Source organism: Pinus tabuliformis, chromosome 3_2 (assembly GCF_031772625.1).
Source record: "Pinus tabuliformis cultivar Carrire ecotype Pingquan chromosome 3_2, CPIR1, whole genome shotgun sequence".
NCBI lineage: Eukaryota > Viridiplantae > Streptophyta > Pinopsida > Pinales > Pinaceae > Pinus > Pinus tabuliformis.
Window position 1 is genome coordinate 656,895,172 of NC_142302.1, and position 576,716 is coordinate 657,471,887.

General features: G+C 39.9%; 2 protein-coding genes and 2 pseudogenes across 2 annotated transcripts; 2 read left to right on the forward strand and 2 right to left on the reverse strand.

Moving 5' to 3' along the window:
- The first annotated feature begins 2,730 nt into the window (after positions 1 to 2,730).
- On the forward strand, positions 2,731 to 3,849 carry LOC149182376 (uncharacterized). The gene has a single exon (XM_089414538.1). The coding sequence runs from the start codon at positions 2,731 to 2,733 to the stop codon at positions 3,847 to 3,849; it is 1,119 nt and encodes a 372-aa protein (XP_089270664.1).
- Positions 3,850 to 70,979: 67,130 nt separating this feature from the next.
- On the reverse strand, positions 70,980 to 454,892 carry LOC149182377 (DUF1995 domain protein, putative (DUF1995)). The gene is made up of 9 exons (XM_089418500.1): positions 454,565 to 454,892; positions 402,216 to 402,303; positions 356,520 to 356,633; positions 276,824 to 276,906; positions 223,350 to 223,464; positions 196,113 to 196,204; positions 162,202 to 162,267; positions 161,965 to 162,058; positions 70,980 to 71,370 (listed from the first exon to the last, which is right to left on the reverse strand). Exons 1-9 carry the CDS (start codon positions 454,834 to 454,836, stop codon positions 71,257 to 71,259), a joined length of 1,038 nt encoding a protein of 345 aa, XP_089274626.1. The 5' UTR covers positions 454,837 to 454,892; the 3' UTR covers positions 70,980 to 71,256.
- Positions 125,617 to 126,567, reverse strand: LOC149182378 (uncharacterized; annotated as a pseudogene).
- Positions 454,893 to 538,056: 83,164 nt separating the features above from the next.
- On the forward strand, positions 538,057 to 545,542 carry LOC149182379 (plant UBX domain-containing protein 8-like; annotated as a pseudogene).
- The last annotated feature ends 31,174 nt before the right edge of the window (positions 545,543 to 576,716 follow it).

A 576,716-nucleotide genomic window follows, 5' to 3' on the forward strand; every position in this document is an offset into this window, starting at 1 on the left:
TATAGATTTGGTTGTACTTTATATTTAAATTGTGCAGGTACACAATATTCAAAGTCCTTGTCTAAGATTCTAGGATGATGATATCTGGAAATCTAGGGTGTTATAGGTAAATCCTAGTGAAGTTAAAATATCTAGTATGTGTGATGTAACAATTTGAAATCTATTAAATGATTGTTCAAAATGAAAATATAGGGTTTTGTAGTTAAATCCTAGTATTGACATTGTCTAGTGGGAAATGTAACAATCTGTGATCTATGTACTTAATGATTCTTGATATTGTGGAATTCTAGGGTTTTGGAGTTAAGCCTTAGTCTAAGTAAAATCTCTGAAATATGACGATTTAAAATCTGTGTAAGATTGTTGAATTTGTGAAAATGGAATTCTAGGGCTTTGGAGTTGAACTTTAGTTGAAGTAGAAATATCTGATGAATGTTGACTATATGATAGCTTGAGATTGATGAAAGATTGCTGAAATTTGAATTTTTGGATGTGATTGATGATTGATCAGAAATCTAGGGTTTAAAACTAACCCTAGTAGTAGTTGGTCATGTTAGTGACTGATTGATGGTTGAAAATCTAAGGGATTGGAACTAACCCTAGTGGAAGTTGATAAGGTTAATAACTAAGCTGTGATTGACTTTAATTGATTTATTTGTATGAAATCTAGGATTTATATGAATCCCTAGTGAGAATTCTAACATATGTATTTTGAAAGGTTGTTAGATACTTTATAGATCTATATTTGTCTAAATTGTTTCTAGGGTTTGCTATATGTTGTAGTAAGATATGTCATACCTTTGGAAGACACATTGAAACCCTAGATTGAATGAATGTTGCTATGAAGTAGTCTAGGGGGTATAACAAATTCCCTAGCAAGATGTTGAAGATTTTATGTCTCTTGTCTGTAATTAAGTTTGGGTATCCGATGTGTATAAAATGCTTCCATGATTTTGATATGGCTAATATCATGCTTCTATAGATTTGGTTGTACTTTATATTTAAGTTGTGCAGGTACACAATATTCAAAGTCCTTGTCTAAGATTCTAGGATGATGATATCTGGAAATCTAGGGTGTTATAGGTAAATCCTAGTGAAGTTAAAATATCTAGTATGTGTGAAGGTCGTGGAGGCAACGTAGTGGTAAGTTCGACCTCGTTATGACGGACCGGTCTTGTGTTCGATCCCGAGCAAGGTTGGTGCTCGTCGTGCAAAAGGTAACAGAACTGGGCCAAGCCCACTACCTTTTTTTTTCGAGACCTAGCCGCCCCTGCAGCTGGTTGTGGCCGCCGGCCAGTCTCGGCTCACAGGCCCTCTCCTGCGCGCTTGGCATTTAGAGTCAGTTTCCTTAAGGAATCTGCCTGCCAGACCTGCGGCTGACCTCACAGCAAAGCCTTGCAGTGACCTTCATGGAGCCCAGCGGGGGCTCTGCCCCCCCCCCCCCCCACACCCTTCCTCCGGAGATCGCGGCGTTCAAAGCCATGGTAGCTGCTAGCTCGAAACGCCCTCTCTCAGCTAGCCAGCAGAAATTTGTCAAGAAGCTTGATTCCATTCCAACGGTTGCCCTACCGGAAGAAGAAATTTGCAAAGCTGCCTTGAATCTAGCTCAGAAAGGGTTGATAGGCCAGTTTACGGGTCTCTGGCCTTCCCCCAAGACAGTGGAGAACTGGACCCAAAGAAATTGGGCTCCCTTGATCAAGGAGGGAGTCAAAAGCTATTCCGTAGGCAAAGGATTCCATGTGTTCGTCTTCGAGAGCTCGGAGAAGCATAATCTTTAGAAATGGCCCCTATTTCATGGGACAGCAGGGGTTGTATCTAAATAAATGGACTCCAGATTTCGACCCCTCTCAGGACGTTCCCTCAGTTGTTCCAGTATGGGTGCGACTTCCCCATCTGCCTCTACACTGCTGGAACCAAAAAACTCTGCAGATCATAGGCAATGCGTTAGGAAAGTATATAGATCAAGCAGTAAGGAAAGATCAATACTCATGCACCCGAATCTGCGTAGAAGTGGACCTTGAGGAGGGTTTGCCCGAAGCAATAAAACTCTCGGTGGTCGGGTGGACTCACGTGCAGAAACTGGATTACGAACAGCTTCCATTCAAGTGCAGATATTGTCATGAACATGGGCACTTTGCAAAGAACTGCAAGAAAAAAATCGAGGAACAGGCAATAAAAACAAGTGAGGACCAATGGACTGTAGTTCAAAAAACCACTCGGCAAAAAAAAGGAAATGGCAAAGGAAGCCTGCCAGAAGCTCCAAGTGGCTCCAAGCCTAACCAAGATAAGGAAGCAACACAGAAAGGAGTAGGAAAAACTCAGGCTATCCCATCTACCTCGAATCAGGAAAATCTAGAGCATGTAGCAGATCAATCCCCCATCAAAGAGGGGGAAGAAGCACCACATGTCGAGACTGCGCAAAGAAGCCCCTCCAGCCCCTCATATGCTGATGTAACAAGAAAAAAACTAGAAGAAAGCTCAGGTTCTTCAAAGGACGAAACCTTTGAGCAACCTACTAAAAAAGCAGGAAGGAAATCTCGCAAAGAGCTAAGGGAAGAGGAGGCCGAGCGACTCAAAGTCCAAGGAAGCCAGGCCACCATAGAAATGACCATGGGAAGAAACACTAGACCAAGGCCTTCCAAGGGAGGCCACACTCCTTTCCTTAAGTAAATGATGAAACTCATCTCTTGGAATTGCAGAGGGCTGGGGAACGCATCCAAAGCCGAAGCAGTCATGGACCTCCTGAAAATAGAACCCACAGATATCCTCATGCTCCAAGAGATGAAGATAGAAGGGGGTGCTCTTCTTGATATCAAAAAAACAAAATGGCAGAAAAGAGCAGGCAAAGCAATTAGTTCAAGGGGATCCTCTGGAGGGCTGGAAACTCTCTGGACCGAAGACCTATTCCAGCTAAAAAAGTCCCATGAAACCCAGTACTGGATCTTTACGGAGCTGTCACACTGTACAAGTAAGTTGACCATCTCTTTGTTTAATCTTTATGTTCCAGTTACATATTCGGAAAAACGAGATTGCTGGAAATCCCTCTCAGCTTATCTTGAACAACATAATCTAGATAACATTATCATAGCAGGTGACCTCAATATTGTTCTGAAAATAAAGGAGAAAAGGGGAGGATCAAGCAACAGAGATCCAATGCTGGCTTTTGTCGAAGAACTCACACAACAATGGGACTTGCTAGATTTTGCCCCGGTGCGAGGCCTATATACCTGGTCCAACAATAGATCTGGGCCAGAACATATAGCTACCCACCTGGATCGATTCTTGGTTCAAAGTCCGATTATGATGAACAAAAGGATAATAAAAACCAAAATCTTGCCCAAGCTCTCCTCAGATCACAAACCGATTCAACTCCTCCTAGAAGATGAAGAAAATTTGGGGCCCCTTCCTTTTCGATTTAATCCTCTATGGATCGAGAGAGAAGGTTTCATCGACATTGTGAAAGAAGCTTGGGCCAAACCTATCTCTGGATCCTCAAGCTTTGTTTGGGAGCAAAAGCTCAAGGCTACAAAGTATGCGTTGAAGGACTGGATAAGGAAACCAGTCCCCAACCCAACCAATACAAGAAAGGAGGCAGTCCACACGTTGGAGAACCTGCAAGATAATATGGAACGCAAAGAGATTACAACAGAGCTGCTGGAGCAAGAAACAAAGGCTCAATGCTCTACCTATCGAGCCTTAAGAAAAGAAGAAGAATACTGGAGAATCAAATCCAGAAGTCTGTGGCTAAAAGCAGGGGATCGGAACACCTCCTTCTTCCACAGACAGTATAGAGCAAGGCTGTCCAAGAATCATATCTCAGAAATAAAAACGGCAGAAGGCCAAGTCAGATAGGGATTCAACCAAGTTAAAGATGCTGCAGTCAGCCATTTCAGGAAATTATATAGTGAGGAACCTCAGGAGAGCGAGGAGGAAGTAACAGGTTTCCTAAATAATATTCCCCAACTGATCAATCCTGAAGATAACGCTGTTCTCATCAACGACTTTACTGAGGAAGAATTAATCAAAGTCATCTGGTCCATGGAACCTGATAAAGCCCCTGGCCCAGACGGTTTTACAATACACTTCTATAAAGTATGTTGGAACATCATCAAAACTGATCTCCAAAAAATGATTAAAGGCTTCATGAGAAAAGCAAAGATTGGCGGAGGCACCAACTCCACTTATTTAGCCTTAATTCCCAAAGAATCTAATCCGGAATCTTTCACAAGATTCAGACCTATATCGTTATGCAATGCATCATATAAGATTTTGGCTAAACTTCTTGCAAATAGGATCAAGCCCCTATTAAAAAGATTGATCTCCAGCCCCCAGGGAGGATTTGTGGAAGGTAGGCACATTCTTGATAATGTTATTCAGGTACAGGAGACAATCCACTCCAGCAAACAGAGAAATGAGAAAGGTATGGTGATAAAGTTAGATATGGCAAATGCGTTTGACAGAGTAAATCGCCCCTTCCTCCTTAAAGTTCTCCGTGCCTTTGGCTTCTCACCTCATTTTGTCCATCTTATAAAAGCCTGTATTGAAAATCCCTGGATTGCCCCTCTAGTCAATGGACAGCCTACCATTTTCTTTCAAGCTCAAAGAGGCATCAGGCTGGGATGCCCTCTTTCTCCCTTCCTGTACATTTTAATGGCTGATTATTTTAGTAGGAAACTTTCATCTGAAAGATCTGCTGGCACTCTCCCCGGCCTCAAACCCTCCCCTGGTGTAGTTCCCTTGAACCATGCTCTTTTCGCAGATGATTCTCTTCTTCTTGGAGGCGCATCTTCCATAATCGCCAAAGGTTTTGATTCAGTTCTCAAAAGTTATTGCAGGGTCTCTGGAGCGCAGGTCAACAAAAACAAGAGCGAAATTTACACTTGGAATATCGATAATCAAGAGCTAACAGGAATTTCAAATGCCTTGGGGTTCAGAGGCCACATCCAATGGGATCGATTCAAATATCTAGGTCTGCCGATCACAAATGGTCCGAACAGAAGGTCACTCTGGTCAGACATTATTTGCAAAATAAAATCAAAAATAGCATCATGGGGCGGCTTCTGGCTATCTAAAGGAGGCAAAGTCATTTTAATAAAATCTCTATTATCAGCGCTACCAGTCTATCAGGGTGCATTCTTACTAGCCCCCAGAAATGTCATGGAGCAGATCTCCAAGCTCTTAAGAGACTTCTTGTGGCAAGGTGGGAAAGGAAACGAAAGGAAGATGCATCTAGTCAATTGGGATTTGATTAAAAGGCCAACAACAGAAGGAGGCCTTCAGATCCGTGACCCATCTCTAGTTAACCTTGCGCTCGGAGGCAAACTCTTGTGGAAACTGGTTAACGATCCCAAGCATCCGACCAGCGTCATCCTGTTGTCTAAATACGCCCAGAACTCGTCTCTCAGCAACCTACAATCCGAGCCTCTAGTCAACCGTACGAATGTTTGGTCTCTCTGTTGTAAAAGCAGCTCCTTTTTCAAAAAATCGCTCTACAAAATACCAGGCAATGGCAATAGAACTAATCTATGGAAGGATCGGAATATGGGAGGTGAGCCACTGGAACAGAGTGATGAAATAAAATATATCAGAGAATGGATGATTGATGCTGGCATTAATAGGATATGCGACATCTCAGTATGGGACCACCGAGGAGAGTGGGCCGGGTGGAACCTCCACGACACACCTGGCTGGTTATCCGCACAGAGAAACCATCTAATTGAGCTACTGGAAGAGTTGAAGCCAGAGAATCGACACATAAAATATCGCTGGGCATGGGGTCAGGCAGGCGTATACACCACAGCAGCCGGATACAAGGCCCTGCAGGAATCAAGGAATAACAAACATAATTCAGCCTTTTGGAAGCGAGTTTGGGACAGTCTCGCCCTCCCAAAAGTTAATTTTTTCTTTTGGACATTGATGCATAAAAAAATCTTAACAGGGGACAATTTGGAGAAGAGGAACATAGTTGGGCCTCACAGGTGTGCGCTATTTAGAAACAACAAAGAAACAACCCAACATTTATTTCTGGAATGCCATTTTGCTAAGGAAACATGGAGCCTCATCTTACAGGGATTACAGATTCCGTCATTTCCCCAGTGTTCTGTTGATGACCTTTTTGCTGAATGGAATAATCAATATCCGCAAAGAATTCCCACAAAATCCTTCTGGAACAAAGTTTGGATAGCCATTCCAAAATTTGTTTGCTGGCAGATTTGGTTGGCCCGCAACGATCAGATTTTCAATGGGCATCAACTCTCCCCTTTCCAGGTTGCAGCTAAAGCCAAAGCCTTCCTTTTGGAAGCAGCACAACAGCAGTTTCATAAAGAGGATCCGCTTTTACTATCTGAAGAAAGGAGATGGCTATGCTCCCTGGAGCCTGCTCTTCGAAAATCTCCTCCCACACCCCTACCAGCAAATCTGGAATGGCGCAAAAGAGACCAAGAGGATGTCTTCTCAAACTGGTGGAGATCCAAAAATTTAACCACTATATTCTTCGACGAGGCCTCCAAAGGAAATCCCGGAACTGCTGGTGCAGGAGGTATCATTTATTCCACAGATGGGATACTAAAAGACTGTTTTAGCTGGAGTTTAGGACAGAAATCCAATAACCAAGCTGAGATTTATGGTCTCCTCAAAGCCTTCCAAATTGCAAGAGAGCAGGGTATTAAAGAGCTGCAAGTTTTTGGAGATTCAGAGATACTAATTAAGAAATTGCATACTGAAGATTCTTTTATTAATTCTGCTTTAAATAAAATCCTGGGCAGATTAAAAAGAGTGCTGCAAGATTTCAACAACTATAAGTTCTACCACATCCTCAGAAACGTGAATGGGGAAGCTGATCAAATGGCGAATAAAGGATGTTCTCTCCCGAAAGGACAATTGATAGTAAATGGTAACATCTTCCTTCAGATACCATAAAATCGATGTATTGCAAAATCTGAAGCAGAAGGCTGCTCACTTTGTAATTGGGGCTGCCATGGCAAAGTCCCCTCTTATTTTCTCTACATAAATAAAATTTATAACCGCTTCAGTTAAAAAAATAAAAAAAAATATCTAGTATGTGTGATGTAACAATTTGAAATCTATTAGATGATTGTTCAAAATGAAAATTTAGGGTTTTGTAGTTAAATCCTAGTATTGACATTGTCTAGTGGGAAATGTAACAATATGAGATCTATGTACTTAATGATTCTTGATATTGTGGAATTCTAGGGTTTTGGAGTTAAGCCTTAGTCTAAGTAAAATCTCTGAAATATGACGATTTCAAATCTGTGTAAGATTGTTGAATTTGTGAAAATGGAATTCTAGGGCTTTGGAGTTGAACTTTAGTTAAAGTAGAAATATCTAATGAATGTTGACTATATGATAGCTTGAGATTGATGAAAGATTGCTGAAATTTGAATTTTTGGATGTGATTGATGATTGATCAGAAATCTAGGGTTTAAAACTAACCCTAGTAGTAGTTGGTCATGTTAGTGACTGATTGATGGTTGAAAATCTAAGGGATTGGAACTAACCCTAGTGGAAGTTGATAAGGTTAATAACTAAGCTGTGATTGACTTTAATTGATTTATTTGTATGAAATCTAGGATTTATATTAATCCCTAGTGAGAATTCTAACATATGTATTTTGAAAGGTTGTTAGATACTTTATAGATCTATATTTGTCTAAATTGTTTCTAGGGTTTGCTATATGTTGTAGTAAGATATGTCATACCTTTGGAAGACACATTGAAACCCTAGATTGAATGAATGTTGCTATGAAGTAGTCTAGGGTGTATAACAAATTCCCTAGCAAGATGTTGAAGATTTTATGTCTCTTGTCTGTAATTAAGTTTAGGTATCCGATGTGTATAAAATGCTTCCATGATTTTGATATGGCTAATATCATGCTTCTATAGATTTGGTTTTACTTTATATTTAAGTTGTGCAGGTACACAATATTCAACTGGGTGAGGATGCTCATTGATGTGATAAGAATGATGCTGATAATGATAACTCTGATTAAATGGTTGGAAGCCACGAAATATTCTCTGATGTCGAAAAGGAAGAAGCTGATCTCCCAGAGAAAGCATGAATAGAAGAGGTCTCCCTAAGATTAAGAGGGAGTCCAGATAAAAAGGTTCTTCTTGATTGAGAGGGAGGGCATATCTTGGTATTAATTGAAGATCATAGAATATGTTGCTACGTGAGAAGTAGGAATGATTAGAATCTGGATTAGGGACAATTTTTTTCTCAAAAGTCAAAGTGCTCGAAATCACTCAAAACAAAAATTCCCACACCCGTCTCAGTGATACGATCCCTATGCAACTCGTTTCACTCAAAATGAAGTTCGTATGAGAAAGTTAGAGCCTATTGTCTGTTTTGTCAAACAGACAAAATTTTATGACTGGGATGCTAATTAGGCATCCATACAACCCAGTCAACAAAAAATAATATTCCAAGCAATATTCTCAAAATATTCTGACATATGGCTCAATCGGGTTGTCGCAAGTGTCTGTATGTTATTGGTCATGTGCATTTCGGTGGACCAATGAGAGGTTGACATGTGGCAAGCCCAGAGGCCGTCATGTGCCCTCTCAAAGGTCAGTTAAAATTATTTAGACAGGTCAAGGAATCAAACTCGTGACCTTGCCCACACAAGCACCAAATCTTACTGCAATACCACACTAATGGTTCTTAACATATCATGGGTGAAAAATGTATTTCATGACATAAACCATGGCAGATTGGAGGTAGCCGCTAACATTAATCGCTAGCATGTGACCAACACTGCAAAAACTGCTAACTAGTGCTTAACGCTAACCTCGCCATTAAGTGCTAAGTGGAGTTTAACATTAATTAATCTTGTTTAACCATTAATTAATTGCGGGATTAACTTGGCAGTATTTTTGGCAAGTCTGCTAATTCTAGGACTACTCAAAAATAAAAGTTCTCATAATCGATCAAAACTCGAATGACCGCATTTATCTCAGTGATATGATCCCAATGCAACTCGTTTCACTCAAAATGGAGTTTGTATGAGAAAGTTAGAGCCTATTGTCCGTTTTGTCAAACAGGGAAAATTTTGTGACTGGGATGCTCACTAGGCATTTGTACAACCCAGTCAGCAAAAGTAATATTCCAAGGAATATTCTTAAAATATTCTCACAAGTGGCTCAATTGGGTCGTGACAAGTGTCAGCATCGGATTGGTCAAAGGATTTTTGGTAGAATAATGAGACGCTGACACGTGGCAAGCCCGGAGGTGCCACGTGCCATGTCAAAGGTTGAGTAAAATTTATTGGCAGGCCAGGGAATCGAACCCACGACCTTGCCTGCACAAGCCCCATGCTCCACCTCTATACAACACATTATGTCTTAAAAATCTATGGGTGCATTTTCTATTTGAATTTTAATGCATGGCAGATTGGGAGGTAACCACTAGTGTTAACCTCCACATGTGACCAAAACCATAACCCCTTAACTGCTAACATTTAGTTCTAACAGTGCCATTAACGTGCTAAGCAGGATTAGTGCTAATTAACACTTGTTTAACCATTAATTAAATGCGTACTTAGTTGGCAGAAGTTTTGGTAGGTCCACTAAATCCGACGTTCCTCCATTTTTGGCAGGGTTAATTGGAGTTTCTCCAGTTTTGGTGGAGTTTTCCTAGGGAAAACTGAAGAGGCCATAACTTTGGCAGTTTTCAACCAATTTTGGCTTAGAAAGAGTCATTCCAAGATGATTTGGATGCTCTAAACAAAATGGAATAGTTTTCAAAGGAAAAAAGGAACATATGTATGTGATTTTGCTACGCTGAAGTTTAAGGAAGCCCAGGGCCACCAGGAGAGGAGGTCAAGCCTAGATCGGCTGAAGTCCAATTGCAGAGCTTGGAAAGTCATTTTTGGGGTTTTTGGGTCTTCTGAATCCAATGAAGTAGGTTGCAAAGCCATTGGATCACTTCATGTGCATTTAATGAGAGAATTGACCATTAATCCAAATAGGGCCTAGCCATTGAAGCAGGTCCAAGGAGATGTAGCCTAGGAGGGATGAAATCCTTTATCAGCTTTGTGTTATGAGTTTGTTGTGTTTTATTTCTCTGCATTTTACTTGTTGTATATGTGGCTTAAACAACTAATTAACATCATAAATTTCTCATAAAAGACACTCAACACATGACACATAATCCTTCACATTTTGTTTAATTTTAGACGATCCTAAACACACATTTTTAATACTGATGAGGGAGTTTGCATAACATTAACAAGTTTTCCCAACATTCAAATTAAGTTGGTATCAAAGCACTTGTTAGCTCATTTTAACCATGAGATGGTTTGCCAAGGTTAGCTAGAAAAATATCTATTGGTTTCATATTTGTGCAAGGAAAATTTAACTGTGTGCAAGTTTATGTGTGTAAGATGAAGAAGGGAGATGCTTCCTTATTGAGAAACTTTTTGAATCTTTGTGAAGCTTTTTGATGCATTACAAGTGTGATGGAAGCTTCAACAAGTGATGTTTCTAATCCATCTTTCTTAGCAAGACTCTTTGATTTAGAGATGTTGCAAGAGCTTATCATCATGAGAGATATAGTGCAAGAGATGAATGAAGATAGGAAGGAGAAGACAATACTTCAAGAGGAGTTTATGGCCATGAAGGAGGAGAAGCAAGAGCTTCTTGAAAATATGCATGGGATGGAGATTCAACTCCGTGATGCCAAGGAAACCCTAGTCAAGTATGTGCATGAAAATGAGGTATGCAATTCAGTTTTATCTTCAATTTCCTCTCAAAATGAATGTTTTGGTGCTTTTGAAAGACACATTAGAGGAATAGGGGCCAAATTATTGATGAAGATGGGATATGAAGGTAAAGGGTTAGGAAAACATGCACAAGGCATAGTTGAGCCAATTGTTGTTGAGGAAAGACCTAGGTATTTGGGTCTTGGTTATGGACAACATGATGGAGGCACATGAAGGTGTTCCAAGAAGGACTTTCATTACATATTCATTACTTCAAGCTTGTGAAGTTTGTGTTCATGAGGAATGAAATTTTTTTATACCCACTTTGCAAGAAGATGCTCATAAGGATGCAACTAGTGGAAATGGAAAACAAGAGGATGTTGAAAGCTCTAAGGTCATTGAAACCACTATTGGTATCCCAAAGAGAGCCACTACCACATCAAATTCCCCTACTCAAGAAGGTGACAAAGGTGCATGTGCAAGGTATAAATCTGCCTTTAATCAAGTTTCTTTTGATTATGATAAACATGGTAAATATTCACATAAGATTTGGAGAAAATTTATGTGTTCCTTTTGTGGTTTGAATAACCATACTGTTTCAAGGTGTTAGAAGAGGATAGCCATACACAGGAAACTTTCAAAACAAAAGAGACAGAAATCCAAAGGTTCATTGGATAATGGAAACCATGTTGAAAAGAAGATGCAATTATTTTTCACTCATTGCCATAAGTAGGGTCATCTTGTAGACAAGTGTTCGACTTTGCATCCAACAAGTCATCTACGAAATTTGAAGAAGGTGGAGAGAGATTTTGGCAAGAATGGAGAAGAGGATTCCATAATTGATGTGGGCCAGGATGAACACATGATGAAGTGCAACTGAAAGTAGCACCATTGAAATGGTTTGGAAAGAGATGGTTAGATTTCTTAACCAATTAAAGCCTTACATTTCTTTTGATAATTGATGCATTTCCTTGTTATTTGGATTCATTTATTTTCCCTTAAAAATATGTTGCATATTTCATGAAGTAAGATGTTGGAAAAGTAGAGTTATGTTAACTCACTTAGATGCATCAAAGATGGAAATTTTCAACTACAAATTTGCATGCATGTTTCATTCTTGAACTTACATGTTTATGCCAGGAAGGTGTTCGAAAGTGGAGTATGTTGACTCACTTTATTGCAGAAAATTTGGTCATTTCAGCGCTTTAAATACTCGTACATACCAATGGGATTCTTGTACTTGTGAATGTACTTGTGAGAGAGTTGAGAATTGTTATACATGCATGAGAGTTTGTGTGCGTGAACAGTGGAAATTTTAATAGTTTCATTGTGCTTGAACATGCATGAGTGATTGAATTATGTTGGTTGATTGCTTTGTTAACATGTATGTTGTCAACTTGAGAACGTTGATCATTTTCACATGCATGAGTGTCGGCTTTTGTGGTCGATTGATTGTTACATGTATTTTATACCGACTTGGCAGAGTTGATTTTTTCTCCAAAGTTGAAATGGAGATGTGACAAATTGTTTCATGAGAATGTGGAATTCTTGTTGTAAATCATCAAGTTGTTATACATTCTTTTGCCTGACTTGAAAGTCATTTGTTTGAAGAAGCATGTTTTGTCGACTTGTCTTTAGTCAATGATTTATACACCAAGATGTAAGAGTACATGGAAATGTTCAGATGATGTGACATTTTTTTCTTTGAAGAAGAAAAAGGAAGAGGTCATCAAGTTATATTATTGCATGAGTGTTTTTCAAGGTTAGTGGTGTTTCTTGTGACAAGATGTCGCAGGATTTTGGAAGGTACATGCTTGAGAAAGAGGCTCATGATTGGCCTTCATTCTCAAATCACGACATGAGCATCGTGTTAATACTGGAGGACTATGGAATCAAGAAGAAAAAGTGGACAAAAATGCCAAAAAAAAATTGCAGCCCTTGTAAAACATCAAATGGTCTACAATGTGATTTGATGTGTTTACGCCAAGAAGCGAAAGAGATGGAAAATGCATTCATCCAGATGTGGAATTTGGAACCATGGAGGTAAAAGAATGGTCATTTATTTTCTTGTTATTACTATAATTGTAACTCATTGTTGTAGTTCACTCAGATGGGCTTAACTTGGGAAAGTGGTTTCCAAGGAGAAGCTTGCATCGAATGCATGTGTTGCAATGGAGGAACATGATTCTTAGTGGGAAGGCCATCAGATAGTTTTCCAAGCATTGAGGGATCACTTTAGTACAGTAGGGTGTTTAATCAACAAATAGCCAACAAGTGTTGGATTAGGTCAGCAACAAAAGGAGAACATTGGTTGAAGTTCCAAGCCATTTGCAAGGCAAGACATGTCAATGAACCCAAATGGTTGTCATGGAGATTTTTCCAAGTAGAATCAATTGAAAGAACTTGGGAAGGAGAAGAGTATTCATTTCTCATCATATAACCAACTTTTTTGGGTCAAAAAGCCTGTCAGTGGGAAGGAGTGATCAGAATCTGGATGAGGGTAAAAAAATTGCTCAAAAATAAAAGTGCTTGGAATCACACAAAACTTGAACGACCACATCCATCTTGGTGATATGATCCAAACGCAACTTGTTTCAATCAAAACAAAGTTCATATGAGAAAGTTATAGCTTGTTTTCTGTTTTGTCAAACAGGCAAAATTTTGTGGCTGGGAAGCTGACTAGGCATCTGTGCAGCCCAGCCAGCAAAAAGAATATTCCAAGGAATATTCTTGAAATATTCCCATAGGTGGCTCAATTGAGTCATGACAAGTGTCGGCATCAGATTAGTCAAAGGATTTTTGGTGGACCAATGAGAGGCTAACACGTGGCAAGCCTAGAGGCTGCCACGTGCCCTCTCAAAGGTCAGATAAAAGTTATTGGCAGGCTAGGGAATCAAACCCGTGACCTCACCTGCACAAGCCCCACACTCCACCACTATGCCACACGTTATGTATTAACAATCTATGGGCACATTTTCTATTTGAAGTTTAATGCATGACGGATTGGGAGGTAACCACTAGCGTTAACCTCCACATGTGACCAAAACCATAACCCCTTAACCACTAACATTTAGTGCTAACCGCTCCATTAATACGCCAAATGGTATTATTGCTAATTAACACCAGTTTGACCATTAATTAAATGCGGATTTAGTTGGTGGAAGTTTTGGCAGGTCTACTAAATCCGGCATTCCTCCATTTTTGGCGGGGTTAACTAGAGTTTCTCCAGTTTTGGTGGAGTTTTCCTAGGGAAAACTGAAGAGGCCATAACTTTGGCAGTTTTCAACCAATTTTGTATCAGAAAGAGTCATTCCTAGATGATTTGGATGTTTTAAACACAGTGGAATAGTTTGTAGAGGCAAAAAGGAACTTCTATATGTGATTTTTCTACATTGAATTTTAAGGAAGCTTATGGCCACCAAGAGAGGAGGTGAATCCTATATCAACTGAAGTCCAATTGTGGAGCTTGGAAAGTAATTTTTGTGGTTTTTGGGTCCTTTTAATCCAATGGAGTAGGTTGCAAAGCCACTGGAACACCGCAGGTGCATGTAATCAAAGAATTGACCATTGTTCCAAAGAGGGCCTAGCCATTGAAGCAAGTCCAAGGAGATGTAGCCTAGGAGGGGTGAACTCCTTTATCAACTTTGTATTATGATTTTGTTGTGTTTTACTTCTCTGATTTTTACTTTTTGTATATGTGTTTTAAAGATCTAATTAACCTCATAAACTGCTCATAAAAGACACTCAACACTTGACACATAATCCTTCACATTTTGGTTAGTTTTAGATGATCCTAAACACACATTTTTAATAATAATGAGGGAGCTTGCATAGCATTAACAAGTTTTCCCAACATTCAGATCAAGGAAGGAAAAAATATGATTGAGGAATATTTTGTCAAAGATTTGGTTGATAGTCCTACTATGGAAATTTGAGAAGCAACATTAATTTTCCTAGAAGACTCCGGAGGTTTGTATTTGATCATGTACATGTGAAAGTATATTATTGATTAGAGTTGTTTTTGTACAGGTAAATACCTTGAAGGATTTGATAGCATGTTGGTTACCAATTAGTCTGATTGGGAGAGATTGGTCATTCTTTATCTGCTGGATCAAGGGGTGTTGAGCTTTTGTGAGTGAAGCATTTTCTGGGAAGACATTCGATTGACACCTTATCTTGATGTATGAAGTTGGAAAGGTGGTGTTATTGAGATCTATTTTGGATACACACTTGGATTTTTGGGTTGATGGTTAGCAAGTAAGCCTGAGGGTACCTAAAGGGGTTGAAAGCTTGAGTACATCTTAGTCCCACCTGGATATATTACCTTGGTTAAGAATCTAGTCCATGGCATTGTGGTGCCTAAACTGTTGAGTGATTGTTTGGATAGATTTCCCTGGTCAAGAATCTAGTCCATGACATTGTGGTGCCTAAAATTCTTCATGGTTCACATAGTTTGATATTTTCCATTGTATATTTACATTATGAATACCTCCATAGTTAAGAGGGAGAGTTGGAAAATGTAACTATGTTTAGTCTTCAATAATGTACTTGAGTCATCATGTAATGTACTTGCCAAAAGAATAAAGAAAATTATTATTATTACTTATTAAAAAATGGGTTTCATGCTTGGGTCACCATGTTTTAGGTCAAAGTCCCCATTGGGGACTTCTAAGATTTATTCTGAGTCTATAGAGTTATTGTACATTTAAAGAGATCCTTTTTGGGCTCTTGAATCATGTAAAAGGTTAAATATTGAGTCAAATATGAATTATGTAACCTCCACACCATGTCGACCTAAGAGAAGATCAAGTCAGTCTAAGGACCCTATTCGACCCCACAAGAAGCCTATAAAAGGAAGGTCATCAAATTCATTTGGATCATAATTCTCTCATCAAGTTCGAATTCTCTTGTAGCTAGGAAGAAGTGTGAAAATTTCTTGTTGTTGGGCATAAGTGCGAAGTTCTCATGTAGTTGGGAAAAGGTACGAAGTTTGTGCTGGGAGGCCGAAGTGAATGTGAGTTTGGGGAAGTCTAAGGAGACAAGGAAAATCAAAATTTTGGCATCTCTCTCTCTGTTTCATGTCCTGGATTAGGAGATCGAATTATTCCAGGTTTCCCTATTATGTCTTAAGTTGCTGCATAGTCGAAGTTGTTGGGAAGAGGTTGAAATTCTGGGAGGCTGACTTGGTGTGGAGGGAAGGCCTAGTCTTGGTATAGTGTGAAGAGTCTGAAAGAATGCTATTGAAAGGAAGAATTATCTTGACTAGGGTTTCCCCTTGAGGGGGTTTTTTCCCTAGCATGTGCCTACATCCGGTGTCTATTGTTTTATGGGTTGCTTCTTTTGGTAATTTCTTGATGAACATCACAATAATTATCACAAGTAATTATCAAGATAAAGAAAATATTTGCTGCCTTTCTGATTTTATAACAGTTAGGGGGTGCAACGAAGAGAGTGAAGTCTCCTTTAGGTTGTAGCTTGAAAATACTTCATGGTGGTAGGGTGGTGCTAGGGCAAGTTGAAGCTTTCTAGGTGTTGGAGCATCCTATCAGTTGAGCTGATAAAACTAGGGTGTTGGAGAATCCTTTCAAGAGTTGGAACTTCCTAATAAATTGAATTATTTTCTAGAGTACTAGGAAGTTGAGCTTATTTTTTAGTTGGAGCTGTGAAATTTGTACTCATAAATTATATTAAAAAAACATTCGGTGCTTTTTATCTCAGGAGGGTTTCCACCTAAAAAAATTCTTTTGTACTGCTTTTGTGATGTGTTGATTTTTTTGTTTGATTTTCTGCTAGTGATTTGAAAATTAAAAATTACCTAATTGTAAGTGAAATATTGATTCACCTCGCTCTCAGTGTTTCAAATAATATATCAAGATATTGAAATTCAAGAACAAAAATATATTTTTGAGATGCATATTTGTAATCATCCTACTCAACCTTGAGTTGTTTTATGAACACTCTTTTCAATATTCACGTAGAACTAGAGGTATTGTCTTCTTAATTTATCTTTTGGTCAATATTAGGAGGTGGAAAATAATTTTAGAAGATTTTCATAAGATAATATTGTCTCCAATTTTCTTCGAATAGACAATGCCTTCACAGAAGAAGAAGCCAATTTTATACAAAATTTGAAGAGAGGAACCAACAAATTCAAAGGTAATATTCCTCTCAAATGCTTTGAATGTGGAAGGATAGGTAATTATGAATCTAAATTATCTTATGCTAAGATGAATGATAGTGATGATGAGCCAAGATTTAAATCCAAGCATCAAAAGAAAAAACAATCCAATAAGAAAAATATTTTTTACTCAAATGGACAAAGTGACAGTGAAAGCAATGATAGTGTGATCGATGAAGAAATGGGTGAAATATTGTTCATTATTGAGACCGAAGAACCTCAAGCATAAGTTAATTATACGAGAAAAAATAAAAGTGCAATAAAATAAATAAGATCCTCAGAAAGAAGGAAATTCAACTAATGCATCAACTTCAAGAAAAAAAGTTGAATGAAGACATCATTCTTTCTCTCAAAGTTGAACTAGAAGAAGCAAAAAGGGTAAAGGATTTGTTGTTTGAACAACTAAATGAGGAGAACATTTGTGAAAGACTAGAGGAAGAGGTGGTTCTCTTAAGAGAAGAATTGGAGAAGCTCAATTCAAAGTTCCATAAATGGATTGAATCCCTAGATCACATACTTAGCATGTAGAGGTCCCCACTTATTAAGACAGGACTTGGTTATCAAGGAAATTGTGAGGCACCCAATAATATTGGCCCTCGAAGCTTATCTAATTAATATAATGTCAATGGGCTCAATTAGATTTTCATAGCATCTAACAAAAGCATTCTTGAAGATCCAAAGCAAATGATAAACCAGGATAATCATGTTCATTTCGGTGTATCGCAAGAAATTTAATTCTAGGAAGGAGAAAAATACAAGAAATAAGAATGGAGGAAAAGGATCCACAAGAAGTAATAATACATTTATTGGAAATAAACTAATGAATATGGCTCATTACAAAGAATCCACAAGCAATAATGAAGCAAGTATTGGAAATCAACCAATGAATATGGCTCCTCACAAAACATCCACAAGCAGCAATGAAGTAGATTTTGAAAAACAACAAAGAATTATGGATCCTTAGGAATAACTTCGAAAGGTCAAGATCCCCATTTATGATTAGGTATCAAAATATAATTTTTGTTATTGTTTCCCATGCACAAAGTTTTGCCACAAAGCACATGATTGCATGACCTATAATATTATGAGATATAGAGGATATGATCAAATACCTAGATGGATACATGTGGACCAAATTAGAAGAATTCCTTAGCCATTTCCACAAGTATTGAAACTTGATATTGAATTTCAAATATGTTGCAACAAAGGTCATATAGCACGATATTGCAGACTCAACTCAAGGTGGTACAATAGAGAGGGACTTCCTATTAATGCAAGAATATGGAGAAGAGGTGAAGGGAGACCTAAATTATATATGACTCGTCTAATGTAATCCCTTGGTGAAAGCTTCTTCAAGATCATCATTTGTTAAATCAAACTTGAGGAAGAAACTACATTTATGATGGTAGTATGTGGACTATGATATTTATATTAATTAGGATCACTTGATGATGATATATCAGATGTAAAGAAAGGAAAAGTAAAGTTGGTAGCATTTATAGATACAGTAAAGAGAGGGAGACATCATCACATCTACATGACCAAAAGACAATAAGAGAATGCAGAGAGGATGGGTACTTATCAATAGAGGAGCTTGGCCTCAATGGGATAGTTATGAGAAGTAGCGGAAGAATAGTCTTAGGGGGGGACTTTATCATAATGATAACATAGTAGCATAAAGGTAGCATGGTTTAGTCAAGTCCATAGAATCATTCATAAAAAAAAATTTGGAATTTTTGTAGGAATATGTTCACCCATCTATATGAAAATTTTCATAGACATTCATGACCATTTACCATTGATGTCAAAGGGGGAGATATTGCAGAAATTGATAAAAAAAATTGACAATGACCAAGGAAGAAAGTGATGTAGGGATTGCAAATATTGACACTAAAAAATGAAGTCATTTGTGCAGGGGGAGTTTTTTATTTGTTGAGCTCAATGACCATCAATGTATGATGGTGTTGCCATTAATGAAAATGGGGTAGATTGTTGCACATTGAGTTGTCATTGACGACAATAATATTTCATTGATGTCAAAGAAGATGTTTGAGACAACAACAATATGATTCATGATTCCAAAGGACGCAGTAGTACACTCTATTAAGTAGTATGACAACTAGATATCTTATAGGATCTTATCACATGAAGATAAAGGAGATTGAATTTATTTGAGTCTTTTGATATAATTATGATGTCCTAATGATTATATAAACTACATGGTTTCATAAATCTCATTGATACTCTTTCCAACAGTATATCCTTCTTTGAAAAAATTCTCTTGGATGATAAGTTATGGCTATTTGAAAATTGGCTCTAGTTGGAGGCCCAAACTATATTGAGAAAACCCAAAATATCAATATGTTAAAGAGTGTGCACCTTCTAAGCACATCCATGGTCCATTGACCCAATCAATGGCTAATCTCAGCAAAACATGCATCACATATAAAAACATTAAATATTGTGTATATTTCTAAGATCTGATGCATCTAACTAACATATGAAGAAACTAGAAGGCATATGACATGACAACTTGAATGATAGTTAACCTGCACCATGGCCACCCTCAAAATGGCACTGGCAAGCTCCGATTGGAGACACATGTACAAATATCATAAGCTATATGTACACATAGATGACATGTCACCCACTAATGTCAACATGTTGACATGGCATCACAAGAAGCTTCCACGTGGCAAGGATGAATGATAAGTTTTATTTGGTAGAAATGTTGGAAATGGGTGACATGTGGCACCCCTCATGGGATGCCATGTGGAATGATGACATCATGTTGAGGTCATCATGCAAGTGGCTAGGTTCCCTTAGGTACCTAGTCATAAGACCTACACACATGGGACCAAGGTGCTGAGTCTAAAAGGCCAAATTAAACACTAGTAGAAAATGAGAAATTAGTGACACAACATTTCCAAGTGAAATACTACCAAAAATGAGAAATTTTAAGTGACCCAACTAAAAACAACTAACATAAATGACTAATTTTGTTGCGGGTTAAAATATATGACTAACTAATAAGTAATACAACTAAAATTGACTAATCTGAATTACTAATGTAAACTAAACTATGGCTAGCTTCTAATAAGGTAGTTTTCAGCTACCTACAACTACTTTAAGTTTATTAATAACATTATTCCCTAAAAATAATGGGCTACATAGGACTATTTGAGTTTATTAATAACATTATTCATAGAATTAGGTATATTTTCCACCTCCTTAAGAGTTAGTAATATTCCCTATGTGTAAACCTCATGTTCTCTTTCCCTCTTTATATGAACATACTTACTTAGGGATTTATTTTATACTCTCATGTGATGGATCTTAAAGACATTTTTCAAAATAAGATTTTTTATAGTTTTCATTGATACCCTCAAGCCAAAATTATCACTCTCTATACCTTCAACAATATTAAATATATAGCCTCTATGTGAAGAAACCTCCTACTCAAAAGTGACAACATAAACAATTGAAAAATTGTTAAAATTTAATCTTTGACTACTCTAAAATCTAAAATCGACCCATTAAAATTTAATTTCCCACTACTCAATTGAAAAATTATTAAAATCTAATAATTTAATTTCCCTCCTTCCCTTCTACTCTTCTTTCTTACCAGGTTGGGAGAGGGCTCAAAGCCAATAACACTGAGTATCTAGGGGATTTTACTATAAATAAAATCTATTTCATACTAGGCTTCCTAACAGACTTAGTATTGCAGTCACTTCCCAGTTTGTAGTGCCAAATCCCTAAGTTACGTCCTCCACAATAGTTATATAATTCTAGAGATGTATAATGTTTCCCAGGTCAAGAGCATATCATGAGAAAACAATAAATAACCTCCCAACTAGATCCTCTGCCTATAAGTAGCAATACAACCCTCCTATTTTTCAATTTATTCTAGTTTGGATGATTTGACATAGAGTAGGTGCCACTGTTTTGTTGAAGAATCTAGGGAAATAAGGTGTAGAGTGACTCTTCGAGACTAGATAATAATTTGTGAAGTATTTTTACAATTGGTCTTTTGTTACCTTAATATTGTTCTTCTCTTATTAACGCATGTGTGCATGCTTCATCAAATTTCTATCAAAACATAAAACAAGAACATAAGATATTCACTCTCTACCAGGGCCAAAACCTCTCTTCTCTTGAGAGGAAAACCCTTTGGTAAGTTTTCTCTTATTGAAGCTTCTTTCTTGATCAATGCCAAACCCTAGACTCTTTACTAGAAGATCCTCCAAGCACAAGTCGTCCTTCCCTTTCTTTGCACTATGTTTCCCCGACACTTTGTTTACCTCCTTCCGACACTTCGTCCTTCTTCCGGCACTTTGTTCTTACTTCCTTGTAAGTAAATATTCTAGAAGAGATACTTTTACTCACTGATATTCTTCATCTAAGGATACTCATTCCTTCTCTTTGATCATCGGAGTTCCTTCTTGATGTATGGTGGTAGGCTTAGTGTGACATCACTGTAACCCTAATTCTCACACGTGTGAGAGGTACCCTAGAGAATTAGGGTCCTTTTCCTTCGCTAGAGAGATAGGCTTCTTCACTTGACTTGGGAGGCCTTGTAGGCCTAGTTTCAAACCCAACCAACACTAATTCATGAACTGTTTGATCTTGTTGTCATACCTGCAGACTTACCCTCCTCTTATTCGCACGTGTGACTGTTTCTATCCCTAGAAATGGTCCTCTTCACTTTGGCGTTCTTCCTCCTTCCTTCACATGTCTTGGAGACCCTTTAGACTAGGTTTTCCATTCTATTTTTTGGAAACTTCCCTTCGCTGATTTCATAGATATTTCAGTGCGTTATAATGGTGTGGACAACCTCTATATATAGAGGATTGTTCCTCCCTTTAGGCCGACTAGAAAACTATTTGGAGGCCAACTTGTTATCTTCCTTTGGATGGCTTCTTTGGTGGTGTCACATGTTTTAAGGAGACTCTTTGATGGTTCCTTTGCATAGGAGGGAACTTGAATTTGCATGGAGGTGACTTCCTTGACACTTATACAATGTAACATACCCTTAAGGTCTTTAACATAATTCTTTTGACCTTTTGATTTTCCTATAGAACTTTAACATGTGCTAGACCTGCTTCAATGAGCAAGAAACTCATTGACATATATTATAAAAATAATATTTATTTTTCTTGAATAATTACAAATATCAAAATACATTTATGAAGACCGAACCTAGTTATATTTCCTTCAAAATTCCCTCTTAACTAGGGAGGTATTCATACAACATTACAAGGTGTTTGGCTATGTTTCAATATTAAAGAATTCACATAAGAGAAACCGGATTTGCAATCAATCTGTTATAGCATCATACCAATCAGCATTGTCACAGTGAAAGGCCTTAATTAACAACTCCATCTCTTAATGCGATCGTGAGCTACAATGTTGGTGAGACCAATGATTTATAGACACCTTCATCATTGTTTCTCAAGGTACATACTCACCTGGGTGTTCTCTAAGTATGTTCTCTGGGTTCCCATCCCTCAAAGAATATCGATCCTCTTGCCTACTCTTGTCTTGGATGCCCTACACATCCTAAAAGAGTATCGGATGCCATATGATTACCTAATTCTCCCATTATTTCTTTCCAAGTGAAGACAAGAATCTTGTGTCTATCGTGTGTCTACATTTCCATTCATGGCATTCATTTAGACTTACGGTTGCTAGTCCTGGTCTAATGCATGATGCATGAAATGGAATAACACAATTGTCACTCCTTTCTAATTAGGGGTGATCCAAAACTCCCACTTCATTGGGGATTTGTCAGAGCTCCATCTTAACTAGGGACTATTTCATTCATTAACAACATCTTCTTCATGGGTCCTTTAGCTTCTTGATTTCCTTCCTTTCTTTGATGTCATGAAGTCTTTGTTCGAACTTCTTCTTGGTAGGGCACCATCCATCAATCACTTTCCTTCCTAGTTTGTCATGTCATTGCTTCCTTTGTGGAAAGTGTCTTTCTTACCATACATCAGGTTTTCTTGTCATCTGGCTACTCCTTTGTCATTTGTCCATGCTTTGGAATACTCTTCTCATGGATGCTTCATTGTATTTTTTTATTTACATGCTTCGACCTAGTATCCCATCATGACTTCATCTTGATATTGCTTCAACATTGCTTTTTCTTTTGTTGGATGGCTTCTTCATCATGACATCTTTGTAGAGTAGAATTAGTTATCTGCATATTTCATATCTCCAAGGCCTTCATAGGTGTCAAGGGTCCTTCCTTCCTTTGTCAGAGTTTTCCTACCTTCTTTTAGGAGATATCTTCAAAGTATCTTGTCAAATAGTGATTCTTGGTGATCATGGTGTTCTTCACATGCTTGATCTCTTCCTTCATTTATTTCATCTTAGATAGATAGGTCAACCATCTTATGCTTCTTGTGAGATCATTTCTTTATTGCTTGCCTCCTAGACTAGTCAACATTTCTTCGTGCTTAGTATTCAACAATCTCATACTCCTTATGTGAGCATATTATTTTGTTGACCTTCCTTGCATTATAGTACATGCCTTCGAGCATGTCCTTGGTGAAAGAGATTCTTTCATACTTTATCATGTTATAGAACTATTCCCATGACTCAATAATATACAAATGATAACATGACTAAAATTTGATGCATACATACCTCATCTTGATTCTCCTTTGATCATCTTAGCTTCATTTGGTTGTCCTTGGTGTGGCCCTTCTTGCTTCATCTTAGCTTGCCTGCATATCATCCTTTTCTTGAATCCCATGAATGGGATTCCTGATGAGACATCTGCTTTGGTTCATGAACCTTCTTTTGAAGATTCCATTATAGGATCTTAAAGACCCTTGCTTTGAAAATGTTTCTTTTCTTTTGATGGTGGAGGTCTTTGAAGATTCTTAATCATGATAAATCTTCTTTTATCATGGATGAAGTCCTATACTGGGTATTCTCCTTCTATATGAATATCTTGAGCTATATCTACCATGCTCCTATATTCTAGAAGATATTTATACTCATGCATTTTTATTCTCATTATAAATAATACATCTTCATGAGTATCTAGAACTCTATGTACTTCATGCTTCTAGATTCTAGAAGATGTTTCTAGTCATGCAATTTTATTTTATTCCTACATGCTCCTATCCTACTCAAACCCTTGAAAGAAGACTTGAAGTAAATAGTTTGTCTTAGTCATAGTAGAGATCCAATAGATCTTCCTTCTTTTTCTTCTTTTCTTCTTCTTTCACCTCTTGAGTCATGTGAGTTGGTTCCCTCTTTATTTTGTTGTTTCCCTCTTTATTTTGTTGTTGTTGTCATTCTTAAGCTTAGGACAATTCCTCTTGTAGTGTCCATATTCTTGGAATCCAAAATATTGGATTTTGGACATGTCTTTGTTGTTTGTTCTTCGTGGACCAAATTTGCCAAATTTTCCATTTCTCTTGGCCATGGTAGCAAATGCTTGCTCCTTTGATGCCACATATTCCTTTCCTTTAAGTCCGGTTTGGTTACTTCTTTCTTGGCATATATGCTTGATGTGAAGTTTTCCCAATCCTCAGGTAGAGCATTGAGTACTACAGTTGTCATCTCTCTGTTAGACATGACTTCCCCAAGCTCTTGAAGTTGATTTCTCATTTCGAATATTTTCATGAAGTGGGGAGCTATTCCTTCCTTTGTTATCTTCATCTTGTACAGTTCATTCCTTAGGGATATTACTTCTCCGGTTGTGGATACCGAGAATAGCTCTACTAGCTTATCATAAATTTCTTTTGAAGTTTCAAATTTGGAGATATAAGGAATGAGAGAGTCTTTGATTGATTCTATCAGAATCCTTTGAGCTCTTGTCTCATCCTTACTGTACTTAGCTAAGGCTTGAGTTTGTTCCTTAGTAGGGATAGCGATATTCCCTTTGACGTGTTCTAGAAGTTCATTCTCCTTGAGAAGTAAATCAATCCTCTTCTTCCATGCAAGAAAGTTATTGGTACCAACCAATTTATTGCTTTCCTTGCAAAAAGACATTAATGTATATTCAGAAGGGGAAATGTTGCCTTACTTTGGATGGCTTCTTTGGTGGTGTTACGTGCTTGAAGGAGACTCTTTGATGGTGCCTTCGCATAGGAGGGGACTTGACTTCGCTTGGAGGTGACTTCCTTGACACTTATACAATGTAACATACCCTTAAGGTATTTAACATAATTCTTTTGACCTTTTGATTTTCCTATAGCAATTTAACATGTGCTAGACCTACTTCAATGAGCAAGTAACTCATTGACATATATTATAAAAATAATATTTTATTTTCTTGAATAAATACAAATATCAAAAGTACATTTATGAATACCAAACCTAGTTACATTTCCTTCAACATGTTTGTGGGAGAACGTCTCTCTACTTCTGCTTTTGCCTTAGTAAGCTAGTTCGCCCATCTGGGGTATGAGAATCAACATGAGGAATAACATTGAGTTAATGTGGACCACTTAGAAATAGAGGTTGGGCCTTTCTTTGCTAAGTATCACTTATGAATGAACCCATAGATCATTAAAAACCCAATACTTGCAAAAATTGATTTTCTCTTGCATCCCTGTATCCCTGAGATGAGTAACTCAATGATCCTTAGAGGGTAAGACTAGTTGGTAAGGGAGATGTGCCCTCTAACTTTATGCAAAAATATTTTCTCCCATTTACACCCTCCACCCAATATCACTTAGGATCTTTTTTCTCTTTCCCACTCAATTTATTGCTAGCCCCAAGGATTTTATATGAAATTAGACTAGTTACATGTCTATATGCAATATCAAACATTGTCGTACTGATTTCAGGTCTCCTCTTGGATGCTCTTCCTCTGAGCATAATCTCTTACCCACTACTCTTCTTCCTTACTAGGTTGGGAGAGGGTTCGATGCTCTTCCTCTGCGCATAATCTCTTACCCGCTACTCTTCTTCCTTACCAGGTTGGGAGAGGGTTTGATGCTCTTCCTCTACGCATAATCTCTTAGATTCTATTGTAGAATTCAGGAGGAACCTGTCGATCTTGAATTGGGTTCTAGATTGGGTTGTAGAATCCATTTTTTCATGATGTACAAGGGTTCAAGACCTTAGGAGGAAAAGAATTCGAGAAGGGCAGTGCTAATAGCAGGGAGAGTGAGATTTTTTAGAACAAGTCATATCTATTTGGTGAATTTAGACAGACATCTCAACAAGGTATGCAAGGTATGGATGACACCACAAACCTAGAAGCCAAAGGAGGGGTAGGAAATTAAAAAAAAAAACTAGATATCACAAGTATTATCGCCCAGGGAACATAGAGTGCCCTAGCATCAAGATAGTAGATATTCACATCCACGTTCCCAATAAAAAATTGTCATCCTCATCAAAATTAGTTTCTTATTGCTCTATCCTAAATACTTGGGGAAGAAATTATTGTGTTCATGAAAGATATCATCAGAGGAAAAATCACTCCCTCAAAACACCAATCTCTAGGGCCAAAGCCTCAAAGTTAGTCTCAAATTCAAAGCAACTTTAGTTGTCATAGGAATTTTAAGTTTATTTCATGTTAGTCTCTGCATTTGGAGATTTGGAAGATAGGCCTTAGAACTAAATGGGCTATCCATGAGGTAATATACACACTAGTCCAAGAACTTTCATGGATTTTATTTGGGGCAGTAAATTGGACATGAAAAGAAATACAAAGCTACAACAAATCCAAAGTCTCTATATCTCTGGTGGCTTATGAATTTCATTTTGAATACAATATTCTTGATCTCTGAAATCATTAGGTTCAAGTCCACAACTCCTAATCCATATAGTATTCTCCCTCTTGATGACCTTTTTTACATTCATTTTCCAACCTTAGGGTTTACATCATGAAGTAATGGGTCATGACATAGTAGGTTTCAGTTAATGACAATGGATCTATGACAAAAGCCATGATTTCTATGGCTATAAGCTTGTCGTTGATGTATGTTTCAAGTAACAATAGTGGTATTGTGACAAAATCTCTGCCCCTTTCACCATGGAAACCTTGACCTTATTAAAAATATTCATATGTCATGTCTTCAAGGTGTGGTCAGGAATTAGAAAGACCAATAACAAAAATTAAACATGCCATCTCAAGAATCCATTGAGCATGCAATTTTCTTTTGGCTTTCATATGGAGTTATTCAAGTCCTTACTTGGATATAGATAATACAACACAACCAAAGGTAAAAAAGAATCTATTCCAAGAAAGAAAACAAAGCTAAACTGATTTTGACTTGTTCCTTGGGAAACATTTATCTAAATGCTTGTAAGTTGTAAGATGTTTGGTAACAAAGCCAAATAAAGCATAATTGCCTAACAAATTGATTCTGAAGAACATTAGACAAACATAAAATATTAGCATCATGACTACTGACTATTCTAAACTAAGGGAAAAACAAACTACAAATCAATAAGGTTGAAGAAGGAGTGATTCACGGTGCATCAAATTTGTCTTCCGGACTTGAAGTGTTTTTGGTATGATATAAATGTGGTCATTCAAAAATATTTATTGTGAGCCTCCTTTATCCTACTTCTTGAGCTATATCTCCTTGCCCAACTCCTTGAACTATCTCAAAACTTAGTTGCTAATGTGTTTTCATTATTTTCCTGAAGTAAACTCAGATCATAAACTAAATAAAGATCTTTGTACTTTTCATGTGAAATCAGATTTGAGCAGCATTTTTCTCAATTTGATGTTGGGAACTAATTTTTTTGATAAGGCTAAACATAACCTTGCTACTTGGACTTCCGAGAAACAAACAATATTAAACATTATTTCATAAATTTATTAGCACAACACAGAGTAAGCTAATCTTTATGAAAATTACCTCTTTTTTAGCCACAAATATAGTAAGAATCTGTAAGAAATTTCAAGCACAACCATTGTTCCACTATGATCCATGTTCAAGTTCCACGCATAGTGGAATAATGTTGTGAGGGGTTTCCCAATTCTGAATTGACTTAGATAATCCAAAATTTGATCAGATATTTTGATTGAAAGGAACTCTACTTCCTGTATCACTAGATTCCATCAACCAGAGTGAAGTTTTCTTTAAGAATAGACAACATTGCGCAGCACCAGCCATTTACCTTAAAACAAGATCAATGGAGGAGGATTAATTTGTTTCTCCATTCATTTAACATGACCAGTGCTCCCCATAAGAGTTGTGACCATGCATAAAATGATGGAATTGGTCAGCATCCCCCACAAAAATTTCTCACTGCACTATTTTGGATATGAATTTGGAAGTTGTGTGACAGTCCCTGAACATGTTCAGGTTATTGAGAATTCAAATAGGTAGCAAAGTGGTGTGCAGATAAGACCAAAGTAATTATTAAATTTCCACTATGATGCCAACAATAATGTTCTACTCATGTTGCACATTATATAGAGTTTGTGTCAAGCACATACCCTGCCATCTTCATCTGCCAAATCAGGATCTCCAACATAGCATGAATCTCCTCCATTTGCGGGTGTGATCCATCTTGTGCAACAAATTTCTATACCTTTCTCTTCATTTCAATCCAGCTGCATCTTGGTTCTTTCTTTACAACCTTGTCTTTCATCATGCTTCTCACCTTTGCTATGTCATTTCACCTGCCAGCAGAAGCATAAATGTTAGACAACATATATGTTGCAAAATCATTTGGTTCTAACTTAGAACAATAGTCTTCTCCACATTTTCCTATTTCCTTATTCCTATGGACTATGCAAGCACCAAGCAATGTCTGTCATACCACAACGTTGGGCTCAAGTGGCATTTTGTTGATGAAGCTCTTAGCTTCATTAAGAAATCTTGCCTGACCAAGAAGATCAACCACACATGTATAATGTTCCACTCTCGGTGTAATGCCATAGTCTTGACTCATGCTATCAAAATAGTGACAACCCTCATCTACTAAGCCTACATCACTGCATGAAGAGAGGACACCAATAAAAGTGATGTGGGTTGGCTTCATACCTACTAGTTCCATTTGTTCAAACAGTTGGAGTGCTTGTTTGCCAAGTCCATGATGAGCATATCGTGTAATCATTGTATTCCAGGGGACAACACTCCTTACAGGAATTTTGTCAAAGATCCTCCACACATCCTCAATTCTCCCACATTTTGATTACATGTCAACAAGGGGACTTCCAAAAAATGTATCTGACTCGAACCCAGTTTTGATGATGTGGGAATGGATGCTATAGCCCTGTTCCAGAGTTGTTATGCTAGCACATACCTTAAGAAAACTAGAAAATGTAAACTAGTCTAGCTTCTTTCCTGTTGTTTGGATTTGGAAGAAGAGTTTTAGTGCTTGGACCTTCCTTTTATTCTCTCCATAACCTCCTCGCAATTTGTACCTTTGGATCAAGACCTCTACTCACCCTTGAACCTATTGCTTTCGAGTAAGTCTTGTGGCATTTTCTAGTCACCTTTTGCGTTATTCTTCATACTCGGTGTTTTTAATTGGCATCTACAGTGGATTCTGGTTAGGGATTAATTCCTTTACTTGTTCTCTTTTGCATGATAACTTATAAGACTTTTTCCATTTTATTATGTCTCTACTTGAGTCTAAGTGCCCTCTTTTCTTGTGCAGATATATGGGAGGGCACAGTGTCGTGCTCAAGGTATTGGCACACATATGTGTACCAATAGTTCATTACAGTAGTGAGAGAAGCTCGCTCAACATTGTACATTTCAATTTCTTTCTCCCATCCTAAGAGATCTTCTTCTTCCTTTACATCCACTGCTTCTACTGCTAGTCTACATAGACGGCGGCCCTTGATTGTGTGAAATGGTTTGAATTCTAAGTCATATTCCTGTAGTCTAGACATCCAATTCAATCTTCTATCACCCAGCTCTTGTTGAACAAAGAGTGATCTGACTGTTGGGTGGGGAAAAAAGATAATACAATGATTTTTCAAGAGATAGGGTTGAAAGTGCTTCACCGCCTTGTATATTGCATAATCTTGCTTGTTAATGGTGGGATAATTGAGTTTGGATCCTTGAAGGCTAACACTCATGAAAGGTATAGGTCTCTCATTGTTTTGATCATCCTTTTGTGTGAACACAGTGGCGAGAGAAGTGTCAGAAGCAAAGGTGTAGAGCAAACAATCTCTACTGAAATTTGGGTTCTATAATGTAGGTTCTTCTGTGATAATTTGCTTGATACGGGAAAACATGTCCTTACCTTTTGTCCCATTTGTATACTGCATCCTTCTTTATCATCTCCTATATTGTCTTGAAAATCTGAGCATAATCAGAGATGAACTTGCAGAGGAAATTGATTTTTCCCAGAAAGGACTGCATATATTTCTTGTTTAACAGGAAGGGAATCTGCGTAATTGCTTTGACCTTGTTGGGGTCCACTTTAATACCAATTTCGGAAATGATGTGGCACAAGAGGTTACCCTCAGAAACTGCAAAGATACTCTTTTTGGGATTGAGAGATATCCCGTATTTGTGACATCACTCAAAATTTTTCCTCAGATGGCATATGTGATCAAATCTCTATTTGGAGAAGACTGTGACATCATCAAGATAGACCACTACACTCTGTCTGATCAGTCCTCAAAATGTGATGTCCATGGTGCACTGAAATGTCATACCAGCTGTTGGAAATAATACTGAGGGGGGGGGGGGGGGGGGGGGGGGGGGGTGAATCAGTATTAGAAAATCAACCACTTTTCAATTTTCATATTCTGATTCATATACACTACTTCAGTTAAATATATCCGCGTATATACGCGACTGTGTTAAAAGCAACTAGTGTACATCCAGTAAACTTTATGATTTAGTTAGTTCATCTTCAGTGAATGCATCAGAACATTATCAACCATATGAACAGTAAACAGAACAGATCATCACACATAAAGAGCACACATGAACACCATGATATAAGGTGGAAACCCAATGTGGGTGAAAACCACCTGCTGCAATTTGTTTCTATCTTCCTTTAATAAGAAACTTCTTTTACAATGCACTAGTGCAGTCCTTTACCAGCACGTAGGCTGCAACCTGTAGAGGGCTACAACCCTCTCCCGTTTTCCAGCTTCTTATGGAAGGGAGCTACAATCCCCTTAGCTCTTGTACTAGTTGATATACTAGTACGTAGGTGCTGACCTATAGAAGGCTACAACCTTCTTTTCTTCCAGGGACCATGTTTCATACATTTTCAAACTGGATCCATAAGTACAAAACAATCACTGTTGCAATACAATCATCAACTTATACTTGCATCATAAATCTCTAAATCACCCAATACTGAATCATTGAAACCCTGTCATCAAAAACATAGAACGCAGACCAGAGCCTAGAACTCTGCAAAAACCACTAGAATCAACAGCAACTTGAAACACCAAATCTCATAATGCATACGCTACTTGACTATATCAAAACCGTGTGTATACACACTTTCACCAGAGACAACCCACGTACAAATCTAAAGATAATTATTTATCCCTTCACTGTCATATCCAACCTGAGCCAAGCATCACAAACCCATAACTAGATCTTTCCACTTCGTCAGACATCCATTCCTTGCATACCCCTTTGCCTAATGATCTTCTCCTTATATAGGTTAGGCTTCTATCAATACCATGACCCAAAACCATGTAGAAACAATACCATGGACCCAATACTTGGGATCAACACTTTTGACAAGATACCATGGTCCACAACCATAGGTTCAAATACCAGAGACTAAATACCACGGACCAAAACATAAGTTCTCCCACATGTACGCACTTTTCCTTGCGGGAAAGTGCATGTATACGCATACGCGTCTTCGGAACGTCTAACCCGCGTGTATACGTAGCTTTGTCACGATGAACCTGTTAGGTACCTATATCAATAGGTTTCATTTTTCATGATTGGAAAATTCAAGGGCCAAATATGCTCTGCTTTGATGGTACAAAGATCCCATATTTTCAAAACAGCAAGGTATGTGAATAGGTTCATGTTTACTCAAATTTTGATGGATGGTCCAACAGCCTAACCTGGATCATGCCATGTTTAAATTTTCTGTTGTAGAATAGAGAAAGAAGTCTGTCCAAACAGTCTAATCTTGGCAGACAAGTAGCTAGAGAGAGAATTAAGGTTCCCAACTGCTTAATCTGGGGCCTTGGAAGGAATAAGGGCAGTCTTAGATAGATGATCAAAAGAAAAGCCAATGAAAAGAAAAGGCACATAAGGGTCTGCAAGTTCAAGTGCACCCTCCAAGAAGAAACAAAAAATGCTAGGCAAAGTAGCTGGGTAAGTAGATGAGGTTGTAGAAGTGGCATTCAGGTCAGGTTGAAGCTTGCTGGTCAAGATAAAAAAGGAAAAGCAAGGAAGCATGTCTAACTCCCCGTTCTCCCATTTCCACATCCATTTACTAACATCCCTAAGCAGCTAAGATTCATGAAAGAGTTTGAGGTTTTATACTGTTTCTTATGCATTTAAAAGCCACATTTCCTATGTAAAAATATTTTCATTTTGATCTACTCCTATAGCTAAATGGTTTTCAAATAAGCCTGGTCATTTCATCCATCATTCACCTCTTCTATCCATATTAACCCCTAACCCTATTATCTAAGTCCCCTATAGTCCCCTTTCCCTACTATAATAACACTATGGTGTATAAATCCCAGCATTATCTAAATATCCTCCCTTGGCACTATAGCTAAAATAAGTTGTTTAGGGAGACTTTGGTCCAACAGGGACTAGGATCAACCCTGTATGGGATTGTTTCAACCTCTGGTTGGAGTGATAACCTCATCCTAAGCCCTCACCTTCCCTCTGTTCAGAAAAGCCCATACAAAACCCCTTCTCCCCTTGCTAAACCCACTCCTAACCTCTTTTCCCTTACAAATTAACCCAAAAACCCAAAAACTCACCAAAACCCAAAATCCTAAGGTTCTCCGCCAAAAAATATTTAATTGAATATTTAAATAGGCCGGCGGGACCCCCCCAACCTGCATGATCCGTCGGAGGACCCGCCAGCCGTCCGATCTCCGCCACCCAGATCTAACGGTGGGCGATCATTTTCGCTCCCCGACCTGCCAACCTTTAGCGTCCGGGGAAAGCGGTTTTTCGCCCCGTACAGGGGACGCGTGGCAGGCGGTGAGGTTGTTCGGAGCCCCCCTCCCCGATACCGCCTTTGCCCAAAGGTGGTGCGGGGAACCCGCTTACCGCTTCCCCATTACCACCCAGCTGGCCACGTCGCCCTCACGTCATCCTGACGTCATGTCGCCTCTGTCCGCCCCCGCGTCACGTGGCCTTCCACGCAGCCCTGCCACCGCATCTACTCGCCACCGTGTCCTGCCACCCTGGCTGACACCTCAGCAGCCACGTCACCTCCGTACCCGGGCCCTGCCATGATGTCATCGGTGGAAAGGCGCCAATTACCCCTTTTGCCCGAATTTTATCGTTAAAGTCAGGTTTTGGGTCATTTTCAATCTTATTTTCGCATGAACGAGGAGATAGCCGTTGCAGCTGCTAAAGTGACTCCAGGCCTCCAAATTCAAATTTCAACCGTCCAAATTCATCAAGTCGACCTCCACAGTTCGGCCCGCAAGCCGTCTAAGCATTATGTCCAGGTATTCACCTTCATTCCTCTGTTTGGCCCATGTTTACCAATTCTCTGTGAATTGCCATTAAAATACCTGTTGTAATTCATGTAAGCTCTACACCTGTTACCTAAAGTAAGCCAAGACAGCCTGCATTGCCCCAGCTCTCCAATTCAACATAGAAGCAATCAATTCGCGGGTAAAAACTGTCAAAATTACCTTTGAAACGCCCGACATTGTTCCCTTTTGTCGGGTGTACACACCAGCTACAGCCTTTCACCTAAATAATTCCTCATACCTTCTGCAAATTGCCCTAAACAGTTCACAATCTCTGTGAATTTACAAAAACTACAGAAGCAAGACTGTTTGTTTTTCATTACAAAACACAGTTCAGACATTGACTGTAATTGCCCTGGCATTTTGAGCTCTTAAAACTGTGCAGATCATTTCACTACCTATTCAAATTCAGATTATATCATGGAAGCCTCTGCATCCTCATCCCTCAGTACAGCTCCATTGAATCCACCCAATAAAGAGCCGGAGGCCTTGGCATTTGTTGACAAGGACTGTCTTATTGAAGACTTTGAGGGTAAGAGGGACTTCTTGCAGACCTTCACTCAACTAAGAGAGGACTATAAGGATGGTCATGGTACACATGGGATATGGGAGTCAAACCTGCCTTATTACTGTCTCCCAGCTGTAAATGTCTTCCCTGAAATCATTCACCTATGTGCTGAAAACTATGATGTACAGCACAGAGCTGTCAGCACTCCATCTGGGAGGATCCTTTTCTACATCAATGCTGAGTCCATCAACAAGATGTTACATTTTGATCAGACAGAGTTGCTGATCCCATTCTCCATGAGCTATTTGCTGGAAGCTGGTGACAAGATGACCAGTGAGGAGCTTCAAAAGGTCACCAGGACCTTCATGAGACCTGAGTGCCAGCCTACAGGGCCACCTCCTTACCTGGATGTCCATTTCAATGATGTAGGCAGGCTGTTACTAGACATGATTGCCTATGTGTTGGGATACAAAAACAGTGAGCATGTGGATAAAACAATGCTAGTATTGCTATCTGTTTACAGCCCACGCCAGCCCCCTGCCCGAAAATATAACTTTGCTAAGTTCATAACCAACAAGATTCATGATCAGTTGAGCAAAGTGGACAGACAGGGGGTCTTCAAGTACTCAGCCTACATTTACCACCTGTTCATGTTCTATCATTCTGAAGCCTTCCCATGCTACATCAAAAGGCTGGATCATAGAGGGGAGAGAAGATCTGTCATCTTCTGGACCTCTGTTTATCACAAAGTCACAAATTCACCCTATACCTACTGTGAATTTGTTGACCAATTTGTATACCCAATCTCTTGCATGTTGATGAAGTCCCCTCCTCCCAGAATATCAAATTAGATAAAGAAAGCTCTGCAGCTCTCTAAAAAATATAAAATAGGTGACTGGTACCTATATGAACACCATACTGTATTTAGGATCTATGGCTGTGAGCTTTGCCCATACAGGCTCCCAAAATATGTACCCATGAGGTTATTTGCCTTGGAGTATTACAGGCAATTGATTCAGTCAGACCTCACCCATTTCCACAGCTCCAAGAAAAAGGCCCACCTCAAGTTCAAACATCAGTTGGGCCCCTTCATCATGAACAAGAAAGAAGGGTGGGAAGCTGCAGACCTGATCCTTAAGGACAAATACAAGCTGTCCTATAGTTTTCGGTGGGTCCATTATGACCCTCAAGGTTTCATCACTGCTAGGAGAAATAAGTATAGGCTTATAGGTGTTAAGCATTGCCAGTACCCACACATCGAAAAATATGCCAACTTGCAAGAATGGCAGCCGGATACTCTAGTTGAAAATATAACTGAGGAAGAAAGAATGCTAAAGAATAGGAGGGAGCTTGAAAAAACTATTGACCTAGACTATGTGCAGCAGGTACCTTTCAGACCGCCTTATTCAGTAGGAGAAGGGACCTCGGCTACAAGGACTGCACCACAGGCACCCTCTACATCAGCACCGGTGACAGACAAAGGCAAAGGCATAATGGGTGCAGAGGAGGAAGCAGAAAAGGAAAAGTCAGAGCAGCAAACAGAGCAGCAGCCAGAGCAGCAACAAGGGCAAACTGTCCTACCACAAACTGGGCTGCCAGCAGCTCCAATAACGCAAGCACCACCACCTCAAACTGAGCCATTGACTGCCCCAATTTTGCAGACCCCAGCACATGAGGAAAGGGGTACAAAAAGAGAAAGAGAAGAGTCCACTCCTTTCAATGGATCCTCCCACCAGCCATAAGCCAAAAGGCAAAGAGCAGACTCCCCAGAGGTAGAAGACATTACTGAAGATGTCTTGAACAGTGCAGGAAAAGACAGGGAGGGCAGCCAGCATACAGGAACAAGCTCCTTTCAGCAGGAGCAAACTTTACAGCTTGGTTTGGAGGTGTCCTCTTCTTCCCAACAAAGCAAGAAGCCCAAGAGCACCAAGGCTTCTTTCAAAGAAATAAAGGCTCAGAATGAGCTACTAAGGGCTGAGGTCTACAAGCAGTTCATAGATGCTACACCAGCCCAGCAAGAGAGATTAATGTCTGTTTATGACATTAAGGAAGAAAAGATGATATTCAGTCATTTCAAGCCCAAAGGGCCGCAGCCTAAGACAGCTGCAGATTTTATAAAGACAAGGGTGGAGGTCCTAGCCAGAGATATACATCCCATGGACCAAATTGAACTCCATAAGCAAGCTGGGGAGATGGTCTATGCCACCTTGGTAGAAAAGGCCACCATGGCCCATGAGCTGAAAGAGTCCCTAAAGAACACCAACACTCAGCTGGATTTTGAGAGAATGTCCTCTCAGGCCAAGGACAATAGAATAAAGTCTCTTGAGGAGATCATCATTGATCTAGGGCATGATCCTAGTGATCCAACAGGTATAAAGGCCCTCATGAAGAAGAAGGATGATGATCTGAATGCAATGAGGAAGAGGTTGAAGCTGCAGCCCACCGAGCACCCTCAAACAGCCGAGCTTCTAAAGCAAAAACAGGCTGAGGACCAACTAGACCTGCTACTGCAGCAAGACCAGAGGATCCAGGAATTGGAGAAAGAGCTGGAAGGAGCACTACAAGATAAACAGGGAGAATCTACTTCCCAAGCTCCTCCAACTACTTCCACGACAGCAGCAACTTCAGGGGCAGTAGTGGCCCCCACAACAGAAGCAGCAGGAACAGCAGCAGCTCCAGATGCCAGCCCAACTGTAGAAGAATTGACCAAGGCCATCAAGGCAATGGAGCTCCAGGCAGATGAAATAAAGAAGGCCAAGGAGAAGTTGGCAGAACTGGATGCCAAGTATGACAAGTCTAAAATGACTGTAGCAGAACAGGGCAGAGAAATAAAGGCCCAAAAGGAAAGGATAAAGGCCCTAGAGAAAGAGCTGAATCTAGAGGCTGCTATGGCCGACATCAAGAGAATTCTATGGGCCAAAATTGGCCAATCTATCAAACAACAATGGAGGTCAATTAAAATAATGCATGAGCAAATGGATTTAATGGGCCAAGCTCAAGCAGACATTTAGAGGGCCAAGACAGTGCTAGGGAACAAAGCAGAACAGGCAAACAGAATGATTGACTTCCTGAACAGGCAAGAAAGGGAGGAATTGGCAGCCATAGGCATTCCCAACAGAACAGAGGTTGTCCTCTCTGCTAAGAAAGTGCTTACCCTCAGGAACTATATACAAACAGTAGAGAGGAAGTACTATGAGATACAAGCAGATGTGGAGGAATACAAAGTAAAAATGGGAGTGCTGCAAGCAAAAGGCCTGCCCATCTTATTAAGTGGTGCAGGAAAACTGATCTCTCTAGATCAAATGGCCAATAGAATGGCAACCACTATTGAAAATCAAATTATTTCATCTGGCAGTTCGTCTGAACAAACAGGGCCTCCCACAGGACAGAGCTTATATGAAAAACTTGAAGGCCTGTTCTTCATTGAGACTGAAGTAAATCACCTGTTTGAAACCCCTCCCAATCTTTATAGACATACAGAGGCCGAGGAAACGTTGATAAAGATGCGCAGACATCAAATGCCTAAGGAGGATTGGTGGCAATTCATGCTTCAGATTCTGCCACGATAGCTTCAGTCATTCGGTCACTGCCAGCTCCAGGTCACTACAAGACAAATGACAGGACAAATGTCAGCAGTTAAAGCAGCTAAAAAAGGTGACTCATCCCACAGACATGACAGCTAGCCAAGTTCAAACAGCGCATTTTCGGCCGACTCCAACAGCCATAAAGACCAAATATCTTCTGACTTTTTGACAGCTGAAGCATTAAGGAATTACTGCTGCATTCACTCCTTCAGCTACTGAATTTTTGAGATTAGCATATCATAAATGAGATATTAACTCATTCGCTGATATTTTTTGTAATTTTTGTATATATACTCCCCTGAGTAACTCATAAGGGGTTGGTAATTTTCTCTATGAGACACTTGTATTGTACACTTTCAGAATTATCTAATACAAAGGGCTGGATGAGCTCAGTGATTTCCTGAAATTATTTGATGTCTGGAGGATGCTCCATGTGTTGATGCAGAATTCCTGTGTTGTCTGATGAAATAACAAGTTTTCTTCAAAACTCTGTTCTTGTTTTCTTATGTTTGTCAAATCATACTCGTCTTATACTAAGCTAGCAGTAAAAAGAAAGAATAGTGCAGGACTTGTTTCACTACACCTTGTACTCAATTTTTACTACTGTAAATGTTTGTCTTCAGGATTACTATGCACATGAATTCTTAATTGCTCATGTAGCTGTTAATTCTATATGTATGAATATTACCTAGAAATTCTTAATTGCTTCTAGGACAATATTCCCATTGTGTTTCTTCAACAGTTTACTGTAAGATTCTTAATTGCCTTGCATTAACTGGATCCACTCCACTCAATCACTATTATAAAAGTTGTTTCTCAGACACTAATCTGGCTCTGCAGCATCACTACAGTATCAAAGCAGCACATCAAACATCTAAAGGACCACTGACTCCATAGCCCAATGGACTAGAACACTTTAAAGAATGCATAATAAACTTGACTGAAATTATCACCCAGCATAAAACCTTAAATAAACCTGAACTCATAGCTAGCCTAAAATCATTTCAAAACATAGACAAATCATAAAGAGAGAGCCCTCTCTGATTACAGTTTGGCTAGAAGCTGTAGTCCAAAGATTGGTTAGTGGTTACCCCGGCCGTATTCCCTTAGAGTCAAAGGGAACAACCTGGGTGTTAACAGAACCTGCGTATATCTCTCTCTTGACCTACTGTACTAAGATCTATCCTCTGATTAAGTTGCCATCACCTGTATCAAACCTCTGAGTGAGTTGCCATCAAGGACAAAACTTGTATCATAATGCCAACACCAGCATTAATAAACCCAAATGGCATTCGCTTGAATGCGAACGTGCCCTAGTTTGTGGTGAAATTCGTTTTAAGTCTGTCAGGCTTTGAGACTAGAACCTGGTTGTATCCTGAATATCCATCTAAGAGAGAAAACATTTATAAACTCGATATTGTTTGTAGTATATGTTCCATAGACAACATGGGGTAGCTATCTTTGTCCGAGGCGTGGTTTAGATTTCTGAAATAAACACATAAGAGGATTTCCCCAGACTTCTTTTTTACCGGAACTAAATTTGATACCTAGGTGGAGTGTCACACTTTGTATATGATCTGAGCATCCAACAAATTCCTTAACTCCTTTTGAATGAGAGGCTCAAGCGTTAGATGTACCTTCCATAGCTTTTGTTGAAATGGCTTGGCCCCTTCTTTTATCAGAATCACATGTTGGATAATTCATGTGTCATACATTTTAAGTTCATCATACATCCACGAGAATACATCTTGGTACTTCTTGAACAAGCAGATAAAGGCTTGTCACTCCTATGGTGTACAAAAAGTACCAAGATTGACAAACTTCAGATCTTTTTCCATTCCCAAATTGATTTGCTTGTGTGACATTGTGGAACAATGGGTTTTAGCATTAACAAGTCCTCGAAAGCGGTTCTGTAGCCAATGACACCACACCTTTTGGCATGAGGTTTCCATTGCTTGAGCTAGTTGCATCCTACAATTCCTTTACGTGCTCGTCGCCATCGATCACTACATCTTTGAAAACATCAGCGTTCATTGTGAAGTGTAGTATGTGATATTCATCATTGAAAACACATAAATTAGTAATATTATTAGGGACAGATGCTTTATAAGAATTTCTACAGAAAAACCATCCCTTAACGGTGACAACCTAGTAGCAACATTTGCCAATGCATCCGTAGCTACAGTACACATTCTAGGAACAAAAATAATGTTAAAATCCTGGAATTGTGAAATCAAATTCCATACCTCTTGTTGATAACTCTTGAGATGACGTGACACACAGTGTATAGTATCATGTACATGTCATAAAACAACTTATGAGTCACCTACTGCTTTTAGAATTGCAACATTGAATTCAATAGCTCTTTGCAAGTCCAAGATGAGTGCCTCGTATTATGCAGTGTTGTCCATGCAATTGAATTTCATGTGGCTAGAGATCAGATGTTTTCTCTATAGTAGGTCTATTAAAACACACCAACTCCAGAGCCCTCTTGTGTTTTGGAACCATCAAAATACAAAGTCCGCTTATCATGTGTACAAGGACTATGAACCACACTAGTACTATTATTATTGTTACTACTAATTGTATAAATGTCATTTTCACTAGTTGGACTAGGAAGGAGCTCCAACTATGTATTTGGTGGGATTGGGGATGGTTGCGCAAGATAACACCCCAATTGAGTTTCCAGGAAGCAATTGCCAAAGATAAGTTCTGTGAAATCCACTGGTTCATTATGTCCATTCAAGGGAGTAACAATATGTTTCATGTATCTCTCTGAGTTCACTCAGATATGATTATTTCTACCCTTATACAGAAGCCATAAATGTTACCAGTATGTAGAAAAGTACCCTTGTAGCTTGTTGGACCAATATCTGCTCAACAATACTCCATATGCTTCCGGAATGTCCATAATCACTATGTTGATACATTGGTGGACTCACTCATCGGATGATAAACAGATAATCACATCTCTGAGTTCACCAACTACATGGACAAGAGTCTTGTCTAGCTGAATGATTTGTGCATCTGTTTTGTCCCATTTTGCATTGATTTTCTTGGTGACAGATAATGGCATTACATTTACCGATGCACCGGAATCAACCAAGAAATTGTGTACATTGAAATTGAAGATTTCAAAAGTTAACAGAAATGGAGGGTAGAGTGTGTTTGCATCCATTGTTAAAGCGTTAATTACAGATTCGAGGGAAATAGAGGACATATCAAATCCCTTGTGTGAAGAAGCATCATTACCTGTGATGGACTGCCCAAGTGCGCGTAAGAAGATGTATCGCTGGCTCGTGATCTTTGTTAGTTCGAACATCGAGATGTTTGCACGAACCTTCTTCATGTCTTCAACTATGTTGTAATCTACAGTGGGAAGGATTTCCGAAGTTTCTGGGGGCGTGACTTGGTTTGTGACTTATGGAATGATGGTCTTACTCTTGCTGCTTACTGAAGTGCTTTTCATTGTAGTTGCATTCCTAGACTTTCTCTGAGTGTTATGTGTTGAGATGATGGGTGGATTGATATTTCTTAACAAATTTTCTTTTAGTTTTTTCGTAGCCAACTCTGGTCCAGGGGTCAGCCCACGACTTCTCAAATTGTACCAGTTGGTCTGCGTCTAGGTTGGACCATCACTCAGGTTTTTTTTCTTCCATTCTCTTTTGGGCTGTGAGTATGCAATTAAACATGTTTACTATGTGCCCCACACTTGGAGTCTCTTTGGTTGTAGTGGTTTCTTGCTTTTCTTCTGCAAGCTCGGTCTACTCATCAACAAGTACCACATTAACAAGATGCGTAGCAAGAACGTTCATGGCATGATTCCACTATGGACATGTTTTCTCAGAATGATATTCTTGATGATATTAATAGTATTGGTGTATGCCCATACTTTCAATATTCCATACAACGTTCTATCTTTGCACAAACTTAGTCCGTTGGTTGTTGCCACTGCTAGAATTTTTAGTCCTTCTGAATAGGTTGAACTTGGGAGGCTTGCTTCTCACTGTGGTCTCTCTCAACCTTTTTTTCATCACTACCAGCTCATTTGATAGAGTCTTGACAATACGGGTCAAGCTCTCAAGATCAACAATTTATTTTTCTTTGGCCTTACTTACAGAGGCCTGAGACCTTTTACCCATGTCTTTGGAGTCTTTGGCTAGTTCATCATCTACAATGACTCCAATCATGTGCAAGTCCTTTTCAACCATGATTTCCTCTTCATAATTTTTTGTTAAATTTTGTTTTGCAGTTCTCTTTACAAACTGCGCAATGCTGGTTGGCAAGGCATAAGTGTAATAATTGATGGTGATGGAGTCATGAGGTTTAGTGTTTGCTAGGAACTTATTCAAAATATGATTAAACCTCTAATTGAAATATTTCACTTTTTCCTTGTGCTCCATCTTGAGATTTCCCAACTCTTTCAACAACATGGCGGGGGTCTTGTCATCAATGAATTTCTCAAGGAAATTTTTCTTAAACCCCCTCCAGTTCTGGATGGAATTCGAAGGAAGACTATGATACCATACATCTTCTCTGCCATCTAAGGTACATGGAAAAAGTATACATGCAACATCATCATAGCGTACCTCAAGTGTTTGTAGATGTAGGTAGAAGTTGTCTAAATGATCCTCCACCTTTACTATTTTGTCAGGGTCATACTTCGTTAGGAGATTTTCCGGATGCCTTGGAATCTTGTGTAACGCACTCGATAGTGAAAGTGGGCCTTGAGACATCCAATACAGATCTTGGTATGTCATGTCTTCATCGTTGTATTCCCTTTCTTCTTCAAAATATGGCTGGTCTTCTTCTTCTTCTTCTTCTCCACCCAATCCATGAAAAGTATCGTCTGAGAGCACTACATTATCACTGTCACCACCATTGAAGGTTGGAGGTTATTATGGTTTTTCTTCATTTTCTTCAGAGTCTGCTAACTCTTCAAGGGTGGCAAGAACCAACTCTTCAACTGTTGAGACCACTATCCCCATGGGAGTGGTTTGGTTCTTCTTTGGAAAATATGGAATATTTTCCATTCCTGGTATCAATCCAATATCTCTCGCAAAATTTTGGATGATGGGGCGGATGGTCCAGATCTGATCGTAAGATACTTCTTAAGGTTACGAAGTTCCAGGCTGATAAGAATTACCGACTTCAGGAATGTGTGCAGGGGAGTTGCTGGGAATGTTACTGCCTTTACCAAAGGAAGTAAGATTGGGTTTAGTGGGGTTATCAATCATAAAAGTCCAGCTATCCTCCATCTAGCGGCCAGAAATGTTGACGGTGCTCGACCACCAACATTTAGGGGATCTCCTAGATATGAAGTCCCAAATAGACCTCACACTGTTTGGTGTAGGAGTCCCATCCAGTATAAAGGCATGATTGTCTAATCCTTAAAGATTTTCCTTGGATCTAACTGTCAGCAAGAGAGAGGGATGAAATGGTGTCTTTGAAAAGAAAGAATGTATGTATGGTGAGTGTTCAGTTGTAAATGTGTTAAAGTTCTTCTACTATGGAGAGAGGAGAAAAGTGAGCCTTTAAGAGAGAGGTAGTAGTACCACCCAAGAAGAGGCACACATGAACCAGAAGGGTCTATCTAACATCCAATAGAATAGTCCACAAAGGATGTGATGGTCATTACAACCAACAAATGAAAAGGTTTGTATAATATGCTACGGAATGGTCCACAAGGATGGGATAACAATAACAACCATTACAACACATTCTCAACAAGATAAGTACTAAAACAACTGAAACAGTGCAACTATCTTAGCACATGTGAAAGAAAACATGAAGTACAAACATCCACACAATAGTCATACAAACATTCATAATCCATGCATGAAGAATGTACTAGCCTTGAAGGCTTCTGTTATTAAGAAGTTCCAAGACACATGTATAGAATGAACATCACTAGCTCTAGTAGTGGAGTGTTGGAGCCACTCCTTGCTCCCCAAAAGAACTGGCTTATCCCTCTAATGATTTGTGGGAGGAGCCATGGTGAAAAGTCCTTTGTTCATACAATGAGGGAGTATATCTAACCAAGGGGTGATGCTTCCCCTTCCTTGTGACTCTTTGACTACCCTCATGGTTGTTTGACTTCATATGACTTTTCAACTTACATGACTTTATATTCCATGTGTGTCCTTTGGACTTCCACTTTACAATACATTTTGAATACCATTTACATGATCCACTATGATGATGTGGCATATGAAAACTCATGACATGACACTGATGAGATGGATTGCTTGATGATGTGGCAGTATCAAGCCATTGTTGTTTTTGTGCGCTGAGTGTCTACTTGAGAATGCCCTTCTTTTCACCTTCATATGACTTGGTGATAGGGAATCTTAAATGATCTTAAGTCTTGAGTTGTGATCACAAACTAATGTCCCTTTTCTTTCTTGTGATTGATCAACTTGCATGTTCAACTACAAGAGTGTTTTTCAGCATGTTTCCCTCTTTCATGTCTTTCTTCATCATCTCACCATAGCATGGTAAGATAACTATATCTTCATTTCACTCGTGACGAGATGATATTGTAGAATTTTGTAGAATTTTTCTACAAATCAGCTAGCTTTGATACCATGTAGAACTTTTTCTACAACAGCTAGCTCTGATACAATGTAGAAATTTCCCACCTGTAGATCACCTGGTAATGCAATGTACTAAAGCAAAACACTTGATCTACTTCTATAAACAATTTAGTGGAAGCTTAATCAACCATGAGCAACATCAATAAGAACACATATAACTAATAAGAAGGAATCAATCACACATAACACAGAAGAATTTACCTAGGGAAAGCACCTGCCTAAAACCCCGTCTCTGTATTATCATACAAGTGGAAATATTGTCTGCATTACACAAGGCCTTAGCTCGGAAGCTATCCAGCTCTCAGTACAATCCCTCTGCTACTCATAGACAGTCAAAGGCTTCTCACAAACATTCTCCTTTGCCCTCCAAGCCTCCTATTTCTGTGCATAGTTTTCCTGCGTCCTCCAGCTGCAACCTGTGTGATTCTCACCTCACATACAACACTAACCTTTGAAATAACTACACAAACATGAAGGAGATAAATCCTCATCATGGATGAGCTTCCTTTATAGGAAAAATATTCATCCAACTGATAGTACATTGTCCCTTCTCTAATCTCAACTGGGTCTCTGTCTGAACTGACATGCATGAGTTATTTAAGCTATAATATTCAGTTATCTAAAAATACCAGTCGTTACATGCATGAAAGCATTAACAAACTGAATCTCATTAATTTAACAACTTGTTAAATTAATCTAACTAGACTTGACTCAATTAACTAAGCCAACTAATTACAACTCATCATCATCCTTTAACTGATGGATAAATCCCTCAATCAAAGGAGAAACTGTTACATGTCCTCACATAGAATTCAAGTTCATAATTCCTTAACTAATTAACTCAAACTAAATTAATTAATTAATTTACAAATTGTTTTTAATATCAAATTCAAATTTTACTTCCTATTTTAGACTAGGGACTGTCTAAAAATAGGTATCCAACTTGAACTGCTAAAAGTGGAACTTCTATTTTTAGCACTTCCATTTTTCATTCCCTGTTGCCCAATCCAACACTAATGCCCAAACTGCTACTTTTAGCAGTGCTATTTTTAGCAATTTCTTATTCAATTTTCAACACTCCCTCTCAACAAGAAATGCTTCCTCTCGAACCCGATCCTGTACCTCTAGAATGTTCTACATGCAACACATCTACCAAGTGTGGTTGCTCCAGCAACTCTCAGAATAAAAAAAAAACTCCCAACTGACCTCTCTGTTGGGCTAGAAACATACTCTGATGTTGAAGCTCTACCTGCTGCTGGCAAGTGCTCCCTCTCTGACCTCTGCGCTACTGCAACATCTCCATGCATCTCGTACCGTTGCACACCTCTCTGTGCTACCCTTCACTATGCAACACACTTGTGCATCTCGCATTGTTGTAGCTTGCATGCTCTGCGCTGTCCTGGGATTCCCTGCACTGTAGCTCTCTCTGCCACTCCATCCACATCTGTCTCTACCCAGTCAGTCAGTTCTGCTACTCCTCACCTGGGCTCCTATAGCAAATTCGAATCAAAGAGGTTGGGTACCTCAAGGATCATGCCCCTCCTCATTGGGACAATCACTCCACATCGCCCCACCTCCTACCTGGAGGTATGGATGCATGTGATCCCTCTGCCCACCTGGCTCGAAGTTTCCCCCTACTAGAGGTCTCTGCATGAGTGGATGCCTCCACTCTGTCTCCTCTCAGCTTCTCTAGTTGTGGCTGCTTCACAACCTCCTGAAGTTGCTTCACCAATTGTGGCTCCTCCATAATTGTCTAAGACTTCTTCTGGAGCTGCATGTTGAGAGGTAATTTACACTCCCTCTCAACCACCAAGTATATAAACTTTGCCTTGCTCCTCAAGGCTTTGCATGCATCTTGTACCTCAAGTGCATATAGGTTCTTGGCTAGCACACCAATCTGTTTCCACTTTCCTGCCATCACGAAATTTTCTAGAAAAAGAGCTGATTTTAAATCAGCGATATCTCCCTCATCCGAACTCCGATTCAGCCGATTTTTTTTTTGAATTTGGGTATTTTTCCGCAAGGAATCCAAATATGCTATTTGTTTCTAAAAATTTTGTACAGAAATTTTCAGATCTGCTCTGCAAACTCTCGGCCCAAAACTCAAAACTTTGAAATCTCCTCTCAGTATATTGTTCTCTCCTTTGATCACCTTTGCTCCGATACCATGTAGAATTTTGTAGAATTTTTTTTACAAATCAGCTAGCTCTGATACCATGTAGAAATTTTTCTACAAATTAGCTAGCTCTGATACCATGTAAAAATTTCCCACTTGTAGATCACCTGGTAATGCAATGTACTAAAGCAAAACACTTGATCTACTTCTACAAACAATTTAGCGGAAGCTTAATCAACCATGAGCAACATCAATAAGAACACATATAACTAATAAGAAGGAATCAATCACACATAACACAGAAGAATTTACCCGGGGAAAGCACCTGCCTAAAACCCCATCTCTGTATTATCATACAAGTGGAAATATAGTCTGGATTACACAAAGCCTTAGCCCGGAAGCTATCCAGCTCTCAGTACAATCTTTCTGCTGCTCATAGACAGTCAAAGGCTTCTCACAAACATTCTCCTCTGCCCTCCAAGCCTCCTATTTCTATGCACAGTTTTCCTGCGTCCTCCAGCTGCAACCTGTGTGATTCTCACCTCACACACAACACTGACCTCTGAAATAATTGCACAAACCTGAAGGAGATAAATCCTCATCATGGATGAGATTCCTTTATAGGAAAAATATTCATCCAACTGATAGTACACTGTCCCTTCTCTGATCTCAACTGGGTCTTTGTCTGAACTGACATGCATGAGTTATTTAAGCTATAATATTCAGTTATCTAAAAATACCAGTTGTTACATGCATGCAAGCATTAACAAACTGAATCTCATTAATTTAACAACTTGTTAAATTAATCTAACTAGACTTGACTCAGTTAACTGAGCCAACTAATTACAACTCATAATTACAACTCATCCTCATCCTTTAACTGATGGATAAATCCCTAAATCAAAGGAGAAACTGTTGCATGTCCTCACATAGACTTCAAGTTCATATTTCCTTAACTAATTAGCTCAAACTGAATTAATTAATTAATTTACAAACTGTTGTTAATGTCAAATTCGAATTTTACTTCCTATTTTAGACCAATGACTGTCTAAAAATAGGAATCCAACTTGAACTGCTAAAAGTAGAACTTCTATTTTTAGCACTTCCACTTTTCATTCCCTGTTGCCCAATCCAGCACTAATGCCCAAACTGCTATTTTTAGCAGTGCTCTTTTTAGCAATTTCTTGTTGCCAATTTTCAACAGACATCAGTCTGAAAACCCCCTAGTCTAAGATGGTGCATTCTAATCCATTGACTGAGCTAGAACTAGGTGACAGGTCGGGAGAGGGGGCTCAGTGACTGTGCAGTTGCACAGTTCAAGCAGCCAGGGGCGAGACTTGAGACCTTAGACTGTGTAGTTCAGGCTAGATTTGACGGAGAAAACAATGCAGTTTTGGGAGCCAGTAAGATAGGTTGAGGGGGTGGACACTAAGAGGACATATTGCGTAGTTCCGAGAGACAAGAGAGGTTGGAAATTATGCAACTACGCAGTTCAAAGGCTCAGGGAATGAGCTTGAGTATTTTGATTGCATAGTGTGCAGTTAGGGCCAAGTTGAGAGAAAGAATTGCACAATTCTGGAGGCCAAGGCTGGAGCTTGAGCCAAAAAAATTTGCAGTGCAACAGTCTTGGGAGAAAAGAACTATGCATTGCGTAGTGCCAAGGATCAAGGTCACAACTAGAGGACTGAAACTATGCAATGTGCAATTCAGGGAGGCCAGGTGAAGCCAAGTTGCTTGGTTGGGAAGACTTTAAAAAATGGTTAAGTGTAAGACCGGTTAAACTGATGTGAACAAAGATAAGACTTTGATTGTGATATCACACTTATAATACTTGACGACACAACAACATAGATCACCTAGGACACATGAACAATGCATTTCCCTCTGTGCGAAAACTTTATGACCAATTACAACAAGTGTGACACTTAAGATACACTTTGCGATGACCATGACGACACTTGTGCAACAATGCTTAAAACTTTGCAAATGAGTGCGACATATGTTTACATGGTTAGAACAAATCATATACACAAAGATAGACCCTTGAAACCACCAGAATAGGCTTCTACACATTGTGCGACAAACAATCATGTGAAAAGACAACAGTTTACCCAACTTGCAAATGGGAGCAATATACTTCAAGAAAGTACATGAAATGAGTTTCAATGTTTGTGACAACAATGTGCAAGACCAAGGAAGGCTCTCAAATTGAGTGTAAGCAAAAAAATTTGAGGGTTTTTTAGCAGCTACAATAGGGGGACCCGTCCTTTTGTGCACATGTGGTTTTCATATTAAAAATATATTTTTCTTCAACCAAATTAAATTCTTCCAAGGGCTAGGAGGGGTCTTTCTTGACGACAAAGATTGTCCAAATGAGTAAATTTTCCCCTAAGCTACAAAATTAACAGTTTTCTTGAGAAAGTTCTTTGGTGAGCTATTTGAGCAGGCCCTGGATACTATAGTGATATATTGCAACAACAAGAGTGGGATCCGATTGGTAAAGAATCTCGTATTTCAAGACAAGTCGAAGCATATTGAGATCAAGTACCATTACATTCGAGACATGTTACAGAGAGGAGTTGTAAGAATCCATCACATTTTGACAGATGAGCAGATAACAAACATACTCACCAAGCCTTTGTCGAAAGGGAAGTTCTTGGTATTCAGAGAGCAGCTTGGACTTATGGATGTGACCCTCCCAATTAAGAGTATTGGCTGATCAAGGACACTGAGTTATGCTCATCCCCCTATTTTTCTCACATGGACAAAAATTAGGCTTGAGAGCTCCGGTGGTTGAGGGATCTCTGGACAATAGGATGGTTGTGTTCCTTATGTTGAAATTGTTATCTTGGGAGGCACTCCAAACCTTAGGTTAGAGGGTTGTGGAGGAGTTGGCACACAAGTATGGCTTGTGGACTTAGAACCCAAGTGTGGGGGGTTTTCATCCAAAAATGTTGGGTCAAAACTAAGTGGAATTTTGATGATTTGACTGATGGAGATGATAGAAACCAGGGGCAATGAAAAATTGCCGAAACTAGAGGTCTCTATCATGAGATAAGAATTTATTTGTTAGCTAGAGGGTTAATTTGTCTAGTTGGCTAGGTCGACTTAAGGGTAAAGAAGTGCCCAAAGGCAAACTCATTGGAGCCACTTGATGTTTATATATAAATTTCAAGTTTAGAGCCATTTAGACTCATCCTAACTGCAATAAATCATAGAATACATCATCTGAAGTTGCCTATAGGATTAATAGACCAAGTGAAGGAGGAGAGGAGTTGTTTGATATCTTTTCCATGGCTATTTTGGTAGGCCAAGTGCTGGAGAAGAAAGGACACAACCTCAAGAAGGATTTTGGACTATTTTTTGTATTTTTAGTGGGTGGACAGACCTCATTAGAGGTAGCCACATACCTGTACAAGACTTGGGAGGAAGGTCAAGCCCCATACCTTAGTGAGAAGGGAGGCCATAGGTCCGAATAAAGGGTTAGAAACAACCCTAGGTACCAGTGTATGGAAACAACTCATCAATGAAGGGAAGTCACAGTTGTTGAGGGATATTTGGGTGTTTTGTGAGGGCTTAATGAGGGCTATTATAATCCCTAACAAGGCAATAATAACTAAAACAATGCACCAATCCATGGGCACAAGGAAAAGGTATGTGTTGATGTGTTAAGTTGCTTTCATTGCTAGATGGATTTAGTGTCCAGGTTGTTGGAGGGCAGCGTGAGAGTGGACCAAGTTGGCCCTAAGTGCAGTGACCTAAGAAGGAATTTAGGCTTGCTAGAAGTGGTAGAGTTGGAGGAACCTAAATAAAAACTTGTGGAGGGTTATAGAGGCTTGATTCAAGCCTTAAGGAATAAGCCTCTTGAAGGACTAATGGATTGTTAGAAGTGGCAGAAGAAGAGCTCAAAGGTTTGATCAACCAGGAGTAGTTTATAGCCCTAAACTTGCCTTGTGGAGAAGGACATCTACAATAGAAGTTGGGCAGTCCTACATGCTATAATTTCATTGTTGGAGAAGGACATTCAACATTGTTAGTGGAAAGCCCTCGGTACCCTAAGTGTGTCTACATCGAGTAGCACAGAAAGACACTAGTGAGAAGAAAGTCCTAAAAGGGATAAGAAACAAAAGTGGGTAGTTAGTTGTTCACAGAAAAAGTTGTGAACAACTCGACAAGAGTCTCATTGTGTTGATGTGTTAAAGGAATAATGATCAACAAGAGACCAGGTGGAGCCGATTTCAGTGACCTAATGGAGTTTGTTTATTAATAGAGCCAAAGTTGTGTTGTTTTAGATCGGGAGCCGAAGGATCAGGTATGTGTGTTCAAGGTACGATTGGGAGGAGCTGAGAGAGCACGCTACATCAACCAGATGGTCATTGTACTTTGTTCAGGGTAGATTAATTGTCAAAGGACTAACACCAAGCCCCAATTTTTGTTGTCTTGTATCAATGAATATATGAGGGCCATTATCCCTGATACGAGATCCTTAGATTGTTTTATTATTAGTTTGTTAATATAACGAAGTTGGGTTATTGAAAATTGTAAAAAGTTGTATATATCGTGCACTTGTAGATTTACTATTATATATTATTCCATTGCACAAAATAGTATTGTTGTGATAGCTACATTGGTAGTGTCAGTGATTCAAGATTCTATCCTAGACTCCAATATCATGGTAAAACAACACCTTACCATTTATGGTAAGTAGTATCTCACTTCTTATCACCATAGGGTGTGTGTGATCCTTTTCATTTATGACAAGTTGGGCATCTCCCCCTATCATGATTGACAAAGTATATCCCAGTATGCATGCTACCCACAAGCTAGGCTTGTTGGGATTACCTCCCCATCTGGTCAATGTGTTGATATGACTTGAGATGGTGTGATCCTTGCATGGAAAATGGTATCTCACTCAAGTGTTTAGGATGCAAGTGTTCTACCACTTGAATCTTGCAAGTCAATGTGGGAAGCATTGTACATGATTCCCGTAGGCAGTTCTTGGCTGCAAAAACTACACTAAGAAAAAACTCAACCAGCCTTTAGGTTCAAGTTGGCCGTTGAACCAGAGGGGGCTCCCTTAAGTGTTATGAGGCTTTGTTTAACATTGTTCGCCTATCACTGAACAACAGCCTTTGAAGCACAATGGCCATATTTATGGTTTTAATTGGGGGTGGTTGGTGATCAATGACAATCTCTATCCATGATTAAAGGCCTCTCTCACAGGGTCCCTTCACATGCCAGCTTCCAGCCTAACAGAATGACTTAGCTTTTCAAGGATTATGATAGAAGAATGTAAGGAGATTCCTAGCAATTAAGCAATTAGACAAACTTCTTAAAAACTAGGGAAATTTGGATGCATGTAGAATATTTCTACAGCCCAACAAAATATATTCAAAGGAAACTGAAGGGAAAACTGAAAAGAATTCTAAGAGGAGCTATTTCGAACAAATATTCCAATAAACTAATATCTTTTAATGGCTATCGGAAGGCATAAAGAAAAAACCAGTCAAAGAGAAGTTATCTTGGACAAACAGTCCAATAAGCTAATCTTTTTCTAAAGGTTATGATTTTACAGGGGATTTTAGAGAGATTAAGACTTAATCTACACTTACCCACACCTTCATATAAATGCTTTGAACATGTGTAGAAATAAGATATGAAACACTAGAAAGACATACTAGAAAACACAAAATTTTGTCAAACTGGAGCCAGAAGGCTTTCATTAGAAATACTATAATATAAGCTATTACAAAGTGAAGAGCCTTGGCATCAAAAGCCCACACATATTACTTCAATTGATGAAGTATTTATACAATTTCCTCACAAAATATCTTGATAAAAATATCAAGAGCTATTACAAATATTTGAAAATTGTATTACAAAAATAGAACACAAATAAAGGTAACTAAAACTATTTGAAGAGTTCTGGTACTATCCTTGAGGATTTTTGTTGATAAATAAGAGCAATTCAAATTTGATTGAAACTCATATTTGATGAGGTGGCCTCCAAGTCACTAACTATCTTTGAGCTTTTTCCTCCCAAAATTCTAAAAAATAGGGTCCTATAATACCTTTGTTTCTCCCAAACCATAACATTTGTTAGAAAAATGAGAGAGGTTTTTGTAAATTATGATGTTGGAAACAAAAATCTCTTTCATATTTTGAAAATTCATTTCCACCTACTCGGAAACCGCATTTGAAAACACTGGCTAAAAATAGGAAAATTCGGGAAAACATGCCTGCAAAGATTCATCCGAATATCCCAAACCATAACCTATGTTACAAAACTGAGAGAGGTTTTTGTATATTAGAATATGAGGAACAAAAACCTCCTCCATTTTACCACAATTCATTTCTTATTATCCAAAATATGCTTTTAAAAACGTGACTGAAACAAGTAATTTATGGAAAATATGCCTATAAAAAATCATTAGCATCTTCCAAATCATAATAGTTGTTAGAAAACTGAGAGAGATTTTTGTACATGAGGATGTTATCAACAAAAATCTCTTTCCATTTTTGAAAATTCATGCTCGTATGTTTGTAAAACATGTTTGAATTTACTTTATTACATCATTTAATCATGTTTAAATGCACGATTAACTAAGTCAACGAGCTAATGAAACTTAAATTTACATTTTGAGGTTGCATTTACTCTTACATACCCATTTATTATTTCTAAACTACTAAAACCTATTATATCAACAAATTTAAATTATCAAAACTAATCATGTTACAACATTAGCTCGAATGGGGACTGCTTCCCTCTGTGGGATGCAAAGAACTAGTAGACCAATTGCCTTTAGTGTTGGGCATGGAGTCATACCATAAACCATCAACCACTAATTTTCCATCTTATGTAGAAATATAAACAATCCCCATGGATCAGTGTTTTTATTTGAATACTCTGCTTCTACACACTGCAACTTGCAACTATGAAATGAAACTATATGCCTGCCCTAATTCAAATACTCTTTCATACTGAAATCGAAAAATTGAAAATTTCTAGAGACTGGAAATATAAGGTTTTTTTTTTTTTTTTTAATACACTTTAAATCACACTACTCACAAAAAGTGAACACGCTGATCTACTACATACTGAAACTCAGAATATCTATTCAATCCCCACACCTCTATCTAACTAAATTGAAAAACTTTACACTATTAGGTGTAATCTGCTTTCCAATGTAACCAAGTGTGTTGCGGATTTATTGTCAAACAAGGTTGCCAGCAACTAAAAATCTGAATTATATATACAATATGAACATGAAATCCCACAGAAAACTTATACTCATAGGTGTACTTTAAAAGCTGCATCCTTTGTAGACATTTTAGATTTCTAACCATGGCTGAGAGGGAGAGACATATACTGCTGATTGCAAGTATCAATGAACCTTGCATAGTAGTAAAGACAGATGAAATTTTGAAAGAGTAGGATTGGTTACCCAGTGGAATCTTCATATGACAAAGTGGAGTCGCCGGGCGAAAGCAATGCAACCAATACTAAATGCGTACTCCTTGTTCACCAGCAATGAATAGATCTAATCTTTATTGTTCCCCAGAGAAAGATATCTTTGTTACTTCGCTCCCCTACAATGGTGCCAAATGTTGTACTTGTTTTTCGTAGGCAATTCTTGGCTGCGAAAACTACGCCAGGAAACCAACTCAACCAACCTTTAGGTTCAAGCTTGCCTTTGAACCAGAGAGGGCTCCCTCAAGTGTTACAAGGCTTTGTTTAATGTTGTTCTCTTGTCACTGAACAATAACCTTTGAAGCATAATGGCCAGATTTATGGTTTTAATTGGGGGTGGTTGGCAATCAATGACAATCCCTATCCATGATTAAAGGCCTCTCTCACAGGGTCCCTTCAGAACGTGTCAACTTCTAGACTGACAGAATGACTTAGTTTTTCAAGGATTATGATAAAAGAATGTAAGGAAATTCCTAATAATTAAGCAATCAAACAGACTTCTTAACAACTAGGGAAATTTGGATGTGTGTAGAAGATTTCTACAGCCCAACAAAATATATTCAAAGGAAACTAAAGGGCAAATTGAAAACAATTCTAAGAGGAGCTATTTTGGACAAATAGTCCAATAAACTAATATCTTTTAATGGCTATCAGAAGGCATAAATCAAAAACTAGTCAAAGAGGAGTTTTCTTGGACAAACAGTCCAATAAGCTAATATTTTTCTAAAGGTTATGATTTTACAAGGGATTTCAGAGAGATTAAGACTTAATCTATGCTTACCCACACCTTCATGTAAATGCTTTGAACATGTGTAGAAATAAGATATGAAACAATAGAAAGACATACTGGAAAACACAAAAATCTGTCAAATTGGAGCTGGAAGGATTTCATTAGAAATACTATAATACAAACTATTACAAAGCGAAGAGCCTTGGCACCAAAATCCGACACATATTACTTCAATTGATGAAGTATTTATACAATTTCCTCACAAAATATCTTGATAAAAATATCAAGAGCTATTACAAATATCTGAAAACTGTATTACAAAAATAGAACACAAATAAAAGTAACTAAAACTATTTGAAGAGTTATGATACTATCTTTGAGGATTTCTGCTGATAAATAAGAGCAATTCTAATTTGATTGAAACTCATATTTGATGAGGTGGCCTCCAAGTCACTAACTGTCTTTGAACTTTTTCCTCCCGAAATTCTAAAACATAGGGTCCTGTAATACCTTTGTTTCTCCCAAACCATAATAGATGTTAGAAAAATGAGAGAGGTTTTTGTAAATGATGATGTTAGAAACAAAACCCTCTTTCTGATTTTGAAAATTCATTTCCACCTTCTCGAAAACTGCATTTGAAAACACTCACAAAAAGCAAGAAAATTCGGGAAAACATGCCTGCAAAGATTCATCTAAATATCCCAAACCATAACCTCTGTTACAAACCTGAGAGACAGTTTTGTAGATTAAAATCTGAGGAACAAAAACCTCCTCCAGTTTACCACAATTCATTTCTTATTATCCACAATATGCTCTACAAAAAGGTGACTGAAACAGGAAATTTTTGGAAAATATGCCTTTAAAAAATCATTAGCATCTCCCAAATAATAATAGCTGTTAGAAAAATGAGAGAGGTTTTTGTACATGAGGATTTTATCAACAAAAAAATCTTTCCATTTTTGAAAATTCATTCTCGTATGTTTGTAAACCATGTTTGAATTTACTTTATTACATCATTTAATCATGTTTAAATGCACGATTAACTAGATCAATAAGCTAATGAAACTTAAATTTACATTTTGAGGTTGCATTTACTCTTGCAGACCCATTTATTATTTCTAAACTAATAAAACGTATTATATCAACAAATTTAAATTATCAAAACTAATCATGTTACAACATCAACTCCAATGGGGACTGCTTCCCCCTGTGGGATGCAGAGAACTAGTAGATTAGTTGCCTTTAGTGTTGGGCATGGAGTCATACCATAAAACCATCAACCATTGATTTTCCATCTTATGTACAAATATAACCAATCCCCATGGATCAATGTTTTTATTTGAATACTCCGCTTCTGCACACTGCAACCTGCAACTATGAAATGCAACCATATGCATGCACTAATTCGAATACTCTTTCATACTGAAATCGGAAAACTGAAAATTTCTAGAGAGTGGAAATATACACTGATCTATCATACACTCTTCAAATCACACTACTCACAAACAATGAACACATTGATCTATTGCATATTGAAACTCAGAATATCTATTCAATCCCCATGCCTCTATCTAGCTGAACTGAAAAAATTTACACTATTAGGTGTAATCTAATTTCCAATGTAACCAAGTGAATTGTGGATTTATTGACAAACCACATTGCCAGCAGCTAAAAATATGAATAATATATAAAATATGAACATGAAATCCCATGGAAAACTTATACTCACAGGTGTATTTTAAAAGTTGCATCCTTTGTAGACATTTTAGATTTCTAACCATGGCTGAGAGGGAGAGACATATACTGCTAATTTCAAGTATCATTGAACCTTACATAGCAATAAAGGCAGCTGAAATTTTGAAATAGTAGGATCAGTTACCTAGTGGAATCATCATATGACAAAGTGGAGTCGCCAGGTGAAAGAAATGCAACCAATACTAAATGCCTACTCCTTGTTCACCAGCAAGGAATAGATCTAATCTTTATCGTTCCCCGGAGAAAGAAATCTTCATTACTTCGCTCCCCGGAAACGACGCCAAATGTTGTACCTGTTTCCGTAGGCAGTTCTTAGCTGCAAAAACTATGCCAAGAAACCAACTCAACCAACCTTTAGGTTCAAGCTGGCCTTTGAACCAAAGGGGGCTCCTTCAAGTGTTACGAGGCTTTGTTTAATGTTGTTCGACTGTCACTGAACAACAGCCTTTGAAGCACAATGGCCAGATTTATGGTTTTAATTGGGGTGGTTGGCGATCAATGACAATCCCTATCCATGATTAAAGGCCTCCCTCACAGGGTCCCTTCATAACGTGTCAACTTCCAGCCTGACATAATGACTTAGCTTTTCAAGGATTATGATAGAAGAATGTAAGGAGATTCCTAATAATTAAGAAATCAGACATACTTCTTAACAATTAGGGAAATTTGGATGCGTGTAGAAGATTTCTACAGCCCAACAAAATATATTCAAATGAAACTGAAGGCCAAACTGAAAACAATTCTAAGAGGAGCTATTTCGGACAAATAGTCCAATAAACTAATATCTTTTAATGGCTATCAGAAGGCATAAAGAAAAAACCAGTCAAAGAGGAGTTATGTTGGACAAATAGTCCAATAAGCTAATATTTTTCTAAAGTTATGATTTTACAAGGTATTTCAGAGAGATTAAGACTTTATCTACATTTACTCACACCTTCATGTAAATGCTTTGAACATGTGTAAAAATAAGATATGAAACACTAGAAAGACATAATAGAAAACACAAGATTCTGTCAAACTCGAGCTGGAATGTTTTCATTAGAAATAATATAATAGAAGCTATTACAAAGTGAAGAGCCTTGGCATCAAAAACCCACACATATTACTTCAATTGATGAAGTATTTATACAATTTCCTCACAAAATATCTTGATAAAAATATCAAGATCTATTACAAATATCTAAAAACTGTACTACAAAAATGTAACACAAATAAAAGTAACTAAAACTATTTGAAGAGTTCTCATACTATCCTTGAGGATTTCTATTGATAAAGAAGACCAATTCGAATTTGATTGAAACTCATATTTGATGAGGTAGCCTCCAAGTCACTAACTGTCTTTGAACTTTTTCCTCCCGAAATTCTAAAAAATAGGGTCCTGTAATACCTTTGTTTCTCCCAAACCATAATAGATGTTAGAAAAATGAGAGAGGTTTTTGTAAATGATGATGTTAGAAACAAAAACCTCTTTCCGATTTTGAAAATTCATTTCCACCTTCTCGAAAACTGCATTTGAAAACACTGACTAAAAACAGGAAAATTCGGGAAAACATGCCTGCAAAGATTCATCTAAATATCCCAAACCATAACCTCTGTTACAAAACTGAGAGACATTTTTGTAGATTAGAATCTGAGGAACAAAAACCTCCTCCAGTTTACCACAATTCATTTCTTATTATCCACAATATGCTCTGCAAAAAGGTGATTGAAATAGGAAATTTCTGGAAAATATGCCTTTAAAAAATCATTAGCATCTCCCAAACAATAACAACTATTAGAAAAATGAAAGATATTTTTGTATATGAGGATGTTATCAACAAAAAACTCTTTCCATTTTTGAAATTTTGTTCTCGGCTATTTGTAAATAATGTTTGAATTTACTTTATTACATCCGTTAATCATGTTTAAATGCACGATTAACTAAATCAACGAGCTAATAAAGTTTAAATTTACATTTTGAGGGTGAATTTACTCTTGCATGCCCATTTATTATTTCTAAACTACTAAAACCTATTATATCAACAAATTTAAATTATCAAAATTAATCATGTTACAACAGGAAAATCAATAAACATTCATTAGGGGAATTTTGAGGTCTAAAATGAGCCTCTTAAAGAAATAATAAAGTAATATTTATGAATTTGTAATTCACTTTTTGCACCACAATCCATGTAACCATGGTTAAATTCAATTGAAAAGTTGTACGAGAATAAAATCAATAAAAAAATTGTATTGATGTGACTATAAACAAGACCACACAGCTAGTGTTTCTTGCTGCTTAGCTTAAATAAAATATTTTGATGTCACGATGCGCTGTAAGAAGTGCTCCCAATAATGATAAAATTGTAAAATGAATTATGTGAATATTTGTTTAACCATTTATCTTTATTAATTTTTTTAATGTAATTAAGCACGCACACACACACACACACATATTGAGGAAATAGCCAATAATTTATTTTTATTTTGCTAAGTTTTGTGAGTCATGAGATGACTGTTCGTATAACTATTGGTTTGAGAAACAACAACCCATGGGCATCTAAATTGTAAAAATCACTTGAGAATTTCATTGACCTGGGCCACACCAACACTTAACATGACTATTTGTTTCCCACAAAATTTCGAACCCGTGACGTTCACATCACACCCCATCACTTTCTATTCTACTCACCAATAAAATGATTTAACTATAGCATTTTTTGTTTTGTTTTTAATTGCTTTGAATATTATATGAATAGTTAACATTCAAATATTTTATTTGACATAAATATCAAAATATTTTGTTTATGCTTATGTTTTGCACACCAAAATATTTATATCTATCTTTGAAATATTTTATCTATGATTAAAGTTAAAACGACATTTCTTTTTAATTTCTCCACTTTCTCTCTGTACATAAATAAATAGAGATTAAGTTAATATTGAAATATTAGTGAATAAGAATATTTCAATATTTTATTTCAAACCTGAATAAAGAAAGTTAAATGACTCTCGAGTATTGGAAAATAGAAGTATAGGAAAAAATTTATTGTCAATTACTCTTGTCACTTTTTAAATACAAATTTGATATAATTGAAATATTTCATTTATGATGAGCATAGAACTATATTTGGTTTATTACTATATCTTTTTAAATATTATATATCAATATTTGTCAAGAAGAAAAAGAAATAGACTTATTTAATACATTATGATATAATATCATTATTATTTTAAAAGACATCTCCTCTATGATAAAGAAATAGTAAACTTAATTTAAAATCTTGAATATCAATGATAATCTAGTGAATACGTAAGGGTGTGAAACACATCAACAAGCTTAATTGTATGAATTTATCATTAAGTTTTCAAGAGATTAATTTTTGAAGCGACATTGATTTGTGAAATAAAAGATGTAGATGCTTTACTTGTGGAAACTTATACATGTATATTGCTAGCATATAAAAAATGATATTGTGGTGAACTCTTCCATCCAAAAAGGAAAAGAAAAAAAGTCAACTAAATCATATACAAATTTTTGGTAAAACAATTTGTATATTCCATAACTAGGAAATGGATAAAGAAACAAAGAAAAACTCTAACATCTTTTTTAACAATCCGTAGATACTATAACTAAGAAAATGGTTTAAAGACAAAGTAATAGAAGAAAACTCTTACTCTCTTTGATGTGTTCCAGTGACCCTTTTACACCAGGAAATCTTTATCGCATTGGCATGCAAGTGATCATAAAAATCAAATCCAATTGATTTTACCAAATCCCACTAATCCTTTGTGTATGAAGTCTGTAGCATTTAAAAACATTGAAATAAAGATGTAAATTAAACGCTAGGAAATCTTTATCGCATTGCCATGCAAGTGATCATTCTCTACATATTTTAACGCTGTGAAATGTCTATGGTAATGGTAATTATGTAAGGTTGCAGGAATGTGGAGAACCATAAATGCCAATAAAGCCTAGGTCATTCGTTGGGAGATGTAATTTCAAGGGCACAACATATTAAATGTATTTTAATATACTAAAACTTAAAACTTGCGTAGATACATTTCCTATCACCCTGCATTGAATTGGATGATAGTGAAAGTACAAAGCATAATGATGGCATAAGACTATAACCAATAAAATGATAGAAAAATAAAACAAAATATTTAAAAAAATAAATATTTTTAATTTTATAATGTTAACTTTAAACATCAGTTTTAATTTTTTGGTCAATAGATAACTAATTGGGAAGTCAATGACTTTCCGAATATGTCATACTACGGGCAAGATAATAAGAATGAGATTTTAAAGAAAAAGTCATTATCATTGAACAACTAATGTATATGTCCTTTGTACTTAAATAACTTAAAATAAATTATAAATATATATTTAGAAATTCTTGATTGTATAATATACTGTTAATTAAAATTTGTATTATTTAAATTATACAATTAAATTATATAATAACATGTAAATAATTTACTATACAAAATTCATATAATATAATATAATAAATGTAATATGTTCTTTCTCTGGTTTAAATTAAAAATAGAAAATAGAAAATTAAATGCAAAATATATATGTAAAAAATCAATATTATTGATTTTTTAAGATAAATATCACAACACAATTTGCATATTATTTTATAATTTCAAGTTAAATAGAAACCAATTTATAGGACCAATAACTATATTTACTTTTTAATCATTAAATATTTCAATAAAATTATTATTGTAATTAACATAATAAAAAATTATTATTTTTCACTTTGGAAAAACATTATAATTTTTTTTATAATCCTTATCACATTGATTTGTTTAAAAATGTTATAATAACATAATTTTACATATTATCCAATAACTTGAAATTAAGCAAATTTGTAAAATCAATTTATTTCAAAAAACCATAAATCATACAAAACTAGTATACAATTTTTCTTCAATATTAGCATGTTTGTATTGCTACTAATATTATAATAATATTATTCATAGATTTAATTTATCCTAAAATTACAAGGTTACATTTTTATTTCATATGTATAATATATATGTATAGATATTAACTTAAAATTATTTTGAAATTGTAATATTAAATCAAATAAGATGAATATATAATTAAAAATAAATATATGAAAATATAAAAATATAATATTTATTGAAAAATGTGTAAATACATGAAGATTGTATTGGGATATGCATTGTTTCTTTCAAAAAATATGAAATGACAATACTAATATTTTATTCAAAAAGTATCAAATGACCTTTATTATGAGTATTTTACTTTATAACTTTAACAGTATTTAAAGCACTACCATGGTTAACCATGAGTTTTTATCCACCATTAAGAATGTGAAAAGTAAGTACCTTTAACTCAAGCAATGCCACTTCAACAATTGGGGATGATGGCATCCCCTAAAATGTGATTGGTTCTCATCAAGTGAATTTTGATTGCACATTTTCCTTCGGAGGCCCATTTTAGATTTCAAAATTCCCCTAATGGGAATGGATGTAATCACTACCCTATATGGCAAGCTATATCCCGCCTATTAATCAGACAACATGAAGGATGTGATCCTTGCTTGGTAGATGGATCTTTCCCATTGTCACTGGACAATAGGATGGGTTTGGTCATTACCTTCTATGGCAAATTGTATCTCACATGTTGATCAAACAATATGATGCATGTGATCCTTGCCTAGTATATGGATCTTGCTTATTGTCATTGGATAGAGGGTAGTAGATTGAGCTCCCTCATGATGTCAAATTCTTCTTCTTTTAGATTCAAGAGTGTTCAACAAAGATGAGTAGAAATGAGCAGAGATGAAAATTGACTTGACGACGACGAGATATTTGAGATAAGAGACATGTTGCAGTTAGAAATTTCTCCCTAGCTAAGATGGAATGTTAATTTTCCAACTCAAGGACAAATTCCCTCCCTTAGACAATCTTCCTCATCTCGATAAGCCTCAAATTTCCCTTAGAAGAATTTAATTTGGTTAAGGAAAAATTAATTTTGGAAGTGAAAACCCATAATGGCACAAAAGTCAAAGTCGACCTAAAAGACTAATTACCCCTCCTCCAACACTTATAAATACAATTCAAGGCACCTCATTTGGAGACATCACATCAAGCATGTCTCTTATACAATTCAAGGCACCTCATTTGGAGACATCACATCAAGCATGTCTCTCTTCTCTCTATTGGTTTGTACATCTGAAATATTGCAAGGATCATTTCACACATGCGAAGGAGGAAGACTCTCATTTTTGTTGACTGAATTCTACTTTTGTCTCAGAAACTTTGACCAGCATTGACCAGGTTTGTTTGGGCTCTTTTTGACTTGGTTTGACCTTTTTTAGAAGGACACATTTATTAGCACAAATACCGAGGTTCTTTGTGTATGTTGACTGCAAATTTTACTACATACTTTGACCACATACCTTCTCTCTCCATTGACTAGGTTTGACCATGATTTTTGGGACTATTTTGACTAAGGTTTGACTAGCATTAGAGGTCGAATCTTTTGACTATTGACCAAGCTCTTGGAGGTAAGTTTGACCATTAACTGGTGGACTGGTTAGGGCACATTTGATTGCAATTGAAATTGACAAATTCGCAGACTTCTACTTTGACTAGCTTTGACTTGGGACAAATTTGACTATTGGCTCATCATTTGATATTGGTTGGTTTACTTTGTTGGATAGTCAAAGGATTGACTTTAACTCATTGATAAATTGGATTATTGTACTCTCTTTGTTGAACATTTTAGGACAATTTAATAAGAAAAAGAATTTGAAAGGGTTTTCCTCCTTGTGGGGTTTTTCTCTAGTATTTGACCAATTCTTGTGTGTCTTGTCATTTCTTCTTATTGTTTCTTATTATACATTGTATTTAATGTTCTATCTACATTTTCTATTTACTACTGGACAATTGAATTGATTTCTAATAGAAGTTAAGAATTGGGCCAAAGTGATTGTAACAACATTGAACAATGGAAAATTAACAAATATAATATCACAAAATCATAACTCTATTAGAAAATCGGAAAGACAGAAAGATTTGTTTATGCTGATAATTACTTGTGACATCTTTGAGTTCTTATTAACTTTCTTATGTTCTTCTTTTATCGTTGTTTCATCAAGCAAAACACAAAGATCAAAGACATCAGATGTAGTCACTCAGGCAGGGTTAAAACCCCTTTATAGGGTAAAACTCAGTCATAACTCTTCCTTCAGTAGATTCAAATCAAGATGAGATAGACCAAGACATTAGACCAACAAAAATTCCTCCACCAAGTCAGCCTTCCAATATGATAGTCCTTCTTGTTTACCAACTACGATCCAGCAACAATTTAGAATTTCAATCCCCATCTACTTCAGAACTTCAACCTAGAAACGATCCAAAAATTTGACTTCCCAGCTTTAGAACTTCTACCCCCAGCAACAAAATTTTGACCCATCAATAAAACAATAGTTTTAGCCCTTCCAACAACTTAGCAGCTTCACACATGAGAGAGAGAGAATTTCAACTTCTTGTGTTTGATGGAGATCTCCTTCTCCTTCGATGGCCCTTCCCTCTTCTTCCCTTGAATTTCACACTTTTTTTGGCCTTAGAAAATTTAGATTGAGCTTGATGAATGAGTCCTCCAAATGAGATCGAGTTGTTTCCTTTATATAGGAGTTTCTGCCCCTCAATTAGACCGACTTTTCTAGTTTGAGGCTGACTTGGTGGAGGAGGCCTAATTGACCTATTTTACATTAAAATAATTTTCTTTCTCGACAAATGAAGCCCAAGAAAGGTCTATTACAATATGGCATGGGAAAGGACACTTGACATAAACCCTAGAAGCCTACAATGGAGATTTTGTCCTATAAACAATTGACCCAAGCATGAAACCCATGCTTTAATAAGTCACTTTTATTAATAATAAAAATTCATTTTCTTTCTTTTGACAAATATATTACATCATGACTCAATAACAATTATGAAGACTAACATTAGTTACATTCTTCAACGCTCCCTCTTAACTAGGGATGTATTCATAATTGCATAGATATATACGTACATGGAAGATCTCAAAATGATATGAAATACTAAGAGTTCTAGCACACTCAGTGCTACAGACTAGATACTTAAACATGGTATTTTATTCGGGTGGGACTAAGGGGACTCAAGGTTTAGCCAACACTAGGTACTATCAAGATTTTAAGCTCTAACACCAACCCAAGGATCTAGGCGCATATCCAAGTTTAGAGCTCCATGACCAACACCAACCTCCCTCTTCAGGATCTGGACATCAACACATAGGTCGACCAGATGTCCTCCCAAGCATATTGCCATAAGATGCTTCATCTCTCCCTATAAATTAAACTAGATATATCTATTTGTCCAGGCATGTTTCCAAAGTGTTCAACCTTCTTGTCGAGAGATTTACCTGTACAAACACAACCCCAATCAATAATAAATTTTCAAATATATATACAAGTAAACACAAACCTTTAGGGTATTCAATCATCCTGATGTTATTTATAGGTTTTCCAAGTACAACTTATCACAAATTTTTCTTCTTCTTTTACTTCTTCAGCAAAACCAAATACTCCCTTTGCAAATCCATATGTAGTACTTCCATTCAATATCCGATTTCATTCTTTCTTCAAGGTATTCACTATGACTATCATAATATGTCCTCCCTCTCAACTAGGGAGATGTAACCTTTCTTCAATCAGGCTCCGTCTTAATTTGGGGAGATTAATAGTTTCCTTCTTTTATAACATGAGAGAAACTTTAGCCTTTCAATGTTTCATTATTTCTCATGATAATTTTATCATCATTTATAGCTTCCTTCATCATGATCATCATTACTATTGGATATCTCCAATTACAAACATCTTCAACATCTTGAAGATCGTGTACTTGCAAAACTTTAATAGCAAGTACAACCAAATATAAATATATAGAAGCATGTAGTCAATCAAAATCATGTCATTGCAGTGGAAGCATCAAAGCATTGAAACTTTAGATATCAGATACCTAAATCTTGTTAGGTTCATAATCAACAAATTTTATATCCTTTTTACATACTAGACTTTTAACTTATTGCTAGGGTTTTGTTATAAACCCTAAACTCCATCTTCAAGGCATAAAGCCTTAGATACAGTAATTCAATCAAGTAACAATCCACTCATATACATCTAAGATTTCAACAATATACTTTTACATGTCAAACTCTACTAGGGTTTGTTGCAAACCTTAGATTTTATTGTCAAAACTACATTATATCGAAGACAGTATCCTAGAATATCAATCTCTACTTGGGTTTTATTCCAAACCCTAGATTTTTACAAACTAAAACATTGAAGAATTTCAACCCCCACTCTGGTTACCAGTTTTCCTTATCACTCCATGCATTTAGTTTTAAATCCAAGCATGATAAAAAAATTCTAAAATCTAGAAATGGCAATATTTTCTGAAAACACAAATTTAGAGATTTCACAACTACTGATATTACATAAACAAAACACAACAAAATTATGACAGCCACACAAAAAAATAACACAGTGATTTTTGGTCAATGTGACCCTAGAAAAACCCCCTACAACTCTTGGGGAAAACCAGTTTGAGAGCTCTTCTTTATTTCTAAAAATACTTTTACAGAGAAACTGAAAGACACAGTAAAAATTCCAGCAACCACAAATTACAACTTATCTCGATTTCCGTGCTTGAACTCCACCTTGAAAATCATTGCCAATTAGCAAACAACCAAAACATAAATTTTTCTAGCAATAAAACAACATTAAATGCTCTACAACTGCCTCGAAAAACATGCCCGGAACTTGTATTGACTGTACAGACTGTACATATTTCAATAGTACGACCACCTTGAAATTCGTGCCCAAATCTGCGTCGAAATGCATGCCCTTGCTATTGTCCCTCTTCCTCGATTTTTGTGCCTTTTTTTCATGTTGTACGGTTTTACCTTGGGATGCGTGCCAATAAATGTTGCTGCCCAAATTTGTTGAAATATCTTCTTGTTGTTCTCCTTTATTTCCTCACTGCTCAGAAATTTTCTCCTTGCTCTCCCTTCTCTTTCTCTCAAATGTTCATGAAAGAATGAATTGATCTTTTCCTCTTCCCTTCTCCTTTTATTCTCTAAATGACCTTTGGGTTACATGAAGATCTAATGGCTGAAATTCATTTAGATCTAGGGATGAGAATAAATGTGCATTTAATTCTCACTTTCTATTTTTTAACTCATCCACTTCAATAAAGACCCACTTAGCCTTTTATTTCCACAGTCATTTTTTCACTTTCTAATTATTCATTGGATTTAATAAAGTCACCTTTAAATTAGAATGTAAGTTTACCACTTAAAAAGTCACTTTTAAATTAGAATGTAACTTTACCACTTATAAAGTCACTTTAGGAGAAAAGTAAAAAATAAATTTGGACAATTTTCCCTAGGCCAAAGATCAAAGCCTTAGGGAACCACTTGTCCTCTGATACCCAAATTTTAACAAACATGAGCATCAACAATTAGGTTAGCATACATACATATCTAGGATGCAATTCACATTAAAATCTACTAGGTAAACCCAAGACGCAAACATTAATATCTCAAAGTCAAATATAAAACAAGTTTGACCAGGCTAGTGTTTCGATCAAATAGACAAATATACACCTAGGGTTTCATCCCTGGATCTTGCTATAGTTATTTCAAAGGATTTTCTTATAAACACTGTATTACCAAACCCTAAAGATCAAAAGAATAGGATTTATAAACTTTATCAACAACCTTAAGAGGACTAGGGTTTTAACAATATATACACCCTTAAAATTAAGAGGCTAGATTTTTTATAGTGAACCCTAAAGCTTAAGGCTTCACAAGAATGATCAAAATGATAGCATGAAGAGGGCATATTTAATTTAATGATTAATCACCCTAACATGAATCTTTAGGATTCAAAGACCCTAGACATAACGATGTCAGTAAAGTAAAGCAAAATTCAAAAGATGAATGATCACACCTTTTACATGAAGAGAATTTATAACAAAGTTTATATTCTAAGACACACCTTGAGTTGTTCCTTAAAAAACCTTATAGGACATCAATCCTTGAAGGGCTTCCTTTGCAACATAAATTCTTTCAAGCTTCAAGTCTATTCTTTGAAGTCTCCTCCATAACCTTTGTGTATTCAATCTTTCCTACCAAGGAAAATATAAAGAAAAGATTATTAACATATAATACAAATAAATATTGATATGAGAGGGAAACCAAACATAAAAGAGGAGACAAGGAACAAAATACTTATCTTTGGTAAAATGGTGAGGGCTCCCTCTTAATCCAATCTCGAGGGATACCTATAACTTATCAAAATAATTCAAAAATGTTCTAACAAGACATGTTAGACCTACAATTTCTAGAAATCAAAACATAAAGGAAAACAATACAAAACTAAGAAGGATATGTGAGGGAGATGACTTAATAGTATAAGTCCTTGACTTATGATTCTTCAATCTTGTTTTTCTTAGTTGGAGCTTCATCAATAATATTTGCGTGTTCCTTATCTCTCTTATTCCTTGGATTCTCATGACGTTGATTTTTGTAATGGCCCATCTTATGACAGTTGTAGCATTCAATCCCTTCTTCTTGTGATGAGAAAAATAGGCATTAGAGGTTTTTTCTTCTTCATCCTTCTTATTGTTTACTAACGATATTCGAGCTGCTTCTTTACTGCGTGCATTCCAAATTTGTTCAAATGTTGGAGTATCCTTCCAACTATTAATTCTTGATGCAAAAGCACTCCAAGATTTTGGAAAACCTAAAAGAGCAGAAATTACGAGCTATTTTTTCTAGTATAACTTCATCTATTACTTGGATTTCACCTTTGATTCTAGATATCCTTATAAAGTAGGATGATACAGTGTCGTCTTTCATCATCTTAATAGTTGTTAAATCATTCTTGAGGCTTGTTATTTGACCAATGTTCTTGATGGTGAATAATTTGGAGAAAGCCTCATAATTTTCTTGAGCATAATCTATGTTAGATATGTATGGAATTAGGTTGTCCTTTACTCCATCTACTATTAGGTTTATGGCCAAAATCTTGATTTCTCTAAACATTACTTTCTCTGCTTCATCTATAGGCTTCTTGAGCTTTCCTTGAATAAGATCCAAAACTTTGTTCTTTTTTAGGATGGGATCTATCCTCTTTTTCCATGCCCTGTAGTTGGAGTCTCCTTCTAACTTGTTTTCTCCCTTCATTGAAGTTGACATAGTTCCTGTAGGCAACAAGCTTCTCTTCTTATATAATCCTTTTCCTTAATGACCTTTGTTTGATCCCCTTTTCCTCAATAGATCTTCAGTATGCTTTTTTCTTTCTTCTCTACCTTAGCTCTAAAACCATGTTAGAATATTGGAAGGGCAGAAATATTTTCTTATGTTGATAATTACTTGTGATATCTTTGAGTTCTTACTAACTTTCTTATGTTATTATTTTATCTTTGTTTCAACAAGCAATTACCATAAGAAAAATATGAAAATCAAAGACACCAAATGTGGGCATTCAAACAGTGCTAAAACCCATTTATAAGGGAAAACCCAGTGAAAACTCTTCCTTCAATAGATTGAAATCAATATGAGATAGACCACGACCTTATACCAACAAACCTTCCTCCTCCACCAAGTCAACCTTCCAATATGAAGGTCCTTGTTTAGTAGCTACAATCCAACAACAATCTAGAATTTTGATCCCCAACTACTTTAGAACTCTGACCCAACAACAATCCAAAAATTTGACTTCCCAACTTCAAAAATTCGACCCCTAGTGACAAAATTTTGGCCCAACAATAGAACAATAGTTTTGTCCCTTCCAACAGCTTGATAGCTTCACACACACACGTGTGTGTGTGTGTGTGTGTGTGTGTGTGTGAGAGAGAGAGAGAGAGTTTCAACTTCTTGTGCTTGGTGGAGAATTCCTCCTTCACTGGCCCATTCCTATTCTTCCCTTGAATTTGACACTTTTTCTAGCCCCAGAAGATTTAGATCAAACTTGATGAGTGAATGCTCCAAATGAGGTCGAGTTGTTGCCTTTATACAAGAGTTTATGCTCCACAATTAGACCTACTTGTCCAGTTTGAGGTTGACTTGGTGGACGAGGCCTAATAGACCTATTTTACATTAAAATAATTTTCTTTCTTGACAAATGAAGCCCAAGAAGGGTTTGTTACAATAGGACATGGACAAGGACACTTGACATAAACCTTAGAAGCCCGCAATGGAGGTTTTAACCTATAAACAATTGATCCAAACATGAAACCCATGCTTTAATAAGTCAATTTATTTATAATAAAATTTCTTTTTCTTTCTTTTAACAAATATATTACATCATGACAAATACAAATATGAAGACCAACACTAGTTACATTCTTCAACAAACTCAATAAATTGTATAGTTTGTAGTTAACAATTTTGGCTTTTCTATCTCTTAGAAGCATCTATTTTGTTAAAAACCATAATGCATAAAAACATAGTCTAACTAAAAAATGTTTTGGCTTATTTTGTCGAAATTTGATGAGACAATTTTAGGAGAGATTGTATTTCTTGTTTAAAATACATTTTTGAATGCATAAATGAATCCAGTGTTGTGAAAATCCCCGAGGTATTCAAATTCCGCAAACTACACAACCCAAATTTATAATTCTTAAAAATCTCTATTACATTTAGAGTAAAATTGACTAGAAAAATTCCGCAATGTCAATTAGTTAAACTACTCTATTCATAAATTATTAGTTAGCATGTTAAATTTTATTGTGTTCCTACTCATGTGGAAATTTCTTTATATAAAAGTATCTAATTGGGTAAGCTTCCCTCATTAAGTCAAATACTCTTTCTTAAAAAAAAAAAGTGATTTTATTCTAACTTGAAAATATTTAAGACCATCCCTCTTTGACCACCTAAATCAATAAATAGAATGGGTTCACCAAACCATTCTAAGTGTATCAGATTCCAATGAAATAATACCAGAGATATTTAATCAAGAAATATAATATTAAAATAAATTCAAATAACAATTTTTTATTACATTAATCTATTGTGAAAATATTTGGATAGTTAAGTTCATGTTTGTTCTAATGTGTTGTATACTTTTGAATGTGTAATTCAACAGTAGAATTAAATCTAATGTTTTTAAGACTTGAGAATTATGATTTTAAAATTACTTAAGGTGTTCAGATGTAAGATTTAGAATTTTTAGATTGATGTTTCAGTAAGTGAGAGATTCTCTAAATAATTGAAAGAGAAAAAAATTATGAAATTCACATTCTAAGCTTATTGTCTAATCAAAATATAAACTCCAATATTGTCCTTGTTTTTGATAACTTATACAAATGAGAAAAAAATTATGAAATTCACATTCTAAGCTTATTGTCTAATCAAAATATAAACTCCAATATTGTCCTTGTTTTTGATAACTTATACAAATGATCTTCCAAATGGGTGTTTATCGCTATCAATTAATTTTATAGTATAACAATTGCATCACTAACTAGTGGTGTTTGATTCTTTTCCACTTATTTTTTAGTCCATGTGTAATTTTGTTACTAATTTTATATTAATTTTTCTATTCCAAAAGTTAACCTTTTAATTTGTTTATTTGATGAGAAAGAAAAACATGCAATCTAAATTACAAGATATATTAATATATTTTCTATCCATCATTATGCTTTATTCTGTAATAAATTATAATCAAATAACACAAAATAAAAATGTTACCATTATGATTATGTGGGAAAACAAAATAGTGATTATAATTCAGATATACTTTCTATGTTTTCTATCCATCATTATCCTTTAATGTATGCTATAACAAATTATAATTAATAATACAAAATGAAATTTTTAACATTACAATTGTATGAAAAAGAGAAAGCTAACGTGTAGATTATAAACATATATGTTTTCCTGGTATCCCAGGCATATACTTAGAACTTATAAGTCCCATTTTGCCTGTAATAAATAACTGAATTATTTGGTAAGCGACCTCATGAAGCGACCAAAAGAAGCAATAGTACTCATTGTTTCGACAAGGAAAGAAGGCTTTTCCTCCTCATCAACCTTTTTACCTCCGATTAATACCAGCTGCATCAATAAAAAAGTTATATTATAAACAATGTAAATTTGTTGCGCATACAGTGATAATCACCCAAGATATCCCATAAGCATTATTATATATAATGCACAAGAACAATTTGCATCACTCTTTTCCTATCCTCGTCAAAATTTGTTATGAGATATTCCTATTAGGTTAAATTAATAATAATCTATTTAATCACATTTGCAACTCATAAGGAACTTTACTACGTCTCACAAATGTAGTCTGGTAATAAGGTAGTAATAAATTGGAATTCAATACTACAAACAATTTCATGACAGGTTGAACTTTGGTAAACAAAACAGATTCTTTAAATGCCGCAATCATTCTTTGAGATTTCTATGTCTCTATGCCCGTATAAATGGATACTAATCACTTTGTCAAACAAAACAAAGCACACAATTATGAATTCTTTCCGTATCATAACAATAGAGAATCATAAATAAACAAGTAATATTTTAAAAAATTACCCTCTAAGATATGAACTTGACAAAACGCATAGCCTTGGCTGAAGTGTGTTATGATATCTATATGAAAGAACTTGACAAAACACATATCCTTGACTGAAGTTTGTTTTGATCTCTATACAAATGAACTTGACAAAATACATAGAGCCTCGGCCAAATTGTGTTTTCATCTCTACATAAACGAACTTGATAAAACACACAGCCTCGGCAGAAGCGTGTTTTGATCTCTATATTCATTGAAAGTATTAAGTCTTAATTTTGACTTTATCATGAATTTTGAAGCAAAGCTATTTTCATTGTCAAGCCAGTTCAATCCATGAAACAATGAAGTTTCCTTGAAGACTTTTAAGCAAGTCCAACACAAGGAGCTAATTATCTATAAGAAACACTTTCTTTGATCTCCATAATGCATGCCATCCTTTTCCATTTGAGCATGTCAAACCTTTGATGTGCATGAAGGCCATGTATCCTTAAAACACGGTCCATACAAGGGATACTAAACGTATTATCTATGATTGCAATTACTAGTTGAACTTTGCATGACCACTAGGAATTTCATATATCCAAGTATGATCACATGTTTTATTTTATTAATAATGAGCTATGTTTTGCTTCTTTGTTATGTGACATAAAGTACATGATTTGGCTTGACATGGTAAGGCAATTCCAATGCATAAGAATTTTCCATCACTTTTAAAGGGATTCTATATAATAAATAAATTAAAGGGACTCTAAATAAAATTTAGTACCTAAATTTCTCTAGTTGACTAATTTTCCACCTTTTTTCCAAAAGAGATTCATTAATTTCCATTTTATTTAGAAATGATTCACCCAAATTCTTTGGGATAAAATAATTTTACATTGAAAAATCCATAGAAATTTGAAAATTTTAACCAAACATTACTAAAAAATTTTAGTTAGATTCACCAAAAATTCTACATTCTACAATATATATGAATCCTTATAATTTTTGGTGTTCTATGTATCTACAATATTTTATGGCAACTTTGAGCAATTCCTTATGGATAATAAGATATTATTTCAACACTCCAATGTAATATCCACTTACCTATGAAGACCTTTGGAAAGAAAGATACTACTTTCTAGTCAATGTTAATTTTCCACTGTTCTATGTCGTTACAATCACTTTAGCCCAATTATTTTCTTCAATTAGCAATCTCTTTCAAAACAACTTGAACTTCCAATGATCAATGCAATTGTAGACAAAACAATAAATGCAATGTACAGTAGAAAAAAATCAAGAACAATAAGAGACACAAGGATTTGGTCAAAGACCAAGGGAAAAACCCACAATAGGAAAAACCCTTTCAAATTCTTCTTCTTATTAGATTGGCATAAAAATTTTAGCAGAGAGTACAATGATCCAATTCACCAATCAAAAGTCAATGGTCAATAGTTTTGACATTCCAACAACCAATATCCAAAATCCAAGAGATGAATGTGAAAGTCAAATTTGGTCAAATTGTCCAATCTGTAATTTTGGCCAGAGTCAACAACAGTCAAAGATGCCCTAATTAGTCCAAAAATTAGTGGTCAAAATTCTCCAAAAGAGCTCAGTCAACTGCCAAAAAATGCAGCCTAGAAAGATGGTCAAAACAACCCCAAACAACTTGGTCAAACCTAGGCAATGGAGAAAGAAATTCCACAGTCAAAGTCTGTGATCCACTGCAGTCAAAGTGCCCAAAAAACCTTGATCTTCGTGTCAAAGAATTAAGCCTCCAAAAACAGTGCAAAATGCCAAGTCAAATAAAGTCAAACTATGCCCAATCTCTAAAAAGTCAATGTTGGTCAAAGGATGGTCAAGAACAAATTTCGTCCCTCTTGAAATTCTCTCTCTCCTACTCGCACGTGTGAAAAGAAGACCTACAATTTTAGATTGTACAAACCTCCAAGAGAAGAAGATGTGTGAGTGATGTATGTCCAAATAAGAATGACTTGACTTGTATTTATATGTGATCTTGGAGACCCAATTTGACCTTTAGGTTGACCTCTACTTTTGTGCACATGTGGGTTTTCACATTAAAATAATATTTTTCCTTGACCAAATTAAATTCTTCCAAGGGCTAGGAGGGGTCTTTCTTGATGAGGAAGATTGTCTAAAGGAGGGAATTTGTCCTTGAGTTGCCAAATTAACATTCCCTCTCAGCTAGGGAGAAATTTCCAATTGCATCAAATGTCCCATCTTAAATATCTCATCATCATTAAGTCAAATTCCATCTCTACTCATCTTTGTTGAACACTCCCAGGTCTAAAAGAAGAAGAATTTGACATCATAGGGGAGCTCAAGCTACCACCCTCTATCCAAGGACAATAGGCAAGATATAACTTACCATGGAAGGTAAGGATCACCATTATCTTATCATCAAGACAATTGGCAGGATATGACATACCGTGAGGTAAGGATCACAACTATCATTTTGTTCGTCGATCTTCCCAACTTGACCTTCAAGAGTCAGTGGTAGAACGTCTGCATCTTCTCACTTGGGCAGGATACTACTTACCATAAATGGTAAGGATCGCAGGTATCCAAAGTCACCTTTCAACCCATTGGCAAGATGGGGAGGAACAATCCAAACAAGCGCAACTTGTTGGTAGGATGCCAACTAGGGTATACTCTGTCAAGTCTCAAAGATGCCAATAGGCAGGATGCTATTTACCATGTGGTAAAGATCTTAGCTATCCTATTGCCATGCAATAGGAAGGGTACTACTTACGATGAGGTAAGGATCATAGCTATCCTATTGTCCAAAGTTCCCTCAACCACAAGAGCTCTTTGGCTCAATTCCTCACCTTGGGAGCTCAGACAAGGGGGACAACATAGCGTAGTGTCCTCAATCAGTTGGGACCCTTACTCGGGAGGGTCACATCCATTAGTCCAAACTGCTCTCTGAAGACCAAGAACTTCCCTTTCGAAAAAGCTTTGGTGAGTATGTTTGTTATCTACTCATTAGTCTAAATATGATGGAGTCTCACGACTCCTCTCTGCACCATGTCACGAATCTAGTGATACCTAATCTCAATATGCTTGGACTTATCACTAAATATGAGATTCTTTGCCAATCAGATCCCACTCTTGTTATCGCAATATATTACAGTGGTATGAAGGACCTGCTCAAACAACTCTCCAAAGAGCTTCCTCAACCAAACTGCCTCGCAACTATCCATGCTAGCAACAATGTACTCTACCTCGACCGTGCTTAAAGCTACGGACTTATGCTTCTTACTCATCTAAGATATCATCATAGACCCCAAGCTAAAGCATCATCCTGATGTGCTCTTCCTATCAATGAAATTTCTGGCCCAGTCAACCTTATACCAATAGATTAGATGATGGACTCAGTACTTACTTGAATCTTTGAAGTGGACGCTTAAGGCAAACTTCCTCACATCAACCAGAGATATGCGCGGACTAACGCGACCCTTTCGCTTCTCTAACGCGCCTTACAATCTCACTCCTTAAGATGATCTTGGAACAAAACAGTCCTCAGACTGGCGGCCCAGCAGGCTTCAATATTAATTCAAGTGAAATAGTACATACCAAATTAAGCCTCAAGATTAGAGCTGGCTAGTCTCTGGTCTTTGAGAGCTCAGAATACAAACACACACTCACACTCAAACACACGATGCCTAAACTATCTACAACACATATATTTATAAGACTTATGAGAATAATTGAGGGTCCTTGTCTGACATTACTTAGTCATGACGGTGTCTGCTCAATATTCTCTTAGTACAATAATTCAAGATGCATGATAAAAAAGAAGACGCACTAACAAAATCTGCTTGCACTTTAGTCACTATCAAAATCTGCTTCAAAATCCGAATCTGGTGGAGTCCTTTGTCGTTCCCATGAGGATGTTAACTTTGACAGCATTTCTTATGGCTTTTCCCATGAAGACGTAAGCCACGATAGATATTCCTTCTCCCAAGTGGGGTCATTCTGTACTTGAGCATCTTGATACACATCAACAAATACTGTTTCCTTTTCGTCCCATACTTTTGCTTTTCCTTTAGAGTCAGATATCACTATTGAAGATTCTTCTTTCTGAGGTGCATGTGAACTTTGTCCGGTGTCGAATATTGCTTTTGAGGATTGTCCCGTATGAAACTTTATAGAGTCAGATGATTTTCTTAGAATTTTTTGAGGGAAGAGATAATCGTCCTTATTCCACCTGTTCACATAAGCAAATGGATCAATTTCGATGCCAAGAAAAGAATCTTTCTTGCTTTTTCTAAAGTCGGGCAAGGACTGGACTGCCAACTCAACACCATCCAATAATTCCCACTTGAATATTTGAAACATGCTGACACCTTGCTCTATAGCAGCTTCTACCCATAATTTACATTGATGACTGATGTTTCCTTTTTCTTGCCATCCTACTTCGAATATCATAGATGAGCATACTCTGTTTGATAACAGCAGATTAATAAGACATACTACATCTTCAGCCCAACATCCTACAGATACACTAATGGTGATTAGTGCCTTTTGATTAATTATCAGACGCATTACCCCACATCTTCCTTGCATTGGCTCTAAAGTTTTTATTAACGGAACTTTTTCAGGTAATTTCAAGGCATGAAATTCTTGGAGCCAACTAGAAACTTTTTTTATCTCTTCTAGATTTTCTGCCAATGTCGATTCCATTATACTATTTGTTCCATACATTTGTGAAAAAGGATTGGGATTAATAGGGTTCCTGAATTCCATGCTCTGATAATCCCATGGTTCGAAGAAAGTTCTGAGATACTGAAGTGTTCGTTCAATACACTGAGAAGCTCTAACTTGAACTTTCTTCTGACACCTGCCATTTTTTATTTCCCAATCAGCAAAAGGTTGGAACAGTTCATATTGTGGAAAAGAGTCAGTAGCTACAAAATTTTCATCAACTTGTTGCAGGAAAGCTGCATCTAATTCTTCAAACAAATCAGGAATCCGAAGTGACTTCAAAAATCTTTCAACCAATCCATTCATATTGATTTCTTCAAGATCTAGCATTTTTGCAGAAACATAAACTGCAACAGAGAAATCAATCCCACCAATTATTTGATAATAATTCAAAGTCTTTAAAACTTTGATCATTTCTTCTGTATAGTGACTACTCCATGTGTCATCAAGCAGTTTGAAATAAACTTTCACTTTCAAGTTTGGCAGAGGATAAACCTTTACCAATTCTTCATCAAGATTTAGAAAAACACCAACATTCTTATGTTGCCAAGCTTGGCATCTTTGAATCCATTGATTTCTTCTCAATCGTAAGCCAACCAATTTTTTAATTTCTTGAGCAACATCTTCTAACAGAAATTCTAAAATTCTGAACCTTTGGACAAATGTTTCAAAATTGTCATCAGCAGGGTTTTTGCCCGAAAGCTTGAATATTTCATTCCTGTGTACATGAACCTTGTTCATTTCCCTGGTCAAAGCATCTGCCAAAAAATTAGAATTTCCCGGAATCCATTCAACGTCAAACTCATACATTTGGAACCACATTTGCCATGCCAACAATCTTCCACGAGCTAACTGTTTCGAGATCTTTGCATTTAAAAAATATTTAAAGTTCATGGAATCTATTCTAATTAAAAACTTTGCTGGAGCAAGATAAATTTCAAACTTCTGGATTCCATTGAAGATGGCAAGAGTTTCCTTTTCAGCAGGAAAATAATTCTTTTGATGTTTTAAAAATTCTCCCGAAGCATAAGCACAAAGAACTTCCTCTGTTTTTTCTTCTTCTCCCCTTCGTTCAAAAAGTGCGGCTGCCCAAAAATTATCTGAAGCATCTGTCTGCAAAATCAAAAAACCATTACCTGGCGGTTTCAGGGCTGGGAGATGCTGGCATTCTGCCTTTAATAGCTGGACTGCTTTAGTTGCTTCAAGTGACCATCCAGAATGTAGATGCTAACGAATAGGAGCAATTTTTTCAGAAAGATTAGGAATATATTTATGTACATAATTTAAAATTCCTAAAAATCTTTGAATCATCTTTACAGCTGTCAACTGATCAGGAAATTCAGAAAGTTTTGTCAAAACATGTGGCTGCATCTGAATTTGACCATGACCAACATGAATTCCAAGAAAATCAATGCTGTCTTGAAAAAGAAGCATTTTCTTCTCGGATAACACAAGACCATGTGTTTTTGCTTCTTCAAGAAACACTTGTAGATGCTTCAAATGTGTTTCTAAATCTGGACTATGTACAAGAATGTCATCTATATACACAACAATAAAATCATGTTCACTGAAGATATGGTCCATTCTTCTCTGGAAGAAAGCAGGAGCGTTCTTCAAACCGAATGGAACAACTCTCCATTGAAAGAAACCAACAGGACATGTGAAAGCAGTTTTATGACGATCTTCTTCAGCAATCTGAATCTGATAATATCCCAATTTCATACAAACTTGCTTAAAATCTTACTACCCTGGATTTTCTGCATTATTATCTCTTGGCAGGGCATAGGATAATTAAAACTTTTAGTGATGGCGTTCAATGGTTTATAATTAATTACCATCCTATCCTTCCCTCGGACTACTTCAGAATGATTTCTAACAAGGAATGCAGAACAGGAGTAATGAGATCCACTTCTTTCAATAAGCTGAAGATCTAACAGTTCTTCAATCTGCTTTCTCATTTCCTTTTCTTCAGCTGGGGTGCAGGGAATCAACTTACCAGTTACCCCATTATCATGCAGAGTGATAATCTCTTGTTTGGGACTGTCAACTGTCCAGAAAGCTTGAGGATTATTGGAACAACATTTTAGCAATTATTCATATATGCATACTTGTTCCGGAGACCAATCAGGATTTCTGTTGGCCTTCTGAGTAGGTTGAGATTTAGTCTCATAAATTTGCAAAACCTCTTTCCAATCATGAGACTCATTCTTTGCTTTCTTTATACCTACCTTCTTTTGACTCTGCTCTCTTCTTGCTTCAGAATTTGCTAAAGTTAGCCTTGGGACTGCAACTGCTTTCTTTTTTATATTGCAAATGATTTTATCTTCACTGATTGTTACAGGCAAGACTGAATTGATAAATGGCATCCCTAAAAACAAACTTGCAGAGGCATCATAATGTTGAATTGCAGAGATTTTTACAATACTTCCCCCAACTTTTAAAGAGATATTATCAACATAGTGAGTGAGGTTTACCGAACCTCCAATGGTTTCGGACACCAAAATATGCTGTAAAGGTTTCCATAATCCTTTAAAAAGAGATGGACGAGCAAGATTATTGGAACCACCCGTGTCAATAAAAGCATCAACCAAAACCCACTCACCCTTTACTTGAACTTCGACAGGAATATAAAGAAGATTATTGGACTTGACAATCTTTTTCAGAAATGCATTTTCATCAGCAAGAGTAGAGTTATTTACAGGCAGTGATGAGGAAGATGACGCAACTGTTTTGGGATATGGACAGAAAGAATTCACCATGGGTTGTGGAGACAATGAATTTAAAATGGGGGTGAAATTCTTAGAGTCTATTGAGCTAACAGTTTCAACTGAAGAGTCATCTGAGTATTCTTCTGTATAATCATCTGATTCATATTCATCACTATAGTGAAGCTCTTGTTCACTTGGCTCACTTTCCCATTCACCATAACATATGTTCATTTTTTGACTTACTTCAACAACTGACTCATTATCTGACACAGAAGCATCTGTTAAAATATATACATCAGATACCTCATCTTGTGAGTCTACGACTGACCAATTATCTACAAAATCATCAAACTCAAAACATGCTTTCAGCTTGGAAGAGGAACTCTTAGGACATTTACGAGCGAAATGAACTTCTTGCTTACAGATAAAGCAAGCATTGTCTCTTTTGGGTTGTTTCCTCTTTTTGATATATTTGAATTTTCTGAATGGTCGCTTTGGGTTTGCAACTCGCTTTGGTCTGTATTTTCCATATCTTTTGGATCTTCTTTTCTTGAAGGGAGTCCATGGTAATACAGAACAACATACATTCAGATTTGGAGAAACATTCTGAACCTGTTTTTGCCAACATAGATATTTTACTTTTTCCTAACACCTGAATAAAAGATCTATCCAATATGTTTGATCTATCTTTTTGCTCTGGACTTCAAGATCTTTCATTATCATATCTCCTAAATTTCCTGGCAACTTAGACAAGAATGAAATCTTCTGAGTAGAATCATTGGTTAGATTGGCTTTGTAGACTTTAGACATGTAATCATAACCAAACTGATCTAAGTTTTTCAAATCTTTGAGTTCCATTCTGGTCAAATTTGTGATAAGTTGCTTTTTCTCATCTACAGGCTCAGGGACAAATTGCGTAAGCAAAAGAACTTCTAAAGTGGCTAGACCTGAAGCTGCAACATTTCTCCTTTCATCATCTGTTCCACCCATCCACCAATCATATACAATACCCGCCATGCGTTTCTCTGCTAACAAGAAGATTGAATAGTTATCCAACTTTGAGACTACTTGCATCTGGTATATACAAATACAACAATCTATGTTCAAAATGGGGTTCCTCATCAAGCTTTGGATAACAAGACTCTTGAAGAATTATTCACAAGTGTGAAGCCCAATATTGGACATCTAAGGATATTTGGTTGTCTTGTATACTTTCATGTGTCGAAGGATAAGAGGAACAATCTTGAAGCCATTAGAAAGAAAAATATGTTTGATGGATACTATGAAAGTTCTAAAGCATTTAGAAGATATATATATATATATGGTCAAAGGACGATCGAGTTTAGAAGGGATGTAACTTTCGATGAAGATGCTTCCCTTGGAAAAGAAAGGGACCTTCCTCCTCCTCCTGGGAAGAAAGATGATTATATGGACTTACTAGAAGGTCCTTTTGTGCTCGAACCGGGGAAGGATGTTGATGATGATCCCATGGAGCCTGTGGACCCCTTGGATCCTCCTCCATGTAGCCCCCCTACTAGGAAAAGACCATTGTGGCTTCGCGATACATTACAGGATGCTGAGAGACATGTTCCTACCAAAGGAACCATTAGAGAAAGAAAGAATACATGCCAATACTAGGGATGCGTTGTAGCTATGAGCTCTATCATCTAAGTTGAGCCGCCCACCATTGAAGAAGCTGTGAAAGAACAAGTTTGGAAGGATGCCATGGCTGAAGAATATGAATCAATTATGAAGAATGATGTATGGGATGTCGTTTTGAGACCTAAAAGAAAATCTGTTGTTACTTCAAAATGGCTATACAAGATCAAGCCTGGAGCTGATGGAAGCATTTAGAACTATAAGACAAGGTTCATGGCTCGAGGTTTCTGCCATAAAGAGGGAGAAGACTATGATGATATATTTTCTCTCATTGCCCGCTACACTACCATTAGATCAAGTGTTTCCCTTGTTGCTAGTCGAGGATGGACTCTTCACCAGATGGATGTAAAGATGACATTTCTTCATGGCATGCTACAGGAAGAAGTATATGTTGAGCAGCCTCAAGGATTTGAAGTGAAGGATAGGAAAAATCATGTTTTCAGGTTGTAAAAAGCATTATATGATTTGAAGCAAGCCCCCAAAGCCTGGTATGTCGGCATTGACAGTTACCTAGTGAAGCTTGGATTCATAAGAAGTAGTGTTGACCCGAACCTCTACTTCAAAGTGGTCCGAGGTATGCCTTTGATTTTGGTTTTATATGTTGATGATCTATTCTTGAAAGGTAGTGAGCTTGTGATGCTTGAGTGCAATAGGAAGTTGGCCTCCGAGTTCGAGATGAAAGATCTTTGTTTGATGCATTACTTCCTGGGATTAGAGGTGTGGCAAAGACGTAGTGAGATTTTCCTTTCTTAAGGAAAATATGTTGTGAAGCTACTGGAAAGATTTGGAATGGTAGAATGCAAGTCCCTAGCCACACTGTTGGAGATGAACTTCGAGAAGTTGTGTGGAGATGTTATTGGACCTGACTTAGCAAACCCCTCTGAGTACCAACAGTTGAATGGGGCATTGATGTTCCTTGTGAACACCTGTCCAGACATATGCCTTCCAATGAACACTTTGAGTCAATTCATGACTGAGCCCCTTCATGCACATTGGGTTGTTGCCAAACATGTATTGAGATATTTGCACGTAGGTCTAGCACCATTGTTTCGTCATGGTATAAATACCCCTTGCATTGCTGAACTGTTCGACACTCGTCATCAATCCTATGATAATGCTAGGATTGGAACCATAATGGGAAATCTGTCCACAGGATGTCAATATGGGACGATATATCCTGATTATTCTATTAGTTTAAATGATGCTCATTTAAAAGATTGTTGGAAACTGTTGACTGGGGTTCAAGGTCTAAAATGCTACTACTTTGTTTCCATCCTATTACAGAAAGATATTCGCTTTCTTCTGCCATAGTTAGACCTTGAACCCCAGTCAACAGTTTCCAACAATCTTTTAAATGAGCATCATTTAAACTAATAGAATAATCGGGATATATCGTCCCATATTGACATCCTGTGGACAGATTTCCCATTATGGTTCCAATCCTAGCATTATCATAGGATTGATGACGAGTGTCGAACAGTTCAGCAATGCAAGGGGTATTTATACCATGACGAAACAATGGTGCTAGACCTACGTGCAAATATCTCAATACATGTTTGGCAACAACCCAATGTGCATGAAGGGGCTCAGTCATGAATTGACTCAAAGTGTTCATTGGAAGGCATATGTCTGGACAGGTGTTCACAAGGAACATCAATGCCCCAATCAACTGTTGGTACTCAGAGGGGTTTGCTAAGTCAGGTCCAACAACATCTCCACACAACTTCTCGAAGTTCATCTCCAATAGTGTGGCTAGGGACTTGCATTCTACCATTCCAAATCTTTCCAGTAGCTTCACAACATATTTTCCTTAAGAAAGGAAAATCTCACTACGTCTTTGCCACACCTCTAATCCCAGGAAGTAATGCATCAAACAAAGATCTTTCATCTCGAACTCGGAGGCCAACTTCCTATTGCACTCAAGCATCACAAGCTCACTACCTTTCAAGAATAGATCATCAACATATAAAACCAAAATCAAAGGCATACCTCGGACCACTTTGAAGTAGAGGTTCGGGTCAACACTACTTCTTATGAATCCAAGCTTCACTAGGTAACTGTCAATGCCGACATACCAGGCTTTGGGGGCTTGCTTCAAATCATATAATGCTTTTTACAACCTGAAAACATGATTTTTCCTATCCTTCACTTCAAATCCTTGAGGCTGCTCAACATATACTTCTTCTTGTAGCATGGCATGAAGAAATGTCATCTTTACATCCATCTGGTGAAGAGTCCATCCTCGACTAGCAACAAGGGAAACACTTGATAATGGTAGGGTAGCGGGCAATGAGAGAATATATATCATCATAGTCTTCTCCCTCTTTATGGCAGAAACCTCGAGCCATGAACCTTGTCTTATAGTTCTAAATGCTTCCATCAGCTCCATGCTTGATCTTGTATAGCCATTTTGAAGTTACAACAGATTTTCTTTTAGGTCTCAAAACGACATCCCATACATCATTCTTCATAATTGATTCATATTCTTCAGCCATGGCATCCTTCCAAACTTGTTCTTTCACAGCTTCTTCAATGGTGGGCGGCTCAACTTAGATGATAGAGCTCATAGCTACAACGCATCCCTAGTATTGGCATGTATTCTTTCTTTCTCTAATGGTTCCTTTGGTAGGAACATGTCTCTCAGCATCCTGTAATGTATCACGAAGCCACAATGGTCTTTTCCTAGTAGGGGGACTACATGGAGGAGGATCCAAGGGGTCCACAGGCTCCATGGGATCATCATCAACATCCTTCCCCGGTTCGAGCACAAAAGGACCTTCTAGTAAGTCCATATAATCATCTTTCTTCTCAGGAGGAGGAGGAAGGTCCCTTTCTTTTCCAAGGGAAGCATCTTCATCGAAAGTTACATCCCTTCTAAACTCGATCTTCCTTTGACCATATATATATATATATATATATATATATATATATCTTCTAAATGCTTTAGAACTTTCATAGTATCCATCAAACATATTTTTGTTTCTAATGGCTTCAAGATTGTTCCTCTTATCCTTCGACACATGAAAGTATACAAGACAACCAAATATCCTGAGATGTCCAATATTGGGCTTCACACCTGTGAATAATTCTTCAAGAGTCTTGTTATCCAAAGCTTGATGAGGAACCCCATTTTGAACATAGATTGCTGTATTTGTACTTCCATGATGGAACTGTTCTTTCTTTCAACCACACCATTGTGCTTGGGATTATAAGATACAATAGTTTCCTTTTTTATTCCAACCTCCTTGCAAAAGTCAACGAACTCGTTTAAAATATATTCTCCGCAATTGTCAAACCTAAAGATTTTCATCTTCTTCCTTGTTTGATTTTCTATCAATGCCTTGAAGTCCTTAAACATATCAAAAGCCACATCCTTATGCTTCAAGTAGTATATCCATCTCTTCCCAGAGAAGTCATCAATACAGATTATATAGTAGAGATGGCCACCAATAGAATGTAATGGCATGGGTCCACATAGGTTAGAGTGGATAAGTTGAAGAATATCACTTGTCTTGTTCTTGTTGGAGGGGAATGGGCGCCTTCTCTTCTTTCCACTGGCACATCCCAGATATGCTCCATCATGACTAGCTTGAACATCAAGCATCCCAAAGACTAACTTTTTCAATTTTGATAGGGCTTCATAATGTAGATGTGTCAACCCTCGGTGCCATAGCTCTCTATATAGTCCTTCAATTCTAGATCCCAAGGTAAAAAGGCATCTCTCATGTGAGATTCCATAGGCCAAATGAGGACTTTTCCTCTTATGAAGGCTACTCTCATTCCTTTGTCTTCCAAGGCAAATATAGATGCCAAGTTCTTCTTTAGTCTCGAAACATACATCACATCATGAAGAAGAACGGATTCACCAGAGTCCTAATGAAATTTGACGGAACCAAAACCCTTTATAGGATGAGTAGTGTTGTCTCCAAGAATGATTTTCAAATGTCTCCCTCTCAACCAAGTTTGAGAGGACTTCCCAGTATCCAGAGAAATGTCTAGAAGCTCCACTATCTACCAACTAACTATCATACGAATCTGGAGGGAAGAACTAGAAAGAACAGAAATAAGAATGTATTCAAATTGACTAGAAACAACATTATTTCCATACCTAGAGGTTCTTGATTTTGAGGGTGATTGTCTTCTTCACGATCATCAAGAGCATCTCTTCTTCTTTTATCATCCCTTATTCTTCTATCATCTCCTCTTCTTTGATCATCGCCTCTTCTTCTATCATTGAACCTGTGGAGCATTTCTCTTTTCCGGGCATTCTCGGGCATAGTGGCCATGCTTGTGGTAGTTGTAGTACTCAACTTTTGATAATTCCCTTTTGAATCTTCTATTGGAGTCCCTGGAATATGGGGGGCGTCTTTTTAGATGGTCTCCTTCTTCTTTTCTTCCTTTTGTCTTGGGCAACAAATGCAGAGGGTTCTCCTTCGTGCTTTTTAATTCTTCCTCTCGCAATCATCCTAGTCTCCTCTTGAGTTCATTTACCAACAAGCTCATCAAATGATGGGAGTACATTATTATTGCTTATAGTAGTAATGAAGGTTTCCCAAATAGGAGGAAGACCTTGAAGAGTCACCATCACTAGCTCTCTGTCAGATATAGGCTCTCCTGTAGTCTGCAATTGATCCCTTAGGCAAGATATCCTCATGACATAAGATTGGACAAATTCACCTTTGTTCATGTTCATATCCTTGAGTTGATTTTTCAAGGAAAGGATATGATTCAAGTTGTTGACCTCATACATCACAACCAACTTGTCATAGATGACCTTAGACTTCTTCAAGCTTCCAACATAAACAAGTAAATGATCTTGCAAACCATCAATGAGATTTTTCTTGGCTTTGAGCTCACCTTTCTTATACTTGGATTTGGTAGCAATAGGAGCATTTTTCGGAGGTACAAGAACTTTTCCTTCCACATATTCCAAGACATCATTTTCATCTAATATCACTTCTAACCTGCTCTTCCAAGCAACGAAGTTTGATGGGTCACCCATCTTCTCAAAGTCCTTGAAGTAAGAGGTAGGCATCTTGACCAAGTCAAATATGTTCCTTCAACTTCTTCCAAAGATGTTTGCTCTTTTCTCTTGTCTCATTGGGCTTGTCTTTACATTGGCTTTGATACCATGTTAATTTTCCACTGTTCTATGCTATTACAATCACTTTAGCTGAATTCTTTTCTTCAATTAACAATCTCTTTCAAAACAGTTTAAACTTCCAATAATCAATAACAATTGTAGATAGAATAGTAATTACAATGTACAGTAGAAGACAATCAAGAGCAATAAGAAACACAAGGATTTGGTCAAAGAACAGGGAAAAACCCATAACAGGGAAAGCCCTTTCAAATTATTTTTATTAGATTGTCATAAAATGTTCAACAAAGAGAGTACAATGATCCAATTCAACAATCAAGAGTCAAAGGTCAACAACTTTGACTTTTCAACAACCAATATCCAAAATCCAAGAGATGAGCCTAAAAGTCAAATCTGGCCAAACTATCCAGTCTGAATTCTAGTCAAATTCAACAATAGTTAAAGATTCCTTAACCAATCCAAAATTCAGCAGCCAAACTTCTACAAAAGAGCTCAATCAACTATCAAAATTTCGGACTAGAAGGTTGGTCAAAATGAGGTCAAATGATCTGGATCTTGGGGGATAAGATCCAAGAGACAAGAATGCTGAGAGAGGAGGAGAGAATACATATATCTGACATGAAACTAATCACAAGAACATCTATGAAAATACAAGAACTGAAATACATCACAAAAGTATGAAGAGAGAGAGAGAGAGATAGAATTGGAGAAGAACAAGAATTCCATTAAGAAGAACCATTACATGCAATGAGGCCAATTTTGGGACCTCTCCTTCTCAACCTTCACTCTCTTCCTATTGTCTTCTTATAAGATGTCATGTTAACAAATTCAACTTTGGTTAGGGTTGAACCCATCAATTACATGTCGATTAAGTTCCCTTTTACATAAAAATATGGCATTATGACTAATACATCTAAACTTAGGTTATAATCCCCATTAAGATTCCCCAAGATCCGAATCATCAAAACAGTCCCAAACAACTTGGTCAAACCTAGTCAACAGAGAAAGTCAACTATCAAATTTGTAGTGAACCACAGTCAAAGTGCCAAAAAAACTTCGATCTTTGTGCCAAAGAATTAGTCCACCAAAAATAGTCCAAAATGCCAAGTCAAACCAAGTCAAACTATGCCCAATCTCCAAACATTCTAATGCTGGTCAAGAACAGATTTCAGCCCTCTTGAAATTCTCTCTCCTACTCACATGTGTGAAAATAAGACCTGGAATTTCATATTGTACGAACCTCCAAGAGAAGAAGATGTGAGTAATGTATGTCCAAATAAGAATGACTTGACATGTATTTATATGTGATCTTGGAGACCTAATTTGACCTTTAGGCCAACCTGTACTTTTGTGCACATTGTGAAAATTCCAATATGGAATCCTATTGCAGCAACTGGTATTATTTCTCCTAACTGATAAATTAATTATTCAGTGTTGCTACGGCAACATCGAAATAAACACACTGCAACCTTCACAAATAAAACTACAAAAAATAAATAGGGTTGGAAACTGAGAAATGCTAGTAGACACAAAATATGAGAATTATTTTTGGACAAATGTCCCTGGAAAAACCCAACTTGGGAAAACTAGTGCAACAATGAGGGTTTTTATTATTATGCAGCAGTGAAAATATGAGTACAATCTAGATGCCTGAAACTGGCAATCCACAACAAGAAAATCTGGGCAAAATTATTGAAGGGAATTACCCTTCCTCCACAAGCAATCCCAACACAACTTGCCTACAGAGAACTCGGCCTCCTAAAGCCTCTGTGTCAGCCTTTGCGCTGCATTGCGCAGTCTCTATGACGTCAAGCCTCTGACTGGTCTCTAATGAAGTCATTCTGCCTTTTTCTGCTGAGGAAATTGTCTCTCCGACCCTCTGGAACCTGTTCCCGGCCACTGGAACTGAGAACAAATTTTCTCCCCAACAAATCAAACTGCCCTCTCTAAAGCAACTATGCAGTCCTCTACACTGCCTCATTGGGAAAACTTGGTCCTCTTGCTACCGCCTCTCCACATCTAGAAAAACTTCCTTCCGATCACTGTCCCTACCCCTCACTCACTACTTCGATCTCTAGCTCTCTTCGACAACTGACTGTTGCTACTTAGAAAATCAATCTGCCAAGGAAATTGAACTACGCAAGTGTCTTCTCCATCACCACATCGATCTCTTCTTATAATCCACTGTTGGAGCACCAACGACCAAGATTAAAACTTAATCAATGGCTAGGATCATTTCTAGATCAATCCGTGTGAGTTTTTAGATGATTCTCACCTTATCTCAATTAATACTGATTAATTAACCATATTATTCCCTAAGTTTAGACTTAGGAAATATTTAGAAAATGGTTAATAATATAATTGAGACACTTCTAGGCCGAATTTCCAGAAACGATTTATGGGTTTTGGAGATCACATGTATTCTAGCCTCTCCACCAAATTTCATGGCTAGAACACATCTAACGCTGCAAAAAACTAACACTTCGTCTTAGCAAGGAATGTGTCGTAGTGCTCCACACCCCGCCACAACACTCTGTCTCTGTATCATCTCCTGTCACACTGTTGCTGCCCACCAACCACTATGCAACTCTAATATACGGTGCATCTGTGTTGCTGCTAACACTGCCATACTACTATCAACATTGCATCTGCACTGCAACTCCCTCTCATCTATTGTTGTTGCAACTGCAACATCTGCAACTAAAAAAACATCCAAAAAACTGAATCAACTATGTTCAGTATGATGCATATGTCTCCCAAGTCTCTAACTGCTACTAGTCTCTGCACTGTCTCTAAAGAATCTGCGTTGCTGCTGACTCTACACTTGTGCAATCTACATCGTTGCCAACAATGCACTATGCTCCTCAACATTTGATTGCTACTAGTCTCTGCAACTGCCACTCGGTCTCTGACTGCATCAACTGCCACTAATCCATCCTTCTACTGAATACTGTGGGCCCCTGTAGCAAGGTACTGATCCATGAGATGGACACCTCAAGGACCCTACCCAATTTTTGTAGTTCTTTGGGACCACATTACCAAATCTCCCCACCTCACTCCTGGAGGTATATCTGCGAACATCGCGAAGTCTTCCTCCAACCTGGAGGACAACTTGTCGATCTCTGTTGAAGCTGCTCGCTGGTCCTGCTTCTCCTTCTTGTCCTAAGAGGACACTAGGTACTGTAGTGACCGAGCACACCACACCTAAAACACTTGACCTTTGACATGTCCTTCCTCTTCTTCCTCTGCTCCCCCTGCCTCTGACTGGGGCCCTTTGATGCAAGGGCCACATTCTCCTCCTTCTTCACCACCTTCTATCCGCTACTACTACTGCCACTGATGGAACTCTTTAACAGAGCTCGTCTCAACTCCTCTAGCTACAAATCAACCCACATCCTGGCCCACTCTGGTAGCCTATCTCTGCCCAATATGCTTTGGACAAAGACTTGCCAACCCTTTGAGACACTGTTGCAATCGCACTAGCTCCGTGGGTTGAGGTGCTACCCCAACAATTGACAGCTGGTCTTAGACCTCCTAAATCTTGGTAAGGAAGGGATCTATGCCTTACCTCTTCTACATTTGGATGCATCTCAGCTTCTCCTCAAGAAACATCTTCTGTTGCTTGGAGGTTCCTTGGTATAACATGGAGAGAGCATCCCACATCTGTTTTGCAGTATCTTTTCCAGCTATATGTGAGACTATACAATGCATGACTCCATCCAGGATCAACTGCTTCACCTGCACCATCTCCTTCTTGTATTCTTTCTACTGATATGTATCCTGGGGAACTGCCACTACATTATCAATGTAGGTTTTCATGCCATATTCATCTAGAAAGAAGGACATCCTAGCTTTCTAGATGACATAGTTGGAAGCTCCATCCAAGCTATCATGATCTCTAAGCCCTTGAGTGGCCATCTCTAAAGTTGTCGAAAACTCCCTCTATGCATGTGCTTGACTCCTACTCTGCTACTCACACTCCCTTCTGGAATGCATGATACTGCACACTGCTATTGCCAATCTGCGACTAGAAATTCGAACTTCGAGACTCGAAGTTCCCTGAGGAAAATTTTCCCTCTTTTGTGTGTGTTTTTCTCTCTTCCACCCGATGTTGGTTCTGCTCTAGCAAATTGCTACAAAACCCTCTACGTCAGCCAGAAATCTACCCAACGAAAAATTTGAGCTCCTCCCTCTGCCTCTGGAATCACTAGATCTGGAAAATCGAACTTTTCTACCTCTCTGCTCAGAAAAAATTGAACTTCCTCAAGTAACTTGACCTTCCTAGCAAAGGACTGCGCTGCTCCTGGGAATTTCAACCTGCTGCTCTTACTGAACAACGAAATTCCTTCTTTTGCCTCTGAGCTCCCGGCTGATCAACTGCGTTTTGATACCATGTGAAAATTCCAATATGGAATCCTATTGCACGATTAGTATTATTTCTCCTAATTGATAAATTAATTATTCAATTTATTGCTACAGAAACATCAAAATAAACACACTTCAACCTTCACAAATAAAACTATGGAAAATAAATAGCGTTGGACACTAAGAAATGGTAGCACTCACACATAAAATATGAGACAATTATTTTTGGACAAATGTCCCCGAAAAAACCCAACTTGGGCAAACCAGTGCAGTAGCAAGGGTTTTTATTATTATGCAGTAGTGAAAATCTATGTACAATCTGGATCCCTGAAACTGGCAATCCACAACAAGAAAATCTAGGAAAAATTATTGAAGGGAATTACCCTTCCTCCACAAGCAATCCTAGCACAACCTGTTTACAGAGAACTCGGCCTCCTAAAGCCTCTACGTCAGCCTCTGCGCAGTATCTATGATGTCAATCCTTTGACTGGTCTCTGATGAAGTCCTTATGCCTTCTACTACTGAGGAAATCGTATCTCTGGTCCTCTGGAACCCCTGCCCAGCCATTGGAACTGAGAACAAATTTTCTCCCTACCAAATTGAACTGCCCTCTTTGATGCAACTACGCAGTCCTCTGCATTGCATCACTGGGAAAACTTGGCCCTCTTGTTGCTGCCTCTTCGGATCTGGAAAAACTTCCTCCAGATCACTATCCCTACTCACTCACTGCTTCGATATCTGGCTCTCTTCGGCAATTAAATGTTGTTACTCAGGATATCGATATGCCAAGGAAATCGAACTGCTTAACTGTCTTCTCCATCACCACATCGATCTCTTCTTATAATCCATGGTTGGAGCACCAACGACCAAGATTAAAACTTAATCAATGGCTAGGATCATTTCTTGATCGATCCGTCTGAGTTTCTAGATGATTCTCACCTTATCTCAATTAATATTGATTAATTAGCCATATTCCCTAAGTTTAGACTTAGGAAATATTTAAAAAAGGTTAATAATCTAATTGAGACACTTCTAGGTGGAATTTCCCGAAATGATTTTTGGTTTTGGAGATCTCATGTATTTTAGCCTGTCCACCAAATTTCGTCGCTAGAACAAATCCAATGCTACAAAAAACTAACACATGTGGGTTTTCACATTAAAAATATATTTTTCCTTGACCAAATTAAATTCTTCCAAGTGCTATGAGGGGTCTTTCTTGATGAGGAATACTGTCCAAGGGATGAAATTTGTCCCTAAGTTGCCAAATTAACAATGAACACATAGTAAAGACCTTTATGCATTTCTCAAATTGGACCTATCCTATTACAATCCATTCACAATATCTTCATAAGTTTACTCCTTTTTTGTGAAGTTGCTTCATCGTTGTAAGGGCCCTAAATCCAGAATTTAACAAGGTCTAGCAAATTCAAGTTCAGAAAAACTGTGAAGCCTTAAATTCGAAATTTAATAGAGTTCAACAATATTTCTACTCACAAATATGAAATTTTAATACAAAATTTACCCATTCTTCTATTGAGTACCAACCTGTCTACTTTGCCGCGACTCCTGCTCTCGCTGCATTACCAAAACGACTAAAACCTCCCTGCCAAACTGAGCACAGCTTCAATGCCCAGCTCCAAAGTACTTCAATTTTGAGGTACTCTAGCCCCTGTGCCCAAAACTTCAAGAGTAATTGAACTTAGAATGCCTTCTATCAGCTCTCCAAATGGCAAAGCCAAGGAAGAAAGTCTCCAATCCTCCTAAAGTTGTGTCTCCCTCAACCACCGAAATTGAAGTCAATCAACTTGTGAAGGCTCATTACTCTGATTCCAACTGACTGCCCATCGTGCGCATGTCGTATCCTCCTCTCCTAGAACCCGATGGTGAAATATGGATAAAGGCCAAATACATCATGCTTAAGCATCTCCATAATACCAAAGTCTACCCATCCAAAGCTAACCCTGAACCTGTGTAGCAAAAGGGAAAGCCTGCCTCGCCATATGATGAAAGCCTTTGCAAACCCCCATGTGTCGACCCAAGAGTGAACTAGATCACTCTCTGCCATGACTCCGCTCATCATGTGTTAAAATTGGCAACTAGGGTCAAACTCCATGTGGGTCAGCTTATTTATGGCAGCTGATATTTTTATTGGATCCCTCTCATCGAGAGGTGTAGGATTGATCTAAAGATCATTTGATTCCGATAAGTATTCATGGAGTTTTGAATTTATTTTGATTATGGAATTATTATCAAACCGACCAGCAACTTGAGTAGGCTCAAAAGCCCAGTAGACACGCCTATTCATCATCTATGTTTTAGTATAAATATAGAGGACTTCAAGTCATTTCAACACACACTTGGGATCTCTTCCTCTCTCTACTTGTCTTTGGGTTTTAGTAGGAGGAGAGATCCTAAGGGATAACGCTGCCTTGATCTAGAAAGTCGGAAAAGCCGGAAAAGTCAGAACTGTGGAAAAAGCTAGAAAAGCCGGAACTACCGAAAAAGCCGGAAAAGTTGGAAAAGCCAGAATTGTTGGAAAAGTCGAAAAAGCTAGAACTGCCGGAAAAGCCGGAAATGCCAGAACTGCCGGAAAAGCTGGAACTGCCAGAAAAGCCGGAACTGCCAGAAAAGCCAAAAAAACCGGAACTGCCGGAAAAGCCGGAAAAGCCAGAACTGCTGAAAATGCCGAAACTGCCAGAAAAGCCGGAACTGCAGAAAAAACCAGAATTGCCGGAAAAGTCGGAACTGTCGGAAAAGCTGGAAAAGCCAGAACTGTCGGAAAAGTCGGAAAAGCTGGAACTACCAAAAAAGCCAGAAAAGCCGAAAAAGGCAGAACTGTCGGAAAAGCCGAAACTTCCAAAAAAGCCACAATTGCCAGAAAAGCTAGAAAAGTCGGAAAAGCCAACACTGTTGGAGAAGTCGGAAAAGCCAGAACTACCAGAAAAGCTGAAACTGCCGGAAAAGCTAGAACTGCTGGAAAAGCCAAAAAATTCGAAACTGTCGAAAAAGCCGGAAAAGCCAGAAAAGCCAGAACTGTTGGAACTGTCGAAACTGCAGGAACTACCGAGAACAATCGGAATTGTCAGAATTGCAGGGAACAACCAGAACTGTCGGGAAGGCAACATGGTGCAGCAATGGCACATAATGTAGTACAGTGATGATGGGTGTAGCATGGTGCAGCGCGGTGAGGTGCAGCATGATGACGAAATACAGCACAACAATAGGTGAAGTAATCACCTTGGAGAATCAGTTGAAGCAACATGTCTTCAACTGATCTCATGTATCATCTTCTTAGAGATGATCTATGCTCTTACCTAGATAAGTCAAAGTGTTGACTTCTATTGTAAATGTACTATCTCTCTCTCTCTCTCTCTTTCTCTGCTGAACTTTGAAGAACATAAAAGAAGAATTGATCAAGGGTTTCCCCACATTGTGGGGTTTGTCCCTAGATAGCACCACATCTTGTGTCCTCTTGTCTTGGCTTGTCTTCTGCAATTTATATTTATGTTCTATCTGTAGTTTACTTTAATGTTGATGTGATTGCTAATCTGGAAAAGATAGTGAGCTCACCATGAAAATTGAAATAAATTGCTCTAGCATAGAACATACCTAAAATTAACATGGTATTAGAGCTGAGGTGAAGACAATGCCCAAGCAAGAGTGAAAGAGCAATCACCAAGGACAGTCGGGAAAGGACAAAAGGATCAGTGGATTCCTCATCCCTCTTCAAATTCACCGAGGGTGAAGTCGAAGTAGAGAATATTATTAGAATGGTGCAACGGAAGTATCTGATGGCCTACCTAAAGATCACTTCATTGGGAAGTTTAGATCTAAGGGTGGAAGGAAAGGCGGATGCCTTGGTTGCAATAAGTTCGGCCATTATGCGAAGGAGTGTCTAGATGGTAGATACACATTTCTTGATAAAGATAACAATAATTCCAGGGACATCTTCAATGATCAAAGGAATGACAAGTAATGCAGGTCATCAAGGAAATGGTCGACTCTTCAAAGAAAGCAAGGAACCCCAGGTATGAAAAATCAAATATTGTTTCTGATAAGATAAGGAAGTGTTATCTTGTATTGGCTCTCTCCTTCAGATTCTTTGGGAATCTGGCTTATTGATTGTAGTGCTTCAAGGCACTTCATCGGATAGATGGGTGCACTCTCTAATTTGGTAGAGATAGAAACAATCGGTGGGATTATACTTGGAGCCGATGCCACCTATCCCGGAAAGGTGTAGGGAATGTTATCCCTCAATTGAATGAGCGTAACTCAATTCATTTACAGAATCTCATTTATGTACCTGATCGCAAGAAGAACCTGGTGTCCATTTCAACAATAGAAGTCAAAGGTTTCAGGGTGGCACTCATCGATGGAAAGGTATGTGTTTGAAAATAGAATTTTCAAAGATGTTTTTGAGTTCAGTGTTGTATCAAGTTGCAGGAAGTCCACTAGGGACCATGTCCATTGACACATAGCACCGAAGGTTTGTGAGTCAGATGGTGACAGGGATGCTTGAATTCAAAATGAGCATGAAAGTACATGTCTAAGACGTACCGAAGGAAAATCTTACAAGGAGACCATTCCCCTCATGTAGCAAGTCCACTGGTTTGGAAAAACCCGAGGGGTTTGAGATTGATAATCAAGAATCTCACGTACGCAGGTGGAAGAAAGCCCTCTATGGCTTGAAGCAAAATTCCCCAGGCGTAGTATGAGAGGATTGATAGCTGTCAGATGAAGCTGAGATTCACTAGGAGTGAAACCGATCCAAACCATTACCCGAAGGTTGTGGATGATAGACCTCTCATACCAGCACATTATGAGGATGACCTATTTCTGACAGGTGCAAACCCTCTCATTTGCAGAAGTAAGAGGGAGTTGGATTCTGAATGTGGAATGATAAACTGCAAGCCTGTGACTACCTTGAGGATCTTAACTTTCAAAAGTTATATGGTAGTGATGTCGGAGCAGATTTTGGAAATGCCTCTGAGTTTCATAAACTCATTCGCGTTGATGTTCTTGGTGAACTTCCATCCGAACATATGTTTTGCAGTTAGCATGGTGAGCTCACATTTGGTTGAGCCTCACTAGATTGGTGCCAAGAATCTTTTGAGATATCTTCAGGGCACAATCTCTCATGGATTGAGATACACTGCCGGAAATATGAAACTACATGATTATTCAAATGCTGAGTGGGCAGGCAGTGTGGACGATCACTAGAGCACTTCTTAGTGTTGGTTCTCTTTAGATTTTGCTTTGACATCATGGATGAGCAAGAAGCAGAAATCGGTTGCTATAAGCACCGCTGAGACCGAATACATAGCTACGAGTATGATCTCGTGTGAAGTTGCATGGTTGCAAAAGCTCTTAATTGAGTTGTTTGTACACATGATGAATACCACTGTGATTCTCTGTGACAACCAGAGGTGGGATTCGATTATTGAGGAATCCCGTATTCGATGATTGCTCTAGCAGATAGACATCAGATATTGCCTTATCTGGGATATGGTAAGTCGATGAGCGAGGAGGCTCCATTGCATTGAGACTGATGTACAGGTCGCAGACATTTTGTCAAAGCCCCGGGGAAAGGTCAAATCTGTGACTTTCCCGAATGACTTGGAGTCGTTGAGAGACCTTCTTATAAGGGTCCTGCATGTTGCATGCATTAAGCTCTGGGAGCTCTGGGGGGCTTGGGGTACTTACTGGAGCAACATACGACCACAGGGCGACTCACCCTCCCCTGGTGGTGCGCTATGAACAAGATGATTAGTTCTCCTGTGGGCCGGGATGATTAGTTCTCTCGTGGCAACTATGTAGCAGGATGATTAGTTCTCCTATGAGGTCTGGATGATGTGTTCTCCATGACGATTATGTAGCAGGATGATTAGTTCTCCTGTGAGGTCTGGATGATGTGTTCTCCATGATATTATGTAGCAGGATGATTAGCTCTCCTGTGAGGCCTAGATGATGTGTTCTCCATGGCGATTGTGTAGTAGGATGATAAGTTTTCCTGTTAGGACGGGATTGATTAGTTCTACTATCGAGGCATCCTACCCATACCTCTCATCTGATCAATGAGCAAGGAAATGAAGATATTCCTTTTAGCATTGTGAGGAATAATTCATTTTTCCAACTTGTTATTGATGCTATTGCAACTGTTGGCCCAGGGTACAAAATCTCTTCTTATCATGATTTCAGAGGCCGGATTCTTAAAAATGAAAAGCTTGACTGCACCCAAAGATTGGAGGATTTTAGGGCATCATAGGCACAAACAAGATGCACTGTTATGTCAGATGGTTGGACTGACCAAAAGGGGAGAACCCTTATAAACTTCTTGGTTAGTTGTCCCAAGGGGACTATGTTTATCAAATCTATTGATGCATCTGCACAAATCAAAGACGTAAGAAATTTATGTGATTTGCTAGATGTGTTTATTTTGGAGGTGGGTGCAGAAAATGTTGTCCAAGTCATAACGGACAATGCTACAAATTATGTTGCTACTGGCAGGATGCTTATGGACAGACATCCTAATTTATTTTGGACACCTTGTGTTGCACACTGTATTGATTTGATGTTGGAGGATATAGGGAAAATTCCCTTTGTCAAAAATATTGTTGATTCATCCAAAAGCATTACAAAATTTATATATAACCATACATTTGTGCTTAGCTTGATCAGAAGATTCACCAACAACAAAGAGTTAGTGCGCCCTGCCATTACACGGTTTGCCACCAGTTTCATATCTCTTCAATCTCTCTTGAATTCTATGGGATGTGTAGAAAATGTTTCTTTCAGAGGAGTGGCATGCTTTGCCAAAGAACCGCAAACCAGAGGGAGAGGCCATATCCAGACTAGTTTCATACCAGGAAGACTTCTGGGCAGGAGTGCAGGAGGTGTGCGCCGTTACTGAACCTTTGGTAAAGGTTCTTCAGTTAGTTGATGGTGAGAAGCCCACAATGGGCTATTTGTATGAGGCCATGGACAGGGCCAAAGAAGCCATTCGGGCCTACTATGATGATAAGGGAAATGATGAGTTTCAGAGACAATTCCTCCTATGGGGAGTGATTGATGAGCAATGGAACAACACACTCCATTGTCTCATTCATGCTGATGGGCTTTTCCTGAACCCTGCATTTTCTTATGCATGTGGGTTTGTATTTGATGCTGAAATCATGGATGGATTCTTATCCTATGTCCAGAAGATGGTGCGATCTCCAGCAGAACGTATAGAGATCTCTAAAGAAATTGAGACATATAGGATGGCAGGTGGCACATTTGGCTTTGAGATGGCTGTCACTGATAGGATGATTAAAATGCCAGGTATTTTTTAGTTTGTAACTTTGTTTCAAATTTCATTATCTCTTCAAATTCCATTTTTGTCTTATGTTTATTTAAAATTTTATTTGTAATTTTGTTGTAGATGCATGGTGGAGAATGTATGGTGGTAGGGTACCCGTTCTGCAAAAGCTTGCCATTCGCATCCTCAGCCAAACATGTAGCTCCTCAAGATGTGAGCGCAACTAGAGTGTATTTGAAAAAATACACAACAAGAAGCGCAACAAGTTAACACTTAAACATTTAAAATATTGCAAATTTCCGAATAAATTTTTGAATTCATTAAACAATATTTTTTTATAATTATTAATTATTATTTCATGATCTTTGTACAGGTTGGAGTCCCAGCGCTTTAATGGACATGGTCTACATCTACTACAATCTTCCATTGTGGGTGAGGCAACTTGAGAGGACACCTGATGTGGAGGCCATCTCATTGGATAGGATTGACACCACCGCTGCATGGAGGGTTGAGGCTGAGAGGCCTCTCATGGAGTCTGCTGATAATTGGTTAGTGCAGGATGTAGTGGAGGGGGAGGAGGAGGAGGAGGAGGAGGAGCAAGAGGAGGAGGAGGAGGAATAGGAGGAGGAGGTGACACCACCTGCTCGGGCTACCCCTACCACCAGTAGAGGACGAGGTCTACCTCCTATAGCTCCTACTTCTAGTTCTTCAGCTTCTAGAGCACAGCAGACTCCACTGCCAACTCCACCAGCGCCAACATCTACATCTAGAGGGAAAGGGAAAGTTGTGGCATTTTCTCGCAAGAGACGCAGAGGAAATCAATAGTATTAGACTTTAGTTATTTTCTTCATTTTATTGTATATGACATTATGACTCATGAGATACATTATTATATTTTTTGATGATATTTTGAGATTGAGTTGGGACTTAGGAGTTAGGACTTACTATTCAGGACATGATTCAATGTTATGTGTGATTTTAGCACTAGAAATGATATTAAACATCTTATATATTAGTTCTTTTATCATATTTATGTGTCAATGTATTTATTTTATGTTGTAGATGGTTTAGATATTAAAAAAATTGAAAAAAAAATGAAAAAAAATGAATATTTTTGTACCGAACGATTTTTTCCCAATGATTTCTGATTTTTTCTCGATAATTACAATATTTTCCGATTTTTTCCTCGCGCTGATATTATCCCGATAATGCTTAATGCAACATTGGTACATACTATGACGCTGACTTCGGGTTGGTTGAGACTGGTCTGGGATCAGTGGTACACACTCTGAGATTGATGATACTGGTCTGGGACCAGTTGTAGGAGTGGTACCCACTATGACGCTGACTTTGGGTCAGTTGAGACTGGCCTGAGACCAGTGGTACGCACTCTGAGACTGACTTCGGGTCAGTGGAGAATGGTATGAGACATTCTTGATCAATTCTTTTTCTTCATGGTTTAGCAGAGCAGAGCAGAGCCAGCAGAGCTAAGCAAAGCCAGCAGAGTTGAGCAGAGCTAAGCAGAGTTGAATAGAGCAGAGCCAGTAGAGCTGAGCAGAGCAGAGATGAACTAAGCAGAGACAACAGAGTTGAGCAGGGACAGCAGAGAAGTGCAGGGCACTGATGGCAGAGACAGTACAGTTGGACATATGGATCAGCGGATGGAGTTCTCCCTAGTTGAGAGAGAGTGTTAAAATTGGCAACTAGGGCCAAACTCCATGTGGGTCAGCTTATTTATGACAGCTGATATTTTTATTAGATCCCTCTCATCGAGAGGTGTAGGATTGATCTAAAGATCATCCAATTCTGATAAGTATTCACGGAGTTATGAATTTATTTTGATTATGGAATTATTATCAAGCCGACCAGCAACTTGAGTATGCTCAAAAGCCCAATAGACATGCCTATTCATCATCTACGTTTTAGTATAAATATAGAGGACTTTAAGTCATTTCAACACAAACTTGGGATCTCTTCTTCTCTCTACTTGTCTTTGGATTTTAGTAGGAGGAGAGATCCTAAGGGATAACATTGCCTTGATCCAGAAAGCCGAAAAAGTTGTAACTGCTGAAAAAGTCGGAAAAGTCGGAACTACCGAAAAAGCCAGAAAGTTGGAAAAGCCAAAATTGCTGGAAAATTCGGAAAAGCCGGAACTTCCAGAAAAAGCCGAAAAAGCCGGAACTGCTGAAAAAGCCGGAAAAGTCGGAACTGTCGGAAAAGCCGGAAAAGCCGGAACTGCCGGAAAAGCTAGAAAAGTCGGAACTACCGAAAAAGCCGGAACTGCCGGAAAACTGAAAAAGCTGGAACTGCCGAAAAAGCCGAAACTGCCAGAAAAGCCAGAAAAGTTGGAACTGTCGCAAAAAAACGAAAAAGCCAGAACTACAGGAAAAGCCAAAACTGCCAGAAAAGCTAGAACTGTTGGAAAAGCCACAACTGCTGGAAAAGCTAGAAAAGCCGAACTGCCGAAAAACCCAGAACTATCGGAAAAACTGGAACTGCCAGAAAAGCAGGAAAAGCCAGAACTGCTGGAACTGTCGGAACTGCAGGAACTGTCGAGAACAACCGGAATTGTCGAAACTGCAGGGAATAACCGGAACTGCCGAGAAGGCAACATGGTGCAACAATGGTACATAATGTAGTACAATGATGATGGGTGTAGCATGGTGCAGCGCGGTGAGGTGCAGCATGATGACGAAATGCAGCACAACGATAGGTGAAGGAGTCACCTTGGAGAATCAGTTGAAGCAGCATGTCTTCAACTGATCTCATGTATCATCTTCTTAGAGATGATCTATGCTCTTATCTAGATAAGTCAAAGTGTTGACTTCTATTGTAAATGTACTATCTCTCTCTCTCTCTCTTTCTCTGCTGAACTTTGAAGAACATAAAAGAAGAATTGATCAAGGGTTTCCCCACATTGTGGGGTTTGTCCCTGGCTAGCGCCACATCTTGTGTCCTCTTGTCTTGGCTTGTCTTCTGCGATTTATATTTATGTTCTATCTGCAGTTTACTTTAATGCTGATGTGATTGCTAATCTGGAAAAGATAATGAGCTAACTGTGAAAATTGAAATAAATTGCTCTAGCATAGAACATACCTAAAATTAACATCACGAGACAGAGTGATCTATCAACCAACTGAACCCCTGGATCCCATAGCCAGACCTACTGCAGCATAGCTCTGACAACTGCTGGAAATTGGAATCCATTTGTGCCTCGTCTCTAGTCCTTACATGCAATCAATATATAGGCTCCATATATCATGAACTAATCTGATGCATGCTAAATTTCCTTGTGCCTGCCACTGTGTAGTATTGATGACCATTGAAACCACATGTGCCAAATAGCTACCCCCTGAATGCAGCCAATAGATGGGTATCTGATACTTGCAATTGATTCAGTGTATGTGGATCCACTCTGCTCATGCCAACCATCACCACTGAGTCTGCCATCTACACCCTTGGTAATGTGCCAATACAGTGTCTGAAGCTCGGATACCCACTGGAAAACTACTTCAGTTGTACATGGTATCCCTTGCTCATGCAAGATCCAAACAAGCCCTACTGAAGTAGAGGCACATGTCTCCCCCATGATCAGCTCCTCAAGTGTGAGCTCAAATATGAATGGTATACCACCCTTGTAGAAGATCACCTCATCTCCTAGCCTATGGTTGCCAACTCGCATATCGACCCTGCTCCTCCATCGGGGAATCTGTATCGTGCCCCTTATGCATTGAATCCCATAGAGTCATCTCAAGCAAGTCTCCCAGGTCCTGCTATCCACAATGTAGGCCTCCATCAGACACAACAAGGCTCTCCTCAACCGTCTGCAATGCCAATGAGAGATGTGTTGATTTATGTAGCATCAGATGTGTTCTAACCACGAAATTTTGTGGAGAGGCTAGAATACATGTATTCTACAAAACCCAAAATCATTTTTGGAAATTCAACCTAGAGACAACTTAATTAAAATAATTAAGTTTTTTAAATGACTCCCTAAGTCTAAACTTAGGAAATCTAGTCAATTAAAGGGTATTAATTAAGTCATGGTGAGAATCTTCTAGAAGAAGACATGGATTGACTTCTAGTTAATCTTAGCCATCGATTATGTTTTAATCCTGGTCGTTAGTGCTCCAACAAAAGATTATAAGAAGATGTCAATGGGTAGATGGAGAAAACACCAGAGAAGATACTCAGTTGCTCAAGCAGATCGATTTTCTCAGTTGCTGAAGTTCAGCAAGAGAAAATCGAATAAGAGAGTGAGTTGCGAGTGGGAGAAAGAGGGCATCAACATAGTTGGAGAGTGTAGGACGAATCTGGAGGAGGCGGCACAAAGGAGGGATGCAAGTCAGTGCAACAAAAGGGTTGACGCTGGGCCCACACAATCATTGCGTAGAGAGGGACGTAGAAGGGCCATCGAAAGAGGGAGGAGGTCCTCTTCAGGGTTAGAAAATTGTTGTGAAGTGTGAGAAAGTCACAAATAAATTTCTCTTAGTGACTCTTCCTCTATTTTATCTTGTACAAAAATTATTGTTGAAGATTAATAAAAGAAACCCTCATATGCTGCACCAGTTTTCCCACATTGGGTTTTTCTAGGGAAAATTGCCCAAAAATAAATATCATTGTGGTTATATATGCTAGTATTTTCGTTGTATTTATTTTCTGCAAAATTTTGTTTGTGAAGGGTGCAATGTATGTATTTTGATATTTGCCATAGAAAACTATGAATAATTTGTTTAATTAATTTAACAAATAGAAGAAATATTATCAGTCATTGTAGTAGGATTTGGGATCACAAAATTTTCACATGGTATCAGAGCACAGATTGTGAGCAAAAGGGCTCAAGGGCAGAGAAGAAGAGGGAGTTCAAAATTACTGCAGAGGAAGCAATTCCAAACCCCCGAGGCAATGCAGTCCTTGGGCCAAGAGGTCAAAGTTTTGAGGGGAAGTCGATTTCTTTGAGTGAGTCGACAGAGAAATTCGATCTCCAGATCGAAGCCTTCCAAAGGCAAAAGGGAGCAACATTGTTTTCTTGCAGAGTAGATCTTCAACTAGGATGCAGATATTTTGCAGCAGTTGCTAGCAAAATAGCGTCAGAAGGAGGAAATAGCACAAAAAATTATGGATAATCAAGAAGCCTCAGAATTATCTTCCAGATTGGAAGAAGAGTTTGTGTCTTTTAGGATCGGCTTTGAAGGGTGTCTGGTATATTGATAGCAGAGCTTCATCTCACATGACTAGAGTAAGGGAATATTTCTCGAGCTATCAAGAGGAACAAATGGACTTCCAGATCACTATGGGCAATAGAACAAAGTGTACTCTAGTAGGGAAAGGTACCATAGATTTGCAGGCGGAAGTAGGAACCAGTACTAGAGCCACGAATGTACTCCAATTGCCAGGATTGGGCATTAACCTAATTTCAAAGTCCCAGTTGTAGGACAAGGGATACGATGTATACTTTGTGGGAAAGAAAGTATCTGTCAAGCATCCCACCTGGAAGAAGGTGAGACAGATTGAAGTTCGAAGAAACAAACTATATAGATTGGATATCGATTCTCTAATGGCACTGATAGGCAATGATAACAACAGTGGAAAGGAGTTGAATGAACTATGGCACAGGAGGATGGGACATGAAAAATCGGTTACCCGATTCGTACTACAGTGACTAATGTTAATTCTTCTAATTGTTAATTCGATTAACCAATTTACTTGTTGTCTGCTACAGCAAATATCGAATTAAATACACTGCAACCTACACAAATAAAAACTACGGAAAATAAATACAACACAGGAGAGAAATAAACATCACACACATCTACACAGTTATTTTTAGACAAATGCCCCCGAAAAAACCTAATGTAGGAAAATCGGTGCAACAGCTGAGGGTTGTATTATTAAGCAATAGTTTTCTGAATACAATCTTTGGATGCCTTGCTGGCTATCCAGTACAAAGAATATGACTAACAAAAGATTAGTGAGAAATACCTCACACTATCACTGGCAATCCCAACTGATTCAGCGATAAAATGGCTGTCCCTTGTTGCCACTACATTGCCTCTGTGTAGGCCCAACGTCACAGCTTCAAGGGACAGCGTCACCCCTTTTGTTGATTGATTTGCCTCTGAGACTTCGATTTTGTCCTCCAGGTCTCACACCCCAGCTTATGGCTTCAAAAATCGACCTCTCCAACAAAAATATGAATCTCCTCAAGGCTCTGCATTGCCTCTGCATCAGCCTACGCTGCCCAGCGTAGCCTCTGCGCTGCCTCTGCTTCAACCTACGCTGCCTAGCATAGCCTCTGCGTTGCCTCTCTCAGATCTCTCTCTGCCTCATCTGCTGATTATTCCCGAATCAAGAGAAATCTCAAATCGAAACTATCCCTGCCCCTTACAACAAGAAATCACTTCGAACTTCTCTCCAACAACTGTTGCGCTACTCTCTTCAGAAATTCGATCTCTGATCTCTGGCTTGATGTGTTTTCCAAATGACCATCAAGCCTCTTCTTATAATCCTTTTGTTGAGAACCAATGGCCCATATTAGATTCTAATGAATGGCTCAAATCATTTTGGCTTGATCCTCATCTTTTTCTAGAAGTTTCACCCACAGTTAGAATAATACCCTTTAATTATTTTAATTTCCTAAGTTTAGACTTAGGCATCCATTAAAAATAATTAATTATTTTAATAACACTGCATCTGGGTGGAATTTCCCAAAACGATTTCTGGGTATTGCGGAATACATGTGTTCAAGCCTCCATGCAAATTTTGAGGCTTAGAGCACATCCGATGCTACCAAAAATCAACACTCCCTCTTAGCAAGAAATGTGCTCTAGTAATGCAACCTTTTGAAGCATCACCCTTCTCTGTAGCATCTCCTTCTATGTTGTTGATATCTGACATCATTGCCCACCAACTACTGCGCAAATGTTGCATCTATATTGTCGCTGACCTTGCCATTGCCACTCTGCCCCACATGACACCAGATGAACAAGTTCAATCCTTAAAGCAAGAAGTGTTTGAATTAGAGGTTCTAAACAGGGATATTAAGCAAGAAAATGAAGCACTTAAAGAGCAGAGCAAGGTGGATAAAATTATTCATGATAATACTATGCTTCATTTGGAACTATGGCAAAAGAAAAACAAGAAACTAAAGAAAAAGTGCAGAAAGTTGAGCAGAGAATTGATCAATCTCAAATTCAGGTGTCTGATAAGGAAACCCAAAATGGTGGTGACACCAAGGAAGAAGAAAAGAGGACTAGATGTCCTAGCAGAGGCTTCAGAACACATGGATTAAAAGGGGAATGACTAAAATTTTGGTTGCATGAGGACATGCAACACCTTCACAGTGGGGGTATGTTGAGTCCTAAACTTACATCTTCCCCATACACCTTTTTAGCCTTCTTTTCCATTTACTTGACCCACCAAGCTGACAAATCATTGCATATTAGTTTAAAAAGAGCTTATAAATGGTTTCCTAACTATGTTTGTGACTGCTGTTTGATTTAGATCTTTTTGTTCAATCAGCTGCGGAAACTTGTCACTTTCCGCAGCCAGCTCAAGTTTCCGCAGCCATTTTGTTAAAGACTATGTTACAGGTGTCCAATGAAGAATCCGGCCACATGGGCAAGCTGCAAATGACATGTACATGGAGTGTGTCCCCTCGGTTCAGCCGAAACACTCACAAACAGCCATGGTCAAAGACGGTCAAAGGAGTGGTCAAACCAAGAGTTTTGCGGTGGCACGGCTCTGTTTTTCCCACGTGAAGTTTTGCGTGGCAAGTTCCTCAATCTCCGGACGTATACTAACACCTGTGGATCAATCCATGAACCAGATCGAACAACCACCACTCCATAGATTTATTTGTCACGGCTACCATACTGCTAGATCTCAGGACGTGGAGATTTATGTGTCTGTTTGGCAACGTAGAATTTAGGAATCAGTTATAGCACCTTCAGTTATAAATAACGCGTTATCATACGCTTGATAGCTAGCTTTTTACATGTAATCTTGACTGTGTTTACGAGCCCCCTGTGCCGTGCTCCATCCTTATGTTTTTATTGCACTTTAATATATGAGAAGACAACGTTCTTGAGTTCAATTTGTGACTGAGAATTGATTGGCTGAGGTTGCAGAGGGCCCCTGTACACCAAGGCTCTGTATCTACCGTATAGTTTCTCGCTTTCTTTCATTATGTCACTGCTTTTATAATCATTGGCTTGTATATATTACATTGTTTTGATATTCATGTTAACTGCTATCCATATTTCCTTCTATGCTTTCTTATGATTGTTAGCTGATCAGTGTGTTTTTCTCTCAGGTTCTTGTAGGCAGCCCGGGCAAATTACATATTTTTTTATGACTACTGACATGAGATCATCTTGTCCTTTCTGCTGATTTATCTTTTGAGTTTTAATTCCAGCATTGTCATTTCTTTCAATTCTGATTTGCTTATTTACTTTGATGCAATCTAGATATCATATTACTCATTTGTTTATGATCTCCTTTCTATAGCCAAGCGACTCAAATAGTGAGGAATCAGAATATTACTTAATGTAGTAGGATTTAGTTTCCTTTCTTGCAAGTTAGTGATTAAATTACTTATGTCATTTTCAGGGATTGAAATATGAATGGGTAGTTTAAATCTTAGTTTCATTTTATGCAATTTCATTTCCTGCAGTTTAGATATCATATTACTCAATTAGCTTGTGATTACTTCCTATAGCCAAAGCGAGTCGAAAGGTGAAGGGTCAGAAGATGAGTTGAAGTAGTGTGATTTAGTTGCTTTGCTTACAGTCTTTGAATTGCTTTGAGTTCAGTTTTATTTTCTTTTCATACAGCAGTAAGGATACTGGGCCATTGTCACTAGTTCACTGTTTTGGTACATTTTTATTTTCTTTTGAGAAGTGATTTCATCACAGCAAGTTTGAAACTTTTTCATTGAGAACCTTAAAGCTTGGAAAATCATTGTAGGAATCAGCATTGCCATCCATACTTGACTTTCAATTCTTCCATCTTACATTAGGAAATCAACAGAAGATAAACCTAAAAACAAACCAAAAAACTCAAAAACGACAAAGAACTAAGAAATTGGATATCTTGCATATACATTGCACTTCACTTCATCAGTTTACGATCCTCGGATTGACATTTTAAATAGCAATTTAGGACACACTAAATTGACCAAACATTTTGGCGCCGTTGCCGAGGAAGTGAAACTAGGTAGCCAATTTCTTTAAAAAAAAAGGAAAATTTCAAGGAAGGTAAAATTGATAACTTCCCAAAGTATGCTCTCCTCTTGCACCTAGTGTGATCTGGAGGATCAGAAAAGAGAGTTATTGGTTTAATAATTTCTTGAGTATGCTCTCTTCTTGCACCTAGAGTGACCTGGAAGATCAGAAAAAAGAATTATTAGCCCGACTTGAAGAAAAATAAAAATGACATGCATAGAGCAAGAGATTCTAGGGGAAGGTTTTTAGCTAGGGCCAAGAGTTCGATTTTTACAACTCCAACTACTTCAAGGAATAGACAAGAAACACCTCCATCATCGCCAACTCACACTCCTAGCCTTAGGATTCCTGGAATTCAAGAGGCAGTAGTTGAATTAGGAGACTCTCCCACACCATCCACCAAATCTGAATTAGGAGAAGACCCTTTCTCTCCTTCTACAGGAACACACATTGTAATCGAAGAAGTAGAATCACCTGAAGAAGAAGAGGGAGAAATTCCTCCTCGTTCGCCATTAGTAGAGGAACCAGAAGACTCTGAAGTCTCTGAGGAAATTATCATGACAGAGGAAGTAGTAAACGGATTTGGTAGAGGTAGAGGTAGAGGAGGAGGAGGAAACAATGGAGGAGGTAGAGGTAACAATGGGGGAAATAGGGATGGAGATAACTCATTCGGATTTCCTATAGTTGATGAGGATTCTCAAGCAACAATGAAAAACATTTCACCATCTGTCCTCCCAAACTTTCATGGATTAAGAAATGAGGATCCTGAAACATTTCTATTTGAGTTTGAAGTCGTGTGTCGAACTTATGATTATCTGGAAGACTCTCAGAAAATCAAATTGTTTCCTTCAACATTAAAAGGAGCTGCTTTGAAATGGTTCATGGGATTAGTCACTCAATCCATTAGGACTTGGAATGATATGAAACAAACCTTTTTGGATAGATACCTGGACTATTGTATGCCCACCAATCATAAGGATGAGGTATTCAAAATGGTGCAAAGAGAAGATGAAAACTTGGAGGATTTACTTGAAAGATTTCAATACAACCTGAAAAGAGCAAAAATGAATAACTTGGATGAGGAAACTTTGAAAGCCCTTCTATTAAAAGCCATTAGAGATGAATGGATAGATATCTTGAACATGATGGGAAAAGGAGATATATCTCAACTTCCACTTCATGATATAGCAGAGCTATGTGTCCATCTCTCAAGGGGAAAATCTAAAACTGGAAAAGGGCCTAGAGATCCTTCTTTCATTAGAGCAAACAAATCTGCAACTGGATCAGTAAGTAGGGCTGAGATTGGCAACCTGCTTGATGAATTCAAAACTGATATCTTAGGAAGTCTTAGTGAGCAATTAGACACCCTTAAGATACAAAACAAGCAGAAAGCAGAAGCTGAAGCTTTGGCCATCTTTTGCCCAAGATGTAGAAAGAAACATGCTCTAAGGGAATGTCCCTTGGATGCAAAAGTTATAGAAACATGTGTGATTTGTTCAGAAAGCCATAAGACCAAGGATTGTCCTTCAATTCCTGGGCTCAAAGTTGTCTTTCAAGAAGATCCAGATTCAATTGAGTCTCTCTGTTTTGTTGCAAGAAGACCTTGGCAGGGATAACAAAATCAAGGGTTTAACAACTCTATGAACTTTCAAACCCCACCAAATTGGAATCCTTGGCAACAACCTTGGTCCCAACCTCAAAATCCTTTTCAATCATGGGTACAAGGTATGCAAAATCCTTATGAGAGATTTGCTCAATTTTATCAATATCCTCCATCTTTTCAAAATCAACAAGCTCCACAACTTCCAAATCAAAATCCACAACTATCATTGTCATTTCCACAACAACAACAACCTTCTCAACATAATCCAAATTCTCAACTCTTGCTTCCATTCCAACAGAAGACAAATCAACTACCTTCCCAGCCATTGTCGAACCCCAACAATAAAAACCCTCAAAATGCTTACATGGTAGAAGGACAACAATTTCCTACCTATATGATCGTTCCTCTCAATGATGTACAACTCAGATCTGGTAGAGTTCTAGATAAGCCTTCTATAGATACTCAAAACCAAAGCATTTCTGAGGAAGATTCTCTTGAAGCCAATAAAGGTTCTGAAGCATCTCTTCAAAACCCAAGCACTCAAAAAGAAGAAGAAAAAGAGTCACCCCCCACAACTCCTATAGTTGAGCAACCTGCATCTTCATCCACACCTCCTTTTCCTGAAAGATCACAAATTGACAAAAGGGTGGAAAAACAAATCTTGTTGCCTGACTATGATTTTCTAGATGAATTAAAGAATGTTTGTATCAAGATTCCCTTGTTACAAGCCATTAGAGAGATTCCTATTCTAGCAAAAACAATAAAGGAGTTGAGTCTTAAACGACCAAGAAGGAAACCAAGAGATACAAGAAGAATCCACTTAGTACGAAAAATTGCAGATATCATGATGGGAAAAATTACTATGCAGAAATATGTAGATCCCGGTAGTCCAATTGTCAAAACACATATCAATGGGGTAGAAATCCCAAATAATTTGATTGATTTAGGGGTTGCTATCAATATTATGAGTAGACAGACTATGGAACAGCTAAAACTTCCTAATCTTCTTTTTACATCGACTTTACTGCAACTTGCAGATCGATTAATTATCAAACCAGATGGTGTATTAGAAGACATTTCGGTCTCCTTAGATTCTTGGGAATATCCAGTATATTTCATGATTCTAACTCCCAAGAGTAATCTAGAAGGACACCCTCTTATCTTAGGAAGACTTTGACTAGCCACAGTTGATGCTTTTATCAGTTGTAGATCCGGGGATATGTATATTTCTGATGGTAATTCGACAAATAAATTCAATCTGTATCCTCCAGCAAAAGCAATTACAGAAGTAGGAGATAATGAATGGGTCGATTATGAGGATACTATACAACCTATCTTTACCATTTCTGAAATCAGTGAAGATGGTCAAATTCTGAACACATTAGAAAACTTTGAAACATCTTCAGAATATGACCACACACAATTTCAGTTAGATTCTGACATTGAGTATCTATCATCTAGACAAATGTCTCTTTTCTCTATGGAAGAGTTTGGTAGTTCCGTCATTGAGATCTTTCCAGGTAAAACATTGAATATCAACAAAAACTTGAAAAAATCACAACAGGAAGAACTAACCAAAATCTTGCAAAAACATTCTACTGCATTTGCATGGGAATACACCGACATGAAAGGTATTGACCCTAAGACTTGCATTCATTACATCTACATCGAGGAAAACAGTAGACCAATCAGACAACCTCAGAGAAGGATGAATCCAAACCTTAGGGAAATAGTGAAAGAAGAGCTCCAAAAACACTCAATGTAAACTTTATTTATCCAATTTCAGATAGCCGATGGGTTTCTCCTTTGGTTATAGTACCTAAAAAAAATGGTAAATGGAGAGTATGCATTGATTACAGGGAATTGAACAAAGCAACTCTGAAGGATCACTTTCCTTTACCCTTTATCGATCAGGTATTAGATACTTTAGCAGGCAAAAAGTACTTTTCATTCTTGGATGGTTTTAGTGGCTATAATCAAATTCAGGTAGCACCTGAAGATCAAAACAAGACCACATTTACCTGTCCATGGGGAACTTTTGCTTACCGAGTGCTTCATTTTGGATTATGTAATGCACCCACAACATTTCAAAGGGCAGTACTAGGAATCTTTTCTGATCTAATCCATGATTGTGTAGAGGTTTATATGGATGATTTTACAGTTTATGGTGATTCATTTGAAGAAGCATTAGAGAATTTGGAAAAAGTCGTTGTAAGATGTAAAGAAACAAACCTTTCATTAAGTCATGAAAAATGCTTTATGATGTTTACTGAAGGGATTGTTTTGGGACATCATATTTCAGGGGATGGGATTAAAGTTGATAGATCAAAAGTTGAAATCATCTCCAAGTTGCCTATTCCAAATTGTCAAAAAGATGTTAGAAGTTTTCTGGGATTTACTGGATACTATAGAAGATTTATAGAAAACTTCACCAAAATAGCATCTCCACTCTTCAAATTACTTACAAAAGACTGTGAATTCAAATGGGATCCTAATTGTCAATCTGCATTTGAAGCTTTGAAAACAAGAGTGTCTAAAGCACCCATTTTGAGAGGGCCAAATTGAAAACTTCCTTTCCATATTTCTACAGATGCTTCAGATACAGCTCTAGGAGCTGTGTTAGGTCAAAAGGACTTAGTTCCTTATGCCATTTACTACACCAGTAAAAATTTGACTCCCACTGAGTTGAATTATACTGTGACTGAAAAAGAGTTCTTAGCTGTTGTTCATGCAATCAATAAGTTTAGACATTATATAACAGGCTATGAAACTTTCATCCATACTGATCATTCTGCAATTAGATATCTAATGAACAAACCTGTTACTAATGGCAGAGTTACAAGATGGCTCTTACTTTTACAAGAATTCAATATTACTGTGTTAGATAGACCAGGGAAACAAAATACAGTAGTTGATTTCTTGTCAAGGATCCAAAATACTAATGAAGATTCTCCTGTAGAGGATAAGTTTCCAGATGAATATTTATTCGCAGTAACTACTAAGACTTCTTGGTATGCAGATATTGCTAATTATTTGGTTACAGGGAAGCTACCTAAACATTTATTTCCTAGTGAAAAAAGAAAAATTATTCAGGAGAGTTCAAATTATTCATGGATTTCTAACGAATTGTTCAAAACAGGGCTAGATTGTGTGATCAGAAGATGTGTTCGGGAAGATAAAATGCCTGACATCCTCAAGGCATGTCATGATGAACCATGCGGTGGACACTTTGCCGACAAAAGGACGGCCTATAAAATCCTCTCTTTAGGATATTATTGGCCTTCCCTCTTCAAAGATACAAAACAATATGTCAGAAGGTGTGACAGCTGCCAAAGAGTTGGAAGACCAACTCTTTCAAGTGAAATGCCATTACAACCACAGGTACTCATCGAACCCTTTGAAAAATGGGCTTTAGATTTCATTGGACCCATTAATCCACTGTCTAAACAGAAGAAGTATATATTGGTATGCACTAATTATGTCACTAAATGGGTAGAAGCCAAAGCATTGCCTTCCGCCACTGAAAATTCAGTTGTTAATTTTCTTTTTGAGGATATTTTTACTCGTTTTGGTGTCCCAAGAGAAATTGTGACAAATCAGGGAAGTCAATTTACATCTAACTCGATGGATAAGCTGATGGAAGAATACAAAATCAAGCACAGAAAATCTACTCCTTACCATCCGCAAGAAAATGGCCAAGTGGAGTCTACAAACAAAGTTCTTGAAAGCATCATCACCAAAACTATCCATCTACATAGAAGAGATTGGGCAGAAAGGCTTCCTAAAGCCTTATGGGCCTACAGAACTACATGGAGGAATACAACAGGACATTCTCCCTATGAACTTGTTTATGGGAAAGAAGTCCTGCTCCCCGTCGAGTTTCAAGTCAAGACTTTCAAGATGGCAGTTCAACTGGGGATGAATCCATCAGAAGCCCAAAAGCACAAAATGGAGCAGCTGAATGAGCTAGATGAGATCAGACAAGAAGCAATCTTAAGAACTGATCTAGTTCAACATCAAAGAGCTAAGTGGCATGACAGATACATCAAAGAGAAGAAGTTTCAAGAGGGAGACTGGGCACTACTGTTTGATTCCAAGTTTAAAGACTTTAAAGGTAAATTTCAGACCCATTGGCTTGGGCCATATGAGATTAAAAAAGTCTTTAACAATGGAGCAGTAAGAATCAAGACCATTGATGAATTTCAAACTCCTCTTATTGTGAATGGCCACAGATTGAAAATTTATCATAAGCCACTCTCAAAAGAGGAATTTGTCAAAATGTTCCAAGAGAATTCTGCAATAAAGCTGGTGAAGAAGAACTCTTCTTCCCCACCAGCCTAACCTTTGTTTCTTTCAGTTCTTCAAAAGAAAAACAAAACAAATAATATATAATTGTATAAGCCTGAAAACCAATCACAGATTGGCGGTCTTATACAGAAAATGTAGAGTGAAAATCAGGGACACCTGACACTATATTTTCCAAAAAAAAATTTCTCTCCTTCTTTTTCATTTTCACTCCACTTCATTTGCCATTCCACTCCATCTCCATTTTTCATCTCACTTCACTCCGCTTCATTTCACTCCATTTCATTCCATTACATCAATAAATGTCTCTTTCAGGACCATTTTCACTCAGTTAGTATTTTCTAACTATCTTTGATCAAGCCAAGTGGGTGCTGTGTCAGTTTCCGCAGCTAGAAAGAGTTTCCGCAGCCAGAAGCAGTTTCCGCAGCTACCACCACTCTGTTTTTGAAGTTCACAATCAAAATGTTAGTGCAATAATTATGAAAATGCAAGTGTAACTGAACAGGTGCTATGAAAACATGGAGCAGCTCCAGACATCAATAAAGAGCAATTGGTTAAAGGCTAGTAAGCAACAAATGACAAGGTTTCCAAAGGTACGAGCAAAAATCTCTTTCAAATAGCAATTCAAGTCACGATTTTGCATAGTTGTCAAACCATAAAAACTCTACTATGTGCAATGATCGTCATGATAGCTCCATTACCCATTACCATCCCACGATATTATTCCGCACACCATGCATTTATTCCTTAACGGTCTCATGATTAATTTTCGGGTTTAAACTCATAGTCGACTGCACTTTCAAACACCACCTGTAATCATGAGATGTGACCTATCTCATTACGGCTCCTCTCCACCACATTTTCCGCAGCCATTCATTAAACGTGTAAACATTTCGTACGCAGTCGTTTAATTCAAAATCCTGACTTCACTCCATTTCCTTACCATTCTGTTAAGACCATCCTCTTCGCATACGTCTACACTTCATCTTGTGAACTCACCACGGCTGCTCATCCTCTGTTCCGCTTGTAATTCCGAAACACTCCCGATTGCAGCCACTGTATTTTTACCATAAACCCTGCAACCGAGCCACCTTCCCTCTGCTAAACCCTCACACGCAATTGAATTTTCAGCTGAACTTCAAAACAGAGGAAGGAATGGGACGATTACTAAGGGCAGAACCAGAAGGACCGAAATATTTAGAAGGTTACCCTCAAGCAAAAGATTTGCTGAAGAAAGCAAAATGGTTACGCTTCATCCAGAAATTCAAGGGCTATAATAAAGAGGTAACCAAAGCCTTTGCATGGTCTTTCGATGGCCAAATGGTGGAAATTGGAGACTTAAAGCTCACTGTCACCGAAGCAACAGTAGCAGCTGCCACAGGCTTACCCCAGGAAGGTGAGCGATGGTTTAAAAACAAAAGCGTGGACGAACAGGCATGGAGAATTATGCTACGAAACCCAGGTATGGACACCACTGTGTTTACAAGAGGAATTCCTGTTCATGCATTGAAAGAAGAATGGGCCAGCCTACTGTTAGTCATCCAAAAGTTTATTACTTGCGAAGGACGCTTTGGTTCAATGTACATGTACCATGCTAGATTGTTAATGAACTTCCTAGAGAGTCAAACTCTTAATTTGCCTTATTTCTTACTGCTGAGTTTGAAAAAAATGAGTACCACAGTCCAAAAGCACATAGGAAATATAGACCCTCATCTATATCATCATGGACTTATAAAGATTCTCATTGAAGACCAACTGAAGAAAAACAAAGATACCTAGGAACAATTCTTAATGAGAAATTACTTTCAAGAGCCATCTGAGGCACCTGAAAGTAGTACACCGAAGACACCGAGAAGGAGTAGGAGAGAAGAAAAGAGTGTCGTAGTCCAAGACTCTCCCATTACCAAAACTCAAAAAGTTGGTCAAAAAGAAAAGGAGAAAAGAACTAAGGACAAGAAACAGAGAAAAGTGAAAGGCAAAAGAAACATAGAAGAAGTCTATCAATCACCTGAGCCATCTATAGAGGAAGATTATCAACCATTGTCTGAGAGACTAAAGCATCTTCAAAAACAGGCTGCTACAACAAAGGAAAAGGAAAAAGGAAAACAAAGCATAGGAGAAGGGAGTACTAGTCCACCATATTTAAGAAGAAGCACCAGGCTTAGAGGGAGGGGGAGTAAAACACAAGTAAAACGGCCCCACTTCATTGACTTGGGTGAGGAAACACCCGAGAAGCCTCCAGCTGGCCATAGTCCACCTCGTCCTCAGCCAAGTATTGAAATTAGTCCTCCACATATTGATGAAAGCCCTTCTCGGCCAGAGCTAGAAAGCAGTCCTCCTCCTCCACAAGACTTCGAGGTCAGTCCAAGAAGAACTCCAGAAGTAGATCCAAGTCAACAGGAGGTATATGATTACCTTGAATCTTTAGAAAAGACATCTGCAGGTCCGAGTACCACTCTGCCCCACATGACACCAGATGAACAAGTTCAATCCTTAAAGCAAGAAGTGTTTGAATTAGAGGTTCTAAACAGGCATATTAAGCAGGAAAATGAAGCACTTAAAGAGCAGAGCAAGGTGGATAAAATTATTCATGATAATACTATGCTTCATTTGGGACTATGGCAAAAGAAAAACAAGAAACTAAAGAAAAAGTGCAGAAAGTTGAGCAGAGAATTGATCAATCTCAAATTCAGGTGTCTGATAAGGAAACCCAGAATGGTGGTGGCACCAAGGAAGAAGAAAAGAGGACTAGATGTCCTAGCAGAGGCTTCAGAACACATGGATTAAAAGGGGAATGACTAAAATTTTGGTTGCATGAGGACATGCAACACCTTCACAGTGGGAGTATGTTGAGTCCTAAACTTACATCTTCCCCATACACCTTTCTAACCTTCTTTTCCATTTACTTGACCCACCAAGCTGACAAATCATTGCATATTAGTTTAAAAAGAGCTTATAAATAGTTTCCTAACTATGTTGTGACTGCTGTTTGATTTAGATCTTTTTGTTCAATCAGCTGCGGAAACTTGTCACTTTCCGCAGCCAGCTCAAGTTTCCGCAGCCATTTTGTTAAAGACTATGTTACAGGTGTCCAATGGAGAATCCGGCCACATGGGCAAGCTGCAAATGACATGTACATGGAGTGTGTCCCCTTGGTTCAGCCGAATCACTCACAAACAGTCATAGTCAAAGACAGTCAAAGGAGTGGTCAAACCAAGAGTTTTGCAGTGGCACGGCTCTGTTTTTCCCACGTGAAGTTTTGCGTGGCAAGTTCCTCATTCTCTGGAGGTATACTAACACCTGTGGATCAATCCATGAACCAGATCGAACAGCCACCACTCCATAGATTTATTTGTCACGGCTACCATACTACTAGATCTCAGGACGTGGAGATTTACGTGTCTGTTTGGCAGCGTAGAATTTAGGAATCAGCTATAGCACCTTCAGTTATAAATAACGCGTTATCATACGCTTGATAGCTAGCTTTTACATGTAATCTTGACTGTGTTTACGAGCCCTCTGTGCTGTGCTCTATCCTTATGTTTTTATTGCACTTTAATATATGAGAAGACAGCGTTCTTGAGTTCAATTTGTGACTGAAAATTGATTGGCTGAGGTTGCAGAGGGCCCCTGTACACCAAGGCTCTATATCTATTGTATAGTTTCTCGCTTTCTTTCATTATGTCACTGCTTTTATAATCATTGGCTTGTAGATATTACATTGTTTTCATATTCATGTTAACTGCTGTCCATATTTCCTTCTATGCTTTCTTATGATTGTTAACTGATCAGTGTGTTTTTCTCTCAGGCTCTTGTAGGCAGCCCAAGCAAATTACATATTTTTTATGACTACTGACATGAGATCATCTTGTCCTTTCTGCTGATTTATCTTTTGAGTTTTAATTCCAGCATTGTCATTTCTTTCAATTCTGCTTTGCTTATTTACTTTTATGCAATCTAGATATCATATTACTCATTTGTTTATGATCTCCTTTCTATAGCCAAGCGACTCAAATAGTGAGGAATCAGAATATTACTTAATGTAGTATGATTTAGTTTCCTTTCCTGCAAGTTAGTGATTAAATTACTTATGTCATTTTCAGGGATTGAAATATGAATGGGTAGTTTAAATCTTAGTTTCATTTTATGCAATTTCATTTCCTGCAGTTTAGATATCATATTACTCAATTAGCTTGTGATTACTTCCTATAGCCAGAGCGAGTCGAAAGGTGAAGGGTCAGAAGATGAGTTGAAGTAGTGTGATTTAGTTGCTTTGCTTTCAGTCTTTGAATTGCTTTGAGTTCAGTTTTATTTTCTTTTTATACAGCAGTAAGGATACTGGGCCATTGTCACTAGTTCACTGTTTTGGTACATTTTTATTTTCTTTTGAGAATTGATTTCATCACAGCAAGTTTGAAACTTTTTCATTGAGAACCTTAAAGCTTGGAAAATCATTGTAGAAATCACCATTGCCATCCATACTTGACTTTCAATTCTGCCATCTTACATTAGGAAATCAACAGAAGATAAACCTAAAAACAAACCAAAAAACTCAAAAACGACAAAGAACTAAGAAATTGGATATCTTGCATATACAGTGCACTTCACTTCATCAGTTTACGATCCTCGGATTGACATTTTAAATAGCAATTTAGGACACACTAAATTGACCAAACACAGCCTACACAAATAAAATTGCGGAAAATAAATCTAGCACATGAGAGAAATAAACATCACACACATCTACACAGTTATTTTTGGACAAATGTCCCCGGAAAAACTAGTGTGTGAAAACCGGTGCAGAAGTTGAGGGTTTGTATTATTAACCAGTAGTTTTCTGAATACAATCTCTGGATGCCTTGCTAGCTATCTAGTACAGAGAATATGAATGACAGAATATTAGTGAGAACTACCTCACACTATCGCTAGTGATCCCAACTGATCCAACCACAAAATAGCTTGTCCCTTGCTGCCTCTACGCAGTCACTACTTAGGCCCAGCGTCACAGCTTCTAGGGACAACGTCACCCATTCTACTGATCGATTTGCCTCTAAGATTTCGATCTCATCCTCCCGATCTCACACCCCAATTTCCTGCTTCAGAAGTCAACCTCTCCAACAAAAATACGGATCTCCTCAAGGCTTTGCGTCAGCCTACGCTGCCCAACATAGCCTTTGCGCTGACTCTCTCGGATCTCTCTCTACCTCCTCTGCTGAGTATTCTCGGATCAGGAGAAATCTCCAACCGGAACTATCCACACCCCTCACTACAAGAAATCACTTCGAACTTCTCTCCGACAGCTGTTGTGCTGCTCTCTTTAGAAATTCGATATATGATCTCCCACTTGATGTGTTTTCCAAATGCCTATCAAGCCTCTTCTTATAATCCTTCTGTTGAGAACCAACGGCCCAGATTAGATTCTAATCAATTGCTCAGATCATTTTGGCTTGATCCTCATCTTCCTCTAGAAGTTTCACCGACAGTTAGATTAACACCCTTCAATTATTTTAATTTCCTAAGTTTAGAGTTAGGCATCCATTAAAAATAATTAATTATTTTAATAAAACTAATTCCGAGTGGAATTTCCAAAAACGATTTATGTGTATTGTGGAATACATGTGTTCAAGCCTCCTTGCAAAATTTGAGGCTTAAAGCACATCCGATGCTACTAGAAATCAACAAGACGCTTGCACCATGGAGCACTCAAGATGCGCAGAGAAACTGTAACAAGAGTTCTAGCTCTCATGTTAAAATTGGCAACTAGGGCCAAACTCCATGATGATCACCTTATTCATGGCTGATAATATTTTATCTAGATTCCTCTCGTTGCGAGGTGTAGGATTGATCTAAAGATCATCCAATTCCGATAAGTATTTATCGAGATATGAATTTATTTTGATTATGGGCAAATTGACAGACACATCTATTCATCATCAACGTTTGCATATAAATACAGGATGTCTCCTCATTTGAACACATACTTCTCATCCATCTCTCTCTCTTTTCTGCGCAAAAAAGAGTGTCTCTCTCTCTCTCCTGCGCAGATAGGTCTCTCTCTCACACGTGGGAAGGAAGGACGCAGTTTTCTAAGGGTTTACAAACTGCAGATTGGAACTTTGACCAGCGTTGACCAACATTCTCTCTCTCTTGATTGCACAGTAGGTGAAGCTGACTCTCCTTGAAAATCCGTAATTTTTGGCACAGGAATCAAGGTGATCAAACGTCTGGTTTGGAAGATATTGACTGCCCTAGTTTTGACGTTGATGCAGCTGATGCTAATGTTGCTGATCTAGGGTTTGCCGCTGTTGATATAAATCAGATTTTTGTACTATTTCTCTCTACTGAATTATTGAAGATAAAAGAAGATTTGATCAAAGGGTTTCCCCATATTGGGGTTTGTCCCTGGCTAGCCGCCACATCTTGTGTCTCTTGTCTTGGCTTGTTTTCTGTTGATCGTTTAAATGTTCTATCTGCATTTTACTTAATGTACACGTGATTGCTAATTTGTGAATAATAAAAGAAAGATAAGTAAACTACTCTAAGCATAGAACATACCATAATTCAACATGGGATCAGAGCTGAGGTGAAGACAAAGCCCAAGCAAGAGCAAGAGCAATCACCGAAGAGAAGGTTGGCAAGGCTATCTAAAAAGAACTATGGGGTCCTCAACACTCTTCCCCGCCGAAGACAAGCTCCGTGAGAAGTCTGACTATCACGGATGGAAGATGTCTCTCAATCTGACTTTAGAAAATTAGGGAGTGTTGGACCATGTGAGAGGCAATATTGTTGAGCCTCCATCAAATGCATCCACTGCTGCCAGGAACAAATGGAAATCCAGAGAAGTCAAAGCAAAGAAGATCATCCGGGACTCTATCAACAAGCGCTTGGTGGCCTATGTTTTTGAACTTAACACCTCCAAGGAAATCTACGATAGACTGGTGAGTTTATTTAAAGTTAATGATGCAAATCAAGTTTTGTTTCTTATAAATAAGCTGAAGGAAATTAAGAAGGGCAAAGATGAGAGTATGCAAGCATATTTCCTAAGGATCACCAAGATCAAGAACGATCTCCTATCTATTGGGGAAATAATTCCTGATAGGGAAATGGCACTCACAACTCTTGGAGGATTACCATTTGAATGGTACGTGTTTAGGACTACTGTTCTCAACAATGACGTAATTCCTGGATTCGAGGAATTAATGGAAAGAGGCATTCAAGAAGAAACAAGGATGGAAGAGCAAGAAATGCCCATACCTAAAGGTCCTCCCGCTGCTTTTTCTTCTCATGCTAAGAAAAGAAATAATTCTGGGACTAAATTCAAAGGAAAGGCCGGACCTAAGGGTGGAAAGAAAAGACGATGTTATATTTGTAATAAAGCAGGTCACTACGCAAGGCAGTGCCCTGATAGAAGGGACTCACACAGGGACGATGATCAAAATCCCTCTCATGGAAATCAAAGGAATGGCAGGTCTAATAGCAAAGGCAAGAGAAGTGCCAGAAATCAAGGAAGAAGACAACCATTCAAAAGGCCAAGAAATTCCAGGTATGAATCTAACACCGTTAACAATAAGCAAGATGAATATTATCTACCAGCTACTCTATCTACCTCTACTCCTCCGGACTCGCTGGGAAATTGGCTTATTGATAGTGGTGCCTCAAGGCACTTCACTAGTTACAAAGAAGTTCTCCATAATCTGATAGAGAAATAAATCAACCTGGAAATTGTCCTTGGAGACAATATGAAATATCCCGTGAAAGGTGTAGGAAATGTCTCTCTTAAATTGAATCAAGGTAATACAATCCACCTACAGGATGTATTATATGTACCTGATCTTAAAAAGAACCTGATGTCCATTTCGGCTAAGGAAGACAAATGCTACAAGGTGACCTTCAGCAATGGCAATGTACGTGTATGGAAAAACAATATTAAAGATGCCTTCACTCTTGGGTTTCGAGTTGATTCATTATATCAGGTCGGAGGAAGTCTGCTAGGTGTCATGTCTTGTGACACATCTCTTCAGTCCGAACTATGGCATCGGAGGTTTGCTCATCTTCATTATAAAACTCTTCCCGATGTAAGACAAATGGTGATAGGGATGCCCGAATTCCAAGTAGAGCAAGAAGGTGTATGTCTGGGATGTGCCGAAGGAAAGCTCAAAAGGGGACCATTCCCCTCTAGCCAAAGCAAGACCTCCGATATATTACAGTTGGTTCACTCAGACATATCTGGTATGATGCCTGTGAACTCCTTGGGAGGATATTCATATTACCTCACTTTTACAGATGACTATTCTCGCAAGACTTGGATATACTTCTTGAAAAAGAAGGATGAAGTGTTCTGGTTTCGACAATTCAGAGCCTTGATCGAGAATCAAACCAAAAAGAAGATCAAGATCTTAAGGACTGATAATGGGACTGAATATGAATCTAATGAGTTTCATGATTTTTGTAAAGAGGCTGGCATTAAGAGGGAGACTACTACACCATATACTTCTGAGCAGAATGGTGTGGCAGAAAAGAAGAATTGTACGATTATGGAAGTTGTTCGTACTATGCTTCATGATCAAAGACTTCCGAAGTTTCTATAGGCCGAAGCTACAAACACCGTCGTATATGTACAAAACCAATGCCCTCATCAAGCATTGGGTTCCAAGACTCCTGAAGAAATGTTCACCAGTAAGAAACCTGACATATATCATTTTAGAATTTTTGGAAGCCATGTATATTTTCATGTGCCAAAAGAGAAAAGGAATAAATTAGGTGCATCTGGAAAGATAGGAATCTTCGTGGGTTATAGTGAAAATACTAAGGGCTATAGAATCTATGTAGCTGGTCAAAGGGAAGTCGTAATTAGTCATGATGTCACCTTTGACGAAGATATGGCCCTTAGCAAGGTGGACAATCTTCCTACTTTAAGGAGCTCTCAAGAAGCTGACAATAGGGAACCGAAAGAAAAAGAAGATGAGACAATGCCCGATGTGGAAGAACCCATGGATCCTATTGATCCTTCTCTGCTTAAACCTTCCTCTTCTAGGAAGAGGCTTCATGGTTTAAGGGGACACTTGATGATGCTGAAGGACACACCGCACCCCGTGGAACCTTTTGTGAAAGTAAGAATTCGAACAGGTATCAGGGATACCTGACTATCATGAGCACGATCATCCAAAATGAGCCTTCATCATTCACAGATGCCGTCAAGCATCAAGTATGGAAGGATGCTATGACAGAAGAATATGAGTCTATTATGAAGAACGATGTTTGGTATTTGGTCCCCAGACCCAAGGACAAGACAGTTGTCACTTCTAAATGGCTTTACAAGATAAAGCATGCAGCTAATGGAAGTACAGAAAAGTATAAGGCTCGTTTTGTCGCTCGAGGCTTCTCCTAGAAGGAAGGTATAGACTATGACAAGATATTTGCACCTGTTGCCCGATATACCACTATCTACGTAATCATAGCCCTTGTTGCTTCGCAAGGATGGAACCTACATCAGATGGATGTCAAGACTGCATTCTTACATGGTTCAATCAAAGAGGAGGCCTATGTGGAGCAACCTGAAGGAGTTGAGATTTATGATCAAAAATCTCATGTGTGTAGGTTGAGGAAGGCCCTCTATGGGCTAAACCAAGCACCCCGAGCATGGTATGAGAGGATTGATAGCTACTTGATGAAGTTGGGATTCACTAGGAGTGAAGCTGATCCTGACCTTTACTTTAAGGTTGAAGATCACAGAACTCTCATACTGGTGTTGTATGTTGACGACCTCTTTCTAACAGGTGCAGACCCTCTCATTCACAAATATAAGGGGAAGCTGGCTTCTGAATTCGAGATGAAAGATCTAGGACTCATGCACTATTTCCTAGGACTCGAAGTCTGGCAAAAACCAGGGGAGATTTTCCTATCTCAAGGAAAGTATGTGGTGAAGATACTAGAGAGATTCGGCATGGTGGAATGCAAGCCCGTAACTACCCCGATGGAGCTTAACTTTAAGAAGTTAAGCGGTAGTGTTGCCGGACCCGTTTTACGAAATGCTACTGAGTATCAACAGCTCGTCGGAGCATTGATGTTCTTGTTGAACTCCCATCCAGATATATGCTTTGTAGTCAACACTTTGAGCCAACATATGGTTGAGCATCGTCACTCATATTGGATTGGTGCCAAGAATCTGCTGAGATATCTTCGTGGCACAATCACTCATGGATTAAGATACACTGCCGGAAATGTAAGACTACTTGGGCATACTGACGTTGATTGGGCAAGCAATGTGGAGGATTGGAAGAGCACATCTGGATGTTGTTTCTCTTTGGGATCTGCCTTGATATCCTGGATGAGCAGGAAGCAAAAGTCAGTGGCTCTAAGCACCGCCGAGGCAGAATACATTGCTGCTAGCATGGCCTCCTGTGAGGCAGTCTGGTTGCGAAAGCTCTTCAGTGAGCTGTTTGGATTTACATTGGATACCACTGTGATTCTATGTGACAACCAGAGCGAGATCCGTTTATCAAAAAATCTCGTATTTCATGATCGCTCCAAGCATATCGATATCAAGTACCACTATATTCGAGATATGGTGCAGCGAGGAGCAATAAGGCTCCAACATATCGGTACAGATGAACAAGTCGCCGACATTTTGACAAAGCCCCTAGGAAAGGTCAAATTTCTGACTTTCCGAGAACGACTTGGTGTCGTTCGAAGACCCTCTGATGAGGGTCAAGTATGATGTACTGAGCTCTGGGAGCTCCAGGGGGGCGCGGGGTACTTCTTGGAGCGACATATGACCACAAGGTGACTCACCATCCCCTGTTGGTGCACTTTGTACAGGGTAAAAGGTTCAACCTTCCCCTATGACACCCCGTGGCGACTATGGAATAGGATGATTAGTTCTCCTATGGGCCTAGATGATGTGTTCTCCATGGCAATTGTGGAATAGGATGATTCATTCTCCTATGGGCCAGGATGATTAGTTCTCTGTGGCATCCACTGGACAGGATGATTCGCTCTCCTGTGGACAGGATGATTAGTTCTCCTGTCGAGGCATCCTACCCATGCAGTCTGGGACTCATGGGAAGTACCTCTCATCTGATCAATGAGTAGGGAAATGAGGATAGGGACCATAGTAGTACCGATGAACGCATCGTTGTATCTACCGTACTCCCTATGCTAGGATGACCTTCATTGATCTGGGATCAATGATACTGGTCTGGGACCAGTGAGAGTGGTACCCACTATGACACTGACTTCGGGTCAGTAGAGCACTGGTCTGGGACCAGTGGTACACACTCTGAGACTAACTTCGAGTCAGTGGAGAATGGTATGAAACATCCTCGATCACTTCTTCTTCTTCTTCTTCATAGTTCGAGTAGAGCATAGCAAGGCAGAGCAGAGCAGAGCAAAGCAGGGGTCAAGTTGTACAGGACAGTGCATTTGATGGATGAATAGTAGCAACGGTCAGACGAATTGCAAATGGAGTTCTCCCTAGTTGAGAGGGAGTGTTAAAATTGGCAACTAGGGCCAAACTCCATGAGGATCACCTTATTCATGGCTGATAATATTTTATCTAGATTCCTCTCGTCGAGAGGTGTAGGATTGATCTAAAGATCATCCGATTCCGATAAGTATTTATGGAGATATGAATTTATTTTGATTATGAACAAATTGTCAAAGTCGGCCAACAACTTATGTAGGCTCAGAAGCCAAATAGACACATCTATTCATCATCAACGTTTGCATATAAATACAGGATGCCTCCTCCTCATTTGAACACATACTTCTCATCCATCTCTCTTTCTCTTTTGTGCAGAAAAGAGTCTCTCTTTCTCTCTTGCGCAGATAGGTCTCTCTCTCACATGTGGGAAGGAAGGACGCAGTTTTCTAAGGGTTTACAAACTGCAAATTGGAACTTTGACCAGCGTTGACCAGCATTCTCTCTCTCTTGATTGCACAGTAGGTGAAGCTGACTCTCCTTGAAAATCCGCAATTTTTGTGTAACGACCTATTTATAAAAATAATATCAAATAAATTATATTAATCAAATTAATAAAATAATAAAAATATAACTAATGATAAAGTATTTTAATGTAAGTCTAACCTTTATATTAAAATAAAATCAGAAAAAGGAAAGTTAATTAAAAATCAATATATTTTTAAAAGAAATATACATGACACGACATGGGAAGGGTGTCGTGAGGAAATGAAGCGGTGGGTGCTGGAGGAAGGACGGCCACCGCCAAGAATCAGTTTATAAACTAGAAGGAAGAATTTAACGGGGGAGAAAAAAAAAACGAAAGAACTGAAGGAGGAAGAGGATCATAAACTAAAATTATCCACATGAAGGAAGAGCACGGATTGTCCCAAGGTTCTGGGCACAGGGGAACACTATGCCTCAACTGAGAAGCGTATTGGACTGAGCAGCGAGGTTCTGCTCAGTTGGCTGGGTGGTTTTGGTCTTTTGGTAACGCAGCAGGAGCAGTTGCAGGAGTTGCGACAGAGCAGACATGTTGGTACTCAATAGAAGAATAGATAATTTGTATTAGAATTTTATATTTGTGAGTAGAAATATTGTTAAACTCTGTTAAATATCGAATTGAATTGAAAGGCTTCACAGTTCGCTGAACATGAATTTATAGTTTACTAAACAAGAATTTGTTAGACCTTGTTAAATTCTGAATTTACAGTTCTTACATCTGGTATCAGAGCCAAGTCCAAACTTTTGGACCTGTTAAGCTGTTAAGGATTTAAATTTATTGAGCTGTTAAAGATTTAAATTTATTGAAATAAGCTAGTAATAAATCTTACAGTGTTCATTCTCTGTTTAGGACTTCTGTAATAAATACTGCTTGGCCCTCGTTTCCTTTCCTCTGCAACTCCTTCAATCAGCACTCCCACTAATGAAATATCCAGCATCCTCTTGATCACTTGTGAGATCATATACTTCGCGTATTGTCACTGCATGGAGAGCAGAAATAGAACCCTTATGACCCCTAAGTATACGCACACCTGAAGAGCCCCTTTTTGGTCCAATGAGGGGGTATCTCTACTTTCCGCGATGATACAACATTCGGATATTATCTTAACAACATCAAGATCCATGATATCAAAATGTGCCTTCTTCTAGATCACCTTTCGCATATATTGAACTGCAACTTTAATAGTGAAATTTGGGAGGCGGATCTTGTACACATCAACCAGCTCCATCATCAGACCAACTAAGTTTGCAACGGGACTATCAAGAACCAGCCCTGCAATTGATGGATCTTCAGCCCCTTACATCAAGCTTGTTACAGCCCCATTGATCGACCCCACAAGCCAATGCATGAAACTTGTTCATTTGTTCGCAAAAGTCGACGACAATATTCTCCATCTGATAGTCCAGAGCCAAAAAAAAAAAATCAAGGGTGAACACTGTAATATACGAAGGAAGCAAAATCATGACAGTTTCACTAGCATCTGCTCGGCATCCACTGCTTCCATGACAATAAATTACACATGGTAATGTTCTGCCTTGAAGTATTGGGTGTGGCATGTAATGGCTGCACTTCAAGATATGCCCATGTTCACTAACAACCTCCAAATCTTTGCGCCGAAATGTGCATCCTCTAAGAACAAACTCCGACTCTAGTAAGTCATGTGTGGGATTATAAACAGCTCCGGGCGGATGGATAATGAAATTCACGAGTTGTTCCATCAATTCCCTGCAGCAAGATGGGCACATAAACTGAAGTATGGACCACAAAAAATCTGCCCCTATAACACTTGGAACACACTGCATTTTTTTTACCGGGACATCCACGAGTACGGGAGAAGAATATCCCAGTTCGTTTTAACGCCTTTCGTGGCCGCCTCAACGTTTCATCAAGATAACACGGGTCATGACTGTAGTGACCCGTGGAAGGAAAGCCGAGACATACGTCGACTTTCTTCTTTGTCTGGCCCATGGATAAATATCCGTTGACGTATAGCAGTGACCAGATGCGCAAAAATATATATATATAACTCATATATTATGCGGCTATGTTAATCTATGGTATATAAAGTGGACCCTATAAATATCCGTTGACGTATAGCAGTGACGAGATGCGAAAAAAAAAAAAAAAAAATATATATATATATATATATATATATATATATATATATATATATATATATATATATATATATATATATAACTCATATATTATGCGGCTACGTTAATCTATGGTAGATAAGGTGGACCCTATACTCCAATATTCGAATGGGGTTTAATCTTGGTCTAAAACTTAATTTCTAAACACCACGACGCTGGTATTCTAACTATCCATATATTACTTATGTAAATAACATATGTTAAAAATATTTTATATTTTAAGTATATGTTGATAGATAATGTGGCAAGTATATGGTTAAAATATAAAATAATATAAATAATAATGTACAATAGTAGGTTGTATAATAATATTAAACAAGAGTGAGTAAGAAATGGGATAAAAATACAGAGTTATAAGAGTACCAAAAAAAAATACAATAAATAAAGACATATAAGATAATGTAATAAATAAAATAAAAGGTAGATTGATTTTTTAAAAAAAAATTATATAAAAAGAAATCCAAGTGAAGAAATAAATAGTAATATAATGTAGTGTAAGAGGGTAGTAAATGGAGACACGAGATATATACACAAGATTGAGTAGTAGATAATAAGTAATATAGGAATGAAAAAAAAGATGTAATATAGTAATATAGTAATGTCTTAATTACTTGCTGGGCAAGCTATTTCGATGTATATTTGTAGTTTTCCAAGACAATGATGGTCAAGTGGCGACAGAGTTTTATTATTACTTGCTCTCCAAGACAGCGTTTTTGCAGGAACAAAGTAAAAGAGAAACAACTTTAAATCCATAATAAACATTTCGTAGCATGTAAAAAGAAAATATTTACATAACTTTTAATAAACATGGTCTTTACATTTTATATGTACAAAGAGTTTATTTACATAATAATTTAAAGTTTTATTGATAATCTAAATTTATATAATTTATTTAATTATCATTATAGTTATATATAATTATGTACGAGTTCAAAAAAAAAAAAAATTAGACCCATGCATTAAAATAAATATTGTTACGCATTAGGATAGAATACCTTGCATTAGGACAAGGAGGTCGCGAGACCACCCTCCTTGACCTCGGTACCAGTAAGATCTGCCTAGCAGATAAAAATAGCAAAAACTATACCCGTTTATATATGTGAAATTGCAAAACTATATGTTAAATCCGAATGCATACCTCATATTTTTATAAAATTTTATTGTGTATACAGTGTTAGCGCTTGGAATTCACCTAGGCTGAGATAGACAAACTCTCAAGGCTACATCAAACCATTTCACCTCGTAGCTAGCCCTACGAGGTATGAGAAGGCTCTCTCGGGTCAGATTTGATAGATCTTTCAATAGGAAAAGCTGACCAATTATGAATAAAGATTTTAGGCTAGTAAACTGATGAGGGGGTTTGATTTGATGATTTTTAGGGGTTTTGGTGGCAATTGGTGGAAGTGCAATTCAGGGTGCGGGGATTGAGCACAGTTTTCACAGGGGGGATCTAAGGGGCAAGGTAGGAGTGAGTGCTGATGCCTTAATCTGATGATGGATGATAAGAGATGATAGAGGAGGAGCTAAAGAGGGCAAACACACAATTCGAATCCTCTCTAGACAATAGAAAACATTAAAATTGAACAAACTAAAAAGCTGAGCATGCTAAAACATGAGTTCAAACTTTACCACTTCATCTGTCCAATTTAGAAGCATAAGAAAGATGTGAAACACATAAACAAACTTACAAGAACATATAGAGAACACACCATCAGCACATCAATCCACAAGAATCCTCAAAGATGTCTGTAAAACCCTGGCTTTCCTGGCTTTAAATTGCAGAAATAGATGCACAATATACAATGAAGCTTCCTTCCACAAGAGTCCAACCATGAAAATGAGAAGAAGAGAGCATAATATAGACCATCTAACTCCCTTCCCAACCTCTAGGAGTCGAGCTCAGCTTCCTAGGGGCAGTTTGAACTAATTCTAAATCAAGCACTAGATAATAGGCAGTCCAACAACTTGCCTCTATTACTTAGCTAACTGATTCATGCATTAATTATTCACTTTTTACATCAAGGAAGCTTCTAGAAGGGTAAAGAGAGATAAAATCTATCAATGTGCCATGAAAATTATACATTCATCCATCATCTACAAGTAGAAATCATTAACCAAGGTAAAAACAGTGTTTTCTGGGCCGAAAAGTCAAAATTGCCAAAATTCAGCTCAAATGGTCGCGCCCCCTGTTCAAATGGTCGCGCCCGTTTGCAGCTACTTTTGAGTGGGTTCCACTGATCCAAATCAGGTGCAAGATGGCTCATTGGAAAGCTTGGTCTGTCTACTTTCCATCCCAAGTGAAATTTCTGAATTTGGAGTTGTTTTGCCCCCTCAAAAACCATTTCTCCCAAGGTCACTTTCTGCAACTCAAAAAGTGGGCAGAAAGTCATTTTTTTTGATGTATTTTGAGCTTTTGGAGGCTCAAATCTCAAAATCAAGCTTCTCCCAAGTATTGGTAATTTTCCTCTTTGCATGCCCTTTCCAAAAATGCCAAGTTTTCAAAATTCCGAGCAATCCTCCAGAATGGTCGCGTGCGGGGCGCAACCATTTCATGGGCAAAAACCTGTAATTTTACCAAAAATTTGCAAAATGCTCCAAAATTCTCAAAATTTTCAAATTTTGATGCTAAATCAAGGCTGATCAGTACCATGATGAGTGAGGGATGCCTCAGCCAAAATGCGGAGTGGATTTGTCCTTTTCTTCTTCTTCTGGGCCTCTGACAGCTTCCTTTGGAGAATTTTCATTTTTGCCTTGCAAACGTGCAACCTTGCCCAATAGTGTGTTTTCATGTTGCGCAACAGCTCTTTGTCACGATTTGCCTTCTCCAACAATCTCTCCAAGTGTGCATTCACACTGATAAGTATGGACTCCCGGTCAGCAGGCAATGGGTCACCGGGCCTCCTACGGTTCAAAGTTCAATCATTGCGGATCCTCCATAGCTCATCAAGTTCTTTTTCTTCTTCTAATTGTTTGGTGTGCTGTTCTAGATAAGTGATGGTCCATTGAGCCACTTCGAGTTTCCGCTGCAACACGAGGTTCTCCTCCTCTCTCTGTCTGATAATCTCATAAAAATCTGAAGGAGGAGAGCGGGCATCACGACCAATGAAATCATCATGTGCCTCGCCAACTGCCTCATCCTCAACCATGGGCTGCTTTCCCTCTCGTACTGCCTGTGCCGATGAAGAAAGCGAGGCCCCTTCCACCTGGTGTGGAGATAACACTCGCTGCTCTGAAGATGATGACGAGACCCCTTCCACTGGCTGTGGAGAAAGTACTCGTCGAGCTGCTGCAAATAAGGTCCTATGACCTCTCTGATATGTGACCCTAGGAGAAGAAACCATGTGTCTCGGAATGTTGGTCTCGGGCTGATGTGATGGCCCTCCCTCCTCGTGAACTGCCTCTGGCTCTGGATGTGGCTGTGTAAAAAACTCTCGGGAGATAAAATCTGCCCAAGGAATGCCCTGCTGGCTCAGCTGATGGGAAACTACTAGCTGGATAAGACCATGATGGCATAGGCTCCGAAGTTGCTGTACTAGGGTCTGTCTCTGAAAGATAGAGACCATCCTCTGAGTGTCATGAAATAAGTATGCTGAGATGTTCATCATCCTCACTCTGGTGAAGTGCATTAGCATGCGGATATGACCAGGACCTACCCGTGAGAATCTCCCCTCGCATGTGAAGTAGTGCATAATGAGTCTCATGATATCTACATACTCCGCTCGGAGGAACTTGATAGGAATGTTTCCTGATAAATTATGCAGATATGTAGGCCTGATATATGGCTCATAGTATACTAGGTCCAGCCACTTGCGCTTCGGCCACGGCTCACCCACATTGGGTATCCCGGTAGCCTCTGTAATAGCCTCTGGAGAAAACACAAAATTCACCCCTGCAAGGGTGACCTGCCTATCATGGAGATGTAGAACAAACAACCGGGCCAACTCTCTGTGATGCTGAATGTGTGACAACCTCTCACAAAACTGATAACAACCCATGTACTGAAAACAAGTCACTGCCAATGGGCAAGCCTGCAACTTTGCCAATGATGTGGGCTCTTCTCTCCTGTGGTGACCACTTTTGCCTCCCCTACGAGGCCTCTGCTGTGTCTCAATCTCAGAAGATGATGATCGGTCATCACCTTGCTCATTAGTCTCAATAGTTGACATGGTGTTATTGAGCAAGGTGGAATAAACAAGTCAAAATGACCGCTGCCCTGCCTGCAAAATGCTGTGAAGTATGCCGTTTTCAAGGGGAAACATCATGAGGGATTATGTTAGGGGAGGGAATTTATATATAGGAAAGGGAAAAATATATATATAAACAGGGAATTCTGAAGGAAAACATCACATAATGCTAAACATGTCATTCCATCTTTCAACATTTGCAAATCAATACTTTATTTAGGGAAACTGTGTTTTTAAGCACCAAGGGAAAGGACAATGAAAATCTTCATCATGGAGGGGAGGATGTCATGGGCATAGGGGAATAGGGCAGCATCACTTATGTACAAGTAACAGGCAGCTCATTTCATTTTGCTTTGAATGTCATTTAAGAGAATACTCTGTTTTTTCATGACTTTAGAATGGCCATTTGATGCTTTGGGAAACAGGGATTTAGGGTATTTGATTGCAAAAGGAAGGGAAGGTTTGCTGTGATTATGTTACAATGGAAGGGAGAGGGAATTGGTAACTTGGGAATTAGGGAAAAGAGAGGATATTAGGAATTAGGTTTAGGGGGACAATGAAACCCATCAACAAAGTCTGCCAACTAATTTTCATAGCAGCAGTTCATTTAAAACAGAGGCAGCTTCATCATGTTTTTGCCATGAGTGAATTAGGGTTTCACTGTATGCTTTGACCATAGGGAGGGACATTCAATTGCATAAGGAGTTTTACATGAAGGGAAATGCAATTTGACATAGATTTTCATACAGGGAATAGATAGGGAAAAACAGAGTTTTGAGGATGGGAAGAATACCATGTTAATGTAAAACCCTAATCACAGCAAAACTGATTCCTTTAACAACTATGCAGCTGTATTTTTAATGAATTTTGTCATGACTTTTATTGAGCTTTCAAGTCTTTGACATATACACAAGATGACCTTTTTCTTTATTTTTTCTAAGGCTATGCAAATGGCATTTTCACTGTTTTTTACAATTTCTTGTGTGCATGCCTTGTCATCACTTTTTTTTTATTTTTTACAATGTTTCTTTTTCATTTCCTTGCTGTGTGTCATAATGGTGCTTAGGGTTTTAGCATGATGCATGGAGGAACTAAGGTTTGAATAGGTTTAGAAGGGATTAGGGTTTCATAGGATTTGGGGGTAGGGTTTGTATGGTTAATTTGCAAATATGATTAATGAATATGACATTTTAACACATGTGAATTTATTATGGGAAAATAAATGGAGGGACTAAGGAAAAAGTTACCTTGAAAAACAAACACACTACCTAACATATGCATGCAAAACAACTATCATTTCAACCTATCTTCTATTAATTTTCACATGATAAAATGAGCACAAAACAACCCTTGAATCCATGGCAGCATCATAAAAGTCGTTTGGGAGGCATACCTTGCAGAAACCGCAAGCAAATTTGGGAGAAATTTGAAGTTTAACAAGTTTTCTGAGTTTGTTGGACAAATGGTCGCGCAGCTCCTTCAAATGGTCGCGCAGCTCCCAGGTGGTCGCACCTGACCAAAATTACAAAGGAAAATGGCGCTGGAATGGTCGCGCACCTCCCAGGTGGTTGCGCACCCTGTGAAATGGTCGCGCAGCCTGAAAAAAGCCCGAAAATTGCCTGAACTTACCAAATTCGTATTGCTGCCTCTCTCACTTTCTTTGCTTGCTATCAAATGCACAATGAGGCTCTTTAGAGAGGGAATTAGTTTTTATAGGGTCATTTTAAAAAAAAATTGACTTTAGAACCCACTTTATAATGTTTCCAACTTGCTTTTCTTTTTAACACTGTTTAGAGTCTTTTTGTCCTGAAATGAACTCTCTTGATGCGTTTGACTCCATTCTTTTTGCAGGTTGACCGCCTGATGGACTGTAGTGAAGGAACCAGGTTTGTTGCCGGCACTTTTACAAATATTTGAAAATTTCTTTATTTTTACAAATTTCTCATGACCTTGAATTTAAAAAACAGGGTTTTTTTTTTTTTTAAATCCAAGGCATAAAATGAACTGTAGATGATAAAAATAATAATGAAACATCTGTACATACTTCCATCTGGCTTGCTGGGGCACTTACTGACCATGACTCATGAGTTTGTAGTGATTTTGACTCAAAACCCTAGACCTAAGACTTAGGACCTCAAGGCAAAAATAAAAACAAGTATGACTCAATTAAATTGAAGTATGTCCTGATCCAGCAAAACCAAGAAGGGAACAAAGACCAGCTACTCCATTCAGTGTTATGGCATGCCTAATGAGATGCAAAATTGACTCTGAATGAGACACCTAACTATGCATATGCAAAGAGCTATTGATCACTGATGGAGGGCTCAAGACCGACACTAACATACAGGAAACATTACAATGGTAAGGACATATGAGCGATGACGATGTGATCGGGCAGCATCACCGTCATTAATGCCACCACCGTCGTCATCACCATCTCAATCACCATCATCATTGTCTCCATCGATACCATCATCAACACCAATCGCTCCAGCACCGAAGTTGACTGTGATAATGAACTCATTGGAAGCCTTATTGGAAACATTAAGAGGGTCGACCATGGCTAAGACCAAAGAAGAACTTCAACCCTTAGCAACCAATTCAGCTGAACCAAAGAAATTTAAGTATAAAAGATCAAAGGATGATATTTCTAGGGAGCTTCAGAAAATTAAACTCCCAGAATTTTCAGGAGGTCGAGCTGGAGAACGTGCTGAGGCATGGTTGGAAGGAATGAACAGATGTTTTAAATTAAGAGAATACTCTTCTTCTGCAAAAACAAAAATTGTTGTATTTCAATTAAAAGAAAGTGCTTTGATTTGGTGGGGAAATCTGGAAAAACAACTACACCTCACAATGGATAATGTTCCTTGGGAATTATTTGAGGAAAGATTCCGCGCGAAGTATTTACTTCCATATTTTCAACAACAAGAAGCCGCAGCCTTTCATACATTAGTTCAAGGTAATAAAACAGTGGAGGAATACGAGATAAGGTTTATGGAGCTTGTAAAATACATTCACTACTTAGATTCTGATGAACGTCAGGCTGAACGCTTCATATTTGGGTTAAATCCTCGCATCAGGGCCTTGGTGAGCATGTGGAAACCCTCATCAATAGCTGAGGCGGTAGAATGTGGCCGTTATGCAGAAGAACATCTAGGAAGAAAAAAGGATGTAGGACTAGCAGAACCTGTACAATCAGGATTTCCAGGAAAGACTCCCCGAAATTTCTTCAGGGGAGGTAACTCAAGGCCACCTTATGGTAATAGATTTACCTCAAGAAATGTAGGAACAAGAGCTCCCATGGCAGTTAATACTATAGCCACTGAATCATCAAACACCAGTCCATGGAGATCTCGTGGCACTGCTAATAGAGGAAGAAATTCGAGAGGAAGCAACATGAGAGGACGAAGCTCTTTATCTAGAAATTCACGTCCTGATTCAAGAGGACCAACACAGGTTATATGTTGGGGATGTGGAGGACCACATTTTCAATGTGATTGTCCAGAAGCTTCATCAAGTATAGTGCATAGGACTGGAAAGGAACCAATATCAAATAACCAAGGCAATCATAGAATTCATGCGCTAGTCAACAACGATCAAGCAGCACATCAATCCACTGTAGTGGAATCTTCAGGTATTATTAATGGTATAAAACTCAAAATATTATTTGATACTGGTGCCATAGATAGTTTCATTTCATCATATGCATTAAACAAATGTGGGTTGGCAGCTCGCAAACAAAATGATTTCAGACAGGTAGAAATGGCCTCAGGAGAACTCCAATCCGTAGACTTAAGTGTGGATCAATGCAAAATTGACCTAGGGGTCTGTTCGACTAAACTGAAAGTTTATGTCACAGCCTTAGGAACTTATGACCTTGTCATAGGTATGGATTGGCTAGAAGCTCATCTAGCTTGGGTAGACTGTTATAGGAAGAGAATTCTAGGTATAAATGATGAGGGAGAAGCGATCCAAATCCAAGGAATAAAGAGAAAAGTATCTTTATGCTACATATCAGCAATGAAAATAAAGCGTTGCTTAAGAAAAGGTTGTCAGGCATATGTAATTCAAGAAGTAAGTAAAGAAAAAGGAGCATCCTTAGAACAATATCCGGTGTTGGCCGAATTTCCGAATGTATTTCCAAAGGAACTACCAAGATTACCCCCTGTAAGAGAGCTAGATCTCACTATTGAATTGAAACTTGGTACTCCACCAACCTCTAAAACACCTTATAGAATGACAGCTCCAAAACTTCAAGAATTGCAAATTCAATTTAAGGAACTATTGGATATAGGACATATTCGACCCAGTATATTATCTTGGGGTGCTCCGGTAATTTTTGTCAAGAAGAAAGATGGATCCTTAAGATTATGCTTAGATTATCGAGACTTGAATTGAGCTATAGTAAAAAATCGATATCATATGCTTCAAATCAATGATCTTTTCGATCAAATGAAAGGAGCTGTTGTCTTTTCAAAAACTGATCTTCGATCAGGCTATCGTCAGCTAAGGATTTCTGAAAGCGATATTTCTAAAACTGCATTCCGGACACGTTTTGGACATTATGAATTTACTGTGGTACCATTTGGATTAACAAATGCTCCAGTAGTATTCATGAATCTTATGAACAGTGTTTTCCGCGAATATCTTGATCAATTTGTACAAGTATTTTAGATGATATTCTCATCTATTCCAAGAATAAGAAAGAGCATGAAGATCATTTATGAACAATATTGTCCTGCCTTAGAAAACATCAGTTGTATGGAAAATTATCCAAGTGTTCATTCTTTCAGAAAAATATTCATTACTTAGGTCATATCATATCAGGTGAAGGGATTTCAGTAGACCCTGAGAAGGTAAAGGCAATCATGGAATGGCCAATACTGAAAAACGCACATGAAGTACAAAGCTCTATGGATTTAGCACATTACTACCGAAGATTTGTGGAGGGATTCTCCAAAATTGCAAAGCCGATTACAACCCTTCAGCGTAAAGGTGTTAAGTATGAATGGACTGAGGAATGTAATAAAGCATTCTCTGAACTCAAAAGACTACTGACCAGTGCACCAATCTTAAGAATCCCTGATATGGACAAAGATTTTACGATATGCATCCAAACAAGGGCTAGGTGCAGTATTGATGCAGGATAGAGGAGTAATAGCATATGCCTCCAGAAAGTTAAAACCTCATGAAGAACTCTATGCTGCTCATGATTTAGAGTTAGTCGCTGTAGTACTAGCTCTAAAGATCTGGAGACATTATCTAGTGGGACAAAGTTTTACACTTAAAAGTGACCATCAAAGTCTACAATATTTGTTCACCCAAAGAGACTTAAATGCTAGACAAAGACGATGGAGTGAATTCCTAAGTGAATATGACTTTGGAATATCATATATTAAGGGAAAAGAAAATGTAGTAGCAGATGCTTTAAGCAGAAGACCTCGGATATTCTCTCTCATACCTATCAAAGTAGACTTAAGGCAACAAGTACTAGAATATCTCATAAAAGATAGCTGGTATTTAAAGGTAAGATCTAGTCTTGAGAGTAAAAAGCCAAAAGAATCTAAATTTGAAGGATATGAACTAGAAGATGATGGAATCTTACAATTCCATGGAAGGATGTATATTCCTGATAATAGGGATCTTCAAGATACTATCCTTAAAGAAGCCCACAGAGCAGTGTATTGTGCACATCCTGGAGTAAAGAAAATGTATGTGGATACCAAGAAACTCTTCTTCTAGTCAGGCATGAAACGTGATATCGTTCAATTCGTTGCAAGATGTTTGGAATGTCAGCAAGTAAAAGCAGATCATTGTCATCCAGCAGGTCTTTTACAACCTCACGACATTCCTATGACCAAATGGGAGATTATTTCTATGGATTTTATCACTGGGCTACCTCTTACTTCTCAAAGACACAATGCCATTTTGGTAGTAGTGGATAAATTAACGAAAAGTGCCCATTTCATTCCCGTAAGAGATACTTATGACGTTACTGACGTAGCTCGAGTATTCATAAATGAAATTATCAGATTTCATGGAGTACCTAAGAAGATTATATCAGACAGAGATTCTCGATTCACTTCAAGATTCTGGACTTGCATGCAATCAGCCTTAGGAACTCAACTAAATTTAAGCACAGCTTATCATCCTGAAACTGATGGGCAAACAGAAAGGGTAAATCAAGTACTTGAAGATATGTTGAGGATGTATGTTATGGATCAGCAATCACACTGGGAAAAGTACTTATCCTTAGTCGAATTTGCATACAATAACAGTTACCACAGCTCAATCGGAATGCCTTTATTCGAAGCATTATATGGCAGACCTTGTAGAACACCATTAAATTGGCACAGATTAGAAGATCGAGTGATAGTAGGACCAAAATTAATCCAAGAAATGGAGGAGTAGGTAAAACAAATTAGAGAATGATTAAAAGAAGCACAGGATAGACAAAAGAGTTATGCTGATGCTCACAGAACTGATAGAAAGTATGAAGTAGGGGATCAGGTTTTTATCCGCATCAAACCGAATAAAAGCACTATTCGATTCGAAAAAGGGGCAAAGTTGTCACCCCGATTTATTGGACCATTTAAAGTCATGGAAAGAGTTGGACCTGTCACCTATCATCTTGCATTGCCACCTCACTTGCATAAAGTTCATAATGTATTTCATGTATCTGTATTAAGACATTATATCGCTGATCAATCTCATAACCTTCGATGGAAGGAACTGCAGGTATTGGACGAAGGAATCATATCAGTTGAACCATTACGTACACTGGAACGTAGGGTTTGACAGCTCGGGAATCGTCTGGTAGACCAAGTTAAAGTCCAATGGGACAAGTATAGTCCTGGATCGGCTACTTGGGAAGATACAGAGAACATGTCAAAAATATCCCAATCTGTGTCAATTTTGAAAAACTTTAAAGTATGTTTTGTATATATTTACTTTACTATAAATCAGAGACTCGTAACCATTTTTGGATGACCATATATAAACATGAACTTTTATGACATAATATCTGTTAAATTCTGCTAGTACATGGATACCAAAATGGAATATGTTATTGATCTTACTAAATTATAGTTGTCATAGTAAAGTTTAAAATATTTAAGTGATTTTGCTTCTGATGGGAATTAAGATATTATAATTCTATTTTATTCATGCGTATCAATATGATTGATGAGATAGAAATCAAAGAATAATTACATTTTAATATGAAAGTCAATGACATGAATAGAATATGGCAAAGTATGTTATATTGTAGTTGACATGTGTGAATTATACATAAGCTATTTGTTTTTGAATATGTTAATGCACATTTTATAAATGCATGGACAAGTGTTTATGATTGCAGATAATATCTGTTACCAAAATGACCACGTGATGACATAACTTCAAAACAATTAAGGCTCAAAGAGATTTCATGATAGGGTATTAACCCTAATTCTACTAGGAGGGGTGGAGGTGTTGCCCACCGTTTATCCTCTGAACCCTAGAGTCATGGGAGGACTGTGCGAGTCACGCTCCCCTAGACGTGTGATGATGACTGTCGGATGCCTACTGGGAATCAGGTCGGTATAGCCGACGTTGTCATCCTTAGAGTTTATGAATGGTTAGGTCAGTATAACTGACACCATGGCAAACACCAGTAGAGGGCGGATAAGATGGGAGCGGAAGAGATTAAGAAAGATAGGATGATTTTGTAATAGCTTGGGAACCTAATGAAATAAAACATGATCATTAAAGTCATAAACCTAAAGTATTCAAAACACCAAAATTTGTAGTGCTCTTACATTAAGTAAGAATTTAACCTCAATACATAATCCTAAGAATTAAAAAAAAAAAATGTACTAATCGCTATCATGAATATTCATATAAGATAAAACTCTAACTTCGGGACGAAGTTTTCTGAAGAGGGGGTGTATGTAACGACCTATTTATAAAAATTATATTAAATAAATTATATTAATCAAATTAATAAAATAATAAAAATATAACTAATGATAAAGTATTTTAATGTAAGTCTAACCTTTATATTAAAATAAAATCAGAAAAAGGAAAGTTAATTAAAAATCAATATATTTTTAAAAGAAATATACATGACACGACATGGGAAGGGTGTCGTGAGGAAATGAAGCGGTGGGTGCTGGAGGAAGGACGGCCACCGCCAAGAATCAGTTTATAAACCAGAAGGAAGAATTTAACGGGGGAGAAAAAAGAACGGAAGAACTGAAGGAGGAAGAGGATCATAAACTGAAATTATCCACAGGAAGGAAGAGCACGGATTGTTCTGAGGTTCTGGGCATGGGGGAACAGTCTGCCTCAACTGAGAAGCTTACTGGACTGAGCAACGAGGTTCTGCTCAGTTTGGCTGGGTGGTTTTGGTCTTTTGGTAACACAGCAGGAGCAGGAGCAAGAGTCACGACAGAGCAGACAGGTTGGTACTCAATAGAAGAATAGATAATTTGTATTAAAATATTATATTTGTGAGTAGAAATATTGTTAAACTGTGTTAAATATCGAATTGAATTGAAAGGCTTCACAATTTGCTGAACATGAATTTATAGTTTACTAAACAAGAATTTGTTAGACCTTGTTAAATTCTGAATTTACAGTTCTTACATTTTGGCACAGGAATCAAGGTAATCTGACCTCCGGTTTGGAAGATATTGACTGCCCTAGTTTTGATACTGATGCCGCTGATGCTGATGTTGCTGATCTAGGGTTTTCTGTTGTTGATATAAATCAGATTTTGTACTATTTCTCTCTGTTGAATTATTGAAGATAAAAGAAGATTTGATCAAAGGGTTTCCCCATATTGGGGTTTGTCCCTGGCTAGATGCCACATCTTGTGTCTCTTGTCTTGGCTTGTTTTCTGTTGATCACTTAAATGTTCTATCTGCACTTTACTTAATGTACATGTGATTGCTAATCTATGAATAATAAAAGAAGGATAAGTAAACTGCTCTAAGCATAGAACATACCATAATTTAACATCTCAGCACCAAGGATGATGATCTATGCTGAGGATGTGTACTTGGAAAGTACACAAAAGCAGTGTTTCCCAGAAGTAATAGCAAAGCCAAAGGCGTGTTGGGTTTGATACACTCAGATATTTGTGGCCCTATGTCCACCAGAGCTCTTAGCAATGGAAAATATTTCGTCACCTACATTGATGAGCATTCTATAAAAACCTGCATCTACTTCTTAAATACCAAGGATGAGGTCTTTGATCGGTTTCGAGAGTTCAAGGCTCTTGTAGAAAACATGACAAGGAAAAAGATCAAGGTACTATGTTCAAATAATGGTGGAGAATACACGGATAAAACTTCACAGATTTATGTGCCAAGGAAGGTATCAAAAGAGAGTGGACTGCTCCCTACAATCTGCAGCAGAATGGAATAGCAGAGCGGAAGAATAGGACCATAATCGGGGCAGAAAAGGCCATGTTGTATGATCAGGATTTGCCTAGATTCCTATGGTCAGAAGCATGCAACGCAGTAGTGTACATTCAGAATGACACCTCACAGGGCTTTGGGGAAGAAAACACCGGAGGGAGTCTTCTCCAAGAAGAAATCCGAGGAAGTCATCTAAGGATATTTGGGAGTGTGGCCTATTGTCACAATCCAGATGAGAAGCGTAGTAAGTTGGATCAGACTGCAAAAAAGGGGTATCTCGTAGGATTTAGCGAGACCACAAAGGCATATAGAATCTACGTTCCTGGTAGTAGGAAGATTGTAGTGAGGCGAGATGAAAAGTTCATGGAAGACAGAGCTTTTAGAAGATCTAGAGAGATTCCTGTAGGAAATCAGTCATCAGATGTTCCTTTAGTCCAACAGCTGCAGAGACCACAAGTAGAACAAACAAGGGGACAGTCATAGGATTCGAGTACAGTGATTAACACTAGCATCTCCTCAGGAGCAGGAGATCAAGGAAGTTCTTAGCAAATAGAGTTGCAGGTATAGGTAGAGGATCAGATTGAACCTCATTTATTGATGATATCAAAGTGATAATATCAACGAATAAGGTATCCCTTATGCAAATATTTCATCATAAAAAGATTTATTCTTCATAATATTCAAAATAAAGATTCCATTTTATTGGGCATATCCACCACCAGTGGTAGGACCAGTAGGGAAGTGCACCAGACCCCTAAGGACACAGAAGAGTTTCTCGGAGCTCCTAGAACCGACAAGAGGTAGCGCAACCAACCTGACAGATACCAAGCCTTGGTTGCTCGGTTGTAAAACCCTCCAGTTTTCAGGAAGCCGCACAACATCAGGTATGGGTGGATGCCATGGTAGAAGAGTACAGTTCTATCATGACAAATGATGTGCGGGAGGCAATGCCTAGACCAAAGGATAAATCGATTGTGGGTTCCAGGTGGTGGATCTACAAGATCAAATTTGCTACAAATGGCAGTGCAGAGAAATATAAGGCTAGATTCGTGGCAAAGGGGTATGCCCAAAAAGAAGGAATACACTATGAGGAGACCTTCGACCTAGTTGCAAGATATACCTCTATCAGATCTATCATATCCCTAGCAGCGCAGATGGGATGGGAAATTCACCAAATCAATGTCAAGACAACATTCTTGAACGGGGTGAAAGAAGAAGAGGTGTACATCGAGCATCCTGAAGGCTTCGAGACTCATGAGAAGAGCACTCATGTATGCAGATTGAGGAAAGCCCTGTATGGGCTCAAGCAGGCACCCAGGGTGTGGTACGGTTGGATTGACAGTTACATGCAACAGTTGGGATTCATCAAGAGTGACGCAGATCCCAACCTCTACTATCTAATGGTGGAGAATGAGCCTCTCAGTCTAGTTTTATATGTAGATGACATGTTTTTTACGGGATCATCTAGGCTCATAGAGGACTGCAAAGGGAACCTTGCAGCAGAATTCAACATGAAGGATATGGGGCAGATGCACTATTTTTTGGGGTTGGAAGTATGGCAGAAGAATGGGAAAATCTTCCATGGGCAAGGAAGAAATGCTACAGAAATTCTAAATAGATTCAAAATGCAAGATTGTATACACATGGCAACACCCACGATTACCAACTGGAAGAAGATAGATGCCTCAAGGGACAAGGAAGTTGACCCCACCTTGTACAGACAGCTAATTGGGTCACTCATGTATCTGGTCAACACTAGGCCAAACATTTGTTTCGCTATCAATACCGTTAATCAGTTCATGGTGGAACCAAAAAAGGGTACATTGGGCAACAGCTAGGCACATTCACAAATATGTGCGTGGAACAGTCGGACTAAGGTTGAAATATACTTGAGGAATGACGTTAGCTTGAGCGGATTCACAGATGCAGATTAGGCAGGTAGTTCAGTGGACAAGAAAAGTACCTCCAGGTACTACTTTAGCATTAGATCAGGGATGATCTCTTGGTGCAGCATGAAGCAGAAGTCAATAGCACTGAGCTCAGCAAAAGCAAAATATATGGCAACTAGCACAGCTACGTGCGAATCCATATGGCTTAGGAAATTGCTGGTGAGTTTGTTCAAGAAGAAAATGGGAGTGACAATGTTTACTATGATAATCAGAGTTGCTTAAAACTCTATGAGAATGCAGTATTTCATGATAAGTCGAAGCACATTGATATAAGATGTCATTTCATCAAGGATTATGTTCAATGTGGGGCAGTGCAGTTGCAATATGTCCCCACAGGAGATCAAGTGGCAGACGCACTCACGAACGCTCTAGGGAGCGCTAAGTTCATCCAGTTAAGGGAACAGATGGGTATGTGGAGAACCCGTTTTAGTAGCAGATGGATTCTCAGTTGCAGCAACAACAGATGAGAGGGAGTTGCAGTGCAGATGCAGTATTGGCAACAGTTCTACAGGGCTGCAAGTAGCACAGATGCAGCTCATATCAGAGTTGCGCAATAGTTGATGGGCAGCAGCAGCTAGACATTAGCAGTGCAGCAAGAGGTGTTGTAGAGTCAGAGCGATGCTTCACTGGGTTGCGGCAATAGAGCACATTCCTCGCTAAGGGGGAGTGTTGATTTTTGTAGCATCGGATGTGTTCTAGCCACGAAATTTTGTGGAGGGGGTAGAATACATGTATTCTCCAAAACCCAGAAATCGTTTCTGAAAATTCTACCTATAAAAGACTTAATTAAAATAATTAACTTTTTTAAAGGACTCCCTAAGTCTAAACTTAGGAAATCTAGTTAATTAAAGGGTATTAATTAAGTCATGGTGAGAATCTTCTAAAAGAAGACATGGATTGACTTCTAGTTAATCTTAGCCATCGATTATGTTTTGTAACAAAGAAGGTTCGTATTCTCAGAGGAATGCTTTGATACCAATGTAACGACCAAAAGTCATATACACAATGAAAATATTTAAATACTTTGTAGATAAAAACATCCATCGTAAGATAGTAATTGTAAATTGTATATTGTATTAAAAATTGATGTAGGATGAGTGCAAATGAGAATGAAGGTCCTGTATATATAGCCAGGTAAGTATCCTTTCACGAACAGGATGTCTATAGAGACATGCCTCTTTGTTTAACTAATTATTATGTAATTATACATTATTATGATTATTATTTATTATCTATTTTTATTTATTTTTACATCATTTATATTCATAACATTGCCTTCCCCTTCAAAAAGCTTTGTCCTCAAAGCTTGTTGATGAATGGACTTGTTCCCTTTTTCTGCTACGAATGGTTTTTCGTCTCAGGACAATCATCTTTGTGGATACAAGTTGATATGATCTTTGGAGTGACATATAAAATTGTCGCACAGAGGAGGGATCTGACCATCCTAAATTAACCTTTTGTGGAATCTTCTGATCACTGGAATTTTCTGATGAATAGTTATCATAGAGTTGGATTTTACAAACTTCAGTATTCTTTGGAACATATGTTTGTTGCTTGTGTTTTGAATGATATTAGTATGTAGATTGATTCGAAAGTCTACTCTTGTGATTCGGATGTCGATAAATAGTTCGTCTGGTTCGACTTTCCATTATCATTTTGGCAGCTTCCTGATTTTCTTCAGGTCCTGCCATTGTTGAGTTGTCATCATTATTTGAAATTTCCATTGCTTGAACTGCAACATCTACATAAGTTTTAACTTTCTTTGGTTTCTCATCTTCTTGAGTTATGATATTGATGGAATCGTTATTTGTTCTTTTATTTTCAACTTGAACTATTACATATGGCAACTTTGATACTTACTTTGTGAGAAATTCTTCTAATTTGTTGTTTAATGATTACTTATCATTTTTAAGTTTCTTAATTTGAGTGATTAAGTTTCTTAATTTGAGTGAGAAACTCTGATTATGATTATTTTTTTTTTGCTTGTTAAGACTAACCTACGTACCCACGGGGGATTTGAACCGGTGACCTATCGCAAGGAGCTCTGATTATGATTTTTGAGATGTAAAAGTTCCTCATTTTCTGAGTCAACTTTATTTTGGCATTTAAACTTCTCATCTTTTAAACACTTGATTTGTTCTAATAATTTTTTATTAAGGTTCTTTAAGTGTAAATTTTCCTCTTCCTTTTCTAATAAACTTTCATTGAGCTTCTCATCAAAACTTTCTTTTTCTTGTTCTAACTTTTGCTTCTTAGTTTTACACTTTTTTATTTGTGCAAGTAGTTTTTGGATATGATCTTTCAAACAAGAATTTTTGTCGTTTTTATTGGATATGGCCTCTTCAAGCTCTTTTTGCTTCTCCGATATTGAGTTTTGATTCTTTTGAAGTATTAATTTCGTAACATTTTTAAAGTCTTCTGATGAGGACATTATCGATTTTGACTTCATTGTCATGTCCCGAAATGTGATCATCTTCCCCTTATAAGGAAACATCAAAAAAAAATCCTCTATGTTTAACATGAACGCACCCAAATCCTTAAACCAAGGTTGACCAAAAATGATGTCAAACTTTCTATTATCCATAGTTACAACATGAAATTGAGATAAGTACTTATAATGATCCACTGTCACTTGTAAATCACTAATTTTATACTCTTTTTGGCCAAAAATATTTTTCCTTTCACCAATGTTTGGCTCTAGAATTAATAGCTGATTTTCCAAGATAATGTTGATGTAATTTTTATCGTTGCTTGTGCTAATAGCAATACTAATTTCTTTTCCTTGGATACTTCCTTTTAATGTAATTAATCTGTGATCCGTAACTAAAACACCATTATAGGTAAATCGTTCGTCCTTCAATTATGCTTTGGATCCCATGCTTTTTTTTGTCAATAATTTTTTCGTCAGAACCTCATATGTTCTCTCTCTCTTTTTTTAATAAGGATTTGTACTTATATATATATATATTTGTTTCCTTTTTCTAATTTTTATTTCTTCCCTTTTTTTATACAATAATCTTTCCTTTTTTTTTAAATATATTCTCTCTTTTTTTCAATTAATTATATAAATTAATTAATTATATAAATGAATTAATTATATTAATCGATTTGTATAATTTAATTAATTAATTTATACTATGTTTTTAATTTAATATGTACGATCACACCTCCCTACAAAAAGTTACGTAACTTTGACTGGCACAGAAAGAGCCCGTGTCGATGGTAGGGTGGTCGATGGACACAGTCAACGGGAGGTGTAGTGTGGGCGCAGGAACAGATGAGCAGTGGGGGCAATGGAGGGACGGGGCTTGAGGGGACTATCAGGCATAGACGACGGTAGCAAACGGGAGGCTGAGTCTGTGCAGCGACAGGGATTGGCTGTGGTCTATGTAGCGACAAAGATGGCGAAGAAGAGAGGGAATGGGAATATGTGAAAGTTGCAGTGGGAATATAGAGGAAGAGGCCAAGGGTGGGGCGGAGGAGGCATGACACAGAGCGAGTGTGGATCAGGCTATGTGGACGGGGATGTGGCACGACCAGCGTGTGAACAAGTTGACCACTGGTGCGGGTGTTTGTGCATGGGTGTGGTCAAACATCGATGGTTGTAGTCAAGCAACAATAACAAGTGAGTCGAGCTGGTTGGTTATGATGCTATGCTGGTACATCCGAGGTGGAGGGATACGCAGCACATTGTGGCGAATATGTGGCTAATAGTGGCAAAGTGTTAACATGGTTGCTATAGTGCGATGGCTAGGGGGCTGGATGGTACCCGAGATGCTTGATGTGGCACAGGGGTGAGTGTCAACAAGGTAAGGTTTTTTTTTTCTTAATGGCCAAAGCCCTGACGACGAATCCAGTAGAATGGAGAATCTCCAAGACTGGCGAAATGCCTAAATCACAATGACAACAAGGTTGACGTTAGGTTAATGGCCAAAGGCCAAATCAAATGTGGCTCTGATACCAATGTAACGAATAAGGTTCGTATATTCAAAGGAATGCTTTGATACCAATGTAATGACCAAAAGTCGTATACGCAGCAGAAATATTTAAAATACTTCGTAGACAAAGGCATCCATCATAGGATAGTAATTGTAAATTGTATATTGTATAAAAAATTGATGTAGGATGAGTACAAATGAGAATGAGGATCCTATATATATAGCCAGGTAAGTACCCTTTCACGAACAAGCATGTCTGTAGAGACATTCCTCTTTGTTTAACTAATTATTATGTAATTACAAATTATTATGATTATTATTTATTATCTATTTTTATTTATTTTTACATAATTTATGTTCATAATAGTTTTAATCTTGGCTATTGGTGCTCCAATAGAAGATTATAAGAAGAAGTCAATGGGTAGAGGGAGGACACACCAAGGCAGATACTCAATTTCTCAAGCAGATCGATTTTCTTAGTGGCTAAAGTTCGGCAAGAGAAAATCGAATCAAGGAGTGAGTTGCAAGTGGGAGAGAGAGGGCATCAACATAGTTGGAGAGTGTGGGACGAATCTAGAGGAGGCGGCACAAAGGAGGGACGCAAGTCAGCGCAGCAAAAGGGTTGACGATGCACCCACGCAATCACTGCGCATAGAGTGATGCAGAAGGGCCAACGAAAGAGGCAGGAGGTCCTCTTTGGGGTCAGAAAATTGTTGTGAAGTGTGAGAAAGTCACTAGTAAATTTCTCTCAGTGACTCTTCCTCTATTTTATCTTGTACAGAAATTATTGCTGAAGATTAATTAAAAAAACCCTCATCTACTGCACTGGTTTTCCCACATTGGGGTTTTCTGGGGACAATTGTCCAAAAATAACTGTGTCACTGTGGTTATATATGCTAGTATTTTCCTTATATTTATTTTCCGCAAAATTTTATTTGTGAAGGCTGCAGTGTGTATTTTGATATTTTTCGTAGAAAATTGCAAATAATTTGTTTAAGTAATTTAAAAAATAGAAGAAATGTTATTAGTTACTGCAGTAGGATTCGGGATCACCAAATTTTCACAAGATTCGTAGGTTCCGATGGGTATGATCAGGAACTTGTGTGGCTGCTCCCAGCCCATCTTGTGACCGATCTGCTCTCCCAATCTGGGTATGTCCATCCCAATGGCATGCCTGACATCCTCGTCAAGGAATCTCCCTATTAGTAGCACTCCCTTAGTTTGCAGTGCAACCCCACACACTACTGCATATAACTAGGTATCTTGGTGTCCCCTCACATATAGCTGCACCCAGTCGCACATCTTTGTACATCACCGAACCCTGCTACATGCTACTACATCATCCTGGTTCAACTGGTATCCCTCTTGTATCGATGTGTTCGTGACTCTATGAGGTAATGTACTGTGATACGAACCGCTCCTCTGACAACCTGGTGTGACACTACGCACCACTATGCACCACCGCACATCTCCGTGCTCCACTGCATATCGTTGTGCACCATTGCATGCCCCTATACACCCCTGGCTGCAATGGTCTAAAACTATGTCTGTAAGTATCAACCATCATCCTATCAGTACCATCGTATCCACCCTCTCATCTCCATACTCTCGGATGAGTGGACCTCCCCTCCTAATCCTACCTGAGAGATCTGACAAGAAAATCTCCTTATGTGCCTATGGTGTTGTCACTAGGGTGTTGCTCCTTGGTGACCACAGTGCCCCATATATCCATGGGGAATCCTACTCTCCATATGAGGAACTATCCGAAGGCCTGCTGATGCCACCTCCTCTAACAACCTCTTGCCAGGGTACATTGATCATCCAATGACCCCATGCATGGCCAACATGCCAAGACGACTCACAGAGTCTGTCGGCTATCCTATCAGCCCAACCTATCACTAGTGTTGTATAGAACTCCGATGGGAATATGAAAATGGGGGTGAGTCTAATCATCGGATCCACCATCATGCTAGTACCATGACTAACCCAATCCATGAAGTGATGGGGAGTCCCACCTGGATCCCAACGATGATCTAGCCCTCGAGCCCCTCTGGCAAACCATAGCCCCTGCTAAACTATGCTACTGACCATGGATGTATGCAAGAACCTAGCCAACTCCACCAAACCAACTTAATACTTCTAGCCACCCAACCCCATGAGGGATCAAATGCAAGAACCCACGAGTACGTAACAAATCTATCATGTGAGTGTTGCGCCCTCATAACTCATGTCGCCTCGTCTCACTAGCCCAATCAAATATACAATCTCTCTACGTAACTCAGCCACTCTCCCTCCAACGTGCACAGGCAAACTGATATTGCTACAGGCCCCATCTACGTAAGTCTGAAGAGAGCTACAGACTAGAAGTACTACAGCTCTTGTGAAAATTTGGATGCCCAAATTCCTCCTGCAACAACTAATTACGTTTCTCCTATTTGTTAATTATTGAACAAAATTATTTATTGTTTCCTACAATGAACACTGAAATGAATACACTGCAGTCTTCACCATTTAAATAAAATGCGGAAACAAGAAATTGAACAAGAAAGAAATACAACACATCTACAAAGTTATTTTTGGACAAATGTCCCCAGAAAAACCTAATGCGAGAAAATCGGTGCAGCAGCTCTGAGGGTTTTATTATTATGCAGTAGTAATTTCTGAATACAATCTCTAGATGCCTTCCCGACAATCCAGTTACAGAGAATATCACTGACAGAGAGATAAGTGAGGTTACCTCACACCATCACTGGAAATCCTGGCTGATCCAGCCATTGAATGAACTCACCTTGGTTGCCTCTGTGCAGTCACTGTGTCAGCCTAGCATCACGCCCTCTGGGGACAGCGTCACCCCTTTCGCTGATCGATTTGCTACCCAGGAACTTCGAATTGCACCCCCAATCTCACACCCCGGCTTCCGACTTCTGCAATCAATTCCTTCAGCAAATTTTCAAATTCCCTCTTGGCTTCTGCGCTGCCTCTATGTGGCCCTGCGTGGTTTTGAGTCAACCTCTCTGGATCTACGCTACCTCTGCTGGCTCTTTCTCTCTCTCTTCTCTACTGAGTATTCTCTGACCAGGAAAGATTTTCCTTCGAATACTATCCCTACCCCTCACTGCAAAAGATCACTATCAAAAATCTCTTTAGCAGCTACTCTGCTTCAGAAAATCAAACTTCTAAAATCCCCTCTGTGTATTCTCCAAGTGCCCCTCAAGCCTCTTCTTATATCTTTCTATTGGACAAGCAACGACCCAGATTAACTTCTAATCAACGGCTTATATCATTTTGGCTTGATCCTCATCTTCTAGAAGTTACACCCACAGTTAGATTAATACCCTTTAATTATTTTAATTTCCTAAGTTTAGACTTAGGGTCCCATTAAAAATAATTAATTGTTTTAATAAAACTATCTCTAGGTGGAATTTCCCAAAACGATTTCTGGGTATTGGAGGATGCATGTGTTTAAGCCTCCCTGCAAATTTTGAGACTTAGAGTACATCCGATGCTACCAAAAATCAACACTCCCTCTTAGCGAGGAATGTGCTCTAGCAATGCGCCCTGCTGAAGCATCACTCTGTTCTGTAACATCTCCTTCTGTGTTGCTGATGTCTGACATCATGTCCACCAACTACTGCGCAAATGTTGCATTTGTACTACTGCTGACCCTGCCACTGTCATCACTACATCCGTACTCCAACTCCCCCTTAAAATTACATCCATGCTACTATTGACCCTGCCACTGCCAACTCTAAATTTGAACTGCGGCCTTCTCCAACGGTTGTTGTCACTGCATCAGCAATGGAAAAGCATCCCAAATTACTGAACTAGTGCTCAGTATGATGCATCTCATTGCTGGAGTTCTGACTGCTGCTAGTCTCTGTGTTGACCCTCTGAAGCCTCTGCGTTGTTGTTGACCTCTGCTCTGTGCCATCTGCACTGCTACCAACTCAGCTCTGCGTTGCTCAGTCTCTGGCTACTAGCCACTGCAATTGTCACTCTGGCACTCCTCTGTACCAACTGACACTGGTCCATCCTACTACTACTGATCTGGGCTCCCTTAGCAAGGAATTGATCCAAGAGGTGGGCTCCTCAAGAATCCTGCCCATCTACAGTCCTTTCAAACTATAGTTCTAAATCACCCCACCTCCCTCCTAGAGATGTCTGGGTTGTCATGGCGAACTCCTCCACCTCGATCCTCGCGGCTGCCACCTTTGGATCATGCTTCTCATCTTTGTCCTTCTTCCTGAGAGGACATTGTATTGCTTAGTAACCGAATTCACCACACCTGAAGCATTTGATCTTCAAAGTATCTTTCTTCTTCTTTCGCTGCTACTGCTGCCCCTTGGATGCAAGGGCTACATTCTCTTCCTCTTCCTTGGGCTTTGACCCACTGCTGCTACTTCTGTCAAGTTTACACTTGACCAAGTCTCTCCTCAACTCCTCTTGCTTAAGAGCTACCCACATTTCATCCCATTTTGGCAAAGTCGCCTTGCCCAAGATGCTCTGGACAAAGACTTGCCACTCCTCATATACTGAATTTAGGCCTAGTCTTACCATCTCGGAACCTTGAGGTGTTGACCCCACAGCTGCCAGTTCGTCTCGATTCTCCTGAAGCTTAGTGAGGAATGGATCAATGTGTTCCCCCTTCTGCATCTGCAGATATCTCATCTTCTGCTCTAAGTACATCTTTCACTGCTCGGAAGATCCTTGATACAGCGTCGATAATGCCTCCCACCTCCTTGGCAATGTCTCTGCCAGCGATGTGATAGACTATATGATCCTTCACTCCGTCGAGGATCGTTCTTTTGGTCTTCGCCAGTTCCCCCTTGTACTTCTTGAGCAAATCTAGATCCGCGTGCTCATCCACCATGTTGTCGACGTAGACTTTGAGAAAATGCTCATCCAGAAGGCATGACATCCTTGCCTTCCAGATCACATAGTTGGATGCACCATCCAACCTATCCTGATCTCTCAATCCACTGGTTGTCATCTCTGCCAATCGAAAAAGTCGAATGACCTCCTCTCTCCCGCTGTTGCTTAGCAAATGAGAATTCGAATTCCCTAGCTAGGAATTTTCTGAGGAAGAAATTCCCTCAAGTGTCTCCTCTTCATTCTGACATCTTTTTGCCTAGCAACTATTACGATATTCCGACACATAGGATATAGTTAAGTTCAACTTGGTCTAGCATAGAGTTAGGTTAGAGTTAGGTAAAGTGTGTTTCTTTACCGTTGTACATTTTGTAACTTACAATCCGACGGTCACGATATGTAGTGATCCGACGGTTCACTCTCACCTCGGTATTACCGACACTTGATCCGTGGCTTGACACCCGATTGGTCCATGAGTTCTATTTAAAGCGCATGGAGGGTCATTGTTCGGGTAATCCGTGCATGAGAGAAGCTTATGTAAATTTTCATTCTTTGATTAATAAATTGCCTGTAGTACCCACGTTGGGACAGGCCGTGGACTGTTTCCCTCCTTGCACTCTGAGGGTTTTAACCACGTCAAAAATACTGGTGTATTGATTTGAGATCTGGTTGTGAGCGGTGTCCTTTTGGTATTCTTTCTGTGGAACTTACCCTGTAAATTCCTACATGGTATCAGAGCTATTTGAGGGCCGCGTCCATTGGTGATCCAAATCTGAAGCCGATAGAACTGCATGCGGCTGTCGTTTCCTAGATCTGTTGTTTCTGACTGCTTTCGGGCCGAGAGGACTGCTCTGTTGCGTTCGGAGCATCTGTTCCAGTGAGGAACCCCTTTCGTTTCATGCGAAAAGGTTTCCGGTAGCCCTAGCTGCGTCATTTTTCAGATCGGGAGGTATACAGTGTTTTTTTTTTGCAGTTTACTGTTAATTTCTCTCTGCTTATTTCGGTCTCAGTTTATTTAGCCTTTTTTTAAACCGGATCTATACCTTTCATTTCTACGTATGCTCTTTGCCCTGCGACTCTGTGCGATCTGGGCAAATCAGAAACAGAAAGGAAGGATTTTTCTCATGCGTATGCTCTTTTCCCTGCACCTTAGTGTGATCTCGGAAAATCAGAAACATTGAGAAAAATATTTAGTTTTTCGGCTAAAGCTAACCTTGAGATTTTTTTAAAAAATTTCTAGTTTTTTGGCTAAAGCTAACTTCGAGCCGCAAGGTTCGTTTTTCTTTGCATATTCGTGTTGGGTTTTGTGTTTTGTAGGGAAAAAGAGCTTTCTCAAGGCAAGCACGCAAACCGAGGCCCCCCCCCCTCTCTCTCTCTCTCTCTCTCTCTCTCAAATTTTTTGTATAGATCAATTGGTTCAAAGCTATTTTTAGAGAGTAGAGGTCTTGGGTTCAAGTCTCCATTTTGTGGGGGCGGATTTTTTCATTCCCGCACATTCGCGCACTTTGCCGGCAACGTCAACAATTTTTTTTCAAAAAGCCATAACTTCTTCATCCGGAAGCCTTTTTCAGAGCCGTTTTTTTTAAAACCGCCTATTTTTTCGAGATCTATCCGTTGGTACACTTACTTTCAGCATCTTCAGCTTCAGTTTTTTTTTAAAATGGAAAGTCCATGCCAAGTCATTCTTGACAGCACTAACTACTTCCAATGGGTAGAATACATGGAAGATTTACTTAGAAGTAAAGGTCTCTTCAGAATAGCCACAAACCAAGAGAAAAAACCAACAGATGAAGACAAGGCGGCAAAATGGGAAAATAGACAAGATCAAGCACGTGGTTTGATAGGGATGTCTATTTCTCCTGATCTTAGATTCCACATTGCAGGACTTGAGACTCCTCATGAAGCATTAGAAAAACTTGCTAAAGTTTTTGGGATTAAAAATGAAATTAGATCCCATCAACTTGAAAATGAGCTGCTTACTTTGGATCCTAATAATTTTTCTTGCATTGAAGATTTCTTGTCCAAATTCAAGACCCTTAGATATCTCTTGGAAGGTGTTAAAGTTAAGAAAGATGATGGTAACCTTATTTATTCCATCCTTACTAAGTTAGGACCAGCCTACTCTGTATTTGTTTCCACTTTCCATTCTACAAGGGAAGCTTTCATTTGTCAAGGACAAGACTACAAGGCCCCTTCCTTTGACTCCTTTTGTGATTCCTTAATAAGAGAACAAGAAAAACTCTTACACCTTGGTCTTCTTAATCTTGGAAACTCTTCCACGAAAGCGTTAGCCGCCCAGCAACACCCAAATTCAAAGAATCCTAAGAAGTCATATCCTCAAAAGAATGGTCCTAAACCATCTCAGCCTCAAAATGAAAGATCATTTCAGCAAAATGATAAGACCAATAAAAACAAATGGAAGAAGACTGATAGACATTGTAACTTTTGTAATCGAGATGGCCACTTAGAATCTAAATGCTTTAAGAAGATGGAAGCCTTGGAAGCCGCAATGAAGAAACATAACATCCATCTGGAGCCTACTTCAACTTCAACTTCCGGAACGGCACTTTCTGCATGTCATCGTCAATCATCTCAGTCTGGTTATGCATTAAATGTATCTTCTTCTTCTTCTCATTCTCATGAGTGGCTCATTGATTCTGGAGCCTCTTGTCACATGGCCAAAAACCAAGCCATGTTTTCTTCTTTAAATGATTGTAACACCAAAAATATATATATTGGTGATGATAGATCTCTTAATGTTGTAGGGACTGGAACTGTTCATCTAGACAATGGTCAGTTCAATGATGTATTATGTGTTCCAAACTTATCCTGCAACCTTCTATCTGTCTATCAGATAACTCATTCAGGTGAAGGTAAAATTGTTGAATTTTCACCTCATGATGTTGTAATCAAGGATCTAAAAGATCCTAAACAGATTCTAGCTACTGGTCTTGCTGATGATTCCAAAAGGTTGTATAAGTTTCACAACTTTGGGTCATCCCATCTTCCCTCAGTATTTGTTGCTCATAATGATGAAGTGAGCAAACTTTGGCATGAGCGGTTTGGTCACTTAAACTATCGCTCCCTTCAGCATCTATGTAAAGAAAATATGGTGACAGGTCTTCCTATGGTATCTTGCAAAGATGGTGTTTGTTCCGGATGTGTACTCGGAAAACATCATCGGGACAGTTTTGACAAACGTGCCTCTTGGCACGCCTCAGCCCCTTTACAGCTTGTGCACAGTGATTTATGTGGTCCTCTTCCTGTTGCTTCATTCTCTGGCTGCAAGTACTTCTTAACTTTCATTGATGATTTCTCCAGACGCACTTGGGTATACTTCTTAAAACTCAAGAGCGAAGTATTTACCACTTTTTTGGCCTTCAAAGCATTTGTTGAAAAACAATCTGGACATCAAATTCTTAAGCTAAGAACTGATAATGGTGGAGAATATGTTAAAAACGCATTCATCAACTTTTGCACCGAAAATGGAATTCAAATGCAACATACTGTTCCATACACTCCACAACAAAATGGTGTAGCTGAAAGGAAAAATCGCACCTTAAAGGAAATGGCTAATTGTATGCTGCAATCTAAAGGACTCAGTCTTAGTTTTTGGGCCGAAGCAATTAATTGTGCAAATTATATAATCAATCGCACTCCTACTAAGGTTCTAGAGAATATCACTCCAGAAGAAGCTTGGAGTTCCATTAAACCAGATGTAAGTCACTTTCGTGTGTTTGGAAGTGAAGCATGGGCCCATATTCCAGATGAAAAGCATAAAGCTTTAGAACCTAAGAGTGAGAAATGTACTTTTGTTGGATATTCTGAAGATGTAAAAGGTTATAGACTTATTCCATTTAAGTCCAAAAATGTTATCATTAGAAGAGATGTAAAATTTGATGAAAATAAATCGGCCTGCGAGCCTAGTCCGGCGGATGTGCCACCTCTTCCTATCTCTTCTATCTTTGAAAACATTTCTTCTTCTGATGATGAAAGCGAGGATGATAATCCTCCCCCACCTTCTCAGGATCCTCAACTTCCAAGATGGGTCCGTGCTACTCGGGATGCAGCAGGTGATCTTGCCGGTGATCCTACAGATCAGCGACGTACACGTTCTCAGTTTGAAAGAGCCTCTTCTTTACTGGCTCAAGCTCCAGTAAATCATGATCCTGACACTTTTGCAGAAGCTTCAGGCCATCCACATTGGGAAGCAGCTATGAATGAAGAATATCATTCATTGATGACAAATGATACATGGGATCTTGTTCCTCTACCAAAGGGACGCAAACTTGTTAGATGCAAATGGGTTTACAGAACCAAGTATGGACCAGATGGGAAAGTTGATAAACATAAAGCTCGTCTAGTTGCTAAGGGCTTTTCACAGGTTGAAGGCATTGACTACACTGAAACCTTCTCTCCAGTTGCCAAAATGAACTCTATCCGCCTTGTTCTTTCCCTTGCTGCCTCTTTAAAATGGGAAGTCCATCAAATGGATGTTAAATCTGCCTTCTTGCATGGGGACTTGCAGGAAGAAATCTATATGGAACAACCCATTGGCTTCATACAAACAGACTCCAGCCTCGTTTGTCGACTTAAGAAATCCCTTTATGGCCTCAAGCAAGCTCCTCGGGCTTGGTATGCCAAAATGGATAGCTTTCTTTTAGAATCTGGCTTTTCTAGGTGTCATTCTGACAATACTGTCTACACCAAGAAAGTGGGCAACTCTCTTATCATCCTTGTTCTTTATGTTGATGATCTTATTCTTACTGGTAGTGATCCCAACCTTATAAACCATGTGAAGTCCAGCCTTAAAAAGAAATTTGAAATGACAGACTTAGGACACTTACACTATTTTCTCGGTCTTCAAGTCTTGCAATCCCAAGAGGGTATTTTCCTTTCCCAGTCCAAGTATGCTTGTGATATTCTTCGTCATTTTCACATGGAAGACTGTAAGCCAGCCCCTTCTCCCTTTCAGTCTGGAGTCAAACTTTCAGTCTCTTGTACTTCTCCTGAAGTTGATGCTACCTTATACCGTCAACTTGTCGGAAAACTCTTGTATTTAACCCATACTCGTCCTGATCTTTCCTTTGCTGTTGGCCTTGTTGCTCGTTTTATGCAAAACCCCCGTGAAAGTCATTGGAAAGCAGCTAAAAGAATACTTCGTTATGTTCGAGGTACAGTACAGTTTGGGATTCATTACAGTGCCAAAGCAGCTCCTCTGTTAGTTGGTTTCACTGATTCTGATTGGGCTGGTGACCTTGATGATCGGAAGTCTACTGCCGGTTATGTCTTCACTCTTGGTTCAGGACCTATTACATGGGCTTGTAAGAAACAGGCTGCCATTTCTCTTTCGTCAGCAGAAGCAGAGTATCGTGGTGTCGTGGAAGCTAGTAAGAAAGCCTTGTGGCTTCGTCAGATCCTATCAGAGTTTGGCTTTGAGCAGCAGCATCCAACCACACTTTGGTGTGATAATCAAAGTGCCATTCAGCTATGCAAAGATCCAGTCCAGCATCAGCGCAGCAAACACATTGAACTACACATGCACTTCATCAGAAAGCTCATTCATGACCATGTTCTTGAAGTGCAATATTGTCCAACAGATGATCAGGTTGCAGACATCTTCACAAAGGCTCTCACAGAGGCGAAGTTCACTAAAATTCGATATATGCTTGGAGTTCAGGAAGTTGTCACTAAAGGGGGATAGGCTCTAGTGCCTCCTTCCTTCTCCTATTGTGTCATATTTGTAAATCCTTCAATCCTATCCCAAGTTGTTCTTAAGGGGGGATGTTAGGATATTCCGACACATAGGATATAGTTAAGTTCAACTTGGTCTAGCATAGAGTTAGGTTAGAGTTAGGTAAAGTGTGTTTCTTTACCGTTGTACATTTTGTAACTTACAATCCGACGGTCACGATATGTAGTGATCCGACGGTTCACTCTCACCTCGGTATTACCGACACTTGATCCGTGGCTTGACACCCGATTGGTCCATGAGTTCTATTTAAAGCGCATGGAGGGTCATTGTTCGGGTAATCCGTGCATGAGAGAAGCTTATGTAAATTTTCATTCTTTGATTAATAAATTGCCTGTAGTACCCACGTTGGGACAGGCCATGGACTGTTTCCCTCCTTGCACTCTGAGGGTTTTAACCACGTCAAAAATACTGGTGTATTGATTTGAGATCTGGTTGTGAGCGGTGTCCTTTTGGTATTCTTTCTGTGGAACTTACCCTGTAAATTCCTACAGCAACTGCCTACAAAAGACTATGTCACACCAGAAAACCCCTCTTCGTTGAAGCTTTTGCAACGCCACTCCCTCAGCCTCTAACAAATCTCGATCTTGAAATCCTACCTCTTTGTCTACTCACTCAGAGAGAGATTTACCACGAAAATCTTGGCCTCCTGGCCTAAACTGCACAAACCCTCAAGGGATTCGAATTGTTGCCTCTGCTGGAATTTCGAACTCCCTTCCTCCTTCAGTGCTAGGCTCTTCCAGCACTGTTCTCTTGTTTCACCTATTGCTCTGATACCATGTGAAAATTTGGATGCCCAAATTCCTACTACAGCAACTGATTACGTTTCTCCTATTTGTTAATTACTGAACAAAATTATTTACTATTTCCTACAGTAAACACTGAAACGAATACACTACAGCCTTCACCATTTAAATAAAATGTGAAAACAAGAAACTAAACAAGAAAGAAATACAACACATCTACACAGTTATTTTTGGACAAATGTCCCCAAAAAAACCCAATGCGAGAATACCGGTGCAGCCTCTCTAAGGGTTTTATTATTATGCAGTGATAATTTCTGAATACAATCTTTGGATGCCTTCCTGGCAATCCAGTTACAAAGAATATCACTGACAGAGAGATAAGTGAGGTTACCTCACGCTATCACTGGAAATCTTGGTTGATCCAGCCACTGAATGAACTAACCTTAGCTACCTCTACGCAGTCACCACGTCACATCCTCTGGGGATAGCATCACCCCTTCAACTAATTGAATTTCTACCCAAGAACTTCGATTTTCACCTCCCGATCACACCCTGGCTTCCAGCTTCTGCAATCGATTCCTTCAACAAATTTTTGGATTCCCTCTCAGCTTTTGTGTTGCCTCCGCATGGCCCTGCGTGGCTTTGCGTCAGCCTCTCTAGCTTTGGACTGCCTCTGCTAGATCTCTCTCTCTCTCTCTCCTCCGTTGAGCATTCTCTGTCCGGGAAAGATTTCCCTTCGAATACTATCTCTACCCCTCACTGCATAAGATCACTATCAAAAATCTCTCTCGAAGTTGCTCTACTTTAGAACATCAAACTTTTAATCTCCCCTCTGTGTATTCTTATATCTTTCTATTGGACAACCAACGACCCAGATTAAATTCTAATCAATGGCTTAGATAATTTTGGCTTGATCCTCATCTTCTTCTAGAAGTTACACCCACATTTACATTAATACCCTTTAATTATTTTAATTTCTTAAGTTTAGACTTAGGGTCCCATTAAAAAAAATTAATTATTTTAATAAAATGGTCTCTAGGTGGAATTTCCCAAAACGATTTCTTTGTATTGGAGGATGCATGTGTCTAAGCCTCCCTGCAAATTTTGAAACTTAGAGCACATCCGATGCTACTAGAAAATTGAAATCAACAGCTTTGTTGGCCGCCTGCCCATCTATCTACTCCCCATCGATGGCAGGTGCAAAAGATGAATGCCCATCCTCCTCTACCATGGGCTGGAGCCTGGACCGGAGTCCTGAGTTGTCCCTCCACAAGTAGCTCATCGAGCATAACATCCTCATCTAGCTCACATTCCTCAAGGTTCTCTCCATGTTGATGTGGGTAGCTATCGTCTGAGAACTCCGTCGCAACTTTGGGTACCTCTGTGCCCATTAGCACCTCACTAATGGATATGTCTCCCGACACCTCCCTTATTTGTTGTGGGTTACCATCACTGGAAAACCCCGACACGGTCCTGGACACCTCATCAATGGAAACCTCTATAATGGATGGCACCTCATCAACAGTGATCACGAAATCATCAGATAGCCCTCAGAGTGTATGATCTACTCCCTCCGCTAAGGTGTCAGTCAGAGCTAGCAAAGGGATCTCCAACAATGATGACTCTCGCATCACGTTGGGTATATCAACATGCTCCTCCTGCGTGCCATCAACCTCATGCTCAATATTCCCCTCAAGGTCCTGATATCTAAAGCCAGGTCTCCACCAGCAGAAGTGCCTCCTGGTCTCACCCTTACACTGACCTCCTCTATGCTTCTTAAACGAGAAAGCCCTCCTGGTCCTAGGGTCCAACGCCTTATATTCATCAATCGTATCCATGAAGGACATCCTCAAATCTACAAGGGTGTTGAGTTTTGTCCCCTTCTCTGGTTCATCCAGAAAATGTGGCATGGTAGGTCGGCTAGGTTGGCCATGGGTATTGTTCTGCTGGACTGTGTGTGCATGTGGATGGCTTCTCTGTTGGGTATGTCTCAACGTCCCCATCATTTGTTGCATCCTCTTTAGGACCTGTTGGTTTTGCCTCCTCAACTATTGGCTCTGCCTCATCAACTCCTCCATGATCTTGCTAGCCTCCCCCACAGCTGGTCAAGATCATGCTCTGATACCACTCTAATGTTCCACATTGGAATTTTAAAAGTGATATTTAAGCAATAACACCATGTAACACAGAAAATTCAAACAAGAATTAATACTCATAAAATTTACACCAGAACTGCACCAAACTGAGCCATATTATTATCAAGAGGAGAGTACAAGTATATGGAATATGTACACCTAGGCTTGCTAAAGCAAGCTAAACAACCCCAAGTGCGAAAATATGTTGCTCGGATGTAAGAAAATGTTTTATCTTCAAGTTCTGCGCCGGCCCTGGAATTTTGCAACTGTTGGCTAAAAAGAGCCCCTATTTGAGCCCCCTAGAATGCTCAAAAAATTCTGCCAAATTACTCTTAGGCTCTCCTCCACAAACCCAGAAAAACCCAGAAAGGGTTTGGGAAAAATTTTACCACCCGCCTGGGACCCCAAATTTAAGCTCACTCCTCCCAACTGACTTTCAAATAACTCTGTTGTTTTGGTGCACCAAAACTCCTCCAAAAATTCTGCAAAATTAGGAGCATACTCCTTGATGCTAGTCCAACAAAACCCAGAAATGTTTTCAGCTAATTCTGATCTCCAGGAATTACCCAAATTTGGTGCTACATCCTCCTCTACTGGTTTTGTGTCCCCCTCAAGCTACTAGTGCAAATTGGTCCCTATTTCCACCCTTGAATCGCTGTAGAATTTTCTGCAAATTACTCGTAGAAGGTAAGAGGGAAATCCCTTTCTCAACCTTGCACAACTCAGCTAGCAACAACTCCACGAAATTATACCCAACAAAACAGCGCAACCCTAGGAATGTTGAATTTGGATCTCACTGGAGCAGCAATCTCCAGCCCTTAAACTCTCCACAAAATCTAGTCCAATATCAAGGCACTGTCTCCTAAATTCTCTCGCTGAATTTTCCCTTGAAGACCCCTCAATCAAGCAAATTGATTTCTGCCCTCTTGGAAGTTCGAACTGGCGAAAGTATAGTTGGAAATAGCCCACAATCTCCAGCAATCTCCTCTCTAATAAGCTCTAAAATTCTCTCCTAGGGTGGCGCTCTATGTCCACCGAAGAAAGAGCTGAGATTTCCACTCAGAAATCTCACACCTTGTGGGCTCCACCAATTCAACCTTTCTCTCCCTTCTTCTCCCTAGCTCAATTTTCCTAAGGGGTTTGAATTCCCCCTTTTGGGTGGCCCCCACATCCCCACTACCAATCTAATTTTCTTTTTCTTTAATGTTGGTGGCCTCCATTTCCCCGAAAATTAAGTGGGGATTCCCTCAACCCACTTTTCCTAAGTTTACATGCCAAAACATTCCCAACGCCCAAATTGCAAAAATGGGAATTCTTCTTAACAAAATTAATTTAATTGGGGACATTACAGATTTGACACCATTGTAGTGGTAGATTTGGTGCTAATAATGGCAATGACAATTCTCCGACTTCTCTACATGGTCTTTGAAAAGAATAATTTTTTTAATAAACAACCTATAACAATTTAATGCCTGGAACCAGCACAAGGGTAAAATTTCCTAAAGTAGTGATATAACCAATGTTTATTCACATCACACTTGATGAGGAATCATTCTTGATTTCGAGTATCAAATGTCTTCTCTACTTGGTCATCAGAAAGAAGAAATTTCCTAACCATCCTTTAACAATTTAATGACTGGAACAGGCACAAAGATCAAATTTCCTAAACTGATGACAGAACCATTGTCCATTCATGTCCCTTTTTCTGTCTACTAAAAAATTGAAGAAACACCAATATCCAGTTTAAATTAGAAAATACAAAGAGTCATGTCCGTCTATCTATGAAAGTAGTAATATCCATGGTGTGAAATGATTTAGAAATATGCCTGAAGTAAATGTTTTGCTGCTTTTTAGGAAGATTAAAAGAACTTGACTTCAAACAAAAAGGAATGTCTTTTAAATAACATCCAAGAAATAGCAAGGTAATCCCAAACAACTTTGATTGACCATATGATCCACAACAAGACACCCAATATTTCCCTTTTCACATAAGCACTAATAGAGAATTAGAACACTTTTCCAGAGCAATGTCTGTAGACAATATGAGGGTAAAGCAAAACACATACATCAATATCATCAGCATCAGGGCGCCTTGGTTGTTCTTTCGCCAATATATAGCGACCTGGTCTTTCCTTGTCATCCAAGAATATCTGCCACATTCTGAGTAGGATCACAGAAAAAAGTATTTATTATTTCAAAAAAAAAATATAATCCACGCATATTTGGCCAATTTCACCATGCTCACCATGCCCAACAGTGCACAGCATACCAGCAAAAAAGTTTGAGGCATGATTTTACCATACCTGGGGTAGCATCTGAAAACAGCGCCAGAAGTTAATGGTTTCATCGAGTAAACCACAGTGAAAGTCCTGTAGACAATGTAACTAATAAGAAAAGTGCAATATGCAGTGAAAGGTATCAACCACTCATTCTACCATTCTTCTCATTTACATTTGGGAGCAAATTCTACATCAGAAATACAAAATGAAGGAAAAAAAAATTGTAGCATTCCATATATCCCCATTTCACTACACCAGAAACTACATGTAAACTTCCATTACTTCTCATAATTTATGGACATGAATATAATTGGCCTCTCTCTCTCTCTCTCTCTCAATAAAGGAAATGTGGAAAGAGAAGGTAGTGTTCTAAGGCCAGCAGAAAATAAGGAAACTCTCTACAGAGAAAAACACAACTACCAAATTGAATATCAACTACAATTGAGATTCAAAGAAGGCTACCAGGTTTAGATTTTATTGTTAATGTCCACTAGTAGCCCAATAGGTCAATGACACTGCAACAAGCACAATGATATAAGTGAACGCTAACAGTGCTAAAAGCATCTTATGAAAAAAATGCAAAGTAGAAAAATAAAATAAAAGAAGCATCTCAAACAAGAACAGTAGGAGATCCAAGACACATATCCAAGAAAAAAAGCAAGAAAAGAGTATGAGACGAAATACATACAATGAGGCAGAGGAAAGCCAATAGAACTAATGACGTGCAACAACCTAGAGAATGACACTAAAGTAGAAGCCATAAACCCTAAATTTTGTTACCCAACAACTCTCCTAGCATCCAAGGTCGAAAAGATGTTGGCAATGAGATTCATACTAGCCACTAGTTGAGGACTCTAGCCACCAACATTGTAGTGGAGGCTTCACCAAGAAGCCGATTGCAACATTAAACATCTAGAACTTTAATGTAAATCATGAGTCCACAGTGAGCAATACAAGATCTGTCTCTAAGAGTATTATGACAAAAAATTTAAGCATATAGCAAAGGCAAGACATCACTAATAGTCATGCTGAGGTAACCCCAAGGAGCCATGTGATTCTCTAAACAAGAAATGATATTGTCCATGGATCTCATTGTAGATTCACATCTAAAATCAAATGATCAATAGATTCAAGGTCCTGCATATAAATTTTACAAGTGTGATACTCCCTCTTAAGGTGAGAGACATAGCTAATGGAAGGAAACTAGAGGCTGAGCTAGACAAAAGTTTTAAGTGTTAAGTTTAGGTATGTTCTATGCTTAGAGCAATTTATTTCAATTTTCATAGTTAGCTATCACATCATCATTAAAGTAAACTACAGATAGAACATAAACATAAATCGCAAAAGACAAGCCACGGAAGAGGACACAAGATGTGGCGCTAGCCAGGGACAAACCCCAACGTGGGGAAACCCTTGATCAATTCTTCTTATATGTTCTTCAATAGTTCAGCAGAGAGAGAGAGAGAGATAGTACATTTACAACTGAAGTCAACACTTTGACTTATCTAGATGAGAGCATAGATCATCTTTAAAAAGATGATACATGAGATCAGTTGAAAACATGTTGCTTCAACTAATTCTCTAAAGTGACTTCTTCACCTATTATTGTGTTGCATCTTGTCATCATACTACACCTCACCGTGCTGCACCCATCATCACAATGCTAGACCTCATGCTACTGTTGTCCCAGTGTTTAGCACTATTGTACATAGTGCCACTGCTGCACCGTGCTTATTGCTGTCCCAATGTACTTGCTGCTATCCATGCTTTAATGTGTTGTCGTTGTTCATGATTCTTCATGCTTGCAACTATTGTTGATTTGGGGTAGCATCGGATGTGCTCTAGCCACAAAATTTGGTGGAGAGGTTGGGGCACATGAGATATCCAATACCCAGAAGGGGTTTGGGTAGATTCTAAACAGATCAGAAGATATTAAAATAATTAATATTTTTAATGGATTCCCTAAGCCTAAACTTAGGGAAAATAAAATATTAATGTGTATTAATATGAATCTATGTTAGAGTGGTTCCAAAAGACATGGATCAAGCCAGATCTAATCTTAGCCGTTGATTAGGGACTTAATCTCGGTCGTTGAAATGTCAACAGGACGAGTATAAGAGGAGGCTTGAGGGTCACTTGGAGAGTACACCAGAGTGATCAATCATTCTATTCTCTAGAGCGGGGTTTGCTAAGAGAGATAGAATTAGTGATCAGGAGAGTAGTTGAGGGGCATTGAGTGCAGAGAAACAGAGAAGGCAGAGATTGTGCCGGGAGAGCAGCGCAGCAGCCAATGAGAGTGACGCAAAGCCAGCAAAGGCTCAAGCAGAGCCACGTAGAGGCAGCCAAGTGTTGCGCAGAGCACCAGTGAGGCCAGCGTGTCTAACGCAGAGGCCCAGAAAGCTGACAGAGGGCCTCTTGGAGCTGATGTAGGCCAAGAAAGGCTGACGCAGGGCCAGCGTGAGACAAAGAGGAGCTAACGCAATCCAGATTGGGCAGACACTGGGGTTGCAGAGCAGTTTTGTACTGAGGAGCTGCCGGAAGGATTTTCCGGGGTTTCAGCCAAGAGATTTCTCTCAAATTGTGAGGTATAACTGCTAAGGAAATTCTCTGTTGGTTAGGCCAGTTTCAGCACCCAGATTGTACTCTAATATTGCTTAATAAAAAAACCCTCAAATAGTTGCACCAGTTTTCCCGCATTGGGTTTTTTTGGGGACATTAGTCCAAAAATAATGGTGTCATGTGGTATGTTTTTTCTTGTTTCTTTTAGTTGTTGATCTGTAATATGTTGAGCATGCACTAGTGTTTATTTTCAGTATTTACATTGTAAATAACTTGTTAAGAAAGATAACAAGTAGGTAACAATAAATCAGATAAAGTGCATGGAGGGTTTCTAACTAAGGAAAATTAGAAACTTCAACATGGTATCAGAGCGTGATTGCAGATCACAGAAGGACTAAAAGACATCAGCCGAGCGGAGCCATAGCAGCAGAAAACAGTTGTCTCGAGGTGACAGAAGCTGTTTCTAGCAACGCAGAAGCCAAGGAAGTGTGACGCAGAGCCAGCCAAAGCACGCAGAAGAAGTCGGGAACTACGCAGAGCCTCAGAGAGGCCAGCATTGCTGACGCAGAGGCCCAGAGGGCTGACGCAGGGCATCCCAGGGCTGACGTAGACCCATCCGAGGTGACACAGAGCTAGTATGGGGCGGAGAGGGGCTAACGCAGTTCACAAAGAGGGAGTTGCTGGAGTCTAGAACGCTATAGAGATATTGCAGAGTGGAGCTAGTGAGGTATTGTAGTCAGAACAGTACCTGACAGAGCAGGGCCAGAGGAGTTGTTACCGAGGGTTTCTAGCCAAGGAACTTGGATCAATAGTGCAGTTGCACAAGACTATCAGAGTAGGGGGCATCTCGACAAGCAGCAGAAGGATTTTCAGGAGGGAAATCAGGACTCAGAGGGTGTCCAAAAGAGAACTTCCAGACGGGAAGTAGAGACTCAAAGGAGTTAAACAGAGAACTTCCAGGAGGGAAGTAGAGGAGCGTCATGGCACTACAATGGGTAAGAGACCAAGATAGACTAGACAGAGCATTGAACTTCACAGTCTGGAAGAAATCTTATCAGTGCTTGACAGGAATCGTGTCAAGAACTTCGCCTTTAAGGTTATAGCTATCCCAGTCGACCCCAATGATAACGATAAGTACGAAGAGGTGATGGCGAGGGCCAAGTGCATTATCCTTGACGGGGTCAAGGATCATGTGGTATCACATATAGTCGAGAAAGAAATGACAGTTGAGATGTGGGAGGCTCTCAAGGACCTATACCAACATACTTCTGTGCAGAGAAGAATGTTGCTTGAGAACCAGATGAGGTCGTATCAGATGAAGAAGTGTCAATTGATTGACACCTTCCTCGGAGGACTGAATGAGATCCGAGATTAGTTGACTGCTATAGGAGCAACACCGGATCAGGAGCTTATGGTGAGGACAACCCTGAATGTTGTCTCAGAAGATTGGGAAGTGTTTGTCTAGAGTATCCTGGGTAGAGGGACTCTCCTACCTTGGGACAAGATGTGGGCAGCTCTTCGCCAGGAAGAGATCAGACGACAGTCAAAGACAGGTAGCAGCAGCAAAGGGATCAAAGTTTAGCAGGAGGAGGAGGATGTGGCCCTAGCATCTGAGGGAAAGCAGGAGAAGCGGAAGAAGAAAGATCTCTCCAAGATCAAGTGCTTCCACTGTGGGGAGATGGGTCATTATGCGACCCAGTGCCCAACGAAGAAGAATAAGGGAGAGTCTTTTGAGACTAAGGCAGCGCCAACACGGGCATAGAAGGAAGTTTTAACAAACGATGATTGTGCCATGAGTGCATGCGCACCACTTGAGCGGAAGTGGGGAGACATTGAGCTGTAATCAGGCAGACTACAGGTGATGAGGGGCAGGATCCTTGAGGTAACTAGCCTCTTGGATTAGATCTTGCTACAGGAGCCCCAACACAGGACTGGCTGAGTAGGTAGAGACAGATGTGGATGGAGTGGCAGAGAGAGCTACAGTGTAGGAGTCCCAAGACAGTGCAGAGCTAGCAAGCTGCAGCAGTGCGAGAGGCACAGTAGTGTTGCACTAGTGCAGGAAGGCACAACGAGGTGTGCAACGATGCGAGATGCAAGGAGCTGTTGCAGCAGCACAGAGGTCAGAGAGAGAGCACTTGTCAGCGGCAGAGGGAGCTTCAGCATCAATTGGTGTTTCTAGCCCAACAGGGAGATCAGTTGGGAGATCAGTTACTTACTTCTCAGTAACTGAGTTGCAGTGCAGTAGTGGGCAACACGATGCAACATGATGAGAGGAGGTGCAGTGCAAATGCAGTGCTGGGAGGAAGGACCAGCAGCAGCACGGATGCAGAGGGAGTTGTTGTACAGATGTAGCAGTGGCAGTGGCAGAACCATGGGCAGCAGTACAGGAGGTAGCAGTGCAGAGGATGTTGGGCAGGAAGGCCTAGCATCAATACAGGTACTAATGTTGGATGCTCAGAGTAATACCCAGTGAGGAGTATTGCTAGAGCACAGTCCTCACTAAGAGGGAGTGTTGATTTGGGGTAGCATCAAATGTGCTCTAGCCACAAAATTTGGTGGAGAGGTAGGGGCACATGAGATCTCCAATACCTAGAAAGGGTTTGGGCAGATTCTAAACAGATCGGGAGATATTAAAATAATTAATATTTTTAATGGAGTCCCTAAGTCTAAACTTAGGGAAAATAAAATATTAATGTGTATTAATATGAATCTTTGTTAGAGTGGTCCAAAAGACATGGATCAAGCCAGATCTAATCTTAGCCATTGATTAGGGACTTAATCTCGGTCGTTGAGATGTCAACAGGAAAAGTATAAGAGGAGGCTTGAGGGTCACTTGGAGAGTACACCAGAGTGATCAGTCATTCTATTCTCTAGAGAGGGGTTTGCTAAGAGAGATAGAATCAGAGATCGGCAAAGCAGCTGAGGGGCATTGAGTGCAGAGAAACAGAGAAGGCAGAGATTGTGCCAGAAGAGCAGTGCAGCAGCCAAGAACAGTGACGCAGAGCCAGCATGGGCTCACGCAGGGCCACGCAGAGGCAGCGAAGTGTTGCGTAGAGCACCAAAGAGGCCAACGTGTCTTACGTAGAGGCCCGGAAAGCTGACGCAGGGCCTCCTGGGGCAGACCCAGGCCAAGAAAGGTTGACACAGGGCCAACGTGAGACAGAGAGGAGCTGACGCAGTCCAGATTAGGCAGACGCTGGGGTTGCAGAGCAGTATTGTGCTGAGGAGTTGCCGGAAGGATTTTCCGGGGTTTCAGCCAGGAGATTTCTCTCAAACTGTGAGGTATAACTGCTAAGGAAATTATCTGTTGGGTAGGCCAGTTTCGACACCCAGATTGTACTCTGATATTGCTTAATAAGAAAACCTTCAGATAGTTGCTTCCTGCATTGGGATTTTCCAGGGACATTAGTCCAAAAATAATGGCGTCAGTTTGTTCTTGTTTCTTTTAGTTGTTGATCTGTAATATGTTGAGCATGCACTAGTGTTTATTTTCAGTATTTACATTGTAAATAACTTGTTATGAAAGATAACAAGTAGGTAGGAATAAATCAGATAAAGTGCATGGAGGGTTTCTAACTAAGGAAAATTAGAAACTTCAACAGTTGTCCCATGTTACAGCTGTCCTATGTATAAGCTTGCCGTATTTTAACTGCTGCATGTAGCATCCAACCATGTAGCTGCATCATACATAGTGTTGTACTATGCATCATATCATTCTGCACCCCTTTTACATTATGTTGATAGCACTGAGCTATACTATGCCGTTGTCCCATAATATGTCCAGCAACACTGAGTTATCAACCTGCCCAAATAGTCTACAATTAGGCCATGATGTCACCTACAGCAATGTGGTATTATGACAGCAGTTAAAGTGACTGCAACTAGGTCTCTTTGAGCTATGAATAAGAGTCTTCACAAGACTGCTAATGGACCTCTCTTAACAGCGGATTGGGGCTACCACTCAAACTGTATATAGAGCTTATATTCCATTGCTGATCAGTGCTCCTTTTGCTACAGATATGGCTTCTCCATAACTGTGAATAAGGGCATTCATGACAGCAGATAGAGTTCCCTTTTGTCTGCAAATTTAGGCCTTCCTTAATTGTGGAATATGAGCCTCTATATAACTGTGGCCAGAACTCTTCTTTAGCCTCCTTATGATAGCGTATAGGTCTCCTCTAATCTGTGGCTAGGACTAGCTTTAGAGCTGTGGCTAGGGCTTGATATGATAGTGGCTAGGTCTTCTTGAGATCTTGGATAGGCCTCCTCTATACAACGTATAGGAGCCTTTCTTCAACTGCAAATATATGGCTGCATTAGACCTTCTTTTGTTGTGGCTAGGGCATGACTAGATCCCCTTCAATTGCGGCTAGGTGTTCCTCCCTTCAACTATGTCTAGGGCACCTTGATTTGTTGCGTATAGAACCCTTTCTTGACTACGGCCAAATTGTCTTCTTGCATGACTGTGATTAGGGTTGTGTATAAGACTCTTCCATGATGCTCCATGACTGCATCTAGATCTCATTAGGGCAGCGAATTAGTCTCCTCTATGGCAACGTATAGATCTCTTACCTGCAAGATGATCTCCTCATAAGACTGCGGCTAGGGCATCTTAGGTTCAGCGTCTAGGGCTTCTCCCTCTAGATCTCTCTAGCCACCAAACCCAAAACAAGTGGAGAGAGATCATGAGTGAAGTGAGTGTAAGAAATGACTCTCAAGTCATCTCCTTTTATACTAAAACGTTGAGCACTTGTGGGGTTTATTTGGTTGCTGGCCGACCTTGACGATTTGTCCAATAACACAAATAAATTCATATCTCCATGAATACTTATCGGAATCGGATGATCTTTAGATCAATCCTACACCTCTCGATGAGAGGGATCCAAGAAAAATATCAGTTTCCATAAATAAGATGACCCACATGGAGGTTGGCCCTAGTTGCCAAATTTAACATTAAGTTATAAGACAGTGGTAGTGGTGAAGTTTTGGAGTCAAGGGCTCTTTTGACTCGATCCAAGTGGATTTTTTCTAATACCTCTATTTATGTCTCTCTTAGTATGATAATGGCAAGCAAAGGGGAATTCCAGAGAGGGGCTTCCTGACATAAAGATCTACCTACTGGAAAAGAGAATTGTAGGCATACCAACCAGAGTTTTTAAAACTAGAATCAGACCTTGAACAGGCTAGCTACCTAACTGGGTTTCAAACCAGAATCGGGTTCAGTGAACTGGACTTACAGGTCCTTATGGTTGTCCTTAAGGAAAACTCAGACCACTTGTATGCATTCAAAAAGTAGTTATTTTAGGTTTGAATTGGTTCTAAATTTCCTAGACAACATGAATGTTGTATGCAACCTATTGACCACAATTTGTTGACAGTACAAGAAGCAGAGTACAAAGCAGCAGATCAATTCTTTTTCAAATCAATGTCATCATTCAGCTTCTAGTTATATCATTGTAAACCCAATTTCTACAAAATTTATTGTAAATGATGTTAGTATGACCATTGACTCATGTAATTGCACCTAGGTAAGCCTATGATTTTTGTCAAAGGATTTTATCCTAGGAAGTTATTTAACCTCCCCGAATTATGTGTGTTTGTAAACACAGATAATCGATAGAGTTTTTCTTCCAGCTATAACTCCAAAGCTAGAGTGAAATTTGTTGGCAATGCTTAGGTGAGTCCTAGTGTTTATAGAGTCTATGTGAAAGTGTGTTTAGGAATAATTTTTAGTGTGTATGGTTACTCATGGTTAGACACCATGGCTAAATTATTTTATTATAAGCACACTTGGTTTCATACTAGATCATATTGTGTCGCAAAATTGGGTATTGTCTTGAGGGTCTGTCTAAAGGTGTTTTCCCCTTTTCAGGGTTGAATTAAATTGCATTATCTTGATGTAAAAATATTTTAGTGCATGGTTACTTATAATTAGACACCATGGCTAAAATATTTGAGGGTGGGAAAAATAATTAATCCGCTCTAGTCAATTAATTAATATTTCTGGCAAAATTAAATAAAAATCTTAAGCCAAAAAATTAATTAATTTTGAGTGAAAAATAATTTGAGAATAATTAAATTATCTCCAAGTGGAAAATAATAAAAAATTCAGGGGTCAGAAAGAAATTAATTTTTGGAAGTCTTCCACCAAGAGAAAACTGGATATTTTAAGAAAAATTGACCCCTTGGACCTTAGTGGATAAGTCAAAGTCAATTTTTTGAGGAAATTAGTCCAAAATATTAATTTTTGGATTAATAAAAATGGTTTTAAGAGAAATTCAAATTTTTACTCAAAAATAGGAAATCGATTGTGGTGATTAAAACAAAATCAAGATATTTTTGATGGATGAGATTATTTTGATGAGGATCAAGCTAACTAGCCATTATGTCCACTTAGAGGGGTTTACTCCTCTCTCATTTTCTATATAAGGAAGCTATTCTACTCCTATTTCTTATTTAATGATGATATTTGGATGATGTAATTTTGTAACGCACCTGTTGAGCTTGCTCTGCTAGAATTATTTTTCGCATAATAGAAAGACTTTGGGGTTTTAGTTCATGGTGTTATTTTACCTGTTGATTTGTGGTATGTGTTGGTATTTATTCTTTCATGCTCTATATTGTGCTAAAATTGATAATTGTTATTTCAGTTGCCGGTGATAAGAACATTCTATTGGTATGGTTATCTTTACCTTAGGTGATCTAATTCACCCCATGATCTAACAGTTATTTTCAAGATTAAATAGAGATCTATAGGTACACTAGCCCTTGGACTCCAAGTTCACAGACTGTGGGGAAGGATCAACCTTGTTTGAGCTTTAGGCTTTCATTTTGATGAATGATTTTGCAGGAGGGTTTTGGCCAGTGATTTTTTCGAAATTATTCATCCATATTATCTACTCTAAAATCTCAAAAATTTATTTTTCTAATTTTGTGCTATAAAGATTTAATCGGCTAATAAGAGCAAATATTTAAATTTTGTAAATATTGTGAATATTTGTAAATAAATCTAAACCTTGTTTTATTTTTGTAGCATTTGGGATTTTGGGATTTTATTTTTGATTTTTTTATATATTGCTAAGTTGCACTGAAATTGATATGGGAACAAATATGGTTATGGGGTTTGAAATGGATAAGACAATTTTTCAAAAATCTAGATACAATACGGCAAGGAAACAACACACACACACACATACACACACACACACACACACACATATATAACAAAATAAGATTTTCATATCACCATTCATCTTTTAGAATCTAGATTCTATATCTAAAAATACATAATCAATTATCATCTATCATCATCATCAATTCAACATAAACATTGTCATCATCATTAATGATAATTATAACATTAATGATTCAACATATCATCAAGTTTTTGTTTCAAATTTCAATCATCAACATGACAAGTTACAACACCATCACCAAAATTAATAATGCACACTACATAGTACAAAGTACAAAATGAACTATCACTGGCAGTCTACTATTATTATTCATAATTCATATGGCATATTATGGCATTCAATATTCATTGTTCAAAAGTTTAAAACACCATCATAAATTACATTTACATATCATCAAATATGTCTTTATTCCTATCACTTATAACCACATCCTCTCCAGAAGTGGGAGCATTGATGCTATGTCCACTTGAAGATCCAACTATTGATGCCTCCCCATCAAAGAAAGTCATATGAGACCTGGCATTCAATGTCATATCTAAGTCAGGCAACTCTGGTTCCACATCCCATAGTTTGGGGCCCCAAATTTGTATTTGTCTCTCTTGTGTGACAGAAGGTGAAAGTTTGAATGAACATACACTAGTTCTTCAACCTTCTTAGAGCCCAATCTGTTTCCCTTCACTGAATGGATGAAGCCATATGTACTTCAGTTCCTTTCTGCTGAAAGGAACTAGAAACCTGTGACAAGATCCTAATGACCAATTTTTGGATATGTGGAAGTTCCCCACTATGGTAGTTCCACCAATCAATTGGACTTGATCTAGTATTGTCCTGCATACAATCAATATCAGAACCCCAACCCTCTAATCCCACAAAATGATCAAACTCTAAACAAATCCCAATCCCAATTTCAGGATCTACAAAAAACTTTCTAAAAGCTTTTTTAAATCCTTATGAGACTTTGGGTCTTTGTTTGGTGTGGTTCTTTTTAGATCACTTAGCAACTCTGTAGCATAATATTTTGGATTCACTGCATAGGCCAAAAGGTGCAATGGGGTGGTCACCTTGTTCCACCTTTTGGTCAATATATATTTTACTTCTCTGTAAAAAATTCATCTGGGTCCTCCTTGGCATTTATAACCACCCTTATCTTCTCTATCATGGAATCAATGCCCTCATACACCTTTCCGAAATTAGGCATATCTGAGTCAAACAAGTAGAGCAAATCCACAATTGGCTTAGTAAATTCCAAGAGGTACTCAACCCTATCCCACCATTCATCATCAACAACTAATTTTTTCACTGCTACTGCTCTATCAGATTGGGATTGCCTCCATTGATTCCAAAGAGAACTGCATATCATTGATTGTAATGCTTCTTTCACATGCATAAGCCTTGTTAAGACTATGATGTGAAAAGCAAAACAAATCTTGGCAACCTGCAAGTGCCAAATTGTCAATGTTTCAATAAATTAAAAATCATAATTTGATTGAATAACTATTATGATTCACGAATCATGACATTTGAAAATCCAATTTACATATTTGAATTTAGAGTCATAGAAATTAGAATTTATGAAATAAACTTTAAAGTTTAGGTACCTTAAGAAGCTCCAACTTCGCAAATTCCTTGTAGATGCCTTGGGACATGTGGTGGTTTGTTCTTGCTTGGAAAAAAAGGGACCATCCCCTTGTCCACTATGTTTGGAGTCCATTTTCACATCATGGCACCCTCTGGACTTCATTAGGCCTTCTCAAATGGCCAACGACTCACTGTATGGATCATTTTGCCCTCTTGAGAGGCTTATCTTTATGTTATTGAGCTATTTGGTGGGCTTGTCACCAAAAGTATTGTCATTATGCGCATTATTTTATTCTAGGGGCTAAATTAGGCCAAATGAGCTAAATCGAACTCATTAGTGATTGTATAAATACAAGTGAGGTGATTAATTTTCATCATCATCACTTGGATTTGGAACTAGTAGCTACTTGGAGAATCTTGCATTCCCTTTTTGAGGAGAATTTTGGTTGCATGGATGAATTTTGATGTTTGGATTCTATCTTCCTGATCTTGAAGCTTCATTATTACCATAATTTGATGATTGGATACACCCATTTGTACATGTAAGTGATCTCTTTCATGCTTATTCTTGCTACTTTGTCACATGAAATGTTGTTGGGATTTTCGCTATGCAAGTCTAAAATTTACTGCTTCTCTATGTGAAATTGTGGAAATTTTGATCTTTTATAGCGTTGCATCATTGCATGGGACATGTATGAATGAATGAATGTTCCAAGAGGTTATCATTATGGAAAATACCTTGGTAAGTCATCAATTCTTGCAAATCGAAGTATAAAGTCCTTGGGTAGCTTCTCTCATGCCCTAATTTCCATGTGAAGTTGCCTAAGGGCCTCCTTGATTGGGCATAGATTCTCCAAATCAAAAATTCTCCTTGACTCCATCTCTCCCAAAGGGCAAGACACTGGACCTTCCATAGGTGATCATGTTTTAAAGAATAATTTTCACACCTCTCCTTTGTCTAGAGCTAGACTCCATAGGTCACCTAGGGCATCAAATAAATCTCATTGCAGGCATCAAAACACTTCAATTTTTGGTCCACTTTTGTGCTGAGCGTTGCTCTAGAGGCCCTCCAATTTTGAGGGCAATCCAATGGTGGGATCCCGAGATATAGCAAGCTCTAGCTCAAGGACAAATCCTTTCCCTAGGTTTCCCCTGGCTAGTGTCCTCATTTGGATCATTGCATTAAATTCTGAAAAAAGATTTGTCTTGTGGTCCTCTTCTCTTCCACAATTAGGTCAAGTCCCTCCTTGGTTGATCAACTCCACACTCTTGATCTAATTCTGGGTCCACTTGAGTTCTTTGTGGTCTCATAACTTAGCAACTCCAATTTCACAGAGATTGCATAGAGAACAATTCTCTATAAGGATTTTTAGGCTTAGGAATCATCTTTACAAGATACACCCCCAAACCCTAGCCTCAAGAATCATCCTAGCCCTTCCTAGAGAGCCTATCACCTTGCTTTCCAAGCAAGGAAGCCATATAATTGAGTCTTTCTTGTGAATAGGCTTCGGGTATCACCCTTCGTCCTTTCATTGACATAGCCATTATTGTGGTTCCTCTTATATCGGGTCTCCTCCCATCGATGAAAGTATATAAAGAGTAGGGAGCCATCAAAACAATTCGATTTTTGGTCCACTTCTGCGTTGAGGATTGCTCTAGAGGCCCTCCAATTTTGAGGTCAATCCGATGGTGGGATCCCGAGATATAGCAAGCCCTAGCTCAAGGACCAATCCTTGCCCTAGGTTTCCCTTGGCTAGTGTCCTCATGGATCATTGCATTAAATTCTCAAAAGTAGATTTGTCTTGTGGTCCTCTCCTCTTCCACAATTAGGTCAAGCCCCTCCTTCGTTGATCAACTCCACACTCTTGACCTAATTTTGGGTCCACTTGGGTTCTTTGTGGTCCCACAGCTTAGTAACTTCAATTTTATAAAGATTGCATAAAGACCAATTCTCTATAAGGATTTCTAGGCTTAGGAATCATCCTTACAAGATACACCCCCAAACCCTACCCTCAAGAATCAGCCTATCACCTTTCTTTCCAAGCAAGGAAGCCATACAATTGTGTCTCTCTTGTGAATATTCTTTCCAAGCAAGGAAGCCATATAATTGTGTCTCTCTTGTGAATAGGTTTTGGGTATCACCCTTCGTCCTTTCATTGACATATCCATTATTGTGATTCCTCTTATATCGGGTCTCCTCCCATCGATGAAAGTTTGTAAAGAGCACGGAGCCTTAGTTGAGGTGACAATGGGCTATCACTCCATTGTTGCCTTCGACCTAGTAGTCTCTTTATAGGATCCCTTCCTAGGATCCCTGCTAGTTTGAGCAGTGACAGGCACCCCAGGTCATTTGCTTGAATATCAAGGAGCCATCCCTTTACCACTATGTTTGGAGCTCATTCATCCACCTTGGCACACATTGGACTCCATTAGGCCTCTTCAATGGCCTTTCAACCTATTGAAGCTATTATTTTTCCCTCTTGGGTGTTCAAGAATGTAACTAGGTTCAGCTTTCATAATTGTATTTAAGCCATAATGTAATTTATTTATCAAAAGAAAGACAAAGGAATTTCATTATTAAAAGAAATTGACTTATTAAAGCATGGCTTTCATCCTTATGTCAATTGTTTTTAGGTCAAAGCCTCCATTGAAGGCTTCTAGGGTTTATGTCAAGTGTCCTTGTCCATGTCCTAATGTAAAAAACTTTTCTTGGGATTTATTTGTCAAAGAAAAAAATCATTTTATTGTAAAATAGGTCAATTCGTCCTCCACCAAGTCAACCTCAAAACTGGACAAGTCGGCCTAAACTGGGCAGCAGAATCACTATATAAAGGCAGCACCTCGACCTCATTTGTCACTCACTCACAACAAGTTTGATCTGCAACTTCTAGGGCCAGGAAAAGTGCGAATTTCAAGGAAGAAGAAGAAGGATAGCGAAGGAGGAGGTTCTTCTCAAGCATGAAAAGTCGAAATTCTCTCTCTTTTTCCCTCATGTGGGAAGATGTGCAATTGTTGGAGGGGCTGAAATTTTACAGTAGTTGGGAGGCTGAAATTCTGCCACTGGAGGTCGAAATTTTGTAGTTGGGAAGACAAATTTCTGGAATGTTGTTGGGTTGAAGCTACTAGATAAGAAAAGACTACTATATCACCTTGGAAGGTTGACTTGGTGGAGGAGGAAGGTATGTTGGTCTAGGCTCTTGGTCCATCTCATTTTGAATTATTAAAGGAGTTCTTGACTGGGTTTTCCCCTATATAAGGGTTTTTAGCCCTGATCGAGTGCCTATATATAGTGTCCCTAATATTTGTGCTTTGGTTTTGGTAATTGCTTGATGATCTAAGATAAAAAGGACCATAAGAAAGATGATAAGAATTAAAATACATCACAAGTAATAATCAATTAAAGAAAATCTTTCTACCTTTCTGATTTTCTAACATTGGGAGGCTTACTTTTGTATTATAGAGCTATCTTGGTGGGCTTATCACCAAGGGATGTCATTTTCGCACATTATTTTATTAGTTGGGGCATTATTGGGCCTTATTAGGCAAATCGAACCCTTTAGGGAGGATATATATTGATGTGATGATCACTTCATTTGATCATCACTTGGATTAGGGATTGGTATCTCTTCTTGAGAATTTTGCACTAACTCTTGGAGGACGTTGGAGACTCTTGGATGCATTTTGATGTTTCGATTGATGTTATTCTATTTTGGAGCTTCTCTCTTGCAAATATAATGGATGGATATACTTTTTGTGCCATGTAAGTTTCTCTTTCATGCGAAATTTTCAATTTATGTCTAATATATGGAATAATGCATCATGATGTTGCTTGTGCTCTAAATCTATGTGAAAATCTTGAATCACCTAGTAGTCTTGATCTATTGCATGCATTATTCATTGGGTATGGAAAGTGAATGTTCATAGGCGTAATCATTGAAGGTTTAAACCTTGAAACTCCATTATTTTGTCAAATCGAAGTATAAATCCTTGTTGTAGTTGGGTAGTTGCCTCACTAAGGCATGCGAAGCTACAAATAGGCTCCTTGATAGAGCAAAAACACCAAAATCAATCTCATCCTTGACTCCATTCTCCCAATAGACTAGGCACTTGTCTAGCCATCAGTGATCATCTTAACGAATAATCTTTTTCACCTCCCTTTCTCTCTTTTCTAAGCCCTAAACCTAGTGTATCCTAGGGCATCACACGAAATCAATTGTAGCCATCCAAAATTGATGAAACTTCGTCAAGAGCTGTGTTGGTGTGTCTCTGAGAGATCCTCCAATTTTCAAGCCATTTTGACCATATATCAAGTTATCCCAAGCCCTAGTTCAAGAACTGTTTCTCCCTAGGGTTCTTTTGGTTGGTGGCTTCAATAAGGATCATTCCACTGAAAATCCAAGCCAAATCCTATCTCTTTGATCCTTTTCTCCTCCCTCAATTGGTCAAGTCCATTTGGTTGAAGTTTCACCCCAAACCCTTAACCTTGTTTGGGTCCACTAGGGCCTCTTTGTGGTCCCACAAACTTGTCACTCAAATTTCACAAGGATTGCTTAGAAACCCTATTATTCTAGGATTTTTTAGTCTAGGGCACTTCTTACCAAGAGATATTCCTTAACCCTAGGTCTAGGTCTCCTTCTAGCCCTTCTTAGAGAGCCATTCATATTACTTCTAACGCAAGCAATCCCTATCATTAGAGTCTCTCCTTTGAATAGGCCCTTGGAATCACTACCTTTACATCGTTATTATATTTCTCCTAGTGATTTCCCTAATATCGGGACTCCTCCCATCAGTGAAAGTCAGTAAAGAGCATGGAGCTTTAGCTGAGGTGACAATGGGCTATTGCTCCATTGTTGTCACTTGACCTAGTAGTTTCTCTATAGGACCCCCACTAGTTTGAGCAGTAAAATTTTTGGCATCGTTGTCGGGGACGCAAGACGTGTCTTATTCCCTATACGACAATATTGATATATCATTCTTCACGACTCCATTGGAAGAACAAAGCCCTAGTTCTTCATTGAATTTTAAGGTCAATGCTTGTAGGGTGGACAAAGAAATTCTCTAGGCATCTTTAAATTCACCCTACCAACTCCTACATATTTGACATGTATATCTCAATAGGATGTCTTTCTTTGATGATTTTCTCGCTTTGGACATCACTAACATACTTGGGCACCCAAATCATGTCACAGGGAAGATGATACTTGGGGTACCCGGCTTTGATGGTAATCCACTCTCCACAATTGATCATGTAGAAAAGTTTATTGCACATATTTCAAAGAAGAAAGTGGTCCACTAGGATGTCCTTATATTGTTGTTCATGAGATCTCTCCATGGTCATAATTCATGGTTGCATAATCACGAACCTAGGAGCATCTCATCTATTGAGGAGTTCTTTGATGGCTTTCTTAGACATTTTCAAGTTTTCCCTACATTAAAAAATCAAGAGGAAGCCCTCATTGAGCATCATCGTGACCTTCTAAATCTAGATGTAAGCAGAGAAGGAGGGTTCTCCCTAGGTCCACATGACGAAAAGCGTGATTTTAAGAACATGTGTGATATGGAGGATGAGTCTATGGAAAGTGAAGTTGAGGTTAACATTCCCAATAATCCACTCTTTGAAGACCTTGGAGAAGGTGACCCCATAACCCCTTCAAACTTTGATATCAGTGATTACTTACATATTGAAGAACGAAAATGGGAGGTTCATGGGAATAGTTTTGACGAGGACCCTATCTATGACACTGATGATGATGATATCAATAGGACCCTTGTCCCTCCTCACAATCCTGGGGTTGTAGTTGAGTTGCACGTGGACCCTTTCCTCAACCCTTCTTATAATAAGGAATCTTTTCTCACACCTGAGTATGATCATCATGAGCAACCTGCTTGTTGTGTCTCCCCATGTCATCAATCTCCCTTTCCTTCTAATCATGACCCTATGGTGGCCATAAAGCACGATACAAATGATAAAGACCATGATGGGGATGATATGCCTGAGGTTGCCATCCACTGGAGGTTTATGAACTTGATTGTTGACATCTCTATCCTTTGGTTGGAAGAAAGGATCCTATGGAATAGATTGTGTGCCTCTGTTCCCTCTCCCTTCGTGATTCTCCATGTGTGGTCATTTCATTTTCCCACCTCCTGCCCATGTGACCTTCCATGTTGTCATTCCTGCCCTTGCCTTTGGATCTATCTCATGAGTAAGAAAAAGGGAAGTTGTTTTCATATTAATTGGATGATATGTTTGTTGCATTGGGTCTATGATTACACTTAGTACTTTGGTGATGTAATATGCACATTAGAGTAGGATGCATTGCATGTCAACTTTTGCATAGCTAACATCATCATATGATATTATCAAGTTAGGTTAAATTCATTTAGATTAAATTGCATTTAGAGTAAATTTTATTTCTTGTTAATTTTATGGCCTAATATCAAGCAGGGGTAATCATAAGACACCACAAAAACATGTTGCCCAATGCGCTTGGACTTTGATATGTGCAAGTAACACGTTTGTGGTTCCAAGAGATTGATGGTGTTCTCATGACCTCCCCGTTCGAGTACGTTTGTGCACTCTTCTGCAAGATCATGTCCCAATTGGAGACAAATGTTACTAGTATCCATAGTTGAAATTTTCTCTCCTATATGGTCCTCGACCGACAACCAGCAGCCCCTTGTAGCCACTAGATAGCATGTGCCACTATCTCTTCCACCTGAGCTAGCCATATGCTCCCTCGCCCATCTGATCCAGGGCAATGCGACAAAATGTAGCAGGGTCCAATGGTGCATAGAGATGTGCAATGGGGTGCAGTTGTATGCCAAGGGGCATGAGGATACATGGTTATGTGTAGCAGCGTGCGGGGCTGCACTGTGGACCGAGAGAGTGCTACTAGTAGGGAGACTACTTAACGAGAGCGTTAGGCATGCCATTTAGGGGGACATACCCAAGTTTGGAGAGCGGTTCGGTCACAGGGCCAGTCAGGAGTGTCCACACGAGTTCTCGACCATACCCGCCGGAGCCCAGGCATCTCTCACTCATTGGCCTTGCAAGCAGTTGAGGGGAGCCTTGTTGTGTCCGATCAAGGCCTACATTGTGGGTAGCCAGACTTGGGAGACTTGCTTGAGACAACTCTAGGAGATTCAATGCACCGGGGGCATGATAGGGATTCCCAGGTGGAGGAGCAAGGTTGATACGCAAGTTGGAAGTCACAAGCGAGGAGATGAGATGATCTTCTGCAGGGGTGGTATACCGTTCATCTTTGAGCCCACACCTGGGGAGTTAATCATGGGGGAGACATTTGCCTCTACTTCAATAAGGCCTGTTGGGATCTTGCATGAGCAGGGGATACCGTGTATATTTGAGGCAGTTTTCTAGTGGGTATCAGAGCTTCAAACATTGTATTCACACATTACCGAGGGTGCGGATGGCAGACTTAGTGGTGATGATTAGCTGGAGCAAGATAAATGCGCATACACTGAGTCGGTCGCAGGCATCAAACATATGTTTATTAGCAACATTCAGGGATTAACTGTATGGCACGTGGGGTTCCTACTGGACATTGATACTACACAGTGGGAAACAGCAAGAATTGGAAGTGATGGGCTTTCAATTTGGCTTTGAGTTCTAGGGATCCAATGGGGCAGTAGACCACCTTTCTCCAGAGGGATCACAGAGATGACAGTGACAGGACGACATCTCCCTTGGAAGGTTAGGTTGGGGGTCGTCAGGATTATCACTCTGGGACGAGGAGAGCTTTCCCTACTATTGTTTCGGCCAGAGACTGGATGAGGATTGGTAGATGATGGCTTTGATGGGATGCCCTGGAAGGATCATCTTCAGCACTATAGAGTTGTCCTTTATTAGGGTTGTGACAGAGGATTATGGGAGTGGATGGATCTACAGGAGCACGAGGGGATTGTAGTCATGCTCAGACTGGCGCAACGCCTACACGTTGACCACACTTCGAGATTAGTATGGGGCCATGGAGCTACAAGGAAAAGCAGTTGGCTCATAGACTTAGGAGAGAGGGTTCCCACCAAGGAAGGACGTCCAAGTATTATGTTGGGTCTCAGTTTGGCAGCAAGCATGATACCTCTCAAGGACTTCCCGAGATGGGAGAACACTTCACATGGGTGGTCCTACGACTAGCGGGATGTGCTTGGCCCCCACAGATACAAGCCATCAAATTCCAAGAGGGGAGGATACAATATGACTGCTATGGCCAATTGACCATAGTCAGAGTGGCGCAGTGTCGATATGGTGGTATCCTTTTGAGATTAGCATGGGACCCCGGTACTACAGGGTCTTGGAGTTCAACCACCTTTAGGGATGAGTTGGTCTCTATAGTGGGAGGTCAAGCACATCTTTCGTGCGGGTTCAATTTTATGGAGAGTATTTGGTCCCCTAGAGATTCGTCAATGACTCAATGGCACAATTGGGACCTTGGTATTGTTTGCAATGATAGTTGGGTCAGCGGGGAGATAAGGACAAGCAATTTTTCCCGACAAGGATTGTAATGTCCCTAATTTTGATTTTTCCATCTGAGGAGGTCAACGAAGATTTTGTGGGTGGTGCTAAGCATAGCACAATTTTGAAATTCAGGGATTGGATACAATTTTGATATGGGAGGCATGAGGACTTAGGAGAATAGGAGAAATTTCAGCCTTGGTGGAATGTGGGGACCACAAAAAGGAGGCAATTTGGCCCTTGGAGAATTCACACTTGTGGTGGAAGAAAGAGAAAGAAAAGGGGGGGTGCAAGTTAGTGGAAAATTGGGTCTACCAAGAGAAAGAGGGCCATATTCTATAAATAAGGAAAGGAGACCTCCATTTTGTATCTTTTCACAATCTAACTTGAACACAAGCTTTCTTGAGTTGTTTAGCCAAGTAAGCCAATGTTGTTTAGCACAAGGAATTCCCAAGCGGGAATTCCAGCCTCTCTTTCGATGGACTTCGAGTGCCACCCTAAGAGGGAATTGCTGAGCTTAGTGGGAAGGAATTTCATTGGAGTTTGTGGGACAGCTCAACTCATTCTTCAACCAGTTCAAACTTCCAAGAGGACGTAGGAGCAAAATCATACCACTAAACTGAGGGAGTTTCAAGGTGTACTTTGTGTTCTGTTTTGTAGCATCGGATGTGTTCTAGCCTTGAAATTTTGTGGAGAGGCTAGAATGCATGAGATCTCCAAAACCCAAAAATCATTTCTGGAAATTATGCTAGAAATGACTTAATTAGATTATTAGTTAGTTTTTAAATATTTCCTAAGTTAGGGAATATGAATAATTAATCAAAATTAATTAAGTTATGATGTGAATGTTCTAGAAACTCACACGGATCGACTTCAAGTTAATCTTACCCATCGATTAAGATTTAATCTTGGTCGTTGGAGTCCCAACAGAGGATTATAAGAAGAAGTCGATGGGGCCTGGAGAAATCACTTGTGCAGTTCGATTTCATGAGCAGATCATTTTCTTGAGTAGCAGCAGTCAGTTGCTGGAGAGAGAGCTAGACAAATCAAAGCAGTGAGAGAGGGGCAAAGACAGTGAAGCCGTAGGAAGGATTCTATATCCAGTGAGGGCATTTGCAAAGAGTCAGAAAAGCCACAGTGAGGCTAAGGCAAAGCAGTGCAATAGCCTCTAGAGGCAAAGTCGAATTGCTGGGGAGAAGCAGAATTTTAGTGCCAGAAGCTAGGCAGAGGTTCCAGAGGCCAAGAGAGACGTTTTCCCAGACAACAGCTGATCAGATGGCTTGAGGATAATTTGTTCCAAGATGAGAGCAGCATCAACTGCGCTAGGGTGATGCAGTGACTGCATAGAGGCAGTTTGGACAGCTCAATTTGAGCTGAAGTCAATGCCGAGATTTGCCTGTGGAGTGGGAATTTCTCCTCACTAGATTTTCTTGTCAATATTTCTTTGTAGTATTGCCACTTTCGGCATCCAATTGTACGAGGATTATTTCACTACTGCATAATAACAAAACCCTCACCTGTTGCACCAGTCTTCCCGAGTTTGGTTTCTCCGGGGACATTTGTCCAAAAAAAATTGTCATTTTATGTGTGTGTGCTAGTATTTCTTCCAATGTTTATTTCTTCCGCAATTTACTTGTGTAGGTTGCAGTGTGATTGATTCAGTAATTGTTGTAGCACACAATAAATAAATTGTTAAAAATTAATTTAACAATTAGGAGAATTATTTCCAATTGCTGCAATAGGAATCGGGTGTCTGATTTTTCACATTTTGGCCAGAGCATTTAGGAGAAATTTCACTAAGGGTGGACCAACAATTGTGGAGAATTTTAGGGCTAGAAGTTGTTGTTCCAAGGAGAGCCAATTCATCATTTTGGGCCTGCGCAGAAGTGTCACTGAGCAGAATTCGTGGGTTGGATTCTTCTCTCTTGTGGTAGATTTGAGAAGAGATTTATCTCAGTTTTTCCAAAGGGAAATTACAAGGCCATTCTACCGCTGATTGAGGAGGGATAAGTGACATATTCAACAAGTGTAGTTTGTAGGGGACGCAATTTCTACCAGGGAGGACGTAGCACCAAATTTGGGTAGTTTTAGGAGGTCAGAATTAGCCCAAATCCTTTTTGGGTTTTGTTGGACTAGCCTCAAGGACTATACTCATAATTTTGCAGAATGTTTGGAGGACTGTTGGTGCCCCAAATAATAGAATTATTTGACAGCCAGTTGGGAGGAGTGAGCTTAAATTTTGGGTCCCGGGTGGTCAGTAAAATTTGCCCAAACCCTTCATGGGTTTTTTATGGGTTTGTGGTGGAGAGCGCAAGATTAATTTGGCAGAATTTTATGAACACGTTTGGAGGCTCAAACCGGGGTTTCTTCCAACCAGTAGTTGCAAAAATCCCAGGGCCAACACAGTACATTGAGGAGAAGTATTTCCTTTGCATCCGGGCAGCATTTTTCTCACCTGGAATTGTCTAGCTTGCTTTGGCAAGCCCAAGTGCACACATTCCATGCATTGTACACACTTCTATATAATATAATGGCTCATTTTTGGCATAGTTGTGGTGCAATTTATGGGTGTTAATTGTTGTTTAAATATTTTTGTGTGGTATGTGTATTTTTCTTTGTTTATTGTTGTTATTTCCTTTTTGGAACATTACAATAAAAAGTACTCACAAGATATCCAAGAACAAGACTTCATTATCCCAAAATGATGTCTTCACAACAAGAACTAGTTTCCAATAGCCAAATATCCACAAAATATCACATCTCCACAAAGTAGCAAAGTACAGAAGGCTAGGCCCGAAATATCTGAGAGGCTGATTTCTCCACAAGTGATGATGAACAAACTATTGAGATGACTCTCTATTTATATGGGGTCTACCTTTCTTAATTTCTAGCTAAGATCCCCCACACAATTTTTTTTACTAAACACAAAGTAAATTAAGCTTACAAGCCAATCAACTTGCTTTACAACATAAGATGCTAATATAAGCCCACACATGTGAGTCATAGGCCTAAAAATATGATGATGTCATGCCATTTTTGGGATTGAAATGCTCCATCAATGGAAAGACAAGGATGAAAATGCTTCCAAGCATCATGATCATCCTCCATATGAGGCAATGTTACTTGGGAGCGGGAGCGGAAGCGGGAGCGGGAGCGACCATTTTCAGAAGCTCCCGGTTTGGGAGCGAATCGGGGAGCGATTTTTTAAAAATATATATATTTTTTATATTTTTTAATTTTTGATACATATATGTCAACAAAAACATGTAGAATGATGAAATAGACATAAAAAACATAAAAAAACATAAATTGATCATTGAACCATATCACATCAATCATCTAGAAATTATAATCGTCATCAACCATGTCCACAAGTTAGTAAAATACATATTACAACTGCAACATATTGACTCTTATAAATCATGATTCATCAAATTCAATATTAAAGTTTCAACTTCAAGCTTTCAGAATTGAAAATTCAATAACATTTATCATCATTGATCACCAAAGTAACAAGTTGTACTTGTAAGCCAAGTTTAACCATTACAAGAAGTAATATCGAAGATATTTCTAAGTCCTAACTTCTAACTGTTAACATGATATGAAATGTTAAAAATTTATAAAATGAAACATGAATAATGAGATGAAATGAAACAACTTTAGTCTTTCACAAAGCATCATATTCATAATTCACAATCATTACCAATGAGTTATAATTGCCAAGGCCCAACTTCAAACTTCAAATTTTCATTGTCACAGTGATATAATGTTTACAAAAAATATCATAATGTCATAATGATATGAAAGAGTCAAGACTCAAGACTCAAGAGTCAAGGACTCAAAACTCAACAGTTATGAAAACTAAAGTCTAAGAGAAACTAAAAAAGACAAGTAAACTGTAAATCTACAAGTGGCCCTTGCCACGAGAGTCTCCAGGAGTATAAGCAGGTCGTGGTGGTCTTCTAGGAGTCTCCCGCACAGACCGACGACCAGAACTAGAGCCTCCACGCGAGGGTGTCGATGGAGGTGGCGACAGCAATGGAACAAGACTCGGGCCCCGAGCACTGCTACTGGATGGTGGAGGTGGAGGTGGCATGGCTGCTGCAGCTGCTTCATTTTCATCCCGTACAAGCTCCTCTTCTAGTTCTTCCATATGTACAATGCCATCCTCCAAATTGTCGTCCTCAGGGTGATTGTCCCAAATTTTATATGTGGGATCTTCATTAGCCCGATCACAGTAATGGCTCAACAACCTCAAATTGTAGTGCACATAAACCAAGCTTTCTGCTCGGTTTTCGTTGAGCCTGTTTCTTTTCACATTATGTATATAACTGTAGGTGCTCCAACACCTCTCTGCAGAAGAAGAATTTACAACCTGTGCAAGAACTTTTTTTGCCAATTTTGGCAAATGTCCGTCGCCGCCATATGTTTCCCACCATGTGAGAGAATCAAATTTATCTTTGTCGTCCATTGCATGGAAGTTACCATACAAACCACTGCCAGTGAAGTATCTGCCTATTTCAAGGCGCACAGCTGCACATTCCTCCCTGTCAGGCACCAACATTTCTAATGCTTCCAGATATCCTCTAGTTACCTCTCGATCTAAATGGGGTTTGGTCCTAACACCACCCCCTGCTGCAAGTTTGCCCAACCAAGATTCTGAGTAGTATTTTGGCGTAAGGATATACGCCAAGCAATGTAGTGGAAGGTTAAGCCTATTCCACCGTTCACACACACAATCGTGAATCAGTTTGTACAAGTCGGGATCTCTGTTATGAACAATGTCTTTTATTTCCCCCAACATGGTATCCATTTGCTCATACACCTCGCCAATCACTGGTTTGTCTGTATCTGCAAACCGAATCATGTTATAAATTGGCTTGGTGAAATCCAATACCTGTCTCACAGTTGTCCAAAACTGCCCATCAAGAGCGGCCTCCTCCACCGTTTCAAAACCTGCAATGTCAGCTACATTTGTAGCCCTTTCCTTTAACACCTGCCAATGTGGACTTGATACCATGCTAGCTAATGCCTCTCTTACCTTCAAAAGGTGCCTGAAGGTGAGGTAATAGCTACCAAATCTAGTCCTCGCAATCTTCAGCAACTCCAACCTCGAGTGACTGCGGAAAAGGCCATGGGTATTGCTATGATTTGTAATAAATTTTATCATTTTTTTTCCTTTCTTGTACAAATCACCAATCCATTGGTATTGTTCATTTTTGTTTTTGACAATATCATGCAACAGAAGGTTCAATGTGTGAACCAAACATCCAGACCAAAATATGTTCGGGTATTTATCCTCAATAATTGCTCCCGCTGCCTTACAATTAGGAGCATTATCAGTGATGACTTGGATGACATTGTATGGGCCAATACGCTCAATTGTTTCAAGCAATGCTTCTGCAATGTTGATAGCGGTCTTGAACTTGTCTGAGTAATCATGTGCAGCTAGAAAGATGGGACCACTTCGGGACACAGCAAGAACACTTATCAATGGCTTGCCTTTTACATTTGTCCATCCATCAGATACAATGGACACCCCATTGTCAGTCCAAGAACTTGTCATTTTATTCAAAGAATGTGATATTTTTGCTTTTTCATGATCAAGGCCAACAGTTCTTGCCTTGTCATACCCAGGGCTCTTGTATCCTTTAGGGGCATCATTTATGGCAGAAACCATTTCGTGCCAATAAGGTGAGCGTAGAACATTGAATGGTATCCCACATGCATAGAGGAACCTGTAAACTTTTGAATCCACATCATTCCTACACCCCTCATCAAGGAAATCTGATATGGTTCTACGGCGTAAAGATGATGACCCACTTGCTCCATGTCCATATCCACTGCCTTGGGAGGATGCTGAAGGAGTTCTTTGTGAGCTTGGTTCAAAGAAACCCCTTGATCTTTTTGCTCTGTATTGGGCGTCCTCCTCTTCCTTTATGTATTTGGCTCTATCTGTTGTTGACACCGCTGCACAAGTTTTGATTCCTATTTGTTTCTCTCCATCCCATGGCCTTTTCCCGCAGAGGTGTCTTCTAGCACGTGTGTATGAGCCTGTGTAATCAGTGTTGCAATGGGGGCAATGAAATTTAGTGGTTCCACCCCCTCTCCCTGTTTCAGCCCTGTGAACATATTTCCACAATGGAGTTTGGTCTTGTTTAGATTTTTTACCCTCATGTTCACCCTCCTCCACCTCCTCCTCACTGGGGTTTTCACCCATTTGACTTCCTCCGGCTTCTTCATCCACCTCTTCAGTTTCAGGCCCCCTCCGTTTCCTACTCTCCACCACCATAATAACCATAAAAGGGACCAAGAAGAGGAAAATGCCAATAAATATCCCCAGGTCCATTGTTCCAGATGTTTGTAGGGTTTGAGTCTTGAATCTGCAAATTAATTTAGTTTATTGGGATTAATTCATTTAATTTATTAATTTAATTTAAATTAATGATCTTTAAACACAAACAGGTAAATTAAACTAACCAAATTAACTACCTAACCAGCTAAACTAACTAAATGATTAAGTTACTTACCTCTGCAGGCTTGCTCCTCGCTCCTTGGCACTTGCTCCTCGCTCCTCAGCTCTGGCTCCTTGCTCCTCAGCTCTTGCTCCTTGCTCCTTTGCTCTTGCTCAGCTCTCAATCTCAAGCTCAATGAAGTTGAAATGATTTTTTTTTGGCCCATTGGGCTTATAAACAAAAAAAAAAATTCTAAATTTTTTATAAATTTCGGGTCCGACGGAATTTTTTTCCGCCGAACCGCTCCCGGCGCGTTTAAAATCGCTCCCGGAGCGTTTTTTAATGCCCGGGAGCGATCAGGGAGCGATCGCTCCCCGATCGCTCCCGGAGCGTTTTTTAATGCCCGGGAGCGATCAGGGAGCGATCGCTCCCCGATCGCTCCCGGGCATTAAAAAACGCTCCGGGAGCGCGGGAGCGATCGCTCCCTGAAGCGCTCCCTCACAGACCAGGGAGCGCAAATTTTTTTACGGGAGCGCGCTCCCGACCCGCTCCCGAGCCGCTCCCGCCCAGAGCGCGCTTCGAGAGCGGGTTCGAAGGGGGGGGGGGGCGCTCCCCCGCAACACTGATATGAGGAAAATCCCCAAATCATGCATCAAAGCGACTCCAAGGGTCCAAAATCCAAATATGGATGCCACAAGTCATCGCCATGGGTGTCAAGTGAGCAATGTAGTGCCTCTTCTCTCCATGACCATCATCACATGCCATGACCATCCAAGCTAAGAAGACTAGCCATGATTGTCTACCATCAAGCATATAGGATACACTTGTACACTTCATCTCACATGGCCTTACATCGCTATAAATTGCACACATTTGGGCTTACAAATGGCATGGTCAAAAGTTTTGGGGTACCCCTAATGAAAGAGGGCTAACAAGATCAGTGTGATGGAATTTTGTTGGATACTAACCCTCCAATTGCACAAGCGCTATTGAGGATTAACATTAGTTTTTGGTAGCATCAAATGTGCTCTAGCCATGAAAATTGGTGGAGAGACTAAGGCACATGAGTTCTAAAGAACCCACAAACTGTTTGGTGAAATTCCACCCGGATTGTATTTTATTAAAATAATTAATATTTTTAATGGGGTTCCTATGTCTAAACTTAGGAAAATTAAAGTATTAATGGGTATTAATCAAAATTTGGGTGAGAATGTTCTAGAAAGTAGATCAAGTCAAGTTTTTAATCTTAGTCATTGATTAGAGACTTAATCTCTGCCGTTGAAATCTCAAAGAGAAAAGTATAATAAGGAGGTGGGGTTCATTCAGAAATACATGGAGAGAATGAATTGATCTAGATTTCGATTTCTGGGGCTACGAAGCTAAGAAATTCAAACTAAGTGATCATTCTGCAGCAGAGGAGCAGGGATAGTTCGAGAACACTGGGCAGAGAAGCGGAGAGCCACTAGTGGAAGCAGTGCAACACCTAGAGGGATTGACGGTGGGCCAGTCTAGGCACACGCAGTCTTGATGCAGAGCCAGAATGGCCAACGCAGAAGTGAGCTTCCCTCGCGCAGAAATTTGGAACTATCAGGGAGCTTCCAAAACAGCTGGGAGAGATTGACGCAGAAGTTCCAAGAGGCAGAAGAGATTGCGCAGAGCTAACGTAGAGCCTATAAGGTTGACGCAGGGCCTACGCAGGGCCAATCCAGAGATAGCCGGGGGTTTGCCAGTTCTGCTGCCCAATTGACTAGAATCTGTCGAGTGAAGTGAGGTAATCTCACTCAGTTTCCGCCATTATATTTTTCTTTGTAACTGGATTGCCGGGAGGGCATCCAACATTGTATTCAGAACTACTACTTAATAATATAAAACCCTCAAAGCTGCTGCACCGGTTTTCCCCAGTGTTCCACGGGGACGCATCCCCCAGGGTGGGGTGCGCGCACCCGTCGCACCCCACGCACCGGGACGGGGAGACTCTCGGGGGTGCGTTTCCCCACGTCCCACTTTTGGGGAGACTCGGGGAGACGCAAGGGGGTGCGTTTCCCCAGGGTGGGAGACTCGACTCCCTGAAAGGGGTACTTCTAGGCGTCCCCCCTTCATTTTTGTCTAATTACCCTTTATATAAAAAAAATAAAAATGAAAATTAATTTATTAAAAAAATAAATAAATAAAAATAAACTAAACTAACAGTTACAAATAAAAAATTACATGAAAAGTTAGGTTTAACTCTACTTTTCATTCTGCCGCCATTCATTATGCTCTTACCTCTGTTAAAAGTTAAAACAGCTGAGCACATTTTTTTCTTCCATCGTTTCAGTGTGAATCTGCTCCCACTGCACCCACGAGAGCCTCAGAGCTTCAGCTCATGCCTTATCCTCCCTCTTCTCCACGCAGCGGCTTGTTGTTAGTAGTTACGTTGCAGTGGTTACTGGTTACCTTGCTGCTCCACGCAGCCGGCAGCATTGCTGCTCCACGGTTCCACCAGCCCTCCACGCAGCCGGCAGCTGAAACAGCGATTTGTTATGTTCTATTTGCTGTGCTGGTAATTTTTGTTTTGCAATCTACTATGCTAGTCTCTTAACATTTTATCTACCTTCTAAATTTTAATCCGATTCAGGCCATGCAATATTATTATTAAACTGTTTTTCGAATTTCCATATACTGTTTGTCTCTTTAAAACATGGGTTCAACCTCTCCTTGCTAGATGGGTGTTTATTTCACGGTTCCACCAAACCCTCCACACGGTCGGCAGCATTGCTGCTATAATATGTTATTATTTGATTCAATTATGAATTTAAATTTTATGTATGGATCAAATTTGAAATTTCAATGTATTGGTATTACTATTACTAATTAGTCTATTTAATATGCTTTCATTATTGAACAATGAATATGAACATGAAAATTTCAAAATTATATACATATATATAATATATATAATTAAAAATTATATTATATATACCTCGACGTCCCCCCGTCTCCCATAAATTTCCCTAAATTTTGAGGGTACTCCCACACGTCCCCTTTGTGCGTCTCCCCGCACCCGCGTCTCCCCGCCCCGGAGACTTGGTGGAACATTGGTTTTCCCGCATTGGGTTTTTCTCCAAGGACTACTTTGTCCAAATGTAACAGTGTCCTATGTATCTTGTTCTTTGCTCAGTTTCTTGTTTCATGTAATCAAATTAAATTGGTGTAGGCTGTAGAAGTAATTTACTTCAGTATTTTTCAGAAAATAACTTGATAATGTATATTAAAATCAAGTAGGAGAAGTAAATTCAGTTTTGCTGCAGTAGGGGTTCCTTGAGTATAGGAATTTTCACATGGTATTAGAGCATTGATTTTGAAACAGGAAGAGCAAATCCAACGCTGAGCAGAGAGGCCAATAGCTGCATTTGGCAGCAATTCGAATCCCCTTGAAGGGATTGTGCAGTCCTTGCTAGGAAAGCAAAGATTTCGAACAAATCTCTCTCTGAGAGAGTCAACAAAGAGGTACGATTTCCGGTTCGTAAGCTTGCATAGGCAGAGGGAATGATGCAAAGCCTCAGTGCAATGCTTGAAGGGCACAGTTTCTATTGGGGAAAAAATCTGTCAGAAAAAAGCGAAGACATATAGAAGGGGAATTTTCTCCTCAAAGGACTTTTCTCGCCAAAATTTTGAAGTTTTCACTTGCCGAGCAGCAAACCAGTAATGCTCAATGACTAGAGGAGTCAATTCGACAATTTGGCTAAGATGGCATCACATATGCTCAGAGATCAGGATAGGTTGTAAGGAGATTCCAACTATGTCATATGGAAGGCCAGAATCTTAGTTGTTTTGGAGGAGTACGATCTTAAAGCTTACATCAAGAGTGTTGTGGATGTTCCTGCGGACAATGATCAAAAGAAGAAGTACAAGGCCGAGCAGGAAAAGGCGAAGAGGTTCATACTCGATGGAGTTCGAGATCATGTGGTCTCACACTTGCAAGGCAAAGATACAACCCGAAAAATGTGGGAAGCTTTGTCTTCGCTGTATGAAGGTTATTTCGAACAATGGAAGATGTACTTAGAACAAAAGTTGCAGCGGACATTGATGTAGAAGGGAGAAGGGGTTAACTCCTATCTTCAACGTCTTTAGGACACCAGAGACCAGCTTGCTGCAGTGGGGTCTACTCCTCAGTCTACCGCGATGGTAAGGACGGCCCTGAATGGAGTCTCGGATTAATGGCAAGTCTTCGTCCAAAGTATATTGGGCAGGGAAAGACTACCTTCATCGGAGGAGATGTGGACAACCCTTCAACAGGAAGAATTAAGGAGGGATCTGATTAAGGTAAACCTCAATGGCTACAGTGGGAGTAGCACGAAGACCAAGGAGGATGAGGAGAACGACAGAACGCAGCTCTAGCATCAAAGGGACAATAGAAGCAGAAGCAGAAGAAGGACATCTCGAAGGTAAAATGTTTTAAAGGTGGCAAGATGGGCCACTTTGCATCCCAGTCTCCCTTGAAGCAAAAGGATAAGGATGAGAAACATGATCCTAAGGCTAATCTAGCAAAAATTGACAAAGATGAGTTTGCCATGAGTGCCCACGCATCTCCAGGAGGGAAATGGGGCAATATTGAACTGTAGTCAAGAGGAATACATGTGGAAAGGATCCTTGAGGAGTCCACCTCTTGGATCAATTCCTTGCTATGGGAGCCCGAGATTCAGCAGTAGCGAGATGGACTTAGTGTCAGATGATGCAATGGGTTGGTTGGAGAGACAGATGTAGTAGCCAGAGAACAGAGACTAATCAACACAGAGCAAGGTTGGCAGCAGTACATATGGCACAGTGCAGAAGTCAGCAGTAGCGCAGAAAATTCAAAGGGTCAGAGATTAGTAGCAATCAGATTCCAACATTCATGTTGTATTATGCTTAACACAGTTAGTTCAGTAATTTTGGGTGTTTTTCAGTTGCTTCTCTCAGCAACTGAGTTGCAATACGAATGCAGTGTTAGCAGTGGCAGTGTTAGCAGCATAGCAGATGCAGCATTTGACAGGGAGTTGTAGTATAGATGCAGCAATGGCAGTGGCAGTGTCATGGGCAGCAATACAATAACAACAGCATCACAATGTTGGTGGTAGCAACAGTGCGGAAAGGGATGTTTTAGAGACACAGCAGCACGCAGTTGGACATTGTTGCTAGAGCACATTTCTCGCTAAGAGGGAGTGTTAGTTTTTGGTAGCATCAAATGTGCTCTAGCCATGAAAATTGGTGGAGAGGCTAAGGCACATGTGTTCTAAAGAATCCAGAATCCATTTGGTGAAATTCCACCCGGATTGTATTTTATTAAAATAATTTTTATTTTTAATGGGATTCCTAAGTCTAAACTTACGAAAATTAAAGTATTAATGGGTATTAATCAAAATATGGGTGAGAATGTTCTAGAAAGCGGATCAAGTCAAGTTTTTAATCTTAGTCGTTGATTAGAGACTTAATCTCGGTCGTTGAAGTCTCAACGAGAAAAGTATAAGGAGGCTTGGGGTTCATTCAGAAACACAAAGAGAACGAATTGATCTAGAGTTCGATTTCTGGGGCTAGGAAGCTGAGAAATTCGAACTAAGTGATCATTCTGCAGCAGAGGGGCAAGGATAGTTTGGGAATACTGCGCAGAGAGGCTGAGAGCCACTTGTTGACGCAGCGCAACACCTAAAGGGACATACGTTGGGCCAGTCTGGGCCAATGCAGTCTTGACGTAGAGCCAGAAGGGGTAGCGCAGAAGTGAGGTTTCCCTCACGCAGAAATCTGGAACCGTCAGGGAGCTGCCGAAACAGCCGGGAGAGGTTGACGCAGAAGTTCCAAGAGGCAGAATAGACTATGTAGAGCTTGTAAGGCTTGACGCAGGGCCAATGCAGAGATAGCCAAGGGTTTGCCAGTTCTATTGTCAGATCAGCGAGAATCTACCTGGTGAAGTGAGGTAATCTCACTCAGTTTTCTGCCATTATAATTTTCTCCGTAACTAGATTGTCAGGAGGGCATCTAGCATTGTACTCAGAACTACTCCTTAATAATATTAAACCCTCAGAGCTGCTGCACCAGTTTTCCCGCATTGGGTTTTTTTCCGGGGACTATTTCATCCAAAAATAACGGTGTCCTATGTATCTTGTTCTTTGCTCAGTTTCTTGTTTCATGTAATCAAATTAAATTGGTGTAGGTTGCAAAAGTAATTTACTTCAATATTTTTCAGAAAATAACTTGATAATGTATATTAAAATCAAGTATGAGAAGTAAATTCAGTTTTGCTGGAATAGGGGTTCCTTGAGTATAGGAATTTTCACAGTTAAGAGGTTATGGGGTATGTCTAGGATAAGGCCAGACCTTATTAGAAACATTATGGTACACATGGAGGTACATCCCTATTCCTAATTCTTACATCTTGAATGTGCCAACATATCCTATAGGACGAGTGACATCCACAAAAGACCGTAGCAAAAAGAATTACAAGTAACAAAACCCTAAAGCTCTTGTGACACAAACTTATGCACATACCAAGGAGAAATAGATGCCTATTTTGTTTTCTCTTTTTCCCGTCATTTGTGACCAGCTAATGAAAACAATCATTATAATTAGTTAGACCACTTTATGTATCATTCATTAATGTCTAGAAATCAAAGTATTTTGAAGGTTCGAATGAACCATGGAATTATTGTCCATTATTCATAACACTAACAAATATCCTGAGTTTTGACTTTTAATCAAACCTGCAGTTCATAGTTATTAGTAATTACAACCATTACAAATCACAACCAAGGACACATTGCTAGTGTCTAAGAGTTAATATACAACTTAATGCTGAATATAGACAAAAGACTATACAGAATCGAATCTAGCAAGATGTGCTTAAAACATTGCACACTAAAAAATAGGTGAAATAAATTCATTTTTTACAAGTCAGTTGGGTCTACTTTTCATCTTTCACCGTCTACACAAGGTTATGATTTCCAGGCAGTCAAATAATGGCATACCAGCAAAATTTCCTATATTAGCCATGTATACTGCTGTGAACAACGACATAGGCCATATTACCAGAAATGAGAAAGATAAAAATGATGTCAACAGAACAAGAAACTAGGGCTGAAAGGTTTCAATATAGAAACAATCCCACACTGCAATATGAATACTATGCACATTAGTGAATCCAAATCTATTCAAAATTCAAAAGAGATCTATAAGTAATTTATCAATGGTATAAATCAAAATTAAGTTCACATCATAATATCTAGGTGTTTAATTTTTGTTCTCTTTTGCTTTATTTTGATCATTTTGGGGTTGTTTCTTTCAAATATTGCCATGGGCAAAGAAACACCAAAAATGTAATGTTTCCTTACCATTTATGTTTCTTGATCGTTTGTTTGTGAAATGTTAACCTATTGTACCACTTCTAGTAATATAAGCCATGAGGTTCGAAAAGAAAACTGAACGATCCAAACAATAGCCCAGAGAAATAAATATGTGAACTAGATATATTTTTAACAAATAATTTAGGATTACTTTCCATCATTCACAATATACACATGCTCATGTTCTAGTAAATTACATAAAATTAACATCATCAGTGAAGTGACCTATAATGGCCAAGAATCCTACTGCAAACAAGACCAGAAAGTTCAAAACATAATCTAAATGATACCAAATAATGAAAATTTTGGAGCCATCCCCTACCTCAGAAAAGATGATCGCAGTCGCCTCACATTAAGACCAACTCCAACATCTCCACTAAACAGGCGGGGGTTCCACATGATAAGTGGCCTTGGCTGTATATATATAAGAGAGAAATTAAACAACCAGAGACAACCATCTAAACTTTAAAGAACCTTGGATGAAAAAGCAGAAACCTAAGATTGTTTACACCAAGGAGAAATAGCTGTGAAAGAAAATAGGAATACCATCTTTCAAACTAGAAAATGAAATCAAAAGTTAACCATCAAAGCTTAGATAGCAGCAGGATTGAACTTAATAATTTATGCCGTATGGCTGCATCCAGAGAGAGAGAGAGAGAGATTCAACAAAGCAACTACATGAAGTGGATAATGGCATCTTCAATAAATGAAAATATAAATAAAAAAATAAAAATGCGATGAACAACATTCATTTATGATTGGAGACCATAAAGATGCACATAGATGTAGATGATACAAATGAAAGTCCCACCTTAACATCATCCAATGAAATCATTTCCTTTAATAAAATCATGAAAGATGTTCAAGGAATGACAAGTAGTGTAATTATTAATAATTATTAGACTGTAGCAATTTCTTTACGTAAATAAATAGTATATTAGGAATTTACAGTTAGTAATGAATAAACAAGAGGCCACCCAACTCCTCCTCCACATATGTACAAATGTAAGAAGACAGATGGTCAATAGATGAATGATAATTTTATGGTTTTTCTTCTCAATAGTTCTACCTCTTTTCTTTTCAACCTAATATGGTATCATATCAGCACTACTTTGAGAAGAAACCATGATTGAAAGCAGGTGAAGGGTTAGGGACTGCCTTATCTAGTGACAGTGCAAGGAACTATAATAAAAGTGGAATAGAGAGAAGAAAGTTTACCCTAGTGTGTCTGCCATCAACCCAAACAGAGCCACAAAATCATTGCTTTGACTGGGAATCAAGATCTTACCATCTTTGGTAGACAAGTGCCAACTCATTGCTGGTTGATAAGAATTGTGGGGACTGGGTGCTGGTCAAGTTGTAATGGTTCTGTCATCACTCCTCTTGAGGAGGTCTGGTGCCCTGATTCTGCTGACTTTTCCCCCATGGTGTAAGTGGCTTCATTCTCGTGGCATGCCCAGCTTTAGTGCCTCTGTTATAAGGATGAGGATAGCTCAGTTTTATTCCATTATAGATACACAATTGGGCTAACATCTATATCATCTCCTCATTGTTTATGAGGATCTCCTCCATGATTCCCTATGTACTCCTCCCTTTTTGCACCATTGCAATGTCCATAAATTTCAACAATCATTGTGCATGCATCCCTACACCTTCATGAACTTGCTAGCTTCCAGATTTAGCCAAGATCATGCTCTTATACCACTATAATGTCCCAAACTAGGAAAAACAGTGAATATCAAATACATGCATGAAGCTACAGCAAAAATTTTATACATGCAAACACGGAATTCACACATGCAAATATAGATAAGTGAATCATAGAATAGAAGCCATAAATCTGAACCATTTTATTAAATTTTCAATTGGAACTGAGTACAATGGAGTGGAATGATAGAACCTAGGCTTGCTAATGCAATACGTAGGTGAAGATCTAAGCAAAACTCCAACTGAAATGGTTCAATCTGTCCCAACGCACTACCCAGAAAATTTTGTTGCTACTACTAGAGGTGAACTATGATTTATGCCATCAAATTTGCTCCAAAAATTCTGCAAAATTAACTGGAGACTTCTCTCACCCAAATCTACCAAACCCAGAAAAAATTTGGGCTAATTCCAGCTGACCCGAAAAGCCCCAAAATGTGCAAATTACCCAGAAAATAATGTTGTTGCTACTACGGCTGCTAGAGAAGAAACTAAAATTCTGACCTCAATAATGCCCAGATCGATCTGAAATTGTGGCCACAGACTCCTCTCCTATAACCCAGTGATACCCAAAAATATTTGGCCTAACTACAAGCCAAAATCAAACCCACAATGTGATGCAAACTACCCAGCTAACCAGCAATATGCCCTACTATAAGAATGTATGATTCTAGCCCGAATACTGCACTAAAAATTCTATAAAATTAGCTATAGGCTCCTCACACCCCAACCAACAAAACATAGAAATTGTTTTGGTTGATTCCAGCTAACCCGGAATGCCCAAAATAGAGTGAATCTCTCAACTAAACAATTTTGCGCCCAACCAAAGAGAAACTGCTAAGAAATGATAAAACTCTCCTACAAATGGCTGAGAAATTGTACACAAATATCCTCTGGAAAATAGCTATCACTCCTAACTAAAAACTCCCGGCAAATATCCGCACCAAACACCCACAAAAACTCTGTTCTCCAACCCCTTCACAGGCTCTATAAGAGAAAATTCGTCCCAGCTAAAAGATACAGTAACATCTCTAAAAAGTGGTGCCAAGCACCCTAACTAGTGGAAAATCTTCTGCAAAAACCCGGAAACTGTAATAGAAATATGATGCTCCAAATAACCTTTGGATTTATCTTCTGCACCTAGAAATAACGAATTTTTGAGTGAATACTCTGCAATAAACTCAAATGGAAGTCCTGAAATAGACTCCCCCAAACCCTGACTAGAGAGACACTCGAAGTTCTCCAAAATGAGGGAGAGTTTCGCTTGAAACTCTCCAGCTAAACAACTCTGCTTCTTTTGTGTTGAACAACCTCCAAGAGAGAATTCAATTTTCATAAAAGTATCTCCCAACAACTCCCAAAGATAAGTATTTCATTTTCTTTCAGTTTTGGTTTCATGTATTCATTTAGTTTTGATTATATTAAATACTAATCACCTTTCTCCCTCTATTGTCTAGCTTAGGAAAAACATTTGCAAGGAGCATGAAGGAGGACCTCTCAAGACAAAGTCGGTCAAGGAACAAAGAAACAAAGGTATGCTTTAAATACATTGATTTCTTTATATTGAAAGGATTATTCATTTAATAATTTATTACTAACTTTGTTATGTCTAGCTATATTGAATCATAGTGATTCTTGTTTTGGGTGATTCATCTCTTGATAAATCTACCCACCCCACTCATATTCTTAACTAATTTTGTAGAACCTTAGACAGGTTATGGGAAACCCTAACCGAAGGGTATGTTAATGAGAATATCTAAAACCCTAAGCTGATTAGGGATATTGTGAAATGGTGTTTGAAGTTTTTATTGAGGATGTCATGTTTGGGATTTTGGTATGATCAAGAAAACCTAACTTGTTAGGATTGAATGATAAGGTCTAAAATCCCAAACCTTTGAAGTTTTGGTAATGTTGGATTTCTACATTGAAACCCTAGCTCATTAGGGTTTGGTGGAATGTGTGAGCAATACCCATATCTTGTCTTAGAAATGTTTTCCTTGGTATGGGTGTGTTTGTCTAACCAAACCTCTAGTATAATCAAGCTTGTTCTGTATCTAAATCTTATTGACTAACACATGATATGAAATGTATTTGCATGATGATGAAATTTAGGCATGTATAGATATGTCCTTTTGGTTGAAACCCTAGCTTGGTCTAGGTCAGATATATTAATGTTGTCGGACATATGATATGCTTATGAATGATTATGAATTCCTAGATATGTGTGTTGACTTGGTTATTGTTGGTCATAAGTCTTAGGATTTAATGGAAGTCCTTGTCTGAGATTCTAGGATGATGATATTTGAAAATCTACAGTTTGCAACGAAATCCTAGTAGTAGTTACATTGTCTAGTATGTGTGATATAACAATCTGAGATCTATTTATTTAATGATTGTTGAGATTGTGAAAATGGAATTCTAGGGTTTTGGAGTTGAACCTTAGTAGAAGTAAAAATCTCTTATGTATGAAATGATAATTTGAGTTTTGTGTAAAATTGTTGAAATCTAAGTTTTTGGTTGGATTTGATGGTTGATCGGAAATCTAGGGTTTGCAACTAACCCTAGAGGAAGCTGGGCATGTTAATGACTTAGCTGTGATTGACTTTGATTGATTCTTTTGTATGAATGCTAAGATTTGTATGAATCCCTAGTGAGAAGTCTAACATATGAATTTTGAAAGATTGTTGGATGCTTTATAATTATTTGAATTGTTTCTAGGGTTTGCTATATGTTGAAGTAAGGCATGTCATACCTTTGGAATAAACATTGAAACCCTAAATGGAATGAAAGTTGTTATGAAGTAGTCTAGGGTTTGTGACTAAGTCCCTAGCAAGATGTTCAAGAGTACATGTCTCTTGTTTGTAATTAAGTTTGGGTATCTGATATGTATAAATTTGAAATGCTTCCGTGATTTTGATATGGCTAACTTCATGCTTCTATAGATTTGGTTGTAATTGTTATCTAAGTTGTGTAGGTACACAATTTTCAATATGGTGAAGATGTTCGTTGATGTGATAAGCATGATGAGGATAACTCTGATGAAATGGTAGGAAGCCACGAAAGATTCTCCGATGACGAAAAGAAGAAGTCGATCTCCAAGAGGAAGCATCAATAGAAGACATCTCCCTAAGATTAAGAAGGAGTCCAGATGAAGAGATGCTTCCTGGTTAAGAGGGAGGGCATAGCTTGGTTTTGATTAATGAATTTTGGAGGATATGTTGCTACATGAGAAGTAGGAAAAGTATTGAGGAATATTCTATCAAAGATTCAGTTGATAGTCCTACTAAGTTGAGGAACAACATTGAGTACGACCCCAAAGGTTTGTTTTGATCATGTACATGTGAGAGTATATCGTTGATTGGGGTTGTGTTTGTAGAGGTGAATCTCTCGTAGGTTTTGATAGCATGCTGGTTACCAATCAGTTTGTTCGGGAGAGATTTGTGGTCCTTGATCTACTGGATGAAGGGGTGTGAGGCTTTGTGAGTGAAGCATTACCTGGGAAGACATCTGGCCAGCACTTTGTGTTGATGTCTGGGTCCCGAAGTTGGAAAGGTGGTGTTGGTTATTGAGATTTGTTTTGGATACACACCTAGATTTTTGGGTTGGTGGTTAGCAAGTAAGCATGATGGTACCTAGAGGGGCTGAAAGCTTGAGTCCATCTTATCCCCACTTGGATAGATTGCCCTAATTAGGAATCTAGTCCATGGCATTGCGGTGCCTAAATTGTTGAGAGACCACTTGGATAGATTGCCCTAGTCAGGAATCTAGTCCATGGCATTGCGGTGCCTAAAGTTCTTCATGGTTCGTATAGTTTGAGATCTTCCATTGTATTTGTACACTATGAATACCTCTCTAGTTAAGAGGGAGTGTTGGAAATTGTAACTATGTTCGGTCTTCAGTAATGTACTAGAGTCATCATGTAATATACTTGTCAAAAGAATAAAGAAAAGAATTTTTATTATTATTATTGTGACTTATTAAAGGATGGGTTTCATGCTTGGCAGACCAAGTTTTAGGTCTAAGTCCCCATTGAGGACTTCTAGGATTTTTCTAAGTCAATAGAGTCATTGTACTTTTAAAGAGACCCTTCTTGGGCTTTTGAATCGTGTAAAAAGGTTAAGTATTGACTCGAATATGAATTATGTAACCTCCACACCATGTCGTCCTAGAAGAAGATCAAGTCAACCTAAGGACCCTATTCGACCTCACATGTAGCCTATAAATACAAGCTCATTGAATTCATTTGAAGCATCATTCTCACACGCAACTTTTATTTCTACTGTAGTTAGGAAGAAGTGTGAAATTCTATTGTAGCTGGGAAGAAGTGTGAAGTTATCTTGTAGCTAGGAAAAGGTGTGAAGTTTGTTGTCGGGAAGCCGAAATGAATGCGAGTTTGGGGAAGTCTAAGGATGTTGATTTTTGGTAGCATCAAATGTGCTTTAGCAATGAAAATTGGTGGAGAGGCTAAGGCACATGAGATCTCCAAGACCCAGAAATCGTTTGGAGAAATTCCACCCGAATGAAGAGATATTAAAATAATTAATATTTATAAAGGGGTACCTAAGTCTAAACTTAGGAACATTAAAATATTAATGTATATTAATATAAAATGGGTGAGAAAGTTCTAAATAACGAGGATCAAGCCAGATCTAATCTTAGCCATTGATTAGGGACTTAATCTCAGTTGTTGAATCGTCGACAGGAAAATATAAGAGGAGGCTTGAGGGTCAGTTCGAGACACACCAAGACACCAAGAGAGATCAATCAGTTCGATTTTATGGGGCAAGGTTTGCTGAGGAAATCGAACAAGTGATCAGTTGTAGTGAGGGGCAATGTAATGTTCCTAAGTAGGAATCTAAGTGATATTCTAAACAAATAAACAGTGCAGCAGCATAAAATTAAAAACATGCATTATACACCCATAAAACACTTTAAATCTGGAATTGCTGAGCCATATATTATAAAATCTGAGAGCATAGGTACAATATAAATGAGATGGTGCACCTGGGCTTGTCTCAAGGACAAGCTGGACCAAACCCAGGTGAACGAATAGCTGAGCTGAAGGCTGCCCAGTGGTTGCACCACACTGCACTGCGCTGTCCCAGTAAAACTATTGTCTTGTTGAACTTTGACCTGCTGGAATGTGCCCAAAAACCTCCCAGAAAATTATATCCTTTTAGCCTTAGACTCCTTGGACAAAACCCAGAAAAACCCAGAAGGGAATTTCTATGATTTTGAATTTGGATTTTTGGCCTCCTTTGACCCTCTCCCCAGCTGCAACAATGTTGGGTTCACCGTTGATGACTATCTCCTTGCTCCCCAAATGATCCTTGGCCCGGATGACTGCTCTCCTAAGCACCACGAGTTTGCTACCAAAGGCCTCTACACAATCCCTCTGCCCAGAAATTCGTACTGTTGTAACCCCTGACTGGCTGGCTGCAAAACTCACTGAAATTGTCCTCAACCAACAGCCTTTCCAGCTCCCAAAACTCCCAGCAAGCTATGGACCTCCCAGCTGGCTCAATCCCCTTCTCCGTGTTTCTAGTTGCCCAGAAAATACGCAGTCTCCTCCTCTGCGTGGCTGGATGAAGTGTATGTTAATGCTGGAACCCTTGAAATCTCTGTGGAACAGTCTCCCTAGGGCGGGCACAGATAGTCCCCCGAAGTAAAAGTTGAATCTCCCCTGTCGAATATCCATGGTTAAACAGTTGGTAGATTCACTAAGCAGCAGAGCATACAAAGATAAGTGTCTTTGTAAAATGATCAAGATGCTGCAAAATGAGAGCTCTTTCCTCTTTTATCACCTTGGGTCCCCTTAGCCTCTTATGAGACCCTCCTTCCACTAATTCAATTCCCTCCAACTCATGCAATGGCCAAGTTCGAATTATTCATGTGGGTAGCCCCCACATTCCACTAGCTGCCAAAAATAAAGTCGAATTGCCTACAGTTCCTAGGTTTTGCGTGTGGGGTCCTCCTCCTAAGACAACAATGATCCAAAATTGTGTAGCTGCACCCCGGGACTAATACATTTGAGAACGGACATGACAATTCTCTCCTCCCAAATGTTGCTTGCCCTCAAACAACCTCAAAGCTGGGTGCTCTAGTATGTACTCACCCTCCTAGGTGGCATCCTCATCCGGCAAGTTCTTCCAGCATACCAAGAACTCCCTGATGGTCCTGCTCCTCAGTCTCCTCTCCCTGCTCTCTAGAATGGCCTCTGGTTCCAACACCAGATGGCCCTCATCATCCAATGGTCGTAGATTAGTGGCTACGATCACTTGTTGTCCCAGCACCTTCTTCAGGCATGAGACATGAAATACATTATGGATTCTACTCCCCGGAGGCAGCTCTAGCTCATAAGCCACCTCCCCAACCCACCTCGTCACCTGGTAGGGCCCATAGAAGTGTGGTTGTAGCTTCTCATCCCCCTTCTATTCCAGCATAGACTGTCTATAAGGCTACAATCGGAGGTATACTAAATCCCCTTCCTCGAAGTGCCCCTCTATCCTGTGACGATCCGCATACAGTTTTTGTTGATTTTGGGCTATCACTAAATTATCCTTGAGAGCCTTGAGGATATCTTGGCTCTCGTGAACCCAGTCTTTGGCCTTTGGGGCTTGGTTGTCTCCGAAAATAACATCAGCGAAAGTTAGTGCATCATATCCATAGAGGGCACGAAAAGGAGTCATACTGATAGACATGTGGTGTGTGGTGTTGTAGTAGAACTCGCCCAAGTGTAACCACTGAATCCACGTCCTTTGCTGACCTGTCACATAACTCCTTAGGTACCCCTCCAACCACTAGTTGACCCTCTCTGTCTGGCCATCTATCTGAGGGTGATAACTAGTGCTAGGAGTGAGCTCCATCCCAACCAACTTGAAGAGCTCCTGCCAAAAGCCACCCATAAATTTGTTGTCTCTGTCACTCACAATGTTCCTAGAGAGCCCATGTAGCCTAAAAACCTCCCGGAAGAACAACTCAACAACGTATGCAGCCGTGTATCTAGTGGGGATGGCGAAGAAGTGGGCAAATTTGGTCAACCTGTCGACCACTATATATATGCAATCCTTCCCCTGTACTGTGTGGAGCCCACTGATGAAATCCATCAAAATACTTTCCCATTTCCCCTCCGGAATGGGAAGTGGTTGTAGTAGCCCTGCAGGGTGAGTCAGCTCCCCCTTGTTTCGCTGACAGGCCTCACACTCCCTTATGTGTTACAGCATGTCCTCCTTGAGGCCTTTCCACATGAAACTTTCCTGAACAGACATGTAAGTCTTTCGAAACCCCTAGTGTCTGGACAGTGGTGAATTGTGAGTTGCCTAGAGTACGCTCTCCCTCAACTATGAGTTGGGCACCAAGTAAATGTGCCCCTTGTAATAGATGACCTCATCCATCAAATGGTAACGCTCATCTACATGTGTCCCCTCCAGCACCTCGCAGGCCCTCCTGTCCTTGGAGTACTCTACCAATAGCTGAGCCTTCCAATCCTGGCAAGATGCTCATGAGAGATAACCCAGCTAGTCTCCTGGATAGAGCATCAGCCACCACATTATGCTTGCCTCGCACATACTCAATGTCAAAATCATAAGCCTGCACCTTGCTGACCCATCTCTGTTGCCTGCCATGGAGGCCCTACTGCCCCATGACATGTTGAACACTGTTGTGATCAGTCTTCACCCAGAATCGATTGCCCACCAAGTACTAGCGAAACTTGGCCAATGCATGTATAATGGCCAGCATCCCCTTGTCATATATGGAATATGGCAGCTCATGCAGTAGGAGCTTCCGACTCTCGAAAGCTATGGGATGCCCCTCCTGTGACAATATGGCTCCAACTCCTACCCCTGATGCATCACACTCCACCGTGAATGGTTGGGAAAAATCTGGGAATGCCAGAACAGGGCAACTGCTCATCACCTCCTTGAGGCGATCGAAGGCGGCCTGTGCTCCATCATTCCATGCAAAGACCCCTTTCCTGGTCAAGTTGGTCAAGGGTGTTGCCAGCTGTGAGAACCCTTTGACAAAATTCCTCTCGTAAGTGCAAATACCCAAGAAGCCTCTCAAGGTAGTCACATCTCGGGGTATTTCCCAATCTCGGATGGCCCAAATCTTCTCCTCATGAACCTTCACCCCGTTTGCTCCAATGATATGCCTGAGATAAAGCATCTTCGTCAATCCAAACTCACACTTGGAGAGCTTGGCATAAAACCGCTACTCCTCCACAATGCGCAGTACCTCCTCCAAGTGTTGGAGGTGCTCCTCCCACGTTCGGCTATAGATCAAGATGTCATCGAAGAATACCAGCACGAACCTCCTGAGTTATCCCCGAAAGATATGGTTCATGCAAGACTAAAATGTGACAAGAGTGTTGATCAATCCAAATGGCATGACCAGAAACTCAAAGTGCCCATAGTGGCACCGGAATGTTGTCTTCGGGATGTCCTAATCCCAAACTCTGATCTGGTGGTACCCTGAACACAGATCAATCTTAGAGAAGTACTTGGCTCCTCTAAGCTCATCCATCAGCTCATCAATGCGGGGAATGGGGTACCGTTCTTAAGGGTCTTCTAGTTAAGGGCTCGGTAGTCGATACACATCCTGAGGGTCCCATCCTTCTTCTTCACCAGCACTACGGAAGAAGCAAAACGACTGGAACTAGGCCTGATATGGCCCAACGCAAGCAGCTCTTGAATGGCCTTCTCTATCTCGTCCTTATAGGCTTTGGGGTGCCTGTAAGGAGTAGTGATGACTGCCTGCATACCCGGCTCCAGCTCAATGGTGTGCTCAAACCCTCTATCTGGTGGTTTCCCTGGTGGACTGTCCCCGAACACTATTGCGTACCTATCCAGTAGAACATGTATGTCTGCTAGTGGTGGTTGTGCCTGTCCCCCAAGCTCTAAGATCCTCAACTCGACTGCCCATGCAATGTCCCCATGCCGAAGATCAGCCTCCATCCTACAGGCTGAAAATGTCTGAGGCGGATAAGACTACATGTCTCTCAAAACCACCAGTTTGCCATCTAGCCCCATGAACTCCATCTCTGGTTTCCTCCAATTTGTCGTGACTTGCCCAAGGAAATACAGCCACTAGACACCCATCACCACGTTGGTGTTTGGCACATCGACCACAAAGAAGCAGGTCGTCATCGAGTAGTTTCCCATAACTACTATCAAGGAGGGCACGTATCTGGTACATTGGATGGTACAATCACCTGGTACTAGGATGGAGAAACCCTCAAATTCTGTTGTGGTGAGGCCCCTCCTCTAAACCAGTTGTGCATCTATGAAGTTGTGGGTAGCCCCACTGTCCACCAGTACTGACACCCTCTATCCCTGTAACATACCTCCGATCCTGAGTGTCAAAAACTTAGGAATCTTGCATAAAGAAGCAACGACTCCTCCTGATGAGGCAAGAGATGCCCCTCTCTATGGACGTGGTGGTGGTGGCCCTCTATCCGTCGGATTCTCTCCATCTATCCCACCACAATCTGTTCCACCTTGTCTTCCTAGTCACTATCAAAAAATACCTCAATGTAATGTGCTCTACCTGCAGTGCACTTACGGCCAAGTGCCTAAGGCTCTCTGCATGTGAAGCACAACTTCCTCCTCCGGAGGTCCTTCCGTGTCTCCTCATCTAGCTGCCCCCTCCCTTGTGTGGTCCTCAGTGGTGGGGGTCTAGTCTCATGCCCCTTCTATGGAAAATGGGTTCGTGCAAGAAATAATGCTCTGGTCTTGGGGATGGCCCCCTGTAAATCTTTGGCGCACACCACTGCTTCCTGCAACATAGAGGGTCAGCGTGACTTCACCAATCCATGCAGAGGCTCAAGCAAGCCCTCAATGAAGGTGTATACCCTTCTTGCCTCGGATAGATCCAGGACCATCACTGGCACACGCAGAAAATCTGAGAAGTACTACTTTGGGTTGCCTATTTGGCACAATTGTGTCAGCTCCCTGAAAGATGCCTACGGATCCCTCTGATCAAATCGCCCACCACCCTCCTAGTGAAGTCCTCATAAGAAACTATCTGGGCATGCCCCAAAGTGGTCAGGCCATGAAACCACCACTCATGGGCTTCCCCCTCCAAGTGCAGCGCTGCCATCTTAATGGCTTCCTGCTCTGTCATCCGGTTGAGTTGAAAGTATGTGTCCATCTTTTCAACCCAAGCCCTGGCTGTGCACTTGGCAGTGCCATCAAATGTAGGGAAATACATCCTCCCTATCATTCTCTGCAGCTCATAGTTTTGGGTCCCTTGTCCTCCGTACCCCTTGTTCCTCTCACTCTGCTTGAGCTTGCAATAATCTCTGAAGGAGATGGCTTCTTTGAAATCTTCGTCCATCCCCTGCTACTCTCTGAAGTAATCCCCCATTTGGGGATTGTCTTCCTCCCTTGCTGGTTCGATTTGTCCCATTAGCACGAAAGAGGGTAGTGTAGCCCTAGCTGGCACATTAACTGAAGGGCGCAGCACTGCTGGTGAGGGGTGATCGAAAGGCTGAGAAGCCCCAGAAGTTTCTCTACACAAAAACCCTCTAGGTGTGGCCCTGTCTCTGTTCTGTGATTTGATCTCCTCCAGCATGTCTTTCTAGCCCTCAACCTTGGTCACTTAAAGCCCTCAAGAGGCTATTGAAAACCATCTCCTCCTTGCTCTTGGGCTCTGCCATTTCCTCCTCTCCGGCCACTGCTTTTCTTCTTTCCTCTGTATCTGACGTAATTTCTAGCTCCCTCTCTCTGCTCCTGTACCTCTGCCTCCGGTAAGTGATATTCTCCGGGTCTTCTCTCATTGGAAACCAACCCCACAGCTGAGCCAAGAACTAGGCTCTGATACCATTGTAATGTTCCTAAGTAGGAATATAAGTGAAATCCTAAACAAATAAACATTGCAGCAGCATAAAATTAAAAACATGGATTATACACCCATAAAACACTATAAATCTGGAACTACTAAGCCATATATTATAAAATCTGAGAGCATAGGTACACTATAAATGAGATGGTGCACCTAGGCTTGTCTCAACGACAAGCTGGACCAAACCCAAGTGATGGAATAGCTGAGCTGAAGGCTGCCCAGTTGCTGCACCACTCTGCACTGCGTTGTCCCAGTGAAACTATTGTCATGCTGGACTTCGACCTACTAGAATGTGCCGAAAAACTACCCAGAAAATTATATCCTTTCAGCCTTAGACTCCTTGGACAAAACCTAGAAAAACCCAGAAGGGAATTTCTTTGATTTTGAATTTGGATTTTCGACCTCCTTGGAGCCTCTCCCCACTGCTACTGCCAAATTCGACTTGCAGGAAACAACCTGCAAATCCCTCTAAAAACACCCCAAGAATTTTGGGTTCACCTATGATGACTGTCTCCTTGCTCCCCGGATGACTGCTCTACTAATCACCAAGAGTTTGCTGCCAAAGGCCTCTGCACAATCCCTCTACCCAGAAATTCGTACTGTTGTAACCCCTGACTGGCTGGCTGCAAAACTCAATGAAATTGTCCTCAACCAACACCCTTTCCAGCTCCCGAAACTCCCAGCAAGCTATGGACCTCCTGGCTGGCTCAATCCCCTTCTCCATGTTTCTCGCTGCCCAGAAAATACACAGTCTCTTCCTCTGCGTGGCTGGATGAAGTGTATGTTAATGCTAGAACCCCTAAAATCTCTGTGGAACAACCTCCCTAGGGCGGGCACGAATAGTCCCCCGAAGTAGAGGTTGAATCTCCCCTGCGGAAGATCCGTGGCTAAACAGTCGGTAGACTCGCTAAGCAGCAGAGCATACAAAGATAAGTTTGTTTGTAAAATGATCAAGATGCTGCAAAATGAGAGCTTCTTCCTCTTTTATCACCTTGGGCCCCCTTAGCCTCTTGTGGGCCCCTCCTTCCACTAATTCGATTCCCTCCAACTCATGCAATGGCCAAGTTCGAATTATTCATGTGGGTGGCCCCCACATTCCACTAGCTGCCAGAAATAAAGTCAAATTGCCTATAGTTCCTAAGTTCTGCGTGTGAGGTCCTCCTCCTAAGCCAAAAATGATGCCAAAATTGTGTAGTTGCACCTCGTGACTAATACATTTGAGAAGGGACATGACAGGAAATTTGGCATGAGGCCAAAGAATACATAACAGAGAGGCAATGAAGTGCTAGAAGAGGCAGCGTAGGCCCAAGGAGGGCTGACACAGAGGCAGCAGGGGTTGATGCAAAGGCCGAAGCAGCCACCACAAAGGACGCAAAGGGCCATACAGGTTGACGCAGAAGCCGTAGAGGCTAACGCAGAGGACGCAGAGGTCCTCAAAGGCTGTGCTGAGAGATTTTGTGGGGCAAACTAAGAACCGATCCGCAGATCCTGAGCTGGGAGAGGGTGACACAATTCTAGAGAGGGTGACGCAGTTCCAGAGCAGTGGGGTTGATCATCGGGTTGCTGATTTGCCGAAATATTTGTCTCCAGAGAGAGGCACTACTGCCAAGGATATTCTCTGCAGGGTGAGCCATCTATAGCACCCTAGTTGTATTCAGAAATTTGCTTAATAATAAAACCCTCTATATGCTGCACCAGATTTCCCGAATTGGGTATTTCCAGGGACGATTGTCCAAAAGTAACGGTGTCCCTTGTGTTGTCTTAATTTATTTCAGTTGTTGATTTGTATATCTGTGAAGGCTGCATTTGTGTTTACTTCGATATTTATGCATTTAAATAGCTTGTTAATGTAAAGAACAAGTAGGAGATAGTAAACCAAATATTGCAATAGGGGTTTTTGATGTGTTAAATTCAAAAAATTTCACATGGTATCAGAGCAATTGCAGATCATAGGAGGACTGAAGACACCAACACAAGAAATCTGAAAATTTGCAGTAGAAGCAATTGTCCCGACAGACAGCGTTGTTCCAGAATTAAAGTGGCAAGAGAAGAAGTGATGCAATGCTTAGAGGGTGACACAAAGGCTCACGCAGAGCCTGCGTCAACATTTCAAGCCAAGGGAAGGGCCAACACAGAGGCAGAGAGAGGCAGAATAGGCTCACGCAGAGCCACGTCATCCTTCTCAGCCAGGAAGGAGTGACGCAGTTGGTCGGGAGGAGCAGTTTCAGCCTACGTTGGGATTGCGTAGAGCCTGAAGGGCTCAGATTCTTCAATTGTCAGGGTTAAGGGAGTTGTGCAGATTGTGATTTGAGGAGCTCGTGGGATGTTGTTTCTGTCGGTGCAGAACAGTGTCCACGAAAACGGAACCAAGGTAGAAGGAATCCAGATTTCTAGCCAAGGAATCCAGATCCGAGTTGAAGTTGCAAAAGGAGGATTGGAGAGGAGCGGTTCAACAGTCGGCCAGAGGATTTCCAGGAGGGAAATCAGGACACAGAGGGAGTCCCGAAGAGGAGCAGAGATGGCAGTGAACGAACTAAGGGATCAAGACAGATTGGACGAGGCTTTCAATTTTTTCATTTGGAAGTCTAGGATCCTGGTAGTCCTGGATCGACATCACATCAAGGACTATGCCTTGAAAGTAGTGGCTATCCCAGTTGACCCAACTAAGAATGAGAAGTATGAGGATGCCTAGCCGAGGGCAAAGTGCAAGATCCTAGACGGGGTCAAAGATCATGTCATACCACATATTGCTGAGAGGAACACATCAAAGGAGATGTGGGACACCCTAACCACCTTATACCAAGGCTCTTCCTTGCAGCGGAAAATGCTATTGGAGAATCAACTTAAGTCATATCAGATGAAGAAGGGAGAGGAGATAGATCCCTTCCTCCTCAGGTTGCAAGAAATTCGAGACCAACTTACTTCCGTGGCGTCTACATCGGATCCAGAGTTTATGGTCAGAACTGCTCTGAATGCAGTCTCCGAGGACTGGGAGACATTTGTCCAAAGCATCTTGAGCAGAACGACTCTCCCCAGTTGGGAGGAGATGTCAGCAGCTCTTCGACAGGAAAAGATCAAGAGCATGACCAAGGCGGCGAGTAGTGGTAAAGGAGTTCGAGTCAAGAAAGAGGAGGAGGAGGATGCGGCTCTAGCATCTGCAGGACAGCAAGGGAAGAGGAAGACGAAGGACATCTCCAAGGTCAAGTGCTTCAACTATCGGGAGCTGCGACATTATGCATCTCAGTGCCCCAAGAAGAAAGGCAAGGGAGAAGCTTTCGATTCAAAGGCAGCTCCAGCTAAGGTGGAGAAGGATGTCGAGACTGATGACGATTGTGCCATGAGTGTTCATGCGCCTCTACATAAGAGGTGGGGAGACATCGAGTTGTAGTCAGGAGGACTACATGCAAGGGCAGGATCCTTGAGGTGCCCAAACTCTTGGATCACATCCGGCTACGGGAGCCCTTAATGACAGTAGCATGATGACAAGTGTCGGGTGGAGCAAAGTGTGGTGGAGCAGCAAAGCAGGGCTAGAGTGCAAAAGTCTATAGCAGCGCAGTGGCAGTAGAGGGAGCACAGGATAGCAACAGAGGTAGCTGCAGCATCACGAGGCTTCCAGACTGACCGGGATGTTAAAATTTGGGTGAAGTCAGTTACCTACTTCTCGATAACTCAGTTGTAGTGCAGCAGTTAGTAGTGGCAGTACTATGGGCAACATGATGCAGCATGTTGAGAGGGAGTTGCAGTATAAATGCAGTGGCAGTGGCAGTGTCATGGGCAGCAGTATAGGGAGCAGCAATGTAGTGGATGTGAGGCAGCAGGCCAAGCATCAGCACAGCTACCGATGCAGAGGATCAGTGTGATGTTTCTATGGTGAAGCATTACTAGAGCACATGAGATCTCCAAGACCTAGAAATCGTTTGGAGAAATTCCACCCGAATGAAAAGATATTAAAATAATTAATATTTTTAATGGTGTTCCTAAGTCTAAACATAGAAAAATTAAAATATTAATGTATATTTATATAAAATGGGTGAGAAAGTTCTAAATAACGAGGATCAAGCCAGATCTAATCTTAGTCGTTGATTGGGGACTTAATCTCGGCCGTTTATGTTGATTTTGGTAGCATTGGATGTGCTCTAGCCATGAAAATTGGTGTAGATACTAGAGGCTAAAGCGCATGAGATCTCCAAGACCCAGAAATCATTTTGAGAAAATCCACCTGGATGAGGAGTTATTAAGATAATTAATATTTTTAATGAATTCCTAAGTCTAAACTTAGGAAAATAAAAATATTAATGGGTATTAATAAAGATAAGGGTGAGAAACTTTTAAGAAACGAGGATCAAGTCTGTTTAATCTTAGCCGTTGATTAGAGACTTAATCTCGATCATTGATTCATCAACAAGAAAAGTAAGAGAAGACTTGAGAATCATTTGGAGACACACCGGCAGATACTCAGTATCTCAACGAAAATCAATGCTCAAGAGAGGAGATCGATTTCAGAGGGAGAGTTGCAGGGTGGAGGAAGAGGAGGGCAACAACAGCAAGTTGTGTCTGAGCAGGAGGTGACGCAGAGACAGTGAGAGACAACGCAGAGAGAGACATAGTCCAGAGGAGAGACGTAGCCCTCACGCAAGCTGACGCAGAGGGACGCAGAGCTACTCAGAGCCATACTGAGCCACGCAGAGTGACGCAGAGGTGACGCAGGAGTAGGAGAAGGGTCTCCAAAGTGTCAGAAAGTTGCAAAGGGAAAGTCTCAGGTGTTTTCTTTCAATTTCCCTGTAAAATCATTCCTTGTAAAAGCAACTGTTGCTGAAGATTAATAAAACCCTCATCTGCTGCACCGGTTTACCCGCATTGGGTTTTTCCAGGGACAATTGTCCAAAAACAATTGTGTTGATGTGAATGGTTCTTGTGCATGTATTTTTCTCTATGTAATTATGTGATATTGCAGTAGAATTTATTTTAATACTTGCTGAAGGGATTTTGTAAATAACTTATTGTGAAGAATAAGTAGGTGAAATAAATCAGTTGCTATAGTAGAATTTCAGTTTAAAAATTTTCACAATTGAATCGTCAACAGGAAAAATATAAGAGGAGGCTTGAGGGTCAATGTTGATTTCGGGTAGCATCGGATGTGCTCTAGCCATGAAAATTGGTGGAGAGGCTAAAGCACATGAAATCTCCAAGACCCATAAATGGTTTGGGGAAATTCCATTCGGTTAGAGAGATTAAAATAATTAATATTTTTAATGGAGTTTCTAAATCTAAACTTAGGAAAATTAAAATATTAATGGGCATTAATATAAAATTGGGTGAGAATGTTGTAAATGACATGGATCAAGCCAAATCTAATCTTAGCCGTTGATTAGAGACTTAATCTCAGTCGTTGAAGACTAAACAGTGAAAGTATAAGAGGAGGCTTGAGGGTCAGTTGGAGATACACCAAGATTGATCAGTTAGTTCAATTTTCTAAAGCGGGTTTTGCTGAGAAAATTCGAACAAGTGATCTAAGTTGCAGTGAGAGGCAGTGAGTACATAGCAAAGAGGCAGAGATAGTACCAAAGGGCCAGCGCAATGATTGAGTAGGCTCCGCAAAGCCAGCAGGAGCCACTCAGAAGGCCAGAGAGACTGCGCAGAGGCTAGCAGGGCCTGCGTGGGTGACGCAAAGGGCCAGAGAGCTAACGCAAAGAGGTAGAGGCCTGATGCGGGGAGTTCCAGAGCTACGCAGAGGCTAGCAGGGTTGACGCAGAGCCTTGGAGAAGTGCTGGAAGGATTTTCGTGGGGCAGACTTGCTGAATATCTGCTTCCGAAGAGAGGTATTACTGCTAGATAGAAATCTCTGTTGGGTGAACCAGTTTGGCACCCTAGTTGTACTCAAGAAAGTTGCTTAATGATAAAACCCTCAAAACTACTGCACCGGTTTTCCCCAAGTTGGGTTTTTCCAAGAATGATTGTCCAAAAAATAACGGTGTCCCTTGTGTGTTTGTCTATTATTTCAGTTGATGATCTGCATATGAGTTGAGACTGCATTTGTGTTTATTTTCAGTGTTTATATGGTTAAATAACTTGTTAAGGAACAAACAAGTAGGTGAAATAAAGTAGATAATGCAGGAAAAATTTATTACGTGTTAGACTTAGAAATTTCAACATGGTATTAGAGCATTGCAAATCACAGGAGAACTGAAGGCACCAGCTTAATCAGAGGCATTTGCAGCAATAGCCACTGTCCCAAGAGGCAGAGCTGCTCCTAAGCAGAAAGCAGTAGAAGAGTGACATAGAGGTCCTGCGTCATCATTTCGAGCCAGAGAGAGGGCCAGTGCGGAGGCAGAGAGAGGCAGAAGAGGCTCATGAAGAGCCACGTCATCCTACTCAGCCAAGTAGGCTTGACACAGTTAGCCAGAGGAGCGATTCAGTCTTGCCGAGATTGTGCAGAGCTAAGAGGCTCAGTTTCTTCAACTGTTGGGGCCTAGGGAGTTGTGGGCAGCTTGTGGATTGGGAAGTTGGTGGGGCATTGTTGCAATCGAAGCAGAACAGTACCTAATGGGACAAAACCAAGGTAGAGGGAGTTGCTGCCTTGAGGGATTTCTAGCCAAGAAATCCAGATCCGAGTTGCAGTTGCAAAGAGGATCAGAGAGGAGCGGATCAACAGTTGGCGAGAAGATTTCCAGCAGGAAAATCGAGACTCAAAGGGAGTCTAGGAGAGAACTTCCAGGAGGGAAGTCGAGACTCAAAGGGAGTCCAATAGAAGAGCGGAGATGGCAATGAACGGACTGAGGGATCAAGAAAGGTTGGACGGGGCCTCCAACTTTGTCATCTGGAAGGCCAGGATCTTGTCTGTTCTGGATAGACATTGCATCAAGGGCTTTGCCTTGAGAACCATGGCTATCCCAATCGACCCAACTAATAATGAAAGGTATGAGGATGCAATGGCGAAGGCAAAGTGCATACTCCTTGATGGGGTCAAGGATCATGTGATACTGCATATTGTCAAGAAGAACACGGTAAAGGAGATGTGGGATGCCTTGACGACATTGTATCAAGGCACCTCTGTGCAGAGGAATATGTTGTTAGAGAATCAGTTGTGGTCGTATAAGATGCAGAAGTGGGAGTAGATAGATCTATACCTCAGTATGTTGCAAGAGATTCGGGACCAACTTACTTCCATAGGGGCCACGCTGGATCAAGAGTTCATGGTGAGGACCGCCCTGAATGTAGTCTCTGAGGATTGGGAGACATTTGTCCAAAGCATTTTAGGCAGAGTTGATCTTCCAACATGGGAAGAGATGTGGACAGCTCTTTGCCAAGAAGAGATCAGACGAGTGACCAAGGCGGGAAGTAGCAGCGAAGGAAGTCGAATCAAGAAAGAGGAAGAGGATGTGGCTCTGGCATCTACGGGATAGCAAAGGAAGAGGAAGAAGAAGGACATCTCCAAAGTGAAGTGCTTCCATTGTGGGGAGTTGGGTCATTATGCAACCCAGCGTCCCAGGAAGAAGAATAATGGAGAGGCTTCTGACTCCAAGGCAGCTCCAGCTAAGGCGTAGAAAAAAGTCGAGACAGATGACAACTATGCCATGAGTGCTCATGCACCTCTACAGAAGAGGTGGGGAGACATAGAGTTATAGTTAGGAGGACTACAAAAGATGTGGGGCAAGATCCTTGAGGTACCCAAACTCTTGGATCATATCCGGTTACGGGAGCCCCAAGAGAGACAGTAGCAGGATGACAGATGTCGATAGAAGCAAGATGGGATGGAGCGACAAGGCAGTGCTAGAGTGCAGAGGTCTCTAACAGTGCAGTGAAGGTTGCAGTAGTGCGAGAGGCACATAGGTAGTTGCAGCAACGGAGAAAGGCATAGAGGGGGTTGCAACAGTGCGAGAGGCACAGAGGTGTTGCAGTAGCACGGAGGCAGCATAGGGAGCACAGGATAGCAACAGAGGTAGCTTCAGCATCAGGGAGCTTCTAGCCTGACAAGGATGTCAGTGGTTGGGTAGATCAGTTACTTACTTCTCAGTAACTGAGTTGCAGTGCAACAATTAGCAGTGGTAGTGCTATGGGCAGCATGATGCATCATTTGAGAGAGAGTTGCAATGCAGATGTAGTGTTGGGAGGAAGGACCAATAGCAGCATAGATGTAGAGGGAGTTGCAGTACAGATGTAGCACTGGCAGTGGTAGAGCCATGGGCAGCAGTACAGGAGGCAGCAGTGCAAAGAATGTTGGGCAGCAGGTCAAGCATCAACACAGGTACCAGTGTCGGATGATCAGGGTGATGTTAAATAGTGGAGCATTACTAGAGCACATTCCTCGCTAATGGGAGTGTTGATTTGGGGGTAGCGTAAGATGTGCTCTAGCCATGAAAATTAGTGGAAAGGCTAAAGCACATGAATTCTCCAAGACTCAGAAATGGTTTGGGGAAATTCCACTTAGTTAGAGAGATATTAAAATAATTAATATTTTTAATGAAGTTCCTAAGTCTAAACTTAGGAAAATTAAAATATTAATGGGTATTAATATAAAACTGGGTGAGAATGTTCAAAATGACATGGATCAAGCCAAATCTAATCTTAGTCGTTGATTAGAGACTTAATCTCGGCCATTAAAGACTCAACAGGAAAAGTATAAGAGGAGGCTTGAGGGTCAGTTGGAGATACACCAAGATTGATCAGTCAGTTCGATTTTCTGGAGCGGGGTTTGCTGAGAAAATTTGAACAAGTGATCTGAGTTGCAGCAAGGGGCAGTGAGTACATAGCAGAGAGGCAAAGATAGTGCCAGAGGGCCAGCGCAGTGATTGAGGAGGCTACGCAGAGCTAGCAGGAGCCACGTAGAAGACCAGAGAGACTACGCAGGGGCTAGCAGGGCCTACGTGGGTGACACAGAGGGCCAAAGAGTTGATGCGGAGAGGCAGAGGGCTAGCAGAGGGGGTTCCTGAGCTACGCAGAGGCTAGCAGGGCTGACGCAGAGCCTTGGAGAAGTGTTGGAAGGATTTTCATGGGGAAAACTTGTTGAATATCTGCTTCCGAAGAGAGTATTACTGTCAGATAGAAATCTCTGTTGGGTGAACCAATTTGTGTTAATTTTAGGTATGTTCTATGCTTAGAGCAATTTATTTCAATTTTCACAGTTAGCTCAATATCTTTTCCAAATTAGCAATCACATCAGTAATAGAGTAAACTACAAATAGAACATAAACATAAATTGCAGAAGAAAAGCCAAGACAAGAGGACACAAGATGTGGCACTAGCCAAGCACAGACACCAATGTGGGGAAACCCGTGATCAATTTTTCTTATATGTTCTTCAATAGTTCAGCAGAGAGAGAGAGAGAGATAGTACATTTACAGCAGAAGTCAACACTTTGACTTATCTAGATAAGAGCATAGATCATCTCTAAGAAGATGATACATGAGATCAGTTAAAGACATGATGCTTCAACTAATTCTCCAAGGTGACTCCTTCACCTATCATCGTGTTGAACCTCACCACGATGCACCATGCTGCACCCATCATCACAATGCTGAACCTCATGACTATTGCACCTAATGCTACACTATTGTCCCATGTGCCATTGTTGAACCATGTTGTCATACAGCATGTCTCATGTGCTTGCAGTACCATGCTTGTTGCTGCTATCCATGTTGTCCATGATAACCATGTTGTCCATGCTAGCTATTGTACCATGTTTGCTGTTGTACCATGTGCCTTCTACCATGTCACAGCTTTTGTCCCACTTAGCCTTGCCATACCTAGCAGCTGTCCCATATGTCTAAGCATACTTTGTTGTTGCCCATGTCTCTTAGCAGCATTATGCTTGTTGTTCCATGCATCTTAACATACCTTGCTACTATCCCATACATCTTAGCAGCACTATGTTGGTTGTCCCATGCATCTTAACATACCTTGCTGCTGTCCCATACATGTTAGCAGCACTATGCTTGTTGTCCCATGCATCTTAACATACCTTGTTGCTGTCCCATACATGTTAGCAGCACTATGCTTGCTGTCCCATGCATCTTAACATACCTTGTTGCTGTCCCATACATCTTAGCAGCACTATGCTTGTTGTCCCATGCATCTTAACATACCTTGCTGTTGTCCCATACATGTTAGCAGTACTATGCTTGTTGTGCTTACCATCTGTTGTTTCACCATGCTGCACTATTGTACTGCATCACACGTTAGGGAATCACCCTACAACCCTTATTCTCCATACAATTCAGCAAGACAACCTTCTAAAGACTATGGTTCTCCAAGGGAATAACCCTCCACACCTATGTTATTCCTTTTGCTTGTTTAACTGCGGTTAGGGACACGCTGTCCCTATAGCTCCTTCACATGGTCTAGGGCAGCCTCTTCATTGTTCCTTTGACCCTTTATATGACGGCTAAGACTCTGCTATCCACACAGCCCTTCACGCTGTCTAGGGCAGCCTACACGCTGTCCATTTTGAGCCTTCATGCTGCGGCTAAGACTCTCTTGTTTGACTGTGGTTGGGGCTAAATTAGACCAGCGTTTAGGTCTGGATTAGAGAATCATTTAGGGCTGCCTTTAGGTCTGCGTTAGGGCAGCCTTTCGTCTGCATCTAGGGCTGCCTTCCATCTGCATCTAGGGTAGCCCCTTTTCATCCAAGGTCTAGGGCTTCCACTCCTAGATTTCTCTTCCACTAAAACCCAAGACAAGTAGAGAGAAATCAAGATAGAAGTTTGTGTGTAAAATGGCTCTCAAGTCATCTCCTTTTATACTAAAACGTTGATACCATGTTAATTTTAGGTATGTTCTATACTTAGAGCAATTTATTTCAATTTTCACAATTAGTTCAATATCTTTTCTAGATTAGCAATCACATCAGCATTAAAGTAAACTGCAGATAGAACATAAACATATATCGCAAAAGACAAGCCAAGACAAGAGGACACAAGATGTCGCGCTAGCCCCAATGTGGGGAACCCTTGATCAATTCTTCTTATATGTTCTTCAATAGTTCAACAGAGAGAGAGAGAGATAATACATTTACAAACCCCAAACCCCAATGTGGGGAACCCTTGATCAATTCTTCTTATATGTTCTTCAAACCCCAATGTGGGGAACCCTTGATCAATTCTTCTTATATGTTCTTCAATAGTTCAACAGAGAGAGAGAGAGATAGTACATTTACAACAGAAGTCAACACTTTGACATATCTAGTTAAGAGCATAGATCATCTCTAAGAAGATGATACATGAGATCAGTTGAAGACATGCTACTTCAACTGATTCTCCAAGGTGACTCCACCTATCATCGTGCTACATCTCGTCATCATGCTACACCTCACCATGCTGCACCATGTTGCACCCATCATCACAATGTTGGACCTCATGACTGTTGCGCCTAATGTTGCACTATTGTCCCATGTGCCATTGTTGAACCATGTTGTCATACAGCATGTCTCATGTGCTTGCAGTACCATGCTTGTTGTTGCTATCCATGTTGTCCATGCTAGTGTTGTACCATGCTTGCTGCTATACCATGTGCCTTTTGCCATGTCACAACTATTGTCCCACTTAGCCTTGCCATACCTAGCAGTTGTCCCATATGTCTAAGCATAGCTTGTTGCTGTCCATGTGTCTTAGCAGCATTATGATTGTTGTTCCATGCATCTTAACTTACCTTGCTGTTGTCTCATACATCTTAGCAGCACTATGCTTGTTGTCCCATGCGTCTTAACATACCTTGCTGTTGTCCCATACATGTTAGCAGCACTATGCTTGTTATGCCATGCATCTTAGCATCACTATGCTTGTTGTCCCATACATCTTAGCAGCACTATGCTTGCTGTCCCATGCATCTTAACATACCTTGTTGCTATTCCATGCATCTCAACATACCTTGCTGTTGTCCCATACATCTTAGCAGCACTATGCTTGTTGTCCCATGCATCTTAACATACCTTGCTATTGTCCCATACATATTAGCAGCACTCTTCTTGTTGTGCTTACCATCTGTTGTTTCACCATGCTGCACTACTGTACTGCATCACAGGTTAGGGCATCACCCTACAGCCCTTATTCTCCATACAATTCAGCAAGACAACCTTCTAAAGACTATGGTTCTCCAAGGGAATAACGCTCCACACCTATGCTATTCCTTTTGGCTTGTTTAACTGCGGTTAGGGCCACGTTGTCCCTACAACTCCTTCACGTTGTCTAGGGCAGCCTCTTCGTTGTTCCTTTGACCCTTTATACGACAGCTAAGACTCTGCTATCCACACAGCCCTTCACGTTGTCTAGCGCAGCCTACACGCTGTCCCTTTTGACCCTTCATGTTGCGGCTAAGACTCTCTTGTTTGACTGTGGTTGGGGCTGAATTAGACCAGTGTTTAGGGCTGGATTAGACCATCATTTAGGGTTGGATTAGAGCATCGTTTAGGGCTGCCTTTTGGTCTGCGTTAGGGCAGCCTTTAGTCTGCGTCTAGGGCTGCCTTCCATCTGCGTCTAGGGCAGCCTCTTTTCCTCCAACGTCTAGGGCTTCCACTCCTAGATTTCTCTTCCACTAAAACGCAAGACAAGTGGAGAGAAATCAAAATAGAAGTGTGTGTGTAAAATGACTCTCAAGTCATCTCCTTTTATACTAAAACGTTGAGCACATGTGGGGTTTATTTGGTTGTTGGCCAACCTTGACGAATTGTCTTATAACACAAATAAATTCATAACTGCATGAATACTTATCGGAATCGGATGATCTTTAGATCAATCCTACACCTCTCGATGAGAGGAATCCAACAAAAATATCAGCTACCATAAATAAGATGACCCACATGGAGTTTGGTCCTAGTTGCCAATTTTAATAGTTTGGCACCCTACTTGTATTCAAGAAAGCTGCTTAACAATAAAACCGTCAGAACTGTTGCACCGACTTTCCCAAGTTGGGTTTTTCTGAGGACGATTGTCCAAAAATAATGGTGTCCCTTGTGTGTTTGTCTATTATTTCAGTTGATGATCTGTATATGAGTTGAGACTGCATTTGTGCTTATTTTCAGTATTTATATGGTTAAATATCTTGTTAAGGAATAATTAAGTAGGTGAAATAAACCAGATAATGCAAGAAAAATTTATGACGTGTTAGAAATTTCAACAGTCAATTGGAGACACACCAAGACAGATCATTTAGTTCAATTTTTTGGGGTGAGGTTTGCTGAGGAAATCGAACAAGTGATCAGTTGCAGTGAGGGGCAGTTCGGTAGGAGGCCAAAGAATACATAGCAAAGAGGCAGTGAAGTGCCAGAAGAGGCAGTGCAAGCCCTAGGAGGGTCGACGCAGAGGCAGCAGGGGCTAACGCAGAGGCCGAAGTAGCCAACGCAAAGGATGCAGAGGGCCATAGAGGCTGACGCAAAAGTCGTAGAGGCTAACACAGAGGATGCAAAGGGCTTCAGAGGTTGCGCTGAGAGATTCTGTGGGGCAAACTTGGAGCTGATCAGCAAATCCTAAGCCAAAAGAGGGTGACACAGTTCCATAGCAGTGCTTGGAGCAACTTTCGCTATCCAACACAAGGAACAGTCAGAGTCACGGTGGGGTTGATCATTCGGTTGCTGATTTGCTGGAATATTTGTCTCTGGAGAGAGGCATTACTGCCAAGGATATTCTCTGCAGAGTGAGCCATTTCTGGCACCCTAGTTGTATTCAGAAATCTACCTAATAATAAAACCCTCTATATGCTGCACCTGTTTTCCCGAATTGGGTTTTTTCGGGGACAATTGTCCAAAATTAATGGTGTCCCTTGTGTTGTCTCAGTTTATTTCAGTGGTTGATCTGTATATCTGTGAAGGCTACATTTGTGTTTACTTAGATATTTATGCATTAAAAATTTAAATAACCTGTTAATATAAAGAACAAGTAAGAGATAGTACACCAAATATTGCAGTAGGGATTTCTGATGTGTTAGATTCAGACATCTTCACAAAGGAGAATGAAAATCAAAATTTTGGTGTCTCTTTCTCTGTTTCGTGGTCTAGATTGGGAGATCGAAGTCTCCTAAGTTTCGTTGTTGCTGGAACCCGTCTGTGGCCGAAAGTTGTTGCCTAGTCGAAGTTGCTGGAAGGGGTCGAAGATCTGGAAGGCTGACTTGGTGTGGAGGGAGGGTCTGGTCTGGGTCTAGGTTGAAGAGTCTCAAAGAATACTATTGAAAGGAAGAATTATCTTGACTGAGGGGGGTTTTCCATGGCATAGTGCCTACATCTGGTGTCTATTGTTTTATGTGCTGCTGCATTGGTAATTGCTTGATGAAATAAAAGTAAAGAAGATATAAAGAATCGTAATAACAAGAAACAAGCCCCAAGGGTTAGCTCAGTTGGTCAAAAACCGTGCCTCACCATCGGGAGGTCACAGGGTCGAATCCACCTGAAGCCCTTGGGGTCAGGTCTTGCAGTAGGCCGAGGGGCGATTTAGCCTAGCTATCGCCCAGATTTTTTCGTGGACGTAGCGATCACTCACTGACCAGGGTGCTCGTGAACCACATGCCAAAAAAAAAAAAATAACAAGAAACATCACAAGTAATTATCAAGAATAAGAAAATATTTGTGTCTTTCTAATTTTCTAGCAAGAAGCACATTGTTGATGCAAGTGAAGAAGATATATGGCATATCATCAGCTAATGGTAGATGGCACAAGCTGTTGGTTGTTTGGCTGACCAGCTGGCTGTCAATTGTAGGAGAAAAGCTTCTCTTATGGGGTTTTACCCATTTTTGTGGCTAACAGAGCCACATAAGTGCACTGCTAAGGAAGTGTGTGTGCAACCATAATAAGCACCATAAGTATGATTAAACATGAATCAAAAATCCTTTACAATTATCTACTGCATCTGATGGGATGCATAAAACAACAAGAATGGGTAACCAAAAAAAAAAATGCAATGGTAAAAAATAAAAATGGAAAAGAATGAGTACTGAACAGAAATGAGCAAGTACCAAATTGTCAGATAAAAGAGATGCAATTTGCTCAACACTCATAAGCATTCCATAATAATGGGAGTGAGAAGTAAGTACCAAATTGTCAGATAAAAGAGATGTAATTCGCTCAACACTCTGAAGCATCTGGTAATCTGGGGCAATCATGACGACAATTTCATCCTCATCTTCAACTGGTTTTCTATCACTCAAGCTGAACAAAAGTGAAAACAAAGTCAGTTTCAAACCAAGGAGAGGCAACACAAATGGGAATTTTTAATATGTCATTTTAGCTACACTATATAGAACAAACCTGAGCAAGCTAAACAATTGTACTAGTGACAGCTATATTTCTGTTACTAGCAACAGAATTGTTCAAATAATAAAAATGTTTAAAAAATAAAATAGAACTATACATGGACGTATGTCATAAATGAAACATAGAAAACATCCATAACATAAAAATTCATACCAGCAAAATTGATATGAAAATACAATTCTAGCCAAAACCTCTCGGGAACAATATATCAAAAGCAATCCATCAAGCTATGGTCTAGCAGTGAGTCAGAGTGCATGTGGTGACAGTGACCAAGGTTCAAATTCTGGCAGGCAGCCTTTGGTAAAAATTAGCCATATCTGAGATTGGGTGCAAGTCCTAACAACTTTGAGAGCCCACAGATGTTGTAAACTAAAGTCAAAGAAGCTCCAATTCCAGGTGTCAATCCCGGCAATCTTGACATCCCATGTATGTAACAAAGAATTAGATTCTAAGCACATGGAAATGCAAAATGACATTGCTGCAGGCAACACCTCACTTACTTCTGTAAAAAAATGAATAAGTATCCAAATTCGTCTCCATCCCATGAAATATAATACAAATGTGCTATATGCCAGCCAAAGTTTCAGGAAGGGAAGCAGCGATGAGGTTCAAGTATGTGGGACAATGGCCCCCAAATTTTCTTACATGGAACACTAGGATGACAACATCAGAGACTAAAGAATATCTAAATTAATTTCAAGTTCTAAAATAGTGTCTCTGGAGCAACTACATAGAGCAGTATTACATATATGATCAATGAAGCAAAAAATGCACACACAAGCATCGAATTATGCATATACCATAATGAGTGAATCATTGATTTCTCTTTGGGAGTGAAATGAAAATACAGCAAATACAATATTGATGAGCTAAATCATTGTTTACACATAAAGGTCAGATTGTCAAACAAAAGAGAGTCAACAATATCAAATGAGAGGCAATTACTTATAGGCAATGTTATCAGATTTGAACCAATGACCTGTTAACCCCTAAATTTCTTACTTTTTCTTAGGGCTATATTGTTCTTTGTTATAGATAATTGCATTTTAACTTATTTTTCATCATTTACATGACACATTCACTCCATAACATCTTAACATCAATAGCAATTATGTAGAGAGAACAATAACATCAATATTGCAGCAGAACATAAAGAAACAACAGAAGAAAAGCATGAACAAAGGGGGCACCTGGATTTAGGTCAGAGACCAAGGCAAAACCCCACAAGGGGGAAAACCCAACCAGATTCTTCTTCTATTAGATATTCATCAAATTGTTCAGCCGAGATACAAAGTACATTCATACATCAATTGCATTAGGCCACCTAGGGCCAACCCAAGTCAGTTCACAACTTCGTTTGTGAACTGATCTGATCTCAAGAGAGTGGTTGCCATTATATTAATGTCATCACTGTCAAGTGTCATTATCATCTTGTATCATAGTCCCCATCATCTGTACCATATCATATAAGAGCAAAGGTCACTGCCATCAGTAAGGTCTCTGTTAACAAAGTTAAAGTTATCCAAGGTTATGGCCATGCCAAATGTAACTATCATGTCACTGTCATAGATTACTATATGAACCACAAACATCACTACCGAATGCCATTGTCATAAGAAGCAAGAAACTTGCCATCACTGCTATAGGAGCACTGTCATTAATCATTATTACATCATCATCATCATGTCATAAGCAAGGTCACTGTTAATAGTAAATACAACCAAGTCACTTCCATTCAAGATCGCTGCCATGTCATCTATCACTGAAGTGTTAGGGTTACTGCTACATTCAAGATCCTGAAGCAAACTGTTGTAGTGTATATGCTATATAGAGGTCTCTACCATAACTGTTGTATTGGGGGCTCTGCCATATAATAAAGTCACTAAGAACATGTCATTACATCTTGTCAAGGTCACTAAAATATTACGATCACTGTCATATTGTGTTACAGCCATATCAAATGGTACTGTTATCAAGAGCATCATTGCCAATGTTGGACAATAAGGTCGTTTGTCATTAAGGTCACGGTTCATGAAATGTAATTATTTCTGCCATATAAACAAGGGCACCGACATCATGAGCTAGGGTTACTGTCCAATAACCACTGAAGAACTCTAACTGGCTAGGTCAATTCCTTTATTGAATATATCATTATATAGTATCACGTCACAGAGATATGTCATATCATAAAGATCTTACATAGCAAGTTACAGAAGCAAGTCACAATGAATACTTTTGCCATAGCTGAAGATCAGACCATGATAAGCAAGTTATGATAGAGAGCCATTGAACCGAATTATGTTGATCAATGCCACTATAGCGGAGCCATTGCAACCATGCCTCTGTTTATACAAGAATTTGTGCAGAGAATTAGAGCCAATGAGCCACTATAACATATCATTCTTCAGACCACAAATAAAAATGATACCATTGTGCCATGACATTAAGCCACTATGCCATGACGTTGAGCCACAGAACAATTCAACAAATCCATGTGATGCCATTGTACCATGACAATGAGCCACATAACAATTCAATAAATGTTAGGATATTGACACATAGGAAATAGTTAAGTATAACTTGGTCTAGTGTAGAGTTAGGTAAAATGTGTAACTTACAATCTGACGGTCACGATATGTAGTGATCCGACAGTTCATTCTCTCCTCGGTATTACCAACACTTGATCCGTGGCTTAACACCCGATTGGTCCATGATCTCTATTTAAAGAGCATGGAGGGTCATTTGTACGATAACCATTCATGAGAGAAGCTTATGTAAATTTTCATTCTTTTATTAATAAATTCCCTAAAGTGGCCGCGTTGGCTCAGGCCGTGGATTGTTTCCTTCTTTGATGGTTTTAACCACGTCAAGAATATTGGTGTATTGATCTCTGATTTGTTTGTGAGCAGTGTCCTTTGGTGTTTTAACTTTTGTCTGAGGAACTTACCTTGTAAATTCCTACATGGTATCAGAGCCAAGTTGAGGGCCACATCCGTTGGTGATCCAAATCTGAAGCTAGTAGAACTGCATCCGACTACCGTTTCCTAGATCTATTGTTTCTGACTGCTTTCGAGCCAAGAGGACTGCTCTATTGTGTTAGGAGCATCTGTTCCAGTGAGGAACCCCTTTCGTTTCACGTGAAAAGGTGTAATATCTCGTTTCAGGGATATTCCTCAAACCCAATCAATCTCTAACCAGATAACACACGTGATATAGTAGCCGGAGAGATAAAAATAACAGTGATGCATCATACAATAATGTATACACGGAATATAAGCAGATACTCAAGAAATGCAGAGAGAAATGCTAAGCCATTTTATTATACTGAGTAATGGAAAGAGTACAGGAGGTGATCAGGAAGATAGCACCTCGACTTGCACAAGGCAAGTGAAGAAATACACTCAAAATAGCAAGGAAATGGCCCTTCTCTGAACTGCGTCCAAGCTGTCGGAGAACTGTTGTGCTGTTGCTACTGCTGGAATCAAGTGAGGATTTGGGGTTGTTCCCCTCCTCAGAAAACGCTGAAACTCTGGAATCAGCCTCTGCTCAATAAACCCAGAAAAGCCTAGAAAACTTTTCTAAAATAGCTGACCCCCGAAAAACACCCCCTTGAGGATCCACGCAATCCCTCAAGGCTCTATGCTGCCACTGAATAGAACCCTCCAAAACTCTGCCTGAAACTCTACCAAAATCCTCCAATATGCAAGGGTTGATCCCTTGCTCAGTCTCCCAGCTCAAATCCTCAACAACTCCAAAGATCGATCCTCCTGCAAAATACTACTGGAAACTACCTTGCCCGAGCAGGCACTCGAAGTCCCCCAGGACTAAGGGTGAGATCTCCGAACGGAAACACTCGTTGCACTAAACAATGCTGCAGACAGGCTAAACAGTCAGCGTGCTCTAAGTCGAAGTGACTAGCTCAAATGCACATAATCGAATGCCAAAATGAGGAGGCTCCTCTCTCCTTTATAGCGTTGGCCTCTCTCAAACCCTAAGGCCCACCTCCTCCAACGTAGCCTCTCTCTCTTGCCACGTGCTTCCCTCCATCTGCGCAGTCCCTCCAAGTGTCTACGTGGGCCCCCTTCTACGTGGTCCTTTGGCCCCCTTGGCTCCCCTTTAAGTTACAACGTTGTGCTACTAGGGAGTGACTTTATTCTAAAAGTGAGTTATGTCCCCCTTTCCTCACCTTTTTATTTATAAATAACTATAGAAGGCAAAATTGAGCAAAATCGAATATTCCAATTAGCCATGGCTAATTAGGAATATTACAGTCTCCCCCGGCAAAATGTTGCTTGTCCTCAAGCCACTGAAGTGATGGATGCTACAAAAATTTCTCACTCTCCCGAGTGGCATCCTCATCCGGTAAATTCTTCCACCTCACCAAGATTTCCCGGACCGTCCTGCTCCACAGCTGCCTCTCCCTAGTATCAATAATAGCCTCTGGCTACAACACCAAAAGCCCCTCATCATCCGTGGGTGGTAGCTCATCTGTCACTATCACCTGTTGCCCCAATGCCTTCTCCAGGCATGATACATGAAAAACGTTATGAATCTTGCTGCCTTGCAGCAGCTCCAACTCATACACAACCTGTTTGATCCTACGTATCACCCTGTATGGCCCATAAAAGCGGGGCTTGAGCTTATCAGCCCCTTTCTGCTTCAGTGACAACTGTCGGTATGGCTGTAATCGTAGGTAGACCAAGTCCCCTACCTCAAACTATCACTCCACCCGACCCTTGTCAGCATACAGCTTCTGCTGGTTCTGTGCTGTAGCCATATTATCCTTGAGAGCTCGGAGAATATCCTGACTCTCTTGGATCCAAATCTTGGCTCTCAGACCCTTGCTAGCACTAAACACCATGTCAGCAAAAGATGAAGGATGATATCCATACAAAGCATAGAATGGAAACAGACCAATGGACATGTGATGTGTAGTGTTGTAGCAGTACTCCCCCAGATGCAGCCACTTCAGCCATGCTCGTTGTTGCCCACTGACATAGTTACGCAAGTAGCCCTCCAGCCACTTGTTAACTATCTCTGTCTGCCCGTCCGTCTGTGGGTGATAACTGGTACTCAGTGTCAACTCCGTCCCCACTAACCGGAAAAGCTCCTGCCAAAACCCGCCCATGAAACGGTTGCCCTGTCACTGGTGATGGTCTTAAGAAGACCATGTAGCCTGAAGACCTCTCTGAAGAACAGTTAGGCCACCTGCGCTACTGTGTAGTGTGTGGATATGGCGAAAAAATGTGCATACTTTGTCAGTCGATCAACGACGACAAAGATGCAATCCTTGCCCTGTACCATGGGCAACCCTGTGATGAAGTCCATCGAAATACACTCCCATTTCCCCTCCAGAATGGGAAGAGGCTGCAATAATCCTGCGGGATGGCTCATCTCCCCCTTGTTCCTCTGGCAAACATCGCACTCCCGGACATGCTGGAGTACGTCCTCCTTGAGGCCCTTCCATGAGAACCTCTCTCTAATGGCCATGTAGGTCTTGGTAAACCCCTGATGGCCGGCCAATGGTGAGTCAAGTGATGCCTGAAGTATCTTCTTCTTGAGCTGAGATCCCTCAGTCAAGAAGATCTGATCCCTATAGTAGATGATCTCATCGACCACCCTGTACCTGTCCTCCGCCACCTACCCATCCAGAACCTCACATGCAAATCTGTCCCTGGAGTACTCTACTAAGAATCGAGCCCTCCAATCTGTATCCAAGCTCATAAGAGACAACATCGCTGGTTTACGTGAAAGAGCATCTGCTACGACGTTGTTCTTACCCTTGACATACTCAATGTCAAAGTCATATGCTTGGATCCTAATGATCCACTTCTACTGCCTCTCCTGTAGATGTTTTTTCTCCAAAAAGAACCTGAGGCTATTGTGATCAGTCCTCACCCAGAACTTGTTACCCACTAAATACTGCCGAAACTTGGCCAATGCATGCATGATGGCCAGCATCTCCTTGTTGTATATAGGATACAACCTCTCGTGCGGAAGGAGCTTCCGGCTCTCAAAGGCTATAGGGTGACCTCCCTGCATCAATATTGCGTCGATCCCCTCTCCTGATGCATCACACTCCAAAACAAATGGCTGCGTAAAATCCGGCAATGCAAGCACTGGGCAGCTGCTCATAACCTCCTTGAGCCTCTCAAAGGCTCGCTGTGCTATATCCGACCACCTGAATGCCCCCTTCCTCATCAAATCTGTCAAGGGTGCAGCAAGCTGTGAGAAACTCTTGACGAACTTCCGGTAGTAAGTAGAAACGCCAATGAATCCTCGAAGTTCTGTCACGTTCCTCAGCTCCGGCCAATCTCTGATGGCCCTAATCTTCTCCTCGTGGACCCTCACTCCGTCCACCCCTATGATGTGTCCCAAGTACAACATCTCTGTCAACCCAAACTCACACTTGGAGAGCTTGGCATAGAACTGCTGCTCCTCCAAGATGCGCAACACTGTCTCAATGTGCTGGAGATGCTCCTCCCAAGTCCTGCTGTAAATGAGGATATCATTAAAGAACACCAACACAAACTTCCTTAAGTGACTGCGGAAAATGTGATTCATGCAGGACTGAAATGTCCTGTGATCAGTCCTCACCCTGAACCTGTTACCCACTAAATACTGCCGGAACTTGGCCAATGCATGCATGATGGCCAGCATCTCCTTATCGTATATAGGATACAACCTCTCGTGCGGAAGGAGCTTTCTGCTCTCAAAGGCTATAGGGTGACCTCCCTGCATCAATACTGCGCCGATCCCCTCTCCTGACGCATCACACTCCAAAAAAAATGGCTACGTAAAATCCGGCAATGCAAGCACTGGGAAGCTGCTCATAACCTCCTTGAGCCTCTCAAAGGCTCGCTGCGCTGTATCCGACCAACTGAATTCCCCCTTCCTCATCAGATCTGTCAGGGGTGCAGCAAGCTGTGAGAAACTCTTGACGAACTTCAGGTAGTAAGTACAAACGCTAATGAATCCTCGAAGTTCTATCACGTTCCTCCGCTCCGGCCAATCTCTGATGGCCCTAATCTTCTCCTTGTGGACCCTCACTCTATCCACCCCTATGATGTGTCCCAAGTACAACATCTCCGTCAACCCAAACTCACACTTGGAGAGTTTGGCATAGAACTGCTGCTCCTCCAAGATGCGCAACACTGTCTCAATGTGCTGGAGATGCTCCTCCCAAGTCCTGCTGTAAATGAGGATAACATCAAAGAACACCAACACAAACTTCCTTAAGTGACTGCGGAAGATGTGATTCATGTAGGACTGGAATGTAGCTGGGGCGTTGGTTAGCCCGAGGGCATCACCAAAAACTCAAAGTGCCCATAGTGACACCTTAAGGCGGTCTTGGGAATGTCATGTTCCCTCACATGAATCTGATGGTACCCAAATCTCAAATCAATCTTTAAGAAGAACCGTGCTCCTCTCAACTCATCCATCAACTCATCAATCCTGGGTATGGGGTACCTGTTCTTTAGTGTCTTCTTGTTCAGGGCCCTATAGTCAATGCACATCCCCAATGTGTCGTCCTTCTTCTTCACCAACACCACGGAAGAAGCAAAAGGACTCGTGCTCAGCCGAATGTGCCCAAGAGCCAGCAACTCCTGAATGGTCCACTCAATCTCATCCCGATAGGCCTTGGGATGCCTATAGGGGGTAGTAATCACTGCTTGTATGCCCTGCTCAAGCTCAATGGTGTGCTCAAACCCCCGGTCCGGTGGCTGTCCCGGCGGAATCTCCCCAAACACTGTGGCATACTGGTCAAGGATGGACTGTATCTCTGGATGCACTGTCTGTCCTGTAGTCCTTGCCTCTGATGCACGCAGCTCCACTGCCCACTCTATGTCTCCCTTCCGGAAGACTGCCTCCATCCGATGAGCCAAAATAGTCTGAGGCGGATATGTGTGTTGTCCCCGTATCTTCTCATGCCTCCCTGTCTTCTCATCATCCCACTCCATCTCTAGGGCCTTCCAATCTGTCGTGACCTTCCCTAGAGTGACAAGCCACTGCACACCGAGTACCATGTTGGTGTCCGGAATATTGACCACGAAAAAGTGGTCAGTCAGTGTGTAGGTGCCCATCGTCACTGATAACTCTGGGACATAACGAGCACACACCATGGTCTGATCTCCTGGGACCAAAACTGAAAATCCATCGAAGCTCTCTGTCTGTATACCTCTCCGCTCAACCATTTGTGCATCGATGAAGTTCTGGGTTGCCCCACTGTCAACCAAAACTGATACTCACTGGCCACGTACTGTCCCTCGTACACGTAGCGTCAAATACTTGGGAACTCCTTGCAATGCTGCAAGGGCCCCTCCAGTAGGTGCAAAAGCTGCACCACTTGCTGCTGCTGGTGGAGGTGGCAAAGGATCCCGCGCAGCATGACTATCTCCTACCTCCACATCATCCTCCTCATCCTCTTCCCCGCTGTTCTCGGAGAAGACCTCAATAAAATGTGCTTTGCCAACAGCACATCTATGTCCCGGTGCCCACAACTCCTGACAGGTAAAACACAACCGCTTCTTCTTCAGCTCCCTCCTGGCATCATCATCAATCTGTGCTCGTCCTGGATTCCCCTTTGGAGGCGAAATCCTCACATCCTTCCCCTTAGGTTGGAAAGCCTGTCTCTGGGGGTAAGGTGTCCGGTCCTGGGTAAGACATTCTGTAAGTCCCGGGTCCCGCTAATAGCATCCTGAAGTGTGGCTGGTCTAGTAGATCTGACTAGACCCTGAAGTGGCTCTGCTAACCACTCATAAACATGTAGACCCTCCGTGCCGCGGATAGATCTGGCACCATCACTAAAACCCGCAAGAAGTCTGCAATGTAGGTCTCTGAGCTCCCAATCTGTTTGAGCCTTGTCAGCTCAACAAAGTGCTATTCCGGATCCTTCCGGTCAAACCTCTCCATCAATCTCCTAGTGAACTCGGCATATGTCGTCAATGTGGAGTGTCTGAGTGTAACCAACCCATGGAACCACCAGTCCTAGGCCTCACCATCCAAATGTAATGTCGCCACCTTGATGGCCTCTGTCTCCAACATCTGGTTAAGCTGGAAATAGATGTCCAGCTTCTCCACCCAAGACCTTGCCGAACTGTTTGATGAGCCATCAAACATTGGCAAGTGGAATCTACTAGCTGTGTGGTGGGTGTCTCCATCATGATAATGTCGGTATCCTCTGTGATGGTCGCGGGGTCTGCTATCCCGATGGAGCTTAACAAAGTCTCTGAATGAGAGGGCATCCCTGAACTCCTGCCCATAGGCCTGGTACTCTGCAAAATAATCGCCCATATGACCGGGCTCTGCCTTCTGCTGGGCTCCGGACCCCGTGTCTGCTCCTAGGAAAGTGGGCATGGTAGAACGTCTAGGGGCATGTGAGGCCATCTGTTGGGTAGTATCACGCTGAGTGGCACCCTGTTCTAGAAAATGGTGGGATGTACCTGATCCCTCACCAACTTGGAAAACCCGTGGGTTCTCACGCTGTCTAACCTCTACCGCCGTGAATCTCTGCCCCATCACCTCGATCTGCCTCGACAAATGTTGCACTAATTTGAGAAGCATGTCCGCAAATCTCTTCCCGTCCTCATCTGCCATCAGATCCTTCTGCTCTACATCCACCACAAGCTCCTCCTGTTCTGCGTCTACCACAGGCTCCTCCTGTTTTGTGTCCACCACCCGAACACAGTCTCCCTCTCCGTAGGTGTTCTCCAACCTACGCTTAATATCTCTGTATTTCCTACCTCTGTATCAGATGTAGGGCTTCTCCCTCGGTGTCATAGACTGCTAGCTCCACAGGCTGAGCCAGATCTATGCTCTGATACCACTGTAATATCTCGTTTCAGGGATATTCCTCAAACCCATTCAATCTCTAACCAGATAATCAGACTCTAACCAGAGAAAACACATGTGATACAGTAGCTGGAGAGATAAAAATAACAGTGATGCATCATACAATAATGTATACACGAAATATAAACAGATACTCAAGAAATACAGAGAGAAATGCTAAGCCATTTTATTATACTGAGTAATGGAAAGAGTACAGGAGGTGATCAGGAAGATAGCACCTCGACTTGCACAAGGCAAGTGAAGAAATACACTCAGAATAGCAAGGAAATGGCCCCTCTCTAAACTGCGTCCAAGCTGCTGGAGAACTGTTGTGTTGCTGCTACTGCTGGAATCAAGTGAGGATTTGGGGTTGTTCCCCTCCTCAGAAAATGCTAAAACTCTGGAATCAACCTCTGCTCAATAAACCCAGAAAAGCCCAGAAAGCTTTTCTAAAATAGTTGACCCCCGAAAATCACCGCCTTGAGGATCCACGCAATCCCTCAATGCTCTACGCTGCCACTGAATAGAACCCTCCAAAACTTTGCCTGAAACTCTGCCAAAATCCTCCAATATGCAAGGGTTGATCCCTTGCTCAATCTCCCAGCTCAAATCCTCCACAACTCCAAAGATCGATCCTCCTACAAAAGACTGCTGGAAACTACCCTGCCCGAGCAGGCACTCGAAGTCCCCCGGGGCTAAGGGTGAGATCTCCGAACAGAGACACTCGTTGCACTAAACAGTGCTGCAGACAGGCTAAACAACCAGCGTGCTCTAAGTCGAAGTGACTAGCTCAAATGCACATAATCAAATGCCCAAAATGAGGAGGCTCCTCTCTCCTTTATAGCGTTGGCCTCTCTCAAACCCTAAGGCCCACCTCCTCCAACGTAGCCTCTCTCTCTTGCCACGTGCTTCCCTCCATCTGTGCAGTCCGTCCAAGTGTCTACGTGGGCCCCTTTCTATGTGGTCCTTTGGCCCCCTTGGCTCCCCTTTAAGTTACAACGTTGTGCTACTAAGGAGTGACTTTATTTTAAAAGTGAGTTATGTCCCCCTTTCCTCACCTTTTTATTTATAAATAACTATAGAAAGCAAAATTGAGCAAAATCGAATATTCCAATTAGCCATGGCTAATTAAGAATATTACAAAATTTCCAGTAACCCTAGCTACGTCATTTTTAAGTTCGGTTTATTTATCTCTTTGTTTTTTATTACTGGATCTACACCTTTCATTTCTGCGTATGCTCTTTGCCCCGTGACTCTGTGCGCTCTGGGCAAATCAGAAACAGAAAGGAAGTTTTTTTCTCATGCGTATGCTCTTTTCGACCGCGCCTTAGTGTGATCTCGGAAAATCAGAAACATTGAGGAAAATTGTTAGTTTTCAGGTAAAGCTAACTTCAAACCACAAGGTTTGTTTTTTTTGTATGTCCGTTTTGGGTTTTGTGGTTTTTGTTTTGTAGGCAACAAAGAGTTTTCTCAAATATGCATGCACCCCAAAGCTTCAGTGACTAAGAATAAATAAATAAATATATAAAAAAAAAACCCTTCCTCTTTTCCAAAAATTACTATCCTTTTAAACTAGCTCACTTGGTCCAAAGTTCCTTTATGAGAACAGAGGTCTTGAGTTCAAGTCTTTCTTTTTGTTGAGTTACTTTTTCAAAAAGCACATGTAACTTATGTTTTAAAGTTACTTTATGTAAAAGTGTTCTCACCCATTATAAAAAGTGAGTCACTTATAATTCTAAAGTCTTTTTATCTTTTATTTAAGTTACAATTTAGTGGGTAGCTCATAAAGTACCATTGTAAAAGTGACTTTCACTTATTTATAAAAGTGAGTCATATAAAATTTTTTTTTAAAGTGAGCTAATTAGATTAAGTTTGGAAAGGGGGTGGATTTTTTTTAAATATAACATTATCATTCATTTTTGCACATTCCCGCACTTTGTCGGCATATTCAACAACTTTTCTTCAAAAAGCCATAACTCCTTCATTTGGAAGCCGTTTTCAGAGCTGTTTTTTTTAATGAGCCTAATTTTTTGAGATCTTTCCATTGGAACACTTAGTTTCAGCATCTATAGTTTTAGTTTCTATTAAAATGGAAAGTCCATGCCAAGTTATTCTCGACAGCACCAACTACTTCCAATGGTGGTCCTACATTGTGGATTTACTTAGAAGTAAAGGTCTTTACAGAATAGCCTCAAGCCAAGAAACCAAACTAAAAGATGAAAAAAAGGCAGCCAAATGGGAAAATAGGCAAGATCAAGCACGTGGGTTGATAGGGATGTCTATTTCTCCAGACCTTAGATTCCATATCGCAGAACTTGATACTCCTACTGAAGCAATGAAACAAATCACTAAAGTTTTTGGAATTAAAAATGAACTTAGAGCCCATCAACTCGAAAATGAATTGCTTACATTGGACCCCAATAATTTTTCTTCCATTGAAGATTTTTTGTCCAAGTTCAATATCCTTAGACTTCTCTTGGAAGGTGTTAAGGTTAAGAAAGAAGATGGTAACCTTATCTATTCCATTCTTACTAAGTTGGGACCAGCCTACTCTGTGTTTGTTTCCACCTTCCATTCTACAAGAAAAGCCTTCATTTCTCAAGGACAAGACTACAAGTCCCTTTCCTTTCATGCCTTTTGTGATTCTTTAATAAGAGAACAAGAAAAAATCTTACACCTCAGTCTTCTTAATCTTGGAAATTCTTCTATGAAAGCCTTAGCTGCCCAGCAACAACCAAATTCAAAGAATCCTAAGACGTTGTATCCTAAAAAAAATGGTCCTAAACCAAACAAGGGTCCTAAGAAATTCCAGTCTCAAAATGAAAAATCATTTCAACAAAATGATAAGGCAAATAAAAATAAAGGGAAGAAGACTGATAGACATAGCCACTTTTGTAATCGAGATGGCCACTTAGAATCCAGATGCTTTAAGAAGATGGAAGCCTTGGAAGCAGCAATGAAAAAGCATAACATCCATTTGGAGCACTCTTCAACTTCAACTTCATCTTCAGGAATAGCACTTTTTGCATGTGGTTGTCAAACATCTTGGTCTGGATATGCACTAAATGTATCTTCTTCTAATTTTCATGAGTGGCTCATTGATTCTAGAGCTTCTTATCATATGGCCAAAAACAAAGCCATGTTTTCTTATTTAAATGATTGTAACACCAAAAATATATATGTTGGTGATGATAGATCTCTTAGTGTTGTAGGGATTGGAACTGTTCATAGAGACAATGGTCAATTTAATGATGTATTATGTGTTCCAACCTTATCCTGCAACCTTCTATCTGTATATCAGATAACTCATTCAGGTGAAGGTAAAATCGTTGAATTTTCACCTCGCAATGTTGTAATTAAGGACCTAAGAGATCCTAGACAGATTTTAGCTACTAGCATTGCTGATGATTCTACAAGGTTGTATAAGTTTAACAACTTTGGGTCATCAAATTTTCCCTCGGTATTTGTTGCTCATAATAATGAAGTGAACAAACTTTGGCATGAGTGATTTGGTTACTTAAACTATCGCTCCCTTCAAAATCTATGTAAAGAAAATATGGTGACAAGTCTTCCAATGGTATCTTGCAGAGATAGTGTTTGTTTCGGATGTGTACTCGGAAAACATCATCAGGATAGTTTTGAAAAACGTGCCTCTTGGCACGCCTAAGCCCCTTTACAGCTTGTGCATAGTGATTTATGTGGTCCACTTCTAGTTGTTTCATTCTCTGGCTACAAGTATCTCTTAACTTTCATTGATGATTTCTCCAGACGCACTTTGGTATACTTCTTAAAACTCAAGTGTGAAGTATTTAACATGTTCTTGGCCTTTAAGGCCTTTGTTGAAAAACAATCTGGACATCAAATTCTTAAGCTAAGATCTGATAATGGCGGAGAACATGTTAACAACAAATTCATCAACTTTTGCACTGAGAATGGAATTCAAATGCAACATATTGTTCCTTATACTCCACAACAAAATGGTGTAGCTGAAAGGAAGAATCGCACCTTAAAGGAAATGGCTAATTGTATGTTTCAATCTAAAGGACTTAGTCTTAATTTTTGGGTAGAAGCAATTAACTACGCAAATTACATAATAAATTGCACTCCTACTAAGGTTTTAAAGAATATCACTCCAGAAGAAGCATGGACCTCATTTAAACCAGATGTAAGTCACTTTCGTGTTTTTGGAAGTGAACCATGGGCCCATATTCCAGATGAGAAACATAAAGCCCTAGAACCTGTTGTCCCACAGATTGCCACGACAACGCTCAGACCGGGGGTTGTCACCTTGATCCCCGATCCCTCCGTTTAAGTCGTCTCCCAAGGCTAAGGGGGGTAGACCCTATGGGATGAGTGAAAACCAACTGTGGACCAGTTGGGTTGGGAGACACAGCAAGACAATACCAATACTTGATTGATTTTAGGAATTAATATACTAGTGCCTTATGGAGTTAATAGTTAAATGATTATTTAGTAAATGTTGCAGTAATACGAACTTTGTAAAACAATCATTTATCATCAAATAACCCGAGCAATGCAAGATAATCGATAAACGCACAATGCTTTAATAATGATCCAAAGATTAAATTTCAAGAAAAATCAAATGCTTTGAGTGATCATAAAATTTAAATGCTGACTAGTTACCACTTTCATATAGCTAACTTTAGACGAACATTTAAGCGCATTTAACTATAAAGAAGTGGAACATAAATACCACAAAAATGAATTTTCCATTTTTTGTTAAGCTTTTTCAAAAAAAAAAAAAAATTATATATATATATATATATATATAAAATTCTAAGCAAAAAATCACAATAGAACAATTAAAATCCTAAATTAAAAACCAAAGTCTAATCTAGAATCCTAAATGAACCTTTTTATGATTTTATTAATTTTTTTTTATGATTTTAAAATTCTAAATTTAAAACTAAACTAAAACCTAAAATATATGAAAAGTGAAATTTATGAAGTCTAAAATCTAAATAAATAGAACTTTTAAATGTAAATCAATAAAACCAAATAAAGATCTAACTAATAAAATGACTCGAATATATTAAACCCCAGACTAAATTAAAATGGATATATAAAAAAAAAAAATGGAAAACTAAAACACAACCCAAATACTCATACACTAAAAGAAAGAAAGAACGAGTTTGTTGTTTGCTTGTCGTATGCAGGTGCGCATGAGGAACAGAGGACGGAGGAAAAGAGGGCTCGATGGACTGCGTGAAGGTGAGATGAACGCAAGACATTTGCAGGTTTTTGGAGAAGCATAAGGAAATTCCACGGGTTGCTATGGAGCTGCGATGATGGTTTGGAGGGACGGAGATGGACATTGTGGATGTGGCAGCAAAGGATTGCTACGGAATGGTGGATGGAATAGCAAAAGCATGGACAAGTTTGCAGAGTGAAGGGAGCTAGAGGAATAGCGCGAGGGCAACACGCAGGTCTGAGGAGCGTGGTTTATGGACTAAGCTGTGCGCAGAATGAGAGGGACGTGAGGCTGCGTGGAGAGAACAGTGAAATTCTCACGCGGCAGAGGGGACGGATGCGACTGCGTGAAGTTTATATCACAGCAGCAAGGGGACCACGTGAGAGGGAAGACGCAGGTGGAGTAGGCTGCGTGGATGTGGTTCTCAGGACAGAAGAATGACTGCAGGTCAGCGTGAGGGAGAAATGGTGATGAAAACGAAGGAGAGAGCTGAGAGATGGCAGAGGGTATGGCAGCGGCAAAAAACTGTGATCCCTTAAAAAAAAAAAAAAAAAAATCAAAATTTTTCTCCAGCAGTAAAACCCCAGGCAACAATGAAAAATGAAAACGCAGTTTGCAGACCCGTAGTCCAGAAACCTAATCAAAATTTTAAATCTTTCCTGCTCCAAATTGCATAATGGGAACTCTGATTGCCTAATGGAAAACCTTGAAGAACTTTCTAAATCTATACCTGCAACCTGCAATGGAAAAACAGAAAACCCAGAAGTAAAATGTGCCACAAACAAAACTGAAAACCCTATAACCAGCTAAAAATTTACAATATATATAGATTTTCGACTCTTAAGCAGCCAGATTTGTCAATAATCCACAGTAATATTTTCAAAATTTTAAACTTAATGTGAGATACTTCATAAAACCCTTCTTGCATTCATAAGAAAATTTCAAATGATAAGCCCGAAATTAAAATTGGCTGGGCTCTTTCAAAAAACGCAATCCAAGAGTTGGCTGGTTCGGCAGAGAACTTCCCCTAATGCCCACTAAACTCAAAACTAAGATTTCCTGCACAACTTAAAATCAACCATTAACATAGAGGGAAAAAACAATAGTGAAATCCATATCAAATGGAAATACCTGCCATTATATTTAAGAATCTAAACTATCATTCAAACCCCAGAGATCAGACAAGATACCTATGCCTAAATCAATCTTCATCAAACTATTATCAATCGCTGATAATAACATTATGTAGAAAAATAAAACATCTTACAGCGTTTCCAGAAGAGTAACACCAGCAAGATTTTCAACCCCAAACTCTTTCTTTATTGCACAAAAAAATGACTACAAGAGAGCTTTCTTTAGCACAAGACTCACAGATCGAATCTGATCTCAAATGACCCCTAACACCCTATTTAAAGGAAAAATTCCCGACGGCTAGTTCGAGTGATCCATGTCAAAATAATCTCGACCGTCGATGAGGATCAAAATCCCTTTTAATCTCATCTGTCGAAATTTTAAATGCATTTTAATATATTAAAAAATTAAAACTTTGCATTTATTATTATTTTATTATTTTATTTTATTTTTCAAATTTTTATTTTTATTTTTTTAATTTATTTTTTAAAAGTTTATTTTATTTTATTTTTTATTTTATTTTTAATTTTATTATTTTTTTATTTTTTTTTTTTATTATTTATATCTTTTATTTTTTTTAATTGTTTTTTATTTTTTATTTTTGGATCCTCGAACTTAGCATTTGGAAAAATCACCTAGGACCTAGGACTTAGGACTCATGAGGGGATTAAAACATTTTCTAACCCTCAAAACACTTTACATCATGACTTTTACAATTCTACATCTCAAGGGGGAAAACCCATTTGACATAGACCCTCATAGACCACCCAGTTCTACGACACAACTATAATCTAACAGATCAAGCAATTTGTAATAACCTAACTAAATAGTTAGAATTATTTCCAAATTACTTTTACATAGACTCGAAGCACACTAGGATTCCCCTAAGATTCTAATGACAAAATTCATTCCGGCTTTGGAGTTAGGCTGAAGGAAAACTCTGCCGATCATGGATCAGTGAGACAAAAAACCTTCCGGAACGTAGATTATCACTAGAAAATTAGGTCCACCTAGGCAATTTACATACATGACTCAGATCTGCTAAGATTATTTACAATTTACACATGCAAACTGGGTTTACAACATAACATGATCAGGTCAATGATGACTATCAAATAGCACGGACATGTCGACCAAACGCTATCCCTTTTGCGAAAAAGGGGGTGTACTGCTATGGGTAGTTGACACGTAGTGATCAACATCTGGCTCTACTTGGGGACACGTTGCTGCATTGTAGGAATGTGAGAATCCAGAATCTGCATCCATGCAACACACAACAAAACATAAGTAGCGTCCATCCAAAAATCATCATATAACATTAAGCACAGAAAAGATATAAGCTCTTCATTTATTAACTATTTAGTAACAAGAAAAGTAAATCTAATCCTAAAACAGAAATGAAAATGGTGAAAGAACAAGGAGTAGGGTTAGAAATATAGAGGATGCCCCATGGCATCAGATGTGTTCAATATAGTGTATACTGAGCATTTTCCTGCTTTCAGGAAAATCTGTTGGCTTCTCGTTGGATGTGCCATGTCCAATTCTGCATATGGTAGGACTTTTCCCTATCTGAAAATCACGCTGCTCGCGGCCGTCTAATGCATCAAATCTTTTTCTCGTTTTCTTTTTCTTGCGCTTTTTCTTCATGGCAAGCAGTATCACTGATGACATGGAATTTTCTGCTTCAAAGCTCTCAGATGAAGTATGTAAGATATGCGTGACATGACTTTCTACATTCTGCATCTGTCCTGTCAAGAATGACGGACCAATCTCACAGGTGCCTTGAGTTATAACTTGATCTTCAATGACTGGTGGATTAACCGTGTGAGCACCAACCTGATTATTAATTTCCCTTTTATCCAGGTCACCTTCAATTATCCACTTTTCAATGGAATAAAGGACCTCATAATATGATGGAGCTTCCTGTAACAAATAAGGAGACTCCTGATCTATTGACGTTCCCTGGTTTCCTTCACCCTTTGACCATTGTTGAAATTTTTGAACCTATATTTTAATGGCATCTATCTGACTAGAGTGTTCAACCTTCATAGCACTGATTTCCCTGGCATGGTCTTCTTCCATGGTCAATAATTTATTTTCCATAGAATTAATTTCCCTATCATGATTAGCTTTAATGGTCGTCATACTTTCCTCTAAGCCTGATAACTTGCTTTGCATAAAACTAATTTCTGTGTCATGATTAGTCTTCATGGCCTCAATTTCCTTAGCATGCTGATTTTTCATGATCTCCATCTCCCTATTACGTTTTTCCAGGTGGGTGCATAAAGTTCTCACATCATTGGTGTAATTAGTTCGATTAATCTCCATATTTTTTACCAGCCACATCAGTTCTTGTATAATTTGCTTCTGATCTTCCTTTTCATTGTCAACATTGTTTTTTACAATTTGTCCCTGTTTTTCCACTATCATGAATTTGATTTGCAATGGTACAAGTGGATGGCACATTCTGATATGAAGAGTTGTCTTGAAATCTTTCATCGATAGATGGACCTTTTATAAGATTACTTTCATTCTGTTGCACAATTTTAGGGGCACAAGGCGAGCTATCTGGATCGCCATATCTATCTTTAAAAGCATTGACAATGTCTTGTAAAGAAGTAAAAGAATCTTCAGGACAATTATTGAACCAATTCAAAGCATCACCCTCTAAAGAACGGACAAATAGATGCATTTCGACATCTTCATGATTATATTGAGGAAGTCTACAATATATGATCATTACACAAGTAAACTTGTTTAAATGCTTTCTAACAGCGACTGAATCACCATCTAAGAACAAATGTAATTTAGAAATGGCCTCTTCCGGAAAATCATGGAGATCATCAGTAAAATGACATGATTTAAACGAATAATCCATGATGAATAACAAGGGACCAAATGGATGATAGAACGAGATCTCTGCTCAAGAAAATCAATAGATGAAAGAAGTGGAGTCGCCACTTGAACAATGAATCTAATTTTAGGATCCAAAAAGCAACAAACAAGCAAATGTGAGGGAGGTTTCTTGCCTGGGAAAAATAAAAGAAATGGAGTCGCCACCCAAACAAGAAACGAACCGAGGAGTAGTTGCTGATATGACGAAAAATAAAGCAATGAAAAGATCCAAATGATGCCAAAAAATTGTTGACTCTGCCAGCTCAAATGAGAGATGAGAAAGATGAAAGAATGATGAGAAATGAGAAGATGAATGTCGTTGAAATGCCAGGGAAAGAGAAGCTCTTTCCCTAGCAACGGCGCCAAAAAATGTTGTCGTACAGATTGCCACGACAACTCTCAGACCAGAGGTTGTCACCTTGATCCCTGATCCCTCCGTTTAAGCCGTCTCCCGAGGCTAAGGGGGGTAGACCCTATGGGATGAATGAAGACCAACTGTGGACCAGTTGGGTTGGGAGACACAACGAGGCAATACCAGTACTTGATTGATTTTAGGAATTAATGTACCAGTGCCTTATGGAGTTAATGATTAAATGATTATTTATTAAATGTTGCAGTAATACGAACTTTGTAAAACAATCATTTATCATCAAATAACCCGAGCAATGCAAGATAATCGATAAACGCACAATGCTTTAATAATGATCCAGCAATTAAATTTCAAGAAAAATCAAATGCTTTGAGTGATCATAAAATTTAAATGCTGACTAGTTACCACTTTCATATAGCTAACTTTAGACGAACATTTAAGCGCATTTAACTATAAAGAAGTGGAACATAGATACCACAAAAATGAATTTTCAATTTTTTGTTAAGCTTTTTCAAAATATATATATATATATAAAATTCTAAGCAAAAAATCAAAATAGAACAATTAAAATCCTAAATTAAAAAACCAAAGTCTAATCTAGAATCCTAAAAGAACCTTTTTATGATTTTATTAATTTTTTTTATGATTTTAAAATTCTAAATTTAAAACTAAACTAAAATCTAAAATATATGAAAAGTGAAATTTATGAAGTCTAAAATCTAAATAAATAGAACTTTTAAATCTAAATCAAAAAAACCAAATAAAGATCTAACTAATAAAATGACTTGAATATATTAAACCCCAGACTAAATTAAAATGGATATATAAAAAAAAATGGAAAACTAAAACACAACCCAAATACTCATACGCTAAAAAAAAAAAGAACGAGTTTGTTGTTTGCTTGTCGTATGCAGGTGCGCGTGAGGAGCAGAGGACGGAGGAAAAGAGGGCTCGATGGACTACGTGAAGGTGAGATGAACGCAAGACATTTGCAGGTTTTTGGAGAAGCATAAGGAAATTCCACGGGTTGCTATGGAGCTGCAGTGATGGTTTGGAGGGACGGAGATGGACATTGTGGATGTGGCAGCAAAGGATTGCTGCGGAACGGTGGATGGAACAGCAAAAGCGTGGACAAGTTTGCGGAGTGAAGGGAGCTAGAGGAATAGTGCGAGCGCAACACGCAGGTCTGAGGAGCGTGGTTTATGGACTGAGCTGTGCGCAGAATGAGAGGGACATGAGGCTGCGTGGAGAGAACAGTGAAATTCTCACGCGGCAGAGGGGAAGGATGTGACTGCGTGAAATTTATATCACAAGACCAAGGGGACCACGTGAGAGGGAAGACGCAAGTGGAGTAGGTTGTGTGGATGTTGTTCTCAGGACAGAAGAATGACTGCAGGTCAGCGTGAGGGAGAAATGGTGATGAAAATGGAGGAGAGAGCTGAGAGATGGCAGAGGGTATGGCAGCGGCAATAAACTGTGATCCCTTAAAAAAAAAAATTCAAAATTTTTCTGCAGCAGTGAAAAATGAAAACATAGTTTGCAGGCCCGTAGTCCAGAAACCTGATCAAAATTTTAAATCTTTCCTGCTCCAAATTGCATAAAGGGAACTCTGATTGCCTGATGGAAAACCTTGAAGAACTTTTTAAATCTATACTTGCAACCTGCAATGGCAAAATAGAAAACCCAGAAGTAAAATGTGCCAGAAACAAAACTGAAAAACCTAAAAGCAGCTAAAAATTTACAATATTTACAGATTTTTGACTCTTAAGCAGCCAAATTTGTCAATAATCCACAGTAATATTTTCAGAATTTTAAACTTAATGTGAAATACTTCAGAAAACCATTCTTGCATTCATAAGAAAATTTCAAATGATAAGCCTGGAATTAAAACTGGTTGGGCTCTTTCAGAAAACGAAATCCAGGAGTTGGTTGGTTCAGCCGAGAACTTCCCGTAATGCCCGGTAAACTCAAAACTAAGATTTCCTGCACAGCTTAAAATCAACCATTAACATAGAGGGAAAAAACAATAGTGAAATCCAGATCAAATGGAGATACCTGCCATTATATTTCAGAATCTAAACTATCATTCAAACCCCAGAAATCAGACAAGATACCTGTGCCTAAATCAATCTTCATCAAACTATTATCAATGGCTGAAAATAAAATTATGCAGAAAAATAAAACATCTTACAGCGTTTCCAGAAGAGTAACACCAGCAAGATTTTCAACCCCAAAGTCTTTCTTTATTGCACAAAAAAATGACTACAAGAAAGCTTTCTTTAGCACAAAATTCACAGATGGAATCTGATCTCAAATGACCCCTAACACCCTATTTAAAGGAAAAATTCCCAACGGCTACTTCGAGTGATCCATATCAAAATAATCTCGACTGTCGATGAGGATCAAAATCCCTTTTAATCTCATTAGTCGAAATTTTAAATGCATTTTAATATATTAAAAAATTAAAACTTTGCATTTATTATTATTTTATTTTATTATTTTATTTTTCAAATTTTTATTTATTTATTTTTATTTTATTTTATTATTTTTTTAATTTTATTATTTTTTTATTTTTTTAAATTTTATTTTTTATTATTTATATCTTTTATTTTTTTGATTTTTTTTTATTTTTTATTTTTGGATCCTTGAACTTAACATTTGGAAAAATCAGCTAGGACCTAGGACTTAGGACTCATAAGGGGATTAAAACATTTTCTAGCCCTCAAGACACTTTACATCATGAATTTTATAATTTTACATCTCAAGGGGAAAAACCCATTTGACATAGACCACCCAATTCTGCGACACAACTATAATTTAGCAGATCAAGCAATTTGTAATAACCTAACTAAATAGTTAGAATTATTTCCAAATTACTTTTACATAGACTCGAAGCACACTAGGATTCCCCTAAGATTCTCATGACAAAATTCATTCTGGCTTTGGAGTTAGGCTGAAGGAAAACTCTGCCGATCATGGATCAGTGAGACAAAAAACCTTCCGAAACGTAGATTATCACTAGAAAATTAAGTCCACCTAGGCAATTTACATACATGACTCAGATCTGTTAAGATTATTTACAATTTACACATGCCGACTGGGTTTACAACATAACATGATCAGGGCGGCGATGACTGTTGAATGGCACGGACATGTCGATCAAGTGTTATCCCTTTTGCGAAAAAGGGGATGTACTGCTATGGGTAGTTGACACGTAGTGGTCAACAGAACCTAAGAGTGAAAAATGTATTTTTGTTGGATATTTTGAAGATGTCAAAGGATACAGACTTATTCCACTTAAGTCCAAAAATGTTATCATTAGAAGAGATATAAAGTTTGTTGAAAATATATTGGCCTACGAGCCTAGTTCGGCGGATGTGCCACCTTTGTCTATCCCTTCTACTTCTGAAAATATTTCTTCTTCAGATGATGACAGTGAGGATGACAATCCTCCCCCACCTTCTCAGGATCCTCCTTCAGCTCCTCAGCTTCCAAAATGAGTCCGTGCTACTCGGGATGCAGTAGGTTCTCTTGCCGATGATCCTACAAATCAGCGATGTACACTTTCTCAGTTCGACAAAGCCTCTTCTTTACTAGCTCAAGCTTCAGCTAATTATGACCTTGACACCTTTCCAAAAGCTTCAGGCCATCCAAATTGGGACGCAGCTATGAATGAAGAATATCGTTCATTATTGGCAAATTCCCCTTCCAAAGGGACGAAAACTTGTTAGATGCAAATGGGTTTACAGAGCCATGTATGGACCCGATGGAAAATTTGATAAACATAAAGCTCGTCTTGTTGCTAAGGGTTTTTCACAAGTTGAAGGCATTGACTATACTGAAACCTTCTTCCCTGTTGCCAAAATGAGCTCTATCCACCTTGTTCTTTCCCTTGCTGCCTCTTTCAAATGGGAAGTCCATCAGATGGATGTTAAATCTACCTCCTTGCATGGGGACTTGCATGAAGAAATCTATATGGAACAACCTAATAGCTTTATACAAATAGACTCCAACCTTGTATGTCGGCTTAAGAAATCCCTTTATGGTCTCAAGCAAGCCCCTCGAGCTTGGTGTGCCAAAATGGATAGCTTTCTTTTAGAAACTGGATTTTCTAGGTGTCATTCTGACAATACTGTCTACACCAAGAAAGTGGGCAAGTCTCTTATCATTCTTGTTCTTTATGTTGATGATCTTATCCTTACTAGTAATGATCCCAACATTATAAACCATGTGAAGTCCAGCCTTAAAAAGAAGTTTGAAATGACAGACTTAAGACACTTGCATTATTTTCTTGGTCTTCAAGTCTTGCAATCCAAGGAAGGTATTTCCCTTTCCTAGTCCAAGTATGCATGTGATCTTCTATGCCATTTTCACATGGAAGACTGTAAGCCAGCCCCTTCTCCCTTTCAGTCTAGAGCCAAACCTTCAGTCACTTGTACTTCCCCTGAAGTTGATGCTACCTTATACCATCAACTTGTAGGAAAACTTTTGTATCTGACCCATACTCGTTCTGACCTTTCCTTTGTTGTTGGTCTTATTGCTCGTTTTATGCAAAACCCACATGAAAGTCATTGGAAAGCAGCTAAAAGAATACTTCGTTATGTTCGAGGTACAGTTCAGTTTGGGATTCATTACAATACAGAAGCATCTCCTCTATTGGTTGGTTTCACTGATTTTGATTGGGCTAGTGACCCTGATGATCGGAAGTCTACTGCAGGTTATGTGTTCACTCTTGGTTCAGGACCTATTACATGGGCTTGCAAGAAACAAAGTGCCATTTCTCTTTCTTCAGCAGAAGCAGAGTATCGTGGTGCCATAGAAGCTAGTAAGGAAGCCCTGTGGCTTCGTCAGATCCTGTCAGAGTTTGGCTTTCAGCAACAGCATTCGACTACACTTTGGTGTGATAATCAAAGTGCCATTCAACCATGCAAAGATCCAGCCCAACATCAGCGCAACAAACACATTGAATTGCACATGCACTTCATCAGAAAGCTCATTCACGACCATGTTCTTGAAGTGCAATATTGTTCAACAGATGGTCAAGTTGCAGACATCTTTACAAAGGCTCTCACAGAGGCAAAGTTTACTAAACCTCAATTTATGGTTGGAGTTCAGGAAGTTGTCACTAAAAGGGGATAGGCTCTAATGCCGCATTCCTTCTCCTATTGTATCATATTTTTACATCCTTCAATCCTATCCCAAGTTGTTCTTAAGGGGGGATGTTAGCATATTCCTACACATAGGAAATAGTTAAGTATAATTTGGTCTAGTGTACAGTTAGGTAAAGTGTGTTTCTTTACTAAGTACTTTTATAACTTACAATCTGACGATCACAATATGTAGTGATCCGATAGTCACGATATGTAGTGATCTGATGGTTCATTCTCTCCTCGATATTACCGACACTTGATCCGTGGCTTAACACCCGATTGTCCATGATCTCTATTTAAAGAGCATGGAGGGTCATTTGTAGGGTAACCGTTCATGAGAGAATCTTATGTAAACTTTCATTCTTTTATTAATAAATTGCCTGAAGTGGCCGCGTTGGCTCAAGCCGTGGACTGTTTCCCTCTTTTGAGGGTTTTAACCACGTCAAGAATACTAGTGTATTGATCTGTGATCTGTTTGTAAGTGGTGTCCTTTGGTGTTCTGTCTGAGGAACTTACCCTGTAAATTCCTACAATAAATCCATGTGATGCCACTGTGCCATGACGTTTAGCCACAAAACGATTGAACAAATCCATGTAATTCCACTGTGCCATGACGTTTAGCCACAAAACTATTGAACAAATCCATGTAATGCCACGGTATATATAATCGTGCAGTGCCATGACAGAAGAATGCCATAAATCAATATGAGCCTCTGGATAGTAGTCGAGCCACAAGTAAAGATGAATGTGGGCATCTCAGAAGAAGTGGGAGCCTGTGATTCACAGCCACAAGAAAAATACAAGCCACGACCCCTTCCTCTCATAAGTGCCTTGTTGAGATATCAATACTTAGGGTTTGATTCTTCTTTCTTGATAATTAATTGCGATTTATGTTGGCTTCTTTTACTTCTTTATTAGTTTATCTTTCATTAAGCAATTACCAAATAAAATGTATATGAAGACCACAAGAACAAGAGACACAAGATGTAGGCACTCAGCTAGGGCAAAATTCCTCCAAGGGAAAACGCAGTCCAACTCTTCCACTACCAAATTCAAATCAAGTTGAGACAATCCAAGACCCTTTAGACCTAGACAAAGACCTCCTCCAATCACTAAGTCAACCCTTCCTCCTTGTAGATGACCCCTGTCAAAGTCTCCAAGTGTCAGCTTCTCAGTTGCAACTTCAATCTAGAATTTCGGCCCCCAACTATAGATTTTCGACCCCCAGTTTCAGAATTTTGGACCTGTAGTAGATTCAAAAATTTCGGCCCTAGCAACAATCCAGTAACTTCACACGTGTTAGATAGCGATGCCCAAAAACTCGACCTTTGACTTCTCCAGCTTCTTCCTTCTCTCTCCTCAACTTCGCTCTTCTTTTTATGCTTCTTTCTCTTGTAGATCAAACTTGTTGAGTGTGTGCTTCTATAATATTACTACTAGGAATTTAGCAATGATAAACAAGCAAAAACACCATATGCAACACAAAAATTAAACATGCAATTAGACACCCAGAAATTTAGCCAAAAATTGTGCCAAGCTTAGCCATTTTATTAATATATCAAGGAGAGTACAAAGATGTATGGAGTAGGTGCACCTAGGCTTGCAAAAGCAAGCTAGACAAGTCCCAGGTGATAACAAGTGTTGCCCAGATGATAGGAATTACTGCTCCTTCAATCCCTGTGCTGGCCCAAAAATTCTATTGTTGTTGGGTGCAAAGCAACTGGAGTTTGCCCCCTCTAGAGTGCTCAGAAAATTCTGCAAAATTAACCTCGTGCTCTCCTCGCCAAACCCACAAAGACCCAGAAAGGGTTTGGCCTCATTCCGACCTCCCGGAAATACCCCCAAATAGTGTGAGTTTCTCCTCCAACTTGGGTATTCGCACCCTTGTGAATCTGTTGCCCAAATCACCACCAAAATGTTGAGGAAACCCTCCAATAATTCTCCTTATGACCCCTAGCAAAACTCAACCTCAAACTCCCGGTCAAGCCTCCCACAACAAGTGCACTCCTTAGGTGACCGCACAGGCCCAGTCAAGCCACCTCTGCGCATGCCCAAAAAGAAGAAATTCGGCCAAAAGAATATCCACGCAATCTGCCCACAAAACTACTACAAAAATGTTGCTAAATGCCAAGGAAATGTGCCCCTAAAACCCCGGAACCAGCTTTGCCCTAAAGCTCTCTCTCCACAAGAATGTGTGGTCCCTTTCTACGCCCAGCCTACTCCAAGATAGCTCGAATCTCCCTGTAGAATTCCCCAAAAAAACTCTTCAAATGTAGCAAAGTCTCCCCTAGGGTGGCACTCGAAGTCCACCGAAGGAGTTGAGATCTCCCCTCGGAAATCTCATGTGCTAAACAACACTTCGTAGACTTGGCTCAACAGCTCAAGCATACAAGAGAGTTTGTTTATCAAATGATCAAAAGCCCCAAAATGATGCATGCTCCTCCTATTTATCATTGAGCTCCCTTTTCTCCATGTGGGCCCCATGCATCGACCCCCTCTTGTCTTTCTCCCTCCAAAAGTGTGAATTGCTCTAAGGGGTGCGTATTCCCCTTGGGGTGGCCCCCACCATCCACTAGGAATTCGATTTTCCTCCATTCTCCTATGTTGGAGCCTCCCTTAGCCAAATTTGCAAGTGGGGTCCTCCTAACCCACTTTTCCTAAGTCCTCCTTAGCAAAATTCAAAATTGTGCAAAATTGTGACTACTTAGTAAAACTGCTAAGTAGGAACATCACAGTCCTCCCTGCCTAGATGTTGCTTGTCCTCAAGCAACTGTAGTGATGGGTGTTGGAGTACCTGTTCCCCTTCCCAAGTGGCATCCTCCTCGGGCAAATCTTTCCACTTCACCAAAAACTCCCGAACAGTCCTATTTCTGAGCTTTCTCTCTCTCACCTCCAAAATGGCCTCCAAAACTAACACCAAATGCCCCTCATCATCCAAAGCGGGTAGATCAGTAGCTGATGTCACCTACTATCCCAAAGCCTTTTTCAAGCATGAGACATGAAATACATTGTGCACCTTGCTCCCAGGTGGGAGCTCCAGCTCATAGGCCACCTCTCCAACCCACCTGGTCACCCTATAAGGCCCATAGAAGTGTGGTTTGAGCTTCTCAACTCCCTTCTACTTCAGAGTGGACTGCCTGTATGGTTGAAGCCTAAAAAAAAAAACTAAGTCCCCAACCTCAAAATGCCTCTCAATCCTATGCTTGTCTGCATAGATCTTCTACTTGTTTGGGTTGTCTATAAATTATCCTTGAGAGCTCTAAGGATGTCTTGGCTCTCCTATACCCAATCTTTGGCCCCTGGGGCCCTACTATCTCTAAACATCGAATCAGCAAATGTCATTGCATCATAACCATATAGAGCACGAAATGGAGACATACCTATCAACATGTGGAATTGGTGTTGTAGCAGTACTCTCCTAGGTGAAGCCACTTCACCCATGCGGGTTGTTGCCCGGTCACGTAGTTGCGCAAGTACCCCTCCAACCACTTGTTCACGATATCAGTCTGACCATCGATTTGTGGGTGGTAGCTGGTGTTAGATGTGAGCTTCTTCCCTACTAACCAAAACATCTCCTGCCAGAATCCCCCCATAAATTTGTTGTCCCTGTCACTCACTATGATCTATGGGAGACCATGTAACCTGAAAATCTCCTTGAAAAACAACATAGCCACATGTGAAGCTGATGACAGGAAAGGTATGGCAAAGAAGTGGGCGTACATAGCCAGTCAGTCGACCACCACATATATGCAATCCTGCCCCTGCATTGTTGGCGGCCCTGTAATAAATTCCATAGGCATACTCTCCCATTTCGCCCCAGAAATAGGGAGGGCTGCAATAAAACTGCGGGGTGTGTTTGCTCCCCTTGTTCCTCTAGCAAGCATCAAACTCTTGCACGTGCCTCAGAACATCTCCCTTGAGTCCCCTCCATGTGAAGCACTCCCAGATAGATCGATATGTCTTGAGGAACAGTTGATGCCCTGCTAGTAGAGAATCGTGCGCAGCCTGCATGATCCTCTCCATCAACTGTGAACTAAGTACCAAATAGATCCTCCCCTTGTAATAAATCACCTAATTCATCACCTAGTAGCTGTCATCCCCATGGGTGGCATCTAAGATCTCACAAGCCTCTGTAATGACCCATCAAATTACAAGGAACATATGAATATTAGAATGCATACAAGGCATGCACATGATAACTACATATGCATGCATCGCATGTATCGCACTAGTATACATAGTAGCTAATATTGAAAAATGTCCAAGTATAGGGTAATAAATTAATTATTTAAGTACTAAGTAAATACCTAACTCACTAGAATATAACGAAAATGTATAGTGGGGTACTTGTTATACCACCCCTCTAATATGAAACTAATTAAAGTACTATTCAAAAAATATATATATTAATAAATACAGAGGATTGTATAAGATAAAAGTGAAATTAAAATATATAACATTTTTATATTAACTAAAAGAATTATACATTTTATTTTACTAAAAGAAATATAATACATAAAACTATATCAACAAAAGGAACTAAATAATATAATCAAAAGGCATATGACATAAATGTTGAATAAGTTCTTAAATAAAATGTATGGACTAAACTAGTCAACAAAACCTATCTCTTAAAGCTGAAATAAACAATTCAATTTAATTTAACCGAATAGTGTTATTTAAACGAAAGGTGTGACCGCCTCCAAAGATCATTCTGGTTCCACGTAACAGGACAGGTGCAGGGAAAACAGATGGATGGTGGACGCTGAGACGATGGAAGGAGGGGAAAGACGGTAATTTTGGGGATATAAGGAGAGGAAATACGACATAGAAGGGGGAGAATTTTGATTTTCTATTCTCACAGACGAAGGAGGAATTATGGATAGAGTCTCAGTCAGAGAGGAAGATTGAGCCTTGAGCCTTGATTGTTCTTGGAGTTTTGAGAATGGAAGCTAGAAGATCTCCATTTGAAGTCTTTTGGATCTGGGGACCATATAGGTAGACCCCAGATAGGCTGGGAGGAAAAGGGTGGTTTGGTAACGGGAGCGGGAGCCACAATGGGCCAGAAACACCTTCAAACAAGAGTTCCAGGTAAGTACTCACTAATGAATTGATAAATTCTATTTTAAAATTTCACTGTCTAAATTCCGAGGATAAAGTTTGTTAAAATTTGTTAATTTCTGAAATTAGGGCTTCACAAATTGGTATCAGAGAAGGTTTTCAAACCCTTTCGGACCATACAGGCCTTACACTTGCAATGCATCAAAGATAATTTCTATAGCTTTTTTTTTTTTAACTATGAAGTATCACTTTGTTAGCATCAATCTTTACAAAATTGAGAATACAATGTTGAACAGGGTGGGGGTTCTGAGCAACAATTCCCCTCCAAGAAATCCCAATTTCATTTTCGTATTTCTCATAACCAGACATAGGAATTGGAATCAGCTCATTGCTTCGTGAGCGTCATTGTCTAGATGCAACCTATTGGTCTTGTAAGTCTCATTGTCAAAGGCTACTGAGTCATTTTTGTCTGCTTGAATTTGGTCGTGGCATTGTGAATCGAACCTTACTGTTGATGCTTCACCATTATGAAATGTCTTAAACCTCTATCAACCATATATTTTATATAATCGTTGACCCAAGACAGGGGTTTCAGCAGAAACATTACATTTTCTTTTAATCAATTTAGAACCGAAGTTTCAATGGTGTAGTTACGTCAACCTAAGGACAATCTCGCTTTGATCACATTATTCCACATTCATTATATATAAAAATTTGCTACTCAAGCCCTAGCATCTTTTACCATTAGCCAAACACTGACATCACCCAACCATCTATGCCAGGTAACCAAGGGACCTACTCACTTGCGGATTTTGAAAGAGTTTGGCTGTCTTTATCTTATTTTAAATAAATTTGTTTTAGATTTTCAATTATATAAAACTTTTAAATTCTCTGGAAACATCTCCATAAAAGTAACAGGATATATTAAACTTTTAGAGTTGTAACTCTTTTGTATTGAATTAATTGCAGCTATAACTAAGAATATGTCTTGTTGATTTTGGGTAGCATCGGATGTGCTCTAGCTCCGAAATTTTGTGGACGGGCTAGAACACGTGAGATCTCCAAGACCCAGAATCGTTTGGTGAAATTCCACCCGGATTGTATTTTATTAAAATAATTAATATTTTTAATGGGGTTCCTAAATCTAAACTTAGGAAAATAAAAATATTAATGGGTATTAATGAAAATATGGGTGAGAAGCTTCTAAGAGACGAGGATCAAGTCTAATTTAATCTTAGTCGTTGATTAGAGATTAGATCACGGCCGTTGATATCTCAACAGGGAAAGTATAAAGGAAGACTTGAGAGTCATTTGGAGATACACCGGGCAAATACTCAGTAACCTGAGGGAAATCAATTCTCAAGAAGTAAGAGTTCGATTTCAGAGGGAGAGTTGCAGGGTGAAGGAAGAGGAGGGCATCAGCATCAGCCAGACACTGAGGAGGAGGTGACACAGAGAAGGAAGAGATTGTGCCGAGAGAGCAACGTAGCATCCAAGGAGAGTGACACAGAGTCAGCAAGGGCTCACGCAGGGCCACGCAGAGACAGCCAAGTGCTGCACAAAGCACCAGAGAGGCCAGCGTGTCTGACGCAAAGGCCTAGAAAGATGACGTTGGACCTCCTAGGGCTGACGCAAGCCAAGAAAGGTTGACGCAGGGCTAGCGTGAGACAAAGAGGGGCTAACACAGTGCAGATTGGGCAGACGCTAGGATTGCAAAGTAGTTTTGTGCTGAGGAGCCCCCTGAAGGATTTACAAGGGTTTCAACCAGGAAATTTCTCTCAAACTGTGAGCTCTAGCTGCTAAGGAAATTCTCTGTTGGGTAGGCCAGTTTCGGCACCCAGATTGTACTCTGATATTGCTTAATAAAAAAACCCTTAGATAGCTTCACCGGTTTTCCCGCATTGGGTTTTTCCAGGGACATTGGTCCAAAAATAATGGTGTCATGTGGTGTGTTTGTTCTTGTTTCTTTTAGTTGCAGATCTGTAATATGTTGAACATGCACTGGTGTTTATTTTCAGTATTTACTTTGTATATAACTTGTTAAAGAAAAAATAACGAGTAGGTAGGAATAAATCAGAAAAAGTGCATGAAGGGTTTCTAAACTAAGCAAACTTAAAAACCTCAACATGGTATCAGAGCGTGATTGCAGATCACAGGAGGACTAAAAGACATCAGTTGAGCGGAGCAATAGCAACAGAAAACAGTTGTCCTGAGGCAACAGAAGTTGTTTCTAGCAGCACAGAAGCCAAGAAGTGTGACGCAAACCCATCCAGAGCCACGCAGAAGAAGCCAAGCGTTGCGCAGAGCCTCAGAGAAGCCAATGTTGCTGACGCAAAAGGCCAGAGGGTTGACGCAAGGCATCCCAGGGCTGACGCAGACCCATCTGGGGTGACGCGGAGCCAACGTGAGGCACAGAGGGGCTGACGTAGTTCACAGAGAGGCAATTGTTGGATTCTAGAAGGCTGCAGAAATAGAACAGTACCTGACAGAGCAAAGCCAGAGGAGTTGTTACTGAGGGTTTCTAGTTGAGGAACCTAGATCAGCAGTGCAGTAGCACAAGACGATCAGAGTAGGGGGCATCTCGACAAGTGGTAGAAGGATTTCGAAGAGGGAAATTAGGACTTAGAGGGAGTCCAAAAGAGAACTTCCAGACGGGAAGTAGAGACTCAAAAGAGTCGAACAGAGAACTTCCAGGAGGGAAGTAGAGGAGCGTCATGGCACTACACTGAGTAAGAGACCAGGATAGGCTGGACGGAGCATCGAACTTTGCAGCCTAGAAGGCCAGAATCTTATCAGTGCTTGACAAGAATTGTGTCAAGAACTTCGCCTTGAAGGTTATAGCTATCCCAATCGACCCCAATGATAACGACAAGTACGAAGAGGCGATGGCGAGGGCCAAGTGCATTATCCTTGACGAGATCAAGGATCATGTGGTACCACATATAGCCGAGAAGGAAACGGCAGTTGAGACGTGGGAGGCTCTCAAGAACCTATACCAGCATACTTCTGTGCAGAGAAGAATGTTGCTCGAGAACCAGATGAGGTCGTATCAGACGAAGAAGGTTCAATTGATTGACACCTTCCTCGGAGGACTGAATGAGATCCGAGACCAATTGATTGCTATAGGAGCGACACTGGATCAAAAGCTTATGGTGAGGACAGCCCTGAATGTTGTCTGAGAAGATTGGGAAGTGTTTGTCCAGAGTATACTAGGCAGAGGGACTCTCCCACCTTGGGATGAGATGTGGGTAGCTCTTCGCCAGGAAGAGATCAGACAGCAATCGAAGACAGGTAGCAGCAGCAAAGGGATCAAGGTCAAACAGGAGGAGGAGGATGTGGCCCTAGCATCTGAGGGAAAGCAGGAGAAGCGGAAGAAGAAAGATCTCTCCAAGATCAAGTGCTTCCACTGTGGGGATATGGGTCATTATGCGATCCAGTGCCCAAGGAAGAAGAGTAAGGGAGAGTCTTCCGAGACTAAGGCAGCACCAGCACGAGCAGAGAAGGAAGTTTTGATAGACGATGACTGTGCCATGAGTGCACATGCACCACTTGAGCAGAAGTGGGGAGACATCGAGTTGTAGTCAGGAGGACTACAGGCGATGAGGGGCAGGATCCTTGAGGTACCCAGCCTCTTGGATTAGACCTTGCTACGGGAGCCCCAAAGAGGAGTAGTAGGACTGGCTGATGTGGGTAGAGACGGAGTGGAGTGGCAGAGAGAGCTACAGTGCAGGAGTCCCGAGACAGCGCAGAGCTAGCAGGCTGCAGCAGTGCGAGAGGCACAGGAGTGTTGCACCAGTGCAGGAAAGCATAGAGAGGTGTGCAACGATGCGAGATGCAGGTAGTTGTTGTAGCAGCGCAGAGGTCAGAGAGGGAGCACTTGCCAGCGGCAAAGGGAGTTTCAACATCAGTGGGTGTCTCTAGCCCAATAGGGAGGTCAGATGGAGGATCAGTTACCTACTTCTCAGTAACTGAGTTGCAGTGCAGCAGTGAGCAGCACGATGCAACATGATGACAAGAGGTGCAGTGCGGATGCAGTGTTGGGAGAAAGGACCAGCTGCAGCATGGATGCAAAGGGAGTTGTTGTAAAGATGCAGCAGTGGCAGTGGAAGAACCATGGGCAGCAGTACAGGATACAGCAGTGTAGAGGATGTTGGGCAGGGAGGCCTAGCATCAACACAGGTATCGATGCCGAATAATCAGAGTAATACTCAGTGAGGAGTATTGTTAGAGCACACTCCTCGCTAAGAGGGAGTGTTTATTTGGGGTAGCATCGAATGTGCTCTAGCCACGAAATTTGGTGGAGAGGTTGGGGCACATGAGATCTCCAATACCCAGAAAGGGTTTAGGCAGATTCTAAACAGATTAGGAGATAATAAAATAATTAATATTTTTAATGGAGTCCCTAAGTCTAAACTTGGGGAAAATAAAATATTAATGTGTATTAATATGAATCTGTGTTAGAATGGTCCAAAAGACATGGATCAAGCCAGATCTAATCTTAGCCGTTGATTAGGAACTTAATATCGGCCGTTGATATGTCAATAGGAAAAGTATAAGAGGAGGCTTGAGGGTCACTTGGAGAATACACCAGAGCGATCAGTCATTCTATTCTCTAGAGCAGGGTTTGCTAAGAGAGATAGAATCACTGATCGAGAGAGCAGCTAAGGGGCATTGAGTACAGAGAAACAGAGAAGGCAGAGCTTGTGCCAGGAAAGCAGCGCAGCGGCCAAGGAGAGTGACGCAGAGCCAGCAAGGGCTCATGCAGGGCCACGCAGAGGCAGCCAAGTGTTGCGCAGAGCACTAGAGAGGCCAGCATGTCTAACGCAGAGGCTCAGAAAGCTGATGCTAGACCTCCTGGGGCTGACGCATGCCAAGAAAGGCTGACACAGGGATAGCGTGAGATAGAGAGGGGTTGACGCAGTACAGATTGGGCATACGCTGGGATTGCAGAGCAATTTTGTGCTGAGGAGCTCCCGGAAGGATTTTCCGAGGTTTCAGCAAGGAGATTTCTCTCAAACTGTGAGTTATAGCTGGTAAGGAAATTCTCTATTGGGTAGGCCAGTTTCGGCACCCAAATTGTACTTTGATATTGCTTAATAAGAAAACCCTCAGATAGTTGCACCGGTTTTCCCGCATTGGGTTTTTCCTGGGACATTGGTCCAAAAATAATGGTGTCATGTGGTGTTTGTTGTTTCTTTTAGTTGTTGATCTGTAATATGTTGAGCATGCACTAGTCTTTATTTTCAGTATTTACTTTGTAAATAACTTGTTAAAGAAAAAATAACAAGTAGGTAGGAATAAATCAGAAAAAGCGCATGAAGGGTTTCTAAACTAAGTAAACTTAGAAACTTCAACAGGTAGGATCCTTGAGGAACCCACTTGTTGGATCAATTCCTTGCTATGGGAGCTCGAGTTTCAACAGTAGCGAGATGGACTTAGTGTCAGATGATGCACTAGGTTGTTTGGAGAGACAGATGCAGTAGCCTGAGACCAGAGACTGATCAACACAGAGCAAGGATGGAAACAATGCAGATGGCACAGTGCAGAAGTCAGTAGCAGCAGAAAAGATTCAGAGGGTCAGAGACTAGTAGCAGTCAGATTCCAACATTCACATGGTATTATGCTGAACACAATTAGTTCAGTGATTTTGGGTGTTTTTCAGTTGCTTCTCTTAGCAATTGAGTTGTAGTACGAATGCAATGTTAGCAGTGGCAGTGCTAACAACATAGCAGATGTAGCATTTGAGAGGCAGTTGTAGTACAGATGCAGCAGTGGCAGTGGTAGTGTCATGGGCAGCAGTACAATAGCAGTAGTAGCACAGTGTTGATGGCAGCAACAATGCGGAAAGGAGATGCTTCAGAGACAAAGCAGCATGCAGTTGGACATTGTTGCTAGAGCACATTCCTAGCTAAGAGGAAGTGTTAGTTTTTGGTAGCATCAAATGTGCTATAGCCATGAAAATTGGTGGAAAGGCTAAAGCACATGATTTCTAAAGAACCCAGAAACTATTTGGTGAAATTCCACCCGGATTTTATTATATTAAAATAATTAATATTTTTAATGGGGTTCCAAGTCTAAACTTACGAAAATTAAAGAATTAATGGGTATTAATCAAAATATGGGTGAGAATGTTCTAGAAAGCGGATCAAGTCAAGTTTTTAATCTTAGTCGTTGATTAGAGACTTAATCTCAGTCGTTGAAGTCTCAACGAGAAAAGTATAAGAAGGAGGCTTGGGGTTCATTCAGGAACACACCGAGAGAATGAATTGATCTAGAATTTGAAATTTTTGGGGCTAGGAAGCTGAGAAATTCGAACTAAGTGATCATTCTGCAGCAGAGGGGCAAGGATAGTTCAGGAATACTGGGCAGAGAGGCGGAGAGCCACTAGTGGAGGCAGTGCAGCGTCCAGAGGGATTGTCGTTGGGCCAGTCTAGGCCCACACAGGCTTGACGCAAAGCCAGAAGGGCCAGCGCAGAAGGGAAGCTGCCTTCACGTAGAAATCTGGAGCTATCGGGGAGCTGCCAGAACAGTCGGGAGAGGTTGACGCAGAAGCTCCAAGAGGCAAAAGAGACAGCGCAGGGCTGACGCATAGACTCTAAGGCTGACACAGGTCCAACGCAGAGATAGCTTGGGGTTTGCCAGTTTTGTTGCTGGATCAACCGAAAACTGTGAGGTGAAGTGAGGTAATCTCACTCAGTTTTCCACCAGTATATTTTTCTCTGTAACTAGATTTTCGGGAGGGCATCCAACATTGTATTCAGAACTACTGCTTAATAATATAAAACCCTTAGAGTTGTTGCACCTGTTTTCGCACATTGGGTCTTTCTCGGGACTATTTTGTCCAAAAACGATGGTGTCCTATGTATCTTGTTCTTTGCTCAGTTTCTTGTTTCATGTAATCAAATTAAAATGGTGTAGGCTGCAGAAGTAATTTACTTCAGTATTTTTCATAAAATAACTTGATAATGTATATTAAAATCAAGTGGGAGAAGTAAATTCAGTTTTGCTGCAGTAGGGGTTCCTTAAGTATAGGAATTTTGACATGTTTCTAACTTCTACACCCATGCCATGGCTAAACTCTTAGCCGACCTATCAAAGTTGGGCAGTGTAACTTTCCCCGCTATCTTTTGTACCTCCTGGATAGATTGTCCCCCTCTATAATGTGTTCCAACCCCAGTGGTAGGTCTCTCCTTTAGGTGTATGTACTCCCCAACGGACATCACCCTCTTAATCCTGGCATCCAACCCTCATATTCTTCAATACCGGATGCAATTGAATGGACTAAATCTGCAACTGGATCTAGTTCCCTCTCGAGTTTTGGCTCGTCCACGAAGTGAGGCATGGTGGGACAACCTCCCTGTCCACGCAGAGGGGTGGCTGGGGGCTAATAGGTACAGCTACCTCCTCCAACTCTAGAACCCCCATCACCCTGGTGCTCTCCCTCTGGTCTCCCATTCACCTGCAACCCTATCACCTGCTACATCATGTCCATCATGAGTTGCCCCCGCCTCAACATCTACTAGTTGGTTCTCAACAACTCCTTTAGAACCTGATTTTGGCCCACTTGCCTAGGTTGTTCATTGTCCTCCTGATTATCCATACAGCCCCTGATATTTTCCACCTCTGTATCAGAAATGTTGATTTGGGGTAGCATCGGATGTGCTCTAGCCATGAAAATTAGTGGAGAGGCTAAAGCACATGAGATCTCCAAGACCCAAAAATGGTTTGGGCAGATTCTAACCGGTTTGGGAGATATTAAAATAATTAATATTTTAATGGAGTTCCTAAGTCTAAACTTAGGAAAAATAAAATTTTAATGGGTATTAATATAAAACTGGGTTAGAAGGGTCCAAAAGTCATGGATCAAGCCAAATCTAATCTTAGCCGTTGATTAGAGATTTAATCTCGATCATTGATGGATCAACGAGAAAAGTATAAGATGAGGCTTGAGGGTCAGTTGGAGAACACACCAAGTGAGATCAAGAACTCGATTTTCTGGGGCAAGGTTTGCTGAGGAAATCGAGCGAGTGATCTGAGTTGCAGCTGAGGGGCAGTGAATACATAGCAAAGAGGCAAAGTTAGTACCAGGAGGATCAGCACAGAGCCGAGAGAGGTTGATGCAGAGCCAGCTAGAGGCTACGCAGAGGCATCCAGTAGCCACACAAAGGTAGCCAGGAGTTGTGCAGAGCTAGATAGGGCCAGCGTGTGAGACGCAGAGGGTCTAGGGGCTGATGTAGAGGCTCCAGAAGCTAACGCATAGCCCAGAGAGGCTGACGTAGGGCCTAGAGGCAGTGCAGGGAGCATTTCATGGCACCGACTGAGAGCTGGAGAGCCGAATAGGGTGACGCAGTCCCTATCAGAGTGACGCAGAGCAGTAGAAGCTGCATTATTGCTGTGGTATCATTCATTCGGTGATTTAGCCGGAATATCTGACTCCGACTAAGAGGTACTACTATCGAGGGCATTCTCTGTTGAGTGAGCCATTTCTGGCACCTAGGTTGTATTCTGAAACTGCATAATAATAAAAACCTCTGAATAGCTGCACCAGTTTTCCCGCATTGGGTTTTTCCGAGGACATTAGTCCAAAAACAATGGTGTCACTTGTTTACTTGTTTACTTTCAGTTGATGATCTGTATGTGTTGATACTGTACTTGTATTTGTTTTCAGTATTTTACATGGTAAATAACTTGTTAAGTAATTGAACAAGTAGGAAGAAATAAATTAGATAGTACAGGAAGAATTTCTAACGGGTTAAATTTAGAAATTCCAACAAGAAAATGGGTTAGTTCCCCTTCTCTACCTCGACCCCTGCCTCTACCTCTGCCTCTGCCCTTTATGTCGATACACTACTCCAACAAACGACCCTGTCATCACCTGCTCTTAAGCCCACAACTAGCCAAGCACATGCTCTGATACCACAGTAATATTCCTAATGGAAAATTAACAATGATAATCAAGCAAATACAGCACATGCAACACAATAAAAATGTACACAAATTAGACAACCATAAATGAGCCAGAAACATGCCAAAATGCACCAATTTTATTATATATTTGAAGGAGTACAATGTAGATTGGAATGAGTGCACCTAGGTTTGCTTAGAGCAAGCTACAAGCCCCAGGTGGATGAATATCAATTGCCTAAATGCTACAATAAACTCCGCAACAAATGTTTGCACTGAACCTTGGAGAAGTGCATTATTAGTTGTCTTGGAAACCCTGTTTGACCCCTCAAATCTGCCCAAAAAATTCTGCCAAATTATTTCTGAGATCCTTGCCCCAAACTCAGAAAAACCTAGAAAGGGTTTGCCCTAGTTTTGACGCTCCAAATTTTTCCCCAAAATGCTTGGCCCTCTTCCACTGCAAGAAAATGTCACCTGTAATAGATGGAGCATTTTCTGCTCCTCAAAAGTCTAGGAACTCTCCTCAGATCCTCTTCAATCAAATCCCAAACAACCCCAGCGTCTTAATCCTACTCACCAATCCTCAACACAATTAGCTCCACAACTACATGCGTCATCCTAGGGCAAAATGATGCAAGCCCAACCACACAATTAAGTCCTGCTGAGAAAGGCGCCTCTTGCTCCTGAAAATTCCCTCCTTCTGCCAAGAATTTGTCTGAGAAAATAGCCCAGCAATTGTATAAATCTCCCCTCCGGCACCACACCTCTCCAAGCAATGTGTGGTTCCTTTTTCTGCGTCCCACTGATGCCAGAAATTCGTGCTATTGTGTGGTATCCTCCCAGCCTCCAAAGATGAGTGAAATTGCCTCCCTAGGGTGGCACTCAAAGTCCACCGAAGAAAGGTTTAACTTCCTCCTTGGGACTCTCTTGTGCTCAACAACACTATGTAACTCAGCTAAATAGCGAGAGTAAAACTTAGAAGTTAATTGAACAAAAAGCCCCAAATGATGTTGCCTTCTTCTTATTTATACTTGTTGATCCATTTCCTCATGTGGGCCCCTCCATCAATAATTCGAGCTCCCTCCTTAGTTATTTGAATTCCTCCATCAAGGGGTGCATATTTTGTGGGAAAGTGGGCCCCACATCCCACTAAGGAAAGGATTTCGACCCCCCTTTTCCTAAGTATTTCCCCAAAATTTACTTTAGGCCCCAAAAATGACAAAATTGGCAAAATGGTGATTTTCTTTAGCAAAATATTTAGGAAGGGACATTACACACTCTTCCACACTTGTTAGCAATCAAAGAAATGAGCACCAATAGTTAGAAATACGTTGATCCTCACAAGAAATGCACACAACGAGGAAAAAGATATGCATTGAATAGTCAAGGAGTCAAGGCTGCCACATATAGCAGTCATCTCAATTGATATAACACTTGTGAATCTAGTTTTTGCATTGGGATTCACACCCTTTGCCACTTGTCTAATTAGTTTGCATTGGGATTTACTCCCATTTTTTGTATAAATACGCCCATTGGCCTCATAGTTGATCATCCTGGAATGTGCTATTGTGCTTGGGGAGCCTCTACTACATTTTTTATTCACTTTCCTTATGCTATAATAAAAGACGTTGGCATACTATCTTGTGTTAGTGTTCTTCTTCTATGATTGCAAGGTGATATCATTTCAACTTCTATGCTTTATATTCTACATTTGATTTTATAGTGTACTAACTCTCATTTTGCCATTTATTTGAATTAATGTACGTAAGCTACATTGCATAGTTTTTGGATTAAAAAAATACTCTAGGAAGAGGAGCACTAGAAGATTTTCGGTTGAATCTCTAGCTTTCTCCTCCATTGTACAATCTAATCCCTTTATGAGTGCTAACATCTCTTTCAAAGTGTGTAGAAATTTAACGATTTGTTGAAGGATTGTTTGGGCGTGTGGTAACTCTTCATATAGACAAACTCACTCTCAAGGGCAAGAGTAGAAGGACCCAATCAAGTTGCTCTCAAGGATCTCATCAAAAGAAATCGAAAGAGGGAGTTTTCCATACCTTAGCTTGCTAAGATCACAAAGTCTAAATTCAAAATCTTTCTTGATCAATGTTATGTACTTTAGTTGATTCATCTAGCTTTTGAGAGCTTAAAGAAAGGCTTAGCCTTTCCTTGCTTGCACAAGAGAGACCCTCTCTTGTTGCATGCATTTGTTCTATATTGTACATTATTGCTAATGAAAATAATCATGGAACTAACTTGTTTTTCTCCCCCTCTCTTGTTGCATGCATTTGTTCTATATTGTACATTATTGCTAATGAAAATAATCATGGAACTAACTTGTTTTTCTCCCTTGCCTTGTGTAGATCTCTAGGAGGATTTGAGGGTTTTATTTTGAGGAGTATTGTTTGAAGATCAAGAACATATCATTGGAGCCTTTCTCGTCTAAATTCCTCTCTCACAAACTACTTCAGTTTCTCTCATCTTCCATTGCAAGGAGTTTCCTTTTCAGAACCCATTGGTTTAGAAATCATATATCTTGAGGAAAGCAAAGTGACCCATAAAGGGGACGTCCTATTTGTTCTTTACTACAAGCATTCGTAATCTTTCTTCATTTGCATTTAGTTTATTTGAGGAGTAATTGCTCTTTGAGCCCCTTTGTAAACTCCCCTCAAAAATCCAAGTCCTCTCTTTCATTAGAGGGCTTCTTCATTTTAATAAAATAACAAAATTTCTTTGAGGGAGCTTGAGGATCATCCTCTTGGCATCCCACTTGGAGAGGATCCTTTGCATGTGTGTGGTCTGATTTTTTGCTCAATTAGATTTAAATTTCTGCAATTTCATTTTCATTTTTCACATGCCATAGATCTAACAATTTCACTCACTTAATTGGAATACTATGGTAACTCATCTCTTCATTTTATATTGTCCTTATGGGAATATTTGCAATCTGATTTTGCAGCTTATATAACTCATTCTTGCAGTTGATATAACTTGTTCTTCTTGCTGATATATACTTTCTTTCATGCTCTTATTTCATAGTTTTATTCACATGCTAATGTTATTCAATATCTCATGTTGATTTGATGATTTTAACACTTAATTTGCAGCCATATTCTAACACCAATTAGTTTCCATTTCATTGGTTTATGTAAGTATTTCATTTCCTAAATGGTGAATGAGTATATTTCCTTGAAACATTTGCAACACTTCACATTTTGGAATACTATCTTTACTTGCAAAACATCATTGCATCACTACTTGCACTACTAAAATTAACCTCCAACAAGGGTATCAAAATTCCTTCTAGGTCTCCTTGAAGAGCGAGTTGTCATTTCTTGGTTTATCTTCACTCCATTTCTCCCAATAGGCAGGCACTAGGTCTTAGATCCTTGGTGATCACATCATACTTGAAAAATCATTCTTCTTTCATCTTTCTTTCATCTCTTCTCTCATCCCCTTAAGGATAAGGAAGCCTGGCTAGAGCTTGGCGTGATTTTCATTGGAGAGGAGCTTTTGCAAAACCGCTTGGATAGCCTTTTGAGTTGGTGTTTCCTCTAACTCTCTTCCAAATTTGAGGTAATTCTAAAGGAGAATTGTTAATTTTAGTTAACAATGGTATTTTCTATGCTTTTCACAATTACTTCAACGTCCTTGTAGCAGCCCAATGACAATTTCCAATTTAGTTTCCAATAACAATCACATTAACTATTACTCACATTGACAATAACTGAAGATAGAACATAAACAATAAAATGCAGAAAACAAGAGAACACCAGATTTGGAGGATACCAAGGAAAAACCCCAAGATGGGGAAAACCCGTTGATCAATTCTTCTTATTATTATATCAAATGTCCAACAGAGAGAGAGTACCAAAGTCAAAATTGACTTGCCAAATCAAAATCAAAACAACCTTGTCAAATCTGCAGCCAATAGCAGTGAAATTTTGCCCTAACCAAAAAGTCAACGATGGTCAACCCAGTAGCAAATAGTCCTCTTTGGAGCTCGATCAAAGGCAGTCAAACTCGGCCTTCTGAAGTGGTCAAAGTCAGCCCAAAACAATCACTAAATCAATGGTCAAACCTGGTCAACTTATGCACTTGAAGTTTGGGGTCAACTCTACAGTTAGCCTTGCTCAATGTGCCCAAAATGCCTCGTTTCCTATGCCAATCAATGCGGCCTTCCAAAATTGACATTCTGGCGTGAAAACCGCAATCAAAGGAGGTCAATATGACCCTGGTCAATGCTGGTCAAACCTAGAACAGTTCTTCAAATTTTTGGCCCTGTAATCTGTCCTAAAATTCGTCCTTCTTGCCACAAGTGTGAGAGAAAATATATGCCCAATAAGTTGTACGAACCAATCAAAGAAGGAGAGAGAAGAACATGTGTGATGAGATGATGCCAAATGAGGTTTGAGGTCTCTCCTATTTATACAAGTCATTGGGGGTCAAGAGACACATCCATTATGCTTCATAAGCCTACATGATGATGTGGTCGACCTTGACAATTTGCACATGTGCGGGCTTGACCTCAAAAACATATTTCCCCTTGTCCAAATTTGATGATCTTTAGGTCGATTTTGATCCTCTTGAAAAGAGGAATTCAATGCAATCATCATCTCCATCAAACGAGTTGTCCAAAGTGGAATTTGTCCCTAGTTTCCAATTTTAACATTCCGTCTCAACTAGGGAGAATTCCAGCTGCCAATCCATCATGCCAACCTGTTATCATGATCCATCTATGCATCTTGTCTCTACTTTGTTGAACACTAATATAGATAATGAAGAAGAATTGATCGAAAATGAGTCACAAGACCTTACCACTCTCCACTGACAAAAGTCAATCCAGGGGTAGAACCCCAATCAAACTTGATCCCAGATCAAGTTGTTGAACACCATGCATCCTAGGCATAGGGAATACAACAGTGCACGATGCGTCCATCTGTAATGCTATGGTCCCTATCCACTTTTCCCAACTCATTGGCCAGATGAGAGGTACTTCTCATGAGTCCCGGACTACATGGGTAGGATGTATGTTGGGGCATCTGCAAGAGAAGGTGAACCACTCATCCTGCTCATATGCCATAGGAGAAGGCGAACCACTCATCCTATGCATATATTATCAATCGTAGGGGAAGGTGAACCACTCACCCTACACATACGTGTCACCAATCGTAGGGGAAGATGAACCACTCAACCTACACACATGTCAACCATCATGGGGTATCATAAGGGAAGGTGAACCACTCACCCTATACACAGTGCACTTATAGGGGAAGGTGAACCACTCACCCTATGGTTTCTCATAGCTCCAAGAAGTACCCCAAGCTCCCAGAACTCAATGCCCAACTCAAGTGGGACCCTCATGGGAGGGTCCTTCCACAACTCCAAGTCTCTCTCGAAAGGCTGAGAATTTGACCTTCCCCAAGGGCTTCATGAGGATGTTAGCAGGTTGCTTATCAGTCCTGATGTGTTGGAACCTTATTGCTCCCCATTGTACCATATCCCGGATAAAGTGGTCCATGATATCAATGTGCTTGGAGCGATCATGGAACACAGGATTCTCTGAAAGGCGAATCCCACTCTAGTTGTCACAATAGATAACGGTGGTATCCAGCACATGCTCAAACATCTCACTGAATAGCTTCGTCAACCATATAGCTTCACAACAGGCCATACTAGCTGCAATATATTAGGCCTCGGCAGTGCTTAGAGCAACCGGTTTTTGCTTCCTCCTCATCCAAGAAATCGAAGCAGACCCCAATGAGAAGCAACATCTAGACATTCTCTTTCGATCCACCACACTGCCAGCCTAGTCAACATCAGTATATCCATGTAGCCTCAAATTCCCAGCAATGTATCTCAACCCATAGTTGATTATGCCACAGAGATATCTCAAGAGATTCTTAGCAGCAATCCAACGTATGTGATGAGGCTCAACCATAAATTGACTCTAAGTATTCATAGCAAGGCGTATGTATAGACGGGAGTTTACCAAGAACATCAGGGGCTCCACAAGTTGTCGATACTCAGAAGGGTTTGCTAATTCGGTCCCAACAACACTTCCATCAGAGTAGACACAAACTTGCAATCCACCATCCCACATCTTTCTAGCAGCTTCACAATGTATTTTCCTTGAGAAAGGAAAATCTCGCCTGGCTTTTGCCAGACCTCCAGGCCTAGGAAGTAGTGCATCAGTCCTAGGTCCTTCATCTCGAACTCGGAAGTCAACTCCCTCTTGCATTGATAAATGAGAGGGTCTGCACCAGTCAGAAAGAGATCATCAACATAAAGGACCAAAATAAGAGGCATGTCCTTTTCAACCTTGAAGTATAGGTTTGGATCAGCATAGCTCCTCGTAAATCCCAACTTCATAAGATAACTGTCAATCCTCTCGTACCAAGCCCTAGGGGCTTGCTTCAACCCATAGAGGGCTTTCTTCAACTTGCATACATGTGTCCTTTGATCTTGTACTTCGAACCCCTGAGGTTGTTCCAAGTAGACTTCCTCCTTAAGCAAGCCATGCAAGAAAGCAGTCTTAACGTCCATTTGATGTAGGCTCCATCCTTGAGTGGCAACGAGAGCAATAATAGATTAGATAGTGGCAACTGGTGCAAATATTTCGTCATAGTCCACTCCTTCCTTTTAAGAGAAGCCACGAGCAACGAACCTACCGTTGTATTTTCAGCACTCCCATCAGCTACATGTTTAATTTTGTAAAGCCATTTTAAGGTGACTACGGACTTGTCCTTAGGTCTAGGCACCACGTCCCAAACATCGTTCTTCATAATCGATTCATATTCCTTGTCATCCCATCCTTCCAGACTTGGTGTTTTACGGCGTCTTCAAATGTGCATGGTTCATCTTGAACAATAGTACTCATAGCAACCAAATATCCTTGGTACCTGTTCGGCTTCTTACTTTCACGAAATGTCCCTTTTGGAGCAGTATGTCTTTCAACATCTTCGAGAGTATCTTTGAGCCATAGAAGTCATTTCCTTGAGGTATAGAGATCACTTGGAGGTGGATCAATAGGATCCATCGGACCATCAACATCAAGCATAGGCTCATCTGTCAGAGGTTCATTCTCCTTTTCTGCAGCGTCATCATTGTCCTTCCTTGGAATAGGGAGATGTTTGGCTTTCCCAAAGGAAGTATCTTTATCAAAGGTGATATTATGGCTTATGTCCACATCTCTTTGACCAAGTACATAGATCCTATATGCTTTCGGACTTTCACTGTAGCCAATGAATATACCTTTCTTCCCAAATTCTTCCCACTTGTTTCTTTTCTCTTTAGGCACATGAAAATACACAAAACAACCAAATATTTTAAAATGAGAAACATCAAATTTCTTACTAGAGAAGACTTCCTCGAGTGTCTTGAAATCCAATGCTTAATGTGGGCTCCTATTTTGAGCATATACGGCAGTGTTGGCATCTTCTCCTCATAAGAACTTCGGTAGGCTTTGATCGTGGAGCATGGCATGGGTGGCTTCCATGATTGTTCGACTCTTCCTTTCAGCAACTCCATTTTGCTTAGGAGTGTATGGAACAATTGTCTCCCTCTTGATGCCAGCCTCTGTACAAAATTCATTTAACAGATTTGATTCATATGCGGTTCCATTGTCGGTCGTCAATATCTTGATCTTCTTCCCTGTTTGATTTTCCACCAATGCCTTGAAAGAACAAAACCATTTGAACACTTCATCCTTCCTCTTCAAGAAATAGATCCATTTTTTGTGCAAGAAGTCATCCACAAAGATTGCATAATATAGGTATCCTCCCAACGATGTTACAAGCAACATACCAAATAGGTCAGAGTGGACCAATTGAAGAATATCGGTTGTCTTTCTTTGATTAGATGGAAATGGTCCCTTTGTTTCCCAACTGCACAACTTTGACAAACACCTTCATGGTTCATGTAAAACTCGAGCAAACCTGTGACCATCTTCCTTACCACAGGTAAGGCTTTGTAATGTAAGTGGACGAACCTTCGATGTCATAGCTCAGATTGAAGAGAAGTATCGCTTGCCAAAGCTCCCAAAGGACTTTCTCCAACTTGATAGAGACCATCAACCCTAAGTCCAAGTGTGAATACATCTTTAGGGTTTCTTTTCCAAATACGTACCTTTCCATTGACGAATGTTACATTGAAGCCGTTATCTTCCATTGCAGAAATAGACATCAAGTTCTTCTTCAAATCAGGCACATACAATACTTCTTGTAGATTTTTTGTTTGACCTTGATTCAAGTGAAGAGTGATAGTACCTATCCCTTTCACGAGGTAGGTGGCATTATCTCCAAGTATGATCTTCAAATTAGTCTTCTTTTCAACCAAATTTGAGAGGGCCTCCTTGTACCCAATGAAGTGCCTTGAGGCTCCACTATCAATCAACTAATGATCCAAAGTATCCGAAGGAGAGGAAGTAGATAGAGTGGAGATAAAATAAAACTCATCTTGTCTTTATACAACATTACTTTCATCGTACCTAGCATTTCTCGTCCTTTTGGGAGGTCCATTTCGAGTAGCGGGGACACTCCTCTTTCCTTTGTTGTTGAACCTTTTGTTCCTTTCATTTCCATTGCCATTGAAATTGTGGTGGTTGTTGATGTCCTCATCGCTTGGAGAATTCTTCTTGTGAGGACACTCTAGCATAGTGGCCAAACCTGTTGCAATTGTAGCACCTTATTTTTCTTCTTTCTTTGAATCATTTCTTGGATCCTTGACCTTGTCTCCTTGGACAAGCATTATTCTCCCTCTTTGCATGAGTGGAGAAGGTGGTAGGCTCATTTCCATTTGAGGGCTTGTCTCTCTTCGTCATCCTAGTCTCCTCTTGAGTGCATCTAGCTAATAACTCATTGAAACCAGGTATCCTCTCATTGTTGAGAATAGTGGTAACAAATACATCCCAAGATCTTGAAAGAACGCCAAGTGCAATGAGAGTGAGCTCCATGTCAGCAATAATTTCTCCAATAGATAGTAGATCATTCTTGATTTGGGTTATTCTCATGAAGTAGGATTGGATAGACTCCCCTTTGTCCATCTTGATATCCTTCAACTTGTTTTTGAGAAAGTGGATTTGATTTGCATTGTTCACTTTGGACATCCCAACCATCTTATCATATATCTCCTTAGAAGTTCCCAAATCAGAAATATAGGCAACCAAATGCTTTTGAATGGAATCAATCAAAATTTTCTTTGCTTTGACCTCACATTTTCTATACTTCGTCTAAGCAATAGTTGGTGCATTTGAAGGAGGCTCCACCACTTTTCCCTACACAGAGTCCAATACTTCATGCTCCTCCAAAGTCAGGTCCAAAGTCATCTTCCATGCATCATAGTCAAATTTCTTATTAAGCTTATCCTCATTCTTGAAGTAAGATGTAGAAGCCATTAAGACTTGTCTAGTAGTCTTGTCCAATAGATCTCTTCCTAGTGATTTCTTTTCTCTCTCTTGCTTGGGGTTTGTCTTCACCTGGGCTCTGAAACCACGTTAATTTTAGTTAACAATGCTATGTTCTATGCTTTTCACAATTACTTCAATGTCCTTTTAGCAGCACAATGAAATTTCCAATTTAGTTTCCAATAGGAATCACATTAACTATTAATCACATTGACAATAACTGAAGATAGAACATAAACAATAAAATGCAGAAGACAAGCCAAGACAAGAGAATACTAGATTTCGTTGATACCGGGGAAAACTCCAAGATGGGGAAAACCCTAAGATGGGGAAAACCCTTTGATCAATTCTTCTTATTACTATATCAAATGTTCAACAGAGACAGAGAGTACAAAAGTCAAAATTAACTTGTCAAATCAAATTCAAAACAACCATGTCAAATCTGCAGTCAACAACGATCAAATTCTACCCTAACCAAAAATTCAACAATGGTCAACGCAGCAGCAAATAGTCCTCTTTGGAGCTCAGTCAAAGGCAGTCAAGGCAGTCAAACTCAACCTTCTGAAGTGGTCAAATTCAGACCAAAACAATCACTAAATCAGCGGTCAAACTTGGTCAAATTTTGCACTTGAAGTTTGTGGTCAACTCTGCGGTAAACCTTGGTCAATGTGCCCAAAATACCTCGGTTCCTATGCCAATCAACGCGGCCTTCCAAAATTTAAATTCTAGCATGAAAACCACAGTCAAAGGAGGTCAATATGGCCATCGTCAACTTGCACATGTGTGAGCTTGACCTCAAAAACATATTTCCCCTTGTCCAAATTTGATGATCTTTAGGTCAATTTTGCACGTGTGGGCTTGACCTCAAAAACATATTTCCCCTTGTCCAAATTTGATGATCTTTTGGTCGATTTTGGTCCTCTCAAAAAGAGGAATTCAATGCAATCATCATCTCCATCAAATGAGCTTTCCAAAGTGGAATTTGGCCCTAGTTTCCAATTTTAATACTCCACAAAATTTGATGCCCTAGCTATCGCATTAAGAGGGAACCCTAGGTGCTAATCCTTCAACTTAGGGATTTTTGAAGGCTTGAGCTTTCAACTTTTTGAAATATATCAATCATAGCATTTTCTCTTGACTACCTTGACCTTGGATGAACTTTTATCTCGTCAAACATCTCAACACTAAGTCTCAAGAAGTCTTCTTCTCAAGGGTTTTTCTTGGAAAGCTCTCCTAGCTTCTCCTAAGGCTTGTACTTTCATTGAACCTTTCCATTGAATGGACCACCTTGTCTCACTTAAGACCTATCCTAGGTACATCTATCATAAGTGAGGGATATTGGGATTGTTACCGCTCAAACTAGCAGGGATCCTAAATGGACAATTTCTAGGTCAAGGGCAACAATGGAGCAATAGCCCAATGTCACCTCTGCTAAAGCTCCCTACTCTTTACAGACTTTCACTAATGGGAGGAGACCCGGTATGATAAGGATCACAGAGATGAATAGATCAAAGATAGGATGAAGAGTGATCCTAGAAGCCTATTCACAAGAGAGGCTCAAGATTGCGGCTTGCTTGCCTTGGAAGACAAGATGAAAGGCTCTCTAGGAAGGGCTTAAGGAGAATTTCAAGGGTTAGGTTTTGAGTATGTGTCTTATAAAGGAAATCCCTAAGTCCTAGAATTCTTGTGGAAATTTGGATTCCAAGTGATCTTTGAAGAATTAACCTTGATAGTGAATGGGACCACATGGGACCAAGTGGACCCGAGGTTAGGTCAAGGGGATAGGATTTAGTAACTTGTGATATACTTGACCTACTTAGGGAGGGGAAATGGATCAAGGAATGAATTTTAAATGAAAGGCGATGCAAGGATCCCAGTGAGGTTACTAGTCTAAGGAGACCAAGGGCAAGATTCAATAGGGCTTGAGATATCGCAAAATTGCACCGTCCGAATTTCTTCAAAATTGGAGAGCACTTAGGAGACACACCAGCGCAGTAGGAGCCAAGAGTTTTTATGGGTGGTTTGCAAGATATTTGATGCCCTAGGAGACCCAATGGGGCTAGACCTAGAAAAGGAGAAAGGTAAATGGAAAAATGAACTTTAAAGTGATCACCAGAGGAGGACCAGTGCTTTGTCCTTTGGAAGAGATGGAGTCATGGAATATTTAGGGTTTGGATTTATTTCTACTTGTCAAGGAGGCCTAAAAGACAACTTCGTTGGGCGTTACGGCTTAATGGAAGTGGCTTCAAGGTCATTTATACTTCGTTCAACAATATTTGGTGACTTATCAAGACAAAGATGTCTCTAGGAACATTCATTCATTCAAACATGGGCCAATCATGATACAACACTATTTAGAGATTCAATGGGATGGAATGGGGTAGAGCTCATGTAATGGCTTTTGCCCATGTGCTAAATGTGTTTATCCCGGCCATCTTTTGCATTTTGTGGAACAATTTCCTGTTGAATGTGGCTAATTATGCTTTTTCTTTTCTTTTTAGCTGCATCAACCTCTCAAGCATCGTTCTAGGCCCAACCCAAAATGTGGACAAGGGGGAAGGGGTGGTCGACCCTACGTGCACCCAATGGATAAATGTGGGCCCAGGTGGGAGAAGTGATAAGAGGGGTTGTAATGAGCGGAAGGGGAGTGATATATGTGAGTCAGGGAGCGGGACCACGCATCCAAAATTGGAGCTTCCCATGTAATACCATCCTAGAAGCCCAAAGGCCAGTAAAAGAGATCCCATGGGAGTAGGGTTCAAGGTTAACGTCCTAAAAGAGACCTAGCGGACAAGAGCACAAACCTAGTCTACTCTTTCCATCGAATCCCCCCATTAGTCCATGCCCAAGGGTTTCCATGATAAGTAAACTAAAATACTCAATTACCCAATGACGCGGCATGCCTTTAGGTTTGGGAGGCCCACCTTCAAACATACGATCATGACAGATGGATGAGGGACCACATGGCTAGCTCAAGTAGCGGAGAAATGGTACAAGCAGCTAGTTGGTGGGCTGTAAGCGGTTGCTGGCTGTCGGTTGACGACAATCATGGAGAAAAAATTTCTGCTAGAGATATTACCCAAAAATGGTGGGTAACAGGGACTCCTCCCGTCAGTGAAAATTCGAGAAGAGAAGGGGACATAGGTTGTGGTGACAATGGGCCTTTGTCCCAAGGTGTTGTTGTGCCCTCTAGTTTTAGCCTATCGACTAGGTCTGCTAGTTTGTGCAGCAACAGACCCCTTGGATCCTCCTCCATGTGATTCTCCTACTAGAAAGAGGCCATTATGGATTTGTGACACTCTACAAGACGTTGATAGACATGTTGCCCCCAAAGGAACTTTCATAGATAGCAAGAAGCCATGTCAGTTCCAGGGATATGTTGCAGCCATGAGCAACATTATTCAAGTTAAACCATGCACTTTTGAAGAAGAAGTGAAAGATCAAATATGGAAAGATGCAATGGCCGAAAAATATGAGTCCATCATACATAATGATGTATGGGAAGTAGTTCCAAGACCCAAAGGTAAGTTTGTTGCGACTTCTAAATGGTTGTATAAAATTAAACATGGTACGGATGGCAGTATTGAAATATATAAAGCTATATTTGTGGCTAGAGGTTTTTCTCAGAAAGAGGGAATAGACTATGATAGAGGTTTCCCTCAGAAAGAGAGAATAGACTATGATGACTAAAATTTGTGTTTGAAACATATTTGTAAAAAAAAATTGCAAAAAAACCAGGTTGTGAATTTTTTTTTGCGTGAGCGCACTCACAATTCGCTCACACTCAGAGCGCTCTTCGAGAGCAGATTCGAGAGAGGGGGGGCCACTCCCCCACAACCCTGAAATAAATCCTCATCTAGTGCACCGGTTTCCCCTTTGGGGTTTTTCCAGGGACTATTAGTCCAAAAATATTGGTGTCGATTTTATTGTGTGTGCACATTATTTTCTCATATTCCAGTTTATTTTCAGTAGCGTATTTTTTTGGTGAAGATTGTGATTGTGAGTTTATCGATATTTGCCATAATAACTAATAAACTGCAGAACAGTTAGGAGATAAATTTCCAGTAATTGCAATCAAGGAATTTTCAAAACAACAGCTAGCATGAACAGGCTTTTTTGGATATAGCTAAAGCATGTAACTGCCCTATCTTGGTAAAACCGAATTGGAGGCTTTTATTGTGCATGCAAGCAGTTATTCCACCAAAAATAGGCCAGCACCTGGAAAAGGTGTGCTCTGCAAGGAGAATTATCTTGGCAGCTAACAAATATTTGCATTTGCAGGTTGCTATCTTGGATAGAGGGCAAACATGTGGAGAGGACAAGATCACATGCAAAGGGAATAAGCACACTATGCAGAGGATTTCACTTGGAATTCAATCTACTCTTATCTCTCACATCAAGGGCACACACTCTCTCTTTGGTCTCTCCTGTATTCTATTAAGATAAGCGGACACTCTTTGGAAGCAAAATCGGATTTTCTTTTACAGGTTTTAGGAGCTCTTTCTGACCAAGGTGCTTGTGGGCAAATTGAGGGCAGTATAGTGTGCTGATTTATTTCAACTTTATATGAAGATTTACACACACAAAAAAAACAGCATTCACACATCTTAGGGAGTCAGGACACTCTCATGTAGCTGGAAGAGCACCAGCCTAAATGAAGAGGCAATTAGTATGTGACCAGGCTAACTTGCCTACAATTATAACTCAGATCTGGTCACTATTTTAGGGTAGATTTGTGTGATAACACGGTGACTTTCCAATAGATCCTGGATACGTGATGGCAATTACATATCTTGAACCGCTGAACAATGTTAAATACATTAAGGGATAATATCTTGATACATCTAGAGAGATATGTTTTCCAGTCAATGACAAGAGGATGTGGAATGCTACGCTATGAACAAGACTTACAAGCTTATTAAATTGTAAAGCGAACTTAACTTACAAACTTGCAATCAGGTTCCTTTGTCATATTGAAATCTATAATAACAACATTATTTGTCCAAGGAAAAATATGATTCTTAGTGAATCAAAAAAAGGCTATGACATTCTATGAAATGATTTCAGTACTAGATTTTACAAGTTGTGGACAGTAAGAATAATATTGATTATAAAGTTTGAGAAAACAACATTGTATTTCCTTTGACAAATAGATTGACCTCACTATGCTAAACTTCGCTTCTTTCAACCAGTGTTTCAGAAGAACAAGAATTTTCTAGGTTATGAACAACGAATAGAATGTCGATCACAACAACTAAGAAAAAATTGTATTGCACTCGAGTAATTAATGGTTTGACCTGGCAAAGCTGAAATTTGCATCTTTCCACCAATGCTTCAAAAGAGCAGCAGCTCCAGCATCTGGGAAAATGGCTTTCAGTTTCTGTACATCCAATTGCAAGAAGTCAACTTTAGCAAAAGAATTGTACATATACCAAAGACTGGAGAACTTCACAAAATATATATATATACTGCATTGAAAATACATGATTTCTTGTTTACCTAAATCATGTAAACTTGGCAGAGTTTAGTGTTGGCTATTGGGATAAAGATGAATATAAAACAAAATAAAATAGTTTATTAATTGTCACAGATGAACAAATAAGTGAGTTCTCTTCACATAGCAGTAATCTATAATGATGCAACTATGGTGATATGCTGCAAAATGTTGTTAACTAAATTACCTACTTATGACAATAAGTTAACAAAAGACAATCCATTTCTATTTTTGCTTGGAAGATTACATTTAAATTTTGATATTTTTGCTAATAGGACTTGCTACCCATGTATACTCAGGGGTAACCATAGGAGAAAATTTATTTCCCATGATGCAGATTTCCAGCCAGGAGCCTCAAATGATTCTTAGATAGCAGTTTCCCAAATGCCCCTCACCCACCCATTGATCATTGTTGCCACCTGTTACCTGTTAAGTTCCACCTCGCAGGCTGTGAAGACGCCATGGCCTAATGCACAAGGAACTTGACACATTTTCAAATGATCAAAAGTCCAGCAGGACATTTCTGCCCCTTCTCTCTCCTCTTCTACTCTCTTCTCTCAAATTCCATACCCCCATGGCGAAATTGTAATAAATGAATACTAGAATGATGAACTTATGTAACAGAATTAGACAACTTGGAACCTGGTTACTAAGTGAGTCCACCCTAGAGTGTTTTTTTACTTGACTAATTATTTTCACTTTTTAGGGATAAATAACTAATCAAGTTTTTTCACTCATAGACCTCCAAAGTTGTAGTGCATCTTAATAATTGGATCTTGGGTATGTCCTAATGTATAGGGTCAATGTATATTACCATGCTAGGTCATATCCAGAGTCTTACATAATTTGACTAAGTCTTTCTACGAATTTTTAAATAATTAAAAATCTCCGCAGCACGAAATTTTTAATTAATTTTCTATGCAATAATGTAAATAAGTGGTGATAGGAAATGTTGGTGGCATGTGGGTGCTCAAAATTCATGCTCCGAGCCCCAACATTATCCTAGCACCCACTTTGGGGGTCCAAAAATAATTATTTCCCTATGAAAATCCACTTTCTCCCATAAAGCTGGAAAAAAGACAAGAAAAATGGGCAATAAATGAGTTGGGGACATAATAAAGTCATATTCCAAGTCAAAGGAATTAAGTGAAGTGACTTGACAAAGGAAGTTTGAGTTCTATGATGACTTGGAAGCCACCTAAGAGAGGTACGAATTGCCTCCTACCACTGCCAGTAAGAGGGACCGAATCCCACCAAACGAGGGTCAAAAAAGTCAGAAACAGAGGGTCGAGTTGGACTATTAATGGCAGATTGAAAACCACAGTTATGTGGCATGATTACTATGAGTAAGAGGGATTAACTCCCCCTACTCCCTTCCTCTCACACCTGTCCACACAGTTGTTACAAGCAGACCCACGTAGGGAAGCTAGAAAGACCAATGTGGAGAACATTGAAGTCAGGATTAAATCGTCAAGGGTCCAGAAATTGAAAAAGTCGTTAAAGTCCAGATTTTTGAAAAAGTCAGCAAAATTTAAAAAAAAAATACAAAAATAATTTATTTATTTATTTGTAGTATCTAAAGTATCCACAACATCAAATAAATGCATTTCCGCATAAACATGTAAAGAGAGCTCATATATAATATGTATATGAAGTCTAGTGCTACATCACATATCACAATAGTGAATCAAGTCCTGAATCTTGAGTCCTATCTCAGTCTCAACTCTCAAGAGTCAAAATATCAACAAAAAATATAATAAACGTATATAATGAGTCATCTACATGTCATAAAATAATCAGTCACTGAGATCCTCTGCCCCTTTTACGGGAATACGGAGTGGCTTTGCCTTTTCCTCTAGAGGAAGAAGGCCCTACCCCTGGGGATACAAATGGACTCAATCGTCCTCTAGAATCCAATAAAAAAGGTGGCCTCTGTCCTCTACTACTGCCCATACTAGATGGTGTCACTTCCTCCTCCTCATCCTCCTCTTGCTCTGCCTCCTGACCCTACTCCTCCAACTCTACCTCTGGCTCTCCCTCCCTTGCAACTACTACCTTCTCTGTCATTAATGCCTCTGGATCCACATCTAACCAATCAGGGATCAAGTCCATCGTCGACCTCTCAGTCTCCACCCTCCATGCAGCAGTGGTATCAATATTGTCCAATGAGATGGCTTCCACATCAAGAGTTTTATGAAGTTGTCTCACCCACAATCGAAGATTGTAGTAGACGTAGACCATGTCATTGAGGCGTTGGGACTCCAATCTATATTAACGTCATAGATTGTAAATTAGTACTTAGAAAATTTAAATATTAAAAATAAACAAATGAATTCAAAACTTTAATTAAAAAAAAATTGTTGCGCTTTTTGATGTGTATTTTGTCAAATACACTCCAGTTATGCTCACACCCAGAGGAACTGCATGTTTGGCTGAGCACTCAAATGGCAAGCTTTTGGAGATAGGGTACTCTGCCAAAATAGCTTGTCCACCAAGCATCTACAAGTTAAAAGAAAAATGAGAAACATAAAAAAAAAAAACTTAAAACATTGAAATTCTAAACTTAAAGCAAATTATGAAGAGACAATGAAATATGAAATTTGAAACTTGCAACTTGAAACAAACTGAAGCTTACCTAGCATTTTGGTCGTCCTATTCTTAATAGCCATGGTAAAACCAAATGTGCCACCTGCAATCCTATATATCTCCATTTCTTTAGAGATATCTTCATGTTCTTGCTTAGATGACACCATCTGTTGATTTCTGGTAGCATTGGATGTGCTCTAAGCCTCAAAATTTGCAGGGAGGCAAGGACACATGTATTCCAGAATACCTAGAAATCGTTTTGGGAAATTCCACCCAGAGACAATTTTATTAAAATAATTAAATATTTTTAATGGATGCCTAAGTATAAAATTAAGAAATTAAAATAATTAAAGGGTCTTAATCAAACTGAGGGTGAAACTTCAAGAAGAAGACGGAGATCGAGCCCAAATGATCTGAGCCATTGATTAGAATCTAATCTGGGTCGTTGATTACTCAACTGGATGATTACAAGAAGGACTTCGATGGGCATTTGGAAAATACATCGAAGAGAGATCAAGAGATCAAATTTCTCATAGAGGGCAGTGCAGCGGTTGCTAGAGAAGCGATCAAGGAGATTTCTTGCAGTGAGGAGCAGGGATAGTTTCCGAAGGGAAATTTTACTAATCCGGAGAGTACAAGGCAGAGAGGGCAGAAAGACATCCAGAGAGGTTGATGCAGAGCCACGCAGAGCTACGTTGTGGCAACGCAGAGCTTCAAAGGGAGATTAAAATACTGCGGAGGAACAGTCAGGATTTAATGCCGGAGTCGGGGTGTGAGACCAGGAGGCCAAAGAGCTGAAGTTTCCAGCCAGCAAAGGATCCGAATGAGGTGCAGCATAGTCCCAACTGCAGTGACACAGTGACTGCGTGGGAGTGACACAAAATTGGATAGAGGCTCATCTCCAGCGCAGAACAGTGTAGGTTCTTCCAGTGACAGGGTGAGATCATCTCACTATTTTTTTGCCCAGTTTCTCTCTATATCGGATAGCCATTTGGGCATCCAACGAATTGTATTCAGAAAACTAATGCTTAATAATACAAACCCTCAGCTGCTACACCAATTTTCCCAAATTGGGTTTTTCTAGGTACATTGGTCCAAAAATAACGGTGTCACTTGTGTGTTATTTCTTTCTTGCTCAAATTCTTGTTTCCACATATTAATTTAATTAGTGGAGGTTGTAGTGTATTGGTTTTGATATTTACCGAAGAACACAGTAAATAATTTGTTCAATTATTTAACAAATCGAAGAAACTCAATCAATCGCTGCAGTAGAAATTTGGGTCTCCAAATTTTCACATGGTATCCGAGCACAGGTGAAGCAAGAGAGCAAAGTCAAAAGAGCCTAGCAATGAAGAGGAGGGAAGTCGAAGCGCTGAGGAGGGAAGTCAAAGTTCTGCGTAGACAACAAATTAGATCCCTAGGGGGATTGCACAGTCCATGCCAAAAGGGAAAAATTTTCATGGGAAAATCTCTCTCTGAGTGAGTCGATAGAGAGAAATATTTCCAAATCGAAGTTTGCCACTATCAGAGGGAACAGCCATAGCATTTTTCTGGTGAGACGCAGTTTTCTACAGCAGTTGTTGGGGCAGAAAAGAATCAAAAGGAAGAAGGAGACACTATTGAGGGAATTTCTTCCTCAGAGAATTCCTAGCCAGGGAATTTGATTTCTCTATTGCTGAGCAACAGCAGAGAGGAGCAGATCTACTAACTCCAGCAGGGAGTGCGTAGGCTAGCCTAGTGTTGCACAGAGGAGAGAGGAGGTAGTTCGACATTTTGTTGGCAGAGATGGCAGCTAATGGGTTGCGAGATCAGGATCGGTTGGATGGTGCATCCAACTATGTGATCTGGAAGGCAAGGATCTCATGTCTTCTGGATGAGCACAATCTCAAAACCTATGTCGACAATGTGGTAGTTGTACCCATGGATCCAGATCCGCTCAAGAAGTACAAGGGTGAGATGGCAAAGGCCAAGCGATTGATCCTTGACGGAGTGAGAGATCACGTAGTATGTCACATTGCCGACAAGGATATTGCCCGACAGATGTGGGAAGCATTGGCTATGCTATATGAAGGATCTTCCGAGCAACGGAAGATGTACTTGGAGCAGAAGATGAGATCCACGTAGATGCAGAAGGGGGAACGCATTGATCCGTTCCTAACAAGGCTTCAAGAAATCCGAGACTCGTTGACAGTTGTGGGGTCAACACCTCAGCCTACAAAGATGGTGAGGTTGGCCATAAATTCTATTTCAGAAGAATGGCAAGTATTTGTCCAAAGCATCCTGAGCAGAAGAGATGCCTAGATTGGGAAGGGATGTGGGCCGCTCTTTAGTAGGAAGAGATGAGGAGAGACTTAGTCAAGTGCAAACTTGATAGCAACAGCAGCAGTGGAATGAAGCCCAAGGAGTAGGAAGAGATGAGGAGAGACTTAGTCAAGTGCAAACTTGATAGCAACAGCAGCAGTGGAACGAAGCCCAAGGAGTAGGAAGAGAATGCAACCCTTGCATCTAACGGGTAGTAGGAGCAGTGGAGGCGGAAGAAAGACGTCTCGAAGATTAAGGGTTTCCGGTGTGGTGAATTTGGTCACTACGATACTCATTGTCCTCTCAAGAAGAAGGACAAAGACGCGAAGCATGATCTGAAGGTTGTATCCGCAATGACCGAGGAGGAGTTTGCCATGATTTCTCAAATACCTCCAAGGGAGAGGCGGGATGATCTAGTATTGTAGTTCGAAAGAACTACAGATGGGCAGGATACTTGAGGAGTCCACCTCTTTGATCAATACCTTGCTACGAGAGCCCATATCAGAAGTAGCAAGATGGACCAGGATCAGTTGATGGAGAGGAGTGTCGGAGTGATAGTTTCAGTGGCTAGGAGCGCTAAAGACTAAGCAGCACAGAGCAGAGTTGGCAACAGTACAGTTGGCACAGTGCAGAGTCAGTAGCAACACAGAGGCTTCAAAGGGTCATCGCAGAGACTAGTAGCTGTTAGAACTCCAACAACAGCTTCATCATGTTGAACCCTTGTTCAACAATTTTGGATGCTTTTCCGTTGTTGATGCAGTAGCAGCAGCAATTGGAGAAGATTGCAGTGCAGATGCAATGTTGGCAGTGGCAGTGGCAGTGCCAGCAGCAACACAAATGCAGAACTTATGAGCATTGTAGTACAGATGCAGTGTTGGCAGTGGCAGGGTCAGCAACAGTACAGATGCAGCATTTGCACAGTAGTTGGTGAGCAGCGATGTCAGACATCAGCAGGATGATGCTTCAGCAGGTTGCATTAGTAGAGCACATTCCTCGCTAAGAGGGAGTCTTGATTTCTCGTAGCATCAGATGTGCTCTAAGCCTCAAAATTTGCAGGGAGGATAGGACACAAGTATTCCAGAATACCCAGAAATTGTTTTGGAAAATTCCACCCGAAGACAGCTTTAGTAAAATAATTATTTATTTTTAATGGATGCCTAAGTATAAACTTAGGAAATTAAAATAATTAAAGGGTATTAATCAAACTGAGGGTGAAACTTCTAGAAGAAGACAGAGATCGAGTCCAAATGATCTGAGCCATTGATTAGAATCTAATCTGGGTTGTTGATTACTCAACTGGAGGATTATAAGGACTTCGATGGGCATTTGGAAAATACATCGGAGAGAGATCAAGAGATCGAATTTCTCAGAGAGGGCAGCACAACAGTTGCTAGAGAATCGATCGAGGAGATTTCTTGCAGTGAGGGGCAGGGATAGTTTCCGAAGGGAAGTTTTCTTGGTCCAGAGAGTACAAGGCAGAGAGGGCAAAAAGACGTCTAAAGAGGTTGACGCAGGGCCACGCAGAGCTACGTTGTGGCAGCGCAGAGCTTCAGAGGGAGATCGAAATTCTGCTAAGGAACAGTCAAGATTTAGTGTCGGAGCCGGGGTGTGAGACTAAGAGGCCAGAGAGCTGAAGTTTCCAACCAGCAGAGGATCAGAAGGAGGTGCAGTGCAGTCCCAGTTGCAGTGATGCAGTGATTGCGTGGGAGTGACATAGAACTGCGCAGAGGCAGTGCAGAGGCTCATCTCCAACGCAGATCAGTGTCGGTTCTTCCAATGATAGGGTGAGATCATCTCACTATTTTTTTGCCCAGTTTCTCTCTGTATCGGATAGCCAGTTGGGCATCCAACAAATTGTATTCAGAAAACTACTGCTTAATAATACAAACCCTCAGCTGCTGCATCGATTTTCCCACATTGGGTTTTTCCAAGGACATTGGTCCAAAAATAACGGTGTCACTTGTGTGTTATTTCTTTCTTGCTCAGATTCTTGTTTCCGCATATTAATTTAATTAGTGGTGGCTACAGTGTATTAGTTTCGATATTTACTGTAGAACACAGGAAATTATTTGTTCAATTATTTAACAAATAGAAGAAACTCAACTAGTTGTTGCAGTAGAAATTTAGGTCTCCAAATCTTTACACCATCCTCTCAATACAAGTGAAGAATCCATCCATCACCTCAGTATCAAATCTGAAACCACAGGAGTAAAAAAATGTGGGGTTGAGGTAAATACCTGCAGCATGAATGGGGCGATGGAGGGTATTGTTCCATCGCTCATCAATCACTCTCCATATGAACTATTGTTTCTCTAACCTCTCGTCTCCCTTATCTTCATAATAAGCATGAATGGCTTCTTTGGCCCTATCCATGGCCTCATACAAGTAGCGCATTATGGGTTTGTCTCCATCAACCAACCGAAGAACCCTTACCAAAGGTTCTGAAATGGTACACACCTCCTCTACTCCTGCCCAAAAGCTTTGATCATATGAAACTAGTCTGCATATGCCCTCTCCCTCTGGTTTGCGGCTAATAGATAAAGCACATCAATCCTCTGAAAGAAACATGTTCTTCACATCCCACATAGAATTCAACAAAGACTGAAGAGATATGAAAGCAGTGTCAAATTGTGTAATGGCAGGACACACCAACTCTTTGTTGTTGGTGAATCTTCTCGTCAAGCTAAGCACAGATGCATGATTATATATAAATTTTGTTATGCTCCTGGATGATTCAACAATATCCCTCACAAGAGGAATCTTACCTATATCCTCCAACATCAAGTCAATACAATGAGTAGCACAAGGTATCCAAAACAAGTTAGGATACCTCTCCACAAACAACCTGCCAGCTGCAACATAATTTGCAGCGTTGTCTATTATGACTTGGACAACATTTTGTGGGCCTACTTCTTGAATGAAGATGTCTAACAACTCATATAATAAACGTGCATCTTTAATGTGTGCAGATGCATCAACAAACTTCATAAACATTGTCCCCTTGGGACAACTAACCAAAAAGTTAAGAAGGGTCCTACCCTTCTCGTCAGTCCAACCATCTGACATGACTATGCATCCAGTGTGTTCCCATGATGCCCTAAACTCCTCCAATCTAGCAGTGCAATCAGTCTTTTCATCTTGAAGAAGAGGACCTCTCAACTCTGCAAAGGTAGGGGCTTTGTACCCCGGGCCAACGACAGCAACAACATCAAACATAGGTTGGTAGAATGGGTTTGTCTTGCCAATGTTGTAAGAAACATCACTCCATAGAAGACACTTATTGACCAACCTATCAGCGTTTTTTTTTCAAGTGCCAATTTTATGCCAACTTGTGCATCAGGTGTGGTTTTAGGAACAAAAAAAGATGAGAAAGTTGAGGGGTTGGGACATGTGGGTGTGGAAGGTGATGTTGAAGAACCACTCTCACGTTCCCCCACTCTTGAGGCCCCTAAAAGTTGGCTTTTTAGTGCTTCCCTAGTGTCTTTTCCCTCCTCTATCCATCAATGATTTAATGGCTTGCCAGATGATTTTTGAATATGGATTTGGGCAAAGTTCTACATTTTCCCTTGGAATTTGCCCCAAATGGAATTTTAATCTATTGACTTATGCTTGCCACACAACATGCAACTCAAATACAATTCTATTGACCCCCCAGATTCAAGTATAGTATCAAGTTCACCATATTCCCACATAAGGTCCAAAAGCCTTTGGCATTTTTTTTTGAAACTTTGAAGTTTGCACTTGAATTGAACCTCGGCACAAGAAAGAATTGAAAAAAAATAAAAATTGCCCATCACATAAGAAGCAAAAACAAATGTAACTGTTGATTTTAAATTTTAAAAGCTCTTCCCACTCACTTGAATACACTCAGATTCACTAAACAAGGGTTTAAATTTTTGTCATTTCATTCTTGAAAGTTGAAAGTTGAAGTTTTGATTCAAAATTCTAAGCAAAAATAAGATAAAAACATACTAATAGAATTATAGAAAGATTTAAAAAGTCATTTGTGTAACAAAGACTAAGAGAGAAATTAAAATACATATCTGGCAACAGCGAATCGACACCTTGAATCTCTCACATTGAGTAGTGGACAAATCTCCAAATCCACACCACAAACCTAGCAAATCTCCTCCTCTTGGGCAATGGCAAACACCTCCTCTCTCCACAAGGACAAATGGTAGCAAGAAGAGTGAAAAATGAGGGGTTTTTTGTGTTTCCCCCCACTTATCTGTGGCCTGGGCGGGCTTCGCAACTTTTTGGGTCATCTCCTGATTAAATCGCGACTTCTACGATTTAATCCCAACTTTTTCACTGTTCAAAAAGTCGCCAAAAAATTGTCCGATTAAATCGGCCAACCCAAAAAATTGGAATTGCCAATTTAATCGAGACTTTTTGCCGACTTTTTCCACACTGAGAAAAACTCCCATGCAAGCCTACCTTGACAATAGTACACAGCACTTGAGACAGTTGGAGTTATGAGCTAAGTTCAACAAGGAATTAGCACGAGTTAAGAGGAGGAGTTGTCCCTAGTCTCTCTCTTCACCTTCAGACTTGGAAACCACAAAGGAATGCACACAACAGTAAAAGACCAATGTTGGCAACTTGAGGAGAAACTCGCTGCCACCTACAGGCAGTCACACAACAGTTTCTCACACTTGGAGGAATTTGACCTCATTGGGATGATCACCACTCAGCAACATGTAATCATTATTCTTTTAGGGATTTGCTCCGGTATTCCTATAAAGGTAACCCACTTGATCTCATTCTCCCATGCTTGGAAGCTTGGAGCTTGGGTAGTGTTGTCACCTAAAGTACACACTTAAGGTGCAACACTCAGAGTAGGGGTTGTCACTCTGATCCCTACTCATTGTTGACTTGTGTAGCTTGGGAGGTACTCCATGCCCTAGGGTTCAGGGTTTGGAGAGAAAAGCACCACAAGGGCAGCTTGTTGGCTTGGAACCCAAGTGTGGGGTTTTGCACCCATCGTGATTTGGGCCAAAACCCTTATGGAGGCACGAAATGTGATGGATGACAATAATAGTACTCGACAATACGATTCCAACGCATCAAGAATCATTCGAATCGAGCTGTCGTTAGAGAGAAATGAATTTTTGAATTTGACTAGGTAGTTATCGATTCCAACGCATCGAGAATTGTCCGAATCTGAGTTGTCGTTAGAGAGAAATGAATTTTTGAAGTTGACTAGGTAATTATTGGTTACCAAGTCATGTAGGCTTGGTGCAAAAGTGAGCCAATAGATGTGTCACTTCAAGCAAATTCGTGGAGACTTAATGTCTATAAATTAAGGTTGAATTGGTATCATTTAAGCATCCATTCATGGGCAATACATCTCAATGATAGCTCAGAAATTTGTGTGGAGAAGAAGAGTCAAAGGGACAATGTGAGGAGGTCTAGAAGGCAGCATGATATCTCTATTTGTTGTAGGTGACAGTGTGGTGAAAAACGGTTGTTTGAGGGCAAGAATTGGGCTATTCCAAGTGCGTATTGAGGGCAGAGAAGGCCGCATATTTGGAGGGCAAAGAGGCGTTGTTTGAAGGCTGGTTGGTGGAGTTTTGGAGGGGACAAAGCCTAGAGAAACTATTGTGCTAGGCCACAAGCCATAGCCAGCAGTTGGGCTACTTCTTGGTGTTGTGTTCGGGGTTATACAAGGCCAAAAAAGCAGCGTAGGTGTGGAGTACTTCTTCCTTGGAGAACCACAGTCTTTAGAGGGTTGTTTTCTTGACTGCGTGGTGGAGAAGGGCTGAAGGTTGATGCCCTAACTAGTGATGCAGTGAAAGCAGTGCAGCAAGGTGAACAACGGAGTTTTGTGAGGTGTATTGGGTCAAGGTGTGACCGGTTTGGATCGTGTTTTGAGTAGCCTGTTGAAGCCAAGTGTATGACTTTCCGAGGTGGCGAAGTATCATACTAGGAGAAGATTTAGCAATGACAAGATTGGGTGTCATGGAACTGGTTGGAGGGCAGCGAGTTGGCTACCCAAAGTAACCCTAGAGTAGCAGACAAGAAGGACGGTGTTGGTGCGTGATTGGGTGAAGTATTGCAGCCTTATGTCTAGCACTTTGATGGACGAAAGTGACTGCTAGATTGGCAGATTAGAGCTCGGGAATTAGGCCTACCCAGAGAACATTTTGATGAGCCCGTGTTCATTATAGCAGATGTGACTTGTAGCAGTTATAGAAGGCAGCCCTCTTGGAGTCTCGATGTGTAGATGCCTTGATGGACTAAGGCACTACTAGTGAGTAGTACGGAAGCAAAGTACCGGCAGGATGAGACACGACATAGAAGTTGCGGCGAAGTTTGTCATTGTATCTTGTATACCATAGACTATTGTATTATTCAGATTTGGTTTAATATAACAAAGATTGAGATTATACAATATTGTACAATTTTGTTTAAAACTGTGTATATTGTGCATATGTGATCTATTGCTTTATATTTCCAATGTGTAAAGTAGTTTATGCTTGAGATTCTTGGTTTGGTAGCGTCAGTGATTTTAAGACTTTAACCTAGACCCAAGGTCGTGGAAATTCAACATGGTATCAGAGGGTATCTGAGCTACTTTGGAAGTAAGTAAATTAGAGTTGTGCGCAATGAAGCAAAGCGTAAGAGGGAGTTGGTTACATTGTGAGTGAAGGGTTCACTACAATGTTGAAGTTGCAGGCAGGTATGCGATATGAGGACAGGTTGGAGGGGTTGTCCAACTATAGTCCATGGAAGGAAAGGATCAAGTTGATCTTGCAGGTCAACAGGATCTGAGATTTTGCCAAGAAAGAGATCAAGAAGCTAACCAACCTTAAAGAGTTGGAAATGAGAAGATTTGGATGTGAGGGCGAGACTAATCATTCTAGATGGTGTGAGGGATGCCCTAATACCTCATTTGTCCGGGAAGAACACCACATGAGGTGTCTCTTTAGAGTTTGTTCCAGAATAAGAACGAGAACTGGGTATTGGTATTGGAGGATAAGTTGAAGTCCACCATGATGATAAAGGGTGAAAGTGTGACCTCGTATATGACGAGATTGTCTCAGGTCAAAGATGAGCTTGCTGCCATCGGTGTGACCGTCTCAGATGGAGATATGGTAATGATTGCCTTGAAAGGGTTCACCGAGATATGGAAGACCTTCATCAAAGGGATCGTTGCCAGGGAGAAGCTGCCAAACTAGGATAGGTTGTCGAATGACTTCATTCAGGAAGAGTTGTGAGACGAGGATCTTCAGCCAAAGCAGAAAGCTTTCGATGATGACATGGCACTTGCATTACAAATGAAGGGTAAGCAAAAGAAGGACTTGAGTAAAGTCAAGTGTTTCAACTGTAGCGAGATGGGTCATTTTTTGTCAAGATGTCCGATGAAGAAGAAGGGAAATGATGAGAAGAAGAAAGGAAAGCAAGTCCCCAGTGTTGCCACTTCAACAGAGATGGACGACCTCTCCTGGAGATTGGAAAAGGACAACTTTGCTATAATTTCTCATTTCTCGCAAAGTACTATCACGGAGGATGGATGGTACATGGACAGTGGTGCGACGAAGCATATGAGAGGTTTTTGAGACTCTAGCTAGATGGGACTCGAAGTTGCACATGGTGTTGGACAACAAGAGTCAGTTGGAGATCCAAGGATCAAGTGTTGTGCCATTCAGGATGGAGATAGGACGTATGATGTGGGTCCAAGATGTATTGTTTGTACCAGGACTCAGATATAGCGTGATTTCCGTCTCGATGATCGAGAGGAAAGGGTTTGAGGTCTTGTTCCAAGATGGGAAGGCAAGACTCAGGCTCAGAGGCTCTAAGTCTGATGGGATTGTACTCGAAGTTAGAGAGCATGGTCTCTACAGGTTGACGACCAAGCTTGTGGATCATGGAAAGAAGCAGGTGGAGCAGGCACAAGTTACAGAGAAGCAAGAGCAGGGGCAGGTGGAGATGCAGGCTTAAGAGAAGGTACAGGTTCCAGAGAAGAAGGTACACTTTCCCGAGAAGGTCCAGGTTCCAGAGACTCAAAGGGATTCTAGTTCGAGAGGGAGCTTGTAGATTTAGAGGGAGACTTTGCAACCCAAGAAGAGCGCGTGGTCAATGGTGAGCAAGGGTGCTCCTACAACTGCCAAGAAGGAATCTTGGAAAGAGTGGAAGACGTTACAGGATAAGAAGAAGAAGTAGGTAGCTTCCAGCTGTGACAGTGACACTTCCAAGAAGGGTGTAGTTCACCGTAAAAGGATTGTTGTGATTGTGAGCGCCAAGAGTTGGGAAAGTGTTGCGAGCAGTGATGATCATGACGAGAGACTTCCTAGTATTGGAAGTACCTCCCTCGCTAATAGGAAGTGTTGATTTGTGTAGCTTAAGAGGTACTCCAAGCCCTAGGGTTCAGGGTTTGAAGAGCAAAGCACCACAAGGGCAGCTTGTGGGCTTGGAACCCAAGTGTGGGGTTTTGCACCCATCATGATTTGGGCCAAAACCATGATGGAGGCACGACATGTGATGGATGAGAATAATAGTACTCAACGATACGTTTCCAATGCATCGAGAATCTTCCGAATTTGAGTTGTCGTTATAGAGAAATGAATTTTGGAAGTTGACTAGGTAATTATTGGTTACCAAGTCATGTAGGCTTGGTGTAAAAGTGAGCCAATAGATGTGTCACTTCAAGCAAATTCGTGGAGCCTTAATGTGTATAAATTAAGGCTGAATTGAGGTCATTTAGGCATCCATTCGTGGGCAATAAATCTCAAGGATAGCTCTGAAATTTGCGTGGAGAAGAAGAGTCAAGGGGACAACGTGAGGAGGTCTAGAAGGCAGTGTGATATCTCTGTTTGTTGTAGGTGACAACATGGTGAGAAAGGGTTGTTTGAGGGAAAGAATTGGGTTGTTCCAAGTGTGTATTGCAGGGCAGAGAAGGCCGCATATTTGGAGGGCAAAGAGGAGTTGTTTGAAGGTTGCTTGGTGGAGGTTTGGAGGGGGTCGAAGCCTACAGCAGCTGTTGTGCTAGGCCACCATAGCCAACAATTGGGCTACTTCTTGGTGTTGCATTTGGGGTTAAACAAGGCAAAAAGAGCAGCGTAGGTGTGCAGGAATTCTTCCTTGGAGAACCGCAGTCTTTAGAGGGTTGTTTTGTTGACTGTGGGGGAGAAGGGCTGAAGGTGATGCCCTAACCAGTGATGCAATGACAGCGGTGAAACAAGGTGAACAACAGAGTTTTGTGAGGTTATTAGGTCAAGGTGTGACCGTTTGGATCGTGTTTTGAGCAGCCTACTGAGGCCAAGTGTATGACCTTCCGAGGTGGCGAAGTATCATACTAGGAGCAGATTTAGTAGTCACAAGATTGGGTGTCATAGCGCTGGTTGGAGGGCAGCGAGTTGGCTACACAAAGTAGCCCTAGAGTAGCAGACAAGAAGGACGTTGTTGGTACGTGATTGGGTGAAGTATTGCAGCCTTATGTGCAGCACTTTGATGGACGAAAGTGACTACTAGATTGGCAGATTGGAGCTCGGGAATTAGGCTACCCAGAGAGCAGTTTGATCAGCCCTTGTTCATTGCAGCAAACGTGACTTGCAGCAGTGATAGAAGGCAACCCTCTTGGAGTCTCGATGTGTAGATGCCTTGATGGACTAAGGCACTACTAGTGAGCAGTACGGAAGCGAAGGACCAGCAGGACGACATACGACATAGAAGTTGTAGCGAAGTTTGTCATTGTATCGTGTATACCATAGATTATTGTATTATTCAGATTTGATTTGATATAATGAAGATTGGGATTGTACAATATTGTATTTTTTGTTTAAAACTGCGTATATTGTGCATATGTGATTTACTGTTTTATATTTCCATTGTGCAAAGTAGTTTATGGTTGAGATTCTTCGTTTGGTAGTGTCAGTGATTTTAAGACTCTAACCTAGACCCAAGGTCATGGAAATTCAACACTCACTCCATTTAGACACTCTCCTAGCTAAGTCAAGGGGGGTAGACCCTAAAGGTGATAATGAGGGGAAAACTTGTTGGAATAACAAGCCCAAGGAGACTAAAGGCAAGATCACTACTCTAAGTAGCTTGAATTAAGATTAAAAGGCAAGTTATTAAATTGAGCAATGTGAGATAAATAACTTTGTTTAGATCAATATGACACTCAAGATGAAACAATAAGAGACCATGCCTAGATACAATGCTTAAAGAAATTAAAAGTACTTGCACAACAATATATGATATCTCAGGCTACCAAGTAAGCAATGTTGCAAGGATGATGTTATTGCAATGAATCAAGATAATCAGATATATGAGCAATAAGCTTTGAGGGAACAATTGCAAGATAAAAGAACTGTTAGTCCAAGTAAGATAAACAATAAGCTTGAAATGACTTGCAATTTATGAAGTAAGCTCACAAATCCAATCATAATTATGGATAAGATGCAAGATCTAATCTAATATGAGATGCAATATCTAATTTAATGTGAGATGCAAGATCTTGGTCAATTTTAATTAAATGTCTATTCTAGGTTGTGAAAATTTAGAAAACCCTAAATCTTACTACAGTAATTGATTAAGTTTCTTCTATTTGTTAAATGAACTAAACAAATTATTTACTGTATTCTATGTTAAATATCAAAACTAATACACTGCATCCTTCACAAATAAAATATTGTGGAAGAAAAATAATACTGGAAGAATAGATGCACACACACACACAAATACACAGTTATTTTTGGCCTAAGTCCTCGAAAAACCCAACTCGGGAAAACCGGTGCAGCAGCTAAGGGTTTTAATATTATGCAGTAGTAAATCTTAGTACAAAACTGTGGATGCTTCAAATCTAGCAATCCATACAAAGAAATGACTGACAATAAGTCTAGTGAGAAAAATCTCACTCCCACTGGTGATCTAACACTGATCTGGCTCAAGTTGAACTGCTCTCTGCTGCCTTTGTGCAGTCCCTGCGTCAGCCTACGCAGTACTGCGTCCCACAACTCAGAACTGTTGCTCTCTCGCTATCTGGTCAACTGTTGTCTGGAATATGGACCCTTCTGGCCTCCAGACTCTCTCTGGCTTCTGGCACTGAATCACTGCTTCTCCCCAACAAAATACGAAATCCCCTCTGAAACACTGTGCTGCCTCTGCATTGCCTCTCTGTGGCACTTACTGCCTCTCTAAAGTGCACTCACCGGAACTGGAAAAACTTCCTCCGGTCTTACTATCCCTGCCCCTCTCACTGCTTCAAGCTCACTAGTTCTCTCTTCGACAACTCAGCGTTGCTACTCTGGAAATCGATCTGCTAGTGAAATCGAATTGTTGGTGTGTGATGTTTGTTCTTCAACCCCCATCGAGTTTCTTCTTATAATCTCTCGTAGAGACATCAACGGCCATGATTAAAACTTAATCAATGGTTAATATTAACTAGAACTTGATCCATATCTTCTTCTAGAAGATTATCACCATGACTTAATTAATACCTTAGGAAAAATTAAAAAACGATTAATTATTTTAATTAAGTTGTCTCTAGGTGGAATCTCCATAAATGATTTCTGGGTTTTGGAGAATACATGTATTCTAGCCTCTCCACCAAATTTTGTGGCTACACACATCTAATGCTACAAAAATTAACACTCCGTCTTAGAAAGGAATGTGTTCTAGTGCTGCAACCCACTGAAGCAACACCCTGTCTCTGCACCAATTCCTGTCACACTGCTGATGTCTAGCTGTTGCTGCCCACCAACTACTGCGCAACCCTGATACACACTGCATCTGTGTTGTTGTTGGCCCTGCTGAACTACTGCCAACACTGTTTTTGCACTGCAACTCCCTCTCAATCTACTGTTGTTGCAACTGCAACATATGCAACTGAAAAGCATCCAAAATACTGAATCAACTATGATCAGTATGATGTATCTGTCACCCGAGTCCTGACTGCTACTAGACTTTGCACTGTTGCTGACTCTGCACTGTGTTGCCTAGTATCTGGCCGCTACTAGCCACTACAGTTGTCACTCTAGCATCAGACTGCAACACTTGCCATGATCCATCCTGCTACTACGTGTTACAGGCTCCCGTAGCAAGGTATTGATTCATGAGGTGGACCTCCTCAAGAAACCTGCCCATCATGTAGCTCTCGAGGGCTACAAAACCAAATCACCCCACCTCACTGCTAGAGGTATATTGGTGACCATGGAAAACTCTTCCTCCAATCTGGAGGATAGCCTATCAATCTTTGCAGATGCAGCCAACTGATCCTGCTTCTTCTCTTTGTCCTTTCTGAGAGGACATTGAGTGTTGTAGTGGCTAAGCTCACCACATCTGAAGCATTTGACCTTGGAAATGTCCTTCGTCCTGCACTGCTCTTACTTCCCCTTTGATGCAAGGGCCACATTTTCCTCTTCCTTTACTTCCTCCGTCCCACTACTACTGTTAGTGCCACTAATGGTTCTCTTCACCAAATCTCGCCTCATCTCCTCTTTCTGCAAATCAACCCACATTCAATCTCACTCTGGTAACTTGTCTCTACCCAAAATACTCTGGACGAAGACCTGCCAGCCTTCGGAAACGTTGTTGAGAGATAACCGCACCAATTCTGTAGGTTGGGGCGCTGAACCCACTGCAGACAGTTGGTCCCAAACATCCTAAAGCCTAGTGAGGAAGGAGACTATGCACTCCCCTTTCTGCATCTTGGTACATCTCAGCTTCTCCTCAAGATATATCTTTCACTGCTCGGAAGATCCCTCATATAGCGTAGCAAGATCTTCCTGTGAAGATTCTTGAATCTAACACATTACAAACCCCTACTGCAATTACTGGTTTACAATCTCCTAGTTGTTCTTTACATTAACAATTTATTTAATTGCATAAACATTGAAGTAAACATTATTGCAGCGTTCACAAATATACAGATCATGCACTGAAATAGGCAGAGACAATCACACAAGGGACACCGTTATTTTTGGACAATCGTCCCTGGGAAAACCCAATCCGAGAAAATCAGTGTAGCATATAGAGGGTTTGTATTATTAAGCAGATTCGTGAATACAACTAGGGTGCTAGAAATGGCTCACCCAACAGAGAATGTCCTCGGCAATACTACCTCTATCCGGAAACAGATATTCCTGCAAATCAGCAGCCGGATGATCAAACCCCACAGTGACTCTGGCTCTTCCCTATGCTAGACAGCGAAAGCTACTCCAAGCACTGCTCTAGAACTGCGTCACTCCTCCAAGAGCTGTGTCACGCCATCACCCTCTCTCGGCTCAGAGTCTGTTGATCTGCTCCCATTTTGCCCCACAAAATCTCCCCAGCGCTGCCTCTGAGGCCCAGTGTCAGCCTCTATGACTTCTGCGTCACCTGCATTAGCCTTTTGCATCCTTTGCATCAGCTCTTTGGCCTCTGCGTCAACCCTTCTAGCGCCTACATTGTCTCTCCCGGCACTGCAATGCCTCTCTGCTATGTATTCTTCAACCTCGGATGAAAATCCCTTGCTGAACTGCCCCTCACTACAACTCTGATCACTAACTCTATTTCCTCAGCAAACCTTGCCCCAAAAAATCGAATTCTTTGATCACTTGGCATATCTCCACATGACTCTCAAGCCTCCTCTTATATTTTTCCTGTTGACGAATCAAGAGCGGAGATTAAGTCCCTAATCAACGGCTAAGATTAGAACATGCTTGATCTTTGTCACTTAGAACTTTCTCACCCATATTTTATTAGTACACATTAATATTTTTATTTTCCTAAGTTTAGACTTAGAAACTCATTAAAAATATTAATTATTTTAATAACTCCTCATCTGGGTGGAATTTCTCCAAACAATTTTTGGGTCTTGGAGATCTCATGTGCCTTAGCCTCTCCACCAATTTTCAAGGCTAGAGCACATCCGATGCTCCCCAAAATCAACAATTCCCACAAATGTCGGGCAGTATCTTTGCCAGCTATGTGAGACACCACGTGATCTCGAACCCCATCGAGAATCGACCTCTTTTCTTTCGCAATCTCCTTCTTGTAAGTCTTCAGCAGATCTGCATCTGCGGGTACAGCCACTACGTTATCAATGTAGGCTTTGAGATCATACTCATCTAGAAGACAGGAAATTCTTTCCTTCCAGATCACGTAGTTGGAAGCTCCATCCAATCGATCCTGATCCCTCAGCCCTGTTGATGCCATCTCTACAAAAAGTTGAATTCCTCCTCTTCTCCTCTGCGTAGCCGCTGACTGGCTCTACGCACTCTCTGCTGGCGTGGGCAAACCTGGTCACAACTATTGCTGCTTTGTTGGGAAAAATCGAACTTCTAGCCTAGAAGTTCCCTGAGAGAAGAATTCCCTCAGTTTGTGCTCTTTCTTCCTCTTGACACTATTTTGCACTAGCAAACTGCTACAAAATCACTGCATCCCAACTGAAGATCGACTCTGCAAGGAAAATATTGTTGCTCCCTCTGCCTCTGGTAATCTTTGATCTTGAAAATTTATTCTTTGTCGACTCTCTCAGAGAAATAAAGTTTTCCTCAAAAAATTGACCCTCCTGGCCAAAGGAACTTCATTGCCACTAAGGGTTTCGAACTGATGCATACTCAAAGCTACGAATTCCTCTTCCCTTCTGCTACTGAGCTCTACGACTTACAGTCTGTGCTCTGATACCATGTGAAAATTCGTAAAACCCTGAATCCTACTGCAACAACTGATTAAGTTTATTCTATTTGGTAAACGAATGGAACAAATTATTTACTATATTCTATGGTAAATATTGAAACTAATACACTGAAACCTTCACAAATAAATACTGTGAAAGAAAATTAATACTGGAAGAATAGATGCACACACACAAATACACAGTTATTTTTGGACTAAAGTCCCCGGAAAGACCCAACTCTGGAAATCCGGCGCAGCAACTGAGGGTTTTAATATTATGCAGTAGTAAATCTGAGTACAAAACTATGGATACTTCAAATCTAGCAATACATACAGAGAAATAACTGACATCTAGTGAGAAAAATCTCACTCCCACTGGTGATCCGACACTGACCTTGGCTCAAGTTAAGCTGCTCTCTACTGCCTCTGCGCAGTCCCTGCGTCAGCCCACGCAGTACTACGTCCCACAACTCGAAATTGCTTCTCTCTCGCTATCTGGTCAGTTGTTGTCTGGAAGATGGACCCCTCTAGCCTCCGAACTCTCTCTCTAGCTTCTGGCACTGAATCACTGCTTCTCCCCAGCAAAATACGGAATCCATCTAAACCATTGCGTTGCTTCTCTGTGGCACTTACTGCCTCTTTGCAATGCAGTCACCGGAACTGGAAAAACTTCCTCCGACCTTACTATCTCTGCCCCTCTCTCACTACTTCGAGCTCACTAGCTCTCTCTCCGGAAACTCGGCATTGCTACTTTGGAAATCGATCTGCAAATGAAATCAAACTGTTGGTGTGTGATGTGTGTTCTCCAACCCCTATCGAGTTTCTTCTTATAATCTCTCGTTGAGACATCAACGGCCATGATTAAAACTTAATCGATGGCTAAGATTAACTAGAACTCCATCCATGTATTCTTCTAGAAGATTCTCACCATGACTTAATTAATACCCTTTAACTAATCAAATTTCCTAAGTTTAGACTTAGGAAACACTAAAAAACGATTCATTATTTTAATTAAGTCGTCTCTAGGTGGAATTTCCAGAAATGATTTCTGGGTTTTGGAGAATACATGTAGTCTAGCCTCTCCACCAAATTTTGTGGCTATAACACATCCGATACTACCAAAACTAACATAGGTGAGATCCATCTCCTCAATTGTTTTAAAGCAAGTCTCACACAAGGTTGTAGAAAGAAGTCCATGGGAAAGAGGTTAAGGCTTCATTAATGATACCTCCCCTGGAGTTCTAACGACCCAAAAGCCCCTGTTCCTATAAGGGATTAACTGCAAGAGCACTGCAAGGTCACTTGTTTTAACTATTATGCAAGGGTCAAGCATTGCAAATTGGGTGGAGAATGTGTTCCTAACTTTTTACCAACCAAGCTTATGCTAGGAGGTAAGTTTTAATGATGCAATTACTAGTCTAGAATGAGGGTCCAAATGCAAATGTGATGCTTTACAAGAGACAATAATATCAGTGCTTCAAGAAATAATTTGTCAATATGCATATGATCATGATATGAAATGGATACAATCGTTAATGAAGCAGTATGATATTCTCAATGACAAGATTCCAGAATGCCAATAGTGCTATATAGTGTTCCTTACTTAGACAGTTGAAATAAGCAAAGATTACAATAAATAATGACACAAGAGAAGTGCTCAATGAAACAATGTGTCAATAGGCAACAAGTGCCTCTTTAAAAAATTAAATCTTGCTCTTAAGTATTATAAATCCAAATAGAATATCACTTTACTTTGATGTTTGTTCTTTTAAGAATATCTGAGCAAGTGAAATTCAAAGCTCAAAGTACTTGTCTTCAAATGAGGCTTCTAAGGAACACAAATGAGAAGAACTTCAATAGATTAACCATTAGTATCTAAACCAGGTAGTAATATTTTTGAAAACAAGAATTAGGAATTAATGTTAGATTGTTTATAGTCAAATCTTCAATGTGAACTCTGGACCCTGTCGCCTACACCTACCTACAAGTTAGTGAGAAAAGCCTTCAACCCCACAAGGTGTGGTTGGTGGCAGGAAACTTAGAAAAGGGGTTGTCAGACTAATCCCAACTCTCTCCGTTTGAGCTATCTCCTAGGTTACCTACGGGGGCTGAGTCAGGATTAGTGTGACAGCCCCTTCTCTGAGTTCACTGCCACCAACCACACGTTGTGGCGTTGAAGACTTTTCTCACTGAGTTGTAGGTAGGTGTATGCGGCAGGGTCAACATTTTTGGCGCCGTTGTTGGGGACATGTCTTCTTGTACGTGGAAAATACGACTAACTTTTGGTTTTTGCATGTTGGATTTTAGAGTTAGATTCTTGTTCAAGTGGCGACTCCACTTATTTCATTTTCTGCAAGGATTTTGTTGATTTGGGGTAACATCAGATGTGCTCTAGCCATGAAAATTAGTGGAGAGGCTAAAGCACATGAGATCTCCAAGACCCAAAAATGGTTTGGGCAGATTCTAACTAGTTTGGGAGATATTAAAATAATTAATATTTTTAATGGAGTTCCTAAGTCTAAACTAAGGAAAAATAAAATATTAATGGGTATTAATATAAAACTGGGTTAGAAGGTTCCAAAAGTCATGGATCAAGCCAAATATAATATTAGCAGTTGATTAGAGATTTAATCTCGATCGTTGATGGACCAACGAAAAAAGTATATGAGGAGGTTTGAGGGTCAATTGGAGAACACGCCAGAGTGATCACTCATTCATTTTGCTAGAGCGGGACTGCTAAGCAAAGTTGAATCAGTGATCAGCAGTGAGGGGCATTGAGTACTTGACAGAGAGGCAGAGACAGTACTGAGAGACCGGTGCAGAAGTAGAGAGAGCGAGAGCAGCAGCTAGTTCAGGCCACGTAGAGCCCAGCAGAGACAACACAGAGGCCAACGGGACTGCATCATCCACGCAGAGGCTGCTAGAGTGACACATAGGGTCCCAGAGGCTGCGCAGTGCCTCAAAGGGCTGACGCAGAGGGTCCTGGGGCTGACGCAGATTAGCAGGAGGCTAACGCAGAGGCCATAAGGGCCAGCACTGAGCTTTAGAGTCGCCGGAGAGGGTTTCAAGGGACAGGCTTTCTGAATACCTATTTCTGAATAGAGAGGTATTGTTGCCGTGTATTTTTCTCTGTCAGGTGAGCCGGTTTAGGTACCCAGTTGTACTCAATAAACTGCATAATAATATAACCCTCTGAATAGCTGCATCGGTTTTCCCGCATTGGATTTTTCTAGGGACATTGGTCCAAAATAATGGTGTCACTTGCATGCTTGTCTTCTTTCAGTTGATGATCTATAGATGTTGATACTGTACTTGTGTTTATTTTCAGTATTTACATGGTAAATAACTTGTCAAGTAATTAAACAAGTAGATGAAATACACCGAATACTACAGGAAGAATTTCTTATGGATTGGACTTAGAAATTCCAACATGGTATCAGAGTGTGGTTGTAGATCACAGGATAATTGAAGGCATCAGCTTAGCAAAGCAACAGATTCTGTTGTCCCGAGTGACAAAGCTGATCCTTGCAGAAAGCGACAGAGGAAGGAGTGACGCAGAGGAACTGTCATTAGTCTGGGCCAGAGAAAGGCCAGCGCAGAGGCTGAGGGAGGCAGAATCAGGCTCACGCAGAGGCCAGAAGCGCTAACGTAGTTGGCTGAGGGAGCTGATTTTCCGGTGTCGGGATTGTGCAGAGCCAAGTGGCTTCAATCCTTCGGTTGCTGGGGTATAGGAGGCTGTGGGTAGTTTGTGGAGCGAAGCTGGTGGGGCACTGTGGTTAGAACAGTACCTAACAGGGCCAGACCAAGATGGAGGGAGTTGCTGTCGAGGCACATTTCTAGACAAGGAATCCAGATCAGTGTTGCAGTTGCACAGACGATCAGAGTGGGTTAACTTGACGTTGGCAGAAAGATTTCCAAAAGGGAAATCGAGACTCAGAGGGAGTTGAACCGAGAACTTCCGGACGGGAAGTTGAGAGACTCAGCAGGAGTCAAACGGAGGACTTCCAAGAGGGAAGCAGAGAGACTAGGAGTCAAAAGAAGCGCAGCGAGATGGCCATGAATGGGCTGAGAGATCAGGATAGGCTGGACGGAGTGTCCAACTTTATGGTCTGGAAGGCCAAGATCTTGTCCATTCTAGACAAACATCGCATCAAGGGCCCAGTCTCGAGAGTGATAGTTATCCCAGTTGACCCGGTAGCTAATGAAAGGTACGAGGAGGCAATGGCTAAGGCAAAGTGCATCATCCTTGATGTGGTCAAGGATCATGTGGTACCACATATTGCCGAGAAGGAAATGGCAAAGGAGATGTGGGATGCCTTGAAGACATTGTACCAGCATACTTCTGTGCAGAGGAAGATGCTCCTAGAGAATCAGCTAAGGGCATACCAGATGCAGAAGGGAGAGCAAATAGATGTCTTCCTTGGTTGGTTGAAGGAGATCCGTGACTAGCTAACTTCCATAGGGGCCACATCGGCTGAGGAATTGATGGTGAGGACCACACTAAATGTAGTTTCCGAGGATTGGAAGGTATTTGTCCAGAGCATACTGGGCAGAACGAGTCTTCCAGATTGGGAAGAACTATGGGCGGCTCTTTGTCAAGAAGAGATCAGACGGCTGACCAAGTCAGGGAGTAGCGTAAAAGGGGTCAAGATCAAGAAGGAGGAAGAAGAGGATGCAGCTCTAGCATCTATGGGAAAATAAGAGAAGAGGAAGAAGAAGGACCTCTCCAAGGTCAAGTGCTTCCATTGTGGGGAACTGAGTCATTTTGTGAACCAGTGTCCTAGGAAGAAGAGTAAGAGAGGCTTCGGACTCGAAGGCAGTGCCAACGAAGGCGGATAAAGAAGTCGAGGAGGATGACAATTGTGCCATGAGTGCTCATGTGCCACTTGAGAAGAAGTGGGGAGACATCAAGCTGTAGTCAGAAGGACTACAGGCGATGAAGGGCAAGATCCTTGAGGTACCCAACCTATTGGATTATACCTTGCTACGGGAGCCCTGAAGAGGAGTAGCAGGACTGGCGAATGTCTGTAGAGACGGATGTGGATGGAGCGGCAGAGAGTGCTATAATGCAGAAGTCCCCAGGAGCGCGAGGATAGTAGGCAGCAACAGTGCGACGGTGCGAGATGAAGGGAGTTGTCGCAGGAGCGCAGAGGTCAGTAGAGGGAGCACTTGTTAGTGACAGAGAGAGCTTCAACATCGGGAGTGTTTCTAGCCTAACGTCATATTTTCCTTAAGTGTCTGAATCCTACGAATCGGACACGATTCGCAAGAATTTGAACCCTAAATTCAAGACACGTTGTGTCCTAATGGGACACGCTCGAATCCGGGTCGTGTCCTGAAAGCCGATTCAAATCCGGCGAAAATGAAACCCGCGAGCTTTAAAAACAGCGCATTCCTATTTTTATTTACCATTTTCTCTCATTCCTTTTGTAAATAGTGAGTTGCGGGTTTGCTATTAGAAGTTTGGAGCAAGGAGCCAAGGGTTTGGAGCGCTCGGCAAGGAGATTCAAGCACCAGGTAAGTGCATTTCATCTCTATTTTTTGCATTTGTATTACAGTAGTTTGTATATGCATTTCTTTTAATTTTTTTTTTTTTTTTTTTTTTTACAGTATAAATGGCTCAATCAAGGGCAGCAGGTAGGGGGCAAAGGAAGGGGAAGAATGTCCCCATTGGAGATGCCCCTCCTCCCCCAATATCATCAGAGTCTGTTGCAAGTAATGTTGAGGGAAGACTTCCTCCTAAAGACAACATTGAAAAATATCCCTTGTGGAAATATGTCACAAGAGAGGATGGGCCAAACACCAAGGAAAAGGGAGGAGGCAATGTGCATTGGAGATGCAACTTTTGCCACAATATTTTCACAAGCACATATTTTCGTGTGAAAGGCCATTTGTTGGCTTTACCAGGTTGTGGAGTTGGAGCTTGTAAAGTTGTTCCTTTACAAAAGAGGAAAGAAATGGAAAAAGAGTTCACTGTTGGTATGGTAAATGTGGCTGCAAAATCAAGAAAAACCAAGAATGATGACCTTTTTTAGGAAAGACACCACCAAATTTCCATTTGAGAGTTCTATTAGGGGACAAGCAGCAAAAAGAAAGGCAATTTCACTTGGTCCAATGGATAGATTTTTCAAAAAGAAATACGGGAAGAGCTTGATCTCACCATTGCCTTCTTTTTCTATCAAAACTTCATATCCTTTAATGTTGCACGCTCACCTCTATTTATTGAGATGTGCCGAACTCTAACTCACGGATCTCCATCATGGTATGTGCCTCCTGGTTCCGAGAAGCTTAGAACCACATTGTTGACGAAGGCAAAAAAGAGGTGCAAAAAATGATTGAGCCTATTAAAGCATCATGGACAACATCTAGGGTTATCATTGTTTTTTATGGATGGACAGATCCAGCATGACACCCACTCATCAACTTCATGGTGTCTTCCTTGAATGGTTCGGTTTTCTTGAAAGCAGTGGATACACTTGGAAAATACAAGGATGCACAATTTATGAGTGAATTATTTATTAAAGTTATTGAAGATATAGGTGTTAATTCTTGTATGCAAATCATTACATATAATGCACCTATTTGCAAGGCTGCTGGCATGATTGTGGAAGCTAAATATCCACAAGTGTTTTGGACACCTTGCATTGTCCATTCATTGAACTTAGCACTGAAATCCATTGCTTCTGATGTGCTTTGGATTGGTAACATTATTGAGGATGCACGACATCTCCGTAACTTTGTGCAAAATCATACAAATGCCCTCACTATCTACAAGGAGTACAACAATCTATCATTGTTGAAGATTGTTGATACACCATTTGCCTCTTCATTCATCATGTTGAAGAGGTTGAGGGAGGTCAAGACCACTCTTGGGGCCATGGTTATTTCTAAGTTTTGGTCTTTTTGGAGAAAGACAAATGAAGTAGCCTTTAAAAGAGTGGAAGACACAATGCTAGATGATGCTTGGTGGGAGAGGGTAGATCTAATTATTTAGATCATGGACCCTATCATTTCTTTGCTTCGATTTGCAGATACAGACAAACCCATCCTAGGAGAGGTTTATCAGGGATGGGATTCCATGATTGAGTCTGTGAGGAGCATTATTCTACAGAGTGAGTGCCCCGAGTATGAGACATCACCAGAGGCTTTCTGTGGTTCTATACAGGATATTCTTGTCAGCAGATGGCACAAGAATTGCACACCTTTACATTGTTTGGCTCGCTCATTGAACCCAAAATACTACAGCCATGAGTGGCTGAATGGTGGACCTTCCCGCAGATTCCCTCCTCACATGGATGGTGAAATCTCATAGGGGAGGAAAGATGCATTCAGGCGGGTTTTTCAGGATAGAGCATTGTTTGATGACGTGGAGGATGTCTTTGCAGAGTTTTCCACTGGCACTGGTCGATTTGCAGGATATGATGTGATTATAGACAGGGGGGCTAAGAAGCCCTATTCTTGGTGGGCAAATCATGGGGCAACAAGCCCTCCTCTTCAGCAGTTAGCCATGAGGCTCCTCTCTCAAGTGACTTCATCATCTTGTTGCGAGAGGAATTGGAGCACATATGGGAATTTGTATAGTGTGAACAAGCGCAGGCTTGAGCAACCGAGGGTAGAGACAATGGTATATGTGCACACCAACCTTCGTCTTATTTACAGGCAGAGGGAAGAGTGGTTGAAGGGAAAGACAAAGATGTGGGATGTCTTTCCTGATGATATGGGTCTGGACAATAGTGTTGAGTTGGCATTGGCTAACATGGATCTCAATGATCCAATGCTAGAGCTTGTTAGATTTGATGACGGTGATATTGTACAAGGGTCATCCTCCACACCAGCAGATGCAGAGGCGACTATGGATACAAGGGAGAAGGAGGATGTAGAGTAGAGTAGTGGTGACCATGATGATGAGGGCATTGATGCTGATTCTGATGATGACTACGAGGATTGATGACTCATGAGTCATGAGCTACCTACTACCTTGAAGCTTGTATATCTTTAGTTGTTTTATATTTTCGATTTCTATTTTCCATTGGTATTGCACTACTTATGTAACACATTTTGATTTGATGACATAATGAGAAAACTACAACTGTCAGTGTCTTTATCTTACTATCTTGTCTTTCTCCTATCGGATCATTGATGAATTGAATATGTATTATCATTTATCATTTATGAATTTAGAATTTATGATTCATTGATTTATCATTTATGATTTATGTGACAATGACATGTATTTGAATTTTGTATGTACTATGCAAGCTATAATGTCACTAACTTCCTTTGTAAACAGTAAAACTAACATCTAGATGAAGATCTATGTTTGACATCAATGAATTTGTATAATTGATGAAAATTTGTGTAAGAAATATCTAATTTTTAATATATATATAATAAAATAATATATAATGAATCCTACGTGTCCTGTTCCGAGGGCTCAACGTGTCTGAATCCGACACTCGAATCCCCGTATCCAACGAATCTGAATCCCCATGTCAAGTTACTTAGCTTCTCAATAACTAAGTTGCAGTGCAATAGAAGTATGCAGTAGTATGATGCAGCATGATGAGAGGGGATGCAGTGCAGATGCAGTGCTGGGAGGATGGACCAGCAGCAGCACGGATGTAGAGGGAGTTGTTGTACAGATGCAGCAGTGGCAGTGGCAGGGCCATGGGCAGCAATACAAGATGCAGCAGTGCAGAGGATGTTGGGTGGGGAGGCCTAGCATCAGCACAGGGATCGGCGCAGGATAATCAGGGTGATGCTCAGTGTGGAGTATTACTAGAGCATAGTCCTTGCTAAGAGGGAGTGTTGATTTGGGGTAGCATCGGATGTGCTCTAGCCATGAAAATTGGTGCAGAGGCTAAACCACATGAGATCTCCAAGACCTAGAAATGGTTTGGGCAGATTCTAACCAGGTTGGGAAATATTAAAATAATTAATATTTTTAATGGAGTTCCAAAGTCTAAATTTAGGAAAAATAAAATATTAATGGGTATTAATATAAAACTGGGTTAGAAGGTTCCAAAAGTCAGGGATCAAGCCAAATCTAATCTTAACCGTTGATTAGAGATTTAATCTCGACCATTGATGGACCAACTAGAAAAGTATAAGAGAAGGCTTGAGGGTCAGTTGGAGAACACATCAGAGTGATCAGTCATTCATCTTGCTAGAGCGGGGTTGCTAAGAAAAGTTGAATCAGTGATCAGCAGCGAGGGGCAGTGAGCACTGGACAGAGAAGCAGAGACAGTACTAAGAGTACCAGTGTAGAAGAAAAGAGAGCAAGAGCAGAAGCCAGTTCAGGCCACGCAAAGACAGCGCAGAGGCTAGAGGGACTACATCATCCACGCAGAGGTTGCTGGAGTGACGCAGAGGGTCCCAAAGGTTGCGCAGTGCCTCAAAGGGATGACTCAAAGGGTCTTGGGGCTGACACAGAGGCCAGAAGGGCCAACGCTGAGCTTCAGAATCATCGGAGAGAGTTTCATGGGACAGGTTTTCTGAATACCTATTTCTAAATAGAGAGGTATTGCTGTCATGTATTTTTCTTTGTCAGGTGAGTCGGTTTAGACACCCAGTTGTACTCAGATAAACTGCATAATAATATAACCCTCTAAATAGCTGCACCAATTTTCCCGCATTGGGTCTTTCCAGGGACATCGGTCCAAAATAACAGTGTCACTTTTGTGCTTGCCTTCTTTCAGTTGATTTATAGATGTTGGTCTGTACTTGTGTTTATTTTCAGTGTTTACATGGTAAATAACTTGTCAAGTAATTAAACAAGTACGTGAAATAAACTAGATAGTACAAGGAGAATTTCTTACGGGTAGACTTAGAAATTCCCACAGATTTCTACTTGAAGCTTACTTCTTGTAGATTTCTTGTTAATCTTTGACAGGAGCCTCTTTGGTATCCGTTTGCTCTTTCAAGGTCAAGTGAGCATTACATCATGAATAATTTGTTTGCCCCTTGTAATTTTACTAACATTTCAAGCTATCGGAATTTCATTCTGAATTGAGGCTATTGAAGAGTTGCCTAGTTTTCTAGGTGACAGTGCCATCAGTATCGAAACTCACCTTAGGAATTTCCACCTTTGTGTGAGCAAATGGTGCCATGATATTAACCATGAGGATGTTAAAATGAGAATTTTCATCTTTTCATTAGATGGAAATGCAATGGATTAGTTCATAGAGTTACCTGCTAATAATTTTGATTCTCTAGAATCAATCATTGACACCTTTGAAGAAAAATATGGAGATGAAAGAAAGATCAAAGTGAAATAAAATGAGAATGATAAGGATCTCATCAAGGGGTTGAAACAAATGATTAAGGATATGCAACTCAACCAAGTTCAACTCATTAAGACCATGGAGGTAAATCATGCACAAGAAATAAATTCCATGGAAGTCAATCATTCTAATCAGATGACTTCTATTCAAAACAGGTTGCTCACCATGGAAGAAAAACAAGTGCAATTAAACAACAACATGAAAACAAATCATGCCAAAAAAATAAGTGTTATGAAGGCTAATCAGGCCACTTTTCAGAATAGGTTGGATGAAATGGAAAGGTTACAAGTACAAAAATTTCAACTTAGGTTAAATGACGAATGGGAAAAGAACAAAGAAATAAATCATAAACCTCCTTATCCACTGAAGCAATCTTCATCTCATTATGAGGAGGTCATTTACTCCATTGAAAAATGGCTAATTGATGGAGACTTGGATAGTAAGGAAATTGAAGACAATCGAGTTTACACTTATGAGATTGATACATCACCCATGTCAGAGCATAAGTAGAATGGACAAAGGAAAGTCAAAGAAGTCTTGGATACTTCGAATTTTCCATCAGATCATCTTCAAAATCGGACAGAAAGGTCTACTTTGATCACCTCAACATCAACATCACAATCTATTAAGAAGAAAAGAAAAAAGCAGAAAGGATTTGGTAAATATGATGACCATGTACAACACAGTGTTGGGATTGATCAAAGTCCTCAAATATTCAGAATTGGACAGGGCACATCAAAAAAGCAGCCCATGGATCTACCTAAAAGTAAGCAGGTTCTTAGCATGAACTTCATTAAGGACATCTGATGCTATGGGGCATCTTTCTGTATCATATTTCTAACCTTATCCCTTGTCATTTTATTTCATGAATAAATTGTCATTTATGCTTTTAGAATAAATTTCCATTGCTTCATTTATGTACTTGATGATATTTTTGAATGGATACTGTTGATATATGTCTTTTGTCGATGGATGCAGATTCCAGGTTCTTGCACACTATCACTTCATATCTAGCATGCATCCCCATATGGAGCCAAATGTTGACCACTGGAGTGGCACCTGATGATTATATGAAGACTCCATGCCCAAGGATGATCCAGAGGACACTTGTACCATTAGATATCATCAATCAACAGAGATTTTTAACTCTACTTCTATCTTCTCATCATCTTTCTTGTACCCAATTTCCACACCCTGCGGGGAATTGTAATAAGTGACACTAGTAATGATGAGTTTTTGAGTCTGTAACAGGCCTAGGATGTTGAGACTCGATCAGCAAATGAGTACACCTTGGGGTGTTTTTTTTATCTATTTAATTATCCCTTCTTTTTCAGAGGCGGATAATTTTTAGGGTTTTTTCACTCACATTTCACTCCAAAGTCGAGGTGGCATTTGAAGGTTGAGCCCCTAACACATCTTAGTGTCTAGAGTCGATGTATATTACCATACTAAATCACACAAAAAAATCGTGAAATTTGGTTAGGTCTACGTAGTTATTTTTTTAATTTTCCGCACTGCGGAAATTGCTAATAAAATTATAATTGTAATGTAATAAGTGATGTCTAGAGATGTTGTATGGGGTATGAGTAATGAAATTTGCACCTCTCACCCTCAACTTTCTACTATGACACACTTTGATGGGATTTGCTCCCAACTCTCTATATAAAAGAGCCACAGGCTCTCATATTATATCATGTAATACGAGTTATTGTGCTTGAGGAGACTCTGCGGGATTGTATTCACTACTTGCAATGTAATACAACAGTCTTTGGGGTAAAGCGTGATGGTGTTCTTCTCCTTGCATGTGTGGTAAATTCTTGACTTCTTGTTATGCTTCTATTTATTTCCTCATATCATTATTTCTTTCATGCTTGTTTCAAGTTATGTTAGTTATGTTAGTATGTTTCTCCTAGAAACTCACATCCTTTTTAAATTAACTTTTCATTAGGGACCACCCCCCTTAGCTAACCTAGGAGATAGCTCAAACGGAGAGAGTCAGGATTAGTGTGACAGACCCTTCTCTGAGTTCCCTACCACCAACCACACCTTGTGGGGTTGAAGGCTTTTCTCACTGAATTGTAGGTAGGTGTAGGCGGCAGGGTCAACATGAACAATGTTTAAGTGACTTATAATTAAACTTATGGAATACCAACATGAAACGAAGGTTTTTCAATGATATGCCAATGAATCAATGTCACAAATGTCATTTATTTAGATTTCACTTTGTTTATAGCAGTTAGGAACCAGTGACCTCTAAGAATATGCAGGCACAAGTGTTCAGAAATAACCAAAACTGCTAACAGTAATTCAAATAAGAAGCAACTTGACAGTATATCTGATTGCGAGCAAATTTAAAATAGGGAGAAGTCAAGGGTTAGTATCAGCACAAACAATCAGTCACTAGTGGCTGTCCTTTAAGTTGTCAAATACAAATATAAGAGACAAGCAGAAAATCTCAAGGATGGAAAGAATGCACCAGACTTCAAAAATGCCACTGTCAAGATGAAGTCAGCCCACTGTAGCTTACCAGCAGCAAGATCAGTCACCAAAGATGCAAGAAACAAGGGCCTAAACACTTGCTATGCTTCTTATGATTATTTTAGTGTTTTTATGCCTTCTTATTATTGCTGCTCTTATGTTTAGGGTCTGTAGTAAATTGTTTCAGATCTGATGCCTATGACAGTCAGATTTAAATAACAACGCAAATGAAACTCTAAACTAGGGAGAGATTCAAGAATTGGTATCTGATCTATCAAGAACACAAGCAATCAGTTTCCAATAATTGCTCTTAAATGCAAATGCTAGAGCACGAAAGATAAGTAATGAAAGCCTAAATGCACCAGACGACTGAATACCCTCAAGGCCTAAGCAAATGAGTCAGATTAGCTCATGGTCAAACAAGAAGCAAGGCTAGAAAAATTAAAGCAACAGATGTGAGTTATGTGTGATGTACTTAATTGTTTCAAACTGTTAATGCTTAGTTTTATGTTATAAAACCCTTTATTAAATGTATGCTTCAAACGCAGAGGGTTATGCGCCCTTTTAAAAAGCACGGCTAGGCAAGATAGGCCTCTTAGTCCTGCAAAAAGACAAGGTATATCAGTATGATGCAGAATATAGCTACCCTTACCACAAATTGATGATGAAACCCCTCAAAAAAAAAAAAACATGGAAATATCCCTGCAACAAAAGAGGAGTTAGTCCTGAAACCAATAAGGTTAAGAACAGAGGAAAAAGCACTCGTGGCCAGGCTGTTTGAGGCTCCTAACTTCTAAGCCCTGTGGTTAGGCATGGAGACGCCTCCCAAGTGATCAAATCTGAATCAAAGCAAGAAATCCCTGTGATAGCAAGCATTAACCCTGCAATACAAAAGAAATCAGTCTATAAATTACCTGCAATGAGATAAAACCCCAGCTAAGTCTGCAGCCAAGGTTGAGAGGCCTTTCTTTAGGCCTGAAGTTGGGTGAACGAGGCCTTAAAACCCTTCGGTCAACGGAAAAAGGTTTGGTTAGGACTACAATCAGTTGAAAAGGGGCACAAAAGCTTGTGGCAGGTGGAACGAAGGCTGCTCAGGCCTGCGGCAGAGAGAAAGAGGACCAGTAAGGCTTGCGGCTGGAGTATCTAGGCCTTTTAAGCTGTGGCTAGGGCCAAAAGAATAAAAAAGGGCTGCCTGCAAGATGAAACCAAGCTATAAAACAATAACTATATGCCTGCAAAACAAACCCCAGTTTGATTTTGGCAATGAAATAGAAGGAAAATTTTGCAAAAATTTTAAGTGTCAAATCCTGAAATTGCAGTGAAATCAGCCCTTCTAGGGCATGCAGCCTCCTTAAAAAAAATTGAATTGAAGAAGTATGCCAAGAATTTGTTGGATTAAGCCCTTAAAAGGCCAAATCAGGATTTAAAGCCCTTGCGGCCCTGCTTGACCTGCTAGACGGCTACCAAAAATTTGAAATACAAGCCCAAACCCTAGCCTTCCAAACCAGGTGAGGGCTAGAACCCTCTCACAAAGGATCCTCCCTTCAGATCTGCAAAAACTAAAATCAAACTAAAATCCCAACAACTATGTATCAAAATAAAAATAAAATAAAATAAAAATAAAAAGATGAAAAAGGGTTAGATTATAATTATTTACAAGAAACCATTTACAAATTTACAACAATATATGTTGATTTTTGGTAGCATCGGATGTGCTCTAGCCTTGAAATTTGGAGGAGAACGCTAAGGCACATGAGATCTCCAAGACCTAGAAATCGTTTTGAGAAATTCCATCCGGATAAGGAGTTATTAAAACTATGTTGCAGGAAACGTGGCATAGAGGTTTGTTTCTGTACGGAAACGGGTACGAAACGCGGAAACGCGTTTGGTACGGCCGTGAAACGCATTTCCGGCCGTACTGCCACGTTTCCCGAAACGAAAACGTGGCCAGTACGGCCGGAAACGCGTTTCAGGGCCATACGACCCACGTTTCCTCATCAACTTGTGTTTTATTTTATTTTATTTTTTTAATTTGTTTTCTAATTTACTTTTAGGGTATGTTAGTGACTTCTTGTTGCTTCTAGATGCGTCTCTAAAGTTATAAAAGTGAATTTTTGCCCTAGTGTTGATATGCAGTTCATGGTAATGTTAAATTCTTAAAGTAAAAGTGATATTCTCCTTTATTGTTCATTTTCATCCTTTTACTTAAATTTTTAACATTACTATGAAATGACTCAGGATGTTTGAGAGTGGTTTCGCCCTCATTGGATTTCATATGGAGAAAGTAGAATTTTAGATGTCACTCAAAATCCAGCAGACTTATTTGTTTTTCAGGATTTCAGGATCAGAGGGATTGCAATGTTTCCATTGGATTTTATCATGTACTAGGGTATGGAACTTGTATTTAATCAAGAGAACCAAGCCCTCTATGCATGGGAAACTCCCAATAATCAAGATCATGTAGGGCACTAGGGTATGAAACATGTATTTAATCAAGAGCACTAAGGTCGTTCGACTATGTAGGAGGAGACTCCCAATACAACAATGGTCCTTCTAAAGAATGCGATGTGGATGCAGAAAATCCTGATTTGGATCTCTCTCTTGCAGCCTTATAGTCTTTATTGTACTTGCAACCTCATATATTAATATAAATAAAGGCTGATTATGAGATTTTGATATATAATAAAGGTTGCTTTTGGATATTCCGATATTTTTATTTTCATTATGTGATCATTCATGAGTAAATGTGATGTAAATTAAATCTTAATGTTTAAGTGTAATAAATTATAATGTATCATTTATGCTTTATGATTGCACATATATATATATATATATATATATATATATATATATATATATATATATATATATTCGCGTTTCCCTGTTTCCAAAATTTGGGGAGGTCGCGTTTCGTATCGCTTCCCGTTTCGGAAACTCGTACCCGTTTCCCCGTTTCATGCAACTTAGTATTAAAATAATTAATATTTTTAATGGGTTCCTAACTCTAAACTTAGGAAAAATAAAAAATTAATGGGTATTAATAAAGATAAAGACGGGAAGCTTCTAAGAGACGAAGATCAAGTCTGTTTTAATCTTAACTATTGATTAGTGACTTAATCTCGGCCATTGATTCATCAACAGGTAAAGTATAAGAGAAGACGTGAGGGTCATTTGAAGACCGTTAAATTATGGTATGTTCTACGCTTAGAGCAGTTTACTTATTTTTCTTCTTATTAGCGAAGTGTAGCAATCACATATACATTAAGTAAAGTGCAGATAGAACATTAAATGATCAACAGAAAACAAGCCAAGACAAGAGACACAAGATGTGGCAGCTAGCCAGGGACAAACTCCAATGCGGGGAAACCCTTTGATCAAATCTTCTTTTATCTTCAATAGTTCAGCAAAAAGAAATAGTACAAAATCTGAATTCTGTAATTTTATATTAGCAGTAGCAAACCCTAGATCAGCGAAGTCAAACTTGGTCAAACTAGTTGAAATTGACCTCTAAAATACTTGGTCAATTTCCAGTCAACTTGTCCTCAAATAGCCTGAAGAAACAACCCTTGAAGAGCCCCAGAAGTTCAGTCAATTTACAGATTTCGGAAGTCAACTTGCAGCCCTAAACTAGGGCAGTCAACATTGGTCAAACCAGAGGTCAGATCACCTCGATTTTCGTGCCAAAAATTGATGTTTGCCTAGGAGAGGCAACCGCACCCAATCCGCACTTCTTGAAGGTCAACGCTTGATCAATGCTAGTCAAAGAGATGACATGTTGCCCTAGCGTCCTTCTTTCTGCGTCTTCCTTGCCCTAGGATGTCTTCCTTTCAGCCACACGTGTGAGAGAGAGAGGCTCCTTTTATGTGTAGAAGAGAGAGAGAGAAGATGAGTGAATTGAATTGTCCAAATGAGGAGAATGCTCCTTGTATTTATATGCAAACGTTAAGGTTGAATAGACATGACTATTGGGCTTCTGAGCCTACATAAGTTTGCTGGCCGACCTTGACAATTTGTCCATAATCAAAATAAATTCATATCTTCATAAATACTTATCGAAATCAGATGATCTTTAGATCAATCCTACACCTCTCAATGAGAGGAATCTAGGAAAAATATTAGAAGCCATAAATAAAGTGATTCACATGGAGTTTGGCCCTAGTTGCCAATTTTAACACTCCCTCTCAACTAGGAAGAACTTCATCTACAATCCATCAGACTGTCGCTGCTATCCATCCATCAAATGCATTGTCTTGTACAGTGTGACCCCACTTTGCTCTGCTCTGCTTGAACTATGAAGAAGAAGAAATGATCGAGGATGTATCATACCATCCTCCACTGACCCGAAGTCAATGTCAGAGTGTGAACCACTCTCACTGATCCCAGATTAGTATCATTGGTCCCAGATCAATGGAGGTCATCCTAGCATAGGAAGTACGGTAGATACAGCAATGCATCCATCGATAGTACTACTATGGTCCCTATCCTCATTTCCCTGCTCATTGATCAGATGAGAGGTACTTCCCATGAGTCCCAGACTGTATGGGTAGGATGCCTCGACAAGAGAACTAATCATCCTATCCACAGGAGAACGAATCATCCTGTCCAGTGGATGCCGCGAAGAACTAATCATCCTGGCCTACAGGAGAACTAATCATCCTGCTCCACAATCACCACGGAGAACGAATCATCCTGGCCCACAGGAGAACTAATCATCCTGTTCCACAATGGCCACGGGGTGTCACAGGGGAAGGTTGAACCTTTACCCTATACATAGTGCACCATCAGGGGATGGTGAGTCGCCCTGTGGTCACATGTTGCACCATCAGGGGATGGTGAGTCGCCCTGTGGTCGCATGTTGCTCCAAGAAGTACCCCGCGCCCCCCTGGAGCTCCCAGATCTCAATACATCATACTCGACCCTCATAAGAGGGTCTCTAAATGACACCAAGTCGTTCTCGGAAAGTCAATAATTTGACCTTTCCTAAGGGCTTTGTCAAAATGTCGGCGACCTGTTCATCTGTACCGATATGTTGGAGCCTTATTGCTCCTCGCTGCACCATATCTCGAACATAGTGGTACCTAATATCGATATGCTTGGAGCGATCATGAAATACGTGATTCTCTAATAAACGAATCCCGCTCTTGTTGTCACACAAAATCACGGTGGTATCCAATGTAAATCCAAACAGCTCACTGAAGAGCTTTCGCAACCAGACTGCCTCAGAGGAGGCCATGTTAGCAGAAATGTACTCTGCCTCAGCAGTGCTCAAAGCCACTGACTTCTACTTCCTGCTCATCCAGGATATTGAGGCAGATCCCAAAGAGAAACAACACCCGGAAGTGCTCTTTCGATCCACCACATTGCCTGCCCAATCAGCATCAGTATACCCAAGTAGTCTCACATCTCCAGCAGTGTATCTCAACCCATGAGTGATTGTGCCACGAAGATATCTCAACAGATTCTTGGCACCAATCCAATGTGAGTGGTGAGGTTCAACCATATGTTGACTCAATGTGTTGACTGCAAAGCATATATCCGGACGGGAGTTCACCAAGAACATTAATGCTTCGACAAGTTGACGATACTTGGTAGCATTTCGTAATACAAGTTCGGCAGCACTACCGCTTAACTTCTTGAAGTCAAGCTCCATCAGGGTAGTTACGGGCTTGCAGTCCACCATGCCGAATCTCTCCAATATCTTCACCACATATTTTCCTTGAGATAGGAAAATCTCCCCTAGTTTCTACCAGACTTCCAATCCTAGGAAATAGTGCATAAGTCCTAGGTCTTTCATCTCGAACTCAGAAGCCAGCTCCCTCTTACATTCGTGAATGAGAGGGTCTACACCTGTTAGAAAGAGGTCGTCAACATATAGCACCAGTATGAGAGGCTTGTCATCTATAACCTTAAAGTAAAGGTTAGGGTCGGCTTCACTCCTAGTGAATCCCAGCTTCATCAAGTAGCTATCGATCCTCTCATACCATGCTCGGGGTGCTTGCTTTTGCCCATAGAGGGCCTTCTTCAACCAGCACACATGAGATTCTCGATCATAAATCTCAAATCCTTCGGGTTGCTCCACATAGACCTCCTCTTTGATCAAACAATGTAAGAACGCAGTCTTGACATCCATCTAGTGTGGGTTCCATCCTTGCGAAGCATCAAGGGCTATGATCGAGTGAATGGTGGTATATCAGGCAATAGGTGCAAATATCTCGTCATAGTCTATACCTTCCTTCTAGGAGAAGCCACGAGCGACAAAACGAGCCCTATACTTTTCCGCACTTCCATCAACTGCATGCTTTATCTTGTAAAGCCATTTTGAAGTGACGACTGCTTTGTCCTGGGGTCTAGGGACCACATCCCAAACATCATTTTTCATAATGGACTCATATTCCTCAGTCATGGCATCCTTCCATACTTGATGCTTGACGGCATCTATGAATGACAAAGGCTCATTTTGGATGATCGTGCTCATGATGGTCAGGTATCCCTGATACCTGTTCAGCTTCTTACTTTCACGGAAGGTTCCTCGAGGTGCAATGTGTCCTTCAGCATCATCAAGTGTCCCCCTAAGCCATGAAGGCCTCTTCCTAGAAGAGGAAGGCTCTTACGGAGGAGGATCAATAGGATCCATAGGTTCTTCCACATTAGGCATCGTCTCATCTTCTTTTTCCTTTGGTTCCTCAGTGTCAGCTTCTTTAGATCCCCTTAAAGTAGGAAGATTGTCTACCTTGCTAAGAGCCATATCTTCGTCAAAGGTGACATCATGACTAATCTCGACTTCCCTTTGACCAGCTACATAGATTCTATAGCCCTTAGTATTTTCGCTATAGCCCACAAAGATTCCTTTCTTTCCAGATGCACCCAATTTATTCCTTTTTTCTTTAGGCACATGAAAATATACAAGGCTTCCGAAAATTCTAAAATGACCTACGTCAGGTTTCTTATCAGTGAACATTTCTTCGGGAGTCTTGGAACCCAATGTTTGATGAGGGTATCGGTTTTGTACATATACGGCGGTATTTGCAGCTTTGGCCCATAGAAACTTCAAAAATCTTTGATCTAGAGCATAGCACAGACAGCTTCCACAATTGTACGATTCTTCCTTTCTGCCACACCATTATGTTCAAGAGTATATGGCGTAGTAGTCTCCCTCTTAATGCCAACCTCTTTGCAAAAGTCATGAAACTCATTGGATTCATATTTAGTCCCATTATCAGTCCTTAAGATCTTGATCTTCTTTTCGGTTTGATTCTCGATCAAGGCTTTGAAGTGCCGAAACCAGGAGAACACTTCATCCTTCTTTTTCAAGAAGTATATCCAAGTCTTGTGAGAATAATCATCTGTAAAAGTGAGGTAATATAAATATCCTCCCAAGGAGTTCACAGGCATCATACTAGATATGTCTAAGTGAACCAACTGCAATATATCGAAGGTCTTGCTTTCGCTTGAGGGGAATGGTCCCCTTTTGAGCTTCCCTTTGGCACATCTTGGACATACATCTTCTTGCTCTAATCTGAACTCGGGCATCCCGGTCACAATTTTTCTTACATCAAGTAGAGATTTATAATGAAGGTGAGCAAACCTCCGATGCCATAGTTCGGACTCAAGAGATGTGTCACAAGACATGACACCCAGCGGACTTCCACCAACCTGATATAATGAATCAACTCAAAACCCAAGAGTAAAAGCATCTTTAAAGTTCCTTTTCCATACATGTACCTTGCCATCGCTGAAGGCCACCTTGTAGCCTTTGTCTTCCATTGCCGAAATGGACACCAGGTTCTTTTTGAGATCAGGTACATATAATACATCTTGTAAGTGGATGGTATTCCCTGATTCAATTGAAGAGTGACATTTCCTATGCCTTTCACGAGATATTTTGAATTATCTCCAAGAACAATTTCCAGGTTGGTTTCCTTCTCTATCAGACTATAGAGAGCTTTTTTGTAACCAGTGAAGTGCCTTGAGGCACCACTATCAATAAGCCACTTTCCCAACAAGTCCACCTTTGTTTCTCCAACTTTCTTCATATGCCTTTTGCCTTTGATTGATTTTTCTTCACAACTACTCGGGGCTCCAGGGGATGGAGAACATGATCTGTAATATGTAGCAATGGATACCCCCTTAAGGTGAGGCAGTTCATCGCCCACCAGGGGTTGGGACAATCATGAGTTCCTTGATGATGTAGGGGGCTCATCTAGGGCCCATAGGAACCAAGGTGATTGCCATAGATAAGGGGTAGAGCTCATGTTTGGCTTTTTCCCACGTGATAAATTTGTATGTCCCAGCCATCTTTTACATTTTATGGTACATTTCCCATTGAGAGTGGCCAAATTATGCTTTTTTACTTTAATTTTAGCTGCATCAACCTCTGAGGCATTGTTCCAGGCCCAACCCAAGGTGTGGACAAGGGGAGGGGGAGGCTAACCCTATGTGGACCCAGACGGGAAAAGAGATGAATGGGGCCCAAATGAGTGGAAAAGGGGTAATGTAGGCGGTGTCGGGAAGCAAGACCACACAACCAAAATCGGGATTTACCCATGTAGTGCTAGCCCTAAAGCTACTGAACAATGAAGGAGATCCCATGGGACTAAGATATAAGGGTAACCACAAAATCGGGCAATGGAGACAAGAATACAAACCTAATCCACTCTTTCCGCCGAATCTCCCCACCAATTCATGCCCAAAAGTTCCCATGACAAGTAAGGAAAACCACCCAACTATACCAATGAACCACATGAACCTTCAAACATGCATTCATAACAAATGGGCGAGGAACCACATGGTTGGCTCAGGTGGCAGAGAAAATGGCACATCTAGCTATCTGGGGGCTACAAGGGTTTGTTGGCTATCGACTGAGGACCATCTAGGAGAAAGAATTTCCCCTATATATATACTACCCACAAGTGGTGGGTAACATCTAGCTCCAACTAGGACCTGAACTCTCAAAAAAGTGTGCGAATCTACTCAAACGGGAGGTCATGAGAACCCCAGAAATCTCTTGGTTACTATAGACCTATTACCTGCACATATCGAAGACCAAGCACACGGGGCTGCATGATTTTGTGGTGTCTTATGATCACCCATGTTTAGTGTTAGGCCATAAAAACCAACAAGGAAGTGAAATGAAACTAATCTATCATGAAAATATCATAAGATGTTAGTACTAATGAGAAAATTAGTATGCAATGCATCCTACCCTAGCATGCATATAGTGTAATGCCCATGCTAAATGTAATCATAAAGCCAGTGCAGCCTGTTGAAATTTCTAAGTATTACCCATTAGAAATTTTATCTGTATTCTCTGGTTTATTTTGCCTACTTGTTTAATTACTAAGAAGTTATTTAACCATATAAACACTGAAATAAACACAATACAGTCTCAACCATCTACAGATCAACAGCTGAAAGAAATAGACAAACACACAAGTGACACCGTTATTTTTGGACAATCGTCCCCGGAAAAACCCAACTTGGGAAAACCGGTGCAGCAGTTCTGAGGGTTTTATAATTCAGTGTTACTTGGGAGCGGGAGCGGGAGCGGGGAGCGGGAGCGGAAGCGGGAGCGGGAGCGACCATTTTCAGAAGCTCCCGGTTTGGGAGCGAATCCCGGAGCGATTTTTTAAAAATATATATATTTTTTATATTTTTTAATTTTTGATACATATATGTCAACAAAAACATGTAGAATGATGAAATAGACATAAAAAACATAAAAAAACATAAATTGATCATTGAACCATATCACATCAATCATCTAGAAATTATAATCGTCATCAACCTTAGTAAAATAATAAATTAAAATAACATTCAATTCAATAACATTTATCATCATTGATCACCAAAGTAACAAGTTGTACTTGTAAGCCAAGTTTAACCATTACAAGAAGTAATATCGAAGATATTTCTAAGTCCTAACTTCTAACTGTTAACATGATATGAAATGTTAAAAATTTATAAAATGAAACATGAATAATGAGATGAAATGAAACAACTTTAGTCTTTCACAAAGCATCATATTCATAATTCACAATCATTACCAATGAGTTATAATTGCCAAGGCCCAACTTCAAACTTCAAATTTTCATTGTCACAGTGATATAATGTTTACAAAAAATATCATAATGTCATAATGATATGAAAGAGTCAAGAGTCAAGAGTCAAGGACTCAAAACTCAACACTGAACAGTTATGAAAACTAAAGTGACAAGTCTAATAGAAACTAAAAAAGACAAGTAAATTGTAAATCTACAAGTGGCCCTTGCCACGAGAGTCTCCAGGAGTATAAGTAGGTCTTGGCGGTCTTCTAGGAGTCTCCCTCCCAGACCGACGACCAGAACTAGAGCCTCCACGCGAGGGTGTCGATGGAGGTGGCGACAGCAATGGAACAAGACTCAGGCCCCGAGAACTGCTACTGGATGGTGGAGGTGGAGGTGGCATGGCTGCTGCAGCTGCTTCAGCTTCATCCCGTACAAGCTCATCTTCTAGTTCTTCCATATGTACAATGCCATCCTCTAAATTGTCGTCCTCAGGGTGACTGTCCCAAATTTTATATGTGGGATCTTCATTGGCCCGATCACAGTAATGGCTCAACAACCTCAAATTGTAGTGCACATAAACCAAGCTTTCTGCTCGGTTTTCGTTGAGCCTGTTTCTTTTCACATTATGTATATAACTGTAGGTGCTCCAACACCTCTCTGCAGAAGAAGAATTTACAACCTGTGCAAGAACTTTCAATGCCAATTTTCGCAAAAGTCCGTCGCCGCCATATGTTTCCCACCATGTGAGAGAATCAAATTTATCTTTGTCGTCCATTGCATGGAAGTTACCATACAAACCACTGCCAGTGAAGTATCTGCCTATTTCAAGGCGCACAGCTGCACATTCCTCCCTGTCAGGCACCAACTTTTCTAATGCATCCAGATATCCTTTAGTTACCTCTCGATCTAAATGGGGTTTGGTCCTAACACCACCCCCTGCTGCAGGTTTGCCCAACCAAGAATCTGAGTAGTATTTTGGCGTAAGGATATACGCCAAGCAATGTAGTGGAAGGTTAAGCTTTTTCCACCGTTCACACACACAATCGTGAATCAGATTGTACAAGTCGGGATCTCTGTTATTAACAATGTCTTTTATTTCCCCCAACATGGTATCCATTTGCTCATACACCTCGCCAATCACCGGTTTGTCTGTATCTGCAAACCGAATCATGTTATAAATTGGCTTGGTGAAATCCAATACCTGTCTCACAGCTGTCCAAAACTGCCCATCAAGAGCGGCCTCCTCCACCGTATCAAAACCTGCAATGTCAGCTACATTTGTAGCCCTTTCCTTTAACACCTGCCAATTTGGACTTGATACCATGCTAGCTAAACCCTCTCTTACCTTCAAAAGGCGCCTGAAGGTGAGGTAATAGCTACCAAATCTAGTCCTCGCAATCTTCAGCAACTCCAATCTCGAGTGACTGCGGAAAAGGCCATGGGTATTGCTATGATTTGTAATAAATTTTATCATTTTTTTTCCTCTCTTGTACAAATCCCCAATCCATTGGTATTGTTCATTTTTGTTTTTGACAATATCATGCAACAGAAGGTTCAATGTGTGAACCAAACATCCAGACCAAAATATGTTCGGGTATCTATCCTCAATAATTGCTCCCGCTGCCTTACAATTAGGAGCATTATCAGTGATGACTTGGATGACATTGTATGGGCCAATACGCTCAATTGTTTCAAGCAATGCTTCTGCAATGTTGATAGCGGTCTTGAACTTGTCTGAGTAATCATGTGCAGCTAGAAAAATGGGACCACTTCGGGACACAGCAAGAACACTTATCAATGGCTTGCCTTTTACATTTGTCCATCCATCAGATACAATGGACACCCCATTGTCAGTCCAAGAACTTGTCATTTTATTCAAAGAATGTGATATTTTTGCTTTTTCATGATCAAGGCCAACTGTTCTTGCCTTGTCATACCCAGGGCTCTTGTATCCTTTAGGGGCATCATTTATGGCAGAAACCATTTCGTGCCAATAAGGTGAGCGTAGAACATTGAATGGTATCCCATTTGCATAGAGGAACCTGTAAATTTTTGAATCCACATCATTCCTACACCCCTCATCAAGGAAATCTGATATGCTTCTACGGCGTAAAGATGATGACCCTGAGCCTCCATGTCCATATCCACTGCCTTGGGAGGATGCTGAAGGAGTTCTTTGTGAGCTTGGTTCAAAGAAACCCCTTGATCTTTTTGCTTTGTATTGGGCGTCCTCCTCTTCCTTTATGTATTTGGCTCTATCAACTGTTGACACCCCGTTGCAAGTTCTGATTCCTATTTGTTTCTCTCCATCCCATGCCCTTTTCCCGCAAAGGTGTCTTCTCAAACGGGTGTATGAGCCTGTGAAATCAGTGTTGCAATGGGGGCAATGAAATTTAGTGGTTCCACCCCCTCTCCCTGTTTCAGGCCTCTGAACATATTTCCACAATGGAGTTTGGTCTTGTTTAGTTTTTTCACCCTCATGTTCACCCTCCACATCCTCCTCACTGGGGTTTTCACCTATTTGACTTCCTCCGGCTTCTTCATCCACCTCTTCAGGGTCAGGCCCCCTCCGTTTCCTACTCTCCACCACCATAATAACCAGAAAGGGGACCAGGAAGAGGAAAATGCCAATAAAAATGCTCAGGTCCATCGTGTTTGATGTTTGTAGGGTTTGAGTCTTGAATCTGCAAATTAATTTAGTTTATTGGGATTAATTCATTTAATTTATTAATTTAATTTAAATTAATGATCTTTAAACTCAAACAGGTAAATGAAACTAACCAAATTAACTACCTAACCAGCTAAACTAACTAAATGATTAAGTTACATACCTCTGCAAGCTTGCTCCTCGCTCCTTGGCACTTGCTCCTCGCTCCTCAGCTCTGGCTCCTTGCTCCTCAGCTCTTGCTCCAGCTCTCAATCTCTTGCTCAAGCTCTCAATCACTTGCTCAACAAAGTTGTAATGACAAGTTTTTGGCCCATTGGGCTTATAAAACAAAAAAAATTAGCTAAATTTTTTTAATTTTTCGGGTCCGGCGGAATTTTTTTCCGCCGAACCGCTCCCGGCCGGTTAAAAATCGCTCCCGGAGCGTTTTTTAATGCCCGGGAGCGATTAGGGAGCGATCGGGGAGCGATCGCTCCCGGGCATTAAAAAGCGCTCCGGGAGCTCGGGAGCGATCGCTCCCTGAAACGCTCCCTATCAGAGCAGGGAGCGTAAATTTTTTTAAGGGAGCGCGCTCCCGACCCGCTCCCGAGCCGCTCCCGCCCGGAGCGCGCTTCGGGAGCGGGTTCGAAGGGGGGGGGCGCTCCCCCGCAACACTGGTTTTATTATTATGCAGTTTTTCCTTAAGTACAACTAGGTGCCAAACTGGCTCACCCGAAAGAGAAAATAATCCCCCAGTAATACCTCTCTATTAGGAAGTAGATAATCAAAAAGTCTGCCCCACGAAACCCTCTCCAGCACAATCTGAAGCTCAACGTCAGCCCTCCTGGCCTCTGCATCAGCCTGAAACCCTCTATGTCAACCTTCTGAGGCTCTGCGCAGCCTCTCTGACCCTCTGCGTCACTCTTGCAGCCTCTGCGTGGATGATGCAAGCCCTTCTAGCCTCTGCGTGGCTCCCTCTGGCTCTATGTCTACCTCTGTGCTGGCCTTCCGACACTAACTCTGCCTATCTGCCTCATACTCACTGCCCCTCGCTGCAAACTGATCACTGATTCAATTTCTCTTCGCAAACCCCACTCTAGAAAATCGAATGACTGATCGCTCAAGTGTATTCTCCAACTGACCCTCAAGCCTCCTCTTATACTTTTCCTGTGGTCCTTCAACGGCCGAGATTATGTCTCTAATCAACGGCTAAGATTAGATTTGGCCTGATCCATGTCATTTAGAACCTTCTAACCCAGTTTTATATTAATACCCATTAATATTTTATTTTTTCTAAGTTTAGACTTAGGAACTCCATTAAAAATATTAATTATTTTAATATCTCCTTAACCGAGTAGAATCTACCCAAACCATTTATGGGTTTTGGAGATCTCATGTGCTTTAGCCTCTCCACCAGTTTTCATGGCCAAAGCACATTCGATGCTACCCCAAATCAACACTCCCTATTAGCGAGGATTGTGCTCTAGTAATACTCCACACTGACCATCACTCTAATTATACGGCACCGGTACTTGTGTTGATGCTAGGCCTCCCCGCCCAACATCCTCTGCATTGTTGCATCCTGTACTGCTGCCCATGGCTCTACCACTGCCACTGCTACATCCGTACAACAACTCCCTCTGCATCCATGCTACTACTGGTCCTTTCTCCCAACGTTGCATCTGCACTGCAGTTCTCTCTCATCAAGCTACATCGTGCTACTGCACTGCAACTCAGTTACTGAGAAGTAAGTAACTGATCCACCAAACTACTGACATTCCTATCAGGCTAGAAACACTCCCGATGCTGAAACTCTCTCTGTCGCTATCTCGTGCTCCCTTTACTGCATCTACGCTGCTGCAACAACTATGTGCCTCTCGCACCGCTGCAAAACTCTGTGACATCCTACACTGTTGCAACTTCCTTTATGCCTCTCACACTACTGCAAGCCTCTCTGCGCAACCTGGGACTACTGCACTCTAGCCCTCTCTGTCGTTTCATCCGCATCTGTTTCTCCCGAAATCTACCATCCTGCTACTCTCACTTCGAGGCTCCCGTAGCCAGGTATAATCCAAGAGTTTGGGTACCTCAAGGATCCTTCCCCTCATTGCCTATAGTCTTCCTGACTACAGCTCGATGTCTCCCCACCTCTTCTCTAGGGTACATGAGCACTCATGGCACAATCATCATCCTCCTCGACCTCCTTTCCCGCCTTCACTGGCGCTGCCTTGGAGTCAGATGCCTCTCCCTTATTCTTCTTCCTCGGACACTGATTTGCATAATGTCCCAGTTCCCCACAGTTGAAGCACTTAATATTGGAGAGGTCCTTTTTCTTCCTCTTCTCCTGCTTTCCTGCAAATGCCAAAGTTGCATCCTCTTCCTCCTCTGTCTTGACCTGGGCTCCTTTGCTGCTACTTCCCGTCTTGGTCAACTGTATGATCTCTTCTTGGTGAAGAGTCACCCACAATTATTCCCAATCTGGAAGATTCGCTCTGCCCAAAATACTCTGGACGAATGTCTCCCACTCCTCAGAGACTGCGTTTAGAGCGGTCCTCACCATCAACTCCTGATTCGGCGTGGCCCCTATGGAAGTCAGTTGGTCCCGGATCTCCTTCAACCTGCCAAGGAAGTGATCTATCTGCTCCCCCTTCTGCATCTAGTATGACCGCAGCTGATTCTCCAGTAACATCTTCCTTTGCACGGAAGTGTGTTGATACAATGTCTTCAAGGTGTCCCACATTTCCTTTGTCGCCTCCTTCTTGGTAATATGCTAGACCACATGATCCTTGACCCCATCAAGGATAATGCATTTCACCTTGGCCATCGCATCCTCATACCTTTCATTTTTCGTTGGGTCAACTGGGACAGCCACAGTTCTCAAAGCGAAGGCCTTGATGTGATGTCTATCTCGAACGGACAAGATCCCAGCCTTCTAGATGACAAAGTTGGATGCCCCTTCCAGCCTATCTTGATCCCTCAGTGCATTCATGGCCATCTCTCTGCTCTTCCTTTGGACTCCTCTGAGTCTCTACTTCCCTCTAGAAGTTCTCTCTTCAACTCCCTCTGAGTCGCTACTTCCCTCCTGGAAGCTCTCTACTAGACTCCTTCTAAGTCTCGATTTCCCTCCTGGAAACCCGCCTGCCAACCATCGAGTCACACCTCTCCAATCTCCTATGCACCTGCAACACTGATTTGGATTTCTTGGCTAGAAATTCGCCTAGGTAGCGACTCCCTCTACCTTGGTTTTGCCCCGTTAGGTATTGTTCTGTCTCAGCAGCAACAACACCCCACCAGCTTCACTCCCCGCAATCTGCCCACAACTTCCTATGCCCCAGCAACTGAAGGACTAAGCCTCTAGGCTCTGTGCAATCCTGGCACTGGCTGAATTGCTCCACTAGCCAATTGCGTCAACCCTCCTAGTCTCTACGTGGCTCTTCGTGAGTCTCTTTTGCCCTCCTTAGCCTCTGTGTCGGCCTCTCTCTGGCTCGAACCGAAGACACAGGCCCTCTGCGTCAACCCTTCTTTGTTGCTTTCTGCAAGGAACAGCTTCTGTCACTCGGGACAATTGTTTTCTGTTGCAAATGCTCTGATTCAACTGGTGCCTTCAGCTCTCCTATGATCTACAACGCTCTAATACCATGTTGAAATTTCTAAGTATTACCCATTAAAAATTTTATCTGTATTCTCTGGTTTATTTTGCCTACTTGTTTAATTACTAACAAGTTATTTAACCATATAAACATTGAAATAAACACAATGAAGTATCAACCATCTACAGATCAACAGTTGAAAGAAATAGACAAACACACAAGTGACACCGTTATTTTTTTACAATCGTCCCCAGAAAAACCCAACTTGGGAAAACCGTTGCAGCAGTTCTGAGGGTTTTATTATTATGCAGTTCTTCCTTGAGTACAACTGGGTGCCAAACTAGCTCACCTGACAGAGAAAATAATCCAACAGTAATACCTCTCTATTCGGAAGAAGATATTCGAAAACTCTGCCCCACGAAACCCTCTCTAGCACAATCGGAAGCTCAGCATCAGCCCTCTTGGCCTCTCCGTCAACCTGAAACCCTCTACGTCAGCCTTCTGAGGCTCTGCATAGCCTCTCTAACCCTCTGCGTCACTCCTGCAGCCTCTGCATGGACGACATGAGCCCTTCTGGCCTCTGCACAATCTCTGCTAGCCTCTGCGTGGCTCCCTCTGGCTCTGCGTCTGCCTCTCTGCCTCTGTGTTGGTCTTCCGGCACTATCTCTAGCCCCTCTGCCTCGTCCTCACTACCCCTCGCTGCAAACTGATTATTGATTCTATTTCTCTCAGCAAACCCCACTCTAGAAAATCGAATGACTGATCACTCTGGTGCATTCTCCAACTGACCCTCAAGCATCCTCTTATACTTTTGTTGTTGGACCTTCAACCACTAAGATTACATTTCTAATCAACGGCTAAGATTAGATTTGGCTTGATCCATGTCATTTAGAACCTTCTAACCCAGTTTTATATTAATACCCATTAATATTTTATTTTTCCTAAGTTTAGACTTAGGAACTCCATTAAACATATTAATTATTTTAATATCTCCTTAACTGGGTAGAATCTTGCCAAACATTTCTGGGTTTTGGAGATCTCGTGTGCTTTAGCCTCTCCACCAATTTTCATGGCTAAAGCACATCTGATGCTACCCCAAATCAACACAACATCAAATCAATATACGCATGCATGCCTATATGATTACTTATGTAACATACCCCAAAGCGAATGCGGACACAATCACATGGAGGATGAAGCAGGTGGGAGGTGGGAAAATATTATCTCCATTCAAGATAAAAGGAAGCCCTAAGAGAAGGAAAATAAATTAATATAGAAGTGTCAGGCTTTCCTTCTAAGTACACAATGGTGTAATGAATGATCACCCTTAAGAACTCCCTATCACAATCATTGCTCATAACATTACACTTTGGAGGGTCACGATGGGAAGAGAAAGGAGAATTGGGACTGGGAAGGGGACAACATATTGGCTACTCAATGGAGTGATTGCATTCACAATCCTGAGGGTATGAGGGGGAAGGAGGGATGCATCTAGTGGATGGTTCTTCCTCAACATCATAATTAGGGAGGTGAAAGGGCCCATGGCCATTGGAGATCATACGAAAAGGGGTGAGCGAATCACTCGTGGAAGACTTAAGATGATGAACGAGGGAAAAGGGCAAGGGGGAAGGTGAAGTCTCAACAGAATATTTTTCCTGAAAATCCAACTCTAGAGGCTCAAGTGATTTGAATATACTCCCGGAATCATAAGGAAGGTAGGTAGGAGCAAGGGCCTTATCAGTTATATCATTGTTGATATCAAAGATAGGGTCTTCCCAAAAAGGAGAATCAATTACCTCCAACTGCCCTCTTTCATGTAAGAGAAAATAACGATCCTTCTCCTCAAAGGTATCGATGGATATTTCATCATAAATAATGTCTAAAAAAAGGGCAGACCACTCTCAACCTCATCTTCCTTGTCGGTGTCATAAATAGGAGCACAATCAAATTGAGGACCAACAATTTCCCACTTCTCCTTTTCAATGTGGAAGTAATCTTCAATGTCACCTTCCAAGGGGCTAATGGGATCACCTTCCTCAAGGTTCTCCAAAAAAGAGTCATCGGGAGTAATATCCTTGAGAAAGGCAAGGTTAGTCTCAATTTCACCTCACTTTCCTCAAGGTTCTCCGAAAAAGAGTCATCGGGAGTAATATCCTTGAGAAAGGCAAGGTTAGTCTCAATTTCACTTTCCATAGACTCATCCTTCCCAACACGTGTTCTCAAAATCATCCTATTCATCATGTGGACCCAATGAGGACTCATCTTCCTGCTCATCACTTAGATCCTCAAGGTTATCTCCAACCTCTTCATCTTGACTAGTGAGACCTTCCCTTCGGAGGGCTTCCTCTAGGTTCTCACAAGCAGCTTCATTAGATTGGAATTTCAGGCCCTTATACTTCATGAATTTCTTAATCAACTCGATAAAAGATTAAATGCTTTCAGGCTCACACAAGTCAAGCCAACCTCGGTGATTGTATTTATTAAAAATAGGCAGCTCAGGGATGAATTTTTAAAAATAGGAAGTTTAAAAATAGGAAGTCTAAGGAATAGAAATTTTAAAATAGAATTTATAAAAATAGAAAGTCTAAGGAATAGAAAGTTTAAAAATAGAATGTCTAAAAATAGAAAGTCTAAAAATGAGAAGTGTAAAATTAGAAATTCTTAAGATAGTAAATCACCTTGCATCAATTGGTAATCAAGTATTGTTGATGAAAAAATCACTTCTTATCATAATCTCAGCTTAATATTTTATCATTAATATTATTATTATTATTCTAATGATACTATTATATTGTTATTAGAAAATAATTCAAGTCACTCAATCATGGCTCTCAATATTTGTTGGAATTTCTAAGTCTATCTGTTAAAAATCCTTTCTGTACTTTCTGATTTATTTCTTCCTACTTGTTCTATTAATTAACAAGTTATTTACCATGTAAATACTGAAAATAAATACAAGTACAGTCTCAACACATATAGATCATGAACTGAAGGAAAACAAGCACACAAGTGACACTGTTGTTTTTGGACTAATGTCCCCGGAAAAACCCAATACAAGAAAATTGATGCAGCTATCTGAGGGTTTGATTATTAAGCAGTTTCAAAATACAATCTGGGTGCCGAAGTGGCTCACCCAACAGAGAATGTCCTCGGCAGTAGTACCTCTCAGTCGGAGATAGATATTCCGGCTAAATCACTGGATGAATAATCCCACAGCAACACCGCAGCACTTCTGTTGCTCTCTGTCACCCTGAGAGAGACTTCGTCCAGCTCTCCAACACCAATCTACCCCACGAAATCTCCCAGTGTCAGCCTCACTAGCCCAGCGTCAGCCTCTCTAGCCCAGCATCAACCTCTAGAGCCTTTGCGTCTCCCACACTGGCCCTCCTCAGGCTTTGCGCAGCTCCTGGCTACCTCTGTGTGGCCTCTAGCTGCTTCTACATGGCCTCCAGCTGGCTCTACGTCAACCCTCTCCCAGCTTCTATGTTGATGTTCCCAGTACTATCTTTACCTCTCTGCTACTACATTCACTACCCCTCAGCTGCAACTCTGATCACTCCTTCGATTTCCTCAGGAAGCCCTGCCCCAGAAAATCAAATTCTTGATCAATTCGATGTGTTCTCCAAATGACCCTCAAGCCTCCTCTTATACTTTTCTCGTTGACAATTCAACAGCTGAGATTAAGTCCCTAATCAACGGCTAAGATTAGATCTGGCTTGATCCATGACTTTTGGACCATTCTAACTTAGTTTTATATTAATTCACATTAATATTTTATTTTCCCTAAGTTTAGACTTAGGGATTCTATTATCGCATAGAACGTCTAGGCACCGCGACAACGGCTCAGATCGGGGGCTGTCACCCTGATCCCCAATCTCTCCGTTTAAGTTGTCTCCCTACAGCAGGCTAAGGGGGGTAGACCCTATGGAAAAGTGAAATGAAGAAGAACTAGTTGGGAACTAGCTAGTTCGGGAGACACAGTGAAGCGATCAAGCACTTGATTAAGATTTAGCAAGACTTAGAGGATTTGATTAGATTTTAAACGATTGATACCAGTGCCTTATGGAGTCAATGATCTTACTAGGGAAATTAAGACCAAGTAATCGATTAGCAACTGCTGCTTAGATGAATGACTATTTTATATGAAATGCAGATCCTAAAACTAATGTAAGATGCAAGAATCTTAGTTAATTTTAGTTAAATGCCTATTTAAATGTGAACCCTTTAATCCTTTCTGTGTTGAGTCTGATTTCGTACTAATTGGCAGAGAGAAGATCAGAAGAAGTACACTAAGGTGTGAGTAACAATACCTCTCCTGAAATTCTAACATACCCAGTGCCTCCGGCGCTGCAGAGAACTGTGGCTCTGATGACTGCAAGGTCACCGTTTTTAGTACTATTAAAACAGACTTCGCAAGAAAAAGACGAATGGAGATCTATTTGTCTATCAACCAAGCTTATGCTTGGAAGTAAATTTTATCTATGCAAAGTTAACTTATATGCAAATGTACCCGAAGATGAGATGAAGTTAGACTCGAGAATGGGAAAACACTTATGCTGCAAAAGCCCTCAATTACCTAAATGAAATGCTCGCCTTTTTTTAGATGAAGACTTCGAAAATAAACTCTTGAAGATACTATAGTTAAAACACCAGCTTATTTCAAATCTTCTTGATACAATTTAGCTCAAAGAAAACAAAAACAACTTTGCAATTCGATATCAATGCCAATAGATGCTCACAAAAAATACTCAGTTTATGAAACAAAAGATATGCATTTTATCACAATTCCATGATAGAGTACTTAATTTTCAGAAATTAATTTTTAGGACAGCAGTAAGAAAAACTTTATGATAGCAACAATATGACAATGAAAACAATAAGCTATCAATGATATCTTTATGCCAAAAATTTAACGAAATTTTTCCAAACTTGCCCACATGAATTATCAAAAATTTTCATCCTGTTGTGATGTGATTTCCATAATTATATCAGATCTGATATACTTATTACAGCCAACAATTAAAACATGAAATAAGCCTAATGATACTCAAGAAATTAATTCCTTAATGTATTAGACAACTTAGGAACTGATTTTAGGCTAACCCACATGAAAATTTTCCACTGTTATATTTCAGACTTCAGAAACAGAATTATTCAGAGATAACAGTAACTCAAAATGTAAATCTAGGCCAAATACTTGATACACATCAAACATAAACAATTTATTAATGTATTTAGTAATTTTTTAGTTAATTTCAAACCACTTAGATGTGTTTTTCACCACTATTAGAAAGGTATATGACTGTTGTAGCAAACAGTGAGGAAAAAGGTGGTTTAGAGATCAAACCCTTAAGCCCTAGGCTTTGAAGATCACTTGCCCAAGTTGCCCAAAAAAATTTATATACTTGAAACACAAATTTTTACCAAATTTTCTGCGAAAACCCACCAATGATTAGCTTCAGAAAATCAAATATTCAAATCAGAAATGGAGCAAGGGAATCTAGGGCCAATGAGAGCTAGCATTGCGCTAGGAGAAGGCAGATCTGGGCTTAGGAGCCCCAAAACTTGAAACCTTTGTTCTAAAAAAGAATTATTTTGCTTCAGATCTTCATATTTATTGCAAAATCTTTAATGGTTGGCCTTGTAAAAAGATTTGGGATAAGATATTGCCCTGCAGGGCCTAGATCTGTCTCAAAACCCCCAGATCTGCTTGAAAAATCTCAGGTCTGAAGATTTAATTAGCTGATTTCTCAGATCTATTCCTGCAAACAATCTTTGAGCCCAGATCTTGCCCTCGTGGTTCTAGATCTAGCTCAGATCTGAAGATTTACTTGGCTGATTTCTCAGATCTATTCCTGCAAACAATCTTTGAACCCAAATCTTGCCCTCCAGGGTCTAGATCTAACTCAAATCTGAAGATTTCTTTGGCTGATTTCTCAGATCTATTCCTGCACAAATGAAAAGAGAAAAACCAAATACCCAATATGTACAAAAATAGAGAAAATCCAAAAAACCCAAGTGTTAAAATTCAAAATTATGTTACAAAATTTCAGATCTACACAAGTAAATAACAGATCTACACAAATAATTTACAGATCTATACAAATAATTTACAGATCTATACAAATAATTTACAGATCTATCAGATCTGAGGAGTATGAGTCCAACTCCGTTCCCAAATCTGATAATCTAAGACTCTTAATAGCCAAATCTATCAAAATTTCCACAAAATATTTAAAATATTTTTAAATTTTAGAGAGGTACTAGCCCAAAAACATCCTGCAAAAAAAGATTATCATTAAATAAATCCTGAGGCTTATATGAAGTAGACTCTTCAGAAAATGTGTGTTGAGAGTTGGCTAGTCCAACCGAGGACTATCCCCAAACGCTCAATGAAAACCTCAGAGATCTTTTGCAAACACTAGATCAACCATCAAATCAAGTAGAGAAATAGAACAACAATAAAACTATGAAGAAATAGAGATACCTACTACTTCAATCAAAATTAAAAATGTTAACCTATATCCAACACACTGAATAAGGTAATTGTATTTAGATTATTCTAAGAGAGCTATTGATTGATAGTTTTCACATAATATTAAGCAGAAATTAAAACAATGTTACCATAAATTCATGAAGAGGAACACTACAGCACGTTGAAACCCCAAAGACTTTTGCATTAATTCAAAAAAGTATACAAGAGAACTTGAGAGCTTTGTACACGATCCAGAGATCGAATGATATTTACTGACAAATGACCTCCTATTTAAAGATAAATCCTCCAACGGCTAGTTCGAGTGATCCTTATCAAAGCAATCTCAACCGTTGATGAGGATCAAAAAAAAAATTAATCTCATCCGTCAAAATTTTAAATATTGAGGAAATTTCGAATTTTTCAATTAAATGCATTTTAATTAATTCAAAAATTAAATTTTTGAATTAATTTCCTCAAAATTTTGACTTTGACTTAACCCCAGGAACCAAAGGCTTAAAATTTAGCAAAATAATCAATTTACCTCAGTCCTGGGACCTTTTAAAATTTGAATTTTAAGGACCCACGAATTTTGCCTTTGGAAAATTTAAATTTACCTAGGACCTATAATTAATTAAATTTCTGGCTTAGGATTTTAATTAATTTTTTGCCAGAAAATTCAATTAATTAACCTATGAAGAAATAAATTATTTTTCCAACCCTCAAGATACTTTACATCATCATTTTCATATCTTTTACATCACAAGGAAGAAAACCCATATGAAATAGACCCTCACAAATTACCCATTTCTGCAACACAAATATAATCCAGCAGGCTAGGTAATTTGTAATAAAATAACCTAACCAAATAGTTAGGATTATTACCAAATCACCTTTACATAGACTCGATCTATAAAACTAGGACTCGCCTAAGATACTGGTGACAAAATTCATTCCAGCTTTGGGGTAAGGCTGAAGGAAAACTCTGCCAACCATCTGAGAATGGATCAATGAGACAAAAAACCTCCCATAATGTAGATTGTTACCAAAAAAATAGGTTTACCTAGGCAATTACATACATGACACAAATCTGCTAAGATTATTTACATCACATATATGTAGAATGGGTTTACATTATAACATGACAATCAAGCTGATGATAATAGTTGGACGACACGGACATATCAATTAGGTGTTATCCCTTTTGTGAAAAAAGGGGGTGTACTGCTATGGGTCATTGATACATAGTGGTCAACATTTGGCTCTACTTGGGGACACGTTGTTGCACTAGAGGAATGTGAGAATCAAGAATCTGTGTCCACGCAACACACAACATAACATAAGTAGTGTCCATCCAAAAATCATCATATAACGTTAAGCACAGGAAAGATATAAGCTCTTCATTTATTAACTAGTCTAATAACATGAAAAACACATCTAACTACAAAACGAAACATTGAAATAACAGGGTATAAGGTTAGAAATACAATACAAAGATGCCCCATGGCATTAGATGCGTTCAATATAGTGTATACTGAGCATTTCCCTGCTTTCAGGCAAGTCTGTCGGCTGTTTCTCGAATGTGCCATGTCCAATTCTGCATACGGTAAGACTTTTTCCTATCCAAAAATCAAGCTGCTCGCGGCCATCTGATTTATCAAATCGCTTTCTCATTCTGTTTCTCTTGCGCTTTTTCTTTGTGGTAGGCTATATCTCTGATGACGTGGAACATTCTGCTTCAAAACTCTCAGATGAAGTATGTAAGATATGCATCACATGTCTTTCTTCATTTTGCATATGCTCTGTCAAGAATGATGGATTAGTCGCACAGGTGTCATGAGTAATAACTTGATCTTTTATGACTAGTGGATTAACTGTGTAAGCATCAACCTGATTATTAATTTCCATTTTATCCAGGTCACCTTCAATTAGCCACTTCTCAAGGGAACAAAGGACCTCATAATAAGATGGAGCTTGCTGCAACAAATAGGAAGGCTTATGATTTGTTGACGTTTCCTTGTTTCTTTCATCCTCTGACTGATGCTGAAGTTTTTGTACCTGTATTGTTATGGCATCCATCTAGTTAGAGTGTTCAACCTTCATAGCACTGGCTTCCTTGGCATGGTCTTCCTCCATGCTCAATAACTTATTCTGAAGACATATCTAGCTAGCTTCCATATCTTTTATTACTTTGTCATTCACTGCTTTTATGGTCATCAAGCAATGTTGCATAGAGTTTATCTCTTTCTCATGATATTCTTCTATGATAGCTAACTAACTATTATAATCAAATCTCATGATGGTCATTTCTTCATCCATAGTTGACAATTTGTTCTAAATCGAACTTATTTCTTCTTGATAACTTGTTTCCACGGCAATCACGTGATTTGAATGATTAAATTCCATGATCGTCATATTTTCCTCTAGGGCTAATAACTTGCTTTGCATAGAATTAATTTCTCTGCCATGATTAGCTTTCATGGTTTCCATTTCCTTCTGCATGTCGGTCCTCATATCCTCCATATTCTGAGCACACTTTTCTACTACGGTAGTTACGTGATCAAAGTGTTTACTTTTCATGATTTCCATCTCCTCATCACATTTTTCTAGTTGAGTGTATAAAGTTCTCATATCCTTGACGTAATCAGTTACAAATTTCTCTTGATTAAGCTCCATATTTTTTACCAGCTGCGTTTGACTGAACTGCATGTCTTTAACCAATTGCTTTAGTTCTTCTATAATTTGCTTATCATTTTCCCTTTCATTGTCGACACTGATTTGACAACTTGTCCCTATTTTTCCACTATCATGGATTTGACTTGCAACGGTACAAGTGGATGGCACATTTTGATATGGAGAATTGTCTTGAAATCTTTCATCGATAGTTAAATCCTTCACAAGATCACTTTCATTCTGTTGCATAATTTTAGGGGCACAAGGCGAGCTATCTTGATAACCATATCTATCTTTAAAAGCATTGACGATGTCTTGTAAAGAAGCGAAAGAATCTTCAGGACAATTATTAAACCAATTCAAAGCATCACCCTCTAAAGAAAAGGCAAATAGACGCATTTTGACATCTTCATGATCATATTGGGGAGATCGACAATATCTGAGTATTGTATGAGTAAACCTGCATAGATGCTTTCTAACAGCGACTGAATCACCACCCGAGAACAAAGACAATTTATGAATGGCCACTTCCGGAATATCATGGAGAACATCAATAAAATGACACGGGGTAAACGAATCATCCATGATGAATTGCCTGAAGGAATAATGAGGGACCAAATGGATGATAGAGAGAGACCCCTGCTCAAGAAAATCAAGGGATCTACAAGAAGCGAGCTTCTAGTAGAAATTCTTGTAAGAAATGAAAGAAGTGGAGTTGCCACTTGAACATGAGTCTAGCTCTAGAATCCAAAAGGAAAAAACAACTGGATATAGGGAGGGCTTCTTGTCTGAGAAATAATAAATGAAATAAGTGGAGTCGCCACCCAAACAAGAAACGAACTGAAATGTCCAGGTGCTAAAGGTGCAGATGAAACGATTAATGAGATGACAAAAGATAGGGCGATGAAAAGATCAAATGATGCCAGGAAATGTTGTGTCGTTTGACAGGCTAATGAAAAGATGAGAAATGAGAAGAATGATGAGGAAATGTCGTTAAAATGCTAAGAGTAAAATGTCCTCGGCAGCGGCGCCAAAAGACTCCATTAAAAATATTAATTATTTTAATATCTCCCAAACTGGTTAGATTCTGCCCAAACCATTTCTGGGTCTTGGAGATCTCATGTGCTTTAGCCTCTCCACCAATTTTCGTGGCTAGAGAAAATCCGATGCTACCCCAAATCAACACTCCCTCTTAGTGAGGACTGTGCTCTAGTAATACTCCTCACTGAGCATCACCCTGATCATCCGGCATCGGTCCCTGAGTTGATGCTAGGCCTGCTACCCAACATCCTTTGCACTGCTGCATCATGTACTACTACCCATGGCCCTGCCACTGCCACTGCTGCATCTGCACTACAACCCCTCTCATCATGTTGTATCTTGTTTCCCATAGCACTGCCACTACTAACTGTTGCACTGCAACTCAGTTACTGAGAAGTAAGTAACTGATCTCCCAACTCTGACATCGTTGTCATGCTAGAGACACTCTCGATGTTGAAGCTCCCTCTATCACTGAAAAGTGCTCCCTCTACTGACCTCTCCGCCGCTACAACAACTCCATGCATCTTGCACTGCTGCCTCACGTTGTCCTGGGACTCCTGCACTGTAGCACCCTCTGTCGCTCCATCCGTCTCTACCGACATCCGCCAGTCCTGCTACTCCTCTTTGAGGCTCCCGTAGCAAGGTATAATCCAAGAGGTTGGGTACCTTAAGGATCCTACCCCTCATCACCTGTAGTCCATCTGACTACAGCTCAATGTCTCCCCACTTCCTCTCAAGTGGCGCATGAGCACTTATGGCACAATCATCATCTGTCTCCACTTCTTTCTCCGCCCTTGCTGGCGTAGCCTTGGTCTCAAAAGTCTCTCCCTTGCTCTTATTCCTCAAACATTGGCTCGCATAGTGACCCAGTTCCCCACAGTGGAATCATTTGACCTTGGAGAGGTCCTTCTTCTTCCGTTTCTCCTGCTTTCCCGTAGATGCTAGGGCAGCATCCTCCTCTTCCTCCGTCTTGATTCTGACCCCCTTGCCGCTGCTTCCCACATTGGTTAGCCTTCTGATCTCTTCTTGACAAAGAGCCGCCCACAGTTCCTCCCAACCTGAAAGGGTCGACCTGCCCAGTATGCTCTGGACAAATACCTCCCAATCCTCTGAGACTGTGTTCAATGCGGTCCTCACCAACATCTCCTCATCCAGCGTGGAGCAGTCGTGAACACAAGATTCCCTGATAGGCGAATCCTACTCTGTTTGTCGCGAAATATCACGGTGGTATCCAACACGTGCTCAAATAGCTCACTGAAGAGCTTCCTCAACCAAACAACGTCACAACAGGCCATACTCACAACAATGTATTCAGCCTTGATGGTGCTTAGTGCAACTGATTTATGCTTCCTGCTCATCCAAGATATTGAATCAGAACCCAAAGAGAAGCAACACCTAGACATGCTCTTACTATCCACCACACTGCTAGCCCAGTGAACATTTGAATATCCATGTAGCCTCAAGTTCCCGGCAGTGTACTGTGTATCTCAGACCATAGTGGATTGTGCCCCGAAGATATCTCAAGAGATTCTTAGCAGCAATCCAATGAATGTGATGAGGCTTGCCGCTTGACCATAAACTAACTCAACGTGTTCACAGCGAAGCATATGTCAGGACAGGAGTTGACCAAGAACATCAGGACCCCCACAAGTTGACGATGTTGATTTGGGGTAGCATCGGATGTGATCTAGGCCTCAAATTTTGCAGGGAGGCTTGGGCACATGTAGTCCAAAGAACCCAGAAAGTGTTTTGGGAAACTCCACCCAGAAACGATTTTATTAAAATAATTAATATTTTTTAATTGGACCCTAAGTCTAAGCTTAGTAAATTAAAAATATTAATGGGTATTAATCTAATTGTGGGTGTAACTTCTAGAAGAAGACAAGGATCAAGCTAAAATGATCTTAGCCATTGATTAGCTTTTAATCTGGTTCGTTGAATGTCAACGAGAAGATTATTTAAGAGAGCTTGAAGGTCATTTGGAAAACACACTAAGAGATCAAGAGATCGAATTTCTGAAGTGAGAAGTTCTCAGGAGGAAATTCTGATCGAGTAGATTTCTTGCAGTTTAGGGGCAGGGATAGTTGGGTTGGAATATCTTCTCCATAGCCCAGGTTACGCAACAAAGAGAGGCTGAGAGACATCAGAGGGGTTGATGCTAAGCCAGAAGGGCCCACACAGAGATTGACGTTGAGTCAGAAGGGCTCATGCAGAGGCAGCTCAGTCACCCACGCAGAAGTCCAAGTTTTGCAGAGGAGCTAACATTTCTAAGCTGGGAGGGTTGGAAACTGCTCCAGAAGGCAAGACGTTTCCTAGTTGGGCTGACGCAGAGCCTCAGAGAGCTCCATGGAGGCCCACGCAGTTACTGCGCAAGGGCAGTGCAGTTGTAGCCGGGCACTGTTGATTAAGCTGCCGGAAAACCCAAGATTTGTCGGGTAGAATGAGGTAATCTCACAATTCTTCTCTATCAGTTGTATTTCTCTATAACTGGATTGTCGGGAGGGCATCCAAAGTTGTATTCAGAAACTACTGCTTAATAATATAACACCCTCAGAGCTGCTGCACCGGTTTTCCTGCATTGGGTTTTTTCGGGGACATTTGTCCAAAAATAATTGTCTATTGTGTTGTGTTTTCTTTCTTGCTCAGTCTTGTTTCCACATAATATTTAATTAAGTGAAGGTTGCAGTGTATGTATTACGATATTTGTCGTAGGAAACTGCAAGTAATTAGTTTAAAGGAATTTAACAAATAGGAGTAAAATCATCAATTGTTGCAGTAAGGATTTCGGTTGAGGAATTTTCACAGACGATACTCGGCAGGGTTTGCTAATCTGGGCCCAGCAGCACTTCCACATAGCTTCTTAAAGTTGAGTTCCATCAGAGTAGTCACGAACTTGCAATCTGTTAGTTTTTGGTAGCATTGGATGTGCTCTAGCCATCAAAATTGGTGGAGAGGCTAAAGCACATGAGTTCTAAAGAACCCTAAAACCGTTTGGTGAAATTCCACTTGGATTGTATTTTATTAAAATAATTAATATTTTTAATGGGGTTCCTATGTCTAAACTTAGGAAAATTAAAGTATTAATGGGTATTAATCAAAATATGGGTGAGAATGTTCTAAAAAGCGGATCAAGTCAAGTTTTTAATCTTAGTCGTTGATTAGAGACTTAATCTCGGTTGTTGAAGTCTCAACGAGAAAAGTATAAGAAGGAGGCTCGGGGTTCATTCAAACACACACGGAGAGAACGAATTGATCTAGAATATGAAATTTCTAGCCCTAGGAAGCTGAGAAGTTCAAACTAAATAATCATTCTGCAACAGAGGAGCAGGGATAGTTCGGAAATATTGGGCAGAGAGGCGAAAAGCCACTAGTGTAGACAGCACAGCACCTAGAGGGACGACGTTGGGCCAGGTTGGGCCCACGCAGGCCTGACGCTGAACCAAGGACAACCAGCACAGAGGAGAAGCTGCCCTCACGCAGAAATCCAGAATTTTGCCGAGGAGCTAACCAAACAGCGAAGGAAGGTTGACACAGAAGCTCCAGAAGGCAGAACAGACAGCGCAGCACTGACCCAAAGCCTGTAAAGCTGACGTAGGACCTAAGCGGGGCCAGCGCAGAGATAGCCGAGGTTAGCCAGTTCTGCTGTCGAATCAGCCGGAAACTACCAGGTGGAGTGAGGTAATCTCAATCAGTTTTCCACCATTATATTTTTCTCTGTAACTGGATTGTCAAGAGGGCATCCAGCATTGTATTCAGAACCACTACTTAATAATATAAAACCCTCAAAGTTGCTACACCGGTTTTCCCGCATTGGCTTTTTCCGAGGACTATTTTGTCCAAAAATAACGATGTCCTATGTATCTTGTTCTTTCTCATTTTCTTGCTTCATGTAATCAAATTAAATTGGTGTAGGCTGCAGAAGTAATTTACTTCAGTATTTTTCAGAAAATAAGTTGATAATGTATATTAAAATCAAGTAGGAGAAGTAAATTCAATTTTGCTGCAGTAGGCGTTCCTTGAGTATAGGAATTTTCACACAATCCACCATCCCACATCACTCAAGTAACTTCACAATGTATTTTCCTTGAGAAAGAAAAAACTCACCTGGCTTTTTCCAAACCTCCAGCACTAGGAAGTAATGCATCAGTAATAGGTCCTTCATCTCATTCGGAAGCCAACTCCCTCATGCAATGATGAATGAGAGGGTCATCACTTGTCAAAAAGAGATCATCCACATAAAGATCCAGAATGAGACGTCTATCCTTTTCAACCTTGACGTATAGGTTCGGGTCAGCATCACTCCTTGTAAATCCCAGCATCATAAGATAGCTATCAATCCTTTCATACCAAGCCCTAGGGGCTTGCTTCAACCCATAGAGAGCTTTCTTCAACCTGCATACAAGTGTCTCACGATCTTGAACCTTGAACCCTTTGGGTTGTTCCACATATATTTCCTCCTTAAGCGAACCATGCAAGAAGGTAGTTTTGACATCCATTTGGTGTAGGTTCCATCTTTGCGAAGCAGCAAGGGCTATAATCAAATGAATGGTGATATATTGAGCAACCGGTGCAAATATCTCATCGTAGTCTACTCCTTCCTTTTGAGAGAAGCCTTGAACAACAAATCTAGCCTTGAACTTTTCAGCACTCCCATCAACTCCATGCTTGATTTTGTAAAGCCATTTTGAAGTGACCACAAACTTGTCCTTGGGTCTAAGAACCACATCCCAACCATCATTCTTCATGATCGACGCATACTCCTCGTTCATCGCATCCTTCCAAACTTGTTGCTTCACAGCTTCTTCGAATGTGCAAGGCTCAAATTGTACAATAGTACTCATGGCAGCGAAGTACCCTTGGTACTTGTTCGACTTCTTGCTTTCACGAAATGTCCCCCTCGGTGCAATATGTTTCTCAGCATCTTCAAGAGTATCTTTGAGCTACAAAGGTCTTTTTCTTGAAGTAGAGGGCTCACTAGGAGGTGGATCAATGGGATCCATCGGACCTTCCACATTGGGCATCGGTTCATCAGACAAAGGTTCATCCTGCTTTTCTGCATCAGCATCATCATTGTCCTTCCTAGGGATAGGAAGATCTCGGATCTTTCTAAGAGAAGAATCTTCATCGAAAGTGACATCATGACTTAATTCCACTTCCCTTTGACCATGCACATAGATTCTATATGCCTTCGAAGTTTCACTGTAGCCCACAAACGTTCCTTTCTTCCTAGATGCATCTACTTTATTTATTTTCTCTTTTGGCAAATGAAAATATATGGGACAACCAAGTATTCTAAAATGAGAAACATCAGGTTTCTTACCGGTGAATACTTCTTCAGGTGTCTTGAAGTCCAAAGCTTGATGTGGGCATTTGTTTTGAACATACATAGCAGTGTTGGCAGCTTCTCCCCATAAGAACTTCAGAAGACCTTGATCATGTAGCATAGCATAGGTGGCTTCTATGATAGTAAAATTCTTCCTTTCGGCAACACCATTTTGTTTAAGAGTATATGCAGTAGTGGTCTCCCTCTTAATGCTAGCTTCTCTACAATAGTCTTAGAAGTCATTTCACTCATATTCGATCCCATTATCGGTCCTCAATATTTTGATCTTTTTCCATGTTTGATTCTCGACAAAGCTTTGAAAGAGTGGAACCATTTGAATACTTCATCCTTCTTCTTTAAGAAATAGATCCATGTTTTGTGAGAGAAGTCATCCACAAAATTAGCATAGTATAAATATCCACCCAAAGATGTCACAGGCAACATACTTGATAGATCAGAATGGACCAATTGAAGAATATCGGTGGTTTGAGTTTCACTTGAGGGGAATGGTCCCTTTGTATGTTTTCCAACTTCACATCCCGGACAAACACCTTCATGATTTAAGTTGAATTTGGGCATACCTGTGACCATCTTCCTTACATCAAGTAAGGCTTTGAAATGAAGGTGAACCAATCTCTGGTCCCATAATTCGGATTGAAGAGAAGTATCACAAGTCATTTCTCCAACCGGACTTCCTCCAACCTGACAGAGACCTTCAACCCTGAATCCAAGAGTGAATGCATGTCTTGGGTTCCGTTTCCAAACACAAACCTTCCCATCAATAAATGTCACCTTAAAACCTTTATCTTCCATCATAGAAATAAAAACCAAGTTCTTTTTCAGATCAAGTACATATAGCACTTCTTGTAAATGAAGAGTTTGACCTTGATTTAAGTGAAGAGTAACAGTTCCAATTCCTTTAAAGGAATAAGTGGCATTATCCCCAAGTATAATCTCCATATTCGTCTTCTTTTCAACCAAGTTTGAGAGGGCTTCCTTGTACCTAGTGAAGTGCCTTGAGGCACTACTTTCATTCAACCAATGGTCCAATGTATCTGGAGGAGAATCAGTGGTGAGGGCAGAAATAACATAAAATTAATTTTGCTTCACAACATTAACTTTTTCATACCTAGAGTTTCTCAACTTCTTGGGGGATGACCATTTCCATTTCAAACAGCGGGAGCATTCCTCTTTCCTTTGTTATTGAACCTATTGTTCTTTTGATTTCCATTGCCCTTGAAAGTTGTTTTTATTGTTGTCATCATCTCTTGGAGAATCCTTCTTGTGAGGACACTCTCTAGCGAAGTGGCCAAACCTGTTACAATTGAAGCATCTTCCTTCTCTTCCTTCTTTGAATCCCGGCTTGAACCCTTATCCTTGATTCCTTGAACTAGCATTATTCCTCCTCTTAGAATGAGCGGAGAAAGTGGTAGGATTGTTTCCATTTGAGGGTGATCTGAAAATCACCCTATGAGTGACCTCAGTTGAAGATTTATTAAACAAAAAGGTATTACAGACCCATGTGCTGGTGTGTGTGTTCTGTGTTAATGAAGCAATGGATCGATCAGATTGCCAATACACAGAAAATAAATAGAAAGACAGTAGAGAAATACAGTAAGCAACACAAAGACACAAACAATTTTTAATAAGGAGTTCACCCTATTCTCCAGGGCTACGTCTCTAGTCCAGCTTCAGTGGTGGCCTTGTTTTATTGTGTCTTTCAGCAGAGAAATTACAATGCAGGGACTCAATATGAGTTCTCCTGAAGCAGATTTTGCTTGGCAGGGTGGTTCTTGGATTCCCCAAGCCACTTGGAGTACGCAGACCCTTGTTCTTCCTACCAGCTCTGTGACCCTCGGTCTACAGTGGAAAGAGCCAACTATGATGCTCAATCCAGACAGATTCCTCTATGGGAAGGCTTGATTCTTCAAGCTCTCTGGTGCTCGATGCTGCATGTGGTCAGCTCGGCCCTCTGTCTCCTCTGCTTGGCTTTACTGCTCTCTGTGCTCAGTCCTCCTCTCAGGGTTCACTGTTCACTGTCTCTCTTGGTCACTTGGACTCTTCGCTCTCTCTTTCTTAATCCCATTCGGTTGTCTCTGTTCATGGCTTTAGCCATTTGACCTCCATGCCTGTTCGGTTCCTCTCCTTCCTGCGTCGATTCTCCTTCCGCCTGTGTGCTGGGAGTTCCCTGTTCGGCGTCAGCATGAACGCTTGGGAAGTAGCCACATGTCTCCATTGGAACGGCACCAGCCTGTTCATCGATTTGTTTCTTTCTCTATCGTGGCGGTCAATGGATTCCAAATCCCCTTAAATCGCGGCTTAGTTCCCTGTCAATTCTGCTCTGTCTATCGAACACAATCTCAGTCATCCGATCTAGGCTCCTCCAGATCCAACGTCATACGCACGCCAAGCGCGGTTGACTTGCTCGACCGATAACGCGCGATCACGGCAGTTTTTCTCTCACCTCCACTGCCGCGCGTCGATCGCTGAGTGTGATCGCTTCGTTTTCTCCAAAATTGCTTACCGTTCAAGGGCGCCCCGATCAAACCGCCGGTTTCCAGTTTGTGGATCCCACCTTCGTACAATGGCGCTTTTCGTTTCTCCGCCCACGGTCCTCTGGCTCCCAACATGACCGAGTGCTTAAGGCTCTACCATTTTAGCCCTGTTCGTCCAACAATTAGCGGCATCGAAAATCAGCTCCTTTTCCCATTCCGGGGCTCCCAGGGGATACATCGACCTCCTGTGCAGTCTCCATGGGCCTCGGTTCGCGCGCTTTGGCCGAGGTCCTCGTCGTTCCGCGCCAGCTGCCATGGCCACTGGTTCAGGGTGTCTTCAATTGCTGTTTTGGATTCTTCAAGGATTTGTTTCATCCCGATATAGTCATGGTTCTATGACAATCGTTTATGGATCCGATTCAGATCATGGCCTCCCTACTGAAAATCTTTTGGACCACCAAAAGTTGGTTTTTTTTTCTTCACGCATCGACTAAGTGAGGAAACTGTTGTCTCACTTGTCCAATCTCAATCCACTTCGCACTGCTCGCCTTCGAACCTTTACGCCCAATTCTGAGGTATTCCACCTATCCACTGTGTGTCGTCCTTACCTTCCTGTCCAACACTGTATCTTCCTGCAACTCATTAAGATATTCAGGTAGCAAGTCATCAACAGAAGGCAATTGACTCTGCTCTTCAGGGTCCTCAATCATTGAAGGTTCAAACAACCTCAAGCAATCTGCATTCACGACTGAGTAGATGTGCATGTAAGCTGGCAGATCAAGGCGAAAAGCATTCTCACCAATCTTCTCAAGTATCCTGAAGGGTCCATACCTGATAGGTTTTAGCTTCTTGTCTTCACCTTGCATCCTATCCTTGCTAATGTACAGCCAGACTTGGTCTCCAACTTGAAAACTATGCTCCATCCGATGCTTATCATGCCTAGCCTTGTACTTGGCCTGGCTCTTTTCCATCTGTTCCTGTACTACCTGGTGGATCTCTTGGATCTGTTCAATGAACCTAGTTGCCCTATCCACATCACTGTGTCCATCAACCATGGTATCTTTACCAAAAACAAAATCCAAGGGAGACCTTGGTATCAAACCAAAGCAGGTCTCAAAAGGAGATCTCTGGGTAGAAGAGTGTTTGGCTCTATTGTAAGTATGTTGCACATAACACAAGTGTTCATCCCAAAGCTTAGGGTGTTTGCTGCAATATCCTCTCAGTAACTGGATCACTGCCCTATTAACTACTTCTATCTGGCCATCTGTTTGTGGATGAAAAGTTGTGCTTTTCTTTAATTTGGTGTCCATTAGTTCCCACATACTGGACCAAATCTTTCCCACAAATCGGGTGTCTCGATCAGATATAATAGAAGTGGGTAATCCAAAATGAACCCATACATGTTCAAAGAACAATTTTGCAATTTGTTCAGCGGTAATCTGTTTACTACAGGGTATCAAAATACACATTTTGCTGAACCTATCCACAACAGCATATAGATAATCATGACCTTTCCTAGATTTAGGCAGTCCTCCCACGAAATCCATGGAAATGCTTTCCCAAGGGTGAGAAGGAACTGGCAAGGGAGTATATAAGCCTAGTTTTTTGTTGCTGAGCTTGCTTTTAGCACATATAGCACACCCCTTTACATATCTAGAAACTGTCTCACTCATTCTTGGCCAATAGCAGAACCTTTGCAGTTGTGCAACTGTTTTACTTACCCCAAACTGACCTGATATCAGAGAAGTGTGTGCTTCCCTAATTATCTTTGCTCTCTCAGTTTGTGGAATGCAAACTTTCCCACAATGATATAAGAGTCTGTCCTTCACATGATAGTCCAATTCTTCTACTCTTTTGCCTTAACTCAAAGTTGCATATACATCTTTAAAGTCTATATCCTGAGCACACTGTTCGATGTAGCTTTCATGCAGCACAGAATTATGCTTAAATATGGTAGATGCATTTATAATGGGTCTAGATAACATGTCTGCAACCTTGTTATGTGTGCCCTTTTTATTTCTGATGACTAAATGAAACTGTTGTAGAAAACCCATCCATCTATAATGTCTTGATTGTTGCAATTTAGTTTGGGAGTGTAGGTATTGAAGTGGCCGATGATCAGTATGTATTACTATTTCTTTGCCCATTAAGTAATGTTTCCACTTTTTCACACTCTGAACTAATGCATACAATTCTTTATCATAGGTAGGATAGTTGACTACTGCAGAATTAAAAGTCTCAGAATGATAACATATGGGTTTACCGTGCTGTGTCAACACTGCTCCCATAGCATAGTCACTGGCATCAGTTTGGATCTCAAATGGTCTTTGTAGATCTGGCAGTGCTAGTACATGTGTTGTACTAATTTTTTTCTTTCAAGGTGTCAAAGGCTTTCTGCTGTTTGCCTCCCCACTAAAACACCTTGTTCAATCCTGTCAAAGCATGTAAGGGAGCTGCAATTGAGGAAAAAATTGAAATGAACTTCCTCCAATACTGTGTTGCTCCTAAGAAGCTTCTCACTTCTGTAGCAGACTTGGGTTTAGGCCAGTTTACAATGACTGCCACTTTAGAGGGATCTATTTTCAATTCACCTCCCCCTACTATATGACCCAAATAATTTAGAGAGGTTTTGCCAAATTCACATTTGGAGAGTTTAGCATAAAGTTTTTCTCTTTTCAAAACATCTAATGTCTGCTTAACATGCTTTAAATGTTCTTCCCACGTTTTACTAAAAATCAGAATGTCATCCAGATACACAATAACAAAATCATCAAGAAAAGGTCTGAGTACATCATTCATTAATCTCATGAAAGTAGCAGGGGCATTGGTCAAGCCAAAACGCATAACCAGCGATTCATACAATCCCTGGTTTGTTTTGAAAGCAATCTTCCATGCATCTTGCTCGGCAACTCTGACCTGATGGTATCCACTGTGCAAATCCAGCTTGGTGAAATAAACAGCCTCCTTCAATTGATCTAAAAGATCATCTATGCGAGGAAGGGGATAACGATTTTTTATTGTTATCTTATTCAGTGCTCGGTAATCAATGCACATTCTCCACGAGCCATCTTTCTTTCTCACCAAAACGATTGGTGACCCACATGGTGATGTGCTAGGCTTGATGAACCCTTTCTCGAGCAACTCCTGCACCTACTTCTTGATTTCAGCGTTCTCTAAAGCAGATAACCTGTACATCCCAATGTTAGGCAAAGGAACATCTTGCTGCAAAATAATATCATGTACTATTCCCTTTTTGGGTGGTAGACCTTGAGGTTCTTGAAACAAGACATCATACTCTGAAACAATCTTTTCTATATCAGCTTGCTGATCATAATTACAGCCCTCAAATACATTGGTTTTATCAGTTTTCTTTTCCTTTACAACCATCAGTAAGAACTGTTTGCATGAATTTATCATTCTTTTCATCTGTCCTGAGTTTATGAGAGTATAATTATTCTTGAGCTTATGAGCTCTTACAAAGTATTCGATTCCATCTTTAACAAATAGATACTTATTCTCGGCTCTATAGAAAATAGCCTTTCTATCATACAAGTAAGGACTTCCTAAAACAATTCCACATATATCCAAAGGAATTACATCTAACTCAACCTCATCGACAAATGCTGACCCAAAAGAAAACTTGAGTTTGCACTGTCTAGTCACTTGTAATTGTGCTTTATCATTCAACCATCCTAATGGGTATGGCTTCTTATGAGGTGTAGTTGCTAATCCCAATTTCTTTACAATTGCTTCGGAAATCAGATTTACTTGTGAGCCACGATCAAACAAAGTATCAATCTTTTGATTTTTGGAAACAACTCGAATATGGAAAAGCTCATGCCTTTTTCTCTCATGTTCTTCATCAATAACAGATTGAGCAGAATTACTAGTACATGCTTCAGAATTCTTACCTTTTATACTTATGGCTGCAATGATTGTTTCATCTCCCAAGTCTGACCCCAAATCTTTCTGAATAGTTGCAGCAGTCTTCTTCTTCTTGCCCTCGGGCTTCTTAGGTCTCAGCTCTGGATGCAGAATCCAACAGTGCTCATCATCATGCCCCTCCTTTTTACAGTGGGTGCATGAGGCTTTGCCTTTCTATGCAGTGTTAGCCTTCCTTGCTTTCCACTTCTGCTTTCTTTTCTTTTTGCTCTTGCTTACAGTGGGTTGGGATGGTCCCCCAACTTCTAAATTTCCATTCTTTCCTCTAGCTTCTAGATGAGTAGCTTGTATAGATACCTCATCTGTACTAGTGGAATTAAACATGAGGATGGTATGCTTCATGTAGTTGTGTAGACCACCAATGTACTTCAAAAGAGTTTCTGGTGAGTCTAATGAAATACCCAACATCAATGCTCTCTTTCGGAACTCTTGAGTATACCCTTGTACACTTTGCCCTTTCAACTACCGAAGAGTTGACCAACTCATCATGGCTTGTTGCATGTAGGCCAATGGATAGAACTGATTTTTGATTGCAGTAACAAATTCACTCCAGACAGAGATGGTCTTACCATGCTTCCTCATATCAGCTTGGGTTCAGTCTCACACCCAGCAAGGACTCCAGTTGTAGGTGCTTCCTCTGCTCAGCCATGACAGAAGCGCAGCCGCATATCTACTCTATCTCAGCGTGCATCTGTTGCAGTTGCACAGCCTGCTAGTGGTACCACTTCTACAGCTGCAGTTGGAGATGATGATGATGATGAGGAGCCATGGGGCCCCCTGTCTGACTCTGATGATGATCCAGAGATTGATCGACATGATCTTGGCTCCTCTAGCAGTAGCTACTAGCCAGTAGCTGTAATACTAGTACTGGAGTCTGGTCACAGTTTACTTTTGTTGCAGAGGCCATCTCTAGCCTCCTTGGTTATGTGTTTTTTGTTTTGAGTCTTTGATCATGTATGACAGTTGACTATGTATTGCCATTGGGTACCATTTTGATATAAAGGATTGGTTCATGAGCCTACTTTGATCATATGTTGTCTTCCATCTACAATATAATGTTGTGTGTTTGGAAACATGAATGAAAATCTTTAAAATTATGTTTTTTTATAAAAAAAATAAATTTTTAATGTATTTTTTACAACGACCGAGTCATTGAAATTGAGCCGGCCGAGTCATTACCGTTTCGGAGTCGGAGTCGGAGTCGATCCTCGGCCGAGTCGGAGTCGGAGTCTTAAAACTATGCTTGTCATACATCTCCTTAGATGTTTCCAAATTAGAAATATAGGCAACCAAAGGCTTGTGAATAAAATCAACAATAATTTTCTTAGCTTTAACCTCACCTTTCTTGTACTTTGTTTGTACAATTGTGGATGCATTTGAAGGAGGCTCTGATCTTCTTCCTTTGACATAGTCCATGGCATCATTTTCTTCCAATGTCAAATTGAGAGTCATCTTCCATGCATGATAGTCGGATTTGTCCTTAAGCTTGTCCTCAAATTTGAAGAAAGATGTAGTCATCATTGGGACTAGTTCCAAGTCCTTGTCCAACAGCTTCTCTTAGTGACTGCTTTGCTTCACTCTTGCTTGGGCTTTATACTCACATGAGTTGTGATACCACGTTAATTTTAGATAACAATGGTATGTTCTATGCTTTAGAACAAATTTACTTCAGTGTTCCTTTAACAACCCAATGACAATTACCAATTATATCCAGTAGCAATCACATTAACTTAAACACATTGACAGTAAATGCAGATAGAACATAAAAACATGTGCAGAAGACAAGCCAAGACAAGAGGACACAAGATATGGCAGATGCCAGGGACAAACCCCAATGTGGGGAAACCCTTTGATCAAATATTCTTATTATTCTTCAATAGTTCAGCACAGAGAGAGAGTACAAATATCAAATTAACTTGCCCAAAAACAATCCTGTCAAATCAGCAGTCAACTGCAGCCCTAACCAGAAAGTCAACGATGGTCAAAGAAGCTCCAAAATGTCCTCCAAGCAGCTCAGTCAACAGCAAAAGAATTCGGCCTTCCAAGAGGGTCAAAGTCAGCCCAAAAACAGTTCGGTCAACCCAATCAAATGCTGCTGTAATTTCTGCAGTCAAAGGCTAAAGTCAACGCTGAAGTCAAACCAGTCAAACTATCCCAATCACCTCGAAAACCATGCCAATCAATGTGGCCTTCAAAAAACGAAATTTTGCCCACAAGAATGAAGTCAACGCAAGTCAAAGTCACCCAAGTCAACGCTGGTCAACTCTATCCTGTTTCCTGGAATTTTCGGCCTCCAAAAACAGTCCTGAAATATATCCTTCTTTCACACGTGCGAAGTAGGGAAGCCTCAAAGCTATACGAACCAATCAAGAGAGGAGAGAGAGAGATATGAGATGAGATGAGTGATGTCCAAATGAGAGAGAGGTAACTCCTATTTATATACTTCGTTGAGGGTGAGGAGACACATCCATTGGGCTTATGAGCCTACATTTGACTGAGGTCGACCTTGACAATTTGTGCATGAGAGTGAATAAATTCAAAATTCCATTTCTGCTTGTCAAAATGATATGATCTTTATATCAAAAGTTGGACCTCTTGAAAAGAGGAATCCAGTGCAATAATCATCTCCATCATATGAGTTGTCCTAAGGTGGAATTTGGCCCTAGTTGCCAATTTTAACAAGTAGTCATCCACATAGGTGGTCACACTATTGAAAAACATCCTTTTAACCTTTTTCTCTATCTCCCTCACATTTTTGGCCCTTCAAGGTAAGCCATTTGGCTAGGGTTAAGGCCTATGGGAAGTTTCTACACATGGTTTAAGCCTCATTGCATCAAAATCTACCCTTTTCCAAGGTAAATTCTTCCTTTATAGGGTTGACATCATAAGCCCTAGATAAGTTTTCCCTAGGGTAAACCCTAACCTAACCCTAGGCTTCAACTTAGGGCTTCTTGAAGGCTTGTTCCTCCAATTGTTGACCATACCCATCTCTAACAAGCTTTTTCTTGGCCTTAAGCACCTTGCTAAGCCTATGTCCTTGCCTTTTCATTATACCCTAGGTCATAAGTGCTCTAGACAAGCCTCTTCAAGTGAATGCTTTACATGGTCTTTATCGGATTGAACCTTGTTCTTAAGTTGAGTGCCATTTCTAAGCCTATACCTAGTCACCTCTATGCCATAGATTTGAATACTCATTAGGTGACCAATACAGGGAAGCCTCCCTTGTGGTGAAAGTCCACTAAAGAGCAAGAGGTGGTGAGTTGTGGTGATAGTGGGCCTCCACCTCATAGTGTTTTCCCTTGGTATAGCTCTTGTCTTGTGATCCTTCTAACAAGACCTGCTAGATTTTGAGACAAGAAGACTAATAACTTGACTTGGGACCTGTCACTTCCCCTTTGGGGTCGAAAACACCTAATAGCGCTATCCACCTAGCCATCTCAATCATAAGAGACGGAACACCTACATGGGACTTGGTCTAGTTAAATATTTGATGGTAATATTTCTGTGAAGTATTGGTTCTACCCCTAACTTTAAGTATGCTCCATGTTGCCTCAAAATCTAGCAGACCTTGTGAGTGACCTCACAAGGTAAGAACTAGGCATTTTTGTTATGATTTTGAGCTATGAGATTGGCTTGTTACCTTTATCTTGTGGAACACTTAATGTAAACTTGTCTATATGGCTTGATTAGTTGAATTATTGTAAAAATGAGTGGGATGGTTCTCGTATAAATAGAACTTCCCCACGTTTCATTTGTTGATCATCACACACTGAATTATTTTTCTTGTTAGTTTTTGTAGCATCGGATGTGTTCTAGTCACGAAACTTGGTGGAGAGGCTAGAATACATGAGATCTCCATAACCCAAAAATCGTTTTTGGAAATTCCACCTAGAGATGACTTAATTAGATTATTAACCTATTTTTTAATGTTTCCTAAGTCTAAACTTAGGAAAATTGGTTAATTAATCAGAATTAATTAAGTCAAGGTGGGAATAATCTATAAACTCACACGATCGTCTTCGATATGATTCTAGCCCTTGATTAAGATTTAATCTTAGTCGTTGAAGCCCCAACAAAGGATTATAAGAAGAAGTCGATGGGCACTTGGAGAAAACACTTCAGCGGTTCAATTTCCTTAGCAGATCGATTTCCAGAGAGCAACAGTAATTGCTGGAAAGCTAGAAATCAAAGCAAAGACAGTGAGGGGTAAAGAAAGTGAGGTTGGAGGAAGTTTTCTAAATCCAACTAGTACACTTGCAGAGAGGCCAAAGTTTCTCCAGGAGGCTACGCAGAAGCCTCAGAGGGCAGTTCCATTTGCTGAAGAGGGCAAACGTTTTCAGTTCCAGAGGTCGGGCAAAGGTTCCAGAGTATCGGAGAAACGTTTTCCCAGCTAGCAGCAGGCAGGACAGCTTGATTAGCAGATGATCCAGGAAGCACGTGTGGTAGGCAACTTCAAACTGATGCAGAGCCTGAGCAAGCCCAGTTGGATGGTTCGCTTTTCAGTAACAGTCAAGTGTCGAGATTGCCCGGAGTGAGGGTAATTTCCATCTAGATATTTTTGCCAGTATTTTCTCTGCAAGATAGCCAAATTCGGCATCTAGATTGTACTTACAATTTCTCACTGCTCCATAATAATAAAACCCTCAACTGTTGCACTGGTTTTCCCAAGTTGGGTTTTTCCGGGGACATGCATCCAAAAATAGCTGTGTAAATTTTATGTGTGTGTGTGCTAGAATTTTCTCAATTTGCAGCGTTATTTTCTTCTGCAGATTATTTGTGAAAATCGCAAGGTGAATTATTTGGTATTTGTCGTAGCAGACAACAAATAAGTTGTTAAATAAATTAACAATTAGAAAAATAATTTCCCATTGTTGTGATAGATGAAATTTTCACATGGTATAAGAGCGTGAGTGATCAGCTGGAAAGCTCAGAAGCAGAGGAGAGAATTTTGTTGTTCAGAGGGAGAAACAGGCCGAAATTCTCAGAGGTTGTGCAGTACCCAGACAGGCAGGCCAAATTACTGGGGCAAGGGTTCGATTTCCAATTGCAGTTTGGTAGAAAAGTCAAGTTTCCCGGGATAGTGATTCCAACAGTGAGAGGGAGCAGTAGCAGCTTAGATTTTCGCTGAGCAAATCCCTTGGTTGGACGCAGATGGTTTTGTAGTTGCAAAATCAGTGTTGGGCAACAGAGAAAAGAACACACAGCTGAGGAAAAATTTCTCTCAGGGAACTTTGAGTTTCAAAAGTTCAATTTTCCATTACAGATTGGCAGTAGCAGCTAGCAGATCTACGCATTCCAGAAAGACAGTGCAGCTAGCGCGGATTCTTCAGTAGACAATGCAGTGGCTAGTAGCATTCAGGACTCAGGAGACAGATGCAGTAGACACAAATGATTCAGTATTTAGGATGCTTCTCAATTGCAGTGGCTGTCGTTCCAGCCGCAACAAATGAGAGGGAGTTGTAGTGCAGCTGCAGAGTTGGCAGCAGTGTGGCAATGTCAGCAGCAAAATAGATGCAACATCAGAGTTGTGCAGTGGTTGGTAGGCAATATGGCCAAACATCAACAGTGCGATAGGAGGTCGTATAGAGATAGGGTGTTGTGGCAGAGTGTGTAGCACTAGAACATAATCCTCGCTAAGAGGGAACATTAGTTTTTGTAGTATAGGATGTGTTCTAGTCACAAAACTTGGTGGAGAGACTAGAATACATGAGATCTCCATAACCCAGAAATTGTTTCTGGAAATTCCACCTAGAGATGACTTAATTAGATTATTAACCTATTTTTTAATGTTTCCTAAGTCTAAACTTAGGAAAACTGGTTAATTAGTCAGAATTAATTAATTCAAGGTGAGAATAATCTAGAAATTCACACTTATCGACTTTGATATGATCCTAGCCCTTGATATGATCCTAGCCTTTGATTAAGATTTAATCTTAGTCGTTGAAGCCCCAACAGAGGATTATAAGAAGAAGTCGATGGGCACTTGGAGAAAAAAATTTAGCAGTTTGATTTCCTTGGCAAATCGATTTCCAGAGAGCAACAACAGTTGCCAGAAAGCCAAAGATCGACACAAAGACAGTGAGGCTGGAAGATGTTTTCCAGATCCAGCGAGTACATTTGCAAAGAGACCGAAGTTTCTCCAGGAGGTTGTGTAGTCCTAACACAGAAGCCTCAGAGGGCAATTTGATTTGCTGAAGAGGGCAGACGTTTTCAGTTCCCAAGGTCAGGTAGAGGTTCCAAAGTGTCGGAGAGACGTTTTCCCAACTAGCAGCAGGAAAGAAGGCTTGATTAGTAGACGAGTCGGGCAGCACATGTGGCAAGCAGCTTCATGTTGACGCAGAGCTTGCATAGGCCCAGTTGGACGGCTTGCTTTTCAATAACAGTGAAGTGTCGGGATTGCCCGGAGTGAGGGTAATTTTCCTCTAGATATTTTTGCCAGTATTTTCTTTGAGGATAGCCAGATTCGACATTCCAGATTGTACTCAGAATTTCTCACTGTTGCATAATAATAAAACCCTCAACCACTGCACCGGTTTTCGCAAGTTGGGTTTTTCGGGGACATTCGTCCAAAAATAAATGTGTAAATTTTATGTGTGTGTGCTAGAATTTTCTCAATTTCCAGCGTTATTTTCTTCTACAGTTTATTTGTGAGAATCACAATGTGAACTATTTGGTATTTGTTGTAGCATACAGCAAATAAATGTTAAATAAGTTAACAATTAGAAAAATAATTTTCAGTTGTTGTGATAGATGAAATTTTCACATTTCTCACCAGCAAAGTGTGAGCTAGTCATTTTCGCTACTATGAGCAAGATGTGATCTTTATTGGTGTGATTTGCTTGTGGTTGTGATTTTTGCATGGAGTCATTGTGTTGGGATTGAAAGAAGTGCCTTTTATGGAGGATTTTGTAAATTTATTGTCTTATTATTGATATTTTGCATGTTTTACGTTTAAAGTAGGGTTTCAATTATGCCATGACTAAATGCTTCATTATTGCTAGAATTTTGTTTCGATGTTGCATTTAAAATTGTTCTCTCTAAGGCCTATAGGGAAACTTTTAATGTGCAAACCCTATATTTGACTTCTCCCCTCACAAGAGCAATAGCTAGGGTTTTAAAAGTAGATGCCCTAGCCATCCACCCTTCCACCATCAATATCGTTCCCCTTGAATTTTAGCCCCAAAGACTCCATTAAACCCTAGTATGATAAGGCGTTGATCTAGAGTGTGTTGATCATCCATAAAACGGTAAACCTATTAAAATTCATCTACTTTCTCTCTCTCCTAGACAGTTAGGGCAGCCACTAAGGTTTTTAGGGTAGATTTGTGCATATAAGTGTAATTTGAGTGGATTTTTGTGGCTCAAAATTTAGGAATTGCATCTATAAATTATCTAAAGCCAAATTTAGCATATTGCATGGTCTATACCACTTAGAGAGGGCTGACGCCACTCTCTTTGCTGCTGTTTATGCATACCTCACAGCCATAGAAATAATTCCCTAGTCCAAAACCTAGCCTCTATTGGAAGATCTTGCTCCTTGATTGTTAAATATTATTCTAAAATCTTTTATTTGGGCCGCTATAAGACATCAAATGCCCTAATATTGCATATCTTACAAGCCCTAACTTATAGCAGCCTACTTCTTGGTCTAAGTGTAGAATATTTGAATCAAAAACATGAGCCATCTTAGGCCTTACCAATACTTTATTCACCAATAGATCTTTAACTGATCACCTTGAACCCTAGCATTAGAGTATCTTTCTAGGTGATTTGGAGAAGCCCCCTTGTTGTTTAAATCCACTAAAAAGCGGGAGAAAGGTTGTTAAGGTGACAGTGAAAACCCTTTCTCTTGTTGCCATAAGATCTGACCCACCCACTGAGGCTTTGCACCAGACTTGCTAGATTTTGCGGCAACAGACCCTCAATGTATTCCATTCATCCTATAATCTCACATATTTTATACAATATATTATTTGAATCCAGATGGATTCCTTTATTTTGTTCCAAATATTTTGGATATTCGTGCTCTCAACCAAATTAATTCACCACATCATCCTATTAGGCTATACCCCCTCAACATACTATCATTGTATTTTAATACAAGACTATAGAAGTAGGTAGCTTTTTTCCAAGTCTTTGATATCTTAGAATTCAACTACGTTGCCCAAGCGGCCAAGCCTATTACCATGATCAGCTAATTTGTCCCACAAATAGATGTAGGAATTACAACATACATGTTTGTATGTTCAATCCATACAGGCAACACAAGCACAATGAAAATAGAACAAAAACCATACGAGGCACTACAGTGTTTGATATTCAAGCAGCAGTAAAGAGAATTCTCTCACAATCTTCCAACCTACCATCTGAGACTGCAATAAATACATTGTGATCTGATATTTTGTGTCAGTGAATGCTATGCAAGTCACATGATGCCATTTTGTATCGGTTGTTCTGCTAGCAGTTTATGTTGGTCATTAGTCCTGACATGGAATCTTTTCTATTAGCATTGGGTGTTCTACTTCTATCTATTAATATATTATAAGTTTTTCTTGTGTAATTAATGCAATGCTAACACAAGATAACAGTTCTGACTTTATGATCTCTCCAAAAAAAACAAACATTGTCCTTTGAAAGTGACCCAGATCCACACAGCAAAAGAGTCTTGTCTCCAACTGCAACTAATCCATGTCAATTAGAACATTCCCATGAAATGATGCTGGAAATGCAAAAGGAAACACAGTTAAGCCCTAAAAACCAGTTTAGGTGTAAAACTTCAAATCAAGGGAACATAGTTCTTTGCATTTAGAAATTAAAATATCTAGAAAAGATTAATGGACCATAAACCAAATGTGCCATAAAACAAAGTTAAACCGAAAGAATAGCAGATGTTAACACTACAAACATCAGAAAACTGAAGATAAAGTCTAGCATAAGTGCATATGCATATTCATGTCATTCGAGCATGGAAAAGTATAATAATGTGCATATATAATAGATTTTAGATGCCAGTAAAACTGAAACCTGAACTCCTGTGTCCTCTCTTAATGTCTCCAAGTAATGTCTTGCTAGTTGCCAGAAATCCTCTTGAGAACCTTCATCATTCAGAAATTCTAGCTCTGGAAGCAACAGTTCCACCTGTAGACAAAAAGTAAAAATCATATCCAGTTGAGTGCTCTCCTGTAGCAACCTCAGAATAGAATGGGATACTTAGAACCCATTTTCACATCATCAAAACCATAATCCATTCCAAGCTATCGCAAATTGTATTCTAAACAAAAACAAGAAGATATGCTATAGAGAACAACAATACATTACCATTCTATTACACTCCTGTGCCATATGATTGATAGCTCGGCTAAAGTTATATGGTTATACATTTGCTACGTACTAGACTTAACCATCTGATTGCCATCTAAACTCTAGCTATGATACAGTGGAATGGACAATTGGAAAGAACAACACCGTGTATTGGAGGGTAAAAAATCAAAACTCCTTTGCTCACAAACTCATATCAAAGTCTCTTCCCGTATTTGTGGTTACCAGTGTTTGATTTAATTTGTTTATTATGATATTATCACATAGGTGCTCTATTGCATTTTTTAGATTGAATTAAAATAACCTAAAAGAAACTCTTGCATGGGCCAGTAGCACCTTGTATTTTTTTGGTGTTGTCAACTGGCCATCAGAACCAGAATGAGACCAGAACTGAAACCAGCCAAAACTCCAGTGTAAAACACAGTTGAACCAAAAACACATAAAAGCATCAAATTTTAATTATATACCATATATATTCATATTCATGTACAAAACAAAAACAATAATTATACTACATTTGTATTAGATGTACAAATAACTGTAAGCATACTGGGATAGGAATATGCAGTGATAGCATTTTCTAGGGTTTCCACAGGAATATTGTCTTGCTTCAGTCTGCATGAGGTATGACAAGATCATGTTTCTAGGACTCCAATGTGATGGACCCCAGCCTTGATTTACTGGAGTATGGGGAGGCTGACTCCCCTAACCACTCTTCCATATTCAAGAGTCAAGACTCGAGAGAAATTATTGGAGGTCTGGCGGAGTGCCAAAGCCTTTAAATGTGAACCCAAACAAATCTTTGGTACTCCCAAAGGCGGAGGTACAATTGACAAATGGAGTTCACAGTGTAGTGGAGGGGTTGCAGTCGGATCAGGGTGTATTGCAGTCCAATGTCCAGGTACATAGAGTGCAGTGACTCTATTAGAACCAATCAAAGGCGACAAAACCTAGTGGAGAATTGGAGGTTTCAAGGCACATCGTTGTTCAGTCCTCTTATCGTAGTTCATACAGACCCCCACTTCCTAAGATAAAGTGCTAAAGCTCAAGAGAGGATTTGGGGAAACTAAGAGGAAGGCAATTGTCACTGTAATATCCCCAATTTTGATTTTTTATTTGAGGGGATTAATGAAGTTTATTGGGGAGGTGCTATGCATAGCACGATTTTGTAATTTGGGCATTAGAGGCATTTTTGGTGTATGGGGGAGAAATAGAAAATTATAGCTCTAGTGGAATGTGGGAGCCACAAGAGAAGGAAATTCCACCCAATGGAGCAATTCGCACTAATGAGAAGAGAGAGAGAAAGGAAGGGGTGTGAATTAGTGGAAGGTGGGGACCACCAAAGGAGAGAGGGCCAACAATTATAAATAGAGCTTGGAGGTCTCCATTTGGTACTTTAATCATTTGACAATTTAACATTAGTTCCCTTGAGATGGTTAGCCAAGACAACAGTGTTATTCAGCACAAGGAATTCCCAAGCGGGATTTCCACCCTCGTTTCGAAGAACTTCGAGTGTCTCCCTAGTGAGGCAATTGGGGAGCTCAGTTCAGAGTTTCCATTGGGCACATTTATAGTCATTTCCTTCAACTGGAGCAAGTTTCCTTTGGATGCAAAAGAGAAATTTTGGCTCTTGGAAGGGCCAGCAAAAAGGGGAATTTGGGCCAGCCAATTAGCAAAGAATCCTTCCACAAAGAGGGCTGGAGTTTCCTGTCAATTTGCAAGTCTATTGGTGAGGCGTTTGGGAGAGCTGAGTTGCTCCAATTCTTGGCCTGCACAGAGGTTCACTGGGAATTGTTATGCAATCACTTGGGCAAGGAGAATCTATGGTATGGCTATGGAGGAATAAGGGAAAATTTGGGAAGGAGATTTTCTAGGAGAGATTTGGAGAATTATGTAACAGATTTCATCTACAACCAGTTTTGCTAGCCAATTAGAGGTCCACGCACAAATTGGCATCACCGGGGCATGTTGGACTCAACCCAAACCCTTTCTGGTTTTTATGAGAGGAGGCTAAGATTAATTTTGCAGAATATTTTGACCACTCCTGAGGGAAGAATTCCTAGTTGCATTCAGCAGTCAGCAGCAGAAATTATTGAAGGACGCAGTTATTTCAGGGACCATTTCCACCACTTGGGTTGGCGAGATATTTTTGGGTTTTGTTGAGCTAGTGTAGTAGTGCCTATGGCTAATTTCTCAGAATTTTTGGAGCAGTTTGGAGGGTTAAATCAACAGTTCCTTTCCAGCGGCAGCAACAGTTTTCTAGGTGGACACAAATTTGGTGGTAGAGTCATTTCCAGCATTTGGGTACCATCATATTCACCTGGGACCTTGCCTTGCTTGTTGTAGCAAGCCCAGGTTCTTTTGTTCCTACTTGTTGTACTCCATCTGATTAATTTCATAAAAAAAGCCTCAGCATTTTGGGTGTTATTTCTGTGGTAATCTGGTATTTTTGCATGTGTGTACAATTTTTATTGCATGTTTATGATTTCACTACTATTATCACTTAATATTTCCATTAGGAATATTACAGTGGTATCAAAGCATGATCTTGGCCAAGTTGTGGGCCTTAAGCCAAGTGATGAGAAGACTAGAATAAAAAGCTAAGAAATCATGGGACCCAAAGAATGGTTAAAATCAAACAACATGGTAATAACCTGGAATAAGGTGATTAGGATGCAACAAAGGATGTGCGGGGAAGCAGTTGATTCATACCAAAATTGGGAATCAGGACCATTCTCAATTATACAACAAATCCATTGCCCAAAATAATGGATAATGCGTCAAGATGGCAAGACATGATTGCAACTGATGTGGAGTTATTCGCAACAAATTGGAGGGCATACCAATCATTGGGACAGGACATTCAGGAGTCCCTCTCCTTTTGGGAGTTCTTTGAACTAAGAGACATGCACAAATCAATGGGAATTCAGTGGAATTATGCGGGAACGATGAGGAGGATCAAGGCAGAAGATGAAAAAGTAGTTAAAGGGGCCATGGTTGGCAAGGAGACAGTTGAGCATACACCGTTGATGAGATGCCGACAATTGATGAGATACCCAGTGTTGTGACTGAGCTTTTAGGTGATAGCAGTGCACCACAAGTAGATGAGGTGTTGGGAGACATCTCCACCGTTGATGAGGATCCAATAGGTACAGATGCATCCAGATCTATTACAAAGTTATCGAACGACAGTCACCTATAACCGGTGAGGATGTTTTACATGATGGGTTGTCGGTGGATGAGCAGTTGGAGGCTCGAGTTGAGGCCATGATGGAGGAGGATGCGCAGCTGTCCTTGGTGCTAGTTATTGACGTTGGGATTCCAGTACAGTTCGTTTCAGAGGCACGCTGACAAGGTCCACAACGTTATTATCTCACCATTATGCATTGGATGGAGAGAGGCGGAGTTTTTTAGACAGATCATAGGGGATGACCAGGTCAGCAAGGGCTAGCCAGCAGCTTGAGTTGAGTATGGCACAGCGTCAACATGGAGGGCTTGTTCCATACACAAGAGATTGTACATTCGATCCCTCCTTTGGGATTGGATGGCGAGAGGTACTGAGCTGGTACCCGATGGAGCAGGTTAGGAAGTTGGGTACATCCATGGTTGTATTTCAGCAGAGGTCATGGATTACTAGGGGAGTACGAGGGCCAGATTATTGTTGGGATCCAAGTGGGATTCTCCATCACAACATGGACTTGATTAGTGATGGTATTAGCAGTACGATGGATCTGGTGACCGAGCGCCCACACACTTTCAGCTCTCCATCAGCACTAGTGTCGGGATGGATTAACACGGGGGCAGGCAAACTCTGCAGGTTGTCCCGGGGTGTCGGGCATACATGGGATTGTAGGATGATCAGCATACTCTGGCAAGGGTTGGTCGAAGGAGGTACCATCAGTAGGTTATCAATCAGGGCATTGTATGGAGACAGTGCTCTCTTATTGGCATAATTGACGCAGGAGCTACTGAGGCTAGGCACAGTAGTATCATTTTCGTGAACATGTAGTTGATTCACTAGCAGAGTAGCAGATGCATGGATGCATGTGGGATGGACGAGGATGTAGGGTGGTGCGGCAATTGGCATAGGTGTTCGATGGTGTGCAGAGTCGTGCCACAAAGTTCAATGTTCTGCAAGGGAGCACAGAGGTGAACAGAGAAGTGTCGTGTTGTGTGGCCTTGCACTGTGGAGTTTGAGGAGCAATTCACACCACCTTCAGGTTTTACATAGAGTGACAACTACTTCATCCAATAGTGCACAGAGGTGTGCAGCTGGGTGCATTCGTGTGCCAAGGGGCACGGAGATACATGTTCTTATGCAGAGGAGTGCATGGATGCTTGCCCATATGTAGTGATGTGTGATGCTTCCCATTGGGATTTTGGAGCATTACCAACAGGGAGACCACCTGATAAAGATGACAAGCATGCCTTTGGGTATCAATCATCCAAGATCGATGAGGACGCGGATGAGAATCATTTGATGATATCCATGGGAAGTCATGCACCTCTCTCACTTCTACATTATTTGCAGGCATAGAGGAGTTGGGTGTTGTCCCTTGATACCTTCATCACCAGCAACAGGACACGAGAGGCTCGCTCGATACAATTAGTTGGGACACAGAGTATCCAGGGGGAGACTTCTCAGTGGTGGTATTTGGTCAGGGCACGAGCTAATGGGCGCAGGCTTAGGGAGGTGACTGTGAGTGAGTTGCAGGGTGCACTATCGGCAGGACAACCCAAGTTGTTATGTGAGCACGAGGTACAAGGGATGGTAGTCCTCATTAGCAGGAGGATGCCTAGGCTCTAGGCAGTATCTGGGTACATCATCAGGAGCTGGGATAGTAGATATCGTTGTGTTCTCTGGCAGGAGTAGAGCAATTTGTCATATGCGAGATAGATCCTTGTTGTTGGAATGCCCATTCATTGGATACATACAGGGGTCAAGGACGAGGCACAGGGGGGTCCCAATAGCCAGCAGCATGTCACAGCAACAGGCAGTGAGGATGGGGAGTCATGGACCTCCAGCATGGGTATGGGATCTAGGGATCTAGTTGATTGGTGGGACACTCCACCACTTAGTGAGCACGATCAAGATAGTAGGTTATCTGGTTCATTATTAGGTTGACATATGGGGGATCACTGAGGTCTTCATTATATGGCAAGGTAGGTGGTTGTTCAGGATTGAGGCCAACCATGGAGTGATAGGCACGGGCATTGTTGAGTCACCTTGGCAGGTTGGGCATAGCCTCGATCATCACATATATTATGGCCGAGAGTTATAAGAGAGGAGGTTTTGGTACGAGCATATTAGGTGGTCAATTATGACCAGAGTGTTGCAAGGTCGGCAAGACAATTTCCTTCTGAGAGTAGCATGGGACCCAAGCATCATAGTACTTGACAACTCAGCGACCTTTAGGGATGAGCTGGCTACTACAGGGGGAGTTCACTCAAATCTTCCATTGGGTTTTAGTGACTCGTTGATTGCATGGGGGACTTCATTAGCATGGCATGTTGGTCAACAAGAGGATATCAGGAGGAGCTCATGCAGGGGAGACTTCATTTGCATAGGGATTGGGTCGTATCTTCAGGGGCCCACCATTAGAGTGCATGAGATGGACTACTCGGATAGTGAGTGGAGCAAGGGGTGCTTCACATTGATCAGGTTGGCTTGGGATCCTGGTATCGAGGGACTCCTTCACTATAGGATAGTGCAGAGATCAGGGACGATCTAGTGGCACATTTGGGACCCTGGTATAGTTTGCAGTGACAGTGGGGATTCACAGTCAAAGAGGGCGCTTGTTCAGGAATTGCTTGAGGACAAGCAATTTTTGGTGGGGAGGACTGTAATATCCCCAATTTTGATTTTTTATTCGAGGGAATTAATGGAGTTTATTAGGGAGGTGCTATGCATGGCACAATTTTGTAATTTGGGCATTGGAGGCATTTTTGGCATATGGGACTTAGTAGAAACAGAAAGTTATAGCTCTATTGGAATATGGGGGCCACAAGAGAAGGAAATTCGACCCAATGGAGGAATTCGCACTAATGAGAAGAGAGAGAGAAAGGAAGGGGTGCAAATTAGAGGAAGGTGGAGACCACCAAGGGAGAGAGGGCCAACAATTATAAATAGAGCTTGCAGGTCTCCATTTGGTACTTTTTATCATTTAACAATTTAACATTAGTTCTCTTGAGCTACTTAGCCAAGACAACCATGTTGTTCAGCACAAGGAATTCTCGAGCGGGAATTCCACCCTCATTTCAAAGAACTTCGAGTGTCTCCCTAGTGAGGCAATTGGGGAGCTCAGTTCAGAGTTTCCATTGGGCACATTTACAATCATTTCCTTCAACTGGAGAGAGTTTCCCTTAGACACAAAAGAGAAATTGTGGCTCTTGGGAGGGCCAGAAAAAGGGGGAAATAAGCCCAGACAATTAGTAGGGAATCCTTCCACAAAGAGGACTGGAGTTTCTTGTCAATTTGCAGGTTTGTTGGTCAGGCATTCGGGAGAGCTGAGTTGCTCCAATTCTTGGTCTGCGCAGAGGATCATTGGGCATTGTTACGCAATCACTTGAGCAAGGAGAATCTATGGTGTGGCTACGGAGGAATAACAGAAAATTTGGGAAGGAAATTTTCTTGGAGAGATTTGGAGCATTTTGTAGCAAATTTCATCTATAGCCAGTTTTGCTAGCCAGTTAGAGGTCCACGCACAAATTGGGGTCATCGGGGCACGTTGGACTTAGCCCAAACCCTTTCGGTGTTTTTGTGGGTTTTATGAGAGGAGGATAGGATTAATTTTGCAGAATTTTCTAAGCAGTACTGACGGCAGAATTCCAAGTTGCATTCAATAGTCAGTTGTAGAAATTATTGGAGGACACAGTTATTTCGAGGACATTTCCACCACTTGGGTTCGCGACATATTTTTGGGTTTTGTTGAGCTAATGGCATTGTGCCTGTGGCTAATTTCTCATAATTTTTGGAGCAGTTTGGAGAGATAAATCAACAGTTCCTTTCCACCGGCAGCAACAGTTTTCTGGGTAGACACAGATATGGTAGTAGTCATTTCCAGCATTTGGGTACCATCATATTCACCTAGGATCTTGTCTTGCTTGCTGTAGAAAGCCCAGCTTCTTTTGTTCCTACCAGGGTTGCGGGGGAGCGCTCCCCCCCCCTCACTCCCACTCCCAATCCGCGCTCCCGATAAAAAAATTTGCGCTCCCTGCCAATTTCGGGAGCGTCGCTCCCGGAGCGAATATTTAACGCTCGGGAGCGGTCAGGGAGCGATCGCTCCCGAGCATTAAATATTTGCTCCGGGAGTGAATCAACTGACGCCGGGAGCAATCCAAGCGGAAAAAAAGCCGTAGACGCAAAAAAAATCCAATTTAAAAAAAAATTATGTTTTAAAAACTCAATGGGGCAAACAAAAATTTCATTATCACTTGAATGAGAGCAAGAGCAAAGGAGCGAGGAGAAGCGAGGAGCAAGTGCCGAGGAGCGAGGAGCAAGCCTGCAAAGAGGTAAGTAACTTAGTAATTTAGTTAGTTTAGTTAGTTTAATTTAGTTTATTAACTATATTTAGTAAAAAAATCATAAATCTAAATTAAATTAATTAATCAATTTAATCTAAATAAATTAAATTAATTTGCAGATTCAAAAGCCTACAAATATCAAACATCATGGACCTGTGTTAAAATTTGAAACCAGGGCAAAACTTCATGTGGGTCATCTTATTCATGGCTGATAATATTTTTATTAGATTCCTCTCGTCGAGAGGTGTAGGATTGATATAAAGATCATCCAATTCCGATAAGTATTCATGAAGATATGAATTTATTTTGATTATGGAATTATTATCAAGCCGACCTACAACTCATGTAGGCTGAGAAGCCCAACAGTCGCATATATTCACCCACCAATGTTGTGTATAAATAGAAGAGGACTTTCCCTCATTTGGACTCACTCTTCTCATCACATCTCTCTCTCCACTGCGCAGAAATGAGTCTCTTCTCTACTGCGCTGAAATGGGTCTCTCTCTCACACATGTGAAGCCGAAAGCTGTTGAATTTGAAGTTGCAACTGCAGAAGTAAAGATTGACTTGCGTGGCCTAGAAGATCTCCTCTTTGGAACTGCGTTGTAGGTTCATCTGAACCTCCTCTGAAAGCCGAAACTTTTGGTGGTGGAATGAAGTCAATCCGACGAACGGTTTGCAAGATACCGACTGCCCTAGTTTGAAGCCGGAAACTGCTGAAACTGAAGCTGCAACTGAAGAAGTAAAGATTGACCTGCATGGCCTAGAAGATCTCCTCATCTGAACTGCGTTGTAGGTTCATCTAAACCTCCTCTAAAAGCCGAAACTTTTGGTGGTGGAATGAAGTCAATCCGACAGTGGGTTTGTGAGATATCGTCTGCCCTAGTTTGATAATGAAGCCGCTAATGCTGATGCTGCTGATCTAGGGTTTGCTACTGCTGATATGAATCAAATTCATTGTACTATTTCTCTCTGCTGAATTAATGAAGATAAAAGAAGATTTGATCAAAGGGTTTCCCCACACATTGTGGGGTTTGTCCCTGGCTAGCCGCCACATCTTGTGTCTCTTGCCTTGGCTTGTTCTCTGTCGATCGTTTAATGTTCTATCTGCACTTTACTTTATGTATATGTGATTGCTAATCTGTGGAATATAATAAGAAAAAGAAGTAAACTGTTATAAGCATAGAACATACCATAAATTAACATGGTACCAGAGCTGAAGTGAAGACAAAGCCCGAGCAAGAGCAAGAGCAATCATCGAAGAAAAGATTGGCAAGGTTATCCTAAAAGAATTATGGGGTCCTCAACACTCTTTCCTACTGAAGACAAGCTCCGTGAGAAAGCTGACTATCATGGATGGCAGATGTCTATCGATCTAACCCTTGAGAATCAAGGAGTGTTGGATCATGTGAGAGGCAATATTGTTGAGCCTCCATCAAATGCATCCATTGCTGCCTGGAACAAATGGAAAAATGGAGAAGTCAAAACAATAGAAGATCATCCGGGACTCTATCGACAAGCACTTGGTGGCCTACATCTCTGAACTGGACACCTCCAAGGAAATCTACGATAGACTGGTGAGTTTATTTAAAGTTAATGATGCAAATCAAGTTTTGTTTCTTAGAAATAAGCTAAGGGAAATAAAGAAGGGTAAAGATGAAAGTATGCAAGCATACTTCTTAAGAATCACCGAGATCAAGAACAATCTCCTATCTATTGGGAAAACCATTACTGACAGAGAAATGGCACTCACAACTCCTGGAGGATTACCATCTGAATGGTATATGTTCAAGACTACTCTTCTGAACTATAATGTAATTCCTGGTTTTGAGGAATTAATGGCTAGATGCATTCAAGAAGAAACAAGGGAAGAAGTGCAAGAAATGCCCATGCCTAAAGGTCCTCTTGCTGCCTTTTCTTCTCATGCAAAGAAAATAAATAATTCCGGGACTAAAACAAAAGGAAAGGCTGGACCTAAGGCTAGAAGAAAATGACGACGTTACATTTGCGATAAAGCAAGTCACTATGCAAGGGAGTGCCTTGATAGAAAGGACTCACACCGGGACGATGATCAAAATCCCTCTGATGGCAATCAAAGGAATGAAAAATTAAACAACAAAGGTAAGAGGAGAGCTGGGAATCAAAGAAGAGGACAAGCATTCAAGAAGGCTAGAAATTCCAGGATGTATTAAATGCACCTGACCTCAAAAAGGAACCTAGTGTCCATCTTGGCAATGGAAGACAAAGGCTACAAGGTAACCTTCAGCAATGGCAAGGTATGTATATGGAAAAATAATGTTAAAGATGCCTTTACTCTTGGGTTTAGTGTTGATTCATTATATCAGGTCGATGGAAGTCCGCTAGGTGTCATGTCTTGTGACACAACTCTTCAGTCCAAACTTTGGCATCAGAGGTTTGCCCACCTTCATTACAAAGCTCTACTTGGTGTAAAACAAATGGTGACAGGGATGCCCAAATTCCAAGTAGAGAAATAAAGTGTATGTCTAGGATGTGTCGAAGGAAAGCTCAAAAGGGGACCATTCCCCTCAAGCCAAAGCAAGACCTCCAATATATTACAGTTGGTTCACTCAGGCATACCTGATGTTGGCATTAAGAGGGAGACTACTACACCACATACTCCTGAGCAGAATGGTGTGGTGGGAAGGAAGAACCGCATGATGATGGAAGCTGTCCGAGCCATGCTACATGATCAAAGACTTCTGAAGTTTCTATGGGCTGAAACTACAATCACCGCCGTATATGTACAAAATCGATGCCCTCATCAAGCTTTGGGTTCCAAGACTCCTGAAGAAAAGTTCATTGCAAAGTGAACAACCTTCCGACTTTGAGGAGCTCTCAAGAAGCCGACACCAGGGAACCAAAAGAAAAGGATGATGAATCAATGCCTGATGTAGAAGAACCCATGGATCTGATTGATTCTCATCCACATGAGCCTTCCTCTTCTAGGAAGAGGCCTTCATGGCTTAGGGGGATACTTGATGATGCTGAAGGACATGCTGCACCCTGAAGAACCTTCCATCAAAGTAAGAAACTTAACAGGTATTAGGGATACCTAACCATCATGAGCACGATCATACAAAATGAGCCTTCATCATTCTCAGATGTCGTCAAGCATTAACTATGGAAGGATGCTATGACCATAGAATATGAGTCTATTATGGAAAATGATGTCTGGGAAGTAGTTTCCAGACCCTGGACAAGACAATTGTTACTTCAAAAAAAAAAAAAAAAGCATGCAGCAAATGGAAGTATGGAAAAGTATAAGGTTCATTTTGTTGCTCGTGGTTTATCCCAGAAGGAAGGTATAGACAATGATGTGATATTTGCACCTGTTGCCAGATATACGACGATCCGCTTGATCATAGCCCTTGTGGCTTCATAAGGATGGAACCTACATCAGATGGATGTCAAGACTGCATTCTTACACGGCTTAATCAAAGAAGAGGTCTACGTGGAGCAACCCGAAGGATTTGATTGAAAATCTCATGTATGCAGGTTGAAGAAGGCTCTCTTTGGGCTGAAGCAAGCACCCCGAGCATGGTATGAGAGGATCGATAGCTACTTGATGAAGCTGGGATTCACTAGGAGTGAAGCCGATCCTAATCTTTACTTTAAGGTTGAAGATGACAAGCCTCTCATACTGGTGTTGTATGTGGATGACCTCTTTCTAACAAGTGCAGACCCTCTCATTCACAAATGTAAGAGGGAGCTGGCTTCTGAATTTGAAATGAAGGACCAAGGACTTGAAGTATGGCAGAAGCCAAGGGAAATTTTCCTATCTCAAGGAAAATATGTGGTAAAGATATTGGAAAGATTTGGTATGATGGACTGCAAGCCTGTGACTACCTCGAGGATCTTAACTTTTAGAAGTTATATGGTAGTGATGTCGGACCAGACTTGGGAAATGCCTCTGAGTTTCAAAAACTCATTCGCATTGATGTTCTTGGTGAACCTCCGTCCGAACATATCTTTTGCAGTTAGCACTGTGAGCTCATATTTGGTTGAGCCTCACTGCATTGATGCTAGGAATCTTCTGAGATGTCTTCAGGACACAATCTCTCATGGATTAAGATACACTGCCGAAGATGTGAGACTACTTGGATATACTGATGTTGATTGGGCAGGCAGTGTGGTGGACCGTAAGAGCACTTCCGGGTGTTGTTTCACCTTGGGATCTGCTTCGATATCCTGGATGAGCAGGAAGCAGAAGTCGGTGGCTTTGAGCACCGCCGAAGCAGGATATATTGTTGTTAGCATGACCTCGTGTGAGGCAGTCTGGTTGCGAAAGCTCTTCAGTGAGCTGTTTGGATTTACATTGGATACCACTGTGATTCTCTATAACAACCAGAGGTGGGATTTGATTATTGAGGAATCCCGTATTCGTCGATTGCTCCAGCAGATAGACATCATCTAGGATATGGTAAGTTGATGAGCAAGGAGGCTACATCACATTAAAATGATGTACAGGTTGATACACCTTGTCAAAGCCCCGAGGAAAGATCTAATCTGTGATTTTCCCAAACGACTTGGAGTCAGTAAGAAACTCTTGTACAAGGGTCCTACATGTTCCATACATTGAGCTCTGAGAGCTCTGAAGGCTTGCGGTTATTACTGGAGCAACATATGACCACAGGGTGACTCACCCTCCCCTCGTGGTGCACACTGGAACAAGATGATTCGCTCTCTTGTGGGACAAGATGATTCGCTCTCTTGTGGAACAGGATGATTCGCTCTCCTGTGTAGCAGGATGATTAGTTCTCCTGTGAGGCCTGGATTGATGTGTTCTCCATGGCAACCTGGATTGATGTGTTCTCCACGGCGATTGTAGCAGGATTTATGTGTTCTCCTTGTTGTCGCACAGATTGTCACGACAACACTCAGATCGGGGGCTGTCACTCTGATCCCCGATCTCTCTGTTTAAGCCTGTCTCCCGCAGCTAAGGGGGGTAGACCCTATGGGAAAATGAATGACCAACTATGAAATAGTTGGGTTGGGAGACACGAGGAAACAAGCACTAAATTGATTTTGTTAAGTTAATGGACCAGTGCCTTAAGGAGCTAATGGTTAAATGATTATTTATTGAATATTGCAGAAATATAAACCATGTAGAACAATCATTTATCATTAAATAACCCAAGCGATGTAAGATTTTCAACAAATGCACAACGCTTTTAAATGATCCAACAATTAAACTTCAAGAAAAATTAAATGCTTTAAATTTCCATAAAATTTAAATGCTGACTAACTACCACTTTCATATAGCCAACTTGTAAATAAACATTTTAAGTGCGTTTAGCTATAGAAAAATGGACCACAAAAAATGAAGTTTCAAAAAAAAATTTTATTAAGCTTTTTCAAAATATTTTTTAATTTTTTAAATACTTTTATTTTTATTTTTATTTTTTTTGCAGGTGCTGGAGCAGCGTGGAAGGAATCCGCAGGAAGTAATGCTGAAGAGAAATGCAGAAATGGAGCTGTGAGGAGATAGGGATTTGATTTGCAGCAGAGTGAGAGGAGCTTTAAATATTTTCTAGAAATCTTGACAAAAAATTTTAACTCGCTCTCCTTCAGATTTCTTGAAACCCTCATAAAAAAAATTTAGATCTGAAAATGAATGATTTTAAAACCCTTGGAATGCAAGATTGTTGGTTGATAGTTTTGGAAAGCAATTTTAAATGAAACCCCAGCAAACAGATAGCATAAAAAAAAATTTGAAACCTTTTGTCAAAATGAAATCCCAGGAAGCAAACAGATAACCTGGAAAAACCGTCGAATTTCTTCAAAGAAAACCTGCAAATTCTTCGGTAAATTTTAAATTGCTCTGCATTCAGATTTTATTTTTTTTAGATCCTGTTGCTGCAGATTTGTCTGCTGAAAACCCCACAAAAATTTTCCAGACCTGTAACCTGCAATGGCAAAACAAAATACCCAGAAACAATATGTGCAAGGAAAAAATAAAACCCTTCAAACCAGCTACGAATTTACAGTATTTACAGATCTAAGGCTCTTTAGCAGCCAGATTTGTCAATAATCTACAGTTATATTTTCAGAATTTCAATTTTAATGTGAGGTGCTTCAGAAGACCCTGCATGCATTCATAAAAAATTTCAGATGATAAGCCCAGGATTGAAACTGGCTGGGCTCTTTCAGAAAACACAATCCGGGAGTTGGCTGGTTCAGCCGAGAACTTCCCCTAACGCCCGGTAAACTCAAAACTAAGATTTCCTGCACAACTTAAAATCAACCATTAACATAGAGGGAGAAAACAATAGTGAAACCCAGATCAAATGGAGATACCTGCCATTATATTTCAAAATCTAAACTATCATTCAAACCCCAAAGATCAGACAAGATACCTGTGCCTGAATCAATCTTCATCAAGCTAAAATCAATAGCTGAAAATAAAATTATGCAGAAAAATAAATCATCTTACAGCATTTTCAGAAGAGTAACACCAGCAAGATTTTTAACCCCAAAGTCTTTCTTTATTGCACAAAAAATGACTACAAGAGAGCTTTCTTTAGCACCAGACTTTCAGATCAAATCTGATCTCAAATGACCCCTAGCACCCTATTTAAAGGAAAAATCCCCAACGGCTAGTTCGAGTGATCCATGTCAAAATTATCTCGACCGTCGATGAGGATCAAGAGATCTCTTAATCTCATCCGTCGAATTTTTTCATGCATTAAAAAATTGAAATTCTGCATTTATTTACTCAAAAATATTATTATTTTATTATTTTTAAGTTTTTACTTTATTTTATTATTTTATTATTATTTTTTATTTTTTTAAAGTTTTATTATTATTATTATTATTATTTTTATTTTTTTTTAATTTAATTTTTTATTATTTTATGTATATATTCCTTTTTATTGTTTTTTATCTTTTCAATTTTTTAAATTTTTAATTTTTAATTTATTTTTAAATGGATCCTCGAACTTAGCCTTTGGAAAAATCACCTAGGACCTATGTTGCATGGGTTCCCGAACCCGGGGGTGGGGTTCTCGAACCCGTCGCGAGTTCTCGTCCCCAAGTACCGGATTCGGGTTCGAGTGCTTCTGAGAAGAACCCATAAAAACTGGGTTCTTCTATGAAGAACCGGGTTCTTCATTAAAAAAAATTGGGTTCTTTTGTCTTGATGGGTATGAAGAACCCTGATGATGGGTACTTGGAACCCCAAAATCAGGTTCTTTTGGGTTCTTTGGGGTTCATTTTAGTTTTTATATTTTATTTTTTAATTAATTTAATGGGCTTCCCCTAATATTCGAGGTAGCTAGTTCTTCATCTTGTGAGAGGAATTGGAGTACTTATGCCTTTATCCATTTAGTAAAGAGAAATATGTTGGGCTCAAAGAAGGCAAAGAACTTAGTGTACGTTCATAGCACACTTCGTCTCATACTTCAAAAAGACCCTGGATATGAGGGTCCTTTCAAGAGATGGGACCAATACACATACAATGCTATGTGTGTGGATGAGGAGATACAACCAGATCGCATTATTGAGCTACCTCCAATTGCTATGGATGAGCAAGAGCCTCAAGATGAGAGTGATCCCTACCTGGAGAGCATGCTAACTGAAGATCTGAGTGATGTTGATGACATCGCTTGAGGAAGCCATTGTTCACTAAGATGCTTTTATTTTAGTATTTTAAAATTTCCCAGTTCTTGTTTGGAGATGCCTTAAGACAAATTTTGAATGTAGTATGACGATGGACATATATCATGATTCTTATTAATATGTAAACTCCAATTTGCACTTGATATCTAACTAGAAATTTTGAAATTTCATTGTGAATGTTGAATGTTCAATGATGTGGATGTTTAAATATTTAAAGTTTAAATCATTAGTTTTCTTTTTTAAAGTTGAAAAATACACAAATTCATATATATTATAATTTATAACATATAATATTTATATTATATATATATATATAGATAAATTATAATATACCCCCGACGAACCCACGCACCCTGTTTCGAAAAATGACGTCCCCGTCCCCATCCCCGCACCCGTACCCATCCCCGAACCCACATTTCCTGGCAACATAGCTTAGGACCTAGGACTTAGGACTCATGAGGGGATTAAAACATTTTCTAACCCTCAAGACACTTTACATCATGACTTTTACAATTTTACATCTTAACGGGGAAAACCCATTTGACATAGACCCTCATAAACCACCCAGTTCTGCAACACAACTATAATCTAGCAGATTAACACACTAGGATTCCCCTAAGATTCTAATGACAAAATTCATTCCAGCTTTGGGGTTACGCTGAAGGAAAACTCTGCCGATCATGGATCGGTGAGACAAAAACCTTCCAGAACGTAGATTATCACTAGAAAATTAGGTCCACCTAGGCAATTTACATACATGACTCAACTCTGCTAAGATTATTTACAATTTACACATGCAGACTGGGTTTACAACATAAATTGATCAAGTCGACGATGACTGTCGAATGGCACGGACACGTCAATCAAGCGCTATCCCTTTTGCGAAAAAGGGGGTGTACTGCTATGGGTAGTTGACACGTAGTGGTCAACATCTGGCTCCACTTGGGGACACGTTGTTGTGTTGCAGGAATGTGAGAATCCAGAATCTGCATCCACACAATACACAATAAAACATAAGTAGCATTCATCCAAAAATCATCATATAACATTAAGCACATGAAAGATATAAGCTCTTCACTTATTAACTATCTGGAAAAGTAAATCTAATCCTAAAACAGAAACGAAATGCTGAAATGACAAGGAGTAGGGTTAGAAATACAATACAAAGGATGCCCCGTGGCATCAGATGTGTTCAATATAGCGTATACTGAGCATTTGCCTGCTTTCAGGCAAATCCGTTGGCTGCTTATCGGATGTGCCATGTCCAATTTTGCATATGGTAGGACTTTTCCCTATCCGAAAATCAAGCTGCTCGCAGCTGTCTGATGCATCAAATCTTCTTCTCATTTTCTTTCTATTGCGTTTTTTCTTTGTGGCAGGCTGTATTACTGATGTTGTGGAACTTTCTGTTTCAAAGCTCTTAGATGAAGTATGTGTGACATGTCTTTCATCATCTTGCATCTGATCTTTATCGTTTTTAATTTTATCTGGATCACCTTCAATTAACCACCTTTCAATTGAACCAATGACCTCCTCATAATAAGATGGAGCTTGTTGCAGCAAATGAGAAGGCTCCTGATCTATTGATGTTTTCTGGTTTCTTTCATCCTTAATCCGTTGTTGAAATCTATGTACCTGTATTGTAATGGCATTTATCTGGCTAGAGTGTTCAACTTTCATAGTACTGATTTCCCTGGCATGATCTTCTTCCATGGTTAATAACTTTTTCTGAAGACATATCTGATTAGCTTCCATATCTTTTATTACTTTATCATCTTTTTCCTTTATGGTCATCAAGCAATGCTGCATAGAGTTTATCTCTTCCTTATGATTTGCTTGCATGGTAGCTAACTGATTATTATGATCAAATGTCATGATAGTCATTTCTTCATCCATAGTTAATAACTTGTTTTGCATAGAATTAATTTCCCTATCATGATTAGCTTTCATGGTCGTCATATTTTCCTCTAAGCCTGATAACTTGCTTTGCATAAAACTAATTTCTGTGTCATGATTAGTTTTCATGGCCTCAATTTCCTTAGCATGTTGATTTTGCATGATCTCCATCTCCCTATTACGTTTTTCCAGGTGGGTGCATAAAGTTCTCACATCATTGGCGTAATTAGTTTGATTAATCTCCATATTTTTTACCAGCAGCATTAGTTCTTGTATAATTTGCTTTTGATCTTTCTTTTCATTGTCATTTGTCCTTGCTTTTCCATTATCATGGATTTGATCTGCAATGGTACAGGTGGATGGCACATTCTGATATGAAGCATCGTCTTGGAATCTTTCACCGACAGCCAGACCTTTTATAAGATTGCTTTCATTCTGTTGCACAATTTTAGGGGCACAAGGCGAGCTATCTGGATCACCATATCTATCTTTAAAAGCATCGACAATGTCTTGTAAAGAAGTGAAAGAATCTTCAGGACAATTATTAAACCAGTTCAAAGCATCAACCTTTAAAGAATGGATAAATAGACGCATCTTGACATCTTCATGATTATATTGAGGAAGTCTACAATATATGATCATTACACAAGTAAACCTGTTTAAATGCTGTCTAACAGCGACTGAATCACCACCTGAGAACAAAAATAATTTAGAAATGGCCTCTTTCGGAAAATCATGGAGATTATCAGTGAAATGACATGGTTTAAATGAATAATCCATGATGAATAACTAGGGACCAAATGGATGATAGAACGAAGTCTCTGCTCAAGAAAATCAATAGATGAAAGAAGTGGAGTCGCCACTTGAACAATGAATCTAATTCTAGGATCCAAAAAGCAACAAACAAGTTGATCTGAGGGAGGCTTCTTGTCTGGGAAAAATAAAAGAAATAGAGTCGCCACCCAAACAAGAAATGAACCAAAGAGAAGTTGCTAATATGTGATGAAAAGATCCAAATGATGCCAAAAAATGTTGAATCTGCCAGCTCAAATGAGAGATGAAAGAATGATGAGAAATGAGAAAATGAAAAGTCGTTGAAACACCGAGAATAAAGTATCCCCGGCAATGGCGCCAAAAAATGTTGTCGCACAGATTGTCACGACAACGCTCAGACCGGGGGCTGTCACTCTGATCCCCGATCTCTCCGTTTAAGCCTGTCTCCCGCAGCTAAGGAGGGTAGACCCTATGGGAAAATGAATGACCAACTATGAAACAGTTGGGTTGGGAGACACGAGGAAACAAGCACTAATATGATTTTGTTAAGTTAATGGACCAGTGCCTTAAGGAGCTAATGATTAAATGATTATTTATTGAATATTGCAGAAATATAAACCATGTAGAACAATCATTTATCATTAAATAACCCAAGCGATGTAAGATTTTCAACAAATGCACAACGTTTTTAAATGATCCAGCAATTAAACTTCAAGAAAAATTAAATGCTTTAAATGATCATAAAATTTAAATGCTGACCAGCTACCACTTTCATATAGCCAACTTGTAAATAAACATTTTAAGTGCGTTTAGCTATAGAAAAATGGACCACAAAAAATGAATTTTCAAATTTTTTTTTTTATTAAGCTTTTTCAAAATATTTTTTAATTTTTTAAATACTTTTATTTTTTTTATTTTTTTTTTTGTTTGCAGGTGCTAGAGCAGCGTGGAAGGAATCCGCAGGAAGTAATGCTGAAGAGAAATGAAGAAATGGAGCTGTGAGGAGATAGGGATTTGATTTGCAGCAGAGTGAGAGGAGCTTTAAATATTTTCCAGAAATCTTGACAAAAAATTTTAACTCGCTCTCCTTCAGATTTCTTGAAACCCTCATAAAAAAAATTTAGATCTGAAAATGAATGATTTTAAAACCCTTGGAATGCAAGATTGCTGGTTGATATTTTTGGAAAGCAATTTTAAATGAAACCCCAGCAAACAGATAGCATAAAAAAAAATTTGAAACCTTTTGTCAAAATGAAATCCCAGGCAGCAAACAGATAACCTGGAAAAACCCTCGAATTTCTTCAAAGAAAACCTGCAAATTCTCCAGTAAATTTTAAATTGCCCTGCATTCAGATTTTATTTTTTTTAGATCCTGTTGCTGCAGATTTGCCTGCTGAAAACCCCACAAAAATTTTCCAGACCTGTAACCTGCAATGGCAAAACAAAATACCCAGAAACAATATGTGCAAGGAAAAAATAAAACCCTTCAAACCAGCTACGAATTTACAGTATTTACAGATCTAAGGCTCTTTAGCAGCCAGATTTGTCAATAATCTACAGTTATATTTTCAGAATTTCAATTTTAATGTGAGGTGCTTCAGAAGACCCTGCATGCATTCATAAAAAATTTCAGATGATAAACCCGGGATTGAAACTGGCTGGGCTCTTTCAGAAAACACAATCCGGGAGTTGGCTGGTTTAGCCAAGAACTTCCCCTAACGCCCGGTAGACTCAAAACTAAGATTTCCTGCACAGCTTAAAATCAACCATTAACATAGAGGGAGAAAACAATAGTGAAACTCAGATCAAATGGAGATACCTGCCATTATATTTCAGAATCTAAACTATCATTCAAACCCCAAAGATCAGACAAGATACCTTTGCCTGAATCAATCTTCATCAAGCTAAAATCAATAGCTGAAAATAAAATTATGCAGAAAAATAAATCATCTTACAACATTTTCAGAAGAGTAACACCAGCAAGATTTTTAACCCCAGAGACTTTCTTTATTGCACAAAAAATGACTACAAGAGAGCTTTCTTTAACACCAGACTTTCAGATCAAATCTGATCTCAAATGACCCCTAGCACCCTATTTAAAGGAAAAATCCCTAACGGCTAATTCGAGTGATCCATGTCAAAATTATCTCGACCGTCGATGAGGATCAAGAGATCTCTTAATCTCATCCGTCGAATTTTTTCATGCATTAAAAAATTGAAATTCTGCATTTATTTACTAAAAAATATTATTATTTTATTATTTTTAAGTTTTTACTTTATTTTATTATTTTATTATTATTTTTTATTTTTTAAAGTTTTATTATTATTATTATGATTATTATTTTTTAATTTTTTAATTTAATTTTTTTAATTTTTTATTATTTTATATATATATTCCTTTTTATTGTTTTTTATCTTTTCATTTTTTTTTAATTTTTAATTTTTAATTTATTTTTAAATGGATCCTCGAACTTAGCCTTTGGAAAAATCACCTAGGACCTAGGACTTAGGACTCATGAGGGGATTAAAACATTTTCTAACCCTCAAGACACTTTACATCATGACTTTTACAATTTTACATCTTAAGGGGGAAAACCCATTTGACATAGACCCTCATAAACCACCCAGTTCTGCGACACAACTATAATCTAGCAGATTAACACACTAGGATTCCCCTAAGATTCTAATGACAAAATTCATTCCGGCTTTGGGGTTAGGCTGAAGGAAAACTCTGCCGATCATGGATCGATGAGACAAAAAACCTTCCGGAACGTAGATTATCACTAGAAAATTAGGTCCACCTAGGCAATTTACATACATGACTCAACTCTGCTAAGATTATTTACAATTTACACATGCAGACTGGGTTTACAACATAAAGTGATCAAGTCGACGATGACTGTCGAATGGCACAGACACGTCAATCAAGCGTTATCCCTTTTGCGAAAAAGGGGGTGTACTGCTATGGGTAGTTGACACGTAGTGGTCAACACTCCTGTGAAGACAGGATTGATTAGTTCTCCTGTCGAGGCATCCTACCCATGCAGTCTGGGACTCATGGGAAGTACCTCTCATCTGATCAATGCGCAGGGAAATGAATTTAGGGACCATAGTAGTACCGATGGACGCATTGTTGTATCTACCGTACTCCCTACGCTAGGATGACCTCCATTGGTTTGGGATCAATGATACTGGTCTGGGACCAGTTGTAGGAGTTGTACCATACTATGACGCTGACTTCGGGGCGGTTGAGACTAGTCTAAGACCAGTGGTACATACTCCGAGACTGACTTCGTGTCAGTGCAGTACTGGTCTGGGACCAGTGAGAGTGGTACATACTATGACACTGACTTCGGGTTGGTTGAGACTGGTCTGGGACCAGTGGTACATACTCCGAGATTGACTTCGTGTCAGTGCAGTACTGGTCTTGGACCAGTGAGAGTGGTACATACTATGACGCTGACTTCGGATCGGTTGAGACTGGTCTAGGACCAGTGGTACACTCTCTGAGACTGCGATACTGGTCTGGGACCAGTGGTACACTCTCTGAGACTGCGATACTGGTCTGGGACCAGTGGTACACTCTCTGAGATTGCGATACTGGTCTGGGACCAGTAGTAGGAGTGGTACTTACTATGAAGCTGACTTCAGGTCGGCTGAGACTGGTCTGGGACCAGTGGTACGCACTCTGAGACTGACTTTGAGTTAGTGGAGGATGATACTGGTCTAGGACCAGTGGAGTTGTACTCACTATGACGCTGACTTCGGGTTGGTTGAGACTGGTTTGGGACTAGTGGTACATACTCTGAGACTGACTTTGAGTCAGTATGATACATCCTCGATCATTTCTTCTTCTTCATAATTCGGACAAAAGCAGAGCAGAACAGAACAATGCAAGAGCAGAGCAGAACAGAGCAAAACAATACTGATCAGTACAAGGCAGAACAAGACAAAGCAGAACAGGCAGAATAGAGCAAAGCAAGGCCTAGGTCAGGATGTACAGGGCAGTGCATTTGATGGATGAATAGTAACGACCGATAGACAGATTGCAGATGAAGTTCTCCCTAGTTGAGAGGGAGTGTTAAAATTTGCAACCAGGGCAAAACTTCATGTGGGTCATCTTATTCATGGCTGATAATATTTTTATTAGATTCTTCTCGTCGAGAGGTGTAGGATTGATATAAATATCATTCGATTCCGATAAGTATTCATGAAGATATGAATTTATTTTGATTATGGAATTATTATCAAGCCGACCTACAACTCATGTAGGCTGAGAAGCCCAACAGTCGCATCTATTCACCCACCAACGTTGTGTATAAATAGAAGAGGACTTTTCCTCATTTGGACTCACTCTTCTCATCACATCTCTCTCTCTCTACTGCACAGAAATGAGCCTCTTCTCTACTGCGCTGAAATGGGTCTCTCTCTCACACATGTGAAGCCGGAAGCTGTTGAATTTGAAGCTGCAACTGCAAAAGTAAAGATTGACTTGCATGGCCTAGAAGATCACCTCTTTGGAACTGTGTTATAGGTTCATCTGAACCTCCTCTGAAAGCTGAAACTTTTGGTGGTGGAATGAAGTCAATCCGACGAACGGTTTGCAAGATATCGACTGCCCTAGTTTGAAGCCGGAAACTGATGAAACTGAAGCTGCAACTGCAGAAGTAAAGATTGACCTGCATGGCCTAGAAGATCTCCTCATCTGAACTGCGCTGTAAGTTCATCTGAACCTCCTCTGAAAGCCGAAACTTTTGGTGGTGGAATGAAGTCAATCCAACAGTCGGTTTGTGAGATATCGTCTGCCCTAGTTTGATAATGAAGCCGCTAATGCTGATGCTGCTGATCTAGGGTTTGCTACTGCTGATATGAATCAGATTCATTATACTATTTCTCTCTGTTGAATTATTGAAGATAAAAGAAGATTTGATCAAAGGGTTTCCCCACACATTGTGGGGTTTGTCCCTGGCTAGCCGCCACATCTTGTGTCTCTTGTCTTGGCTTGTTTTCTGTCGATCGTTTAATGTTCTATCTGCACTTTACTTTATGTATATGTGATTGCTAATCTGTGGAATATAATAAGAAAAAGAAGTAAACTGTTATAAGCATAGAACATACCATAAATTAACAACCTGGCTATATTTCTTGGGATTTTCCTCTTCTTGGTCCCTTTTATGGTTATTATGGTGCTGGAGAGTAGGAAACGAAGGGGCCAAAATGAAGAGGGGGATGAAGAAGCTGGAGAAAGTGGATTTGATGAAAACCCCGATGAGGAGGAGCTAGAGGAGGGTGAACATGACTCTCATAAAACTAAACAAGACCAAACCCCATTGTGGAAATATGTTAACAGGCCTGAAGCAGGGAGAGGGAGTGGAACCACTAAATTTCATTGCCCCCATTGCAACAATGATTACACAGGTTCATACACCCGTGCCAGAAAACACCTCTGCGGGAAAAGGCCATGGGATGGAAACAAACAAATAGGAATCAAAACTTGTCCAGCGGTGTCAGCAGCGGATAGAGCCAAATACATAAGGGAAGAAGAGGAAGCCCAATACAAATCAAAAAAATCAAGGGGTTTCTTTGAACCAACCTCACAATCACAAGCACAAAGAACTCCTTCAACATCCTCCCAAGGCAGTGGATATGGAGGCATAGGGTCATCAGGTTTAAGGCGTAGAACCATATCAGATTTCCTTGATGAGGGGTGTAGGAATGATGTGGATTCAAAGGTTTACAGGTTTCTCTATGCATGTGGGATACCATTCAATGTTCTTCGCTCACCTTATTGGGACGAAATGGTTTCTGCCATAAATGATGCCCCTAAAGGATACAAGAGCCCTGGGTATGACAAGGCAAGAACTGTTGGACTTGATCATGAAAAAGCAAAAATATCACATTCTTTGAATAGAATGACAAGTTCTTGGACTGACCATGGGGTGTCCATTGTATCTGATGGATGGACAAATGTAAAAGGCAAGCCATTGATAAGTGTTCTTGTTGTGTCTGTTAGTGGTGCCATCTTTCTAACTGCACATGATTACTCAGACAAGTTCAGGACCGCCATCAACATTGCAGAAGCATTGCTTGAAACAATTTACCGTATTGGGCCATACAATGTCATCCAAGTCATCACTGATAATGCTCCTAATTGTAAGGCAGCAGGAGCAATTATTGAGGATAAATACCCCAACATATTTTGGTCTGGATGTTTGGTTCACACATTGAACCTTCTTATGCATGATGTCAAAAACAAACATGCACAATACCAATGGATTAGTGATTTGTACAAGGCAAACAAATGATAAAATTTATTACAAATCATAGCAATACCCATGGCCTTTTCTATAGTCACTCGAGATTGGAGTTGTTGAAGATTGCGAAGACTAGATTTGGTAGCTATTACTTCACCTTCAGGTGCCTTTGGAAGGTAAGAGAGTCATTGGCTAGCATGGTATCAAGTCCACATTGGCAGGTATTAAAGGAAAGGGCTACAAATGCAGCTAACAGGCGAGGTTTTGAACTAGTGGAGGAGGCCGCTCTTGATGGTCAGTTTTGGACAAGTGTGAGACAAGTATTGAATTTCACCAAGCCCATTTATCACATGATTCGGTTTGCAGATACAAACAAACCAGTGATTGGCAAGGTGTATGAGCAGATGGATACCATGTTGGGGCAAATAAAAGATATTGTTCATAACAGAAATCCCGACTTGTACAAACTGATTCATGATTGTGTGTGTGAACGGTGGAATAGACTTAATCTTCCACTACATTGCTTAGCGTATATCCTTACGCCAAAATACTACTCTACATCTTGGTAGGGCCAACCTGCACCAGGGAGTGGGATTAGGACCAAACCCCATTTAGATGCAGAGGTAACTAGTGGATATTTGCAAGCATTAGAAAAGTTGATACCTGACAGGGAGGAATGTGCAGTTGTGCGCCTTGAAATAGGCAAATACTTCAGTGGCACTGGTTTGTTTGGTACCTTCCATGCAATGGAAGACAGAGACAGATTTGATGTTCTCACATGGTGGGAAACATATGGCGGCCATGGACTTTTGCCAAAATTGGCAAAAAAAGTTCTATCACAGGTTGTGAATACTTCTTCTGCAGAGAGGTGTTGGAGCACCTACAGCTTCATACACAATGTGAAAAGAAACAGACTCAATGAAAACCGAGCAGAAAGCTTGGTTTATGTGCACTACAACTTGAGGTTGTTGAGTCATTACTATGATCGGGCTTATGAGGATCCCACATATAAAATTTGGGACAATCACCTAGAGGATGACAATTTGGAGGATGGTATAGTGCATCTTGAAGAACTGGAAGAGGAACTTATAAGGGATGAAGATGAAGCAGCTGCAGCTGCAGCAGCCATGCCACCTCCACCTCCACCATCCAGTAGCAGTGCTCGAGGTCCGAGTCTTGTTCCTTCGCTGTCGCCACCTCCATCTACACCCTCACATGGAGGGCATGTGCCTTCTAGTTCTGGTCGTCGGTCTATGCGGGAGACTCCTAGAAGACCACCACGACCTGCTTATACTCCTGGAGACTCTCGTGGCAAGGGCCACATATAGATTTACAGTTTACTTGTCTTTTCTAGTTTCTATTAGTTTTCATAACTGTTGAGTCTTGAGTCCTTGACTCTTGACTCTTTCATATCATAATGATATTTTTTGTAAACAATATATGACTATGACAATGAAAATTTGAAGTTTGAAGTTGGCAATTATAACTCATTGGTAATGATTGTGAATTATGAATATGATGCTTCGTGAAAGACTAAAGTTGTTTCATTTCATTTCATTATTCATGTTTCATTTTATAACATTTCATTTCATGTTAACAGTTAGAAGTAAGTACTTAGAAATATCTAAGATTCTAAGATATTACTTCTTATAATGGTTAAACTTAGCTTACAAGTACAACTTTGGTGATCAATGATGATAAATGTTATATATTGAATTTTCAATTTTGAAAGCTTGAAGTTGAAACTTTAAGATTGAATTTGATGAATCATGATTCACGAGACTCAATATGTTGCAGTTGTAATATGTATTTTACTAACTTGTGGACATGGTTGATGAAGATTATAATTTCTAGATGATTGATGTGATATGGTTCAATGATCAGTCTATGTTTTTTTATGTTTTTTATATCTAATTCATCATTCTACATGTTTTTGTTGACATATATGTATCAAAAATTAAAAAATATAAAAAATATATATATTTTTAAAAAATCGCTCCCGGATTCGCTCCCAAACCGGGAGCTTCTGAAAATGGTCGCTCCCGCTCCCAAGTAACATTGGTTCCTACCCATTGTACTCCATCTGATTAATTTAATAAAAATGGCTCAGCATTTTGGGTGTTATTTTAGGCATAATCCGGTATTTCTGCATGTGTGTACAATTTTTATTGCATGTATATGATTTCACTACTGTTATCACTTAATATTTCCATTAGGAATATTACAGTCACCTCACCAACCCTCTTCAGACTTTAGGCCGTCTCTCCTTCATCTTAAGGGGGATTCCATGTCATCAGATTGCTAGAACTTTAGGCATGGGATTCAAAGGTGAAATGAAAAGTAAACTCCAGCAAAACAGTTTTTAACTTTTTTGTGAGTTGAGGAAATAAAGTGGATGGATGGAACAAAGACTAGTGCCTTTCCATTGGGCATATGGGGTCAAATAAAGGTCCATGAGAGGCTATCCAATTGAGGGAAGTATGGCAATTAAGGCTTAAATGTACATACTACAAACTACAAAGGCCATTTCATTGCCACAAATTGGCGGAAATGTAACTAGAAAGATCACCGTACTAGATGAGCCCCAACTTTTATGAAGATTATGATTACCCACAATGAAATGTATGTGCATTTGAACAAATATAGTGAAATATTGCATTCATAAGCAACAACCCAAGGATAACATAAAAGAAGATGGAAAGATTATATCAAATTCAGTGATTCATAAACATATATCAAGATAATTTCAGTAATAAGAGAGAACATTAAGATCTACAAGACATCCTCATCCACAAAGCATTTCATCAATCCTTCAAAAGCATCCAATAAGTTTTTGACTAAGCTACCAAAGATTTCACCCCCAAATCCCATCATGACTACAATTGAAGAGAGCAAACCCTTATATAGGTTTAAAGTTTTAAACTCTATCTCCTCAACAATAAAGGAATATATGTTTACAACTTTACATAGATCCATTAGTCCTTTAGCCGAGTGGGTTAGCTCCAATAGTTGAGTGTTGTGAATTACAAGTAAGAGGTCACAAGGTAGTTGGCTTCCATTCTGGATATTATTGGGCTTCACTCAATGTCCCTACTAGGTTAGGTTGCCAAAACGGCAGCTAACCAATTTACCCTAGGTATCATCCTCAAAATAAGGGGAACTACTCAGAGGGCTTGCCCAAGATGTGTATTGCATCGGACCAAAAAAAAAGATCCATTATTCCTCCATGGAATAACAACAAAAAAACCTTCTCAACAACTTCCTTACCAAAAGTAGCAAGAGTAGTTGAGATCCAACTTTTCTCCAAGAAGAACAATAAAATATATAAGGAAAACAAGACAATAATGCTTTCAAGTACCCCACTCCATGAGACGAGTCAACAACAGATAAATAATGGAGTGTTTAGTTATGCAACTCCTCCAAGGTAGGAAACTATGTACTCCAAGGTAGGAAACTATGTAAAAAGGCTCCAACATATCACTAGAAGCATCCATCAAGTGGTCACCCCACTAAAATCCTCATTATTTGAGTAACAACTACCACAAAAGAGCATGTGTGAGCATTCCAAGGTGGACATATCCTTAAAATAGTTAGAAGACCAAGTAGAAATTCCAACATCTCCCACACCTAGGGTATGAACACCTATAACCTCCTCCAAGTGGCACGTCATATCAAAATGTGTGCTAAACATTAGATACATGAACAAGGGAGATGCACTAGCATAGATCCATAGCCATAAGATCCATACTATGAGGGGACACCCCCATCAACAACCAAAATAACGAGCGTCCAACCTCGATGTATGTGCCATGAAGCAACAATCAATGGCGCACTCCACATATCTAGCAAGTAAAAAATCATCATCAACGAATAACCTTATGCTTATTGTAGCTAAAGGGTCCAAGGCATTCCATCCACAAGCAAACGAACTCTTGGATATATGTTTCAAAATTTATTACCAACTCTTTGTCTCAAGGAATCCTCAAACCAAGGGTTGAAATGTAGATTCAATAAAAGAGTCAACCACTCACATGCTACTATAGATCCAAGTGGATCATCCTCAAAATAAACTCCTAGATGCATGAAATAAGGGGTCAACCTCTTCCAATAAGCCATATAAATGTCACAACACCCCCTCTATATGTGCCAACTAATAGATTCATGGAGTATAAAGTCAACTCGTCAAAATGCAATCATGTATCCATGAGATAGGTCCCCCAATAAGCTCTAGATACCAAAAGTAAGAGGAAAGCCTACACAAAACCTGCAATGTGTTTTGGTTGGGCAAAGAGTGGCAACTATTGGTTGCATGAAACAAGAGATCAATGCATCATGAACTTTCATAATCCAAATGTTGAGTAATCACTAGATCCGTGAAGAAAGGAGATGACCCTGTTACCCACCAACCCTTGGGAGAAAAATTTTCTCCTCTTTAGACAGTCATTCAGCCAACAACCCTATGATGATCAGCACATAACATTATGATGGGACTCTCCACCTATTGCTCCGATCATATCTCACTCCCATCCAGCATTTCTTCTTGAAGAAAGGTAGGTCATCTACCAACAAGTACTTTAACCATTCTTGCAACCATGTGCTTTCATTTAATGCTATGGGCATGCTAATAGGGATCATGGGCAAACTGAAAGATTGACTAATATAGATTGTATTCTTGTTTCCACACTTCACCTGGGAGGTTAGTCTTTGACTCTAGTCCAATGGGACCTCCTCTAAGGCCTAAAGGTTTAGGAGGTGCACTACTGGGAAGCACTGACTGACATAGGGTTGTTTTTCCACGATGTTGTCACCCAAACTATACAAGCAATACGTGACAACACAAAAATTCAAAAACTTTCAAAAATTCATTTTTCCTCAAATGTGAGGAATTAGGAGATATGCAACCTATCATTAGAAAGGTCTCAGAATGAACTATCTGAGGGTGCAACTTTCTTTTGCATTTGAACTGAGTTTGACCACCTTTTTCATGAATTTCCTGAAGGCCTTCTTCTAGCTTTTATCTTTGATTTTGAGGGTTTAAACACTTTTGTTGGATGCTTCCTTCATCTATTGGTTTTGACATCATTCCTAAGACCTTGGTGGGGTCAAACACTTCTGCTTCCTTGGAGGGATAACTTCTGCTTAGTTTTGACATAAATGACAACTTCCTTCAACTTTTTATGACCAAACTTGTTTCTTATCAATCCATTAACAAGAAAATACACAAGGCTCCCATACCAAGGATAGTGACCCTTTACAATCCCTGTACAATGCCAAATAATAGGTCTAACCCTTTGACCAAACACCTAGGGTTGAGGCTTAGTCCTCTGGAGTCTGAGCCTTTCCTACCCAAATATCGACACTTACAACACCCTAACACAGTTGTAGCAAACTAGGGCTTTTACCAGCCCTCCTTAAATTACCCAAATAGCAATTTGCTTACTCGGCAACCCTTTTACAACCTTCATGTAGCAGACAACTCGCCTTTTCTTTCCACGACCAGCTGCTTGTCCCTTACATCCAACCTCTTCAATCTTCCTGTAGCCTCAGCCTACTCACTTAGGCCCTCATCCTCTTATTCCAACCCTCAACCAGTCCTTATCTTCTTGTTGCAACCCTTAGACCTCCTGTTCTGACTGTCGCGGGCCTCCACAATCAACCAGAAGCATGTAGCTAATTTATCTTTGTTGCAAGTAGGGAAACCAGCCCTAACACAAGTCTCAATCTGTCTTCCTTTGCTACAGGTGCCCTTAACTTTCCTGCGTTTAACCTGGGCAATTCTACACCATGTTTCTCAGGTTTGTGGCCAGCTTCCTCCTAGCTACCACCTCTTCTCCAGCCTACGGCCTCCTTTCCTTAGGCCTTCAACAGTTGTGTCCTACACGAAGACACATAACATTACCTAATCTCTCTCATGTGACTCCTTTTGCTACCTGCAACTAAGTCACTTATAGCCTCTTCCACCACTTCCACCACACAAGAAGAATTATCCTTCACCTTCTTGTATTTATACTTTTCCAAGGGGTGTGTCTTTTGGCCTTGTTGGCCAACCTGAGCCGACTTGACACCTTAAGTGGACTTATAATGAAGTTTAAAATATTTATTGTGCCTTTTAATTATTCTCACACACCCAACACAAAAGCCATGTAAGAAGTACCTCCTAATGCTACCAAATTTCAATAGAGGGAGAGTTTCTCAAACTATATATAGAAGGCTAGAGAACATCTAGCATGGATACATTCATATTTGTGGGGTCCAATGGAGAGAATGTCTTTTAGAAAGGCAAGCTATTTTCTTATTGTCATTGAATGATTATTCCAGGAATACTTGGGTGTATTTTTTGTAGGAGAAGTCTGAGGTGTTTTCTTGTTTTCCTAAATTCAAGGACATGGTTGAAAAGCAAAGTTGTTTGAAAATTCTTACCCTAAGAATAGATAATGGGGGAAATACAAATCAAACAAATTATTGAATTATTGCAAAAGAAATGGAATAAAGCAAGAATTTACCAATTCATACTCTCCCCAACAAAATTGAGTTGTTGGAAGAAAAAACAAGACCATAGTTGAAATTGTTCGAAGCATGTTAAAAACTAAGTCTCTTGGAAATGCATTTTGGGCTGAAGCAGCGCACACAATAGTTTACACTCTCAACAGATGTCATACAAGAGCAGTATTGAATTGAATTTGACTCTAGAAGAAGCTTGGCTAGGATGCAAACCAAGTGTTGCACATATAAAAGTTTTTGGTTGCACATCATATGCACATGTGCCTAAGGAAAAGAGGAGAAAATTGGATGATAAAAGTTTGAAGTGTAATTTTATTGGGTATAGTACTGAAACAAAAAGCTACAAATTTTTTATCATGAAGCAAAACAAATCATAATAAGCAGAGATGCTTTCTTTAATAAGCAAGGATTTTATCAGCCAAAATATATACAGATAGAATCAAGTGAAAAAGGAGTAGAAATTGGTAATGGATATTTTTTTAAGACAAAGGATTATAAGAAGCCAAAGCGGCTAACTAGAGGTCATTTTGAAAGAGATATGTTGTATAGAAAAATTGAAAAGAGAATTACTAGATCACAAAGTTCCATTGTGATTTTGCACTTATGGCTAAAGTAGTGAAGACGCATAACCTAGATAATTATGCAGAAGCATAAAAGAAGAAAGAATGGAATGAAGCCATGGAAGCAAAGTTAATGCTTTGGTGAAAAATGATGGGACTTGTTCAAATTACCCAAAGGAAATGATGTCATTGGTACTAAATGGGTGTTTAGCGGCTAACCAGAGGTCATTTTGAAAGAGATGTTGTATAGAAAATTTGAAAAGAGAATTACTAGATCACAGAGTTCCAAAGTGAATTTTGCACTTATGGCTAAAGTAATGAAGGCGTGTCACCTAGATAATTATGCAGAAGCATTAAAGAAGAAAGAATGGAATGACGCCATGGATGCAGAGTTTAATGCTTTGATGAAAAATGATGGGATTTGTTCAAATTACCCAAAGGAAAGGATGTCATTGGTACTAAATGGGTGCATAAAACTAAGTATAAATCAGATGGTTCAATTAATAAACATAAAGCCTGTTTGGTTGCAAAAGGTTATGCTCAAAACGAAGGAATTGATTATATAGAGACATTTGCTCTAGTAATCAAGATGGTTCTGTTGGAGAATGTAGTAAGGCAGCTATAATTCAATTCTCCTTAACCTTGATAAAAGCTTGTGAACTTATTTTATTTTCTTCTTGTTCTTAATTAGATTCTTTTCATCAAACAATTATCAAGAGCATAATCAATAGAAACAATGGACACAGATAATAAGCTCCAAGCTAGGGCAAAACCCCTCCAATGGGAAAACCCAAAAAGAATCTCTTATTTTCTTATAGAATCAGTTCAAATGAGAAATCCAAGACCCTAGAACCAAATTCAAAACCTCCTCCAAGCATCAAGTCAGCCATTCAAGAATTTCTTCCAAACAAGTGGAAGTTTGACCAAATCAACAAAGGTCAAACCTCTTCAAATCAACTCCACTTCAAAGTTTCGGCCTCATACTTCAGATTTGCAACTTCGATGCCTTGGAACAGCGTAAATCCTTATTTTTGGTAGGTGTCAACCTTTCAAGAACTCTTCCCTCAATCAAGTTAATGTCTCCAAAGTCAACGAGAGTCAAACTAGGTCAAATCAGAGTTTCCGCACTCTTGCAACTTGGATCTAAAATTATCGACCTCCTGCAACTCGAACCTACAATTCTCGGCCTGCAAAAACACTAACCTTTGCACCTGTGGATAGAAATAGATAGAGATTAGGTCTCCTTTCTTTGCTTAGTCTTCTTCCTTGTTTTCTAGCCTTCTTCGCTCTTCTTTTCTTCTTCTTCTTGCTTGATAACGAACTCTTCATGTTGCAGATCGAAATGGTGCCAAATGAGGTCGAAACTGCTTCTATATATACCCATCTGTGGGGGTCGAATAGCCTCTTCTAGGCCGACTTGTTATTGGCAGGGCCGACTTGTGCTTAGTGGCTTATTTGACTTTCTAGACTCAAAATCAATACATTTTACATGTTACAACTTACCTAATAGGGTCATCTACAAAGAACAAGGACTCTCTTGACTCAAAAAAAATATTCTTTTGACTTGAAAAACCCTAGAAGCATGAAGAACATGCTTGACCTAGATGACCAATAAAATGAAGCATGAAACCCATGCTTTAAAATAATATTTTTCTTTCCTCTTTTTCTTGTAACATAAGATATACATAATGACATGGGTATAATGTTAATTATGAAGACCGAAACTAGTTACATTTTCCAACAGGTTCTTCCATTAGTTTCACAATATAAATGGATAATTTGTTAGGCAGATGTTAAATCAGCATTCTGTTGACGTTGTTGAACTCGCCAACATTCAGGGGATCTGCCCAGTACGAAGTCCCAACTAGACCTCACACCGTTTGGAGTAGGAGTCCCAACAGTGGGTGGTAGTGTAATTCCTTGACCGCAGTAGCACGCAGAGGAAAGTATGATAACTTTGGGTGAGAGCAAGTGTGTGACCCTGCAGAGAGTCAAGTGCGATGCATGAAGGTTCTAACACACGAAGGGGAAAAGGAAGTGTGCCCCTTAGAAGCCTGTAATAGTACGTAGCTTGAAAGGAACACACGAGCGGAATGACATCACAAGCTAAAATGCAGAATAGTCCACAAATTAAAGTGATGAGTTAATCCAACAACACGCATTCAACAAGATTCATACAAATGCATACAAAGTAGTTCATACGTAAGTTAAATAACATACATTGCTAATGCAACCAGAATAGTCCAACTACAATAACAACATATGCATGAAAGCATGTTGGCTCTGATATTATTATTATAAGTGAAAGTTCCATCCATACATACACCATTGATGACCACTAGCCCCAATAGTGGAACATTACAGTCAAGAACACCTGCTCCTCCAAAGAAGTATATTCGCTCTATGCTATGGAGAAGCCAAGGCTCTTCACAATACTCCCAAGCCTTCTCTAAGCCTAAGCCTAGCCAAAAGCTTGGCTCCCAAAAGCCCGTTCTATGAGTTATGAGGTTCCCCTTTGTGACTCTTTGACTTCCCTCATGACTCTTCAACTTCTTTACAAGTAACTCATTACATAACATGAAGACTTTTCACATTCCACTAATGACACTTGGAATTTCGCTTACAACATATTTACAAATAATATTACATTTTCCACATGTGCCCATGTAAGACAAAATAGGCTAGAGACAGCTTAACAAGACACAACACTACGACTATGAAGTTGGGCAAAGTCCAGCTCAGTAACATCCACTTGGTGCTTCTTGGTCACATGTTGATGCCAAGCCTGGTACTATGTGATGGTGTCCCTAAACTGTTTGATGGTGTCTTTTTGGAAGCGGACTCTTGCCTCCATGGCATCCGGGTATATGCTCTTGGAACCTGTATCCAACTTGTTTTGAAGCATGAGCAGCATGGTGTTGACCTTGACAGGACCACCAATGTACTTCTGCATGTTGTGTGCATTCAACTCCAAGTCTTCTCTGGTGGCCTCTCGTCTTAGCTACTCCATGTACTCATCGATCTCTAACGAACTTGGTTCTTGGGTTTAGCATCAATGAGGGAACCGATTGATGGGATCCTATGCTTTCTCACCATGACATCCAAACTATTGTACAACCGCACATATGAGGTATGTATGTTGTTGATGAATGGGGCGAGCTGCTCGTAGTTCTGGATCAACATTCAGACCTTTGCTTTCTCCAGCTCTACCTATGGTTTCATCTTCTTTACTAAGTCAAGCGAGGCCCCTTTATACCGCATTGTCCACTCTTGTACATGGGCAATGGAAGCATGTATGTTCTTGATAGTTTGAACAAACTCTTTGCACACAGACAACTTCTTTATGCAGGGTGACAAATCGGTCATAGAGCTTCCGCATGGTACCCTCAAGTGTTGATACTTCAGCAAGTATCGTTGTCCTCATCTCTCCCAATGCGGAAATTTCATTCAGCTCCTCTTCTCTTTCTCTCCTCCTCAACTCTTGTTCCTCCTTCAGTTTCTTCTCTGTCTCCTACAGCTTCAGTTCTACTTCTTGCAACCTCTGTTTTCTCTCTTTCTTTACTCTTCTCTCTTCATTTGTTGCTCCCTCTTTGCTTCCACCGCCAAAGCTACCTTCTCCAGGATAGCATCTGCCTTCATCTTACAGCTTTACTCTCCCTCTAGGTCCTCAGCAACCTTCCTCTTTCCCTTGTCCTTCACTAGATTGTTTCCTTTTGCTGCTGTTGTTGTTGCTTCTGGAGCTACTGCTGTCTACAGAGCAGCCTTCCAAGCTATTGCTATACTGACCCACTCACAGAGTTTGGAGGCATTGTAACAGTACCTCCAAGGGTCCCCCTCTAGCCAATGACATGCCCCGTGGATCGACGGAAAGTAAACTCTCGCACAGTGGTCTTTGCAGATACCGTGGGGATCATACGGATTAAATTCCCTAGTGTCGAACTCGAATTTGACTATCTCCTTAGCCTCGACATCTGCATTTTTCAAGCTCTTAATCGTGTATAATCCAATCCGCAAAGGAAGAGCCATCCATGGCGCTTTCTTCTTCCTATGCAGTCCTGTTGACAACCCTATGGAGAGGTGATATGAAACTTCTTGCATGATCATCTTGTCAATGGCATAACTTGGTAGAACATGCGGAGGCTTCTCTCTACCAAACACTCTGATGAAGGTGCCACCTAGTGAGGCATACCAATATGCAATGTTTACTATTGCCTCCATTGCTTCTCAAGACATGCAAGGTGGATCCTGCTCAAAGATAAGCTTGTACAACGGGATGATAAAATGGTCAATTAGCCTTGCCATCACTCCTCGATAGCTGCAGTCGGAAAGCAACTTGCAATAGATGTTGATGAAAGTCTCTTTTGGTGTCCATGTCCAACTCATGCCAAGGAACTACTACTGGGCACAGATTGCATCCAGTAAGTATGCGGACATGTAAAATCTTGCTTACTCATTCTTGGGCGGATTCCGAGCCTTAGCCACATGGGTCTTCAACTGATGAGCCAACAGATTCGACCAGTTGAATGGCCTCCCATCATTCACCAACTGGTCCAGTAAGACCACCCACCCTTCAGGAAAGGTTTATGTTTTCTCTTGACCATATATTCTGCAGGCAAAGATGATCAAGAACTGGTAAGCCTTCCTGAGGGACTTCGTCTTGTAAACATGGGTAGGTGTCTGTCTAAACTTCGACGACTCTTTCACCTAGTGCTTGACAATATCTCTCGTGTTCACATAGCTATGGGTGGCATAAAAGAGTGAGTCCATGCGCTTCACTGGCTCAGGTAAGTAATACATCTATTGAAAGTTCTCTGCCCTGAAGGTGACAAACTCTCTCCCGCCGGCATTGCTCAATGTCATAGTTTGTTCATCTATGTGTGAGACAATCCAGTTGATGATGTTCGCACATGGGAAGGCGGGGTACCTACATGCAACCTTATATAACCCTGACCGTTGGATGCTAAGATAAAATTGTCAGTCCTTTAAGTCTTCCTTGAAGTTCTCTGCAAAAGTATCTTTGATTTGCTGCCATGTCAGTGTTGTACCCTTCTCAATGAACAGCTGAGTATCTACATAAACTGAAAAATCCATTGATATCTGCTCAACTGCTTCCCTAGTACTGCTCTTGGCAGTTTCCTTTGATGCAGCTCTCTTGGATGCCATGTTAACTGTAACTACTAGAGAGATGCTCAACTGTTGTACCTATGGGACAGAGAGGACACTCATGGCAAGCAAATGTCAACTTAAAAACCAAAGCAACTTCAAGACAAGATCAAGCAGCAAGTCGGGCTCATGATGGGAAGGATTACACAATTTTGGCTGACAGAGGTCACTGGCTGACTGTGGGAACTGCGCATTATTCAGTCCCAGCAGTTAGTCGAGAAGCTCGATGACTGGAACTACGTAATGCGCAGTTCAGTCTGAGCCAAGGCCTAGAGAGATTGTGCATTGCGCAGTCTCCGTAGCCAGGCTGGGAGGCTAGCTCCTAGAACTGTGTAGTGCGTAGTTGGAGCCAACCCAAGCCAAGCTCTGCATAATTCCAGAAGCCAAGGCAGAGGCCTTGAGCTCCCAGATTGCGTAGTGCTAGCTGTGCATAGTGAGATCCGGATAAGGGGACCCAGATCTGCCCATGGGGAGTGTGAAAATCAAGCAAATCTGAAAGATGGTGTGATGTTGAGTGCAGATCTAACTAAGTGTTGATGCATGCATGTGAAACAAGTGCAAGAATCAATTAAACTGAAGGAAAACGAAGCATGTGAAGAGAGTCACCGCAATGGCGACCGTTGGTGCAAAAACAGGAAAACACATGCGACACTTGGGAAAGACAATCTAAAACTTGAAACAACACTTCTACAAGCTAAAACAAGTTAAAATGCCAGCATTCGTTCAAAGAAACAAGTGAAACAACACTCTCACAAGCTAAACAACAAAAAGCGACAAAAAAGTAGCAAAAGATGAGAAAAGCAAAACTCACCCAGAAAAGCGACGACGATTGCACCGAAGGCTCCTTGATCTCCTCAGGAATGCTAGAGCTCCAAGATCGAATGTGCAAATGAGCTCTAGCAGCGTCGATTAAATAGATTTGGTCAAGTTAGGGTTTATGACGTGCATGCCTAAAATCAAGGAAAAAGCGACACTTGGCGGCAATTTCTAAAATAACTCAAGTGCCTCCTTCAGGTTGCTAAAAATAGATCCCTATTTTTAAGGATGTTTTTTGCTTTTTCGAGAAAAATGGCCATCCATTGCCCAGAAATATTGCGCAGTTCTGGGAAGGACTGGGCAACTCTCTGGCTCATGCACTACGCAGTTTCTGAGCACAGTGAGCTCTGCACAATTTCTGGGCTCAGTGTCTCTGGGCTGCCTCTCTTGTCTGCACAATTTCCCAACTCAAGGTTGGTTGCCATTCAATACTGCGAATTTTCTGAGCTTAAGGCTTACTGGCAATCAGGACTATACAATTCCCAAGAGCAAGGCTAGTTGCCCTCAAGGATTGCACAGTTCTCTAAGGCAAGCTCGGAACTGTCAAGGGACCAAGTCAAGAGATCGGCTTGTGGGTTAGAAAATGAATTGAGTAAGGAAACACAAGCCAAGATGAAAAGAATAAGGCTCAGTGGAAGCACAAGTACCTAGATCAATGCAAGATGAGCTACTGTGGTTTAGAAGGAAGGCTCCAAAATCAAAGCATCGGCAAAATTTTGGAGGGTGGTTGTAGCCACTACAACAAATTCTTAAATGGTTATGTAGATGAAGAATCTATGTTGAGAAGCTTCAAGGTTTTGAGATTCCAAGAAAAAATAAGATTGTGTTTACAGGCTACAAAAGGCTTTGTATGGTCATAATAAAGCACCAAGGGATTGGTATTCAAGAAATTATAAGTATTTCTAGGACCATGGTTTAGTCAAGAGTTCATCTGGACCCAACCATTATATACTTCAGACAGGTCGAGACATTCTTATTGTCGCACTTTATGTTGATGATCTGATCTACACAGGTAACAATTTTGAATTGTTTCAAACGTTTGAATCACATATGATTGCAAAATTTGAAATCATAGATCATGCTAATTGCATTATTTCTTTCGTATTTAAGTATGACCGAAGGAATACGACATTTTTGTGTCACAAGCAAAATATAATTGGGATATTCTATTCTAAAGAAGTTCAACATGCTGAGTTGTTGTTGATTTGGGGTAACATCAGATGTGCTCTAGGCCTCAAATTTTGCAGAGAGGCTTGGGCACATGTATTCCAAAGAACCTAGAAAGTGTTTTGGGAAATTCCACCCATAAACAATTTTATTGCAATAATTAATATTTTTAATGGAGTTCCTAAGTCTAAACTTAGGAATATTAAAATATTAATGGGTATTAATCTAATTGTGGGTATAACTTCTAGAAGAAGACGGACATCAAGCCAAAACGATCTGAGCCTTTGATAAGGAGTTAATCTAGGTCGTTGGTTGTCCAACAGAAAGATATAAGAAGGGGCTTGAGGGTCATTTGGAAAACACACCGAGAGATCAAGAGGTCAATTTTCTGAAGTGAGAAGTTCTCAGAAGGAAATTCGATTGAGGAGATTTCTCGCAGTTGAGGGGCAAGGATAGCATCTGGAGGGAGAGAGAGATTTTCTCATCCAGAGAATCATCAGCAGAGAGAGGCAGAGAGTAATCCAGCAGTGGCAACACTTAGTCAGAGGGGCTGACGCAGAGCCATGCAGAGGCAGCGTAAAAGCCAAGAGGGAGTCTGAAATTTGCAATGGGAATTTCAGTTTCAGAAGCTGGGAGCCAGGGTGTTAGAGCGGGAGGCAGAAATCGAATCTCCTGGGCAAAAAATCGACTAGGCAAAGGATTGACGTTGTCCCTAGAGAGCTTGACGTTGGGCTGACGCAAATACTGCGCAAAGGTAGCGTGAAGACAACCAGAAAAGTTGGGGGTAATCATTCTAAGGATGGATAAGCCAGGATTTCCAGTGATAGTATGGGTAATCTCAGAATTCTTTCTACCAGTATTTCTCTCTTTGTAACTGAATAACCTAAGAGGTATTTAGAGATGTTTTCAAAATTTGCTATTGCTTAATAATAACAAACCCTCAGAACTGTTGCACCAGTTTTCCCGCATTGGTTTTTTCAAGAACATTTGTCCAAAAATAACAATGTCTATTGTGTTGTATTTTCTTTCTTGCTCAGTATCTTGTTTCCGCTTATAATTTAATTGTATTTTATTTCTTGCTCAATATCTTGTTTCCGCTTATAATTTAATTAAGTGAAGGTTGTAGTGTATGTATTACGATATTTGCCGTAGGAAACTACAAGTAATTTGTTTAAAGTAATTTAACAAATAGGAGTAATATCATCAGTTGTTGCAGTAGGGGTTCCAGTTGTGGAATTTTCACATGTTATCAGAGTTGCAGGTGAAGCAAGAAGAGCAGAGCCAGTAGATCCAATGTTGAGTTGTATAGGGAGTTCGAAAAAGCTGCAGGAGGCAGCACTTCAAAACCCCCAGAGGGTTGACGCAGTTCCAAGCCAGGAGGGCAGATTTTCAAGGCAGTTTCTCTCCGAGTGAGACGACGGAGAGAAGGACTTCCAGTTCGAATTTTTGCAGGAGCTGAGGGAGCAGCGCTGAAGCCTCAGCATGAGAGAGTTGGTGGGCTGCAGTTTTTCAACAGGCAGATTGTTGGGCTAAAAAACTTCAGAAGAAGGAAGAGAAACACCTTGAGGGAACTTTTCCTCGGTAGGCTTCCTGTCGAGAAGTCCATTTTCTCATTGGCTAAGTAGCAGGAGTGAGAAGCAGAGAGGGGATTTTCGATATTTTTGGCAAATATGGCAACCAGTGGCTTGAGGGATCAAGACAGGTTGGACGGAGCATCCAACTACGTCATCTGGAAGGCTAGAATGTCTTTCCTTCTAGATGAGCATGCCCTCAAGACGTACGTCGACAGCGTGGTGGTTGACCCTGCGGATGCAGATCCGTTGAAGAAGTACAGAGCTAAGATGGCGAAGGCCAAGAGGATGATCCTGGATGGAGTCAAGGATCACATGGTGTGTCACGTTGCTAGCAGAGGGACTACTAAGGAGATGTGGGATGCCTTGGCCACGTTATATCAGGGATCTTCAAAATAGCGGAAGATGTACTTGGAGCAGAAACTGAGATCTGCTCAGATGCAGAAAGGAAAGCGTGTGGATCCATTCCTCACAAAGCTGAAGGAAACCCGTGATGAGTTGTCTATTGCAGGGCATACACCTCAGGATTTAAATTTGGTTAGACTGGCCCTCAATTCTGTCTCAGATGAGTGGCAAGTCTTTATCAAGAGTATCTTGGGCAGAGCAGCATTGCCTAATTGGGATGAGATGTGGGCAGCTCTAAAACAAGAGGAGCTTAGGAGAGACTTAGTCAAGGTCAAACTTGATGGAAGCAGCAGCAGCAATAGTGGGTCAAAGCCCAAGGAGGAGGATAATGCAACCCTTGCATCGAAGGGACAACAGGAGCAGCGGAGACATAAGAAGGACGTCTCTAAGGTCAAGTGTTTCAGGTGTGGTGAGATGGGTCACTACGCTACTCAGTGTCCTCTCAAGAAGAATTACAAGGATGAGAAACACGATCCGAAGGTTGCGCCCGCGAAGATCGAAGAGGAGTTCACCATGATAGTCGAGATACCTCTAAGAGGGAGGTGGGTTGATTTGGAGTTGTAGTTCGAAAGAGCTACAGATAGGCAGGATCCTTGAGGTGTCCACTTCTTGGATCAATACCTTGCTACGAGAGCCCAGATCAGTAATTATCAACTTCAAACTTCAAATTTAAATTGTCATATATTGTTTACAAAAAATATCATAATAAATATGAAAGAATCAATAGTTATAAAAACTACTAGAAACTAGAAAAGACAAGTAAATCTATTATCTATTGTTAATGCTTGGGCCTCTTGCCGCCACGAGAAATGTCTAATTTTTTAGTCTTGTTGGAAAATCAAGATCTTTGTCATTAATATCACCCTCTAAGCATTAATATCCAGAGGTATCTTTGTCATTACCTCTGGATCTATATAGGGATCTTTATCATTAATATCACCCTCTAAGCATTAACGTAAGATAGAAAAAGCATAGCATGTCAAGTCAAGATTTTGTTTGAGTGATATGTACATTTTTAGGAGGGTCATGATAGAGGAGTTCGACAACCAATGTCACTAACATCAAGGATTCAAGGTACATAGAGGGATTGGTGCTCTTGATTAAATACGAGTTCCATACCCTAATACATGACAAAATCTAATGGAAACATTGCAATCCCCCCAATCCTGAAATCCTGAAAAACTGATATGTCTGTTGGAATTTGAATGAAATCTAAAATTCTACTTTCTCCATATGAAATCCAATGAGGTCGGAACCACTCTCAAACATCCTGAGTCATTTCATGGTAATGTTAAAAATTTAAGTAAAAAGATGAAAATGAAGATTAAGGAGAATGTCACTTTTACTTTAAGAATTTAACATTACCATGAATCACATATCAATACTAGGGCCATAGGCTTGATCATTAGGCTGCCCACTCAAAACTTATTTGTTTATTTGAAAAAAAATTATATTTGGATTATTACTACAAAAAAAAAATTGCAAAAAAGACTAAACGCTCCTGAAAAACAGGGAGCATTTTTTTTTTCAAGGAGCGCACTCCCGAGCCGCTCCCACTCGAGGCATGAATTGGGAGCGGGGGCGTGAAGGGGGGGCAGGCGCTGCCCTGCAACCCTGCAAAGAAAAAGACATTAATTAGTAACTTAGTTCATTTCATTACTTATTTACAAAATACAAGTATTTATAGATAATTTGAATTATATATTTGTAAACAATTTAACTTGAAAAGAAAAACAAATTGGAAATTGGAATTGCTTACCTTGTTGATCCACATCTCTTGCCATCTTTGCCAAGTTTTTTCCAAAGGTACCAGTTGCCATACTGAAAAGAGTAAGTTGTCTATATATTTCCAACTGATCTGCATGGATAGGGACCATGCGCTTGAAGCAATCAATCAATCTAGCTCTGACCTCCCCATTCTACAGATCTCCTAGCCGAGCTTTATAATGATACTTTGGGTTCAAAAAATACCCAGTTGCATGTATAGGACGATGGAGTTGATTGTTCCATCTGTTATCAATGATCTCCCATATACGGCCATATTTAGCTAACCTATCCTTGTAAGTTGCTCGTATCTTCTCCTTTGCCTAATCCATAGCCTCATAAATGTAGCCCATGGCCAATTTTTCCCCATCCACCATCCTTAGCACCTTAAGAAGGGGCTCGGTAATTTTCACAAGCTTTGCAGACCTTTTCCAAAAATAATTGTCAAACACTTTCTTTTTGGTGTCTTTGCCATCTTGTCTACGAGCCCACCGAGATTCAATCCAATCATCAAAAGAAAACAATGTCTACAGGCTTTTATGTTGAGCATTGAGACATTGCAACGTGAGGAAGTGAGTTGCAAATCTTGTAATTGTAGGCCTCACAAGCTCTTTGCCCCCAGTGTTTTTCCTCATTAAGCTCAATACCCATGAGTGGTTGTAAATGTATTTTGTAATGCACTTGGCATGCTCTAAAGTGTTTTTTACAAACTCCACTTTGCCTATGTCCTCAAGCATGAGGTCTATGCAATGTGCAGCACATGGAGTCCAAAATATGGTCCTATATTTGGACTCAGGCATCTTTCTAGCAAGAATATAGTTTGAGGCATTATCAGTGATGACCTGCACAACATTCTGCTCCCCCACTTCCTTAATAATGTCATCCAAAAGCTCAAATAGTATGGTTGCATCCTTCACCTTATCAAATGCATCAACTGATCTCAAAAACATGGTTCCCTAAAGGAAAGAAATAAGAAAATTAATGATAGTGAGGTTCTTTCCATCAGTCCATCCATTTGACATGATGGAACAACCTGTTTTGAGCCATGAATCTCTATACTCGGCCAAATACTCATCAATGGAAGAAATCTCTTTTTGCAAAAGAGCTCCCCTCAAGTCATGCATACTAGGGCCTTTGAAGCCCTTTCCTGCAGCTATACAAAGCCCCACATAGCTTGGTAATAAGGTGAGCGAGCAAGCATTAAATGGGATATTTGCATCATACCACCATCTAGCAATGTATTTATAACAAGTTTCTTTGCATTGTTTTTTCTAATGTTCATCCAAAGTGGGTTGACGACTTGGCTGGGAGGAGGTGGGATTAGAAGAGGCAATGTTGGCTAAGGATGAGAAATAACTATGGATGTTTGTTCTCTTTGTTCCTTTTGATTGTTGGCCAAAAGAAGAAGGAACATAGTGAAAAGGGTGATTGGTGGAAGGGATAGAAGAGGAGTCTTGAATCTCATAATCATCATACCCACTCTCTTTCATGGCTTCTAATAATTCCCTCTTCCTTGCAATGTCATCTTGGATGGCCTTCTCCCTAGCTTTATTCTCCTCAAACTTTTCAAACTTGGAAAGGTATTATGCCCTAATAGGACCTAACACTTCATTTGGTGCTTCACATGGCTTTACTTGGCCTCTTACCCTAGCCAAGTGTTCTCAATCTGAGAATACCCCCACCTCCAATAGTTTTATGGCAAAATTTGCATACCATTTTTCCATCAATCAAATCACAATGAACCCATATTGTCCTTGAATTTTGGAACCGTGTTGGCTTGAAATAATTAAAATTTGCAAAGAAATCTGCCATTTAAAAAATGCAGCTAAGAAACATGGAAAACCAAAGCTAAATTTAGGAAAAAAAATTCCCATGTAACCTACAAAATTTGATAGCATAGAACAGATAAAAAATTTAATACATGGACAACAATAAATGAGGAATTTTTCATGTGAAAATCCTTATCTGGAAATGCAAACTAGCTTCCTTAGCCTCCTGTTGAAGATGCCAACTCCATTGACAACTCCAAACTATCTCCAAAATAGCTCCAACTCCAACTCCAAGCCTCCAAGATGACTACTCCAGCGAAAACTCAACACTCTCCAAGCTCCCAATCAAACTCACAAAAACTCCAAATGAGATGTGTGAGACAAATGAGAGGGGAAAGCTCCTTTTAAAGGCTTGGAGAGGTTATTTTGGAGGGAAACAACCCTTATTTTCCCTCCAAAACGCCCTAGAAGTTTCCTAAATTGCGTTGTGTGGGTCCTCCGCAGCGTTGGCAGCTAACCGGCCGGTTTAGGACGGAACCGGCCGGTTTGACCATAAACCGGCTAGTTAGCACCAGTTTTTGTGGACCGGTTTCTGGTTCAAACAAGCCGGTTTTTAAAACACTAGTCGGGGGTATCCATTGGTGTACAAGGACAACTTGCGGCTTACAATGGCATGATGAAGAGTACAGCGATACTTGGTGGTATGCAGTGACACATGATGCAGCGCAACGGACTCTTAGAGCGTTGCCCCTAAGGAGACTTATGGACCGGGGCATTGTGTGTACCATTGGATGCAGCTCACCTAGGATCAATGAGGACATTGTTGAGCATCTGGGGAAACCTTGTTTAGCGGAGACAAGGCTTCGAGGGAGTTATCAACAGATAGGGTTTTCTCCTTTCTTCCTAGGTATTTTGCTCCCCCTTCTTCCTCCTGCAATTGCAAATCAAACTTACTTGGTTGGATCTCCAAATGAGGTCGAGTAGCTACTTATTTATAGTCATTCTATGAGTTTGAATTCCTTCAATGAGGCCGACTTGACTGGAGGGCAGGCCGACTTGGTGGAGGGTTATATGACTAAATTACATCAAAATAAATTTTCTTTCTTGATATACAAAGCCAAGAAGGGTCTAGATCATAATGACAAGGACTATGATTCTTGACATAAACCCTAGAAACACTCAATGGGTGCTTTGACCTAAAAATAAAATAAACAAAGCATGAAACCCATGCTCTTAAATAATTTTCTTTTATAATAACTTTTTTTTTTCTTTTGACAAATACATTACATCATGACTTAAATATGATTATGAAGACCGATACTATTTACATTTCTCAACATCAAGACCCCCAACAATGCCTCAGAAATAAAGAGTAATACTCAAAATATCAAGTGGTCCTCCTCAAATGTGTGCTCAAAGGCCCTGTTCCCGCTCAAATTGTATGTCAGAATAGTAAATACTAAAAAGCTATCTTCTGCATATTTTACAGTCTCTTATGATATGTAACAATATTTGAAGAACATCAAGCATGGCATTCATTGATCAACAAGAAAAAAGAGAGAGAGAGAGCTAATTTTGGAGAAACTAAGGCAATGCTTACAATAGCTCGCATACCACCTGCTGAAATGAATTCAGCACTTGATTGGCTTGCCTGTAAAATAGCTCCATCCAGATCCGGTGGCAAGACACTGGAAATACAGAAGTAGTCTCATTAGAGCTATCCCATTGATAATCCAACAAAACTAGATGTGCCAAAACAAAATGCTCTGGTTTATACAAGAGCTCCACAACCCAAAAACACTCGAACTAACTTAGATATTCAATTGGTCTGCTCAGGGAAAGATGTTGCACAGAGTGTGAAGGATTTTCACTTTGCAGTCCTCTAGGAAAAGATAACAAATTTGCAAACTATCAATATAACATGGCTGAAACTAATAAAAGCTGAGGGGTTTAACCACAAAGTGTAGACTCTGTCAGCTTCGTCCTCTGTTGTGTTTCTCAGAACCATCATGATAGTTACTCCACCTGAGTCTTATATTGCGTGAATGACAAGAGTCATTGCATACATAGGGGTACAAGATTAGCAAATCAAGCTTATTAAAGACCTTAACGAGCAATATTGACCATCATCTAGACTTAAAGTATCAAATTAGAGTTCTCATCCTGGGAATTGACAATTGCATCTGGTGTAGTCTTCAACTTGTCTCTTGGCTCTCTTTATTTACGCTTGTCTGGATTTTTTTCATGTTTTATTGCAATCATCTTTTTTGTACTTCTGGTTGACCAGTCTTATGGCATATTTCACATAGCAGATGAAGACTTGCCACATTCTCATTACTAAAAAATTTCTCTTGTTTAATTTTTTGGCGGTGCAAACCATGAAGAACAAGAAAGAAAAAACAGTAAATGACAAATTTTAATACCAGCCCTTTTTCAGAAGTATGACTATTCTGTTTTCTTATTTTTGTGATTAGAAGTGAACATATTTATATCCTGCACTAAAACATGAAAGTCAACATGTGCTGGTTAACATCTCACTAAAAAGAGAAAAAAAGTGCTGCAGACATTATTATCAAATTTGGAAGTTACTATGTACAGATAGAGATATGGATACAGGGATAGATACAACTAGAATTGATCCATGTTGGCCCGGGATCTATTAAGTGTCAAGAGGGATCAAAATACTATCTAAAGACATAGCTCAAGTTTTGTGATCTGTCTCAGCTCTTAATGGTGCCAAGGTAGCATGGATGTATGCCAGTTTTACAAATTATCGTTTCAATACAGTGAGAGGTAGATAAGAGGTTGGCATCTCTTTACTTGGTCCTATACATTTCAATAAAGTGAGAGGTAGATAAGAGGTTGGCATCTTTTTTACTTCATTCTATACAAGGTGACACATCACACTTATCTTGCCATCTTTTCTCCCAGAGAGACATTAGGAAATTACTAATTAGTCAGACTTGTGAGCACTAGCAGGGCAGCTGATGAGGAAGGCTTCCAAGCCAAGTTTCTCAAGTTAATCTGTTACACCACGTTGTTAATCTGTTTGACCATGTTATCTGCATTGATGGTCCCTGTAACACAATTCTGCGAACAAGTTTAACCTGTCAAAATTTTGCTGGCCACTGTCCTTAGAGAACCTGAAGAAGTAAATAAAAGTAACAAGTTAGAGAAAAATGACATTACAGGAAGTGATAGGGTTATGCTTGTCACAGAAGAGCTATCAGTGGAGTGCAATTCAAATGGCCTAGATCTACCAAGCACTAGATAAAGGTTTACAAACAATAAGGATGCTGATGTGGAAGAAATATGAGAGCTTGGTTCTGGCATGTATGGGCAGTTTATCATGGAAATGAAAGGCCATCAGAGCAATATCATTTCATAGCTGACTTCTGGAGAGAGGCTTCTATTCTGAGCCAAACGCAACATCCAAATTTTTTGTCATTATATGGTGTTATTCATGATGGACCTAATGGTACCCCAGCCACTGTGGATTGATGAAGTAAGTCATAGATTAGATGTTAATGTGAAGGTAAAAGAGGATTTGCAGATCATCAGCTTCAGAACTAGGAGAAGAAAACAAGATTATTACCCCTTGACTGTGAGTGAGAGTCTGAACTGCGAAGCATCCCAAAGATACCAGTAGCAATGTTCTGGAAGCACAAACGGAGCTGTCAAATAGTCATTTTAATGCAGATTGATGATATGTCCAGCACATGAGGTGAAATTCATGGCTGAAACATAATGCATTCTCCCATCCCAGACTGATGGAGCTCTAAAATCAGCAGTGTATATACAGGGAAGCCTTGAAACATGGCCAAGTTGACAAATGGACTGAATTCTTCCTTAATAAGGACAGCCACCACAATATTGCCACTGAACTTCTGAGTTCTATAGAACCTTTTGGCTGCATGGACAATGATACATGGTGTGTGAAAGATGGCAGGCCACTTGGCTGTATGGTGATTCTCCAACAAGTGCACCTGTTGAGAGGACATGGAGGATAGAGCAGGCCTGGCAGACGAGAGAGGTAATAGTGGCAATTATCGTCACATCATGTGCACAGACCTGCCACCTACACAGAACAGCCTAGTTTGAGGTACGATGTCACTTGAAGATACACACAGACACACACACACTTGTGCCATGTATGATAATTAGTGAGCCCACTTGGGTCATTTTCAGGGCTTAACTCCATAGGATAATTTTCATTGGTATGAGAGGAAATTTTGTGAGCCGACCTTGTATTTTGAATGACAACTAGAAATACATGAAATGTGGATTAGAGCAAACCCATATTTGATGAAGTGTAAGGGATAACTCGCAACGTTTCTGCTATAAAGGGGATTCTATTATGGATAGCTTTGGACCACAATTTGAAGAAGGCTTGTTTCAAGGGTCCATACGGCCACACTCTACAGTTGAAAGAAGTTGGGGTTGTGATGGCACGCTGAAGTGAACAAACTTCCTTCTTTAGATTAATTACTCCAGAGGACTTGGAATATAAAGATATCCATGAGGATACAAATATTATATATTAAATGTGTAAAATAGATGATGATACAATGAGAGTGAGAGGCTTGCTTATATACCAAGCAAATGCGTCTTCATGGAGAGTCATGTCTCATTTAGACATGACTCTTCAACCTAATTACTAATTAACTAATCATTCTTAATTATTATCATTTACATTATTTCCTATATATTTATTCATAACATTGCCTTCGTCCTCAAAACGTTTTGTCCTCAAAGCTTGTTGATAAAAAAGGCTTGATCTCTTTTTCGGTTTCAAATGTCTTCTCGTCTCGGAACAATCATCTTCGTCAAGACAAGTTGATATTCGCACTGAGAAGGAATCACACCATCCTCGATTAATCTTCTGTGGAATATTCTAATCACTGGAATTCTGTAACGACTTGTCATCAGAGGACTGGATTGAGGTTACATCATTATTCTCTGGAACATCAGTTTGTTGCTTTTATTATGAATGGTCCCGATACGTAGCTTGGTTGAGTTGTCTACTCTCATGATTTAGATGTCAATAGAGAATTTTTTTGGTTTGAATTTCCCTTATTAGGTGTGACGAAATTTTTTGATTTTCTTCTTGTGAGGATGTTGTTGAGTTCGTTACCAAACCTTCACTTGGGATGTTCATCGTCTGAACTACAATATCTGAGTGTGTATTTTCTTCAAGTTTCTTGTCTTCTTCTTGAGTTGTGACATTCACTAGATTGGTATCTACTCCCTTATCTTCAACCTGGATTGCTACGAATGGAGACTTTGATACTTCTTGAACAACTTGTTCTAACTTCTCTGTTAATGACTTTTTTTCCTTTTTAAGCTTCTTGATTTGTGTTAATAATTTTTCACTACGGTTTTTCAGTCGAGAGACTTCTTCACTTTTGTCAGCGGTGATTTTGTCAACTTCCTTTTGCATATTTTGTATTGTTTTTTTACTTTCTTGAAGAATTACTTTTGAGATTTCTTGTGTGTCTTCTGGCGTCACTGAATCTGGCTTCAAAGTAACATCTTGTAGCGTTATTTTTTTCTTTTTGTGGGAAAAGGTCAAAAACTTCTTTTTCGTATTTAGAATAAAGGACCCTAGAGTTTCCATCCAGGGTGAGCCCAAAACAATGTCACTATCGTCAAAAAATAAGGTTTTCACGGTGAATTGCGAGGTAAAAGTATAATCACCAATACTTAGTTGTAGATTGTTTATGTCGTATTGTTTGTTACTTGTGTCAGCAATTTTTTTTTCGATTATAGTTGATTCAAGAATTACTAGTTGGTTAGCACATTTAGTACTAACATAATTACTATCTTCAATAGGACTGATAGAGATTATAATATCTCTTCCTGCCAATGATCCTTTGATTTTAAATAGTGTACTAACAAAATTAATAAAAAAAATTGGAAATCTTCCATTACGGTCGGTTCCCATTTATATATTTATTTTCTTTTTCTTTTTCTTTTTGCTTTTAAATAAATTAAATAGTAATGATAATATTTTTTTTAATACTTAAATTAATTCTATTTCTTTATATATATATATAATTTCCCTCTTCTTTTTTTTAATATCCTTTCTCAAATTCAAAACTTCAACCTTTATAACTCCACTAATTTAATTCAAAACTCTTAGTCCAAATTAAGCTTCAAATATATATTTGTTCGAAGGAAGGTTGAATTGGAAAACAATCACATCATTTGACTGCCAAACGTGACTTGTTGACCCGCTATCACCAAAACGGCGGGCGGAAAGGTCTCTAACTACAAGCGTTCGGACAACGATGACAAAGAGTTTAGGTGATGGTGACAGACTGTACGGACAGAACTGTGGATATATCACAGTGTTGAGGCAACTGAAAGCGCATGAAGCGAACAACAAGAGGGGCAGTCGACTCGGTGGCATTGTGAAATTTGAACAGAGTGGTGATAAATTGTGCAATGTATTTGTGCCAGTGGAAGGGTCTGCATAAATTTTTTGCAGCAGAGACAACTTCTAAAATGAGAATGGCAGCGATGGGATGACGCAGTCGCAATGACAGCTGCTACAAGTCTGTTGGTTGACCAAATTTGTGGATGCAGCGGCCAGCGGAATGGACGTTGTTGTTGGCTCAATCAACGATTGACGACTTAGGTGGAAGCGGTGGGCCAGACGCGAGCCACGTAAATTGATATTTTTTATTATTATTATTATTATTTTCTATCCTTTTTTTGTTTTTTTTAATTAATTAATTCCTCTTCTCTTTTCTTTTTTTAATATGATTTTTTTATTTTTTTTTACAATTCTTTTCTCTTTTTTTTATTGTTTTGGTTATATAATTTTTTTATTCTTCTTTTAATTTTAATGGCCAAGGGCCTAGCAAAACAGAGGAGGAGAAACTCCCAAATTCTGAGCAAAACGCTGCAGTTATACGGCAACAAGGTTGACGGAATGTTGATGGCCAAAGGCCTGGATTGGAGAACACGGTTGTGTGCAACGGTTGGGCAGCCAAAGGATAGAACTGCTCTAATACCAAATGAAGCGAACAAAGTTCCTTCTTTAGATTAATCACTCCAGAAAGCTTGGAATATAAAGATATCCATGAGGATACAAATATTATATATTAAATGTGTGAATAAGATGATGATACAATGAGAGTGAGAGGCTTGCTTATATACCAAGCAGGTGCCTCTTCATGGAGAGTCATGTCTCATTTAGACATGACTCTTCAACCTAATTACAATTAACAAACATTATTAATTATTATCATTTACATTATTTCCTATATATTTATTCATAACACGTGCTTTGTGGAGGACTTTAGTGTTTCCATGCACACTTCGAGCCCCTACATAACCATTGAAGGAAAAAGTTAAATTCTTTTGGCAATATTGAACGTGGAGACTTCATATCATTGAAGCCCCTTGTGTCCACAATTTGGCAGCCCACACATGGAGGAAGCTGGAAGTTACATGGCAGTTTTGAAGGATTCTTGTGCATTGAAGGGCCTTTAAAGGTTGTATGTTGCACCAACAACCCCTCATTCCCCTCATTTTGTGGGAGATGGGTTACTTTTTGTGGGATTTTTGCTCTTAGAATTTGTACATGTAGCATGAATGCCCCTACATTTATGCAATATAGCTTAATTAATTGAAGAAGAGGACCTTTTGCCCCTCCATAGGTTAATTTAGGGGATTATAGTATAGAAAATTAATATTTTATTGTGTGAGAAGTTGAGCACCTCTATAAATAGAGGTTCACTTTCTCTCATTTTGGCATGGAGTTTTGACAGAGAAATCAACTAGCTAACCTGAATTTTTTTGTGATTTTTCTCTTGTAAATTGGCAATGGATATTTCAAGTTGAGCGAAATTTCTTGGGTGTGAAAATTTGGTGACCCAAATCCCTACTGCAGCAATCTGATGTTATTTCTCCTACTTGCTAATTTTCTTACAAGTTATTTACAGTATTACACTGTAAACATCGAAATAAATACAACTGCAGCCTTCACAACATAAATAATATGCAGAAACAAGAACTGAGCAAGAAGAAATAACACACACACAAGTGACACCATTGTTTTTGGACAAATGTTCCTGGAAAAACCCAATGAGGGAAAACCGGGTGCAGCAGTTGAGGGTTTGTATTATTATGCAGTAGTTTCTGAATACAATCTTTGGATGCCTTACTGCCTATCTGATACAGAGAATCTGACTGGCAGAGAAATTAGTGAGAAGTACCTCACACTATCATTAGATATTCGACCCTGATCCAACCACTGAATGGATAGCCCCAAGCTGCCGCTACCCAATCACTGCGCTGCTCTGCGTCACATCTTCTGGGGCCAGGATCACTCCTTCTGGCTGATTGATCTGCTGGCTAGATGCTCTATCCTCTGGCACTCCGGTCTCACACCCTGGATCCTGACACTGGATTTGATCTGCTCCTCAGCAAATCCACGAATCTCCTCAAGGCCTTTGCGCTGCCTCAGTGTGGCTTTACGCTGCCCAGCATGGCTCTGCACTGCCTCCTCTGCAATGTATCCCTGGATCAAGAAACTCTTCAACCGAAAAACTATCTCTGCCCCTCATTGCAAGAAATCTCCTCAATGACTTCTCCGGCAACTGTTGCGCTGCTCTCTTGAGAAAATCGATCTTTGATCTCTCACTCGATGTGTTTTCCAAATGCCCATCAAGCCTCTTCTTATAATCTTCTCGTTGATCAATCAACGGCCCAAATTAGATTCTAATCAATGGCTCAAATCATTTTGACTTGATCCTCGTCTTCTTCTAGAAGTTTCATCCCCAGTTTAATTAATACCCTTTAATTATTTTAATTTCCTAAGTTTAGACTTAGGCATCCATTAAAAATAATAAATTATTTTAATAAAATTGTCTCCGAGTGGAATTTCCCAAAACAATATATGGGTATTATGGAATACATGTGTCCTAACCTCCCTGTGAATTTTGAGGCTTAGAGCACATATGATGCTACCAGAAATCAACACTCCTTCTTAGCAAGGAATGTGCTCTAATAATGCAACCTGCTGAAGCATCACCCTGACTCTGTAACATCTCCCTCTGCGTTGCTGATGTCTAACATCACTACCCACCAACTATTGCGCAAATGTTGAATCTATGTTGTTGTTGACTCTGCATGTTGCTGCCAACTACATCTGCACTGCAACTCTGTTCCAACTGTTGTTGCTTCCTGCTGCAACAACTTCAACGGAAAAACATCCAAAATACTAAACCAACTATGTTCAATATGATGCATCCGTCGTCCAATTTCTGACTGCTTCTAGCATCTGCGTCATCACTGAAGTCTCTCCGTTGCTGCTGACTCTGCTCTATGCCAACTACACTGCTGCCAACACTAGCTTTGCGCTACTCAGTATCTAACTGCTACTAGCCACTGCATCTGTCACTCTAGCACCTGACTGCACCACCTGACACTGGTCCATCCTGCTACTGCTGACTATGGGCTCCTGTAGCAAGGTCTTGATCCAAGAGGTGGACTCCTCAAGGATCCTGCCCATCTGTAGTTCTTTCGAACTATAGTACTAGATCACCCCACCTCTCCCTTGGAGGTATCTGGGCAATCATGGCAAACTCCTCCTCAATCTTTGCAGTTGCAGCCTGTAGATCATGTTTCTCGTCCTTGTCCTTCTTCTTGAGAGGACACTGCGTATTGTAGTGACCAAATTCACCGCACTAGAAACATTTGATCTTCAAGACGTCCTCCTTCTGCCTCCGCTGCTCCTGCTGCCCCTTTGATGCAACGGCTGCATTCTCCTCCTCTTCCTTGGGCTTCGTCCCACTGCTGCTACTACCATCAAGTTTGCACTTAACTAAGTCTCGCCTCATCTCTTCCTGTTGAAGAGCGGCCCACATCCCTTCCCAATCCGACAATTTCTCTCTGCCTAGGATACTCTAAACAAATACTTGCCATTCTTCTAAGATTGAATTCAAGGCCAACCTCACCATCTCTGTAGGCTGAGGTGATGATCCTACAACTGCCAACTGATCTCGAACTTCCTGAAGCTTCAATAGGAACGGATCAATGCGTTCCCCCTTCTGCATCCTCGCAGATCTCATTTTCTCCTCCAAGTACATCTTCTGCTACTCGGAAGATCCTTGATACAACGTAGCCAAGGCATCCCACATCTCTTTGGTTGTCCCTTTGCCAACAATGTGACATACAACGTGATCCCTCACTCTGTCGAGGATCAACCGCTCGGCCTTCACCATCTCAAGTGATGTTCTGTTGGTCCCCTTCACCATGAGAGAAGGGGACCAGCAGAACATCACCTGAGATGGTGAAGGCCGAGGTAAGGAGCAGAGAAAGGGAGTTAGAAATTACGCCAAATATGAAGGAAAGAGGGAAAGCAGTGGTCGGAGAGGAGAAAATAACAAAGCCCAAGAGCAGGGAGGAGATGGCTTTCGACAGCCTCCTGAGGGCCTTCAGTGACTTGGCCAAGGGGCAAAAAGACATGCTGGAGGAGATCAAGTCACAAAACAGAGACAAGGCCACGCCTAGAGGGTTTCTATGTGGAGAAACTTCCGGGGCCTCTCAACCTTTCGATCACCCCTCACCAGTAGCGCAGCGCCCTTCAGTTAGTGTGCCGACTCGAGCTACACTACCTTCTTTCGTGCCAGTGGCACAAATCGAGCTAGCAAGGGAGGAAGACACTCCTCAAATGGGGGATTACTTCAGAGAGTGGCAGACTATGGATGAAGACTTCAAAGAAGCCCTCTCCTTCAGAGATTACTGCAAGCTCAAGCAGAGTGAGAAGAAAAAGGGGTACGAGGACAAGGGACCCAAAACTATGAGTTGCAGAGAACTATAGGGAGGATGTATTTCCCTACCTTTGATGGCACTGCCAAGTGCACAGCCAGGGCTTGGGTTGAAAAGATGGACACATACTTTCAACTCAACCGGATGACGGACCAGGAAGCTAGTAAGATGGCAATGCTGCACTTAGAGGGGGAAGCCCATGATTGGTGGTTTCACTGTCTGACCACTTTGGGGCATGCCCAAATAGTTTCCTATGAGGAATTCACCCGGACGGTGGTGGAGCGATTTGATCAAAGGGATCCAGAGGCTTCTTTCAGAGAGCTGACACAACTGCGCCAAATAGGCAACCCAGAGAAGTATTTCTCAGATTTTCTACATGTGTCAGTGATGGTCCAGATCTATCCAAAGCAAGGAGGGTGTACACCTTCATTGAGCGCTTGCTTGAGCCCCTGCGTGGATTGGTGAAGTCACGCAGACCCTCCAGACTGCAGGAAGCGGTTTTGTGTGCCAGAGATCTATAGGGGGCGTCCCCAATACTAGAGCACCATTTCTTGCACGGATCCCTTTCCCACTAAAGGGGCATGAGACTAGACCCCCACGACCGAGGACCACACAGGGGGGGGGCAGTTAGATGAGGAGACACGAAAGGACCTCCAGAGGAGGAAGTTGTGCTTCACATGTAGAGAGCCCTAGGCACCTAGCCATAGGTGCACTGCAGGTAGAGCACATTACATTGAGGTCTTTTCTGACAGTGACCAGGAGGATGAGGTGGAGCAGGATTGTGGTGGGACAGATGGAGAGAGTCTGGCAGACAGAGGGCCACCACCACCACCTCCATAGGGAGGGGCATCTCTTGCCCCAGTAGGAGGAGTCCTTGCTTCTTTATGCGGGATTCCTAAGTTTTTGACACTCAGGATCAGAGGCACTGTACAGGGACAAAGGGTGTCAGTGCTGGTGGATAGTGGGGCTACCCACAATTTCATAGATGCACAGCTGGTCTAGAGGAGGGGCCTCACCACAACAAAGTTTGAGGGTTTCTCAGTCCTAGTGCCAGGTGACTGTACTATCCAGTGCACCAGATATGTGCCCTCCTTGACAGTAGTTATGGGGAACTACTCGATGACGGACCACTTCTTTGTGGTCGATGTGCCAGATACCAACGTGGTGATGAGTATCCAGTGGTTGTATTCCCTTGTGCGAGTCACGACGCATTGGAGGAAACCAGAGATGGAGTTCATTGGGCCAGATGGCAAACTAGCGGTCTTGAGAGGCATGCAATCTTATCCGCCTCAGACAGTTTCGGCCCACAGGAAGAAGGCAGATCTCCGGCATGGGGACATTGCATGGGCAGTCGAGTTGAGGATCGCAGAGGCTCGATGGCAAGCGCAGCCACCACCAGCAAACATACAGGCTTTACTGGACAGGTATGCGGTAATGCTCGGGGACATTCCACTAAGGCAGCCACCAGATAGAGGATTTGAGCACACCATTGAGCTGGAGCCAGGTATACAGGCAGTTATCGCTACTCCTTACAAGCACCCCAAAGCCTATAAGGACGAGATAGAGAAGGCCATCCAGGAGTTGTTTGCATTGGGCCATATCAGGCCAAGTTCCAATCCTTTCGCTTCTTCAGTAGTGCTAGTGAAGGAGGATGGAACCCTCCAAATGTGTATCAACTATCGGGCCCTCAACCGAAAGACTCTTAAAAACCGGTACCCCATTCCCCGCATTGACAAGCTGATGGATGAGCTTAGAGGAGCTAAGTACTTCTCTAAGATTGATCTGCGTTCAGGGTACCACCAGATCAGAGTGAGGGATCAAGACATCCCAAAGACAGCTTTTCGATGCCACTATGGGCACTTTGAGTTTCTGGTCATGCCATTTGGGCTGACCAACGCTCTAGCCACATTCCAGTCTTGCATGAACCATATCTTTCAGGGACAGCTGAGGAGGTTCGTGCTAGTGTTCTTTGATGACATCCTGATCTATAGCCGGACGTGGGAGGAGCACCTCCAACACTTGGAGGAGGTATTGCGCATTTTGGAGGAGCAGCAGTTTTATGCCAAGCTCTCCAAGTGCGAGTTTGGATTGACAGAGATGCTTTATCTCGGGCATATCATTGGAGCAGATGGGGTGAAAGTTCACGAGGAGAAGATTCGGGCCATCCGGGATTGGCCAGTACCCCGAGATGTGACTACGCTAAGAGGCTTCTTGGGTATTTGCACCTATTACAGGAAGTTTGTCAAAGGGTTCTCGCAGTTGGCAGCACCTTTGACTGACTTGACCAAGAAGGGGGCCTTCGCGTGGACTAATGGAGCATAGGCTGCCTTTGATCGCTTCAAAGAGGTGATGAGCAGTTGCCATGTTTTGGCACTCCCAGACTTTTCCCAGCCATTCACGGTGGAGTGTGTTAAAATTGGAAACTAGGGCCAAACTCCATGTGGGTCATCTTATTTCTGGCAGCTGATATTTTTCTTGGATCCCTCTCATCGAGAGGTGTAGGATTGATCTAAAGATCATCCAATTCCGATAAGTATTTATGAAGATATGAATTTATTTTGATTATGGACAAAATGTCAAGTCGGCCAGCAACTTATGTAGGCTCAAAAGCCCAACAGTCATGTCTATTCAACCTCTACATTTTAGTATAAATAAAGAGGACTTGAAGTCATTTGTCACACACACACTCACTCTTGTGATCTCACTTCATCCTGTTTTGGGTTTGATGAAGATGAGAGCTAGAAGGAGTGCCCTAGGGTATACGCTTCCCTAGATCTAAATACAGTCATGGGAGAATAAGCTCTACGTTGCTCAAAAAATCGGAAAAGCCGGAAAAGCCGGAACTGCCGGAAAAGCTAGAACTACCAAAAAAGCCGGAAAAGTTGGAAAAGCCAAAACTGTCGGAAAAGCTGGAAATGCCGAAAAAGCCAGAAATGCCAAAAAAGATGGAAATGTTGGACCGAAACTGCTGGAACTGCCGGAAAAGCTGGAAAAGCCGAAACTACCAGAAAAGTTGGAAAAGCCGGAACTACCGGAACTGCAGGAAAAGACGAAACTGCCAGAAAAACCGAACTGCCGAAAAAGTTGAAAAAGCTGGAAATACCAAAAAAGCCAGAAATGTCGGAAAAGCCAGAACTGCCAAAAAAGCCGGAAAAGCCAGAACTGCTGGAACTGTCGGGAACAGTCGGAACTGATAGAACTGCCGGGAAGAGCTAGAACTGCCAGTGTTGCCGGAACAACTGGAGCATCTGTCTCCAAAGGAGAGTAGCATGCAAGGGACAACTAACTAACATTGGGACAGTTGTATGGTACTTCGCAACAAATACACCACGCATGCAATGTTACAACTAGCATGCAACAGCAAACCTGCTAAGGACAACAAGCATGCTAGGGACAACAAGCAAGCAAAGGACAATAAGCAAGCAAGGTGCAACCAACACCTAGGTCAGGATGGAAACATGGTGCAAAATGGCACATAATGCAGTACAGCGATAGGTACAGTCATGATTAATGAAGTGTGATGAGATGCAACATAGTGATGATGGGTGCAGCATGGTGCAGCACAGTGAGGTGTAGCATGATGACGAAATGCAACGCAACGATAGGTGAAGGAGTCACCTTGGAGAATCAATTGAAGCAGCATGTCTTCAGCTGATCTCATGTATCATCTTCTTAGAGATGATCTATGCTCTTATCTAGATAAGTCAAAGTGTTGACTTTTGTTGTAAACATACTATCTCTCTCTCTCTCTCTCTGCTGAACTATTGAAGAACATATAAGAAGAATTGATCAAGGGTTTCCCCACATTGGGGTTTGTCCCTGGCTAGCGCCAAATCTTGTGTCCTCTTGTCTTGGCTTGTCTTCTGTGATTTATGTTTATGTTCTATCTACAGTTTACTTTAATGCTGATGTGATTGCTAATCTGGAAAAGATATGGAGCTAACTGTGAAAATTGAAATAAATTGCTCTAAGCATAGAACATACCTAAAATTAACATGGTATCAGAGCTGAGGTGAAGACAATGTCCAAGCAAGAGTGAAAGAGCAATCACCGAAGACAGTTGGGAAAGGACAAAAGGATTAGTGGATTCCTCATCCCTCTTCAAATTCACCAAGGGTGAAGTCGAAGCAGAGAATATTATCATAATGGCGCAACGGAATATGGCCTACCTAAAGATCACTTCATTGGAAGACCGGATCTCAGGGTGGAAGGAAAGGTAGATAACTAGTTCGGCCATTACGCGAAGGAGTGTCCAAATGGCAAGGACACATCACTTGATGATGATAACAATCATTCCAGTGACATCTTCAATGATCAAAGGAATGATAGGTAATGCAGGTCATCAAGGAAATGGCCGACTCTTCATAGAAAGCCAGGAACCCCAGGTATGAAGAATCAAATGTTGTTTCTGATAAGATAAAGAAGCGTTATCTTGTATTGGCCCTCTCCTTCAGATTCTTTGGTGTTAAGTTATGGTATGTTCTATGCTTATAACAGTTTACTTCTTTTTCTTATTATATTCCACAGATTAGCAATCACGTGTACATAAAGTAAAGTGCAGATAAAACATTAAACGATCGACAGAAAACAAGCCAAGACAACAGACACAAGATGTGGAGGCTAACCAGGGACAAACCCCACAATGTGTGCGAAAACCCTTTAATCAAATCTTCTTTTATCTTCAATAATTCAGCAGAGAGAAATAGTATAATAAATCTTATTTATATCAGCAGTAGCAAACCCTAGATCAGCAGCATCAGCATTAGTGGCTTCATCATCAAAACTAGGGCAGTCGATATCTCACAAACCATTCGTCGGATCGACTTGATTCCACCACCAAAAGTTGCAGCCTTCAGAGGAGGTTCAAATGAGGAGATCTTCTGGTTCACGCAGGTCAAACTTCACTTATGCAGTTGCAGCTTCAGTTTCAGCAGCTTCCTTCAAACTAGAACAGTCGATATCTCGCAAATCGTCCGTCAGATCGACTTGATTCCACCACCAAAAGTTGCAGCCTTCAGAGGAGGTTTAGATGAACCTATAGCGCAGTTCAGATGAGATCTTCTGGTCCACTCAGGTCAAACTTCACTTCCGCAATTGCAGCATCAGTTTCAGCAGCTTCTTTCAAACTAGGGCAGTCGATATCTCGTAAACCATTCGTCGGATCGACTTGATTCCACCACCAAAAGTTGCAACCTTTAGAGGAGGTTCAGATGAACCTACAGCGCAGATCAGAAGAGGAGGTTTGATGGTCCACGCTAGTCAAAGTTTGGATCTGCAGTTGCAGCTTCAGTTTCAGCAGCTTCCGGCTTCACATGTGTGAGAGAGAGACCATTTTCTGCGCAGTAGAGAAGAGACTCTTTTCTGCGCAGTAGAGAGAGAGAGAGATGTGATGAGATGAGTGAGTGCAAATGAGGAAAAGTCCTCCTGTATTTATACACAACTGTTGATGTTTGAATAGATGCGACTGTTGGGCTTCTGAGCCTACATGAGTTGTAGGTCGGCTTGATAATAATTCCATAATCAAAATAAATTCATATCTCCATGAATACTTATCGGAATCAGATGATCTTTAGATCAATCCTACAACTCTCGACAAGACAAATCTAATGAACATATTATCAGCCATGAATAATATGACCCATATGAAGTTTGGCCCTAGTTGCCAATTTTAACACTCCCTCTCAACTAGGGAGAACTTCATCTGCAATCTATCTGTCGGTCGCTACTATTCATCCATCAAATGCACTGCCCTGTACAGCCTAACCCTTGCCCTGCTCTGCTCTATTCTGCATGTTCTACTTTGTCTTGTTCTGCCCTGTACTGATCTGTATGGCTCTGCTCTGTTATGCTCTGCTCTACTTTGTTCTGTTTTGCTCTACTTTTGTCTGAATTATGAAGAAGAAGAAATGATCGAGGATGTATCATACTGACTCAAAGTCAGTCTCAGAGTATGTACCACTGGTCCCAGACCAGTCTCAACCAACCCGAAGTCAGCGTCATAGTGAGTACAACTCCTACCACTGGTCCCAGACCTGTCTCAACCAACCCGAAGTCAGCGTCATAGTAAGTACAACTCCTACCACTAGTCCCAAACCAGTAACAACCGACCCGAAGTCAGTGTCATAGAATGTACCACTCCTACCATTGGTCCCAGACCAGTATCATTGATCCCAGATCAATGGAAGTCATCCTAGCGTAGGGAGTACGGTAGATACAACGATGCGTCCATCGGTACTACTATGGTCCCTAACTTCATTTCCCTGCTCATTGATCAGATGAGAGGAACTTCCCATGAGTCCCAAACTGCATGGGTAGGATGCATCGATAAGAGAACTAATCACTCCTGTCCTCACAGGAGAACACATCAATCCTACTACAATCGCCATGGAGAACACATCAATCCTGCTACAACCGCCATGGAGAACACATCAATCCTGCTACAATCGCCATGGAGAACACATCATTCCAGGCCTCACAGGAGAACACATCAATCCTGCTACAATCGCCATGGAGAACACATCAATCCAGGCCTCACAAGAGAACTAATCATCCTGCTACATAGTCGCCACGGGGTGTACATGTACACCACCAGGGGATGGTGAATCACCCTGTGGTCATATGTTGCTCCAAGAAGTACCCCGCACCCCCCCAGAGCTCCCAGAGCTCAATGCATCATACAGGACCCTCATCGGAGGGTCTTTGAACAACACCAAGTTGTTCTTGGAAAGTCAGGAATTTGACTTTTCCTAGGGGCTTTGTCAGAATGTCGGCGACTTGTTCATCTGTACTGATATGTTGGAGCCTTATAGCTCCCTGCTGCACCATATCTTGAGTATAGTGATACCTGATATCGATATGCTTGGAGCGATCATGAAATACGGGATTCTCTGACAAGCGAATCCCACCCTGGTTGTCACATAGGATCACAGTGGTAACCAATGTAAATTCAAACAACTCACTGAAGAGCTTTTGCAACCAGACTGCCTCACAGGAGGCCATGCTAGCAGCAATATATTCTGCTTCGGCGGTGCTGAAAGCCACCGACTTCTGCTTCCTGCTCATATAGGATATCGAAGCAGATCCCAAGGAGGAACAACACCCGGAAGTGCTCTTACGGTCCTCCACATTGCCTGCCCAATCAGCATCAGTGTATCCAAGTAATCTCACATTTTCGGCAATGTATCTTAACCCATAAGTGATTGTGCCACGAAGACATCTCAGAAGATTCTTGGCATCAATCCAGTGAGGCTCAACCAAATATGAGCTCACAATGTTGACTGCAAAACATATGTTCAGACAGAGGTTCACCAAGAACATCAATGCGAATGAGTTTATGAAACTCAGAGGCATTTCCCAAATCTGGTCCAACATCACTACCATATAACTTCTAAAAGTTAAGATCCTTGAGGTAGTCACAGGCTTGCAGTCCATCATACCGAATCTTTCCAATATCTTTACCACATATTTTCCTTGAGATAGGAAAATTTCCCCTGGCTTCTGCCACACTTCAAGTCCTAGGAAATAGTGCATCGGTCCTAGGTCCTTCATTTCAAATTCAGAAGCCAACTCCCTCTTACATTTGTGAATGAGAGGGTCTACACCTGTTAGAAAGAGGTCGTCCACATACAGCACCAGTATGAGAGGTTTGTCATCTTCAACCTTAAAATAAAGGTTAGGATCGGCTTCACTCCTAGTGAATCTCAACTTCATCAAGTAGCTATCAATCCTCTCATACCATGCTTGAGGTGCTTGCTTCAGCCCATAGAGAGCTTTCTTCAACTTGCATACGTGAGATTTTTTATCATAAATCTCAACTCCTTCGGGTTGCTCCATGTAGACCTCTTCTTTGATCGAACCATGCAAGAACGCGGTCTTGACATCCATTTGATGTAGGTTCCATCCTTGTGAAGCCGCAAGGGCTATGATCAAGCAGATGGTCGTATATCTGGCAACAGATGCAAATATCTCATCATAGTCTATACCTTCCTTCCGGGAGAAACCACGAGCAACAAAACAAGCCTTATACTTTTCCGTACTTCCATCTGCTACATGCTTTATCTTGTAAAGCCATTTTGACGTGACAATTATCTTGTCCTGGGGTCTGGGAACTACTTCCCAAACATCATTCTTCATAATAGGCTCATATTCTTCAGTCATAGCATCCTTCCATACTTAATGCTTGACAACATGTGAGAATGATGAAGGCTCATTTTGTATAATCGTGCTCATGATGGTCAGGTATCCCTGATACCTGTTAGGTTTCTTATTTTCACGGAAGGTTCCTCGGGGTGTAGCATGTCCTTCAGCATCATCAAGTACCCCCTAAGCCATGAAGGCCTCTTCCTAGAAGAGGAAGCCTCATGGGGGTAAATAGGATCCATGGGTTCCTCCACATCAGGCATTGTTACATTATCTACCCATAGAAACTTCAGAAGTCTCTGGACAGCTTCCACAATCGTACGGTTCTTCCTTTCTGCAACACCATTCTGCTCAGGAGTATGTGGAGTAGTAGTCTCCCTCTTAATGCCAGCCTCAGGTATGCCTGAGTGAACCAACTGTAATATATCGGAGGTCTTGCTTAGGCTTGAGGGGAATGGTCCCCTTTTGAGCTTTCCTTCGGCACATCCCAAACATACACCTTCTTTTTCTACTCGAAATTCGAGCATCCCTGTTACCATATGTCTTACATCGGGTAGATCTTTGTAATGAAGGTGGGAAAACCTCCAATGCCAAAGTTCGGACTGAAGAGATGTGTCATAAGACATGACACCTACCTGACTTTCATCGACCTGATATAATGAATCAACACAAAACCCAAGAGTAAAGGCATCTTTAACATTATTTTTCGATACACGTACCTTGCCATCGCTGAAGGTTACCTTGTAGCCTTTGTCTTCCATTGCCAAGATGGACACCAAGTTCTTTTTGAGGTCAGGTGCATTTAATACATCCTGGAATTTCTAGCCTTGAATGGTTGTCCTCTTCCTTGATTTCCAGCTCTCCTCTTACCTTTCCTATTGAATTTGTCATTCATTTGATTGCCATCAGAGGGATTTTGATCATCGTCCCGATGTGAGTCCTTTCTATCAGGGCACTCCCTTGCATAGTGACCTACTTTATCGCAGATGTAACATCATCCTTTTCTTCCACCCTTAGGTCCAGCCTTTCCTTTAGGCAATAAGAGGACCTTTAGGCATGGGCATTTCTTGCTCTTCTACCCTTGTTTCTTCTTGAATGCATCTAGCCATTAGTTCCTCGAAACCAGGAATTACATTATGGTTCAGAAGAGTAGTCCTAAACACGTACCATTCGGATGGTAATCCTCCAAGAGTCGTGAGTGCCATTTCTCTGTCAGTAATAGTCTCCCCAATAGATAGGAGATCGTTCTTGATCTCAGTGATTCTTAAGAAGTATGCTTACATACTCTCATCTTTACCCTTCTTGATTTCCCTCAGCTTATTTCTAAGAAACAAAACTTGATTTGCATCATTAACTTTAAATAAACTCACCAGTGTATCGTAGATTTCCTTGGAGGTGTCCAGTTCAGAGATGTAGGCCACCAAGTGCTTGTCGATAGAGTCCCGAATGATCTTCTTTGTTTTGACTTCTCCATTTTTCCATTTGTTCCAGGCAGCAGCGGATGCATTTGATGGAAGCTCAACAATATTGCCTCTTACATGGTCCAGCACTCCTTGATCTTCTAAGGTTAGATTGATAGACATCTTCCATCCATGATAGTTAGCTTTCTCACGGAGCTTGTCTTTGGCAGGAAAGAGTGTTGAGGACCCCATAGTTCTTTTAAGATAGCCTTGCCAATATTTTCTTCGGTGATTGCTCTTGCTCTTGCTTGGGCTTTGTCTTCACCTCAACTCCGATACCATGTTAAGTTATGGTATGTTCTATGCTTATAACAGTTTACTTCTTTTTCTTATTATATTCCACAGATTAGCATCACATGTACATAAAGTAAAGTGCAGATAGAACATTAAACGATCGACAAAAAACAAGCCAAGACAAGAGACACAAGATGTGGCGGCTAGCCAGGGACAAACCCCACAATGTGTGGGGAAACCCTTTGATCAAACCTTCTTTTATCTTCAATAATTCAACAGAGAGAAATAGTACAATAAATCTGATTTATATCAGTAGTAGCAAAACCTAGATCAGCAGCATCAGCATTAGCGGCTTCATCATCAAAACTAGGGTAGTCGATATCTCACAAACCGTCTGTCGGATCGACTTGATTCCACCACCAAAAGTTGCAGCCTTCAGAGGAGGTTCAGATGAACCTATAGCGTAGTTCAGATGAGGAGATCTTCTGGTCCACGCAGGTCAAACTTCACTTCTGCAGTTGCAGCTTCAGTTTCAACAACTTCCTTCAAACTAGGGCAGTCGATATCTCGCAAACCGTCCGTCGGATCGACTTGATTCCACCACCAAAAGTTGCAGCCTTCAGAGGAGGTTCAGATGAACCTATAGCACAGCCCAAATGAGGAGATCTTCTGGTCCACTCAGGTCAAACTTCACTTCTACAGTTGCAGCTTCAGCTTTAGCAGCTTCCTTCAAACTAGGGTAGTCAATATCTCTCAAACCGTCCGTCGGATCGACTTGATTCCACCACCAAAAGTTGCAGCCTTTAGAGGAGGTTCAGATGAACCTACAGCGCAGATCAGAAGAGGAGGTTTGATGGTCCACGCTGGTCAAAGTTTGGATCTACAGTTGCAGCTTCAGTTTCAGCAGCTTCCGGCTTCACATGTGTGAGAGAGAGACCCTTTTCTACGCAGTAGAGAAGAGACTCTTTTCTGCGCAGTAGAGAGAGAGATGTGATAAGATGAGTGAGTGCAAATGAGGAAAAGTGCTCTTGTATTTATATACAACTGTTGATGTTTGAATAGATGCGATTATTGGGCTTCTGAGCCTACATGAGTTGTAGGTTGGCTTGATAATAATTCCATAATCAAAATAAATTCATATCTCCATGAATACTTATCGGAATCAGATGATCTTTAGAACAATCCTACACCTCTCGACGAGATGAATCTAATGAACATATTATCAGCCATGAATAATATGACCCATATGATGTTTGGCCCTATTTGCCAATTTTAACATTTGGGAATCTAGCTTATAGATTGTAGTGCTTCAAGGCACTTCATCAAATAGATGGGTGCACTCTCTAATTTGGTAGAGATGGAAACAATCGTGGGATTATACTTGGAGCCGATGCCACCTATCCCGGAAAGGGTGTAGGGAATGTTAACCCTCAATTGAATGAGGGTAACTCGATTCATTTACAGAATCTCTTTTATGTACCTGATCGCAAGAAGAACCTGATGTCCATTTGAGCAATGGAAGTCAAAGGTTACGAGGTGGCACTCATCAATGGAAAGGTACATGTTTGAAAATAGAATTTTCAAAGATGTTTTTTAGTTTAGGGTTGTATCAAGTTGTAGCAAGTCCACTGGGGACCATGTCCGTTGACACATAGCACCGGAGGTCTGTGAGTCAGATGGTGACAGTGATGCCTGAATTCAAAAAGAGCATGAAAGTACATGTCTGAGATGTACCGAAGGAAAATCTTACAAGGGGACCATTCCCCTCATATAGCAGGTCCACAGGTTTGGAACAACCCGAGGGTTTGAGATTGATGATTAGGAATCTCATGTATGCAGGTGGAAGAAAGCCCTCTATGGCTTGAAGCAAAACTCCCCGTGTGCAGTATGAGAGGATTGATAGCTGTCTGATGAAGTTGAGATTCGCTAGGAGTGAAACCGATCCAAACCATTACCCGAAGGTTGTGAATGATAGACCTCTCATACCAACACCTTATGAGGACGACCTATTTCTGACAGGTGCAGACCCTCTCATTTGCAGAAGTAAGAGGGAGTTGGATTCCAAATGTGGAATGATAAACTGCAAGCCTGTGACTACCTTGAGGATATTAACTTTCAGAAGTTATATGGTAGTGATGTCGGACCAGATTTGGGAAATGCCTCTGAGTTTCATAAACTCATTTGCGTTGATGTTCTTGGTGAACTTCCTTCCGGACATATGTTTTGCAGTTAGCATGGTGAGTTCATATTTGGTTGAGCCTCACTGAATTGGTGCCAAGAATCTTCTGAGATATCTTCAGGGCACAATCTCTCATGGATTGAGATACACTGTCGGAAATATGAAACAGCATGATTATTCGAATGCTGAGTGGGCAGGCAGTGTGGAGGATCACTAGAGCACTTCTCAATGCTAGTTCTCTTTGGATTCTGCTTCGATATCATGGATGAGCAGAAAGCAGAAATCGGTTGCTATAAGCACCGCTGAGACTGAATACACAGCTACAAGTATGATCTCGTGTGAAGCTGCATGGTTGCAGAAGCTCTTAAGTGAGTTGTTTGTACACATGATGAATACCACTGTGATTCTCTATGACAACCAGAGGTGGGATTCGATTATTGAGGAATCCCGTATTCGATGATTGCTCCAGCAGATAGACATCAGATACTGCCTTATCTGGGATATGGTAAGTCGATGAGCAAGGAGGCTCCATCACATTGAGACTAATGTACAGGTTGCAGACATTTTTTGTCAAAGCCCCAGGGAAAGGTCAAATCTATAACTTTCCCGAACGACTTGGAGTCGTTGAGAGACCTTCTTATAAGGGTCCCGCATGTTGCATGCATTGAGCTCTGGGGGGCTTGGGGTACTTACTAGAGCAACATACGACCACAGGGAAACTCACCCTCCCTTGGTGGTGCGCTATGGAATAGGATGATTCGTTCTCCTGTGAGCTAGGATGATTCGTTCTCCGTGGTGACTGTGGAACAGGATGATTCGTTCTCCTGTGGACCAGGATGATTCGTTCTCCGTGGCGACTGTGGAACAGGATGATTCGTTCTCCTGTGGGCCAGGATGATTCGTTCTCCGTGGCGACTGTGGAACAGGATGATTTGTTCTCCTGTGGGCCAGGATGATTCGTTCTCTGTGGCGACTGTGGAACAGGATGATTCGTTCTCCTGTGGGCCAGGATGATTCGTTCTCCGTGGCGACTGCGAGCCAGGATGATTCGTTCTCCGTGGCATCCACTAACAAGATGATTCGTTCTCCTGTCGAGGCATCCTACCCATGCAGTTTGGGACTCAATGAGCAGGGAAATGAGGATAGGGACCATAGTAGTTCTATCGATAGACGCATCGTTGTATCTACCGTACTCCCTATGCTAGGATGACCACCATTGATCTGGGATCAATGAAACTGATCTGGGATCAGTATGAGTGGTTTGAGACACTCACTTATGATATTAATCTGGGATCAATAAAACTGATCTGGGATCAATATGAGTGGTTTGAGACACTCTCTTGTGATATTGATCTAGGATCAATGAAACTGATCTGGGATCAATATGACTGGTTTGAGACACTCTCTTGTGATGTTGATCTGGGATCAATAAAGCTGACTTCGGGTCAGTAAGAGTGATGTGACACTCTCTTCAGATGAAACTAACTTCGGGTCAGTAGAGAATGGTATGAGACATTCTCGATCAATTCTTCTTCTTCATGGTTCAGCAGAGCAGAGCTCAGCAGATTAGAGCAATGCAAGGCACTGACGGCAGAGATAGTACAGTCGAACATATGGATCAACGGATGGAGTTCTCCCTAGTTGAGAGGGTGTTAAAATTGGCAACTAGGGCCAAACTCCATGTGGGTCATCTTATTTATGGTCGCTGATATTTTTCTTGGATCCCTCTCATCGAGAGGTGTAGGATTGATCTAAAGATCATCCGATTCCGATAAGTATTTATGAAGATATGAATTTATTTTGATTATGGACAAATTGTCAAGTTGGCCAGCAACTTATGTAGGCTCAGAAGCCCAACAGTCACGTCTATTCAACCTCTAAGTTTTAGTATAAATAGAAGAGGACTTGAAGTCATTTGTCACACACACACTCACTCTTGTGATCTCACTTCATCCTATTTTGGGTTTGATGAAGATGAGAGCTAGAGGGAGTGCCCTAGGGTATACGTTGCCCTAGATAACATGCCCTAGATCTAAATGCAATCATGGGAGAATAAGCTCTACGTTGCTCAAAAAACTGAAAAAGCCGGAACTACTAGAACTGCCAGAAAAGCCAAAAAGTCGGAAAAGTCAGAACTGCCAGAACTGTCGGAAAAGCTGGAAAAGTCGGAACTGCCGAAAAAGTCGAAAATGCCGGAAAAGCCGAAAATGTTGGAAATGCCGGAAAAGCAAGAAATGCCGAAAAAGTTGGAACTGCCGAAAAAGCCAGAAAAGCCAGAACTACTGGAAAAGACGAAACTGCCAGAAAAGCCAGAAACGTTGAACTGTCGAAAAAGCCAGAAAAGCTGGAAATGCCGGAAAAGCCGAAACTATCGGAACTGCCGGAAAAGCCAGAAAAGTCGAAACTACCAGAAAAGCCGGAACTGCTGGAACTGTCGGGAACAGCCGGAACTGCCGAAACAGCTGGAGCATTTGTCTCCAAAGGAGAGCAGCATGCAAGGGACAACTAACTAACATTAGGACAGTTGTATGGTACTTAGCAACAAATACACCAAACATGCAATGTTACAGCTAGCATGCAAGGGACAACTAGCATGCAATAGCAAGCATGCTAGGGACAACTAGCATGCAAGGGACAACAAGTAAGCAAGGTGCAACCAACACATAGGTCAAGATGGAAACATGGTGCAACAATGCCACATAATGCAGTACAGCGATGGGTACAGTCATGATTAATGAAGCGTGATGAGATGCAGCATAGTGATGATGGGTGCAGCATGGTGCAGCGCGGTGAGGTGTAGCATGATGACGAAATGCAGCACAATGATAGGTGAAGGAGTCACCTTGGAGAATCAGTAGAAGCAGCATGTCTTCAATTGATCTCATGTATCATCTTCTTAGAGATGATCTATGCTCTTATCTAGATAAGTCAAAGTGTTGACTTTTGTTGTAAACGTACTATCCCTCTCTCTCTCTGCTGAACTATTGAAGAACATATAAGAAGAATTGATCAAGGGTTTCCCCACATTGGGGTTTGTCCCTGGCTAGCGCCACATCTTGTGTCCTCTTGTCTTGGCTTGTCTTTTGCGATTTATGTTTATGTTCTATCTGCAGTTTACTTTAATGCTGATGTGATTGCTAATCTGGAAATGATATGGAGCTAACTGTGAAAATTGAAATAAATTGCTCTAAGCATATAACATACCTAAAATTAACAGAGTGTGATGCATCCGGGGTAGGAGTTGGAGCAGTATTGTCACAGGAGGGGCATCCCATAGCTTTCGAGAATCGAAAGCTCCTACCGCATGAGCTGTCATATTCCATATATGATAAGGAGATGCTGGCCATTATGCATGCATTGGCCAAGTTCCGCCAGTACTTGGTGGGCAACCAGTTCCGAGTGAAGACTGATCACAATAGTGTTTGACATTTCATGGGGCAGCAGAGCCTCAACGACAGGCAATAGAAATGGGTCAGCAAGGTGCAGGACTATGATTTTGACATCAAGTATGTGCGAGGGAAGCACAATGTGGTGGTTGATGGTCAATCTAGGAGACCAGCTACGTTATCCCTCATGAGCATCTGCCAAGATTGGAGGGCTCAGTTGTTGGTGGAGTACTCCAAGGACAAGAGGGCATGCGAGATATTGGAGGAGACACATGCAGATGATCGTTACCGTGTGATGGATGAGGTCATCTATTACAAGGGGCGCATTTACTTAGTGCCCAACTCGCAGTTGAGGGAGAGGATACTCCAGGCAGCTCATGATTCACCACTGTCCAGACACCAGGGGTTCCGAAAGACTTATATGGCTGTTCAGGAGAGGTTCACATGGAAGGGCCTCAAGGAGGACGTGCTACAACACGTACGGGAGTGTGAGGCCTATCAATGGAACAAAGGGGAGCTGACTCACCCGTCAGGACTGCTACAACCACTTCCCATTCCAGAGGGGAAATGGGAAAGTATTTCAATGGATTTCATCACCGAGCTCCCCACAATATAGGGGAAGGATTGCATATACGTAGTGGTCGACAAGTTGACCAAATTTGCCCACTTCTTCGCCATCCCCGCTAGGTACACGGTTGCACAGGTTGTCGAGTTGTTCTTCTGGGAGGTTTTAGGCTGCATGGGCTACCCAAGAACATAGTGAGCGACATAGACAGCAAGTTCATGGGTGGCTTTTGGCAGGAGCTCTTCAGATTGGTTAGGACAGAGCTCACTCCTAGCACTAGTTATCACTCTCAGACAGACGGCCAGATAGAGAGAGTCTACCAATGCTTGGAGGGGTACCTAAGGAACTATGTGATAGGTCAGCAGAGGATGTGGATTCAGTGGTTGCACCTCAGTGAGTACTGCTACAACTCCACGCACCACGTCTATCGGTATGCCTCATTTCCGTGACCTTTATGGATATGATGCACTGACTTTTGCTGATATTGTTTTTGGAGACAGTCGAGCCCCAAAGGCCAAAGACTGGGTCCAAGAGAGCCAAGATATCCTCAAGGCTCTCAAGGATAATTTAGTGACAACCCAAAATCAACAAAAACTTTATGTAGACCGCCACAGGACAGAGAGGCATTTTGAGGAGAGGGACTTCGTATACCTCCGGCTGCAGCCTTACGGGCAGTCTACGCTGAAACAAAAGGGGGCCAAGAAGTTACAGCCACGCTTCTATGGGCCCTACCGAGAGACTAGGCGAGTTGGGGAGGTGGCTTATGAGCTGGAGCTGCCTCTAGGCAGTAGAATCCATAACGTATTTCATGTCTCATGCCTGAAGAAGGTGTTGGGACAACAAGTGACAGCAGCAGCTGATCTACCCCTGCTGGATGATGAGGGCCACTTGGTGTTAGAACCAAAGGCCATTTTGGAGAGCAGGGAGAGGAGACTGAGGAGCAGGACCATCAGGGAGTTCTTGGTATGCTGGAAGAACTTGCCGGATGAGGATGCCACCTGGGAAGGTGAGAACACACTGGAGCACCCAGTTTTGAGGTTTCTTGAGGGCAAGCAATATTTGGGAGGGGAGGATTGTCATGTCCCTTCTCAAATACATTAGTCACAAGGTGCAACTATACATTTTTGGCACACTTGGAAGGAGGACCCCACACTTAGACTTAGGAGCTATAGGGGAAATTCGACTTTATTTTCCAACTAGTGGAATGTGGGGGCCACCCACATGAGAAATTCAAACTTGGCCATTCGATGTAATGTTCCGAATTTTTTTGAGTGCAAAATTCACTAAGGAGTTTTGCCAATTTTTGGTGATATTAAATAAAAAGGAGAAAATATGATTTTGTGGGAGAAAAGTGGAAATTATTATTTTAATGAAGGCAACAAAGTAATATTTTATTAGTGGAAGGTGGGGACTACCAAGGGAGAGGGCTAGCAATTATAAATAGAGCTTGAAGGCCTCCATTTGGCATCTTTGATCATTTGACAATTCAACATTAGTTCTCTTGAGCTGCTTAGCCAAGACAACCGTGTTGTTCAGCGCAAGGAATTTCCGAGCAGGAATTCCACCATCATTTCAGAGAACTTCGAATGTCTCCCTAGTGAGGCAATTTGGGGAGCTCAATTTAGAGTTTCCATTGGGCATATCTGCAAGTTATTTCAGCTAGGCTGAGTTGAGAGAATGCTTGGGTCCGAAATTCTACATTTCTGGAAGTGCACAAGGGTTGGAGGAATAGAGGTTGAGGAGAGTTAAAGGTCGGAGATTGGAGGTATTCCTCAAGGGAGAATTTAGCCAAAGTTGGGAGAGATTTCCAGTGGTGGATTTGGGTTTAATTCAGTGGTATTAGTTTTGTGGGGCGTTTTCTGGCCAAATTAGTCAATTTGCACTTATTGGTGGTCATCGGTAATTGGTGGATTCAGCGAAAACCCTTTCTGGGTTTTTCTGGGTTTTTGGAGAGGAGTACATCCCCAAAATTGCAAAAATTTATGGGTTGTTTTAAGGGGGTAAATCAGAGCTCCAGTGTTATAGGAGGGTCAATCCCCAAGGGGTCGAATTTGGCAGTTCAAAACCAAGGAAAACCCTTTCTGGGTTCTTGGAGAGGAATACATCCCCAAAATTGCATAAATTTCTAGGTTTTTTTTAGTGGGCAAATGAGAGCTTGAAGTCAAGCAGCAATGCAGTTTTGGAGCAGCAGCACAGTTTTCTAGAGGAGCTTGCTATTATAGTTGTTGAGCTTTCTTGTATTCATCACCTTGTGCTTGTAGCTTGCCTTGAGCAAGCCCAGGTGCATTTTCTCCAACTCATTTGTACCACAACACTATTACTAATAAAATCTTGGCCAGTTTGTGGATTTGGAGATATTTCTAGTTTTACATGTATGCATTTTTGAAAAATTTTGTGTTATTATCTTTGAATGACTTTGTTATCATTGTAAAATTTCCATTAGGAATAATACATTCGATGAGCTTGGAGGGAATCGAATGGGTGGACGGAGGGGCGCACATGAGGCTAAGGGGACCCAAGGTGATAAAAGGAGGATCAGCTCTCATTTTCGACCATCTTGAACATTTGCAAACAACCACTCTTTTGTACACTCTACTGCTTAGCGAGTCTACCAGTTGTTTAGCCATGAATCTCTCACGCGGGAGATTCAACCTCTTCTTCGGGGGACCATCCGTGCCTGCCCTAGGGAGGTCATTCCACAGGAGTTTCAGGGAGTTCAACACAATATCACACTTCAGCCAACAGCGCAAAGAGGGAATTGCGTATTTCCTGGGCAGCCAAAAACACGCAGGAGGAGTTGGAAGCCAGCAAGGAGGTTCATTGCTTGCTGGGAGTTCTAGGAGTTGAGGAGGCTGCTTGTTGAGGACATTTTCGTTGGGGTTTGCAGCCAACTAGACCAGTGCATCAGTTATACGAATTTCTGGGCAGAGGGATTGCGCAGAGGCCTGTAGCAGCAATTTCGTGGGGCTTGGGAGAGCAGTTAATCTTGGCCAAGAGCCATCCGGGGAGCAAGGAGTTGGATAGCACAAGTAAAACCAACATTTCAGAGGTATTTACAGAGGGATTTGCAGGTTGTTTCCAGCAAGTCAAATTTGGCAACAAAAGCTCGGGAGAGGCTCCAAGGAGGCCGAAAATCCAAAGTCAAAACCAGTGAAATTCCCTTCTAGATTTTTCTGGGTTTTGTCCAAGGAGTCCGGGGCTAAAAGGATATAATTTTCTGGGCAGTTTTGGGCACATTCCAACAGGTCGAAGTTCAATAGGGCAGCAGTTTACTGGGGCAGGGCAGTGCAGAGTGATGCAGCCGTTGGGCAGCCTTTAGCTCAGCAATTTTCCCACCTGGGGTTGGTCTTGCTTGTTCATTAGGACAAGCCTAGGTGCACCATTCCATTTCATATTGTATCTAGCCCTCTGATTTTTAATAATATGGCTCAGCAGTTCCTGATTGGTAGCGTTTTCATGGATGTCTAATGCGTGTTTTTATTTTTATAAGCTGTTGCACTATTTATTTGCTTAATATCACTCACAATCCTACCTAGGAACATTACACATTTGGATTCCCTTTGATGGCATCTCCCTTCACCTGGAAAATTAGAGGTTTTGCAAACCTACAAATGCCTCAAAATCAAGTCGGCTCAAGCTTGCCCCTCTTCAAGTTAACCTTGTGACGAATGGACATGACTTTTCACCTCACACCAACCACTATAAATATAAGTCAAGACCTCATTTTGGCACATTCATTCACAATACATTCTCTCTCATCTTTTGATTGGTTCATACACCTTCTGAGGCAGCTCTATCTTCCAAATGTGCGAAGGGTTCCTTGGTTGTTATGTTTTTCCTGTGTTGACTTTTCTGCAGCAGACTTTGACCAGCGTTGACCAAGGACTTTCTAAGGTGATTTGACTGTGTTTTGACTTGGAAAGGTTCTGTTTGGGCAAGCTGCATTCTTTGACACACAAACCGAGGAATTTTGGGCATGTCGACCAGCATTGACCACAGGTTGGACTGTTGACTTTGATTGCAGAACGTTGACTCAGTTTGACTGGTTTTTCTACTCTGTTTTGGGTTGACTTTGACCTATTAAAAACATTAAGTTCTTGACGAGTTTGACCAAATTGTTTGGAGGTTGTTTGACCACAGTTTGACCACTGTTGACTGGACTAGTTAGGGCAAGTTAACAACTGTTAACAGACTTCATAATTGCAGATTTTACAGAGAGAGATTTGGATCAAATTGGGCTTCTTTTTTTGGGCATTGTTTCAGGTTGGTCATCTTTCTTTGGATAGTCAAAATTTTGACTTTGACTGTCATCATTGTACAAAATTAGATTTTCTCTCTCTGTTAGACATTTTGTTGGGTCCCTATAATACTAGTGATTACCCCATTACTATTGTAGTTATACCCCTTAATTATATTGTTGTGCCCCTATTACCCCCATATTGTTATTTCTGTGCCCCATAGAATCCCTCTATTGTTATTTTTGTGGCTTTATATTATTATTGTTAGGTCGACTGGATTATATTGTGACTCCTTAGACTCCTATATATAGAAAGGAGGTTTTGTCATTTGTATCATCCAAGAATTGTTCATTTATGTAATGTAAAGGAGGTTGCCCCCTCGAAGAGGCTGAATTCTAAGGCGTTGATCTATCTTTTCTATCTTTTCTTGAGCTGGTTTCATAACATTTGGTATCAGAGCTTTGGATTCTAGGGTTTCGCTGCTCCAAACAGGTCATCGTGGCATTTTCGCTATAACTTTTTTTCTGTGACGTTTCAGAAGTCGCAAAAAAAACCCATTTGAGAAGAATTGGCGCTGAACCTTGGGTCCGAATTTCAGAGCTTTTCGCGCGATATTTTCGGAGATATGATCTGAGGAAGTTGGTCTTTTTGCAGACTCCTGAATTACATTCAAAACAGGTGACCTGGGGAAAATCGTCATAACTTTCTCTCTGAGGATCGGATTGAAATTTCGTAAAAGGTACAGAAAGAGGACGGACTGTAGTTTTTTGTGTGTGTGTTTCAGATTCAAAGGTTGAAACAGTGACTCGTGGCACGTCGTACAAGTTCGCTCTACTGAACCAGTCTAAAAGCAAGTCACTGTGGGAGATTTCACATAACTCTTCGTTGGAGAATCCAATTTGGCTCAGACTTGTGGCATTGGAAAGAGGACGCAGAAGGCTACTACAGGTAGCAATTTCAGAACTGGATGATCCGAAATTACAGAGATACATCAGATTCAATATCAGGCTTCTATAAAGTGAAAAAAGGTGTGTAGTTTTTTTTATTTTTTTGTGTAAGCTTGGTTGAAGGAATTCAAAGGGCATAGTAGAGCATTATTATCGGTAACTGATGCCCCGAGGAAAGAAAATGCAAACACCTAGTAAGGAACCTGAAAGCTCTAGCATGACTCATGAAGAAGAGGAAGAAATGCAACATGATATATCAAAATTACAAGAACAAGTGCAACAAATGTCACTTGCACAAAAAGGAACAGAATCTAAGATGGATGGTTTAAATAAGAAAGATGTAGAAGCTACGATGGATGGTTTAAAGAAAGGTGTAGAAGCTAAGATGGATGTTTAAAGAAAGGCGTAGAAGCTAAGATGGATGGCATGGAAGCTAAGGTGAATGGCATGGACGCAAAATTGATGGCATGGCTGATAAGATGGAAGAATTGAAGATAAATATGAATAAGTTGCTACAAGAAATGGTTACTAATGGTGAAAGGTAGTAAAGGAAACTCATGATGAGAACAAAAGAAATGTTAATCATGATTCCATAGACTCTAATGTTGGATCGAAGACTCACCATATTCCAAAAATCGATATGAGGAAGTTTGATGGCAAGGATCCCGCCACATGGATATTACAGATGGAGCAATTCTTCGATCTCAATAATGTGCAAAACACACAAAAGGTACGTATGGCAACTTTATATTTGGAACCAAATCAGTTTGTATGGTATCAATGGCTTTGTTCTCGTAAACAATTTATCACTTGGGCAATTTTTACGGAAGAATTGATAGCACATTATGAGGATACAAAAAGCAACACTTTTTTTAGCCAATTGATAAGTCTCAAACAAAAGGGTTCAATAATGGAGCACATTGAGGAGTTCCAAAAATTGAACATAAGGGTAAAAGATATTCCAGAGGAGCATAGGATTGATGTGTTCATAGGGTCTTTAAAGGATAATATCCAACATGATGTTCGCCTTTGGGAACCTGATTCATTAGAGAAGGCATTCAGGTTAGCAAGAAAAATGGAAAGCAAAATTATGGCAACTAGGAAGCATACCACTCACAACTATAAAGACGGAAGTGTTGTTGCCCATAGTCTTCCACAACCTACAAGGTTGACACCACAACAATTGGAAGAAAAAAGAGCAAAAGGGCTTTGTTACAATTGTGATAGCAAATACACAAAAGGTCATAAGTGTGCTGAGAAGAAATTATTCTACATAGATTGTGAAGAGGAAGAAGAAAAGGAGCAAGAAAGGTCAAAAGAAGAGGATATATTCCAGGAACAAAGCCTAGATGAAGAACAAATAAATCCGACCATATCTTGTAATGCATTGGCGGGAATTACCACTCCTCAAACCATCAAGATAGAAGGACAAATCAAGAAGAAAAAGGTAATAGTGTTGATTGATTCAGGAAGCACCCACAATTTTATTCATTGTAGGGTAGCAAAAGAATTGAATTGCTTCCTATATCCAGCACCAGAGTGTCAAGTGATGATTGCAAATGGAGGAACAATAAATTGTTCTGGAAAGTGCCATAATATCAAGCTATCCATGGGAGAATATGCTAGCCCAATGCTTTCCATTCCAATGGGAGGTGCTGATGTTGTACTAGGAGTCCAATGGCTACAATCCTTGGGTACAATAGCTTTTAATTTTCAAGAACTTTTCATCAAATTTTCTGTGGAAGGAAAGGAAGTTGAATTAAGGGGTATTGCAGGGAAACCAGGAAAGATAATCAGCTCTAATGGCATGACAAAGCTTCTAAAAAAGGAGCAAAGAGGTGTAATTGCACAATTATGTTCGCTAGATGTTTCCACATTGGAATCATCTATTTCTCCAGATCTCCAAAAAGTCCTGGACAATCATTCCAAGGTATTTGAGACTCCCAAAGGTCTCCCACCTATGCGTGATCATGATCATGCTATTCATCTGATTCCAGGAAGTGTTCCTCCAAACATCAGGCCGTACAGATATCCCTATGTCCAAAAAAGTGAAATTGAACGTATGGTTGCAGAAATGCTAGAGGCTGGTATAATTCAACCGAGTCAAAGTTCTTTCTCAGCTCCAGTAGTATTGGTGCACAAGAAGGATGGATCATGGCGCATGTGTCCAGATTATAGGGAGCTCAACAAGCTCACTATTAAAGATAAGTTCCCCATTCCTGTCATTGATGAATTACTGGATGAATTGCATGGATCAATTTACTTCACCAAGTTGGATCTTCGTTCGGGATATCATCAAATCAGAATGAAGATTGAAGACATTCCGAAAACGGCATTTAGAACTCATGAGGGTCATTATGAATTTTTGGTCATGCCTTTTGGCCTTACCAATGCACCTTCAACATTTCAAGGTTTGATGAATTCAATTTTCAAACCATTCCTTAGAAAATTTGTGTTAGTATTTTTTGATGATATACTAATCTACAGCAAGTCTTGGAAGGATCATGTTGAACATGTTGACAGGGTGCTACAACTATTGGAGGAGAAACAATTATATGCAAAAAGATCCAAATGTTTCTTTGGAGTCCAGGAGGTGGAATATTTGGGTCATATTGTATCTCATGAAGGAGTTAAGGTAGACCCTAGCAAAATTAAAGCCATTAAGGAATGGAAAATCCCCACATCCATAAAGCATCTGCGAGGATTTCTTGGGTTGACAGGGTATTATCGCAAGTTTGTTAAGAATTATGGGAGAATAGCAGCACCTCTAACAACATTATTGAAGAAAGATTCATTTTCATGGACTCCGGAAGCAACAAAGGCCTTTGAACATCTTAAAGAGGCAATGTGCCAAGCACCGGTCTTAGCTACACCGGACTTCACAAAAACCTTTATTGTGGAATGTGATGCTTCAGGAAATGGAATTGGTGCTGTTCTAATGCAAGATGAAAGACCCATTGCTTTTGAAAGTCGTCCAATCAAGGGAAAGTTTTTAAGCAAAGCTATTTATGAGAAGGAAATGTTGGCAATACTCCATGCACTTAAGAAATGGCGACCCTACCTAATGGGAAGACACTTCAAGGTAAAAACGGATCATGATAGCCTTAAATACTTTTTAGAACAAAGATTATCCTCTGAAGAGCAACAAAAGTGGGTCACAAAGATGTTGGGTTATGACTTTGAAATCATCTACAAAAAAGGGAAGCAAAATGTGGTGGCAGATGCACTCTCAAGAAAGGATGAGGATGTGGAAGCATTGTTGTGTGCCATTTCTATTATCCAACCAGATTGGATAAACGAAGCAAGGGAGGAATGGAAGAATGACGAAGAAGTGTGGGCACTTATTCGAAAGCTACAACAAGATTCCAGTACTTCTGATACATTTAGCTGGCAAAATGATTCGTTATGGTACAAAGATCGCTTATACCTCTGTAAGAATTCCCAGCTAAAACAAAAGATTCTTATGGAATTGCACACTTCTCCCTTAGGAGGGCACTCAGGATTTTTAAAAACTTACCACAGGGTTAAGAAGGAATTTTTTTGGGATGGCCTTAAATCAGATATTCAAAAGTTTGTGGCGGAATGTTTGGTTTGCCAACAAAATAAAGTTGAAACAATTAAGACACCGGGTCTATTACAACCTTTATCCATTCCAAGCCAACGTTGGGAGGAGGTTTCAATGGATTTTATCACAGGTTTACCCAAGTCTGAGGGAAAGAGTGTCATCATGGTGGTAGTTGACAGACTTACCAAGTATGCACACTTTTGTGCATTATCACATCCATTTAAAGCCAGTACAGTTTCTACTGCATTTATGGAAACAGTTCAAAAGCTACATGGAAACCCAAAGATTATTGTAAGTGACAGAGATCCCATTTTCACTGGAAATTTTTGGACAGAATTATTTTCTTGTCTTGGTACTCAGTTAGCTCATAGCTCATCTTATCATCCTCAATCTGATGGGCAAACTGAGATAGTAAACAAATGTTTGGAAGGATATCTTCGTTGCTTTGTATCTGATAAACAGACACAATGGGTCAAATGGTTGCCTCTGGCTGAATGGTGGTATAACACTTCCTTCCATACAGCAACAAAAATGACCCCATTTATGGCACTTTATGGGTATCAACCACCATCCATCACATCATATTTAAGAGAAAATTCTAAGGTTCAGGCAGTGGAACATCACATCGAACATCAACAACAAGTCCTCCAACTCTTAAAGGATAACCTCGTGTTGGCACAAAATAGAATGAAACAACAGGCAGATCAACATCGCAGTGAAAGAAGTTTTGATGTAGGTGATTGGGTATTCCTACGGCTACAACCATATAAGCAAATGTCCCTAAAGCAAGCTAAGAAGGATAATAAATTATCACCAAAGTATTATGGTCCGTACAAGGTGTTGCAAAAGATTGGTACTATGGCATACAAATTGGAGCTTCCTGCAGCTTCTCGATTGCACCCAGTTTTCCATGTTTCATGTTTAAAGAAGGTTATAGGCGACAAGCTCCCAGTTCAAACAATATTGCCAGAACTTGACGAGGAAGGAAAAATTATATTGGAACCGGAAGCAGTCACAGAAACAAGAACTCGACAGCTACGAAATCGATCAATTTCAGAGTATCTTATCAAGTGGAAGAACTTATCCGCTGAAGATTCCACATGGGAGGATGAGAATTTTATGCAGAAGTATCCAGAACTACTCAAGCGTTGAGGACAACACTTTTTTGAAGGAGAGGGGCATGTTGGGTCCCTATAATACTAGTGATTACCCCATTACTATTGTAGTTATACCCCTTATTTATATTGTTGTGCCCCTATTACCCCCATATTGTTATTTCTGTGCCCCATAGAATCCCTCTATTGTTATTTTTGTGGCTTTATATTATTATTGTTAGGTCGGCTGGATTATATTGTGACTCCTTAGACTCCTATATATAGAAAGGAGGTTTTGTCATTTGTATCATCCAAGAATTGTTCATTTATGTAATGTAAAGGAGGTTGCCCCCTCGAAGAGGCTGAATTCTAAGGCGTTGATCTATCTTTTCTATCTTTTCTTGAGCTGGTTTCATAACACATTTCATATTTATTAAAAAGAAGGATTGGTTGGGTTTTTGTTAAAATTGGAAACTAGGCCCAAATTCCACCTTAAGACAGCTCATATGATGGAGATGATTATTGCATTGGATTCGTCTTTCGGAGAAGTACAATTTTGGTATAAAGATCATCTCATTCTGACAAGCAGAAATGGAATTATGAATTTATTTATCTTATGGACAAATTGTCAAGGTCAGCGCTAGTCAAATGTAGGCTCATGAAGCCTAATAGATGTGTTTCTTCACCCTCAACAAAGTGTATAAATAAGAGAGACCTTTTCCTCATTTGGACATCATCTCATCACATCTTCTTCTCTCTCTTAATTGGGTCGTACAACATTGGAGGCATCTCTTCTTCTTCGCACGTGTGGCAGCTCCCTCTCTCTCTCTACTTTGCACGTGTGGTAGCTCCCTTTCTCTCTACTTCGCACGTGTGGCAGGAGGGGTGAAACAGGTAGCAGATTTCAGGGCGTTGACCAGCATTGACATTGGATTATTTGACCAGTGTTGACTTTGATATTTGTGCCAAAAGTTTGATTTTAGGAGGCCGCACTTATTGGCACATAAATCAAGGTGTTTGGGGACAGTTTAACTAGCGTTGACTTTTGTTTTGACTGCAGAAAATTACAGCAGACTTTCTCTCTCCTTTGACTAGGTTTAACCGAAGAATTTGAGTTGATTTGAAGGCCAAATTGGGTTGTTGTTTGGAGGATGTTTTTGGAGCAGCTTTTAGCACCATAGACTTTCTGGTTAGGGTCGATCTGACTACTGATTTGGCAAATCTGTTTTGGGCTTATATTTGTACTCCCTCTCTGCTGAACTATTGAAGAATAATAAAAAGATTTGATCAAAGGGTTCCCCACATTGGGGTTTATCCCTGGCATCCACCACACCTTGTGTCCTCTTGTCTTGACTTATCTTATGCATATGATTTTATGTTTTATCTACATTTACTGTCAATGTTTATAAGTTAATGTGATTGCTACTGGATATAATTGGAATTTGTCATTGGACTGCTAAAGGAACATTGACGTAAATTATGGTATCAGAGCTGAGGTGAAGACAAAGCCCAAGCAAAAGTGAAGCAAAGAAATCACTAAGGGAAGTTGTTGGACAAGGACTTGGAACTAGTCCCAATGACGACTACATCTTTCTTTAAATCCGAGGACAAGCTTAAGGACAAGTCTGACTATCATGCATGGAAGATGACTTTGAATTTGACTTTGGAAGAGAATGATGCCATGGACTATGTCAAAGGAAGGATAGCAGAGCCTCCTTCAAATGCATCCACTGCTGCTCAAACCAAGTACAAGAAAGGTGAGGTAAAAGCTAAGAAGATTATTGTTGATTCTATTCATAAGCCCTTGGTTGTATATATTTCTAATTTGGAAACATCTAAGGAGATGTATGAAAGGCTGGTTGGGATGTTCAAAGTGAACAATGCAAATCAAATTCTCTTTCTCAAGAACAAGTTGAAAGACATCAAGATGGATAGAGGAGAATCCATCCAATCCTACTTCATGAGGATCACCGAGATCAAGAATGATCTCCTATCTATTGGAGAAGTCACTAGTGATCGAGAACTCTCTCTTATTGCAATTGGGGGCCTTACAAGAGATTGGGATGTGTTCAACACCACCATTCTCAACAATGACAACATTCTGAGATTTGAGGAACTATTGGCCAAATGCACTCAAGAAGAAATAAGGATGATGGAACGAGACAAGCCCTCAAATGGAAACAATCCTACTACCTTCTCCACTCATTCTAGAAGAAGGAACAATGCTGGTCCAAGGAATCAAGGACAAGGGTTCAAGCCGAGATTCAAAGAAGGAAGAAAAAGAAGATGTTTCATTTGTAACAAGTTTGGCCACTTCGTTATAGAGTGTCCTCACAAGAAGGATACTCCTAGGAGATGATGACAACAATAACAACAACTTCAAGGGCAATGCCAAGCAAAGGAACAACGGGTTCAATAACAAAGGGAAGAGGAATGCTCCTACTGCTCAAAATAGAGGTGGTTGTCCTCCCAAGAAATCGAGAAACTCCACGTATGATGAAGTTAATGTTGCAATGCGAAATGAATTTTATCTTATTTTTGTCCTCTCCACCGCCTCTCCTCCAAATACGTTGGACCATTGGTTGATTGATAGTGGTGCCTCAAGGCACTTGACTGGGTATAAAGAAGCTCTCTCAAACTTGGTTGAAAAGAAGACAAATATGGAGATCATACTTGGGGATAATGCCACTTAACCCGTGAAAGGAATTGGGACCGTTACTCTTCACTTAAATCAAGGTCAAACCCTTCATCTACAAAAAGTGTTATATGTACCCGACTTGAAAAAGAACTTGGTTTCTATTTCTACGATGGAAGACAAAGGTTTTACGATGTCATTCATTGATGGGAAGGTTCGTCTTTAGCAAAGGAATCCAAGAGATGCGTTCACTCTAGGGTTCAGGGTTGAAGGTCTCTATCAGGTTGGAGAAATTCAGTTGGGAGCAATGACCTGTGATACCTCTCTTCAATCTGAATTATGACACCGAAGATTTGCTCACCTTCATTTCAAACCCGCTGTAAGGAAAATGGTCACAGGGATGCCTGAATTCAACTTGAATCATGAAGGTGTTTGTCAGGGATGTGAAGCTGGAAAACATACAAGGGGACCATTCCCCTCAAGTGAGACTCAAACCACTGATATTCTTCAATTGGTCCATTCTGATCTATCAGGTATGATGCCCGTTACATCTTTGGGTGGATATTTGTATTATGTTATTTTTGTGGATGACTTCTCTCGCAAGACATGGATCTATTTCTTAAAGAAGAAGAACGAAGCATTCAAATGGTTCCTCTCCTTCAAAGCCTTGGTCGAGAATCAAACAGGGAAGAAGATCAAAATTCTGAGGACCGAATATGAGTCTAATGAATTCAAAGACTATTGCAGAGAAGCTGGCATTAAGAAGGAGACTACAACCGCTCATACTCCTGAACAAAATGGTGTTGCCGAAAATGAGAATCGTACTATCATTGAAGCTACCTAGGATATGCTTCATGATCAAGGTCTTCTGAAGTTCTTATGGGGAGAAGCTGCCAACACCGCTGTGTATGTCCAAAACCAATGCCCCCATCAAGCTTTGGACTTCAAGATACCCGAAGAAGTATTCACCGGTAAGAACCCTGATGTTTCTCATTTTTATAATTTTTGGTTGTCCTGTATATTTTCATGCGCTGAAAGAGAAAAGAAACAAACTATATGCATCTGGGAAGAAAGGAACATTTGTGGGCTACAGTGAAACATCGAAGGCATATAGAATCTATGTGCCTGGTCAAAGGGAAGTGGAATTAAGTCAAGATGTCACTTTCGATGAAGATTTTGCACTTAGAAAGATTTGAGATCTTCCTATTCCTAGGAAGGCCAATGATGATGATGCAGAAAAGCAGGATGAATCTCCGTCCGATGAACCGATGCCCAATGTTGAAGGTCTGATGGATCCCATTGATCCACCTCCTAGTGAGCCCTCTACTACAAGAAAGAGGCTTTTGTGGCTTAAAGATACTCTTGAAGATGCCGAGAAACACATCGCACTGAGGGAGACATTTCGTGAAAGCAAGAAGCCAAATAGGTACCAAGGGTGCTTAGTTGCCATGAGTACCATTGTACAATCTGAGCCTCGTACATTCGAAGAAGTCATTTAGCAACAGGTTTGGAAGGATGCGATGAACGAGGAGTATGAGTCGATCATGAAGAATGATATCTCAAATGTGGTTCCTAGACCCAAGGATAAGTCTGTGGTCAATTCGAAATGGCTCTACAAAATCAAACATGGCGTTGATGGGAGTGTTGAGGAATTCAAGGGCAAATTTGTAGCTCGAGGCTTCTCTCAAAAGGAAGGAGTAGACTATGATGAGATATTTGCACCAGTTGCCCGATATACCACCATCCGTTCAATCATAGCCCTTGTTGCCTCGCAAGGATGGAACCTTCATCAGATGGATGTCAAAACTACCTTCTTGCATGGTTCGCTTAAGGAAGAAGTATATGTGGAACAACCCGACCGGTTCGAAGTTCAAGATCGTGAGACACATGTGTGCAGATTGAAGAAATCCCTCTATGGGTTGAAGCAAGCCCCTAGGACTTGGTATGAGAGGATCGATAGCTATCTTATGAAGCTAGGATTTACAAGAAGCGATGTTGACCCAAACCTATACTTCAAGGTTTAAAAGGACAGACCCCTCATTCTGGTCCTTTATGTGGATGATCTGTTTCTGACAGGTGATGACCCTCTCATTCATCAATGCAAGAGGGAGTTGGCTTCTAAGTTTGAGATGAAGGACCTAGGATTGATGCATTATTTCCTAGGGTTGGAGGTCTGGCAAAAGCCAAGTGAGATTTTCCTTTCTCAAAGAAAATATATTGTGAAGCTATTTGAGAGATGTTGAATGGTGGACTGCAAGTCTATGACTACTCCGATGGAACTCAACTTTAAGAAGTTATGTGGAAGTGTTGTTGGGCCCAAATTGGCGAACCCTACCAAGTATCATCAACTTGTGGGAGCATTGATGTTCTTGGTCAACTCTCGTCCTAACATATGCTTCGTTGTGAACACGTTGAGTCAATATATGGTCGAGCCTCATCACATTCATTGGATTGCTGCCAAGAATCTCTTGAGATATCTCTGGGGCACTATCCACTATGGACTGAGATACACTGTCGGGGATTTGAGGCTACATGGATATTCAGATGTTGACTGGGCTGGCAGTGTGGTGGATCATAAGAGCACGTCTGGGTGTTGCTTCTCTTTGGGGTCTGCTTCTATATCTTGGATGAGTAGGAAGCAGAAATCAGTTGCACTAAGCACCGTTGAGGCCAAATACATTGTTGTGAGTATGGCCTGTTGTGAAGCAGTTTGGTTGAGGAAGCTCTTCAATGAGCTATTTGAGCACGTGCTAGATACCACCGTGATCTTCTGCGACAACCAGAGTGGGATTCGTCTATCAGAGAATCCCATGTTCCATGACCGCTCCAAGCACATTGATATCAGGTACCACTTTATCCGAGATATGGTACAACGGGGAGCAGTTAGGCTCCAACACATCAAGACAGATGAGCAGGTTGCAAATATTCTCACGAAGCCTCTTGGGAAGGTCAAATTCTTAACCTTCTGAGAGAGACTTGGAGTCATGGAATGACCCTCTTATGAGGGTCCTGTATGAATTGAACACAGAGCTCTGGGAGCTCTTGTGGCCGTGGGTACTTCTTGGAGCTGGCTATGAGCAACTATAGGGTGAGTGGTTCACCTTCCCTTATATTAACATTGCATAGGATGAGTGGTTCACCTTCTCCTATGGCATATGAGAAGGATGAGTGGTTCACCTTCTCTAGATGATGCCCCGACACACATCCTACCCATAGAGTCTGGGACTCATGGGAAGTACCTCTCATCTAGCCAATGAGTTGGAAAAAACTAGTTAGTGACCATAGCACTACCAATGGAAGCATCGTGTACTATCGTACTCCCTATGATTAGGATGCATGGTGTTCAACAACTTGATCTGGGATCAAGGACTGACTTTAGTCAGTGGAGAGTGGTATGATACACTCTCGATCACTTCTTCTTCATTATTACTTCATGGTTCAGCAGAGCAGAGTAGTGATGGCATGATGGTACAAGATGGCATGATGATGGATTGGCAGGTGGAATTCTCCCTAGTTGAGAGGGAGTGTTAAAATTGGCAACTAGGGCCAAATTCCACCTTAGGACAGCTCATGTGATGGATATGATTATTGCATTGGATTCCTCTTTCGGAGAGACACAATTTTGGTATAAAGATCATCTCATTCTGACAAGCAGAAATGGAATTATGAATTTATTTCTCTTATGGATAAATTGTCAAGGTCAGCTCCAGTCAAATGTAGGCTCATGAAGCCCAATAGATGTGTCTCTTCACCCTCAATGAAGTGTATAAATAAGAGAGACCTTTTCCTCATTTGGACATCATCTCATCACATCTTCTTCTCTCTCTTGATTGGGTCGTACAACATTGGAGGCATCTCTTCTTCTTCGCACATGTGGCAGCTGCCTCTCTCTCTCTACTTCACACGTGTGGCAGGAGGCCGAGTTTTTCTAGGTGAAACAGGTCACAAATTTCAGGGTGTTGACCAGCATTGACTTTGGATGATTTGACCAGTGTTGACTTTGATATTTGTGCCAGAAGTTTGATTTTAGGAGGCCGCATTTATTGGCACAGAAATCAAGGTGTTTGGGGACAATTTGACCAACGTTAACTTCAGGTTGACTTTTGTTTTGACCACAAAAAATTACAACAGACTTTCTCTCTCCTTTGACTAGGTTTGACCGAAGAATTTGAGCTAATTTGAAGGCCAAATTGGACTATTGTTTGGAGGATGTTTTTGGGGCAGCTTTTACCACCATTGACTTTCTGGTTAGGGCCGATTTGACTACTGATTTGGCAGATCTGTTTTGGGCTTATATTTGTACTCTCTCTCTCTGTTGAACTATTGAAGAATAATAAGAAGATTTGATCAAAGGGTTTCCCCACATTGGGGTTTGTCCCTGGCATCCACCACATCTTGTGTCCTCTTGTCTTGACTTTTCTTATGCATATGATTTTATGTTCTATCTGCATTTATTGCCAATGTTTATAAGTTAATGTGATTGCTACTGGATATAATTGGAATTTGTCATTAGGCTGCTAAAGGAACATTGAAGTAAATTGTCTTAAGCATAGAACATACCATTGTTATCTAAAATTAACAGTTTTCCCCCTTGTGGGGTTTTGTCCTGGCATTAGACTAAATATTTGTGTTCATTGCCTTGGTCTTCCTGAGCAGATTGTTGATGATGTTCTATCTACAATTACTATCAATAATGAACTATTGTTGAAGTTTAATGTGATTGCTATTGGAATCTAAAGTGAAATTGTTTATGGGCTAATAAGATATTGAAGTAATTGTTGCAAGCATAGAACATACCATAAAACTTAACATGGTATCAGAGCCAAGGTGAAGACAAGCCCAAGGAACAAGTAAGCAATCACTTTTGGAATTCTTGCTATTGTTGGACAAGGTCTATTGGGACAAGTCTCCATGGCTTCTACCTCTTACTTCAAGACAGAGGATAAGCTCAATGACAAATCAGACTATCATGCTTGGAAGATGACACTTGATCTGACCTTGGAGGAACATGAAGTATTGGATTATGTGCAAGGGAAAGTGGTGGAGCCTCCTTCAAATGCACCTGTTGTTGTTAGAACGAAGTATAGAAAAGGTGAGGTCAAAGCTAAGAAAATCTTAATTGACTCCATTCAAAAGCATTTAGTTGCCTATATTTCTGATTTGGGAACTTCTAAGGAAATGTATGATAAGTTGATTGGGATGTTCAAAGTCAACAATGCAAATCAAATCCTCTTTCTCAAGAACAAGTTAAAGGATATCAAGATGGATAAAGGGGAGTCTATCCAATCTTACTTCATGAGAATAACTCAAGTCAAGAATGATTTGTTGTCTATTGGAGAAGTTACTGCTGACAGGGAACTCACTCTTATTGCACTTGGAGGTCTTACAAGGCCATGGGAAACATTTGTCACCACCATTCTCAATAATGACAGGATACCTGGTTTTGATGAGCTATTGGCTAGATGCACTCAAGAGGAAATAAGGATGATGGAGAGAGATAAGTCCTACAATGGAAATGAACCTACTGCTTTCTCTGCACATGCTAAAAGGAGGAATGATGTTGGTCCATCTAATTCAAGGAGACAGGGTCAAGGATCTAAGAAGGGATTCAAAGGAAAAGGCAAAGGAAGATGCTACAATTGCAACAAGTTTGGCCACTATGCTAGAGAGTGTCCTCACAAGAAGAATCCTCCAAGGGATCATAACAATCAAAGAAACAACAGGTCTAACAACAAAGGAAAAAGGAATGCTCTTGCTGCCCAAGAAGGAAATAATCGACCTCCCAAGAGGACAAGAAATGCCAGGTATGATGAAAATAATGTTGTAGAAAAACAAGATGAGTTTTATCTTATTTCTGCTCTATCTACTGCCTCTCCTCCGGATACCTTGGATCATTGGTTAATTGATAGTGGAGCCTCAAGGCATTTCACTGGATATAAGGAGGCCCTCTCAAATTTAGTTGAGAGGAGAACTAATATAAAAATTATTCTTGGAGATAATGCCACCTACCTCGTGAAAGGGATAGGAATTGTTACTCTTGACTTGAACTATGGTCAAACCATACACCTTCAAGAAGTCTTGTACGTGCTCAATTTGAAGAAGAATTTGGTGTTTATTTATGCAATGGAACACAAAGTTTTCAAGGTAGCTTTCATTGATGGAAAGGTACGTGTATGGCATAGGAACTTCAAAGATGCTTTTACTCTTGGGTATAGGGTTGATGGACTTTATCAAGTTGGTGAAAGTCCCTTAGGAGCATTGGCAAGTGATACCTCTATTTAATGTAAGCTATGGCACCGGAGATTTTCCCACTTACATTAAGATGGTCACAAGAATGCCCGAGTTTCATATGAACCATGAAGGAGTCTGTCAAGGTTGTGTAGCTGGGAAATATACAAAGGGACCATTCCTTTCTAGTGAAAGCAAGACAATTGATATTCTTCATTAATCCATTCTGACATGTCCGGTGCCTTGCCCGTAATTTCATTAGGAGGATACTCATATTATGCAATATTTGTGGATGACTTCTCCCGCAAAACATGGATTTATTTCTTGAAGAGGAAGGATGAAGTGTTCAAATGGTTGTGTTCTTTCAAAGCATTGGTGGAGAATCAAATAGGAAAGAAGATCAAGAAGTTGAGGACTGATAATGGAACTGAATATGAATCTAATGAATTCAATGACTTTTGCAGAGAGGCAAGCATTAAGAGGGAGACAACCATTCCGTATACTCCAGAGCAAAATGGAGTTGTTGAAAGAAAGAATCGAACTATTATGGAAGCCACCTGTGCCATGATCTATGATCAAGGTCTACCAAAATTTTTGTGGGGAGAAGCTACTAACACTGTTGTATATGTTCAAAATAGGAGCCCTCATCAAGCCTTAGATTTCAAGACACCCGAAGAAGTCTTCACTGGTAAGAAACCTGATGTTTCTCATTTTAGAATCTTTGGTTGTCCTATGTATTTTCATGTGCCTAAAGAGAAAAGGAACAAGTTGGAAGCTTCTGGGAAGAAAGGTGTATTCGTTGGATACAGTGAAAATTCAAAGGCATATAGAATTTATGTACCTGGTCAAAGAGAGGTAGAAGTAAGTAGAGATGTTACTTTTGATGAAGACACTGCCCTCGGAAAAGCCAGAGATCTCCCCATCTCAAGGAAGGATGATGATGCTACTAAAAAACAAGAAGAACCTCCAATGGATGAGCTTATGCCTTGCTACCCACCATTTTGTGGGTAATATCCTTACGAGAAAAAATTTCTCCAAGATGGTCCTCAGCCACCCCTTGTAGCCATCAGCTAGCTCATTGTGCCATTTCTCCGCCACCTAAGCCAGCCATGTGGTCCCTCGCCCATCTGCCATGATCGTATGTTTGAAGGTGGGCCTCCCGAATCTAAAGGTATGCCTTGTCATTTTGAAATTGAGTTTTGTAGTTTGCTTATCATGAACACTTTTGGGCATGGATTAATGGGGGGAATTCAGCGAAAAGAATGGGCTAGTTCTGTGCTTCTATCCCCTAGACCCCTTTTAGGAATTAACCTTGGATTCTAGTCCCGTGGGATCTCTTTTACTAACCATTTGATTTCAAGGACAGTATTTCACGGGAAACCCTGATTTTGGTTGTGTGGTCCCTCTCCCTTATCCGCTTATATTACCATTACCCTCTTTCTACTCATTATTACCCCATCCATCATTTCTCCCACCTGGGTCCACATTCCTCCATCGGGTCCACATAGGGTCAACTCGCCCCTTCCCCTTACCCACACCTTGGCTCATGGCTTGGAATGAACTCGGAGGTTGATATAGCCAAAAAGAAAGTTAAAAGCATATATGGCCACATTCAACATGAAAAGTACCACAAAATGCAAAAGATGGTCGGGACAAAAACATTTAGCACGTGGGCAAAAGCCAATACATGAGCTCTACCCCATCATCATGGCCATCACCCTGGTTCCAATAGGTTCTATGAGCCTTCTTCATCATATAGGAACCCATGATTGTCCCAACCCCAGGTGGGCGATGAACCACCCCACCTTAAAGGGGGGAAATTCACTGATATATCTTATACATCATGTTGTACCCCCTTGAGCCCTGAGTAGTTAATCAAAGAAAATCATAAAAGGGTAAAAGGCATATAAGGAAGGGTGGAAAAATCGAGGCCGGGCCACCTCATGTACCACGATTCCTCCCTCCTACAAATTATAAACCCAAGTGTGGGTTTCCCTCTTGTTAGCTACCCTTGTACACCAGCATGTGACCCAGGGTTACCCCTTCTTGTTCCCTAATTCATTCACCTATCTGCCACATGCCACCACCTTTTAGCTGATGTACCTTGACTATATTATCCCCCTTAGAAGCAAAAAACCACCTAGTAGGGTACTTGGTTAACCCCATTGGGAGTTTAGGAGGCACTGGCACATCCTAAAGCCCATTACGGAAGGGCATGCCATTATGAAGTCCCCACTATGGTCCATGATTAGGTAAGCTCATTTACTCGATTTCTGTAACGACTTCTTGTACTGGAAGTTTAGGGGAGCATTGGATCTTATGCATGATTGTAGATGGTTTCCATTTAGGGTTTGGTCTCCCTATACGGTTTCCTAATCCTCCAAAGGGCTACATTGGCACATATAGGGTGAGCATTAAGAGTCATGGGCCTCAAGACCAGCATATTGCACTTCATGGATCCCCACAATCATTCAGAGATTGCTCGTGGTTCACTCATTGGATGAGGAGGATGCACTTGATCCATCATGCCCAGTTGGCCCCATATCTACACCATACACTTGGCAGATGATCCAAGACTTCTGCGATGATGTGGTATCTCCTACATTGTCATCCTAGCCCTTGAGGGAAACCTACAGGCATCTTTGATTTGTTTGGAGACCCATGAGGACACTTGTGTGCTCCCACCGTCATTGGAGCACCACAAGTTATTATAAGGGGCCAACCCCTTGTCCACTGTTTTTGAGGGTCCTATTCTTCATTGTGGCACCCATGGGCCTCATTAGGTCTCTTAGAGGGCCCTACAGCATGCATAGATTATTATTTGACCTCTTGAGAGGTTTACCTTTTCATTTGTGAGTTAGTTTGGTGAGCTTATCACCAAAAGGTTGTATTATTAACACATTATTTTATTTTGGGGGGTTATGTAGGCCAAGGAGGCTAATTTGAACTCCTTAAATGTGTATAAATACAAGTGAGGTGAGATCTTTTGTCATCATCACTTTGGATTGGATCTCTCTCTTCTTTAAATAATTTCGCACTTTTTTCTAGAGGATGAATTGGTGCATTTATGGATGAATTTTGATGTATGGTTATTGGTTTATCTTCTCTTGGAGCTTCTCCATTGTCATTTGTGAATGGATGGATATACTCTACTGCATGTAAGTATGAATATTTTTATGTTATTCTTGTTACTTTTGTCACATATGTTGGATGGGATTTTCGTTGTTTTAAAGGCTAATTGTTGCATGCAAATCACTGCTTAGTATTGTGGGATTGTCTCTATTGTAACGTTCTCTCCATGTAGTGGCCCATGTAGCATGAGCGAAATCTCCTAGGGGTAAATCTGACTTTGATAAGCCATTCCTCTTGTACACTTGAAGTATAAAAGCTGCAAGATTGCTTTCACTTGACCTAGAGGGGTCTGTGAAGTAATTTTGAGGCCTCCTTGACTAGGAACCAAGAAATCTTACACATAATCAACATAGATTCCATTCTCCCAAGGATTAAGGCATTGATCTACGAAGAGTAGTCACCAAAACACTTATTCTTTCACCTTCTCCAAAGTCTAGCCACATTGGAGTCCCTAGGGCATCAATTTCCCGACAAGTTAGCCACAGAAAAAGTTCGATCTCCTAGGGTCTCCTACGTTGGACTTTCCTCTAGCCCTCCTCCAAATTTGAAGACATTCCGACAATGGAGCTGCGAGAAAATCCAAGCCCTAGCTCTGGGACCAAGACTTGCCCTGCCATCCCCAAGACTAGCACTTCCCAGGGTCAAAGCAACACCATTGGCTGAAATACTTTCTTTGATCCTTCCCACCTTGTCTAGGGTAAGAAAATCATTGATTATTTCATACTTTCCTCATACCCCAGACCAGGTCCACTTGGCCCCGTGTGGTCCCACTCCTTCAAAGGACCATTCTTCAAGAACCATCTGGGATACCAACTTTAACAAGGATTTAGGGTGTGGGAAACTCCTTTCAAAGCCTACTCTCATACACCTAACCCCCAAAATCCCCTTCCTTTCCTAGAAGCGCATAGTACCTTGCTTAGAAAGCAAGCAAGCTCCATCCTTCAAAACCTTCTCGGAAAGGGTCTGGGTCACTCATATCCATTGACTTATCATTCATTAGTGACTCCATACATATCGGGTCTCCTCCCATCGGTGAAAGTCCGTAAATAGAAGGGAGCCTTAGTTGAGGTGACAGTGCGCTAAAACTCCATTTGTTGCCCTTAGCCTAGCATTTGCCCTTTAGGGGTTCCCCTTAGGTCCCCTACTAGTTTGAGCGGTAACATGCCCGATGTTGATGGCCCAATGGATCCTCTTGATCCACCTCCTTATGATCCCTCTACCTCAAAGAAAAGACCACTATGGCTCTGGGAGACTCTTCAAGAGGCAGCAAAATATTCTACCCCTAGAGGAACATTTCGAGAAAGTAAGAAGCCTAACAATTATCAAGGATAATTGGTTTCCATGAGTATTATCATTCAAATCGAACCTTGTACTTTCGAAGAAGCTATAAAGCACCAGGTATGGAAAGATGCGATCGCTGAGGAGTATGAGTCAATTATGAAGAATGATGTCTGATAAGTGGTGCCTAGACCCAAGGACAATTCCATAGTCACTTCAAAATGGATCTACAAGATTAAACATGGAGCTGATGGAAGTGCTGAAAAATATAAGGCAAGGTTCGTTGCTCGTGGTTTCTCTCAAAAGGAAGGAGTTGACGGTGATGAAATATTTGCACCAATTGCTCGATACACCACTATCTAATCCATAATTATTCTAGCTGCCAATCAAGGATTTGAAGTGCAAGATAGAAGCACATGTATGCGGGTTGAAAAAAGCCCTCTATGGATTAAAGCAAGCCCCTAGGGCTTGGTATGAGAGGATTGATAGCTATCTTATGAAGTTGGGGTTTACAAGGAGCTATGTTGATCCAAACTTATACTTCAAGGTTGAAAAATACATGCCACTTATTTTGGTCTTGTATGTCAATGATCTATTTCTGACTGGTGCAGACCCTCTCATTTATCAATGCAAGAGGGAGTTGACTTCCGAATTTGAGATGAAGGACCTAGGACTAATGCATTACTTCCTAGGCTTGGAGGTCTAGCAAAAGCCAATAGAGATTTTCCTTTCTCAAGGGAAATACATTGTGAAGTTGTTAGAAAGATGTGGTATGGTGGAATGCAAGTTTGTGTCTACTTCGATGGAACTAAATTTCAAGAAGCTATGTGGAAGTATTGTTGGTCCAAAATTGGCAAATCCTTTTGAATATAGACAACTTGTGGGGGGCTTGATGTTCTTGGTGAACACCCAACCAAACATATGCTTTGTTGTAAATACTTTGAGTCAATTTATGGTTGAGCCTCATCATGTACATTGGGTTGCTGCAAAGAATCTTCTAAGATATCTTCGTGGCACTATCAACTATGGACTGAGATATACTGCCAGGAATTTGAGGCTACATGGATATTCTGATGTTGACTAGGCTGGCAATGTGGTGGATAGAAAAAGCACATATGGATGTTGTTTTTCTTTGGGATTTGCTACAATTTCATGGATGAGCCGAAAACAAAAATCTGTTGCACTAAGCACCGCGGAGGCTGAATATATTGCAGCTAGTATGGCTTGTTGTGAAGCTATTTGGTTGAGGAAGCTCTTCAGTGAGCTATTTGAGCATGTGTTGGATACCACTGTCATTTATTGCGATAACCAAAGTGGGATTCGCCTTTCAGAGAATCCTGTGTTCCACGACTGATCCAAGCATATTGATATCAGGTACCACTTTATTCGGGATATGGTACAACAGGGAGCAATAAGGCTCCAACACATTAGGACAGATGAACAGGTCGCTGACATCCTCACAAAGCCTTTGGGAAGGGCCAACTTCTTAATCTTCAGAGAGACTTGGAGTCGTGGAAAGACCCTCTCATGAGGTTCCCACTTGAGTTGGACATTGAGCTCTGGGAGATCCAGGGGGCCAAGGCTACTTATTGGAGCTATATGAGCACAGGGTGAGTGGTTTACCTTCCCCTCTGGAGGTGACTATTTGAGCATAGGGTGAGTGGTTCACCTTCCCTTATGGAGTACACTATATGAAGACAAGGTGAGTGGTTAATTGTCCCTTGTGAATGCCCCAGCGTACATCCTACCCTTGAAGTTTGGGACTCTTGGGAAGTACCTCTCATTTGGCCAATGAGTTGGGAAAAGAGGTTAGGGTTAATTAGTACTACTGATGGACGCATTAAGTACTACTGTATTCCCTATGACTAGGATGCATGATGTTCAACAACTTGATCTCTAAGGATCAAGCCTGGTAGGGGTTCTTGTCCCCTAGACATGAGGACTTGCCTCTGTCATTTTGGTGAGGGTGGCAGGGTCTTGTGACCCACCCTCTTTCAATCCTTTCTTATTGATCTATAATATCAATCTTCAACAGAGACGAGACAAGTTGCAAAGATGGTACATGATGGACATGATGGCATAGCCGTGGATGGACGTGGTCAGTTGGAATTAATCCCTAGTTGAGAGGGAGTGTTAAAGAGTGCAACTAGGGCTAATTCCCCATCCTAGAAGCCCCTCCTTTGATGGCTCTTTTCACATTTGGATTCCCCTTGATGGCATCTCCCTTCACCTGGAAAATTAGAATTTTTGCACCCTCAAAATCAAGTCGGCTCAGGTCTGCCCCTCTTCAAGTCAGCCCTGTGATGAATGGACATGACTTTTCACCCCTTGCCAACCACTATATATATAACTCAAGACTTCTCAATTTTGGCACATTCATTCACAACACATTCTCTCTCATCTTCTGATTGGTTCGTACACCTTCTGAGGCAGCTCTATTTTCCACACGTGCAAAGGGTTGCTTGGTTGTTCTGTTTTTCCTGTGTTGACTTTTCTGCAGAACACTTTGACCAGCATTGACCGAGGACTTTCTGAGGTGATTTAACTACGTTTTGACTTGGAAAGGTTCTGTTGGGCAGGCCACATTCTTTGGCACACAAATCGAGGAATTATGGGCTTGTTGAGCAGCATTGACTGCAGGCTGGACTTTTGACTTTGACCGCAGAATGTTGACTCAGTTTGACTGGCTTTTCAACTCTTTTTTGGGCTGACTTTGACCTGTTGGAGAGGCCGAGTTCCTGACTGGTTTGACCGAATTATTTGGAGGTTGTTTGACCACAGTTTGGCCACTGTTGACTGGACTAGTTAGGGAAAGTTGACTGCTGTTTACAGACTTCAGAATTGCAGATTTGACAGAGACAGATTTGGATCAGATTAGGCTTCTTGTTTTGGGCATTGTTTCTGGTTGGTCATTTTTCTTTGGATAGTCAAAGTTTTGACTTTGACTTTGCCATCATTGTACAAATTGGATTTTCTCTCTCTGTTGGACATTTGATATTTATCAATAAGAAGAATGGTTGGGGTTTCCCCTTGTAGGGTTTTGCCCTGGCATTAGCCTAAATATCTGTGTTCATTGTCTTGGCTCTTCTTCCTGTGCATATTGTTGATGATGTTTTATTTACAATTACTGTCAATAATGAACTATTGTTGAAGTTTAAAGTGATTGTTATGGGAATATAAAGTGAAATTGTTTCTGGCTAATAAGATATTGAAGTAATTGTTATTGTAATTTTTGTTTTTCGGTAATATGTCGGAGGCTTACCTACGCTGATCTCAATACTTTAGGAACAGAGCCTTAGTTCGTATGTTTCAGACTTATGTAATCTTGGAATATAACTTACAGAAATTTCGACCAAAGCCAAATTGAAACTAAATTTTATCGTAAGTCAAAACGACACTAAATTTCGAACAAACACAATTCTACTCGGAAGTTGCTGTTAAATGTACCCTAACTAATCGGCCTGTAAGAAGTGGCCCTAATTTAAATGATTATAACGACTCGTTCTTTAGTTAAATTCAATGCCAGCTGTATTTCATTCGTCCCTGCCTATTTATTTTCCACTCTGGACTGCAATGGGTAGCCGAATTCTGTTAAATACTCACAAATTAGAACATAAGTATCTTCCCAGCTAGATTTTTTGCACCTGCCCGGGTAGATTTTCCACTTCCGGTGGTAGAAGCTGTAAAACTAATTACTATATCTTCTGCAACAGTGCAACACAGCCTTATCCTAACCAGCTTTGTAAAAAAATAATTAAAGCTTTGTAAAAATATAATTACTCTTAATCAAGTCTAGACATCTGTCTGTGTGAAATGCAAGCTCAGTGAAACAACAAAAATATTTAGCTTAATTTAAAATGTCATTCTTAACTATTCCTAAATGCAACTGGAAAAAGGCTATTGTAATGAAAAAACTGTCTAAACTGTCAAGTAAATTCGTTTAAATTATTCCTAATTATGTCGGTTTGGCCCGGACTTGTCGGCTAATTCACATGTTTGAAAGCGAATTATGAAACTGTGCAAGGTAAAGGCTACTCGGACAGTTGAGAAAATTCCCAAAAATAGAGGGAAGTTGCGAAGTTTGAACCTGTCATCGGACGTATCATCGTCAACAGAACCGCTGAGTTTGTTTGGCAGAGGTCCCTCTTCTTCTTGTACTGTCTCAAACCTCGTATATCTGGCAGCTCTCCGCCATTTCTCTAAGCTGTCAGTCCTTAAGCCTCTGAATTGAGGGCCCGAGTACAATATTGATTGTGGCGAAGCGAACCTTGGAGAAGCAGAGGAGGGGCGCGATGAGGGCGATGGCAAAGAGGAGCAACAACAACGGTTTTGAACCACCGTAACCATTGTTACTGCCATTGCGGGTGGAGCTTAAGCTTCACCTCGAAATGGGTGGCGCTGGTCTCGGCGATGCGTCTATTTAAATTTTTCATTTTTTTCCAATTAACGCCAACAAAAAATAAAAAAATATTTAGGGAACGCTGAATTGTTCACACTTAAATCTTCTTTCTTTTCCCAAATTTTTTTTTCAAACAAATAACAAATAAAAAAATTATTTAGAGAACGCTGAATTGTTCACACTTAAATCTTCTTTATTTTTCCAATTTTTTTTTCCAAATTATTGTTTAATTATATATAGGGGGCGAAATGTTCACATTTTTTATTATTAATGTATCTTTTCTTTTTCGTTTTGATTTTTTCCTTCTTTAATATTTAATGGTTTGTTTTTGTCCATTTCGTTTGTTAGAAACCTGTAGAAATTGGAAATTTACGTTCAGACATTTGTGCAATATAAATATTTTAATAATTTTTAAAGGGGACTAATTTATTTGGGGAAATTTTATTATTAAATTTAAATAAAAACTAAGATATAAAACAGTAAAAATATATTTATTTATTTTTTGTGAAATTAGTTATAAATTTTATTAGAGTTTTAATTACATATTCGTTATTCAATCAAAGTTTCTTTACTATACATAATTTTTAAAAATTTCATTTATTTATCTAGATTTCATTAGTGTTTTAGTTACATTTTCATTTTTCAATCAAAGTTTCTTTGTTCTACATATTTAATTTTTACAGTGCTACAATGTTATTTGTTATGGACTTACACTTACTTGAAATTTTTATTTGTAAGTTTGACTTTTTGGCATCTTAAGTTTTGTAAGAGTGTTTATCTTTGATAGTAAGGGAGCCTCTTCACTTAAGTCTTTTGTTACAATTTTTCAGATGCAAATAAGTTTTATTGAAACATAAGCACACATCCAATCGCAATTTTTAAAACATCCCAACAATACTTTAACATTTTGTGAATATTTTATGTAACATCCCAACCATCCTTTAACACTTCCTAAATATTTTAATATTTGACCAACGCAATGAAACCAAGGAACAATAACATACAACAACAAGAAGAGTCCAAAACACATGTATAGGTGGCACCCAAGGAAGGGGTCTTAACTTTATTATTTGAAGAATGTTAAAGAGATACAACAAGGTTGTTGCAACCTTCTGCCTACAACCATGTCACAAATGTACAATGAATCTAAGGCAATATTGCCTTTTGCCTACTGAACTTGCATAATCCAACCCCTAAAGCAATTGTAGGGCTACCTCTTGTATGTCCTATCTTATTTTTTTCTCACTTAACCAATGCAATCCTACTATAGCAACTCTAAACTTAGCATAATTGTAAGGCTCCTTTAACTATTGGTGAATGATAAATGAATGATTAATCTTTAATGTTGTAATAACCAAAAACTGAAATACAGAACCGTAAAAGATTTTGAATACCGACATGTGTAAGAACCAAAAACTGAAATACAGGAACTGCAAAAGATTTGAATACCTACCTGAACTGCTGCCTGCTCTGGTGTAGTTGATGATGCTGCGGCTACTCTGATCCAATTTCCGGGAGACCAATTCCACCCAGCCAGACTGAGTAGAGCTTGGCTGCTCAATCCAGTAAGCTTATCAACAGAAGCTCACTGTCCCCCATGCCCAGAACCTCAGAATGCTTAAAGCTCTTCCAATGGTCAATTTTCTTCCTCCTGGTTTTCTCCTGCTTTCTTCTCCCAGTTTTCTCCTGCTTTCTCCTCCCCGTTCTCAGCCCAATCTCTGCGGTTTTATAGCCTGGGTTTAGCGGTGGCCGCCCTGTACACCAGCGACTCCATCGCTTTCTCCCGCGGTGACAGCTTTCCCAGGAACGTGAGTCATCCGCCCGTTACAGGTGTTTCTGCCTTATACTTAGGGTTCAATTTAATTTAAATATGATGGTGCTCATATGTAGCATTAAGGTTTTATAACGTTTAAACCTTGTATATGTGTTATTGTTATTATAACACTATCACACCTCCATATAACCATATAACGTATCCTTTATAACTTTATAACACTTATATGTACTTTATCATATTCGTTTGTCTTTTGACTTTATGATATTCATGTATACTTTTATTTTATTTATGTTTGTTTTTAATATAAACTTTATTTATGTTTGTTTTTAATATAAACCTTAGAGCATATAATATATCTATTTAGAGATGGGTCGTTACAAATGTCTTAACACTTTTGAGGTGCCATCTTATTATAGGAGACTTGTCTTGCATTTGCAAGCCCCTTCGCTCTAAGGTGACCCGAGTGTCCACATTGCCAAATTCAACTATGCTCAATGGTGCCTCTGCCCCCTTCGTGACTTGTCTACCAACCATCCAACATCCAATGATGTTGCACCCAAAGTGCCACACACTCATAAGTGCACCAAACAAGAGTGCATCTAATGAATGTGTCCTTAGTGCATATGTGCCCAATGAGTGCATCCCACAAATGCTTGTGCCCAAAGACACCTTTTCTATTCATCACAACCCCCAAGTGCGGAATGCCCATGCTTGCGATCACATGTAGTCCAAGCATCCAAGTTTATAAAATTCAATCAAGTTCTATAAGCTAATCTTATCCATCATACATCATACTTGTGGATTGAACAAGGTCATCTACCATAAACCCCAGTTTACCTTCTCTCACCAAGTTCCTTTACAAGCTTCTCTTAGTACATCCAATTAATGCTAGATGTTAAGGTCGGTAATGCACCTAGTTGAGCGAAGATGCCCGAAATATCCATGATGCACCTTGCCATCATGCAAGGGCAACAAAAACCAACTCTTCTAACCAGCAACCTTCTATCATATCTATCTATATTGGTCAATGACCACCAAGGAGATCATGTAGTAAAAATGTCCAAAACCATTCAAAATTAAAATCATGTTCTAGTAAAATCATGTTATTAACTAATATTGTTCATTTTAAATATTTTCTTAAACAACATTAATCTCCATGTGTGCGTTCAAAGTAAAAGTAAATTAGTTATAAAAAAAATTAAGGTTTGATTGTAAAGTGATTCTAAATTCACCTATAAAAACTTAGAGAACAATTTTTATTTTTTTTAGCTAAGCCAAGCTAGCCCCAATGTTGGATGGAAGAACAATATCGCCACATGTGGTATGTTGTCACCAAGATTGTGCAAGGCTTGATTAATCTTGGATGCCCCATAGAATAGTTTTTATCACCAACAATATTTATCTTCATTAATGTACGTATTTTCAATATAATCAGAACCATTGAATAATACTTATTTTCCTTCTTATTTATGTGTTTTTCATGTATTTTATTTATAATTTTTAGGTGCTAACAACCCCTGAGATAAAAAGCATAGGTTATCTGTTAGACTTTTTGGAAGGTTTTGCGGCTTATTTTTTGGTCTAATTTGTCCAAAATCTAGCAGGGATTCATTGGAAACACAAGTTTGAGGGGTGACCTCTTCACAATCCAAGTACCCCAGGGGTTTTTCAGGATGTTGAATCCTTATATACAATAAAAAAAAACCAATTTAAACAACACAAATCAAGATTTGATCACAATATTTTTCACTGGATTCCAGCCAAAAAAATCGAAAGGTCTAATAAGTAGACAACACCAAGATAAACTACTCATAAGAGCTCTCTAAAAACAACTTCATATAATTCTATAAATGTATTTTAACTATAATAATTAACAAGAACTAAAAAATGTGAATTCATGCTAATGTGACTAGTTTTGAAGGGCTTCGTTTTCTATGGTGATCTGAGTTTGAGGATTCATGGTAGTTAGGAGAAAACACCTAAAATCCAGCCATCTTAAGAGTTGGTGTGGCATAGGTAGGGTGCAATCCCAATTAATCTTGACAACTTAGGTGTCCCTAGGTCGTAGTTCCTTAAACCATATGCTAGTCTCATAAGTCATTGACATGCTAGCAAACAAAAAATAAAAGCAAAACTTATTGTGTGTGTGTGAAGAAATAAAAACATAATAAAAGATAAAGCTTTTTTGCTTCAATCTAAAATATTAGTATCAATAGCACTTGAGTTCCTCACTTTGTACATCAAAACTTTTATTACATTGATATAGAGAGAAAACCACCCAAACTTTCTTTTAATACCATAAATCCAATTTCCAACCATTTCCCTCGCTTAGAGAATCAATCAACCTTTGGTGTTATATTCTCTATAGATGTAAGCATATGAGATACTTTGAAATAGTCTTGAAATCAAATTTAATTGATCAACTAAGATCCTATGATTAATAATTTGAATCTACTAACCCTTTTTCATGCAATTAATGACAAGAAGAGAATCCCCATAAGCCTCTAATTGATCCATTCATTTTTCACTTCCCAATTTCAACAAAGATCTCAACACCATCAATTGAGTCAAATTATTAGTGCATGTACCCATACCACTTTGAATTAGACAAAATACTATCTGAAAATATATAGTATACCACGAACATTATTGATTTTTTTTGGCCCATGCTTGATCCCATCAAAGAAACCCTAAGGATATATTTTATCTATCATCGCTTCCAAAACATACTTAGGGTTTCCTTCATACAAGGACAACCAAAACCAACTCTTTTAACCGTTAAACCTATATCATATCTGGTCAATGACCACCAAGATGATCGTGTAGTAAAAATACCCATAACCATTCAAAGTTAAAACCTCACACTATTAGATAAAATTTATTTTTGTTCATTTTAAATATTTTCTTAAATAACATTTATCTTCATTTTTTTCATAATCAAAGAAAAATCAAAATAAATTAGTTATAATTAAGGTTTAATTGAAAAGTGAATCTAAATTCACCTATAAAAACTTTGAGGACATTTTTATTTTTATTTTTTTAACTAGGTTGGGCCAACCCCAATTTTGGATGAAAGAATGATCTACCCACCTGTGGGATGTCATCACCTGGATTATGTAAGGCTCGGTCGACCCTTAATGCCCTATAGGACAGTTTTTATCCCCCACAGGTAGCTCCCACCCTCAACCGCTCCTAATGAGATTTGAACTAGTGACCTTACGAGTTTACAAGATAATATTTATCTTCATTCATTTAGGTATTTTTGATATATTTAAAACCTATTGAATAACATTTATTTTCCTTCATATTTATGTATTTTTCATGTAATATATATACATGTTTAGGTGCTAACAACACTTGAGATAAATTATTCACAAGAATTCTCTAAAAATATCTTCACATGATTCTAGAAATGTATTGTATCTCTAATAATTAACAAAAACTAAAAAATGTCACTTCTTACTAGTGTGATTGGTTTCTAAGGACCTTGTTCTATATGGTGATTTAAGTTTGAAACTTCATGGTGGTTAGGAGGAGACACTTAAAATATAACCATATTAAGGGTTGATGTGGCCCAAGAATGGTGCAATCCCTAGGCAATTTTGACAACTTGGATGTTCGTAGGTCATAGTTTCTTAGATCACATGTTACTCTCAAAAGTCATGGACAACTTTCTTTTTAACAATAACGGGATAGATTATATTAGCAAAAAATGTGGTGAAGCACAGATGAAATGCATCCATGAGTTCTTGAGAGAAAATGTTGGAAAGGGTTTTAAGATTATATAATATGGTTGAACTGGTTGTGCCTCAATCCTAATGCTAAGTTCCAAAAAAAGCCATATTGATACAATCTATAGAAAATGTCATTCACACACTAACATTTAGTTGGCATCAAAATATAATAACGATTGACTTCTAGTCATCTATAATGATCAAATTTTCTTCAGCAACTACCCAATAAAGATTAAGAAGTTCAATTGGGGTAGAATGTGCCAAGTTTGCAGAAGAGTTCATCCTCATAGTTTTAAGGTAGCACTACTTCCTACGGGGTTTCGCTGACCCTCAAAGATCCAGGAGGAAGTGATAAGGATTGATTTGTCAACTTGTCTATTACCCTATTTAGGTTTCTTAAACACATGATTGACTAGAATGTGAGGAATCTCAACAAATTTATATAAAGATGGAAAAGCGTGGATCCCAAAGGAAAGGTTCCCAAAGCAAGATGAAGGATGGATTTATTAGAGTCACTTATTGTAATTAGAGATCTAATTGGTAAAGATCAAGCTAGGATGATGCTTTGGAAAAGAGCATGCATTTCAACCTAGTTGCTAGAGGTTGTGTCTAAGCTCCATGAGTATTACAATTCTATGTGATTCGAGGCCAAAGAGAACCCCCTAGCTCTCTTAGTATTTTTTTAGGGTTTTATAAAGCCTAAGAACTTGACATGGCATTAAGAAAGGTGAATCTTTTGGAGGCCATAACTTTGGATGCAAAGCTTGGATTTGGATGAAATTTATATCATTGGAAAGCTCTCAATGAGCAGAAGGTGATGGTAATCTTACAAAAGAAGTTTAAGGTTACTAAAGTAAGAATATTTTTTATAATCCCATCTTTATAAAGTAACCTTGGAGGTTGGGTATGTACACTCAATGCCCTAAAAAGGCTTTGAGAGAACTAGGTGGGTTACAAAGTGGTATCAAAGCGAAGGTTCGTCACTCAAAATGGGTGGGCTCAATGTTGAGATGTTGTCATTGTTGTCATTGATGGCTCAAGCAAAAGAAGTTACTATGAGAAGGACTATTGTTTGGAAGAGGTGATTGAGGAAGTAAATGGTCTTAATACTTTATATACAACTATACAATATATAATAGGGAATAAAACTTTGGGGGATTTGGCAGTGGAGAAGCTAGAGCAAGAGGCTGCTAAATTAGATGTTGAGGTCAAAATACATGCACTACAGAATCTTGTTAATCTTAACAATGAGCTTGTAAGAGAGAAAAATGTATCTTTTGAGGTATCTTCTAACAATCATTCTACATGAGTCAAATGCCATAGTGAGACTAACATGAGATCTCATGAAACAAAAGAGAGTTTACAAGAAGTGTTAATGTCAAAGATTATTGATCTAAAAGGAAAATTTATTGATAGGGATGCAACATTAGAGAAGACAAAGAAAGTGGTTTCACATCTTACTAACATAGCAAAGCAGTAGCATAGCCTTGAATAAAAGTTTTTAAATATAGCCATAATGAACTTAGAAAGGGTCTTAGTAATGAGGATAAGGCTACAAGAAGTTTCCAAGAAATATGATATACCCAAGCTGATACATGAACAACGATTTTGGAGAATGGCATTGGACAGATTGAAGGGAAAACCATCACAAGCACTATTCTACCATGTGGCATACTCTATGAAAGACAAACTTTACATGACCCATTGCATAGTGACTTAACAGAAAGTGGAGAATTCAGGACATTAACGACTCATCATGTCATTGCAAAGACTGCATGTAAATGGTAACGGGGGCATTTACAAACACAGATACAAGAAGGAATATTTGATGAGATATACAAGTCGACCCCTTCAACAAAAGTCACAATTCAGCTCCCAACAAGGATGATTTGGTTCAAAACGGACTCAAATTAGTATGTCACATACTTCCACCCATTTGATACAGAACTTGGAGAAAAAAGAATAGAAGAAAATTTGGATCTGAGGAGTAGTTAATACCTGGCCGAGTGAGCAAGACAAGGGTTTTTCATTGGTTTTCTGGTTATAATCTTTGCAGTTTTTTCATGGGATTCTTGGATCAAGTCTTTCCCTTTAAAGGTTTGTAATCTCAACCTTCTCAAGAGCATAAACCCAACACCTTGTAGCAGACTTCAGCTTTTATCAAACTTTGTTTTTGGATCAGACTTTGTTATTTTTGGATTAGATATCAGTCCAATCCTCTCTTGGATTAGTTTTTCGGCTCTCCATTAAATCAGACTTCAGCTCGTGTAAGTCTCACCCGTGAAGTAACTTCAGGATTATATTTTCGGCCCCTTTTTGTGGAGCTTCAGCCCTGTAACTAGGGAAACTCAGATCCTTTGTCACAAAATCTGAGTTTTCTCATGAAGAAAGTTTGTAACAGACCTCTGTGATTTCGACCTGACCTCAACAAAGTTTTTTCCCTATTACAAACTTGTGTGCCCAATGAAAATCAGATTGTGGAAGGCATAGAAGTTCAGGGCTGTGAAAAACTTGGTCCCCCCCCCCTCCTTCTATACACATAACTTCAGGCTCCTTGTGACATTTGGAGATTTTTCTTGAAGAATGTTTCAGAGTAACTTTTGAAGTTGTCATTAAAAAAAATTATGGAGCTTATGTTGAAGACCATTGAACAAAAAAAAAAAAAAAAAGACTTGGTGCGTAAAGGCATGGTGCACCATGGCAAGGTTTTTAATTTAGAAAACATTAGTGCACTACTCATATAATAAGCACTGGGGCCATTAGTAGAACTGTATGTTCCATTGCTTAACAGACAATGGTGCACCATTCGAGGGTTATTTTTTAAGAAATAATCGTGTGCTAAGTAACTCTAGAGCACTGATGCATATAGCACTCGATAACACTGCACTAGTGTTAAATTTATAAAAATGTTGGTCGTAAAATTCATTTTCACCATTCTGGTGCTATACTCCAAAGAAGCCCCAATGTTATGATCTTTTTCGAATGCCCCGGTGCGTATACAACATGGTGCACTGTGGAAAGGTTTTCAATTTAAAAATAACGGCGTGCTAGGTGAAAATGGTGCACAGGTGCGTATACTACTCGATAACACTGGACAAAGGTTAAATTTAAAAAATGTCAGACTCAAAATTCATTTTCACCATTTGAGTGATATTCTCCCAGGAAGCACTAATGATGTTACTGTTTAGAAATGCCCCAGTGCGTACATAACATGGTGCACCGCGGTAGGGTTTTAATTTAAAAAATCATCGTGCACTTCGTAAATAATCTACACTGGTGTGTTGGGTTCGAGCGGACTAGAACATGGTTAAATAAAAAAAATCTTACTAGCCGTAAAATTCATTTTTACCATTTGCAGTATTGTAGAGCTCTCAAGCGCAGTACTATTTTTAACTCTATGAAGCGCCTTGTCATTGGTGCTCCCCTTGCTTTTCATCCTTTAGCCTGTTGCTCACTGCATGCCTTTCGAATTTTGTCAAACGGTGGTCAAATTTGTTTTTTTCATTTACGTGGCAACCATGCCTCCCTGATGAGCAAATGTCTAGGTAATGTCTATGTTTCTCACTAACTTAATTTTTTAGTGGAGTAGAATTGAAAATTAGATAAAATATATATATAATGTGTATATATATAGTGTGTGTGTGTTCGAGAGGTTTGGCTTGCACAATTCACGATGCACCCTATAAAATTATAGGGTGCACCACAGATAGGTGTGTTACATTAACACACTACATTTTATAATATTATTCAGTGTGTTTGGTAAAATGGAAACACATCGGGTCGTGAAGTTCCATGACGCACCACTTAAAAAAAAAAAAAATACGAAAGTGCATCTAGTAAAAGTAACTTCCTAGTGCGTTTATTTTAACCAAACATACTACATAATATTTAAAAAATATGGCTTAGTGTGTTAGTTAACCTAAACATTACAATGTGAAGCCTCGACATAAAATTAACGCACCGGTGCGAAATGTTATATCGATGCACCATATTGAAAAATAAAAATATATAATGTTATGTATGTATGTGAAACGAAAGCGATGCGTCAAGTTGGTGTACACATCGTTTTCGATGCATTCCTATTTTTTAGCACATTGTTTTAATTGAAAGTTATATGTCCATATTTATAAGAACATTTTTCATTTAATTAAAATAGATATATATATATATATATATATATATATATATATATATATATATATATATATATATATATATATATATAAAAGGCTGGTATATTTTATATGTCAATCATGCAGAGACGTCAACGGAGACAAGAGCAGAGGGTCAACCAATACAATATGGTACGAAGCTAGGTGGTGCGGGAGAGGGAGATGGGTGTGTACCCTCACCCTATTACCGCAGTGACCTAAGGCCTCTTTAGGAATGTGGGCCTCCTTAATTACTATGAGGAGGCAACATCCTGAAGGGGCACTCCAGGTTGTTGGCACAGTTGATCCATTAGTGGGATGTCCACCGACAGGATTTCCGTGTCAATCCTGAGATGTGGTATGAGTCCACTAAGGAGGACATTTATTTTATTACTGGCCTATCCAAGAGAGGGGAGGATTTTCCCTAGTTCCCTGATGTCCCCCATGGTGTTGCAACAAATAGCCAACTTGTCTTCTCTTAGAGATAAGTTTGGGATCACATAGGTTTCCCAACGGATTTTCAGGTGTCTGGTGGACAACTACAGATCACTTCTTTTGGTGCAGAGGAGTTTAGTGCTTCTCATTGTTAGTTAGTACCATTGCACACTCTACTAGTGATAGGAAACACATTAGTTGCCCTCTTTTGTTTTATGTTTATTCTTTGGTGCAAAGGCCACAATGTATCAAATGGTTTGCCATTTTTTTTGCAGCAGTTTTGTATAACTTTAGATAGATTTCGTGTTATTATACATGGGAGGTTGAACTTCCCTTTTGCTTCAGAGTTGTTTTGTTTATTTTTTGAGAGGTTTCCAGAGACGAGGCCTACTTTTGACGATCACCCTTCTAGGTTGATCACTAAGGTACGGGTCCACATGTGGGGTGAGATGATTCCTAAGAGGGGCTAGCCAGAGTATCCGATTAGGATTTCTATCGACGCACTGGGGCTACTAGCTAGTGAGGTTAACCACATGTTTGCCATGGTGTCATGTCCTTACGCAAGGATGGATTGGCAACAATGTCCCAACATCCTCTTCACATAGGATGAGCCAACAAATGAGAGAGGTAATATTGGTTTTTTCTTTAAATTAATCTAGTTTAATTTTATTGCCTTAATTAATTATAATAAAAATTATTCTAGCACATTCTTGAACTTATTTTATTAAATTTTTTAATGAATTTGTCTAATTATTGTTGTGTACTGTCTATTTTGTAGATATTGGCACATTCATTGGAGACATGCCTCCTCCCCCCACTAGATGTAGATGCAGAGATGGTCGAGGATGCGAAGGGTGAGGGATGTCCTTGGATGCAAATGCCCGTGGGCATGCGACCATGTAGGCCTAATATTAGATTCAAGATGGAGTTAAGTGATTGACTCTTTAGACTTTTGGTTGAGGTGGGAGCCTGCCCTGTGAAGGCTCGAGACATCAGAGCACATCCTAGGCTCTTGGAGCTTTGGACAGACTTGTTGCGTGATATGATGAGTCTTATGCATCATATCGTTGGACCTGCGAGGTTTATACTGGCATTGAGGAAGGATGTCCATGCATATACACATGAGTCTTCACCCAGTACTACCCCATCAGATGATGATCATGGTGGTGATCCTTCTCGTAGTGCTCCACCTCCTTGGTATGGCCATGCAGTAGATACACAGTATTCACCCAGACATACCACCCATCGGATGATGATCAAGGTGGTGATCCTTCTGTTAGTACTCCACCTCCTCATCATTCTCCTCATGACCCACTGCCTCATGTCTCTCCTCATAAAGCAGACCAAATACCTCCTCGTCCACCTCATTCTTCGACCCTTGAGGCAGTTGACCATCCATCGTCTTCTACTACATACCAGGGCACCATTAGTATTGTTGTATCATATATTTTATAGCATTTACTTGACTTGTATATATATATATATATATATATATATGGTTGTGGTGTAAGTAAATTCTAAGTGTAGACACAAACAATTCCTCTATCCCAAGGGCGGGTCTAGCCACAAACAAGACATTCTATGGAATATTTCCTTAGGTTAGAACCAATTAAGAGGGCCTACCTCTTAGTACGTTATCCATTTGGTGACGACCTTGCTTCCTTGATCTGGCTATCTTTCGTTTCTTCTTGCGAGCGCCTGAAACAAGTAAACAACAACAGACAACAATCGTGATAATATACAAATTGTATTCAACCTACTTAACAAGTCAAGAAACATTAAGCCATAAACATGTGAAATAACATCTTATGTAGGAAATCAATCGATAGTTGCATCTTTGTTAAATCAAGAAGAGATTACAACCGGTGTCTTGACGTTGTTGTTCTCCTCTGACAAATCCGGGTTCCCACACACTTCCACTAGCATTCCATGGATGGCCCCAACAATGGTAGTCTCAAGGCTCTTCCCTTTAGGCTTCACACCAAACTTACTCACCATTCTCCATTAAACACAAACTAGAGAGCTACAAGTATGGATAACTTGCTGATTACTCCAAACAAAGCTTAATTAGCACTAGCACACACACACTAGCTTGCGCTTGGGAAAACTGGAGGTTTATATAGCTTGAATGGATGGGAGATGGTTCCTCTTCTCATGGGAGAAGGTCTTATCTCTCGAGGTAGTTCCATCCTTATAGGGAAAGGAGCCCAATCTGACCTCATCGGCTCCATCCAGCCTAACCATTTACCAAACTTTCGTTACGAAGCTTCTAGAGCTGGAAGCTTCGGCTCCAAATTTAAAAAACTTTCCAAAATAGGATCGACACAACTGGAAAAAGGCTCAGACGCTCTAGTCGACGCGAGGGACAGATGTAATCCCTACATAGCGACGCGGGTCATTAGTGTCGATCTTGTAAAAAAAAAACAAAAAACAAAAAAACAAAACAAACAGAAGATTTTGGGAAAATGATGTAAAGGGGAATTGTTATGCTCATGAAGAGGGACAGATGTAATCCCTGCATAGTGACGCGGGTCATTAGTGTCGATCTTGTAAACTGAGTTAAAAAAAAAAAAAAAAAAAAAAATGATTTTGGGAAAATGATGTAAAGGGGAATTGTTATGCTCATGAAGAGGGACACAATGGGAGTTTCTTCATGATGGGAAAGCATGAAGGGTTCACTATAGAGGTCCTCCAGGATCAAGGAACGGGGAGTACAAGGACAGTGACAAAATGATGTGTAACAAATGCCCCCTAAACCGTGAAGCCCGAACTAGAGTGAGAGGTGAAATGCTTTATAACTCAGTGCAGGGAACTAGAGTCTGCCGTTGGAAAACCTGCAAGCAAGCACAAATACATAGACATCACTAAAAACTTTGAATATGAATACATGAATCATGGTATGGACGCATCCATCCAGAGAATGATCATGTAAATGGATCCAGGGCATGGGCGCAGCCGTCCATAAGAAAGGATCAGATTGAAATGAAGGTATGGTCGCAGCCACCCAATAATGTGAAGGATCACGTATAACAACTCATGGTATGGTCACAACCACCCATCTAAAAGAGACATGTATATCGACATGACCATGTCACATCACCTCACAACCTGGACTTGTGTAATCTTAGCCCAGGGTCTTGGACTCCAAATGACCCGATCAAAGTACAAATCCTAACATGTGAATGAATGTGTTGAAGTCAAACATGCTAGGAAGTCGCTTGATTACCGGTCAATGATGTGAACTGTTAAAAAGCGTGAGAGAAACCACCAATAATGACAATGGCTCTCAAGGTACTAGAAACACAGTTCATGGAATGTGAATAAAGGAACTGATGTCAAACACCTGTGAAAACACCCAATCGAAAACCAATGATGTAAAAATTGTCGTTAAGTGCGAAGAACTTGCCATTAGGGCATGCAAGATCTAAGGTACTGGAAGGGAGTCTCTCGGCCAGCTTCCTGGATAATGAGCTGAAGTCGACAGGAAGCGACCGTGTCAAAGGAGGGCCATGATGTATCCCACATCATCGACATGAGACAAAGGGATGCAAATGATTTCAGATGATACAGAGAATCAAGAGTAAGTGTAACTGCAGAGGGACTAACTCTTGAACATATCAGCGACACGATTCCGGATTTTGGTAGCTTTTGGATCCATAGGATCAGTGGTCATGATGACGTGGCAGAGATCAAATGAAAGGAAAAAATGAACGGCCCAACCCAGGAAGGTCAATGATGAAAGGAGGATATCCCAACCCAACACAAAGCAGAAAGTGTCATGTTCAAGAGTGAGCTGCCGACACAACTGATAAAATTTCCAATTTTCCCCCACCATTTCTGGCAGGTACCCCAATTATTTTTTAATCACAAGCTTGAAGGGGATATCATGTGCTTGCACTGTAAGTTCATCCTTCAGATGAATCCAACCTAGTAAGATTAATGAGCCCTAGGAAGGAGAAGCTCATGTTCGTCATGGCAATGAATCCAATGTCGTTTAATGTTTTAACAAGTTCGACAAAGGGTTAACTCAGTATCTTTTTCATGTTTAGAGAGTTTGCAAAAGACATGGAAAAGAAAACTCCAAAAGGTCCCTTTTTGAACATTTGTGTCTCTCAAGCCTGAAAAAGTAGAAAATAATACTTGAGAGAACCGCTTGACCATGTCAACTAAGGAGTACCTTTTTCGTAAATAGTTTATCCCAGCCTGAAAAAGGGGTAAACATATACTGGGTAAACGATGTTTCGCAGCCTTTAATAAGTTTAAAACAACAAGAGCTTGGCAATCTAATCATATTTTGAGAGTAAGAAAAAAGCTCAAAGATGACTCCCTGCTTTTATTTGCTTTAACAAGTCTAAATGGGAAAAATACTGGACAATATTTTCATTTTTTACGAGTCAAAAAATAGCTTAAAGGTGACTCGTCCTAGAGGAACAAGTGGTATAAAGGGTAGTAATTGGTTCTGGTTATGGAGGAACTGCTCAAAACACTGAAAGGTCAAGAGGTTGGCTAATAAAACCACTCATTGTTGTGGTTCCTCAGGAAAGGAAAAAACAACCAAGTGAAAGCATATGATCGACCAAAGAGAGGGTGGCGATGGAATGAAACAACCAAGGCTCATCTAGCATAAATTAGGTAATAAAAATGACAATCACGAGATGTAAATTGGGCATGGGTTCATTTTTACACAAGCTTGAACCATGGAGAACTCTGCTTGGATTTAGTTTCATGTTTACACAAGCTGGAAACGAAAAACTATGCTTGAGATAAGTTTGCATTGCCTCGGCATAATGACTCAATCGAGGTACATGCCCCCCAAGCTTCATTTCAGTCAACCAGGTGGATGGAATGAAGGTTCACTTTCGAGATCTTGGAAATACTCGACTGGGATTTTACGAGATCTTAATCAAAGACTTGATTTGGAAAAGGGATTTGCTCCATTTTTTAACGAGGTTGGCATAGTAAAAGAACTATCCTCGGACATCTATTTCATTTTTTAACGAGCTTGACACAAGACAAGGAACTATGCTCTGATCCCTTGTTTCATTTTTTAACAAGCTTGACACAAGACAAGGAACTATGCTTTGACTCCTTGTTTCATTTTTTAACGAGGTTGACACAAGACCAGGAACTATCCTCACAACGTCTGTTCATGACCCATAAGAGAACATGGCTCCCAAGAGGTCTTCATTAGACGGAAGAACCACGCTCTAGGAGGAATACATTTCATTTGGTACCAAAGACAGATCAGGTTCCAATGCCCCCAGTACATAATGTACAATACCATCCATGTGATCATCAATAGATGCGGAGATGGAATGGCTAGCCACATAATTGACCTATGGCAGGGAAGGTACTGCTTGCAAACATGAGCCGATAGGGGACGATGGTTGTAAAGGAGGTGCCTGGTGACCAATGAATGATAGCTGATTAATAGTCACAATTCTCCCTTTGTGTGTAAAACAAACCATAGGGAAGAGTGAAGAAACAAGAGCTCCCATGACATAAACATAGTCGCGTCCAAGGAGAAGATTGAAATCTAAGGGACCTTGGACTACCATCACGTCTATATAGATAGTCTTTCCTCCCAAAGGAATAGGGAACTTCGAGAGGACCCCCAAGGGTTGACTGGTTCCTTTGTTGAAAGCCAATATATTCTGGGTGACAGGTACAAGCTGTGGGGAGCCCAAAGCTTGCCAAGTAGTAGAGGACATGATGCTAACAGACATGCCTTCATCTAATATAGTGCCATGTACTACCATATTTTAGGCTTGTACTGTGATCTGGAAAGGCACATAAGATGGAAGGCGGAATGTTGTCAATTGACTCCAATCGAAAGAAACGACAGAACTACTTGGTGGGGGTATCATATGATTGCCCCCATGCTCTGCAGAAGAAGGAGAAGTACTCTCCTTAACAACTGGGATAGGTGGGTTACTCTTCGATTCATGAGAATCTGAGGAGACGAGAAGAACATGAGCAGTATGATCACTACTCTCTTCGGGAATAGAGTGAACAACTAAAGGCGGAGCCAAGTCAACACTCTTTTCAACCAATGGTTGGTTGAGAACAGACATAAGAGAGTCATGCTCAGGAAGAGCAGGATGGACAAGAGATGAATCCAAGTCATTCTCTTTACCAACTAGGATAGGGTTAGAAGAAAGCCTCTGATAACCAACAGGAAGTTGGGGTTGAGGAGCTACAAAGTTTTCCAAAACTTTGGTAGCTTTATCCATAAGAGGACAGAGGTGAAGAATATGCTCTCCTTCACATAACCTACAGGGGAATCTAATCTTCCCTTTCTTCTTACCATCGTTAGCTGAAGGTGTAGCATCGACATGATCTCCAAAGGTCAATGGGGATGTTCGATTTAGGTCTTGAGACCATACCTCTAAGACTCCGGGGACACCAGGATAGTCTCGAAGGAGATGGTCACCCTTACACAACTTGCAATGGAATCTAACCTTCCGTGGAGGATCGAAAGGTGTGTCAACAAGAAGTGTGTTTAGAGCAATAACTACACGGTTGGCCTCTCGCTTATCTGACTTCTTCTTCTTCGTCTTCTTCTTCTTCGTCTTCTTCTTCTTCTTAGCCTCTTGGTTACTAGATTTGAAACTTTCACCAGGCGAAGTAGAATAGGAGGGTGAAGAAATGGGGGAAGAAGGCGAGGGGTCAACCTTAGAATCATCGTGATGTGATTCGAATGAAGGAGATGGTGGGGCAGAAGTTAGGACATGCGAGATCACCGAGGTAAAAAATAACCAGATAAGTAAACCAATGGTTAACCCAGGGAGGGACAACGTTGCCATATAAGGAGCACCAACATTTCCAAAAGAAGGAAAAGGACCAGGATTCCCATCTGAGGGGAATCCTTGACTGGTAGATTCTGGAAATGTTGCCATTGGAATCGACCCTAAAGAATCACTAAGGAAGATAACTTTAACTAGGAATATTTCGTGGGCAGTTAATTTTAAGACACTGAAACAAAACTTTTCCTTTTCATATTTTAAGAGTCGAGAAAAGGACGAAAGGTGACTCTAGTCGCTTTTGGAATTAACGAGCTCGAAAGGACAAGTGCTCGATGATCTTTTCAAATTTAAAGAGTCAGTAAAGATCAAAAATGACTACTCAGGGTACTCTAGGCATAAGGATTACCAGGTAACCATGAACTGCAGAATACCTCCCGGCGAACCGAGAAGTATGGGCAAGCAATCTCCCCGAATGTTGTGTTCGGTGTATCACGTTTACAAGGCAACAGACTCGGCCTCCTATGGATAAAGGATTGCAACCTAGTGGGGTCTCCCTTTATATACTCGATGGTACGAAGAGCACAAGTCCGTACTAGCGCTGTCTAGTGCCGAAGCGAATGACAGCTGCTAGGTTTTAAGACGCCGGAACACGTCTCTAGCCTAGACCTCTAAATGTAAGCGTTAAGTTTCAATGCTTCCTTAGGTTAATTGAGTTCATTTTAAAGTTTATCTTGAATTATGTCTCAGTTTTCAGGCCTTAGCGATGTGACTCAAGAAGTCTTATATGCAGCTAAATGAGACAAGACTCTTTCAATTCGATGAATCGTCTACACTAGAGAGGGTAGAAAGCACAATCAAATGCAAACAATCAAGCAACTGAAAGAAAAATGATCTTTTCACTACTTTACTTTTTGAAAACAAACTAATGAAAAAACTCTTTCTAATTCCTAGTTTCCTAACAATTGCACTCTAAACAATCCTTTCAAAAGTAACAAGAAATCTTTTTTCTTTTCAAATGCAAATGCAACCCTAGTCTTCAATGATGCTAACTAACGTATCATATTGATGCAACAAACTAAAATTATGTGATTTTCATGAAATGACAAAACAAATCTTTCATCAAATACTTCAATGAAAAGTTTTCGAGACAATCAATCATCAAGCAAATGAAAAGGCACAAAAGAGAATCTCTTTCAAACTAATGAAGCAATGACTCTACCAAAAATAAGACAAGCAACTTGATCTATGCCGGAAAAGAGATGTTCAAACAAGAAAACAAAACTTTTCAAACTTGTATGATGGAGACCAAAGCAATAAGAGGACTATAAACGAAATGCAAGGAGTAATTTCACTAACAACTTGATTCACCGAGTTCATAATCAACTGAATGGATGACATCCTAGATGCCCTAAGGCTACAAACCATCCAAAGTCTCAAGAAATCAAGTAAAAAGAAGGCAAATCAACAAGCAAATAAACCAAGTCAAAATGCAGCTTTCTAGTCAAGGAGAAAACAGTCTAAACAAGCTACAAGGCAGAAATCAAGAGAGCAAGACACATTGGTCGAGATATGGCGTAAACCCTAATCTTCACCCACAGGCAACGATGCGACTGCCTAACCGACAAAAAGCGCAAGAAGGGGGTCGGCATGGCTGTTCCTGAGTATATCGTGCCGTTCGGTGCGACTATAAGCGAAATAAGCGCGTTGGCCGAGGATACAAGGAACAAATAAAAAAATTTCAAAGGCTGAGACCAGACTTGCTACTATAAATTTCAAACCCAGAGCAGTAAACAAGGCAAAGCATACAGGACTAAAGGGAATTGGTGATACTAGAAAAGTTCACACAAAACCATGGAATTACAAACAATCAAAACGAAGGAGAAGATCCCCAGTGGAGTCGCCAATTTGTGGTGCAGGTAAATTCTAAGTGTGGACACAAACAATTCCTCTAGCCCGAGTGCAGGTCTAGCCACAAAAAAGACATTCTATGGAAGATTTCCTTAGGTTAGAACCAATTAAGAGGGCCTACCTCTTAGTACTCTATCCGTTTGGTGACGACCTTGCTTCCTTGCTCTGGCTATCTTCCGTTTCTTCTTGCAAGCACTTGAAACAAGTAACAACAACAGACAACAACCGTGATAATATACAAATTGTATTCAACCTACTTAACAAGTCAAGAAACATTAAGCCATAAACATGTGAAATAACATCTTATGTAGGAAATCAATCAATAGTTGCATCTTTATTAAATCAAGAAGTGATTACAACCGACGTCTTGACATTGTTGTTCTCCTCTGACAAATCCGGGTTCCCACACACTTCCGCTAGCATTCCATGGATGGCCCCAACAATGGTAGTCTCAAGGCTCTTCCATTTAGGCTTCACACCAAACTTACTCACCATTCTCCCTTAAACACAAACTAGAGAGCTACAAAGTATAGATAACTTGCCGATTACTCCAAACAAAGCTTAATTAGCACTAGTGCACACACACACACTAGCTTGTGCTTGGGAAAAATGGAGGTTTATATAGCTTGAATGGATGGGAGATGGTTCCTCTTCTCATGGGAGAAGGTCTTATCTCTTAAGGTAGTTCCATCCTTATAGGGGAAAGGAGCCCAATCTGACCTCCTCGGCTCCATCCGGCCTAACCATTTACCAAACTTCCATTACGAAGCTTCTAGAGCTGGAAGCTTCGGCTCCAAATTTAAAAAACTTTCCAAAAGAGGATCGACACGACTGGAAAAAGACTCAGTCGCTCCGGTTGGTGCGAGGGACAGTTGTAATCTCTGCATATCGGCATAAGGAGGACACGGGTCATTAGCATCGGTGTTGTAAACTGGAAAAAACAAAAGCTTTGGGAAAATGATGTAAAGGGGAATTGTTCTGCTCATGAAGAGGGACACAATGAGAGTTTCTTCATGATGGGAAAGCATGAAGGGTTCACTGTAGAGGTCCTTCAGGGTCAAGGAACCGGGAGTACAGGGACAGTGACAAAATGTTGTGTAACAATGGTTCATTTTCCTGTTCATGTTGATGTACTTAATTTATGTTGGTGTTGATGTGTATATTGTTAGGTCATGTTAGATATGTTCATTTAATGTTCTTGCAGATAGATGTGTATGTTATAACAGTTATTTGACACGAGATGTTTATTTGAGGATGTGTGTGGTGATGATGTTAGACAATGCTTATATTTTGTTAGATGTGATCACAATGATGATGCCCTGTTAGATTATTACATCTGTGTGCTAGCTAATGACGTTTATATGTGCTAGAGGTGTATATAATTAGATGTTGTTAGTAAATTTAAATGTGTGCATCCTCCGTGCGAAGATTAATTATAAAAAATTCTGACTTAGGTTTTTTAAATTTAACCATAAATTGAATTTTATAAATAAACTTAAAATATTATTTTTATATATTTTCAAATAAATATTATGGTCAATTTGGAGATCGAGCTCCGCGCGCTCCCCTGCCATGGCCGCGCCCTGAGTCCCCCTTGCCTCCCCGTGCCTTGCAGCCTGGCTGCGAGGTCTGCGCCTTCGTTCGGGCCTCCTGCCCCTGAGCCCGCCATCTCCCTGCCTCCCCTTTCCCCGTGTCTCCTCTCTCCCCCTAGCCTTTCCTGATCTCGACCCTGCCTCTCCTTGCTCCTGCGCCTAGCAGCTTTTGCTGCTAGGTCGCCTGCCTCTGGCTGTTCCCCGACCATGGCGGCCTTGGGCCCTTCAGGACCGGATCAGGTCGATCTTATGAAATCTTTTGCCTCCCTCACCCAGGAGAACTCCTCGGAAAGGATCAGACCTGTCACTTCTCGCTTCGTCAAAAAAATGGATGAGATCCCAGAAATTCCGCTCCCCCCTGCCCTTCCCAGGAGAACGGCGGTAGCTCTAGCTGATAGAGGATTAGTTGGTCAGTTCACAGGTTTATGGCCCTCCCCCCGCACTGTTCAGCGATGGGTGGAAAGAAACTGGAACTCAATCGTGCAAGGCAAGATAGCGATTCGCTTCTGCGGAAGAGGGTTTTTTACCTTCCTATTCGAAACAGTGGAAGACAGAAATCTAATCTTCCGGAACGGCCCATACTTCATGGATACTAGAGGCCTTTACCTGAACAGATGGACACCGGATTTCGACCCGGAGATGGATGTCCCCAACGCAGTTCCTGTCTGGGTCCGGCTCCCGCATCTGCCTCTACATTGCTGGGGAGATGAATCAGTGAAGGCAATAGGAAATGGAATAGGGAAGTATATTGACAGATCGGAACCAAAGGAGAACATGCACGCATGCGCAAGAATCTGTGTAGAAGTGGATCTCGGGAAGGGACTACCAGAAGCTATCAAGCTCAGAGTTGACCAATGGACGCACCTTCAGCAAGTCGATTACGAACAGCTCCCATTCAAGTGCAAGGTATGTCATGAGTATGGACATTTTGCCAATAGATGTAGTAAAGCAAATGCAAATGTCTCTGATTCTAACCCTGAAACAACAGAGGAAGCTTGGGAAACCATCAAAAAGAAGAGGCCCAACCCTCCTAAAGGAAAACTCTCTAACCCTATAGCCCCCCCTCTCCCCCCTTCTCCGTCAAGACCGACTATTCCCGTCTCCTCCAACCCTTTTGAAACCTTATCAGAAGCTGATCCTCCTTCCCCCCCCCCCTCCCCGAGAGTCCCCCCTGTCACCCCCGCCTCCCCCCCGCCTTCCTCCCCCCCTCCTTCCTCCCCTCCCCACACTATAGAGAGAATATTAACCCGGAACAAGTCTAAGGAAAGCAACACCTCTGTAGAACCACCAAGGAAAGTCGGAAGGAAAACAAATAAGGAGGTAAGGGATGAGGCGGCAGCAAAAGAAATGACAACAGGGATTCAACAGCCAATGGACACCTATCTGGACAAGATGAAAGGAAATGGCGAGAAAGGGAAAGAGAAAGGAGGTTCCCACAACAAATTATTTAAGTAATGAATCTGGTCTCTTGGAATTGTAGGGGGATGGGCTCCTCCCTCAAAGTCAACGCAGTCCGCGACCTTCTCAAATCAGAACACCCAGACATCCTCCTCCTCCAGGAGACCAAAATTAATGAGCAGGATTTCAAGAACTACCTAAAGAATAGCAGAACATATGAAGGAATTGCAGTAAGCGCAGTTGGTGCCTCAGGTGGCATAGGGACCATCTGGAACAAACAAAAATGGAAACTGTTAAATCAAAGACAAAGCAGCTGGTGGATCCGCTCAGATATTCAAAACATAGCAGAGACAGAAGATTATACTATCTATAATGTCTACGCCCCCCCCCACTACCGGGACAAGGATGCCTGTTGGAAGTCAATTGCAGCAGACCTCCAAGAAACACAAGGACGGAACCTTTTTCTAGGGGGAGACCTAAACTTAATAAGGAATGCTGATGAAAAGATGGGGGGAAACTTCTTGGCTGATCCCTCTAGGGAAGCCATCGAAGAAATCATTCTAAATCACAATTTAGTGGACTTCCCTCCTCAGAATGGGCGTTTTACCTGGTCCAACAAGAGAGCAGGTCGAAACAACATCAAGGAAAGACTGGATCGAATTCTCGTTCAAGACAGAATAGTGGTTAAATTTGCATGCATCAAAAGCCTCATTATCCAAGGGTGCTTCTCAGATCATAAGCCTGTAGCACTTAAATTGGATAAAGGAGAAAATCTGGGTCCGCTCCCATTCAGATACAACAAAGCGTGGGAAGAACAGGAAGATTTCCGAGCTCTGATTAAAGAACATTGGTCAACAGAGATCAGAGGGTCCCCGCACTATGTTTGGGAATCCAAAATAAAGATTCTGCGTTGTGCCATTAAACAGTGGGTCAAAACCAAGGCAATAGAAGAAAATCGAAACAAATCTGCTCTCCAAGCCAAACTCATGCAGTGGGAACAAGGGAAAGATAGCAGACAAGACACGGAAGAGGAGCAGATCCAAGAGATGGAACTCCAAAAGGAACTGTACAAGCTGAACAGAAAAGAGGAAGAGGAACAAAGACAAAAGTCAAGATGTCTATGGCTCAAGTCGGGAGATAGGAACACCTCCTTTTTCCACAACAACTTGAAAATCAGGAGAGCAGGTAACAATATAGATAAAATAACAGTTGATGGAGTAGAAATAAAAGAGCAAAAGGAAATCATGGAGGCTGCGTCTGCTCATTTCCAAGATCTCCTCACCGCAGGCCAGCAAAGCAGTGATGGCATGGAAATCCTTGACACGATGGACTGTAAAATCTCTGAGGATCAAAATTCTGAGCTCGACAAAGAAATTACTGAAGAAGAGATCGAGCAAACAATGCGCAATATGGCCTCAGACAAGGCCCCGGGACCCGATGGTTTCACTGTGGACTTCTATAAGACACATTGGAATACCATCAAAAAGGATTACATCAGAGTTGTAAAAAATTTCTTCCAAAGATGCAAGATGGGCAGTGGAATAAAATCCTCCTTCCTTGCCTTAATCCCTAAAGATCCCAACCCTCTCTCCTTTAACCGTTTTCGTCCTATCTCCCTCTGCAACGTCTCCTACAAAATTGTAACTAAGATCCTTGCTAACAGGCTCAAATCCATCCTTCCTACCCTCATCTCTGAGAACCAAGGGGGCTTTGTCCCGAAGAGACAAATTGCTGACAATGTAATTCTCATCCAAGAGGCTATTCAAAGCAGTATCACTAGGAATGAAAAGGGTATGATAATGAAGTTGGACATGGCCAATGCATTCGACCGAGTAAACCACTCTTTTCTCCAGGCAGTCCTTAAAAAGATGGGCATATCAGAGCTCTTTATAAGCAGGGTCCGGGAGTGCATATCGGGCAATTGGACTGCCCCCCTCATTAATGGAAGGCCCAGCAAAGCTTTCAGAAGCTCTAGGGGACTGAGGCAAGGGTGCCCGCTCTCTCCCTTCCTCTACATTCTCATGGCGGAAGCTCTAAGTTCGAAGCTGGAAAACTTGAGGAGGAAAAGAGAAATAACAGGGATTGAAATTGTCAGAGGGTCGAAAGGTATCAACCACTCTCTGTTTGCGGATGACACCCTTCTCATAGGGGGTGCATCTTGCATAATGGCGAGGAGATTTAAAAAAGTCTTGGACCTCTTTCTTCTTGCCTCAGGTGGCAAACTTAACAATAACAAATGCATGTTATATGCCTGGAACATCCCCAACCATATCTTACAGCGCATATCCATCATCATGGAAATTCCAGCTCAGTTGAATTGGACCCATTTCATGTATCTGGGGCTCCCCCTGGCTAAAGAGAAAATCAATTCAGGGATTTGGGTTAAGATTATTGAAAAGCTCAGAGGCAAACTGCAAAGTTGGGGAGTGCACTGGTTGAATTTAGCAGGTAGATCGATTTTAATCAAGTCAGTCCTCGCCTCTCTTCCCATATATCAGTTCGCTATCGCTCTTGCCCCGGCAAGCATTCACAATCATATGGAGTTGATAATTCGGAGCTTTCTGTGGCAAGGTGGCAAGCAGAATACCAAGAAGTTCAGTTTGGTAAAGTGGGATAAGGTGATCCTTCCGGTGGAAAAGGGTGGGCTAGGAATAAGGGTTCCTAGGTTAGCAAATCTAGCCTTGGGCTTCAAGCTGATCTGGAGGATTTTAAATGAAAAAGATGCTTGGTGGACTTCCATAATGAAGAAGAAATACCTGAATGGTCCAAACAGCAATATCCTAACTGAAAACATCATAGAAAGGCAAGGTACTCCAACTTGGAACCTTATCAAGAAATCGATCCCCCTTTGCAAGCCGTTCATCTCTAGAGCTCCGGGGAATGGCAAAGAAATAAGCATCTGGAAAGATAGAATAATGGGGTCACAGGCCAGAGAAATCCTCCATCACCTGGTCCCCCTCCAAAGATGGATGGCTGATTCGAATTTGAACTCTCTCTCTGATATCTCTTTATGGGATCAGGATTACTGGGCTGGTTGGTCCCTCCCCAATCTCCCTTTGAATTTAGCAAAGCTCTGGGATGAACTCAAAAGCTCCCTCAGTGGTTCAGCCCCCATCAGCAGAGGGGAGGAAGACAAGTTCGTTTGGGACCCAAATGGGGGCAATTACTCAGTGAAAGAAGGATATAAAGCCCTCCAAGACATCTCTGCGGTAAACAATTGGCCCCTGTACAAAGCTGCATGGCGCCCTGAATGCCTCCCAAAGGTCAAATTATTCAATTGGACCCTTCTCCACGGTAAAATCCTAACTGCCGAGAACCTCAGGAAGCGAGGTATCCAGGGGCCTTCTATGTGTTGTCTTTGCAGGTCAGCAGAAGAAACCATCACTCATCTCTTTGTGGAATGCCCGACTTCTAAAGCTTGTTGGTACCTTCTGTCTGGCGCTATCTCTTCAGAAGCCCTCCCTCCTCAGATCTCGACCCTCCACAAAAACTGGGACAAAAGATTATATCAACCCAAAAAAGGTAACCACATAGTGCATAGGATCTGGAACAGCATCCCTGCAAATCTGAGTTGGCAAATATGGATTGCACGTAATAAGTGCATTTTCAATAACCAAAAGCCTTCCATTTCAGGCATCGTGGCTAAATCTATTGCCCTCATTGCTGAGTCTTTCGAAGCAGTAGGGGTTTCTAAGAAAGACCTGGAGGTCGAAGATGAAAGGCTCAAGGACTGGCTGGGAAAATTCAATCTCACACCAAGACCTTTTGCAGGCAACAGAGTGAGGAATGGCAATCAAAACTGGAAGCTTCGCGGCACCGAAGAAGAAATTAGTAACTGGATCAGGAATCAAAAAAGGCCTACCCTGTATTTCGATGGAGCCTCAAAAAAGAACCCGGGTCAAGCAGGGGCCGGTGGGATCATTAAGGATGAGCAGGGGAACACCTTGGTCTCCTTTGAATGGGGATTAGGCCAAATGTCTAACAACAAAGCCGAGGCCTATGGCCTCCTTCTGGGCTCTCTAATTGCAAAGAATCTCGGCCTTCAGAACTTGCTCATCTTAGGAGACTCAGCTATTATAATAGCTGCCATGAATTCAGGGAGAGACTTCAAACAATTGGCCCTTAACAACATTAAGAATCGAATCATGGAGAATGTCAGAATGTTAGGAGAAGTAACTTTTAATCACATCCTCAGGAATTTCAACAAGGAGGCAGACCAGCGAGCAAACCAAGCGGTCAGAAGGAGGATCGGCCAGGTCAGAGAAAACAATTCATATTATGTCAAGGAAATCCCGTAATCACAAGCCCGCCGTCGTTCCACACCAGGGGAGCAGTCACTTCAGACATCAGAGCCACCTTGTCGCATCTCTCTGCATTTTCCGGCTCAATGACGGAGCATCTCAACCTCGGGCATCTAAATCTCTCAGCGATCGAACTGCCCGCGTGACTCCTTGTCCTTCAATGGCCGGCTCTCTTGGCGTCTTCAGCAAAGCCCATACCTCTTGCACCCAGACTGTCAAAAGGGTAATCATGGATCCTGATCGTTTTCAATCTATCCTTGAGCACTTTCAGACCCGATCCATCAGCGCGCAGAACCTCTCTTCACCTACAAATAGTGGGCAGCTCCAAAACATTTCCGCAATCAGAGATCGAACTTCTACAGCCAGTTCCTGGTGCAGTTTGGAAGCGCACTTCTCCTCAAGGATTCTTGTCACCGGTTCAGATCCTGGGGTAAGACATTTTCAGTTATATGTGAATTTGCTTTTATCTAACAGTCGCTCTTGCTTCCTCAGCAGAGATTTCCAGAAGAGTGAAAGGCCCTCTCGCCTCCACTTAAATCCGCAGCTCCTTCGCGGCCCCGCGCTCCCCAAGGCTGAATCTAAATCCCTCTTCAAAAGCACGCTCGCCCTTCTCTTCCCTCAGGCTACTCCAATGGCGGGTCAGCAAGGCCAGACCTCCAACCAGGCCCAGATCAAAGACCCAATGAGGAACATCTTCAACAACAAAGAATGCAATATGTGTAAGGCACACACAGTGATGATTAACAGCCTAATAGCTCAGGTGAAGGAACTAACAGAAGACTATCATGCTGATAGAAACTCCAAAAGAAAGAAATTGGAAAAAAGGAAAAGGGAAATTGAAGATCTTAAAGACCGCTGCATCCACATGGAGGCGGTTATTGATCATCTGCGCACCCTCACTGAGAGCCAACATGCAGAAAACTCGACTAGAGCCAGCGTCCGAAAGGAAGACTCGGTCACTCCTCATTATCCTTGATCTTATGCATTACAAATTTGCCTGGTTAGGTGGTTCTTTCGTAAGGCAGTATTGCCGTTTGTCTTCTATTTTGTGTTCAATCAAGAGAAATTTTGAGTACAATGGGTCTGCGTACCCAGTTTTGTACCTCAGATCTCATACTTTTCCTCGCCATGTACTAGATCTTACTTCAGAAAGTTTTTCTAATATATGAGTAACCGACATTGTAAAAAAAAAATAAAAATAAATAAATATTATTAACAATATTATTGCTAATAAATAGATTGAATTTGTTCCCGTCATTTGTTCCCATTTTTTATAATTAACAAATTCTATTTCAATAAAATTTAATTTATCGCTAAAGTTATGAGAATTTCAAGCACTTTAAATTTAATATTTATAGCAGCTCTTACTAATTTAAATTTAAATTTAATATCTTGCCAATTTAAATTTAATATCTTACCAATTTATAAAATGCCAACACAAAAACAATATAATTAGCGTGAGATCTATTAGCATGGGATATTGTTATATGTGATCAAGATGATGATGGCCTATTAAATTATTAGATTTGTGTGCTAGCTAATGACGTTTATATGTATAATTAGATGATATTAGTGAATTTAAATGTGTATTTTAGATGATGTTTATGTTTGTTAGATGATTATCATCGTGATGTTTATTTTTATGAAATGATATATCTTTATCATAGATTATAATTGGTGAACTTATATCAAAATTTTATATATGAAATTACATGCAAAAATACTTACTTTAAATAAAAAATGCAAAGATATTTTTATAAAAAGTTTAATATGGTTGAATCTGTAAATTTAAAATTATCATAAATATTTTTCTATTGTATAGATAGTTCATACATATTCATTCTAACTAAATTCTTCTTTAAAAAACAATTACATATGAATAAATGTTAATTTACATTGTACTATTTACTTCTTTCTTTCTTTGTTTTTTTTTTTTTTAAATAGACTCTTCTACCCTAAAAATTGTTATTATAAAAAAAGGTTATGATCTCCAATAATAAGCATTCTATTGGCCCTAAAATTTTATGGATGCAAATCTTCTTATATTTGTTGTTTTTGACATTATTTCGTAAGTTGATTTCTATCAAAATTTTAAATTACTTCATTAATTGTGGTTTTAGTCAACATTGGGGGAATAATTTAAGGATTACCAAAAGGAATTATAAAAATATGTAAACTAACAAATAGCTAAATTAAAAACCAAATTATCACAAACTCCAAATTAAACTTATCACAAACTTAGAATTAAACAAATATGTAAAAAATTTAACTTTTAAATTATAAATTATACAATTGGAAATACTTAGTTTTAAGTGTAAAAATGTTTCCACTAAAAAAGAAAACGTGTAAAAATGTTTGTGAATCTTACCAATTATATAAAATTCCAAGAAGACGAATAAAAAACAATATAATTAGTGAAATAAAGAAAACAAAAACATGCAAACATATTATAAATGATGAAATAACACAAGTACATATCACTCTTCGTTGTCATCACCCTGATTATCTTCCTTGCTCGACATAATAACAATGTTGTTCTCAAAAATATGTTTTGACCTAGGGTCGTGTCTTAATACAAATCACCAATCCCTATCCAACACATCTGGGTAAAAAAACACTTGGTTGCAGTGTTTGGGGAAAACATAAGTCTCCCTAGCTTCATGCCACATCTTTCTAGAGTTGATAGATATCAACCCACTATCACAATCTTCCTTTACATTATTCCAATCAAAGGTGTCCCACCACTTGCACCTAAAAATAACACATTGGAATGAAGAGAAGTCCACTTCAATGATCTTTTGTATCTTTCTTACGTAACTTAACGTCCCTTGTGGTGGCTAACACGACTAGATTGGTCGAACTCGACTTCCACTCAACAATCTTGTGTCACGCGTCCATCATCGACATTCTCTATGTGAAAATGATGTCCATATGCCCACATAGATGGCAACAAATGCACCTATTAAAAGTGAAAAAAATCATAGTGTCATATGTCAAATAACCCGAAAATATAAAATATAGATGTTACAATTCAAAGGTGCATTATGAAGTTAAAAATGTACAAAAATAGATTATTACTGAGTTGTTGCACCCAAACCCTATGTTTAGCGCATCCTCTTCAGCACGTGTGTAACGACCAAATGCACCGTATTTCTCTCTGACTTGGTTAGAAACCCAACTGTTGGGGCATATCATTGGCATATTTTATTTTAAATGATTAGGATAAGGAATGATTCTACCATTCAACCGCCCTAATTATTTCTTCTCACTTTCACATTTCCTCCTCTTATGTTTGTACAATGCGACCCACGACTGTGTCGCTTCCGAATTGTAAAGAATGAATTTGTTGATGGCTTCAATTTTTGAATTCGTTGATGAAATCAAACCGACATATATAGTACATATGAGATCAAAATATACATTATGAAGTTCAGTGTGAATAGTTACTGTGTAGAAATTTGACAAATGATAAGTCACTTACTCTTTATCACACACCTTTTTCCATTCGTTTCGAGAAGCTCCCCTTCTCTTTTGTCTTCATCCCTTTCTCATCCCAAATCACCGCACCTGGTGTGTTGTTGATTTTCTTGATGTACTCATTGGAATAATAGAAATACTCATACGATATGTACCCCTCTGCCATAGAACCCTCATGTTTTTCCCTTTGTCGAACAAAACCTTTCAATTTCCTCGTGTATCTTTCTAAGAAGAACATCCAATGACAAGAAACCACCCCAACTAATTCAACCTAATCTACTGGGTGAATGAGAAGATGAACCTGCAAGTCCATGCAACTTGTCGGAAATTCCTTCTCAAACATACAAACAATCTCAGTTATCTCTTGACGCCACCGTGGAATGCTAGCCATATGAATCTCCTTTGATGTGATCCAATGTATAAATGCAGATAATTTAGATATGACACATTGTAGGTCTTGGGGGAAGTCATGGTTCACACACACACGCACGTGCAGAGGATAATAACACTGTAAAGTAAACACATAAAAATTAATTATATTTTATCCCATGGCATAAAAATAATAACAAATAATAAAATCATGTTTTTGACATACGTACCCTTAGAAGGTTCAAATGGTCATGTGATTTCAACCCCGACAAATGGTCTTCCACAATGAAAAAAATTCATAAACTTTGTTATAACCTTCGCTAGAAGGTATTTTCCTTGTAGTGATACTACTCTCACTTCCATAATCCATAAAATTTTGAGGCTTTACCATTTTCAAAGTCACGCACTTAGAACCTCTACAAAATTAACCAACCTTGATACAATCTATATGGGAGAATGTTACTTCATAGATGTCTACGAATACTTGAAAACCAATAAATAGGACTCTCCTTTGAGCCGCAACCCATATTGGTGCATATAATCCATCGCTGAAGGAAGATCTTCAGAAGTGTGGGAAAGGTACCAATGATGGGAAATACATAGCAGCTTCATTAACTTCAACTTATTGTTCAATTTTTTTGGCTTATGCAAATAAAGGTGCACCCACTCATATCAATGGATGAAAAAATAAGAGTACTAGATTGGAAAATATGTATTTATGATCAGCTGCCACACGGTGCAAAGTATCTGCAACCTGGAGAAGGATTTGAAATTTCATGGGCAAGGAGTGTGGGACAACCAAGCCACATATCCCATAAACTTATTTATTTGAGCCAATAAAAGACTGTAGTGTTGGGAGCTGGATCCAGGATGCCATAAAATCCATTTGATAGTAAATTCCATTTTGATGCTTGTATTCCATAGGAGACTAACCATACTTAAGGAATGGTGTCATATTTATTGGTTCCAACATTCAAAACTATTTTCCCCTGGCCCAGGGAAGATCTTATTTTTACCAACCTGTTTTCCATCTCATTTAGATGCCTATACATGTGGAAGAACTCCAGATGCTCAAACTAAGAGACAAGTATTGATATCCTTTGAAGGATTGGAGCAATATCACCATTTTTTCCTTTAAAGTATGTGAATAACAAGCAATGAATCACCACAGACCAAGATATTTGATTTTTTCTTAGCTATAGATAGTTTCAATCCTTTCCTCAATGCTAGAAACTCAGCTTGGTTATTGGATGAAATTATGAGACCCCGGGAAAATTGAAAAACTAGTTTTTCCTCAAGGCTGAATAAAACCCCTCCTACGCCTACCTCCCCTAGGTTTCCAATTGAATATCCATCAAATAATAAAATGTGTTGATTTCTAGACTTTGTCCACTGGGAGATATTGAAATGGAAAGTCTTAAACTAGTGACCTTAGATAGTCGAGGTCGACTCAACTGGAAACTTGGGAGATGCAATTGCATATTGCCCTGTATCCATTCACTCTATACAATATTTAAATCTTCCAAATAGTTAGCATTGAATCCCTTGTAGGAAGGCCTCAAATAACAAGAAGGTCACTTTGACAGAAACTGACTGTGGATTTGGCTTGTTATTAAATATTACTTTGTTCCTTGTGTTGAAGAATCTAGGGAAATTATAGATAATGAGATTATTCTAGGCATGATAACTATTTGTGAGGTGTTTTTCAATTTTTCTTATTCCAATATTCACTTATTATTTTTAGATTGTATCTTTGTTAGTTCATCAAATAGCTACCAAAACAAAGAGACAAGAACACAAGATGTTTGCATCCTGCCAAGGCCAAAACCTCTTCCTCTTGGAGAGGAAAGCCCGCATTAAATTATCCTTATACAGATTCCAATTGATGAATACCAAGACTGTGACCCTTGACCTACTAGGCCACTCCAAGACCACGACACCAATCCTCTTCTTACTGTTGAGATCATCATCGACACTGCTGCTTTACTTGATCATTATTCTTGCACCTTCACTGAGATGACTATTGTATCATATCTCCATCTTCACTTAGATCATTATTGCACTCTTATTGAGATCATCTTCACTGTTGCACTGAGATCATTACTACACCACTAATATATTCATTGAGATACCACAGAGACCACAATTGCATCTATGTTAGGATCATGATTGTATCTAGGAAGTAAGCTGAGATAGAGTGTATCATCGTGTGATCACAGAGATCCTTTTCATCACCAATATATCAAGGTTGTAACCATGTTTAGTATGCTGAGACAACTTGTGACTGCAGTTATATGCCGAGACAATGAGTGTTTGCCGATCTTTCTTATCACATGTATGCTTGCGACTATGAGTAAGTTGTATGTCGAGATAGTGAGTGAAGAGGCCGAGACATTATCTCTACAGTACCCATTCGAAAGCAAAAATATTATTACTCATCTGAGAAACTAAACCATTGAGCTTGTTCGAAGTGACTTGACTGAGATTCCTTTACTCTTGTACCCATCCGAAGTTCTGTGCCTCTGTCATCATCTGAAGTTTCAGAGAGATCTGAAAATATGCATTTCTGTGGTGACCCTACATGCCTATTTATAGTTGTTATGTCTCAATAAATAAGCTGACATGTCTACTGAACTGATGTGTCACCTTTTATGAGTCGACTTGACAGTTATATATGTATTGAGGTTGACATGATTGTTCTTCTTCATAGAGGCTTCTTCCAACAGCTTCCTTGATTGAAAAGATCTTCAATCCCTTGATATGCTTCATGTCATCACATCATCATCTCATGGATTCCATAAGTTGGAGTTCCTGTTGAAACACTTGCTTCCTTTCTAGATTAGTGAATCCTACGATGAGGATTTCATCAGAGAATTTTGAGGATCTTGTATATCCCCAACTAGCATATGTTTTCTTTTTTACTTGATGCATGATGATCCTTGTCCTATATGACATCTTCCTTTCCTTCAATGTCCACTGAGGTTCCCAAGAGCTATATTCTTCATGTTTTGTCTGTCATGGATTTTGGTCCTTCATAATTTCCATGGTGATGTTACAAGCTCTTGTTTCTAATGATTCCATGATGCCATGATGCATCTTATTATCTTGGTCATATATGTAACACAAGATTTACGAGCTTATGATAGGACCCTTTTGTGAGGGATATCATCTTACTCATAGTAGATATTTTGTTACTCCCTCTTTCCTTGGGCCCTTTTCTTCATCTTCCTCCATCTTTCCAGTGATATGAGCTTTTAACCTTTCCATAGCATTGAATCTTAGCTATACTTATTTTGTCTACTTGAGGACCAAACTTGACTTTCCTTTCTACACATGTTTGAGTTCTTTTAACCTTCAATGCTTTTTGCCATCAACTTGTCTTTCTCTATTTAGCATAGAGACCATAAGTTGTTGAATGTGGTAACTTCCTTATCTCATGGATACTTGTTACCTTGTTAGTGCATTATAGATCAATGATGGTTATCTTCCTTCCTAGATATTGTATATGAGACCTTATGAAGATATCCTACATCCTTTGATACCTTTTACTTTCATGTAGATCAGATTTCATGTGACCTTCTTCATTGCACATTTAGAGAATGAGTTTATCATCTTCATCACTTTGATGTCTCCAATATTTCTATGTGAGGGGATCTTTCATAAGTATCCCTTTCCATACATTCAAAGGAGACCTTTTGATATGTTTAATGACTTCAGCTACTTAGAGGACTATGTCTATCCTCCTTCTTCATGCAAGGAATATTGATGACCCATCAACCTATAGATGTCCTTGAAATTCATGAAGTCATTTAACCAAATTTGATTATAGAATGAAAAGATACTTACTTGTCATGTGAAGATGAAATCTTCACCTTGATTGCTTTGATGATGGTTGAAGAAGATATATGATGGCTTCTTCTTGAATGATCTTCGTTCAAATGAGAAAGCCTTTTCTTAATAGAAAAAGTTGCTCCTTTTGATAGGGATGATTTGTTGCTTCCTTGGATGATCTTCTTCTCGAATAAGGAAATGATCCTTGCTTGATTACAACCTTGAAGATTACAATGCCTTCTGGCCTTCAATATGTTCTGCCTTCTTTGTAGAGTAGGTCAAAATTGCTTCAATATTTTCCAAGATGTTGAGATATTTATTTTGAGGTCCTTTGAGTTTCATAGCTTTGTAGATATCTTGATGAGAGTCTTGGTGGTCTTTGAATGATGGTTGTGGAGGCACAAGTTCTTGTTGTTGTACACTGATTCTTGATTTCTGTTATAGACTTATTATTTATTGTTGTTGTAGAATAATCCTTCAATCTTGACAAAGCTCTTTAACCTTTTTCTTTGATGCCCTTCTTGAAGATTGATCCTTGTATGTCTCTTTTTCTGCCCTTCCTTCGACTTCAACACCTTAGCTCCGATACCATGTTGAAGAATCTAGGGAAATTATAGATAATGAGATTCTTCTAGGCATGATAACTATTTGTGAGGTTTTTTTCAATTTTTCTTATTCAAATCTTCACTTATTATTATTAGAGTGTATCTTCATTAATTCATCAAATAGCTAGAAAAATAAAGAGACAAGAATGCAAGATGTTAGCATCCTTCCATGGCCAAAACCTCTCCCTCTTGGATACGAAAACCCGCATTAAATTCTTCTTATAGAGATTCCAATTGATGAATACCAAGACCGTGACCCTTGACCTACTAGGCCACTCCAAGACCAAGACACCAACCCTCTTCTTTTTTTTGTTTTGAAAAAGTCGGTTGCTATGTATTGCATTCTGAAAAAAACGAGGGTATAAATCCCTCTTTGTACATAAAGTTCGCAGATTGAGAGGAAACAAGGGGTTGACACCAACCCTCTTCTTACTACTAAGATCATCATCAACATTTTTTCTTTACCTTGATCATTATTCTTGCACCTTCGTTGAGATGGCTATTGTATCACATCTCCATCTTCACTTAGATCATTATTGCACTCTCACTGAGATCATCATCAATGTTGCACTGAGATCATTACTACACCACTGATAGCTTCACTGAGACACCACCGAGACCAAAATTTCATCTATTATGGGACCATGATTGTATCTAGAAAGTAAGCCGAGATAGAGTGTATCATTGTGTGATCATAAAGATCCTTTTCATCACCAATATACAAGGTTGTAGCCATGTTTAGTATGCTGAGACAGTTTATGACTACAGTTATATGCCGAGACAATGAGTGTTTGCCGATCTTTCTTATCATATGTATGCTTAAGACTATGACTGAGTTGTATGCCGAGATAGGGAGTGAAGAGACCAAGACATTATCTCTGCAATACCCATTCGAAAACACAGATACTATTACTCATCCAAGAAAATGAACCATTGAGCTTGTCCGAATTGACTTGACCGAGATTCTTGCACTCTTGTACCCTTCTGAAGTTTTGTGCCTATGTCATCATCCGAAGTTTTGGAGATATCCGAAAAACTGCCTTTCTGTAGTGACCCTACACGCCTATTTATGGTTGTTATGTCTCCATAAATAAGCTGACATGACTCTTCTTCTTCATTGTTTAGCTTGTAGACTTCTTCTTGTTCTTGTCTTGGAGGATTGTGCTTGTTTTGGAGGGCTATTCTAGATTTGTATACATCACACAGAGGCTCAAGAAGAGCTCCTTATACATGACTTTGACTCTTTGAATTTCCTAGACCCATGAAATGAGAAAGAAACTCATTCTTATAAGTTACAAAAATAATATTTATTTTTCTTGACAAGTACAAAGATCAAAATTTCTTTTGTAAATACTGAACCTAGTTACACTTTCTTCAACACCTTGCAATCCATATAGACCAACACAATAATTCTAGGGAGGGCTTACCACGATCTTATAGGAAGCGAGGACATATTATGACTCTGGGGGTAGTTTTTCTTCCATGGTTCAAACATTTCCTCCCATAATTATGGAATATAGTCGATGATGCACACTAGAGATATGGAAGAAGACCATATATCAAGAGAAAAGATACATTACATGAATAAGTGTGGTATATTTTCCTTGAACTTGGAGCGTAATGGATAACGTGATGGCCCATATATTTTCTTTTTTCTCATATTTTATGTCCTAAGCATTTTTTTGATGAACTAAAGTCCAACAAAATAAATTGACTCTAGGAATATCATCATTACTGTAGATATTTTACCATATCCTGCATATGGATGGATAGAAGATTCGCTTAATCAATTGATCACATCCCTTCACTGAATACTTGTGTTGCGGGCTTAAATTCCATAATTGAATATCCCACATTGTCATTGAGATAGGGGACAAATCTTTTAAAGTGCCAATCAAACAATCCCAACGAGGCTTGAAATGGATTGAAAGGTCAGGGCTTGACCACCCTTTCTAAAGAACCTGACCATCCTAGAGTGAGATGTATCTTAATTTATGAATCCCCTCATGTTGCACCTAATTGGAGAATTCCCTAAATTACACCATTAGGAGAGAAATTGTATTTCCATATATTAATATTGGCTTTGTTCCTCGACTGCCAACTTAGATTATCAGTGATAAGTGGAGAAGCTTGTGTACAAAGATTCCATATTTTGGATCTAGGGCCATACAAATTGGCAGTTTCATCCCTGAGCAGACTCAATTTATTAAAATATTCTTTATGGAGGCCAACTTCCACCATTCCTTCGACTTTGATATAATTCACCACACTATTTTGGCACCAAGTGCTAAATTCGTATACAAAGGATCTATAACAACCCTCATGAAAATTCCATGTAATAAAGTTAATAAAGGAAAAAATAATAACCACGGTTGACGAGACACTTATTCCAAGCTTAATGTTGGGCAAAACATCCTAGTGGGTGTTCATTTGGTTTATTATGGCTAAGGAAATTGGCAAAGGCAATGGCTAAGGCTTTGGAAAGGCAAAATGGCATTTTTGGCACATTTATTTATGAAAATAATGGAAATTAGGAGAAAAGGAAGGTGAAAGGTCATAGGTTGTATGTGAGGAGGAAATTGAAGGAAAATAATGTAAAATGAAGAAAATAGAGGCCTAATTGATAAAAAGGCTTCCGAGGATCAGTTTGTAACCTTTTGTTAGTTTAGTTTTGGAGCTCTCTCATTATTCTCTTTCTCTATCTCTCACTCTTGGACACTTAGATTTTTCTTGGAGCATTTTGGCATTGGATCAAGAAAGGCAAAGAAGGCAAGAGGAAGCAGATATCAAGCAAGGAAGAGTAGGATCAAGCAACTACAACAATATTCTTTGCAGGTATCAATTTGCATGTGTATTTTCCTTGTTATATTTGGCACACATGGTATTGCATGTTGTTCTTTTGCTGTTATGTCATGGGTTTTTCTAGGTGTGACAGTGTTTTCAGCCTAACCTTGCCATTTCTAGATAGCCATGGTGTGATGGGGTTCTCATGTTTGGTTGAACTGGATTGTCGGATGGCTTTGAAGTTGAGTGAGGTGGATCTTTGAATGATAGAACACATGGCCTAGTGGTCCCTGAACCAGAATGTGGATCACGGTAAAGCCACTAGCCTAGTGACCCTTGAGCCAGACTGTGGGTTGCAATAAATCTAGGATTGTGTTGCCTCGGTGGGCTTAAGAATTCTCGCCAGTGAATGGCATGATATACGGTAAAGCCAAGAGGTGGATTACTCTCCATTGGGCCTAGTAATCCCGGGTTCGGATATGTGGTAAAGCCTAGAGAGTGGGTCTTAGTTTAGGGCCTAGTGATCTGGTGTGGATTGTGGTAAACCTTGAGAGACTAGGAGACATGAAAATTCCTCACAATGTAGCTGGAGAAATCTAGTGGCATCCATGCTTGTTTGGCCTAGTGATCTGGTGGATATCATGGTAAATATTGTTATTACATGTTCATTGTGTTGGCCTAGTGATCCATGGTGGATTACGGTAAAGCATGGTTTCTATTGATGAGGGTGAGGTGGTTTAGCATCAGGATGCCCTGGTTGGTTCTTTTGGTTTGAGTCCCACATTCATGCTTGGAATATGTCATAGGGTTGAATGCTTGAAGAGAGATTTGTCTTAGCCATTGTATGGTTGGGTGGAACGTGGTAGTCCCTTCCCGGGTTTGGATTTTGCATCACCCATATGAGGTTATTTCTCCTTGTATTTCTATGAGTATTATACTAGTTTATATGTGGATCATATGGGTATGATTTCATGGGTATTTATGTTGTTATTATGCTAGTTATGTATGTGTTTTATGACAGTGACTATGCATGGCTCTCATCATGTTTTTACTTGTAAATGAATGGACAATGTATCTATGACCTAATAGATGATAATGCAACAAATTATATGAGGGAACAATGGTTCTTAGCGATTCTCAGATAAGTATGAGATCCCTATGCTTAAATTTGTTGTTTACACCTGTAGATTACATATTTGTGATATGTTTGACGAAATGTCTGTCATGGCTAGTAGGGGTCTGGTTAAGGGCTTGTTCAAGTATTTACTTTTGCATCATTATTTCCCTATTATCTTATTGTTCTGAAGGTGTCATTCAATTATGGGTAGTGACCTGGGATTTGGGCCTAAAAAAGTGGCTCAAATCTCAAGGACGTTGGCACAACATTGAGAAAAATAGTCCTTGGATGTTGGCATGCCTTGTCATGAGAGCGTCTAGAGCCTCCTGGACGCTGGCAGACCTATAACATGGGAGCATCCAGAGGTCAAGTGGTAAAAAAATTCAGTGGGACCCAGAAGATAGCTACCTGAGTGGTTGGGATGGTTCCTAGGAGTCCTGTAGCTTATGTGGAAGGTATGTATTTTGTGTTTCCGTTGATTCCACTTCCTTAAGGTCATAGAGGAGGTTGAATCCAATCATAGTAGCCACTCGTCACATGTTTACCCCGGTTGGTCGATTATTTGGGTAGATGTGGGAGGAGGGTGTTACAATATCTCTCACTGCAATATTTCCATTTTCCTTAGGTATACACACTATTTTCCAATGCAATAGGTGCTATTTGTTTTCATTTCGCTTTCCACCTTTCCAAAAAAAATTTATAGATCATAATACCCATTTTGTTGAGAATATATTTCAATGCCAATAAACCAGAGCATAAGTAAATGGGAAGAGAAGAGATGACTGACTTCACCAGGATAACTCTACCAGCTATGGTTAACCACTGAGCACCCCAAGACTGGATTTTGTTTTTTAATTTGGATAATGTTTTGGACCAACATTTAAAATTCATGGCATTTAAAGAAATTGGAATTCCGAGGTATTTGAAAAAGTGGCAATCCGACTTCATTGATGAGTCCAGGATCTTTGCGATTTCCATAATATTTTCCACAGAGCTATTCCAACCATAGATCATGTCCTTCCTCTTATTAACATGTCATTCGGAGAGATCCAAATATTGATCCAAGTTTTTTTTGAATATTTTGGTGATTTGCTTGGATGCACTTCCCAAGAATAGCGTGTCATCGAAAAACTAGGAATGATTAACGTCCTTTACATTTCCTGTTATTCTTAACCCTTTTAATTTCTCGTCAACCCCGACCATATCCAGATTCCTACTAAATATTTTTACAATAAGAATATATAAGAGAGGAGAGAGTGGAAATCGTTGCCTCAAGCCCCTTTAAGCCATAAATAAATCACAAGGGCATCCATTTACTATAGGGGCGATCCAAGGATTTCCAACGCAAGCTCTAAACCAAATAATAAATTCCCTACAAAAGAAAAACTTTTCCATAACTAAGAAAAAAATGAATGACTAAATTTGTCAAAATTGTTCGCCATGTCAAGTTTGATTACCATACTTGGCTCAACAATTTTCTTGCTATAATGGATTGCGTATTTAACAATGTTTACATTATCCAAAATTTGTCTATGTTTCACAAAACCACCTTGGGTTTTTGAAAAGATTGTTGGAAGAGTCTTCTGTATTCTGTTGGCCATTATCTTCGTCAAGATCTTACAAGAATAATTTTACAATGAAATCTGCTGACGCCGAGAAAATGTAGTGGAATTAGACTTTTTAGGAATGAACACCAAAAAGGAGGAGTTTGTGTGTCCTCCTAACTTTCCTTTCAGCCTTGTTGAATTCAACATTCTCAGTAGGTCTTGTTTTATAAGGCTCTAGAAGGATCTATAGAAGCATATGGAGAACCCGTCTAGGCCCGGGGCTCTATCTGGATCAAGAGACAAGATGGCCTCAACCACCTCGATTTTGTCGATTTTTTTGTTTAGTCGGCCATTCTCCATGTTTATGTCAGTCGAAGGGAGACTAGAGATCAAAGATTTTTCTTCTCCATGAAGATTTTCCTTGCTCTGAGAATATAATTACCTATAAAAATGTGTGGCTTCCTTCTTGATTTCATGAAATGAGGAGATTTTAGGGAGACCTTCAAGAATGATTTCTTTTACTTTATTCGTATTTTCTCAGACCCCAGTTTGCTTATGAAAAAAGGAGGTATTCATATTCCCAACGTGAAACTAGAGACTTCTTGACTTTAAATACCAATACTCCTCTGCTTGTCTACCAAGAATGTGTATCTTCTTGCTTAATTTATTTTCTTTTTTAAAGTGCCACTCTACTAATTGATTGTGCTCCATCAGGGATTGATGGGATTCCAAGTTCTTGATAGTGTTGAGCTTCTCTTTACCTAGAGGCTTATAAATTTTCCTCGCCCATGATGTTAAATATTGATTAACCATTCTCAATTTACTTTCTCAAACAAAATACAGGTAGCCTTCTGCATTGATCATGTAAGCACTCTTTATTTAATTTGTAATTCCATCCTTCAAAATCCACCCTGGATTGTAACGAAATGAGATTAGACTGAAGTCTTCTAGAGGGTCGAGAGAGAGCGAAATTGGATGATGATCTGAGTTCCCCTGTGCTAGGATTGAGGACCCATATCCAACTATTTTGACTAACCAATCACCATGAATTAGAAAAAGGTCCAATCATGCCATTATTAGTTTTTGTTTGGGGTTGCAGTGGACAATTGTTCTAGTATCTATGGTGTCTAAAAGGCTAAAGAACATGATATCTACAAAACGTATAAAAGGTTTCGTGAGAAAAGACTTGGAGACACCTCAATTAAATTAATTAGCCAATAATTAAATATTTCCTAAGTCTAACATAGGAAAACTGGTTAATTAAGTGAATTATTTGTGGAAGTTCGAGTTTTCTCTAGATAATTCTAGAAAAGTTAATTGATATAGTCGAGATTATCTTAGTCATTAGTTGAGATGTTATCGTGGTTGTTGAGACTCCAAAGAGAGATTATAAGACTAGGTTGAAGGGTTTGGAGGAAAAAAAAACATCGAGACCGAGTTAATCACATAGCAATTCAACTACCCAGTGTAGTGATTTAGCAAGGGCACAATTGAAGCTAGGGAAGCATAAGAGGTAAGGGGTTCAACAAATATTTGGGAGCAGGTATCCGAAGGATATTTCCTTATTATTTTCTATTGTCTAGGAGAGAGGAAAAGGGGGCTGAATTATTTGCAAGGAAGGTTAAATTCAGTCAGTGTGAGTTGCAAGTTGATAGTGCGAGTGGTAGAGAAGTTCATTTAATGAGCCAGAAGCTAGATCCATCATCCAAAGTAAAATTGATTGGGATTGGATTAGTCCAGGAGGTAGGACAAGTTGCAGGAGGGAGATTCGATAGGCTAAACAAATTTTTGGAGGCAACAGTGCGCATTTCCCAGAGGCAATGTGAATAACCTGAAGAAGTGTAAGTTGTTTGCAGAGGGCCAAATCGAGTAGTAGAGGGAGATAGTTAGTCTCCATATTATTTTTCCAATGGAGATCATTATTTATAGGAGGTTTTCCAGTGAAAGGAAACCAATTTTGATTTCTCCTAAATTGTTGAATAATAATAAAACCATCATTTGTTGCATTGGTTTTCCCTTTGAGGTTTTTCTAGGGATAGTTGTCCAAAATTGATTGTGCTAAATTATTGTGAGTGTGTGCATTATTTTCCTAGTTCAAGCATTTTTTATTTTGCAAAATTTTTATGTTTGATGATTTAAATAGTTATTTAATTGTTTTTGTCGTAAATTCATTTACAAAAGACAAATAATCTCTAGTAAAAAGAAGATTAAATTTGAGTTATTGAAATCGTGGAAATTTCACTTGATATTAGAGCAAATATCATATTAGTGAAGCTCTAGAGTGAGGGTTATGCATTTCAAAGGGATATTTGAAGCACAAAAAACCATATATATATAGGCCTAGCTAGGCAATGTGAATTGCAGAGGCAACAGTTCGATTTCCAATCCAAGGAAGTGATCCAAAGGAAAAAGTGAATTGTCTTAGTTTGTGACAACATGAAGTGATATTACCAGAAAGGGCTTCGAGAGGAAGATCATATATTTGCAGAGAGTATCTAGCGTAGATGGTTTGAAACATAAGGATTTTACAATAGCATATTAGTGCAAGGAAGGAATCGAAACCACACAAAGGTTTCATTTCTCCAGTATTATTAGAGTTAGAGAAAGGCTAATTTATCTGTAAAAAAGAGGGTTGAAGCAAGTAGTATGAATAACCAGTTTTCCTAGTTCGTAGGTTAGAAGTAGTAATTTCATTTCCAGTTCTTGGATATATTCACTAGAGGAAGTGCAAGTAGCTTCAAAGGATAGAGGGAGGCAATGTATTCGTCGGAACAAATTTCTGGTAGCATTTCTTAGTTATCAGTGTGGGTTGCAGGATCTAGTGCGAGCTATAGGATCAAGTGTGAATTCTAGGGAAGATGTGTGAGTTTGTAGAAACATGCCAAGTTGGTCTTGTAGAGGAAACCTAGTGTTTCTAGAGTGATTTTCTAATTTGGGGAGTGAGGTAAATTTCTCCAATTTATTGAGTTTTGCAGAGTTTTCCAAAAATAGTTGTAGTAGGTTTGAGAGATCAGGATAGGTTGGATGGAGCCTCCAACTTTGGCATCTGGAAGGCCAAGATGTTGTTTCTATTAGATGAGCATGGTCTGAAGGAGTTCACAATGACAATAATATCTATAGTGAAAAATCCCATCCAGTTCCATGACTAAAGGAGGGATAACACGAAGGCTAAGAGGATGATTCTCAATGATGTTCAAGATCATATATTTCTGAATATCATAGAAAATACTACACTGTTGGAGATGTGGGAACCATAGTCAATTTGTATCGATATATTTTTGAGAACCGAAATATGATTCTCAAGGAGAAGTTGAGGGAAGTCAAAATGAATAAGGGCGAGAACGTAACGTCCTATCTAACTAGGATTCAGGGTGTCAGAGATAAATTTACGAAGCCAGCTGATGACGAGTTTGTGTGGATAACTCTCAACGGGTTTGATATAGGTTGATATTGGTGGCCATCCACCTATTCCACTTGGATCCCCACCATTGTTTCTTTCAGTTTCCTTAATTGTAGCACAAATTACTATTTTTGGCAATTTTTCAGGTCTTAAACTTCCTGAGCCGTTTTGAGGCCCTAAACGATGTTTTTTTTGGAAAATGGGAAAACTTAAGTTCTAAATCTATGTTTGTAGTCGAAAGTTGTAGTCCTCGGATAGATATTTCTAATGAGGTATCATACGTGTCAAATGAAGATCGTATGCCAAAGTTACGACCCGAGAAGTTGATGTGCCAATTTACCCCAACGGGGCCCACTGACTTTTGGCACCTCATCTCCTATGGTTAGGGATGTTTAGGGTTTTCCATTATTTCTCAATAATAAATGGGCCTCGTGGCATCATTGTAACACAATTGATAAGGAATATAGCCGCCACATCTCTTCTCATAGATAAGCTACCATCGCTTGAGCTAGTTTATTTCCATTCTGCATGTAAACAATTTTCAGTATTTGTTATTAATGAATTGAAGTTCTATTTTTGATGTATCTATGTGTTTTTGTTTATATATGAATTTCATTTCGTTCCTTCATAAATCTAGATTAGGGTTTTCCAAGGAATGGTGAATGTTATTCTAGATGATCTTTAGGCATGACAAACTTCCAGATTGGGAATGCCTATGGAGTGACTTCACTTACAAGGAGCTGAGGTTCAGCCTCGTTGATGGTACTGCCAAAAATGGTAGCAAGGGACCAAAGGTATAGAAGGAGGAGGAGAACACCACTCTTTTAGGGTAGGGAAAATCAAGGAAGGGTGCCAGTTAAGGACAAGAATCTAAAGGAGAAAAGAAGAAGAAAGATTTGTTGAAGGTAAACGTTTCGACTTTGGTGGACTCGGTCACTATGTCAACCACTGTTTAAAGAGGTAGAAGGACAAGAAGGGAAAGCATACAACAAATGTGGTAGAGATAGAGGATTTGTTGGCCAGGTTGGAGGATGAATTCACATTTATAACAAAAATATCTCCAGGAGAAGGGGGAGTATAACACTCCATTATGTCATATCGAGCAGGGTTCAAGGAAGCAGTGTTCTTAATTCCAAAATGTTTTTATTTCTGAAGATTGAAATAGTGATTTAATTATTATTTGTCATAAAGTAATTTATAGAAGACAAATAATCTCCAGTAGATAGAACATTAAATTCTAGTTATTGCAATCGTGGAAATTTCACAATCGCTATGTGCTCAAAACCATAACGTCAATTGGGCCAAGTGTAATATCCATTTTTTGGAGGGGTATCCATGAGATCCCATTCATCGAGAATGTCTTCAAACCTTTCACAAAAGGAGTCTCTTACTACACTTCCCCCTCATTTGTCTGTAAAATATAACATTATATTGAAATCACCTCTGATGATACTATTGGCGTGTCATTGTTCTTCTTTGAGATTTATGAGGGGGTCCCAAAATTCTCCCTTTTCACTGTATAACACCAGAGCATATACATTAACTTTCAAGATTATTTGTTTTGAGTTTTTATCTTCAATCTTGACTGCCACCCAACATTTTGATTTAGAACAGGCTTTTAACTTGAAGCAAGATTCCAACCAAAATGTTCCTATGCCACCAGAGGCACCATAAGAACCTTGGATGACATGGATGGTATTTCTTTATCTACTAATTTGGTTTCTTACAAAAATAAAATTTGCGTACTTTCTCTTCTTATTAACTCTTTCGCTACATAGGATTTGAGAGGGTTTCCCATTCCCTGTATATTCCAAGAGATAAATTTCATTTAAACTTAGAAGAGCTAAGCTTACCTCTTCCCACTTTCGCACTTCCATGTTATTTATTGTTAACGTTCTTCAATATTTCTATGATTTGAGATTGATTACCTTGCTTGATGTTTTTCCCAACCTTGGCTTCTCGTGTTTCTTTTCTTGTTATTATACCACTATTTTTATGGTTTTCCAATTCCTGGCTGGAGGAATCATTTCCCCAATTTTTCCTTTTCTTTGGATTTCTTGTTACTATTTTTCATGTTTCCTTATTCAAATCATGAAGTTTTGTAGACATCCTTTCTACTTCCTTTTCCCTCCTTTCAGAAGGAGGAGTGGAGAGAACATGACATGGATTGGTTTGCACAACACTATTACTGGGGACTTCTGGATTCACATTTCCTTCAATAGTGTCTCCTTCATGTCCTATAACCAATTCTTCCTCTCCTTTGACCATACCTTCTTCATGTCCTAGAGCTTCTACATTGACATTTGGCTCCTCTTGAGCAGTATCATCCTGGGATGAAGGATCAAAATGATTGATCGAGGAGGAAGTGGCATGATGAACTGCCATCTTGAATTCTTGGCCCCACCTTTCCCACTATTGGCTCCTCTACTTTGAGTGTGCCATTCCTGAGTTACATTGCCTCCTTCCCCGTTTCTAGCCTATGATTTTTTGCAATCACGAGCAAAATTCCCGTAGTCATGACAACTCATACATTTAAACAAGTGTTGATCATAGTCTAAAGGTTGAATATTCTTCCAATCTTCTTGGGCCAAAACAATTTCAGAAGGAAGGCCTTTCTCTAAGTCCACCTCTATGCAGATTTTAGTGCAAGAAAACTGCTTTCCTTTTGGCTCAACAAGATCAAGATACCTTCCTACACCATTTCCAATTGCTTTTAGGCATTCATCACTCCAATAGGACATAGAAAATTGGGGTAGTGTTGGGTGATTTAATAGCGAGTTAAATCCCTGTCATTTAATTGTCAACCCAAGGTTTTGTAAACTAACAAGGTATACCTTTACTATATGTACTAGGTAGTTATTTATCATAATAAATTAATCTAATGCAATTAAAACTAATTACAAAATAAATTAAATTAATCTAATCAAACCAAACCAAACATAAAGAAATTAAAATCACACTTGCAGAAAGGAAATCACACTTGCTTGAAAGAAATCACACCATACTTGCATAAATGAAAATCACACTTGCATAATTGAAATCAAACCACACTTGCATAAATGTAAATCACACCACACTTGTAGAATTGAAATCACACCACACTTGTAGAATTGAAAGCACACTCGCTAAAAGGAAAATTACACTTGCTGGAAAGAAAATCACACCTACTGAAATGAAATGAAATAAAATAACTACACTATGTTACCAATATGTACATAGATGTGCAAACTATGGTTGATGGGGGCCCTCCATTCCTTAGCAAACACAACGAATAATTATCACATATTGAAGCTCAAAGAAGCAGTATGTATTTCATAAATTTGGAGGAAAACTCCAAAAGATATTACAACACTTTAATTTTATATCCTCACTTTACAAATTACAACTTGAATAGATGGATAAAAGTTGGGCTCCTTTGAAGGATGCACTCTTATTTATACAAAAACTGAAGATAACTATAGATCCTCAAATCCCTCCTAAATCCACATTTATCTCATGTGGTTACAACCAATCACCTAATATAAGATACAAATCCTCTCTTATCCATGATTCTTCTCCCTTGGACGTGCTTAGTTAATGATCCACATCTTCTACAAATATTCTACAAATATTTGAAATTCGAATTTGTGGTTGGATGGCCAAATAAGATCCTTATAGAATCTTCAAGTAGGCCTACCATATCATAAAACTTATACCACTTTTATATATATGAAAACATGTTAATTTCCTAATATTTAATCACAAATTCACTTAAAATAATTAAAAATAAATGACTTTGGAAAATAATAATGTTAACCCATATGATCATGAAAATGATTACTTAATGTAGGGTTATGTGGCTATAGAGTTATGGAATGAGGGTGAAATGATGGAAATGTGGGTAAAAGTGGATGACATTTTGGAGGCCCAACATACCCCACAACTGAAGATGTTGCATTTCCTCATGCAACTATTGCATTGATTCCCTTAATCATAAGTTGATCTTCTCAAAATGTTTTGCTTCGTTATGAACTTTGGCTCTATATTGATTCTCTTTTAACTTTGCATTATCATATCATTTGATAACTTTATTATTTTTGCAAAGTGTACTTTGAAATATATTTGATTGAAACACACAACCAATTTCTTGTGTGACAACCAATTTTTTTATAGTATTGGTTCTTGTGTAACAATACTTCTCTTATTTTTGTTGCATCAAAATACTTGAAAACTTTGAGAATTCCTTTTTAAGTTCCCATAGCGGATGTTAGATATTTAATGTGCTCATCAATTGATCATTGCAAAACATATAAACTTTTGGAATCAAAATGCAATAATAGTTAATTGGGAAAAATATGTTGGTTAGGATGAAATGAAATATGAAATGTGACATGAAATGTGAATATGAATGGATATCCTTTCCCCCTAACTAAAGGTGCTTTCAGTTTTTGGAAAATGAGAAAGGGAATATGAATATGGTGAGAGATTTTCCAAAATCAATTTTTAGCATTTAAGGAATTACATGATTAAAGATTAGAAAACAACATATCTTCACTTACTTGAAAAGTGGACAAATTATGTATATAGAAGATTGTGGTTGTTGTTGTTGGATCATGGAATATGAAGTAAAAGGATCTTATCTGCTTCTTCTTTCTCTTGGTTGTATGAATAGAGGATGAATATGGAATCTTTATTGCTACGGATGCTAAATTTGGTCATGTTGCAAACTGATGAAATCATCTAGTCTTCATTTGTTCTCGCTTAGTCGCATAATTCTTATCTATGTGAATAAATGTGTCGATGTCGAACATAGAAAATAAATTGTTGGATTACTGGCCCTTAATGAATGCCATTAACCAACATGAGACTACTCATCATTGATGTCAATGAGAGTCAAGATGCTTAAGTACATCTTACTAGGTACGAATAGATGTGTCAAAGTCAAGTCACCTAGAAGATCTGACAAACATGGGACATTGATGTATTCCCACTATTCATTGGTGAGAGAAATTGCCATTAAGGCATTCAAGCCTCAAGGTACTTGAAATATCTCTAGTCTTGATCCCAGATGATTTGTCGGATTCGATGGGTCAAGACTTGTTAGAAGGGATGCCTTAATGAATCCTCCATCATCTAATGCAAGTATGAAATAATAATTTGAAGGACTATATATGAGAATTTTTCATTGAAGAAAGGTTTATTTGACAGAAAGGAAAAGGTAAATGGGGTGACTCAACTTTGTAAGGGCGCTGAATGACTTTATTTTTGGGTTAAGGGTGAGTGAAAATGAGGAAGGAAAGTATGAAGATTGCAAAGGGAAATGAATTTTTTGTAGTAGGGAGATGGAAATTTATGGATCAACTGTAGGCTTAGAATGTGTAGAAAATGGTAAAATTGGTATATGTTTAGTAGCAATGGTGTAATGGATCTGATTTGACATGGAATGAACATGCTCTTCTGAAAGAAACTTGGTCTTTGAAAGGCATTCGTGCATGTAGTGATCTTCTTTCATCGTCCTGGAACCTGCAAAAACTTAGCACTTTTTCTGAAATAAAATGTAAGACTATCAAGAGAGAGAAGTGATCAGTCTCTCTTCATCTGATATATACACAAAAAACTCAGAAATAGTACTAATAAAACAAATTCAAGGAAGAAAATTTAAATGCACTTTTACCTGTTTATAAAGTAGTACCTTCTTCATTGTGTTTCTAATGAATTTTGGGCTCGAGATCTCTTCTCTATACACTTAATGATTCACCAATAAACTACAAACAAAATTTGCATAATCTATTGAATTATGTCGATTCTACAGCTACCAAAAACACGGATTGTGCACCGCCTTGCCACTTTTACAACCTGCAATTAGACTCAGATGGTGGTTTGTCAATTATCACAGTTGGTTTTTTTAATATTTTCAGGTTTTTATGGAAGTCTAAGTCCATAATTGTGTTTGTTATTTTTCTCTAGTGCTCCACCCTTTTCCATGATCCCATGGACCAAGAAAATGCTCAAAATTAAAAATTATTGGATTAGCTTGAAACTAATGTAAAAGTGTATATATCATCATTCTAAATCCAACGCACTTCGTTTCACTGGAATCGGAATTCGGGTGCTCCCGGAATCGCGTTCTGATCGTTTTGTGAAATAGCTAAAAAATGAATTTTTGAGTTGCAAGAATGCCCAGTCAGCATTCTGTACGCTGATTGGGTCATGACACTTGGCAAGTTTTTATTGGACCTTCATTGGCCAATGGGTGTTTGACACTTGACATTGTTTGACTAGTGGACACATGATTGTTTTTCATTGGTCAGTGATTTTGCAACGATGGGTCAACGAGGAAGTGCCACGTGGACCAACCATTGGTTGCCATGTGGCATCCTCGTGGTGGACAAAATTTCATGAGAGGGTGAACAGCCTCGCCACGGCTTGAACCTGTGACCTTTGGGTGAACAACCTCCCCACGGCTTAAACCTGTGGCCTCTTGACTAACAAGAAAGTGCTTTACCAACTCCACTACATTATTACTTGTGAAATATGGCTCCCAAACCTTTATTTAAGGTTTAACGTACGAGCCTTTTGGGGAGGGGTCGGGGCTAAGCCCTAGCCCTTGGCCATCCCAACGCCATAGGACCACAGGTGGGGGCCAAGGGCTAGGCCTTAGCCCGGCCCATGGTCCCATGCAACTACATATGACCAGGTGCTTAAGTTAAAGGTGTCAACGGAGGAATGGGGATTAGCCCCTAATTTTCGGCACCCGATGTGGTCGCATGGCGCCACATGACCATGATTTTTGGTCTTGGGGGATAATTTTAACCATCCTACAATTTCGACCACCGGTCGGGAAAGCCATATTTGTGCTCCGTTCCCGTTTTCTAGGCACACAGGCTGAGTTTGGGTCGAATTGTAGGCTTATTAACAATAGAATTAGGCAAAAACTTAAAACAATGATATCTTTATCAAATTTTGGCTAAATGAGGTGCAAAAAGAGTCAAAACAGGGGTTTTCAACATTGTTGGATCCATTGAAGACATTAGTTTTTCTGTTTGAGATTTATAAAATCCTATAATTATACTTTTGATTATGAATTTAGATCCCTTATCCAATTTTTATTGAAATACTTTAAAAGTAACTTTGTTCAATTATCTTTTATGATCTTCCAAATCACAGAGAGCGCAAGAAGAGAGCATACTCAGCAATATTGAAACTCTTTATTCATTTGGAATGTGAAATTAAAAAGACAAAGTGAAAGGAATTTATCTCTAAATTCAGATTGTGGCTTTCAAAACTCTTATTTATCCTCCTTCTTCTCAAATATTCCTTCTCTTTATACATCTTCCTGCAAATGATTAGTGATGGGTGGCTCTTACTGCACCCTCCAATAAATAAAAATTGAAAACAAAATGAAATCTAACTTTAAAAACTTAAAAAAATCATCACCAAAACTTGTTTTTATTCATTAATTCTATCCTACTATATTTCACTGGAAATAGAAAAATTTATTTCAAGTATATGCATATTTCTAGTGTAACCATGTGCGTAACAAGAGAAAAAATATATTCATGCTAAGGTTTGAAAAATAAGCATTAAAAATCATCAAAGCATGAAAGACGAGTTGTTTAGATAATGCAATCAAGAAGTAAGGAAGGAAGAACATTCTTCAAACTCTTAGTTGCTTATGAATTACTCCAACTGGTTTATAATTCCTATCGCACACACAGATTAGTACAATTGTTTTTTGAACAATTTTTGAAATTTAATATGAAAAATGATTTTAATATGATTTTAACCATGCATTTAAGAATGAATGCAACTATAATGAGTTGTATAAACTTTCAAAATAAACAATTATGTATACCTCCCCAGAAACGATGCCAAAATGTTGGGTGATTTAATTGCGAGTTAAATCCCTGTCATTTAATTGTCAACCCAGGGTTTCATAAACTGGCGAGGTATACCTATACTATATGTACTATGTGGTTATTTATAAGAATAGATTAATCTAACGCAATTAAAACTAATTACAAAATAAATTAAATTAATCTAATAAAACCAAGCCAAACATAAAGAAATTAAAATCACACTTGCGGAAAGGAAATCACACTTGCATGAAAGAAATCACACCATACCTGCATAAATGAAAATCACACTTACATAATTGAAGTCAAACCATACTTGCATAAATGTAAATCACACCACACTCGCAGAATTGAAATCACACCACACATGCAGAATTGAAAACACACTTGCTAAAAGGAAAATCACGCTTGCATGAAATGGAAACACAGTTGTTGGAAAGAAAATCAACCCTATTGAAAGGAAAATCACACTTGCATGAAATGGAAACACACTTGCTGGAAAGAAAATCACACATGCTGAAATGAAATGAAATAAAATAACTACACTATGTTACCAATATCTACATAGATGTGCAAACTGTGGTTGATGGGGACCCGCCATTCCTTAGAAAACACATCGAACAATTATCACATATTGAAGCTCAAAGAAGCAGTATGTATTTCATAAAGTTGGAGGAAAACTCCAAAAGATATTACAACACTTTAATTCTCTATCCTCACTTTACAAATTACAACTTGAATGGATGGATAAAAGTTGGGCTCCTTTGAAGGATGCACTCTTATTTATATAAAAACTGAAGATAATTATAGATCCTCAAATCTCTCCTAAATCCACATTTATCTCACATGGTTACAACCAATCACCTAATATAAGATACAAATCCTCTCCTATCTAAGATTCTTCTCCTTTGGATGTGCTTAGTTAATTATCCACATCTTCTACAAATCTTCATGAGTTGTAATTTAAAATTCGAATTTGTGGTTGGATGGCCAAATAAGACCCTTCTACAATATTCAAGTAGGCCCACCATATCATAAAACTTATACCACTTATATATATATATATATATATATATATATATATATATATATATGAAAACATGTTAATTTCCTAATATTTAATCACAAATTTACTTAAAATAATTATAAAAAAAATGACTTTGGAAAAAATAATGTTAACCCATATGATCATGAAAATGGTTACTCAATGTAGGGTTATGTGGCTATAGAGTTATGGAATGAGGGTGAAATGATGGAAATGTGGGTAAAAGTGGATGACATTTGGAGGCTCGATAGCTAGCTTAACCCAAACCAACACCCTTGAGGGGATATCCTCATTCAGATAAAATCAAGAGACCGTGCACTTAGATACATTCCCCTTGTTCCAAAGAAATATGGCCCAGTCCTAAAGATAATGTCTCTATCCTCCTTGCATTCAAAGAGGAAGACAAAAAATCCATTGCCAACAACAAAGACTCTAAATTTCCCTTTCATAATGGATTTCCAAGATTTTTCAACCCATTGTTCAATAGATTTGGGCAAGGGCCACATAACCATAAACTTCCCTACCAATGCTATGTCAAAGAAGGTAAGGGAGGTCTTTCTAAAGCCTAAAGGAAGCGCTATTGACAAGATGCTCTTTGCTTTCTTGACGAACTTGGATTGATGCTCTTTAGGCCTAGGATTGGATTTTAGCTTCAAAATCAGATCTCGAAAGGTTGTTGCCTCGTCACTTGGAGGAAGGGCCCCTCCTGAGCCCATTTCCATATGGAGTCAATGTAAATATACCAGTGAAGTATCAAGGTCACATAAACGCAAAGAGTTGTGATTTTATGTCAATTTTTTAATGGTGCATCTTGAGCATGTTTTTGAAAAGTGTTATATGGTGTCATATTAAATATTTTGTAAATTGAATTACTAAATTATTGAAAATATTTTGATTTATGTTGTCTTAAACAAAATGTTAGATTTGACTTGTTAATTTTGTTAATTAGGTGTACTTTTAAGTGGTTAGAGGAATGATTGTTCTTGTTCTCACCCAGTTATAATTCCTACAAGTGATATGTTGAATGGTTAAAAAATGTCATGTTATAATAACTTTAAGTTTTGTGTTGAGAAATGTTAAAATTGACCAAGAAAATTAATAATATCTTTCATAATCTTCAAATAATTAAACTATTTTTCATATATTCCTTTTTTCAAGAATTTTATTTTTATTATTTGAGATAAATAATAATATAATCCTTAAATGCTCTAGGTATAGTTCAAAAATGAGCACAAAGATAACATATTTTTAGAATCTTTCACTATAGTGGTGTATCTAAAAAGATCCACAACCTTCGTGATATAAGATTTACTATCTATTAAGTAAATGAAAACAACCACTAGACTTTATATTCTCATATAATGACATATCACAAGTTCAAAAATCATTAAATGAAAACTATTGTAAATTCATTGTATAACCATTGTGTGTTTCTTCCAAAGAACCATAAAGATCACTCAATTGAAGTCCTTACTGTTGAAAATGACAACAACTAAATCAGGATTTTCTTGTTTCCATTTTTAACGCTCCCTCTCGACAAGAAAGGGATTCACATTTACCTCGATTCAACACCTTTGGAATGTACTACATGCAACACTTCTCTCTGTTGTTGTTGCTACTACAACATCTACAATTCAGAAGCATCCAAAAATAAGAAAAAATAAAAATAATCATTGAATCTATATGCAACCGTGTACTGGGAAAACTATGTTGCTGCTGACTCTGTTACTAAACCTCCTACTCTACTACCAACACTCTTCTACACTCCTTAGTATCTGTCTGACATTGATCCTCCTACTACTGAATATTGTGGGCGCTTGTAGCAAGGGTAATGACCCATGAGACAAAAACACCTCAATGGAACTTGCCCAAATTTCTGCAACTCTTGGACTAAGGATCTACATCGCCCACCTCACTCCTGGATGTATGGTTGCATGCATGGCGAAATCTGATCTACTCGTATTGCTCTGTTGCAGATTTCACACTGCTGCAATAATGAGTCTGATCTACAACAAGAAAATTGTGATTTAATTTTCCCTTGAATTAAATTAGGATAAAATTGTAATTCCACATCACAAGACAACAAGGTTGAGTTAACTAAGTTAATTTCACTTATTTGGCTTAGTTAATTCGAGTTGAGGGCCTAACTTGAGTCATGTAGAGTGATTCCTAAATTTTAGGAGTCTAGGTTGAGTTTAATTTGAGTTGTAATAGTTTAATTTAGTTAAACTAAGTTAATGTAAGTTAAACTAGTTCCAACTGTTGGAGGAACTAGTAGGAGGTCTAACAGTGAGGTGAAGCTTCATGTGTTCAACCAGTGAGTTGATAAATCAACCATAATTTAACTCATGCATGCATGAAATTCGAGTTACCCAATTGATATTGGAGTTCAAGGGCAATGTACTATCAATTGTATAATTTTTTGAGTTGTGCATGCAGTCAGAGAAGGGCCTATAGGGATTGCGCAGTTTTGGATGAGGAATTTCCTATTTAATAGGGGGATAATTCCTTGAGAAGAAACATAAGTAAATAGGAGCTTGGTAGGCAGCAACATTAGCAAAGTATTGGCCAGAGTCAGCTTGTGAGACAGGGAGATAGATTATACTTGTGCAAAGATTGTTCAGGCTTGAACAAGCATTGTATTTCTTCTCTATTTTTTGACTAATGCAATGCACATAGGAAGGGGTTTTGAGTAGGTGCTTTCCCCTTAGATAAATCTATGAGCATGTGTGATTGAATCTTGTCTCATGTTTATGTTATGATTTCTTGATCAATTAATTGTTTCCGTTGATAGGTAGAGTAGATTCATGTCTTTTGTTTTAGTATATTAGATAAGTAGTTTGAATCTACAAAGAATTTATACACATAATTTGAAGGATAATTTGCAACTTGTTCTGATCTTTATAAATATGAGTATAGCTAACCCAAATAAATGGATTAAATATTACCTTTAATTGTTGTGCTAGTAGAAGAAGAGAATTATTTTGTACTTGGAGGCTTCCTTTCATCCAATTTATGAGCATAGATGAAGAACTCATGGCTTAAAACTTATCAATCTACAAAAGAAAATTTTATATAAGGTACTGAATTCTCCTTGGTTATTATTCATCTCCCTATATTACTCGTCACTTGAAACTTGTGTCTCCTTGAAAGACATAGAATGAAGCCATTTGCATTGGTAAAGTTTGGGCCTTAACAAACCCCATCAAAGTATTGCGAAAAAAGGACTTGTCCACCTCTACCTCCAATAAAATTATTTGTGGTTTGACCTTTGGAATAACCTAACAATAGAATATAAAGCATTAACCCTTGCAACTACTTGAAAGGTAGTTTAAATTTGAAGGACATGGCGGTGGGCTTTGATCCGCTTATGTGCATGAGCCAAGAGCATTTAATATAATCTCTTTGGATGCAACCACAAATTTGAACACATCTCAAGGTGACCCTGTGGCTTGAGGGAAAGCACCCATAAGAATTGAAAATTTTAGACCATTCCTCAATAATCTCTTTCATTGTCATTTAAAAAAAAATCTAAATCATAGAGAAATTTCACATTATAGACAAAATAGAAATACAATTATTAACTAGTGGGTGACTACCTCAAGGGAAACCAATCCCTGCACCAACTTAATATCAACCAACATGTTCATGACTTTATATTATATGTTAATTAGCAAATCAAAAAGAAATACTACATGAACTAATTACTTATGCCTACTCATGACAACATATAAACATAAAAAACAAAAATTGAGGGTACCTGTTGTCGCTCACATTGTACAGGCACTAGGACAACGACTCAGTTCAGGTGTTTTCACCCTAATCCCCAACCTCTCTATTCTATTTGTCTCCCAATAACAAACTATGGGGGGTAGACCCTATGGAAATGAGACGATGAAGGACAAGTTGGGAACCAATGATTCCGAGAGACACAATTGAATGGCCTAGCTACCTGGTTAAATTTAGAAGGATTTTAAGGATTAGATTAAATTTATATTTGAGACCAGTGCCTTATGGAGTCAAAACTCTTGCTTGTTGAATTAGGACCAAGTAACTGGATGGACAACTGACGCTTGGATGCTTAGCTAACTTTTATGAAGTGCAAATCCTAAGACTTAGGTGAGATGCAAAGCTTTTGGTTATTTTTAATTAAATTCCTTATCTGAGTATGACCTTCCTTTAATTGTTTTGAAGCTAGGCTCCAAGATAGGTTATGGGAATGAGGCCAACATGAAGAAAGCAAGGGCTTGATTAATGATACCTTCTGTTAGGCTCCTATCACCCGATGACTTTCAAAGATTCACAATATATATGAACCATAAGTCTAATGACAATTAGAGCACTTATCTATTTAGAACAATTAACCAATGATTACTTAGACAAGATAATGCCAATTACTTAATGAGGTATTAAATCAGATTTAGCAAGTCTCTTGGCTATTAAGTTCTTTTCTCAACAAGTATATTATCACAATGCCAATATTGTAATTAAATCACAACTATTGCCAATTAGATTCAATTAATCAAGGCTTTATAGATCATAAATTGCTTAAGATATTTTCAATGATATTCTTTAAATTTCTAATTTGATCTTCCAAAGACAAGTGATGTAACACAAGATGCCCAAACAAATTGAATCATTCAACGAGATTATTAGAGCTTGATGCTTCAAGTGCTTTGTGAGTGAGTGAATGTGAATTAAGACATGTCACTTACTTTATTACCATACTGAAAGAAATATACTTGTAACTCATCAATAGTCCACTTCTTCAACGATAACAAAAGTATTTCCCCTAGGATGTTAAAAAAGGTACGTAACCTTAACAAATTTTGATTAGCTATCTTCAATGCGCAAAGATGATGATTTAGACCTTAAAGGACCTTAATACCTTTTAGACTAGCCTTTTGTTGTAATAGGAAAGTCTCAAGGTCGCTTATGAAATTTGTCCTAAGATTGTTTAGTTCAATACCAAGTGCATGACTCCATGCTAGTTATGTTTAATACATCATTAGACAATTTCAAAAGCATGAATGAGCCACAATCAAAATCTTGTGACAACGGTGAGTTAACAAATACTAAAAGGCAAAACCAGAATTATTCTCTTTATCTTAGTTTAAATGATAGACAACAAATGGAGAAAAAATACTTATATGAAAGGAACGAGGAAATGATGCTATTGTTGTTTAAATTAGACCTTTAATATTGCAGTCCCTGAAAATATGACAATCAACAATAGGCCATGTAGTGAGCCAAAAAATGACAAGCCAATTGATGCAATGAATTTTGATATGCCTAAATGATTTTAGGCCACTTTTATGATTGTTTTACCACTGCTATCAAAACAATTAGTTGTTGCAAACTAAATCAGTGAGGGAACAAGAGATAAATGTTAAATGAGCTCAGAAAATTTTATGATGGCATTCCTATGCTAATATCAAAGCTTATGATGCCTTTCCAAACAACAAGACAGTCACCTAAAATTTCAAATTATACCAATCAGAGAATGATCATATTTTTATGAGTGACCACAACAAATATGTTGAGTGTGTTATCAATGATTTTGTGTTGATTTAGTAAAAATCCTACCACTGTAACAAACTATATTGGTTGCTAATAGAAGAAAGATGAATAGAGGGCTTGAAGAGGCAAACCGGTGAACCTTAAGGCTTGAGGCAAACTAGTCTTCTCATAACAAGTTCATTTAGTACATAACCCACTTGCAAACACAAATAAAATGCCCAATATTTCTGAAAATCAACCCATAAATAAAATATAACTCAAGCAGTGAAGAAAAATGATGCCCAAGAGGTGAAGGTAGGGCTGCAACTTCAATGGGAAAGCCTCTAAGGCTTACGATAGGCCCTAGAAGGGCTTCCATCCAATCTGAGGAGAGGTTGAGGGGCTGAAAAAGGCTTGTGAAGGGTAGTGGAAAGCTAATAACAGGGTTTCTAGGGTTAGCATAAGGGGTTTCTAGGGTCAGAGAAAGGGAAAAGAGGGACTGCAGATAGGATAGAGGGCAAGGGAGAAGGTTTAGGAGGAGAGACAGGGCCTCGGGGAAAGGAGGAAAAACAAGAAGGAAGGGAAGAGAGAAGGAAAAGGTTGCGACAGGCTTGGAGAAGGAGAATAAGGGATGCCACATGGAAGAAAAGGGCCAACGACTAAGAGGAGGATCCTACCTAGGGCGACGACAAGGTTTGGAGGGCCAAAGAATGCCAACATAAAATTCAAACTTCTTCAAAAAATTCAGATATGCTCTAGATCTTGAAATTTCACCTTGAATCACGACAACTAAAACTCATTGAGGAAGTCACAGTTTCTCCTTGGGCTTGAACGTTGAGCCTGAAGGAGAAATAGATGGTAGATATTTCCTTCCTAGGCCTAAATCAACCTCTAGAAACCCTCTAAAAAATTTCCAAGGTCTAAAACCCTTAAATCCCTCAAGAAATCTTCAAATTTTTAGAATAGATCATCCTTTCTCTAGATATATGAGGTTTTCACCTACAAAGGAACTTTATGTACAAGATCCTAGCAACTAAATCCTAGATCTAGACAACCCACGTTAGATTTATACAAGATATGTACAAAAGAAGTCAGATCTATACAAGGGTTAGAAATTTAAATTATTTACAAAATTTATATTATACAATATACACAATGATTTATGGCTCTTATAAGAAGATCTATTCGTTAAATGCACAATAGATAAAAATAGATGAGCGAAATAATTTAAATGGGTGAGCAATGACCAAGATCTCTGCAAAATCAATCATTAGATAAGCCTTGAAATTTAACAAAGTGGGCTCTTAAGATTTCTTGTCTTGGGAGTTGGTTGGTCCAACCGAAGACTTCCCCTCACGCCCAAGATCTGAATACCATAAATTCTCTACACACTTAAGATCAAGTTATTAGATCAATAGGGGCTAGATAGACACCATAACCCTCAAGATCTAGAGATACCTGCTAGATCAATCAAGTTAGAATGCTTCTCTAAACCCAGTAACTAATGCAAGATACCTGTGCAAATAGTTAATCCAATCATTGGCTAAAGAAATAATAACTCATAAAATATTATTCAACAGAGCATTAATAACACGATTCAAAAAAATATTACCCCAAGTAGCAGAAGAGGAACACCACCATGAATAAACCCCAAAGTATTTTTTATTATTTCCAGAAAAATATTACAGCGACAGAGCTTGACTCAGAGCTTCTTTACAAAAAATAAATAAAAATTGTTTTTTAGAAGCAAATGACTTCTAATTTATAGAGAAATCCTCAAAGTGGAAAATAACGGCTAGTTGACTTGATCCCCATCAAAATAATCTCGACCGTTGATAGATGTTTGATCATCTTTTAATCACCGCCATTGAAAATCTTTCTTTTTGAGGAATTTTCGAATTTATCATTTAACCCATTTTTTATTAGCTCAAAATTAATTATTTTGAGCTAATTCCTCAAAAAATTGACTTAACCACCAAGGCCCAAGGGTCCAACTTTTCTTGAAATTTCCAATACTCCCTTTGTGGGGGACCTCCAAAAATTAATTTCTTTGATACCCACAAATTTTTCCACTTGGAGAATTTAATTTCTCTAGGACTTTAATTTTGACTCTAATTAATTAAATTAATGGCTTAGGATTTTAATTTTTTTTTTTGCGAGAAAATTTAATTAATCGATGCTTGAGGGGATTAAATATTTTTTCCACCCTCAAAATTTTAGCCATGGTGTATAAGTATGAGGGACCATGCACTAAAATATTTTTTTACATAAGATAATTACATTTCAACCCTCAAAGGGGGAACACCCATTCGTTATAGACCCTCAATTTATTACCCAATTTTGTAACTCAATATGATCTAGTAGACCAAGTGATTTGTAATAAAATAATTTAGCCAATTAGCTTAAATTATTCCTAAATCACATTTACATAAGACTCGACTAAAACACTAGAACTCACCTAAGAATTTGACGATAAATTCCACCCTAGATTTGGGGTGAGGTTGGAGGGAAAAACTTTCCTGATCATCCATGTTTAGAAACACAAATGAATCGGTGAGACGAAAAACCTCCTAGGATGAAACTAGTCACCAAAATAATAGGTTTACCTAGGTTTTTACATACATATAACAGTCGTACTAGCATCATTTACAATATACTTGTAAAATTTGGGTTTACAACTCTGATAAACTGAGAACTGATGTTGATGAATCCAGGATATTTGACTGCTCGAACATGATGGAATACTTTGCAAAAATGTGTATTGCTATAGGGTAGTTGACACCTAGTGGTCAACAATACCTAACATAAGAATCAGAGAGAGTGGGATGAGAGTTGCTTTTCAAATAGCGCATCAGAAGAGCTCATTCCAATCTTCTCTTGTACCTTAGAAAATGTAAAGGTTGGCCCATAACCTTGGGAGTAATTGGATTGGGATGGATGCCATGGAACCTATCTTCCTACTTCTAAATGCTTGCTCCCTCGATGACTTGAATGACTAAAATTTCAATTCTAAAGAATCCCTTGCACATTGCTTCAAATTTACTCTAAAAAATTATGATTGCATGTAAAATGTCTAACTAGAATGCCTCGTTCTTCTTCATGGCCCAAGTGATGAGGGTCTTAACTAACCAATAAGTTTTTTCAATCTTAAAAAACTTGGCTTCCCATTGCAAGAGTGAACTGAGTTAGATATCCATCCTTGAACCTCCTAGAATGTTTGGTCCTCATAAAATCCTAACCTTTAATCTTTCGCCTCCTTCTTCAACTTTTCCATTTTCTGTTTAGCCACTTCAAACCATTTTCCATGGTAGTTTTTCCTAGCCTCCCACACTTCACAAAGAATCTTGGAAGAATGAGTGGAGTTTCCCCTATAGGGTAACTACCTTAGAGATACAATCTATCAAGTGAGATGTTGTTGCATGTACAATGTTCCTATTGCAACTCCTTAGATCCATGCCTACTTTTCTCCTGCACTCCATCATACTTGTTGGCTTCAGATTTATTTTGCAATGGTATATTAGTTGTTTCTTCCTAGATATTTTATTTCATATGTGCTAGCAGACACCACTCCATGGTCATTCCTTCTAGTTATTATGATTCCATGTGTGGTTTCCTAGCTTAGAGTGGTGTTGATGATTCTAATTTGTTTGTAAAGTTTCTTGCAACATATATATGAAACATTATTATCTATGTATGAGTAAAAGTGTTACCTTCATGCCTTATTTGACGATGGGGAACATAAATGTTCTCAAACAAATGTGTCTTGGCTTGGGCTACTAGGTGCTCACCAAGTATCAAGGTAAGCAATATAATCATACCTCCTCCATACTTACCACTTTCCATAATTTCCCTCACATCTCCATCTCGTTCATACAAAATTTACATTCGCCAACTTATGTATAACTTATCAAATATCACCAAAAGGGGTCCAAATGAAGAATTTAATAAAGAAGAAAATAATGCAAACCTCATTCAAATCAAGCGAAAAAAAAAAATGTTGAGAGGTAAAGAGCAAAGAAAAAGAAATAAAAAAAAGAGAGAGTGAAAATTGCACTGCTTCAATAATAGGTTCACCCTAATGTCCTAGGGTTGAATTCCCATCTAAATGAAAAAGGACTAAGAACTAAAGAAAAATATCAAAAAACGGAAGATAAAGATGATGAAGAAGTGTAAAAAAAATAATTAAATATTGGCCTTCTCTAAATCGTTTATGACAATAAATGAAGATTCCTAGCCAAAAAAGGCTAGTGGAATCATAAACAAACTTTGTATTCTACTTTGTAAATTTGAAAGTTATTTTCTAATTTTTCGTCATACCCTTTCCCCAAATATCCTTACCTATCCTTAACCAAGAAACTTAATAATATACCTTATGTCTTGCCCAAAGACACATGTAAAAGGGATGAATTATACCATCATGGTTTGCTCGAGCAAGTTGGTAAGACCAACTCATGTTATTTTTTATAACTTGGATTATGTATGTTGTCATGTCTTACATCTTGTTTCCAATTCGATTCATCATCATAGGTTGGGGTGTTACACATCGAAATTCATGCACACTACCTTAAGTTTTTAATAGCATGGATGCATGAGCCACTTGAAGGAGGTGGTAAAAGTATAATTTTTTAGGGTCTCTAACTATAGGGGCAATTATCTTTTGACATAGTGCCCAAAATTCCATTAGATTAAATGTCAATATATTCAAATTGACCACAAGATTTCCAAAATGGGATCATAATAGAACATTGGCTTAAAATTGACCAAGCTATATTGTTGTAAAAGTTATCGCATGTTTTGACCAATTAACATTCATACATGTGGATTTTAACCACAAAATTGGAGTGTTATATTGAATCGAAAAGGAAGTTAGGAGTTTATTAAAACACCACTTGCAACAATCACATGGTCTTGTAAAGCACATTGTATTGAATGATGGTTTTGAAGCACCTCTTCTCTTATAAAAGAGGTTGCTCTAACTCATTTTTACTCATTGGAAATTAGAGAATATAAAGGAAATATGTATACCATTTGTTTTGGAGTTTTTCTTTTTGCAAATGCTTTGTGGAATTAATGGAAATCGATTAAAAGTCTAAACTCTATCAAGTGATCAAGGTAAACATAAAGGTAAAAACAACTAAAGAGGTATAATCAATGTTTATTTTTTTGCATTTTTAATGTTTGTTAAACAAATTAATGAAATAGTTAAGTGAAATATCATTGCATTTTGTCTTTCTATTTCATTGTTTTTATTTAATAAACCCTTTCAAGTCTCATTTGGTTAATTCTTTTTTAGACTTAGATTTAGACTCCTTATAAATATAGGACTTTTATAATTTCAAATTGAAGCTTTTATTCCAACTTGGAGGTGGAAAAGGACTCCAATCATATTCTTATTGCAAGAAGCATTGCGTGAAAAGGAAAGTAAAGATCCCAAGGCACTAGCGGTGAAGGTATCATTTATTTTCTCTCTGCCAATTTAATTTATTTCCTCATTTAATTTGATTTTAGTGTAATTGTAAATTTTTTATTTTTTATTTTTAAGTTAGATCTTTTATGTATTTGTACACTTCAAGTTAAGGCCCTTTTTTTCGAGGAAAAATGTGCATAGTTTTATTCATCATAAGAAAAATAAAATTTCATTTTTCATATGATGTTAACATTCCCGAAAGAAAGACGCCTCTCGGCATAGAGACTATGAAAGTAAACTAACAACTAAACTAAACATACATCAATGGGAGTAAGGAATTAACAATTGACATTTTGCATCCATTTTTTCTTTTTTCTTTTTTCCTTTTTTGAACTTTTTGCCAACCATTTGAATTTGTTTCAAAAGGAATCATAGCCAATTCATGACCCTCTTCCATATGGAGAGCATATTTGTTTGAATCTGAACTCTCTAAAACATGGGAATGTTTTGTGCTCCCATTCCCCTCCAATGCCTGTGTACCTTCATATTTCCTCCGTTTATGTACAAAAATAGTTGCACTTAATTGTGTCATTGTTTCCCCATCCAATTTTGTTTTAGCCTGGACCATAGCATCCTATTCTAATTGGACATTATGAACCTCATCTTCTAATAGATGAGGATCTGAAAAATGTCAACCTTTTGGCCTACTAGATTGTCTCTTTTTCTTTTTTGGTTTGTTTTTCGCTTGGGGACATGTGTTATGTAAGTGACCTATTTGGAAACAAACATGGCATCCAAAAGTTGTGTTTTTTCAGTCTAAAACCTATGACCACTGTCAATTTTGGTGTTTCAATATTATGCGATCAAGAAGGCCTTTACTAAGGTCAATCCCCACACATATTATGGTGAAGGTTAATATGTCTTTATTAGTTCTTTCTATGTCCATTTTTTTTAACTTGCCCAAAATTTTCCCAATGTCATCAAGGACGCTGTGATGCCAGAAGGGGAGGGGGAGATTTGGGAGCCTAACCCACACCAACATGGTAGATGTAGAAAAATTAACAAAGTAAAATAAAATATTTACAGAGCTTTACTGAGAATAATTAAACCAACAACACATTTAAAAACATTAAACACAATATGCACAGTGTTTACCCTGGGAAAACCCCAACTCCGGGGAAAAACCCAGCCTAACAGAATTCCATTAGATTTGGCTAAAATTATGTCCAACCCAAACAAGTGATCCTTCACTGCTCACCTCCCTGACCTCATTACATTCAAGTCCTTTGAGCCTTTAAAAGGATACATTACATGAATACCATGGGCTACCAACAAACCATGGGCCCAAAAGCCCCACTAACGACCTAGTCAACTTTGACTTTATCCTTGAGACAATTTTACCTAATAGTGGAGACCACCATGGTTGTGGCACCAAACTATAGGAACCATGAAGTGATAAATAAACCAACCCAACCCCAGAACCAAGGGGCTCCATTAATAACAAAATCTAGATCCTTTTGGGTTCCAAATTGGGCTATAAAGAATCCTTTTGAGCACAAATAAATGTCACAATTGAGCGTCCACATAGTGAAAACCCACTAGTATAAAGCTTTATATTTTTTCCAATAACTATTAAATATAGAAATAATCGATTTAGAATGGAGAATAGAAAAGAGGGAAGTTACCTCAGGAGAATTGACTTCCGTAGAAGGATTCTGCTCTATTTGATCTACAATGTAGAGGCTTGGAAGATTTTGACTTGATTCTATTGTGGTTGATGACTTCCCTTGAACAACTTCCTTGAAAGAAAATGATTTTCCAAATGAAGTCTTGGTGCCTTGGAAGCCCTCATGTAGCCTAGATGTTAGGATTATGAAGGAATTTCTTGTGATACCATAGTCCTTGAGCTAGTTTACATCTTAAGGAACTCCACCTTCGTATTGCAAACATAGGAGGTTTGAAGGAAAACTCCATTTGTCTACAATAGACTACTTTAGGGACAAAATAGTGGCTTAACCTTATGTCCAAAAAATGGAAACATGCCCCTTTATACTCCTAATAGAAATTTTGAACAAGTTATTTTGCTTAATCTCTTCCTATGAACCAATAAGCCTGGGACAAGAAGGTGTTTGGGATTTGTATGAAAGAAAGGACAAAGAAGAGAAATAGGGATTTGTCACCACCCTCATAGGCAACCATAAGATGTAGCAAAAATTTGCAAGCATATAAAACAGGGCATTGGTGATAAAAAAAAACCCGCATAGGATTCTGTGGAAGGCTCGAAAAATCGGGACTCCAACAAGGGGGATAACCATCTGGTCTGGACCTTAGAACAACTCCTTTTCCGTTTGGAATAGTGGCTCCGACTGGGGATAATGGGACCAGTTTCCCAATCTATTTGTAATGTTTGTGCTAACGGGATGATGTTTTTCTTTTCTGGTTTTATGGGGTGAATACTTACTCTAAACTTAATCTATCTTCTAACTATCATATGCATCTATTATAATCAAAGAAAACATCTAACTTTAAAACTATCCTGGGAGTAACATTTATATATGCGATCTAAAATGATTTCTGAAAGTAATTGATAATGAAGATCATTCAATCACGATAAGAAAAGAATTCATTCAATAATGATCGTTTCGTATAAAAAGTTAGCTGAAACGATATGAAAAATATATCGCATAAAGAATCATTCATATATTCAGCATAAAGAATAAATCATCATCATACAAAAGTGCAATAATGATAACTAAGAATTTAAGCTTTCATACATAAATAACTGAAAATAATTTATTGCCTGATACATAAGTAAAAAGAATTAAAAGATAGAAGTACCATTTGTAAAACGTCCTACTCATGTGCTCCAGCAATATAGATCTACCTTCAAATCACTTAACATCAACTAAGAGTGCAAAAGTGCAATTTCAGTAGCAGATGATAAACTCAAGTAGAAAATAAATCTCGTTCCATTAATTTTACCAAAACCTCCTCAGTGGGGGGTAGAAGTGCACGTTCTGAAGAATGTTTTTGATAAAATTTCTGGACCCCTCTCTAAATGCATGAGAGGGGTTTAAATACTAATCTATGAAACTTAAAAATAGAAATTACAAAAATAGATGAGGAGGTTTAAACGACCTGCCTCATTTTAGCAAAAATAAACAAAAACAAAAATAAAATATGACTAATCCTGCATCTGGTCCTTAAGATTGCAAATATCCAGCATCGGTTTTAGAAGCGTTGGTTGGCCGACTTTAGCTTTCAATTGTCCTATGAAGACTGCATTGGTGAGTGCTGGCACTATTTTCTCGGTGGTAGTAATTAAGCATTTGAGAGTCATCCATTGACTATGTGGTTTTACTAAGTATTGCCAGTAGGCTTCCCAATTTACCCTGTTTACTTGTCTAATCGCCTCTGCCCTTTCTTTCGCTGTCTGTTTCCATACCGCTTGAAGTTGTTGTGCTTTTGGAAGAAAGCCAGGGGTGGTTTCTGCCACTAAATTAGCATTGTGTAGATTTTCATTTATAGATTCAATGACACTGTTTGCTACTATTACCGCATCCTCCATTGCCTGCTCTACTTCTTTGATTCTAGAATCCCATTTCGCAAATAAAATTTCTTTGTGCGATTCATCTATTTTAGGCATATCTGCTCTTTTCCCATCTTCAGATTTCTGCCAGTTTAAGAAGTCTGAAACCTTCTTCAAAATTGAATCATATTCAAGTCATAATTCTACAACTTGATTTGTTATGTTATTGCTTATTTCACACTGAGAATTCCATTGTGAAATCTTCTGGCATAATAATTCTTTTTGATGTAACAACTGGGAATTGAGTCTTAGTGCTTCTGTGACAAATTGTTCGATTTTTGGATCATCTCTGTGCAATTCTATTATGTTTTGCAACTGTGCCTCTTTATTAGCTAGACTGCTCTGATGTGCCAACTGCATTTGTTGAAATTCTTGCTGAAGCTGAGCCAACTGTATTTTTGCCTGTTGGTTGATGTTGACCTGTTGTAACTGTTGTTCTAATAACAAAATCCTATCTTCTTTTTCTTTAAGCAGAAGTTGTACTTCTGCTGCTTTATCAATGGTTGCTGAGGCATACGCGCCTGCGACCTGTGAGAGTCTGGTGAGATTTGCTGAAGGATCTGTAGATGGGTCTTTCCAAAGAACATCCAGAGGTTCATCCTCAGGAGCGAGTACAGAATCCAACTTTCTTTTCTTTCTTTGCCTTCTAACGACGACTTTATGTTGAGGGCTGTAAAATACATCTAGAGGAGGAATTTCCTCTATTCTTAATACAATCTCAGAAGTGGGAGCAATGGGAATATGCTCTGTTTCCTGAGTATTAACAGCTCTTTCTATTACTGTTTCTGCTGTCGTCTCTTGTGGATTTGTCGGTGGTTCTGTATTCTGTTCCTCTGTGTTGAGTATTTTATTGAAATTTTCCCATTCTTCCTCTAGATCAATTACAAGCGGCTTTGTTTGCTCTGGAAGGGGAGTTGAAAATTTGACTTGCTTTATAAATGGAGTCTGCTGATCAGACTTTGCTAGGGACTGGGCTGTATCTTTTATTGATTCTTCGCTCTTGCTGGGTTCATTTTCTAATGTTCTTTTAGATTTATCACCAGATTTTTCTACAGATTCATTTTCAGAACTTGTTTTAGATTTTTCTTTTGAATCTCCACTTAGGCTTACACTGGGTGTAGGCTCTTTTTCTGGTTCAATGATTAATTGGTCCAATGGGACCTTAGATAACCTCTCTCTTCTATAGCTATCAAAAGTTTGTAGACCTTCTTGGTCAAAAAGCATTTGTGCCGTGTGCCACACTTCTTTGAAGGTGTTTTTCTGTAGAAAAATATCATCAAAGGGATCTTTTTCATGGGTAAATACCCTTATTTTAACCATTGTGGTAAAATCCTTTACAATGCCAAAGGGATCATATTTCCTTCCTGGGAATTTGGGGAGTTGCAAAGATAGCATATTATCAACTTCTCTAAAAGCATGTCCTAAGTCATGCAATGCGAATACTCCACATGTTACAGGAAATTGGGGCCAAATGCCCTTCTTGGAGTCTTTCAGAATCTTGCTCATCCCTCCTTCACTGCATGTCTGGTAGGCTATCTCTCTAGCCATTAGTTTGTCTGGGACATAAAAAGGTAGAACATGGGGTGAGGCAATACTGCCAAATACTCTGATATATGTGAATAATTCTTCCCCGAACCATCTGGCTACGAGGAGAATATCTACCTCAGCTTCTTGTGAAAACCTTGGGGCATCTCGGTTGTAAATTTTCTTGTGGATCGGGAGCATAACTCCGTGACAAATTTTGAAAAAATGTGGAACGAAATTTGATTCCCACATGACTTTGTGATATATTTGAATGGGAAGTGGATTTTGAGCAGTCCACTTCCATCCCATAATAGGGAATTTGAAACCAAAACAAATGGCGTCCATAACATAAGCACTCATAAAAAATGGAGGGTAAACCCTCGAAGAAATACTTCTTTTTCTTCTGTATTCTAAAATTGCAGTGGCTAAGTTGTCTGAAAAGATTTGGGCCGAATTCATTATCGTAGCATTGACAACTGCATCTACTAGGGGTAACCATTCTGACGAAAATTTGTTGATGTCTGGCTTACCAAACAGTCTACATAACATAGCGACAGCATAACAGAAAGGGGAACTAAGAGAACCAGTGGCGTACATACCGTTTTTATCTTTCTTGATCCTTTCTTCATTATTTGACCAATTTTTTGTACATTCTACCAAGTCTTCATTTTCCTTGGCGAACTTCTCGACGAACTATCTGTTGTAGACGACCTGCAGCTCTGGCAAATGGTACATGAGCCTCAGGTTGTCTGGAGTAAACAACCCTATGACTTCTTCACTTGTTGTCTTGAATTCCCTATCTGAGATGTCCGCATCATCTATAATCCACTTAACCATGTCAGTATAAGGGAGTATCTTTGGTCTTGCAGCAATGCGGTGCAAGAATGAACATGCAAGTTCAGTTAAAGAAGCATCAGAAGAACCGCGTCCATCAACTGTAATTGTTACTTCCATAATTCTCGGTTGTTCTTCTTCTAATAGGTGATACATGGTTTCCCATGTGGATGTCCCGACATCTCGATTACAAGTGGTGTCTGTAAACAGGGGTGTCATTTCTGTCTTCTCAGAAGCGGGTGCCTTTCCTTTCTTCACCATTTCTTCGGATGTTCTGCTCTGTGTATTTTTCCTGAAAGTTGCAAGCAGAAAACAGAATAGGATAAAAATGCTAGTGAATGCAGCAATAAGCAATAGAAGGATGAAAATAAGGTGACGGAGGATCTTTAATTCTAAATCACTTTAAAAGATATCAACTTGCATCAAATGGCCTTTCACAACTAATCGTAATCGTTTTAATAAATGTTCACTAATGAACCGTTACGCTTTGAATTAATGTTCATAACTTCACATCGAAAGCCGGGAAGTACTTTCCTAGAACCGTGAGCCCTTTGAGTTGCGATAAAAGCGATTTTGCGATTTGCTTTTGCAATATTGCAGATCGTTGTTTTCGTTAAGACTTACCACCATAGGAGTTGATGCGATATGCGAGAAGCCATCACATTTCACAATGTCTACATATGTTTTATCGATTAGTGCCGCATGATTGAAACTACGATGTGAGAAGATTGTAAGAGTCTTTTAAGATTTCGCATTTCGCGGATATGAGATAACTTTTATAAGGAAAGTTTGTCGCAATCGTTTTTGCGATGCGAGAATAGTCTTAAAAGTGGGTCTTTTTCAAGGTTTATTTTAATATTCAAGACTTTCCAAGCATAAAGTTATTCTTAAGCTTTTTGATCATATGGCTCTTATTTAAAGAATTCGTTATTTATGAAGTTTTAAACGCTTAAAGTATGAAAAGGTGAATTTGCAATGATTTAGCAAGTTCTGCTTTGATATCTTATTTTATTCTAAAAATAAAAAGGGCATGACTATATACTAGGATTGATTTTTTGGAAGGGTCCCCATTTATTAATGTTATTACTAACACTAATACATGGGGGGTTGTTGATAAGCACCACAGGCTCCACTGACGCTCCTTGCACAACAGGTCCACCCAACCATAAGATTCAAAGTATGGTTCCAATTGATGGGAGGGGTCACTAACTATTGGCATTGTAGAAAGGGGGTTTGTTTCCTCCATATTCTGCTAATATCTCCATTTTACTTCCAAAGTCATTTTGCTAACACAACAAAGGGGCGAACAAAATCCTAGATGAAAGGGACAAGAAGGCCATTCACAAAATTGAGGGGGCTAGGAGGTATGACGTGTTGAACATTAGGGCAGCTTTGGGATGAATTTCCTTGAAGGAAACCCATCTGCCCCAAGAGAAAACCCTATTTCCCCAAAGAGTAAAAAATAAATAATATTTAATGAAGGACAAAATATTAATTGGGAAAGTAATAACTAGAAGGGAATATATATATATATATATATATATATTTGAATTTGAATTTCTCTCCAACTGTCTAAGCCAACCTCATGTCGACTAGACACTAAAAAGACACCTTTTCACATTAGAAAATTACTATAAATACCTTGTTGGATTGTTCTCCAAAATCACTTCACATACCATATGTTTCTTTGAGATTTTTGGACCATTGCTTCTGAGACTTTTGAATCATTTAAAACAGTTCCTAGGGCATCCTTTGTGGGTTATATCTGAGGCTTTTATGAGTGTTTCTTTTTTGTATTATTGGGATTTGTTGGGGATACAATATTTTCACATTCTACAGTGATTTGATGGATGTGAGTTATGTCAACCGACCGTAATACTGATGCGAAGTTACATACTTACATTATGATGCAAGTTGCAGACCTTATACTTGTAAGCAAGTTGCATACCTTATACTTGTAAGCAAGTTGCAGACCTTATACGTGTAAGAGAGTTGCAAACCTTATACTATGAAGTAAGTTATAGTCCTTATATTATGATGTGAGTTGTAGACTTGTATGCAAGTAGCAGACTTCTTATTATGATCTCATGTGAAAGTGCAGACCTTTTTATTGCATGATGTGGAGACTTGAAGAGAAAAATGATTGTATTGCTATAATTATGTATAGTAGAAGTGATTACAGTATAGAGCAGACCCAAAATACTTACTGAGTTGGATGCTACTACGAACCTGGATCTAGAAGTGCGAAATGACTTCAATATTATACAAATTAGGGGAGAATACAAATTTGTGTGTTGTCACAATCCTAGCTTATGCCTCTGATGAGAGTATGGACAGACCCTAATAAGAGAGTGTACATGACAAACAAAATGATTGACAAAGATCCATATGTTGAATTTAGGCTTCTGTGATCCATATGTGAAGTTGTAACTACCATATACGAACTTTCAACTTCTATATATGAACTTGCATTTGATATATACGATGTTGCTTGTATGGAGATATGATGTTTTTGTATAGTGATACGATGTTACAACATTAATATGCTATTGAGCTACAATGTTGCTACAAACCAACGATTTGGCTATGCACCGAACCTATGATGTTACAATGACCTTGTACAGGGGTGATGATACATTGATGTCGTTGTAGTGACCTTACTCCGTGATGATAGTTACTTTGCTATTATTGATGACAATATTGTATGGAAGTATTGACATTGAACCTTGTTCACAAATGAAGTTGTGAACAATAAATGTATAGGCCCTAGGTAGCCTGATGTGTTGGATTATGTATCATGATATTTTTACTTTGTATCTCAGTTGAACATTTCATGAATATCTAATAGAAGATGAAGAATTGATTTCGGGTTTTCCCCCTTGTGGGGTTTTACCCTGATATCTGACCTAAATCATGGTGTCTTTATTAAGTATGCTTTCCTTTTGTTGTTCCTTATTGTTTCGTTATATTGTTGATGTTATTATTCTCTCTACATAGTTGCTATTGGCGATTTTATGATTGATTATATGATGTTATAGGGTGAATATAAAGTAAATGTTTTGAAATGCAATTATCTAAGCAAAGAACAATATATCCATATAAAATTAACATGACGCCCCTCCATGGCACATTCACAAAGAAAGATTTTAGGTCCTAGAAGACAATGACGATAGGAAAATGAAAGCTAGAAACACCTAAAACCCTAGTCTCCATCGTAGCTCCACCATCATATTACTTCAAGTTAGAGGCATTAAATGTTAATGAATTTGACTTGGTGATCCAAGGGTTCAATTTAGTGCTCAAAATTAAAAGTGTTCAAAAATGCTCAAACACATGTACCAGTACGTAGATCTCGGCGATCTAAATCCAACGCAACTCGTTTCACTCAAAACCAATATTGTATGCTCTTGATATCACGTTTTGATCGATTTGTCAAACAACTAAAATTTTTGTAATTTGGGTTGTAGGTACGCCCAGTCAGCAGTCTGTATGCTGACTAGGCATGTGACTAGGTAGGGTGATTGTATTTTCATCGGCCAATGAGTTTTCACAATGTGTCTCAAATTGATGGGCTCAAAAAAAATATATATATTTTTATTATATGGTGAGTTGACTGTGTAATATTTGGGCTAATAGGGGAGAGCCATGTGGGCCAATTGGAGGCTGCCACGTGGCCTCCACTAGCACATCAAAAATTTGTTAAGGGGCTAATTTTCCCACGAGAATCGAACCTGCGACCAAGCAACAAGCACCAAGAGTCTCCACCAACGCGCGAACACATTGTTTCTTAACAACATAAGGTTCCAACTTTTATTTAAGGTGAAGCATAATATACGTTTTGGGTTGGGCCGAGGCTAAGCCCCAATCCTAGTCCCCACGCCCACATAACCATGGGGCGGGAGCTTGGGCCAGGGCTTATCCCCAGCCCCATGGTCATAACACACAACACTAGGCATCAAGAGCAGAACCGTCGGCGTAGAATTGGATAGGGGTTAGCCCAGGTCACATGACACTTCATACAATCGGAAGCACGGAGAGGAGAGGGGGCCAGGTCGGGCCACATGGTCGTTATATGACCTCACCGCTAGCAAAACGAAGTGCACCTGATATTTCAGGCCTTAACGCGGGAATATAGCGTCATTCGAGGGGATTTATGGGTTCATACGACCACGACGCCAAGTGTTGGGGGCTCGACCGGTGGGGGCAGGTGGCTAGCCCCAGCCCCTGGACACGTGGCCCCCATACGACCTTAAATTTTGGAAACTGAGCATTAGTGGACAATTTAACTGTCCGACAATTTAGCCTGTTGGGCGGGATTATAGGCCAGGTTTGCGTGTCAGTTCCGGGTTTGGGACGCTCAAGCCAGGTTTGGGTTGAATTGTAGGATGGTTAGTTATGGAATTTGGGAAAAAACTTGTCACAGGCATAACTTTCTCAATTTTTGGCCAAATGAGGTGCATAAATAACCCATATGGGGGTTTTTGATAGTACTAGATCCATTGGAGACATTTGTTTTGCATTCTAAGCATTGTAAAGCCATGAAAACACAAATTTGAGCTCTTAATAAAACAAGCCCTACATTGGAAGTTCGACCAAGAGATGTAGTCCAAGAGAGGGGTGAACTCCTTTATCATGTTTGTTGTTGTGTGTTTCTGATATGTTATTTTGTCTCTATTTTGGATGTTAATTTTGTTTAAAAATAATTTGTTTATGTGTTTAGTAACTTGATCCATTACCCAAAACACATAAAAATTTCACTTGCAATTTGTTCAAAGCGTCAAGTTTTCATAATTAGATCATTTTGGTATCAGAGGTTTAGTTTATTATGAAGGTTTGATTTTGTTTGCAAGTGTTTTCTTAATGCTTACAAAGTTGAAGCTTAAAAGAGGAGGAGAACTTGTCGAGCCAATATCTCAAATTGTCTCAAGGACAACAAACACACCTCAAGCTTAAATAGTTATGGCACGTGAAGAAGGTCCTAAAGGGATGTCTGAAGATGAAATAACTTTCAGAAAATTTTTCTTTGATATGTCTGAAATGGTAAAGGTTCTTTATGAAGTGAGGAATTCAATGTTGTATGGAGAGAGCTCAAAACCTCCAAAAGGAGATAGAGGAAAAGAATACAAGCCTCCAAAAGGGAATGGAGGGAATGGTCACAAACCACCACCTTCACCTCCATCCTCATCCTCATATTCTATTTCTTCAACCCTTTCACAAACACCTCCAAATTATATAAAAAGTCATGGTAAAACTCATTTTCTTAAGCTTGATATAAATTTTGAATTGCCTATGTACAATGGGGAGGTAGATGCTAAGAAATTAGATAATTAGGTTCGTTAGATTGAAGTGTATTGCGGGATACAAAGAATCAAGGATGATGGGACCAAAATTCAGCTTGCTTCTCTTAAATTGGAAGGTGCAACACTTATTTGATGGGAAGCCAAAACTCAAAAAGACATGAAGAAACATGGTAGGATTTTATCCTCTTGAAATGATTTTGTTGTTGCAATATGAAGATAATTTTATTCATTAGCATACATGCAAAAATCTATTATGGATTGGAAAAACTTTAGGCAAGATAAAGGTCAAAATGTGCAAAGCTATACTCAAGAATTTAGGAAAAGAGCTTTGATTTTGGGTATAGATTTGTCCTCTCAAGATACTTTTCTCAAATACATTGGAGGATTACATAGTTACTTGAGACATACAATTCTCATGTTTAACCCTACAAAACTAGATGAAGTTTGTGTACAGGCAACTCATTTAGAGGCAAGAGGGAAAAATGTTTATGAAGAAACTAGTGAGAAGTCATTCAAGTTTGGAGAAAAAAGAAAAGGGAAGTTTAAAGGCAAGGATAAAAAGAATGCTTCAGTCAAGAAAGGAGGAAATCTCACATGCAAACATTGTTCTATGATGAAGAGCACTGTTGAAAAATTCATCCTGATATGAGACCCGGAAAGTTTAATAACAAGGAGAAAGAAAATATTGTTGCAACTACACAACAACATCTAAGATCTTATTCCGGAGATGAAACAAAAATCATAGCCATGGGATTGAAAGGTAAGGATTCAATTGCAAGTACTAGTTCTTCTAGCAAACCCATTGAAAATCAAAATGAAACAAAAAGAATAGAGTTGTTCCATATTAGAATCATCACAAAACATAACAAGGTAGATACTTTGTTTGATAGTGGTTCACAAGCAAACCTCATTTCAAAAGACACTGTCAAGCAACTAAATTTGGAAATCGTTCTTCATCCTAAACCTTATCCTTTGGGTTGGGTATGTGACAATGCCAAGTTGCAAGTGACAAGAAAATTCATACTTAGATTTGCCATCACTGCAAATTTTATTGATGAGGTAGAACTTGATGTGGTACCACTTGACATTTGTGGGATTGTTTTGGGAAGTCCATACTTATATGACAGGAAAACCATCTTTCATCACCATGAGAACAAGTATCACTTGTTTAAAGATGGGATTGAGTACATTGTTAGAGCACATAGCAAGAAGTTGAATTTATCTCTTGTGAATGTTGGACAAATGAAGAGGTTTGTAAATGCTAGTCAAAATTTTACATTGTTGATGATTAAACATAAAGATGTTGATGAATCTGAAGTCTTTCAAGGATATGAATCAAGTTTGAAATCTGATTTCATTGAGGTTTCTAATCCATGTGATAAGATGTTTCAAGAGTCTAACATGTTTCCTCCTAAAAGAGGAAAACAACATGAAGCTCATTTGTAGCAAGATGCACGATTATTGAACATTGGTATGAAAAAGATGCCAGTGTTAAAGAATGCAGGGGTCAAAAAGCAGATGTAAAAGCTATTTGACAAAGAGGACATTGGTTCTAAAATATCTTATTTTGGGTTTCATAATGTTTTGGCTTTGAGGAAAAATGGTGCATGGCGATGGTGATCACATTTGGTAAAAAGTCAAGCCAAGTGCCAGGCTAGACATGCTAAGCATCAATGTGACTACAATATTCAAGGCGAAGTGAAATTGAAATTGAATGTCTTCTTTGATTGAAGGTCAAGGAGAGAATGTTCAGATTTCTTTAACATAAGTTTTATCTTCTAAACATCTTGAAGAAATTGCAGCAAGGTCCTATCTTTGACAGAAAGACAAAGACTTCAAAAGTGAAGTACCTACATGAGGAGCTCAAAGCGAAAAAAACAAATTAAAGTCAAATGGGTTGAAATTGGAAGGGTGAGGGAATTATACCTTCATCTATTTCTTGACTGAAAATGAGCTTTTGGAGGTCCAAATATTCCAATGGGGAGGAGTGATCCAAGGGATCAATTTAGTGCTCAAAATTCAAAGTGTTCAAAAATGCTCTAAACTTGTACTAGTGTGTAGATCTCGACGACCTGAATCCAACGCAACTCGTTTCACTCAAAATTATATTGTATGCTCTTGATATCACATTTTGATTGATTTTTCAAATAGCTAAATTTTTTGTAATTTGGGTTGCAGGTATGCCTAGTCAGCGGTCCGTACACTGACTAGGCATGTGATTGGGTAGGGTGATTGTATTTTGATTGGCCAATGGGTTTTCTCCATGTGTCTCAAATTGATTGGCTCAGAAATTATTTTTTTATTATATGATGGGATGACTGTGTAATATTTGGGCTAATAAACAATTTATGCAAGGTTCTCTGGAGGAGTTGTGCGCACGATCGAGCTGCCTGACCTAGCGGGCTCCCTCCTGCTACGCAAGCATTTCTCAGTAGCCTCCTGCTGCTGGGCTCCCACCGACCATGGATCCCTCAGAGGAGGGCGATCCTCTACCAGACAGTCATCAAGGAAATGAAGAAAACGCAGAAGCTTTCGCCTCCCTTATCGCAGTGACTGGAGCTCCAAGGATCAAGCCAACAATAAACAAGTTTGTTAAGAAGCTCGAGGATATTCCAGAAATTTCTCTTCCACCTGCTCTCCCTCGCAGAGCAACCTTGTCACTCGTTGAACGTGGACTAGTGGGACAGTTCACTGGGTTATGGTCATCTCCCAAATCAGTTCAAAGATGGGTTGAAAGAAACTGGAGCTCAACCATCAATGGGAAAATAGCTATAAGGTTTTGTGGAAGGGGATACTATACCTTTCATTTCGAAACTAAGGAAGACAGAGATCTGATCTTCAGAAATGGTCCATATTTCATGGACTCCAGAGGACTATATCTAAATCGTTGGACCCCAGACTTCGATCCCGAAATGGATGTGCCAAGTGCAGTACCAGTTTGGGTCAAATTATTCCATCTCCCTTTACATTGTTGGGGAGATGAATCTGTAAAGGCCATAGGAAATGCAGTAGGAAAGTACATAGATAGATGCGAACCAAAGGAAAATATGCATGCTTGTGCCAGAATATGTGTGGAAGTGGATCTAGGAAAAGGACTCCCAGAAGTGATAAAGATCAAGGTCGACCAATGGACGCACATACAGCAGTTGGACTATGAGTAGATCCCATTCAAATGCAAGGTATGTCACGAGTATGGTCATTTTGCAAATAGATGTCCTAAAAAAAAAAAAAGTGAAAATGTTGAGGAACAAGAAAATACTTGGGAGCAAGTAAAAAGGAAAAAATCCACCAACAAGCAGCCCATATCTATTTCTTCACAGCCACAGGAACCAAATGAAACCACCATACAATTTCCTTCCACTGCTATCCCCCCACGCCTCACAATCTCGAATCCCTTTGGGCCTTTGGAAGACTCCACTGACCCTCCTTCACCTAGATCCCCAACGCATTCTCCCAACCCCCTCTCTCTCTCCCCCACTCCTTCAATCCCTCGCTCCCCTCTTCCCCCTCCTTTAGTGGACCGTATCTTAACCAGAAACCAATCTAAAGAAAACCCCTAATTCAATGAAAAACAAAAAAAAAGCGGGCAGAAAATCTAATAAGGAAATAAGGGATGAGGCAGCGGCCAAAGAGATGGCCTTAGGTACCCAGCAACCAATGGACTCCTTTCTTGGGAAAAATACAGGAAATAATGAGAAAAATTAGCAAAGAGGGAAGGGCATCGCTCACCACCATACCAATAAATAATGATAGTGGTCTCTTGGAACTGTCGTGGTCTAGGCACACCCTTCAAAGAAAATGTAGCAAGAGACATACTAATGAAAGAAGTGCCGGACATTTTCATGATCCAGGAGACCAAAACAAGCAGTCAAGAAACTAGAAAATTGATACAAAAGTTAAGAAATTATGAAGGAATAGTGCTAGAGGCAACATGAGCATCAGGAGGAATATGTACATTATGGGAAAAAAGAAAATTGGAAATGACAAGTCAAAAAATCAGCAAGCACTGGATCAAAACAGATTTAAAAGATCTTAACACAAAGGAAATATACAACATCATAAATGTATATGCTCCAAACCACTACAAAGAAAAAGAACATTGTTGGAACTCGATAAAAGAAGTATTAACAGAAAGACAAAATGGGAAAATAATTTTGGGAGGGGATCTAAACTTGGTAAGAAACACAAAAGAAAAATTTGGAGGGATTTATCATGCAGATCCATCAAGAGAAGCCCTGGAAGATATAATGGAGCAACACAATCTAATCGACATCCCTCCAAGTAATGGGAAATATACATGGAGCAACAAAAGATTGGGCAAGAGTAATATAAAAGAAAGGCTAGACAGAATTTTAGTCCAAGAAAATATAGTAGCTGACTTCACCTCGGTGAAAGCCAAAATCATCCATACAACAACTTCAGACCACAAGCCAGTAGCAATCAGTATGGGAAAACTGGAGAACCAAGGTCCTCTTCCGTTCAGATATAATTTGAGTTGGGACAACAATGAAGAATTTAGAAATCAAATTAAAGAGGGATGGGCAAAAATCATTACAAGATCCCCTCACTATGTATGGGAAACAAAATTAAAAAATCTAAGGGTGAATCTAAAAATATGGGCAAGAGAGAATGATATTAAAAAAAAAATAAAAAATAGAACTTAAAAAAAAATGGACAGCGTACAAAAAGAAAAGGAAAACAAAGAGGATAACAAACATGATTACTTGCAAGAAAAGGAATTATTTTGAGAAATTTACAGGCAGAATAGAAAGGAAGAAGAAGAGATTAAATTAAAGTCTAGATGTTTATGGCTGAAAGTAGGGGATAAAAACATTGCCTTCTTTCAGAATTCAATGAAACTCAGACGTGCCAAAAATCAGATAGATCAAATTAAAATGGATGGACAAGAGATTAAGGGAATAGAGAAATTACAAATCACAGCACATAACCACTTCAAAGAGTTATTAACAACAAATGAATAGCAAGCAGACAATGATGATTTTTTACAACACAAAAAAAAAAGTGATGAGAAAAATTCAGAAATAAATAAAGAAATTTCCAAAGAAGAAGTGCTGGAAGCAATATGGAGTTTACATCCTGATAAGGCTCTGGGACCATATGGGTTCACAATCGCCTTGTATAGACAACATTGGAATATCATCAAAAAATACTTCATGAGAATGACAAAAAATGTTTTCAAAAAAATAAAAATGGGAGGAAATACAAAATCTTCATATCTGGCTCTTATTCCTAAAGAGTCCAATCCAACAACCTTCAACAGATTTAGACCAATATCTCTTTGTAATTCCTCTTATAAAATTCTTACAAAAATTCTTGCAAATAGAATCAAGAGAGTTCTTCCTGAAATTATCTCGGAAAATCAGGGCGGCTTTGTCCCCAATCGACAAATCATAGACAATGTGATTATTGTCCAGGAAGCAATCCATAGCAGCATTCAAAGGAAAGAGAAAGGAATTATTGTAAAGCTAGATATGGCAAATGCCTTCGATAGAGTCAGCCACAAATATTTAGCAGCAGTCCTTAAAAAGTTTGGATTCTCACAAGACATAATCGAGACCATACAGGCATGCATCTCAACCCCTTGGATAGCACCACTAATAAATGGAAGACCCAACAAATTCTTTCAGAGCTCAAGAGGGTTGAGACAAGGATGTCCTCTATCCCCTTTTCTATATATTATCATGGCTGAAACTTTAAGTGCAGCACTGGAAAATCAAAGAAAAGAAAAAAAAAATTACAGGTATTCAAATAGCAAAAGGTGTCAAAAATGTAAATCATTCCCTATTTGCTGATGACACTCTTCTTCTGGGAGGGGCGTCAAGTATAATAGCAAGAATATTTTAAAAAGTTATGGATGAATTTCTTCAAGCCTATGGAGGGATGCTAAATAATACAAAATGTAGAATATATGGCTGGAATACACCTCCAAGAATAATGCAGAACATCTCACAAATTCTGGAAATCCCAACACAAGCAAGATGGATGCATTTTACATACCTTGGACTCCCAATAGCCAAAGAGAATGTCAAAGTGGAAGTATGGAGCAAACAAGTTGAAAAAATGAAGGACAAAATCCAAAATTGGGGAATGATGTGGCTTAATATGGCAGGCAGAGTGATTATGATCAAGGCACTCCTGTTAGCCCTCCCAATATATCAGTATGTGATTATCTTGGCTTCGGCAAGCGCACACAAGCAAATGGAACTAATCATAAGAAGCTTTCTATGGCAGGGAGGAAAGCAAGAGAATAAAAAATTCAGTCTAGTAAAGTGGGACCAAGTCACACTTCCATATGAACAGGGAGGTCTCTCAATCCGCTTACCAGGTTTAATGAACATAGCCTTAGGGATGAAAATAATATGGAGAATGATAGCCGGAAGGGAAAGTTGGTGGGAAAAAACCCTTGCCATGAAATATCTAAATCATCCCAGAACATAGCTAATAATAGACTCCATTCCTGTTAGGCCCTGCATGCAAGTTTGGAAACTTGTAAAGAAGATAATTCCCCTAATTAGGAATCATATTTCTAAAAATTCGGGGAATGGAAAATCGGTGGCAATTTGGGAGGATCAAATAATGGGAAGAGAGCCCCTAAGTCTTCAACGAGACCTCCTTGGCTTACAAATATGGATGGCAGAAAGAAGGTTTAATACCCTTCATTCAATCTCAGCATGGGAACAAAATAATTGGCTCGAACGACAAATCCCAATAATCCCAAAAAAATTAAAAGGACAATGGGAGAAATTAAAACTCCACCTCAAAGGGGTAGCGCCCATAAACATCGAGGAAGAGGATGAATATGTGTGGGATCCAAATGGAGGAGCATACACGGTTAAAACAGGGTATAAAGTCCTCCAAGAACAACAAAATCAACAGGAATGGAGCCTATGGAAAGTAATTTGGAAAACTGAATGCCTTCCTAAAATCAAAGCATTTACATGGACTCTCCTCAAAGGGAAAATCCTAACTTCTGATAACTTAAAAAAGAGAGGAATCCAAGGTCCATCTAGTGACAGAGGAAGAGTCAATTCAACATCTCTTCTTGGATTGCAGGGTAGCTAGAGAATGCTGGAAGCAGATTACAAGTCCGTTGGAAATTAATTTAAACTTCACAAACCCTCTCTCATATTTTCACAAAACATGGGAGAAGACCTATCCTTACTAAAAAAAAATAAGAATAGAATAATCAGGATTTGGAAATGCCTCCCTACAGTCTTATGTTGCCAGATTTGGCTAGCCAAAAACAAAAGTATATTCAAAGATCAAAAGCCAAGAATAGGCAAAATCCTCTCAAAAACATGGAGTTTAGTATCAGAAAGTATAAACTCTAAAGGAATGACAGTCGTGGACCACAACAACCTTCAGCAAGAAGAGAGAGATTGGTTTGGTAAAGCAATTTTGGAAAACAAGGGGAAAGCAGGACCAAAGAGAGCCCCTACAACAAAGAATTGGAAACTAAGGATGAGCGAAAAAGAACTTGAAGAGTGGAGGAAAAGACAAAATAGTTTCAGTCTCTTTTTCAATGGGGCTTTGAAAAATAACCCAGGAAAAGCAGGAGCAGGTGGAGTAATCAAAGATCCGGATGGGAAAACGATTGCTTCATATGAATGGGGCCTAGGAGAAACCACAAACAACAAAGCAGAAGCTTACAACCTTTTATTAGGCACAAGGATATTAAAAAAACAAGCAATCAAAGATCCTATAATAATTGGCGATTCTGCAATCGTATTGAAGCAATGGTAAATGGAAAAAATCCTAGTAACACTGCCATCAATAGAATATATCAGAGGATCCGACTAAATTTAAAAGGATTGGGGAAGGTCAGCTTCAAACATGTTTTGAGAGATCAAAATAAAGAGGCCGATATCCTTGCCAACAAGGCCACAAAAAGAGCAGTAGGAAGTGTTAAGGAAAACAATGAAACTTATTGCTTCTCCATTCCATAATCCTCAACATTCATCATGATGAAAGAGGAAAGAAAAAATGGAAAAAGGCAGGAAAAAAATGGGAAAAAGCATGATAAAAAACATTCAATCAGGGAGAGTACACCATCATATCAAAAAGAAGATTTGTTTTCAGAGACACTCAAATGCTATCTACAGGAATCTAAGCAAAAAATCCAAGCAAAATCCAAAACTATCCAAAACACACAAGCCAAAGATCACATATATCCTCTCCATCTGAGTAGAGTCGATATATGTCTTTTCAGGGTTAGGTTACAAGAAACCAATGGGTTCAAAAATTGTATCCGAATGATCACACTCAGCAACAATACATACATATTAGCGAGCATCAACATGCCTAGTAATCACAAGACAAGTTTAAATATTGATACAGTGATCGATAAGAAGGAAGAAGTCTCCAGTTCATGGCCTCAAGCCAATAACGAAGTCTTCTCTCAGTTAGGTTCTCTCATTTATAAGTGTTTTCTGTTGTTCTGCTTCAACGACAACCCCTCAGCTATTCCCAAAACCCATCATACCAAGCACACTTCAGTATTATATTACCAACTCCCCATTCTTACTATTTCTTTGTGTATCCTTTCTTTGTTGCAACCCAGTATTATCAGGATACACTTCCAACATCATCCCCTTCTTCTCACTCTATCATTTGCTTCATCTCAACACTCTCATCAACCCGTCATCTGCTTCACAACAACGCCCTTTCCTTCAGCCATTCATCACTCGCTTCATCTGCATCACCTTAGTGCCCTCACTACTGGTCATTCTGCTCCCGATAAAGTTTTGGTATTTCTCTGCAAGCAGGGCATCTTAATACAAGCCCAGTGTACATCTGGGTCTTCATGGGAGCAGTTGGGTATTTGTAAAGCAACAAGCTACATCAGATTGAATTTTCACACCAAGATCAGAGGAGCAGAGCAAAAGAACTCCAGCAAGAGCGCTCTCAGAAGGAACATAAAAGCTACAAATTACAAAGTCACTCAAAGAATCACAATGGCCTGCAATCCAATAGAAAGAGCTGAAAAGAATGAAAGTTTCCCAACATGCAGGGCAAACAGGTTTATGATTGGGAGGTTCAATCAAGCACTTAAGGATCTCAGGGCGGAAATGAAAACTGAGAATGTGTTCAAACAGAGAGACATAGACAAGCAGAAAGCTGAAATAACAGAGCTTAAAGGCAAGTGCAAGCACCTCGAGGAAGTGGTTGAATATATCAAGTCAATCAATCAGAGCCAACAAGGGGAAACCTCCACTAAACAAAGCAAGAAGCGTCATCCTCAACAAGAGGAATCAGTCAACCAATTTTGGTGAACTTGTTTAAATTTAAATGTACTGCAAGTTTATTTTACTTTTAGGACAGTTTGTTCGGCAATATGCCAAGTCAGTCAATGAAATCCATAGAAATTTGGTATCAAGTGTAGAATTAGGGACTGCGATCCCATTTTCTTCTCTATACTTGAATCATTTTCCTTCCAAATGTAATAGGAGTCTGCTCCTCCCTTTTTTTGCAATATAATCAATACCCGACAGTGTTAAAAAAAAATAAAATTGGGCTAATGGGGAAGAGCCATGTGGGTTAATTGGAGGTTGCGACATGGCCTCCAGTGGCAGGTCAAAAATTTCTTAAGGGTTCAAGCTTCCCACAAGAATCTAACCCGCGACTAAGCAACAAGCACCAAGGGTATCCACCAACACGCCAACACATTATTTCTTAACAACATAAGGTTCTAAATTTTATTTAAGGTGAAGAGCAACATATGTTTTGGGTTGGGTTGGGGCTAAGCCCTAGCCCTAGTCCCCGCACCCACATAACCATGGCGCGGGACTGTGGGCCAGGGCTTAGCCCCAATCCCGTTGGTCACAACCCACAACACCAGGCATTGGGAGCATAATAGTCGGTGGAGAATTGGATAGGGGCCAACTAGGGTGAGATGACCCTTCATACAACTGGGAGCGCGGAGAGCAGAGGGTGCCAACCCCTAGGGGGCAAGCCCCCCGCCACATGGTCGCTATATGACCTCACCGCCAACAAAAAGGAGTGCACATGATATTTAAGGCCTCAGCACAGGAATATAGCACCAAACACATATTTTATGGGTGCATACGACCACGATGCCAGGTGTTGGGGGCCCGACCAGCGGGGGCAGGCGGTAGCCCCAACCCCTTGGCATGTGGCCTCCATACGACCTCAAATTTCAGAAACTGACTGTTAATGGACTGTTTAATTGCCTGACAATTTCGCCCGTCTGGCAGGATTGTAGGCCAGGTTTTCGCGCTAGTTCCAAGTTTGGGGCGCTCAAGCCAGGTTTGAGTCGAATTGTAGGATGGTTAGCTATGGAATTTGAGAAAAACTTGTAACAGGCACAACTTTCCCAATTTTTGGCCAAATGAGGTGCAAATAGAATCTAGATGGGGGTTTTTGATAGTTCTAAATCCATTGGAGACATTTCTTTGTAATTCTGAGTGTTTTGAATCCATGAAAACACAAATTTGATCACTTAATGAAAGAGGCCCTACATTGGAAGCTGGACTAGGAGATGTAGCCCAAGAGAGGGGTGAAATCCTTTATCATGTTTGTTATGTGTTTCTGATATGGTATTTTGTCTCTATTTTGGCTGTTAATTGTGTTTAAAAATTATTTGTTTATGTATTTAGTAACTTGATCCATTACCTAAAACACATAAAAATTTCACTTGCAATTTGTTCAGATCTTCAAGTTTTTATAATCAGATCACTTGGATAATTAAAAGTTCAATATGTGGCTTTTAGTTTCTAATTTTATTGTTAGGGATCGACTTATAAATCAAGAAATTGACTTGGTCTTTAATAGTTAAACTACACATGTAATTTCCACTTGAATTCTTATGATAAAAGCTAACTTACATTCGTAATATTTCACGCGAATTTCAAAAAGAGATAGACCTTGAGCAATGATGTTGTTTTAATTTTTATTTTATTTTCAATGCCTTCGATATATTTTCTTAAATATGTAAATGTCAAATTTGAACTTTAACTACATTTGGATGATCTGAAATTGACTCATTAATTGGAATATTATCTTTAATTCATTGACGGCACTTATGCTTTCAAATTGATCTTTGATTGGCATTTGAATGGTTCTTATACTCATGTTGGACATATTTATTAAGTAAAAAGAATATAATGAATGCATGAGATATAAGGTAAATTCCTTAGTTTATGGGTCGATAAAATAATGGTTGAAATCCTTTATTTCATTATTTTTATTAACTCATGGTCCCTTATTAGCATATGGTTCACCTTGTAATTATTGTTCACATATTTAAATCCCAATTTTTTTATTAATTATGGTTCAATGATATGGTGTTTTCTTGCATACGTTATATCCACTTTAATTCCTTTCTAAATGGTTTAGATATGGACAAAGTGACATAATAATGCTTGACATGATTACACATTATCTCTGAGCAATATTTTTTAGAATTTTTCATGCTAGAGACATGTTTTGGCATCTTTAAACGACCACATGATCTATCATTAAGTAGGTAAAACTGCAGTTGGGGACAAATACACACATGAACTACTTCATGCCATAAAATTTTATTACTTCAATATTTATTAGTTTAACTAACATTGCATTTTTATCATTTGGGGAACAATACTTGATGAATTAACCTTTCATTTATCTCAACTGTCATTGTTTTAAACCATGTGGTTGATATCAAAAAAATTCATGGCATTTCACAAATCTGCACCAGGTTCCTTTAGAATGAATTAGAGTCTGATCCTAGCCATATTCTCACTCATACTAAACAATAGGCTTAGGATTAAATATAGGGAATCCTTCCTTAGGTTAGAATACCATTACCTAGACCTAGAAGTGAGGGGAAAGGATTTTAAAGTGACAATGGGTAGCTTGTCAAGTAATATCCTTATGTTTTCCATGAGTGAGGTTAGGTCTTTTCCTCTAGGGAGAATCCAAGCAATAATAGAGTGTCTTGAAAAATAGGCCCTATAGTCTTACATCACACTTCCTCTTTCTCCCTTCTCTAGCTTGGCGAACACCATGAAACATGTGACCTTTTTCAACTAAGTACCACCACCAAACAGAGGCTAGACTATAAAAGAACTCATATAGAAACAATATTAAACAGAAGAGGTTGCATTTATCCCTTGCCAAACTTGGTTCCTCCTACAACCAAATTGAAAACTTCACTTGTGAGATAACCCCACAAGGTAAAATTCACATCCTACCCCAAACCAAACCCATGAATAAAAGAGGGATTTGATTGATACTTTTCAAACACATCAGAGAGGATGTCCAATCCCACTTGATGACACGTTAAGGCACTATAGCCAAAATGTTGACTACTTAGAGAATAATATTGACCTTGGTATTGATTCAACATTAATGATGACCCTCTTTGCTTCATCTAAAGCCTCAAATCTTGTTCTATGAAGCTTGGATGTTTCCAGGAAAGATGGCGTGCCTTAGAGGAAACAAGATGTCCCTAATTTGGCCTTGCACCTTCTTGATGAACGTTTCCCTATCCATGCACTAGTTTGATGATGATGATGACTTGAGATCCCTCTAAAACGGTTGGTACATATTTATTGGTGATGATGTCATGTCCTAGCCTTATGACATCACCCTTGTGAGGTTTAGAGTGACGACATGGGCTTGGCTCATGGAAATACATTGACGTGGACTTGTTTTAATATTCAAAAGTTGAAAGAATTCAAAATTTGAAAGAATTTGGAAATGAATAGGTGGAATGCAAAGAGGTGAGATTTTCACCTCAGCTTCTTGTATGGAATATTAATAGTCAATAAGTTATGTTTATAAAAGGATGTGCTTTTTGATGGCATAATGGTTAGAGAGTGTGAGAATGAAAGAGTTGTTGTGAGTTACCTGCCACAAAGAGAAAGAAGAAGAGGAGTTGATGTGATGCAAAACTAAGGAAGAGAAGGCAGAGACAAAGAGATGGAGGCATGCATAGTTAATGACCAGGTAAGCCAACATGTTAAATTTTTTATCTACTAGGGGGTTGTTGTCTCCTTTTAGGTAGTAGCCTAAAAAAAGAGTGGGTTGGATCCTATTGAAGAGGGAGTAGGAGCCTCCTAGGAAGTAGTAGCTTGCAAAAATAAATTGAAGTAGGAGCCTCTTGTAGGTAGAAGCCTACAGAAGAGTAATGTAAAAGAGGGAGTAGGACCTTCCCAACAAGTTTTAGCTTGCAAAATAGCAAAGGGGATGAAGCCACCAAAACCTGATGTAATAGAGGAATTGGAATCTCGCCTTTGCATGACAACAACAACAAAGTCGTGGTTTTTCCCTTCATGAGTTTCCACTTATATTTTGTGTTCACATTTGTTTCTTTTATGAATGACTCTTATGCTATGATTTAAATGTTGTTTACATATTAAATCTAGTTTTCATACAATGTTATGTTGGTCATTTAATAGTCCAAATAAATTTTGAAAAGAAAGTAAATGAAAAATTTGATGTCCATGAATGCACTATACTAATTCATCCCCCCTCCTGCTTAGTATAATCAAGTTTCCAACAATTTGTATAAGAGTTGTTTCCTTTTGTATCAACCTAACAATTGGAAGGTAGACCTGGTTGAATAATGGAATATCAAAGTGTACATGTACTTAGTATTGCAAACTTTTTAGAATGGAAAGAGAAATTGGTAAATGTTGAATTGATAACTTATGGACCTAATGTTTTGACGTTAGTATGTGATGGATATAGTAAAGATTCACCCTCAAAGAAATAACAATAGTGGAGTGCTCAGGCTAAATTTTCTATTTACAACAATCTTCGTGATTTGGATCTTGAGACAAGAAGAGATCTCAAATCTGCAAAAAAAATCTTGGATAGGTTGTAGGTCATGTTTGAAGGAGACACTCTTAACAATAGTGGAGAAAACGAGGAAAAAGGAAAGGGTGTCTCTAAAATATATTGTTGTCATATGAAATTGATTCTACTAGTATGAAAGTACCTAATTCTAATGAGAAGAATTCAGATGGAAACCAAGCTAAGCTTGACTTGGCCTTGGTTGAAATAGAAATACTTACAATTTAAAACAAATATCAAAAGAAATTATTGTTGTAGAAATGTGATGAGAAAGAACATGAATTCAAAGAAGAAATCATTAACCTGAGGACAGAGCTGGAAGAAGCTAGAAGAACTGAAGAGGTGATGAGCAACCAACTGAAGGAAAGATAAGAACATTGTGAAAGATTAGAAGATAAAGTTATTTTAGCAAGAAATGAGCTAGATACAAAGAGAAGACAATGTGAAAAGTTAGAAAAGGAGGTTGTCTCCATGAAAAAATAAGTTTGAAAAGGGCAGTAGCTCAAAGACAACCACAAAAGATAATAAAGCAACTCTAAAAAGGCCTATAGGAGAATATTTCAACATCATGATTAGTAAGGAAGTAAATAAAAACAAGCATCAAAGCCAACAATAAAAGAATGATTCAAAGAAAGCATCCTTTGAAAGAAGACCATTTGCTCTCAGAGATAATTTGAGAAAAATTACAAGGTTCCAAAGGAGATCCTTTGCTCCTTTGAAAGATGTCAAGTGCTTCTCTTGCCAAAGCCTGGGGCATGTAGACACTGACTGTAGGAGAAATCAAACCAAGGATTATCAACAGAAGATGCAAAAAACAAGGAAGTTACCTCAAGACATCAATCAAAGGAAATCATTTATGACAAGAAGACCATCAGTCATCAGGTACACAAGTTCTTTGTATGGCTATTGTTATTTGTGCGATGCTTTTGGACATAAAGTTGTTGATTTCAAATCCCATACAAAGAAAAGTGGGAATGAATATGAGAATAACAGGGTAAGAAGACATAAGTATTTTCCTCTCTTTCTAAGTCATGTAAGGAACTATATATGTGATAACCTTGGCCACATGGTCAAAGATTGCAAGCTACTCAGTTCCTTAAAGAAAACTAGACAGAAGAAGGATGCCACTCAAAGCATGTCATACAATAAGATAGAAGAAAACGCACAAAGCAAAAGGCAACCCACTAAATTTTGGAAAAAGAAGAAAGAGAAACATGTGACTTCAATAAAAAATTGAAGTCAACATTGCCTCAGGGGGGGCTACTCAAGGAAATGGAAGAAACCATTTGGTCAGTGAAGCCTCTTAGGGGGAGAGAAATCCCAAAAGTGGTTTGGAAGAAATAATAGAATTAATGAGAACTAAGTTGCACATGAGTTGTGATAAATACCTTTATGAGTATTGCAGGCGCATCTAAAGAAATAGCCATAGAGAAACTCTAAGTTTTGGCTAACAATTTCAAAAGAAGTTTCAATGCAGAGGATGTAAAATTAAACTGAATCGTTTATCTTCTACATTCCATAGAAATGATGAACACATGTGGGAGATCTCAATGAAGTTGTAAATGCCCATTTCAATTAATGAGAACATTTTCTAACACGACCAGATCATGATGAGGTCCCCAACCTGATTGGAGGGAACAAAGTGAACCACCTAAGATGGAAGTTTGATACCTACCTAATCCTTTCCCTTCTATTGCTACAAATTTTCCTACAATAAGATCTATAAACTAAGGATTTATGGGTAGTCCTATATTTAAAGGGCTTAGTACATCTCACATGCCTTTTAATAACTCAATACCATATGTTTCTCATCCAAGAAATGTGAGAAATATTACAATTGAGTTGAAGGGATAGGAGGGTCAACTAGTGGATGAAATCCCACACCTTCCATTGAGGAGGTGTCTACTAGTGTTCATGTGCAAGGTCCAAAAGCTAGAGGGACAATTTTTTTTTATGATGATGATGAGATTCCAAGTACAATGTCTTCCACTTTCATATCAAGTTCAAATTCAAGAAGTGGTGAACACAATGAGGATTATGTTAGCCTTATTGAAAGAGAGAGGTTAGACATGGGAAGAAGGCAAGGAACCAGTACAAGTAATATTCTTACATCTAATCAAGCAAAATGGATGTGGAGGACACACACTGACACCTTGATGTTGTTAGTATACCAGATGAGACAGAAGAACCAGAAGAGCAGCCTCTGCTTAGGCATAGATCAATAAGACACATTGTTCCAGGCACTGCAGAAATTGCAACGCACATAGGTCGATATTTAGACAATCTACCATCGAGTTCTTGGCCACACAATATTACTAGTGCTCCTTAACACAACGGGGATCCCTTCCATGAGTGGGGAATAACTTCTCAGGAACATAATGAGGCAGTTATGCATGAGGCTACCCTCTTTGGTGGGCTTCCAGGTGAGGCTTCCAACCATTTTTCATATCCACGCCAATGTGCCTTCCAAAATGAATCTAATATTGGAGTAACAAAACAACCATAAATAGGAAGATTCCTTAGCCACCATATCCTACTCTAGAAGCAGAGAGGGTACTCCATGAACAATAAGATAATGAGTATCTTGCATCATTACAAGAAAATTGGGAAAAGGATGTGGCCCAACACAGGAATGAATGATCAAAGAAAAACAATACCTTAACAGGTAGTAACAATATACTAGATCCTGGTGGAGGTGCGTGACAATATAGAGTGTCATAAGCTAGCCTATGGTGAAATCGACATGAGGTGAATTTGAGGAGGTATGATGGCATGTGTGACATACACCTATAGGTTTTGGGAAATATTTGTCCCTGATAGAAGAAATAGGTCTGATTGGAAGCACTTGTGCCTAAGGAGGTCATTACATGTTTTGTGCAACATTACTATGAGTAGATCCTCTACCAAATCGGAGCAAAAATTGCAGAATTGTGGACCAACGTTATGCACAAGATTATAGTGAAACATTACCTAGCCAACACACCATATAGTAGTTACATAACCTCCAAAGTATTACAAATATTGTGTTACAAGAGTAATGGATCCTGAGAACACTACAAATTGGTTTATGGCGAACCTTATGAAAAGCGGACCTGAAGAAGTCTGGTAGCAACACTATAATAATCTCGCAGAGATGTTACATGTTACATGTTACACAACATTACATGAAGGACTGACATAATTGACAGATATACCAGAGCAAGAATATTAACAGAGCTATGTGTAAGAGATCTATGCCAAAGAAGATAGCCTGAATTAGAGTTTGTTCGCCACCAAAATTCACAAGAAAGATTATGTTCATGGTTGTTGAACAGAGTGTTAAATCCTGGAAAAGATTTACCAGTGCGCTTTATCATCCACATGAGAGTTTTTCATGACTAATTTGATTACTTCACTTTTCCTTATTTGTCTAATAGTGCATTACAGAGATAGAGGTCTGAGAATCGATTACCTCCGTGTTTTAAAAGAGAAGAGAAATAAAATGGTGAGAAGCTCAGATTGGGGAAATCGTGGCAGTAACACCAAATCTGACATCTTAATATCGATAAATACTAGGGTGCAAGTCTAATGAGAAAATATGGAGCGAATGTTCCCATAGGTGTTGTTATTTCTTCAGTGGCAGAAGTGAAGCAAGCCAGTAGAGATGTATTTCCTGAAGAAAAAGAGGTCGTTGTGAAAATTCACGTACTTGCTGGTAGTTAAGGATTAGTAACATTTAAAAATGGGTTTGAAGGAGATGTTCGTATTTCAAGAATTGATGAAGTGGGGGAAATTGTAGGTAAGATTCTAGGACAAGTTCTTGTTACCAGACAGTCTGGATTTAGAGGGACACCGATGAACAAGGTGTACATATGCTAAAAGTTGTCTCTCATTAATGAAATGTACTTTTCCATTACCCTTAACCATGTGTCTGTTAGAGATAAATGTTATTATCATGTTAGGGATTGAGGCAACGAAGGATAAAAAGAACAACAAAATTATTCCCAGACATATATTTTTGGATCATCATGAGGATTTTTCAGCTGTAAAAGGATGGTTGCTTGCTGCAAAATAACACTCGTGTAAAATCCCTAGTCAAAATTTCATGTAAAAAAATATAAGGCCAAGGTCATGTATTCTAAGTTGAATGTTGGGAAAGACATCCTAGTGTGGGTCTTCATTGATTATTATGGCTAAAGGAATTTGGCAAAGGCAATGGAAAGGCAAAATGGCGTTTTTGGCACATTTATTTATGAAAATAATGGAAATTAGGAGAAAATGAAGGTGAAAGATCACAGGTTGCATGTGAGGAGTAAAATGAAGGAAATAATGGAAAATGAAGAAAATAGAGGCCTCATTGATAAAAAGGCTTCTAAGGATCAATGGGCAGGTTTTGCCAGTGTAACCTTTTGTCAGTTTAGTGTCGGAGCTCTCTCATTACTCTCTCTCTCTCTCTCTCACTCTTGGACTTAGATTTTTCTTGGAGCACTTTGGCATTGGATCAAGAAAGGAAAAGAAGGCGAGAGGAAGGAAGGAGCAAGCAAGGAAGAGCGGGATCAAGCAACTACAACAAGATTCTTTGTAGGTATCGATTTCCATGTGTGATTTCCTTGCTATATTTGGCATGCATGGTATTGCATGTGGTTATTTTTTGTCATGACATGGGTTTTGCCAAGTGTGAAAGTGTTTTCAGCCTATCCTTTCCATTTCTGGACAGCCATGGTGTGATGGGGTTCTCATGTTTTGGTTGAGCTAGATTGTCGGATGGATTTGAAGCTGAGTGAGGTGGATCTCCGAAATAAAGAACACATGGCCTAGTGATTGTTGAACCAGACTGTGGATTGTAATAAATCCACTAGCCTAGTGACCCATAAACCAGATTGTGGGTTGCAGTAAAGTGAGCTATTGTGTGCCTCGGTGGGCCTAGGAATCCTCAACTGGTTAATGGCAGGATATGCAATAAATCCTAGAGGTGGTTTCCCTTGATTAGGTCTAGGAATCTTTACCGGTGAATGGTGAGATATATGGTAAAGCCTAGAGGGTGGAATCTTGGTTAGGGCCTAGTGATCCAATGTGGATTGCAGTAAAGCTTAGAGACTATGAGACAAGGAAATTCATCATGGTGTAGGTGGAGAAATCCGATGGCACCTATGCTTATTTTATGGCCTAATGATCTAGGATGGATTGCGGTAAAACCTGGATCTTTTGATGAGGGTGAGGTGGTGTAGCCTCGGGAAGCCCTGGTTGAGTTTGGTTTTAAATCCCACATTCATGCTTGGAATATGGAATAGGGGTGATTGGTTGAAAGAAAGATTTGGTTCAGCCAATCTATGGTTTGGTGGTTCATGGAAGTCCCAAACCTGGTTGGAATTTGCATCATTAATATGAGGTTATTTCTCCTTGTTAATTCATGAGTATTATACTAGTTTATATGTGGATTATATGGTTGTTGTTTCCTTGGTATTTTTGTTGTTATTATGTTGGTTATGAACATGTATTATGACAGTGGCTATGTATGGCTCTCATCATGTTTTTACTTGTAAATGAATGAACAATGTATCTATGGCCTAATAGATGAAATTGCAGCTAATGTGTTGAGGCATCAATGCTTCTTAGCGATTCTCAGATAAGTATGAGACCCCTATGCTCAGTTATGTTGTTAAGACCTGTAGCTTTCATGTTTGTGACATGTTTGATGAAATGTTTGTCATGGCTAGTAGGGGTCCAGTCTAGTCCTTGTTGATGTTTTTGAAAATGTATCTTTGTTCCGCTGTGAAATTTCATTTATGAACCTGTCATTGAGTTTTGGGTAGTGACCTGGGCTCTGGGCCTGAAAAAGTGGCACAAATCTTGGAGTCGCAGGCACAACACTGGGGAAAAAAGTCCCCAGAAGCTCCCTTTCCCTTGTTGTGGGAGCTTCTGGAGCCTCCCAGATGCACCCTTGTCCATATCAAGGGAGCGTCCAGGGGTTTGATGCACTAAAACTTTAGTTGGTCTCAGGGGCTGGTTACCTGAGTGGTTGGGATGGCTCTTGGGAGTTTTGTTGTTGATGTGGAAGGTTTGTGTGATGTGTTATGTTGGTTCCACTTCCTTAACTGACACATAGGGAGTCAAATCATATCATAGTAACTTCTTGTCACACGCTTACCCTGGTTGGTTAGTTACTTGGGTAAATATGGGAGGAGGGTGTTACAAAGTGGTATCAGAGCGGGTTGTGCTCTCTTTGGGTCCTATCTGATACCACATAGTGGTATTATAGCATGGTTTCATTCACTTTGGGTGGTGTCTGGTTTTCTTTCTTTTTGGGATATCTGATACCATAGAGTGGTATCAGAGCATGGTTCAACCCTTGGACTGGATGGGCGGAATGTGTTTTTCATAAATGCATGTAGGTTGTATATGTGCTTGTTATGTATGCATGGTGGTGGTCATTGTTATAGTTGTGTTTTCATGTAGGAGTTGATGATGTTGTTGTTGGGATGTGTTTGTCATGAATGAATGTCAGTTGTATATGCATTTGTTATGCATGTCAATGTCTATAAGTTCTTGTGTGTTAGGTCTCTATAATACTAGTGATTACCCCATTAATATTGTAGTTGTATTCCTTATTAATATTGTTGTGCCCCTATTGTCCCCATATTGTTATTACTGTGCCCCATAGAATCCCTCTATTGTTATTTTTGTGCCTTTATATTATTATTGTTAGGTCGGTTGGGTTATATTGTGACTCCTTAGACTCCTATATATAGAAAGGAGGTTTTGTCATTTGAATCATCAAAGAATCATTCATTTGTGTAATGTAAAGGAGGTTTCCACCCCAAAGAGGCTGAATTCTAAGGCGTTGATCTATCTTTTCTATCTTTTTGTGAGCTAGTTTCATAACATTTGGTATCAGAGCTTTGGATTCTAGGGTTTCGCTGCTCCAAATAGGTCATCATGGCAGTTTCGCTATAAATTTTTTTCTGCGACGTTTCAGAAGAGAAAAAAAAACCCATTTGAGATGAAATCACACTGAACCTCCAATCCAAATTTCAGAGCTTTTCGTGCTATATTTGATGAGATATGATCTGAGGAAGTTGGTCTTTTTGCAGACTCCTGGATTACATTCCAAATAGGTGACCTGGGGAAAATCGTCATAACTTTCTCTCTGAGCATCGGATTGAAATTTTGTAAGAAGGCACAAAAAGAGGACGGACTGTAGTTTCTTGTATAGATTTTTCAAGTCCAAAGGTCGAAACAGGGACACGTGGCACGTCGTACAATTTCGCTCTACTGAACTAGTCTATAATCAGGTCACTATGGGAGATTTAGCATAACTCTTCCTTTGAGAATCCAATTTGGATCAGACTGGTGGAATTGGAAAGAGGACACAGAGGGCTACTGCAGGTCACAATTTCAGAACTGGATGATCCGAAATTACAGAGATACATTAGAGGCAATATTGAGCTCCTATAAAGTGAAAAAAGGTGTGTAGATTTTTTTAAATTTTTGCTTAAGTTTGGTTTGAAAAATTATTTTGAAGGAATTCAAAGGGCATAGTAGCGCATTATTATCGGTAACTTATGCCCCGAGGAAAGAAAATTCAAACACCTTGTCAGGCGGAAAGAGTCGATAGTGCGGACACAACCAACCTCCCTAGGAGCCTAAGACTCTCTAGTGACAAACAAGACAAACAAGAGCAATCCTTCTCTAAATATGCATTTACCATACAAGAAATCAAGTGTTTAGATCCTACCTGTAGTCCAACGCTGTTGTAGTAGTCCAACCTCGCTGATCCAGATGAGCTCCTCCTTCACTTCGAAACCTGCATTCACTAACAATCAAACGATTAAATAGCACCTGAATATCTTATAAAATAAAACATATTTAACATACAGACCAAGGAGTATATGAAACAACTCATAAATAACAAGTTATTGAGAAGAATGGACTCATTTGCATTAATAGGAAACAAAAGGAACCATTACAACCTGAGCCTTGGTGTTGTGCAAGTCCCTCCCAGGGTCCATCAAGAGTTCTCCTTTACTTTGATAAGCTCACCCACTTCCAAATGAAACAAGAAAGGATGGGAATCTCTCCTCACAAGCTTCTACAAGGAAGTCCTAATTCCAGCAGCATCTACCCTTAGGAATGTTCAGCTTTCAACCTCCCCTCCTTCTGGCCCAATGCCTGTATTTATAGTGCTCAAGAGGAAGTTAATCAGGTCCACCATCAATGGGATAAGCCCCTCTTTGGATGGGATAGCTCCCCTCTTGATGGGATAAGTTCCTCTTTCATAGGGATACATGAACCATCTGGAGGCGCTCAATACACGTCGAACAACCTTCTAGAATGCTCTAGAAATGACCACAAGTAACTTTTTAAAGATGAAACTCGCGCCTTTTGACCTTTACAGGGGTACGCACCCACCCCTTTACATACAGAGCGTACAAGTACGCAGGTAATGTTAACTTGAGGTGCGTACACGCAGGTAAGGCTGAGAGAATCTGCGTACCCAGAGATAAATACATTTATAAAGACTTTCTCTCTTTTTTGGAGTTTGACATGGAGAGCAGAGGCATAAGACTTGCCCAGGAGGATAGCATGACTGTTGATAGAGCCATACTAACTGTAAATAGCCATGGTGACATTTTTTAGTGTAACAGATTGCCCCCTAAAGTGCGAAGCCTGTAGTAGATCAGGGTTTTGTATTATCTAGGAAGGGTGAAGCGCTTTATCATTTCAAGGATTATCTCGTGGAGAGCCTGGTCAGAACCTGCAATTTTCAACACAAAATACATATATAATATTATATCATCGCTGAGGTAGGCATTCCCATACTCAGATCAAAAACTTTAACTAACAGACTAACTACTGCTCTGATACAGGAATGATTTTGCAGTACATCATAATCATAGACTTGTGTAGACACAGTATGGACGCAACCATCTGTTTATAATTGGTCTACTATATAATGAATACAAAACTCCTCGCAGCCTGGATGGTGGAAACTAGATCCAGGGTCTTCATTTCTACTTCCCGAATTGGTACGATTCTAGCCATGCGAATAAATGAGTTGATGTCGAACATGGTAGAAACCACTTGATTACCAGTCGATGATGTAAACTGTTAACAAGCGTGAGAGAAACCACCAGTGATGTCAATGGTTCTCAAAGTACCCAGTACAATCCATGAGATGTGAATGAATGAGTTGATGTCGAACATTTCACGGAGTCCTTCGATCGAAAGTCAATGATGTAAACTGACGTCAAATGCGAGAAACCTGCCATTGATGCATGCAGACTTCAAGGTACTGACGATTTCTAAGTCATCTCTCTAGATAATGTGCTGATGTCGATAGAAAGCGACCCGTTGCGGGCAAGCCCACAACACGAAATCATAGATCAAGTTGAAGAAATGTTGCTGTAAGGACTGACTCAAGGATGGTCAAAATGGATGACAAGTATTTTGCAGATGAAAGTTTTATTTGCAGACCTCTTGAACACATAACGACACAACAGATGGGCTGGTGACGAATGACTCAAAGTTAATCCCCGGAACCCGGCTGAAGACTTTCAATGTGGTTTGATCAACTGTGAGGCAAAGGATTTCCCAACCCAGGTGAATGACAAGTGTCGTGTTCAAGAGTGGTAATAAGGTTTCTTCTGAGACAAAGGATAACAAATAGGCTCATTTTTCTCTCTTTTCCCCCACCATTTCTGGCAAGTACCTCTTTATTTTTTACAAGCTTGAGGAGGATAACATATGCTTGATTATAAGCTCATCCTTCGGATGAGTCCAACTTAGTTTTGATGCGAACCCTAAGAAGGAGTGGTTCGTTCCTGTTTGTAATTGAACAGGTCCTTTACTGTGAAATTTTAACGAGTCCAGTATAGGAGAAACTCGGCGTTTTTCAATTTTAGAGAGTCTGAAAAACTTAAGAAGACTCCAGGTTGAACTTTTTCGTAAATTTGTGTCCCCCAAGCCCGAAAAAGTATAAAATAATACCTGGGAGAACTGCTTGATCTTGCGACCAAGGAGTACTTTCATGATTAGTGCCTCTGACCTGAAAAGTAAAAAGCGATCAAGGACACGTCGTTTTATTTCCAGTATCGAGTTTGAAACGACAAAAACCCGGCAATCTTTTCCTGTTTTTACGGTCAGAAAAGGGCTATAAGGGGACCGTCTTTTAATTCTGTTTTAACGAGTGTAAAAGAAACGCTCGGCAATCTTTTCATGTTTTAGGAGTCAGAAAAGGGCTTAAAAGATGACTCTGATGTTTTTGGTTCGTGAAAAATGACAATTTTCCCTCAAAATCCTTTTGTCCTGCACAAAAACAACACATTACTCATACCTGTTTAAGATAGGCAAAAATACATTGAAAAATATCCTTCCATGGTGAAAAATAAACAAACTTAGCATTCATTCATCCAAAAAACCTATAAAAAGACTTTTTACCATGTCATTTTTACCATTTTACTGTTGAGGGAGAGCAAAGGGCTTTTGGCAAGAAACTTCCCGTGGACTTTGCGGAGAATCCGACCGTCAGAATCGAACGCCGTCTCTTTCAGGTATTTCACAACATCCTCCTCTTTATTTTCATCCATTTAGAATTTCATTTTAAGCCCTAGTTTGATTTTTTGGGGGCTTTAGGGTTTTAGAATCCGCCTTTCGGGGTACACAGGTATCCCATGGGTGACCTGCGTACCCCGACATTTTCGTGTATGGGAAAATGGCCGGAGTACGCAACCTACCTTCAGAACAGCTGCGTACCCACGCTCTGTTTTCTGAACGTGGGGTGCGTACTCCACGCAAAGGATTTTTAAACCCCCAAATCTCAAATTTGAACCATTAATTTTTGATTTATAGAATTCTAATGCATGTTTTCTGGTGTGTAGATTGCCCACCATGCTTGATTGGCACGAAAGAGAACACGAAGATGTCGATTTGGCCGCAATAAATCATCAACCTTCCATTGACGCTTTGAAGGCGTGCGGACTATACAAATACTGGGCCATACCTGGCATGAGGGCTCAGGTGAGATTCTTGGAGTGGCTGGTTGAAAGGTGGAACGTTCAGGATCAATGCTTTTACATCGGAGGGCACCAGCTCGAGATAGAGCCCTCAGACATATATTTTCTCACTGGTTTGCCTAATAGGGGCGAGCAACTTTCTCTGTTCGGGACTAGGCCGGGTGGCCAATCCCTTGCTAGTCTCCGGCTAGAGTGGTGCAACAATCAACACCAGGAGAAGGGGATAGAAATCAAATACATATCCCGACCTGAACTTATGGTAATTGCCTTTATAGTTACCAGACTCTGCGGTGCAGCTGCTTTACACATTGCCACCGGGTCCCAAATGCAGATGGCGATTGATTGCTTCCGAGGCACCATTTTCAACTGGTGCGATGCTGTGTTGGCCAATATGAAGGGCCAACTGACTAGGGCAAAGAACGGGCAATTAAAGACCTTTGGGTATGGGCCTTTAGTTGTGAGCTTTGCCCTAGAGAGAGTTCCGATGCTGATCCCTCAGCATCTCACTGTTGAAGTTAGGCCTCCTCGGGAGCCAAAGTTGACACGATGGGTTACGGTGATGGCCCGGCATCCTGACGAGGGAGCAGCAGTTGTCCGATTTCCTGCGGGTTACTTTCACTGGTTGGAGGACCAAGTCTTTTCGATTCAGGATTTTCTGTATGCCAGAGTAGATTTTCGCAGTGATCCGGACATGGTTCTTCCACAGGGAGAACAATGGGACGACAGAGGTACTTCACTTTCCACAAGTTTTTAAATTATCTAATTTTTTGTTTTTATATATCGTCTCAAAACTGACAGTAAAAATTTCAAAATGCAGATGTAGGTCCACAGCGTCCAGCCAACCTCCGGCCTTTCGAGAGGAGACAACTAGTTGCACCGGTACCGGTCCCACAGGACGCGACTGCAGAGACACTAGCTGAGTTGGAGAAGGATCTAGAGCGTCTGACGGCGGATATACCTGAGACTATTATAGATGATATTCCTATCAGACTTCAGCGCTATGTAGTCGCAGTCCCTGGACCTTTTAGGAGGTTTTTGTGTAGGGTAGCCCGTGCAGTGGTGTCGTATAGGGAGCACCACCAGTGATTGGATGGTCACTTTTTGTAGACACATGTGACATTTTGGTTTTTTGTACTTATCATTTTTGCCGATCATAAGGTGTTTTTCAACCTATGATCGAAGACGATGTATATTTTTGACACACTCCTATCTATATATATCATTATTACCGGCTTATCTTGTTAAACATGTGTGATGAAATGTTTTTAAATTTACATGTGTGATTATCGCAAATGTCTGTCTAACATTCGAGAAGCAATTGCATCTGCTAATGTATTTAGAGACCTTGGAATATGCTGATATTCAATGTAATCAAATTCACGTTCCAAGAGACGCACTCTCAAAAATAACCTTAATAACACAGGATTTCTAATGGCATATACTCTATTAAGCTGTAATACAACGAGTTCAGAATCTAACCTCACTATCAAACTTCGAATCCCAAATGAAATAGATTCAGACAATAATTCAATCATTGCACTGTATTCTGCAATGTTGTTTGTTGTTTGACCGAGGCTCACCCCATGCATAGAAACTAACTCGTCAGAGGGTGAATAGATAACCCAAGCTGCGGAAGAGATATTCCGTGTACTACGACAAGCACCATCAGCGAATCCAATGTACGTTTGGAGAGGCGTCGACATCTGCAATATCAAGAGTAAAACCAAGATAAGCCAGAATAACGACGAAAAACACACTTTCTAAGCTAAGCACACTGTCTAAACTAATCAAACACACCAGCTAGAAAGAAAACCTAACCTAACTAAAAATTCTCCATACCCATCATTTAAGCATAATACCTCTTTAGGTAAAGTCCATTTCTGGGTTTACCCAAAGAGTCCCCATCAAAATCTACCAGCTCATAGGCCCCTTTTGCTAGCTTTCGCTTGACAATATAGGGCCCATGCCACATAGGAACGAATTTTCCAGCACCTATCTTATCATTAGCTTGATCATATAATAGCACTAGGTCTCCCTCCGAAAAACTTCGAGGGGTCACATTTCTATCATACTGAGCTTTCATTCGTTTCGCGTGAGTCTCGATTGCTAATGCAGCGTCATGTCGAGTCTCATCTAATTGAGCTAAGTATAATAAACGCTTCTCCTCTTCGGAAGTAGCTGGAAGTAATTCGACAGCCATTTGAAGTGATGGGATTTCGCATTCAATGGGCAACACAGCTTCCAAGCCATAAACTAGCTGGAAAGGAGTGAACCCTGTTGATGTTTTCACTGAGGTTCGGTATGCCCATAGCGCTGAAAATAACATGTTGTGCCAATTCGACCGATGAATACCAATGATTCGTCGGATCATGATAACCAGAACTTTGTTGATAGACTCAACCAGACCGTTGGCTTGTGGATAATAAGGAGTAGAGCTATCATGGCGCAAACCAAGCTGGTCTGTAAGTTCGGTCATCATGATGTTTCGAAAATGGCGCCAATGGTCAGTGATGATCGCTTGTGGGACACCAAACCTAGCTATAATGTGATTGAATACGAAAACTGCAGCTATTTTTCTGCTTGCCTCGAATGTAGGCATTGCCTCGGCCCATTTAGTAAAATAATCAACCGCGAGGATGATATACGCATGCCCCCCGGCCGAGTGAGGGTTACAAGTAATAAAATCGATACCCCATTTGGCGAAAGGACCAACAACAATTATAGGGTGGAGAGGAGAAGGTGGTGCGCGTATCTTGCGATCAAACACTTGACAGTTGTGGCATTTTCGGACCGCAATGATATAATCTTTAAACATGGACGACCAGAAGTAGCCAGCACGCAACACCTTCTGAGCTGTGGCATACCCAGACATATGACCTCCACACGCTCGAGAGTGACAGTCATTCAAAACCCTCTCAGCCTCTTCGTGAGTTAAACAACGTCGAAAAACCAAGTCTGCCCCCCGGCGATAAAGAGTATCTCCAATAATTTTGTATTGTTGGGACTGGAACCGAATTTTTCGACGCTCCGACTTTGAAGCTTCAGGCCGAAAGGTTTGGGTTTGGAGATAGATGATTATATCCCCATACCACGGATCTAAAGTACTGATAAGAAACAAAGATTCGTCCGCAATGGACTCCTCTGCCACAGTCTCTGTGTCAGCACGCGGGAAATCACACATTAACTCCGCAAAAACTAAGGATTTCTTAGACTTGGACTTCTCGAACTCCAAATCGAACTCTTGCAGGATAACGATCCATTTAGAGTACTTGCCCCCTAGCAGTTGTTTAGTTAAAATATAAATCATAGGGTTGCAATCCGAAATAACTGTAGTTTTACGGAGAAGAATGTAGTGACGAAAACGCTGCATAGCTTGAACGGCTGCCAGGGCCAATTTCTCCACATGCAAATATTTTAGCTTAGTGGGATTTAACATCCTACTAAGATAATATATCACATGTTTCATTCCGAATTCGTCTTCCTGGACTAACACCATTCCAATAGTGGAATGCGAAGCTGCGAGGTATAAGAAGTAGTCCTGGTTGTAGTTGGGAGGATGCAGCAACGGTGCATGGGTCAACGCGTGCTTGAGTGCATCAAAAGATTGCTGAGCAATCTCATCCCAAGAGAATTGAGCGTTCTGTTTCAACAACCGGGTAAAACCCTTAGTGACCTCGGCGTAGTTTGGAATGAATCGGCGTAAAAAGTTTGCTTTCCCCTGCAAACTTTGGAGTTGGCGCAAACTCGAAGGAGGAGGCAATTTGATGATAGCTTCGACCTTCGAGGGATCGACGCGAATGCCGGCTTTTGAAACAACAAATCCCAGCAATCGACCCGCTTCTATACAGAATACACACTTGTGCGGATTCAACCGAATACGATAATGCCTACACCTCATAAAGATTGCTCGTAAGTGGACAAGGTGATCAGCTCGATGTAAAGAATGAGCAGGCAAATCATCGAGGTACGGTTGCACAATGTGCTTGATGTCATGAAATGCGTAAGACATTGCCCGTTGAAAAGTGGCTCCGGCATTCTTAAGCCCAAAAGGTAATTTGCAGTAAGAAAATGTCCCCCATGGACAAATGAATGCCGTTTTTTGTTGATCGACAGGTAGAATATTGATTTGATTATAGCCCGAAAAACCATCCATAAAGGAAAACATTTCACTTCCGGCACAATCATCAATTATTTGATCGATATAGGGCGTTGGGTAGTTGTCTTTTGGACAAGCTCGATTTATATCCCTATAGTCGATACAGATTCTTATTGTTCCTTGTTTTTTGTTAACCGGAACAATATTCGATACCCAATCCGTTAACGGGATCAGATAAATGAAACCTGCTTTCAACAACTTTTCGACTTCTGCTTTAATTGCAGCCGCTTTTCGAGGGTGAATCTGACGCAACTGCTGCCGGACGGGTTTAGCGTCCGGGTAGGTCTTGATCTCATGAACAACAATGGCGGGATCGATTCCTGGCATTTCCTCATAGGACCAAGCAAACACGTCGCGGAATTCTTGGAATAGGGCATTGTAAGTTTGAATTTCATCATCTGTACATGAGGCACCTATATGAATGTTCTCAACAATTCCGGGCTTCACTGAAATGTCAATGGGAATAGTTCGAGAAATATTCCCTAAATTCAACTCTGAATCAGGATGTTTCGTTGGACTCTGAGCTTCTTTGACATATTCAGCGGTAAAGATAGATGAAAAATCATTTTCAAAAGCATCATCGTCAGGTAAAAACGAAGATCTATGATGGAGATCTTCCCATGGTAGATCGTCTACACTCAGGATTTCGCGAAGTTGCTCGTCAGATGACACGACTTCGGGAAACGTTATCTGTTCTGAGGTTGATGTGAAAAGTGACTCCTCATTGACCACATTCATTTGGTCGATTTGGGTTGAACGCGGGTCGGTAAAAGACACTATAGCTTCATAAGCAATTTCATATGGACTCAAAGGCATAACATCACCGAATGAGTCTATCTTAGATTCAGATGGGACAATCCAAGGATCGTCGTAAATAATGGTGTCTGATGTAATCATATGAATAGATGCAAATGAAGGGTCTGCGTTGATTGGAGGAAAGGAAAAGTTCCCAGTAAACCGGAATCTTTAACTAAACCTACGCCAACGTCCCTATAAGGGATGGTCGTTTTACCGACATGCTGGATACTCTCTGAAGAGGCTGGGTCGGATGAAAAGTATGTTAGCTGATCTATTGTCACGATCTTGCCATTATATGGAAACTTTATTACTCTGAAGACCGATGACACGACCGCTGTCATAGCATATGACCAACTTCGACCCAAAAGAAGGTTGTAGTCTAGAGGGGCATCAACCACCTCCACATCCAGACTAATGGTTTTTCCTTCAACCCCTATAGGCAATTCCTGTAGAATACCAAACGGACGGAACCCACGGCCATCAAAGGCCTTAAGGATGGTCGGGGATTGGTTCAGCGAAGGAGAACCAAGCGATCTCCAACACTGAATCGACATAATACACGTGGAAGCTCCCTCATCAATTACAGTCCGATGGATAGGCCTGTTTTTGACTATCAATGGGATCTGGAAAGCCATCTGATGAGGCAAACGCGGTGTACTATTTTCTAGATCGAAGATTATCAGGTTCGGGTCCTGAACATCAACAGCTCCGATAGCCGACAAAAGTAATTTTCGTTGTGCTGGGCATGATTGCAGCAATTCTAAAGCCGACATTGCTGAGGGTGAAACAGCTAAATCCTCAACAATGTTGTAATTTTGGGCCGCTCTCGCATGTGGATTGAAAGCAGACCTTCGAAGTACACCCTTGGCGGGCGGTTTGATTACTAAGTCCGGGTTAGGTTTCTCGATCTGTAGTGGATCAGAACTAGGAGCTGAGGTTGATGGATTAGAATGAGAAGATTCTGCTTCCTTACCATCAACATGATTCTTACTACCATAATCTTGCGACCGAGTCGCAATCCTCACATGAGACATCATCAAAATGGGTTCTTCACTGGCACTCGAGGAAGAACCTATCATCTTACTCTCCTGCTTTGGAAATGGATCTTTCAAAACAGCAGGAGTGGGAGAACCTTTGACTATTTTCACAACCTCGGCCCGATGAGGGCAATCTCTTGTAAAATGATCCTCTTCACAAATAAGACAAGGATATCGAGGTTTGTGCTTTTCGTCATTGGTTTCCGACTTTTCTGTTTTCTCCTTCGGAGCCTTGTCTGCTTTAGTCTTCTTCTTACCCTTCTTCTTTCCACCGTTTTTTGATTTGGCCGTAGATGACTCTACGACGTGAATATCGGTGGAAATTTCAGGAGAAGACTCTCCTGTCGGAGAATCAAGCAGGGTGATTATAGGAGTAGTAGAATTCTTAGAATATTTCTTCTTGCTCTTTGTGTTCACCGTACCAATCATACCATCAGCGGCATGAGATCCCGAAGGAGCAACAACGATTTGATTCGATTTTGGAAGATCTGGTATCTTCTCGTGTAACGTACCCGACTGAGTGTAAACTAAGTCAAGGTACTGCGCTTGAGCAATGACTTGCTCCTCAGTAACTACTCCGGCCTTAGCTACATCTTCAGTAATCTTCGATAATAATGATTTAACAAACCATTCAGCTAAGATTTGGTCTGAGATAAAAACTTTCACTAACCTCCTTCGACGTCTCCATTCATGAATATGATCGGAAATATACGTGGACGTCGATTGTTTTAGTGAAGTTAATAACTCCGTGCCGTTATCGTATCTGACTGGCAACTGAAAGTGAGTTAAGAACGAGGTAGCTAACTGGCTAAAATTGTAAAAAGAGGCCCGTGATAACTCAATGTACCACTTGCCCGCGAGACCAATGAGTGTACGCTGGAAAAGACGTAAGCGGATCGAATCATCCGAAATAGAATTTGAAGCACACCAGAGGTGGTAAGTCATCACATGATTCGACGGGTCCTGTCCAGACTTACCTTCGAACTTGGGTATATCACTGGGCAACTTATTTGGCATTGCCGGCCAAAACGGAAGATAATTGATTGGATCGTTCATTAGGCGCGACAAGTCTGGTAAATCCAAAGTTGCGATAAACGGCAATTGTCGGTTCGGATCCCTAAAACTCTGAGTCATTATACTAGCCCCAGGAGGAGGATATCCAGGATAACTTGGAATAGGAATCGCGTTCGGGATATTGTATCCTCCCGGAAAACCAGGATTAACTAGACCGTACTGGGGTTGTTGAGGTTGTTGATAAGTGTACCCAGGATATGGTTGATACTGGTAAACTGGCTGCTGGACAGCTGGCCCATATTGGTACTGTCCCTGGTACGGTTGGTAAACAAATTGTGGTTGAGTAGTGACAATCGTACTTATACCAGGTTGGCCTACAGGCATCTGAACCGTAGTTTGAATCGTAGATCCAGACAAAGGTAAAGATGCCTAAGGAGTAGTTGTAGAGACAGTAGAAACAGGAGCTGTCGATACTCCAGAAGTGAGTGTGGTAGACGGAACAGATGTTGCGGTAGTTGCAGCAGTCGTTTGAGATGGAGTACTAGGTGCAATGGGCCCAGACTGAGAAACTACCAAAGGTACAGAAGTTTGAACATTTGACTGGACTGGTTGCTGGAGTGAACCAGAAACTAAGGGTTGTCCAGCTTGAGATGACAACTGTACACTTGGCTGCAAGACCTGTTGAGCCTGCGAAGGATCCCACACTACAGTCATTCCGGGGTATTGACCCATTTGACCCATAACAGGTTGAGGATAATGAGATCCATAACCGGATTGAGGATAGGATTGATAATTGAAAGGCACATTTCCCATACCTTGAACGTAAGATTGACCTTGGGGTGGTTGATAACCTTGACTCGAGTATTGACCTTGAGGGAGATAGCCTTGAGGTAAATACTGATACTGGGGTTGGCCTTGAGGCATAAATTGATATTGAGGTTGACCCTGAGGTACAAATTGCGGTTGGGGTTGACCTTGAGGAACGTATTGTACCATGGGTACATACTGTCCTTGAGGTTGCCCCCCAGCCGCAACTTGTGTACCTTGAGGTTGCCCCCCAGGCGTTACTTGAGGCTGCCCCCCAGGCGGTAACTGACCACCTTGAGGTTGAGAACCGGGATTTGAACCTGACATCATGTAAATGTCTCCTACACCCAACGGTTTATTACCATGGTTTCCAGCTAATAACCCATGTTCAACGGGTTGAGGAGATGCTCCCGCAAAAGTACCAGTCAATGACTGATACCCAGAGGGAACAGAAGGACCTCCATACAAGAAAGATTCAGGAGATTGAGTGAAAACTGACGACTGACCAGACATATTTACAGGAGTATAAATACCTCCGGGTGGAAAAGGAGTACGAGGTGGAGAAAAACTTGACCCTGAGTTGTCTAAATAGTTAGTTAACGAAAGGTACCAAGTAGTACTTCTAGGAGGACTGTAAAATATGGATTCACGCTCCCTTAGATCAATAGTAGGTTGATCTTCAAGGATAGAAACGATTTCTTCTTCTGGAGCAAGTTCTTCAATAGCTATCAAACCAGAAGGAAGATTTTCGGTGATGACTCTTTCTACCCTAGGTGAATCAGGAACACTAGAAGTTGGAGTAACAGGTTCAGATATTTCAAGTTCCTCACCTATATCACTAGTAGATGAAAAACTACCAGCAAGCTCGGAAACTGCAACAGCTTCAGGATTATAGCATGTTTCTAGACTTTGGTAATCTGGATGGACTACCAACGAAGACTCTCCTTCTTCAGGTGAACCTACTCTACTGCCACTAGGAGGAGTTACAAGGACTTTCAAACCCTCGTAATGACCCGGGACGTCTTCAGGAGGTTCACCCCGCAATCTACGGGATTTCCTCAACAAATCAGCCACGGTAACAATCTCAGGAGACTTGCCCCGAAGTCTACGGGACTGTCTCGGTAATTCCGCCACAGTTAAAAACTTTTAACTACTGCACACGAAAACAAAGTAAAATCTCAAATCAAACCACCTAAAGTCGCTAAAGAACCAATCAAATTTGAAACACACGCCTAGAGAATCTAGGGCATCAAACCATGCACAAACAGCAGCCTTCCGGACCGAAAACACTAGTTGGAGATGAAACCCAACATTGCCGAATTCAGTACAGAAGTGGAGGGTGGAACAGTTACCCCGGCAACCTGCTTAATGAATAGACCGGCACAAGTTCCTCCACTTTAACCGTCTCGAGTGAAGTGAACCCCCCGGAAAATCCAAGTGAGTATAACCGACGTCTGCTCCAGGTACAGTGGGATCTTCCCTCCACCGTCACCTTGGGTAGAATCCTAAGATTATGGCCACTAAGGTTACCAACAGCAACAAATACACCTGGGGGAACAGTCTACATTCCGACAGCACGCAAGGGCAGAGTATCAAGCTCAATCCCCTTACCGGCTCCTTGACAACAATCCAAGGTTTACCGATAAGTGACCCCTGGCTCCTCGACAATGGTTAATCCGAGGTTTACCGTTTGTAATACGTGCGTGTCTGGCGTCGTTCCCAATGAGGGAGGATTGATCCCCTCACTGGTTCGGACACGAGCTCGTGCTTCTCCTTTAAGAGGAGCTTTCCCAGAGTATAAATGCAACAGTTGGATTTATCCTACCACAAGATAAGCTACTTGTTTGGTTTTGCTGTCTTGGAGAGTTAATTACTCTCCTACTCCAAGACACTAGCCTGATCTATATTGGTGCTTCAGAGCCCTAGTAAAAGAAAAAGTTACTAAGTTGATTTTACTTTAAGCATTAATTTTTATGGTTTTTCTTTAAGACAAAAGGTAGCGGAGATGAAACCAATGGTGTGTAGACTCGACTCAAACCACTACAAAGATGCACTTAGGATGATTTACACTACTTTTCTTTTTCAATGAATTACCTAGCTAAGAGAGTTGGAAGATGCAAATTTAATAAAAGCAACTTTCTTAACAGACAATCAAAGAAACAATCTCTTTATCTTTTCCAAGCATACAAACATGACCACTCATTACGTGCACGAAAAATTCCTTTCTCTTTCAAAACACTTCAAAAGCTACTTAAAACAAACTTTTCAAAGGAGATGTTTTTGTAGTTTTTCTATTTAATCAAAGCATATAAAACTATTTTAACAAAAATCAATCTCAAAAACTATAAAATCTATGAAAAACTCACTCAAAAGCAAATCAAAAGGAAACTTACTCCTAAGCAAATCTAACGAGGCGAAAAGCCTACAAAGATGATTCCAGGATGTTTTACTTGGCAACAATCAAACCAAGGACCAGCTCATGCAGAATCATGAACTGATCAAAAACAAAAATCAAACTCTTTTGTTCTTTTTGTAAAATGAAATTCACAACTCAATCAAAAAGCTTTTCGAAATTCACCAAAGAGACAACTCAAAGGTAGGTTGCTCACACAGGTAGACTTTATGACAGGTCCGACTCCTAAGAAGGTTGACAAAACCAGAGAGATCTAAGGCTTGACAACTTCTAACGCCAAAGTCACTACATGACCAACTCAAAAATCAAACCCTAGGGCTTAAACTTCTATGAATTCCACTAAAACACTTGACGCTAACGAAACAAGTTCAGGCAAAGATCTTTGACAGGAAACTAGTGGATCTGGGCAGTAAAAACTAATTAAAGACAAAATCTAAGAGGAAAAATGGAAAAAATGAAATTTTCTTAATTTTTAGCAGGGTACGCAGGCAACCTGTTCAAACAGGTGCGGGCCCGCTCTGTGCACAAAGAAACAGTGCGTACAAGTACACACTGTGCTCCACTCATAGGGTGCGTACTACTGGAAAAACAAAGAAAAACTAAAATCTAAATTAACCCTAAGCTAGCCCACCCAAATACACAGTCAGACAGCCAAAAATCAGAAAATAAACAACTTTTCTCAGATCAAAGTTTCACACAAAGGAAAAATCATTCACATCAATGGATTCCCTAGTGGAGTCGCCATTTTGTCAGGCGGAAAGAGTCGATAGTGCGGACACAACCAACCTCCCTAGGAGCCTAAGACTCTCTAGTGACAAACAAGACAAACAAGAGCAATCCTTCTCTAAATATGCATTTACCATACAAGAAATCAAGTGTTTAGATACTACCTGTAGTCCAACGCTGTTGTAGTAGTTCAGCCTCGCCAATCCGGATGAGCTCCTCCTTCACTTCGAAACCTGCATTCACTAACAATCAAACGATTAGATAGCACCTGAATATCTTATAAAATAAAACATACTTAACATATAGACCAAGGAGTATATGAAACAACTCATAAATAACAAGTTATTGAGAAGAATGGACTCATTTGCATTAATAGGAAACAAAAGGAACCATTACAACCTGAGCCTTGGTGTTGTGCAAGTCCCTCCCAGGGTCCATCAAGAATTCTCCTTTACTTTGATAAGCTCACCCACTTCCAAATGAAACAAGAAAGGATGGGAATCTCTCCTCACAAGCTTCTACAAGGAAGTCCTAATTCCAGCAGCATCTACCCTTAGGAATGTTCAGCTTTTAACCTCCCCTCCTTCTGGCCCAATGCTTGTATTTATAGTGCTCAAGAGGAAGTTAATCAGGTCCACCATCAATGGGATAAGCCCCTCTTTGGATGGGATAGCTCCCCTCTTGATGGGATAAGTTCCTCTTTCATAGGGATACATGAACCATCTGGAGGCGCTCAATACACGTCGAACAACCTTCTAGAATGCTCTAGAAATGACCACAAGTAACTTTTTAAAGATGAAACTCGCGCCTTTTGACCTTTACAGGGGTACGCACCCATCCCTTTACATACAGAGCATACAAGTACGCAGGTAATGTTAACTTGAGGTGCGTACACGCAGGTAAGGCTGAGAGAATCTGCGTACCCAGAGATAAATACATTTATAAAGACTTTCTCTCTTTTTTGGAGTTTGACATGGAGAGCAGAGGCATAAGACTTGCCCAGGAGGATAGCATGACTGTTGATAGAGCCATACTAACTGTAAATAGCCATGGTGACATTTTTTAGTGTAACACACCTAGTAAGCAACCTGAAAGCTCTAGCATGACTCATGAAGAAGAGGAAGAAATGCTACATGATATATCAAAATTACAAGACCAAGTGCAACAAATGTCACTCTCACAAAAGCTAATAGAAGCTAAGATAAATGGCGTGGAATCTAAGATAAAGGGCGTGGAAGCTAATATGAATGGCGTGGAAGCTAAGATGGATGATTTGAAGATAGATTTGAAGACAGGCATGACAGATTTGAAGACAGATTTGACAAATTTTCTACAAGAAATACTTACTAATGGTGAAAGGGTAGTAAAGGAAATTCATGATGCGAACAAAAGAAATGTTAATCATGATTTCATAGACTCTAATTTTGGATCGAAGACCCACCATATTCCAAAAATCGATATGAGGAAGTTTGATGGCAAGGATCCCGCAACATGGATATTACAGATGGAGCAATTTTTCAATCTCAATAATGTGCAAAACACACAAAAGGTGCGTATTGCAACTTTATATTTGGAACCAAATCAATTTTTATGGTATCAATGGCTTTGCTCTCGTAAACAAACTATCACTTGGGCAATTTTTACGGAAGAATTGACAGCACATTATGAGGATACAAAAAGCAACACTTTTTTAAGCCAATTGATAAGTCTCAAACAAAAGGGTTCAATAATGGAGCACATTGAGGAGGTCCAAAAATTGAACATAAGGGTAAAAAATATTCCAGAGGAGCATAGGATTGATGTGTTCATAGGGACTTTAAAGGATAATATCCAACATGATGTTCGCCTTTAGGAACCTGATTCATTAGAGAAGGCATTCAGGTTAGCAAGAAAAATGGAAAGCAAAATTATGGCAACCAGGAAGCATACCACTCACAACTATAAATATGGAAGTGTTGTTGCCCCTAATCTTCCACAACCTAAAAGGTTGACACCACAACAATTGGAAGAAAAAAGAGCAAAAGGGCTTTGTTACAGTTGTGATAGCAAATACACTAAAGGTCATAAGTGTGCTGAGAAGAAATTATTCTACATAAATTGTGAAGAGGAAGAAGAAAAGGAGCAAGAAAGGTCAAAAGAAGAGGATATACTCCAGGAACAAAGCTTAGATAAAGAAGAAATGAATCTGACCATATCTTGTAATGCATTGGCTGGAATTACTACTCCTCAAACCATCAAGATAGAACGACAAATCAAGAAGAAAAAGGTAATAATGTTGATTGATTCAGGAAGTACCCACAATTTTATTCATTGTAAGGTAGCAAAAGAATTGAATTGCTTCCTATATCCAGCACCAGAGTGTCAAGTGATGGTTGCAAATGGAGGAACAATAATTGCTTTGGAAAGTGCCATAATATCAAGCTATCCATGGCAGAATATGTATTGACTAGCCCAATGCTTTCCATTCCAATGGGGGGTGTTGATGTTGTACTAGGAGTCATAGAAACAAGAGCTCGATAGCTACGAAATCGATCAATTTCGGACAAGTGGAAGAACTTATCCACTGAAGATTCCACATGGGAGGATGAGAATTTTATACAGAAGCATCCAGAACTACTCAAGCGTTGAGGACAACACTTTTTTGAAGGAGAGGGGCATGTTAGGTCCCTATAATACTAGTGATTACCCCATTACTATTGTAGTTGTATCCCTTATTAATATTGTTGTGCCCCTATTGTCCCCATATTGTTATTATTGTGCCCCATAGAATCCCTCTATTGTTATTTTTGTGCCTTTATATTATTATTGTTAGGTCGGCTGAGTTATATTGTGACTCCTTAGACTCCTATATATAGAAAGGAGGTTTTGTCATTTGAATCATCAAAGAATCATTCATTTGTGTAATGTAAAGGAGGTTGCCCCCTCGAAGAGGCTGAATTCTAAGGCGTTGATCTATCTTTTCTATCTTTTTGTGAGTTGGTTTCATAACATTGTGCATGCATTGTTATGGTTATGGTTATGCATGCATAATAGGTTAGATATGCAATGTGAGGTCATTGTATGTAGTTATGCCATCATGATGTAGTTGTTATGTTATGATTCTAATGTGTTGACTAAGATAGAGCAGGAGATGCAGACCATCAAAGTGGGGTTGCAACACTATACTTTGGGGTAAGAGAAGATCGTCATACAATTGTTTGGCATGTTGGTATGTTGGTTAATGGATTTTTATATGCATTAGGGTTATATACATGTTTTTCATTTTATTGTTGTTCTAGTTACATGCATGGTAGATCCTAGTGAATCAATGTGGTCATATAATCATGAATGATAGTAACTTTTTGTTATATGCATTATTATTGTTTTTTATGTTAGTTAACTTGATGATTATGTTATATGTTAACTTGTTGATTGTTATATGATAGTTACCTTGATGATTATGTTATATATTGTTGAGGAGTATGTTATATGTTAACTTGCTTTTGTTATATGTTAGTTAACTTGATGATTAGGGTTATTGTAGCTAAGATCTTTATGTTATATGTATCATGCTAATTTGGATTGGTCTATGCAAATGAATAGGGTTATGATATTTAGGTATGGGTTAATATGTTGTGATATTATGTCATACTAATCTAGACTGACTGTGCAGATGTGATTATTATGTATGAATGATAATTGTTTATGAGTTTATGATGTGGACATGTTAGCTATTTATTGTTATGGAAATTATGACCTTATTTATGGTTGAGTTGATATGTTGTGAAGTTATATCGTGCTAATCTAGCTTGATTGTGCAGACAAGATAGCCTCCCCTGAGATACATTAAGGTATGAGCTTGCTTATGTCATCTACTTTGTGCTTGAATGCTTTATTGTTTCATCTATTTGGTGTTTTAGTGTTTGGTGTCTATAATGTTGTCTATTTGATTTATTTAACATGGTATGTTTGCAAGTTGGTTGAATGTTTGATGAATTGCATAATATGAGTATGTGTTCAAATGATCTTGTTTTAAGATAATTGCACTAACACATATGTGTTGAGACAGTTGATATGTATTTGAGAGTAAGTAAGTGATAGTTGTAGCATTATGTTTAATGACTATGAGTTGACTATGGATTATGCCATGATTGTTAGTCTTGATAAAGGTTGATTTCAAATTGATAGATATGATTGTCTTGATATTTGGAACATGTGGTTGACATGTGTGAGCAGTTGCATGGTAACATGCTTGGCATTAGTATGACTAGGTAAGCTAACTAGTATGTTGTTTTATTTACTTATGCACTAACAGTAATGTGTTTATGCTAGTATGATGCAGGGGATTGCATGGAAAAAGAGATTTCCATGAAATCTTAAAGAAGGCTTGGGTTGAGATTTCACTTGGAGGCAATGGGAACCATGGGGATGGAGTCATGGTGTATGTTGCTAATTTTTTCTTTCAGTATTTGTGATTTGGTTTCGCTTGATTTCATCTTTGTTATGTCTGGTGTAAGGTCTTGCCACTTTCTTTGCGGTGTCGTATTTTTATTGATTTTCATGGTTTTCTTCTTATTTTTTTCTTGTCTTTCCTTTTATGTTTTGAGTCTTGGTAATTGGTTTGGGAAAGAGGAAACTTAATGGAGTTCGGGGAGAGTTGTGTGGTACCCAACAGGTGATGAAAGGCCTGGATGAATCCTAATGCATGTGTAAGGGAAACTAAAGACAAGTGTATGACAACTAGTTGGATTGGTTGGGTCTATTGAGGTAAATGGACGAGGATAGGACAATCATGAGAAAGGTAACATAAAGGGTAAAGTAAATGGATTTGATGTTTCAAACGCCTTGGCTATGTTGGGAACTATTGTGCATGTTGTGTATGAATAAAGGAAGTTCTCTTAACTTTGGCCTTATGATATCTAGTAATTATGTTGTGATCATGATTGCTTTATGCTAATGTTTATATGCATATATGTATGCATGTACGTTGTTATCTGACAAGGTGATCAGGGATCATGGTTGTTTTATGTCGATGTTTATATGTATACATGTATGTATGTATTCCGTTGTTCGACAAGTTTGTCAGGGATAATTCTTGTGGAGGAATGATTGCTTATGTAGGTGAATGGAATGAAGAGGTTCCTGGTTTATGAGGAATCAAGTGGGAAGAGTAGTCATGAAAAATATATGAGGTCAGTATCATGTGAATATGAATTGATATTGTATGCTTGTATTATGCCTATGTTTATGTTATGATAGGTAACGTTGAAGGATACATCAGCGGAATGAAAACAATGTGCTTTGCGGCATGCTAGGATAAGCATGGATGGCAGAGAGACATTGGAAGCAAGGTTGCTTGGTAGAGGTAGTATGGTTTTGGATGTGCAGTGCTATTGTTGTGTATATGTTGTGCATGTTGTATATTCAGTGATTGTACCTATGGTGATGTGTAATGTTGTATATGTAGTATTGTGTACATATGATGTTGTATGTTTGTTGTATATATGGTGTTGTGTGTATATTACATATGCAGTGTTGGGTATAGATGGTGCTATGTACATGTTGGATATGCGGTGTTGTGTACATATCATACTATGCGCATGTTGGATATGTGGTGTTGTGTGCATATGGTGTTGTGCACATGTTGGATATGCGGTGTTGTGTACATATGATGTTATGTACATGTTGTATATGCAGTGCTATGTACATATGGTGTTGTGTGCATGTTGTACATATGGTACTATGTACATATGGTGTTGTGTGCATGACTGTACATGTGGTGTTGTGTGCACGTGGTGTTGTGTACATGTTGTACATATGGTGTTGTGTGCATGATTGTACATGTGGTGTTGTGTGCACGTGGTGTTGTGTACACGTTGTACATGTGGTGTTGTGTGCATGTCATGCATGTGGTGCTGTGGACATGTGGTCTCGTGTACATGTCATGCATGATCAGAATCTCTTCAGCTACCAGGATTAACCAAGATCTTTTACTTTTGTGATGTTAGCATAATTGCTTATGAAAGAGTATGAAACACCACATGTGCATACTTTTAAAGAAGATGAAACATAACGACAGCCATCAAATCAAAGAACACAAATACATTGATAGCAGAGTTCACCCAGTGTGGGTTACATCTCCGGGCCCAATGTCAAGAGTGGGGAGGCCGCTTCATTAAATGCTACAAGATGATGATGAGTACATGGTACATTATTTTTCATTACAAGGATAAGTTCTCTCAACCAGAGTGGCGTGTCTCTACACGAGACGTTCTCCCTATAGGAACTCTCACTCATATGTGTTCTCCTTCAGCATGACAAGCTAATAAATTCTCACATGACGTGGCATAAAAGTATCCTTAAACATAATGGTAACAAGGATCTCAACAACAAAAACATCATCTCAAAGAATCAGAAGAAAAGCATGGCATCACCACATTGTATACCTCCACTTTTAGGGATGGATGGAAAATGAAAAGCTTTGCTGATGAAATGGACTGCATTGCTGAATTTGTGGCATGAAATCGTGTCAAAGAACTATAAACTTGGCCCCTTTCTGACACCATCAAATTCTGGACCCTTGGGAATCTCAAAGATTCCCCCAAAGATTCCTTCCTAAAGATGGCTGAAGAATCTGCTTCTTGGATGAAAATTCTGAGCACACTATTGCGCTCCCTGCGAATTATATGAAAAATTACTATAAAGTCGGCACCATTATGCCTCGGTCAAAATTCAGCCTCCAAGGGAATCTTTTAGATTCCACAAGATTCTTCAAAGATCCTTTGTTGCTAGCTGCCTAAATTTCTACTACTCATATGGGGAAACAGACCACACCATCACATTCCCTGCGAAATTCTGGTTCTTTTGAGTATAAACTTGTCATGATTCTGTCACTGTGAAAAATCACCCTCTAGGGAATCTTTTAGATTCCTCACTACATTAGAGAATATTTTGTGGAATCTACCCCCTCGAAAAATGTTCTCGACTCCTGGTTCCTCCCTCGTGCACACTGTTCCATTGCGTCTCCTCCGTCTGCTTGGTCAAATTCATTTACTGAAGGGTTAAATAGTGTTTGTGTGGCGGAGCAATGTAGTCTGCGTGGGCCGTTGGTAATTGGGCACGTTGGTTTGGCGGAGGTTCTGGGCTCCAACCCCACAAAACCCCTATTTTGGTCATATATGGCACCTCGGTTAAATTTGTATGTTGCCACTCTTTCAAATGGTTACATGTTAACAGTATGTGATTTTGTAATGTTTTTGGAACCGCCCGAGTGGCGGGTCGCTCACCGGGTTAGGCGGGTTCGAGCCCCGCTAGTTCTGCTCTTATACGATATATGGAATGGTTGTTTAGTGGTTCGGGTGGGTCCGTTGGTGGTTAGCCTGCCCACCCCGTTTTTAATACAAATCATTCAATGTTGTTGGGGGGTGGTGGAAATTTATTATTTTTTTTTCAATTTATATAGCATAGTAGTTAAAATTTTGGATCCAATTTTAAGGGTCACTAGGTGAATTAAAGAGGCGACAAATTCACCCTTTCCAAACGTCGTTTTCCATGCGAGAGGATTTTTCCAAATTGTTTCCTTGTTAGTGACCGCTACTTGACCAAGTTTGACCAGAACTTTGACCCACTATAACTTGAGCTTACGAACTTGTATTTGAGTAGCATTTATGTGGTTTGGAATTAGGAAGATGAGCACTACGATCTAGTCCTAGTTTGGGTGAAATCCTAGAACTTTAATTTTTGAGCCCTCTTTGAGCGTCTCTAGAGCTACCTGGATCATTCCTCTCCACTGAGGATCCTTTGGTACTCCAAAAGCATGAACATAATTTGCAATTGTTGTGTTACATTGTTTGCACAACAAGTGTCTTGACAGGTCACACTTCCTTCTCCTTCACCCTTGGTCTTCTAAGCCATAAGTGATGAACCGACACCTACATCCTCTGCAAACCTATAGTACAATATTTGCAAACTACATGCCCAATTACATGACCAATCGTGACCCAAGCATACCCATACTTACCAAGATTTTTATAACACACACTCTGTGGTCAAGCTTACATAAGGATAGAAATCAATACCCTAGCTATCAATAAAAGGCCAAAAAAATCATTGTTGCTTTAACAAGTGATGGTGAACACATCATCACTTTTACAATTATATTGTAACACATGATTTACAAAATGTGGCCATGACAAGCTACCATATCTAGTAAAACCATCTCTCACTCATCAAAGTGAGTGACATTTTTTCCTTCTTGAGACACTGCTATAGATGGAGCCTCCAACATGTGGCTCTTTGATGTACTCCTATGTTGCAATGATTGCAAAAGTCTTCTTCCTCCAGACTTGCTTAATCTTCTTCCTTTCCTGACGTGGAGAAGGTCTTTCACGCCTCATCCTCTTTCTTATTGCCATTCTCTTCCAACACTCAACAACCACATGGTTATGCAAACCACAAAAAATACATGGTTTTCTATGCCATGATTTATGTTCATCATTAACATGCTTGTAATCAAAATGAAATTTAGAATACTGAGACTTTTTATACCTCTCTTGACTGTCTCTAGTGCAATTATGGTGATGAGAGCTTGCCTTAGCTCTTCCTCTGCAATGTGCACTGTCATGGGAGGATTGTGATGTGTTCCAATCATCCTCTTTCTCTGATGGCTTCGACAATGTCTTGGAAGCTTCTGATACCTTTGAGCACTCTCCTTCAGTGTACCCCAAACCTACAAATCGAGGTCTTTGTACAACCTCCAATGGCTGAGTCATTCCTTGGCCATTAACACCAAGTCCTCCTCCTTTATACCCCATCTTGGTAAGGAGTCTCATGCCAATTCCTGAAATGGGTACCTCCATGTTTCCAACAGAAATAGTGTCATGTGAAAAAGAAACTGAAGAATGATCAACATTGTTTACCTCGGTTGTTGATTATGAAACATGTGATGATGGATTCGCTAATCCTTCGTTGCGCTTTAATTCTTCCAAGGTCTCTTTCGTGACTCATAACTAAAGCTGCAATTTCTGCTTCTCCTCTTTTTCTTCTCATAGAAGTCTCCTCAATTCAGCATTCTTTGCTTGAAGGATCTGATTGATCTCCTCATATAAATGATAAGAAGATGAATAATCATTGGAGGATGGAGATGGAACATTGTCCTCTCCTCTTTCTTTCTCCTATTCCTCTCTTGCCAGTTTCTCCTCATAATTTGCATACATTATCTCCACCAAGCTTGCCATCTTGAGGAGGTCCTTGTATAAATCTTTGTTGTTCTCCATTTCCCTTCTTGTTGTACATTCAATCATTCACACTCGCAATTCACATTAGTGAGAAGACCGCTCTGATACCAAACTTAATCTAGATCTCCTCAACTACTGAGATTAACCAATATCTTTTACTTTTGTGATGTTAAGAGAACTACATATGAAAGAGTATGAAAAGCCCCATTTATCCATACTTTTAAATAAGATGAAACATAACGATAGCCATCAAATCAAATAACACAAACACATTGATAATGAAGTTCACCCAGTGTGGGTTATGTCTTCGAGCCCATTGTCAAGAGTGGGGAGGCAGCTTCATTAAATGTTAAAAGATGATGATGAGTACATGGTACATTCTTTGTCATTACATTGATAAATTCCCTCAACCATAGTGGCATGTCTATCCATGAGATGTTCTCCCTAAAGGAACTCCCACTCATATGGGTTCTCCTTCAGCGTGACAAGCTAATAAATTCTCACATGACATGGCATACAAGTATCCTTAAACATAATGGTAACAAGGATCTCAACAACAAAAGCATCATCTCAGCAAATCAAAAGAAAAACATGGCATCATTGCATTATATACCTCCACTTTCGGGGTTGGCCCGAAAATGCAAAGCTCTGTTGATGAAATTCACTGCACCATTGAATTCATGGCATGAAATCGTGTCAAACAACTATAAACTTGGCCCCTTTCTAACAACATCAAATTCTGGACCCTCGGGAATCTCGAAGATTCCCCCAAAGATTCATTCCTGAAGATGGTCGAAAAATTCGTTGCTCGGATGAAAATTATGAGCACACCATTGCGCTCCCTACGAAATTATGTGAAAAATTACTATAAAGTCGGCATCATTCCACCTCGGTCAAAAATCAGCCTCTAAGGGAATCTTTTAGATTCCATAAGATTTTGTAAAGACTCCTTGCCACTCACTGCCTGAATTTCTGCTACTCAGATGGGGAAAACGACCACAACATCGCGTTCCCTATGAAATTCTAGTTCTTTTGAGTATAAACTTGTAATGATTCTATCACTGTGAAAAATCACCCTCCAAGGAATCTTTTAGATTCCTCATTGCATTAGAAAATAATTTGTGGAATATTCCCCTAAACATACCCCTCAAAAAATGTGCCTGACTCCTGGTTTTTCCCTCATGCGCATTCTTCTGTTATGTCTCCTTTGTCCGCCTGGTCGAATTCATTTGTTGAAGGGTTAAATAGTGTTTGTGTGGCGGAGCTACCAACGTAGGTCATGTGGGATGTTGGTAATTGGGCACGTTGTTTTGGCAGAGGTTTTAGGGTCCAACCCCACGGAACCCTTGTTTTGGTCATATATGGTGCATCAATTAAATTTTTATGGTGTTTCCATTTCAAATGGTTACGTGTTAATGGTATGTGATTTTGTGACATTTTTGGAACCGCCCGGTTGGCAGGTTGACCCATTGGGCCTGGCGGGTTCGAGCGCCATCGGTTTTGCTCTTATACGATATACGGTATGGTCATTTGGTGGGTCAGGTGGGTCTGCCGATGGTTGGAAGGCCCACCTCGTTTTTAATACATCTCATTCAATGTTGTTGGGGGGTGGTGACCCGCCACCCCAAATTTATTATTTTTTTCAATTATATATCATAGTTGTTAAAATTTTGGATCTGGTTTTTAAGGGTCACTGGGCAAATTAAAAAGGTGAAAAAGTCACCCTTTTCGACCTCCATTTTCCGTGCGTCGGGATTCTTCCAAATTGTTTCCTCGTTAGTGACTACCACTTGGCCAAGTTTGACCAGTTATTACTTGAGCATACGAACTCGGATTTTAGTGTAGTTCGCGCCATTGGAATCAGGAGGACGAACGCTACGATTTGGTCCTATTTTTGCGTGAAATCGGTGATATTTTATTTTGAGCCCTCTTTGACTTTTGAGCGTCTCTTGAATCACCTGGATCAATGCATGTGGTGTTGTGTACATGTGGTATTGTGTACACATTGTACAAGTGGTGCAGTGTACATATGGTGTTGTGTACAAGTTGTGCAGGTGTTTTGTACACGTGGTACTGTGTACATGTTGTACATATGGTATTGGTGTACATGTGGTAATGCACATGTCATACATGTTGTGTTGCGTGCATGTGGTACCATGTATGTGCACAGTGTAGTCGTGGTATAGTGACATGTGTATTCATTGTGTTGTACTATGTGTACATATATGTATTGTGTTGTATATTGTGTGTAGGTGTATGTATTGTGTGGTGATGTACACCAGATGTAGGCATATGTATTGTGTTTTGTTGTACACTGGGTGTAGGTGTATGTGTTGTACGTTAGGTGTAGGTGCATGTATTGCATGGTGTTGTATGTCGTGTGTGGTTGTATGTGTGTGATGCACACTATGTGTATGTGCACATGGTTGAGGAGAAGACACTGGGTGTTTGTTGGGTGTGGCAACCGATTCAGAGTGCATACAGAATAAGGACACAGTTAGAAGTTGAGGATTGATTAAAGGATAAGTATCACTATTTTATTTCAGTTTTATTATGCATGTGAATATAATTCTGGTCTATGATGATTACATATGATCTATGATTTTGGTTTATGATGGTTACATGTGATATATGATTTTGATCTATGATAGGTGTGT

What these genes read in the sequence shown, in the direction of transcription:
- LOC149182376 (XM_089414538.1), top strand. Translation starts at nt 2,731, where the DNA reads ATGGACCTCCTGAAAATAGAACCCACAGATATCCTCATGCTCCAAGAG.
- LOC149182377 (XM_089418500.1), bottom strand. Translation starts at nt 454,836, where the DNA reads ATGGCAGTAACAATGGTTACGGTGGTTCAAAACCGTTGTTGTTGCTCC. An exon ending in GAGAGGACACAGGAGTTCAG is followed by an intron (nt 276,907 to 356,519) that starts GTTTCAGTTTTA and finishes TTGGATGTACAG; the next exon opens with AAACTGAAAGCCATTTTCCC. An exon ending in CTCTTTTATCTGACAATTTG is followed by an intron (nt 196,205 to 223,349) that starts GTACTTACTTCT and finishes ATATATATACAG; the next exon opens with CCAAGGCCACTTATCATGTG.